Source organism: Drosophila sechellia, chromosome 3L (genome assembly GCF_004382195.2).
Source record: "Drosophila sechellia strain sech25 chromosome 3L, ASM438219v1, whole genome shotgun sequence".
NCBI classification, from domain to species: Eukaryota; Metazoa; Arthropoda; class Insecta; order Diptera; family Drosophilidae; genus Drosophila; species Drosophila sechellia.
Window position 1 is genome coordinate 2,552,403 of NC_045951.1, and position 455,579 is coordinate 3,007,981.

The 455,579-nt window shown below is 43.3% G+C and overlaps 40 protein-coding genes and 1 long non-coding RNA gene across 81 annotated transcripts in view; 24 read left to right on the top strand and 17 right to left on the bottom strand.

Annotated features, from left to right (window-relative positions):
- Positions 1-13,011: 13,011 nt before the first annotated feature.
- LOC6610494 (serine/threonine-protein kinase mig-15) lies at positions 13,012-44,184 on the bottom strand. Of its 10 annotated transcripts, none has more exons than XM_032720025.1 (19): positions 44,037-44,184; positions 43,237-43,370; positions 37,224-37,289; positions 25,383-25,827; positions 25,060-25,302; positions 24,463-24,947; positions 24,219-24,392; positions 23,639-23,659; positions 22,458-22,756; positions 21,879-22,020; positions 20,022-20,942; positions 18,264-18,431; positions 15,912-16,508; positions 15,691-15,846; positions 15,461-15,628; positions 15,247-15,396; positions 15,053-15,187; positions 14,907-14,981; positions 13,012-14,840 (listed from the first exon to the last, which is right to left on the bottom strand). In XM_032720025.1, the coding sequence occupies exons 2-19, from the start codon at positions 43,312-43,314 to the stop codon at positions 14,667-14,669; spliced, it is 4,497 nt and encodes a 1,498-aa protein (XP_032575916.1). In that variant the 5' UTR covers positions 43,315-43,370; positions 44,037-44,184; the 3' UTR covers positions 13,012-14,666. The 10 variants fall into 10 exon arrangements, with proteins under 10 accessions (XP_032575916.1, XP_032575915.1, XP_032575917.1 ...); XM_032720024.1 differs by having other exon boundaries at positions 15,912-16,511; XM_032720026.1 differs by having other exon boundaries at positions 15,912-16,154; positions 22,458-22,816.
- An 887-nt stretch (positions 44,185-45,071) lies between these two features.
- On the top strand, positions 45,072-46,531 carry LOC6610495 (60S ribosomal protein L8). The gene is made up of 3 exons (XM_002035039.2): positions 45,072-45,170; positions 45,392-45,531; positions 45,730-46,531. Exons 2-3 carry the CDS (start codon positions 45,394-45,396, stop codon positions 46,360-46,362), a joined length of 771 nt encoding a protein of 256 aa, XP_002035075.1. The 5' UTR covers positions 45,072-45,170; positions 45,392-45,393; the 3' UTR covers positions 46,363-46,531.
- Positions 46,532-47,080: 549 nt separating this feature from the next.
- LOC6610496 (protein daughter of sevenless) lies at positions 47,081-53,271 on the top strand. The gene is made up of 7 exons (XM_002035040.2): positions 47,081-47,226; positions 49,852-50,176; positions 50,243-51,006; positions 51,068-51,179; positions 51,241-51,481; positions 51,545-52,145; positions 52,201-53,271. Exons 1-7 carry the CDS (start codon positions 47,161-47,163, stop codon positions 52,720-52,722), a joined length of 2,631 nt encoding a protein of 876 aa, XP_002035076.1. The 5' UTR covers positions 47,081-47,160; the 3' UTR covers positions 52,723-53,271.
- Positions 53,272-53,365: 94 nt separating this feature from the next.
- Positions 53,366-54,676, top strand: LOC6610497 (enkurin). Its single transcript, XM_002035041.2, has 2 exons — positions 53,366-53,654; positions 53,711-54,676. The coding sequence occupies exons 1-2, from the start codon at positions 53,549-53,551 to the stop codon at positions 54,526-54,528; spliced, it is 924 nt and encodes a 307-aa protein (XP_002035077.1). The 5' UTR covers positions 53,366-53,548; the 3' UTR covers positions 54,529-54,676.
- Positions 54,644-57,044, bottom strand: LOC116800976. Its single transcript, XM_032717964.1, has 3 exons — positions 56,957-57,044; positions 54,869-56,745; positions 54,644-54,817 (listed from the first exon to the last, which is right to left on the bottom strand). Exons 1-3 carry the CDS (start codon positions 57,009-57,011, stop codon positions 54,665-54,667), a joined length of 2,085 nt encoding a protein of 694 aa, XP_032573855.1. The 5' UTR covers positions 57,012-57,044; the 3' UTR covers positions 54,644-54,664.
- On the top strand, positions 57,004-57,865 carry LOC6621218 (acyl-coenzyme A thioesterase 13). The gene is made up of 4 exons (XM_002045357.2): positions 57,004-57,072; positions 57,128-57,193; positions 57,381-57,525; positions 57,591-57,865. Exons 1-4 carry the CDS (start codon positions 57,049-57,051, stop codon positions 57,803-57,805), a joined length of 450 nt encoding a protein of 149 aa, XP_002045393.1. The 5' UTR covers positions 57,004-57,048; the 3' UTR covers positions 57,806-57,865.
- A 162-nt stretch (positions 57,866-58,027) lies between these two features.
- Positions 58,028-59,226, top strand: LOC6621217 (acyl-coenzyme A thioesterase 13). Of its 2 annotated transcripts, XR_004361713.1 has the most exons (4): positions 58,028-58,133; positions 58,508-58,645; positions 58,712-59,110; positions 59,181-59,226. XR_004361713.1 is itself a non-coding variant. In XM_002045358.2 (3 exons), the coding sequence occupies exons 2-3, from the start codon at positions 58,556-58,558 to the stop codon at positions 59,051-59,053; spliced, it is 432 nt and encodes a 143-aa protein (XP_002045394.1). In that variant the 5' UTR covers positions 58,028-58,133; positions 58,508-58,555; the 3' UTR covers positions 59,054-59,154. The 2 variants fall into 2 exon arrangements, 1 of the variants encoding a protein (XP_002045394.1); XM_002045358.2 differs by lacking the exon at positions 59,181-59,226 and having other exon boundaries at positions 58,712-59,154.
- Positions 59,141-88,708, bottom strand: LOC6610498 (peroxidasin). The gene is made up of 10 exons (XM_032718104.1): positions 88,576-88,708; positions 87,836-88,275; positions 70,840-71,055; positions 70,692-70,763; positions 70,370-70,611; positions 69,555-70,214; positions 67,456-67,662; positions 67,167-67,345; positions 66,705-66,886; positions 59,141-61,961 (listed from the first exon to the last, which is right to left on the bottom strand). Exons 2-10 carry the CDS (start codon positions 88,003-88,005, stop codon positions 59,312-59,314), a joined length of 4,578 nt encoding a protein of 1,525 aa, XP_032573995.1. The 5' UTR covers positions 88,006-88,275; positions 88,576-88,708; the 3' UTR covers positions 59,141-59,311.
- A 1,728-nt stretch (positions 88,709-90,436) lies between these two features.
- On the top strand, positions 90,437-95,721 carry LOC6610501 (uncharacterized protein KIAA1143). 2 transcript variants are annotated; one of them, XR_004361866.1, is made up of 4 exons: positions 90,437-90,635; positions 90,692-90,836; positions 92,123-92,394; positions 95,663-95,721. XR_004361866.1 is itself a non-coding variant. In XM_002035045.2 (3 exons), exons 1-3 carry the CDS (start codon positions 90,531-90,533, stop codon positions 92,326-92,328), a joined length of 456 nt encoding a protein of 151 aa, XP_002035081.1. In that variant the 5' UTR covers positions 90,437-90,530; the 3' UTR covers positions 92,329-92,892. The 2 variants fall into 2 exon arrangements, 1 of the variants encoding a protein (XP_002035081.1); XM_002035045.2 differs by lacking the exon at positions 95,663-95,721 and having other exon boundaries at positions 92,123-92,892.
- On the bottom strand, positions 93,213-94,230 carry LOC116801233. Its single transcript, XR_004361867.1, has 3 exons — positions 94,181-94,230; positions 93,608-93,707; positions 93,213-93,286 (listed from the first exon to the last, which is right to left on the bottom strand). It is a non-coding gene; the product is annotated as an uncharacterized LOC116801233 (long non-coding RNA).
- LOC6610502 lies at positions 95,705-103,461 on the top strand. Of its 2 annotated transcripts, XR_004361865.1 has the most exons (7): positions 95,705-98,154; positions 98,216-98,473; positions 101,174-101,419; positions 101,484-101,663; positions 101,733-102,081; positions 102,167-102,297; positions 103,383-103,461. XR_004361865.1 is itself a non-coding variant. In XM_002035046.2 (6 exons), exons 1-6 carry the CDS (start codon positions 95,728-95,730, stop codon positions 102,169-102,171), a joined length of 3,465 nt encoding a protein of 1,154 aa, XP_002035082.1. In that variant the 5' UTR covers positions 95,705-95,727; the 3' UTR covers positions 102,172-102,602. The 2 variants fall into 2 exon arrangements, 1 of the variants encoding a protein (XP_002035082.1); XM_002035046.2 differs by lacking the exon at positions 103,383-103,461 and having other exon boundaries at positions 102,167-102,602.
- On the top strand, positions 98,498-100,903 carry LOC116801232 (zinc finger BED domain-containing protein 1-like). Of its 2 annotated transcripts, XM_032719457.1 has the most exons (4): positions 98,499-98,739; positions 98,916-99,070; positions 99,138-100,726; positions 100,795-100,903. In XM_032719457.1, the coding sequence occupies exon 3, from the start codon at positions 99,240-99,242 to the stop codon at positions 100,713-100,715; it is 1,476 nt and encodes a 491-aa protein (XP_032575348.1). In that variant the 5' UTR covers positions 98,499-98,739; positions 98,916-99,070; positions 99,138-99,239; the 3' UTR covers positions 100,716-100,726; positions 100,795-100,903. The 2 variants fall into 2 exon arrangements, with proteins under 2 accessions (XP_032575346.1, XP_032575348.1); XM_032719455.1 differs by having other exon boundaries at positions 98,498-99,070.
- Positions 103,340-104,591, bottom strand: LOC6610503. The gene is made up of 2 exons (XM_002035047.2): positions 104,332-104,591; positions 103,340-104,044 (listed from the first exon to the last, which is right to left on the bottom strand). The coding sequence occupies exons 1-2, from the start codon at positions 104,481-104,483 to the stop codon at positions 103,570-103,572; spliced, it is 627 nt and encodes a 208-aa protein (XP_002035083.1). The 5' UTR covers positions 104,484-104,591; the 3' UTR covers positions 103,340-103,569.
- Positions 104,592-106,408: 1,817 nt separating this feature from the next.
- LOC6610504 lies at positions 106,409-108,067 on the top strand. Its single transcript, XM_002035048.2, has 2 exons — positions 106,409-106,592; positions 106,749-108,067. Exons 1-2 carry the CDS (start codon positions 106,569-106,571, stop codon positions 107,622-107,624), a joined length of 900 nt encoding a protein of 299 aa, XP_002035084.1. The 5' UTR covers positions 106,409-106,568; the 3' UTR covers positions 107,625-108,067.
- Positions 108,068-109,196: 1,129 nt separating this feature from the next.
- On the top strand, positions 109,197-111,368 carry LOC6610505. Its single transcript, XM_002035049.2, has 6 exons — positions 109,197-109,306; positions 109,577-109,758; positions 109,828-109,951; positions 110,017-110,178; positions 110,233-110,366; positions 110,418-111,368. The coding sequence occupies exons 2-6, from the start codon at positions 109,696-109,698 to the stop codon at positions 111,246-111,248; spliced, it is 1,314 nt and encodes a 437-aa protein (XP_002035085.2). The 5' UTR covers positions 109,197-109,306; positions 109,577-109,695; the 3' UTR covers positions 111,249-111,368.
- LOC6610506 (probable proline--tRNA ligase, mitochondrial) lies at positions 111,320-113,022 on the bottom strand. 3 transcript variants are annotated; one of them, XM_002035050.2, is made up of 4 exons: positions 112,822-113,021; positions 112,504-112,755; positions 112,181-112,442; positions 111,320-112,121 (listed from the first exon to the last, which is right to left on the bottom strand). In XM_002035050.2, the coding sequence occupies exons 1-4, from the start codon at positions 112,912-112,914 to the stop codon at positions 111,352-111,354; spliced, it is 1,377 nt and encodes a 458-aa protein (XP_002035086.1). In that variant the 5' UTR covers positions 112,915-113,021; the 3' UTR covers positions 111,320-111,351. The 3 variants fall into 3 exon arrangements, with proteins under 3 accessions (XP_002035086.1, XP_032575349.1, XP_032575350.1); XM_032719458.1 differs by lacking the exon at positions 112,822-113,021 and having other exon boundaries at positions 112,496-112,581; XM_032719459.1 differs by lacking the exon at positions 111,320-112,121 and having other exon boundaries at positions 112,343-112,442; positions 112,496-112,755; positions 112,822-113,022.
- Positions 113,023-113,238: 216 nt separating this feature from the next.
- On the top strand, positions 113,239-114,369 carry LOC116800957 (snurportin-1). Its single transcript, XM_032717847.1, has one exon. It carries the CDS (start codon positions 113,297-113,299, stop codon positions 114,350-114,352), a length of 1,056 nt encoding a protein of 351 aa, XP_032573738.1. The 5' UTR covers positions 113,239-113,296; the 3' UTR covers positions 114,353-114,369.
- Positions 114,370-114,492: 123 nt separating this feature from the next.
- Positions 114,493-116,412, top strand: LOC6610507. The gene is made up of 3 exons (XM_032717842.1): positions 114,493-114,813; positions 114,874-115,062; positions 115,123-116,412. Exons 1-3 carry the CDS (start codon positions 114,514-114,516, stop codon positions 116,329-116,331), a joined length of 1,698 nt encoding a protein of 565 aa, XP_032573733.1. The 5' UTR covers positions 114,493-114,513; the 3' UTR covers positions 116,332-116,412.
- A 100-nt stretch (positions 116,413-116,512) lies between these two features.
- Positions 116,513-172,463, bottom strand: LOC6610512 (regulating synaptic membrane exocytosis protein 1). Its single transcript, XM_002035056.2, has 17 exons — positions 172,088-172,463; positions 158,652-158,882; positions 150,382-150,816; positions 145,536-145,671; positions 143,237-143,574; positions 140,536-140,784; positions 140,138-140,394; positions 139,823-140,077; positions 139,458-139,699; positions 134,480-134,604; positions 133,996-134,215; positions 133,766-133,830; positions 127,875-128,056; positions 126,880-127,616; positions 119,565-120,310; positions 119,281-119,442; positions 116,513-118,761 (listed from the first exon to the last, which is right to left on the bottom strand). Exons 3-17 carry the CDS (start codon positions 150,415-150,417, stop codon positions 118,570-118,572), a joined length of 3,942 nt encoding a protein of 1,313 aa, XP_002035092.2. The 5' UTR covers positions 150,418-150,816; positions 158,652-158,882; positions 172,088-172,463; the 3' UTR covers positions 116,513-118,569.
- On the top strand, positions 120,705-122,561 carry LOC6610509 (synaptic vesicle 2-related protein). 3 transcript variants are annotated; one of them, XM_002035053.2, is made up of 5 exons: positions 120,705-120,814; positions 120,872-121,196; positions 121,259-121,765; positions 121,826-122,376; positions 122,440-122,561. In XM_002035053.2, the coding sequence occupies exons 1-5, from the start codon at positions 120,775-120,777 to the stop codon at positions 122,484-122,486; spliced, it is 1,470 nt and encodes a 489-aa protein (XP_002035089.1). In that variant the 5' UTR covers positions 120,705-120,774; the 3' UTR covers positions 122,487-122,561. The 3 variants fall into 3 exon arrangements, with proteins under 3 accessions (XP_002035089.1, XP_032573735.1, XP_032573736.1); XM_032717844.1 differs by having other exon boundaries at positions 121,826-122,561; XM_032717845.1 differs by lacking the exon at positions 120,705-120,814 and having other exon boundaries at positions 120,990-121,076; positions 121,172-121,196; positions 121,826-122,561.
- LOC6610510 (synaptic vesicle 2-related protein) lies at positions 122,650-124,651 on the top strand. Its single transcript, XM_032717846.1, has 9 exons — positions 122,650-122,750; positions 122,806-123,130; positions 123,195-123,316; positions 123,366-123,624; positions 123,685-123,786; positions 123,846-123,966; positions 124,022-124,296; positions 124,356-124,483; positions 124,544-124,651. The coding sequence occupies exons 1-9, from the start codon at positions 122,711-122,713 to the stop codon at positions 124,603-124,605; spliced, it is 1,434 nt and encodes a 477-aa protein (XP_032573737.1). The 5' UTR covers positions 122,650-122,710; the 3' UTR covers positions 124,606-124,651.
- A 6,180-nt stretch (positions 172,464-178,643) lies between the features above and the next one.
- LOC6610514 (myocardin-related transcription factor B) lies at positions 178,644-217,324 on the bottom strand. Its single transcript, XM_032719489.1, has 5 exons — positions 216,760-217,324; positions 189,139-189,954; positions 188,914-189,054; positions 185,257-185,322; positions 178,644-184,662 (listed from the first exon to the last, which is right to left on the bottom strand). The coding sequence occupies exons 1-5, from the start codon at positions 216,821-216,823 to the stop codon at positions 180,404-180,406; spliced, it is 5,346 nt and encodes a 1,781-aa protein (XP_032575380.1). The 5' UTR covers positions 216,824-217,324; the 3' UTR covers positions 178,644-180,403.
- Positions 199,785-200,234, top strand: LOC6610515 (accessory gland protein Acp62F). The gene has a single exon (XM_002035059.2). It carries the CDS (start codon positions 199,815-199,817, stop codon positions 200,166-200,168), a length of 354 nt encoding a protein of 117 aa, XP_002035095.1. The 5' UTR covers positions 199,785-199,814; the 3' UTR covers positions 200,169-200,234.
- A 4,743-nt stretch (positions 217,325-222,067) lies between the features above and the next one.
- Positions 222,068-223,445, top strand: LOC6610517 (upstream activation factor subunit spp27). Its single transcript, XM_032719492.1, has 2 exons — positions 222,068-222,200; positions 222,275-223,445. The coding sequence occupies exon 2, from the start codon at positions 222,326-222,328 to the stop codon at positions 223,058-223,060; it is 735 nt and encodes a 244-aa protein (XP_032575383.1). The 5' UTR covers positions 222,068-222,200; positions 222,275-222,325; the 3' UTR covers positions 223,061-223,445.
- A 68-nt stretch (positions 223,446-223,513) lies between these two features.
- LOC6610518 (adenosylhomocysteinase-like 1) lies at positions 223,514-227,414 on the bottom strand. Of its 3 annotated transcripts, none has more exons than XM_032719491.1 (4): positions 227,186-227,414; positions 226,376-227,118; positions 225,110-225,559; positions 223,514-225,046 (listed from the first exon to the last, which is right to left on the bottom strand). In XM_032719491.1, exons 2-4 carry the CDS (start codon positions 226,895-226,897, stop codon positions 224,453-224,455), a joined length of 1,566 nt encoding a protein of 521 aa, XP_032575382.1. In that variant the 5' UTR covers positions 226,898-227,118; positions 227,186-227,414; the 3' UTR covers positions 223,514-224,452. The 3 variants fall into 3 exon arrangements, with proteins under 3 accessions (XP_032575382.1, XP_032575381.1, XP_002035098.1); XM_032719490.1 differs by having other exon boundaries at positions 226,376-227,047; positions 227,109-227,414; XM_002035062.2 differs by having other exon boundaries at positions 226,376-227,414.
- A 248-nt stretch (positions 227,415-227,662) lies between these two features.
- LOC6610519 lies at positions 227,663-229,146 on the bottom strand. The gene is made up of 3 exons (XM_002035063.2): positions 228,553-229,146; positions 228,213-228,412; positions 227,663-228,151 (listed from the first exon to the last, which is right to left on the bottom strand). The coding sequence occupies exons 1-3, from the start codon at positions 229,054-229,056 to the stop codon at positions 227,713-227,715; spliced, it is 1,143 nt and encodes a 380-aa protein (XP_002035099.1). The 5' UTR covers positions 229,057-229,146; the 3' UTR covers positions 227,663-227,712.
- A 403-nt stretch (positions 229,147-229,549) lies between these two features.
- Positions 229,550-235,727, top strand: LOC6610520 (autophagy-related protein 2 homolog A). 2 transcript variants are annotated; one of them, XM_032718173.1, is made up of 2 exons: positions 229,550-229,698; positions 229,773-235,727. In XM_032718173.1, the coding sequence occupies exon 2, from the start codon at positions 229,898-229,900 to the stop codon at positions 235,613-235,615; it is 5,718 nt and encodes a 1,905-aa protein (XP_032574064.1). In that variant the 5' UTR covers positions 229,550-229,698; positions 229,773-229,897; the 3' UTR covers positions 235,616-235,727. The 2 variants fall into 2 exon arrangements, with proteins under 2 accessions (XP_032574064.1, XP_002035100.2); XM_002035064.2 differs by having other exon boundaries at positions 229,550-229,691.
- Positions 235,728-236,045: 318 nt separating this feature from the next.
- On the top strand, positions 236,046-237,268 carry LOC6610521 (28S ribosomal protein S35, mitochondrial). The gene is made up of 2 exons (XM_002035065.2): positions 236,046-236,267; positions 236,324-237,268. Exons 1-2 carry the CDS (start codon positions 236,147-236,149, stop codon positions 237,184-237,186), a joined length of 984 nt encoding a protein of 327 aa, XP_002035101.1. The 5' UTR covers positions 236,046-236,146; the 3' UTR covers positions 237,187-237,268.
- A 116-nt stretch (positions 237,269-237,384) lies between these two features.
- On the top strand, positions 237,385-241,798 carry LOC6610522 (N-acetylgalactosaminyltransferase 6). Of its 2 annotated transcripts, none has more exons than XM_032718174.1 (4): positions 237,385-237,601; positions 238,414-239,119; positions 239,384-240,149; positions 240,642-241,798. In XM_032718174.1, the coding sequence occupies exons 1-4, from the start codon at positions 237,580-237,582 to the stop codon at positions 241,302-241,304; spliced, it is 2,157 nt and encodes a 718-aa protein (XP_032574065.1). In that variant the 5' UTR covers positions 237,385-237,579; the 3' UTR covers positions 241,305-241,798. The 2 variants fall into 2 exon arrangements, with proteins under 2 accessions (XP_032574065.1, XP_032574066.1); XM_032718175.1 differs by having other exon boundaries at positions 237,385-237,544.
- Positions 241,799-243,156: 1,358 nt separating this feature from the next.
- LOC6610523 (DNA N6-methyl adenine demethylase) lies at positions 243,157-327,192 on the bottom strand. Of its 4 annotated transcripts, none has more exons than XM_032718169.1 (10): positions 324,986-327,192; positions 324,491-324,796; positions 319,152-319,169; positions 306,815-306,952; positions 251,915-252,298; positions 248,106-250,632; positions 247,837-248,041; positions 247,610-247,773; positions 247,036-247,549; positions 243,157-246,883 (listed from the first exon to the last, which is right to left on the bottom strand). In XM_032718169.1, exons 1-10 carry the CDS (start codon positions 326,729-326,731, stop codon positions 244,159-244,161), a joined length of 8,727 nt encoding a protein of 2,908 aa, XP_032574060.1. In that variant the 5' UTR covers positions 326,732-327,192; the 3' UTR covers positions 243,157-244,158. The 4 variants fall into 4 exon arrangements, with proteins under 4 accessions (XP_032574060.1, XP_032574062.1, XP_032574061.1 ...); XM_032718171.1 differs by having other exon boundaries at positions 251,915-252,301; positions 324,491-324,631; positions 324,986-327,191; XM_032718170.1 differs by lacking the exon at positions 319,152-319,169.
- Positions 327,193-338,742: 11,550 nt separating this feature from the next.
- On the bottom strand, positions 338,743-347,020 carry LOC6610529 (protein spaetzle 5). The gene is made up of 6 exons (XM_002035073.2): positions 346,731-347,020; positions 344,012-344,156; positions 343,801-343,955; positions 341,707-341,970; positions 340,882-341,394; positions 338,743-339,251 (listed from the first exon to the last, which is right to left on the bottom strand). Exons 2-6 carry the CDS (start codon positions 344,072-344,074, stop codon positions 339,083-339,085), a joined length of 1,164 nt encoding a protein of 387 aa, XP_002035109.1. The 5' UTR covers positions 344,075-344,156; positions 346,731-347,020; the 3' UTR covers positions 338,743-339,082.
- A 2,832-nt stretch (positions 347,021-349,852) lies between these two features.
- Positions 349,853-406,038, top strand: LOC6610531 (potassium voltage-gated channel protein Shab). Of its 16 annotated transcripts, none has more exons than XM_032719831.1 (13): positions 351,562-351,577; positions 352,020-352,204; positions 378,183-378,548; positions 378,689-380,078; positions 387,118-387,961; positions 394,088-394,299; positions 394,755-395,177; positions 398,267-398,380; positions 400,970-402,131; positions 402,196-402,389; positions 402,450-402,720; positions 403,095-403,153; positions 403,582-403,708. In XM_032719831.1, the coding sequence occupies exons 4-13, from the start codon at positions 378,696-378,698 to the stop codon at positions 403,609-403,611; spliced, it is 4,692 nt and encodes a 1,563-aa protein (XP_032575722.1). In that variant the 5' UTR covers positions 351,562-351,577; positions 352,020-352,204; positions 378,183-378,548; positions 378,689-378,695; the 3' UTR covers positions 403,612-403,708. The 16 variants fall into 16 exon arrangements, 13 of the variants coding, with proteins under 13 accessions (XP_032575720.1, XP_032575728.1, XP_032575722.1 ...); XR_004361912.1 differs by having other exon boundaries at positions 351,563-351,577; positions 403,003-403,153; positions 403,582-403,611; XM_032719838.1 differs by lacking the exon at positions 403,095-403,153 and adding an exon at positions 388,909-388,998 and having other exon boundaries at positions 351,563-351,577; positions 394,163-394,299; positions 403,582-406,038.
- On the bottom strand, positions 369,707-371,390 carry LOC6610530. Its single transcript, XM_002035074.2, has one exon. The coding sequence runs from the start codon at positions 371,196-371,198 to the stop codon at positions 369,801-369,803; it is 1,398 nt and encodes a 465-aa protein (XP_002035110.1). The 5' UTR covers positions 371,199-371,390; the 3' UTR covers positions 369,707-369,800.
- Positions 396,474-397,911, bottom strand: LOC6610532 (chromatin modification-related protein eaf-1). Of its 2 annotated transcripts, none has more exons than XM_002035076.2 (3): positions 397,699-397,911; positions 397,462-397,639; positions 396,474-397,396 (listed from the first exon to the last, which is right to left on the bottom strand). In XM_002035076.2, exons 2-3 carry the CDS (start codon positions 397,589-397,591, stop codon positions 396,534-396,536), a joined length of 993 nt encoding a protein of 330 aa, XP_002035112.2. In that variant the 5' UTR covers positions 397,592-397,639; positions 397,699-397,911; the 3' UTR covers positions 396,474-396,533. The 2 variants fall into 2 exon arrangements, with proteins under 2 accessions (XP_002035112.2, XP_032575731.1); XM_032719840.1 differs by having other exon boundaries at positions 397,462-397,644.
- A 76-nt stretch (positions 406,039-406,114) lies between the features above and the next one.
- On the bottom strand, positions 406,115-407,235 carry LOC6610534. Its single transcript, XM_002035078.2, has 2 exons — positions 406,821-407,235; positions 406,115-406,760 (listed from the first exon to the last, which is right to left on the bottom strand). The coding sequence occupies exons 1-2, from the start codon at positions 407,221-407,223 to the stop codon at positions 406,210-406,212; spliced, it is 954 nt and encodes a 317-aa protein (XP_002035114.1). The 5' UTR covers positions 407,224-407,235; the 3' UTR covers positions 406,115-406,209.
- A 577-nt stretch (positions 407,236-407,812) lies between these two features.
- On the top strand, positions 407,813-409,861 carry LOC6610535 (odorant receptor 63a). Its single transcript, XM_002035079.2, has 10 exons — positions 407,813-408,100; positions 408,160-408,256; positions 408,332-408,476; positions 408,527-408,721; positions 408,795-408,899; positions 408,961-409,126; positions 409,174-409,279; positions 409,358-409,462; positions 409,531-409,686; positions 409,784-409,861. Exons 1-10 carry the CDS (start codon positions 407,970-407,972, stop codon positions 409,838-409,840), a joined length of 1,263 nt encoding a protein of 420 aa, XP_002035115.1. The 5' UTR covers positions 407,813-407,969; the 3' UTR covers positions 409,841-409,861.
- Positions 409,862-419,937: 10,076 nt separating this feature from the next.
- On the top strand, positions 419,938-422,383 carry LOC6610536 (carnitine O-palmitoyltransferase 2, mitochondrial). Its single transcript, XM_002035080.2, has 3 exons — positions 419,938-421,102; positions 421,164-421,958; positions 422,069-422,383. The coding sequence occupies exons 1-3, from the start codon at positions 420,039-420,041 to the stop codon at positions 422,211-422,213; spliced, it is 2,004 nt and encodes a 667-aa protein (XP_002035116.1). The 5' UTR covers positions 419,938-420,038; the 3' UTR covers positions 422,214-422,383.
- Positions 422,384-433,984: 11,601 nt separating this feature from the next.
- On the top strand, positions 433,985-434,961 carry LOC6610537 (actin-binding Rho-activating protein). The gene is made up of 2 exons (XM_002035081.2): positions 433,985-434,079; positions 434,148-434,961. Exons 1-2 carry the CDS (start codon positions 434,065-434,067, stop codon positions 434,670-434,672), a joined length of 540 nt encoding a protein of 179 aa, XP_002035117.2. The 5' UTR covers positions 433,985-434,064; the 3' UTR covers positions 434,673-434,961.
- A 5,817-nt stretch (positions 434,962-440,778) lies between these two features.
- LOC6610538 (FMRFamide receptor) lies at positions 440,779-450,945 on the top strand. The gene is made up of 2 exons (XM_002035082.2): positions 440,779-441,486; positions 447,493-450,945. The coding sequence occupies exon 2, from the start codon at positions 447,710-447,712 to the stop codon at positions 449,357-449,359; it is 1,650 nt and encodes a 549-aa protein (XP_002035118.1). The 5' UTR covers positions 440,779-441,486; positions 447,493-447,709; the 3' UTR covers positions 449,360-450,945.
- A 2,869-nt stretch (positions 450,946-453,814) lies between these two features.
- On the bottom strand, positions 453,815-455,081 carry LOC6610539 (pyridoxal phosphate phosphatase). Its single transcript, XM_002035083.2, has 2 exons — positions 454,339-455,081; positions 453,815-454,274 (listed from the first exon to the last, which is right to left on the bottom strand). The coding sequence occupies exons 1-2, from the start codon at positions 455,079-455,081 to the stop codon at positions 454,094-454,096; spliced, it is 924 nt and encodes a 307-aa protein (XP_002035119.1). The 3' UTR covers positions 453,815-454,093.
- A 108-nt stretch (positions 455,082-455,189) lies between these two features.
- LOC6610540 (glycerol-3-phosphate phosphatase) overlaps positions 455,190-455,579 on the bottom strand; it is a 1,124-nt gene continuing 734 nt past the window's right edge. Inside the window, exons 1-2 of the mRNA XM_002035084.2 lie at positions 455,482-455,579; positions 455,190-455,410 (exon numbers count right to left, since the gene is read on the bottom strand). The exon at positions 455,482-455,579 is cut by the window's right edge and continues 734 nt beyond it. Of these exons, the coding sequence (XP_002035120.1) occupies positions 455,218-455,410; positions 455,482-455,579 (291 nt within the window). The 3' untranslated portion in view covers positions 455,190-455,217. The remainder of the gene's footprint in view (positions 455,411-455,481) is intronic.

Here is a 455,579-nt window from a genome sequence, read left to right on the forward strand (position 1 = left end):
AGAATTGCCACATTTTTAAGTTGGCCCTCCGGGGCACACGAAATTAGTTTGGGCTCTCCTTCGAGGGATTTGCCGTAGGGTTTCTCGCCGGGAAATTGAAGGTGAAATGTTGCCAACGGAAGCAATTAGTTTCATTTGGAGCTGCAGCAACTGGAAAGGGGAGAAAACACAAAAACACAACGCAACAGTTCAAGACGAGCGCCCAATCGACTGAAACCAAAAACCGGGGAGAAAGTCCGGCCAATTGATAAACTGACAGCGTGTTTCCAGTAGCTGGAGTCGTCAGCAGTCATCAGTCAACAATAACAATGTTATTAGCTTTGGGGGGAGTAAGGTAATCAAAGTGTCGTCTTAATTTGCCCCCTACAAACTCTATTTTCGGGGGTCTTTGGACCCAAGGTAAGCTCATAAATTTCCTCGGCCTTTTGCTGACGCCTACAACTTCAGCGCATTGTAATTGTCTAATTTATTGTTGTTAAACAATTTCACTCGTTTATGGTGCGTGAGAAAATCGTGGTGGGTGTAATCAAATGGCTAAACAAAACGAAGAAACATAACTGAAATGCGAGTTGTGTTAATGGAGTTACTTGAGGCAGGTCGCAAAGTTGTGGCAGATACAAGATAATAGCCTCAAGAGCTTAATTTGCTAACTATATATTAGTAGTAAGAGAGTGTGGAATGGAAAGGGAAAGTCATGGAAGGAAGGAAATTTATTTATATTGATTATAGCCAATTTATTCAGTGAGATGTGCAAATATTTATAGAATACCATATATGATACTTTAATTAGGTTTACAAGCACAGTGAACGAAGTCTTTCTGGCCAAGTTGCCTGCTTTTCAAAACCCATTTGCAACATCCTCCTCATAATCAACACGCAATTCAGTCAACTGCCGCTTGACATTTGCGATTCATAAACTAGATGCTGGCTAAAAGTGCCAATAAGTTGGCATTAGAATCTGCTGTCTTGCGGTGCCTCTAATTACAATCAATCAGATTTCTCTCGGCCAAAAGCCTATGTCATTAGCTAGCCGGGTTTATTGGCGCTGGGAGTGAACCAGGAAAAGAGGTCTGTGCGGTTGCGTCGGCTCATAACGGTTTAATGTCGGTTCGAGCCATATGTGATTATTACCAAGTTGGCTTTCGAGATGCGTATAAATCGTGTCGGCGAAACAGCGAAAACAGCTCGCTGGCTGGATTATAATTATTAGATGTCATAACTTTCAAACACAAAAATGCGTGAAGAGGTTGTTTCTTTTCGAGTGCTCATCGCATCAAGGCCGATCGACATGACTGGATCAAGATTTCCACTGTAACGCTTACAAGACTTGCTAAATACAAAAGCAAATTAACAAAAGCGCTGGCCTTTTTCGTTTGAAGTTTCTCGTGTAAAACACATTCATGTTAGCTACATGTCGTGTTTTAGTTTTATTACGAACCCGGCTAGGTGTTGGTCTTTTCCCCCATCGCACTCCCCATTCTTTTGGCTTTTTATGGCCTCATAAGCTCAGGCCGATGTCTGTCTGAGGAGGAAGAAGTAAACAACTTTTTCATGACCTTTTACGGTGCAGAGCCAGAAGCAGAAGCAGCTGCCCAATCCATAGCTAAAACTGAAAGCCAGGCTAAAACTAAAACACAGATGAGCTGCTTGACTCCGCCGCCGTGGAGGCCATGTAATGCCAGAAATTGGTTTCGAACCAGAAAAGTTCTCGCCGATGCTGTCTTGCCTTATTAAGAGCCAAGTTGCTGAGTTACCAAGTTTTAGGTGGGATGTCTGCTCCACCGAATAAAATAAATAAAAAGTGACAGCCGGTAGGAAAATGTTAGAAGCCTTCCTACTCTTGTTTCCAAACGGATTAAATGGGTAGCCAAGTGAGCCAGGTGGCTTTTTGATGTTTGTTGAAAGGTCGTTTAGAAACTACAGTCGATAGAAAAGAGAAAAACCCTTGCACAAAAACAAGAGTTCATTACAATACGGATCTGCGGTTCTTTTAAGTACTATTCACTCTTAAACTAACTAATTCCCAGCTGTAGAATTCGTTCTATATAACTTATCTGTTAACTGCTTCTCAATTACCGATTCTCCCAAGACATTCCACACATTTTCCGCCTCATAATCAGCTGAATTATCAGATTGCATGCCCCATCATCGCAGCTTGACGGCAATCGGAAAAAGTATTTCTAATTCACAGTTAGGCCCGCAATAAGCCGTTTTTAGCCACGTTAGTGCGCGTTGGACATTTTGCAGTGCGCAGTGCGAAAATCGGAATGATAATAAGTTAGGCATGCGAAATAAATTCAGCAAAAATGTTGGTAAATTACCCGCGCAGTGGAGCATGTAAGTGTTACATTAAATGGAGGCGGGACGGCCATTTTAATTACCAAATACCCCACCAGATTCCCCACCGTCATGGGTTAATAATAATTATGGCTGGCCAAGTAGGTAATCGCCATAAGTCAGGAGTTGCAATTACAATTGGAATTGCTACGAAAGCCATTAAAGTAATTGAAAATCCCGTAAGAAATGCAGCATTAAAATAGCTACAGAAAAGGTATAGGTAAACCATTTCAGGGCGTTACCCGTACATAAAGTAGATGAACATGCAAAGTGGCGGTGATAAAATAAGGCCTCTAAAAACTTTTACAAGTCCTGTGCTCCACCCCGCGTCTCCCGGTCTTTCTTCCACTTTCCTACACTAGACAAGCTCATAATTTATTGTCGCTGCGGAAAATTGCTTTTTAGCTTTTCCAGGCTCTGCAAAGTGAGTTGCAAGGAGCGCAGCTAAGTACAAGTTGCATGTCAATTTTAATTGCACATTCGACGCTGTCAAATTGAATTTGTCGCACACGTGGCTCCCAGATAAGATACACCAAATCATACATACAGAATAAATATTTTATTGGACGACAATTATTGATTGGGGCCAAAATCACGCGCTCTTATCGCCAGATAAGCCCAATATTCAGTTCAAAATCAAGTCTGGCCAATATCAAGTTCGGCCAACTTGGACAAATCCGCCAGCAAAGACGGAACTCTCTGCAAACAAGTTTCCATCGCAGCCGACCAAGTTAATGAAATGTTGCAGCTTGCACAATATTGCCCATAATAATAAATCCACCAGCAGCAAAGTGCTGCTGCCATCCATCCAATGCCTCCCCCCTTCCCCGCTCTCACTCTTCAAATAATGGATTGTGGCAATGAACTTGACATTAATAGGGTTTCCTCTAACTGCCGCCTTGCGTGACCGACCCCGCCCCTTTTCTCCATTTACCATATGGCTTCTATGCCACATGGACTGACCCACCTGATGGACGAGTGAATCCCCGAGAGGAGGAGCACACATTTTCTCATGCCTTCCATGTTGGGACAAGTCAATCTCAATCTCCGCCAGAGTGCGAATCGTGGCCAGTGCACAAAGAATTTTTAATTGTGCAGGAGAGAGCTGAACAAAGTTGCACTGGGAAAAATATATATCTCCAGATGATTGTAGATAAATCAAATTGTTGCGAATACTTAAGGTTTAGGTATAGGTTATAATATTGTTGGGTCTTCATAAATTTATGTTGAAATATAATTTCGATTTTCAATTTTTCAGTGTAATGACAGTTTCCAGCCAACAGAGACAAAGCCTAACCATAAAGACTTAAAAGGACACGTCCGTAGATGGCAGGGCTTTCCATAGAAAAAGAATCCAAGCCACAACCAAACGGAACTCGTGTTTAAAGCCTCCACTTGACAACGGTCAATATCCGACTCAGAAAACGAAACGAAATGAAATGAAATGTCAACTGAGAAATTGAATCAACTTGGGTATAGAATGACCCAAAAAAGTGGCAACCCAAAGGCGCAAAAAGGATTACAACCGCAGGCACCAAAACGAGGTGTCCAATAGCTGGATGTAAATTAAAGGCTTTGTTAAAAGCGGAAATAAGGACAAGCATCTGACAAGTGTTTTGAATTACTTTTAAGATTCATAAAATTGGACGAAATCTTCATGTTTCAGCCCAAGAAAGTCGAACGTAATCCCATGTAATTGCAATTCTCAAATTAAAAGCTTCATAAATAATACCGACTAAAAGTTGCAATCAACAAAACTCGATTAACACGATTTTAAAACTCAAATGTAAAGCAAATTAAAAACCCGTAATAAAGACTGTGACAAAAACTAGACTCCATGGCCATGTCCAAAGGTCTTGGGGACTGTGATCTCCCCCAGAAGTGCACCTGCTCCCCCTGCTTTTCCATCCTCCTGACGTTTTTGATAAATGACGACGAATGCGTGGCAGACAGCTGGTCGCCAAGCCGCTCGCTCTTAACCCCTTTCACCCGTCGCCAGATGAAAGCGAATGGCTGAAAACGAAAATAAATAAGTGAAATAAAATAAAGCGTGGAACGGAGCCGTCGGAACTAAGATCGTTCCGAGGGTCGAAGCTCCCAAACTCCCCCTTCTTGGCAGGTGAGAGCGTGACAATGTCAACAGAGTGAAAAAGTACAAAGTACACTATGAATAAACACACACAAAACCAGTTAAAGCGTGGCCAAATGGAGTTTAACGCCTGGCCCTAAAAAAAGCAAAAGTTGAACAATCCATAAAAAGTAAAAACAATAATTATACCAACCTCAATTTTTGTGTCTTTTTCGTGTTAAATGTGACAAAGATCACTTGCAGTTTCCTATAAGTGCCGTGTAATGCACGATTGCTGAGATAGCAAAAATAGCTGATGGTTTCTATCTTTAGTGGAGATATGGCAAGTATTCTTCACCAATGCGGAAAGTGTAATTTGGCTAATGGAGGTTTCGACTACGCGACAATCAAGGTGTATCACAAGGTGCAGATAAAAGCTGATATGGGAATGAAAAATGTATACGATTTTTTGTTTAGACTACTAAGCTCAATGGGAAAACACACATGGCTGTAAATATTGTGGGAGTATTAGGTTCCATCAATTAATTTTTTCAATCAATGAAATGTATACGTACATATGGTCCTATTTCACTTTTCATTTTCAGAACTATTCTAATCATCAGACTTATCATCAGATGTTAGGCAAAGAGCTGCTCCCAGCCACAAATGGCATCACTTTTCTATCCTTTAAGCCGAATTTCCGTTGGCCAACAAATATTTACACAAATCTCCTGCCGTAATCGCTTTCGTCTGCAAGTTCAAGCAGCTCCATTCCATTTCACACCCACCCGCCCACAGAACTGAAACCATTTTGGCACCCCATTCAAAGTTCAGCATTTGGCGTTTTTGAACTTTTAAGGTTTTGCACACACGGTGCAGAATATTTAATAATATTTAAAGGCAGGGGAGACTAGAGACGAAGTTTTCCATTCATTTGCAATGCAGTTTGCGTTTTTTGCCATACTTTTTTCCATTCTCCCCCACTAAACAAAACAAACACACGGCTGGGAATATATGGAAACCAAATCCAGCAAATCCGCTTAGAGTGCAAAAAGGCAAAGCTGTTGCAATTACCAAGTTGGCTGGATAGTAAACTACTCAGCCAGTCACCCACAATTTCCACATTTTCCCTCCCCCATGTCTTCTGTTTTCCCACTCGAGAGTCAAGTGCAGTCAAACATTTGAGACGCAAAATGGAAAAATTCTGCATTTCCAAGCCGCCCCAAAGTGGGTAATTTACGTGTGGCCCAGCTGCGATTCCATTCCCCCGACTTGTGCAATCCTCGTGACAGTCACGATGTCTAGAACTGAACTTGGATTGGGTTGGAATGGGTTGGATTGGGTGGGGGATGGGGTTGCGTTGGCTTATCAGCTGATTCACACCAATTAAATTCCAATTTTCGCACAACACTAGCATTATCTCCACGGCACAGCGGCGCACTTCCACTTATCAGGTTCTAATTCATCTGCCATTCATCGATTAGTTTCACATGAACTTTGTGCCGTCATCATCGCTTTTTTGTTTCAGACTGCGTAGGTTTTGCGCCTTTGTTTGCTCGCTTGAATGTTTAAAAGTTTAACTCCTCTTGCGATTTAATTAATGCTTATTTATCCGAGTGAGAGTGCCCTTTTAAATTGTCACTCGTCAATTGTTTGTTTGCTTTTAATTGGATCCTGCCGTAATGCAAACATTAGCATTGAGCTGATAGAATGTATCTGACCACTGAAAGATACATATTTGAATATATATATATTTGCATATGGTTCTACACAACTGCTCACAAAGGTTGCCTTCGAATGTGGAGCACTCTCATAACTGCTGAGTGGACACACATTTTTAATGGCCACTGCAGTGGGGCGCAAAAACAAGTTCAAGGAACTTTAAAACGAATTGTTCTTGATTTAAATACATTTCGGGCTAGCGGATGCACAACATTTAAATGAGCGTGACAAGCCAATATGATTTATGTTCTATTAAATATGGATAGCACTTCCTTTGCTGCTTATTAATACTTTGTGTCACCAGGCCCTTATAATATCCAATTATCTGCAGTATTTCGTATCCCTCAAATCAAATAAGTCCCTCGCTCTTATCCCCATTTACTTATCCCAATTGCATCTGCCTGACAATCCCAAATGTTCCAATTTGCATTCAGCCCGCAGCAGTGACTCAAAATAAGCTTCGATCCACAGAATCCCTTCTCGTCCATTTCAGCTTTTGATTCCTGTCACATCCCAGGTTTCGCAGGGTGTCTTCTGCTTGGGGCAAATTATTGATTTATGGCCACGCGTCGCCTGTCACTGTCAAGATAAAGTGCCACACCGATGTAGAACTTGAAGTTGCAACCGAAACGTGCAGATGCACGGCAAAAAATCCAGCACTCGGATATCTGGGATTGATATGAAACTTCAGATTCGTATGTATTATGGGTCATTTAAACTGGGAATTTAAAAAGATATATAGAAATTTCTCCCCCTGTACGGATAGATGGATTGCTGCTGGAGAATGCAGACTGAGACTGCAGTCTGTGGGCAGCAGGCGTGACAACTACAAATGCCACAGGACGGCGGAGACAAAGCCAAGAAAGAAAGGCAGAATCAAAGTTGACTCAACCTTAAGTAGACACTTCACACTTGGCAGGGTCGCCGTCCGTGGGTCCCTCTGTCCCCCTGTCCCGCCTCCAACCTCCCTCCTTACCAATATAATCCCGCCTCCTTTGGCAGTTCCCAGGGTTCTTGGTTGCCCCTGCCGGTACTACTGTACTTTTGCAGAGGCTGCTCTGCAATGGTATGGAAGCCAAAGGAACAACCCTTAGAAATGCAAGCTAGCGAAAAAGCTTAGACACCAAAGGACGCATGCAGTGAGAAAAAATGGCATTTATAAAATAAGGATTAAGATGCATCAGTGCTGCATTGTTATCTTTAAGAGCTATTTTGCTTGATTGGAAGTTCTGAAATATTTTCAAAATTAGGTTTCTGACTCACTTTAAAAACCAATTTTGTTTTACCGTGTACGAAAAGTATGGAAAGCAGGAGAAAAATGAGGTACACACACACCGGTAACTGCAAGGAAATTGAATGAAAAGCCAGACACAAAACCAAAACAAAGCGAGAAGAGCTTCCCCATGGGTTTTTTGTTTTCAGTTTACAGTGCGAAAATGGGAGAAAAAGTGAGCCGGCGGTTGGAAAAACTTTTGTCATTATGCAGGCAGTGCTTTCTCTAAATTTCCCGCCCGCCCCGACTTCCTGTTCCTCTCATCAAACAATTTCCCCTGTCTCGCTTATCTGGTGAATTGTCAAAAAACTTTTCGCCATCACTTTTTTTGTGTTCTTTCTATGTGTAAAAATACCTCGTCAAAGGAACAGAATTCAATAAAACGAAAACATCGTGGAACAAAAGCCACTCCCCCTAGGAAAACCCCACTCAAATGCAACCCCAACATAGGCAAATGAAGCCAATAAATGTGTGCCGTGAAGAGCCACCGAATATTGACAGGGGAAATGTTTATTTTTAACACGGTTCATTTACCAAATCGGGCCTAATTTCTGTGGTCAGGTCCTGGAAAATGGGGTCAGCTGGAAATGAGGATTGGCCGGTGGACGGATAACACTGAAACGAGCGGGGGAGGTGTCCTAAATTAGCTGGCAATTAATTAGGACCGAACGCAGATCCATAATGTTATGAACAGCATTATATCTCGCTCTAAGATTGCGTGTTTTTTGTTTTTGTAGTGGGTAGTGGGTAGTGCTGAGAATGAACCTTGAAGGTGGCGATGGATGGTGCAATTTACATTGTTAACCAAGCTGCGACGGAGAGACCAGTCATGCAACTTCGGAATCTCATGCTCGGCAGCTCTATCTCAGCTCTTTTCCTAACCCATTCGTTTCAATCTCGCTGCAGTTGCAATTGCAGCGACAGAAGGTTGCTAAATTGCATAATTCAGAAACCACCTCGTAGGGTTAAAGCCTTCGACAACGCGACAGCTTATAAAAGTTACAGTAATGTTTTTGTAATTGGCTTAAAAACTTGTTAATTAAGAAATTAACAACGTTGCATTACATTATGTTAACATACAGTGTGGGAAATGTGTGCCTTATAATTCCCAACTAGCCATTTCGTTCGACTTATTAAGGGAAGTAATCCTCTGTTGTTCAGAGGGTTAAACGCCTGGTCGACAGAAACTCAATGGGATGTCCACACCAAACGTATGTTAATAATGCCCAACGACATGGCCCGCAGGTTCATTAGGTACACATACATATACATATCGATCGGGGATAAGGAGGCGGCATCCGGAGGAGGAGTGCCTCAAGTGGGGCAGTATAACCCACCCATTTTCGGTGTTGTACGTTATGTGATTCGAAAGCTTCGCCTGCCGCATGTTTTCCCCTCTCTGGTTTTGTGTTTCGGTTTTGTTTCGCCGGGGGTTACACAAACATTTCAAGTTGTTCCACAGAGTTTTTTCAGTTTGCTGTCCGGACAAGTGGACAAAGTGGTGCGCAAGTGGTTGCATGGCCATTAGAGAGGTGTGGGTTGAACTCTGGGCGGGAATAGGAGGTCGCTCTGGCCCCGTGGACCACTGCAGCTGTGGCCTAACTATCAATTACCTAAATGCAACTGGCGTAATCATTGGAATCTCTTGCGGAGCGGCATACTTATTTACGATAATTACGAATGTATTCTGGATATAAAGAAGTTTAAAATAGTACTAAGTCCTATTAAATCATACTATAGTCTAATGTCAGTAGTTGTATCAAGTTCAAGTTGTTTTTACATGTAATACCACAATTTCTCTGCCAAATTCGAGCGACTAATTGAACTGCAATCTGGGTTCAGTGAACCCTGTAAAGATCAAATAAAAATGAAGCCACAAATGGCCACATTAGGCTTAGCTAATATCGCTTTTCCTCAGACAATAAAAGCCGAATGGCCCCAAGCCATGAACGAATCATGATCATTGATCAACCTAAAATCCAAGACCCAAAACGCGCACACAATTTAGATGCCTTATATGGCGGATCGCCAAACGGCAGCCTCATAAAAAAAGGTAGGAAAAAAATGGATGAATAAATAAAGGCGACATTTTGCGGCGACTGTTAATATCACTACAGATACATAGATATATACACCTATAGCTAGCTACTACTGCCATTGTGGCTGTTGCTGGCTATGGGTTTCCATTGAAAAGTCGAGCGAAAATGCCAGAGATCCAAGATCATATGGCCAAAAAAATGGATCCAAAAGAGTCGTGTGCTAAGCTTGCGCCAAAACCAAGTGACGCAAGAGATAAAGTCAGGGGTATCTATTGGGGGGCTACGGGGGAATTCCTAAACTTGATTTCGCCAGCTGCGCGTGGGCCACCGAAAAAAGATACAAAAACAAACGGAAAAACATAACACTCAAGAGTTCGGAGATATCTGTGATCTCGATTTCGTTCGAAATAGTTGCAAAAGTTTTTCATAAATGCGAAAAGTATAAAACAATATATCAGTGATTAACATAAAACTCAGATTTACACGAAAACAGAGGCTGTCTACTTGTTTAATTAAGAATAATCTCTTGAAAAACTATTCTCTTGTATGTTTGCTTTTGATTTATTTAATTCTCACAGATCTGCGATCTGGATTTCTGTGGAAATAGTTGCGACAAGATTCAGAAGTAAAATAAATAGCATAAATGTGTATTTGGACATTTGTTTGAAAAGTTAAGTTCTTTAATCTGATCAGCAGATTGATGTACTTATAAAAAGCCCACAGATGTCAAGATTTGCCATAAACAAAACAAAATAATTTGAAACAATAAATTCACGTTAAGACTTTAGCACATAATCAAGATTATAGCTATTTAATGTTTGATCTGTCATCTGGCTTCCTATATGGCTTTTCTTGAATGAAGAAGAACTTTTTTGAAATACTCGGTGCAGTTTTGAGAACATTTAAGCCGTTGCAAAAGTTTTCCATAAATGCTAAAATGGTGAAACTATAAATTCACGGCGTAGAGTTAACTTTTGGACACTTAAAGACATTAGCATAATGCCCAGATTTGCATGAAAATTAACGCATTTGAATGTTCAATCTGTCAAACGCTATGCGACTTTGGCTATTTCGTTAATTAAGAATAATTTGTTGAATAAATTTTTGTGCCTGCATTTGACTAATTAAGTTTATGCAAATTGCGCGAGCGTGGGCGAAAGTTTTATGACGCCGGAAAAAAGCTTAATACTTTATGAGTTTTTAAGTTGCCGACAAATTGACGATGGATATTGTGTGGAAATAAAAATTGAAACATTAAAGTGAAGCAACTATAAATAAATATACACAGAAGTCATAAAACAAAGGCGGGCCCTTCTTCTTGTTGAGTTTTTCCCCAAACTCCCCTTATTGCATCTTTTGGGGCTCCCTCTTCCACTGCACTTGAAAAAACGTTCTATATAATTTATCATTTAAGATATTGATGGAATATTTAATTCACTACCACACATCCGAAAATTTAAATACAAGACCTTTAAATTAAGATAAGCATCAAATAGCACATTTTTTCTCAGTGTATTGGGGAGTGACATGAAGCGCAACTGTTTCTGCGAGACAAAGAAGGAGCAGAGGGAGAAGAAGAAGACGAAGGAAGAGGAAGCGGGAGCGGAGAATAAGGAGCACAACAGAGGGAAGTCGTTGAAATTAAATACGGTTTGTAACCAGAAATTCCGCAACTAAAAATAAACAAATGAGAAAAAGAAGCGCAGAGCACGCGACGCACAAAAGAGGGTGAAATTGTACCCGTGAAGAGCTGAGTTTAACAACAATATAATGTTCTTGGCCTCGCCAGCGATTTTTTATTGAGGAAATAGTGCAAATAGAATTGTGATTTCTGCATATTTGCATAAATTGCGGCCACTCGCAGAATTGCAAAACAAAGAACGGCGATATATAAGGCCAAAACAACGATAGCGAAATTATCAGAAGAAACCCACACATGCAAACAGAACCTAAGACAACAAGAGAAAAACAAAAGTCACTTGCTTTCGTTTTGTTTTGTTTTGTTATGTTATGGTTTTTTATCACCCAGTCTCCATCTCGCTCCCGCTCCCCCCCCTCTCTTTCACATCCCTTTCTCATTCCCACCCGATCGCCGTTGCATTTTGCGATCAACGGTTCTTTGGTTGGGGCATACTTCCTGCTCGCTCGCACCTACGCGAAAAGGCTTGGCGAAACCAGTTATTAAAAGCCATAAAAAGGAGAACCGTTTAACTGTTTAAGTGTCCCATGTTGGTTTTTTCGCCAGGTGTCTGAAACTTCGCCAGCTGTTGGCAGAAACTATTTTCGTATTTTCGTGTTTCGCTCGCATTTCTGCAATTTGCAATTGTTTTTTTCGGGGGTTTTTCGCTGTCCTGCTTCTGCGCAGAGGGTGCAAGCAGGACGGCAGGACTCAAACTCACACACACCCCTAAAAATGCCGCTACTCCAAATGCAATTTCATTGTTTTACCGTTGTATTTGCACTAAAATCGGAACCTGAATTTAATGGCGATTTCGTTTCAAAATATTTGCGTACACCCGGAATTATATGGCACCCACACCCCCATTTACACTTCGTATTTCGTTCAACTCCGGCGCAGCTTCGTTTTGCTCTCTATATACAGCTTCTTTGCGTTTTTTTTTATTAAATTTCTTTGCGCAAAAGGAGTGGCGTTGTCCAGGATTTTTTCACACATACACATGGACCTTATACACATATAGTCGGCGTCTTTTTATTTTCATTCGCACTGTTTTGTACTTTTTTCCGGCACATTTGCTTCTCGCCAAACTCCATTTAGCACTCTTTTGCTGGGATTTACCTTTAAAAAGCTTTTTGTTTAGCCCTTTCGGTATACACAAATCCTATTTTTTGAATACTCGCGACCCGGAATACTCGAATATATTCTATTTCGAAAGACGCCAATCGTACGATGAAAAAAATCACTCGATCATCATATGAACTCAGTACCCGCGGCAATTTATACTTATTGTTGATATTTTTGCAGCGGTTTAACTCGCGACGAAAACGCGTCCGGTTCGCTTGAATTTCGGGCCGATTTTGGTTTTGCTTTGTTTTTTTAGAGCTGGTACGATAGGAGATGACTATTCAATACTATCGGTGAAGTGCTTTGGCGCTATGGGTTTTTACACCTTGGGCGCAAGCACGGTCACACTGATAACTTGCAAATGAATCGAATATTCAATTATATTCGGGCAATCAGCGCTCCATTTCAAAAAGTTTGTATTCTAAGCTGACATTGCTTTGGCCTTTTTACGAAATTAAAATTTATTTTGTCTTAAACAACTCACAAAGCTTAAAATTACAGACCAATTTTTAATATTTAAAGACTTTAATTATTCAAGTTAATTATAATAAATCAGTAATATCCATTATCTGGTCTTTTGTAAGGTAATGTAAAAAATAGCAATGACTCAAACCAGTAAAAAGCTTTCTAAATTGATTTAAAAAAAATTTAAGTGTCGCTTGGTGACCCCAAGAATTTAACTAAGAATTTTAAAAAGGTATCTCAGATACCGTTTGTATTAAAATAACTTCTTAATAATAAATACCCACCGGCAAATAAAATGCAGATCTTTTGTTGTATTTTTTTTTTAATTTTGAGATTATATATATATAATAATTAGATTTACATTCATTTCTGTACCATTTTACTTGTTTTATTTTAGAAATAAAGTAAGCATTTATTACTAATTCTTTTATTCTTTTTTTGTTGTTTTAGACGTGCATGTTGGTGCACTTATCTTTCCATTTTGCTTGGATGAACATTACTAAATACGGGGGCGTACAATCATTTTATAACACAAAAACAAACAATATTTTAAATATACTTCTTCATGAGACTGTTTCGTTTGGAAGAGAAGGAGTGGGGCGAAATCACGCAAACAACATAAAATAAGGCAGAATTAGTGTTTCATTGGGGACTTGAGTGTGCACTCGATATAGAGATATTGCAACGTGACCACTTTTGATATTGAAGCTAGTGAAAACACAAAGAAATGCACACAGTACAACAAGCGGAGATGGTTATCAATTTTAACATGCTACGATTTATAGAATTTTGGTTTAATTTCCCTCCTTGATTCGTTCATCCGTTATTTTTGCTTTTGTTTTCATCATTCTCTTGGCTCTGTATAAAAGTTCAGTAAAAAATGCAGCTTAACTAGGTTCTCGTTTTGTAATTCCCTCCAATTTCGTTATTAAGGTAGCTCTCCTCGCAAACGTCGTGGTGCGTTTCTCTACTTCCATTGGATTTCCTCAATTGTTGCAAGCTTGCTTGGGTTTGTGTTGCTTTCGGCTTTATTTTACATTAATCAATTATTTACTTGTTTATCACTTAGTTTTTACAATGGCGTTTTATGTGGGTTTTGTTTGCTTTGCTTCGCTTCGCTTCGATTTCCATTTGCATTTGCATAAAATGTATAAATTTCCTCTGCTCTCTCCACTAACACGTATTTATCAGAAACGCACAAATAAATTCTATTTGATAATATCAAGAACAAAAACTAACTGCATATATTTTCTTCTATATTTTCTGCTGTGCGCAGAAAATTCGATATACTTGTATGTTTTGTGGGCTTATGCTGCGCTGTTGGCTTTCAACTTAAGTTTAACTTGTAAGCGAAATCATACACAATCGTGAAACGACATTTGAAATGAATCTGAATCGTGTGTGCTGGGTGTTCGTTCAGTTATGTAACGTTAATATACATACATCGAAAGGATGGAGGATACGAATTGCTTTAATTGCGGTTTTTTTTTCTGACCAGATCTGACAAAAAACCTCGACGAGTGAGCTTGAAATGTTCGTTTCTAAATATTAAGTAGAATATTTTATATATATATCTATATATATATAGGCTCGCGTTGATCGAGTTTTCTTAGCACATTTACTAATTGAAACGTTGTCGTGGTGAATTTCATAAGCACAAGTTCATGACCTTGGGTTGTTGGTATGTTGTTGAGTGTTGTTGTTGTTGGTTTAGGATATCTCACTTAATCGTTATGCACTCTTCACTTAAATCAGCTAATTATCTTTTATGTGTTCACGTTAGATACTTTCATTCATTTTCGTTTGCCTTTTGTGGTAAAATAAGAAGAAAATGTTTATGGGTTGATTTTGTTGCCGGTTGAGCAAATCGATCGATGAGCGTCGATCGAAGGCTGCCTGCCAAGATAATCGATCGTCGATTGGATTGGATTGATTTGGATTGGTTTCGATTGGATTCGATTACCAATTGGCCATGCCCGGCTTGTTGAGCGTCATAAAGTAGATTTGACACGATGAAGCACCTTTGGCACTGCTGAAGAATACTTTGTCGTTTCGCTCGCAAAGGAATTTCAAGCGCTGCGCCTTTTTGTGCATGAACACACCATCCAAATGGCCGCTCTCGACGGAACGTATCTGTAATGAGGGCGCAAAAAAGCCATTTAAATGATTACTCGAGCTCCCAAAAGCATGCTCACTCACCTCTATTGCTTTGTTGCCCCAGCCCATGATTTGTCCAGTGCCAATGTAGGCCACCGAGGTGGGCATCTCGCCCCACTAAGAGGGATTAAAGAAAATGTATTACACACTGGCCAACAAATAGCTAGGAGCATTCCCAAATGACTTGCCTGCAGTACAATGTTCTTGGAAACGCGGCCCACAGTGTTCACATAGACGCCCTCATTGTCGTAGCACAGCAGCAGTTGCATGCCATTTGAGTTGGGAAGCGCCACAATACAATGCGGAATGATTGCACCCTGAGTCTGCAGAAATAGCAATTATTTAGCAATCAATTACGACACTTGTCATCAGACCAACTTACATGCTTGGGAAGATAGATATCGTATACTTCAGCTGAATCTAAATCAACCGCATGGAAACCCTCGGCGGAGCCATAGATCACCTTCAGTCTCGACTGATCCTCGATGGTGAGATCGACCAAAAGCGGGCGATGTTCCAGTTCACCAAAATTCTATGAAATGAAAACCATAACTCGTAAACTTTCTTAGACTATATAATGAAGTATGGAGACCCACCTTAAATGCCATAAATTTGTGATATGGTTTGGGAGCCCATGCATAAATTTCAATAGAGTCTTTTAATGCAATCACTAGGAACTTAATCCTCTCGTATTTGACAATCTTAAAATGTACAGCACCTTGCAGATCACCCACGTTGATCCAACCGTTCCGACGCTCCACTTGCTGCAATTGAAACCATATCGAATTATTAGTCGAATGGATAACTTGGCAATTCAATAACTCACATCGGAGAGTCCGTCGGTGCGCAAGATCTTCGACTTAAGCCAGGACAAGTAGTAGACGCGCACTCGGTTCTTCTTGCCGGATATGGTGACCAATATGTTCTGGCCCTCTAGCACCTCCATTTGCTGGAAACGGCGTCGCGAGATGAGCTGGTAGACCTGTGGAAGCAGACATAATGGTGCATTAGAGGGTTACATGATTTCATTTTATAAGATTCACTTACCTTGCCCTGACCGGATCGATCTAGCAGCATTAAGCCATTCTCCGTTCCAATCAGCAGGTTGACGCCCCACAGCGCTGCACACAGGATCTCCGAGTTGAAGCGCTTCTTATACTTACGGATCTCGGGCGTGTCGTTGGCCGCCTCGTGGGAGGTGGGCGTTACGTTGACATTGACGTGCGATTCCCGGCGCGAAGGACCAGAGCCGCCGGCCCCGAAGCCAAAGGTCAGGAAACTGCGCTGCTTCTGTTGCAGGGCATAGGCGTGCGGTGGCAGCGGATTGGAGATCGAGGCCGAGGATGTCGAGGAGCAGGGCGTCAGGTGGTGCAGGTTCGCGGAGGAGGAAGAAGCAGATTTGTGCAAGAGATTAGTAATACTGCTGGAGGAGCGCGTCTTGCTGATCGAATTCTTGGGCGAATTCTGGCGCGAATTCGAGGACGAGGAGGCGAGCGATATCGTCGATTGGGGCGAGTGATTGCTGCTGATAATCACGCCGCCCACAACGGTACCGCCCCCCAAACCGAGACCACCGCTTCCGCTGCTGGCGATAAACGATTTCGATGGCGTGGAATGCACGGATGAGCTGATGGCCGCTTGATACTGCTTAATCGATAGCACAGTTCGATTATTTCGATTATTTTATTGGCGTAAGTTCGATTGTTTGTTTTATTTTAATTTTATATTTCATTGTCGATTATTTCGATAGTTTATATTTGTACATAGGATTTCATTGGTTTTTGATTTGTTTACGGTTTTTTATGTAGAAAGAAAAGAAAAATAGAAAAGTGCAGACAAATTTTAATTAGTCTTAAGATGTCAACTAAAAATAAGAAAAATTAAATCATATTTACATGCGAGGATTGGGTGTGTGCTTCGGTTTTTGTGAGCATAGAGAGCATTACAATAGTGTCTTGTGTGTTTATAAGTGTTATGTGTGGATGCTTAGACTAACAACAAATGAAAATATAGCCGAAACTCAGACCATGTTAACAGTGGTAAAATGGCGGAAGTGTGTTAAATATAACCAAAAGAAATTATAAATTAATGTGATTAATCTTTCCCCAGAGGCCTTTGGTAAAAATTAGAAACCATTTAAAAATATGTTGTGTTTTCATAATATTTGGGAAGCATTTCTCCAAGTGTGTGTTGTATGTGGTATGTGTGTAATGTATAGTAGACGAAACGTTAGCCACAAAAGATTGGCTGCTTACAACGCAAAAGACAAAGGGAATACCCAAGTTGAAATTGAAATGAATATATACACATTTGTATTATTGACAGAATAACACTGAAAAGTATTCCTAGGGCTGGGAAAAAAGTAAAGATGTGCAAAAATTATATTTAAGATTTCCATGTCCTTTTAATAAAACAGATTGTATGGCACATTATGAAAATGTGATGAAAAATCATAAGGTGGAGAGAATTATAACTATACACAAACGTATTTTCTTGTTTTGGTTGTTGTTTATTGGGTTGGTTTTTTAAGAGAGCAAATTATACAAAATAAGGAGCACTTTGTCGGTGGGGGACTAATCGTTCATACTTACTATTGTAATGTTTTGATTGTTTGTTTTTGATTGGTAATTTGTAAATTGTTAGAATATATCGTAGTGGCCATCAGCTCAAACGTTGCGGAAAGACAAAGCACAATTAAGAAGAAGAAATTTGTTTAAACATTTTGGATCTTTACTTTTTGATGTGTTCGATAAATCATTTTTAGTCAGTCATGCACTTGGTGAGAGCTTCATACGAGCATGCAAGTTATTTTCATATTTTCAAAATTTCTCGACCAATTTTCATTGTTTACCCTCTTCAGAATGAACTTTGCTCCACGTCAAAGATATATGTTTATGCTAGAGATTTTCTATATCTTAGGGATTAGTCACATACATACTTGGGGTTAGGAATGGGATAAAATATGACCAAATAAAAAGTTCGAAACAAAAAACTGTATCTGCATTTAGTTTACTTCTAACAAAAATGTAATTTCCCTGACTTGCAAATTATTTCTTATGTTAGTATTAATCCCTTGATCGAAAGTGTTCTGATTCACTGGTTATTAAAAACGTCTCAAGGTGGAATTCTTAAATTAATGACTGATAATGAACTTGTTTATGACTCTGTTATCAAACCGGAAGAACTTCAAGTTATATTTTCTTAGCCATGATTCCTAGCATAGAAGAGATAATGGGAATGAATCGGCCCGAACAACAGAACGATACAACGAGATATATTATCACAATAAATAAACTCAACGTGGACACAAGGGTTACGAACGAAAAACATAATGAAAAATCGATTAAAACGAAAAACACAGAAGGACGAGTCGGAGTATTTATTGGGCACATTACTTACCTCCTCACTGGATGATTTATCATGGCGTGGTGGCGTTGCCGGCGACGCCTGGCTGAGTAGATCCGGCAGGACGCTGCTGGTCCTTGTCCCAGGAGTTCCCAGTCCAGTGCCATCGGCGCCCACGCCGCTGCTGCCACCGCCTCCTCCGCCGCCGCCGCCTCCTCGATTCTGTGTGGAAACACATGGCACATAAATGCAGGTTCTCAAACAATTGCAATGGAATTAGAGGGGAAAATGGGGTTACAGAATGTCTTTAAGGGAAAGTAGGAGAAACAGAAACGAGTCAACGAAATGAGTCAAGTAACGTACAAAAGAGATTCAAGAGCAGCAGCACAAAATAAATGAATGCCAATGAGACACTTGAGGTTGCCTAATGATGACCCCGCCACTTCTAAGCCTCGACTTTAGCCGCATATGGGTCTATAGTAGGTACAGATATAGACAGAGTTCTGGGTGCGGGGTGAGTGTGTGTATGTATCCGTTTGTTCAGAGCTTAAACACTATAACATTTAGGTATCGAGTCCGCTGAGTTCGTCAAAATTGTTTTAAAGCTAACACTTATTCTAAATTGGCAACATTTCAGTTTCAGCGCAGCAGGCAAAACGTGGGCTCAAGTTGCATAAACAATCTCTCGCAGATGGGGCGTTGTATTATTTACGTTCCTTAATTAACTTTTACTCTTGCGTACCAAACCAGCAAACTTTTGTAATTGATTCCGAGTTTGTTCAGAGAAAAGCTTTAAAACAATTTTGAGCGAAAGCAGTAGAGTTTACAGATGATACAGAGCAGCATTCTAATTAACAGAGTTACATGAGGCAGCAAAGTAAATAATTTATTTAATAAATAGCATTGGTAGAAGCTATTGCAAGTCTAACAACAAATGTATACAAACTATCCGAGCTATTTCGGTTTTTTTAAGAATAGTTTAATATTTTATCCAATCTAAAAGAACCAATTAAGCCCAAATGTATTAAAATTGTATTATTTAACTAATTCAAGTTGGTTTTCTGTTTTTAAATGATCCTAGCTGCCTCAAATACCAAAACTCAGTCATAAAACTTTATCGACACCGTATTATTAACATTAAAACAGGAAATTCAGGATAGCTTTAACACCTGTACTACGGATATTAACTGATCTCATTAGCATTCGATACTTTTGCCTTTTTTTTCGGGGTTTATAGGATTATATACAGATTAGTTTACCGATCTACCGGTTATTTGCATTTGTTAATGTGTTCTTAAGCGTATTAGATAGTCTTAATTAGGGTTGCGGTTAGCTTAAGTCCTAAAATGGCGTGGGCTCTGATTGATTATGAAAGTAAACAAAACAAATGAGAATGCAGTAAACAATCGAGCATAAAAACCAAATAAAACCAAACATGCTCAAGCAATGAAAAGTATAAAAACACATCGTTTAGCTATCCCCTAAATGTATATTGTACATTTCCAGCTGTTTTTCGATTAGCAACAATGGGCGTCTATTGGTTTAATATTTTATTTACGAGCTATTAGTTGAAAGTGCGTGTGTGTGGATGTGGTGAGTATGGAAATAGCGAGCCAAATGGTAAATTTCAGCCTTTTTTTTTTGTAGTTCGGGTGGTTTGGTTTACTTTTCTGGCGCCAAGACAAAACACATTTTAATGGAATAATTATTTTTGCAATATTCTTTTTTGGTGAGTTATGTTCGCAGCATTTTTTGAATAAATGTTTGCCTCTCTGTTGATTTGCTTGTTTGGTGCGAGCTGAGAGCGTTTACCTGCTGCTGCTGTTGCTGCTGCAGTTGCTGCTGCTGCTGCTGCTGTTGTTGCAGTTGCTGCTGCCTTTGGGCGCGAACGGCAGCATTCTGCAGCACAATGACGGATTCAGTCTTTTCGCGACGCGGTCGCAGGAAGTGAAAGTTGGCCAGGGACTTGGAGGTCTTTGGAGCAGCTCCCTTGGTGGCGGTGGCAGTGGTTGTGGGTGCAGCTGGTCCTGGCTTGGCACTGGCAGTGGCAGTTCCTGCTGCAGCTGCTCCTGGCGCTCCAGGCGCGGCATTCTCCTTGCTCTTACTGCTGATGCTGCTGCTGTAAATGCTGTTCCTTTGGTAGACTGCGCTTGACCTCTGAAGAGCCTGTGCTGAGGGCGATCCCGCTGTGGATCCGGCTGCAGTGGCTCCACTGAACACCGCCGAGTATCTCTTGGCCAGCGGGAAGAAGTCCGAGTTCTCGCGTCGAAAACCGCGCTCAAAATTCGTTGGCAGTCGGGAGTCCGAATCCTGGCGCTTATGCGCTGGGGAATTGGTGCTACCACTGCTTCCGCTACCACTTGCACTTCCCGATCCCGATCCGGATCCTGATGCTGATCCTTGTTCTTTGGCAATACTTTGGCTAGCACTTGGTTCGACCTTCAGCGGCTGATAGCCCCGTGGAACTGGTCTGGTGACGGCCTCCACCACACTGGCCCTTTGGAGCTTTGTATCCGCCTTCAGCGTGCTCAGCTGGGAGCTTCGGCTCAGGCTGGCAGTGGTAGTGGGACTACCACGTCCACTGCCCCTCGGACCGTTTCCGTTCTTGGGGAAGAACCGATCAAAGTCCCAGTCCCTCAGCAAATTGGATTCGTCGCCGCGACGCGACGGTGTCACATTGGCTTGCGATGTGGATGCGGACTTTTGCAGGCGGTTTATGTTCTGCTCTAGTTTCTATTGGGGATTTCGGGTTCAGGGAGGAGTAGTAGTTGTTGTTGTTGTAGTAAGTACGCAGCAAGAGAAGAATGGTGTTAGGTTGGTCTGTTTTTAATACTTAGAGGCATCTAAATATCGATTAAAAGAGAGCTTGGTTCGTCCCCACCCACCACAGCATGGAAAGTTTTTCATGAATTCTGCTCTTCATTCCGGTAGGTAACGAAATACACAGGGTTTTGATATATATATCTCTGATTTTGATGTGTGGTCTCGGAAATATATGTACCAACCCAGGTATGTAGGTATTCGAGAGATATATGGGGTGTGTGTGTGTGCGGATGTGCATATATAGTCATGTATGTAAAATATCTCGATCGTGTCAACATTCTATGCACCAGTGCATTAATGTTTATATAGATGCAACATCACACATGGCTCAATCAAAATATACAAAAAGTTGGTAACGGAAATTTTGAAAATAAATTTGTACAAAGAAAGAAAAATTCACGAAAAAGATTTCACGCTGCTTGCGCCATGAAATAACTATAAAATATATATATATGATTATATCAAATCAAGATTAATGCAAATTCAAATAAATTTAGTAGGAAAATCAAATCATATTTTAGGCTAGTCTAAGTAACTCTTTAATTTAGAGAACCACAACCAGGTTGAACTTAGTGTATATTACCGTTTTTGATTTAGTCGTAATCCTAGTTTCCTTTGTTCGGGCTGGCAGACCTTTAACCCGGCAAAAGCTAGTTTACAATTTGTACAATTGTCACCGATTCACAAGGCATATTCCTAAAGCTCATTCTGGCCTAACCCTCGCGGTTCGCATCTCATCGGTGGTAAAAAAATTAAAACTAATAACTAAACTAAACGAATAGTCGTACTCATAAGTATATAGTAAGGGTATAGAAGCTGAGCTCTGAAGATGTGGGTGCAACTTACGCGCTTCATGATCAAAGTCCGATCGCCGGCCTGATCGTCGTCGTCGGGCGTGGGCGGCAGTGGGCGGTTGGGCGGTCCACCGCTGCCGTGACTCAAGGGCGTTGTCGTGTTGGCGTCCTCGGAGACGGGTCCCAAGCCGGGCCTATATGAGAATTCGGGTCTGAACGTAACGAAAACCAAAAAGCCAACAAACAAATCGAAAACGAAAAAGGGGCGGCAAATCGTCGTTGACCATGGATATGGATATGGAAATGAAATGGGAGTGGCAGTGGATGAGGAAGTGGAAGAGGAAGGGTGTAGGTGGGCGGGTAATCAATGAGGTGTTTGAACAAGTGAGAGACAAGAATGTTGTGAACTGGGGTTAGTTGTTGCTTCTAATCAGGGACCGCAAATAGATTGCATTATGCTGTATTGATTTAAAACAAATTGTTTACTTTATTGATTCAATTCAATGCCTAATAGCCATCTTCACTTGCGATCCCTGTCAACTGATTCTTGATAGTGAACTACTCGGTTGCATCTTCGATTTGTGGAATTTTGCTGCAAACTGTCACGCCCCTTCTTTGTGCTCGTACTTACAGTGGCTTGGGCGGATCACTGGCCAGTAGAGTTCCATCGTTCCTGGCCCGATCGTTGGGCTCATCCGGCTCGCTGTCCGAATCGCTGCTGTCCAAGGGATCCAGCGGGTTCACCGGCTGGCCCAGATGATTGTTCGACTGCGGCGGCAGAGCGGCGGCCGGCTTGGACGAACCGCCGCCTCCGGATGCCGATCCCCCGGAGGAGGACAGACCGCTCGACTGGCGATTGTTGCGAGGCGGCGCCTCCGGCTGCGCCTGCTGCTGGGATCCCTGGCCACCGGCGGCCGTCTGCGGCTGTGGCTGTTGGGAGAAGACCACGCCCAATTCACTTAATTGTGCTGCTAACACATCCAAATGATCCTACAGTTTTACAATACATTTTTTGGTTTGTTGTTTTCGTTTCAGGGGCAGGAGGATTTGTGTGTTTGTGTGTGTGTTTGTTTGTTGTGTGTTTGTTGTTGGGTGTGTGTTGAATTGCACATGATACCACAGTTTTTCACGGGTTTTCGATTCATTTTGAAGGGGGTGGGAACGAAAAGTAAGAGAGCATTAGATTGAATTTTCCTCCGATACGGTACTTATAGATATAAACGATCAAACGCACGCCAGGCGAAAAGGTGTTTTTGGATCCAGCAGAGCATTACATAGAATCGGTTAGAAAGCTCGGTTGTTAGTCTTTATCTACGTTAGTTTAGAGCCGTTTCGGCACTTCACTTTGCTCGAAACCGCATTAGAAACGCATCAATCACAACGGAGACTCTATGCTCCAGGTGTATCAATCTACTGGGAGGGGGTTAGTCAAATCGGTTGAGTTATGGAATCTTTGCGCTGTGGAAGCTTAGTTCAAAAGTGGCACGTGCAATAGGTGTTGGTTTTGGGGTTCGAGAGTTACAAAGGGTTTTGTGTACCTCCGTTAGAGCAATTTTGACTAAGGTCCAAAAGGGGGAGTTTTTTTTGGGGTTACACAAATGGAAAACAATCAATGCAGAGTGCGTTGCCGAAGTTATGTGTTAGTTTTAAACCTGTTATCTTGACCTGATTATATCAAAATGCATTTCCTTAAGGCCAAGTACTTCGGAAACGCACTCAAATTTCAAATGTATGCAAACTTTATAGGTAACTCAAGCAGTAAACGAAACGGAAAAGATGCGACAGGCTTCAACTGAAAATCGTAGGACATACCTCAGGTCTCCTTGGTGGTAACTGTTGTTGTTGTAGTAGTAGTCGTGATTGTTGTTGTGTTTGATAATATCAAGTGTTTGTTTTGTTGTAATCGTAATCGTGTGCGGTTTGGAAATCATACGTTGGTTTAACGGCGCACGGGATGATGTACACATAAGTCAAATCATAAATCGACATATGGCATACGTATATATGGCGCATACGGTATATGGTATATACGGGTTTATCAATGCATATTTGTATACGTTATATAGATATATATATATATTTAGAGATTATGTAGGCGCACATAACATGAAAATAAAAGAGATATAAATTAGGATAAGATATGGCATGGTTTCGACTTTTACATGGTTTACATATGGGTTAAACTAAAAACTAACTACAACGCGGGGCGGGGTTTACAAATTACGGGGCAGAGATGGAGCATCCTTGGGCACATTTCACAACTATAAGCTGCTGTTATGCTTTCTCGACTGGAAGTCATTGCTCTGGAGGAGACCTCCCCTTGAGATCGGATTACCCGATTGCCGCCTTATCGGCCCTGCCCTTTCGCTGTTAATCTATGCCCGATACGCACCGATGGCTTGAAGTTATTCTGCGAGTTGCGCTGCTGTTGCTGCGGCGTCTGTCCCGCCGGCTCGCCGCACTTGGGCGTCGGTGGCAATGGCCGATTGGCGTGCGGCGGATCCGGCACCACGATCAGGCGCTGTGGCGGCCTTGCTGGCGGACCCGGCTCCTCAACCTGCTGGCGCTGTAATCAAATAAGAGCGTTGAGTAAATCAGAGCATATTGTAAGGCCACATTCATGGGCATCTCCTCACCGATGGCGGTTTTGGCTGCCGATTGGCCTGTGGCTGCTGGGCGGCCTGCTGAGCCTGTTGTGCTGCATGGGCCGCCGCTGCTGCCGCCGCCGCAGCCTGCTGTTGCTGCTGCTGGAGTTGCGCCTGGGCCTGGGCAGCGGCATGGGCGGCAGCCGCCTGGGCCTGCGCCTGGGCCATCATGTGATGCTGCTGCTGCTGCTCGGCGGCCAGGCGACCCTCCTGGATCTGCTGGAAGTTGCGGCGCAACGTGTCGCCGCCTGGTGCCTGGACAATGGAGCTGTGCTCACCGGCCAGCTGCGGTTCGTCGTCGTCGTTGTCGGAGCCCGAGTAGCGGTAGTCCTCGCGCTCCTTCTCCTGCTTGCGCTTCTTGCAGCGATCGATGTGGTCCTTCAGCTGGATGCGCACCTGGCGATCTGTGGGCTGGTCCTTGATGAAACCGTGCTTCAGCAGGTTCTCGGTGTAAGGCCGCTGGTGATAGTCCTTAACTGTTGGTGAAACATTACGCTTAGTTATTGATCTTATACGATTTTACGAAGTGCAATGGCATGACTCAAAAGACAGAACAGTTTTTTGCTACCATAAAAGAAGATGACTCACCTAGCACCGTGTCAATAAAGCCGTGGAACTTCTTGGACCACTTCTTCGATTTGAGCCTGGGTGGCGAGTTGCGCGGAATCAGGAAGAGGGCGCGCATCGGATGCAGATCGCAGAGCGGGGGCTGTGACTCAGCCATCTCCAGGGCGGTGATGCCCAGCGACCACAGATCGGAGCGATTGTCGTACGTGGCGTCGGGATTCTCGTCGCAGGCAATGACCTCGGGGGCCATCCAATAGGGAGTACCTATGGTGCGGGGGAGAGAAGCGGACGAAAGCCAGTTTAGCAGGTAGGATCGACAGTGGCAGGTGACTCATTTAGCTTACCGATGAATGTGTTGCGCCGTCCTATCGTGCGATCCAGCTGGGCGGAGACGCCAAAGTCCACCAGCTTCACTTCGGCGTTGTCGGTGAGGAGCACATTCTGCCCCTTGATATCGCGATGGATGACTTTGTTCGAGTGCAGGTAGCTCAGGCCCCGCAGGATCTCGCGGCAGATGTAGGCGATCCACTCCTCCTTCAGGCTCTGACCCTTGGTGGACTTGACCAGATCCGTCACCGATCCAGCACCACAGTACTCCATCACCAGCCATAGCTGATCGTCCTTCCCAGGCGGTGACTTCTTGATGAAGGCTCCGTAGTAGGTGGCGATGTTTCGGTGATTCGAGTATTTCTTTAGCACATTGATCTCCAGCTTGATCTCCTCCTCTTCGTCCTCGGTGACGTCCATCACCTTTATGGCAGCCAATTGACCAGTCTTCGTGTGACGACCCTGTAAATAGAAAAGCGGGAATTCTCGATGTTAAAAACAAAGGCTTGATAGAAATGCAATTATAAAATGGAATCATTAATTATTAAGGGGAATGCTTTCGGCATTGTTCATTTTTCGATGTGCGAAATATGATTAATCCCTGAATGAAGAAGGCCAAGTGACGAATTGAATTTTTTAGTCATCAGCAAACAATCTTGTTAGAAATTCAATTGAAACACAAACGTGATTTTTCATTCGCATATTTCTATTTGCTTAGTTATATCGCAATTTATATTCTTTAAATGCGGAAATTATACCTATGAATATTGAAAACTATTTAAAACCACTCGAGTCCCTGGAACTCCAACCGATTTGGTCTTGGGCACTGGCCATGATCGAGGTCAGGCCTGGGGGTTTTACTGCGTTTCCAGAACTCGGCTCGGTGCATTGCGCCATTGAGGCTGTTTAATGCACTTCAGCACCCTCCATTATGCCGTCGACGACAACAAGACGATGGCGATGACGCTGGCGACGACCATGGAGGCGTTGGCTAGTGCAGCGCTGTATATATTCTATATATTTTATATGGTCTGTGGGTCTGGCCCCTTCCCCGCATTCACGCCCGGCGTCCACAAAGTGCGACGCATAAAAAGTGATTAAGTAAACAAAAGCAGCCGCAACGCCAGCATCGACATCGACTCCAATGGAATCAAGCAATAGAACGCAACGAGGAGGAGCGCAAGTGGAGGGCAGGGAACTCTGTCTGGAGAGGAGCATCAACCTCGAGTGGGGTAATGTGTCTGCTCAATCAGGGTGTCAAGTAGTTAAGGTAAACATGCCACAAATATCTATTCAAGAGCGCCACGAAGGTGACTAAATCAGGACCTGGATGGGGGAAACTAAAAAAAGATTGAGGCACTGAGGAAAATATTTTGCAGATTGAAAGGTCATTGGAGTAGTTTAAAGGCAAAGTTAACTAAACATTTATAATTATCTGCCGAAAGGAGTCAATCTTAATTATTAAGTCTACTCTCTAAGTTGTGGCAATTCTTAACCAGAGATTCAAGAGTCCCAAAGTTTCCAAGTCACGTTGCATCTTCGGCGTTTAGTGCTGGTGCTCAGACAACCCCAACTAGTTTCAATTAGCCTGCCACTTTAATCAAACTCGCAAATTGTTTTTATTCTCTACCCCCTTTTTTTCTGGCCAAGATTGAGTTGTCCTGACCAACCGGTTGCTGGGTGCAAAAAGAGCTCCCAGCTTCATCAGCTGCCATCGGCTGCATCTCCGTTGCGGCTGCCTTGTCGCCTAACCTAAGCCGCTTTTAAAGTCATTTTACATTTAATACAGTTTTAATTGAGTGAGCAGGAGCATCAGGCTCCGGCCCCATCCATAAATCAAAATGCTTAACGAGAGATGATAACAATTTAAGTGACGATAGTCAGACGATGACGATGCGCCTTACGGTGCGGGATGGCATGCTATGAAATGTTGCCCGTCGGCTCTTCGATGTTCACTTTAAGAGGGTGATTACGATTCGGTTTCTGGTTTGCCCGACCCACGGGGAAAACACTTTGGAAACTCCATCTATGCGCTGATCTATATCTGTAATAGCTTCGAGTTGATCGGTGTATTTGGGCACCTTTAATAGACGTCGTTACAGCTCTATATAGCTGGTGATGGAGAATCGGTTCCATCATGAAGCTTGACAACCATATCCAACAAATATCAGAAGATTTTACAAAAACATTTACAACTGCAATGGATGGAATATCCGAATATGCAACGCCATTATTTATAGTGCACTCCATAACTCAGTGTGCAAAAACCTGTCATTTTCTTTCCGCTTATTGAATAGTTAGACGAGGCGTTACACCATGACTAGATCCTATCAAAATGTTATTGAGAAAATGGCCAAACGAAGCGAAAGGAGTTGGAGGAGAACGTCTTGGCCATCAGCGCATCATCGCCAGGTTCTAACTGTGCTGCAGATTTTATGCAAATTAATGATATGCACTAATGGAGCCTGACTTGCGGAATAGAACGAATTTGTGCATAGAGGAATCGATTAGATGGTGTATTGCACTTGTACCAGGAAATTGTCGTCTTCGATTTTTGAGTGGGTTCAAAATCCGCCCCGGGCCACGTAGCTATGTAATCGAAGAAGAAAGATGATTGCCGCAATTAATACAAAGAAAAATATTTGTGAATCACTCAGTGCGGTCGCACTCCCATTGGCATTTCTCCACCTCCCGTCGGTTTCTTCTTAAAAGCCCCAAAGCAAATAGAGCTAAACAATCCGCTGAAACAAATAAACAAAGCCACTGACTGCGACCGACGACAAGCCTTTTGCCATATAAAGCTCCGACCGGGTAAAAGAGAAAAATCGCTGAATTTGTAATATAATCAAAATGTGAAAATGTTTTAAAGGCAAAGTCAACAATGGAATGAAGCTCGGTGCTCGAGTGGTGCAGCTGTCCGATTCGAGTTTGGATTTGCCTACCTATGCACAAGAGATGGTTTATGATTACCACACCGAGCACGAGTATCTGTCAGATACCGGCCACAGTCACAATAACACTCACAGATACACATACAGACGGATACGGATACAGGCGCAAATAAAATCAAGCGTGAAAAGAAACCCAAACAATAAAACAATCAACCCGATGATATGCCACAAATATACAGATACTTGGGCGCTAGGGTGGACCTGTCTCGTGGAGAAAGATACTTGAAATGGATTTACTTCCCTAAATAGAACAAGGCTAGGAATTTACCCGAACAGCTTGATTACAGAGTATCTGAACCTTTTGATTTCATAAAATATATGTACTTCTTTATTGCACAGATCGAAGGTCCACCGTAAACTGCATTAGTGGCTAAAGAAAACTGCATAATAAGGTGGGAAATATATTCTCATAAGCATTGTATATATCAGATCGTGAAAAGTATACGTAAGAAGCATAGCATATGCAATATCTTGTTTTGGAAACTTCACTCTACCCCCGTTCGGAAACTATGCAAGTCGTGTAAATTGTCGACAAAAATCCCAGGGAAAAAATGCGAGAAAAATTCGCAACAGACGCTGACAGAAAAAATATGATTTTGGTCTGCAAGCTGGCTGATAACAGAAGAGGGGGAAAAAAAATATTTAAACGCATGTCGGAAACTGGCGTTGCATAAGAGGCAAAAATGCTGTCAAGTGCCTCCCCTAAAAAGTGGCCCAAAAATATCAACTTTTGGACATGTTTTTCAAGTTGCCCCAACTTGGCACGCAAATCGCTTGAAACAAAGAGGAGAAAGGGAAATACATTTCGTATACTATATACAACTGCGATTGTTTTAGCTGGAAGAAATTGAGTTCCGTTTGCGATAAGGAGAGAGAACCCATGTGTTCTATACGATCAGCAGATGAAAATAAACGAGGAAATGGAAATGTTTTGAATAGATTAGCCGAGAGCTGGAATCAAGGAACATAGAAAGTAAAGTTATGGGTCGCCAGAGAATTTATCTAGAATTTATTTAACCAGGCAGCTTCCCGCTCCACTTGCCTCATTTCCTCATTTCCATGCCATTTATATCGATGGACCCACCACCCACCTGTCGCTGGTGTTGGGTAACCCAAAGAGCTCCAGCCACATCAAGCCGAAAGGAAACCAAACCACATGGTACCACCACTTCTCTCCTCTACTTCAGTCGATGCTGCTGCTGCTGCTGACACCTTTCATTGAGCTTTGTGGGCATATTAATTGTGGCAACTGCATCCAACTGCATCTTGCAGCTCCCACACAGCCGCACACAGGCAATTCAATTACAACACTTGCGAGCCGCAGAGATCCGACTTGGAGTGCGAATGGAAACCACAGCATCACGCCCGTGCGATGCGACGAGTTGGGTATCACAAGTAACCCACCGACCCAAAACCCACCGAGTGGCAACAGCCTCCGGTTTGCCCCACTGGCCCACAGAGTTCTCCAGTTCGGAGCAGCAGTGCAACACAGCTGCGTTTGGCCAACTTACGCAACATTTGTGCATGGTTTTTATTGTACGAGATGCCTGCTTTTTGCGCTGCCAGTCGATCGGTGTGCAAATTTGTAGACTCCATTTGAAAGGTGATTAGGTGGACCACACTGGGGCTAGAGGGGGCAACGAGGGGAGCGGGAAGGTTAACGCTCATCAATTAGCAATTGTTGTTAGTTTCGTTGATTAACTTGGGTAATCAACGTTTTTGTTGTTTGAAAATTCGTAGGTGTGCTACAGTCAATACGTTTTGTAATGGAAATTTCAGTTATAGTTAGATTAAAACTTATAGATATGAAAATAAAGTTTAGCAGATATCGATTTTCTCTTTGGAAAGCCAGAGTGTGCCAAGCACCGCCTATCGAGGGCCTACTGTACTTTGGTACCCGCGTTGCTATATCTCGTTTGGTCTGCGAGTGTTTGCAGCTGGGTCATAAAACAGCAATGAAGGAGCAATAGTGCTTGAAATTTTTGTTTAAATTTATGCCCAGATATGTGGCTCACATTTGGTCAGCGCTCGAAGTTCCAGGGGGGGAGGTTGGGTCAAAGGTTAGCCAGGCCAATAGTTGCACTTACCCCGCTCGATCCCGCCCACCCGTTCATTGAACCACTTAACAGGCTTTTTAGCACTTGGCTGCATTTCATTAAATTGAATTTTCCCAGCCGTCAGCAGAGGAGTGTGTCTGAGTGAGCGGGTGAGTTCGAGTGGAGTGGAGTGGAGTGTTGTGGCATGGAGCAGCGCCAGGAAAAACCGAGTTCAAAGTGTTTGGAAAAGCTTTCCATTTTGTATTATTGCCAGGTTGCTGCCGTAGCCTCCACCTGGTTAACTTAGTTAGTCAAAGTTTGTTGTTTGATGTGCCAGTTATTTTCGTAGCCAAAGTGCCAGCGTAAATGTAAATTTGGCATTTACAATTTAAAAACTGATAGTACGCCACTAAAAGCTGTCTAGACAAATTGCCCGAGAATAAATCGAATGAACCTAGGAATTTTATACAATTGATCAATAAAACACCATTAATTGACTATAAAAGAATTCTATTTTAATGTTCCCTTTAATAAATCATTTAAAACCAATCCCATTTACGAATTGCCCTCTCACTCGTAATCGGAACAATTTCCCCCTACTTTCCAATCAATTACCAGCACAATTGTGGTTTATTCATTAGATTCACTGGCAATCCCCAATCACAAGAACAATTTTCATGGCCAGATTGTCTTATCAGCAGAGTATACCTTGAGAACTGACTCACGGACTCTATTTTCATTGTTGACGGCCAAAGTATTTATTTGCCAGAGATAAGCGAGCGATGAAATTGTGCCAAAAGATAATTTTGGCATATGTGGGGCTCGGAATGGCGGTTTATAATATATATTCAATAAAACCCAAATGTTGTGTGCGATAATGACGTTACTTTTGCGTGTCAACAATTTCCGGTTCCTTACCACTTAGGGGTGTGTGTGTGTGTGTATTATTACTTCCCGGGTTTATATTCTAATTAATTGAGAGCATGAGTGCGTCCCTCCAGAGCTGTCAAATTGCGATCCCCATTTCGGTAATTGGAAATTAAATGAATTAAGCGGAAAGACAGATAGGGTGGTCCACAAAAAAAAAAACAGAAGAAAAACTTGCAACCGCAACACGACTGCGGGTCAACGGGTTCGCTTTTCACTCGTATTCCCATCTCCCCGATTGTGTGCGCAATTACATGGACAATACTGTACTATCAAGCAATCCCATATATATGTGCATGTATACTATATTCCGATGTCACATTATAAGTCAATATGCAGATAAGGGTCTGCCCCAGCAGCTACAGAAAAAGAAAAGGCTGTATCTTCAGTTAGATAGGTTCAATTCCCTATGGAGAAAAGACAAAGACTTTTCTCTGTTGCCTGCAGCAAATTATGCATGCAAACTAACAAAACTTTCACTCATAAATTAATTGTTCAAAAGCAACAACGAACAAAAAAAAATTAGAGTGGCGAAACAAAACTAAATATGCCCCAAAAGTGCCTGTTCCAACGAAATCGTGGAATTCCACAAAACAATCTCTGAGTAATCAGCGAAATGTTTGCATATTTAATCAAACCATAAATATTAAAACATTTGCTTATTGGCAAAGTTAGCCTTGTAGGCAAAACAACAAGCCATACTTGTGCCAATTGATGAATAATGGCCAAACATAAAGATAAAGAGAGCTATCTCATTTGCTGATTTGTGGGCGGTAATTTGAACATATGGGTTTCAAAGTTTATTTGCAAAAGTAGGTCAATTGTCCATCAACACAGAGCAAAGAAAAGCGATTTGAAGCGGGTTGAGAGTTGGAATCGATATTTTGAAAGATATACAAAGTCTTTGTTTTACATAGATAGATATTTATATATAGTTAGGATACATGAGAGGAAACACATCACAAAAGCATTCGCTTTAAGTGAATCATAGTGTTTGTGATAAAGAAATTAAGAATTATTAATTTCCCTCTTAAGCAGAACTGAGATAAAAGCTGCTTTTCCTGGTATTCTAAATGAACCCATTAGCAAATCAAAGAGGTTATTTGTTTTTGCCTTTTCTAATGGCCAAAAGAGCGACCTTTGATCAACCTTTTTTTAAATAGTGTTTGTGGTTTCAGTTTGCCGGAGAAGGCAGACCACAAAAATTTCACACGCCGCCTTCGAAAGTGACAAATTTTCAACTTCCAACATGCATATATAATTTGAGCCAAAAACAAAAACTGTTAAAAAATAAATAAAAAGCGGAGGGACCACAAAAAAAACAGCAACCCACGCAGACTGTTTATAAAAAATGCATAACTTAGCAGCTTCGACACCAACTCACCGGCCATCAAGAAGAAGAGGCAACTTTCCAAGGTCGTTACTGGGTGCCCCCACACATATAGATATACATAAATGTATCTATACATATGTATCTATAGCTATGTATGAGCCACATTCCCCCACCTCGACTCAGATTCGATGACTTTCCCATCGCCGTTTGCTGCGGCCAGCAAAATGTGCCTTTCTTTTATTTTTCGCACTTGGCGAAAAAAAAAACACTCGAAAACGTAAACCCAAAATCCCATTTATTGTTTTGGCACAAAAGCTGCGGGGCAGGGAGCGCACAGGTTGCCTTGTCAATGAAAAAGTGTCAGGGCTAGAGATTTAATTAAGCGAACAAAGCGAAGCAGCCAGCCCGAAATCAGCAATCCAAAGCCAAAATACAAAATACAGAGCAAACGCAGAGTTAGTGAACCTCCACTAAAAATACAATGAGCGGGAAATAGCGCAGAAAATGCAGGGAATGGCTGAAGATAGCGACGGAATCATTTTAATTTTTCTGAAACAGGGAAAGAGAAAGGAGACTAAGTTACACTGCAATAAACTAAGAAGAGTTTAAAGCTTCTTATATTATAATTTTATAATCTTTAAGATATGGCTAATACATACAAAGTTATCCCACATTCCTGCTAATGAAAATACTTCAAGAACTTTCCGAAGTATCTTTCAGTTACTTTTTAGATTAAATAGCTATCTAAAGATTAATTCTTGATCCCAATCGTATAACTCTTTAGTGGAATGATCATAAAAGTCTAGTATTTCTAGAGATTTGTTAGATCTTATACCCAAAGTTTTTCTTTGCGTGTAGCCGCTCTGTGAACGTGTCAATGACTTGTGTTTGCTTAAATGCTTTTGGAGCCTACCCAACAGATACTATTTGCGTAATAATTAGTTGTTTTTTATATCTGTGACATTGAGAGCGCCTTTTATGCTTTTTCGGGTACTCGTGCACTAATTGCTGGCTATTTTATGTGTGTGAGTATAGTTTCTCCTCTGTATTTCGCTCTTTTTGCTGTTGTGGCTTCCTGCTTGATTTGTTTAATGGCTTTAATGTATTTTGCATGTTTCGCTTGTCGTGTTTTATTTTATTGACTGCCCTGCACTGCAGTTTCTGGCTCTTTAGCTTCAGTTTCAGCTTCAGTTTCTTTCTGCCTGGCTGCGCCTGCGCCGTTGGTTAATTTCTTTCCCCCCACTTATTTGCTTGCGTGCTTTATTATCATGTCTCGCTCATAAATATGTATTGTGGTCTTGCTGTCTGCACTTGTCTGTCTCCAACTGGAGCTCCACCTCCTCGCCAGCCTCCTCCACCTCCACCTCCTCGTGCTCCTCAATCCATCTGCTTCCTTCTCGAGTTCCACGTAATTGGGTCAAAGTTCGCCCAGATATGAAAAATGTTAATTATACGACAACTGTGGGCCGCTGTCGTTGTTTTTATTGTGTGGGCGGAAACTAACGGGAGCCAAGCCCCAAAAATAACATTTATGAACATTGCGGAAATTGGGCTTTGTGTGTGTGTTTCTTTTTTTTTTGGATACCGACACGTTCATATGCACTTAGATCATTTAAATCATGACGCATATTTTATGCAATTAAGTAAATTTCAACTTAAAACTATTTACTAATTTGATTTATAAGTTGTAATCTCCTTACTATTTTCATATTTCTTTAGCGATAACAAAATGCCACATTTAGTTAGGAAAAGTCTCACTTCTTGTGAAATGAACTAGAAATATATATTAGACAGCTATGCTGCCAGTAAACTTCTTTCGCATTCGTAAACTTTTGTAAAGTTTCTTTGTCTGAACTTTGCCGGCCACCTTTCTTAATTTCCAGTTGACCACGTTTTTGAAGTCAGACTTCTCATTATAACTTCCACACGCCCCCAACTGCCAACAGCAAGAAATCAGTGCACTTGCCATAAGACCGTTAACACGTTGCACTTGTACGTGTTCCCCGGAACCGCGTGTGGCTAACGATCCGATCCTCCCCTCACCCACGACTCCTCCGCCACGATTCCATTCCAATTCAGCTCCTCTGTCCTCTGACTCACTGGACGACAGTTTGGCCAGCTTATTAAGTGCGATACAAGCTGGCAAACAAACAGCGCAGTTGGTGGAAATATCGAGTTATCAATAAAACGGAAGTGCCCTAAACAAAACAAACACGAAAGCGAAAACAAAACGGGGGAGACAGATAGTCATAAATCAATGGAGCTTTGCGAAAAGATTCCCAGAAACGAAATTAAGTCATGCTAAAGATCGTCATTGACTGGAAATCCAAATACCCAAAAAAGAAAAAACACCCAGGCCAAATTGAAATTATGATTAAGGCAAGCGGCAGCAGGCCAAATGTCAAAAATTGGTCAAAACATTGGTCTGTGACGTTTGATAAGCTGCTGGGGCCAAAAAGGTGGCTCTCCAAAGCGAATGTAAACCGGTTGGACAGTCAGTCAGTCAGTTAGTAAGTAATCAACGAAAAGTCGGCTAAAACCACAGCCCAATAAATACCAACGAAATGAGACATACAGCGAGCAAGTGGATGGACTCCGCATCCGTTACTTTTTAAGTGCGTTCGAGTTCCTAGTCACATGCAGATAAAAACACACAATCAGAATCAGATACACAAAGTATCTGGCGGCATTACTCATGCTAATTTCACACAGATGCTCGGCCACTGCGGAATAATGAACAACTTAAAGCGCCAAAGACGTCGCCGAGTTGAGTTAACAAGTTCTCAAAGAACTGCGGATACACAGTAAACAAAACTTGTGCCTCATACAATTTTCGATTATTATTATTATTATATTTGATTGGTTCATGGCAACTTTTTCCCAAGTGTCTTACATTTTAATCTGCGTAACCCTAACAACTTCAGTTGTGTGGGAGATTTCAATTGACTGGCATTTCTTTGGCCATATTTTGAGCCATAAAGATATGAAATTTCAGAGACTTTTGAAAGCTGCCAATGCCAACTGATTGACAGCAGAATTTCGTGAAATGGTGTAACCGATAGAGCTTAATCCACCTGAAGAACCTTATAAGGGCACACGTGAAAGAGCTGGTCATTCCGAGAAATGAAATTAAATACGAATATGTGTGTATTGAAAGCAGATTATGAATACCCAAGCGCAACAACCTTGAAGGTAGTTGTGGAAATTCACTGGCTGAATTACTCATTCTCCAGATATTTAAACTCTGCGATGATTAACTCACTTAGTGCAAAAGCTCATATTAGATGGGGTATCAAGAAAAATAAACAAGCTTGTTAGATTGTTCTTAGCTTTCTGCCCTGCCATATATAGACTCTACTTTTTGAAACGATAAAAAAAAACTTGCTGATTGTAGTTCTCTTACTTTTTTGTTGGACTTTAAAAAGCTAGCCCTTCTTCTCCCCAATTTAGTTTTAAATTGCCAACCAAAAGTTGTACAACTTTATGGCGCCCAAATTACTCCTTTTCATGCAGTTTCGAACCCCTTCCCAAATCAAATTACCCACTTCGAGGGTATAAAAATACTTAAGCATCTGTAGAGGCGATAAACAACAACTTGAGGCAAATCCAGCAGCAACGGCAACTCAACTTGGTTGCATTCATCACAGAGATGCCGGCGGCGACCCCCACAAAGTGCAACAGCAACATGCAACTGCAACAACAACAACTGCAGCACTACGAACGCCCAAGCACCTGAACAACAACAACAACATCCAAAACTTGCCGTTGGCCTCCCAAGCGGCGCATGCCACACTTTTTCCGCTTTTTCTGATTTTCCAACAGCTAACGGTAATTTACAAAAGCAATGTCTATTTTTGTACCGCCGCCGCTGCTGCTGCTGCTACTGCTGTATCTTGCAGATACATTTTAAACTTATAATTTAAATGCAGGCACAAAGTCAATGCATTGTTTAGCTGCGTGATTATGATGATGATTGTTCCTGTTGCTTCTAATACTCTTCAAAAGGGTATACCAAATTCGTAAACTAACGCTGAGCTTAAAACAAATGTCTTTATGAAGTTATCAGCTTGGTTAGTAACGGTTTCTTATATTACGATTGATACAGATACCAGAAAAAGGTAATAAACTAGATTTTAAAGGGCATTTCAACTTCGAATTTGAAGAGTTTTGACCACCCTTTTTTATTCTTGCTATTATTATTACTACTATCACTATTAACCCGCCAGGCGCAGAGCCAGAAAAATGTGTTAATGTGTGAGAAGAATCCGTTCTCGGCATTTCTGTTTTGGCTTGTAGTCATTTTTTGTTTTGTTCGCCGCTTTAAGTTATTAGACATCATAGCGGACACAAACTAATTAAAGCGACCAGAACAAGACGGAAGATGAGGCGTCGCCCTGTAGATACATATCGCTTATAAAGAAAAAAGCATTGCAAAACTAAAGCAAAACGCAGTCAAGCATTAACTCTAACGATTGCTAATTATAAAGCGACTAAGTGACTCCCAGAAGCCAAAAGTCTGAGATCATTGCTCTCTCGGCGAAAATTTGCTTATGAAAAGAAAGCCGTAAAAAAAAACCTTAACAAGCTAATAAAATATAACGATTCGCTTACCTTGTAGACCTGACCGTAGGTGCCATTGCCCACAACTTCGATGAGTTCAAAGATGCCAGCTGGATCCTGAAAGAGAGAATGTGGAGAACATGAGTGATGGATGAACTAGCTGGGGAAAATCAATGTGAAAACGCCCAAATAAAATCCTTTTATTTTTCATTCCGCCCAGCTGCCACACACACACTGCAAACAAAGAACCCTCGAATGCCCCTCTTGAAACCCTCTTTTTTCGGAACCCGCACCACTTAAACAACCTTTAAACACGAACCAGTCCGGGATTTCCCTTTGTTTCTGGGTTGTTTGTAAACAAATTATTAAGGCATAACAATACAAGTAAGGAGAGACAAGTCCGCAGAGGCACTCGCACTGCGCTAAAAATAAAAAATCCTCGATTTCCAAATTCCGATTTGGATTCCCCCCCACCCCATCCCATCCCATCTGATATCCCTTATATTCCACTTTCATGCCCATTCTCGGTTCCCAAAAGCCATACAAATTGCATGCGAGTTCATTGACACGCAGCTCGTGACACGAGCGTGACACGACAGCGAGAAGTGGAGGCAGGCACAATGCTTTCTATTTTTATTGGAGCGCAGGTGATGGAGGAGCAGGCGCGAATGGGGCCACTGGGATTACAAAGACGTCCAGAACGACAGGTAAGGCAATGCCAATTAAAATAACAACAAAAACAAGAACGCCGCCATTTCAACAGGTAACTGACTTTTTCGACAGCCCCAGTTGACGCTCAAAGTTTCGAGAGGTTGTGGGTTCAGAGCCACGAGGCGCACATAAAGAAATTGTGCCCAATAAATATTGATTTAATAGGTTTACGGAGCGGAGCTATTCTCGGAAAATTAATATGGTTTTTTGATAGACTTATTGTCCTGGGACAACGAAGATAATATTATTGTATTATATTATACTAGCCATGAAGCACAAAAGTAAGCTGACTGAGCTATGACATGAATATTAGCTATATCTTTGTTCCATTGCAATAAGTATATAATCCTAATGCTCCAATTTCAGTGTAGATGGATAAGAAAAGTTAGTAAGCTGCAGTCAGTGCTCCAAATTCACTTTGTGCAAATGTTCTACAACAAGTTGAGCAGGCGAACTCGAAAGAAGGTTGATTGAAGTCTTACAACTTTTGGGAAAAGCGCCCAAGAGAAATCCACACATTATTGACAGAAAATATATCGCGGAATATAACTCTTGGCATCCTCAAACGATTGATTTATGGCGCATCATAATAAGTTGTCAGCTTTATGAAACTTTAATCCCCATCAAACAACCTGCAGTTTTCCAACCCCCCGGGTGAATTCACCCATAATTTTCCACGGGGTGGAAGCTCCCTTAAGCTGCAGGAATTAGAGACCAAAAGACAAAAAGTCAACAGCCAAAAAAAAGTGTAGTAAAAGTAAAGTAAAAACCACGAAATAAACAAATAGGAAAAATCTAAGAGGGGAAAAAGCTGAAGAACTATGGAAGCCGCTTTGAGTAGATTTATGGCTGCACCACCCCCCGCCCTTTTTTACCACTCGAGGCCCAGAAAAGTGTGTCAAACACATGCGATAAAGGGAAAGGCAGGGAAAAGCCAAAAACAAGAGGGAAAACAGCCCAGAGACAAAGGAAACGTGCTGGGAGTGCGACGGCAATTACTGCTATTTATGGCTGATTACTTCACGTTGTAAAAATCAATTAAAAATTCACAAAAAATGAACTCACTGAACGGCGAGGAAAACGACGAAGAAAACCGAGAGAAAAGTATCTGCTGGAACCGCTCCATGACTCATTAGCGTTGACATGTTAAGCAACACAGAAACAAATCCCACCAAATGAGCAGTCCAATGGCCGAGTGGTGGGGAGCGGGGAGCGGGGATGACCGGGTTCAGGTAGCCGTTAGAAAAAAGTTCTAGTCGGTGGTCAGCGATCGCACACTGCGAGAAAGTATCACTGTACTTTTTATGAATTTCCATCCATATTTTATCTATATCTCATTAATAAAGTCCCTCCCAGGAATAAAAGGTAGGAACACTAATCTGAACAATATATTCTAGATTTTCTCGCAGTGTAGATTTGGTTACAGTTATCAGTTACCAGCAGGCAAAACAGGCTGGTTCGGATGTTGTTGGTACTGTAGCTTATTCCTGCCGCTCTCTTTGGAAATTGTCCAGCTGCCGCCACATGTGAAAACCACCGCACCCCTCCCACCACCTACTTCCCTTCCCCGCCCCGCCCCTTTCCTACTTTTTTTCCTTTTGTTTGCCTTTCCTCGCCAGCCCCCCATATTGTTGTTGCCGCTGTTTGTTTTTGTATTTGTCCAAACGGGTACAACTAAAACTAAAACTAAACAACCCGTTGGAGGCCGAAAGATCGAGTCGCCGACCAACGCAGTCGCTGGCGGTACAGTGAAGATTGCTTTTGGGAAACCTTTGATATTGTTAGACTAGAGATTTCAATCCGATTTCCAAAAACTACTTTAAATAAATATGTTTTTTTTATGAATTAAACTTGTTCATCCATGTTATATAGAATGTAAAATAAAGAAGTGTGATTATTGGGTTTATGATGACTTTTTAAGTTTTGTTGTCAGTTTCTTTGGCTAGTTGCTTCATTACTACAGTTTGCTTGGCCTGGCAAACTGGAATTTTTTGAGTTGTTTTGTTTTGCTTTGTTTGTCTAAAAGCGCAGAACTCCCCCACCCCTCATAGTTGGCCCGCTTCCCCTGCAAAAGGCTTGGCCCAGTTAGCAGTAAAAAATGCAAAGAGCTGGAGAGTGGCTTAAAACAGGACTGACTGCATATTAGGACGCCCATGCAATTCAATCGAGCTGGCTTATGCAGATGCAGTGGCTGCACTAGGAAAAAATGTGGTAAGCATTGGAAAACATTCCAATTAGGACTAGGAAACTGTCTTGAAATACTCATAGTTTTTAAAATAGTATTTCCTGGAATATAATTTAGTTGATTTTTAATCTCAATTAGTACTATTTTTTCGCAGTGACCCACACTATTTCTCTTTGTTGGCTTAATTCGTGTGGGTCGCGTGGCCAATTCGATTAGGAATGCACTCAGCTGACGTCACGAAGCCCATTTACCTACTTTTCGGGTATCAGCAGCACATGAGCCAACTCTGATTAGAGCTGATTATTTAACGACCGATTTCCACAGATCCACATGGAAAACAAAATGATTTCCCAACACCCCGGGGAAATTTGCTTCTATAAACACACGTTCGATTGCGAAGAGATGCCTCTTCCCGAACTTTATAAAAAGTATTTTCCCGGGGACCGGGGCCAATGTTGTTTTAACCCACAAAAACTGAAACATGTGTGGATTTCTCGATTCTTTCCACTCCTCACAGCAAATTGCAGCGCAGACGGACACATGGAACAAACCGAACAAATGTGGGCGAACACGTTTTTATCGCAGCTAACGAAATGCAATAAATGTTGATTAAAATAAACACACACTGCGGAGAAAGGAACTTGAAATAATGAAGTTAAATTTAAAACGCAGTATAGTGCCACTTCAGAACCAAGTTGTTGGATCTGCCCTTTGTTTAGACTAGATACTAAATATTACTGATTGGAGATCGGTTTCTTCCGTGCACATGCGAGTGAAATACACATAAAGAAGTGGCAGCCACACCAAAATGAAGACAACCCGCGTTATCAGTGGAGAATAAAAGAAACTGCACCAAATACAAATAAAGGGGGGGTCGTAAAAACCAGAAATAATTAATGAAATTTGTGCTGATGAATGCAACTCGTGGTATCTTATCGGACGCAAGGAGTGGAGTGGAGTGGAGTTCTTATCGAGTGAACAGAAACCAGAACGGAAGCCTCACAAAGCGAGCCAGTTTCGAGAGAAAGAACCTTAGCTTTAAGGACTCTGACCTTTTGTCGTTTTCTATTTCGGGACATTCCACAGCTATCGCATCTCTCGCCTCTCGGCCATTGTGTTTAATGACCTTTAAAAGCCACGCACAGACAGGTCACCGGAATATGGCAGACATGCAGGCGGGGGCCGCCCACGTCCACGCCCACTTGCGCCCCTCGCCGAGAGGAGAAGGCCAAACAGAAATAAAACAACAAATAAAAACAACACTTCAAACAAGACACACATCACATTCATATTCTCATGCCTGCTGCCATTTTTGCTGATTTTGCTTTGGGTTCGTCGCCGCTTTTCTTGGCAGCCACTGTTGTGTGTGTGCCCCATCTTAATCATCGTTTTCATCATCATTATCATTTGAATCCACATTATCGCCATCTTCAAGCTGTCTGCTGCAGCGCAGATACAAACACACACACACACAGCGATCCAGATACATGCGACTCGCGTAGATACAAAAGCACGCATGGTGTTGCTCTGCTCGCTTCTGCCTGCCGCCTTTTAATAAAGTAAACTAAACAATTTTCATTCTTGTCTCGTTTTTGTCTCGTCTTCGTCGCTCTGCATCGACTATGAACAATTTTTCATAAACACACACGGGCTAACAGTTGCGGCTACAATAATATTGCCATCGGAGCTTCGTTCTACGCAAAAGAACTGCGAATATAAGTCAATGAGCCTTTAATCCAAAAACTATATACTCTTGTTTTAAAAATATGTTTTCTAAACATTATATATGAAAAAATAATATCCGTACGAAAGCCAACCGAAACTCTCCCCAAACAAATGGTATAATCTCTTAAATTTGACTCCAGATTTTCAGTGCTAACTTAATTTACAAAACTGCATGGAACATCCCTTTTTTAAGGCCGCCTTAAAGCCTATTATTTTGGCCCCATCTGTGGATGAAGTACACACACAACCACAGCGGCGCACATGCCGTAGCAGCGAGGCGACGACCCAAGCACCACCACCAGCCCACTCCCCATCGACCCCCCAACCACCCCCGCCACATCCAGGCAGAGTCAACAAACGGACACTCACACACACACTCGTGCCAAACTGAACTTTCGGTGGGTGCGCAAAGCAAAAGAGATGGCGCCCAACGTGGGGCCGGCGGGCGTGGTGAGTTCCGTTCCGCCACCGAGAGTGGTGAGAGTGGTGAGTGTTTGGTGAAAGAGAAAGGCAACAAACGCATGCGGCAGTGCGTGCGGCCACAGGGGGGTTAAAGGGGGGCGCTAAGGCGGCCGAAAGGGGGTTAAGACTCGACAAATTCATTGAGAAACGAAGCGAAACAAAAAATAGCTTGGCAAAGCGGAGAAAGAAGGTGACACCGGCCGGTCAAAAGTTGCGCACACCACTCTCACATTCAAAACTTACAGGGTGGGTGGTGCCAAGTTGGGTGGTTTTTTGTCAGGCAATGAAATCGAAATGCCAATGTGCATTTATCAACTCGATTATTACTGTGATTGCTTCGAGGGGGAGAACGGAAATCCAGAAAAAAACCTTTTTTCGTTGCCATGGCAAAGTGCCAAAAAGGCCGAACACAAAGAAAAAGAACTCGCTTTTGTTGTACTTTTAAACAATTTGCATAAATGTGCGGGGGAAACCTTCGAGGGTTTGACGACTGGAAAGGCCAATCGAGTTGGGTAAGATATTGTGGGGTATTTTTGGAACCAAGTTGTAAGTAGCGAGGCTTCTTTGCGAGTCGCAGGAATATAAAATGTAGTATCAGATAAAAAATCATCATGAAATGAAAAAGAAAAGAATTCATATTGGTTGCATTTTGGTTTAGTTCACAAAGAACTTTTTGATTGCAATATATGAAATCTAGTATGGAACTAATCGATTATGGATGGAACCTTTCAGATAGTGTAAATAGTTTGTGAAATCGAACTAACAAACTACGAACGGAAATTGGAGTGTAAACGACCACACCTGGGAAAATAATCACGGGGCGGTCACTTTCCCGTTAATCGGGCGAGGCGTGTTAATGAATAAAGCTGAGGGGGTGGGGGCAATGTGGGGGCTCTATTTTCGGGGGGCTCTGCTGCTGGTTCTATTTCTAGTCGTATTCCATTTCCATTCGAGATGGATAACCGCAGCTTATTGACTCACTTTTAGGGCCGTCAGATCGATATCGTCCAGTGAACAGTTGACCGATGGAGCCAGTTGTTGTTGCTGCTGGTGCGCCATTTTGATTTGCTATTTTATGTTGTTCTTCTGGATCTGGAGAATTGCTGCTGCTGATTCTTCGCACACAGAAAGAGGTGGAGAGAGGAGAAATGCAAATAAGACGGTGAACGAGGAGTGGGGAGCAAAACAACGGCGAGAGAAATAGAGTGGAGAAGGAGCGGCCGAAGGACTTTACTGCGATTTTAGATTTATACGCTCTTTACCGCGATTTAAGATTTATACGCTCTAAATGACAAATGCCACAATAAAAAACCCGTGCAATTAACAAACTATTTGTTGCTGTCATACAACTTTTCTCTTTTCGCTTCTCCGCTCTTCTTCTCGCTCTCTCTCTCTCTCCATCTCTCTTTCTCACTGCTCTGCCTCTGCGTGCGTGTGTGTGTTTTGTGACGGAGTGTTTGTATGTGTTAGTTAACGTTTGGCAAACGGGGCGCGGCTCTTTTTATTCCCCAGCACTTATTAAAATCTTTTCTCGCCCTTAAAGCATTTATTTATCACTGCCGATTCATCTGCTACTTCGCACACACTGCACAATTTCAATATTTTTTTTTGCGGCGCTCCGATGGACCAGCCTCACACACACACCCACACCAGCGCAGCAGCCTGCGTATGTGTTTGTGTAGGTAGACAGAAAAAATCTGCCACTCGCTTTTTCCTCCCGATTGCGTTTTGCGTTCTCGCGCAGGACTCGCGATTTTCACTGGCGTAACGCGAATACGTACTCTTCACGCACAGCGATGGGCGCCTATCGCCTTTGCATCGCACAACCAGCTGAACAGTTCAATTTCCCAAGTTCAGTGAAAATCAGAACGGTTTTCCGTTTTACGCGACGCCAAAACCCCGACGGATTCCAACAGTGTGACCGATTAGCCGATGGCAGCTTATTCCATCGCCAACTGAAAAATACTTCGCGATTACCGTTCTCATTTCTGCGCACATACCGAAAATATATCGAGCCGTAGAAGGCCAATTCGTGTGCCCGTATTTTTTCTCTTACAGAATAGCAAATTAACAAATTAACACCTGTAATCAATAAATTAGATTATACATTCACTAATTCCAATCAGAATAAATAAATAGGCAGGGAAAAATAAAAAATATTAACAGATGTGATATTTTATTTCATAGGGTAACGCAACGATTTAACCATTTCATATAAACATTATATATAATATTAACAATTGGAATATAAGAATGCAAATATAAGCAAGATGGTCGAAGATTAGATGTGATTAGAAGTCTAAAAATGTACGCTAGTGGAATCAATGCAGTGCGGTTAACGGCCCAAAATATCTTTCATAACAGTGTGCTATCGGTTTTGAAACATTTCCACTGATTTCTTTGCACTCGCTATTTTATTTCTGATTGGGTCGTTTTTGTCATTTCTCATCCAATTGGAATTGCACCAGCCAACTTTCCAATTTAACTCAAATTATTCAAATTGTATTATCAAACATATATTTAAATATCCTTTTTATAATCGGTTCGATTATGTGAAGTACATTTCAGCGAAATTGACCTGGCAAAGATTGAAAACAAACCTGCACAGTTAAGCTTATAGAGTTTAGAATTTTCTGGGCAAGCGAGCTATTCATTAGTAACACTCTAGAAAACTGAATTGGAAGATTTAATATGATAAAGACTTAAGCGAAATTTAACAAACAAATTAACAATTTCGCGAATACCCAAAAAAAAAACAGTGAGAAACACCTCTTTCCCCAGCAGCACGATAGTCACGACGCCAGACGCCAAACACAGCCACACTATTCCCTGCCCACCTTTAGGATGTCTTCCTCTTTTCTTTTCTTTTCGCCCCGTTTCCGGAGTGGTCGTATTGGGCAAATTTTAATTTTACGGTAAGCCACGTGCTAAATTTTGTCAATTTGGTGGTGTTTTCAATTGCGAAAGTTGTTTACAGTGCGCAATTTAACATTGTAACCGTGAAACATGGAATATTTCAATTTTCTGTCAAAATCGGATAAGACAGAAATTCCGTAGCGTGTTGCGTTGTTTAGTGAAACGCATTTGCATTTGCAATATGGAGTTCTAGTACTAATCCCGTGAATTTGTCTTGCAGCAATGGGTCGCGTTATTCGTGCACAGCGTAAGGGAGCTGGTTCCGTGTTCAAGGCGCACGTGAAGAAGCGCAAGGGAGCCGCCAAGCTGCGTTCCCTGGACTTCGCCGAGCGTTCCGGCTACATCCGCGGAGTTGTCAAGGTGAGTAGTGTGCTTCTTGGATGACCACCTACACTACACCTATCCAGTCAATTTGGATGAGATCACATGCATATGGCCATGCCACATTCAAGAAACCTGCTTCAGCACCTGTGCCAGCTTACTAGAAGTTACCTACCTAGCTCATTTGGCTTACCTTTGAACTGTAACTAAGCGAACTGTACACCTTCCATGTTCCAGGACATCATCCACGATCCCGGCCGTGGCGCCCCTCTGGCCGTCGTCCACTTCCGCGACCCCTACCGCTACAAGATCCGCAAGGAGCTGTTCATCGCCCCCGAGGGCATGCACACCGGCCAGTTCGTGTACTGCGGCCGCAAGGCCACCCTCCAGATCGGCAACGTGATGCCCCTCAGCCAGATGCCCGAGGGTACCATCATCTGCAACCTGGAGGAGAAGACCGGTGATCGCGGCCGTTTGGCCCGCACCTCTGGCAACTACGCCACCGTGATTGCCCACAACCAGGACACCAAGAAGACCCGTGTCAAGCTGCCCTCCGGCGCCAAGAAGGTCGTGCCCTCGGCTAACCGCGCCATGGTTGGCATCGTCGCCGGCGGCGGTCGTATCGACAAGCCCATCCTGAAGGCCGGTCGTGCTTACCACAAGTACAAGGTGAAGCGTAACAGCTGGCCTAAGGTGCGTGGTGTTGCCATGAACCCTGTGGAGCATCCCCACGGTGGTGGTAACCATCAGCACATTGGTAAGGCCTCCACCGTCAAGCGAGGCACATCCGCCGGTCGCAAGGTCGGTCTCATTGCTGCCCGTCGTACCGGTAGGATCCGTGGTGGCAAGGGCGACAGCAAGGACAAGTAAGCTCTGGCTGCAGCAGGATTCCGGCGTGGCGCAGGTTCCGCCTGAGATCTGGGTAGTGGTCGTACTCTGCTGTGCGGCGTCGTGGGAGAAATCGCTATTCTACATGGATAATCTGTATGTTCTAGGCATACGCTTGACACGGCAGAATAAAACTTATTTGTAAAAACTATCCTTCGTTTGCTTTTTAAATTTGTAAGGGCTAACAGTTCATGGAATTAAGCTGATGTTAAATCTTAATTATTAGCTTTTGTTTAGATTTGTTAGGTAAATACGTACGTTATCTGCAAATTCTTGTTTTCAAAAAAAGAAATGGTTGTGTGTTTTGGAATACATATAAATATTGAATATGGGCTAGTGTGGGCTTATATATAATACTAGATTTAAAAAGTTTAAAATTGTAATCAAAAAAGGTTTTGTTTTGTTACAAGATTGTAAATATTTTATTTTTACAACTCAAAATTATAAATAGTGCCAGTGTTGGGTAATCGAATAAATGCCAGCCACAGTCACACTAATTGAAATCAATTCGAAACAAACGGTCTATTACACTAAGTTCAAATTCAACGTAATCTTTTAATGGGTTTAACCCAAAATAAATATAAATAATAATAACTTTCCGCCAAATATGAGCGTTCGCACCTTTTATTTCGATATACCTAAAACATAGCTTAGGCCTATCGAACACTTATTCGATATTGCCTCGCAAGACCTATCGCAAGCGTGAGGCCCACCTCTAGTTGGTGTGCGCGGAGTGGAGTGAAATAAATCGAAGTAAATTGCGTCGAGCGCTGAAAAATAATGGATCGCACTTTCTACGAGGGCTGGCTAATTAAGTCGCCGCCCACCAAGCGCATTTGGCGAGCAGTAAGTTTCCGAAAATGGAAAACCTTTGGCTTTCGAAAACCTGAGTGTGTGTGTGTGTGCAAGTGCTAAGGAATTTTCCTGGAAATCCCAGCTCAAATCGAAATCAAAATGAAAATTCTGATCCAATCAAATGAGAAATGTCCAGTGATTAGTGAAATGTGCAATGAAAAGAGAGCCGAAATTGGCTAACGGTAAACTTGGGGCCGGAAGAGAAATACCGCAATCTTTGTCCATCGATTGACTCACGAATATGATAAAAAAAACGATGGATAATGGAAGTGGCATTTTTTTTTACAATTACGCTAAGCCTGTATTGGTGCCTGCCTCAGTGTGTGTGTGTGTCAGTGTGCGTTTATTTGGCGTTGTTGTTGTGGTATAATTTAATTCATTATTAAGCCGAGGGATTGCAGTTCCAGTATTCCAGTTGATTGGAATGCAAACAAGCTGAAAACCGCAACAGAAATTGCGAAAATGTGAATGAATTTACGATGGCTTCCTCTGCGTTTTTCCCTCTTTTCCTTTTTTCTCCCCGCCACCCTCTCCGTCACCCATCCGCTTTCTGTTTATGTTTGCTTTTGGCGTGGGAACGTGTTTTTTTCTTTTGCCCTGGTCTAAATTTACGCTTAATTAATTTTTCGTTTAATGTTTACTTTAGGGAGCCGTTCGTGTATTAAATTTCCGCCAACTGTTGCGTCTAATCAAATTTACTTGCCCCGTATTTCGTGTATGCATATTTTTTATGCACATATGTGCTTGTTTTTGCTTTTTTATGTGCACGGAGGATAAGATGGATCACGCACAAAAACAATGTACAAAAACAACAACATAAACTACCGACGTTGACCAAAAACAATGACGCACTTGTCTTTCCAGCTCCTTGTTGTTGTTCCTTTGCCTATGCTAGAGATGCACTACTGTGGTGCCAGTTTTATAAGTTTTATTTACAGTCCATCATAATGTATGCCTTATTAGATCTTATTGAATAATTAGTTCTTAAACATTTAGGTGATGAATAATTGAAAAAGTCCTTGTGCAAAGTATGTTTGTTTATATTATTAAATATAAATAGAATGCTTAGCTCAGACCAATACATTTAACTGGCATTAAAACTAGTTAAGCTAAAATTAAAAAGTTCTCCCTTATCCGTTCGTGACACGACACGTTGTAGTGCGCCCATCTCTAGAGCGTTCATTTGAAACCACTTATAATGGATATGACAGTTCCAAGAACACCCAAACCGTTGATCAAAAGGTCTGCAGCACAGAATTTTCAGTTACAGCAAACCCACTTTATGGTTTCACTGTACTCAATTTGTTTGCTTATGTTGAGGCGTGCAGTAGCGGCCAAAATAGTAGTATTCAAGCACACTATTTTGGATACTGCCTAGGATTATAAATAAATAACTAACCCCTTGATATTAACCCTCGTCCAAAAATGGAATATTTTGTTGTAAAGGCTTACAGCAGCTTTATATTTAAAAAAAAACCCCTCTATCAGGCGCGTTAAAAGTAAACAAATTAAGAAATATTGTAAAAATAGAACCTTTGCCCGCACTTTTGTATGCGTTTCTAATATCTTGAGCGCCATTGTATAAACAAACTTTAATGATGCCTCGAGAAAATAAGCTGCGTATTTCCAGCGCCTGGGGGTGCCAATTTCTGGCCTGTGTGCGGCATTATGTTTATTGTTTATAATTCAATTAAGCGTGATATTATACAGTCCGAAAAAATCCATCCATTATCAGCTGAAGTTTTTAGTTTTCAGCGGGTTCCCGAACCTCTCAGCTGTTAATTTCTTAACCGCTTAACGGTAACGTGGGCGTGGGGTGTTATTTCTGTGTGTGTGTGTCTGCTGATTACCCAAGAAAATGCCAATGCAAAACATGATTCGCGGAAAAGCAGCGCCGCTGCCGTCGCTGTTGACTCGGGCTTCATCACCCGCTTACTCACCATTGGTGATAGTGCACTCAGCCGTTGAGCTGATCAGCCGGACCCTACCCTCATATCACCAGCCGCAGTCCATCGCTCAGTAAGGGTATCTTAATCCAGAACGGAGACATCGGCACACTCGCGTAGAACGTTTATATACAGCTAAACTACTGCAAGATATCGTATAATTAGCGATAGATGCAGACTAAAAGAAGGTCTTGGCATCCCTTGAATTCTAGGAAATGTGCTAATGATTCACAGTCCTTTATCACTATATTCTGATCATTAATACCCCATTATCAGATCTAGAATTAAATTTTTGCCGCGTAAGTGATATTGTAAGCATCAAGATGGTTCAGATGTTCTTTGCCCTGATGAGTAACTACCTCATTAAGTTAGTCATCACTATCACTTAGTACAATTTGGTAACAGTGTAATCTTGTTTAATATTCCGAGACTGTTTGCAAAAGAAGCTATATCTTCAAATCCCATTTGGGGGATTTTTGTTATATTGTTTTGCTACTAAAAACAAAGACATAAGTTTATCGTGTGATATTTGCAATTCCACGACCCACTTAACATATATCGCTATAAAGGAATCTTGTGTGTGTAATGGCATAGGAGAAATCACTATTGGTTTTCCGACTGTACGCCTCGTTGCAACTCTTAACGCCTCGTTTCCAAATTATCTTTGTAGCGCTGGAGGCGTCGCTACTTCACGCTGAAGCAGGGCGAGATACCGGAGCAGTTCTGCCTCGAATACTACACCGACCACAACTGCCGCAAGCTGAAGGGCGTTATCGATTTGGATCAGTGCGAGCAGGTGGACTGTGGCCTGCGGCTGGAGAATCGCAAGCAGAAGTTTCAGTACATGTTCGATATCAAGACGCCCAAGCGCACCTACTACCTGGCTGCCGAAACGGAGGCGGATATGCGCGACTGGGTGAACTGCATCTGCCAGGTGTGTCACCTACACGACACCAAGCAATCGAATGAGTTGCCATTGGGAGCTGTGGGTGCAGGTGAGTGTCCGCAAGCCCAAGTCCAAAGAGCCCCTTCTTAAGTTTTTCTTTCTTTGCAACGCCCAGACGAAAACCGCACCCAGCACACGAGCTCCAGTGGCGGTCTGAGCAACTCCACTCAGAATACGACCACCACATCGTTGCACTCCTCGGCCGGAACCACAGCGCCCCAGGCCTCGGTCCCAAATGCTGGAGGATCTGCCCAGCTACGACGACCGGCGGTCATTGAAGAGCAACCGATGCCCTCGAATGCCGGCAACAATAACTCAGACTCTGTGTATGTCAACACGGAGTACAGCAATCGCGAGACGATGCTCTGCGATGCCAATTTTGACCAGCAGGAACTGCTCTCGGCTGCCCAGCAGCAACCGCCTCCATCGCCGGCCACTGCTCTTTATCTAAACCACAGTGCTTTGATCCAGGCTCAGGCGGCAGCTGCAGCCGCCGAGCAACTGCAGCAGCAGCAACAAGCTGCTCGCTTGGCGGTCAGTGCCAACGGAGTAGTGCGCAAGTTGCCGGAGCATCTGGTGCTCACGCAGCAGACCCTGGCTGAGGCAGCTGCCCAGCAACACAGCAGCGTGCAGGCTTCACCCGCTTTGAGCACCGCCTCCGGACCGTACATACCCATCAGCGAGTGCTTCTCGGGCAGCCCGAGATTCCTGCCCGGCATTGCAACTCCCGGCGCAGATTTGGCCATACCAAACAACCCCACCACGCCGTTGAACAACTTGGACCCCAAGTTCTACGATACGCCGCGTAGTCATAATAACATAGGTCTAAATCTGACCAACGATCAATCCTACTCACCGAAGATTACCAATTTGAGTCTGGTAAGTTGATAGATTACGATGCGTTTTTATGCATGTGTAATTAATTATCTTGGCATTTCAGCAACAATTGGCCAATAACAATGCTAGTAAACAACGCTCCGACTCCGATTCGGAAAGCGTTTTTACCGACGACGATGAGTGGGCTCATCCTTTGCCCCTGCGCGAGAATGTGGGTAAGTACTCAAAAGGCAAATATCAAAGCGAATTTTCGTAGTAAACAAAGATTTCTCACAGATCGCAGCACACGACCTTCGGATAGTTCCATTGAAAACGAATCCTTCGTGCTGACCTACTCGCAGCGATTCTCCAAAATGCCTGAGGAGGGTGGAGCGGTCGTGCCACCAGCTGAAAAGAGTTCCAAGCTGGCGGGAGCAGCATCTCTGGCAGAGGCTGGTGACCAAGGAACGCTGGATAAGCTGGCCAAGGTGCTGAAGAACAAAAATAATCTCATATTGGACTTTAAGGAGAATGAAAAGTGAGTTAACACACTGTCAATTCAATTTTAGACTTATTTTAAAATCATCCTGTGCATTGGCAGAATTCCTCGCGATCTGCCGCAGCTGTCGGATACGGAAAATACTTCACCGGCCATTGTGGCCCGCCGGAACGCCCACTCCGCTTTCATCGAGGAAAGCTACGACATTCCAAGGTCCCACCAGCAGCCTTACTACAACGTCAACCAGCTGCTGGGCGAGCGACCAGTCACCAGCCCGCACAATTCCAATCCCATTGCAGCATCCACACCGAATCTCATGGCGGCCGATCTGGGTGCAGTGGCCGCCAATACAGCGGCAGCGAATCCCGGCCTGATGGGTGGGGCACAGGCAGTTGCTTCATCGCCCACCAGTGCGCGCACATTGCCTCGACACTGCTACACCAATGCAGCTCCCACAAAGATGGAGGGCAATGTTTTTCGATACGACTTCATGGAGCAGGCAGACTGCCCGCCAGTTAACCGAAAACTTAAGCCAAAGGTGGCGGGAGGATTGCCAGTTGTAGAGGACAAACCGCCGGAGGAGTTCCCGGCAAAGCCCCCGGTGGGCGTAGATCAGTTAACCAATAAATTGGGTGCAGCCCAACTGCAGCAGCCCATTGGGCCGCCCAGTGTGGACAGAAAGTGCAAACCGAATGCCTATAAGGTGAGTGAGAAACGTTGTGCACACCCAAAATCATTTTACTAATGACTTTTTTTAGTTGGGAAATCCGGCCACCATGTCGCCGGCAACAAGACGTTCCTCTGGAGCCCCTCTCTCAATGGTGCTGCCGCATGAAACGGATGTCCACTCCCCGGCAGCCAACGCCTTCTTCCACGAGACCCGCACCCTGCCTCGCCAACAGCATCGGCAGCATCCGAACAGTCCCGGCAGCATGTCGGTACAACATCAGCGCACGGCCTCGGCAGCGGCTGCCATGATGAGCTTGACGGCAGCGGCTGCTCCCAAGCAGCAAGCGGCGGCGCAGACTGAGCACAAGCTGCAGTACTTTGATCTGGATGTGACGAACAAACCACCTTTGCTAAATCGATCCAGCATGAGTGTGGGTAATCTGTACTCACAAGGCGGAAATGGAGCTAGTGGGATGCGATTCGCTGGCGTCGAAGCTGGCGGAGCTCGGGGGCCAGTGCCTAGCAGCGTGGTCTATAGATCCGTGGACTTTGTCAAGACGGAGGCATTTAAGAGGATTCGAGAGGAGCGCGAGAGCAGCGGCAACAAGTGAAACTGCTGGTACAGCTGAGTGGTATCATATCTCCAGTACATCTACTTGTCAACGTGCAATAGCAAAGGACCATGTTGCTGATCCGAGATTTTCGTAGTGCCTATTGGTGGTCAGCTGAGGAGAGCTGACCCCATCCAAAAACAGTGCAAATTCCGAGTGGCTTTTACATTCGTTAACATCGTCAAATTCATTATCCATTAAACCACATATCTAGCTTGTAAGACGGCACCAGCATTTTTGTGTGCTGCTTTGAATCTGTAATCTGTAATCTGTAACCCGTATCTGAATCTATGTCGTATTTGTATTTAAATCGTGCTTCCAACACTTCCATGTTTATTGTTAAGCTTCGGAATCAAAATGTACCCATGACAAACGATCTTAGTGCTAATTTTACAATGCAAACAATTATTTTATATACGCAAGCGAAATATTTATACACACGAATTTTATATGGTAACAAATTATTTACAATTTATTAATGTAACTCGTGTGCGACACAAGCTGTAGCTTGATACTGTGCTTTAAAAAATATATATACAATAATACCAACTTTGTGTGTGCTCCTGAAAGATGCAAAACAAGTATCGAATTCCAATTTCTAAAAAAAATCTCAATTTTTCAATATCACTAGGAAACGATGTTGCCCTTTGTTTATTTTGGAAATCCTATAGCAACCTTTGTTTTGAGTTAAATCAATCCAAGTCAACGCAGAGGTACTTGGCAACGCAGAAGTTTCCACCAAACAGACTGTTATTATTAAACGAATAGTCAGTAAACTAGCACGCTTTCGAGTTCCCTACCTTCATCCTTACATATTTGTATTACAATGTCTCTGGTTTATATCACCCATCATGATGAGAATATTCTCGAGTGTGAGCAGGACTTTGAGAAGGCCCAAGGACCTAAGGAATCCATTTTTGTCTACAAAAATCGTAGGGATTCGTACTAAAAATCGTTGAGTCCCACCTAACTTTAAGCCATTTTGCAGCTGTTGTGGAGAGGGCAGCCAAGTATGCCAGGAAACTTCGCGAACGCTTTAACGAGGAGGACAAGAAGCTATCGGTTATCCTGCAGAACGATGGAACCCGGGTCCTGACAGAGGCCAAAAAATCAGCACACCGCACCATGGGCTGTGCTCACACTCCGATCGACCCACCGTGCGCTTACTTGCGCAAGAGCCAGGGCATCAAATGGCGACGGGAGAACACCCACAAGTGTCCCAAGATGCCGCCAATGCCCCCACTACCACCACCGGGCAGTGGCGGCAAAAAGCCGGCCATGGTACCCAACTTCATCAAACGCAACAAGTTGTGTGCCGGACAGACGGTTCCCTGTCCCCCGCCACCGCGTTATGTAGACACTCCCGTGGGAGCTCGTCACGATCTACTCAATTCCGGATTGGTACCGCAGTTTATCTGCCGCAAGGATTTCGGCAAGGTGCCTGTTTACCTCAAGAAAACCAAGAGGATGTTGGCCGACATGAACGCGGTGTGTGCCAAGGAACAGGCACGTTTGCTGGAGCTGTGCCGTGGTATCAAGGGTTTCACCAGGGCCTCTGTCCAATCAAGTGGTCCGCCGCCAATGCCGGGGATGCGGGTGATGGAGCAGGCCGAGCGAAATGAGATCCTCGAGGGACTGCGACTGAGCCTGACCGAGATGACCAAGCAGTATCAGTCGATGTCGCTTCTCATCGACAGCATCGCCAAGCGGCAGCGCAAAAGCAAGCTGGAGTCCGATCTTCGCCAGGTGGAGCAGGATATTCTGCTAATCGAGACCACTCCCATTATCTATGTTTCCGAGTACTAACAATGACAACTCTTTTCTGTACATGTGTGTCGGCATCTGGAAGCCGAGTGAGGTGTCTCCCTGGATTCACTTGCTTCGCTCTTAGAGGCGGACACACAAAACACTTGATAATTAAGATTGAGAATAAATTTAACGTTTATGCATCAAACATTTCCGTGGCAAAGCTTCCATGGCAAACGGGACATGCCAGATTTCTCCCAGACTCGTAGAGCTCTCGCAGATTGTCCAGCTCGAAAATGACCTGGCGGTCGCAGAGGCTGCAGTAGCGTCGGTCCAAGCTGAGGGAGATCTGTAGGGATGCTATAGACTTGTCTTAACATTAATTGTAGTAAATGCTTACCTCCACAAAGGACACACTGCATCGATGAAGTTGCTTCTGGGAATTAGATATCACAGGTATACCCAGCATCTCGTGCAAGTGCTGAATATGGTTGTCCATTTTCTCAACGAATTCCTTTGCTGTGGATCCTTGGACATGATTTTCCGTAAAGTCGGCCTTAAGTTTATTTATCAGTCGGTGGGCCTCCTCGAACATACACTGTATCGCCTGCTCCTGGAATGGTGATCTCTTACTCAATGACCCAATGAACTGGAGCCTCAGTCTTATGTGTGTGATATTCAGCATCGCAAGGAGCAGCTGCAGTTCATCCCGCGACTTTTGGATGTGAACAGTCAGCTGGAGGTGGCTCGATTGCAGGCGAATCGCGTTCTGAAGGACATGAAATTTGATTTGCAGCTGCTGCAGCTGACCCTCAGTGGCGGAATCCGCAAATTCAAAGGAATCTAATGGACCAAAATCCATATATTTTTGCCAATTCTCCTCGGCAAAAACGTGCAGACGTAGTGCAGCTAATAAATCGGTATAGTGATTCATGGGCTTATTGGATTTCAGATGCCTGATAAGCTGTTCAAGTGGATCCTGATTCCCCACCTTGAGCACCTGCATAACCAACTGGTTCTTTTGAGACACAGTCTCATTCAGATATTCCTTGTTGCGGTATAGAAACAGGGTCATTAAGTTTTTGTGCCTACTGGTGCACAGCCCCATTACCTGGAAATCCTGGAGAACACTCATGGCTATCGATTGCGTCTGCAGGCTAAGCTGATTATTCTCGTGGATAATTTGTACGCAATGCAGACAGCTTCCAGCGGTTCCTGCAGCATAGCTAGTGTTGTCCAGGCTGCAGAGAGCGGTGATCTTCATTCCGCCGACATAGATCCGTGCTTGCAGGCAGTCTGTGTTTCCCGTTCTTGGCATGCTCCAGGTCAGCAGGTGCGCCGCCTTGCAACAGGTTATATAATAGCAATCCGTTCTGGGACATTCAGTGATCACTGCCATTTGCAGACCCATGCGATCGGCTTTCTCCCACAAGGGCTTCACTAAGACGAGAGCTGTATTTCCCTTTGCTGGCAATTGGTACAGGTGGATGAGGCCGTTGCTATCGCCCACCAGTAGAAGGTCCTTGAAAGCTTGTATATGGCAGATACGACCCATTGAGGTTTTCGTTTCTTGATGACTCAAAAGAGTTTTGGCATCGGCGCTTAGTGTGAGCAACCACAAACTTCCGGAAGCGGTTCCCAGCACCAAAACATGCTGGCCAGTGGTATCTGCATTATCAGGTAACCAAGCAAACATAGTGATCCACGCGGGGTTAATATATTCTTGATAGCTTTTAAAGTCTTTAATCTTGCCGATGTCCACTTCAGGCAGCAGAGTGTCCCTCAGAGTTTCAGCGATATTTAGTCCTTCCAGGGGGTTCCAACGATTGTACTCTGCAGACTTGTTTATCAGGCTCAAGGATCCATAGGTGTTGAGGGAGCCCAGGAGGAGATTTCCATTAGCTACCTGCTTGGGTGCCCTCTTAACAGCTCTTAATCTGGATGGTGGCACGGCAACGGAGCACACAGCCGTGTATGCCGGGTCCAGGGCCAAGTGCTGTGCCTCCAGGACATCGCAGCTGTCGTATATGGACACCAGATCCACTTTGTTGGCCAAAACGTCCAGGGGTCGTGTTTCCGCAGCGTTGGAATCATAAATGGCCACAAAATAGGGAAAGGGATCCACGACCATGAACTTGCTGCTCAACTCCAGGGTGATCACTTCCGATTTGGATCCGCTCAGTGCTATAAAGTCTCCATCGGAATCGCTGTTTACAAAGTCGTGTACCGAGTCCTGGCGGACGAATCCTTTGGCTAGGATAGGAAAATTCAGATAATCTAGAATGAAATTAAGCATTTATTAATTAGGGTTCGATTTTACTGCAATTATATTACAAGATATTCCAGTTGTTACACTATTTCATTGAAGAATACGAATTATTTACAAGTACTTTGTTAGTGCGAACAGAGCGAGCACAACAAACCGCGCGAAATCGACAATCACTATCTCAGATGTGTGGGTATATCTATTTAGCACGCATACACTCACATTTCCCGACATCTTGAACGCCATGTGAAATTTCTCCCTCAGTAACTTTCGTCATTTCGTCGCGCTCAGTTCAGGAATACAAATCCACCGGAATGGCAACCAAGAAACTGGGAATGGTTAGAGCACCATGTAACTTGTCGAGCAGATAACTCAAGTTCTTTCTTTTCGAAGGACTTTGTGAAGCAGATGTCCGAGTACGCCAGCGGGTCCAATGGATTCGACCGCGTCCTGAGAATGGTAAGATTATAAACAATTTGTGCCAGCCGATTTTAAAGCGACGCCGTCGAAGTCTCACAAGAACAGCTGACTGTCATCAGTGATGGTATTACATAACTCAGCTCGCTGCAATCGATAACTGTGAAGTGCTCATCTCTCTCGTGGGATCTGCAGAGATTCAAAAATGTAAACAAATTTCAATTCGCAGATTAAAATCACAGGCGGTGGAGATGGTCGCGCAATAGGGGAGTTCACTGTGGCCAATGAGCACTTGAATCGTCAAGGAACTTTGCATGGTGGTCTTACGGCAACAATTGTTGATAATTGTACCACCTATGCCCTTATGTCGAAAGGTATTATGAAAGTTTGTTTAGTACAATCTATAGAGATCTAGAATTAAATTTACTTCAATTTCAAGGATCCCATCCCGGAGTTACGGCCAACTTGAATGTGAGCTACATTGCAGCAGCGAAACCTGGCGAAATTATAGAAATTGATTGTAATACCGTGCGGGCCGGAAAGAAAATGGCCTATTTGGACTGTATTCTAAGGCGTAAGTCCGACGGAAAGATCATCGCCAAGGGCGGACAGGTCAAGTACATTCAGTTCGACAAGGAAAAGCTGGACTTTTAAAAAAAATTTTGTAGATCGTCAGAATAATAAAATAATAAAATAATTCGAACCTCTGCTGAAGACTTACTAGTTTAATTGGGCTGGCTTTTTATTCTATATTATTTCTTGAGTTACAAAACTAAAATAGATGAAAACTATAGAATTCCCAGCGAATAATTTAAAAATAGATAAGACTTTGCATATCGATTTGCCCTCTGAATTATCGATTGTCGATACTGCTTATCGCGAAACAGCTGTTGTTTGTTTTGAAATTGTTTTGTTTTTCGGAGGTGTTACGTTAGATTTTCAGATATTTATGTAAATTTCGGGGCAGTACGGACGTAGTTAGGTAGGATCCGCATTCCTAACTATTTCATATTATCGTGCCATATTTTGTTTACCTTATTTTGATACTTGCTAATTGTTTACTTTTCATCGAAAAGCGGAAAACTGCACTCGAAGATAAAGAAATCAAATATTGAAAAAATCAAAGCAATCCGTTTGTTAATATACTCACTACTGTGATTTATTTTTTAATGGCTTTAGTGCCATCCAAACTTACACACGTCACACAGAGTGGGTCATACAATAAAGTTGAATTGTAAAACTATTACTATCTGAGACTTGAGATATAAGTGCCCGATACGACTACTTATCTATCTACAAAACTAAATCTAGTATATTTTTAATCGTTCCGATCGGACGAACTAATTTTTTTTGTAGTTATATAGAAGCTAGCGGATCGTCTGTAAAGCAACATCAATAAATAATATGGGAACTCGCAAAAAGGGACTCGAATTCGCTAAACACATCACCGAGATTATCACCAAGTCAACGGGCTTTGAAAGTCACCTACAGAAGGTTAGATCACCATAGAGTCTAATTACCAATATCATTATCTCATCCATATATCATCGTTCATTAAAGGTCAAGATCGTGGACGGTGGCGATGGAGCCTGCACTGCCGAGCTGAAGGTGGACCAGGATCATGTGAACTTGTACAAGTTTATGCACGGCGGCTATATCATGACCCTGGTGGACATGATAACCACCTACGCCCTAATGTCCAAGCCATGTCATCCCGGAGTTTCGGTAGATCTTAGTGTAAACTTTCTGAACGGCGCCAAACTGGGCGACGATGTGGTGATTGAGGCCAATCTGTCCAAGGTGGGCAAGTACCTCGCCTTCATCGATTGCACCCTGAAGCACAAGAAGGACGACTCGGTGATAGCCAAGGGCACACATCTGAAGTATATAAAATTTGACTAGACTAGACTCCCAAAGGGGAGCTTCTTTGTTTTGACAAATATTTTCGGAGCGCCCCAAGTAAGTTTTATAATCTGTACAAATAAATGATTATGAGTTATTAATGTGCTTTATTTTATTACACGTGTAGCAGTACATTGTTAGTTAATTGTCAATTAAACATGCTCATTGCGCAATTGCCGGTGTGTTTCCATTTTGGTTTTGATTAGAGTGAGTGTGGCTACTACGGATAAACGTCGATATGCGTAATTCATTTGATCTTCACTTGATCATCGGGCAGTGTGGGCAGCAGGCCTCCGGAGGCGTCAGTGGATCCACGCCCGGCGGACAGCTGACCTCGCCGCACCGCTCCCTCAGGCAGTTGACCTGGCCGTGGAAGCAGTTGCACTTGGTGCAGACGTCCGGAGACCAAACCTCGTTGTTCAGCCGGGTGGTGCCCTTGTCGTCGACGCAGTGGCTCCGCTTGGGCTTGGAAACCACCTGGGGCGGTGCCGCCGCCAACTGCACCACCTGAGCCACCGGCTCGGAGTCGGCGGAGTTGCAGGATTCCTCCACCTTGCGCAGCTTCTTGTGCAGCTTTTTTAGATCCTTCTGGAAGCTGCCAATCAGTTCCTCCAGACCACTGACCCTTTCTTCGTTCACATCGTAGAGGGATTCCAGCGGACTGTCATAGCTCTCGTCAGTGGCCACCTCATCGTTTTCCTGACCGAGATCTCGCTTCTGCCTGTTGCTCCGCTTGGTGTAGGTTTGCGGTATGTACGAATCAAAGATGGCGGGTGGACTGTTGCACCTGCCGCACTCCTGCCACAGATACAGATTAATGCCCACTATATCCTCGCACTTCTTGTAGCCACCCTGGTGCTTGGCCAAAATGAACACGTTCTCGGTGACCTGGTCGAAGTTGTCACCCACATCGCAGAGCACTCGACCAAAGTTAGCCTGCTTGATTTGGGTCAGTTGCTCGGGTGAGAAGACACCGGGGTTCTCGTAGTACAAGCGATCGCCATCACGAAGTCTACGGAACTGTTCAACCAGCAAGCACTGGAAGAGAGGACCCACCTTGCCACCCTCCACCTGATCCTCTAGGATGCCACCCAACCAAACATCCACGTTATCCGGATGTCCATAGAGTTCCTTCATCTTCTGGCGTATCTCGGCACTACTGATCTCGCCGGCCAGATCCTCAAAGTCCTGGGCCACCGTGAGATTGCATAGCTTCCTGTAGACATTATAGCCGGGCATTCCGTGATCCCTGCCCCTCTGGATGTTGATGGCAGCCAGATCCAATGCTACAGCATGGGCTGTCAGGAACAGTTTCTCTGTGAGCTCAGTGTTGAGGTTCTGATCGGGGGTCTTCAGCTTGGCGGGCACGGCCAGGAAGCCTCTCATAAGGGGATCCACTCCACCCTCGTAAGCCAGACGCCAGGGAGCAAAGAAGGCCTTGTGGAGCAGCAGATGTCCCTGGGGTATCGGCTGGAAGGTCTCGTTCAAGCGGTGGAGAATGGGGTTTATGATGGTGTGTCCAAATCGCAGGGCAGCCGTGGCAAACTCGTTGGCTATGCTGGGGTTCAGTTGGGGATTGTAGCCCTGGTACTTGCCCATCATCTCTATGCCACTTTCGCCAATAATCAGTGGCAGCCACTGCTTGAAGGTGATGTGCTGCATCTGGGCACCCACTATCTTGCGAGCCTCCTGGTACAAGGTGTCCCCATCCCAATGGGAATTGATCTGCTTCAGTTTGCTGGCTATCCTGTTGTGCTCCCTCATCCAAATGGTGTGCATGGCCAGAAGACCGACCTGCTCGTTCACACGGATGTCGCCCGAAACAAAGCAGCTCATGGTGTTCTCGTCGAGATTCCTGCGGCAATCCATCCCATCCTGGGGAGCAGCAAAGGGCAGCATGTCCTTCTGCCGCGGGAAGTGGACACCCACTCGGAGTAATCCATCCTGGGATGTCAGATTGCGCAGCTCCTGGGCGAATGCAGTACTGTAGCCATACACCTGCGATGCATCTATGTAGGAGGTCAGTTGGTTGATCTGCTCGCGATGCTGCACGCTGTCGAAGAAGAGGGAGGTCATGCCCGATCCACAAATGGCGCTGGATCGCACCACATCGATGCATCGGCGGTTGCGGACACGAGGATCATTCGGAGGCACTTCAATGGGATAGCACGGTGGAGCCATCTCGCAGCTCTTTTTGCAATCGATGCCATCCCAGCTCTCCGAACTCACCGAAGGAATGGCATGATCCAGATCATGGTCCAGGAACTGACCCCACTGCATCACCATGTGCGTTATCCTGGCATCCGGTGTGATCTCCTTGGTGGCCACTAGGGAGGTGGATACCAATCTTGCACTGGGCTTGGCATGACCCGAGTACAACATGCCCTTGGTCCAGCCCACGGGCATGCTGAATCCGTTCTCGTAAATCGGTGGCGCCAATCTCCGGAAGGCGGTGAGCGAAGCTCCCCAGGTGGGATGCTGCAGGTTGTTGCACGTGCCATCGATACTTCTGTACCTCGAGTGAAAGCACATGTCCGTGCAGTTGGGCATCTCACGGTGCTCCATGCAGCCCGATAGCTCCGCCACCAGATGCAAGTGCTCTCGCGACAGCAGATCCCGGAACTCGTACTCCTCGCTCTTCATGGTCAGGTTGTCGCCCTCCTGTACGTGCTTCCGGATATTGACCAGTGTCCTCTCGTAGATCTCGGCTGCACGGGCCAACTGCCTAGCTTCGCCAGTGGGAAAGCGGAAGACCCGCAGTAGTTCGCCATAGTTGGGCGGCGCCTTGTCGGATCGGTTGGAGAAGAGCATGTCCAGGGTGTTGTTGATGGCCAGGTCAATCTCCTTGGCTGCCTCGGCAAACGCGATGCGCACATACCGATCGCCTGGAGCCAAATCCATGTTGTTTCTAAGTGGGGTATAAAACAAAAGATTAGTTAACATAAGATGATAGTTTGGTTGATAAAAGAGAGTTGGTGACCCAAGGCGTAGCATTTGGTGACCCCAAGCCTGGGTTTGTGCACTATAAAGTACATTACCTCCCAAGTTTTCGGCTTAAATTGTTATTAATCTTTATTAAATGCCTAGAGGCCTAGAGTTGACACGCACATAAAGAACACAAAGCGCGGAAACAATCAAGATATCCCAGGGCATTTGCACATTTTAATTACCATAATGCCGGTGGCAGGAGTCGCCCAAATGGCCGCGCTGTCTAATAAAAATGCCAGCCAGTCCATTTCCCCTTTCTGCGCCTTTCTTCCCAACCAAATTATGCTGCATTCTCTGTGCAGCGGAAAAAATCGTCGGAGAAATCCGGGCCTTGCCTATCGCCTTGCCTTGACTCTAAACGGAGGAGCAGCATGGAGGGCAGCATTAACAACAATTCATGCCCGGCATTCTGCTGGCAAGGAATGCTCCTCTAGGAAACTTTCGACTGTGTAAACTTTGGCATTGTGCGGCGGAGGCGCTGCTGTAGGTAATAACTTAACGACCATAATACACCCTGTTGCACCAGAGTCTGCCACTATCGGTTGCCAGTTGCCAGTGCTGCGGGTCTTGCTGCTCCTGCTCCAGTGCCAGTGGATATTGCGGCGCCAAGGACTACATATTTCCACGCTGCCATTCTTCGGCTGCCCTCTTGCGATGTCCTTTTCCTCGGGCGACTCGATGGGTTGTCCGTTGTTCTATAGCCGACAATTGCCCTCGGTATTTTTGGACATTGATAGTTTTTGGCGAAAGTTTGTGCATTACTCGGTCTACTATTTCAGCATATAAGGCATATTTTCTTTTTTTTTTTTTGGAGTAACTAATTCTATTTATTAAGATTTCAAAAGGAATCGTTCAGTAATTCCTCTGAACTTAACCTAATGTGTGATAAAGATAAATGAGACCAAGTGGTATCTTAATTATAAAGTACAAAAGAAAATGTAATATGTTATGTTATCCTCCGGGTAAGGAGATCGCTGGGGTGTACCCTCTTCAGTCTTCGGAGAGAGATGGGATCAGCTAGGATAGTTGCTAGTCGGTTCGGGTGGGCCATAAGCCTGTCGGCATAACGGCTGCTGTGGAAATTAATCTGATCCCCAAGAAGGGTAACTTTCAGATCTCTTTCGATGACTATGTTCGTCACGTACCAGGGGAGCCCAGATGCGTGACGTGCAGCTCTTGACTGGACCACACGGAGCCTATTAAGCTGGGATTTGGCGGCAGTTCCCCACACCTGGATGGCATAACTCCACGTTGGAGCGAGAATGGCTTTGATTAAAAGAGCCTTAGAGCTCATTTGAAGTTTGCTGGAGTGGAAGAGCCAGTCGAGCTTTTTTAGCTTCGCCAGTGACTTTGATTTGACCGACGTGATGTGGGCCCCCCATGTCAGTCTCCGATCTAGATGAACTCCTAGGTAGCAGTGCGATCTAGCATTGGTGATAGGGCTTCCATTGAAGGTCAGATCTGTGCAGGTTCCGGGTCGCAGGGAAAAAGTTACACAGGCTGACTTTGAGGAGTTAATGGCCACATTCCATTTGGCAGTCCATTTTTCGATTGCGTGCAGCCATTCCTGGACCGCGTTGGAGGCAGTTTGCAGTGAAGGATGAGACGCCAGCATGGCAGTGTCATCGGCGTAAGTGGCCAGGAGCAGCTGAGCCGGGGGGACTTCGGCGTTGTTTGCGGGAGATGGCATGTCAGCAGTGTACAGGGTGTATAGGAAGGGCCCAAGTACACTTCCCTGTGGAACTCCTGCATGAATCTCCTCCAGGCTGGATCGAGCATCACGCACTGCAACGTCGAACGTCCGATTAGAGATGAACGATCTCAGGATGGCATAGTAGGGAGCAGGAAGGAGAGTTTTCATCTTGTATAGAAGGCCCTCATGCCACACCTTGTCAAACGCTTGCTTCACGTCTAGAAAGACGCCGACCGTGTAGAGTTTGTGCTCGAAGCCATGCGTCACCTGGTTTACCAGTCGATGTATTTGTTCAGGGCAGCCGTGGGACTTCCTGAAACCAAATTGGTGTGGAGGTATATGGTTCACTACTTGCGGCAGTTCCATCAGGCGGGCTAAGAGTATTCTCTCAAAAATCTTAGAGAATGTTGATAGCAGGCATATTTTCTGGTGACTCAAAGTGTGTTTAAAAGTGGGAAAGCCATAGTGAAAGAGTTCACAGTGTATAAGTACCTCAAGGAAATTATAAACATTATCTCTGGCAAATGCTATTCATTTAACATGCTTCTTATTCTTTGCGCTAATAGTTTACCCAATTAAATTTAATAAAAATAAATTGTTTTAACAAAGTTCAGCGAAGAAGAGAAAACTAACAAGGAGACTATCAAAATAGCTTATTACGCAGAAATCATGTTAATATCCTTTAAGATTATTCAATTGTTTTAGGTTTATAATTAAGTTGGTAACATTAAGACATTAATACTTTCAAGTTATTGCTTGCCTGTAAATTCATTATGTAAAAGTAACTATACCTATTCTCTTTAAAATTGATTTATTTTTAGACCTTTAGTAAGGGTATCCTGTAGTCACCACTGTCTGGTGCCCAATTCGGTGTAAAGTTTCTCCGCTTGGTCCTGGCAGCCGTCTCCCTCACTCCCCACTTGCCACATGCTGTGGCGCACGGCAATGTATTTCCGTGGTTAGCCTTTTTGCCAGCAGCAGGATCACAGGAGCGGTGGCAACAACAAAAGTGGCAGTAACAGGATAAGCTTTTGTTTTACGCCCAGCATTACCCACAACTTAGGCGGATTTCTGGGTGTTTTGGTATTTTTGTAATTTTTCCCATTTTTGTTGCACTGGTTTCGTCGGGGTCTTTCAGCGGTTTTCACTCACACCCATTATGGGCCAGGATATCTGCTCCTGGATGCCTGCGACTCCTGCGTTCTTCCAACATAGTTTTTCACTTTTGGCGGCGCCCGGCTTTCTCGCACCCTTTTTCTGGATTTTTCTTTATAATTTTCCGCCCCCGCTGCTTTGCTGCGGTCTGGCGACTGGTTTTTCCCGGCGTAATGAGTAAAGTTTCTAATGCTGCCGGCACAGAACTGTAAGCCGATTCAGCTTCCGTCCCGTCGTTGCCTCGACCCCGTCGTCCCTGGGCACTAAATGCTCCGTGGGAGCCACACATGGAAATCCTCCGACTGGCACCATTATCCACCCGCTTTTCTGCTGCATTATGCATCGGGAAAATGGCTGTGTAAGCAGAAAGTAAGCCGCTCCGGCGGTTCTTTTGTGGCCCATCATTGGTCTCCAGCTCGCCAGTCGGTGGTTAATGGCCAAGTCCGCATCCACGGCTCCCTTTTTTGCAGCCTCAAATTGATTTACGGCTTGTGGCGGATAAATGCAGAGACCATTTGCTCAATAAATTCACGTTGTGTCGCTTTTTTCGGAACAAACAATTCGAAAACTTCTAAGGCCGCAAAAGGAGTGTAAAAGTTGAGGTACAAGATGGGCACTAGTTCTAGTCTTTGTGCACCTCAAGAAAAATAAGTGAAATTCATGTGAAATTTCAATAATAAGAAGCTGAGCTTAAAATTCAGATAAACTGATCGATTTATAAGTATTTTAGTATTTTATAATCTATAGTAATCTTTATGTTTTTTTTTCGCCTTAAATTCGTTTCCAAAGAAAAGATACATTATATTTGGTGTGTAGCACTTATTTTTCTTGTCGCAGCCAGCAACTTGTCAACTCAATTTCAATTTGGGCAATTTGGATAACTTGTGCGGTTGCCTCAGCGAGGAATTTCCACTGTCTGTGTCTTTTGCCATTTTCCCCCTCCCCTCTCCCCCACGATTCAGGGGGCATGTAAGTGTGAGTGTGGCACGTAGCTTTTCCGGGCTTAGCACGTTTTTCAGTTTGGCAACTGGCAACAGAAAGCTGGTAACTGAAAACTGGTAACTGGCAACTGGCAACTGACGAGGGCGACGATAACTTTTGTGCTTTCCTTCGCCGCCTTTTGATGTTCATGTTGCAGTTGGAGCCTGGGTGCATATTTTATTTGCAGTTTAGCTGACAACACAGTGGATCCCAGTGCCTTGGCAACTGGAGAGGATTAGCAAGTTTGCCCAGTTGCTAACTGCTTTTGATAACAGCCAGTCGGACTTTGATGTTTATCCCCTAGATTTTCCCGCAGTTTTTACCCGTTTTCTGGCCACTGTGCTGCAGCTTAGCCAGCAGCTTTATTTTACTGTCTTATGTTCGTTTCATCGTTTGCGGCAGTGGTTTCCCAGCAATTTAGTTCAGTGAAAATCATTTTAAGTCTGCATTTTTATTTGATTTGAAATTCATAATGAAGTAAGGCACCCTCCAGGTTTTTAAAGTGTCTTCACCAAGCTCCCTTCGTAAAAATGTCAAAATATACGCCAACTTTTTTCCGACTTAATGTTCAGTTTTTCTGCGGCTCAACTGTTTTTCAATTAATTAAGCAACTTTACCGCGCACTTAAACGCATTTTAAGTGCGTCCTCTGTGGGCAGAGGCCTTTTCTTGCCGGTTTCCACCGTTCTTTCGCCTTTGAGCAAAAGTTTTCCCTTTGATTTTAATGGAGTTTTATGCAATCCGCCCTTCACGCCGCCGACAGCGCAATTAAAGTTGCGGTCGGCGCCCAAAGTTGAGCTATTTGATTTTGATTCGGAATCCTCCGTTCGCTCACCTGATGGTTACCAGTGCGGAGGCGGAAGCGCGGCCAAACTGGTTCTTCACCTGACACTCGTACCGTCCGCCATCCGGGATGGTCACATTCTTGACGAACAGACTGCCGGCGCCGCTTATTTGATATTTCTCCGTCAGCTGAACATTCGGATCAATGAGTCGGCCATCGTGGCGCCACGAAATCTGAGGAGTTGCAGTGAAAAATCATGTATATATCTTTTTTATATTCCTTTTAAATATTGGTCACTTTGTAAGCGGGTTTTCAAATAGAGGAATCTTTGAGCCACCTATGTTAAACCTTTAACTTTCATAAAAATATAACTTTCAAACCAAAATGAATGCAGTTTTTGGGCACACTTTTTCCGGTGGCCAAGCGGAAAATGAGGCCAAAAGGGAACGTCAACAAGTGGCGGGTAAATAAAAAGTTTCCGATTCCGTGGCCAATCCCGGTAAGTGAGTTTACCTGCAGTCCGTCCTCCGGCTGGTCGGCCTGGCAGGGCAGCTCGATGGTGGTGCCCGTAATGGCCACCAAATTGCTCGGCTCGATGGCGAGTTGCGGCGGCGACTGCGACCGTTCCACCTTGATGGTGGCCTCCACGCTCGTCTCCCCGTTTTCGTTGTGCGCCGTGCAGCGATAGACACCTGCGGATGAGGGGATGGGGGAGCAGATTGGACAGGATTCACGGGATTATGTCCAAGGTATCGAATGGAATGCAATGTAAACCGTTTTGGCAATCACTTCTCCTACTTACCGGCATGCTCCTGCCGGGCAGCGCCCACCACCAGCTCGGTGTTCTCGTTCTCCAGCTGCAAGTCGGGCGTATTTCCGGGCAGGGGGACTCCATTTAACTGCCAGTCGATGGTGGGCAGCGGGTTGCCATCGGCATCACACTCCAGCACAAAGGCCTTGCCCAGTTTGATTGTTTGGCTTTGCGGTGCAGTTAAAATTTCGGGCAGTTCTGCAAGAGTGGCAAGCGGTGCAACGGGGCGAATGAGTGATTTTCGAGCAATTTTACTGCTCCAAATGGCAGCAACAAGCGACTTAAGCTAGGCCTGGCTTTTTGGTTCCCTTTCTATGAGTCTTTTGTTGCCGCAGCACCACCAACACAGAAACGCTCGCCTTTTGACCCGCTTTAAGCGCTGTGCCGTGGAAAGTCATGTTTAAAATCTGACATACAAAGCCAATTATTTTTATTTTTAAAATAAAAGACAAGCTATATTTTTAATCAATATTACTTAAAACCCCATTTAAAACATATCGTAATATGTCCAATTTGCACAATTTGCACCACTGTGCGTTGCTCGATGTACAGGGGGCGTATGCGTAATATTAAATATGAATTCTCGCTGCATACTTTTCAGCGTGGCCGCCATATTTACTTGTGTGCGAATATTTGTGTTTGTTGGAGTGCACTCCAGTGTTTGTCCGTGTCTGTTTATGCGTTTGGCGGGTTAATTATTCTGACCAGGCGCCACGCATGACTGCTTAAAGAATTCATCCGCCCCGTGGTCCCCGTGATCCCCTAAGCCCCAGTTCCCTTTTTGCCGCTCCCCATTTCCCGTTCCCCCGTTTTTTAAAGCCACAGCGCAATTTGTGCGTGCCCTCGCCGCACATAATAGTTTATAATTTTTGCACTTAATTCAGCCAAATAACGCATAAATTTCGCACTTCATTTTGTGCCGACAACCACAAATTATAATGAGCCATTGTGCTGCATCAAGGCGGTGGTTGCACTTTTCGCCGTCTGTGATACCCATGCCCCAGAGGATATATTTATAAATTTCACTCCCCGTTGGCCGCTTCTATTGCGCAATAAAGTACAGTCACGTACAAACGCTCGAAATACGGCAATAACGAATGGAAAAACATAAAAAGCTCAAGTGCCAAGTTGTTTCGGGGTTAACCTCCTGCCGGGATGCACTTCATCGGTTATTTAATGGGTAAGAAGCTACGAGGCGGGAGTGCTTAATGTGCTCCAATCAAACCCAGAGCCATTTACTTACTACCGCATAAAGTCAGTGCACTGAAAAAAAACCTAAGCGGATTAAATCCACTGCAACCTATAATAAAAAAGGCGGAATATGCTGTAGGTCTAAATTATAGCATATATTTTTGATTTATTTTCCGCACAATTTTAAAAAATATATTTTTTGCTGCTGACTATAAAACGTTAATTATTGAAAATATTGCTGGGAACTTTTCTACATAAAAAACGCACACCTAACTTTTTTTTGCTTGAAAAAATTGCCAAATTTGCCGAGTGCAAAAACACAAACTTTTGTGATTTGATTTGTCTACATGAAGTTGCATCCAATCACCGGCACCACCTGCTGTCAAAGTTGTCGCAATATTTCTAACGGGCAGTCGGCTCCTTCTCCCGCCGGCCAAACTCATCCGCAAAGTCCCAATGCCCCGATATCAGTTGAGTTGCCCTGGCCAGCGTCCTGGTCAGCGTCCATGTCACTCCCCATTCGCCCTTTTCCCAGACGAAAACAAATTAAATCGACTGCAAATTGAGTAAAGCGCGACAGTTGTGACTCGTATTCCGGGTGCAACTGTGTGGCTGTCACAGGGCGATGGAGTGTGGCCAGAAAGGGGACTCTATGTGGGTACTGCACCAGGACTGCACCAGAGATGAGCAGTACTTGGGTGCAAAACTTGGTAGATGTAAAAGGAACTTATTACCACAGACATAATTCAAAAAGATATCTTAAAGTATAATGTTCTTTTGATGTGATTATAATAATATATCCAGCCATACCTTTAGATACTTTAATGGGCGGTTTTACATATGTACCTGGACTGGAATAAATTCCCACTCAACATTGAGCATCACTGGCATTTACTCACCCTTCAGCTCGATGCGGGCGGTGGCCTGGACGCTGCCCAAAGAATTGCGAGCCTCGCAGCGATACGTGCCGGCAGAGAGCTGGGTGGGCTGCAGCAGGATGAGGCTGCCATTGGCCTGCAGTTGGAGGCTGGGGGTCGACTGCAGGAGTTGGCGGCCATTGACGAACCATTGTATGTCCGGCTGTGGCCAGCCGGAGGCGGCGCAATCGAGCAGCACGTGTCCAGAGCCGTGAAGGGCCACAATTTGGTCGTGCGGCTGGTGGGTAAAGTGCGGTGGCGATGGAGATGGAACTGGCGTTGCTCCGTGTGTGGGTGTTCCGGCATCCGCCCACACCTGATTGCTGCGGGCGTCGATGGGCGAATCGAGTGGGTGGTTACCGCCATTAACTACCAGGCGAACGGGCTGGGAACGCAGCTCGCCCATCTCGTTGCGAGCGATGCACTGGTAGATGCCCATGTCGCTGGTGTCCGCGCTGCGGATGAGCAGGCTGCCGCTGGGCTGGATCTCCGCCTGCGCCTGCTTCTCCAGGCCCACCTCCTGCGTGTTGTGCATCCACGTGATCTGGGGGCGGGGCAGGCCGGTGACCTCGCAGCTCAGCTCCAGCTGCTCCCCGGCAGCGACTTGGGCGTCTTGGGGTGCCACCAGGAACTGCGGCTTGGCTGCAAGTAATTTTAACCAGAGTGGCCATCAATTCGGTATTAAAATGCATCTGCGCCGTACATCAGAAATCGTGCTTTCAATGTGATGGAAAGTGTACTTAAACATAAACTTGGTTCATGCTCTATGTGTTACTTAAATGGAAATTTCAATTTACCGCATTTGAAGTGATGCTCGCCCAGGCTGGAAAAGCTCTGGTTTTGAAGTGGCTGGGGAGCGGCACAGGTGAGCGAGATGGACACCAACTGGCGCTGGACATCCAGGTGCCAGCGACGCCACAGCGAGTAAACGCCACAATTGCAGTCGATGGCGTTGCCGTCCAGTCGCAGGCGCCTCAGGTTGTTCAGCCGATTAAATCCGTCCACTGGCAGTTGGGTCAGCTTGTTGTTGTACATGATCCTGGACGCAGGGGAAGACAATGCAGAAATGTAGTGGAAGGCCACCCAAAAAGAAGGGAAATCGAACCATCATCGACTTACAGGCGGTTCAGATGCGGCAAGTTGTCAAAGAGCCCGGCGGGCAGCTGCCAAATGTCATTGTTTTCCAGGAAACTGCAGAAGGCGCAGGAGGAGGATGTTAAGTAAGGCGATTGCTCGAGGGATCCTTAATTAAGGAGGGTTCACTTACATCGCCTCCAGGCGCGGCATCCGCTGGAAGATGGTCGCCGGTAAGCGGCTTAGCCGATTATTGTTCAGATAGACGAACCTCAGCGCCGTCAGTCCATTGAGAGCCCCATCCTGCAGGTAAGCCAGCTCGTTGTCGTTCAGGAAAAGCGTAGTCAGCTGGGCGAGACCACTGAACGCGTTGGCCGGCAGCTCCTCGATGTGATTGAAACGCAAATCTCTGCAAAAATGTTGCCGGAAAAACAAGAATAACGAACATAGCGTGAGTGGATGCGGATGGCGTGGACAAAGGGACAGAATGCGATTCCCAGATTGCAGATAGCAAAACGTTTATCTGATGGATGGATGCGAGTCGGGTGAATAACGAAAGGGGAGTTGGGCTTACCACACTGGGAAAAAACTACCTATGCAATTTAGTATTTCACTGCGTGATGTCAAATTTAAACGAGTGTCAAAGATGCCAATTGTTCAGACTCTAAAATTCCAATAACCACATTGTTGCCTGCCAACATTTGAACAAATCTAACGTATTATATTTATTTTTTTTTAATATTGCCTAGGTATTCTACATAGTTTTATCTGAACGAAAGATAGAAGCTCTGAAATGAAAACACTGCAAGACTGTCAATGATGCCAACTCTGCAAAGTACGCATGCTTGCCAGTGCTGCGAAATTCTGATAAATACTGAAGTTTGAGATGCAGATTGCCATCGTACATCTGCTTTTAGTAGCAACACGACATTTTTCCAAGTGCCTTGAAAGCTGTGTGAACGCGGGAAGACTTGCATTTGAGGGTAAATCAATTTTTGGTTCTGGCAAATTGCAGCAAGTTGCCAATTCTCGTCATGCGGTCTGCGTTGCTCCTTCGTTCCTCTCTCTCGCACACTAGGAGGTTGTTCAATGGGTGTTAGGTGGTTTTTTGGAGCGTCAGGTGGGGATGTATGGATGTTTTGCAGAATTGTCATATGCAATTAGTGCAAAGAAATTCCGTTTGAATAATCAGAAGCCTGGCAGTCTTGGCTTCCAGCAGCCGCCACTTTTAAGCGCAATCCAATTATTTACCCCGGCTAAGCACAAACTTAAATAGTATATAGTATATAGTGTGGAGTAGATCCCCTCGCCGAAGCCGCAGCTTATCCGCCTCTTAGAGCGCTTGATAAACCGTTCTAGCGACATCCGCTTGATATGGCGGTGCTCGGCAAACAAAAACATGCTCGTTTACTCAAACATTTTGTACACATTAAAAATTAATTACAAAAAGTTGATGCTCGCATAGTTTATGCCCCTGCCCGGCGACAAAGCAGCCAAGCGATAAGCCAGCAACCCCGGCAACCAACTCGTAGTACCCATGTGGCATACGGCATACGGCATGTGGCATGCAGTGCGGAGTTGGGAACCTAAGCCGCGGATTGAGGTCTTTTCGCATATGCCAAGCTCACGAGCTGCCATTAGCAACAGTTCACTCAAAGAAATTCTACAAGAAAATGGTTGGAATTAAGCAAATCATCATAGAGTAAAGAGCATTTGCTTCAGCTGGAACTCCACTATCATTTTGTAATGCCAGTTTGATAAGGCTCTCAAAAAATTTCTATAAAATATATATTCTGAATATTTAATAACGTATTTATGTGTAAGCTTAAGCAGATAACATATTATTTATTCTAGTGCAGGATATGCTGGGGGCATGGCTATAGGATTGCAGCGGGTTAAGGATGTAGCTGCAACAGCGGTTAAAAAACTTTCTAATCAACTCATGAACTTTGTTGCTGTTGCTTTTGGTCGGGTTTTAGCCGCTCGCTGGTTGCAAATTCAATGCGGCAGCGAAAAAGTTTCTTGGCCAAAGTGAAAATTATACCGAAAATTCAGCTGGTGATGGTGCCTCTGCCTCTGCCTGCTGGCAACATCGTTTACCGCTAGCCGATGTTGCAGCTGCTTTGCTGTCTTTGTTGGCGCAATAATTATGACCCTGTTTTGTTTAACCCTTTTTTGTTTTGTATTTTTCCACCACTCTTCGCAAAGCTTTTGGCCAGAAGCCACTGCAATTGGAGCTGGGGCTAAAGTTGTCTAAACAGAAATTATGTTTTGTGGCCACTGTAAACATGCAACGCACAAAGTGCAACCGAACTAACTAACTACCAACAGCAACTAACGGCAGCAGCAGCAACACCAACAACAACCTGCAGCCCTAATTGGTGTCAGCATTTCACTGCGAGTGTGAGTGTGTGCGTGCGTGTGTGTTGGCCAAGTGCAATCCTGGCTGTTTCTGTGTCTGTGCTCAAATTGCAACTAAAGACAAGGATGCAACACACAGGAAAAAGGCAAAACCTCGCACACAGAACAACAAAAAAGGCAACACAAACAAGCTACGACAACGAAAACAACTTAAAAATCCAGAACAAGATAGAGCGCTTAAGTCAAGGGGTGCGACTAAGCGATACCCTGTAGTCCCGACCAGGTGACACACCTTTTAGGTATGCAGGGAATGTTTGTTATTAATTTGATATATTTTTATTTTATTTGGACAGCACATATTAAATTTGTATTTAATCTATATTTAATCTATAATTTAATCTAAGTTTGAAGCCTTTTATTTTAGAAAGATTGTAGAGTACAGATCACTAATTAGTCCTCAATTTCTGCACTTCAATAAATCGAATATACCCTTCCGCTCTGCAAGCAAGAGGTACGCGAATCCAGAACAACACTAAAACCACTCACACGTGGAGCTTGAGGCCCCCGCCCTACAATAGCAGCAACCACAGGATGGTGGCGGGTGCCTCTGATGGGTGGTTGAGTGGGTCATGCATATGCCCAAATGGAGCCACATAAACAAAGCAGCTCCCCTCCTCCTTCACTTTCTACTCCGGGTTTCGGTTTCGGTCTTGGCTCCGGCTCTTATGCTCCGGCTATGGCTACGACTATGGTTCTGGCTGATGAAAGAGCCACAGCCCGAGGCCGGTCGACCCACTGGTGTCCATGTGGTAACCCCGCTTCTACAGCTGCACTCGAAAAAAAATTTACGACTTTACAGTCAGAACTTATGCCCTACTTTATTATAGATTGTTTAAAAGTCGTTCGTGCAATAAAGACTATTAGAACAAACTTTATTTTGAAGGAATATTCGAAAGTCTTCTTCAAAAAATATATTTATATTTGTTTTTCGTTGTTAATAAGCTTAAGTCTGGAACTAGTTTTTCATAGCCAAGCTGCACTTCAGTTAATTGAAATGTAATCCTCTGAATTTTTGTAGTGCCTTCAAAGTTGTGGTAAATATTTTTCATGGTGGACCAACTTGGCAACCTCATGCAGCTGCCGTGGGTCCAAGGAAGTGGGCCAGCGATATGCAGGCTGGGATTCGGGTGGCGCAACAATTTGCAAAGTTGCTCGCATTTCTCCCGCAAGGAAGGAGCGCCGGAGAATGCGGAACGGAGATTGGTGGGGGTCTTTGTGCATGTGCGGCTGCTTGATCCACATTTTTGCCCACTTCTTGCAAACTCCATTAGCCCCACCACCAACAGTCAACAAGGAATACCACCACATCCAGAGCCTGCACCACAACCACAGCCACTCACATTCGGATTGAGATTCAGACCACAGTGGGTCAAGCCGAGTGGTGCCGCCAGATGGATCGGTCTAATTTGAATCCACAAGGAACTGGCCTTCTTTGCCCTTTGACTCGCACACCGCTATCGTATTTGCTCAGCCGGAGAGTACTTTAAAATTCCCAGCCACTTGGCGAGTCTCTTTCTGCATAGCCAACACCTCTCCACTTTGCACCACTGTGCCCGTGTCCTCCTCCTCCTCCGCCTCCTCTTCTTCCACTTCCCCTGCCGCACCCACTTCCACTCCCACCTTGAGTGACAAACGATGGTCCACTTCAATGTGCACACACGCTGAGTGCGTGTCCGGGTTCCGGACTTCGGACTGGGACTCCGGACAGCCGGAATTCCCAGACCAATGCCTCATCGAGCCTACCCAAATGTGCTGCACTGGAAAAAAATGGGAGTAGGTATGCAACCTTCTCCCGACTTTAAGGCAAAGAATCATCCTACACGTGAATTCTCCTTGAAATAAGTTGTACTCAAATGTGAGCCACGATTTTTCCCAGTGATTGTGTGCCGGAACAGAACCCACTCCTGACCAAGTGCGTGCTGGAGTTGCTCTCTGGTTAAATGGGGATTCACGTCATAGACGTGGATGGCGTCGTGTCAGTTGCGCAACTATTTACGGAGCTGCTAAAAAAGGACCCGAACGGAGACATAAATAACTGGGATGCTGTGGGGCGTTGTGCCCGTACCGCCACTTTGCCACGCCCCCTTCAGCCACGCCCTAATGCCCACCTGCTGCGATGCACGTCATGTGTGCGGAAACGGAAATTGAATCTTGAAACTTCTTTTCAGCGCTTGTGACACTTCCGCCGGCCTGAATTTTGATAATGACATTTGCATTTTCGCATTATTCGATATTTTCAATTAAATTTGCAATGCGCAGTGTTGATGGTGAGTCCTGCGTGTCCGTATGGCTGTGTGTCCGCGTATACGTATGTCCGTACGTCCGTATGTCGTGTGGCGCGGGATTGGGTATCATTGATGCACCTCGGATATCCTTGGTTTGATTCCTCTAGCATACATGTCTGCACTTAATTAATGCATATTATTGACAAAGGCATGTTTGTCTATTCACGCATGCCTGCTCACCCACACTACAGCACACACACATTCTTGCTAACAGGACATGCCACACGCACACACACGCGCATTGGCGCACCCATATTCCGTATACGCTTTGATGTCCATGACGAAAATTTATGGTTAGCCAAAACTTAAGCCAAGAGCGATATTTTAAAGCGGCGTGCAGACAGTAAATTGAATGAAAACAATTAGCATTGTGTAGGGTTTATGGTTAACCCACTGGACAACCACTCAACACCCCCCCTCCCCACCGAGTTTCCCCATCGCCGAGGTGGAAAATCTGGTTCGTGCTCAGCGAGCATTAAGCTGTTTAGTGGCTTCACTAATTTGATTTCAATTAGTTGTCACAATTAGTGAAGGAAAAACCGCAGCAAGTAAATTAGTGGGGATTTCCTGGGGGTACGAGCGAAATGCCAAGGGTTTTGAGATTTCAGTTTGATTATTTTGCCTCGATTGCGGTTTTTGGGGTAATCCGAGCGCCCTATTACAGCGAAATTTTACTCCACTGGAATTTGGCAATTGCACTAAGTGAAAACCATGGCAGACATCATGAAGAAATACAATTAAATGCAGTTTAGTAAATATCATATTTTCATTAGCCTCTCTAACGTCTGTTTCGAAATCGTTTGATTGCTGATTCCAAAGCCTTTGGTCCTTTGTGGCTGTTCTAAATGAATTAAGGGTTTCATTTTCTCTCCCTGAAATTGGTTTCTGCCAGCTTTCAGCGTCAGTTAGTTTTTATCATGCAGTCAGTATATTTTCCAGTTCACTGCATTTTCATTAGAGTTAACGCTTATGCTTCGCTTTTTTCCGCGCTTGCACACACGCTTTCCTTTGCCTCGGCTTTGCGCCATAAAGTATGCAACGTAAACAAGGCCATAACCGTAGGTGAAAGAAAGGAAAGGAAAGGAAGGGCCACCTATGCGCTGCCTTATCAGTGGCATCAGCACCTACCACCGCCCCCAAGCCAACACCCCGGATGAGAGCAGCCCACCTGGTTGTTAAGGTGATTCCGGCTTTGTTGAGCTTGTTGCCTTGTGCTCTGATTATGATTTGTCTGGCTTACCCACCTGCCCACCTGCCCACCAGCCCGCCTCCCCATCCCACGTGCGCCTGCAGCTTAGGCGGCATCTTATGACGCCTCCTGCTCCTCCTCCTGCTCCTGTGCGAGTATAAGTCCTTTTACGGTCTGGCGGTCCCTCGGCTGCCTTTATGGCAAATGTGACAATAAAAACATGATTTAACTTTGGCCTGCCGCACACTCGCAGCCACAGCAAGCCACCGCAGAGACCGCACTCGCCAGCAGAGGGTACATATGTTAAAGGATTTGCTCATATTCTGGTGCAAATAGTTTCGTTTCTTATAGTTTAGATAGCCCAAATGCAAATGTATAAATCATTGCTGGTGCCTGAATAAGTGTACGATGGTAGGAATACACTTGCAGGCCATACATTTTCCTCATAGATATTTCTCTCAGTGCTCCATCTCAGACTCGGATTGCACATTATTGTAATAACATGGCTTACAAACACGCCAGCAGCAGCAGAAATAGCAGCAGCAACATGGCCAGCAATAACAACCAAAGGAATAAAAGTGCCTGCACCGGCGGGGCGGGGCGGTCGCATCCTTGCATGCCAGGACTCACATTCTCGCAGGCAAGTATCCTGTTTGCCATTGGGTTGCCCAGGTGATTTGCCAGTGACGATAGTCCAAAGGACTCATGACAATTGCTCTGACTGACTTCCTGACTGTGTGTGTGTGTGTGTGTGCTTGTGGGGAGCACTTGGCAATGTAATCCTTCAGCCGCTCGGCTCCTCAACCGTTTATTTTTGCCCAGTGACATTTTATTATTATTAAACAAAGGCCACCCGCTCAGCCCGTCCGCCCATCGCCGTTAACCCTTGACACTGTTTATCTGTGTGCGTAAAAGTTCAGCTGTCAGTCAGCCTGCCAGTGTGTGTGTGGGTTAATGGAGATGGGCGTTACGGGTTACAAGATCCCGGGGTTAAAGTTAGTTACCGTAGTGGCAGCACTCGTAGTAGTTTCATTGCCTCTGCTCCTTTTCGCCCGGACTTATTTTCGAGCCTTTGCAGCTGGGGCTGTGATTTAATTTTCGTCCTGTTTGCTTACCCCCAATTTCGCTCACTTCGGACGATGGCTATATCTAACCCGTTATCCCCCGCAAATCCCCGATATCTCCGTGCTACGTGTGTGCTAAACTGTTAATGTAATTGTGTCCAGTTAGGACTGTTTGAGATACTTAGAGCACTTTGCGTAATTGACTCGGAGTGTGCATGCATAAAACGCTTTGTTAGGCCAGATGGAACAACAAAAGATTTTGGCCGAAGAGTTTGCGGCTGTAGATCAGGGCTTAATGAATTTCACCTGCTACGGGAAAGTGCAATGACATCGGCTAAGGAAGCTGCAGAGTAATTGGAATCCTTAGTGTGGCAATTAAAAATCTTCCCAAATCTCAAGTAAAGCTAACAGCGGACTTTCGACGAATTAAGCCAAGCACTTGAGAGCCGCAGTTTACGGCTTAGCGGATTTCACCTGTACCGAAAAGTCCATCAGTTGAGTCAGTCAACCGGATTGCGCAAAGTAAACTGCAAAGCAATTAACATTGTTTCCCCGAACTGACAAAGAACAAAAGTTTGCTTCGACAAATCCTTGGGCCAAAGCTGCGCTACTTTAAGGATTTGGCAGGCGAACAAAAAACCAGTGCGACTAGTGAACTGTGTGCGGGTGACTAGCCTTTGGCCAAGTGTAAGCGATAAGGGATCCAAAGCACCATCCCCATCCCCAACCACTCCGACTGACCACCGGCAAGCAGGACATTCCGGAACTGGGACTGCACCAGGACCACCAGTTAGTCCGCTCACATGGAATTGATATGTGGCCTGGCTTGGCTACATCCGCCGCCGTGGCTTTTGTTGCACTTATCTGGCGCTGCCGTTACGCACAAGTGGCTATGGCGCAAGGATATGCACTAGGCGAAATCAAGGAAGGAGTATCAAGAAGGTGCTCTAGAAGTGTGCAAGCACACTTTTTGAATGCAAAAGTCTAATTTAATATTCACTGCATACTTTTAGACACCTTGCATTTTTAATAAATAATTTAGCAGCTATGAAAATATTTGAATTTTCAATAAAGAAAGAATTCTCGAATAAAATGCTAGATGTTTTGTGATGCAATAGGAAAGTTCTCAAAGTTCCTGGTGGGCATTTTTCCGAGTGCCACATGCGACTTCCTACCCATTTTGGTGGGCCACCACAGAAATGTTATATTCAGTAATTATGTCCAATAAGCGACGAAGCGTGAAGCCAACGCCATCCCAACGATTTTCCGCCCACGGAGCCCCCCCCCCCCGGAAGGAAAACGTTGTCGTTAATGTTGTCGTTATGTAAGCTAACCCAGTTTTAGCGTCGACATGGCATTTCCTTCCTTCCTGTTCCTGCGTTAAATGCAATCCTTGAGCGAAATCCGCAAGAAAAGAATGAAAGGCGCCCACTCCATCTGCTTTGGTTTGGTTTGGGTTGGGTTGGATAAAGATTGCTGACTGCATGACACGCCAGAGCAGGCAGCAAAAGTTAAGCCACGTGCAGAAAATTCACTTCCGTCCCACACACACACTCACACACACTGGCACTCACACTCTAGAGCGAAAAGGACGCTGCAAGAACAAGAGGCATCTAAACTTGCATTGCATACTTTTGGGCTGCCACCGAAAGAAAAACTCCTGACAGCGGAGGAAAATCAAATGGAGAGGCAAAGGATGGAAAAACCCTCGGAGCATAGGAAAACAAAATGGTAGAAGGCCAAAGAACTGCCCGGGCTACAAATTTTCTCTTACTTAAAACTGCTGTCTCACTTCGCCGTTTTTTGACTGACCCGTTCTCAAGTTTTTCCAGAGAAACCGAAAACCTATCACCAAGATTGGTGTATTTTATCAGAGCCACTAATCAAAAGAATCTGTGGTGTGGGTGATAAAAAATGGTTGCATAATTTCAGACACTTTTATAACTCAATTTATTTCTGTTAGCCTTTTACTCTGAGCTTCGTTTCATTGTCACTCATGAGAATAACCCTTTTAAAGTCCTGTTAGCCTCTCTTGCAATAAGGATAAATATAAAACAAATTTGCATTTTTAGTTCGTGAGAACTGCTCGTATGCTGGAGCGAATACTTTTCGAGCATTGCTCTCCACTTTTGTCGGACTGCTAATGTGTTGTGCCTGAAAAGCTCCTTCAGCCGTGGCTCATATCCCAGCTCAGAATGCTCCTCGTAGAGCCGCCCCTCCCATCGACGCTTCTACAGGTGTAAATGTCTCACAAGTGCACTCCACACACATGCGATTGCCGGCTGTCTAAGGGAGTCCTCGTGCTTCCATCGCAGGAGCCCGCCCTCATCATCCTGGCTGCTCGTTGTGGCATGCTTAAGCTGCTTCCAGTTTGGCCAGGCAAACACCTTCATGGTTAAAAGTGGCCACCTGGAGGAGCTGCACCAGCTCCCAACCCAGGCGCCCTTCAATATATAATTCTCACATTTCCAGGCAACTGCCATCTCTGCACACACATTTGCCCAACGAGTGTGTATTTTTGTTGAAATAAATTTTATTTAAACTTTCGCTGCCGCTGGTTATGCACTTTTTCTTATTTTCTGTGCACCATTTTGGTATTATTTTTTTTTCGCCTGCAACGTGTGAAATTCAATTATACAGCAGATTTATATGTCGAGCATGGAGCTGGGTGCATGAGCAGCTCTTCGTTTTTATTTGAGGAGGCACACTTGGCCCACACGCCGACCATGCAACATATATGCGTTATAAAAATGCAATGAAATCAGTTCGCCATTCAAGTGGAAACGGTTTAATATGCGTATAAAAGGCGAATATTACCCAAAGCCCTCTTGATGCAGTATTCTATTTCGGCTTTCCCGGGGATAAATATATTTGGCTGGGTTGGATGAAAATTGATAAATATTCCGGGCAAATGAAAAAACAAAACATTTCTAAATTTATGAAAATTTTTCAAGGGTTTTTGTCCAAGAGAAATAAACGAGAATCGCATAGAGGATAGCTATTAATTTCTTAACGAAATTTAAAGCTAATTTACCAATTTTGAGATGAGTAACTACATAATTTACAAATATTTCATGTTCACTTTACGGCTTGGCCTTCAACTCACACGCCCGAGAATGGCTTCATATTTGCTTGCATATTACGCATACGCCATGGTAACCCATACTCTACCCACAGCCCAAAGTCGCTGGCGCTTACATTAACATTATTATGCATCTGTCTGGGGCAAGTTCCGTACCCGGACCAGCAATCTTGTATCTGCTATCTGCTGGTTACGTGGTGTGCCACTTGGCTCGGACTCGGACTCCTTGGACCCCGAACCCCGTTCCCACTTGGTTTGCCGCCTGGTTGAGCAGTGAGCGAGCTCCTTTTTCTTTGACGCACGGAAATACCCTTTTGGGAAGGTACTGCTTTTCCAGCCAACTGATATAGGGTCAAAAATAAACTGATAAGCTCTTTGCTTAATTGATTTCTTATATTCGCTTGTTTCTTGTTCGATTTTTTAAATCGTTAGTTGATTCATCGAAAGAGCATCTCCCATTTCACTTAGCCACATTCGTCTTGCTGACTTGTTTTTTCTTGGCTTGGCCATCGCCTGCTGTTGACTGTAGTTCGTGCCACAAGGCGGTGGCATCTCACCTGGCAAGGAGCGCAGTTGAGGAGGAGGGCTCCTCCGCATCCAGCAGTCGCCGTCCACCGCTTTTATTTGCGCTCTTATTCCTTCGCTTTTGGGCTTCGCTCCGTTGCCATAGCATACTTATGGGCTGCAGCTCCTCTTTGGCTGCAATTCTTCTGCTGCTGATGCTGCTTGTTTCTTATGCTTGACCGCCAGTTGGCAGGACTGCACTGTAATCTATCCCTGGCGCTATTGTGCCTTTATCGAAAGAGAGGGATTATTATTATGCGAATTTCAGAGACGCCATTAAATAGCTCGCCTTCCTCAAAACGCAGACTTCTTTAAAGCAGGATACAATAAAGTATATTTACTTTCATGATTCTGTAGTTTTGCAACATTTGCATGAATCGATGGGAAACTTTCAGCCAGAACATCTTAATATTGCCTTGGAAAGCCGCAACTTGTTACCCATTTTTGCCGCAGTGCACGCCTGTTTTCCGTGTTCAGTGTCCTGTTCTGTGTCCGTTGCACATGCCGATTGCTCCACTTTGACATGTTGCTAGATGCCACAGCCCCGCCCCCTGGCCACCCGTTTCTCGGTGGCAGAATAACTTTGCTTATAAATTGTGGCATGTGTTTGTGCAGCGATGATGTTGCTGCTGCTGCTGCTACTGCTGTATTTTCCACACAGCTCTTGCTATCTTGCTACTTTGCATTCTTTGCTCCGCACTAACGAGCATGCGAAATGACAAAGCTGGTGGGCGTGGCAGTGGCAGGGGCAGTGGCAGTAGCATGGGCCAGTGGCATGATCCGAAGGAGCAGGAGAACTGCTGGCAAATGAACCAAGTGGCACTTTGTAGCATTAAAGCGGGGCGAGAGCGAGAGGTGGGCGAAATGGAAGCGTCCAACTTTAAATGCAAATTGAGGGGGAGTTTCGGGAAATCAATAGAAGATTTTTCTATGTCAAAGTGAAGCGAAGCCTGGCTGACTGGCGGCAGACAGATTCCTTGGCGGAATCCGTAATCTCACCCCTTGGAGACTTGAGCCTGGAATCTCGAATCTCGAATCTCGAATCGGGAATCCCCCACCCGAGAGACGCCACTCGATTTTGCAGCTCCATTTCCACTTCTGCCTGTGACAGTGAATTAAAAATGCATACGCTTTGATTGGCAAAAACTTTGCCTTCGGGGATTTCCCTTTGACGTTCGCCATGTAAAAAGTGAATATTTCGCAGCGTTCAGCTTTAATCAATGGAAACTGCATCGCCCATTCAAGTGGTGGCCCATTCGCTGGTCTACCGCTTCATTTGCATAATTACAAATCATATTATTGATTGGGTGGCGGCATGGTAAGCATTCCATCCTTATTGTTCACACACGCAATTTAATTTTATTTCCACATATTTCCTTTTTTTCGCTCTGCAAAAATATGGCAACAATTGAAAAGTCAAACCAGACTGAACGGCAAGGGCAAAAACCGTAACAACAATAATATTATATTTCACAAAGAGGGGCGACGCTTTTTTTGGGGGCGTGGCAGGCTGCATAAAAAGGATGCGGATGAGACAGCGACGATTGGATGCTCTTTGATTGATTGGTAATTGGATTCGGAATGCACTTAGAGGATTTATCACTAGACAAACGCAGTAAGCTTTGATTGATGGCACTGCGATGTTAGAAGAATGAGTTTTTCAAGTGCAAGTGCCACTTACGGAAATTAAATCCAACGGAAATGCGTAATTAAATGAACTTAGGTGGGGTGATTACTGAACGAACTAGTTTTTAAATTTAAATTTCATTTAATACCAAACAAAAGAAAACCCCGGATTAGTATTAATTAATCCTGTTTATTTCATTCTTTAGAAATTATGTAAATGATTATTATTTATGTTTGTTATAATCACTTTAACATTGTACTACTTTTTTGCATTGTGCACACATCTAATGTGTTGTTATTACTAAGAATATTGTTTGTTTACGACACATTTTAATTAAAAGCTGCTGAGAGCCATAAAGCCATAAATATCATGAATAATAATTTTAAATAGTCCGCATTAGGGTTTCACAAAAACATCTTTACCTAATATTAATTATTATTTGGTCAGAGGAAATGAGCAGCATTTAGTAAATTTGATTTATCGAAATATGGTCTTAATGAAACATATACTTTCAAATTATACAGTACTCAATAAGCTGGCCATAACTCATTAGGAACTGCATAACATGCACAGAAATAATTTGCAAAAACACAGAGTTTCTGAGAAATGGCCAAAGCACTCAGGTTATTAATAATAAATCTCATTAGCAAGTTATTTAAAAAACTATAAGCTTCATAACTCGACACAAACGAAGCGAAGAAGTACTCACAAATCGGTCAGAAACTTGAACCGACAACTTGCCGGCTGTTATAATTATCCGCATCCAGCCTGCGTATCCTGCATATCCTGTATATATAACCAGATAGATAGATCTATGTACAGAGTCCTCCTACTGCCACCTCCACCGCCCAACCGAATAGATATTCATCCACACCTGAGTTCGGAGATCCGACTCCGACTCCATGCGGCCCACCGGAAACAAGTTCTCTGTGCTGGCTGGAATCTGCTATCCATTGGTAACAATTTCAATATTCCCACCGACAAATAAACAGCAAATGTAAATGCAAAAGTCCTGTGCAAAAAGGAAATTTATGCATATTTAATAACAACATGGCAGCAGCAACTGGATATGGAACAGGAACAAGGATATGGAGACCAGCTACAAAATACAAGGCATTTCTCACGCATAAATGCGCCCGACGAGATGAGAAATTCAGGAAAGTATGACGGCAAAATCGGGGCTTTTCCGGGGGCAACAGGGGAGTTGGAACATTTTTGCTAGCAAAATAGTTTTCGCAAATAGTTGATTCGCAAAAAAAGCCAAATATTGTCCATATGTGTATGTATTTGTATTCATACTCTCATGTTCGTGCTCATATGTGTGTCTGTATTTGTGGCATGTTGTCCGAGAGTGGGCGTGGTGGGGGTGGGCGTGGCAGAGCCAGCGAACTGGACGCTAATCAAACTTTTTAATATGCCATGCATGCAACGTGCGGCGACTTTTGTTTTGACACACCGCCGCAAAGTGGGCGGCAGCAAGAAGTGGGCAATGGGGCGAGGCAAGTCGGTGCGGCATTATGAGATATATTTCATATGTGCATAATGGCCAAGTTATTAGATGATAGCATGCGTGGCAGAGACGCTGCCGGCGAGCAGATTCAGTTCATATGTCTTGGCTACATGTGCGATTTATGTGCTCGTCTTTGCAACTGTGGATACACTGAGCGAAAAGGGGAATCAAAGATAAAATTTGTATATTATTATATTATATTATATTATTTAAGACTCTCTAGATTTTTAATTAATAATAACTATTCTGCGCTTTAAATTGCATAATTGTTTTAAATCTTATCTAGTTTGACCTTTTGCCACATATATTGCTTCCTCACCACTTTTGCCCCATTGAAAAGCAATTTTTTCTCGGTCCTTAAAAGTAAGTACTGGCTTAGGAGTCAGGAATGGATGGGGGCCAACTGGCGTTCCACTGGGCGAGCTGCTCGATCCGGGAATAATGACAAAGCAACTGCCTCCATGGCGGAGCAAGTCGAGATGTGTGCTTTATGGAAGGTCAGCTAAAAATGCATCATCATGAAATGAAATCAAGTGCATTTATTTAGCTCTGTGGGAGGAGCAGCTGCCATGTGAGTGGGCGGTTGGAGGCGGGGGCGTGGCAAGATGAATGATGCCGTATGTTACACAGTTTCGACTTCCATTTAGTTGCCAGTTAAAATACACACGGGACGGGCCAAAAAATGTTTGGGCCTTTGTTCGAGGCAAGTCAAGGATATAAAAGGCATGTTTCGTGGATGTGGAGCTGCTGCAGCATTTTTTATGGCCCCATCTCGGCGAGAACTTTCAATGGCTGCGAAGGCAGCGACTTTATGCCTGATGGATGGACAGTTTGAAATAAGTGAAATGTGGCTTAGGCCTTGAGAGGACTGGAGATGCAGCAGCATCAAATTGAAGAGGAATGGCAGCTGAAGTGTGCAAAATAGAAGAGAATTCACTGAAAATGCTTTTGTAAGTTTGCTGGGAAATCTTTGAATGGAAAGCTTTTATAGCTGATCTTGAAGATCTTAAAATATATTAAACTAACTATAGATAGATATAGATGCTTGTATTCAAACAGCAAAACCTTTAATATATCATTTGAATATTTTTAAAAAATATATATCATATTTTTTGATTATAATTCTTTGTCTAATTTAACTCGAAATAGATTTCCATTTTACCTAAGGTCGATTTTTTTGTATTTCTTTCATGTTTGCCCGACATTTATCTTCAGTGACCTGCCGACAGAAATTGTAAACAAAATTTTCGCCATTAAGGAAATTAAATCAAGAATATTTTCATGATGACTGAACCGAAATGCCGGCATGTGTGGACTATAAAATGATAGTGTCTCTCTGGTTGGGAAAATGTGTGCTCATATTTTTCCTCGACTGCCGAGAAACATTTCGAGAATTATGGAAAGAAAGCTGGAATCCGAGTCGACAGCCTCAGACAAAAGCGAAATGCACAAACATGCACTTGTTTGGGGTGGAGAACAAGAGCAACTTTTAGACACATGCAGTAATAAATGAAACAAATTAATTAAAAGTGTGCAACGGGTCGGCTGCGTAATAAATGAAAAGCGAATCGCAATGGCAACGGAAAAGTTGCGCTCTTTTTCAGACTTTCAGTGTTTTCAGTGTTTTTCGTATTTTTGTCGTATTTTTTTCTATTGTTGTGTGCGGATGCTGTTGCTCTCGAGGCATGATAAATTATGCAGCCATCACCTTATTTAAAATGAAGATTAATTTAAGTACTGCCAAATGCTGTTGGCTCCCACTACCATTTTTCCACAGCTTTCGCCCATTTGAGAAATTGTTGTGCGGCGAGCCAAACAAATGGCAAAGAATGCGATCCTCCTGGTGAGATTGCAAATGAATGTGGATTCGATGGCATATTTAAATACAAAGGCATTGTTTTGTTGGTTAACTCAATTATAAATTCGACTGCGGTCAGAGAAGTTTCTAGTTGCATATTATATTTCAGTTTTGGAATTTTTTATTTTTATTTTAGCCAACCTTTCAGGCTTTTGTCACCTGTCGAGCGGGCTTAAATGCATAATCTAACACCACCTATTTATTTCGTTGTGTCAATCGCTACTTAATGCAATAAAATATTTATTATTAAATTTGTAGGCAGTCTTTAAATTTCCAAATGGCCAAAAATGGGTAAACCTCATTCCACCGTGATATAGTTAAATAATAAATCCATTTATTTGGGGACTCCAAATTCGATGACAGCTGCAGTAATTGGTTTCACCCATTTATTTATCCACCTGTCAGCAGTTTTAAAATCCACCTCTTTGCTGGAACATTTTCTTTCGGCTTATATAATTTAATCAAGCAATTTAATTCCCTTTTTTCCACCCCAAAAACGCTGAATTATCCATCATTCAGTGTGGAAAATCCTTCACTATGAATGCATTCTTTTTTAGATTTAAACTGTATCAGTTTAAACTCGAAAGTGCTTCAAAAACATCGAATCAGCGAATAATGTTCGCCGGTTGAGACCACTTTATAGTTTCGAAAGCGCCATATAATCGATTTGTTCAAGGCTTCCCGATTCGTTGACACGTGAAGTGAGTGGCTTCACCTATTCCCAGGACCAGGACCACCATTTGTACCTGTCGGGCGTGTGTGAAAATCCTTCGCAGCATTTTCCCGCTGCGAATCCCCGAATCCCGGCCATCGAACGCGGCTCAATCCCGCTGGAAATTGAATTCTCCGTAAATACCACGAAACCGTGCTCCGTCTGTCCGGATATATCTTGTTGTCCTCCAGTGGAGACTGTTTTTCTGTCTGATAACTTGCCACCGGCTGCAGCAGCTGGTGCATTCTGCCCGGGATGCGAGGTTGCTCCTCCGGCTTGGGACATGCCACGGCCTACATAAATATGCATATGCTCCGCAAACATTTGCCAAGTTATTTGCGTGGGATGCGGAAAAGGGTTGTGGTGCCCAAAATTCATGCGAAAACTGCTGACATTTTCGAAAATAAATGCAACGTCAGAAATATTGCACATGCATGCAAATACGCGACAGGCAGCGTGATAAATATACAAATCGCAGTCAGCTTTCGCCAGTTAGACATCCGTTTAATTGAGTCAACATAGCGCAGCTCGGCGGAAGATTCATGGATTCCGCAGGAGCAGGAGGGCCCCATGGGAGTGCGAGGGGGATTCCACGGAAGGAGGAGCACAAACGGGGGGCGTCAAATTAACGCCGTCAACTTTTCGCAGCGTGCACAGAAAACATTAAAAACTAATTTATGGATTTGCAAGCCAACTCCCGCGTTGATTTATGTACACTCGACGAAAAGAAGTCAAAATTGGACAACATATAAAAGTTTTGAACTTAAGCTTGGAATTCAATGAGCACTATAAATCTTTAGCCAATTTTTATTTTATTATTTATTTTTTTTTAAAAATATTATGTATGGTAAGGATCTTAAGTTCATGGAGTACTTACAGCGTTTGGGTATTCTGGGGCAGTTTGGGCACGGCGGACAGCTTGGCGCGGATGCAGCGCACTGTTCGCTCCAGGCAGGTGCATCCGGCCGGACAGTAGACGGACTGCACTCCGCCGGCGAGGAGGAGCAGCAGGCCGAGCAGCTGCAGCGGGAGCAGCGGAACTCGCATTTCGAGGGCAGTCTAGTTTCGCGCACTTCTCACCAACTGGATGTTAGTCCAAGAACTGTTCAAGCAACTCGACTCGAGACGACAATCGCCTGCGAGGGGCGGAAGTTCGAACCACTCGCTTATCACTGGGCCGCCGGTCGTCGGTTATCACCAAGTGTGGTCCCTAAACACTGTGGCACTGCTGCTCACATATCGCCCAGAAGCTCAGGCAGCTGCACAAAGAGAATTCCAAGAGATATCATTCGGTATCCTAAACGGTCTTATCTGCTTCTAAAAAAAAATAATAATTTAAAGGGCTAGTAAATGATAAACTGCCAAATTCCAGCAAATATTCGAAAAATAATTTAAAAATGTTTGTCTATAAAATCTTTTCTTAAAAAACGAGTATATTTTTTTTTTTAAACAATCTATTTTCTAATTTTGGGAATATTCAAAAAAATTGATTTTTTTTCAATACTATCCTGGATTTTTCAAATTGATTCACTTGATTTCCAACACTATTGTTTTGGACATTCGAATATTTTAACCAATATTTTCTTCTCGCTTTGCTATGCAAAATTACCGAATTACCAGCGATTCGAGCGATAGTTTTCTCTCAGTGCCTCCGCGAAATGTTTAATTTTAGAACGATATTCCGCTATTAAGCGAGTCCGGGCAATTTTCGACCGAGTGAACTGAACTGCACGCGCCAAATGCCGACTAGCATCTGAGCGCCGAAGAGCAGAGACTGAAAAGCGGAATTTGAACCGAGTCGCCGAGTTGCACTTCGGCAGAGGCGGAGGACTCCGTGCCGGATGCAGACTGTGATAACATTTTCCTGAGGCTCTGCGTTCTGAAGAGTGCTCGATATTAGTTGGCCGGCATGTGACTGAAGCCTATGGATTCTGAATGGGACGGTCGGATGGATGACTCTATGACCAGCATATAGCCTATACGAGTGTATATCGCAGCGCATCGTATCCGTATCCGTATCAAGGCCGAAACACTTGTGTTGCACCGGCATTTTCAATGTATTTTCAATGCGGACGCAAAGCGAGCAAAACAAAACACAACAAGCATACGCCACGTTGCACTTGCACAGCATCAAATGCCCTGCCATCCTCATTTTTAATGCATGAGGGGGTGCTCCCCCCCTCCCGGCCACACTCCATTTGTTTTTCCAACCATCGAGGGGGGGGGGGGGGGGGGGCGGTGTGGATTGCGTAGCGATTGGAAGCTGCAGCTCCGAAACTGCTCGCTTAAGCGGTCGGTGATAAGACGCGAAATCAAATTTAAAAGCTATCAATTTGATATTAGTTCGGGGACCAGCGAAAACCCTTTGGGGAAAAGCTGCTGCCGCGTGCCAGAATGCAGAAATCGGAGTTTTTCAGGGGGAATTCCTCCACGGAGAAACAAAAGTAAAATTTGAAATATATGAAATATAAATTTATGTTTTATAGTCTTATTTTTCACTGGATATGACACTAATTTGATTCTTGTCTATCTGTCAGTCTACAGATAATTGCTTGGGTTTATGAAAAAAATCGAAAAAGCTTTTGTTTAGGTTCTCTCAAGTATTTTATTGATCGTTTTACTTATATTTATAACTAAATAAAACGCTGTTTTCTCAGTGTATCATATTTGTGTTTTTCCCAACATATGCTGCAGCTCATAAAATTTCTCCGCTTTGCTGCAGTTTTCATTTGCCTTTATTTTTCGGCAGCTCTTTTTTGGTTAGCTGTCGAAGTTTTGAAATCAATTTGCAGATGATTTATTATGTTCCCAGGAACGAAGAGGAGGCTTCCAGCGAGGAGGAAGCTGTGCATACGACATCGCAAATGGAAGCCACTGACGTTGATGAATGCCGCTGTGTATTGTTTTGCTGTCAGAAGCGATCAAATTTCTGTTTTGGAGCACGGAATTCCAGGTGAAGCGGAAAATTTGCAAGTTATGCGACAGTTTTATGCGCCCATTTTTTGATTGGCAGCGAGGAGGTTGTATATCTATTCACAAATTGATTGCACGTCTCGGGGCAATCTGTTGTCTCAGCGGGAATGCCGGTTGGAAATAGAAACTTAAACTATTTAAATAAATGCATCAAAACAAATAAGAAAATATTCAATATTTAAAGAAATATTAAAAATATGTTTACTCTTAACTAGCAGGAACCATTTTCAAAAAGTAACCGCTTTTGCTTAACAGTGCTGCCCATCTGCAATTTTTATGGGCAGCACTTTGCACACGGCAGTACAGCTGTTACTTATCAATGTTATCGATTAATATAACAAGGACTCTAAAATTGGGACTAAAAGTATTAAAAGAGCAAGCTTAAACTTTAACATTATAACTATTTATATTGGATTTACAATTGTCTAACTTTATTTAAAAGTATAGCAGTTGTAATCGATTTAGTATTGTCAACGCGCGCTTCCCCACACTGCTTGATAAGCATATGTTTTTCTTATCGACATTTGTGGTAAATAAAAAGTGCAAAAACAGCTGCTAAATCGGCCGAGAAGTGCAATGATATAGCCGCCATATCTGATATGTCCAAGCGCAACATAACGTACGTAAAGCCGCAAGAACCTAGTTTTCTGGCCAAGTTGAAGGCTGAAATTGGCTACAAGGAGGGACCGACCGTAGAGACCAAGGTGAGTTTTTCGTGGAAGGTCTCTGCAGCATTCTAATGCGGATAATCATTGGTTAGCGTCAGCGATTGGATCCGCAGGACCAGGAGGACTACGATTCTGAGGAGGATTCGCGGGAGGACGAACAGCCGCAGGTGGTCGTCCTTAGGCCGGGTGATCTCTCCGCCGAAGAGGCCAAAACGGAGAAACTGTTGGCCTCCAAAGGTCGGTACATATGTACAAACATGCATACATACATATCGCTGTAGTACATACATACTTACACGCTCGCACACACACATGCATGCACATAGCCCACGGTGGCGGCGGCGGCAGTTGCACGTGTGTGCGTAGGTAGGATGTTGTAGTTTGTCTTTCAGTTTAACTTTTCAGTCAGAATCGAGCGGTTGTCTTCTTCTGCCCGGCGTTACATATATCTAAATCATATATATGTACATAACTGCGTATATACCGTTGCTTATGTATGAGTGCGCGCGTGTGCTTGTGCATTTTTGCCAATGAAAATCTAACGGTAGTGCGAAAACAGCCGTTTGTTGCAAGAAGTAGGTGTTTTTTTTCGAAGAGCACCTTCTGTTTTTCAATCTTTTTAAAGCCCCATGTTGCCATAGCAATCTTGGTCATTTCCGTCCTAAAGATTCCCTTTTTTGCCCAGCGGAGCAGCCCTCACACAGACACACACACCCGCAGCAGCTAGCCGACGAGGCATACACACTGACATTTTCATTGGGGGCTCCGCCAAAGCAGAGCATGTGATGAAAATCGTTGGCAAAGCGGGCGGGGCGATAAAGCAGCCGGCAAAGAAGTTAACAACAGCAGCTGCCGCCGCTCGCTTTGTCCGCCTCTTCCGCTCGCCCCCCTGCCCCCTTCAGCCCCACTTGGAAGAGCGCAGAAAATCGGGTGAAAACAACGTGTGCAAGAACGAACGGATGAAGGAGGCGGGCAAAGCGGAGAGACAATGATGAACGAAGCAGGCGAGCAAAGAGAAAAAGAGCGGGCCAAAGTGGCTTGACGACGTGGTGGCGGTGGCTAAAGCCGCTGCGGGGAGGGGGTAGGCGAGGAAGAAGGGGCTGAGGGGAAACGCGGGGGCGGGTTGCGAATCAGTGGGTGGAGCAGGAGGGGGCGTGAAGCGGGAGCGGCGGGCGAAGGGGCGGGCTTCCCAGGGCCGAGAAAAACATCTTGTGGGTGCTGTTTGGAAAAGGGGGGTCGGTGGGTGGCTTGTTCTGATTTCCCCCCCTTTGTCATGCTGCAGTTTTTAAAACCCAGATACATTTTCCAATCCAATAATGAATTGCAGGCACCGGAATTCTAGTCACCTTTCGATTTCCATTAGAGCTCTGGCAATTTTATAATCGGATCATAGATAGATAGATTTACATAACTTCATTGCTCCCTATAATTTGTTAATTATGTCTGACGTATAAGTTTAACTACGATCATAATAAGTACAGATGATTTCTGAGCATAACTAACTCCCATTTTCAATCTTCCAGAATTAGCCGAAAAGCGAGCGGATCTGACGCAGCCAATAGTCTTCAAACAGCGTGTCAAGCAGCCCAACATCGAGAAAAAAGAGTCCCAATCTGAAACCAACAGGAAGTCCGAAAAATCCAGCACATCCAAGAGCAAGAAGTCCAAGGCCGCCAGTAGCAAGCTGTCCTTCAACGAGGACGAGGAGGACGAGACGCCCAAGGATTGAAGATCAGACCTTAGTTATTTGGCTATAAGTTGCACCAACCAAGTTAACCTGCAGCGAATGATTAAGGTGAGAAATTCAGGTCAAAAACTGTAAGCGATTGTTAACTACGCTTTGAATTTCTTTGCTGCCATGTGAATATTATGAGTTTAATAATGGGGTTTCCATATGTATGTATCAGAACCCAACTCGAAATGACGCGGTCGTTATAGATTGTAGATTTTTCACTAAAGAACCAAACTGTATACAACATTTCCTAAGTTAAAGCTAAATTATATAGTATATATTTGAGTTTTTGCAAACATATGCATGTATTGCCTATTTATTGTTATTTAGAAATGAATCATTGAGATTAGATCATGATTTTGACACGTCGATCGTAAAAATAATTATAGAATTCTTGAAAGATCCCTTAGATACCTACAACATATGATTTTTTCCTTAAAGCACTTCAAAATTTATTGTCAATTTATGTTTTCAAATAAGTGTTACACGTTTTAAGTAAATAATTAACATACTAATTATATTTATTATTAACACGTAATGTACTTTACGTGAATCATACAACTTGGAAAAGTATTTGTGACTCAGATCCTAATATTTGTGGTGAAAACAACATAATTATTTTCTTTTATTTTATTTAGCAAATGTTGCATTTTTCCATTTCATTTAATTAATATTCAATCCCAATACAGATTGATCTTAAATGTTGATCGAAGTCCGAATTTTGCTAGAGCAAGTCCTCGGACAACTGGAATATCTAAACTGATACCTAATTTCTTATAATTTAATCACCTGACTAGAAGAAAAGTAGTGTAGTCCTTTTAAATACATTTGGGGACTGCGATCAATCTCTTAAATTAGTATCTTGTATCTTCACTTTAGATCTAATTGTCTTAACTTCTAAGATATTAAGACTCCAACTGCCACAGTAATTTCCGCTTAACTTTGTGAATTTGCACTGGAAAATATGAATTGGCTAATTTACTCGATATCGAAAAGGGTCACGTGTATGTATAACATAAAGTGCGGCGATAGTTGCGGTTTGGGTTTGAGTTCGGGGTCTTTAATGATGATGGCGATTGGTTAGGTGGCTTGCTCCTTGCTCCGGATGCCCTTCGACCTCTACCAAGTTGTCGATCACGGGGGAGGAGGTGGGCAGGGGTCAGGGGACGGGGATGGAAAATGCGCCAGAAGCGGGTTACTTTCAAATTTTGTACTTGCATATAGACCAAATCGCACAGACACACACACACACGCACACATGCATAGGGCGACTTACATACGGACATACATATTTAGTTGTATGTATACATATAGATAGGTATGTACGATTGTATATACCCCGGGGCCGTGGGTGCGAAAGAGAGGGACAGCGTAATCTGAAATAAGTTGAAGGAGAAAGAAGAAGCATCAGCAAAAGTATCGTGATGAGTATACAGTTTAAGACGCTAGTGTGTGTGCTAGTATGAGTGAGTGTGTTGGTGAGAGGGGTGCGGCGGCGGGGGAGTTGCAATTTGCCATATTTATCTGCGATAGCCATCTAGATTTTTTCGCGCGCTCTGTTTGAATTTCCGCACATGCCGATTCGCATAAATCCATCAAAGTAAAACCGGCGACAAGCAATGCCGTTTCAGTTTTGTTTTGTTCATTTCGTTCGTGGCGCGCGTACAATTGTCAAATTTGTTTTCCCTCCCATTCCACGCCATTCCATTCATGCACACACACACACACACATACATGCACAAAGGCCCATGTGTGCGGGCCATGCGCTTCACACGCTTATTCGCTATTTTTGAGAGGCGTTCAAATGAGAGAGAGCCCTCTCCATAGCCGGCAATGTAAAAGCTATTACCGTTACTAGAGAAGGAAAATGAGCGAATATATGAATTAATTTCAAAATTAATTGCGAAATTAGCAATTGGCACCTTTGGGTGGCTCGCTATCGATGGCCGGCAATCGATAACCGATAAGCCGTGCAACCCTGCGCGCGCCCTGCTGTTCGTTGCAACTCTGTTTTTGCTTTTTCCGCCTCACACATTTCCAGTTTGCCTTGCCTGCTTGTTCGTTCGCTCGTCTCTTGTGTCTCCGCCTTCGGCGTTCTTTCTGCTCAGTTTTTTTTCTCCAATTAAAAAAAACCCCACGCAAAATTTTCGGATTTTCCCTGGTTATTTCGCAAGAAGACGATCTTTCATTAATTGGCAGCACTGTTTTTTGTTTATTGTGATCAAGGGATCAAAAGGGAGGCGAAACAAAACAACAACCTGCCGATTGTGAGGGGAAAATGTGAATGTAAGTGCCGCCAAGAAACAAAAACAAAGCTAAATGCCGCTGAAAATCGTCTTTAGTATGAAAGAAACCTAGAATATTGAAAAGGTGAGATCCAACATAGCAGCAGAAAAAATACACACACATACGCAAGCAAGCGCCGCACACACACGCACACAGGGACAAACACTAGCGCAAAAACACGCTCCTGTACCAAAAAGTACAACAACAACAACAGCAGCAACAACAGCGGTAGTATACTCCACCACGCCGCCAGCCGAGCAACAAAAACAACTACAAAAAATAAAGCTAAAGCCAAACGTCGTCATCCGTGCCGCCCCCCGCCCTGCGTCCCTCCCCCTGTGCTTACAAGCATACAAATATATATGTGCCGTATATATAGATTGTATATTTGTGTGTGCAGGCGGTGTGTGTGTGTTTGTGTCTGTATGTATGTCAATCGTTTTGTTGGCTCTGCTCGGTAACTGTTCGTTTGTACATACAAACATTTCACATAAACATATATAAATATATGTTTAATATATAGGCAAGTGTGTTAATGCCACTGTATATAAATTACATATATCGGCAAACCATAACTCCCCCGGTCCTGCATTTCTCTTTTTTCTCGCAGTGTAAAGCCATTTACATACTTACATTACATATTAAATTGTATTTTAGTTTTAATCCAATATGGCAGCCATTTTGTATCAAACCATTCTTTCAACTTCCCCCGCTCCCCGTGCCCTGCCACTGCTGCCCTGTCTTTGGTCCGCCTTTTCTTGAGTTCACCTTCTTAATTCACCTAGATTTTCAAATATTTTTCGGTGATTGTTAATTTTTCGGCCCGTCTCGCCCCTTCGCCGTCCTCTTTCTGCAGTTGTAGCTCTTTTTATTTTTACTCTTCGACCGCTGCGCTTTGTGCTGCTCATTCGTTGCTTTTTGATACTTTAGTTTTCTTTTACGTGCCAATTTTTTGCCATTTTGCTGCCATTAAGTAAAATTAAGTAAAAATTTAAATTCCCAAGTCAGTTTTGATAATTCTTCAATTTTATTATGTCTCTTGCAGAAACACAAACAGCTGGAAGAAAAACCGACTTGGGCACATTCCACGGAGCAGAGAACGGACCTCAAATGACTGAAGTCGATGTCGTTTTGCCGGAGGGCGTGGCCGAGCCCACGACAAAGCTTGCCAGCGCATCAAGTTCCCCAAAACAGAGTAAACCATCAGCAGATGATGTTGAGCAGCAGGTCACAACTGTGGAGGACGAGGAAGAGCAGGTGGTCGAGGAGCAGCAGGAGGATGATGAGCACATGGCGGAGGCTCCTTCCAATGAAAAGCTCGAGCTGCTTGCCGCGAGCGGCAAGGACATCGTTATAGAGGATGTGGCCCAGGCATCTCCACAAGCTCCAGTGGCCGACGAGATAATGGAGGTGGACGGTTCCGAAGACGTGGAGGAAAACGAAGTGGAGAACGACGACGAAGACTCACAGATTACCAGCAGCAGCTCAAAGGAGCCCAAACTGGATGAAGAAGACGAGGAAGAGGAGGCTACCACAAACGGAGATGGCGATCATGAGCCAGAGAACGAAGACGATGCCCAAAAGATCGGTAGCACAGCGGAAAACAGCTGCGAGGCCGAAGATCCCCTGGGAGCAGTCACAGTTCCTGAGGATGAACTGGTCAGCGGGAAGAAACCGCATCTAGATGGCGAGGAGAGCGTGGCCAGCGAAGGAGTCGTAGAGGAAGAGCCCCCAGCGAAGCAGGAGAATGGGTTTGGAGCCAGTCCCAAGCAGAAGGAGAATGGCCAAGCCAGCTTAGCAGAGGCTAGGGCGGCAATAGCTCCCTCCGATGGTGGTGTGGTTAACCTGGACGAGGATAGTGACGAGGACATGGAGGATATTACGGAGCACAAGGAACCGGCGAAGCCCACCGAAAAGGCAGACAAACCGGCTTCCTCCAGTGGTGGTGAATCCTCCGACGATGCTGTTCTGATACCCTCCGATTCGGATACGGAGTCCCCAGCTCCACCGCCGCCAGTAAAGAAGCTCCCGCCAGTTGTCAAGGCCACCCCGCCACCGCCCGTTCTGGATAATGAGGATGATGATGATGACGACGACTGCGTCGTGATTGAAGATGACACACCGCTAAGTATTTCGCCCAGCGGCAAGCGCAAGAGCGACCTAGATGACCTGCAGCTTCAACAGCCCAGCCATAAGAGACAGCGAAGTTCAACGCCCTCGGGAATGGGCCAGCTGACCATCAAGGATGCCCGCTCGTTAATGCCTCTCGATGGCAGTCCGAGCTCTGTGTCGGGTCCCCGAGATTCTATCTACCCGGTGACCATAACGAATGCTGTGACGGGAGCGGCCACCAATCTGGGTGTTGTGCCGCCTAAGCTAGTTCCCATGGCGGGCGGCATGAGCGCCAGTCCAGTGCAGCTGAATCAGCCTACGTTATCGCTTACCGGGCTGCCGAGCATGACCAATAACGCCAACCTGCTGCCCGGTCTCACTGACGACATGTTTGTCCTGGAAGCGCCCTCCTTCATTGTACCCTACATCTATGAAAAGCCACCGCGCGAAAACATCTGCGAGGTCGTCAAGGCAATTGAGACCAAGTATGCACTGTCGGCTGAGGATTTGGCCGAGGCAGACAAGGGCGACGAGTTCGACATGATGACCGAGCAAAACAAAGAGGACAAGCCAGCGGATCAGGCCGATGAAAGCGGCAAAAAGAAAAAGAAAAAGCGAGGTGACGACGAGTCCTGGTCGGAGCAGTCAGACGATGATGACGACGAAGACGACGATGACGACTCGGAGTCGGGCGTGCGGACTAAGGTGCTGATCAAGGAGGCAAACGATGACTTGAGCGCCTTGAAAGTGGCCATCAAGCCTGCCGCTGCCTTGGCAACAGCGGGCGGAGTGTCGGTAAACAATCCGGGCGGCAACAAGCCGGGACAGGAGAACTATTTTGAGAGTCCGTTGGGCAAGTTCTTCATGGACATTGGCGTGGGTCTGGTGCAGGAGTACGTGCAGTCGGATCTGCTGCGTCTGCAGAAGCGCAAGATGCGCAAGGCGCAGGTGCAAAATTCCAAGGAGTTTGAGATGGCCATCAATGCGCTCTCTGGCAACCTGCAGGCGTCCAAGACGAAAAACGCGCCCTTCAAGTTCCGGATGAAGCGATGCGAGTTCTGCAACTTTAAGTCGGAGTCCGCCATGGCGATGGCTAATCACTACGAGACGCCGCACATGAACGGAGTGCTGTACAAGTGTAACTTCTGCACGTTTGAGATACGGAACGCCACGGAGATTGTCTACCACATGGAGGCGGTGCACAACATAAAGGCGCGCCTTATAAAGCCACTGCCCTACCACCAGTGTCCCAACTGCGGCTTCGAGGATAATGGCAAGGCAAAGCTGGCCCGACATCAGCCCGTATGCGCTAAGAAGTTCCGGCCGGAGCTTAACCTGGCGCCGCCGAACGACTGGGAGGCACCGGCCAAGATACCGCGCATTAAGCCACGTCATGGTCTTGTGGGCACTGCCACCGCCTATCAGGTAGGAATATCTACATCTGAGTCTTTTGCAATCTGTTTATAATCGGTTTAATCCCTTCCAGGCTATGGCTGCACAGGCGGCGGCACAAAAGGCCGCTCTGGCCAACATTCAGCAGCAGCAAGCGGCGGCACAGGCGAGGAATAACCTTCAGGCAGCCGCGTTAGCCGCCCAGAATGCGGCCAAGATGCGTCAGCGAGCCCCGCAGCCACCCAAACAGAACATGGTGCGAAATCCTGCGCCGGTGCGTGGAGGCAATGCTATGAGTGCGGGACTCTCGTTGCCCAATAGCTATCAGCTGGCAGCCGGACAGCTTGTTCAGGTAAACTACGTTTTTTTAATTATTTAAACATTGGAATTAGTGTTGTGTCGTTCGTGAACGAACGAACTAAATTGAACTATTCACCAAACTGAACGAACGAACTATGTCTGCCTTTATAGTTCAATATAGTTCGATAGTTCAATTTAGTTCACTTAGTTCAATATAGTTCACTTAGTTCACGTCGTTCATTTTGATCTCTTACCCTGATCGTTCGTTCGTTGTTCACTTAGTTCGATAGGTCGGTCTGAGTTCACTTAGTTCGATAGGTCGGTCTGAGTTCACTTAGTTCGATAGGTTGGTCTTAGTTCATTTAGTTCGAAAGTTCGCTTATCGAATAAGCTGATTAATTTTCGCATACATTTAAAACTACGGTTTACAAGTTTGTGCGTATCTATGGCTTCAAAACGAAAGCATAGCAAAGTTTGGAATTTCTTTGATTCAGTGGATGAGAAGAGTGCTAAATGCAAATACTGCAAAACTGTGCTTAGTGTGGCTGGTGGATCGCAAGGAAACTTATCGCGTCACCTTAAAAATAAGCACCCAGCAGCTTTGGAGGAAACAAAGCGCCAAACCAATGAAAGCCGACAGGAAGCAAATGTAAACATAATATTTTGATTTATTCATTTAAGTAGGCTTACTAAATTCTAGATTTCTTTTAACATAGACTCCTCAGATAATTGGACCCCAACAGCAAGTAATAACTTCGTTCATTCAACGACCACCGGCTGCCGGGAAAGCTGAGAAAATTGATAGGCAACTAGTTCGTATGATTTCAAAAGGTCATCATGCATTGCGAATGGTAGAAGAGCCTGATTTCAAGCAGCTCATAGATGATGTGTCTAATTGCCCCGGATACAAGATGCCCACTCGAAAAACGCTGTCCAACGTGCTTCTTCCAAAGCTTCGGGACGAAATTGTTGGTAGCGTCAAAGAAAAAATGGAGCTGGCATCTGCAGTTTGTTTGACAACGGATTGTTGGACCTCTCTTGCAAATGAAAGTTATATTGCTGTTACAGCTCATTTTATTGAGAGTGAGGCAACTGTTATGAGCTCACATATGATTGCATGCGAGGCATTCGTTGAGCAGCACAGTGGTCAAAATCTGTGCGCATTTTTACAAAAAATAGCAGAAAGATGGAGTATAGAGAACAAAATATCTGCTGTGGTTTCCGATAATGCTGCAAATATTGTCAATGCCATTAAAACAGGAAATTGGCCACATATACCATGTTTTGCACATAGCTTGAACCTAATTGTGCAAAAAGGACTCCGCAAAATCAGCGTTGTACAAAACAAAGTCAAACTCATTGTGGAGTTTTTCAATCGTAGCACTTTCGGCCTTAAGAAGCTGAAGTCACCTCAAACCCAATTGAACTTGCCCGATCTCAAATTGATTCAAGATGTGTCAACTCGTTGGAATTCAACTTTTAAAATGCTAGAAAGGCTTGTTGTGTTGAAAGATGCTCTTATATTAACACTTTCTACTCTGCGTTCTGAATTAAACTTATCTCAGAATGAGTGGGCGATAGTAGAAGAGTTACTGCCTATATTAAAACCATTCATGGAGGTAACAGAAGAAATATCAGCAGAAAAGAATGTAACCCTTTCAAAGGTTATAGTTCTTGCGATTTTGCTACAGAACTGTTTGAATAACAAAACGCCTAAGGATAAATGTGTTGCTGCACTTGTTGCAGTTCTAAAAGCTGAGATGAATCGACGATTTTGCAAGCTGGAAAGTAACGAACTCTACGCAGAGAGTAACATTTTAGATCCTCGATTTAAAGGTCGTTGGTTCAAGTCAAAAGAAGAATACGAAAAAGCTGTTTGTAATCTTAAAAGGAAAGTAACTCCAATTCGTCTCAACAGCGAAAATTATGAATTCGAATCACCTGCGTTTGAAACTAATTCAGCCAATCAGAGTTCGGTTTGGTGTGATTTTGACAGTGAGTTCAAGAACACGACAAAGGCTGCAAACACTACCGGTTCTGCCGAGAAAGAGATGGAAAAATACCTCGAAGAGGAATTTATACTGAGGACTGCTGACCCTTTGGTTTGGTGGGAACAAAGAAAGAAATTGTATCCGCATCTATATTCTTACAGCCTTAAGCGACTATGCCTTATGGCTACATCAGTTCCTTGCGAACGCCTATTTTCAAGTGCTGGGGAAATCATCCGAAAAAGACGGATGCTACTAAAACCTAATAAAGTGGAAAATCTAATGTTCCTTCATAGCAACATGTAGATGGATCACAGGTATAAACATAATTTTATCATATGTTATTGAAAATGTTCCCTAATAAACTTCTCTATTCTCTTTTCAGAAATCAAATAAATGCATTAAAATTACTATATTATTATTATGTATAAGTGTTTTTGACATAAATTGAATAAATAATATTAATTTTCAATGACAGCATTGTATGAAATAAATTCATAACATTTTTTTTTTTGAAGCACCTTTAAGCAAGTTTAAAAAATGAACGATTGAACTAAATGAACGACCTAGTTCATTGATTTTAAACGAACGAACGAACTTATTCCTCAAATTGAACTAGGATTACCCAACACTAATTGGAATTGAGGTTTTAAATGTTATAATGTGTGGCATGAATACAAGCCTGAATTTTTATGTTTAGCTGTACCAAAATAGACTCTCCCATTAAAAACCGGTTTTAATAGAATATCGATCTATTTATACAGGCGTCCAAGAAGCCAATGGCCGGACAGCCCAGCATCTCGATAACGCCATTACCTCGACAGAGCTCGGTGGGCGCCGGAGCGGGTGCCTCGTCCAGCAAGGCGCCCCAAGCGGCAGCAGGAATGAAGCCCGGCCAGAGTCCCAGCGGTAACAACAAGGCGCAATTTGTTATTTGCGAGATCTGCGATGGGTACATCAAGGATCTGGAGCAGCTGCGCAACCACATGCAGTGGATGCACAAAGTGAAGGTAGAGCTGAGTTTCCATTTTCCCCGATTTTCCCATTTGCTAACAAATGCTTTGTATGAAACAGATTCACCCCAAGATGATCTACAATAGGCCGCCTTTGAATTGCCAAAAGTGCCAGTTCCGGTTCTTCACGGATCAGGGCTTGGAGCGACACTTGCTGGGCTCACATGGCTTGGTCACAAGTTCCATGCAGGAGGCTGCCAACAAGGGCAAGGATGCTGGTCGCTGTCCAGTCTGTGGAAGGGTGAGTTTTTCGTATAGATGAACACTGAAAACAATGTCTAAAATCTCGCTGCTCTTGCTCTACCTTTAGATGTACCAATGGAAGCTGCTGAATCACGTGTCGCGCGATCATCATATGACCTTGAAGCCCGCTCACCTATCCTACAAGTGCACTGTTTGCACGGCGACATTCGGCATGTACAAACAGTTTGAGACACATGTTTACACCGCCCACAGTACCGTGGCCAGGAAGGCGATGGACAGCAAGAAGAACAGTGGGCAGTCCAGCGGGTCAGGATCTGGGGCAGGGATGTCGCGCAGTTCGCTGGGAGCGGCCAATGACTCTCTGCTGAAGCCGCTTAAGATCAACGATGAGATCACCATCATACCACAGCCCGCATCGAAGCCACGCATCACAAATATGGAGAGTCATGTCATAGGTACGTGATTTCCCAGATCAATAGCTTGAAAATGTTTAGAGTAACATTATAGTAATATTTTAATAATTTGTTTTTGTCTTCGCAGATTAAAGAGCATGTTGGATCAACCAAAAACCTAATCTCGCAACGTTTGCAGCATTGACAGCGCTTTAACATTAGTTTCGTTTTTAAGCCAAACGCGACCTTGGCGCCTCACGGTCCCGCCCTTTAACTTCTGTAAGTCGGATGGTATAAAGATCAAGATAATAATCAGAAATTGGGGCGGATGGGGAGGGAAAAGCAGAGTGGAAAGCCGTCGCCGTTGAAGTCGTTGACCACCTGACCTGATAAAACGAGGGACAAGCCAGCGGCACTTGCTGCGGCTTAATCACCAACATACCAGGTACAGGATACGCGATACACATAACGCTAACGGCATAGATTCACTACAGATACTAGTTACGGATTTTAGTTACATACGTTTTGGAGTGTGCACATAAGTTGAAGTTGTAGCTACTACTAAAATATACCACATACATACATATATATTTAACTATATTTAAAGCATATTATGAAGAAGCCGCCAGAGCGCATCGTCAGCATGATGACTATGTAAATTAGTTAAAAACTAAACTATTTATACGAGAACTACGAGTATCCAAATGTGTGTTGCAGTATGTATATACATTTTGAAAAGGTCCCCGCCCCGCAGATAGATGACGTGCCTCGCTCGCTTCGTTCTTCTCTCGAATCTTCTAGCTTATTTGTACGAACAGTCATGATGATGATGAGGCAGAGAGGATGAAGTTGCATGAAGCGAAGCGTGGGGGGAAGGACTCTTCTAAACTGATCTGAGAGACGAGACGGCGAGACGTTCGACATTTTAATTTTTGTGTACAAGTTTAAAATTATATTTATATTACACATTATCTATTAATATTAAAATATATATCATCTATTACCACCTAAGACCCCATGTACTACAGTTATAACAACCACAACCACACAACCAACCAACCAAGCAAACAACAACAAACAAACTGAAAATGAGAAAATTAAAAACTTAGTTAATATAAAATGCTTCGACCAGAGCAGATTTTCATTGCACCCCATGGCGCTCCGGCCGGGCCTCCGACTTTTTGCTCAACTCCACCATCCGCCGACGTCAGAGGTGAGAAGTGATGGGAATGCTTTTAGCATTCGCCACTCACATGACTATGACCACCTCGCACAATCCGAAGACCAGATAACACCAGTTGGATAGAAGAGAGACGCCTCATTTACCTAGCACTAATGCGAAATTTATTTTTACTTTGCCATAGAAAAGTGAAATTCCAACCTTGTGATGTGACCAAGGCAATGTTGCCGATCTCTCGTCCTCGTCCAGTCTTTTCTAGCACTGTAGGTACTTAAGTGAAGCCATAAAACTAAGTAGATCTAGAGTATACGTATTTATAGATTGCTTGGAGAGCAACGCACTGCATCACGATGAGATTCCGCGGAGTAATCCTAATCCTCGGGTTCCGTCTGGGGCACCTCGTTATCGGCAGCTGGGTTCACTGGCACCGACTGGCCAATTTGCGACGATGGCGGGAACAACTGGGCCGCGTGCGTGAGCTTGGCCAGCGCATCCTGATCCAGAATCTGCGGCTTGTCCGCGGCACTGGTGTTCGATCTGCTCAGTTGATAGAAGGCGGTGTCGCTGTGCGTGATGTTCACAATGCTTCCGGTGAGGGGCAGGGTTTCCAGGAGTTCCTGGGGGCTGCTGAAGGCTCCCAGATTCACAGGTGCGATGCCGGTCAGCACTTGACCGGTGACATTGGTCTGGATGGGCAGCGGGATGTTGCCCAGGTCAATGTGACTCTTGTTGCTGTGCGTGTCGTAGAAGGTCAGATCCACGCGTTCCTGGCTCTCGAAACTGGTGTCATTCTCGCCCACGTCCGTCAGGATGCCGATCTCATAGACCACCGCCTTGACCACATAGCTGGAAGGAAAAAAAGAACCGGTTAGAAGCCTTTCTACGTGACCAAAAATATATAAATTAGTTAATTCTGGTGATTTATACGTCATTTTCAACATATATTGTTTCAATTTGCACAATTTATTTTAAGTTAAAAATACAAATTAATATGCGTGCTAATATTGTGACTATAGTGAACTAATATTGATTTTTTCAAACAATCTAATGCATCGCTTATTTGTTACTACTTTTATATTATAGGTATAGGAGGAATCCCAATTATTGGATATAACTATCCTTTCTGAGCTTACAGATTCTTGGGCGTATCGTTGACGCTGTTCCTCAGCTCCTCGATGGTGGCGTTGTCGATGCCGGAGCTGGCATCCAAAACGGGCAGGGAGCAGCCGATGGCCAACAGCATGCCGAGCACGGCGGCTCCAAACACAGCCTGGTGGACCTGCATCTTTAGGTTTAGGCTTTTGGGGCTAAGGGAAGACGGCCTGCTGCTGTAGCTCTTCTGGGATAGTGACTCCAGTGCCTCGCCTGACTTTCGCGCGTTTAAAGTTAATTAGTGCAGATCGGAGCGCTTTTATAGCGACTGTGCCGCTGGAGCTTCGGCCGGGTCCGCTGGCGAGGCGCGATTCCGCGTAATTATCGGCATCTGTTAATTGCCCGACAGGTTTGCCACTCTCCGGGGTCTTCGTCGCCGGTTTCTAGGCGCGGATTCGGAGCTGGCTTCCGTTTCGGCTGGACTGGCGATTGTTTTCGAGCGGCCCAGACTCTAATTAATTGTGCTCGTTTTGGGAGCGTGTCCCAGGGACTGTCCCCCAGTCGGATCCCCACCGATATTGACCATTGGCAAGGGCTGTCTACGCAATTCTCGCGCGGTTGTTTACTCCTCGACTCTGGCCAAAAATAAGCCCATAAACATTGCACCTCCGGTGACGCATTTGTCGGGATCATTGCATGTGGTCTGGACACGCGCCCGTCTACCAAGATTATTTCACATTAAGCATACGCTCCATATGACGTACACTTGTGCCTCGGACCGCAGAATATCAAGATCGTTTGCATTTGATATGCAATGTGAGAGTTTTATTCGTCACATGCTAAGCTTCTTTCGATCTGAATCTCTCCAAATTACGCATACGCCTTGTGTGGCAGTAAAATATTATGCTTGTATTAAATGTAATGGACAGTCTCCTTTGATTCGTTATTTCATAAAATAATATAATTATGGAGGTACTAGATATGAGAACTTTAGAATTTGAAAGTACCAAGATTTCGCTGACTCAGGCGAAGAATTAGAGAGCAGATGTGGAGATATTGCGCACATCCCCCGCCGAATGCCTCATAAATTCATAATTAAAATAAAAAATTTGTGATTTTTATAACTCGCCGAGTTATCGAGTTAACCCACACTAGAGTTAACCTCCTAAAGCCGCCCATACTCCGGCATAACCAGCCAGATCTTGACTTTCATTCATGATCGCCCGGATTCTGCGTTTTTTTTGGTCGCCAGTCTTTTCCCGCGAATCGGAGGCACAGTGAACGCTTTGTGGTTTTGCGATATGGAGGCAAATCGGTTTCCAGGCGCGTTTCTTTAACAAGTTTTCACCTCAGTATGGACCTTTGTCTCAGCGGAAAATTTTTGAAATTAATTTGCACATCTCGCATATCAACTTTGTGCCCCGGTGATCTCATGGCGACCGCTCTAATTATGAAGTGTTAAAGAGGCGCAGTTGTAATTGGAACAAAGTGCACTCATCCCAGGGATGCAGAAGTATCTCGAAGATACACACATATTCCCAAAATAATTTGCGGTTTCTCTTTCTCTCCGATTGTTTTGGCCTTTCAACGTCTTCAGACTGATCTTGTTTTTATTTTGATCGGCTTCTTGGAAATTTAATTTTAGTAAATATATGTTAATTCGCGCAATTAAGACAATCAACTTGGACTTGACAGCGCCGCTCTAAGATGTGTTTCTAAAACTCCTGGGTCACATCGTGTAAGTCCTTGGAATATATTTAAACTAATTGATACAAATTTGAGTCATGAAGGCTTAAAATATTATCATTAATTTGAAATAAGAGTTATATTTTGATGATTTTGTGATAACTTGATGGAAGGCTTAGCCGCTGAGTACTTCTTAAAAGTCAATCTCACTTGAAAACTACTTTCATATACGTGCATTCTTATGTTTAAAATCTTAGTGATCTTTAAACTGAATTTTCCAGTGATTTTTTATGGAGTGCCGAATCAGTGGAGCTGGACAACAAACAGAACACGGACGAATGACAAGTAAAATTGGTTTGGGCCCAAACATCGAGGGAGTAGCACGCGCAGGCACCAAAACAAGTTCGGCAAACCAAGCGATTAATGTGCTAACTGAACGTTATAATAAAGCTTAGTCGCAACTTTCAGTCGGCCGTTCGGCGGGCGCCAGAAAACTTTAAAAACTCACCGGCCACTGGGCCGTAAACTTATTTCCGATCTGAGCTTGGAGCTGAACACAACCAACCGGACCAAATCAGCAGAAGCAGTGGCCATGAAGTGCACTTTGCTAACCACCGTGAGTGAAGATCGTCCAAGGAAATTTAGATATCAACTTAATCACACCAATTAACCACCGGAATATCCGTCCATATGTGATGTTAACAATCATAGAATTGAGGATCATGGTCTTGCTGAACTTTTCTAATTGTTAATTTTTTTACTTATGTTTTAGTTGCTGGCGACCCTGGCGGCTTCTTCGTTGGCCGCACCCTTCGATTTGGGTGAAATCTTCTCGGGCTTTCAGCCGCTGGAGAAACAGGATGTAGTCAAGCGGCAGGTGCAGGCCAATCCCGATGCCGAGCTGAAGCAGATCTCCTTCCATGGGCTGATCGGAGATCTGGAGGACAGTCTGTTCACGTCCGCCTTGAGTCTGCACCAGGCCAGTGCGCCGGGCAGCGAGGTGGAGGAGGTGAAACCTGAATCTCAGGCTGCGATCACTGAGGGCGAGGAGCACGCGCTGACCAAGCGATCTGATGAGTCCACGCCGGCCACATCAGTCGTCTCGGCCTCGGACGATGGCCTGGCGCGCAAGATTCTGCTGCAGACCACCAGGAAGGTGCCCGATGGAGAGGATGGTGTGCCCGCCCACTTGATTATCGATCATGTGTCCGTGCAGCCACACAATGGTGGTGCCATCCCACTGATTCCCACCTTCCAGGTGCACCACACCAAGCTAATCTCGGCCACCATCAAGGAGGACTCCAATAGCGACAGCAGCGATGGCAAGCAGACCAAGATTAGCATCACCAAAACATCGATTACGTCCACGGCGCCAATTGAGAGTGTGGAGGAGGCGGTGGCCCTGGCTGGATCTGCGACCAACACCGAGGAAGCCACCACCAAGGTAGAGACGACCACAAAGGCCGTTGAGAAGGAGGAGGCTGACAAGAGCTCCACTACCATCTTGACCATTGTGAGCAGCTCCACCTCCACCACCACCACCACCACGGAGGAGCCCATTCAAAAGCTGAAAAAGGACGAGGAGAAGCTGAAGGAGAAGGTGGCCGAGGTGGAGGCCGATCCCGTCATCCTCTCGGCTCGCGTTTAAGCCGGCCGACCTCTGAACCCTCTAGCTGTAAACCTCATCTCCAACTCATCCCGCAACTCGAATATTTATGACACGCCAAGTTCAATTAAAGTCATGTGATCCGATCCGATCTAAAGTCGCCTTATTTGCATTTCCAATTCACACGCTGCGGGAAGTGATGAGCTGGGTGGCCAGGTCTACCCGGGGATCTCTGCCAAATTTGAGGCTCTAATTGCTCGGATAAACACAAGCCCTTATGAAGCTAGCGGTTCAACCAGGCATGAACGATTCATCCGAAACCTTCCCAGACTCTCCGGTGGGAAAAACCCCACAACGCATCCAAATTTTTCGCTTCCAAGCAAATAATACTATATGTACATATGTTCTCTGAAAGCGTGTTGCAAATGTGAACTTCAATTGGGTTAATAAAACATTGCCAAATTGTTTGGGCCCGAACTATCCAATCGATGTGTTTATATTTGGCCCAAAGTGTTAATCAGCTTCAGCCCGATGACCAATATCATTAGTCAACGAATTGCGAATCAATTGTTTGCACTTTGATTAAAAAAATTGAGGAGAAAGCGGCATGAGTTTTTGTTTATTGCTGATAAGGTTAAAGTCTTAAAGACAGCACATGGCCAAATATTTTTCAAACCAACGACCCTATGTGATCAAATAAACATTGTTAATTATCTTACAATAAATAGATAATATTTCTCAAGCATTTATACGACGGACGTTGTAAATAAATAAGTAAGTATTGAACAATTGAAGGGTGTGAATTTTTATTATAGAAAAATATTATTTCCGTTCGTTATCTCATGTTTTTTGTTAACTTTTGTTAGAAATTTTTGAAAATGTATTAAGAGATTAAAATCTTAAACAGCCAAAGCATATTTCTATTGAAATAATCTATTTCTATCTATTTCCAGAATCCAATTATTTTTTTAAAAGAAACCATATAATTTTAGTATACAAATGGTATAACTCAATTGAATTGCAAGGTGTGAATATGTTTTATTGAGTAAACTTTAATTTCCCAGTGGCAGCATGTACAACGAGTAAACAAGGTTTATTAAAACAATTACCGCTGCATGTAGTTTTTAGGTGCTTCTTCGGGTGTATTATGAATCAGTCCCGATAAAGAAAACCCCCTGTGCCCACTCAATCACTTACAACTTATAATGATGACAGCCAAAGCACACGAGCCACACAACTGAGTGTCAAATATCAAGTATACGCAGCGTGCGCGTCCAACTTGATAAGTTAGTCACTTGTCGTTCCGATAAACTCGCCATCAGCTGTGAGTTTAAATTTAGTTCCTGCTAACTGGTGGGTCACCTTTATTTGTTTACCCGACTGGAGGCAGGTTCGCCTACATTTCCGAATGATAAACATAAAAGCTCGTTGATAACGCACTCAATTTGTATTACAAAATAAGAAAGATATTTGCACTCAGCGCAGCTATTGTGCAACTGCGGGTCACAATCTGGGGTAGCCACCGATCCGTTCTGGCGCTTTTGATAACAGGTGTAACCCTTAAATTCATTAGGTTTATCTTATCGCTTTGGAAGAGCGGAGCATTTGGAGACCCACAGTCGATGGCCATTCGATGAAAGAGCTCAGTCCAAAGGAGGCAGCCGGCGAACGCGTTTTGCCTTCCATATTCCACCTCCGAGAAAGCCGCGAATTCAATTCCAACGGTGAGATAACGATTTGTGATTTGGCGGGAGTGTGTTTCCGTTGTGTGTGGCTAACATTGCGTATACATTATTATTGAAGTGACGACAGCGTAATTTCCCTTTGTGATTCATCCAATCGAGTGATAAGTCTGTTGTCCTCAAGTGTGGCAAGGAAAGAGCTAGGAATGATTGAGCTATCCTGATTCCTTATGCAAAATCCACCAAAAAACTAATCAAGCTGATTAGATAGACCTCGCATTGACGAATTGTAATTTCAAATTGAATTTATAGCCCCACAGCGTGCGTTGTCTTATCGAGTAGGCAATTGGCTGGCCCAGCGATCACAGGTTGCACAACCCATTACCCGGAATAGCAAAAATCCCTCGCAGAAGGAATAGCACTCCATCAAGATGGCCGGCATGGGCACTGGATTTTCCAAGTGCTTCATACTCTTCATGGCGATTGTCATACTCGTGAGTCCCATAAAGATAGCTCAACATTCCAATTGCGCTAGTCAGTAACGTCATGGATATGTATTTCAGGTCCAGGGAGTTGCCTACTTGGGCTTGTCCATCTGGGGCATCACCTTCCGGGAGTGCCCAGATGGTGTTACTGAGTTCAGCTCAAATCCCTTCAAGTACGCCATGGAGCTCATTTACTTTGCGCGTGAGTATGGATTGGTTTCAAAGGTTCTACAGAACGCTTTTGCAACATATACAATTTCCCTACAGAGGAGGAATGTGGGGAGCCGGTGCTGAAGGTGGCAGATGAAGAATTTCCTTTGAACATAGATTGGCAGACGTCCTATGCCATCACCAACCGGGAGTTCATCTTCATGATAACCTACGCAGTTATTAGCGGACTCTGGGTAGCCACTTCGGTGTTGGTAATAAGTGAGTTATGCAAAAAGCCATTAAGTTTTTATAATAACTCAAGATCCACTGCAGCCACTTTGTGCAATCGCACCACCAAGCTGATCTCCGGAGTGGTCTATTGGCCCTGGTTCCTATCCGTGCTAGGTGGCAGTATCCTCGATGTGGTGGCTACGGTGTATCATGGAATCGACATAAGTCATACAACGGTATGGTAAACTGTGTTCCACACTTCATAAATAACAATTCTTACATTTTAGTCCATGAAAGATGCACTTGATTACATTGGAGTCTCATATAGCGAAACTGTTAGTAATGTTTGGACCCTAATGGAGCCCTTCGGCGTATACTTCTCTACGCCATCGATTCTTCTACTGTGCCTCACAAGTCGCGTGGCCATCATCTGGCTGCTGAACATCATTGGTGTCACCTTCTGTCTCTCGTTGTCTGGAATCATGGCGGAGCAAAATGCGAAATCAGCCGCCGTGAGCAGGAGTCAGGCTCCCACCAGACAGCCGACACCACAGCCTGCGGTGGCGTTAGTCCAGCCGGTAGTAGAGGCCACCCTAGTGGAATCTGTTCAGCCTTCTGCCCCGCAAGAGAGCCCTCAATATCCGGAGCAGATCCGACCCAAGCCGCTGCCCATTTTCATTCCCTCGGAGCAGGGTGCCCAGCGTCCAAACTCCCAGCAGTTTGCACCCGGAGATCGCACCACTTTGCAGTCACCCGTGATGGTGCTACCACCACAAGTTCCGCAGCAGAGAGATGTTTTGTCTCCGCAGCCTGACATCAACACCTATCGCACCACCGAAGCTCATCCCGACCACCTCAACTATCCACCTTCGGAGCCACAAACTCCACGTGCTCCTTCGCCGGCTGTCCAACAACTGGCGGTGACGTCGCCACTAAACAACCGCTACAGCGAGATATATCCTGCTCCCGTAAATCCCCGCGTTAGCGAAGAGCTGCGCAACCAGATGCCTTGGTCGTACACCAGCATGGTGACTAAGCCACCACCGCCGCCACGCAAGCCCCAACTCCAAGTGCAGATCTACCCGCAGATCCCGGAACCCGACTATGCGGATCACTAGTCATTATAGTAGTGCAATCTGCTCGGGCGTTGATTTGCGTTTAATCAGTCTGGATGCGCGGTTGTAAAATGTTGTGTGTTATTGTTACCTTTATTGCATAAAGCTAAAGCTGATGGCCAACCGATCGACTTTTACTTTCTTCAGTTTCATGCTGAAAACATCCCCGTTCTAGACTCCTCTTGTACTGACTATGTTCTGCCACCAGTTTCAGGGTTTCACTGAAATCGAGTTCATATGTTTCTCCTTTGCTGGTGTGCACTTCCAGTTTGGGGGAATCCTGACGGGCTGACTTGGCTCCCACTACAATTGTAAGCGGATGTCCAAGACGCTTGGCTTCCAGCAAACGTTTGCCGATAGTCAGCTCCTTGCGATCATCATGCAGCAACTCCTGGTGGCCGCAAATCTCTCCTACATTCAGAAGAAGTTCATTCTCTATCACCTCTGCTTGCGGCTGCTCCTTGCTCCCTTGTTTGGGTCCTATTAAACAAGCATCGTAAGGTGCTAGTAGCTTTGGCCAATGGAGTTCGTGGTCGGAGGAGAGCACTTCCAGAGCGGCAGCAATAACCCTAGTGATGCCGATGCCATAACAACCCATGACCAGAGATTGCGGCTTGCCGCTGGTGTTGAGAAAGGTGGCGCCCAAGGGTTTGGAGTACTTGTCCTCCAACAGAAAGGTGTGGGCCACCTCAACTCCTCGTACTTCTTTCAAATCCGAGCTGTTACAGCTCGGGCAGCTAGCTGGGGCCTTTACAACCTCAGAGTTGCCAGCAAAGCCGCAGGAGCTGCACTGCAGTAGGTTGTCCTCGCCCACGGACGATACATAATGGTACTCGTGGGATACACTGCCACCCATTATGCCAGTGGCGGCATTCACTGTGAATGAATTCTACATTAATAATATTGTTTGCTTTCGGAACGGTAAGTGTACCTACCCTTAACAAAAGGAACCTCAAGCTGTTTGAACAACCTATCGTAGGCAGAATTAACTACTGAGTACGTTTCCCTGGCTGTTTCCTCGCTGACATCAAAGGAGTACATATCCTTCATAAGGAATTCTTTGGCTCTCATCAAGCCAAATCGAGTCTTTAGCTCATCCCTGAACTTGGGACCGATTTGGAAGAGTCTCAAGGGCAGCTGCCGATAGGAAATAGGTGAGGTGGTGGCCAGCATGGCAGTCACTGCCTCCTCGTGGGTCTAATCAATGAAACAAGTGTTTATTGGAATCGGAAATGAAGAAATCTGCTCACTCTCTCACTGGACTCATGAGGAACTGCTTGCCGCTGCGATCCCGCACCATGTAGAACTCGGATATATCGCCCTCCAGTCGCCCCGTCTTCTTCCAAAGTCCTGTGGGCGTCAGGATGGGCAGGGTGATCTTCTGCCCACCAGCTTGTTGCATGTTGCTCTGGACCAGGTTAATGAACTTGTCCACCGATCGCTGGGCCATGGGCATTATCTGGTAGGTGCCATTGCTGCCCGATTTCACCAATCCCAGTTCTGTCAGCAGCTGGAATGTTTGTATGATTTCAATGACTACTTCTTTCGTAACACCATGGAATAACACCATTTCTACCTTTTGGCTGCGGGACAGTTGCTCCGTTTGCTTGACCACCGCATTTTTGGGTGTGATCAGGGATGGGCAGAAAATTCGGGACGCCTTATTCATGTTTTGTATTTAATTGATAGTGTTTTATTGCTATTATTCCATTAAAAGGCCGGCAAAGTAAAAGCAAAACAATAATGCGAATTCCCAGTGTGACCAGCAATAGGTAATCAAAATATACACACATATTTAACTGAGAAAATGCATATCCTATATACTTGAATACAATATATGTATGTAACTTTAATATTATCTGATTATTTGTGTATCTATAGGTGCAACACATTAAAGTTATTTATTTTACATAAATGGTTTATATATACATATTTTATTAAAACTATAATGGTGATTGAACACTTTTTCTTGTAGTGTATGTTTTTTTTATCGTTATTGTCCCGGTCACACTGATTTCTAGCCGGCACATTGATTTGATAAACTCTTCAATATGGAGTCGAGTTTTAAGGAGCTGTATAAAAAGGGCCTGGATACGGGTGAGCAGCAGAAGCAGCGCCAAAAGGAGCTGCTAAAGCAGCAGAAACTCCGCCGACAGCAGGAACAGGATGACTACCGTCCGCTGCAAAAGCAGGAGAATACGGTGCCAAGGAAGAAAAGCGGGAAACGTTCTGGTCACCAAAAAGGCATCCCGTACAGACCACAACTCTCGGAGTGGCTGCGCCATAAGCCCGATGATCTCAGCGAGTGGCAGCTGGTACCTTGTCCAGTGGGCAAAAGGTGCCTCGTGGTGGCAAACAAGGGGCTCACCAAAGTGTACTCCAAAGGGGGCTGGATGTTCGCGAGTTTCCGATCCTCGCTGCCCGGCGACTGGCAGCTCCAAAAGGGTGAAACAATACTAGACTGCGTGTACGTTGAGGACGCTGACACCTTCTATGTGCTGGATGGCATATCATTTGGCCTACAAGAAATGCAGGAGTGCGAGGCGTCCTTTCGTTTTTATTGGCTGCGCGCACGATTCGAGGAGCATGATTATGCCAAGATTAGCGATCACAACGAAAAGAAATTTAAGCTCCTGGATCACTTCGACTTCGAGGACACCTCTGCTGTGGAGCAGGCTCTGCATAAGTATCCCATTTTCCCGGAGAACAAGCCAGTCCTAGATGGCTTCCTATTTTACCATAAAGAGGCTAGTTATGTGTGTCGGGAAACTCCCTTAGTATGCTGGCTGTTTCCATTTATGATGGAGGATGTCCTGGGCTTGCCCGTTAGTAAGAGTTATACGGCCCCGGAGGACTACCAACCCAGCCATGTTTTGCAATACATGGATACGTTTGACCGAAAGCTGGCAGAGCACAGAAGGACTCTTAAGGAGCAGAAAAAGATTGTGAACGCGCAGAAGGAGACTCCACACACCATGGAGGCGGAAGAGGATGTCGAGAGCGATGAGTACGACAGCTTAAAGCGAGTACTGGATCAACAGCGGCGTCTGGAGCTAGGTGAACTCGACATGGACTGTGCGGAGCCGCCATCAGCTGATAGCTGCTAGGCCGAATGGGCAGCGGTGTGGGGGTGGCTTTTCTGCGCAGGCGCTTTGAAAACGCTGCCCTGGACAAATAGCCTCAGCTCGCGCCCAGGAAAATCCCAGATTGCGGCCAGCCCACCAGCAAACAGAACTTATTGAAATTGTTAAAAAATATCTAACCAAACATGGTCATTCAGCGAAGTTGGAAGATCCCCACTGACGTGGGGGGTTCCTTAAACAGCAGCACCACATCAGCTAACGAGGTGCAGCAGCGTTCATCTCCGGGCATGCAACTGCAGGCAGCCAACTCCTCCTCAGACGACTCCGACTGCTCTAATCAAACCACACATTCGATGGACACACGGGTGGCCAGTCCGGTTGAGGGTGTCCGAAAGCAGACGGAAAAGGATGTGGTACCCGAAAGCAACACAATCACCTTGTCTCTGCTGGGCGAATCCACATCCTCTGATGCAGAGTCTTCGCAGGTGGAGAATGAAGTCAATTTATCTGTGTAAGCGAGTTGCTAATATTTTTGTAACCCGCAGAAGTATGTAACGACACCAGACATGGCCGAGAACATGTTGCAACGCATTCGCCAACGACTTGGTGGCTCTCACAATACGGAAAGTGGCGGAAGTGCGGAGTCCGCCATGAGAGCTCTAGAACTTTTGAGGATCAGTGTACAGCAAGCCTTTGATGCTGAGGTCAATGAGCTAATTAAAAAATATATGCAAGTAGGTAATAGTCTTTTTTGTAATGCCTATTCCTAATCCGTCTTTTTTAACTTGACCCAGAACTACTTTAAACCCGCTTTTGGCAACATCAAGGAGAACCTGGGCCAGCATTCTGTTAATGAGGAAACACTTCAGAAAATGTCCTCGTGTGCATTGTTGGAGAATGCCAAGGCTCAGTACACGAACTTTGTGCGCCAGCATCGTTTGGTTGCTAATGCCACGGATCAGCAGCGCTTGGCGCTCAAACGCTCAGCTAAACAGGATCTCAACCCAATTAGTAAAGTTTTTGCTGGAAATGCGGGTTTTGTCCCAAACAAACCCATGCCCTGCACGGCGACAACGGCTAACCAGTTGCCAACACAGAACCAAAGTTCTGCGGCTCAGCCTCTCCTGCTTCCTCAACCGGAGTTGCAAGCAGTTCAGCCTCTGCAGCAGCAACAGGAACAAACACAAACGCAAAACCAACAGCAACCGCAGCATCGATCCACGGTTACTCCATTGGTGGGCGGCACTCTGCCCACTCCTGTGCGCCGGCAGATATTCTGGAACACCGCGCAGATTTCGACTACCACCAAGTTCGTGCTGGATGTTCAGGCCAACCTATCGTTTGGCTTTGGCACCGACGGCAAGGAACGATTGGCCAGCAAGCATCCAGAATTGATACGCTACCTGCCGGATGGTGAGGACAGGGAGTGGTTGGCAACTCGTGGGATTATTCCTGCCGAGAATCGAAGCTCTCGGTTCTTGTTTCTCATCTACGATGAAGTGTGCCGGCTGCAGCAAACACACGAGTTGTATAGGCACAAAACCAATATAGATCTTAGCATGATGCTCACCTTCAGCGTTACCGATGCAATGATACACAAGATGCGGCTGTTCTTCGTGGACCTGAACATTAAGAGCCGCGGACTTATAACGAATTCATATATTTTGCCCAGCCAGCAGCAGTCAGGGAATACCAACAACAGTCATTTAAGAAATGCCCTGCTCCAGGGCACATCATCGCAGCAGCAGCAACAACAGGTAGCCACACCACCATCTGATGAAGCTGCGCTCAAGGAGCTCCCGGCTGCATCACCCACTCCTTGCTTGCAGGGCCAGGTAGTGGGTAGCACGACAACGCCGTTGAAGACCAAGCTGGCTGCCAGTTCTACGCTCAGCTCCTCGCATGCCACACTTACGGCCTTGCTGAACAACGGAGGAGCTGTTGTGGGAGCAACTCCTCCAGGCAACTCCACTTCCAGCAACATTGCAAAATTTAGAAATTAAATTATGTTGATTCGTATGCTTGCTTTTTACCAATTAGGAACTACGTATTTTAGGTTGCTGATTAAATGAAATTCCATGTTTCGTTCTGTGTTTATGAGTTGAAAACAGCAGCAATTATACTTTAACCAATATATTTTTAGTCATATTAAACGTAGAATTGTATTGAAAGAAACTGCAAGAGTAATAGACAACTTCAAATAAATATTTGATGTTTATTGAAACTCAATTTGATATACATATAGTGTGGGTCACTTTTGGTTTTTCTACAGTTTTTTTTTAAATATAATAGTATATATATAATATGTACGTTCATATTCATATAGTTCACATGTTTGTATATTGTTTTACATAGTGTACGCAGGTAATGGCTAAGTTATTCTTTAACAAGTAGTGGATTTGTATTCTTATAAGCCTTGCTACAGCCCTCTCGGCACTTTTGAAGCGCAATCCTCCCCAGATTCCAGCCCAACGCTACACGCTGATATGGTGTTATTTTTACAGATATCAAAGTACTCGATGCCCACCTCCGGCCAAGTACAATAAGTACAATAATAGTAGTCGTAGATTAGAGCAAGTAGAAAAGACCAAACATACCTAAGAGTAGTTGATACAGCGCACTGTGCCGAATTTAGAACATTAATAAGTAGTTTTAATTTTGAGATAGCACAACCATTTTAGTTTTCGTTACCCAACTAGGTATATCAAACAACAGCCAGATTGTGAATAGTAATTAGCCAACCGAAGAAACAGGAATATATATACGAGTACGAGTATATATCTTTTACCCTGACTACCTTGACAGCTACCAAGTACTTACAAGATACAACAATGGATTATCTGCTACTAAGTATTTCTCTTTGGGTCTTTAAAGCAACATCTAACAATAAGGAAGGCCCGCGGCTGCCCTTGAACAGATACAGATATAGATACACATACTATATAGTTGCCTTCACGGTTAAAGAGAGCTTAAGGACATTTTAGCCAACGTAAGTGGCGGTAAAAGTGGTAGGACCGTAAAAGTTCCACAAACTGTTTGCAGTTTAATTACTCTAGGTAGTAAGACTGAAGTGTAGGCGTTGTATAAATAAATCTAATGTGTTTGTAACCTTAGGCTAGGCTGAACGCTGATTAGATATTAGATTTATACACAAGTTCCGAAAATGTAAATTTTTCACTTTTCACTACACGAGATTGTCCTGTTTGAGTGGCTGAAGCGTTTGGAGAGTTTGAAGAAGAGGAGAAGGGGGTGTCTTTAATCTTCAACCATGCTGTGTTGCAACCAATGTCCTACCATAAAATGACTACAGTAAATTCGTCTTAATCACGCTTTAATCGCACTCGATTCTCGCACCCACACAAGCACACACACCCATTAAGATTGTCGATTTAAACTAGATTCCGTTGGTTGGTTTCCCGATTTTGCGATATTACTAGACATGCAGATGTGCAGAGATTCAGATCCACAGATACTCATAGCTGGAGAGACCTTCAGTTGTCCAGATACTCGGACTTCCAGTTCGTGGAGCAGTTGAAACCTTGGCGGGGTTATCAGCTGTACAGATAGTTGGGGCTAGCCTACTTGGTTTTTGGTTTGGGTTTTTATTTTCTGCTCAACACTTAACTAACACTTACTCGGATAAATATGCATTTGTCAGCTACCAAGCTTTAAATCCCTCTCTGTGGGCGGAAGATCCACCCACTTCGTTGCCTCGAAGTTTCGACATTATTGTTTTGGTGCCCGTTTCGTTTCCGTTTTTCATACCCACATACGTATCCACTAATCCACTTCCGTTCAAATGCGAACAACATTAAACTTTCGCAAACACAACAAGCAAAAATATATAAACGCGAGTAAATATGCCTCTGGTACTGCGATTCCTCAATTATTGTGCTGTCTGATATGGGTATTCGTATTCCCATTCCCATTCCCCATCCTGGTGCTGCCCTATCTGTGTACCCTACTTACAAAGCTCTCTCACCACGAATAATAATAATAATTTGGTGTAGTGTAACATAACCCGACCCGATTCCACCTGCCAGCCTAAAGTGCTAAGCTCATTTAACTATGACTAATACATACAGGGGGGTGTAGGGATGGATATCTTGGGTAACAGTGTACGCGTACATGGTGTCCAAAACTTAGGCGCTAACAAATTGAGCTTGCAGTGGCGCTCCGATCACGTCCGACTCCAGGCGATTCCGGCACTGCATGTGGACTGCGACTACCGGGTTGTTCGGTCAGGGAGAGTTGTCCGAGTCGGAGCCTCCGTAGCTGTGCATCGGGAAGAGCGGGTACCATCCGTTGATGGGCTGGCCGATGCTCAGCTTGTCCAGATTCACCTCCGTGCCGCCCAGTCCCTGGTTGTGCTCGAAGCCCACGCACCGCTGCCACACCATGATGACGATGTTGCGGCCAAAGACGTCCGAGCTCTGCGTTTACATGGATATTCATTATCGTTACGGGTTACTCGTTTGGGTAATTACATGGCTACCAATAAAAATATGGCATACCCACAGCGACTTAACCCTCTGCTTGCCCACGGAACTCTAAATTTTTCGTAGGATATACTTTTAATTCTACAAATTTGACCGAAAAATGTGAAACCAACGAAAACTCTCACATGCTTTAAGATTATTATTTGTATAAAATGATCCTTCTGGAACCTACGAACTCTTTCGTTCCTCATAGTAAGTGTTTCAAGCGAAACGATGACGTGGGCATACAGAGGGTTAAGGCTGGGCCAGCTGTCAGCCACCCGCTGGGCGCGGAAATTGGCCTCGTCGATGCGGCTCGGCCGGCCAGTGACCATTAATCGCATTACAATGCAGGCGGCTGGTAATAACATCCGGACGTGGCCGCGGCCAGTATCAGGATGGCGGAGTGCTGGCTCCTCGTCAGCATCATCACCGTCACCTGCCGGGCGTTACAACAATGGGCCATTTGCTCACCTGGTACTTAATGGTCTGGCGGTAGAGCGGCTCCGCTGCGTGGCGCACCACGCGCGTCTTCTTCTTGTGGCGCAAACGGTCTCCGTCCTTGATGTAGCACTTCACGTACGTGTCCGGCGGAGTCTCGCAGTCCTCGTTGACAATGTTACGGGCGCAGATTAGCTGAAAGCGAGGTGCATTAAGGAGGAACAATAAAAATGGGTACGCGATGGCAGATCCCGGGTATCTTTCATTTTCATTAAAGCTGGATTTTTTTCAGCTCTTACGTCTGGAATTCTACCTACCTCTACCTCCACGTTGCCCTTGATCTTCAGGAAGCCCATCTTCAGCTCGCCGTACCTCGCGGTGGTCAGGCGATAGCCCTTGGGATGGATCTGCGAGGGTCCGAGTTTCAGGCCATAGCTGGACTCACCACCCGTGAGGGGGCATATGTTGACATAGCTGCCGCTGAGGGTCTTGACCACGCTCTGCTTGCGCTGCGGGCTATCCGCTCCGGGACTATCCACACCCAGTCCCACTCCGCTCCTCTGGTAGACGCTGCCCTTGCGCGTGGGCGTGCCGAGGGGCGGGGTCTCGGTGACCTTGGCCACGTACATGCTGCCCTTCCGCTGCAAGGTGGTGGTGGTGGTCGTTGGGGGCGATGCCTGGGACTCGTTCAGCTGGAACATGCTGCTCTTGCGCTGCTGCAGTGGGTTGGTGGCCAGCAGTTGGCCCTGTCGCTGCGTGTCCTGCGCCACATTCGACGCGGATGCGGCCTGCTTGAGCCGGGAGAGCGCCTGCTTGGGACTCTGTGGCGGCAACTGGCTGCCCGATCCCTTCCAGCGCGGTCGGTAGCGCTTATCCTCGTCTTCGGACGGCGGACTGGTGTCGGCATTGCCCATTCCCATGGGAAGCTGCTGCTGCAGGTACTGCTGCTGCTGCAACTGCAATTGCTGCAGCTGCTGCAACTGCTGCTGATGCTGCTGCGACAAATCCAGGACGGAACTCTTCCGGCTACTCGGTCCGCTCGGCAATCCAACGCGACTGGCACCTGTTCAGGTGGAAATCTTAAGTTAGAGCGTTCTCCTACGTTGTCTTCTTTAGCTTTTCAACTCAACTCAATGTATCAAGTAATACCGACAGTGATGGGAAAACTACCGACTAATATAAGTCTATTTACTAAGAGGCTAAGGCAAACTACCAGATGAGATCAAGAACATATGTTACTCAAACCCAGAGAATGGGCCTCATGCAGATTAGGGTTTCATCTCAAATTTAATTATAGATATGGATTAGTAATCTAATCAGAGTTTCCCATCACTGGCACTTGGCAGACTAGAATGGAAGGTGTTGCAGGACTAGGACTAAGTTAAGAAAAAGGAAATGCTACACTGAACAAAGCATGCAGCTAAACAACATTTAATTCATTTACGATTTGGAAATTCGTTCGTTCGTATTAGCATATTTTGGAATGTTCTTGTTAATTTCGCAAAGATAGTTAACTAAATTTCAAAGATGCCGGCGATGGATGTGGACACTGCCCTCTCAACCATAGGTAAAAGAATTTATAGAACTTCTGACCCCCGAAACGGATAACATTTGTCTTCACCAGGTTATGGGTTTGGTCAGGTGATCATTTTCATGGTGAGTTTCTTCATATACATGTATTCCGTAACTGAGTCCATGACTGCTGGCTATCTCGTGGTCCTGACCTCCTGCGAGTTCGATACCTCGCATAAAGAGAAGACCCTGTTGGCCAACTCCCTGTTGGGCGGGATGGTAGCTTCCGGATTGTTCATTGGCTTCCTGGCGGACAGGTATGGACGCAAGTTCGTTATCCGGTTGGCACTCGTAGGAGCGCTGTCCTTCTCGGTGATCTCTGCTTTCATGCCGGATCTCTATTCGCTTTCAGTGCTTCGGATGATTGTTGGAACCTTGTATGTGGCACGGCCAACAAAATGGGGCATAGAGTCTAAGCATCTCCCAATATCTCCTACAGTCTCTCGGCGGTTGCATCTTTGCAGGTCGGATTCCTCGGGGAGTTCCACGCAATCAAGTGGCGACCAATAACGGTAGCCATTTGTAGCCAATCTCAGGGTCTAGCTCTGATCTACTGTCCACTGGTGGCCATGGCTATTCTGCCCAACAACTTCAATGTGGACATCAGCAGCAGCTACAACCTACGTGTCTGGCGATTCCTAATGATGTTCTTCATGATTCCCGGCTGGTTGGCCCTCGTCGGAATCTGTCTGGTGCCGGAGACGCCGCATTTTCTCATGTCTGTCAATAAGCCGGACAAGGCCCTCCTGGCCCTGAAGTGGATATGCCGGATGAACAGGAAGAAGTGGGAGGACGTCGACATAACTTTGAGTGCAGAGACATCAAGTTCGACCGATCAGGGAGGCTTCTGGAAGACTGTGTGGTACGAGTATAAACTGCTCTTTTCCAAACCTCACGTCTTCAAGTTTTTCATTTGCCTCTTCCTTATTTTTGGGATATTTTTTACGTAAGTGAAATTCAGCGACCCTTAGTGGCTAGTTATTAACGAATTTGTCTAACTACGCAGATCCATTGGATTGGGCATCTGGTTTCCAGTTATCCGCAACATGGACAACTCTGGCTCGAACCGTTTATGCGACCTCGTCAATAATAACCCAACATTTACAAATCGTGAAGGTGATGATACCAATAGCACGGATTCGGAGTCATCAAATTGCAACGATGAGATGACCAACCTGATCGATCCGGTCTTCTACGGCTTAACCTACATTGCATGTTTTATCCTGGCCTCTGTATTGGTGCATTGCATAACCCGGAAGTATGTGATTGCCCTGCACATCTTGATCGCTATGGTCCTGGGCATATCGCTAAATATCATGAAGCAGTCGACAGTGGTGCTAATCTTCTTCGTGCTAATGATGGTGTTGCCTGGTGTCCTGATCCCACTTGCCACCTCGGTACTAGTAGACTGTCTCCCGGTCAATTTGCGAGGAAAGGCACTCTGCATGGTGAGATCCCTGGCGCGGTTTGGTGGCGTGTTGGGCAGCACCATGATTGGACTCTTTATAAGGGTCACCTGTGATGTAACCTTTAACATCTTCAATCTCTGCCTGGCAAGTAAGTATCGCTCTGGTCCTCCAAGCCGAATGTTCGCTTTCTTAAGACCTTTACTCTCCGCAGTTTGCGTCGTTTTGGCTGTCTTCCAACCCAAGGACATAGTGACATAATGCTGTCTGATCGTCTAAATTATTATGTGTTGCAATGTCGATAGTTTTTGAATAAAGTTTTAAACATTAACGAAATTTTATTTGTGCCATTATTTTGCTCAGCACCAAACAAATTACCGTTCACGAGGAAATAGTCTAGCAATCTATATTTATGTTTCATTCGTAGCAAATAGTTGTATACACATTAAAAATAAGCCAGTTGTAGGTCTTTTTTAAAAATTAAAATGATAATGAGTGACATAGATGAGGTGTTTACCAAATTGGGTAAGTGATGCGCAACGTACGATGATTCTGTGTCCTGATCATTGTGATCTGATAGGTTTCGGCAAGATGCAGTTCATCATTTTATTTAGTTGCTTTAATCTGCAAATTTGGATGACCAACGAGCAGCTGGGATTTGGAGTAGTAATTGCAGGGGCAAGTTGTGAAATGCGTATACACGACAGGCGGTTGGCCTGGTTAATGGCTGCAAGTTTCGCCGCCCAGATGGTATCTTGTTTTTTATGGGGCGAGCTGGCGGATGTGTACGGAAGGCGCAGAATCATTATGATTTCGTCAATCGTCGCGAACATAGTGTCCATTCTCTCGGCTTGCGTGCCGGAGTTTTGGGGCTTCCTGTTCCTGCGTTCTGTGTGTGGCTTCTTGTGAGTATAAGCGAGTAGTCCGAGTCTACATCAATTCAACTTGATCCTGCCCCTCCACGTTTAGTATTGCTGCGTCAGTTGTTTGTTTAATGACCTACTTGAGTGAATTCACAAAGATCTCCTTGCGACCCAGGGTGCTGACCATTATGAGCTTTTCGCTCGGTCTGAGCATGATCTACGTGCCGTGTAAGAATCGATTCGCTACTATCTTCAGATGACTATTTCCATCCTCCAGGTCTGGCCGGTTTTCTGCTGCCATTGCGAATGGAGCCCAGTAGCTGGCGCATCCTGCTGTTGTGCAACCAGGTGCCCGGAATCATCGGAATAATCATTCTGATATTCCTGCCCGAGAGTCCAAAGTACTACCTGTCGATTAACAAACAGGAGAAGGCCATGCAAGTCATGGAAAGAATCTGTCGAATGAACAAGGGCAAGGAGGTTACTCTTAACAGTCTGGGAGTGGAGTCGCTAACCCAGCCGCGCCTGCGCCAACCGTAAGGATCCAGTTGTGATTCAGTTTGGGGACCGAACTCATTGCTTATCTCTGTTGCCAGATCCCAGAAGCACGGATCGTGTTACGAAACCAAGGTGCTTCTGCTAAACCATGCCAAAATCATGTGGTTTTTCTTCATCATATTCTTCAGCCTGTCGGGACTGTAAGCCCAAATTTGATGCTTTGGCCTATATCTATCTATCTCTCGCTTTCCCTTTTAAGAGGTTTTGCCCTACCAATCTGGATGCTGCGAGTCAGGGTTCTTACGGCCACGTTCCCTGACTGGGATACGATATGTTCTCACATGGATGAAGTTAGTCCAGACTCGCGTGGCCATTTAGAGGTTCTATTGGGTTTCCAGGGCATTCCGAACCCTTTCTACTTCCTGTTTATTGCAGTGCCACCTGACCTATGAGGAAATGAGGGATCCGATGATTCACGGATGCGTTGTTCTGGCTCTCTTTATGGTCACCACTGTTATCTTGACTTGGCTAAGTCGTCGTGTGGTAATTATAGGCTTTATTTGCATTTCAATTGTTGGATGCGTGGCCCTTAACTTTATGGAGCATCCTAATCTGATACTGATTAGTTTCTTCGCCATAATCGATCCGCTCATATGCAGCGTCAGGTTGGCAGGTTCCATGCTCATAGATCTCGTACCCACTCACTTTAGGTAAGAGCCCATCTATGCCTAGAATATCGCAATATAAATTTCTATCCTGCTTTCCCCAGGGGTAAGGTCTTTGCTCTAATCAGTATGACGGGTCGGGCCGGGGTTTTGATAACCAGTGTGTATGTGGGATACACCTTGTCGCACATTTGCTATGTAACCTTTAATATATTTATTATAGTGCTCATAGGTAAGCGAGAACTTTTAGCTCGAACTTTTAATGATATGACTAAGAAGTCTATTTCAATAGTCACAGGCTGTCACGTGTACTGGTTGCCATCTAAATTTCAGCGAACCAGTTTTGCAAATTAATATTCTCGTAAATAAATTTATATAGCGAGCTGCTTTTTAAAGTCAGCATTCATTCGTTTTGCTACATGCATGATATGTGGGTTTTCAACAGGGGCTTTCCCTATCGGCCTTCCCAATCGGGCATTCAATCATTCAATCAATTGGGCGCACAGCACGCAGTACAAATTTGATGTGTCCCTGCGCTCAGAACGGAAAAAGGATTATGGCGAAAGTTCAAATATTTTTGTACACCAGCCGAAAATAAAATAAACGTCAAATAAACTTGGCGACAGCTGCGTTTATATAGTCTTGAGTGGATTTTTCTCTGTTGGTGTGCCCGAGCCCAGCGGATATGAGTGTGCGTAAAAGGCAAAGCGGAAACGGAAGGCGAGGCAATCGCTAAGCGGCTTAATAATAACTGTCGAGCAAGAAAATCGAATCGAAAGGAAAGGAAAACGGGAAGCGAGAAGCAAGGAGCAAGAAAACATATTGGCAAAGACAGGGAACTTTTTGCTGAACTGGCACTACAATAGGGACATCTTGGCAGCAAGGATCTCCAGCGAGAATGGAACCGTCAATTCGGAGTACAGCGTGTATATGGTACATATGTATGTGTAATACATACATGTGTGTGTGTATATAGAGCACTTTTCCCAGACAGCGACTCTGCTTATTTTCATATTTAACGGCTTGTCTGTGGCTCTGGGAAATGCGAGTTTCGGCCAAGTTCTGTTGTCTGCGTTCTGTCGCCGTGAGTTTTCATATTTCGCATTTGCCCCGCTTTTGCTTTTGAAATGTTAATTTCAAGGCTCAGCTATTTCGCCGGGGCGTTGAAGGGTTTATGTGAGCGGCGAACTGTTGCAAAGCCAACAGGTAATAAGGGGGTTTCCCGCTCCGAGCTTTGCATTTTAAGCGAGTTACTGGCTTTTGTCCTCTTGTGTTTTGGTTGGAAATTTTTTTGGGACTGTGAAAATAGCATCAATAAGCTTAAATAAGCCCCAGCCGCAGACGAGAAGTTTTCATGTGTCCCGGGTGTCCTCCGGTGGATTATCAAGCAGTACGTGAGCCTGGATGAGTGTGTAATGAGATTTCGGCTTTTTCGCTGCTCGGCAAACATGCATGCGAACACATATAGACGGATACTACTAAGTAATTGTGTGTGAAAGTGGGCGTTAATTAGGTGGCTTGCATGCAGCTAGCTGGAATCAAGAACTCCAGGTTTACGGCGCTAATTAAGGTTGAAAAAGAAGAAACCAAAATGCCAAACGCAACTCAATCTCAACTCAAGTTCATTTTGCATTCTTACCAGTGGTGGTGAGTGATGTTTTGGTGGTGTTTCTAGTGTGGTACATACTGTAGTTCTTGCTTTATTGCATTCTGTGTCTGTTAAATACTTGCTGCTAAGCTCAATTTGCAGGTATTTCTAGTTTCTATTGGTTTCTTGTATATTTTACAAAAGGATTTAAGGTTTTTGGCTTTCTGTGTTCTACCATTTGTGGTTGGTTGCTCTGGTGGTGCAGTGTGGTGGTTGTTGGCCCACTCGAGAGTGAGCCCTTTTCATTAGATTAGATTAAGCAAAAGAATTACGAGTAACTGACAGGTGCTGAGGGCTTTAAATAAGTGGCTTTAGTTAGTGCTTTATGCATAGTTTATTTGATTTTGGATTTAATTAAGATCTGTGTGGCTTTGCTGGGCTTTCGTTTAGTGTTTTGTCCAGTTTGTGTAGGGTGTGTCAAAGCTTTGATAATGCGACACCGATATTGTGGCTAATATAGGGAAAGACATGGAAGAAGTTATTAGATAGAGACAGTGGCAGATTCATATGTGTCAGATGCAATGTCAGATATAGTGGGTGTCCACATAGCAAGTAGCAGCAAGGCACAGTCGAGGTTTAGTGGGTGTTGAAGGAAATGCAAAGAGACACAGGAATATAGCAGATAGAAGAGGTGAAAGGCAGCAAGAGATCTCTTGCAGTGAGTGGCTCAGATCTCGGTTTTGTGGAAGGGAAAATCATAATAATTGAGAGGATTTCCTTTAGCAATTCAGACCCCCTTCCCAATTTCGGTGACATAATATATTTCCCAAGAGCTTTCAACTCGTAACATAATTAATCGTGATTACAAGTTTTATTTTAACATGGACCCGAGCAGGGACCTTTTTCTTTGAGAAACTGTAGGGATGAATTTCAATAAAAAAAAGACTTGAATCAATCGCTTAATTTTGCTATTCGCTTGCTGCTCTTGGGCATTACCTTATGTCGCCCTATTTGTTTTGAGTGTAGTTCCCCCTACTCACGTCTCGATCCCATGCGCTTGTGCTGCTCGGTACCCAGACTCATGGTGCGCCCCAGTTCACCGCGGACAGCCTTCAAGGATTTCAAGATCTCATCCGGATCGCGCCGAGCCACGGACGAACGGCGCCGGCCCACCAGATAAGAGGTGGGCGGCGTGGCCATGGCGTCCTCCTCCAGCCGATTCTTTTCGGCATCCTGGAAGCTCGATCGACGCGAACCCGGCAATGAGCGCGAGAAGTCCTTGCCCAGCTGGTAGACCTCCACCTCCATGGTTTCCGACTGAGAGGAACCGCGTCGCGAGCCAGCTATCCAGGCGTGATCCGGATGCAGCAGTGAAGTTCCATCTCCGATGGAGTCTACGTCATCGGAGTTGGAGCGCTGCATATTGTAGTCGCGACGCAGCAACCGGGTCACATCGCCACTGGGCGCCCCTGCGCCGGCTGCAATGGAGCCACGTGGCGATACACTCGGCGATTTGCTGATGCTTATGCCACGCAGCCCCTTGGTATCCTCCAAGCGGCACCAGATTGCCTGGTCGTCGAGGAAGGCCTGCTGCAGCTCGATGCTGCACTCGCCCAGGAAAATGGACTCGGTGTGGGGCACCAGGTCCCACAGCTGAATGTCTATGTAGCGATCCATCAAGGTGTCGGCCTTCACATGGCCGAAGGTCAGTGTAGCGTTCCAAATGGGATTCTGTGTGGGTCGGCTGACCTCCGTTTGTTGCACGCTGCCATCTCCACTGAAGGTGGGAATAAAATTTAATGTTTGAAACAGTTAATAAAAAGTTTAGAGAGCGTTGCAGAGAAACCTCTAGGGTTGTGTGAAATTTCTACAAGTGCTTCTAAGTATGGAGTAAGATAAATAGCGATTTGTTGTTCCATACTATTGAGGAGTTTTTAATTTAAATGATTTAAAACCCTAGAGTTATTAAGATGTTCTCTTTAATTTATCAATCTTGTAATGGCGCCCGAGCAGGGACCCTTTTGCTTTAACTCACCATTTGGGCAGAATGCGGACCTTGGCGTACGCCTCGGGCAGATTACCATGTCCGTAGGCCTCATCCCGCAGTGCCAGGTCGTCGCCGGCCATCAGGGAAACGACTAGTTCGCTGCGCTCGGCATGGTACCAAACCTGGATCTGGACTCTTCCGGTGACCAGCTTCTCGCGGGCAATTTGCTCCTGTGGCGACCAAAAAGCTCGTTAGTTCACGGATCACAAAGGCTCCTCCTGCAGCGAATGCCTGTCGCTATTCAACTCTTAACAATCGCTATGGAATATATTTATTAAGATATGGCATAGTCTAAATTTATTAGCCTAGAGCCTAAACAAAAGCATTTTGTTTGCCTTGCCTATTTACAGTTGTTCGGCTGGTTTCTTGTTCTCTGAAAATTTGCGTGTTTGTTTCGCTTTTATGTTGTGTTCTTGATGTGTGTGTGTGTGTACATAACTGAGCAACAAATTAAAGCAATCAAAACGTAAATAAAACTAATTAAACGAGTGAGAACGAAGGGGCGGTGGCGGGGCGTGGTTGGTGCAGCATGCCAGTTAAATTGCAACGCATCCCCCTTGGGGCAAACACAAATACGAAATACGAAACTGAAAGGCAGGCACATAAACATAATGCAAATTATGATGTTCGCACACTGGAACAACGATGTGCATGTGTTCTCTATTTACAAAAGGCAAAACACACATGCCCATGCACAGATAAACAAAGCGGACCGCAAATGCAATCTGCTCGGGGCCTTCTGTCTAGCGGTTTCTATGCCCCAAAACGGAAGTCATTGCGGTGCAGTTGCGCATGAAGGTTGCGATTGTTGCTGTAGTTGTTGCCCAAACTGGTGCTGCGTTCCTCCATGTGCACCAAGAAAAATGTCAACTCTTTTCCCCTCATCTGGGAATTCAGTTTATTCCATTGCTTAGTAACTAATCTTCCTGTCTTGATAAAGCTAACCCATAAATTTCGAAATTTAAAATTTGTTTAGATATTCAGTCAGTTGACTAAAAACTGAACTTGATTATCCAGACTGCAACGAAATTGTCCTAAAGTTTAGCCTACTTTGTATTTAAGGTGTTCATTGTTCCCAGCCAGTGAAAACCATTTCAATCGGCTGCTGTAAATTTTCCCTCGGTTTTTATTATTTTTTGCCGTGTCCTAGTAGTTGGTAAGTTGGTGGCTTCATAACATATTCATGGCGTGTACATGCGCAGCAGCAACAACCACACGTCCGAATTGACTTTCTCTATGGCGGATCTGCAGCGGAAGCCGCCATATTGCAATAACGTGTTGCGAGCGGAAATGGAGCCCACACACAAGCAAACGCGCGCGTGTGTGTGTGTGTATGCCGAAACTGCGAACTGTTGCTCGGTAACTTTTTACGAGCGAAAAGAAAAAATATTACATTATGCCGCGCACTTTTCATCTGTGGAAATCGAATTCGTGTTGGGACTGACTTATAAGTGGGAGTGGGGCATGTTTATTTTTATCTACAGGTAAGCAGGCACATGTACTGATTATTGGAGTTTATCAGGCATCAGGCAGGCGCCGGCGATAAAAGCCTAAGCACTTGAAAACTTTGAGGCCCGTCGTCGTCGTCGATAATAATAATGACGAAGGCCCCCGCAAAGGCGAAAAAAGGGAATTCGGGGCTGAATTGTTGTTAAAAGTTTTATAATTTTCGACATTTCCAGCATTTTATGCCTCCCAGCTGTCAATTAAAGGACGTCAGCACCTGTTGCTGACAAGTCCGCCAAGACAAAAGTCACCGGTTTCCTTCGGGAGATGATTTCCCCCGCAATTGGAAACCCACACGCCCACTTGACACTTGCCCGGTGGTTTTTGGTGGCACTTCAGTGGGCTCCAAAGTTTTTTGGCAACCGAAATACCCCCTTTTTTCTCTGGAAGATAACTCAAAGTGACACAAAAGTTTGCGGCAAAAGTTGCTTATGAATAATAAACAGAGGCATGCCAGTAAATGGAAACACATAGACATAGACAGCTTGGTGGGCCACAAAAACATATATACATATATATATATACAGAAGAATTAAACACTTATTACAGATGCCATATGCTACGTTCAACGCATATTTACAGGGGCGGGAAACAAAGACAAGGCTTACTGCTCCAAATTCAAATCCAATTGATTATGCTTTTAAAAGTCGTATGCATATTGTGCGTTAACTGATTACATTCAACAGATCAATCAATCAATCAGTCGCGTGGAAGCAGCACAGCTCTAGGGTCAATCAATCTGCCATCAATTTAAATGATGACAGTCGTATTACTCTTGGTTTTAATTTTGTACATATATTTAGATTGTTTCGGTTTTCGGTTGTTGTTCGCCTCGCTTTTCGAGGTCTTGATTCTTGGTTGGTTACTGTTTTCATTGGTATTTTTCTGTTTATAGCCATAACTCGTGCCAGCTGGGGTTACATTGGTTATACAGGAAATGAAAATTGAGTTTGTATACAATCAGCACATGTTGTTATCTATATAGTATATTCGTAAGTGATTTTAGTTGTTTAGTCGTTTAGGAGAAATGCTAATCGGTTTAAGATTCAAGAGCCACTAAATGCTAGTCAAACTTAGGCGTAGGTTTATGCAAATTATTCAAAATGCAAACAAATCAAAGTGATGTACTCAAGGAATCTAGGAGGAAACCAACTCAAATGGAATCGCAAATCAGGCCAACCAAAGTAATCGAACTGAAAATGTTGTATGGTGTTGTGTCTCTTTCTCGGTACTCTGTTCTCTGTACCCTCGTGACCCTGGACAAAGTGGTATTTCTGGTAGCAAAAACCTGTTGTTTTCGACGGATGGCAAATGCAAACTGAAAGGAATCGTTACGGAAAGTGTGTGAACTAATGTATTAATATGTATGGTACAGGGCTTCGCATCGGAAGACGAACGATTACGGCACTATATGGTTCACAGATATATATAGCATTTTGCGGGAGAGCGGCATAATTAAAGAGTAGTAGAGTCGGGTATTATGCAAAGCCAAACTGAACAGACAGATCCAAACCAAACGAAACGAAGCGGTAGAATCGAGACGAAAGTAAAGGTAAACATTTGCTAAGCGAAAGCCAAACAAAAGCTCATAAATTGACAGAGAGGTGGAAGTGGAAATTGTGTACAGGGGACACAGCGTGGCGGCAGCAGGAAACCAGGAGAGAGAAAACAGGGCGTATATGTAATAAATAAAATGGAACCAAGGCGAAAATAAAGCAGCATTACATAAAAACAAGAGAAAGCGCACTTTACAATACATATCATTGGCTGAGAGGAGGGCTTTACAAAGTATCTTATAGAACCTAGCTATGTTACACTGGTTGTTATTCGTCAGGGATATATTATTATAATAGTTTTGTTTGTTCGCTAAGGATATACGGACATACTGATATACTGATATACTGGGTGCTAAAACTGTACAGAGGTACGTATATTCATTGGACTTTGGGTATACTGAATGTACAGGGTACTTGGGATAGAGTTGCTTTGTTCATTTACCATTTAACTGATGGCTTCGGGGGTTGGCTGATTTAGGTGGATCGGCGGTGGATGGTGGATGCTGGATGTCTGAGCGGATCTGCGGATTTGCGTGATGCGGAGATGCGGGTCTGCTGCGAAAGGATAGAAGGCTAGTCCAGTCAAGAGATTCTCAATTGTTTGCACGATGTACGCTTTGTTTTGCAGTTAAATAGAGAGACTTTATTTTCACATTTCTTTGTTAGCCGTTTTTCAGTTAAATTTAGGTTGCTAGCACATTTCGGTTCGCTGGTATACGCATTAGTGACTATTAACTGGTTGTATATAGATATATATTCAAGTATCGTATAGCGTTGAGTTGTAAATGTATACATATGGATTTCAAATGAATATCTCAACCTCGAGCGGCGGTTAGTGCGGATAATCTTAAAAATTTCATCAGTTTTTCACAATTCCATCTCCCAGGGAGCTCTTTTCAGGGACCTTCGCACCTGCCCAAGTGACTTTTGTAAAGGTTTCTCATAAATTTAGTACATAATTCAGTTACAGGTATTAGTTATAGTTACAATATAAGGTTAGCGTTACAGTTACAGTTACGAGTTACGATTACAAGTAGGTAGTCTATACAAAGTGTCGTGATCGAAATCAATGTTAAGTTATCACCCATCTGACAGGAGTTACATAGCTACAAAGCTTCTGCTATAAGGTAAACGAGTAAATTCAGTTAGCTCTCGAAAATGATTCTGCACTCATCACTCTCCTCCGTTTAGCACTTCGAATACGATTTGTATGTAGGTGGGCTCCAAGCGTTCGCCTGCGCTTCCGTTTCCGGTTCCGCTCTCACTTCCCATTTCACTTTCTACTTCACTTTCAGTTTCGGTTTCACTTTCAGTTACTGTTTCAATTTTAATTTCCATTTGACATATACAAACACAGCTCTAACACTGACTGACACATATAGAGAGTACGGGGTCTACAAATGCGCACAACTCTCGGATTTATTCGTGTACCATACAGATAGAGGTGTCTCGGGTACTTTGGCTTAAAAACACATTTAAACATTTCAACAACAAACTACTAATTTTTGTCTATATGTTTTCTGTTGTCCAATTTGGTTGGTTTTCGATTTGCTTACAATTACATATATGTTAGTATATATATAAATATCATAAAGTCAATAACATTTAAAACACACACAAATATTGTTAAACTCTGTTCGCTACAAATTTGCACTAGTAACATTTATAAAGATTTCGGTTTATCTATAAACTATATTATAACTGGCCCAAGCCGAGCCATTACATTAGTTACTTTCATGTGATTCTCAGTAGGTATTGTTCCTTTGTTATTATTGTATCGATTCGTAGAGCCTAAAGATAGGTTCTACACAAGCGGTGTTTGTTTTTTGTTTTTGATCTGGGGAAGTAGCTCAAAACTTGTTTCGTTTCTCGAGTGAATCTACAGCGTAGGGCCGAGATATCATAGACACGAATGTTACGTTAAAACTTTAATATCTTAAAACCCTATTGTTGGTGCTTTGTTCTTACTGTGATCTCGGGGCAATTGGATTGCCCGCGAACAAGAAGGTTGAACCAAGGAAAAACAGACTTGGAAATGAAAACAACCCGATACGGACTGTATCGGCATCAAATTCTTTGAGCTAGCTCGACTATCCACTCCTATCAGTAAATCGCTTAGTGGCTACTTAACCGTCTACATACGTTAGTTGGGCATGTTAGTAATATATTTGTAGTTTCTCGAAATCACTAAGTTCTACCAACACCGAAAAATAAATATATGTAAGTACATCTGGTGGTTATATGACAAGAATAGCAATGAACACATTTAGCCATTTCGCATGGTTAGTAATCATAAACTGTAGTAGAATTCAAAAGTAAAACTCAAATCCAAATCGAAAACAAAACAGGGGAAACACAGAAATCAGGATGTATATTACTCGGTTAGCTACTGTAAATATCGGGTATGAATGTGTACCAAAACGAAAAGGTCAAAGGAAATCGTTGAATCAGTGACTAGAAAAGGTGAGTTTACGAGTATTTATATATATATATATATATTATATAGCATGGAAGCTGCAATCAAGTACGAAGAGTTCAATTCATTTCGTGAGCACTTTGTGAAAGCTGAAATCGTGTGAAAAAACTGCTGCCAATGCTTAAGCTGCGTTTAATAGCTACTTAATATCGTATGCATATGGTTTAAGTTTTAGTTTCAGTTTCAGTTTTAGTTGGGTTTGGCTTGCTGCTCATAGCTCGGTGTGTTCTCATTAGGCGGTAGTATCTCTAAATCAATAATATATAGTATGTTCACTTCCTCGACTGCTGCCGCAGCTTGGATTCTCTTACACAACTGAGTATAACGAAATAGTTTTATACCGGAGTTTTTGGTAATTTCCGTCTAGTTGGCGATGCTGGTGATTTGTCTGTGGTGGTTTCGGGTTCTGTTTTCGGTAAATCGTTTGTCGCGATAAGAAGTAACAAGAAACGAGAGCAACAAATGAAAATTATGTGAATGTTTACTTGCAGGGTACATATACATAAATATATTAAATTGCTGGGTAGATTATATACAGGATAATCAACTGGGTTCCATTGACGACACTTACCCGCTATGAGGCCCAGTCCGACGGGACCGTCTCCGGATCTCCGAGGTCCGCTTTGACCACCGGCATTGCCGGGTGGCAGGTTCTCATCGAAGAGATCGCACATCCGGAAGTCCGTGGCATGCTCCACCAGCAGCTCCACAACGTCCCCGGTTCGGTCCATGATGGAGCACACCTCCTCGAAACTCCTGTCGATCAGCGACATTCCATTCCACTCGAGTATCTATTGATGGAGGTAATACAATAAGGCCTTAGTTACTTCATCCTTTCCTACTTAGAGACTTGAATGTGAAAATGTAATAAAAGATTGTCTTTTTATTTACTGTGTACTTCCAGTATCTCGTGTCGAAAATCATCAATCATGTGCTATTAATTTGGGACTGCCATCTGGCCGAGTACTCAACGCGGTTAGACGCACTTTGCCACCCTTTCAGTCAATACCAATCATGGCAGGCTGGCCAAAACACCACCCGCAGCCCACACTCACCTTGTCGCCCTGCTGCAGGCCATTCTTCTCGGCCGCTCCTCCTGGAACGGTCCACACAACGTAGGCGAAGAGACGGCCATCGGCTCCTGTTTTTCCGCCGACGACGCGCATTCCAAAGCCACGTGCTGCGGGAGTAGACAATGTCAGATTTAATAAGAGCCTGGCTGAAGCGCTGAGCGATTAGGCGAAGAGGCCAGGAGGACGGAATAATCAATAGTTAGGCTCTTGAACTGGCCCCAAAATCGGGGTCTGCGACTAGGCACGTTCTCGCAGATACAGATACAAATTTCGGGCATGTGGCAACAATTTGCGTTGATTTCATTTGCACTTTGCAGTGCCACAGAAGTCGCAAACCGAACCGAAAAACCCAGCCATGCCCACGTTGCGTATACGCCATGTCGCCCGCCCTGTTTGTGTTTGTCTGCTAAGTTCTCTTTTTGCCAAGTCAGCGAGTTTTGCTGTGCAGATGAATGTGCGCTTCTGTGGATTTTCCAGTATTATTCTTTCTCCCAAATTTGACACAAATTTATTTCCCAACTTAAACTTGACCCCGCGGACATTTATAACAATTTAAGTGAGCAAACTGCTTTAAAGTTGGCTGCAGATAGCTTAAAGCGACTTAAACATTTCCGCCGAAAAGTTAGTTATCCCTTTAGTTCTATACTTCAACCTCAATATATGAGTTTCGCAAAATGGCTTCGGCAACTGAAAAGATTTCGTTTGCCGAATCCAAACAATTTAATTAATTTAATTGCAATTTCGGGGCCTGCAGTTCAGTTTCAAGTACTTATCATTTGGCGCAGAAAACTAATTTCAACAATTTGTGCACCGAAAACTTGCAAAAGCGGATTTCCGTCGCCGTAGGACGGGCTGCAGACAATGGCCAGGAAAGTTAACCAGCCACCGGAGCAGCGATGACAATGAAATTGTGTCTCCAAGGTGAGATCTCCAGGGATCTGGAAGGAGGGCGAAGGATGAAGGACGAAGGGAGCCGGAAGGACAGCATGGCAGGTCCAAGTTTTGCGCAGGAAATGGCGGCAAACTTGGCCAGTATGCAATAAAATGTTGCGCATCCGCCATCGCTGGTGATTCAGGCGCATTGATACCCAATTAGGATAAAGCGACATTTTCTTACAGCCCGCTGTTTGTTGAGTGTCTTTTAATCAAAACTTTTTCTCCGACCCTCGCCTTAAGACTGCAATAAAAACGATATAAATAAAACGCAAATCCTTTTGCTGACAGTGGGGAATAGGCCCAAATTATTTGATGACGCCACGGTTTTCGGATATATCGCGATTGATGCACTTAAAAAAGTAAATAGTAACACATGGTTTTTTGTTAATACTTCACTTTAATTTAGTAAAACAAGACTTACAATGCTGTGATCTAAAGAACCACTTCATCTCTATGATACAAAAGTCTAATATTTATCTTGCAAATAGAATCAAGTGCTGATTTAAGTATATTTGAGTAAGTTTCTCTCTGAGTGCTGCCATTTGTCTTTAAGCCCGCACTAAACATGGAGCTGAGTGAAATTTTCGATTCGTTTTGGCCATAAAAATCATGAGTGGAGGTAAGGTCCTTGTTTTGGCCGTATTCCATGTCCTTTGTCTCATTGTCCCGCTGCCCACCGTCCGCTGGCCTTTTTCGTGCTTATTTGCCATTCCTGGCCGGACCAGACTTTTATGATACAATTTGTTTGCCGGATGGCCAACGATTTTTTATGTGGCCATCATTGGGATTTAATAAGCCGCCCAGCACAGCCACACAAAGGTGTGTTGTTTATGGGCAGCGGGTCGGAGGGGTTGTAGGGTTTTATTCCTATTTTGGGTATCCGTTTCCTTTGTTAGCCAAGAGCCGTAAACATACTGGCAAATTGAATCAAAATTTGTATGTAGGTCATTATTTAGGCACACAAGATTCCCTTTGAAGGCCGGTAGCCTTTAACTGGCCTAAGCCACTTTAATTGGAAAACTATCCCTAAGCTGTGCCTTTAAAGTTTCTGCCCTGCGTTTCTTTGGCAACTTTTTAATTTGTGCCATGTCCTTGCATCCTCTATGCCTGGCAGACACATGCCCCACATCCCCGTAATGGCATTAAGTGAGCAAACTTTTAGCTGACACACATCGAACGACTTAATCGATGCACACCTTCCTGCATCCTTCGAGTCCCTCGAACCCCTCGCCGGAGCCCAGCATCCTTTTGCTGTCCGGGAAAACGAGTCATGGAGTCATGAGCGTAAGCGATTTAGTGGCTTCTATCAGCTGCTATAAAAATTGTCTCTTAATTAAACTAGCAGAGCGAGCGACGAGCAAGGATACTACTCGCATGTCCTGGCTACCAGGACTTCAGTGGGTTAAACTAATAAACCATTTTAAGGCGATGAGCGTACTTTGGCAGCAGTCAGGAAAAATGCCAACACCCTTCGATTGAATCATGTAGTTAGCTGATCTCATTCGCTTCTTAAGGTCGAGCTTCTAGCATTCTGCATTCAAAAGTATCTAAGGATCTGAGCAGGCAGAGGTCTTTCAAATGTCTATATGTTATTCACAAAGGATGCTTTTAGGTTATTCTTCGTGTAGCATAGAAGGAAATGGCTCATTCTGAGTGGCTTGTGAGGCGGATAACTATGAAGGGCAGCCAAGCGAACAGTTGTACGATGTGGGCCAAAAGGAGGCCACCTGTAGCTGGGGAAAGCGAGCACGCAATGCCAAAGCCGGAGGTTCGTGGTTCGCCCCAATAAATGGGTGTGTGTGTGGCTCTTGAGACTGCATTAAATTTCATTAGGCGTGTTAGGGCGCCATTTGCCGCTACACCTGTCCCCTGTTCTCACATGGCCAGAACACCCATCGCGATTAACAGTTGCTATCGGAACATTTGGAGCTCTGCATAATTGAAGAGCTCGCCGAAATGCTGCCTGGATACAATTGAATTACACATCGCCATCGGATGCCTAATTAGCCATGAGAGTGCAGCGGCTAATTACGCTCACCTGCGTGTGCACCTGCGAATGTTAACGCAAAAAGTGTAGCATGTTTCAGGGAGCAGAGCTGAAATTACAAGGCATTCAGCTCAGTCAATACATCAAGACGAAATTGCAGCACAGCTCCCACAACCACAAGCCATGTGTGTGTATATGTGTGCGCTGTGGCTAAGGAGACGCAGCTCCTGTCAGGCACAAGGATGTGGATAAGGACGAGGATACGGATAGCCGTGCAGGTGTGTTGTACAACAAAGACCAGCAGCAGCAACCAAGAAAATGGTTTAGCACATTAAAATTCCACTTGCTTCGCTGCATATCAAATATGCCGAGCTAAGCAGCCACTACTGGCATGGATATACTCGTATATGTGTATGTATGGATATATAGATATATAGACAAGGCCCTTGAGAGCGGGCTTAACTCACGATATCGCCTGTGGTATAGAATACATTCCATTCGCCTGCACTGCAGGTTCCTGTGCGTATTTGTTGGGTATTGACATTTTTTTTATGATATGCAAATTGAAATTTTATATTAGCAAGCGCACGTCGCACAGGTGGCTAACCGTTGGGAAAAATGGGGTAAAAACCTGCAGGGCGGCCAGTTATTTTTATTGGGATTATAGGCGCTCGTTAAGAGCTCTCCACAAGATCCTACCAAATGCCACGAACGCCAAGAGAATTATTAGTGGCTTTGAGAGCTATTTTAAGTAGTTTCTTCATAGTTGGGTTCATCAAAAAAAATCCAGCGAATATTATGAGAGTCGTTTATTGGAATTTCTGTGAATATTAATTATGAAAAGTAAGACCTTGTTTTCTAGTTACCAGCTTGAAATCTGAAAATTGGCTTTGCCCTTGGCGAGAGTGCATTTAAGTGTCGAGGAGAAAAGTGTGCCTTTCTCGTTCACCTCTGGCCTTCTGGCCAGGATGTTGGCCACTTTTTGCCGCATGTGTTCATGAACTGGCCAAAAGAGAGCCAGCCATGCATGCATGCATATGCCAAACATTCGGGGCATTATTATTTATGGCCAGCAGGCGTGAAGTTTTCCATTCCTATTCCTATTTCCCATTCGATTGGGTGGGGGAAAATGCCCCATTTAAATTGGCGTTGAATCCTAATGCCCATGCTCACGTACCTCTTCGTATTGATTTTTATGCTCCGAGTCCGCTGTCGATAATTAAAAATTCATTTGGCCTGCTATCCCGGCTGACTGGCCCCTTGAGGTATGCAACAAAAATGCATATAATTAAAATACATCGACAGGAAGTGGGAAACAAAGCGAGGAAATAAAAACCCCGGCCCTCACCTACACACACACACACATACCCAAATGACATTGGCCAACAATGCCGAACAGCTAAATGTCCTTTGTATGTGTACATGTGTGTGTGTGTGTGTTGGGTGTCCCTGCTGCTGCAACTGGGAACTGAAAGCTCGTAACTCGGAATCCGGAGCTCTCGGTGCCTTTATGTCGATGAAATCCGCTCAGTTGCTTAATCTGCTACCAGTCTGCTTCCGCTTTGGGTTTCATTAAGGCCCACGGGGACCAAACCACATTATCCTGGCCGTCCCAAACCCGACGCTCCGTAGCTTCTGCACTTTGCGGGGGGAATTAAGGTACACAGATACCCGGCGATATCCACAACCGACTTCACCGCTGCTCGAATTAGCATAACCAAACGTCGTAATGAGTCCTGTTTACTCGCCCATTTCCGGTGCGGTTCCAAGGGCAGGACATCAACCGTTGCCGGATGGAACGGACAAACAAGCCGTACTGCGTCCCCTTCACACATCGACAGAATTCTCAATCTTACCTTATAGTTTTAATGAAAAGAAATGGTACACAATTTGTATCTGTATCTGCGGAAATCACAGCTTCTATTCCCGATTTGTTTCCAGTGCACTGCCACACACCCTCACGCCATTTCAGGAACACATTAAGCTAAGCCCGGGTCTTCGCTGCCTTGTGTCTTAGTCCTAAAGCTCGGTACTCACTGCGGTGCGCCTTGTCCGTGGGATCCCGGCGCAGAATGATGCGCCGCTTAGATGCACAAATCGGCCCCGAATCCACGTCGTGAATTACGATCCGTATGGCCTCGCCGTCCATTGATGTTTGCCGTCGCGGCGCCTCCAAATCCTCCAGATTGGGGCCCGTAAATGAAGCCATGGGCGGCGGAATCGAGGAGGGCGGAACCGCAGGCAGGGCACCACGATTCTGCAGCAACGCTATATCAGGTCTGAAATATGGAGTAATATTGGATGTGCTCTTAAATTTCCACAAATTAAATGATATATTAAAAAAAACAATTTCAACGCAGTTTCTTAAGTCCAACTGAATATTAAGGTACAGGTACACTTACAACTGCGAACCACGTCGCCGCATCCGCCGGTCATCGTCGACGGTCAGGACGGGGCTACCCTTATCCGGCGAGCCGGGCGAGTCGTCGTTCTGGATGTCCTCCGAGGGATGTGGCACCCGGAACGAGGGTCGTCTGGATCCGGGCAGCTGGATGGGCGGCATGATGCCGCCCTCGCCGGGCGACCTCTGCAGCTGCGTGGCAGGAGTGGCACCACCTTGCGTCAGCCCGGGGGCAAACACATCATAGGCGGACTTCCTGTTGGGGGAAATTGCTGGTCAATCTGGCTGCGTTGAACCCTTAAAAGCAACCTCCTACCTGCGTGGCATGGCCGGAATGCCCAGACCCGCTCCATCCGCACCCAAACCCAGCGCCGGACCACCACCGCCCATGCTGCCGCCCACGGGTCCGGTCTTCATGTCGTCATCGTAGCTGTGCTGCCGGGCCACCCGCGACCCCCTTCGCGACTGCATGCGCGACAGGGGCGCACCGAAGGGGGGTTGTCCATCTGGGCCCTCGCCCCTCGGCGGACTGTTGGAGCGACTGGGCGCCATGCTGCGGCCGCCTTTCAGTTGCTAAAATACATTTTAAACGGGGTTTAATTAAAAGGTGGGCTTAGTAAAAGACTACATCTCTAGTAGAAAACTTTAGTACCCTTTTATGAGTATTAAACTTCCTTATGTTTTACGATCCCTAGGTACCAAATTTCAACTTACCCGCTCCAACTCCTTGAGCGAGGCTGGCGAAACATCGGAGTGCCGTCGCAGTTCGGGACTTCGCGGCGGGGCCAGGGCTGCTCCATTGCTGGGGGCCAGGGTCTGCGTGCTGCTGCCCAGCTTGGCGTCCGAGTGGCGCCGCTGCAGTGCCTCCAGCACCGGGACGTCCAGCATCGAGTCCGTCGAGTCCTGCGGAATGCACACACGCGAGGCCATTTTCCGGCGGCACACGCTGCAGCGCCACATGGTCTGCGGATTCGAGAGGGCGGAAAATCAATTTCCATTGCTGTGGCAACGCGGCAGAGAGTGCACGCTGTGCTAATTAAAAATTTCCAGCTTAGCGCTGGAATCTATTTGCGGACCCACACGGCGTCCTCTACTATTTATTAGTGGTCGGCGAGGGCTCAAGAAAACCCATTATGCTGGGCAGCGAGAATAAATATTAATTACTTTCAGAACAAAACTTTTCGCCCACCCGCCGGCGTGTAGCGCGTTGCACAAAAATCCTGCTTCCAGGCGCTACCGCTTTTGCCCCTGCCCCAGTGCATCCGCACGGAAAATGGGGGACACAGGTGCGCCTGCATCGGCATCCCCTCAAGTCCGCCTCGGTGCATTTTCCACTTACTTTTTCCGCGGCACGCCCGCACAATGCTCGTTACATTTCCACCTGGCTGCTGATTCATTTTGCCCGGCGGCTTCAATCGTCATGTGTGGCAGCCACGTCCTTTTCGTGCTTTCCTACCCATTTCCGACCTTTTTTTCCTCCCACATTCAATGGCTGCCCTGGCGGAAGCTGCCGCCATTGTAATTAAGTCAGTGCACGGAAAAAATCAAAATTGTTTGTATTTGTGGTGCGTAAAAAGGGAATCAGCTGAAAACATTCGCATGTGTCGGTATGAAACTGAAATATCTATAAGTTTGAAATCACCAAAAGTGCGGTAGAGTGTAAGAATGACATGATACAGTTCAGACAGTTTTTGTAAATAGTGTTTTATAATGCATACGGATTTTAAAACAATATTTTTCTTTCATAGACCGATCCTGAAAGTGAATATTTCCCGTGCACATATGCTCATGGGCTGCACTGTACGCCACAGCTGCAACTAGAGCCCGGTTCTGGTTTATTGCCTCTGTGCTCCCCAGTTGCGTGCTCTGTAATTACACGGCGATGGTGCAGTGTGGCTGCCAGTTCATGATCCCATCGAGAAATCGACTGAAAAGTTATTTCCTAGCTGCCACAGCAACTTCAGCAAAGAGCAGCCAAGCACGCTGCACGCTTATGAAAATTTAAGATTTCTTTTGCGTTCATCGCGTATGCAAAGGCATGCGGAAATCGATTTTGATGCGAGAGCTGAGCTCTGAGCAGGAAGTCGAGCATGAAGCGGCAAATAAGCCATACCACATTGCTTAATAATCAGCACTCTCGGAAATATATTCAAAATAATCAGCACTCAAGGATATATGTTCTGAATTTAGACTGCCATGGAAATCAATAGAGGCTATGACTACGGTTTCACCACAAATTTTAGAGATTTTCATTTCGGTTCAGTTTGAAGAGCGTACTCATAGTTATCTACTTTGCCTTTTCCTCCGAGTGACTGAAATCAAATTCCCATTTGGCATCGACCATATCTGGAGTTCATGAGCTATCGAATGCCTGGCGAGTGGCCAGTGTGGTATGCTCTAAATGATTATTTCAGCTGGGAAGCCTCCATGAGTCCAGGGATGGGACCACAATACACAGCAACCGACTCCACCTCCGTCCGCTCCATCGGAATACCCATAATTACACTGGGTGGGTATGACAGGCGGTTGTGGGCTGGTTGTGTGCTGTAGTCAACGCCCATGAACATCAATTTCAATTAGCCAAAGTGGCCAGGTTGACAGACAAACGTTAAATTTTATGTTCAGGGCGTTGGCGTGGCTTCTTGACAAATTACCACAAGTTCGGGTGAAGACAATGTTGCATGGTGGTGGTTATCAATGATCATTATGCGGCAAGTGTTGATAGGATGTCGGAGCGACAGGACAAGGAGCAGCACATCGGAGGAGTGCAGCAGAGGAGGGCAGCTACCCGCTGCCGGCGATGCCATTTAATCTCGTTAATTCGGCCTTTATCTTGTTAATGTCCCGCGATGAATAGGCCGCAGTTAAGCCCAGTTGGCCATTGTTACCGAACCCCTTTTGCAGCGCCAGTAATCTAATTTATGTGCACTGACTCCCACCTCCCATCGCTGGCCACCACCCCCCGCAGACATTAACACAGCAAAAAACAAGTTTAAAGCTTTGAATGTTTGAAAAAAAACCCTTATTAGTGACAGATTAAAAGTGGCAAATAAATAATCCTAGAATTCATGCATATGTTAAAGATGCCAGACATTTTTAGTAGCTAGTCCTGAACTTCACTAATTTTTATCGGCTATGCCGAACGGAATTGCATCGTCTAACTTTTAAAAGTACTTCTACTGCATATTTAATTTCTATGTTAAAAGGATATTTCCATGCCTGGAAATATTTCCCCTCTGCGACCCTCAACTAATTTTTTATTAATGAAGTGCCGCGGCAAGCAGTGTTTATTTCTGCCGCGAGAACCGCGCGACCATGGCGCATTGCCTAGTGGCCCGGAAGGTGCATCCTGGCCAGCCCATGGCCGGACCCTCATCCTGTTGCTGACTGGTAGACTGGCAACTTGGCAACTTACCGCATCCTCATGCTCGTCCAGCTTGCTGTAGCTAGCGCAGTCCTCGCACACTCGCTGCTGGCACTCGAAACACGTCTTGTGGTAGTCGTCCGGCTTGAAGGACTTCAGACACACCCGGCAGGCTCCGGCCCTTCGTCCTGGCTCCTGTTTGGCCGCCGCCCCGCCTCCTCCGCCGCCCGCTGTCGCCGTGCCGCCGCCGGTGCTGTTGTTATTGTTGTTATTCAGACTGCTGCCGTACTCCTGCTGCTGCTGCTGGCTTTGATAGCTGGGCGAGCCGTAACTGCCGCTGGTATCCGCATCCGTCGGCACCAGCGAGGGGCGTGGCGACATTTTATTAACTGGAAAAGAGACAGAGGAAAAGCGGGCGGGCTATGTAATCAATTACTGAGGCAACCGAGCAACCAACCAGTGAATGCAGCCCCTTGTCCAATGGAAACTTGTTGATTTTCCGCTGATTGCATGCACTATAGTCTGTGGACTGACCCAAATGCAGTGTGTGTTTTACCCGAAGCCGCACACTCTCTTCTATGCTTAATTTGTTGTCAGCGCACATAATTTGTTTGGTCTGCTAATTGGGCAAGCGACAGGCAGGCAAATGCAATAAATATAACAATAATCGGATAAAACGGAAATTTTTGGACAGCCTTCGTTACTCATTAAACGCGATGATCGGAAAGGATGTAGGGTAAATGGCAGCTAAATCGGATAATTTCCCACTGCTAAACATTGCTGTAGTTTATTTCTCGAACTGCACTAGAACTACTGACTAATATATGCACATCCTTTAATGAAATACCTATTTAATCAATATAAAACAATGATCCGATGTAGCATGTACGTTTGGTGTGGAGTAAAATTATGGACAGAAAGCTTACTAAAGCACTCTCTTAAATTACATAAAATCACTTATGCAACGTTTAATTTTTTATTCCGATTGCGTTTTTTTTTTTGTGCAGCGGAACTACCTGGAGAAGTGAAGCCTTTTCCCCAGAACTGGCACACATTTATATGATTATATGCTTATACACCGTTTGTGTTTTATATATATTGCACCCTTGAGAAAATGGCGAAAAGTTTATGCGGCCCGGAAAAAGTCGCGGTGCATTAGTCACAGTCAGAAGACAAGGACAAAGGCGGTCTTTTGTTGTGCGCCTGGCATTGCTCATACGCACAGTTGCACCTCGTGCTTTTTCACCTTTTGGCAAGTCACGCTTGACATTTTCAGCCGTAAAAGTGGCATGGTAAATATAAAACAATGCTAGAGAGAGAGAAACCGGCGAGGAAAAACCTTTTCCCTTTTTGTTTCAAAAAGCGATTTTACCTGCTCAAGGGAGCACTTAGGTGGCAGGAAAGATAAAAGAACTGCGCAACTATTAAAGTATTTGCAAGTTTTTCTGCTTTTAAATTATGTGTCAGCTCCTCACTGTGGTTGGCCACAAAAATCTGGAAGCTTGCCAACTGGTTGGGGGCACTTTCGCTGAGCTGCATCCTTTGGGGAGTCGAAGGGAACTCGAGTGCCAAAATATTTGTCCAAATTATGTGCACAAATCTGTCTTGTTCTTTTACGATCCTGCTAAATAAACATCGTGAAATAAGATTTCATTTCGTTCTAATAAATCGAATGGCTCGGCAATAAAATCAAAAATCCACAGCTTTCGCTTAGCTGGTGGCCAACTAAATTGTGATAAAAATAACACAAAAGTCAACACAACATTCTCATGTTTCCCGCTGCTAAATAAATACACCAGTGCTCAAGATAATAGTAGTTTCAACATTATTCCAACGCATTTCTTCAAGCTTTTAGTACTGGATATACTAAAGTGTTTGCTCTGCGCTTATTAATCAATATATAGAAGCCAATAAGAATTTATAGTCTTGGCATCGTCCGTAGTGAACTACTGCTATTACTTTGAACTCAGCTGTGGCTTGGGTGGTGCTAAAAACAGAAGTCACCGATTTTATTGACTTTGTCGCAGCGTTTATGGACTCCATAACACAGTGTGAATGGCGATGACTTGGCATGCAGCATCCGCTGACCCCTTACATTATTCAATATGCGATGCAAACGAGCGTGAGCAGCAAATATATTGCGTATACGCACCGTTAGCCGCCGAATGCTCATTGCTGCGACTTACGTGCTCTCGCAAAAACACACACAAAGTTTGCTCAAAGTTTAGCAAGCAGCTTTACGGGCACTTGTATGAAAATTCATGCCATAAATTCGCATGCACTTACGGCAAGGATAACCGCCCAGAAAACATCTACACATCTACACATCCACAACTACAATCATGCTTACCTTTATCTGTGACGGTGAGCAGCGAGGAGGAAATCGTAGCCTTCATCTTGTTCAGGGCCCCCGTTTGGGAGGCCCCTCCTCCCGAGTCCGCTGCATGCTGCTGCCGTTCGCTGGTCTGCTCGTCGGTGGCCACCATCTGCGGAAAACAGGAGAGGAAAAGCGGAAAGGTGAGAGGTCAGCGCGCGGGGCTCAGAAAAGGTGGATAAACATTGGCGTATCGCCCTGTGGGTTTGATTTTCTGCAGCCGTAAATCTTTATTTCGGTCTTGGCTCGCCATGAACGTAAAACGCGCAGCAAAATGACGGGATTATTGGCGTGTATTACAAAACCAGGTTTCCTTCCTATATCAGTTAAAACATTTGAAAAATTTTTAAAAATCATATTATTTTTATTAGTAGTATATATATAAACTACCACGTAAAATCAATATTTTTTGGCCAAATAGAAAATGAAATACCTTTTTGTGCTCGTAAATGAATTTCAAATCGGTTTGCATTCAAACTTAAAAAAAATATGTTGGTAAATTTTTTGAAAAAACAGATTTACCATCATCCCTTACAAAAAATGAAAAAATTGGTCAAAAAATATTTTTTTGAAAAATAGCTGTTAAGTAATAGGGTTCGTTATTTGTGGTTATGAGCTGCACAAAACAGTCATTGATTGTGCTCTGTGACAATTTTTTTCCAAGTTATGGAAAAAAATCGTACATAAAAATTCAAATTATGCTAAAAACTCCTATGTCCATTTTCGAGCGAAAAATAAGCAGTATTTTATCTATAGTAATAAAAGTACTGATCCAAAAATAGAATGTTCTACATCATTGAACTCGTAATCATCATGCCAATCAAATGTAATTCACACATTAAAATGTTAAATTTTGTTGAATTTTCGGAAAAATTGATGATGTAACCCCTTGCAAAAAATGGAAAAATTGCCCAAAAAATTATTTTTTAAAAATAAAAAAAAATCGTTAGTTTTGTTTTTAAGCTGCATAAAACACTGATTGCTTTCGCTCTGTGTCGATTTTTTGCCAAGTTATGCCAAATTAACTAATGAATATTTTAGGGTTGGCCTCATTTTTTATGGGACTTTAACAAAAAATTTCTTTTTTGGTATCTGGCGGATGAACACCCCATTTCTGTCTCTTAAGCTTAGAGTGAGTGATCATTTTTATACCCATAGCTTAACTATACTAGACGAATATAATCATCAAATTCCCAGCCAGGGAGCAGTTTTCCCTGTGAGCAGGGTTATTACCTTGATGTTTCTCAGATTTTCTCTGATTTTTTGCGCAGTCATCACGGGCACGCAGGTGAAAGTAACGCGGTACGTTTTATTCGATTTTTTTTGTGTTCCGCTGGAGGCATCTGAAGCGCAACAAATTGCCAAGAAATCGTAAAGTGTGGCAAGTAATTTTTGATTAAACAACGAGGCACCAAAGGCGGCATCCACCAGCCGGAGAGTCTTTCAAAAATTGCCGTCATTCTTTTTAATGCACACAGCCTGTAAGAAGGGGGCTTCACCGGGCTTAGCCGTCTTTGTGTGTGTGTTTCAGTGTTCCGGGCAGGAGGATAACAATTGGAGGCGACTGGCCGACCAGCCGAGCCCCGAAAACATAAGTGCTGCTCTGCTCTGTCAGCATTTTATGAAGTGGAAATTTTCTATTTGCCAAAGCGCCAACGAAACCGGAACAAACAGCCACACAGTTGAGTCCACAGAAAACAAATGGTGGCACTGTTCTTAGCCAGTATCTCTGAAAACCTCTTTCCCAATGTCTAAACCTTTAAATTAGAGTCGGTTACTCAGAACGTTATGCCTGCAACTAATTACTTTAACTGTGATATCATGTTACACTGCCTGTTTAATGTATAATCCAACGTCGGGATTAAGTACTACAATGGATTATAATATTTTTTCCTATGCATTACGGACGATCCATATAGTGCAGCCATCTCGTTCGCACAGCGCAAATTACACTAAGTGCTTTGGCTGCAGCGCTTTCGGTTGCCTACCTTTGTGGGCGGGTGGGGGCTTTAGAGGGTTAAGGGCGGGCTTTGCGGGGAGTGGGTTGCCCAGGGGGTCAGGATCCTACTCTGGCGGGAACTAAGCGGCATCTAGTGTCAGATTATGGCCGCATTGTGCTCAGCCCGGGCTACATTTTTGATGATGTCATTTGATGTCGGCCTGGTAATATTCATGCTGCGGATTTATGGGCTCCTTTCTCCCTACATTTTGCCTGCCAACTTTGCCGGGAAGCCCATGAAATCTTAGTGTAATGTATAGTTGTTTGCTCGGCGGTCTTCCTGCCCAGATCCCACCTGCAGCCCAGAAACCCCACTTAATTTATGTGCTCAGGTGTCTGACGCCATTTTTCTTGCGCACGGGTAAACTACTCGGCATTCCTCATGGTTTCAGCTCCTCCCACAGCTCCTCGCACAATTATTGCCGTGTTAATTCTGTCATTTATTATGATTTTTTGCTCCGTCTGGCCCGGTCTGGGTCTTATGGCCCGAAGCCGCAAATAGTTTCATGTTTAGTGCCGAAAATTATGTGTTGACGTTTAAAAGCTGCTGTTGCCTCCTTTCCTCGCCCTCCCTCGCATTTTCCGACACTTTTCCACTCGCTTTTCCCCGACACAACAATAATATGGCGCGCAATATGTGCGCCCTTTATGGCCGCAAAGTATGCTACATAAAACAGCAGTCAATGGGAAAAGAGATGAGGAGAAAGTTGGTCGCCAGCAGGGAGAAAGTTGCGCCTTGTCAGCCGTGAATGAATGCGTTTGCATTCCGCCAGGACAGCATCCTTGCAGTCGGAATGGAAATCAATAGCAAATGAAACGAAAGCTGCGAGCAAATACTTTGCCACTTAAAAGTTGCGCACAAGTTTATAACGAATGTCTTGCACAAATGGTGAGGACACGTTGCGAATTTTCTGAATTTAGTTTCAAATTGGATATAATATTAATTGGGAATACTAATTTTGTACACGGAATGTATACAATATTAATTATCCAATTCAATGAATTCAAAAGAGCATACAAAACTGCTGCTATCTGCTCACCACGACTGTTTTTAAAAGTTTGCAGTTATATAAAGTTTGAGAGCTCAATAAATATTTTATTCAGGTGCAAAAAGTTTTCTAATTGCAACCAAGTTAATAAGCAAGAAAATTACCAGAGACTTTATATTTAATTATTACTTGTTGCAGCCAACTAATGAACACCTCTAACTAGTTGCTCCTCCAATATATTTGATTAAATAGCTAAGTCTGATGCAAAATGTGTGTGTTTTCAATACAAACGATAAAACTAATTATCATCAGTTTATTTGGTACACCATTCCAAGCAGAACTTATCTTTTCCCTATGTGTAGCAAATAGTTTGTGGGGCAGGCACGTGCTTGTCATTGGGCTCAAGGCCCCGTGTTGCCTGTTGCAAGTTGCAGCTGCCTGCCGCCTGTTGCTGTTTATGGCCTGCACCCAGGCACAATAAAGTGCAGCACACTGACAGCAAGGGGCAACCGACTGGGACACGTGTGGTCAGGATGGAATGGAATGGCCGGTATGGGATGGCCTGGCCAGGATCTGTCCACAGGCGAGTCTAGGGGCCACCGCAAGCAAATGGGTAACGAGCCAAGTGCGGCAGTGGTCAGGGAACTTTACAGCGGCCGGACTATTAAGGAAATTGCTGCAAATAAACTGCAGGAGGTTGTGCAGCTGGCGGGCCTCGTGCTCTGCACTCACGGTCTAGTGCCCCGGAGTGTCCTTTGATGTCCTGCGGTCCCTGCGCATTTGTCTCCAAATTCCAGAACGGAATGGCCCGACTGGTTGTTAGGCATTTGAATGGCAAATAGAAAAACTTTGCCAAAGCCCTTTTGCCAACAGATTGCTAACGGACTGTCAACGGCTCATCATTGTCTTGAGATGGGTTCCTTTGGCTTGGAAGTTGGGCCGCTTTGATTTCGTGCTTCATTTGGTCTAATCAAACTTGGCGAAAACACAAAAATCTGCAGCATTTAGTTGGCTGGCATTTGCTTGTCGGCCGGCATTTCCCCAACTTCGTTTTTATTAACTTTGCAAAGTATTTTCTGCCAAACCGGAATTTCTACGGAATTTACACTCATCGAGGGCTTTTCTTTTCTTTGCTTTTCCCCTCCCTTCCCTTTTATTTTTGTGTTATTCTTGGCTTCACACGGCCATGTATAATTTTATTCCTTATTTTCCCCTTGCTGCCCGATCCCGAAAACAATTTCCGCATTAAAAAAGGGACACCAACTCGGGGCAGGTGCTTCGCAGGATAACTGAACCACTTCGATTGTTGCCAGTCCGTTTTCGTTTATTTTTTTGTGAATTTTTGATATTTTTTGGGCTCATAAACAAAAGGGAAAATCAGTCGGGCGGGCAAAGCATTTAAAGGGCTTTTTAATTAAAAAGTTTTGTTTGCCCTTCCGACAGGCGTTTGTTTTTGAAGCCTGTTTGAGAAGATCTTAGGCGATTTCTAATGCATGAACTTTAACCTGCAGCCGTGTTACGTTATGCAATTCTTCGGAATATTGGAAATTATAAAATGGATGAATTCCTTAAATATATTCCATTAATTGGCTATGGAGAAGTTCTTAACGATTTACATTTAAGTGCGCACTTCGTGGGCAGAAGGCAAATGAATTAAAATTCCGCTTTTATTGCATTTCATTTGCTACTCATTATCATCGGGGAATAATAATTAAAGAATCATAACTGGCGAATGAAAATGAAATTAAGCATAAATTACGAGCTTCTGCCAGTGACAACAATGCTGGCTGGCTATGTGATTTATATATTCATTAAATATCGAAGTGTCACTTACCTTTTTCATGAATGACATCACATTTGTTGGCAACATTTTGAAGGTTGTTTTTACTGGCCCTTTCCTTGCTTGAAAATGCGTTTCTCGTTCGTTTCGCTTGTGTATTTAAAGTGCAATTAATCATGCATCCGCCGTGTTGCACGGTGCGTATACGTTATATACGTTATGTTCGCTTTGTTCTGCTGGCCGCTGGTAAGCCGCTTTAAGTCATTTCGATTTGGATTGTTTTCGTTCCTCTTGGCCAGGTATTGTTTATTCTCTCCTCTGATGGCCATTTTTCACTGGCCATGTAAATAGGCATTGACAGGGGTATATTGGCATTCCAGTTCTGCATGTTGCGCCAGCTCTCGATCCAGCTCTAGTTGCGCACTTGGCTTTTAATTAACTTTGGCCATAACTCACAAACGGTATTATTGCCGCCGGCTGCAGCTGCTCCTTTTGGCGGAAAAGCATGGAAAATAAACCGAGAAAGAGGCGGAAAATTATAATTAGTCATTTGGCAGTGGGAGAAAGTTGCACGCGGCGCTTAAAGTGCTCAACTCACGGACGTGTAATGGTCCGCTCGGCTTACACCGTACTTAGCCGGGCTCCATAAATTTCCCTACGATAACCATCAACAGTGTTTTGGGTTTCCCCGCTCCCCTGCAGCCAGCCCACAAGCCATCTCGCACACACACGCACATGCGGAAAAGTGGTGAAAAGTCGAGCGGCAAAAGTTTATAAGGCGGAAATAATGTGTCGCCTGGCATGCAAACGTCCCTTTTCCATTGACCTGCATAATATGTTGGCCCTGCTAAGTGGGTTAGCCAACGAAGCCTTAAAGTTAACGCCCGAAAGTGTTTTTCAATAAGACTTTTTTAGCCAGTCTGCAGCAGGAGTTAAAAAGACTTAAGTTACTGAAGTTGATTGCTGGCATATCATCATTACTCTTACACCTAGTATAAAACATTATGTTATGTTTAAACAACAAACTAACATGAAAATTACTTCGTACTCATATAATTCTATTTTATAGATAATCATATATTTATTTTTTCAATGCTATTAAAGAGAGACTATACACTTTTTTTTACCAAACTATTTGGCTGCTGTGCTAAGCTCTTTGGCTGCCTGATAAGCTGCTCTAGATCCGCGCCATCTAGTAGTGCAATCAAAATGCTTTGGCCAGCTTATCGGGCGTTCACTGCAGCTGGGCTGCACTGCAAACAAAGGGGGAAACGAGAACTGTGGAAATAGAATTATTAAATGAAATGACCCACATAGCAATTCAATTGTCGAGCTATACGCTCGATTTCAGCTGCATCGGGGATATGTACTATTTATCTATATGTATGGATAAGCCAGTGCAATGGCATTTGCAATTCCCAATTCCCATTGATGTTCCCAGGACAACGGATTAAAAGCGAGGGATGCCGATCAAGTTTGAAGTTGCAAACTTTGGCCAAGTCATTCACACAGAATGCAGTTCGTTGACAAGGGCTACTATCCCTTTTTTTTGGCCATTGTGCGAGCACTTGAAAAGTTCATAAAAAGTCATTCGAGATAGATCACGACATGGGGAATGTGTTTACGCCCAATGAAATACTCGTCTTCGCAACTCGCCAAATGAGCGGGCGGATGGCGGACAAAGTTTTAAATTGTATTTTGGGGAAATAAAAATTAGTTGCCGCTTGAAGCTGTCAAAATGCCAGCGACAGGACATGCATTCCACGCAGCGAAATCAGGACGAGTTTCGGACGATTTTCGGAGGAAGATGTAAGGCAAAGTGTTACAAGTGTTTGCTCAGCAATTGGAGGTAGAGAGGCGGAGGCAAAGCGGAAAGGTGGGCGCGGAAAATTGGGTGGAAAAGTGGGCGGGGCGAGAGCGACGACAGGCTCTCGTGCTTACACAAGCTTAGCGCGCAAGGATGTGCTCATAAATTGTAGCTTTTCGTGGCCGTTGTTGGTGTTGGTAACAAGCATGAAATCACATGAGCACACACATTCCGAAATCAACAGGACGAGCGAGTGAGAGAGAGAGAGATGCTGCAGGACGACAGGACGCAAGGACGAGGCTGGATGCTGGCAAAGTTCCAGCCAACTTGGTCGGCTGTAGTTGGCACCCAGTTAATTAGCGCGAAATTGGGAGAATGAGTTTTCGAATCGGGGCGGGCTCCGGGCCAAAAGCGAGCTCCCCTCGGGCGCGTAGCCTTCGTCCTGTGCATGCTAATGAAACTGATCAGATTGCCATTAGCATTAAAGGTCGCTGAAAGTATGCGTGTGAGTGTGTGTGTCCTGGTGTGCGTTTGGTTGAAAATAATACATGCATTAAATAAAGTCCAACAAGATTTATAACCCACACGCTTAGATCCTGTGCAGCACCCCGGACCCAAGGACATCGCAATTGTCACGCACAGGCAAACAAAGCTGGCCAAAAAAAAAAAAACAACAGGCCGTAACCGAAGCAAATCGAAATTGAAACGCTCCAATATTAAAAGAGACTAATACACAGAAAAAAAAGGTTTAAATTAATTAATTATCACTTCATTTCAAGTTACTAACTTGGAAACCTACAGCTTATAGTATGAGGTCCTTTTTACATTAACCCAACAAGAATTATATCCTGTGAAGAACACACTTAGATTTAATCACTGCGACATTTTTCTTAGTGGATGCCCATTTAGATTTTGTTATTTTTCCGTGTGTGGGCTGCAGCAAACTTTCAATGTCCGGCGATTTATTGGGACTAACGTCGGACGGGGTGTCAAAGTGAATTGTTATGCCGGAACGTGCATGGGACACAAATGAAGTGCAGGCCAGTACGAAATAAATGCAGCAAAAATAAGGCAGAAGCAATTCCTCTGCCAAATGAAGCGCAACAGCCTTTCAGCCGGAATTCTGCCAAACAAAAAATTCACCCTGAGCAGCATCAGGTCCAATTGCAGTTGAGAAATCGCAGCGCAGTTCATAAATAAACCGGACAGCAGGGGGCATCGTTGGAACCACCAGAATCACCAGCAGTGGAGACCAGCTGGGAAACCGACCTCATGACTGGCATGAATGAAGCGTTGTCAACAAAGCCAAGTGATGAAGGATTTCCCCGGCGAGTCTGCAGATTACAAGCCCGGAGTTCAAGCCCCTCCGATTCCTTTCTTGTTGCCTTGTTGCTGGGCTTGTTAACACACTCCGTGTTCCGTTCTTATAGCTCGGAGTGGAGGGGATGCAGGGAATAGCAAGGACCCGGGCCAGGATAAGATGAGTGCCGAGTTACCCACTCCATCTTCCGACTACTTGAGGTGCCTGCACAAAAAGTGTGTGTGTCACTTGAAACTATGAAGAATCATAGTTTATCGATCTGGGAGGAAATTAATTTGGCCTGGAGAACGAGCGAAAATTTGGAGGGGAAAACTTTCGAGAGCAGTGGAACTTTCAATGAGCGACAGGACAATCCAAAGACACGTGCAAGCTGCTTTAAATATACATTTTATGAACTCCAACTTTTCAACTAAGTCACTCAATGGAAAGAGTTAAGCCAGTTTATTTTGAATGGACATCGAATGAATGTTTGTTTGAGTGCTGGTTGTCGATTAAAAATAGTTGATGTTTCACCTTATATATTTTATAAGGTTACCAGCCTTTAGTGTTGTATGTATCCCATCAATTAATTCACTGCTCTGTAGACATCAGATTTTGGTACAGTGCCGCCACAACGACAGGCGACATTGTTGGCCGAACTGGATTTTTAATGAACCAGCGACCGCTGCCTGTTTGCTTCTGGTCATCAGGACAAAAGGACATCGGGACTTGGAACTGCCAAGTGGCAAGTGGCAGACGGCGTACTGGATGTCAACACCATCGCTGGCTAATTGACAGAGACGGGCTTACGTTGCGGCTACACGATCTTGGGCCGTGTTTCCTGCCGCCTCGAAAGTCCTTGGAAAGGCTTAATTGCTGGAAATAAACCAAAGTAGGGGATGGAATGCGTGAGGACTGGTCGAACAGATTGCCGCCACTGATTCTGATTGTGAATCGAATGAATCGGGCAGCACATGGCACTCCCATTGACATGGCCATTTCCATTTACAATCGTACTCAGGATTTTCGTAATGCGGAACACGTACGCGGCGAAATGAAATAAAACTACGCCCACTGCAAACGTTGAGCTTTTCGCAGGAGCACAAACAAAGGCTGGCAATCGTTTAAACTGCTGGCAAACTCAATTATTCAAATGCCAGGGGGAGGCGGGAGTCATTGGAGCGGGGAGCGTGGCAAGGAGTAGAGAAGGGGGCGTGGCAAGGCTTATGTGCCTCAAGTGGCACTCGCTTTGCGGTCGCACACGACGATACTTGCAACCTGACGTTTAATCAAAGCCAAAGCAAAAGCCTAAGCAAGAGTCCTTCAGAAGTTTCATGGCTCGATTTCATCTGAAGCACCTTCGTTCTGCTGCGTGGCCACAAAACTGTTAACACGTCGTTCTCCATATCCTGTCGCCTATATCCTGACTTTCATCTTAATTGAAATCGAATCAAAGTTCACTCAACAAATGAAATTGTCTGCTGCACGCATTGTTCGAGTGATCTGTTTTGGCCAACTGTTGCTACCAACTAATGACCTGGCATTGTGTTTGGTCCCGGGTTTTACACTCAATTTGCTGGTATTGTGGCTTATTGTTTCATAAATTATTTATTAGAAAATTTTATTTGCTCTTGGTCTCGCTCTCTTTCACATTGTTTGTGCCCTTGGCCCAAAGGGAATTGGCCCGGCATTGTGTGGGGATATTTGATTATGATTCCAGTTCGGAAACCGAAACTGGGACATGCACTTCACAATGCCCCAGAAGTTGCGTGCCACCATTTGGTCGATTGGATTATGGAACCAATATTGTCCAATCCAAAATGCGTTCGATTCCTCCTTCAGATCTGATTACACAAAGCTTGCTCGGGCACTTATTGGACAACGGACTCCATCGCCCGAAAGTACCAAATGCTATAGTCAACATCAAACGACTGTGCGAGTGCTTAGCAAATATTACGCATACGCCCTGTTTGCTATTGGGGGAAATTACGCATACGCCGTGTGCACATCACACATTACGACAGTGAGAGAAAAATGGTAATTGTACGCAAGTAATCTCGCATCTAGATACGATTTCCTAAAATAAAATATCTATAGAAATAGTTCTATAAAATTTGCTTCGTTCTCTGGAGTTTTCAATTCAAAAAAAAAAAATTAATATAAAAAAAATATTTAAATATCAATGAGATTGTTCTTCCACTGCACAGCAATAAAGCTCCAGCCAAATCAACTTGATATGGATATGGGCACAAAACCCCTGAGCGCACCAGACGCTCATTACCGCTTTGTAAAATGTGCAGCTCGACGACTATTTTCTTGCATGACAACACGCAACGCTGCCACGCCCCCTGCCCACGGGAGGGTGGGGGCGGTTGGAAAGTGGAGACGTCGCATTTTCGCATTTATGGCGTCGCGCCAACGTGGCAACTCATTAGGAATGCGTGAAATTTGACACAGTCTCATCCGAATTTAAGGACGAAGACAGTACCTAATTGTCGCTGTTGTCGTAAAAGAGGGGAAATGCTGCTTAAATTCTTATTAGAACATCATCTCTGCGCATCTTTCGAGTTATGTGCTGCAAAAACTTAACATTAATTACACACGGCTGGCATAGAAAATAAAATCAAACGGAGCGTAGGACAAAAAGTGTGTGGTGTAAAAAGCGAACCTCATAAGAACAAAACCCCGACCAGCCAGAAAAAAGGCTTAATGGCCGTTAAGCGATGGCACGACCGTAAAGATTTCAGCGGACTGGGAAAAAGAGAGCAAAGTGACCGCAATTAATTAACCACAAGGCGGCGAATGCCGCTGGCAATAAAAAATAATTATAATTATTTTCAGCAAGTGCTCGCCAAACGAGATACACTCATAAAACAAGGCCCAAAAGCTCGAATTTAGGTAGATACTTGGTAATAATTCTTCTAGATTAAAGAGTAACTCAGTAGGTTTCTGATTACAACTCTATGAATATTTTATACATTGCTTGAATATTGTACCATTTGATAAGTGTAGCCTTAGAAAGGATATTCTTTAGGCTGAAAACTTTTACTAAATAATACAAAGTGCTAGGCACTCGTTGCGTAATTAAATGGCAGGGCAAAGGTTAAGCTGTTAGGGCTGTCAAGGCCCGGCCTTTGTGCTCGAACATATTGCCAGTTAATTATTTAGCATATGCATGAAGGATGTACCAATGTCAATGTCAATGTCGAACTGTCGGCCAGCTAAACAAGCCGTAAAAGCAGCTCAACGGCCTCATGAACTTTAGCAGCGCATCTAATGCGAATTCAATGTCGTTCTGGCCTTCTAACTTCTACCTTCAACTCCTCCCACCCAGCTGCCTTCAACTCGTCCTTGGAAGGACGACCTCGTGGCCCGTCAGCAAAGTCAATTAAAAATATGAGCGCAAACTAAATAAATTGTCATAAATATGCCAAAGAGCGCATGACACACTTTCTGCCAAGGACATCCAGGCAACCTGCAACCGGGCAACCTGGATTTAATCCATTTGCTGTGGCTCCTTCTCAACAATACGCATAATCATGTCTACCATCCATACCCATGACTTGGGCGTATGCTGTCATTACAGTTATTGCTCGCACTGTCGTACTCCAGTTGTTGTGCTTACTTATCGTGCCACACATAACATGTGTCTGCGCTGTCGCAGCTGTCTGTCTGCGGTGCTGCAGGAACCCATTTCCCTGGCGCCTTCAGCTGTCTCCTCCGGACCCCAGTACCGCCACCACAGCCATTCCGACATTCCCTGCATGGCACCACAGAGGAGGTGGAGTCCTGTGAATTGCAGTGCAAGTACTCGGGGATTCACGGAGGAAAATAGCATAAAAGCAGGTTACCGCAGGATAATTCCACATGCTCCTACTTAAAGCGGAATAAAAGTTATGCGGAAATATCCGAACTTACTATTTACTCAACTAAAAAGTCTTCTGTTGGCAGGTATTTTTAATTGAAAAAGTTCAGTTACTCATAAAGAAAATGTATATATTAATATGATAATAATTATGTGAAAATATATGAAAAGGCAGAGGATAAAGGAAATACTATTTGAAACGGGGAAATATCGTATATAACCTTTCATTGCGAATGCAAATTTCAATCCTTAATTCGCTCGGAAAATTAAACAAATCTGCGCTGAAGGAAGGTCAAATGTCAGACCAGCAGACAGACACATATTTAATACCCACAATTGCACACAATCCGCCCCACTAGTTTGCCCTTTGCTGCTTTATTATTTATGAAATATTCAGCACTTATATTCATTAATTTGATTGCGATCCGAATTGATGCATTTTTCATATGGTCTGTCAAATTGGTTTTAACTTTCTAGCGGGAGTGAGCGAATTGAAATGGCAAATTGGACTAATTCGGTCTGATGAAGCGCTAATTACACGCGATTCCAGCTCCGATTTCATGGTCGTCTGTCCGGGGCGAATTCAATTAAATCCGCGAAAGGCGAGAGCCTTGGGCTATATTGATTACAATGTCGCGCAAAAATCAACAAGAGCCCTGGTAATTTATGACAAATCGAGGAAAGTAAACACCACCCTGCGTTTGATGTTTTCGTTGTGTAACATATTGCGCATACGCCGCGTGGCCAGTCACAGCCTCAAGTCATTTTTCATGATAACGTATTTAACATACATATTAATCAAAGGTGGCGTGGGCGTGGCAAACCGCAGCGAAGGCATTCTGTTATTGAACCCCACAATTTAAATTGATCCGCCAGCAATGGCAAAGGAATAGAAGTAATTGCTGCGGTTTGCCATCCCAGGACGCGCAGATACTGAAAGACGCCAGCGGAGGCCATTATTCGACCGCACATCCTTGCCAGGACTCTCCACTCTTGGCCTGTGGAATGCCGCCGGCATCGCATATTGTTCGGGTCCTCGATTGTGCAACTCAAACCTAATCATCTGCGCAGTGTAATCCCATCATTTGTAATGCATACTCACTCGGGGCTTACGGAGGGATCACTGGGGAAAAAAATGCCCTAATTAGTATACATTCTATAAAAGGAAACTTTTTTATACAAGACAGTAACACATTTAATATAGGTACTTAATAATTATTTTTTTATAAAAGATTTCTATAATCAAATGATGGTAGCCCAAAGCTTGTCCTAGTTTTTTTCCGTGTAAGCCCAGAAATACCGCAGTAAGTTGTAGGCAGGCCTCTCACCTGGCCATTGTGGCAACAAATTACCTGTGCGATTTGATTTCATTTCCGTTCAGCCGCCACCGCCTTCAGTTTCATAAACAGACTCGGATTCGTGATTTCGACTATGGCTACACCTACGGTTCCAGATCCTTTGCCATCTGAACCATCATCAGCATTGAGTCGGCATCGTGCTGCTCGATTTGTTTTGCGCCGTCGATGTGCATTCGGTTTTTGGCTTTCGATTTGAAATCGGGCTGCGTGGCTGGGACTGGAGGTCTGCAAGGATACGAGCGGAGAGGAGTTGTGGTGAGCATGTCCTGGCATTAGACAGCTGTCGAATGTGAAATGTGGGGCATAAATCAAATGTTATATTCGGCCGGGCGAAAGGCCCTTCGCTTGAACGGCAGGCAGGCTGGCAATCCATATGTTTCAAATTTATCAATTTTCATTCGAGCTGAATCAATCTTAGTTAACTAACGTAAATTTAATTTCCACGCTCCTCGATCTATAGTTTCTCTAAAGGGGATAATTGTATTATTTTATAACATTTTTGCTTAGCCTAGGAAATATGTAAATTTAATTGAGCGCTCGTGACACTTTCCATTATCGATTCTGTTTGAATGGGCCCTTTGCGAAATACCCTCTCTATTAATACTTTATCACAACAGCTGACTTTTCTCCATTTACTCCGGGTACTAAGTACCTACTAAGCCCCCAAAGTGCAGGGAAAGTATATTTCTATCATAAATTCGGCTGACTTGAAAACTTTTCGACGGCTGTGGCATTTGCGGCCCTGTAGCTGTTGCTATAGCTGTAGCTATGTGTATACAGGATATATATACACAAAGATATATACTAGATGTGGCTGGATCTGAAGGCTTCTTGTGGCTGTTGTCGTTACTCTCGTAATTATGAAAGTTGGCCAACTGGGCTGCGGTCGCGCCTTCCCTGGGGCATTCAAGTTCCTCACAATGGTGCTCCTTATTTTGGCGCCCCTAAGTATGCAACAGCAAATTGTATGTGCGGAAATTGAAGGATACCATGGCCATGGTGTGGGCATATTTTTTGGCGCAGGACATCCTCATTACGTTCAAGTGGCACATTTAGAATGCAGAATTTCTGTGGCCAAAACTTTGGGCGACTCCGAGCTGTGTTGTTGAAAGTTTATTTAAATTAGTAAATGAGAAATGTAGTTGTTGGCCGGAAGCTGACGATGTCGTTCGTTGTCAGGCTAGGCCGTCGACAGCTCGAAAAACAAGGGCATAAATTACACAAAGGCATCTGAGGATGTCTAAGTCCAACTACGAGTCCATTTTCGACAGCATCAAAGTCACTCAAGCACACGGGCCACAGCCGAAAAACTTGGCCGAAAGTATGCAAAAGTCAGGTCGGAGTGAAATTATGAAGCACTGCCAAATTCTTTCAAATTGCCAGACTGCCGGTCTTCCAGTCAAGCAGTCAACCAGTCGGTTAGTCAGCCAGCCAGTCAGACATTCTGGACGAACGTGCCGGGAGCTCTGCGTCTGGACCTGGGCGAGAAGCTAACCCTGGCCACGTAGCCACTTCACTTCGATCCCCTGCTAACTTGTTTTGTTCAATCAACAACAGGGCTATATTGCTATTGCCAGGCATTGTTGGTGCCCCCCACCCACACCCTTCATTCGGCCTTCAGCGCCGCTGTCGCCCGTTTGTTTGTCTAAGTGAAGTGAAGTGTGCCAAAGATATTTGCGCCCGATATTCGTCCAGGCATTTCGGGTTAAGGCCTGCTCCCAGTGACTCCTACAGCTACAGCTTTTAGTTGTGCACTGCGAGAAAAGGACATACAAGTCGCCCAACAAGTAAAAAGCTTTCGAATAATATCTTCGATTGGCCAAACTAGTATTTAGAACATATTATTACGACAACGTTAGCAGTTTTGAGGTATGAATTGCTGTTTGTAAGTAAATTATACAGGATAAGTATCTACATATTGTTCTCTCTGCAATCGAATAGGTAAAGACATACTTATGGGCAAATGACTGTATCACTCAATAGACGGAATATGACAAAGAGCGTACTTTGGCTGATGGAGCAATAACCGGGCTGGCAAACAAGTATTTCACTTGAAGCGCCGCCCTGTCTAATGAGCCATCCTTTCAGCCGGATTTCGTTTCCTGGCGGCGGAAGAGCACCGGACACACGTGTGCCTTTGATTTGAATGCGACAAAAGAAATTAGTTCCATGTGCAGAGGGCTGGGGGAGCGTTCAGGCTCCAAGGATTATGTGTAACGAATACAATCAGGCGTGAAGTCTTCTTTCCTTTCTTACGATTCATGGATTCTTCTTGTCTTAATAGCTTGTTTTCAAGTAGCAGGGCTTGAGATGAATGACTTGTACGTAAAATCTCTAGGGGCTTCACGAAAGTTGTTTAGGTGTCATAAAACATTTTACAACACAAATCACAATGAAAGGCAAAATTAAATTTTATATTGCTTTGTTTTAAAGTCTCTGGAGATTATATGCAGACTTGTACTTTTGTTTGGCTCTTGACCCAAAAATAGCCGAGTTGGTATTGAATTGTATGGTACAATTTATGAATTTAGAAACAGATCTGCTTTGTGACATTGCTTGGCAGCACTGGTCGAGCAAACAAATCCTGCCAATTAGCAAGGACATTTTTCAAATGTTACTGTAGAAGAAAGAACTTTTCTGTACAGCAGAAAACCAAGGAACTGGAAAATATTTTTAGTTTTTCTATGGCAGCAAATTAATAAATTCCCAGAAATTGGTTTGGATAGCGGTAGCTTAGCCCAGTTTTCATCCAATCATCAGTTATTAGCAGCCACTCTTTCCGAGCAGAAAAAGCTCAGAGTGGAAACGAAAAAAGAAAACCATTCACTTGTGGAGCGGCATTCACTTTTTTAGGCGACGTTTTAGCCATGCGAGGACGAGAAAGGCAGACAAAAAAAACACTTGATTCATGGGCCGCACTTTTTTCTACGGTCCACCACTGACTTGTAGGCAACATTCAACGAGGCGTTGCGAAAGGATCCGCAATCGAGTCCCTTTTGATGGCCTTTGTGGGTGAAAGGCGAGCTGTATGTGCAAGTGGATGTGTGTGTGTGGATGTGGATGGCAAGTTTCACAAATGATTTCACATTTTTGCATAAATAAATGTCAAGTGTGCGCCGGAGCATGCGGAGAGTTGCTGACAGTTTTCTAATAAACCCGAAGGGAGAAAGAAAACAGGATAATCAGCGCGCACGACAGGGATAAAGAGGACGGAGCAACAAGTTGTGTACAGTATATGCTATATGCATATATATAGTATATATATCCCATATCCGCGTGTGTGTCCACTTTAGCCTAGCAATAATGATAACCTTGGCTGCCATGATGCCTGCCATTTTTCAAGGCCCTTTTCCCCCACATGAAAACGACAATTTCCATTCCTCTCGACACTCGACGTTCTGGCTGGGTGCTATGGTTATTTTAGGATTTCCCAGCAACGCTGCCAATTTTAATAATGTTTACTCAAGGCGTAGTCCCAGATCATATTGCCTCCGCCTCCTGCCTCACCTCGAAATAAATAATAATGGAGGGGCAAGAAAAGTAGCCAGAATGCAGCGAGGCATGCCAAATGACAGCTGCTCCAACCAGCACCCCTCAAGTTGTAATGGAAAATGCCAGTACCTTAATAAGCAGCCCATAGGATGCAGCACGCTATTGCAGCGGAGAACTGACAATGCTGCTACGTGTTTTTCCGTGCCTGCCTCGGAGTGGAGACACCCATTGGCATTCCTGCCATCGCACCCATTAGACCCCTAATTTATATTCCGCCCATCCGAAAGGGGTGCGTCCAGAGTCGCATTATCCCTCTGCCAGCAGCCGACAGAAGGCATTTATATAAATATCATTTTAAGCTGCCACTTGCTGCAGCTGCTGCCTAATGAGCGGATTTAAGTGCCCCAATAGAGGTTCTCGGCACTTCCGGTTCTGGGAAACGTTTTTCCGCACTCCAGTTGATTCCGGGAAAAACCAGGGCTGCAACTCATAGTGTCGCAGAAGCGTCAACTAGTGGAATTTATCTTAAAGGGGAGTCTTCTGGGAAAATGATACGTTCTCGGCAATCATGATATCGAAATTGAATAGTCCTTGAGCGAGGATTTTAGGGCACATCAATAGAGACGAGAGTTTTTGGCAATCAAATTTCAAAATCTAATATTCTTTGATGATTTTTGGCATTGCCATGCCGAAATGTAAATCAGAGCACAATGCGTGTCATTACGCCAGATATTTCAATTCAGATTCAAGAAAAGGGAGCTCAGATTGAAATAAAAGCAGATATACAGAATATTTTTTTATACCTTGCAAATATTTAAAATGCTTGTGCAGGTCAAATATATTTTTACAAAATAACTAACCAGAAATAGTGATTTCTATTCAGTAAGAAAATACCTTTATTTGTGTTTTTTAGGGTTTCTTATAAAAATTCCTCACAGTTCGCATAAGCAATTCGATTTTGTGCCCTTTCCTTTCCAATTTCTCTCCTTATTTACAATAAAAAGGAAAAGGCTTTGATTTGCATGCGGGAGTCTTTGAGCTGCCTTTGTGTGCCATAAGATTTTCGCCCAGAGGCACAAAAAAACATATTGCCTTCATGGGTTTATATTGGAAAATATTGATTTACCTGCTATCAAAGACATCTGCGACCTGCTACGACTCGAGCGAACTAGTATTTGTGTTTGCACTTGGTGCGAGTCACAATGCCAGGACCTTAGATCCCCGCTGCCAGGATACATGTGTACTGTGTTTGATTTCGCCTTTATGCTCCAGTTGCCAGCCATAAACGCAATAATCAATACGGATTGCCGGGGCGCAAAGTGCCCGGATGGCAGGATACCGCAAACGATTCGCATTCACATTCACATTCGCCCCGTCCATTTCCATTTACATTAACATTCGCTGTGGGAGTGGGAGTGAGCCTGCCAGTGTGGCCAACGCCGCCCGAGGGGATCAACAAGTGCAGCTAAGGCCACATCATTAACAGTTGGCGCGCCACTCAATGTCAAGGCAACTTGACTGCTGGGATGCTTATACAAAATACAAAGGCGTATGTTCGCACATAGCCACATTTGTATGCCTAAGGTCACGAGGGCTAGACGCACCTCAAGTATTTTATTTACAGCGCCCGGACTGAAATTGTGTGTTTTTAGGAAGACTTTTAGTAAAATGCCACTGAATGCCATTTCTCGGTTTGGTTTGACCTTAGCAACGATTTATTTTTTAATAAGGGTGCAATCCTTGCCCTTGGACCATTGTCTCTCAAAAGTTAGGAACAAGTTAGGCTTAAGTTTCAGTTACTTTTGCTGGAGTTTATAAATTGAAATTGTAACTGTGCATGGATTATTTTACGCTGTATTTAACACACACTTTTAATTTACACGTCGCATGTCACAGATTCACACACTGAAGTGAAGAGCACTTAATTAAAATCTAAAATCCTTGGCGCTTTTTTTAAGATGCTTTGTAATCATATTTGTATTCGACATTTCACAATGTGGAGAGCAGAATCGGCCTCTCGTTTCCAGAAACAGTTCAACCTTTGACCCAGAATGCCGGAAAAATTTCGCTGAGTATATCTGACAAGCTTCACTTTCCCACGCAGCTCGCAGCGGTATTTTTAGAAATGCTAATAATTCACTCGAAAAGTGTGAGCTGCGTGGGCTCCGATGCCATACATTTCTGACTTAATAAGTTGACAGGAGCAGTCAATCAGGGTGGTGGTGGCTTCCACCTACGCAGTCACTGTTGACGGAAACTCAAAGAATTTCCCCATTTGCCACGCCGCACATCCTGCAGCCGACAGCTCATTTTAAAATCATTGTTAGATCTGGCGAACTGTATTTTTAATTAGCCCAAGGACCCCGCTCAACGGGCTGAGGAAGTGATTTCACTGCTTGGCACATGTTAAATGCAAAATGGCTCATAAAATCCACCAACTAATGCGCTCCACAAGTTACACGCATTTTGGAACTGCTGCCTGTTGCTGGGATTTTTTGAAGGGAAGTGAAGGAAGGATATGCTATTCGGGTGGTTAAATGCGAATGTGGTTCCCTCTGTTTGTGCAAAACGTTACTTTGCGCAAAATTATGCAAATTTGATGTGCGTTTTGTTTGGCAAGAGCACCGCCTGCTGTGCTTCTGTCTGTGGATAGTGGATGGTGGGTGCTTTGTGGGTGGTTTGCGGGTGGTGGTGCCTTCACCACATACCGAAAAGACCTCGGCAAACATCCTGCTGTGCAAGTTCCTCGGACAGCAGACAAAGTGCATGGCAAACAGAGCCACTTGGAAAACACAGCATGTGTGTGTGGGCCAAAAACAAACGAAAGATGTTAGAAAGAAACCAAACATTTGTTTTCAACCGTTCTCGAGCTCAGCAGCCCCAGCACTTTAAGCAAAACTTCAGGTGCAGGTCCTTAAATCAATGGCCTCCAGCAAAATGATTCATTCCCCTTACCCCCGGAGTAAAAAAGGACTAATCTGATCAAAGCGGCGCAGCTAGCAAAACAACGAAACAATTTCTGCAGCAAATGGAAGAAAAACACGAGAACCTGGCCAAGTTTTTCGGGCCTTTGAAGTCGGCTTCGTTTGTTGTGGGTGGCCGGGAAAATCGGGAAACGAACAAGCCAGGACCTTGTAACCGGAAACCACTCACACAATCGCAGTCGCACACACACACACATGCACACGGGATGGCAAATAAACTGCTCATTATTATGCAAAGTTTTCAGTTTTTCGCTATCTGCGGAAGTGTAAGTTGAGCAACTTCACTGCGGGCAAAAAGACTGACTTAAAATCGTGGATAGCTTTCTTGAATGGAGAAATTTAAATATGGCTGCTTTAAATTAAGACTTTTGGAACTTTTCATGCATCCTTTAAAGATCTTTTAAATGAAACGAAACATTTTACGTTGAGTTCACGTTTAAAGCATATCCTTTAAATAAAAGTATCTGAAAGTTTTGAAGTACAGTGCTATACAAAACATCATTTTTATTCGTAAATTTAAAGTAGTTTTAAAACACATTTCTTTCTCTGTTCAAGGGCCGCCAGGAGCAACAGGCGGTCGAATTACACACCCCAATCCTCGATTTAATTGGCCCACTATATGTTTGTAAGGGGAGTGGCCCAAACAGACGTTGGCATATGGCCAGTCAGCCGACCCCGCGCCTAATATGGTTCTCATCCTCGCTTTCGTCCTCGTCGCCATTTTCATTCATTTTCTGGCGAAGCACACGCCTGGGATTTGGCCTGGCTGGTGGGTCGACCAACAGAAATGACTGCACATAAAGTGAACTAAAGTGTGCGGCAAAAACGAAATACGGAATTCAATTTCCCGGGAATGGGGCGGCCGGAATTTTGGCAAAACGACGCTTAATGCGCCACAAAAATGCTGCTGCGCCATGAAAAATGAGCCAAATAAAAAGGCAAAAAGAAGTAACGAGCTAAATTTAAACACATATTTGATTTATGGCCAAGCTTCGCAGCCAAAGTGAAAAGTTTCGAGTTGTGCCGTTTGGCTTTGCCAATTTTAAGCCCTGCGATAAGACGAAGGCTTGGCACCAATCAGCATATGCACGGCCACGCAAACAAACACAAGCAAAGGCGCACTCAGACAAACAAACAACGAGCACTGGGGAAATCCTTTTCAATTGGTAGGGTGTCACACGTACAGCACTTGAGCAACAATACATTTAAAGTCCGCATTGAGTTCACTACGTTGAGATACATCGCATATGTGGTGCTAATAAGTGCTCCCTAATATTTAGCATCGTTCTAGTGAAGATATAATATTACGCATACGACAGCGTGTCCCATCCATATCATCAACCATGTGTTTTATCATCTTAATTCATTGAAATTCTAAGCTCACCAAGTGAAATCTACAAATTCGATAGTCCTGAGAGTCCTTTGGCCCACCCTAATATAGAGGCACCCATATAGACATCGTCGCACCGAGAAGTATGCAAATGTAAGCGCCCGTTAAACATGCCAGAAAAACACGCCTCAAAAACAACTGGCAGCCAAACCAGAACGTAATTGCCTCGTTTCATTTTTAATAACCGTCAATCCTTTTGGCTGTTTCTGGGAGCGGCAATTGCCCAACCGGCACAACCGCCTTGTAATTTACGTCCTGCACATGAGCTGTGGCAACATCGCGGTACAAGGATACCCACAAAACCGCAGGAGCCGCAGCCACGAAACCAGGAACAACAAAGCGAAAAAATGTCAACTCTGTAGAGAACACCCAGCGAACAAAAAGCCAACTTGGGGATGCGATACTAATACCCTGCGATGGCTGAGCTGAGGCAATCAAACTAAATTGAATACATTTCGATAAGGATGTTAATGTCTTGGGTTGACAAACAAGATGAGAGATGAGCCCGAATTGAGGGGAATATTTATGCAATAATAAAACCCAGCTCCCCAAAATAACGTAGAAGGTCTGCTCAGTAAATGACTTAGCCATAAAGGGTATTTTATTGTCAATGAACCGCAAATAGTTTTTGCCCCTTTCCGTTTTTACAGCGCTTTTCGGGGGTCGAAAACTTTTGCTTAGCTCGTTTGATAAATGTTTGTGCCAACTTTTCGCCAAACTGTTGCTCGGTGCTCGGTTTCCACATTGCATTGTAGCGATATCGGTTTGTGTCAGCCATAAAAAGGGGGAAAAACGGCCAAAAAATAAGGCAAATTTACCTAAAACTTCTGGTAAACAGCTCGCTGGCCCAAGGTTCCGCTCGGAAACTTTTGCGTTTCTGTAAAATTACTTTCGATTTTCAGTTAGGCCATCTCAGGGCCTCACCTTTTCTGTTGGACTTTAAGCTCAGCCTGTTGCCCGCTGGATGGGCACATGCATTAATCATCTCGAGTACACAACAGGGCCAGTTCAGCCAGATCGGCCGGTTGAAAGTGTCAAACTCCCCTGTAACCGTGACCCTTGGGCGCCAATTACATTAATCAAAGCACAGAGCGTAAGCTGCGCTCATAACACGACTCTTAGCTGGCTCAAATATTTCATTAGGCCAGCCCAGCCCCAGTCGATGCGGCAATTTACCCGTAGGAAAATCCACTTCATGCTCCACCCACACAAAGGGCATAAAATGTCAATTTTGCGCAGAACTCAGAGCTAGAACGGCCAAACAATGCGGCAAATTTTGTTTGCCTACCGTGCACAATGAGAAAGAGGTCCTTTCATTCATTACAAGGACCAAAATGCAATATATTCGCATTGAAAGCTGGTCGAAGAGGAAATCAAACCATATAAAATCTATCTATAAAAGTACAAGGTAAATCTTTAAATTAAAAAGAATTGTTGAAATTTGGAAATGTTTTTTTCCAAGTGTGGTTGGGCTGGGAGGATTGGAAGGGCGTCAGCAGCCAGTGAAGCCATTACCAGCTGCTTTGAGCGATTACACGTTGGGAGAAGGAACTGGGAAAGGACTAGGAGGAGCAGGAGCAGGAGCAGAACACCTAGGGTTGAGTTGGAAGCGGGTCAGGGTCGCGTTTAACAAAATGTAAACACAGGGCGGCCAAGTAGCGCAGTGCCCCGGCTATCTTCCTTCTGTCACTGTCTGCCTGGCTGGCCTATATATCCTAGGTATCCTATTCCCTCCTCCTCCTTACTTCGTGTGGCGCCCGGATATTACAGATAGTCCGCGTTACGGTAATAGCAACGCCAACAGCCGGCGGACAACGCAGCTCCAAAAGAAGACCTTAAATGGCACTGGGAAATTGTAAAATTTGTAGCATTTTGTCACTGTCCCTTTTGCGGCGATTTGGCCAAGTTAAGACAAGTGGGCAGAATCCCTATGGATTTCGCAGGCTTCCTAGCAAAAACATCTAAATTAGACTGTCAAATAAAAATATGTGTTGGCATAAGGAACAGGTAAATAATTTTACGTAACACAATAATTAACTTTCACGGTTACTTAAGTAAAAGTGTTTCTTATTAAGTTTCTCCGTATCCCCAATTTATTTATAAATATTGAAATAGTATTTAGCTATTAACTGAAACTCCAAAGGATTTTTTTTTCGGTTCCGTCAAATAAATTAAAAAGCTGCAAGACATAAAAGTAATTTACGTCAAAGCTCTCTTTAATTCACTCAAAGTTCGCTGTATTTTACGGGAAAAATTCAGAATTTCCAGGATTAAAATCGAGCGAAAAAGTGTAATTTATTTCTGCCAGCCAACACTTTTTTTCCACCCTGGAGCCGGATAGCTGCTTTTCATGGGGCCGTAACGAGAAATTGTGTTTCGGGACATAGTCACGCATCCACGTATGCAAATTACCAGTGAACAAGAGCTGCTCCAAACTACCTACTTCCCAGAACTGTGGGCAAACATTTTAATTGGGAATTCGTCGAGCCGCAGAAAGTAAATAGAGGAGCGTGCAAACGACAAGTGCACGGAGCGATTTCCACTGCACGACAGAATCCTGCTGGAAAATGTGAGTGGGGTGCAATTCAACCACCCCCACTTAGAAGCCTTCGATTTTTTGCGTAAGTTTGCGCTTTGCACAGTTTTGCATGCGTAACTTGCAAAAGGACCAAAAAAAAAAGGGAATGGCCTCCGAGTTTCGTGTTAAGTGGACATGCCAATGAAATTCAATTAGTTAAATTCCCCACTGAAAGCAATAAATATCAAAAACAAAGTTGGACATCTTTGGATGCTTAAAAGACTGATAAGCGATATATAATATCATAATATAAGTATTAATATAAACCCAATTTAAAACCCAAAAGGTAGAAAGTCAGCTAGATATTTCTTATATGTTGTCTTTAAGCTTAGTTCATAAATCAACAGCATATTTTTATGAATATCAAAATGAATTGAATGTTATGAGTAAACGCATTAAAGCAGATAAGAACCACGTAAATAAGCGTATTTTTTTACTCTGCACCAGTTTTTTATGTGTATATATCAAATGGGATGTCGACATAAGGCCAAATACAACAAATGTGAGCGACTTATTTAAAAATGTAAAATAAATATTTGCGCCTGTGGCCAGCATCATTCACTTTATGTCGGTTATTTGTTTACGCGTTTTTTATCTTTGGCCCGCAGTTTTTTGGTTATCCTTTTTTTGGGTCCTGCGCTTGTTTACGTCCGGAAAACCCGGTCAAAAGTCGTCGACGGGAAAAAATTCGCTCACTTTGCTGCTGCTTTATTAAAAATTGTTGTGCAAATGAAGCGGCAATTTGGTATTTTGCATCTCGCAATCCGAAAGTCCGGGAATCGTTCATTATTCACAACACACGCCGTGGAGAGATAAGTCTGGAATCCTCGGCACAAAGTTAATTAATTTCTGCTTTTGATTAAAGCGCCACCAGAATAAGCCAAGTCTGCTAGGCAGGGCCAAAACAGAGGGCTTAATCCTTTTGCGGGCATCCTGGGGCTGCACACGTGCGTGCGTGTGTTGGTGTACTTGATGGGCCAAGGATATAAGGATACCAGGATGTGCCCCGGGCGTGTTGAACATTTTAAACACTTTGGCTTTGCAGACGACAATAATGAATACATTTCGACACACACATGGGTGGGAAGAGCGGGCTAACTGGCCATCGTTCAGTTGTTTAAAATGCCATTAGGCTCGCTGGGCTGGCCAGCCTGTTAGCATTTGCCTGCTGTCCATTTTCCGGCTTTCCCCCCGCTTTTCCGACCCAGTTTTCGCCACGCTTTTGCCCACATTTTCCCTACGCTGCGAGCTGTCAGCATGCATAACTGTTGCTGTCAGGATTATGGCTTGTCATATTATGTATTATAGAGTCTTTTATTTGCTTTCAATTAAAATGCGTGTGTCACTCGGCTGCGCATATAAATTGCCAACAAAATAAGACGCAAATTTATGCAAACGATCCGAATGAGTTTTCCTTTTTTTCATCAGTTTCGCCTAACATTTGTTGTTTTGGTTAACTTTTCCCTTGTCTTCTTGTTGTTGGCGATTTTGTGGGGAAACTGAAATGAGTTTTGCCGCTTGATTTGCATATCCGCTCAAAACAGGAAAACTAAACAACTTTGTTTACTCCTTTCGAATGCTATAAAAACTTTTGGCGAAAACAGTGGGAAATATCAATACAAATTGTGAGTCTTGTAAAAACAATCAAATGAATTTGTAAATTATGACATTGGCGTTTCACCCTTCAAATGGGAAAAATACTTTCCATGTTCTGAAATATGAGTAATATTTAATGGATAAAGAGAAAACCCAAAATTCTCTGGCCTCCTAAATCTGGAATTCACTTTAAACCCAATTTTCGCTTTGCTCGCTGAGTGTGGAAATCCAACAGAATTAAGTTTTTGTAATAAAAATCAAGCGGATATTAAGCTAATGCTCCTGACCCTAATAGCTAATATCTCTTCTTTTTTAACGCTTTTTTTGCTGTCTGTGCGGGCGGACCCAATGCTTATTACTGATTGATAGGTATCTAAATTAAAATGGCATAATAAAAGCACTTTGAAGCAGACCTCGACCAGACGCGATGCCAGGTGTAAGTGCAGGGGCTCAGCTGTGGGCTCAGGATCCGTTCGAGTGGAGCGGCGCAAACTCGGCCAGGGATTAGGGCCAAGAGTAATGACAGTTGGCTGGCCAGGAGCAGGCATTAGCCAAGCCTCACCCCAGCCATCCCAGCCGAACAATCTGATTGCCATCGATACGCCAGGCGGGTCACGTCCATAAAGTCTCAATCGCAGAAATTGCTGAAGCAGTTGCCGAAGACAGCTTAAAGTTGCTCCTCATCCTGGACTTAAAGCTCGAGCAGGGAGATCCAAAGAGAGGGCTCCGGGCAGATGCTTAACTTAATTATAAATTAATTAGACGGGGGCCGGCAACATTAAAGTATCAATAATTAATCGACTTGATAATGTTTTCAATTTCTTGCTTCATTAAGTTGTTTTATTTTGCAGCCTGTGAGGTGTTTGTACGCCGTCTTTTCTCAAAGCCCCCCAAGGGCTAAGACGTAAGCCTGGTTAATACGTTTGGAATTAGTTGGAGGGGCCAGGACCAGGAATCAATACCTTTTGTGTAATGGTGTTTTATCAAATTCAGACAGGGACTTCTGCAATCCATTTATTCTTTTTTCAAACACTTTTCCAGGCAATACAAAGTTGGCAGTAACGACTCAAGGTCTTGCAAAATTCTCAAGTACTTTGAAGTTTTATAAGAAATAATAAAAACTACTGCTTAAATGTTCAAGTTTAGGGTGGGGACTTCTGAAAAAATAGCCTTGCCGTTTCAAATTTAAAAATCCTATTCGTACTTATGAAATTAATTTAAGAATTGGCAGATATATTATGGAACATGTGAATAAGCAGTGAGCACAGACGGAAATAAAACTGAAACCGGATGTGCGCCTGATGGCCAGACCGGAAATTAAACTATTTGCTGGCCTGCCACGCGAATCCTTTCATAAAAACCATTTTTGGCACATACGGATTCAACTCACCTGCGCGTCTAAACAATTTTTTAGGTTTCAAGTGAGAGTAGTACTTTTTGCGAAATGTATATTTTCAGGTAGCGTGTGTTAAGCGCGCGATTATAAATTTATTCGTCACTCCTTCTGGCTTTTGTTTGGCCAACAACACGGCTACGCACACACTCACACACGCACAAAGCACACACCGTTACAGCAGCAGCAACAGCCAGGATACCCACACTCGCGCACACGCACACCTTGGCCGGGAGAAGTTAGAAAAGCTATAGCTCCTATAGGCTATAGGATCCTGGGTTCCTGGTTCCCAAATACCCAAGTTGCCAAGTTCCTGGCCACAGGATATGTCAGCCTCCGCGTTTGGTGTCCTGCTCGCGAGACGGCTCAACTCGAACTGTGACGAGGCTGGCACTTTTGGTCCTTCGAGCCGAAGCCGTGCGCTCTCGCTTCTCGCGCCCTCTCTGTCGCACGGCCGCTCCTCGGCATAACCGCCTCCCTGTCGCGCACTGGAAGTCCTGCCAGCCACCAGCTGGCCCAGCATTAAAAAGTAATATCAATTTCCACCTTGCGAGTCGCACACGAAGCAACAGCTAAGCGATTTCCCTGGATGCGGATGCAGGCAGCTGCGAACGTCGCCTTTCGCACATGCCCCGCCCCCCACGCCCACGCACTTGCCACAAGGTGCGCGCTCTCTATCCATTCACTCGGCCATCCTGCCGCCGATTTCGGTCTACACGAGCGGACAAGTGTACCCGAGTGGAGACTTTTCATAATTGTTGCATGCCCAGCCATGATGCTGATGGCCATCATGATGTGGATGTCCATGGAGATGGTGGTATCACGATATTTGGCCGCTTTTTTTAGTAGCAGAACTTATTGAACAATATAATATAATAATAATAATAATCGTAATGGTAATGAATTAAACTATATTAAAATAAATTATTGATAAAATGGAGTGAGAATTGCAATTAAAGGAATAGCCTGATTGATGAATCTGTGCACATTTAAAATCTGCAATGGAAGTATAAATTTAAAATCCAAGAGAAATTCTAAGAATTTTCATTTAAAAATCCTAAATTAAATAAAAGCAGTTATGAATATCACTGCTACTTTAGGTACTAATATAAACACTTTAAAAATCCATCTAAAATCAGAAACTAAGTGTATTTCTGAGTGCTCAATAACAGAATTAATTACGTTATTTTACCAACTTTAAGTTGACTTTGTCTGAATACAAACTAAGCCAGCCAGCCACCCATACTCGCACAAAAGCGATGGAAAAAGCGCAACAGGACCAAAATAATTGCGCGTTAAACATGTGCCAAGCAACAGCCGAATAACAGAGAGAGCAAAAGCAGAGGAATCCTTTCCCGTGAGCTCGAGAGAGAGCGACATTGAAAGCCGAGCGGAGCCGAGGCCCAGAGAGTCCTGCTGGAAATGTTCAACTGGTTGCGTTTCGCAAGCAACAGGATACGCTGGAAGGCAGAGAACATCGCCGAGGACGAAAACATCGCACGCACACCAGCACACTCGCTGGCAGGACCTGCAGCAGCAACAAAAAAAAAAGGAAAACAGAAAACAGAAGGAACAGTGGCAGCACAAGGAGCCAAGGAGCAGGATGGCCGACCACAGGCATAGAAGCAGTCCCGTGCTTTAAGCTTGAATACCAAAACAATTTGAGCGCACAATGAAATTCAATGGGCCCCAAGAAATTGGGAGAGGGGCCGAGGGGGAGCTGCGAAAAAAAGCTGAGGAGGCAGCAAAAGGAAAATGTGCCAATGCGAGGTGGAAAAGGGAAAATAAGGACGCGAGCTGGGGCGTTGCGTGCGAAAGGAGCAGCGCCTGTTGAAGGTCGAACGGCATCAGAATGCTGCAGGAGAAATCGCTCAGGGGTAGACTTGGAAAAATCACTAAAAAACTTGGAAAATCTACTTAAAGTCTGAAAGTTTTTTAAGTATTACTAATTACTATTAATTAAATCTTAAAGATAAACCTAAATTTCGAAATGTTACCTTCATAACATAAGATGATATAAGGCTCGCCTTAAGGACTTGTTCAAATACTTTGCCTTCGTCGCATTTTGTCATGCGTGTTTCGAACCAATTTTTTCGAGTGTAGCCAGTGTTTACCTGTTAGCCAGCCAGTCATCGGGGGATGTTTGGATTGGACCTGTTCGAGAGCCCCATCCCCTCGGCCGGGAAGTTGACTGGCGATTTCGCAGGCCCCCAAAAGGGTATGCAGCGTCTGTCGATTAAGATGCCAGGGTCTGGGGTCTCGAATCCTGGGCTCGGCCTTGTGGGTGGTGGGGGGGGGCTTAGGTCGGGACCTGGCTGCCAGCTTATCAATTTGTATGCCTGCAGATATTTATTTATGAATATCCTTTGGACCCTCGCCACTGCCGCTCGAATGCCGAAATGCTGAAATGGTGAAATGCCGCGTAATCCTGACGCACACCTTTTGCCTTTGGCCAAGGGTCCTGCGTGCGTCCATTTTTCTCGGCTCCTCTTTATGTGTCCTCCGTCGCCATTTACGCCTCCGGCGTGTCCTCTTCCTTTTTTATGGGGTCTTCCGTCGGGCCTTAATTTTATTTTTATTGCAGATTGATTTTTTCAGATTAAGTTTTCCATTTTACAGGCGGCATTGTTGCAAGGACTCCGCTTCAATTAGCAGTGCACATCGAGGGGAAAAAAGGAAGGCAGAAAAAAACACAGGGCAAACACTGGGCTGCTTTCCCCTCCGTTTGCTCGTCACACACAAAACTCCAAGTAAAAGTAAAACATTTTCATGCAAATGCCTTTGTTTACCATGGAATATACCCGACATTTGCACACATTCTCGCCGAGAATCCTGCGCGTGTGAGAGTCTTGCGGCAAAAGTTTTCGCTCCGCACGCTCGCAGCCAAGAGCAAACAAAATCAAACCGAGCACAGTAAAGCAAACCAATATTGACCCACGGTCAGGAGGTCCGACAGGTCAGAGGTCGGGTGTCGAGGACTAGGGGTCGGAACAGCGAGGTGGATCGATTAAAAAACCAGATAGACCGCCGCACTCGAGGCTCCTGACTCCGGAATACCAGTCTACGCACGATTTGTAGCCTACTTTTCAGGGCTAAGCTTTAAAGTCTCCAAAGCTGAAGGTGTTCAATGGAATTAAAGCTAACAACTTGTAGTTAGAAGCCAATTAAACAATGGATTTTAGTAGATAATAATAGAACTCATCAAACTTTAAGGATTGTCTTTATACATCATGCTATACATAGGTAGAGTGGATAAAAGCCCACATGCAAAATCCAAGCATTAGTTTGAGCATTAACACCCATTACATCTGTTCGAAATGAGAAAAACCCGGCTAATTGCCTGCCATTAGATTGGCTTAAAAATCTATTTTGCGATTCCCGATTGCAAGTGCAACTGTCATGGAGTTGGATGACCAGCTGGCAGTTTATCCCCGACAGTTATGCCAACTAAATGCGTAAGCCTATTTTGCATTCGCCATGACACTCAATTAATGGCGACAGTCAGGAGCGAAAAAAGTGCCAAAGGACCAAGGGCGGCGGTCGGAGAGCTAAAGTCCGAGGACCAGGCATAATCCTTTTCCCACTTTCAATGGGTACAACTTAATTATGTGGAAGCCCTAAGGAAGACAGCTGAGCACTTGACGCTAATGCCGGGGCCACTTGAATCTCAAATCCTCGCTCGCCAGCAACCAAGATGGCTGAATTAAGAGGCACCAAATACAAAATGTCGTCAACTTGTGAGTGTCTAATACCCTTTCAAAAGCAATGCATTACTTATGATATTCAACTACCACAATTAAAAGGATATAGAAAATTTCCTATGAAAGTGAAGATAGGAGGTTGAGTACCAATGTATTCTATATTTACGTTTCCAAAAGTCAGAAAACATTCCCGACCACCGATAAAATCTAAGCACCCATTGTGAGGGTATCAGAAAAGGTCTAAGAAAACACAACTTGAGTGCTTCATTACGATTTTAATTTGGCATTTTACCTGCCCGAACGCAAAGCCCCCCTGCGCTCATCGTCCTTTTGGCCAACTTCGTCGCCAACTTGGTCTTCTTAATTAGAACAATTTGCGAGGACGACAAGTGGTCTCAGCATAAACTTGAGTAAATGACGCAAAAATCGCGAGTGCCATTGTTTTGCCTGTTTTCGTCCTCGTTGTCCTGGCCGTTTTGTTGAATGTTCAATGCAAATAGTTTGCCAGACAGATTTTCGGCTCGGCTGTATTTGGCTATTTTGCCTACTTTCAACGCGAAGTTAATTGAATTTTCACACCAAAGCCAGATGGAACAATGGCAATGGCTTTCCTGTGGCTCAAAACGCTTTATTTGACAAAGTAATTAACTCTGATTAATGTGCCGGGAAATTGCTGTCGAGTGGGTCATAATTTGTGGGGCGCTGCAAATTCCTTTTGTTAATCAAATGGCATAAAGAACGTGTGCCTCTGCTCCGTGGCTCAATCAATTGATATCGATCAGTGGGAGCGCAAAGCTGGCAGGAAAGTGAAAAGTTCACACCAGAGAAATGAAAGCAACAGTTTGACTTATGGATGGGGCGGGCCAAGTCGGGGGTGTCCAGTGGCTGGGGTAAGTGGAAGTGGCCCTGGAGGATGATGGCCAAGTCAACTTGTTGCTGTTGGCCGAGTCAAAAGGCAAAAGCCAAGGAGAAGTACGCACATTGCTTCTCCCTGGGGGCTTTGACTAGAACAGTTTAGGAAACCTCTATAGGGCGGTGATCAGGGGAATCCACTATAAGTCCATAGGTTGGACAAAGGTTCTAAAGGCACCTAAACAAAGAGCATAGTTTGCAATACTTTCACTTTGAGCAATGGTAAATAATGTCAGTGTTTTCTCTAATTTAAATATTAGCAGAGAGAAATATAGCTAGAGACACCTCAATCATCATCACAGGACTAGCTATCCTGCTGGTTTCCTGCCATAAATCTATTTGTGTCTTAGCTAAACTCGAAATTCGCAGAAATAAATCTCAATTTACTCGACTGGCCATCGGAGGTCGCTTATTTGTAGCGCAGCTCAAACACAATTAGACGAGCGTGGAAACGGCAGCACAGGGTTCCTGTGACAAGGACTCAGCACCCAGGACGAGGCACCAAGGACCTGCTGACGATGGTGGGGGCGTGGCGAAACTTTTCGCTTTGGTAAGCAACTGACGCCATTTTAATAACGCAAATTACAGTCAGCGGCGTATAAATTTAGTTCGCAATGGGTGGTCGTGGATTCGCGAGGGTGGTGCGGTGGTGCTGTGGTGCTGGATGGCTTTTTTGTGGTGGTGCCGCTGCTGGGCAACTGTTGCTGGCACATATTGCAGCTGTTGTGGAATGTTGACGCCGTTGTTTTCGCTGTGGCTGCCAGCAATAATGGCCGAAAACAACGCAGAATAATTGGGCAAAATGCGGATCAGCAATCGATTCTAAATTAAATGCTTTAAGCCGTATTGAATTTTCGAACAATGCTTGATTACCTAAGCTTAATACTTCCACAGAACTCTGCGGGCAGGCACTTGAGCCCCTAATTAAACCAGTGAATGGGATGCTGCTCATAAAGAACTAGTTGAAGCCATGCTTAATTATACCTGGATTGCTGATTATTGATTTCAGTTTGAGTTTACAAATGTGCAATAGAGGAAATCGACGACGAACTTTGCAGCTAATTGAAAGCCTTTTAAAATTAAATATAGAAGCTTTGTTGAAATGCTGAAAACAGTCTAAAATTATGCAAACCTATTGTTGCTCCAATCAAAGCCAACTGAAATCGGACTTAAATTCCGACGAATAGGCAGGATTCACCTCCTTCCGCCGACGAAGACAGGTTCAGTTTCAAAGGATATTCAGGAACAGATTGTGTCTGTGTGGGACAGCAGTGCACACCAGGAGGTCCTGTGCTCCACACTGCCCAGAGTGCTCCTTTCTTGTCCTCGAGCTGTAAGCCATAACGCTTGGCAGACGTCCAACTATGGAATATCCGACAATTGTTGCCATGGCTACTCATGGCTGCCACTGCTGCTGCAATTTTGCGTCATATTGTTTGCTGATTTCGTTTCGGGTCTAAAAATAAACAACTCAACTCGACTAGATTTTGGCCAGGGCCCCGCCCCAACGCACACAGTGGGCGGTGGGCCGCTTTGGCTAATGATAAGCCTTGTTTTGTTGATGTTGTTGATGCCGCAGCGGCTGCCATAAAATCATTATGATTGCGTATTATTCTGTCATTGATTTTAATTTTAATGTGGAATTTAACTTGCGCCGGGGCGTAATGCGCTTAAATGCGTATTTATTATGCTCCGCAGAGTTCAAAACTTGATAAGGCACTGGGCCAAATCGTTTTGTTTGCGTTAACTAATCAGTTTGGTAAGTAAATGAAGTCCGAGTGTTTTGGCCACTCAATTTTGGAAAAATGAATAATGTTTTATTTACGCATTAAGTTCTTGCACATATCTATAGATGTATACATAAGTATATCGGTATATCACTTGTTATGTAGTATTATTATATGGACTCTAATCCTTCTGTTGCAAAAAAGTACACATAGTTCATGACGTGATTGAGTTTATTCTGTATTGTATTTAAATGAAATCTCTTTTAAACGCAACGCACAAAAATGGTTCAAGCCAACGTATTAAATTAGATGATTAGGTAATTAAATTTAGAATTAATCAAACAATAAGCTTAGTTATGGTAATTAAGTTTGATACTAACAATAAACGTACTCCTTAAATTAATATATATGAATTGTTATAATGGAAACGTTCTCATTTGTGTTTAAAGCGCGTCGATGATAAATATACTTTAAACTTACAATCCAACTCTAAATCAGATTATTGCAAATGTAAACAAGTGTTGAGTGATGATTAACTTTTGCTCTGCGGGTGAAATGTGTGAAATTTTAGACTAGATCTAAACGTAGAGTATATATATTTGCTTATACAAAAATATATATATATTTATTGGTGTATTGAGTTCCTCACATTTTGCAATTTTGAATTGGGGGTTTTCTTCTGCTGTTTTCCTATTGAAATGTGTCCATTGCTTATCAATTAATTTTCTCAGTTTACATTTATAATTTAGTTTATTGAGCCCTACACTCAAATATACGTCCGAATGCTTGGCATGCTCTCAATTTATAAAATACACTTAGCCGAATTTGTGTGCTTACGAAAGATGAACGATTACAATTCCGAATTGCGATAGTGTTAAGTACACGCCGCAGGATTTAATTACTTTACGAAGTAGCTAAATTAATTGTTTTTAATATATTTTCATTAGAATTAGTTTAAGTAACGGAATTCGCTGTGCCTAAGAATGCAAAACAAAAGAAATATGAATATATATATTTTGGCTAACATTTTAAATGAAATTGATCCGAGTTTAAAATTAATTTAACTGGTTTGTGGCTTCGACTACTTTAAAGGCTTTTTCTTTCCTTGCAGGAAATACTTCTCAAATTGTGTTTTAAATATTTCATTTAATTTTGCTTTAAAATTAGAATTAAGCACTGCCTAGGCTTTAAATAATTTAATTCATTTCATTTTAAATAAAACTTAAAACAAAATTACTGAATGTGTTTCACTTAAGTCGTTCTCACAACAAGAATATTTTTTTTTACGATTTTTATAGAATTTTTTGATTAGCTTAATTTCTCTTTTCCTTGCCGCTTTCTCTCCCTCCGTCTTCTTCTTCTTCTTCTGCAGATCCGCATCCGCATCCTGGGACTCAACTCATTCATTCTTCCATTCGGTTTTGTTAGTTAGATTTCACTCGCATTATTCTCAAATTGGAATGACCTTCATTAGAAACATGTACTTTTGTTTTTCTTTTCTCTCTTTATCGATCTTTACAACATTTTAGGCTTACGTTTTAATGATAGTTTATGATAAGTTTTACTTGTTACGCTTTTCTAAATGTTTTGGCTGTTTTTTGTTTTTTATGGTTTTTGTTTTTCTTGCTTATACAGGAAAGGGTGCAAAAGTATGGTTTTGGAGTGTAACTCCCGGCAATTTTGGCATTCTTTTTAGTTTTTCTTGGAAATAGTAAAGTTTCGAAATTTCAACTGACGTTCAAATGTTTTAAATGCATTTAGAAAATAAATAGGATTTGTTTTGTTTTGTTTGTGTGTCTGTGTTTGCTTTCTTCGAAACGAATTCTTCAGGAATATTTTCAGAAAAGTGAGCACCACGCTGGATTGTGAGTTTTGTTTTTTCTCGATACGGAACAAAGTTGGGGAAATATATTGATGAATTCTAGAAAATTATGCCCTGCCGCTTCGAGGGCCATATGAATACATAAAACCGCCTAGACTGTAAAATCTCCCGCCGCCCAGTTCATCTTGTAATCGTCCATGTTGAACAGATCGAATATATCGCCACTCGCATTGAAGGCGTCCACTGCCCCACCGGTGCTGTTGTCCACGCCCATTCCTCCTCCGGTTCCATTGGCCATGCTCGTCGATGTCGCGTATTCGCCGTGTTGTCCCGCCTGAGGTTGGGTCACCGCCTGCATAAAAGAGTTGAGTGTGCTCTCGAAATCATCGCAATCCATTGGTGTGCTGTGGCTCCCGAAGTGACTATTCACCGCCGACGACGAGGATTCAATGGATCCATTGCAATTGACCCCAGGACTGTTGCCATTTCCGGTGACGTGCTGACTCAGTTGGGCCACAAAGCTATCCGCGTCGAAGTCCACATCGGCATCCGGGTTATTGTTCAGCAGCACGTTGTCGGGACTGCTCGCATCCAGCAGCTCATTGATGGACGGCTGCAGGCTGGGATTGAGATCGCGTCGCAGGTTGCCGTTGTTGTTGCTGCTCTTCGCCGCCGAGGCGTGACAATAGCCACTGGAGTCATCTCCCATGTCCATCTCAAGTTGCTGCGACATAAGCTCCAGCAGCTCGTACTCATCAAAGTGATTGAGCTTGGCATCCGGGCTGTTTGGCTTCTCACTACCGCTGTGGCAACTTTTGGGCGGTGTGCTCGGTGGCGGTGTGGCATGGTGCTGTTCCAGGAAAATATCTAAGGTCTTGGCCACGCTCTCAGCATCAATGGCGCTTGAATCGGTCTGCAGCGGCGAGGCCATGTCTATGCTCTCGATGAACACATGATTCGGGGCCTGATTGCTGGCAAAGCCCACATGCTGCTCATTTGTGTCCATGGCCATGTCGAGGCGTTGGACTGGCGTGAATGACGTCTCCAGCTTGGGCACCAGCGGTACTATGCTGGCTCCACCAGCCGCAGTGGTGGGCGTGGCTCCATTGAACATGGACAACTCCGGCAGCGGCGTTAACGGTGTAATGGGCTCCAGAGCAGCACTTTCCGGCAGTTCACCCTGCTTGATTAGTATGTCCAGAACATCGCTCACTTGTTCGGACTTAATGCTCGCCGTCTTGCGTTTGCACAGAGGAGCTGTTTGCGGCAGAGGAGCTGCAGCAGGAGCGGGCGACTGAACGGGCTCCTCCTTAATCTTGACCAGCGGTAGAAGGCCATTCAAAGCTGCCGCCTTGCTGGCCGCCAACTGCTTGGTAGCCTCTTCGTACTGCGGCGGTGGTGCTGGTGCGGGCTTGATGTCCACTTGATTGAGTTGCTGCTGCTGTGTCTGCTGGACAGGCTGGAATTGCTGTTGCTGCTGTTGTTGCTGCTGGAGTTGTTGCAACTGCTGCTGTGTAATGATGGACTTGGTTTCGATGGGAAAGACAATGCTGGGCAGGGAGTTTGTGCGTTGGTGGCCATTCAGTATCTTCTTTGACGGAGCTGTCGTAGATGCTGCAACTGGAGTAGCCGCTGGCGGTGTTGCTGCTGTCGTAGTGGTGGCCGTTAAGCTGATATTGCCCAGCGTGTGCGCCGTCATGTGCTGATCATTCAGACCCACCAGCAGTATGGTCTGATTTCCTTCGTTCCACAGCAGGCCCAAGTTATTGTGGTGTTGAGTGGCTGGCGAGGCTGCTGCCGTCGCAACTGCGGCCGGCTTGGCTGCTTGCATCATGGTTGTGGTGGTTGTATTTGTATTGTTGGCGGGCACATTGGATTTCTTGGTTGTTGTCTTGGCAGAAGCGTTGTTTATGTGATTGTTGTTGTTGAATGGAATGAATACAGTTTGTGTCTTTTGCGTGAGCAGGCGCACCTGATGCTGTTGCTGCTGCTGTTGTTGCTGTTGCTGCAGTGCCTGCTGCTGCTGCTGTTGTTGTTGCTGCTGCTGCTGTTGCTGTGCGGCGGCCGCTGCCGCTGCCTTTTGCTTCTGGATTTTAGCCTCCAGCTGCTGCTTGACCACCATTTTCTGGTTGATTGGCGGCGAATTCGATGAGGAAATGTTACTATTGCTGTTCGAGTTGCTGCTGGCTGGCTTCTTGGGTGAGGATCCCTGTTGTTGCAGTCCATTTACCTTATGGTTGCTGTTGCCTCCAGTAGCTTTCACCGTCACTTTGGCGGAAACATTCTTCTCCACCTGCTGCGGCATTACAGTCAGTGTTTGCTGCGGCCCATTCGAGGTCGTGGTGATCAGTGTGATTTGCTTCGAAGGCAATGCATTCACCACTTGAGCGGTAACCGTTTGCTGCTGATGTTGCTGCTGCTGTTGCCGCTGGCGTATCTTCTGCAGCTCCTGTTGCGATCGCTGCAATTGCCTCTGCAGCTCGTCGATCTTGCGCTGCTGCTCTCTCAGCAACTCCTCGTTGGTCAGGATTATGGTTGCAGTTTGCGGTTGTGGAGGCAGAATAGTCTGCAGCGTCATTGGATGCGTGTTATCCATCTGTTGCTGCACCACATCCATCTGCTCGTGCTCCATGCTTGCATCTGAAACCAACATGGTCACTGGTGGAGGCTGCTCCAACAAACCGCAGTTGCTCGTGTCCATGGCATCGCTAATTGTGATTACATCGGGCGTGGTGTTGCTGTTGTTGAAGGTCGGAGCGGGTGTTACATTGCTATCCAGTGGCTCCAGGGGCAAATATGGTTTCAGCCTCTCAATCAGATGTGGTTTGGGACCGGAAACGGGCAAGTTCCTGCGCTTGAGATGCTGCTTTAGGTCAGAGACCTTCATCTTCTCCAGTCGGGTCAAGTCCGTGATGGAACTGGTGGTGGACTCGGCATAGCTGGTGGCCGGACTGGGCGGAATCGAGGAGCTGACCGAAAGCGCTGGCGAGGGCAGTGGTGGTGGGTGTTGCACTGGAGTTGGTTGGTGCAGCTGCTGGTGTTGCTGATGCAGCTGCAACTGTTGCTGTGGTGTAGCGATCAGCGACAGAGTGGGCGGTGTTGGTGTGGCTGCCGGCGTGGGCGTCAGCATAGAGGCATCTCCGAAATTAAGTGGAGCTCCTCCGGAACTGCTCGTTATGGATATGGTATTGGGCAGGTTGATGGGAGCTGGAGCTGGAGCGGATTGCGAAGCCAATGCAGGCACCGTCTTTGTAGTTACCGTGATGCTGTTATTGGTCGCACTAGGAGCTGCTGGAAGCATAACACCCGGCGCACTGGGCGCTGGGATGATGGACTGATTCTTGTTGAGGTTCTCCAGGAACTTTAGCAGACAGTTTTGCTGCTCCAACATCAGCTGGTAGGAGGTCTCTTCCGGCTGCGTCTGATCCTGTTTTTGCCCGGCGGCACTCGGTGGACCCTTGTACTCGTGGAACTTAATGGTGCGCGCCTTGGACACGGGCTTGGACTTGGATTTCTTTCTGTTTTTATCCTTCCCGGGAGCATCAGACTTCACGGATACGGGAGCAAGGTGCAGTCGTGTGGTGGTCATCGGTGGTGGTGGCGGAGAGGCGATGGAAGACAGCGGACTTAGTGTGGAAGTACTAGAGGCTAGTGAGCAGGGCGAGTACAGATGGTTGACCGGACTTGCCGTGGTACCCGTGACACTTTGGCAGAGTTCCTCGTACAGATTGGCGGTCTCCTGCTTTACCTTGATGATACTGGCCATGGGCAGTGGTGGTGGTGGCGGCGGAGGTGGTGGCACTGGTGCTGGCACCACTATAGTCTTCGGTTGCTGCTGCTGGGGAAGAATCTGTGGCGAGGTCACCACCAGTTGACCAGCTGTGGGCATGGTCAAGGTCATGTTCACTATTCCTGCTGAGGCAGCCGCCGCCTGCAGGACATCGGTGGGTGAACTGGAGGTGGTGACCATAGCCTCATCCAAACGCGGCGGTGTCTGCCTCGTATCGCTCTCAGAGCTCAGGGAATCATCATCGAAGGTCACATAACTGTGCGGATGCTGGGGTCTCGTGAGCAGACCCTCGCTGGTTGCCTTGAAGGATACGAGTCCCTCCTTGACAATCTTCTCTATAGGCTTCTCCGTGTGCAGGATGTTCTTTTTGATTAGCTCCAGTGGACCAGGACGGTGTTGAATCTGAGAGTTGAGCTGGTCCGCCAGGCGAGCCTTCTTCAGCATCCGCTGCTTCTCCGCCAAACTGGGATCGATGTGGCACTCGTCCTCCTCGAGAATGTGCAGCCTCTCGAGATCTTCGCGATTGGGTCGCTGCTGGATCTTCGCCTTCAGCAGATCGCTGGTTTTGGCGCGCTCCAGTTGCTTGCATTGTTCGTGGATAGCGGGCGAGGTTTTCAGAGCTGTTGAATGTATACAAACATTACAATTAAACAACATTTCTTTACTAAAATAAGAAATGAGTTGCCCCAAGGAGGAAGATGCTATTTAAAATGCTTACAAATCTAGGTAAAGGGAATATGAAAACATCATCGGCTCATCAACATCTAATATACTTAATGCATTTCCTAGCCACGTCGAGGAACCCCTATTCCTATTTGGATACACAAAATGTATTTCTGATCCAGTGCCCAAAAGTTTGCTCAGCTTTTTTTCCCCGGCTCTTGGCGCCTCAGCATTGCTACAAATTTATCATCTAAATTCAAATTCACTTTCGGCTGCGTTGAGGGCTTTGAATTAGTTTGTAAATTTGCGCATTTTCCAGGATTCTTTTCATCGGCTTCGCCTTTTCCTTGCGCATAAATTTGAAAGCCATTGAAATGAAATGTTCGACGGCAGTATTTGCATTTTCTTTTTGGCTGCCGATGAATTGGGCGCCAGCAGATGCTCTGAACCGGCTAAGTGAGGTTAATGTGTATTTTATCGATCTGACTAAGCGGCTAAATGCTGTGACCCGGGGCAGGAATAGAATTTGCTTTTCGGACCCCTCTACTTACATGGTATGATGCCCTGCTCGACGAGCTGCGAGTGTGGACGTCGCACCATAAGCTTCACTTTGAGCGCTGCAAAAGATGGAGAACCAAAGAAGCGAGTTAGTTAAACAGCAAATAGTGTTAGTAACTAATCAATGATATAAAAATATACGTTTTCTATGCCTAATAATAAATTATTGAACTTCAAGTTAAGAGCTGGCAGAAAAAGTTAGGTAAGCTGCATAGCACCATAGCTGGCCGACAACTTGTTAGCAACAAATCAAAAACCACAAAAATCGTAAATTATAGAACAATTCGCGGGGGAGTGGAGATCAAACATAGGAATCCCATAAAAAAGTGCTCGAAACAGCTGGGGGAAATAATTTTGGGCGAAAACTTTGCCTTTTCCTAGCTTTTTGACAATGCCAGGGCAATGGCAATAAATGTCGAGAGGCAGCTGCGAATGGGAGAAACAAGGCAGCGCGAAAAAAGGAAAAGTTTTTAATATCTTTATGTGCGGGCTATTATGGTGTGAACAATGTGTACATACATACATACATACACACCCAAGAGTAAAAAGTTCGGGATGGAAAATTAAATATTTAAGCCCAACCGAAGCCAAAGTCAGAAGCTACCGACTGGCGACGAAGGTGTGGCCCCATGGGGCGTATGCGTAATAATCTGATTAGATTGCCACTGCTCCGGCCGGCTAAATAACAGATTGATGTCAATTAACTTGGCATCCAGTCGATGGAAGCCGCTGTGAAGTGAGGACCGCGTGACAGACTGGTGGAAAATAAACAATGGGAAACAAGGAACAAGGAACCTCCATAAGCCTCCGAATTGACTTTGAGAGATGAGACAATGGTCTCTCGAAGTCGCTCTAATTATAATCGCAAAGCGTATATAATAATCAATTATTGGGACATTATCCTTTCAACATCAAATCCGAATGACCGATTAAATGCGTGCGAGCATTGTATAATGTAATTTCAGTCTCGAGGGAATGTTTTGCCATATTAAGCATACGACCTGCTGTCCTAATATCATTACCTTTAATTAGCATTCCGGGCACTGGCGAAATTGATTCACAAAATGGCCAGCCAGCCATGTAATTAAAACGAAATAAAGCCCATTAAGGCGCAGGTCACTGGCAAAAGAGTGGAGTGGAGGAGTGGGCACCATCCATCTACAGTAGGCTGGCAGTAGCCGACGGTAAATAAAGCCAAAGCCGCAAATGAAACGAAAACACAAAATCTTATGCCCCCACGGCGATTCCGACCAGCAAAAGCCACCCGTAGGCGAAGGGCAGTGCACCGTATGGTGTGGTTGCGGCTACTAACCAAGTCCAGGAATAAGCATTTAAGCCTGGAAATCTGCAGAGATGCAGGACGAGCAGAAATTCTTAACAATTTCTCATGCATTTTTGGGGAAGGTTTTCGATTCTCACCACAGGAATATCCTTGAATTTCCCAAATGACTGACTTACTCCTTTTTGCCTCTTTTTGTTATAAGCCAATTAAAGGTGGAGTTATTTGAGCAACATTTTCAACAGTGCACAGAAGTGCATAGTTCTCTTTTGGCATTCTGCACTCTCGACTTCTGCGGTTGGTGTGCATTAAGTGTGCAATCTAAGTAAGTTGGTTAGTCGCAGACTTTTAGTCGTTGTATTTAGTTTTCGGTGCTGGTGCTGCCCAGGCAGACACCGAAAAAAAAAACACTTGACGCCACAACAAAGTCGACATCAAAGTGACGATGACGTTATTAAAGTAATTTGTGCTCTTTGTCGGAAATCATCATAAAAAGCCAAGAGAGCTGCCACGGCGCGAATTGTCTCAGACGACGATGGCAGCTGTTGGCGATTTTACGATTGAAGTGTGCCACACAAAAATATGTGCAAAACACGAATAGCAACAGCAGCGAAAAACAAAAAATACCCGAAAACAAATTCTTGTTGTTGTTTATGGCAGACTGGGAAAACACTTGAGTTTTCAGCCTTGTAACACTGAAAAATCTCCTCGGTGACGAAACAATGTCGCCCCCGTAAATTAATTATGCGCGAAATGTGCGAAATGTGCTGCTCGTCGATACGCACCTCCAGATCCAACACCCTCGATTGATAAAAACAATAACATAAATTTCAAATTAAACACATAAAAGTTTTTATGCGATAGGCAATAAATGTGTGTATTTCGCTGCGGTCAGCTGCCCTTCCCCTTCGAGAAAACCCAGTGCCTGCGGCGAAGGTCAGGTAAACAATTGCCGGGAAAAATGCTGAAAATCTCCACGGAGAGCGGGAAAAGCTGGCCGAAAGAGAGAGAAAGAGTGAGTTCACACAAATGAGTTCGGCTAACTGCGTTTCTATATGTTGTATTATAAAATCGATTACGTGATCAACGTTGCTCTGAGCAGGCACAGTGGGTTAAGGAGGGCAGTAGAGGGCTCAGAAAAGTATTAAATTTTTTCAAATTTTCATTGGATTAAGAATTGTGACTTCCTAAAAACTCTTTTGGATGAAAAGGAAAGCCATATAATCTTTAAATAAAGTTTATATATATGATAATTCCGAACCACTGTGCAGTGGCATGTAAAAATGCCTTTACAACTGTCACCCTCCGCCGTCTATTTCCGCTTTTCCCCGCTTTTCCGAGTCGCGTGCAGCGTGTTTATTTGTCAAAACATTTCTGCAGCGCCGCCATCATTGACTGTAAGCCATGTGTTTATAATAAATGTTTTTCGCAAAATGTTTACACACACCCTGAATCGAACTGACCAACAGGCAGTGAGAACTGGTGGTTGTTGCTAAATATGCAGTTTATTGTTGGATAACTCGTTGAGCGCCTGCCGGAAATTTTCACCATACATTTTTGGCAGTTTTCGGCGAGAAATAAACCCTGCTCCCATAAACATTTGGATTCACATAGCCTTTTCGGTCAGGGTCAGGGCGTGTGAACTTTATCGCCCATTTCCGGTTACACCTCGAAAATCGTGCAAGTGCAGGCGACAAGAGCTGTCAAAACTATTAGCGACTATGCAGCACATATAGTACACGAATGTATATGCTATATCCACACACTGGGCCTGTCATCTTGGGCCATTCAAAATTAATAAGAATATTTCTGCTCACTCAAAATGCCAAGCAAATATGTAGGCCAGCCAACAAGAACGGAACGGAAAACTGTTGACAAAATACAAAAACAATTTTTGAATGAGTTTTCGACCGCTGGCCGCTGGCGAAGGGGCGTGGCACCTCAAGTGTACGCCTTAAGTGCCTGTTGTGCCGTGACAGCTTCATTAAAACAGTGTGCGCCTGGTAAGAGCCACCACCAGCCACCACTGCCCCCCAGGCGAACGTCAATAATGAGGCGGGCATCCGAGGATTATGATGATGACTCTGGCGACCGATGATCGTTGTGATGGGCATCGCAGCTCGGCAGCTCGGCTGCTCTGGCTGGCATTTATGACTAAGCAGTGGGCACCAGATGACAAATGCCAAACAGCCGCCGAAAGATGACCAATGTGGGCGACAAACATTGGATAAACAAGCGAAGAACTAACAACCGAAGGGTTCTGTGAGTACAGTGAAGCATTTTTAAGTAGATTGATGGCCAGCTGTCAGCTCACTGGATGGTTTGGTTTATATTTAAAACGCAGAATTACTATGATTTTAGGCCAACTTACATTCCTTATTCTTGTCCATCGCAGGCTGCAGCGGACTGGAGTCCACGATGGCCTTTGGTGGTGACTGTCTGGCATCGTAACAATCCGAGTTATTGCCATCATCGCTGCTGCCCAGGAACGTCGCATGCAAACGCTGCTCACCTGAAAATGGTAACAGATATTAGCAAAATCATATTTGGGAAGCGGAAGCCACACGAGATCCTTCGAGTGCGGTACACAACTCACCTTCCGACATGTCGTCGTAGGCCTCGTGGAGCAGTATAATGTCCTGAAAGGAGTGCTCCAAGTCCTTGCCGCTGAGCCTGGTGGCCAGGAGGCCACTGCAGGCGGCGCTCGAGATGAGCTCGACGGTGGTCAGCGGCGACGTGGAGAGGGTGGCCAGCAGCGAGGAGCTGCCGCTGGCGCTGTTTCCGCTGCTGCTCCCGCTGCTTCCGCTGCTCAGGCTGTGCAGGGAGGCGGACTTGACCAACTGACCAACCTTGTGGTTGCCGTTCGGCTTCTGGGTGGCCTTTAAAGTCCTCGAGAGGCTCTTGGTGGGCGACGTCGAGGTGGATTTGTTGAGGAACCTGCTCGCCGTCGCTGAACCGGCTCCTTTGGCTCCACTGGAAACGGACTTGGAGTTGCAATGGTTGCTGCCGCAACTGCTGCTGTTGCTACTGCTGCTGCTGCAGCTGCTCAGGCTGCTGCTAATGGACTTCTTCGAGGAGTTGGAACTGACGGAGGATGCGGGCGAGGCCGACGACGAACTGTGGCCCAGGATGGCCGCCTGCTGCTGATGTTGCTGGAGTGTATTTGTATTGCTGGAGGCGAGCTTCGTGTCAATGGTTATGGGTATGACACTGGTGGCCACCAGCTGGTGATGCTTCTGCTGGGCCAGCTGGTGATTGTGCTGCTGCGGATTCTGCTTGCTGGCTGCTCCTCCTCCTCCGCCGGCTGAGCCCTGGAACCAGCTGGGAAAGTTGCCCTTGAGCGTGTCAATTAGATCCTGATCGAGCGTTAAAAGCCACGATGCAGGTCCGCCGTCCACGCTTTGCGTCGACTCTGCAAATTAGAATTTTAAAGGATAGAAGAGTTTAATTGGGTTGATGAATGTGTTTACTCTGCTTAATATTAATAATATTTAAATTGAAAATACTATATTTTGTGGTTTATAATTATACCATTTTCATTTTACCCAATTGTGATAACGCAGCAAATGTACTTATTAAATAATTCACCATAATCAAACTAGTTTGCTAATGAAACAATAAGCTTTTTGGTATTTTAAAGACGAAATTAAATATTTGCCATTGTCATTCCCGTCCAAAGACCACCCACATTTAATAGTTAAAGCCAAGCCAACCCAATTCATTAATTTGCAATGGCTTAGCAGCCTGTGTTAATTTGATTTTCCACTTTCCCCATCGGCCGCTCTCTGTTTTTCCTGCCCACGCTCACATTTATTTATCTGAATGTGGCTTTTCCGATGATGTTCTGCTGCTGCTGCTGCTGCTGATGATGTGGCCGCTGGTGTGCTAGTTATTTATGCTAAACACTGCCAAGTAACCTAGTTTGTTGGCCCAATCCCCAGTCCCCACAGCCGCCCCCGCATAGAAAACATAGCAAAGCGCGTACTTGGTATTTATTTTTCAAATTCTTTGCTAGTTGATGTGTGCCTTGGGTTTTTGGTTCTGCCTGAGATTTTGCGGCACTTTTTGGCTTGGGAATTGCCCGAGAGATATACATAGATTATAAATGTATAATTGCAATTTGCCGAATCACTGGGCGCACTGCTGCACTTACTCGTAACTGGTGGCGACAGTAATGCGAACTGGCGAACTGCGAGTGGCGAATTTGCGCCGAAAATCTTGGCAAGCGGATGCATTGCATCATGCGAAAGCGACATTCCCAGACACGCCTCATATTATGCAATATTTGGCGATATCTGGCGACTATTTAGAGCCGATCGGCGGCGAAAATAGCTACCATCCCAGCATAATTGCCAAAATCTATCAGCTCTTAGCCGACTGACATGCACTTGTCAAATGTCCACCTATTTCTGGCACTTATTTTTGTTTCCTCTTCCTTTGATTGTTATTTCTGGTTAGCTTAAAAAGGTTCTCATACATTGTAGCCGCCCGAATTTGGGTATTTTTAGAGATCTAGTGAAGATCTCGACTGTCCCGATGACTGTCCATCCTACTGACCCTCGAATTGCCACATTTAGGTCGCCTCCAAATATCTTTTCTTAACACTGCGTGGGCCGAGAATCTGTCACACATTCTGCTTTCTGCCGCCTTGTTTGTTTATCTAAACTAAATTTGAAATTGCTCCGCAAATAAATGGATAACTGTGCCGACCGCTGCATTTGCATGCGCTGCGATATTTATTGGTCATTAAGGCGAGCGCCAGAGCAAAAGAAAACCAGCAGGAAAAGCAGCGGCAAGCAAACAAAACAAACATATCAGTCATCCAACAGAGCAGCAACAACACATTGCCCAGCAGCAGGATGCACAGAAAACGATTAGGAGAACTCCTTATCTTATGCCTATGTAAAGACAATCTTTTGTAGATTTATGAAACATCAACTAATATTTCTCCCCGTGTACCTTTGATGCATGCCCCAATGTGGCGTTCGGTTGTCTTTGTGTGCGGTGGCGCGACATGATGTCCACACGCAGCCACATGCTTTTGAGATAAACGGACGACGGACTAGGGAGCCACCAAAGCCATTGCCAAATTCTATTTTCGCTTCAGCAGCCAGCGAAATGCAAGTGGTTTCTCTCGGCCAAGACGTCGCCGCCCCGATCGCCAGGGAATCTCCTTCTACCTCTGTCCTTCACCCTTCACCCACCGGCCAACCGCCTTGCCCCGCCCACTCTGCAGAGCAAGAACGCCTTGGCCATTACAATTTGTCAACTGGGCGTATGCGCAATGCTGCTGCTGGGGCAATGACAAAACAATCAAATTGAAAAAGGAACCGAGAATGAAAAGGAAACCGCTGCTTCAAAGCAATTTAATGAATCGAAAAGAACAATTGAACAGGCGACAATTGCCCAGAATAAGTTGGCTTAAAATATTTCAACGAAAATAGAAAAACAATTGCGGAATTGGCCATTTGCTCAAAATAAACTAGATACTAGTTTTGTAATACCTTAGACGACAAGTCTAAAAACTAACATAAGTATTACGAATGCAAATTTGCGATATTACAACATTTAATCCCATATGAAATTATATTAAATTATAATCTACATGTGCGATTGTAGAACCCGCAAGTTTGGGGAAATCCAATGAGAAAGCATTTCCGAATTTTCCATTCCACTTGTTGCCATTATGTAAATTATAATACTATATACACACACACAGGAAGAGGGACAGGGACTGGGAGGGAGTGGAGCCCAGCCAGGCGGAGCAGTTGAAAAATAAAGGACTTTGGCCCAGCACTTAGTTTGATTTCATGGCCAGGAGGAGCACTGCCATGGCCAAAACTAATCATTCAAAGCGGAGCGGAAGCTGTGGCGGAAGTTATAGCCCAGTCTTCCGCAGCCGCAGAAGTGGGTGTGTGGTACTTTGGCATGGTTACTCAGAGTACACATCAATTATGTATGCCGGCAGCCATACACGAATCAACGCGCCGCATAGTATGCTACATTGAGGTTGCCCCCTGCGTGTATGTGTGTGTGTGGGTGTCTGTGTGGGCCAACTTCCTTTTGGCAAGACAGGAAACAGGATGCTGTTAACGTTACAATTCGACATAATCGATGCTTGTCGTACGAGGCATCGCATTTAACCTGGCAATTTGTCTGCGGCTGCATAAACATTAACTTTCATTTGCAGTTTATCTTCCGAGCCGCGCAGTAAATCAAAATGTGACCGAAATAAATAAATTGATCCTTTGTACCTCTTGGGGTACTAAAGATAGTATCCTTCTTCCACATGTAAATTAACTAAAAAAAAGGCAAACTTTTGACTTAAAGATTACATTCAAGGTTTCCCACTCAAGAACTCATAATTTGTCTGGCTTATCAAGTGACTCATCGCGCGCAACAAGCAGTTGCATTTAAATTATTAGAAACGTGCTACCTGCTGACTTTTGCACCTCGAATCGTGACCACTCGCATTGTTTATCGTTTCGATTCGCGAAAACAATCTACGAGATGCGACGTTTACATATTCATTTGAATGCCAATAACAGCTGCAGTGGCAACATTGCTGACAGCTTCGACAAGCGAGGATTATGCAAGCGCCATGAATCCAAAAAAAAAAGAAGAAAAAATAGAAAAAGTACGAAAAGAACCCCCAAAAAAAGGAAGGAAAAATCAAATGGATCCGTGGGGGAAACATCGCAGCAATAACAAACAGAAAATCGCTTGCCATGTGTCGCTGGGTGGGTGGATAATGTATAATGTACATGTATATGGGGCTGCAAATTGAAACGTATATTTGTAAACAATACGCAGACGTCATAGACAAAACTCATTTAAATGGGAAAAACATCCAGCAACAACTATTCAGCGGAAAATGCTAGTACCAGCGATCACCAGCAGCACAAATTAAAAGTTTAGCAGAGCCAAGAAGCGGCGTCGATCGTTTCAATGCACTGCACAAAATTTTGCATACTGTTCAGGTTTAAAAGAAACGAGTATTTATAGTTATTTGTAAGTATTTCATAGATATGTCTGCGCTAACAGATACATTCTTATGAAATAACCTTTTCCCTTGAAAATATATCTTTCGAAAAGAAAGTAGTAGTTTCTCTGCGTGCATAAACGGCTGAATGAGCTCTTTACCAATTTGGTCATAATACTGAAAACGTGTTATTCCACTCAACGATCCAAAGATTAATACGATATATAATAAAACAATCTATGGCGAGCGTTATTTTATAGTTTTTAATATGCATAGAGTGGTATTGCCTTTTTGGTGCAGCTTAGCCAGAAATTTCGCATGTTATCGCAACTTGACAAGTGTCAGGTAGCAACTACCAACAACAAAAAAACAACCTAACAATCAAGCAACAACGAAAAACATGTGTGAACTACAATAACAAATTTCAGGAGCATGAGGTGCGGGGAAATACATCATCGGACAAATCAGCAAAACATCGACTCTATGCTGGCATTGAAATCGGAAATATTATTTTGGCCGAAGCAGTTACGTTTGCTTTTGGGCCTCTGGCCTTATCAATGGAATGAGTCACTCCATAGTTCGTTTTTTTGTGTGGGGGATTGTCCAACAAGAAACAATTTTCATGTCTATTTGGTAGTGGCTAGCAACTAAAAGCCAGTATTAGTTTTATTCCTCTCCACTTATGATTATTCCTTTATTTCAAACTTTTAATTGCTGCTGACACGTTTGACCTTCACAAGTTATAGTTGAAAAGATAAACTAATAACTTTGTCTTCGAAGATAATTATTATTCGACTTCTTTATGGACATTTAGTTTGAGTATAACTTATTATCGCAACATTCGGGGTGTTTATGGGTTAAAGCTTTTTAGTTATCACTTTGTCAAGGCTTTAATTGATAGCGTTGGTTTGCTTTTTCCTAATGCAAGTAGAGTTTAGTTAAGAACTTTAAAATGCTCAACTTCTTTTACACTAGGCGGGCAAATTAATTTCATAATTTTAATTAAATTTCTCTTTAATTGGTTTTAGCTTGAATGCACTGTGTTAACTCTATTTCATGCTGCACAATTTTGTTTGAATTAATAATACATTTTCACACCTTTCAATAACTTGCAATGCCTTCGTGCGGCTTCTTATCCCTTTAACATATTTATTCTGTTTACTTTTGAGCTTAGAATTAGTTTTCGGACCACTGGCATATCAGTAGGGTAAACAATAACAAAAGGCCACGATAACACATATCGTTAACTGATTCAGATTCCTAAGGCCATTATCAGTCGCAGGTATAGAAAGGCTTCTGATTCGCGTCCGGCGTGTTGAGAGCAACCCGGCAAACTGAATAGGAAAACAAAAAACAGAAACTGAAACTGAAACTGAAACTGGACGAGCGGCTAATGTTTTGGGGGCGCTGCTCGATTGTGGAAATGGCCAAGTGACGTTCACCTGACCAACTGACTGAGTGACACAGGTGGACGTCAGCGACTTAACTGGCATTATGCGACGTGCTCTCTCTCGCACTCTTTAAACTCAAGTTCTGCGCTGCACTGCGAGAAATGGGGTAATCTATGTTGAATTAAAACAAAGGGGTTTATAGAATATTAGCTACATAGGGTTGCCTTGGGGTAATTATAATAAAATATTTCACACAAGCAACTCTTTTTAGTTTTCAGTGGTCGACTGGTCGAAGAAAAACGATTTTTAGCTGTTTGTGCTGACAAATATGCGCTTCATGGCGTTGATTGTTGCCACAGTTGCAGTCGGAGTGGCTCCTTCCCATGAACAATGGCAGCTAATAAGCGCCAGGCGGGCCACTGAGTGCAACTGAAGCTGAAATTGAATTAAAGCTGCTTTTGTTCAACAACTGTTGCATGCAAATGAGTGGCGGCTGCGTCGCCTTCAATGCCTGCGGTTTCCATGCACTTGCTGCTGCTGATTCTGATGTTGCTCCTAGCGTTGCTGCTGCTGATGATGATGTTGCTGCTGGGCGACGGGGTTCAGTGCTACCTGAACCAAACAATTGCTCGACAGCAAAAGTCAATTGGGCGACACACGCAACAGCACACACGCTCACAGCGCAGCAAGCCACACACAACCCAAAAACACTAACAAAGCGGACTCCTCTCGGCTGTCGGACATGCTTTGCATACAAAGATCCCACTGAAGTTGACTGGTCTTTTACGTAGCTGCATGCGTGAGGTGCGTGTGTGCACTCAAAGAAAACAGCAGTGGAATCTAAAACCCTATTTCGATCATAGCTGAAAAGAATCCAGTTGAATCTTAAAACACAATGGTTTATGCTAGAGCAATATAGTATACTTATCTAAGTATCTGGCTTGCAATCAAATTAAACATATTTCTAAATTATCCTCTAAGTAGGAATCCTTTCGATAGTGCACTTGTGCGATTGGAACAGGATGCACATGCAGGATTGTTACACTGCAGCACACAATGGGCGGTGGACAGGTCAGTTGTGCATTTTTGCACAGCACACAGGACTGATTGAATTGAAAGTTAATTAGAGAGAGAGACAGCTCTGCTGGCCGAATGTTCCGGGAAAATGTGGGAAAAGTTTGGGGGATTCGTTCGGGCTTAGCCATTTGCATAGGGTATCCGCCTTCCCAAAAACAACTCGTATAAATAGACCCAAAACGACCGTGTTTTTCGTAAGGGTGTGGCCGTCTGTGTGGGTAGTGTCCTCAATTAAAATTAATTATGCCCAAACGATACGCTCAATAAAATTTAATTTGCGAAAATATGAACCAAGAAAATGAGCCACATAGGAAAATGTGACATTTAAGTGCCGGGGGCCAGCATCCTCAAACTATTCGCCAAACAACAAACACACACACACAGACGGTTCTAATAATTGAAATTGAATTTTCAATGATAGCAAGGCGAGGGCCCAGCGATATTTTAGATTTATTTAGATATGTGTATCCACCCGCATGAGCCAAAATGTTTGGCACAATATTTAGAAGCAAGAAGACTTGGGTATTATTTTGCCGAGATTTTCCCCTTACACTGGATGACTCTGGGAACACCTCACCCACTTCCGAAATGGATGTGGTCCATGTGGACTAAACACTAGACACTTGACCGGATTCTCGTTCTGCATTCAATTTTGTGCGAGTAAGTTGCCGACTCTCTATTCTGTTTTATCAAAACCAAACGAAATCGCATTAAAAATAAATAAAATTAAAAGTGTAAACTGCACAAACACACACGACTTTTGGCCATGCTGCGTGCCAAGTGGAAAATATTTCGCAAGTTTTTCTACACATTATTGTGTGAAAAATACTATATACATATAGTGTACTCTATATATACATCTGTGTAAAAAGTCGGACGCAGGCAGGCAGGCTGCCTGTGTGTTATGTTTAGTTTGCTACGTTCAATTTGCATTGTTGTTGCCTGCTATTCTATTGTTGCCGGCAAAACAAAATAAGGCAACGCAAAATGCTAGAATGGGCGAAAAAAACAAGGCATAATAAGCAGGCAAGAATAAAAACTACAAAAAGAAATAAAAAAAACACAAAAAAACGAAGCATAAAGGAGATGAAAATGAACATTTTTTGGCAAGCAATTCAGGGCTAAATATTTTCATTGTTTTGTTGAGTTTTTATCACAACACCATAAGTTTGTATCCAAGTGGCAACAGGAAAAATCTAGATAAAATCATCAAGATTCTAGCAATTTAAAGTCCCGCATTATTTGTGCGCGAATCATACGATATTTTTGCTTTCTTCCTGTTTGTTGTTAATTTAAAGGAAATCCAAGGATTTGCATCTCTAAGTTATTGGGAAAACATTAGGAAATGTACAAATAATGTGCTGATATTTTAAACATATTTATTAAATACGAGCACAAGGTGACACTGTTAGTGTTTCTTAGTATGTTTCTAAGTGAAGTAAAGGAAGTAAAACTAACAAACCATCGGCATTAAAAATGTCAAGATAAATCCCAAAACTTATCACCATTTGACGTTTATCCTTGAGACTTTTCAAAGTTAATAAGTTAATAGATAAATATCGAGTGCCTGGGTAAAGTTTGGTTAGTTCAAAGGGTTTTGGGGTTTGGGTTTTGAAGCCCACACAGTCGCACGCACACATTTAATTGCAGAAATGCTTAATTATGCATGAAACATTGAAATAAGCAAGACGCACACAAACACACACTCACATCCAGCGAGGGATGAATAATTCATGGCAAAATGGAGAATTCGTGGATCGGTTTTTCCCTTCCCCTCCCCTCCGATTAAACAGCGCGCTTTGGTAAAACAAACAAATAAACAGCATAGCCAGCAATATTTTGTACCTCCTAATGACGTACGTCGCTCTTTCCAGACGGCAAAAAAAAAAATGAAAGGAACACGAAAATTGGGAAAACTTTTGCCGTGCAATTTGCACGTCAACATTTTCCCCCAAAACACCGAAAGGTAATACTAATGGCAGGCACAACAATATTTTTGGCAGCGTCTGCGGTCAAGTTTGTGTTGTGATGTTGCAAGGAAGCCTCCAGTGGCCATACCCTTGTCCCAAATCGGCGGAACAGAGCTCTTTCAATATGGGAACGAGGTGAGAAGCGATTGGACAAGGTCTCGTTAGCTGGAGATTACAGTGAACACAGTTAAAATTCCACAATGGGAAATTCCCTTCAAATCCTGTACTTAGATATTGGAGTTTCAAAAGATCACTCTAGTATGACCTTTTTAAATAGCACTCAGTTATAAAGTGCAAATCAAATGTTACTATGCATAACCTACTGCTGGTTTTAATTTGCGAAAGTGCACTGTAATCCTTACTAAACATAAATGACATCTCACTCTCGAATGGATTCCCATCGATTGGCCACAAAGGAAACTCACCTGCAAAGATACAAAAAGAAAGAATAATTAGCAATAAAGCCAGAGAGCACAGACGAATGTAATTTGTCTAAGCAGAATCAGAATTCAGAAGCTGAATGGGAGGAAGAGCGATTTTCTTTTGGGTGCCACAAGAACAAGACTGTGGTGAGCTTGTGTGGCTGTGGGTTGTCAACTGATTTCGCATACGCCCCGTTGGTCAACGCACTTTCCAAGGCTGCGAAAACGCGAAAGCAGCTGCAGCGCGCTAGTCCCTAATCATAATTTCTGATCTACAAACTAATTAGCGTTCGCACGAGTGTGATTGCAATTTATTGGACACCAATTGAGACGAAAACGCGCATTTTCATTCATAAACATGGCAAACTACGGGGACCAGAGCGCAAAAAAGGGAACTCAATTTATTAATTGCTAGCAAATGTTGGGCGTGTGTTGAAAGAGTTTTGCCTTTGCGATCGCAATTGTGATTGCATTAGCCATATTGCAATTATGTCGTCATGTCCGCGTCGCCGCCAAAGTTCAAAGTTGCAGAATCTTTAGAACATAAAAGTTTTTCGCACGTTCCGCACATGAGGGTGGTGGGGAAGGAGGAGTTGCGGAGGGGGGCCAATAAGTATTCATGGCGCATATTTCAGCGGTTTGGCAATAGCCCCCACCATCCTCACCTCCCGAGAGCCGAAATAAATAATTGCAAATATTATTGGCCACTCAGCGCATGCCAACAATAAGAACTGCAAAAATAGCCAGCGAAATTTGCAGTTCGCATAGTTTCGCAATAAGTCGGCGGCGATGATGAGTCAAGAGTGCAAAACCAAATATTATAGCCATATAAAAAATATGTGTGGGAAATTATGCATCTTGGCATGGCACTTGGTTATCCCATACGATGAACTGAGATCGGACAGTTTGAGGAGGTACTCCTGGGTCTGGTTATTCTGGTCATGGTGGGCTATTCAATTGGCAGGATTCGCGTCTCTATTCAATTGGCCGAACCGATTCAAAACTATTTCAAGGCTCTAGGCCAAAACGAATCAATTTGAAACACAATATTCGCTTTTGACAGTGATTAAGCCAAAATAATCGCGGGTGGGAAGTAAATCAAAGTGGCTACACTTATAGTACTTAATCGTTTAATTGGGCTGTAAAATGTTCTACAATCTACAATCTGCTGCCAAAAAGCAACTAAAACTAAATATATTTCCCTCACTGACGCGTCTTTGATTTAAGTAACAGAATATACTATTTTTTTTTAAGATTTATTAAGAAATTGTCTTTCCATTGATATATGAAAGTCACACAAATGGTATAATGGTCTGAAACTAAATCGCGTAGCAAATCTAATTTCGATTTCTATACTAAAATCTCCGACGGATGGAAATAAATAGGGCGCGCACATCAGGGAAAAATGGTAGACGTATTCACCATCTAGAATGACGGACATAAGGAGCTGGAAAATCTGTGCCTGGTTGGGCTTCCTATTACTTTTCAAACCCATCGACTCCACGGGCTTGGAAGGACGTAATGTTGACTGTACGGCCAACGGAACTCGGGCGGTGTGTCCTGTAGCATGTCCTGAAACCTGCGAGTACTCCGGCGATGGACCCTGCGTCAAGGTGTGCGGAGCCCCGTGTGTGTGTAAGCCGGGATATGTTATCAATGAGGGAATCCCTGCCTGTGTTCTGCGATCCGATTGCCCAAAAGATGTCGTTCGAAAGGAAGATATGGTACTCGGTGTAACGAACTTTAAGTGCTTTAGCAGAAATTACGTGTGTAGGAATTTATGAACTTTAAACTAAAAAACAATAAAATATAAACAAATTTGTAGTAAATTACAATCTAAAGATTTGAAATGATTTGCACTAATTATGTAAGTGGAACGAAGTTGTGTAGCAAATACAATTTGTATTGCTGTATTAGCAACCTATAACAATATTTTCCACATTTCCATTCCACCTGCTGACCAAGTTTTCCAGCCCAGTCCCGCCCACTTCTCATTTGCCCGAAATGCCACTGCAAATGTGGCGCTGCAACTGTTGCCAGGCGGCTGGCTGTGTTTGTGACCGCCATGTGCCCACTGGCAGCCACAGAAGCGCACGTCACCCGCACATACAGTCATGACCATTACAATAGCTATTAAGAGATGGAAAACGCATTTCTTGGCAAGCGGTCTCGTGTGCTACGGGTCATTTGGGCGAAACTATGTGACTGCAATTGGGGGACACAGAAAAATTTCAGCACCAATTCATGCGAAACGCGGAACACATTCGATATGGTAATCACATCGGAAATTCCACTGTGAATTATTTAGAACTGTGTTATTCCACATTCTATATCGCGCTGAACAATAAATGCACAGAGTGAATACTTTGTATTTGCTGGCCAGATTAGGCGCGGTGATGCATGGTGCTGCAATTGGGATTTAATTAAAAACTTAGTGGGCCAGCAACCAAACCGCGCACACTTTGATTTATGATTTAAGCCAAATAGTTTTAAAGCGCCGTCGCCGGGGTATAATTCTCCTTTATTTTGCATGTTAAATTTCGCGTAATAACGAAAATGATATATAGAAATAATCATAATTTTCACACTTGAAAGAGCGACACAAGACGTCCACGGCGACGACGCCCGTTCGCATCGCGGCTTGTGCATTATTTCTTAATTAAATTTATTAATTGCACACAACACGAGCCGACGGCCGTACAACGGGGCGTATGCGCAACGCTCGCCCCCGCCAAGAGATTTAATCGAAAATGAGCGAGTGAGAGGGAGCAAGAAAGGCAAGGAAAAGTCATTTGAATGATTCATTTACGTGCCGAAAACTTAATTGTGCTAGCAGGTAAGCAGCTTGTCGATGACGCCAAAGGCTAAGAGGACAAAAAACAACATCATCATCATCATCACCATCCGAATCGCAGCTGAACAGGGCTTAAGAAAAATGGTCAAACCAATTATGAGACTTATTTCGGCTATTTTATTTTATAATTTGGAACCTCTAGCACTGGAAGAACATCCCAATTTGGTCACAACAAGAGTAACCAAACAAAAATGGCCAAACATATCAGCCAAAATGCTTATACCAATTTTCACTTTCAACTTGCTCTTTGCGCACGTCACTAGGGGTTTTTCACGATTTTCTTGAATGACTGCCTGCAGCATCCAAACAGCAGCTGTCATCCCAGAGTATATCAGCGTCATTGGGATCTGTCACAATGGCGAACTCTGGGGCATTTGTCACCCAGTCACCTTTGCACCCGCGAATTCCCCGGCAGTCCACAAAATCAATTAGTCGCAACAGTTCCTAAAAATGTGTCATATTCGGCCAAAATAAATACTGAATTATTTTTGTGCCACGAATATTTCAGCTATTTTGGTCTAAGCAAACAAAACTCAGCGGGACTTTGTGCTGAGTATCTCTTCGAAAATTAATTAGCAGCGTAAAAGCAAGGAATGCAACTAAAAAAGAAGCCACAGGGGGCAACAGGGGGTTAAAACGAGCGTCGTCCTTGGCCAAATGTTTTCCATGACAGTTGTCGACTCAATTCAATTAATTAAATAGCATTTTTCAATGCAACCGTTTCAGAGAGCTCAGTAGATTTGTGTAAAAGAAGCAAATATTTTGAAAAAATATCAAATTATTGCTATAGCTTTCATAAATAACTTGAATATACTAATATATTATGTAGGCCTTTTCTTTCAGTGCACAAACCAAAGCCAGGAGAGTAATTGCCTTCGAAATGACTGCATTTAATTTGGCCACATTTAATTCGGCCTGTAAACTTTTTAATTTAAACTTTTTTTTTTTTTTTTGATTTTTGGGCAAATATGCCATTGCATAATTCGTGTTGTGTACACACTTTTTCCATTTGCATCGTCTCATTTTAACTTTTCCCTTTGATTCGCCCCGCCTTTTTGCCGAAATCTCGCTTCTCCGCCCGCTTAGAGCAAACATTTGCATAATTTAAGTTTGATGTGGAAAGTTACGTGTTTGTCAGCGAAACGACAACAAGCTGGCTGGCTGGCTGAGTGAACCGTGAACTCAACGGCTCAATGGCCAAACAGGTGCAGCGCAGGTGAATGAGCCACCCACACACCCACTGGCGGAAAACGCCACCCAACTGCAACATTGTCGGATGAAAAATTGAGAGCTTAGCGCATTTGCTTGCAATGTTGCCAGGGAAAACCAGCTAAATCAGGAGCAACCTTGTCGATTCGCGGCTACAGGTGTTTGTTGCTTTTGCACATGGAAATGCATTTAAATATATGTATATATATAGCAGAGAAAGCGTGGGTGTTTAAATCGTGTAACCGCATGGAAAACATTTCGTATTTTTGACAATATATAGCAGACTTCTATGAAATAGTAACTCAGTTTTAAAATACTTAAATAATAAGTGGGAAATTTAGTTTCTAAATTCGTGTCCACAATCGTAGATATATTTGGCACACCGAAAGCTGGCGCTTTTGAATCTGCAGTTTGTGCTGTTGTTCAGTTTTTGGTAATCTGTCTGATTATTTAACTTGCGCTAAATACAAATATTTAGAAAAAATATTTTTCTTGGCAGCTCGGCTACTCGGATATTTTTCCCCTCCACCGGCAAAAGAATGAGGGTCATTAAGATACATATACGCCCGACAAAGTCTTATTGTTCTATACTATATCTATATGGCGAGCATTATTCTTTCTAATTTATTCCAATTGGGCTTAGAGGCGCGTAAATAAAATTAACTTAACAAAGGTCGAGACAAAGAAGTGTTCGAAAATTTGAAAATTTCTAGGCCTTGAAGACGCACTTTTCCAGATAGCTCCCACCTTTCGGACTGCCTCAATTAATCTGAAAATTTGCAAAATAACCGGCCGGCAAAGCTAAAAATACCAAGCACACAAACAGGCGAAAAAAAGTGGAAAAAACACAAAACTAAACATCTAAGCATTCGAGCGACTTGAGTGTTGAACATTTGTGCAATCAGTGATTATTTTAGTCATTTTGCATGATAAAACTACAAAGAATGTCAGAGCAACAGCTGCTTAAACTTGAAAAAATGAATTTGTTTTTTCAATTTAGGTGCCATAAATCTAGAATTTCGTTACAATAATATTTATACGTTTTAGTAATATTATTATATATTATTTATATATATACATAAATTTCTTGTTCTTTTTGCGTACTTGATTCGCATAAAATGTAGCAGCTCCCCATTAAATCAGCTAATTTTCCATTAAGCGCAAAACAGCTTCCAATTTACCAGCCATCAAATTCATAAATTATAAACATCGCCTGCACGACGAATAAATATCTCAATTAAGAGGCGGGTGAATGTGAAACATGCCTAAAATCGCAATAAATAAACAAAACAGCCAGAAAAAAAAGAAAAAACGAAATTGTCGCTAAAGTGCAGCGCCATCTGTGACACATGAAGCAAATTAAGAGCGCCAAATGTCCAAAGACACAAAAATGAAAACCCAATGCAAATGACGCCCACGAAACAAAAAGCTGTAGATGTAGGCGACAGTCCGTCAGTTGATAAATTCGCATGGAATGATTTTAATTAAAAACCTGTAAATCTCATCTCGCCAGCGGAATGCAGAATACCGAACACAACATTCTGCGGACCGCGTAATAAAGTTGTCAAATATTCCCAGACAACTCGAATATGTGCATAATTATGATGGATGTGCGTGCGACATTCGCCAATTGATGACTGCCGTTCGCCTTTGTTCTAAAATGCTGTTCATGTGGACATTAATCATTTTTGTCCCGACAAGAAGGGCGGAAGAGCAGGCTGTTCCATTGGCAATTTATTAGCATTTAATTTATTTATTACGCCTGCTTTCGTGCACTTTCACTGCTGTGACAAATCAATTAATTTGCATTTCTTTAAGGTAGCAAAAAACTAGCAATAAATCGAATTTAACATTATTATTATTATTTCTGAAGTTAATCATCAGATTCGGAATGGCCTCTTCAACACGCCCACCAAACTGCCAGAATTCTCTACCGATCTCTATAAAACACAGATATATATTTATATATATAGAGTATATATAGTGTGGCGCATACTTGGTGCCACCTTAAGGCAGCGTCAAAGGTAAAAACTTGGAGCTTCTCAGGGAACGCCACAAATCTCCGTCCGAAAATAGACGGGCACAAAAGAATGGGACAGACAGGCGTACGGATTTGAGTTGACTTCTCTGCCGGCGGCAGGCGAAAAGTTGGTAACAAAAACTATAAGTAAAAGTAGGTTATGTACAGAGGAATTACTGAACGATTCCTTTTGAAACCTTAATAAATAGAATTAGTATTCAAAAAAAAAAAAAAAAAAAAAAAAAAAAAAAAAAAAAAAAGTGTAAAAGTTGATTGAGGCTTTCCGTCTAAGCTGATTTGTTGTCCAGCTGCCCGGGCTTTTCCACTCGCCTCTATCTGTATTCGATGGAACTTTTCAGTCATTGCACAAGGGCAACAGTTGTCAGCTGCTTCGCTGCTCCAAATATTTACATGGAATGTGTGTAGCCGGATTTTCCCCCTGGGAATTCGTGTGTGTGCGTAAAAATTTTCCACGCCGGACGGCGTAAATCAAAAGACGGCGCAGCCCTTCGGATGTCTCCGCTTTGCCGACTGCATTTCCCTTTGAAGGCAACTGTCAAAGGTATTCGGCCAGATTTTCGGCAAGATTTTCAAATATGCGGGAGAGTTTGCAGCGAGGATCCCATCTTGCATTCCCCAAAAAATTAGTTTAAAATTTGCAAGCTTGGCTCTTTAAAGGGATTGAAGTGCGAATCAAATGGACACAGTATAAATATTTCATAGTATTTCATAATATTTCATCAGTTACATCAACATCAACTTTTAGGCTTCTTACAAATGATTACTTTTTAAAGCAGTTTTCAAATGAAAAACTCAAAACCAAAAAGGCAATTTCGCATTAAATCCAAGCACTTTGGCCGCGAGGCCTCGTCGTTTGTTGACACTTTTCTTTATTTTCATTTCGCATTTATTTTGCGTTTGAAGTTATTTACATGTGTCGCCGCCTGACAATCGACGATGCTGTCCCTTTTTCGCCCAGTTTTCCTCTTTTTCCCTGCTATATTTTATGTTTTTAGCCCCCCTCAGTCAGCTAGTCGGCAGTTTTTCGCCTTCGTTTTTTATCAAATGTTCAAAATTTGTTGTCAACATGTTTCGACTGATTGTAAAAGTCGCACTCGCTCCCATTTAGCTGCTCCGTCTCTTTCTGATTGTGCTCGTCGTCTCGCTCTAACCGGCGAGTCAGTTTCAGCTGAACAAATCGATTGATTGATTTCTCAGGTGTGTTCGATTGCGCTGACAATGACAACGATAAAGATCCGGCGACACGAAAGAATGGCAATTCAGCTCAGACATAGCTAAAGTTTTAGAAACAAGCTAACCTATACTCAGTTGACATTTATAATCCTGGTTTCATATCTAAATCTAACAACCCAATAAAGATTATATTATATTTTTAGTTTCTGTTCATAAATAAAGAACATCATAGGTTTCTTAATGATCCCAACGCGTGTAACTGATATAACGTTATCTCTGCATTGCCATTTAATTAATTATTTGGCTTTTAAGCAATCTGAAATCAGTGTCACGTTCTGGCACTCATTTGATTTGCATCACTAACTGAGTGCTGTGTTGGTGGGCGAAACAAGGTTTAGTTTTGTGTAACGCCATTTTACTTTTATGAGCTTCGCAAGCGATACTCCATACGACCACCCATGGTATCCATGTCTGCGTGCACGAGTATCTGTGTGCGAGCGTGTATCTCGTAGTTTGGCGCTTGCATTGGGATTGGATTGGTGGGTGTGTTTGCATTTGGCGGCTAACAGCGGTTTGATTGAAACGCTGATTGTTGGAGCGTAGCAAATATTTACAAATGTAAACCAGTGCGGAAAAACAACTAAGCCGCACAAAATAAAATTGAATTGTTGCATTCATAAACAGCATACGTTTGGGTTTATAGAGTTTTACAGACAATCTCTCTCTACCTGCAGGCAAATCTGATAATAGAGAAATGTTTTCTTTACTTCATGCAGCAGAGCCGCAAGATCGATGAGCAATTCGCGACCTAAAACCTAAATACGGTGCTATTTTCGCCAATGCTCATTTAGGTACGCATAAAATGCGCTTGATCTATGCTGATTCGATGCCATCCGCATCCGCATCCACATCCACGTCCACATCCCCTCTCCGATTCTCAACGTGGTCAGCCGCAGATGTATAGAAGGCAATGCCAAATAAAGATTCAACTAGAGAAGGACTTTTGCGGCTGGCCTGTAGCCTGTAGATTAATTACATTCGGGCAAGGGGAAGCCGAAAAAACAACAATTTTCCAAGCAAAACCAAACTAAAGCCGAAAACAAAACGAAACAGAAGACAAAACACACACACGGACTCTGCGGAGTGGAAAGGGAACGGGAAGTCACAGGCAAAATAATAAAAACAGCAAATAAAACTCTCGTCTGACGTTTGGTTTTTGCATTTTTTATGCAGACCCAGCTAGAATAAAGTAGAAAATTATCCAACAGACAACCCGAGTCCTAAATAAACAAGACCAAAAACTGCACGGACATGGAGCCCGTAGTGCCTCTGCTATTTTCCGACATAAGCGGACAAGTTAAGTTTCGAAATTATTCGGCCAGACCAGGGAAAATGCATTAGAATCTGCTTTTCATGCATGCAGAAAAAGGCAAAAAAATGGGAAAAGCCATGGGGAAAAAATAAAGTCAAGCAGAGACGACGGCGTCGACAAGATGCGTGCCAAGTTATTTGCCTTGCAGCCGCATTATTTGGTCTTATTTGGTCTAAAAAACGCGCAGCAGGCCTATTGCCATTGCTCTGGGCTCAGAGAGTCTGACAATGCTTAGGATCCCCGATCCCCAATCCCCGATCCCCAATCCCCAATCTCCAATCCGACTGACAGTTGGCTCGTGTCGATAAAATGCTGCCGCGGCGGCTTAAGTGCCATCTATTTTCGTTTGGCCGCCGGACGTTGCAAACAACGCCTATGCCACATTGCTGCGTCAGTTCAACGTGTGCAGCATAAATTCAAAATGAGTAACGTAAAAAAGTGAGCAACCACAAGAAGCACAAAACTTTTGGTAGTTTGGAGGGTCAACTTGCATAAATGTCATTGAAGCTGCACTAATCGGTTGCATACTCAACTGCAAATTAATTATGGGATTTGTGGAAAAACATGCACATATACTTTCAAAGGGGATTATTTGACATTCACAAAAGTCACATTCTACAGTGAATGATTGAATCTTTGAATATACAAATTCATTCAGAACTCATCAATAAAAACTTTTCATATTTTAAGTGGCCAAAACAAACTTTATTTCCCAGCAAAATGAATTTCTCCACTTCTATTACCAATACCAAGTCCATTTGTGGCGTACATCATACATTTTATATGCTGCGAAATGTTTACAATAAATGTATATCCTGGCAATTACTTGGCAAACTTTTCCACTTTTCAACAATCTTTTTCGAATAGGGCCAAACCGGCACAAATAACAGACAGTTTAAAATCGAATTACTCACATAATTTATATGCACAGCCTCGAATCCGAAGAAACTGGCAGTGGAAAGAGGGGGTAGGCACAGGCATCCAGAAGATAAGGAAAATCCGAGCTAATGCAAAACTTTCACAGAACACCCTCGCACTTTCAACCCCCCAACCCACCCCGCTTTTCCGCTTCCCCCGTGTGTTTGTTTGTTTGTTTGTTGTTGCTGCCCGCCCGTTCGCCCATACAATATTTGTCCTTCATTTGAAAGTCAAATGCGTGTGAAGCGAAGAAATCTGTTGCTTTCTCGACCAACCGACTAACCGCCCTGGGGTCTCAAAAAAAAAAAGTATATAAAATAAAAAAACTCAGCCTCCCTCGCCGCGAAGACAACGAAATTATTTTATAGAAAGGAATGAAACAGCCGAGACAAACCAGCGGAATGTATGAAAAACACAACATAAATTCTAAACCGCTGACAAGCATATAAAAAAGCATACACACATATATAGTATACTATAGCATAGTATATAGTATAGTATTGGTATAGCATAGTATGGTAGGTATAGCAGCGTCATTGATATAAAATGAACCGACGGGAAATTCGGTTAAAAATAAATGCAGGCCCATCAAAATTTATGGTTATGATGTCGCTGGCTCTGTTCGAGCAATTAACAACCGCGGCAGGGAGCCCGAAAAAATAATTTAAACCTTCGAGGTGGAAAGGTTGGACCCCCTCGAAGGATACACAAATAGTACTGAAAGTAAAGTTTTTATTTATAATCGCAAGCTGCTTGAAAATATTCACAGCTACACTGAAAATAGAGTGGAATATACATTACATCAAGGTCTGTCTGCACTTCTCTTTGACTTTCATCAAATACGGAGTTTCTAATCTAACTTTTAGCTTGCCACTATTTTTATAGATATTTCAAAGTCAGTTGTGCTATTTCACTGAACAGACGGCCAGCAATTGCGGCTAATAAAACTAGCAGAACAAGAAAAAATGCTAAACGTTTAATCTGTGACTAATGAACCGCCTGCAATGAATGGCAGCCAAATATTTAAGTTAACAATATACGCAGCATAAACATAAACAATTCCGATGGGAAATGCGCAACTGAAACCAATAAAAAAGTCAGATCCCAAAATCAGACAGATCACGAACTAAACAATAGCGGGATTGGAGGAGGAACCGAAATGGAGGGAGAAAAACCAAATTTATGCAAATCATCAAATTTCCACTAATTGTGGGCAGAAACTAGATGGCGGAGGTTATTGGCCAGGCCCATCAATTAGGCCCAGAAGCACAAGATGGCCAGACCATATCTATCGGAATGGGGGCATTAACATGTTATTTGGCTGAAAAGTGTTAATTGCCATTTGATTGTTTCCCAACATCGCAATTTATGCAAAATCTTTGTAAAATATTGGGCCACGTCTGGGTTTACATTTTCATTATGGCAACCATATTTCTTCCCTTTTTTTCTGCCGCCATAAAATTGGGACACAGCTTCTTCGCGGGCTAATGGCAAAATATTAGCTAGATGTCAATGAACTGAAGTGTCTGCATGTGTTTCACAATAGGAGCAATATCTGCCCCTTATATCACACCAGATATACATGTTTATTGGGCGCAAAGTTCAACGTTCTGAAGATATTGTTGAAAACCCAATTTCCAGTGTGCGCCAATGCAGATTTTCAGATATATTTACCATACAAGAAATATGTGATAAAACACAAGTAAAATTCATACATTTCCTATGGGTCTTTATTATCTTAAAGTAGCCTTCAAGGTTTTCATCCCCAGAGATGGGTAATTTTTCATGACTCGCTTTTGGCAGACACTTTTCCAATAAACGCTAGAAGTTAGCTTGCTAAATAATCTATGAAATGGACCCGAAAATGGAAACCTCAAAGTGTATTACCGCCTTCATGCACAACAATTGACTCCCCGGAGCAAAAGCCATCGCACGAAACTTTCCTCGGGGATGGCAACACATCTGATTACGTATACGCCCGGTTGGCAGCTTTGGCAAAAGGCCAAAAACCTACTTTGATGCGTTTTTAAGTTGGTTTTTTGAGTGCCAATTTTTGTCTATTTTTTTGCTGGCCAAACTTTTCCATTACCACATCAACACTACTACAGTTTAAGCCAGGGAAGAGGACAGGCCAGAAGCGAACACGACAGGAGCTAGTTTTTGGGGTCAAGTCGACATTAAAATAGTTTAGGGATTTGTATTTATGTTGATTGCATTGTCGGGCCAACTAACTGGCATGTGCATGGGATTTGTGGGGAAAATTGAAAAGTTGTGTGCTGCCAGATTCCAGAGATTTGCGCCATGCCAGCGAGTGTAAAATGCAATTTCTTTCGCTGCCACAGAAGGACAATAATGGAAGGAAAAGGCGCAAGCTGCAGTTAAATTGACACTCCTTTCAATAAACATTGTTTTATCCTCCTCCTTATCCACCTCTATCATACATTTATTTTGCACATGCAAACATTTTCAAAGTGCACCAAAAAAACAAAGTCGAAGGTGCGAAAAACTGTCTGCCACAGTTGAAAAGTGCGAAAGAGTCAAACATTAAATTGACCCCCAACCGAGAGCAAACATTGCAGCAAACAAAAATGCAAAAAAAAAAAAAAAAAAGAGAACTCGAATCGTGCAACATGCACCTGTTTCAACTTCAATTCGCGGCGTTTCTATTTTTATTTATGGCCTGCAGCGTCTTTATTTCTTCTCTGCGTTTTAGCTCTTTCGAATCCCTTTTTGCCATTTTTCCATTTTTTCTATTTTTTTTTGCCTGACCCACATTGACAATATTCATGTTTATTAATATGCATCTGACAACTCCGCCCAGCTGTTGTTGTTTGTTCAGCGGAAATGAAGTTATCCGACTTGCCGGCATTAATTGCCCGCTGCGCGAGCGGCAACTACTCTAATTAAAGATACATAACTTCATAGCTGCATAGAGATACATAGCTGCATAGAAGCATAAAGATACATAGCTGCATAAGCAGGCAGTAATTGTTCGCAAAGTGAACTAATTGGCATTAAAAGGATATCAGCCAGGCTACTTTGAGACTCTTTGGTCACACTGTGTACTTGAACAGGATTTAATGGTTTACAAAAAATATATATTTTCAAGAGCATGTATCTTTTTAATAATTACTCAACTGATTGTTATGCGTTATGTGAAAAATCCCTGCCTAATTTCGAACACATTTCACGTCGATTTTCGAGATGCCTCTGTGAATCCCTGACTAATTAGCCACTCGGATCACGCTTCTGACCAATCCTTTTCGAATCAGTTTCTTTTTCTGGAAGACCCATCTACTAGTCATCTTTCGCTCAGCAGTCCCAGCTCCTCCGCTTCCTCCTCCTCCATCCTCTGGCCAATTTATCTATATCGGACCGGCATTATAAATACAATGACCACACTTCTTGACATGCCATGGTCAAATTTTTGTGCATTTGTCAAAGCGAAAATAAATCACAAAACGCCAAACAAACAAAACGCAACGCAAATGACAATTTCGTTTGGTGCTCGGTTTTTTTTTTTTTTTCATTTTATTGTTTTTATTTTATTTTTTGCCGCGCCAATTGCGTTGCGTGTTTGGACGCTTTTGTTTAAGAGAAGTGTTCGTTTATGCACTCGAAAGCAATTGGGGAATCTGACATAGTTTTCGCTCATGCAGAAAGTCAAGTCAGAAAGACAGCCTGGGATATAGATGCCATATAGATATAGACGCGATTCCGTTGACAGCATAAAAAGCGCTGCTAAAAAAGCGAATTATATGCAAAAAGCAAATTTCATGCCACATTTAAAATAGCCAACGCAATGTTTTGTAATTTATCAACGCCCGCCCGCGCCAGATATCGCATATATACCACATATAATACAGTATATAGTATAGTAGTATATGCGGTGGCAGGCGTGTGACTGCTGCTGCTACGATGTTGCAATGCAATGCAGTGGCCACGGCGAATGCAAAATGCAGACATTTCTTGACACTTCTCTAAATAGTTTTGCGTGCGACGCAGCAGGGAAAACCAAGGAAAATGCGAGGAAACTCGCAGGGAAATGCGGCACGGTTGGGGTGTAGGTAAAACGCACACGGTCACTCGAGTGCCAAAATGTCCCCGCACGCCATTAAAAACGTTGCGAAAATTACACAGCAAACTGAAAGGTGTTCTAATGAGGCGTGCGCCGGACTCTATTCCGAAATGTGTGTATTTTCGTGGGTGTTTTCGGGCTAAATGGGGCTGGTTGGGTCTGGTTGGGGATGCCATTTGCAAGAGTGTTGCACGAGTGAGCTCTCCATCCCTCCCACACCCAAGATAATCATGAAAGTTTAGCCAAAGTTTATGGGCTGCAAATCAGCCAAAATGGGTATGTCCTGAAAAATAACATTTACATTTCCTGGCACGGAAAACTGCAATGAACTGCATTCAGTTATCTGCAGAAGGAAAGTGCCTTAAGTTTTCCTCTACACTCCTTTCACCTGGAATCACTTGCAGCAACTTCTCGAGTTTTTCCCAACCATCTTTCGTTCTTTGCCCAGCCATTGGCCTCGGTTTTAATGCTGCAATTTTCATTGAAATGAGTTCAAAATCAAGGCCGCCGCCGCCATTGCGTCCCGATTTCGGCCATACCATAATGGTCATGCTACATCATCCCGGTCTCGATAAACTTGGTGCTTGAACTCGACCCTAGCGATATGCCATGAATACAAATTCTTGCATTTACAATAAAAAATTCATGGGATTCCATTTCAATAAGCGAAACGGGCGAATAAATGCAGTCGGAGGCAAGGCGAATCAGTTTATTAAATAAAAGCCAATGTGAAACATGAAGAACGACCTTTGCAAAGAAAGACGCACGCTTCTCGCATGAAAACTTCACTAAATTACCGAGCGAAATATTCGCCAATAAGCCAGAAGCGGAATTTAACAATACAAAGATAAAGGGGCGACGAGGAGTCAGGTAATTTGTTTATCCAGCGAAAGGAACACCTGCAGATTGCCAGCTCGAGATCCCAGAGACAAGTCCCCCTCCCTCCACTCACTCGTTCTCTGTATTTTCTACATTTTTCCCGATTCTATTGTGAGATTGGAATGCAGTAGTTTTCAGTGGCAATAGCAAATTATTGCTGTCTTTCAGGGAAAATGAGTAAAAGCACCAGAGGGAAAGCGCTACTTATGCAAATGGAACGAACGTTTGTTCAGACTGACTATGGATTGTTGCTGATAAGCTTAGCTAGAAATTAAATATCAAATAATAGAGAAAATGTTTAACGTTCTGTTATATTGATCATCGTAGCTCGTGAATATTTCAACCTGATTTCAATATCTAATACGCCCACTTGTAGGCCTAATACCCATTGTGAATTATTCAGACAGTGCTTAGATGTACAGATGTACATACATATGTAGCATTGCGCCCACCCCTTTAAAAACCACCCACCCCCACCTGTTTTCCACCCCTGCACACGCCCACACATTGTTTATTTGCACAAATGCGTGCGCTTTCGTTTTTCGAGTTTTCCAACGAATTTATTGGCCGGCCAAATTGCAAAACGAGGTAAAACTGGACAATGTGGGCTATATAGCGCTGCCATACGCTGCGGATTTACATATATATCCACGGAAAACTGCCTGTTGCTGCTGTTGTTTAGGTTTCCCATTCGAGAACATGTGTCTGCAACATGCAAAAGTAATGCACACTGAGTGAAGCGGGTTGAAATACTAATCCTTACTATGCAAGCAAAATTGTTAATACAGTACGAGTATACTTATTCATTGTCTTAAGGGAATAAGAACAAAGTAAGTTCTAAGATTTTTTGAAATATTTTTTCACTAGTGTAGCCAAACTTCTTCGCTGTTTTTCCCCTAAAAAAAACCAACGATCGATTCCTCTCTTTCTTTGTATCGCGTACATGAAATCTGACTTTGACTGGACGCTGCCATTTAATGTGTGTAAACATTGCGCAAGCTGGAAACAACAACAACAGCAAAAGCAGCAGTAATAAATTTCTATATATTCATACGCCCCGTTGTACACGCTCGCCCAAAACATAAAAGACGCCAGAAAGAGAGGCAAAGAGTGGTCGAAAGTGGGACGGAGGATCCCGAACTCAGGCTGATTCAGAAAACAAACGAAATTTGACTACAAAAATGGGCAAAATGCAAATACACACAGTCGGCCGCAATTTCCATGTGTGCGTTTGGCTTTTTCGGCAATTTTGCGGCATGTTTTTCACACATTGGCGCGCTGTGGGGAAAACTGAGGAAAAACAATCGAACACGACGCAATGGCTGCCATGGAATATCAATATTCATTCGTGTATTCATATTCCTATTCATTCCCTTCGATACGATATAACATAGCCAAGATGATGATGATGATGCAAGTGCAAATTTATTTGCCACTTTGTGTGCGGCTCGCCGAGTTGTAAGTGAAATTTTGAATTTTTGCCATTTGGGCGGCTGGCTGGAAAAGCCTCCAAGTTGATTGATTTTCCAATTGCAAACTGAGTGCTTTTGGGTTAGTAGTTTTGGGGCCACACGGCGAGAAATTTCATTGATTATTTCTATTAAAAAATATAAACAAATTTCATTGAATTTATTAAGTTTTTACACACCAAAAAAAAAGAAATATGTAGTTATAATTATGGATATTATTAACGTTTACTAACACTTTTTTGCCGTGCAACAAACAGTTCAATGAGCTTTGGCAGTTCGACCAACGATTGATCCCCAAATTCTTCGGCTGAACAACAGAAAATGAAAATTTCCCCCTTTTTGAATTCACAGTTCAGCACGATTTTCCGCCGCCGCCCCAAAACTGAGGAGCAATCGAATGAGATGTCAGGAATGCCCGGACAAAGGGAATTCAATGGGTGGCAAGGGGTAGCTGCAGCAGAAGGCGACTGTAAATAGCCCTAGCGACACTCATTTTAAAGTGTTTAGGAGCGCTCACACGCAGAAAACACAAAATGACAACACCTTGTGCCCCAGTCAGCACTAAAAATTACATTGAAAATTGTCGTAAAAACCAAGAAAAATAAAAAGAAAAGCAGGCTGGAAAGGGACAGCACTCGTCTGTGGCTGTCTCGTTTTTCTTTTTCATTAAATTACATGTTATTCTTTGGCTTTGGTCGCACGGCTCAGCTAATTTTGTCGAGCAGGCTGCCTGCGTTTATCATGTAAATAAAAAAGCCATAAACGAAAAAACCAAAATTAAATTTTATCCAACATTCTGTTGCAGTCGTCTAATCACAGCCATCAGATTCGCTATATATCACAAGGAATAAAATTATATATATATATATATGCGCGCGATATATTGAAAGAGTGTCAAGGCTTGGAAAATTTTATGTTCCGATTAGCCGCAAGAAATGGAATTTTTCTCCTCTTCTCGGCTACTTGTAAACAAGACTGCATTGTTGTAAACAAGTCGTTTATATGGCCAAGATGATTTGGCTTAGCCTGTTGTTCGCTTGTTTTTTAGTTTGATTAATTCTGGGTATTAGAGTAATTTATTTATTTTTAAACGCTTCACACGAAAGTTTATTTATCGTGGGTTTCAACAAGTGGCAGCATGGATTAAATGCATATTCGAAGATAAAAGGAGTTTTCTTTGAAGGGTTCATGGATCTGAGATCGAAACTATTAGGAATATTATCGGAAAGCATATTTATTTATTTATTTCATAAATATTGTTTATTTTAAAAGATTTTCCTTCTGTTTCAAAAGTCATTCCGCTACGAAAGACCGCTTCATATATGAGTTGCATATTCCCATTTGTCTATATCATCGGTGGGGTGTTTTGTGGCGTAGCTAAGGGGCGGGGACGGTGGGCTGGTCAGTTTGACATTGAGCGCGTGCCAAGCAGAAAACGCACGGCCAAAAGGCAGCAAAAACGAATTTAAAAAAAAAAACAGCCTCCTCTCATTAGGGACAACACTTTGCCTAATTCAACTAAACTAACTAAAATGCATCTTAGAGGTTTTTTAAAGTATTAAATATGCTCGTATTGCATTGTTCTTATACATTCAAATTTACCCAACTATTTTTTGAATTTAGTATTCACGCAATATAACGATTTTCAGGAATTTACAAGTGCATAATAATAGTTAAATTAAAACGAACAAATAATTTATTTCTTTTAGCGATTTACTAAATAGCGAATGACTAAATTATAATCTGGTTTAATTTGCCACAGTAGCCACAAAATATAGAAAACTATACAAGCAAGTTTAAAGAAAAGTTTAAAGTTTAAAGTTTAAAGAAAAACTAATTAAATTAGTTCACTGAGCAAAATATTTTGACATTTCCGGTCACATTTAAATGTTGTCAAAATCCCGGCGAAAGTCCATTTTTCCCCAGCTAATCACGAGGCCTATTTTTTGCAGCCGGTGGCGTTGGCTGTCATGGTTTTCCACTACTGCCGAAAAATTTTAAGTAGACCCGTCAGCGGCTTTGTTCCAATTTGGCTTTGGTAGCAGGAAAAACTAAGTGCCCGGCAATTGCTGGCGCAGGGCAAAAGAGCAACAAAAATTAAAACAAACAAATGGAGAGCAAAGTTAATGTCAGTCAAGTGGCGGGGGCAGCAGGGAGCGCGCGGGGGGATGCGAGGCAAATCAAGCATAAATCTTTCAATTGTGTTTGGATTTTGGGCCGGAGTTAATAGCCAAGAACAGCGGCGGCGGAATCGGTTAACGAACCCGCTGCACTGCACTTTTCCGGCCATTGTTTATGTTGAACGGTGGTGGATAGGTGGATATCTGGATATTCGGATAGGCTGGATAGGTTGGATATGTTGGATGTAAGATCTAAGCATACCCTCACAATGTTTGCAACATTTTGCTGGTGGCTCATCGCTGGCGACGTCGGCAATGACCGGCATGGTCCCCGCGAACCACTCGAACCACTGGAGTCCGGTGGTGCAGTCCTTTCGGAGATTCTTCTAGGATCCTGCTTGGCTCGATGGACGGCTCTGATCGGCGGGCTATTAGAGGAGACACATCCTGGGGTTTCGGCACTAGGAACACTCGCGCGACACAACCACCTGCTGTCAGGAATCTATGGTTTCTCTGTCGAACTCTCGATCTCGATCGATCGATATCTTTTACCAGCGGTTTCAGCAATGGAATGTTGGCATTTTCGTAACACTTCGTAACTTAGTCTAAACACTTTAAGATCAGTTAGATCGGTTAGATCGGGTGTAAGATCCTCTCTCGTTTCGCTATAGTCCGCTACTGACGGTGCTAATCGTTCTGCTGTCTGTCGTCTGTGTGGGACGTCACGCCAGGCTATTTCTAGTCTTTTTTGGCTTTCACATTGCGCTTTTCCGTGAAAATCGTCTGTTTTCGTTCGAGAGACGTTCAAACGTGAAACCTCCGCAGAGACCACTGAGTGAAGATATTCCGGGCGCACGCCGATCTGCTCCCATTTCGAATACCGAATTCGAAATCTTCAAAATTTTCGAACGACTCTCCCGCGGAGGCAGCAGCTCGCCAATGTTAGATAATTTGGCTTTTTCACAATTTTTCCTCAATGAAACAATGAACTTTCACATTTCCTACACGAACAACAAGCGATTCGTCGAGCTGCTCGCTCTTTCACTCTCCGAGTTTCGAAAACGCTTTTTCGAAAATAGAACTCAAGATCCTCTCCGCGGAGAGTCTGGCGATCGGCGCACGGCTCTTAATTTCGAAAAGTTTTCTTCTAAGTTTTCGGTCTACTTTCCCGAGCACCCTACACTAAGGAGAGTTGCTCACTGGGTCCGGCATTTGGGGTCCTACGATCGTTTGGGATCGGTTCCTAAGTGGGTTTGTGGGTCAAGACGCCTGCCTGCACTTAGTCCAATCATCTTCGGGTGGGTTCGGTTTCGGGGAAATGCGCCAAGGTCCCCCAAAGGTTGAAATTGATTGGTGGCGAATCCTTGGCTGTCACATTATAGCAATTAATGGTCTTTTAAGTGATACCTAGTATAATTTTTACCAAATAGGATTGATTATGTGACTCCGTCTCAGATTTTTTGTACTCATAGTCTCATTTTCCCCAAAACTAGTTAGGCAGTCAGCAAATGTAGCCATTTAAAGTTCAATGCATCTTAACCCAATCACTCTTCCTATCTGAATACAGCCTGTACACTTTAAGTGTATTCTATTTACGACTGACTTCATAAAATATATTTCCCCATTTCATATTCCAGTCCCCCACCAACACCTCCTATTTATCCCCCAAGCCCCCACCCCTTTCGCAAGGAGCAACAAAAAGATATGCCAAGTGAAAAATGCGAAAAAAATCATATTTATTATTTGGCCAGCATCCAAAGCAGAGATCTTAACTGCAAAAATCCTTTGCAAACATTTCGACGACCTTGAAAAGCAACGTCTCTGAAATAACTTTCGCCAGATCGCAGCATAATTTTCTGCCAATAAACAAATTCACAAATTGGGCAATTGGACGTTGGGGAATCGATTCCAGCCATAAAATATAATTTATGATTCGTGCAGAATCTAAACACATACCGAGCTGCGAATTGATTTCAATTCGATTGTGCGGGGAGTTGAAAGTTTCAGTGAAAGAACCACCTGCATGACTAATCCCCGATCAGTATCCCCCATCGAATTTGCTCTTTCGATTGATTTGCGGCCGAGGAATGCAGGCGAGTGAAAATCAAAGTAAATCGCAGATTTAAATTTAGAACGCCCCAACTAATTGGGTTAAATATAGCGCCAAAATATATATATTTCTTATTATTCGCAAATAGAAATATACGCTTAAAAGTAAACCATTAAAGCACATACCGAAAGCAGCAACTAAAAATAATAAAATTGACTCAGCTCTGATTTTCGCTGTCGTTCGTTTTGATTTAGCGACACAAATTCTTGCTTCGCCCGACTGACCAGTGCAGAATTTTGTTGGGAATCATTTCTTAAATTTATGGCCAAATTGGGCGCAAACGTCAAAAGGCTTTTCAGAGCCCCGGGGAAAATCGGGCAAATGGGCGGCGGATCACCAGGCATCATCTTCGATTGTGTCATGGTTGTGGGCGTGTTGTTTTATGACGCCTTTAGTCCCAGAACTATTCCCAGCCCCCCTTAATACAGTGGATACAAGCACATCATGGACCTAGTTGTTAAACCCTTACATGCAAATTTAGACACTTATACGCTTTATAAGTACTTGAATAGCAAAATTAATTTAGTTAGGATTTTGAGCTATTTGAGTTTTTAGCCACTGTATGTTTGGCTAAATCTTTTTCGGTTTAAAGCATTCGATTCCTCGCTCCTGCATTGGTAAATTGTCGTAAACAAAGTGTAGCGTATTTCATGCGAAAATATCGCCCATGTGAGTTTTCCATTTGCGGCGATTGCACAATTTTCACACTTTCCATGCTGCAAGTGCAATGCCAGGGCCAACCGAAGTGCACCGAAAAAAAAAGGGAATTTACTGGCGAATTTCGGCGTTTGCACACTTTTATGGTGCACATGCTAAAAGCATAAAAAGATACATGCACGTCCATCCATTCGAATCTAATTGTTGCCGCTGTCAAGCACCTCGCCCAGGGTCACAGACAAATAGTTGGCCCCCGAGTTATGAGTGGGACGACTTTTATGGCCCACTGTGCACCAAGAACTCCCCTCCACCGCCGCACACACTCACTTTCGGATCGCCTTAATGCAGCTTTGCTTATTTATTTCTCGATTTTTATGCATAAATTATTAGCGGGTAGCATAAAAAGTATGGGAACACGGCAGCAAGACAAACACAAATCGAGCGCGTCAGAATTTTCGGCGTGGGCGAGAAAAGTCTTTCTCCCTTTTTTTGCGGGGCAGGAGCGGTGGCGGGAAATTGGAAAACATTTTTCACCATGCGAAAGTTTTGCTGCTTTTACTTTGACGTCGTTTCATAATGACGAAACGGCACAGCGAGCATTTAGTTTTAAAGCAGCTATAAACAAAAATGATTCGAAACAGCGGGAAACTTCAAGAGATTTCCATTATTTCCTTTACCTTTTTTTCGTTTTTACCAAATATTTAAATTATGATAATTAATGAAAACCATTCTTAGCTGCAATTCATTTTATTTAGTAATGAAATATACAAATAATAACTTCATATTTCTCAAGTGATAATCAAATGTTATTTTTCCTAAGGGATCTAATTAAAATGAAAAAGACTTTTTAAAATGCCTATTTCGTCGCATGATTTCAAAATCTGCGATAATTTATGTGATTACTTAAATGAGAAATGTTAGATCGGTAAAAAGAAAAACAAAAACTATGCCAAGAACATATAAGTGGTCAGAAAAAACACTGAAATCCCAAATCTGTTTTCCACACTGCCTGCGAAAACTGTGCGATCACTTTTGTGGGCGGCACATAGCAACAGGTAGGGGCTACAAACTTTCGGCAGACACTGTGAGGCGACAACAAGATAAAATAAATAAAAAAGAAACAAACAAAAAATAAGAAATGGATGCCTGACAACACGAAGCACACCCGCTGCAATAAATAAATATTTAAATCGGCGAATAATGTTTACATGTGTAAAGATACTGATTTAAATATATATATGTTATTTTCTCTCTAGTGATAATATTCAGAGATTTCCCTCGGGTCATTGCATTTTGGATGCTGAATTATACAAAAAATGAAATAAGTTACTTGCACTCTTATCTTGAGTTGTGTATTTTTAATCAGTTTTATAGTTACATGCATATATGTATTGATGTACGTATGTATGTACATATCTCAGAAAACACTTTTATCGTTGCCGGGTAATTTCTTTACAGAATTACTGGATCTAATGCACTGAACTGACTCAGTGGAAATAGTAATAATAGAAACAATAAGTTTATAAGGCACAGTACAGTCGGGCCCCTATAAAATGCACTGCATAAATGAAAGACCACTGTATACACAATTACTACATTTCGTGTTATATGTTATACTGTACGCTACACATTTATTTATTTAGTTCCATATTTATTTCCAATCAAAGAACTTAAGTTAAGGAGAGCGTATATTCCAGTTGGAAAAAGGGCGTCGCAGTCTCGAGCAAAAGAAGACAACAAAAGCCGTCAAAACGCCGGCAAAACAAAGACGCGAAGCAGCGGAACAAAGCGGAGTAGCGAAAAGCGACGAAGAGGAGCCACTGGGAGATGGGAAAACTTGCGAATCTCTGGCTAAAAGCGAATTAAAAGCAGCCGGATAGATATACATAAATGCAATTAAATAAAGGGGGCCTACATGAGAATTGCAGCAAAAATCAAATTTGGACGGGAATCTCACGCACATCGCACGCACTGAACTCACACACACGCTCATTTATATAAATAAACAAAAAAGAAGAAGAAAAAATAGCAAAATTACCTCAGCGCACGTTCTTGTTGTTGTTGCCGTGGTTGTGTGTGTGTGTGTTGTAGTTGTTGCTGGTATCTTTTATATATGTTGTTATTGTTGCTGCAGCTGCTGAAATCGCAGCGAATATCGCGACACGTAGACGACCAACGTTAAGGCCAAGAACTTATTGCGCATCGGAGAAGCGTTTGGCGGCGCGGGGCGAACTTAAGTCGGTTGTTAAATATTATTTTAACAAAGTTTTTAACAAATACGCGACGTTTTTAGAGCTGGTACAAGAATCGATGTTTAGCTGAAACTATCGATATGCCAACAGCTTAGTGCTGATTTGGGGTGACCAGATTCCATGCATTTTGAATCAAAGGCGATTGGCAATCGATAGCGATATAACTTTAAGGAAATACAAGAATATTAAAATGAACATATATTTATGAACATATATGAAACTTTATTTGAAAAAGTAAAACCATACACATTTATATAATTTTGAGAAATAATTTCAAGACGTTGGCGGTGAGACAGATATCTGGACATTGCCGAAACCATTCGATCAGAACCACACTATTTATTGCCTTTATAAATCAGTATTCTTAAAAAAAAAACCTGATTATTAAGAAGTATAATGGACCTCACACACACTTTGCACTTTTTGAAAACAAACAATACATAAATATTCCTTTAAGTTATTGAAATCAGTTACAAAGTAAACTTCCACATACCTGTCATCTAGCCAGATTCAACAGCACCACCGCTTAACAGCATTAATCGAAACCGATAGGAGCTCTCATCAAGTTGCAACCCTATAGAGACGCCGGGACTTGGTGTAAAGAAAAAACGAAAAAGATTTGTCTCTTTAAGCGCCGCAAAGAATCCGGAAAAACGTGAATATACCACCGAAAACGGATCTCCGGTAAGTGGAAAATGCCTGGGATTAGGTTGTGCGTACAATGGAATAATTGAAAATGCCCACAATGTGACCCGCAGGCTGAAAGACCTACGTGTAGCGCAGGAAAACGAGGAACACCACGAACCAAGATGTCGGACATCTCCAGCGAGGACCTGCGTCGTGAAATTCAGGCGGTGCTGAAGGACGCCGATTTGGCGACCATTTCGGCGAAGAGGGTGCGCGAGCAGGTGGAGGGGAAGCTGAATTGCTCCTTGCTGAGCCGCAAGAAGGAGTTCGACAAGATCGTGATGGAGGTGATCAACGAGCAGCAGGACGAGGAGGACGAGGACGATGACGAGGGCAAGGATCCCGATGCGGATCCCGACGATGAGAGCGAGCCCAGCGAGGAGGAGGACCCCAGCAGCAGCGAGGAGGAGGCCGCCAAGAAGAAGAAGCAGAGCCCCAAGAAGAGGCCACAGCCCACGAAGCACAAGGCGCCCAAGAAGAAACGCAAGACCCTAAATGCCGACGACTCCGGCACCGAGAGCGATGCCGGCTCGGACTCGGACTACGAGGTGGTCAAGAAGCCGGTGGCCAAGAAGAAGGGCAAGGCGGCCGGGGGAACAGGATCGGGACGTAAGAGCACCGGCTTCACACGCGCATACAATCTATCACCGGAACTGAGTGCCCTCATGGGAGAGTCCTCCCTGCCGCGCCACGAAGTCGTGAAGAAGGTGTGGGCCATCATCAAGGAGCGCGATCTGTACGACCCCAAGAACAAGCAGTTCGCCATTTGCGACGACGAGCTGATGAAGGTGATGAAGATCCGCCGCTTCCGCACCTTCGGCATGCTAAAGCATCTCAAGCCGCACTTTCTCGACTAGATCAGATCCGCCCTCCGATCCTCTCCAGATGCAAATATATGTGTATGCCTCTCCGCCAGCCTGATTTACAAACCCCCTGTAACTTTCGGCCCGCCTGGATTTGTTTTTTCCACAACCTTTGATTAAGATTTAGTTGACGCATGTGTTTTTAGCATTACCCTAATTAGGACGGGTGTGCACATTATGCACTTTACGGCATTTTAGGAATAGTTCAGATGAACGGAAAATTTACAAAAGAAAACAATTATAATACATAATGTGTATGATTTTTATGACAAACTCGTGTAGTTTACATTTTATAAAATATCAAAGAAAAACATAACAAGTTTAAGGCAAGTACCGAGTAATAAAAAGAGAAATAGACGAGTGATGCATCTGAAAAATACGAAAGCAACTTTTCCTGGTTTTGAATTCGACGGGGCTGGTGGGGGGAAAATCAATCAGTGGAACAGATCTAATTGCTCAATAAAGAATCCCTTTTTTTTATTGTTTTGCGTTTCTCACAAATTTCTTACAAACATTTTTCACTTTTTCTAATATACATATTAGGTGTATATGCAGTGTATATATATATAATTCTCGATCTGATATATATGCCAGCGTGTATATAATTGAATAAATGGAATACCATGCACTGCATTTCCATCAACGCTCTCGGGACGAAACGAAAGTACAAAAGTATAATCATAATCATAAGCGGGGGTTATAAACATTAACAAATTAAGCACGTAAACAATACGAGAGGTTAAATCGATCACTTATTGCCCAGCTGTCGTAGCTCAAGAAAGGGATTAGTCGGGAAAGTCGTTAACATTAAAATGTACATTGATTTCACGCCAAAAAAGTTATAGAAATGTCATGCAAATATGCTAGAAACCATTATACAAGTCAATTCCCATTAAAGATATTATCAATTCCGAATTAGAAGTATACATTTAGAGAACTAATCGCGTCTTTTGAGCTACTGCAGTCTGATTGACGACAGGCGTACGAAGTATCTAAAATAAATTTAAGTAACCGGCTAAAAAAAATGTTGATGGGGATAAATTCTTGGGGCAAGATTAGTTTTGGGGATTAGAGAGTCATGGTGGATAGGTGAACGGAGAGAATACTCCTGCGGCTAAAGCGAGTGCTAAATACTATGTCGAAGACTTTAAATGCTAACGAAAAGCAACCAAGAATTCTGCTCGAGCTAAACTAAGCAATACAATGGTAATAGTAACTTTGTGTTCTCCTTTCCGTATTCTTTTGTGTTTTCCGCGCGTGTATGTGTGTGTGTGTGTCAACAATTGTTTTAAATAGTTTTACTTCTTCGCAAAGACAATACTTTCGTTGGCGTTGTTGTTTCTTCTAATTGCTGGTGTTATTGTCCGCATCCGCCCGCCGTGCATCCTAGTAGCGGTAGTAGTTGGGCTTGAAAGGACCGGCCTTGTTCAGTCCCATGTACTTGGCCTGCTCGTCGCTCAGCTCCGTCAAATGGGCATCGAAGGTGGGCAGGTGCAGGCTGGCAACATACTCGTCCATCTTCTTGGGCAGCAAGTAGACATCCGACTTGTAGCGTCCGGGCGGGGCATTGAAAAGCTCGATCAGGGCCAGGGCCTGGGTGGCCGAGGTGATGGACACGGCGAACGAGGGGATGCTGGAGCAGCTCAGATTGACCAGCCTGCCTTCGGCCAGCAGTATGATGTACTTCCCCTCCGGCCAGATAATGTGGTCCACCTGGGAGCGTACCTTCTCCCAGGTCAAGTCCGGTGTGCGCAGGCCATTCACGTCGATTTCCGTGTTCGAGTGGCCCATGTTGCACACGATGCAGCCACTCTTCATCTTGTCCATGTGCTCGCGCACCACCACGTTCTTGTTGCCGGTCGCCGTCACCACAATATCCACGTTGCGGATCACCTCGTTCAGCTTGACCACACGGAAGCCATCCATACTGGCCTGCAGGGCGCAAATGGGATCGATCTCCGTGATGTACACAATGCAGCCCTATGATTGAAGATTAAGAAGTTAACAAAAGTATATCATACTAATGGTATGGGTGCCATTTACCTGCCCCTTTAGAGCCTGAGCACATCCCTTGCCCACATCGCCGTAGCCACAGACCACGACCTGCTTGCCACCGAACATCACGTCCGTGGAGCGCTTGAGGCTGTCCAGAATGGATTCCTTGCAGCTGTACAGGTTGTCGAACTTGGTCTTCGTCACCGAATCGTTGACATTCATCGCCGGCACCGTCAGCTTGCCGGCCTTAGAGAGCTGATAGAGTCGATGCACTCCGGTGACGCTCTCCTCCACGATTCCCTTGACCAACTTGAACATGGTCGGGTACTTCTTCAGCATCAAGTGCGTGGCATCGCCGCCATCGTCCAGGATCATGTTTGGCTGCCAGTTCTCCGCGTTCACGCATCGATCGATGCACCACCAGAAGTCCTCCTCCGTCTCGCCGCGCCAGGCAAAGATCGGGATGCCAGATTCAGCCAAAGCAGCGGCCACTTCGTTCTAAAAAATAACAAACTATCAGCATACCACGAGCCATCCGGAAAATAAGCAACGATATTAAGTTTGTTTAAAAATAGGAGTTCTTGAAGGCTAATAAAACGATTGTCAAACAAGTAAAGCCCTCGAGAGTTGGCCTGATAAATGGAGTCACCCTAATGCGGCGTAAACATTTGCTAATATCTGACTTATATCGAGCTGATAGGGCATCGGGCTCCACCCTCGCTAAGCACGGCACTCGTAGTTCGGCTGATAAGTCGCAGGTGATACAGGTGAATCAGCGTGACAGGCTGTCGGGGGCCGTGGGCGATAAAAGCTGGCACGGATGGGTGCATAAATGATCGGGGAAGGGTGCTCGCCCTCGCACTCGCATCGCTTCATTAGAGGAGCCATAAATTGTTTAGCGTCAGCAGACTCGTGATAATTGCATCAGCCACGCTGCTGGAACTCAAACTGCGTCCGTAACTTCCACTCCCAATGATATGGCGACCCAATTCAGGGCACATCAATTACTCAGCGATTGCCAAACACTTGAGCCGCGGGCGCTTAATTGATTAACATGGCTTGATTGATCATTTGTTTGCGTCGCCTGGCGTGACAACAATTGTCTCCAAGCGAGCGAGCAGATAAAGTGACCGAGCAGGCATATGCATATGAATTTAAATAAATATAGGAAAATAAGTTAAGATATCTCTCAAGAGTTTCCATTAAGTGCATTAAGCAGCCTATGAATACGTAAGAACCCCATTACATTTTCACACGACATCCGGAGTTAATAGCTAAACCAACATGGCGGATGGGTCGTAAACCAGAACTCACCTGCGTGGAGTAGATGTTGCAGGCGGCCCAGCGCACGCTGGCTCCCAGTTCCACCAGCGTCTCGATGAGCACAGCAGTCTGGGCGTTGATGTGTGTGCAACCCACGATCTTGGCATCCTTCAGAGGCTTGTCCTCGGCCGCGCGCTTCTTCAGCGCTATGATGCCCGGCATCTCCTGCTCCGCAATCTCGATCTCCCTGCGCCCAAATGCATGCTGGGCGAATATGTTCCTTACACAGAAGTCGGAGCTGCCTTTGGAGTTCTTCTGGACCTTCTCCCTGGGCGGCACGTCGTCGCCATCCTCGCTGCTGCCCGTGTAGCTGGCGGAGCTGAAGGAATCCGTTGAGGAGGCACTAAGGGAGCGGCTCCTGTACCGACTTGTCTTCTTCAGAGCCGAGGACTGCTTGGTGGCCGGCGGAGGAACCACCACGCTGGCATCCTGCGGCGCCGGTCCAGCCTGCTGCTGCTTGTCGCCGCCTCCGAATCCAGGATCAACTACCACAGTGTCTGCCAGGTTGTTCATGTTGGACGTAGAGGGTAATCTGGGGATTTCCTTACTATCCTTTAGTTGTCTCCTTGCTCCAGCTCCAAGTGCTCCACCTTCTGCGACTCCTGAGTTTGCAATCCTTTTCCGGTGCTCCTTCGAATGGCCGTCTTGGATGTTATGTAAAGCCTGAAATCCAAGCAGGATTCGCTGCAAATAGCTGAGTGGCCTGGCCTGGGTCTATACGAACTGCACAATCACTTGATTTGTCGACGTTGTGGAAATTGCAAAATTAATTGTTTTTAGTGCGAGTCTCCTTTGTTTCACCTCTCCACTATTGTTGTTGTTCTTCTTCTTCTTTTGCGAATGGGGGCTACACTTTGGATCCGGGGCTTGCTGGGAGTTTCCGGAGAGGTGATGATGATGCAGCCGTCGGCTTTCGGGCGACGTTGTTTGTGTGGCGACCAAGTGGGGGATCGTTTGGCGATCGCTTATAGAATTTGATTTTATCCGGAGAAAAGAGAACTAAACCGAACTGAGGACAGTAAGCGAGACACGCGAAAATACCAAAGCAGAAGGCGTTAGTGCTATTCTTCAAGTGTGGTAAGTTCCCACTGAAGAAAGGCCAAAGTAACGACTTTTCAACTGAACTTATGTTTTTAAGTTAAGAACTTATGTTCTTAAGTTCTTGTTTATTTTTATTAGGCAAAAGAAAAAAATCGTGATTCACACCTTCTCAGCTGCAGTGCAACCAGACTGCAAAGCTTTTAAATCTGATGGGTAAATTAATGAGTCAAAGAGAAATTGGCAAAGTATTCGAGGTTTATTAAAATCAAATAGTCAACACATTCACCCTACATCTCCTCCTCCAGGTAGCCGCACAGCCCATAGTCGTCTGCCGTGGTGACCAAGTGCGCTTCGACGAGAAGGCCCTCCTTGTATGTCTGTCTGTTGGCAATCAAACGCGACAATTCCTCCGGGACAAGTGGTCCTTGCTTGGCGTGTTTCTGGATAAAATCCGCCGCCAGTTTTCGATCCACGACGGACATCTCCAGGCTGCGACTCCAGGCGAGCAGGACCAGCGGTCGCTCCGGACTCAGAGCCAGCGAGGGTGACACCAGATGGCGATACAAACAGCCACCCACGATGTCCTGCAGCTGCTTCACTTGGCCGGGAAATGCGCAGGGATGGTAGAGCATCACGATGGCACCTTCCGCCAGATTACGCACGTATCGTTGTGGCGGCAAATATGAATAGGTGCCATATTCAGCGGGCATCGGGCGATAGGGGCCACTGGTAATAATAAAGGTTTGAGGTTGAAATTAGCAAGAAACTATAATACAGTTCGCCTTACTTGGTGGCAGGCAGATGGGAGTAGCTGATGGACTCATTAAGGCACTTGGCAGGCGGCAGATATGCGCTGGGCAGAAAGTGCTCCGTAAGAATGGCTTCTCTGGACAAATCTGGCTGATACAAACTGCGATTACTGCTGATGCAAAGAAAATTCAGGCTGTCACGGATGTCATTTGGATCGAAGTCCACAGAAAGGTTGCTCTGAAAATTGGTAATAACAATGATAGAAAAAGAGGACTAATACTAAGCATTCATAGGTATTTAAGGGGGTTCTCCATATTGCGTACCTTCTTTTGTTTGGTGGAACACCCTTCAAATGTTATCTATAAGTCTAAACTCACCTTGCCATCATCACAGCTGCCTTGTTTAGTCTTGTGCGGTTCGTTGGGACCCTGCGGAAACCATTTTCCCTTCCAAGTATCCTGTGTGGTGGACTCCGCCGACTTGGTTTCCTTCTCGACCAGCGGTTTTTTCTTCACCACGTGCGGCTCTCCGGGAGCTTGTGGAAACCACTTGCCCTGCCAGCCATCCTTGGCTGTGGACTCCAGCAGAGGAACTTCCTCAGTGGTGCTCTTCATTTTGGATTTAATCGCTTTTTGCTGTTGTCCCGGGGCATGGGGAAACCACTTGCCCTGCCAGTCATCCTTGCCGGGCGACGCACCTAATGGAACCTGCACACGTTGCACTTCATTGGATATGTCGGGTGGGGACTTCCCAATCTTCCCTAGCTTCTCATCAGGATCAAGAGTTGGCTCCAGCAGATTGGCCTGAGACTTCTTGATGGATTTCGCATCGATGAGGGCGAACCCAAAGCAGAAGAGGGTCAAGTAATTCCAAATAAACATAATAATTGCAAGCGAAAGAAAAACAAAAGCGCAAAATAAGCAAACAAAAATATAATTAAGAACTTTGCAAAACAGCTGTGGAGCTGCGTTTTTCAACACTGACCAAAGCATGACTTTGTTGCGGGGTAGCAACAGGTGGTTTGGATTTTGAATTAATCTTCGATGATAATTATGTGTTGTTTAAATACTAAGTTATATTTATTAACGGAAATGTAAAGATTTACACGCCAAGCACACAACTTATAAAATGAACATAAAAGTAAATTTAAAATGACTACTTAAATCAGGCAGATAATGCAAGCAGCATTATAATTCAATAGTTAATCAATGTATATTTTAAATATCCAGACAGGGTTCTAAAGTTTACTGACAAATTACTTACCAAAAATCGGCTTATAATAATAAATCATATCAATTTAAAATACCCCGTTCGACCCATCCCCCGCATTGCCCTTAGCAGGGGGTATTTGGTGAACTTCTCACACCTGGCCACACTGGTCGCAGCAACAAAAAAAGAAGAACAAGGGCCAACTTGATGGTCACTTGCTACTGCGCTTTATTAATTCATAATTTTCAAAAATAATGCACATATATATCCGCCCACAGCCGCGCTGCGCCTCCGCCAATCGAAAAATGTGAGTGGTAAGCGTTTTTACCAGAGTCTTATCAACAAAATAAGCCTCAATTCTCTTCCGTTTCCGTGATTCGCCACCCAGAAAACAATAACAAAGGGGAGTTGTTGTTGCTGTCGCTGCTGCTGCGCTGGAAAAACAACTCGCATAAAATTTTAAAACGCACAAAGAAGGCGAACGTGGAAAGTTAGGCTAACAACTCAGGCGTGATGTCGTGGTTTAATCCCTGGGATGGCCTCAAAACAAAAATGTGTCGCTACCTGCTGCAGCGATACCTGGGCCAGTTTTTCGAGAATAACTTGAACCTGGAGCAGCTGAAGGTGGACCTTTACAATGGCAAGGCAGTGGTGGAGGACATATTCCTGAAGGTCAACGCGTTCAACGATCTCTTCGAGGACCAGGGCTGGGCCTTCGAGGTGGTCTCGGGCCACATTGGCCGCCTGACCGTCGTGGTGCCGTGGAATGCGCTGATGACCAACGACAGTAGCCTGGAGATCCACAATCTCACCATCACACTGAGGCCAGTCACACGCTACCAGAGCGGCACCACCATGCTGGAGTCCATGTGGTCGTCGGTGAGCAGCTCGATGCAAATGGCCGAGGAGTGCATGAAGCAGGTGGATGACGATGTGCCCTTTCTGAACCACAATAACGCCCTGATTGGGCTGGAGAAGTTCGCAGAGACCATCGACAACGTGCTCAATCGCATACGCGCCAAACTGACAAATACTACTTTAAACATTGAGTACCTGCTGCCCAGATCGGACCGGAAGCTGGTGCTCTCCTTCCAGGCCAGCCATGTGGAGTACAAGAACAAGACGGGCTACGAGATGCCCATGTCCACCTCCCAGGACACTGAAACCGAAGAAGATCCCAACAGCAGTTTCAATGCACTGCCCATGATAGCCAAGCACAATTTGGTGATCGAGGGACTTAGTTTGCACACCTCCGAAGTGCTTGATGTGATGGATCACCAGTTTGGACCCACTCCCTACGAGCAGCTCTGCAAGATTGTGGAACTCAAGGGCGCGCAAAACATCCAGATCAACATCAAGCAGACGGAAAACATAGTGGGGCCCAAGGTCAGCCTAGAACTAAGTCTGGACGACATATACTTCATGCTAACGCCGCGTCAAATTCACCTGCTGATCGAGTTCTCTAAGGGCTTCAACTGCGGCGGTCAGCAGGAGCGACCCAAAAAGGGCAGGAGCTTAAAATCGGCTCCGCCCAGTGAGTATCAGATGCAAAGTCTGCAGCAGCCCACTCGGATGACGGGGATTCTGGGCCAGAATGCAGACTGGTGTACAGGAATGTCAGAGGCGGATCCCTCCGAATATTCCGCTTACGGAAATCCCCCGAGAAGCGGTTACGCACGGAGTCGAAAGATGAGCGAATCCACAAACAGCATGGTCACCTCCTGTACCAATACACTGCAGCAGGAGCTGGGCTACACAGAGAAGTCCGGCGAGATCCTCAAGTTCAAGGTGCAGATCTCGAAAATCTACGGAATTGCTTTGCACCAGGACATTCTTATCCAGAACACGGCCAACATCGACAGTTGCAGCACGGTTTTCGATCACGCAAGTTACCTTCGCTACTCGGACACTGCCAGTGGTTTCTTCTTGGGCACGGTCCTGGAGAATCACATGCCGCTGCCAAATCAGCAGTACCTTCTGCTACGAGCAGCCCCAATAATCGTTAGTGGAAGCCAGCAGCGCTATTTCCAGGAGCTCACATCGAGGACTACTCTGTCCGCCACTGCGGTGGATCTCATCGAAGTCCTGGACAACTCCGTGGAGCACCTGCTCCAGTTCGACCGCCAGAGAAACTGCCCGGATGGCTACCACATCCGACCGGAGATCGTTCTCACCCAGAGCTCCTCGTTCATGTTCAAGCAAAATCACAATCGTTGCTCCAACAAAATTGAATGCAGTTTGGATGAATGTACGGCGGAATTGGATATATCTATATACGATCGACTGGGGGCGCTCTTCGGGAGCTCTCCGTTTTCCGGGGATTCCGATTCTTCAACGCCCTATCCAGATGATCCCAACCAAACGGAGTTTGTGGTGAAGTCCGAAAATCTGCGTCTTCACTTGCGTTTCCCTGTGGTGGATGGCAGAGCCGCCAACGATCCGCAAAAGATTCCCTGGTGGAAGAAAAATGTGCGACGTGATTTCTTGGCCGTGGAGTTCCGCTCCCTGGTTGTTAGTTCAAAGTCTCAGATAAGCATCGTTTCGGATGAACTAGATGTGTTCTATTGTGACGCGGATAAGCAGAGTGCCGTGCATCTCCTGAAGTGCCAGCAAAGAATGCAGCCGAACAAGAAGATCCAAATTGACGTACTGCAGTTAAAAGACACCACTGATGGCCAAAAGAAGCCAAGGAAGTCTCCGTTTAGCTCAAAATGTACCTTTGGCTACACCTCCCATGTTGAGGGACTCGATGGTAGCGTGGACAAAACCGATTCCCTTTTACCCGGCGAAACGGAGGAGATCAATGAATTCTGCGACAGTTGCACCCAGTCTTCCAAGCTGAAGATATTTACGTTTATACCGCACGTAAAAGTTGTGCTGGAATCCAAGAGCATGTATGAGCTGATATACAATCGCTTGAACGGAGATCTCTTCATGTGGGAACCGCGTTCTCCGCACTACGACAACAACACGGATAACGAAGTCCCAGAGTCAAAAGACCTGTATGCAGAGCCCCAGCTGGAAGAGTTCAGAAGAAACCTGCTGCTCAGTACGAGCGCCATGGAGAGCAGCATTTACTTTTCCATGGCGGAGCCAACGGTTTCTGCTCCACCGGCGCCACCTGTGCGGAATGAAGCCTTCTCCTTTGAGTTGTTTGTGGAGCAGGGATCTTTGATTCTTTTCTCGCATCTTCTAGATCCCGAGACCAACCAGCGATCCAAGGAGTGCGGTAAGTTTCAGGTGAACTTAAAGGAGCTGCGTTTGTTTACAGTGAATGGCTTGGACAACGATTCGAATCGGAGTTTCTTTTGCATCCAGCTGGGCGAGATCGACGCCTTGCATTGCGGGAATACGCTGCAGGACTTGGAGCTGGCTTGGAGTGATTTGGCGGATGAAAAGCTGTTGCCCACCATCTATAACTTTGCAAATGTTCATCAGCAGCAGGACAGGAAAAGAATGGAGGTGTTATCACTCGTGGCTGAGATCAAGAAGCAACCGGAGCAGCGCATCAAGAGGATGAAAATGTCCTTTGGAATAAGTGGCGCCATACTGGAGCATCACTCCTGTCACTCGGATCACTCTTGGCTGAATCAACTGATTGACTTTATGGACGTGGCCGATTTTCCCATTGAGGAATACGAACCGTTTGCTCTGGTCTCCGAGCTGCAGTTGCATGTTTGGAATGCTGGGATCGACTATCGGCCGAAATTCTTTCCACAACGTGCGTTCCTGGATCTTGGCTACTGCACCTTGAGCAGCAATATCATATCATCGATGAGTGGCTGCACCTTGCGACTGCTGGCCGAGGATTGCGTCCTGCACCTGGGATTGGTTAAGGAATCCAACGACTCCCTGATACCTGTACTGAACCTGGGACTCCTGAATATATCCTTCCGTTTGAATGCAGAAGGTAGTGGACAACCGCGAGTGGATCTGCGCTCTTCCATCCACGATATGCATCTGAAGACTTGCTACGATTCGGCAGCAGCTTTAGCCCAACTTATAGCCTATGTGGCCAACGACAGGGACTTGTGTCCGCCAGAGGAGCCCATCTTGAATGAGGACACCAAGCCCGCAGAGCCAAAACCAAACGAGGAGCATGAGGTGAGCGATCACACCCAGAACCATGTGAGCAAACTGATGGCCGATGCTGTGATAGACGTAGAGTGCTCGCCCAATCTCAGGGCAACGAAATCTCCAGGTGGTCGGGAGGAGGGCATTGAGATATTCTACTTTCCGGATGAGCCCAAGGAGAAGAGGAAATCTACGCCCGCCAAGCTACAGACCAAATCCCTGATGGTCGAGAGTCCCTCAATCATCGGAGACATCCTGGACTTTGAGTCGAATGTGATCTTACAGTCCTACTACCACCAGAGCCAAGTGCAACCGCAGACTTCACTGGGCTCTCAAGTGCAACAGGAGCTGGGTTCCCTGGGCAACGCGTCCCTGGAGGAGCGGGATTTCGACATCATCCACGACGAGGAGATTTCACGCATGGACAAGTTCGGTGTCAAGCAGATTTACATCTCCGATGACCCTCTGCAGATTGTGGACAACCACTTTGAGCTGCCGCACGAGAAAGTGGATCTGCTGAGGCCTCCAGCTAATTTCCCAGTGGCCGAGAGCACTTACACCCTCTGCGAGATGACCTTCACGTGGCACCTTTATGGAGGTCGGGATTTTCCCGATGAGCCGCTCAAGAAATCCCCTTCATCGGCAACCAGTGGCTTTGGCATGTCCGATACCTACAAGTATGGCGTGTCTCAAGCTCAAGAGCAGGATAAACAAGACAAAAAGGGTTCCAAGAAGAGTCTGCCCAAGCAACCCAAAGGATCGCAGCGCAATCTGGAGGTTCTAGTGGAGATGCAGCTCTCCAAGATTCGATTCTCCTACGAAACCTATCCGTTTACCTCTATGTACTCGTCCCGTCAGGTGCTCCTTGTGTCGGAAATCGAAATAAGAGATAGATTACGATCGTCGGACATCAACAAGTTCCTGTACCATCCGACGGGCAACAATTTATCCCACAAGCCGGACGAGAACATGGTCATAGTGAAGGCTCTGAATGTGCGTCCGAATCCGCAAAAGAGCTCCGCGGAAGAGTGCTCCCTGAGGGTCTCCATTCTGCCCATAAAACTCAACATTGACCAGGATACTCTGCTCTTTCTCGAGGACTTCTTTTCGGGCATGTTCCGAAATTCCGCTAGTGCTGCTGGTGGCACCAAGACGGAGGTCAGCAGCTCGTCGGCAACGGACATGCCGGTGATGTCGGTGAGCAAAATGCCGGACGAGTTTTCCGATGAATTGCCCGATTCAGAAGTTAAGGAGATGGTGGAGAGGAACCTCAATGTGCTGATTGAAGAGAACAGCTTGGATGTAGAGTTGGAGGAGGATACCGCCACGGCTCCACCTGTGTTCTTCCGCGAGGTGATCTTCAGTCCAGCACTTCCCATTTGCTTCGACTATCATGGAAGGCGGATTGAACTTTCCCGAGGACCGGTCACCGGCCTAATCATGGGTCTCGCCCAGCTGCAGGGATCCGGAATTAATTTGAGGGAAATTGTGAACCGCAGGGGCATTCTGGGATGGAACAAACTCTGCGAGTTCCTGGCCAAGGAGTGGCTGAAGGACATCAAGCGGAATCAACTGCCTAATATCCTAAGCGGGATTGGACCCACGAATGCGGTGCTGCAGCTTTTCCAGGGTATCTACGATCTTTTCCGGCTGCCCATCGAGCAGTACAACAAGGATGGACGAATTATCAGAGGATTCCAGTTGGGTGCCCAGAGTTTCACCGCTCGCACAGCACTGGCTGCCTTGGAGATCACCTCCAGGATCATACACCTGCTACAATTCACGGCGGAGACTACCTTCGATATGCTATCTGCAGGTCCTTCCATGAAGAAACGAAAGGGCGGCAGGCAGGGCAAGAGGAGGCGACAGGGACGACCCAAGGACCTGCGCGAGGGCGTGGCCAACGCCTACACCATAGTGAGAGAGGGCATCAACGAATCGGCCAACACACTCATCGAAGCCGCCATCACGGAGCACGACCAGAAGGGCTACAGCGGAGCGGTGGGCGCGGTGGTGCGCCAGATTCCGCAGTTGGTCGTCTGCCCGGCGGTGCTGGCCACCCAAGCCACCACCAACATCCTGGGCGGCGCCAAGAGCTCGCTGGTTCCGGAGGCCAAACTGGAGGCGCGCGACAAGTGGAAGCAGGAGATCCACTAGGCAACTGCTCCACAGGCCGACTAGGTTTACGGTAGCTATAGTTCACGGGGCTTACAGCATAACGCAATGTTTTTTATTGTTTTACTAATAATAAATAATGTACATAAAAGGAGCACTTGTACGAGGCGGCGAGGTGACGAGGGAATTGGGATCCCGAACGGTGATTCCGACATGGGTGTGATTGAACTTATCCTTTTTAGCCATACTACAGTACATGAGAGTTATATTTTTTATTATTTTACCTGAATAAATATGTATATAAAAGAAAAAGATTAAGTATTTCTTTATGGATCTGCTTAAAGGTTAAAAACTGCCAACCCTTTACTATCTCGCAGCTTACAAAATAATTCAAAAAGACGTTACTTTTATTTGTATGCTTCTCTGTAATTGGCAAGTTTCTATAAACAGCTGTTTGCTTGCTGTTCGTGGCGAATGGCAGTTCGTTGGCGCATGGTTTACGTAAAAGCCGCATAAGTCGCTGGAAATATTACTTAAACTTAGGTATCTAAGCTAAAAATTTTACATAAAACCATGTCCAGCGCGCTGACTCGCGTGTTGGAACGCCTGCCACTAAAGAAACAGACGGCGCAAAGCGGTATCCGTGTTTTTTCCAACCAGGAGCAGCAGCAGCAAGAAGTTGAGGATGATGAAGGTAAACAATTAAGTTTCTCTGGCTTAACCGTTTTATATATCTTCCTGTTCGGCCAGAATTCCGAGTGCTCAGCCTGCGGACGGTGAAGCAGCAGTTTGAGAAGCGCCAGCAGGTCCGCCGGGATCCCATCACACCGCCGCGCACTGGCCGCATGGCGGTGGATCAGGACTGGACGGCCGTTTGGCCAGGACCACGTTCGTTCCACCCTGCCAGTGTGCCTCTGCCACTGCGTCAGGGATTCACGGAACGCGGAGCTGCAGCCCCGTCGAAATTCGCCAATGCGGAGCTGATGAAGATACCCAACTTTCTGCACTTGACACCGCCGGCCATCCGGCAGCAATGTGAGGCCATCAAGAAGTTCTGCACGCCATGGCCAAAGCGTTTGGAGACGGAGGCCAAGTGGCAGCGCCACTTCCCCCTGGAGGTCACCACCACGGACTACTGCCAGAGTTTGCCCACGATCAGGAATCCGGAAGCCAGGCGCGTCACCATTAGCCTGAAGCTCTCAGACCTAAAGTTCGATGCGCACGCTAGGGATAAGTTCCTGCGCCTGGTGGGCGATCGCTACGACAAGGACACGGACCTCGTTACCTTCGTCACGGATCGCTGTCCGCAGAAGAAACAGAACTACGACTACGCCCTGTATCTACTCACCGCTTGCTATCACGAATCCTTTGTCACCGAGCCCTGGGAGGCCACCAAATCGGAGGCCGATATGGAGGTCTATCTGTTCGAGCGCAACCAGTCGAAGCTCTCCGCCGAGGAAATCCTCAACTGGAACGCCAAGGAGGGTGCCCCAAAAGTGGTTCCGAGCAAGTCCTTCGCTGATTGTGTGGAGCAATTGATAAACGAGGGCGAAAACGAGTACAACTTGGGCAAATACAAGGAGGAGGTGAAGAAGATGTTGAACATTGCCTAGAAAACTGGATAGTTGAGTGAACCAATAAAGCGAGAAGTTGTTAACAAATAAAAAAAAAGTATTTGAATGTTACAATATTAAACTTGATAATAATTTTGAATGGAATGTGGACAACCATGTAATCCCCCTTTATGACGCCCCTCCTTCGGGGCGAATGTCCGAACAGCTGTGTCGAATAATGGCGTGCCCGTGTGAATGGCATTAGAACAGCGCCAAGAACAGAGCCAAAAAAAAAAACGAATTTCCGCGGACGTGGAAGCAAACTTTTGTTTTGCTATGCTAATTAGTATTTTAGTAGTTGATGGGTTTATTCAACCGCGATCGGATAGAGCTTTGAGTGGAATGCAGTCGTAGAGAGGTGAGAACAAACTCCTGATAAGAACTCACCTGCCGATGACGTTTCACCTGATTAAAGGTATAAAATCGTGAATAATAAACAAAGTCAGTCGCTTAAGTATTTCTAAGTTTTTTTTTTTTGTAAATGGTCATTCTATTTATTAAGGTTTCAAAAGGAATCGTTCAGTAATTCCTCTGAATACTGTGTGATAAAGATAAATGAGACCAAGTGGTATCTTAATTATAAAGTACAAAAGAAAATGTAATATGTTATGTTATCCTCCGGGTAAGGAGATCGCTGGGGTGTACCCTCTTCAGTCTTCGGAGGGAGATGGGATCAGCTAGGATAGTTGCTAGTTGGTTCGGGTGGGCTATAAGCCTGTCGGCATAACGGCTGCTGTGGAAATTAATCTGATCCCCAAGAAGGGTAACTTTCAGATCTCTTTCGATGACTATGTTCGTCACGTACCAGGGGAGCCCAGATGCGTGACGTGCAGCTCTCGACTGGACCACACGGAGCCTATTAAGCTGGTATTTGGCGGCAGTTCCCCACACCTGGATGGCATAACTCCACGTTGGAGCGAGAATGGCTTTGATTAAAAGAGCCTTAGAGCTCATTTGAAGTTTGCTGGAGTGGAAGAGCCAGTCGAGCTTTTTTAGCTTCGCCAGTGACTAAGTTATAGTACATTCGTTGACATATGTCTGCGATAAGGTATCCATCCAGCGGATGTTCCTTCAGCGCAGTAAAATATCATTTCTATTATCTTAACTTTCGTATTGGTGAAAATGACTCGCTTATCTTGTATTTTTTGTATGTGCGACCCAAAAAGATACATATGTGCTTACGTTTCTGTATTTTTCTACTTTTATACTTTTCTCTTTCACGCACAGACCACGTTGCAGTGCCAGATAAAGAGACAAACCAGCAAACATCGGCAGCACCTGAGCTAACAAACCAATATCACCAGTACCTCGAGATACACTCCACCGACTTTAATGGTTCACGTAGATGCGTAGATGCAAAGATGCGGCGACCCAATCTCAAGTGGATAGTGAAGGCCTCGCTGCTCTTGTTGATCTCCCTGACTCTCTTCATACTGATAACCAGCTGGATCTCATCTACTCCGTACACCAACAAGCCAGTCCATCATGGTGTGGAGCCCGTGCCCGAAAAGGCTGGCCTTTCCGGCGATGTCCAGGTGAAGGTGCCAGCTATTAGGCAACCAGAAGCTCAGAAACCACAGGAACCCGACTTCGAAGAGAATCCTGAGCTGCAGAAGATCGATGAGCCCGAACCGGTGGATGAAGAAGTCGATAATCCGCATCCGGCGGACGACGAACCGCGACAGCAGCCCCCGCAGGAGCTTCAAATGGCTGCCCCGGCGGACGATTCGGTGAAGAAGGACTGGCATGACTATACGTTCATGGAAAAGGATGCTAAGCGCGTGGGCCTCGGGGAGGGCGGAAAGGCCTCCTCGCTCGACGATGAGTCCCAGAGAGACTTGGAGAAGCGAATGTCCCTGGAAAATGGATTTAATGCCCTGCTCTCGGATTCCATATCGGTTAACCGCTCGTTGCCCGACATCCGCCACCCTCTGTGAGTTCTTCATCAAAAATCACTTAGTTTTGCTAAATTTAGGAGTCCCCAGATAAGGCAGTGGCTCCTAAAATATGTACTTCTATAATGTGACGCTCCAAATCAGTTTTATTTTCAAAGTTAGATAAGACCATTTAGCTTGCTTCGAATGCTTATTATTTTATAGCAGGAAGATATCGAATTAATTATATCAGTGCAGGGATATCTGTAAATGAATAATTTATTGTCAATTCAACTTATTACAATCTCTTTATCCACTTGCAGATGTCGCAAGAAGGAGTACGTAACGAAGTTGCCCACAGTCAGTGTGATCATCATCTTTTACAACGAATACCTGAGCGTGCTGATGCGCTCAGTTCACAGTCTGATTAATCGCTCGCCGCCCGAGCTGATGAAGGAGATAATCCTGGTGGACGATCACAGTGACCGCGAATATCTGGGAAAGGAACTGGAGACCTATATAGCGGAACACTTCAAGTGGGTGCGCGTGGTGAGGCTGCCAAGGCGCACGGGACTGATTGGAGCCCGAGCGGCGGGCGCAAGGAATGCCACTGCCGAAGTGCTTATCTTCCTCGATTCCCACGTGGAGGCCAACTACAACTGGCTGCCACCTTTGCTGGAGCCGATTGCCCTGAACAAACGGACGGCGGTTTGCCCCTTTATCGATGTGATTGACCACTCCAACTTCCACTACCGGGCGCAGGATGAGGGAGCCCGAGGAGCCTTCGACTGGGAGTTCTTCTACAAGCGGCTGCCTTTGCTGCCAGAGGATCTAAAGCATCCGGCCGATCCGTTCAAGAGTCCCATCATGGCTGGCGGTCTGTTTGCCATTTCCAGGGAGTTCTTCTGGGAACTGGGCGGCTACGACGAGGGCCTGGACATCTGGGGTGGAGAACAGTATGAGCTCAGCTTTAAGATCTGGATGTGTGGTGGCGAAATGTACGATGCGCCCTGCTCCCGCATTGGGCATATCTATCGCGGACCTCGCAACCATCAGCCGAGTCCCAGGAAGGGCGATTACCTGCACAAGGTGAGTTCAGCAGTAGAGGAATAAGAGTACTAAGAGTTATATGGGTAATCTAAATGGGGAATGGAGCCATAAACGGGTTTCATTCAACCTCAACGACACTCCCATTTTTTTTTTAAGACCCCATAAAAGTTCTTTTGTCTCTGAACTTCGCTAGTTCATTTTACAAGTTTTTATTTTTTTTTTGCGGACAAACTCGGCGTGTTGGTTCTAATTAGAAATTTATATGTTGACTCTTCTTAGTATATCTTTATATCTTAGTTTTGTTTACTGTGACATGTAGCTAGCCGAACTTGGCACATTGTTGTGAAAAATATTTGCGATTTGCGCACATTTAAAATGGGGTTTTTGGCTTTCGAAGTTAACTTGATTGCAGCCATGGCAAGAAATTTTATTTAAGATTTCTTCGCCGACGATTTCACAGTAATTATTATTTTTATCAAGGCAATCAATCACTTAATTAGACCCATAGACTAACTCTTGATTAATTTGCAGAACTACAAGCGAGTGGCGGAGGTGTGGATGGACGAGTACAAGAACTACTTGTACAGCCACGGAGACGGTCTGTACGAGAGCGTGGATCCTGGCGATTTGACGGAGCAAAAGGCCATCCGCTCCAAGCTGAAGTGCAAGTCCTTCAAGTGGTTCATGGAGGAGGTGGCCTTCGATCTGATGAAGACCTATCCGCCAGTCGATCCGCCGGCCTACGCCATGGGCGCCCTGCAGAATGTGGGCAATCAGAACCTGTGCCTGGACACGTTGGGCAGAAAGAAGCACAACAAGATGGGCATGTACGCGTGTGCCGACAACATAAAGATTCCGCAGCGATCGCAGTTCTGGGAGCTCAGCTGGAAGCGAGACGTGCGCCTACGGCGAAAGAAGGAGTGCCTGGACGTCCAGATCTGGGATGCCAATGCGCCCGTTTGGCTGTGGGACTGCCACAGCCAGGGTGGCAACCAGTACTGGTACTACGACTACCACCACAATCTGCTCAAGCACGGCACGGAGGGCAGAAGGTGTCTGGAGCTGCTGCCATTCTCCCAGGAGGTGGTGGTCAACAAGTGCGACTCCGACAATCGGTTCCAGCAGTGGAACTTCGGCTCGTTCAACAAAACGGCGCTGGACAACTACTCGCAGGACCTCGTCCTCAATCTGTAACCGCTGCACTGCAATAGTATCACTTGCCATGTACTTAGAACACTTTGATGTAAATAACTAGGCTAGATAGGTTGTACGGCCGCGTGGCCACTTAACAATTTACCCCGACTCAAGCGCACATATTCATGGTTGCAATAGAGAGTATCTTTACCTTAAGTATAGTGCATCTCCAACCAATTCCAAATGCCACAAACATGATTTGTAGCCTTACGTATGCTTCGGAGTTTTGTTTGGTTTTAAACAGGATTCCGAATGTGCTAGCATTAGCCTCTAAATTGTCATAAGTTTGACTTTGTACACCACAAAAAGTGTTTTCCATTAAAGAATATTTTTGAAGTAATAATCACAAGTGCTGGGATGGTTATACCCCCCGTTGTTGCAAATGAAAAATGCAGTCTGGCGATCTTAACTTTGTTTTCGTTTTATTTAATATTAATATCTGTTTGCTTTCCATGCGCGTACTTTAAATAAATATAATTTACGTTTTTCATCCATCCGCTTCGTGCTTCACAATCTGTATATACGTTCTCGGGTTGTGTATCGTTTTACAATATGTAGTTATCTCGCTATATCGTATCTCTATCTGATTCTGCACCCGACTGTCGCTAAGTCAGGTGCGATATCTTCGAGCTCTTTTCTGATTTCTGAGTTCTAATTTCTGATTTCTTATTTCCGCTTATTACTTATGCTGCTCAGTGTTGAGTGTTAATTGGTTTTGTTTCATATCATATCATATGCCAATATACGTATAGTTTATGTAAAAGGTGTACGTCGAGCGCCCCGCGAAACTCAAAAGTCGTTTTGGGGTGTGTAACTTAATGATGGCAAAGGATTTGCTTTTATTTGAAAATGATAAAAAAGCATTTACAAACTATAATAGTTGTTGTTGGCTTGCGTAATCAGTTAATCAATTATCATAAGTTATATTAATATATTATATAAACATTTAAATATTTATCAAAACATGTTTTTTCTTGTTGCTCAAAAGTCTTCTTCACTGCCTTACATTTAAATTACATTACGTACAGTTTACATACGATCTATATGTCCGTTCGTCCAGGATCATCAAGGATCGTACTATCAATAACCGTTTTGCTTATCCTTTCCTTTCCGCTCTTCTGTTTTATTTTGTGCAAAATATATTTATATGTATATGTAGACTAATTTGATTTGAAATTCAGTTGCGCTGCCACATTTGCATTCTAATCTTTAATTGTAAGTTACCTTTTGGATGGATGCAAATTATTCATTGAGTTTTATACAACAATTACAAATGGTTAGGCAAATAAGTTTAGTATTAGTTGTTGGTTGTTTAGTGCTTAATACTTGATTGGTTTCGAGTCTTTTTGGGTTTTTCAAACAAAATCTTGCAGAAATAATAATAACTAGAATTAAACCCCTTATTTGCCGTCGATTTGCGCATAAATAAATATATTTAACTTTCGTGTTTTGCATGTGTGTGTGTTGTGTGTTGCTTAAACTTAGTTTAAATTATGATTAAAGTTTAAAAATGTCTTGCTGCCTTACGCGTTTATCGGTCTAACTCTTTCTCAGCAGGCGTGTGCCGCTCTGTTTGTCTCTTTCTCCCGAGCTCAAAAATATTCAATTCTTCTCTAGCTGTAGTTCTAGTTGTCCTGCTCGCACCATTTTAAACTTCTTGCTTGTGGTCTGGTATCGAATGATAATTCAGCTGAGCATATGGGGAATTTCTTTCAGTGTAAACATAATTTTTCATGACCGAAATTCGCCATCTGTTTCGTTCATACAATTTAAATTCGATTGGCACTGCCACTCAAGTTCGAGCCAATCCCAAAGGATAGTCAAATTGTTGGAAAACGGGTATTTAACTAAATTTAAAACTCTTGTAGTGTAGTGTAGTTCTTTTGTAAAAACTGTTTTTCTCTGTTACCAACTATTTTCTTTTGTTGTCTTGCGAAATTCTTTACGTTTTTCTAGTTGCTTGTTAAAAAATGGTTTATTTGTACTTTTGGCAATGATCTTTTTTCAACTCCCACTAACTCTTAGTCTGACTTTTTGTTTCTAAGCAAAAATTTCTTTATTTAGTTTTTGTTTTAGTAGTATTCGTTTTGTTCTTGTTCTGTAGTTCTGTAGTTTGCTTCCTGCTTGTCTTTAAAAATAACTCATTTAACAGAAATCGTTTTGTTGCTGGCTCTTAAGAAACTAAAGTTAATAGTTGATTTTAAACTAACTGCTCTTTCAGTTTAGAAACTTGTTATTTTTGTGTGATTTTTGCTGAGTGAAGTGTGATGTATCTGGGTATTTTCTTGTGGAATGGTGACAACTCTGGCCCGGCAGCGTCAACTGTACTCTTTCAACTGCAACTCTTTTTCCGGGGACTCTTCTAATTCTCCTCGTATGGCACACTAAATCAAACGCATTTACAAAAATAATTAAATCTTCTGTCTCCGTTTTTCTTTGCTTTGAGTGAATTTTCAGTCATACAATCCTGTTCTTCAGTTTCATTTCGATTTAGTTTGGCGGTTTTCGAAAAAAAATTTCAATTACTTTCCTCATTATTTCTGAAGTAAATCGAGTAAAAATTTAGTGCTTTATGTATTTGTCAAAGTTTTTGGTTACAATCTAGCTTTTTGGAATAACTTTGCGTTGAAAACTTGTTAATTGAAAGTACTTTAAATCGAAGTTCAAGATACTCTTCTTTTCGAATTCAATTCGAATATATCTGAAATGTGTTCAATTTATTACTCTCAGAGCCGCCAGATTCAATCGTAATTTAAACCCGGAACAGGATTGATTTGTGTGGATTCTTAAGATTAGGTCTATGCAGCGGACTCCGGCGCTGGTTACCAGTAGTAGCCTCTCAGCCTGAAGAGATTCAGGTCTGCTGCTGCTGCGGCAGCTGCTGATGCGGAGTGGGCAGCGGCGGCGGTGCTGCGGTGCCAGTGGGCGTGCCCGGCGGTGGGTGGATGAGCCCACTGCCAGGCGGAGGAGGCAGATGCTGCTGCTGCTGGGCGGGGCAGCCACCACCGTTGGGCGCGTTGTTCGTGGACGAGGTCGGACTGCTATTGCCCTCCGGGTATTTCCCCGAAACCACGCACGGATGCGTGGGGAACAGGGTCGTCCACGACGTGGTCGTCAGTGTTGGTGCGTGGAGGGCAACCTTCTCGTTTTTTGACTGCTCGTTGGCCTGGGACTTTTTGGAATCGCTGCTCTTCTTCTTTTTACTGCCGCTGGATCCGTTCTTTAGCTGTTGCCCATTGGCGGAGGATTCCTTTTTAATGGGCACCGGCTCGTCCTGCATCAGTGCATCCTCGTCGAGGTCGTCCATGTCCTCGCCAGCCGCCTTCTTTATCAGTCGCTCGCGCTCTTCTTTGGCTTTGTTGTCTAGGTCCGTGTTGATCTTCTTCACCCGCATCTTCTCCTCCCACTCGTCGATGCCATGGCGACATCGATTGAGGTTCCTGTGCTGGTAGAAGATCAGGGTCATCCGCGTGGGGTGATGGCGATCTGGCCGGCGCACCGCCGTCGTGGCGTGCATCTCGTGCTTGGCACACTCTATCAGGACACTGCCGTGATTCAGGGCTATGGCCACGCCGCCCATTTGCGGATCCTGGAAGGCCTCGATGTTTTCATTGATCTCAGCCACCTCGCCAATGGGCTCGATTTTGCTGGAATTGGTGCTTCCTGGCGAGGCCACGGGAGGTGCCGTTGTTGCTGAACCTGCTCCACTTGCGGGCGCTTGGTTTCCAGCTCCCGGGTTGCCAGCACCCGCGTCATTGCTGGAGGAATCTCCAGTCGGCGTGGGCGTTGCTACTGTATCGGAGTTGGTTTGGCCATTGCTCAGGTCGGGTAATATCGTTTGCGGAGCTTCCTGTTGCTGCTGTTGTTGCTGCTGCTGCTGTTGCTGTTGTTGCTGCTGCTGCTGCTGCTGTTGCTGCTGTTGCTGCTGCTGCTGTAGCACCTGTTGCTGTTGATGATGCAGTGGTCCTGGCACTGGAACCATCGCTTTCTGGAGGCCCACGGCCGCGGGAGCTACTGACCCATGGCTGGCTATCAAGGAACCCGCTCCTGCAGCCGGATTTGCACTGCCATAACCTGAGTTCACGGACCCCGTCTGATGGTGACCATACATGTTCCAGTTGGGCGATGGCGGAGGAGGCGTGGGTGGAGGCGTCTGCTGTGGATACATTCCGTACGGCGAGTACGCCTGATGATACCCGTAGTTGTAGTTCATGTTCTGATAGGCATCATATGCGGAGTACGCCGAATGCGGCGGTGGTGGTGGAGGCGGGTACATCTGGTAGTTGTTCGGATACTGAGCCGTGTACTGGGCCGTATAGTCGCTGGGCGGTGGCTTTGGCTTCACGAATCCCTCCTGCGGATGGTGCGAGGTGGTCAGCGGTGCGAGGTTCGTCATCGGTTGCATTGCCGTCAAAGCGGTTAGTTTACTCTCCGTGAGATTATGATGATGGTGATGGTGATTGACCAGGGTAGTGGAGTCGGGATTCTCCTCGCTGATCAGTCGGCTCTTGAGGTCACCAGGTGCCCCACCCACTACGGGCAGGCCACCGGGCCCCACTCCTCCTGTCAGCGCGGACTGTTGCTGTTGGGCCTGCTGATGTTGTTGCTGCACCTCCGTGGTTACTCCTCCGGGATTGGTTAGATTCGATGCGGGATTACTGACGAGGGTTTGGTAGTTGCCAGGTCCATAGCCATTGCTCGTTTCCAGCTGTGTTGGGGTAGCCGTAGGCGGAGCTGTGGCCGGAAGAGCTCCTGTTGGTGCTCCGGTGGTCGTACCTCCGGGAATGGAAGTCGCCGGCGGAACTCCCAATTGTGGTTGAGCCGTAGGAGTAGTGGGTGTCAGAGGTGGCACGCCTGCCACCGTTCCTCCTGGACCTCCTCCTCCTAATCCACCCACCTGCGCCTGCATGCCCATTGGAGCATGGGGCGTTGGCCACTGCCCGTAGTAGTTCCGGGAGTCTATGTAGGAAGCCGTCTGGTAGTCATAGGAGTACGGCGAGTCTAGGACAGTACTTGAGATCTGGTTGGACTGCAGCTGGGCATCCGTGAAGGTGTCGATCATGGTGGCCATGTTCATCAGGCTGGAGTTGGAGCTCATGAGCTGTCCGGGTTGATTGCCCGTGGCTTGGCCACCATTGTTTTGGGGATTGGCATTGGATCCGTGGACGGGTGGGGTACTAAAAGCACTTCCCGCCGGACTGGGATTGTTAGTTACTGGAGTCTGGCACCGCGGCGAGGGAGTCGACGGAGGCGCAGATCCCGGCGTGGAAGCACTCGAGTTATTGGACTGGTTGGACTTTCCCTTGCCCTTCGACTTGCCACTCGCTCCATTGGCGTTCACACCAGTGCCGTTTTCCTTTTTGATGTGCGCGGCTCCCAGGGCTGGCGGACTGCTCTGCTGGTTGTTGGCTTGTGCTTGGGACTGGGCACCGTTGCTGGAGCTGCTCTGGCTGTTGGCATCCCCCACCGCATCCTGATCACCGTCAGGTGGCGCCGCTTCGTCGCCGTCCTTTCGCTTCTTGCCATGCCTTCTGCACGGTATCAAAGGTGTTGATCGCACGCGTACCTCGCAGGGAAATCTATATGATATGAGGCAAAAATTGGAGGTATTAGCAAGGCACTAGAAAAAGTACACTCAGAACAAAAATCGAGCGAGAACGAGGTATGTTTTCAATCGACTTCCTTTCCGAGTGACCGGGAGCGGCTGCTCAAAACTCAACGGTACACTCACTTGTCCAGCATTTGCACCGCTCCGGTGCGGTGCTTGTCCCTCTGACCCTCGACGCTCTCGAATTCATCCGTGCCGTCCATCGTGTAGAGCGGCAGGACGTGGAACTGCTCGTCGTCTGGGAGGCGGGTGTCCCGATTGCCGGGCTTCAGCAGCGCCACGTGCACCGTGCAGCCATCCTGCATGTTGTGCAGATCCCTGTGGGAGTGGGCGCAGAAGTCCAGGCAGGCGGTGACCCCTGAGAAGGGCTTCCCGGGCTCCAGACCCAGCCGGCAGTCGCTGGCCTCGTGCTCGTACTTCGTCTGGTTGTCGTAGGATCGCGGACAGACCTGCTTGAACACCGGCGCCAACAGGGTGGCAATCAGGTTCATGTGGTCCTCGATGGCCGCCTCCTCGCTCTTCACGGACAGCCGGAACTTCCGCACCGTCTTGGAACGGGCGTACTTGCAGCCATTGTAGTACATCGACCAGGAGCAGCCGAAGGAGTACGAGGCGCCCGACGATTCCGGATCGAGTCCTGGAGAAACAAAAGATTATATTTATAAGAATTTCCATGGACTGGATGTTGGGTACAAACCTTGGCAGGCACAGGTGCGATTCTCATTGGTGGCACATCTTCGCGTGGTGGGCAGGCCGTACTTGTTCAGCTTCGGGATCAAATTCTTGTAGGCGTTGTCCGCCTCCAGACGAGGCATTCCGTCCCAGGCCACCATACACACTACAATATATGCAGCTATGCATCTGGATAATAAATATAGAAAATTATCAATCTTAAAGAAGTATTCAATGATGTAGGAAACCCACCTGTGACCCGGTCGTTTCTTGACCACCACCAGAATCTTCTCTTCGAGATCAGCCCGCCGGATGACCCATTTGGCCACCGGACATCCCTGTGAAGTCTTGCCCTCCTTGCCCGTGTAGACGATCTTCTCGATTCTCAACTGACGACCCGTCAGGTTGCAACGCTCCTCGAATTCTCTTCGCAAATCCATTAGGGACGAAGCCGTGCCTAAACCAAGATGCATTGCAATTAGTTTAAGGTTCTGATGTAAATAGATCAAGGCCAAACTCACCCAGATGTGTGTAGTAAGTACCCGGCTCCGGAGGATTCTTGTCGGACTGGAAGCACTCGCACTCGGGAATCTCTGTCTTGTTGCCCTTCTCCAGACGATCTGTGGTGTCAAACATGGGGTTGATCTTCTCGTGCTTCACCACAATCTCAGGGATTTCATCGGGCTTCTGTTTTCCCTTGGCTTTGCCCACACCACCAATGGGTTTGAGCCCATTGCCATGGGTGTCTATCAGTTCGTCCTCGTCGATGAGTTCCTCCTTGGGTTGTATACCCAATCCCAGGCAGGTTCCGTCCTTTAAGTGCTCCGCGGTGGGTGGACGAGTGCCACCCTGTCGGCAACAGGAGAACCCATTGTTCAATGGTTTTCCCTCACTCCCCAGATAGGCATACCCTCCACCGTGCCCCAGCATTCCCATGTCCTCGATCTTGGGTTCCAGCATGCCGTGGTGACTCAAGTGCGGAGGAGCTCCGTGTCCCAGGGCATAGCGATGCGGTGGAATGGGATAGGCGGGTATATCCTTCTCGTAGTTCGTGGGCAGTGGTATGATGCTGTTGGTATCCGGTTTGCGATCCAGTTCCATCAAACTCTGACCATGTCCGTGGATCTGGTGCGGTTGGTTGGCAGGCGGCTTCCCTCTGCCACCGTAGGTGGAGTGCTGGTATCCCGGGACAAAGTTCTGCTGGAAGTTCTGCTGAAAACTACTGGCTCCGGCGCCATAATAGGCGGAGTTGTGATGATAGCCGGCGTAGTCCTGCTGCCCATGACCATGGTGCTGCTGCACGGGCTGTCCTTGGCCATCGTTTTGGCAGAAGTCCGCATACTGGATGAAGTTCTGGTAGTTTCGCTCGTAGCCCTCCATTTTATTTGGCTGTGGAGGACCAAGTAAGCCGGGCTCGGTCTTGATGTACTGCGAATGATAGTCCTGGCCCGGTGGCGGTCCTCCGGCGGCATGTGGATGCGGGGGATAGTGAGCACTGAGCGGTTTCAGGCCACCACCTCCTGGATCCGTGGAGTTTCGATCCCGATCGATCTCCGCCGCTGCCTCCGCTGCTGCTGCTGCCACCGCCGCTGCTCGACTGGCTTTGCTGCGACTTCGCGACTTCTTGGGCTGGGCAGCAGCTACTGGAGGATGTTGTTGTGGTTGCACCACTGGCGGATCGACCGAGTGGTTGATGGTCGTGTGCTGTCCTGGCTGGTGTTGCTGCAACTGCAGCTGCAACTGTGCATCCTGTCCTGATGCCGGATAGCCGCTAACCACGCTGGGCTTCTTAAACGAGTTGGCGTGGTGCGGCTTCCAGATATGATCGCCACCACCTCCGATCGGCTCGGCAGCCACTGGCCCACCAACCGCCTGCTGTTGCTGCTGCTGTTGTTGCACCTGCTGCACTTGCTGCACTTGCTGCTGCTGCTGCTGCAGGTTGGGCAGTGGGTGGGTGGGCGTGGCATTGCTCGGTCCGTTGGCGCTCAGCGCCGCTTCGGGCCGGAGATGGTGGCTATACGATAAAAAATGACCGGTCTGCTGTTGCTGCTGCACCGCCGACTGCTGCTGCTGCACCTGCTGCGGCTGCTGCTGCAGGTCCTGCGGCGGATCCTTGGGATCGCTCTTGCGCATGATCATCGACTTGATGCGTGTGTTCAGATGAAGTCTCTCACCCTGGGCATATCCCTCGCCGCCCAAAGACTGCTGCTGCTGTTGCTGCTGCCAGTTCCAGTCCTGCATCGGTGGCGAGGAGAGGTGTTGCTGCTGCTGCGGTGCCACGTAGGGCTGCAGCCCGTTGCCCGTGGGCGACTGGTGTTGCTGCTGCTGCTGCAGCATGTTGCTGCGCGTGGGCGACTGGGGCACCGCCTGGTTGGGTGGCTGCATGGGCGAGGAGGCGGGCTGGGCCACCACTGTAGGAGGTGGGGCTGGCGTGGTGGTGCCTCCGCTGACCACTGTGGTGGCGTTGTTGTTGCTGGGGTTGCTGTTGTTCGTATTGCTGGTGTTGCTGCTGCTGTTGTTGTTGCTGTTGGTGGCTGGGGAACCGCTGTAATCGCCTGAATACCCGTTACAGTTGAGTGAGCGCGGCGGCACGCTGCTCACCCGCGGATATCCAGGCGTGTCGTTTCCCGACATCGTCTTGTTCAGGTCCGCTCCCAGATGCTGCTGCTGCTGTTGCTGCTGCTGCTGTTGTTGCTGCTGCGACGGAGGCACTGGTGCGGCGGACACCTGCCCTGCGTAGCTGGGCGCGAATCCCGCCACACTCTGCAGACCCACCTGGTTGATGGCCGACGGAGCCGTGGACAGCTGCTGGCTCTGGAAGTCGTAGCGCTGCACTGGCGCCGCATATGGCGACCTACCGTAGTTGGGATCGAATCCCAATCCCGACTGCACGTAGCCGTTCGAGGGATACGCATACGACTGCGTCTGGAAGTCCAGGGAGTTCAAGGACGTTATGGCCGGTGTGTTCTGTGGTATCTGCTGTATGAACTGGTTCTGCCAGCCCTGCGATGGATCCGCCTGCCATGTGGGGTAGAAGGCCATGGGTGCCTGGTAACAAAGATGAAACGAACATTAATAATCATTCAATCATATGCACTTTAAGTTAAAAAAAATTGAATGGGAATTTTCTCGGTTTCCTTTCCATTTTGGGTAAAGTTCTTAAAAAAGCGAAGTATTATGCGCTTCCTGGTCATTTTTTCTACCCATATCCCCATTAATTCCAGGTCTAGACTAAACCCAACGCAACTCAATGCCATTACCTCCACGACTCCTTTGCAACACCATTCATAAATAAGCATTTTGGCCATAAAAACAGTTGAAAACTGACATGAATTATGTAGCCAAAGCTAGCCTGGATTGGCCAGTCATAAATCATATTTTGTGTGCCCTAATTAGGCTCAGTCTAATTGGTGGCAAGCTCCAGGCCCCAAAACAGAAATTTCCTTTTTGCCTGAGTTACAACTTCCGCGGCGTACACAAAACACCACTGTTAATTAACACGCCTCAAATTATGCTACATTTTTGCTCCCTGAATAAACAGGAAGCGCCATGAAAGGAAATAAAACGAGAAATAAGCCAGAAAAACAAAGCCAGACTGCCGGCCAGACCCAAAAACTCAACCCGTTTTCATTTGCATTTTTACGAGCGCGCAGAAAAGTTATGAAAGTGAAAGTGGGGAGCAGTGGCAGGCGGCCACAATAAAATTCAAATAAAATGTAAAAATTAAAGCACACACAATTCGGATTACACATAAAAAAAAGGTAATTGGTATGCTTTGAAGATACTCATCACTTTATATAAGTCAAGTTCCCACATAAATTCCTACTTATTGTGCGCATCCTATTTTAGGAATATGTACACTTCACTTTAAGTAGTTGTGATGAACTCTACACATTTTTTGCCCCAGTGTATTCAAGTTGAGTTGCCAGGCAGCTGGCTTCCTGCGTCTGAAATTTATCTGCACCTGTTTGTTTTCTGTTTTGTTTTCAAAAGCATTTAGCAATCATTGATAAAAATCGACAAAATCTTTATGAATGAATGGGGAACTATATCTACTATATATACGTATACACGATGTCTGGCTGTGGCGTGTATGAGTTTGCACAGCTGCAATTGATTGGGCCCGGGGCCACGTGACGTATACGCAATGTGGCCATGCGGATTTATGGGCTTGTTGTGTTTTCTATTTTGTATTTTGCATTTCGTATTTGGCTGCCTTGAAATGGAAAACGAAATGGAAATCAATGCTGACTGACCAACGGGGAAGCGAGGGGGGGTTTCGAAACACGAAAAGGTCAATGGCATAGGAAATCGAAACCGATTGACTCACCATGGGCTGTTGCGGTTGATCCTTCATGGTTTGGATTTGTGCGGTTATCTGATGTTGCTGCTGTGGCAAATGTTGCTGCTGTGCGTGCTGCTGCTGCTGCAAGTGCTGCTGCTGCTGCTGGAAGTGCTGCTGTTGCTGCTGCGGCTGCTGGTACTGCTGTTGCTGCTGCGACAGTAGTTGCTGCTGCGACAAAAGTTGCTGATGCTGCTGGTACTGCTGCTGCTGCTGTTGCTGCTGCTGCAGGTTGCCTGTTGCTGATGTGGTATTTGGCGATTGCTGCGGCAACAGTGTTGCTGCAGGCACTGGACTTAGACGAGGCGATGTTGCTGATGCAGCGGCTGCATTCAGTTTGTTTGCTTTGGTGGAGTTTTTGCGGGCGCGTGACTGCTGAAAAAAAACGAAGGAGAAACGAAAGTTTGTTAGTTCTAAACTTTTGATAAGCTGGCTTAGTCAACTCTTAATCATAGGCAGTAACTTAAGTTCATTTCGACAGAGGTGAAGACTGAATATGGTCAGCTACACTTTGTTGCCTACATTTTCCCACTCGATATTGCATAGCTCAAGATATTTTTAATTAAGGAAATTTGTTAGTTGGCACAAATATTTTAATTGCCTCCCCATCCGATCGCATAAATTATGCCCGCCTCGCTCACATAATTTCAACTTGTTTTCAGTCCGCAAACGCCGGGCAGCATGTAAAATTTATGTTGCCCACGATTTATGCGCAATTTATTTGTGCAGCCGATTCCGAAAACAGAGGAAAATGTTGCAAAAATTCGTAGCAACAGCTGCGGTTGCCATTTGTTGTTGTCGTTGTGCTCGCTCGCCATTAAAGGCTTTCAAAATTTATGTTCATAAAAGCGTCGCTGTCGTTGCTTCTCGTCGTTTATTAGTTTTATTTTTCTACATTTTCCTCTCCTGGCGAAGGGATGCAAAAATAGTTTTCCGCTGCTCTGGGCAGGTCAATCGATAATGTCAGGTCAGATACTTTTGCATCAAGCCAGCGAGTTTATTTTGTGGCCTAACTCGGAACCCACTATTCAGGGGTGGCATTCACTTAAAGTACTTTCGACAGTGGGGGAACCCACTTAAATATTGGTATATGGTTGTTCGGCAAACACAAAATATATATGAAATGATCGATTCAGCAGCAAGCGTTTTCGCCCTTTTAATGAAGCATTGCTCTGCAAACATTTAAAATGCTGGCTGTGCAAATAAGCATTTACACAATCAGACAAACTTTTCGGAATCCTGATGAAAGGGAAGGGGGCTCGTATAAATAAACATTGTGGCTGTCGTACATTTCTTGCAATAAATCAACAAAAACAAAACTCCTTGGCTCCGTCCAGGGCAAACGAATATCTCTCGAAATATTCCAGCTAAATTCGAAAGGCACAAATCAAAAATGGCCCAAAAAGGCAGCTTCCAATTAAAGTGGCTGATTTGGCTGGGAGTTTTGTGCAGACAACAAACACAATTTGCATACATGGCCAACAGGGAATCGCAGTCAAAGCAAATCGTTTGTGCAAATTGGCTGCAATAAAGTGATTTATATTTTACACATGTGTGAAATAATATTTGCCACCTTGGCAGGGCACCTTCCTCCAGTGGTGTCCATATGGATTTATCTGGTATGCATAGTATGTGTCGCATAATGCCATGCAAATAAATCCAACAATGCGAGCTGGCAAATTCGAATTCCTCTCCTTATCTCTGGGCCCAGGTGGCAGCCGAGCAGCCAAATAACTTGAACAAACACCGGGCTGGAAAAAGGAAAATGCCGAGGGGGTGGGTGGTGATGGGTTTTCCCTCCTTTGGCTTTCTAAAAATATTTGCATTGCCAACATCGATGGGGCTGGCAAACGCAGGTGCAAAATTAAAATAAATTTGCACGCAATTTCCAATTGAAAATTGCCAATTAGTTTTGCTTACATTTCAATTTTTGCATTTTACGAGCAAACAGTCCCAAAATAAACACACACCTACAGATGTGTGCATAGAATTAGGACCAGTTCAATTTTATGCAGTAATACATTTAAAATATTTAACTTAAAAGAGGCATAACTGAATTTTTATTTTCATGGTTAAATCTCTGCCAATTTAACAACTATTTTCTTAACCCCCTCTGCTCATTGGGCCCCCTTAAATATTAGCATTGAAATATTAATTAAACTACTGCAAACATTGGCGAAAACATTTGCTTAGACATCGGCAAACAAATAAAGAAACACGGCGCAAATGAAAAATCGTAAAAAAGGTAAATAGATCTTTCAGAGCCGGGGGAATCTTGGGTAAATGTTTTTCTAGTTTTTCTGCGCTGCGTTTAATGCATTTCCTACACTATTTGCCCAGTTCATAAAAGTTAATTAAATTTTTATGATCGTCCGTTTGCATTGCGGCAACTATTTGTTTCTTGGTAAAATAAATAAAACGCCAAAGAAAGATGGCACCGCGCAGATACACGGCGTGCGCGTGTGTGAGTGAGTATCTGTGTGTGTGAGATAGTGCGAGATTAGTGAGTTGCAGTTGACACAGCCACAACAACAAGAAGCACTGCGGGCAATGGCCCTCGGCGTTCCGAGTTATGCCTCCACTTTTTCTCTGAGTGTCGGAAAGAAAATTGCGCCCTGAGTAAACAGCAATTAGTGCGGCTATGTGTGCGTTTATCTCTCCGTGCGTGAGTGTGTGTCTGTTTTTTAATGTGTGTTTTCATGCTTGTGTGCGTTACATCGCCTTGATAAGCAGCAAACGAAACGCAGCGAAATAAGGTTAAGTAAAGGTAAAATCACTGACAAGTCAGTCGCTAAATACCCTACATGCGACTTTTAAGTTCACTCATAAAATCAAAAATTGGAATTAGGCTTTTTCTTCTGCTGTTTTATTCGGTTATACTGTAATATAACTATAAGAACCCGAATTATTTCATTTTTAAATACCAATTTGCTCTCGCATTTAACATATATGTACATCCATGCTAATTTAGTTATAAACCCATGCTGATATTGTTGCTAAGCCACTAGCCAAGTTACTAGCACACCCGTCCCACTTTCACGCTGATAAGGGCCATATAACACCTCTCCGCTCTTCGTTTTTTATAGTGTGCCAGCGCGGCTGTCATAAATTACACACATAACAGAGTATACAATATAAACTATTTACATGTCCCCAAAGTCAAAGTCTGCTGATAAGGCGCAGGGAGGAGGAGGCGGCGGAATGGGAAAGCAAATCAACAAGCAGCGAAGGAAAAAAGGTAAAGGACAGCGAAAATAAAGAAAATGCACCGGGTAAATTGTAAATAAATCAACTATTAGTTATCGCTAGTGCTGGTGTGCGTTCCTATTTATTTCAAATTTTATCAGCAGTCTATTTATCTAGTGTCGTGTCGAGAAGTATCGGGAAATGGAAAAAATGTAACAACAAAAGTTGTTTAGCTACAAGAAAAAATAAATGGATATTTAGAATGTAAAGAAATTGTGTTTTCTTTGATGGGGCCACAGAAGAATGAAGGTAATGAAAAAGATTTAGCTACAGAAAACCTAATTTAAGCTGTTTAGAAGAGAATTTCCCAACATTTTTCCGTTACTTTCTAAAAGCTCGAAAACTGATTAAATGTTTACAGTTTGGAGTTCAGGACCCCGGGGACACACATAGCCCATTTTGGAAAAATGGCTAGCAATTAAAGCAAATCTTTATCAGGCCCATTCTGCTTATGCTGCAGAATACTTCATTTCGGACTCGCAAGCACCATTTGCTCTAACGGCAAATGCAATTTCTATTATTGCATCCAGGCATCTCGTGCTCGCCTGCATTTTCCATTTTCCATTTTCCATTTTCCTGGCCCTGGTTTTTCGGTTCTCCCCGCTCCCAATGTTCCATTCTTATGCTCGTTTCGTCTCTCTGGCGCTTGAAACACCTTTGGGCTGCTCAAATATTTAACTTGTATTTCGTATTCATGCTAATTTTGCATTTTCCACAATTTTCCCGCCCACTCCCACCCGCTCCTTGGCCCCCTTTTGTGTGCACAGAATGTTTCTTCTCCTGTCCGCCGTTCTCTTTTCCATTCCATTATCCTGCAGCTTTTGGCATGGCTATGCAGGTACAGGCAGAGAAAAACCCTATTTGTTTGCATTGAAAGAAAGATTGCTGTCAAATGCGCACAAGTTGTTAGAAATTGCCATTTTCCTCAGGTGCACTTAGATCACTAGGGGCCCTATCTCATTTATGAAGGTGTGCAAAAGTATGCATCAAAAGTTATTTCTCGCAGTGCTCCACAGTTGCAGACTCTTGAGATTCTTGCGAACTGTCTGGCTATCTCCTCTCACACTTACACACACAGTCGCACAAGTAATTGCGATTGCATATGTGTGTGTGCCGTACTGTAATTGTACGTGTCGAGTGTGCGCCGTTGAGCAGGCTACACTTTTTCCCTCTTTTCTCTCCTGCCTTGTTAGCATGTGTCTGTGTGTCGAGGGCTTGTTCTCGGCGATTGAGTGTGTGTGTGTTATATTCAATTTAGCTTTCAATTAGGCTGCAATTGTTCGTCCATAGCACGGACAGTTGCATTCTTAAGCAGCTCGCTTCTGCGGCAGCTTAACTAAAATCGAAATAATCCACTGACATGACATTTGCCCCAAGAAATGGCCGACTAATTCAATTTACGCCTGCTGAATTATTAAAGTTCCTGTTGGTCAACCCGAAGGGCTTTTCATCAAGCCATCATTGATTGCATGCCCTTCCACTCACATCATCATTTCGATTGCATATTTGCGATAAATTAAATTGAAAAACGGCGGTGGAAGTATACATTTACTGCAGCTTTCAGTGGTCGGGCTGTTTATAATCAGTGATTGAAAGGTACAAGGTAAATGTGTACCACCAAATTCGAATAGGTAAGCTACATGTTGCACGTAATAAATACTCATTTTAGGTACGGGCTTGTTAAATAAAATCGATAGAAATTCAGGGTACCTAATAAAACTAGGTACATTTACATAAGTATTTTCATCACTGATAATAAAACATTACGGGCTGGTAATCAATAGATCAAATATTTGCAAATCGCACCCGAAAAAAGGTGAGCAGACTTTACATTTTGAAAAGTCATTTGGAAATGGATGGAAATGCTTGTTATATAATGCATTTCGCTTTACTCCGCCCCCGCTTTTTTGTTTTGTCAGAAAACTTGTTTGGATGCTCTGTTCCCGTCTCTTTCTCCGCGCCGCCATCCATCTCTGTCTGCTCTTTTTTTTCTGCAGCGTCAGCTTCGTGCTGTCTTGTTTTTGTTTTAATTATTGCCAGGCATGCCATTAATTTTGGCATGTCGAGTCGTTAACAAATTCCTTGTCAATTCTTTTTTGCTCTCCTCTCTTTTCTTTCATTTCCCTTATATTATATTATTCTACTTTAATTTTGTTCCCCTTTTTTTGGCACGCCATGGAACTTCTATTGTTCTCCTTTTGGCCTTAATTTCTGTTTGCTGTCTTTAATCGGTTTTTAAGCTGGCGTTGCTAATTGTTGCATACTTAAGAAATATTTGCTGTCATCTCGCAAATAAATAATTACTTATGCATGTTCACCTCAAAGAATGCAGCTTTTTGTTTGTTTTTATTTCACATTCGGTCGAGAGTCCTCGAAAGACTTTGGCATCGTCGTGACAAAAGTTAATTACAAAGTTTGCAGCGCGGAAACTGCCAAATGAACACGAACAAAGCGCAGCCCCCAAAACGGGGATAGCATGCAACAGCAACACTGCAATAGAAATTGCAACTGCAACAGCAACACATTGGAAGCGATACTTATCCATTGGTGCACGTAAAAAATGTCTTGTCATATTTACATTCCTATATCTACACATAAGTAGGACATATGTAAGTACTAAGAATGCTAAAGAGCTTACGCGTTTAATACAACTGGCGCCCAACGTGGGATATTAGTATTACCATATTAGGCGGATACTTCTTTTTGGCGCTGCTTGTTGCTTAGCGTTTTTTATCGAAGTGCATATCCAGAGAATATTCAACACCAACAACGTCACAGGCAGTTAGGCATTGTTGATACACCACACACACATTGGCGGCAATTGGCACACATGGACACACACTATCGCAATGGGGCCAAAAACAAGTGACTGGATCGCATTGTACAATAGAAAGTTAGCACAGCTCGTTGAAACTCGACTTCGAGGCAGGAATGGGAAATGGAAAATGGGTTTTGGGAATGGGAATGGGAACTGTCGACCCCACTCTACTTGTTGGATTCGCCGAGAAGATTGTGTACATCCGACAGCCGAAAGCAGAAAGCCGAGTGCCGAAAGCGATCGTAGATGTCGGCAGTTGACACTAGTGTGAGAAATTTTGCATGATGCAGTGGAAAATGCACTTAAAATAGCGACAAAGCGGGTTGCTCAAATAATGGAAAATGGTGAGAAAATAAGCCTATGTTTTATTCCATTCAAAGAACTAGATGCTCTCGACACTAATCAACTTACAACGTACTTGAAAAGGCAATAAGGTTTAGGGACTTTCTTTCTGATTTACATATTGCAAGGAGCAGATCTTGTTCAATTATTTAAATGCATCTTTGGTTTATTTTGCCTGCCAAATTCATGCAAATGCTGCGCTTAATCAAAGTCCTGATCCCAAATGGGAGTGGTGTGCTTGGCTGGAAAACTCATTAAGTGTGCTTGACTCGAGTCTAATATTACAATTTATATGCCGAAATGCTGTTGGCTTAATTACTTGGCTTACTAAATACAAAGTAGCCCAACTGCGAAGAGGCGTTGCTTTCGTTTGGCAGCTGCTGCAAAGTATAAACAATTATGCTAAAATGCAATATTTACGGCCTCGTCGACTGTTATGCTAATCACGTTGTTTATGCTGCGATAGTGTGTGTGGTGCGTATGTGTGTATGGCGTGTATGTGTGGCTGCATTGCCGATTGCATTTGCATACAAATTGCAATGTAGACGAAGAAGCAGCAACAAATGCTGCAAAAACAGCAGCCACAATGCAGAACAAGTCTCGCATAATTACAAGCAGAAGGAGAAGATTTTTCGCAGGCCACAACATAAAGCGAAATTATTTCCCGTCTGCCGTTGAACTACATATTTGCATTATTATTGGTGTATTTCGTTACAGCTCGACAAAATTGAAGTTTCTATATATCCGTACCAAATTGTGGCTAAAATGTTGGTTATATTCTTCAAGTGTATTCTCCTGCATTTCCAGATAAACCATTTTAATCGGCTATTGTTTGCGATAAGTATCGCAACAAAAATTGATTCGATTCCTGCGATTGGAAAAAGTAAATTGAAGGCAGCAGTTGCTGTGCTTCCTCCTCGCTTATTTATCCTTTTTAGCTGCACGCGATGATTTAATGCCGTGTGCCACTTCATTTACAGGCTGTCCTGGCCATATTTAAATTATTATTATGCCGGGCCATAACAGGCACAACAACAACAACAACAACAACTACAACCACTACAAAGACAGCAACAGCAATAACGACGGCAGAAACATAATTAAAAACTTGTCTTAATTGCCATAAATTCACGTCAAAGAATCTCGTTGCTAGAGTTGCCAAATATATTTTTTTTGTGCGCTGCTCTACTCTGCTTTCGTTATTATTATTATTTTTACAACAATCTCTTTGCCTGGCCGGCCTGAAAATTGAAGTCATTATTATAATACTAGTTTGTGTTGGTTTTTCTGTGTGTTTTTTTTTACGTAAACGAGTTTTGTGGCTTGGCCGCGATTTGGCCAAGTGGAAATGTAAGTATTTGCAAAAGTTTTCCCCGCGCAGATTTCCCACTCGGCTTATTAGATCAACTTGGCTAATTGCCGGCATATAAATCTATCTGTATATTTTGTGATATCTGTGAGTCACATGAATGGGGAAGCTTTTAACTTATTGGTTTCTGTTCGGCCAACGGAAATGCCAAACTGGACGCATTGGAGGCAGCTAAAATTATACTCTATACCTCGACTGAGGAGCTGAGTAATTTGGCACCATGAATCACTTTTATCTGATTTGCCTGGGTATTTTGCGTAAATGTATCTATTTTTTAGCGCCTTAGGCGAATGGCGTTTATATTTTGATGAGCTGCGAGCTTTTAGTCATTTAATGAGTTAATTGTTTTGCACATCGATTGAAAGACATATTGAGTGCTTTTCTAATGAATCGAGTAATTTGCATATTTTAGTCAATTAGCAACATAATATATTTTATTTATGCTAGATAATTGCGTGTACAAGTCATAAAGTTGTTCTCTATACACATTTTCACATGCTTGTAAATGCCATCGTAAAAAATGTTTATGTTTTAGCCAAAAAGAATAGTAAAATGTATTTTTAAGTTTAATGGCTTAGTTAACACGTTATTTCCGAGTTTATCGCGTGTGTGTGTGAGAAGAGAGTGTGTTCGAAAACCTCTCAATTCCTGTTGAATATTTATTGCACTGCATTTAAAGGCTTGTTCCAGTTGTATTCATACTTTCCCAGCATTTCCTCATTCCTTTTTATAGCACTCTGCTAACAAATTTGCCCGTAATAAACTGTTCAAACAAATTTCACCCAATTTGTCTTCATTTACTTAGCATTTTTCCACTTCCCCCGTCTCGATTATTGATTCACATTCGCTTTTACCTGTGTGCCGCCCTCGATTTTCATCGGTTACCAAGCTGGGCGCAAAATAAACAACCAAATCAGAAATACCTTTTTGCCTCGCTTTTTTTTTATTAATTTGCGTGGCAACGCGGCACTCTAACCAAAAAACCACAAAAAACGACTACAATTAATTTGTATGGGCAAAAAAATGACAGAATCCCGAAAAAAAAGCCAAGCAAATAAATATAAATAAATAAAAAAAAGGGAGGAACTGCTAGGAAAAAGAACAAAACGGCACGCGAGTCGGCGTATCAATGACCAGAGGGCTTTCGAGCCCCCAAAACCCCCCTCAAAAGGCAGTGGCCTTAGGCCAAAAAACAGCAAAATCTCAAATGGGTGCAAAAAGCGCTTTGAAAGTGTTGATGAATGAGTTTTTGGCTGATGTTGTTGGTGTTGTTGCTGCTGCAGTTGTTGCTGCTGTTCAAATGATGTCGTTGTCAAGTGCATAACAAAAATGAGAATAATAAAAAAGGGGTGAAAAACAACGAAAACTGGCAACTACAACCAAATGACTCAATTTACAATTGTAAAAAAAAAGAAAAAAAATTGCAAAAAAGTTGTAAAAAATCCGCGTTGCCTCGTTGTTCTTGTTGTTCCTGCTGTTGGAAAATGCGCAAAATGTCAACGACAACAACGACGTCACAACACAGTTTTTTTCATTTTTGTTTGCCATTTTGTTGGTTTTTTTTGCGTTTTTTTTTGCCTTTTTTATGCGAATGTTAAATTCTGCTGTACGCGAGTGTGTAGTTTAAAGTTTTGCTTGTATTTGGCGCGCTGTGTGTGCTTTGCGATTATTGAACTCGCGACGCGGCATGAGGTTAATTGACCTCGTGCTTAATGCAAAAATAAATATAATTTTGTACAGCAACGGCAGCAGCAACAACAACAACGCCGACAACGAAACGAAGTCAAATGAAAAAGTGAAAAAGGGTCGCAGTTGCGTGTAGTTTGTGTAGTAAGAAGTTTAAAAACAGAAGGTAAAGAGCAAAGCAAACAAGTCAAAATGAAAACACGTTTAAAGTGTTTAACATACAAACTGATATGCGCCGGTATGTGAGCAGTGATATGTGCCAGGTGAGCCCAAGAACAAGGGGTATGCAGAGGGTTAATGGGGCAGTTGGTCAGCTTAAGTGTTGTAAAGTGATCTCTTATGACTCTTATGAGTATTAAATATCGAAGCAAAAACCATACAACATAATTTATATAAATTTTAAGGGGTAACAATGGGTCTAATCCCCTTCCCGAAACTACTAGCATGTAAAATCTTTGAGCAAAACTTCTCCATTCCATTCCTCCATTCCAATTGGACTTACACAGATATAATAATTCCGACTCTGCGGACTTTTTAATATGCATATCACACTGCCACCCACGCACAAATAAACTGAATGAATATTTGAAAAATTTCATTAACTTCAAGTCTATGCAAATGACAGCAGACATCCACTTGCCACACCCAAAATAATTGAACAATTTATTCTCAAAAAAAAAAGGAGGAGAAATAGCCAAATTGCTCTGCAATATTTGCTCGTTTTCGTATCTTTTGCTCGTGTATATAGTAGTTTGTTTTTGTCCAAAATAAAACTATTGCCTACTTTTGGTTCATTGAACTGTCGCTAAATTAGAAACTTTCCCTAAATAGTGATGAATAATTTATAATTGAAATTTATGACCTAATAAAGTGAGGTATATTTTGCAGGGAATTCGCGGTGATATCATCTCTTTGATTCAATTCAATTCGTTTCGAATCGATTCAATTAAGTTTTGCTTTATGAGACAATCGAGATGAGGAGATATAATAAATCCAAATGATATTTTTCAAAATTAAATGCCACGTGACATGCATAATTTATTTGCCGAGGTTAATGCCTTAAATTCGTCTTAAAAATGCAAAATGCCATCTAATTATGCATAATTATTTCGGTTAGCCGAGAGTCTAATTAAACACAATTAAAATGGTTCTTCGCTGCCACAAAATGCAAATGAGGAAGAAGTCGTAGAAGACGAAGTAGGAGGTTCACTGACCGCCGAATAAGTGAACCTTTGGCCAAGACTTATTTATGTACGAGACTCTTGAGTTTGAAGCTAAGAGGCTAAGAGGCGGATCAACTTCAGATCCGAACGATTGAAGTGGGGCTCCAAGTCCTAGACTTATCTAGTAACTTTTTGGGATTACACCCGGAATGCCGGTTCTGGCCGGCTCCAACCCCTAAGCCTGCTCATTCGTGGCTTATCCCACGTCATTAAGTTACTTAATCACTGTATTTAATTTCCTTACGGCCCCACTCATTATCTCGTCGTATTACTACAGACTAAAGTGGATCTGGAGACTGGAGATTGGGGATGGGGATGGGGAATGGGGAACCCGATGTGAGTTGGAGCGTACTAAGAGATACTCGCACTCGCATGAATCACTCATACCTCCAATTCGGATTCGGCCAGCTGGTTTTGGCCTTTTCTCTCATGCTCCACCTCACCCAACCTCTCTCTGCACTTTGCTTTACTTTATTTATTTTGCGGAAATGTTTTCCTTTCCTCAACGTTTACACCAGAAACTCGTTTCGCTAATTGGCCCCAAAAACAAAGAGCGGCGCAAAAAATGCGAATAAATTGGCGACAGACATTAAGTGACTTGTCTTGTTAGCCCGATTCCGATTCCAATCCCAATTCCGATTCAGATTCGAACTCGGACTCGGATTCTCGGCTCCTTACCAACCGTCGATTTGGGTTAATGTCCAGAACTTACCTGCAAGGGAAAGCGAGGAAAGTGTTAATTAGTAAAAGTCGTTTGCTGGCCAAGTGAAATCAAGAAAAAGTGCTTATGATATATGTGGATGCCTAAGTGCAATTCAATACAATATGGGTCGAACTTAAATTATTTAATATGGCATATGTACATATGGTATATGAGTTTTTTTACTCTAGGATTAAGCTGTGTGCCACTTGGGATTTTACTTTGATATGGTTTCCTTTCACTTTCTTTTTGTTGTATTTGAACTTTCATTACTTTAACTATATATTTTTTCGATAATTGTTTCTTCGCCTGTGAGGATTTCGCTTTGGGGTTGTGTATTCCCCGTAATTATATCAATCGATTGCAATTTATAGGAAAATACTCCGCAGATCCGAAGGCCACAATCGGATGGGACAAAGGAGAACCTCGGGCTAGTGGTTATCCTTGAAATAGTACAATGCCTGCTGCCCGCGGAGGCTGCGAAGTCGGAGGTTGCGGCTGCGCGCTGCCAAGGTAAACACTATTATAGGATTGGATTGGTGTGAGAGAGAGGGGTCGATGCGAAGGAAAGAGACGGCATGGGAGGGAGTGAAGAAGAGAGAGAGAGAGAGGGAGGCAGCATAAACAGGCTCCAGAAAGAGAGGGCGAGTGCACATTAAAAAATGGGAAGAAGACAAACTGCTTTCAGATTGAGAATCAGATTCTTTTCCTCTCCTCCTTTTGCGCTTTGTTCGCTGGCCAGAAGAGCAAAAAAAAAAAAAACAAAATAAGAAAAGACTGGAAAACAAAGAGAAAGAAACTGAGCAGCAACAACAAAACTCGATTAACTCGACATTAATTTTAATTCGACATTTGCCTGTTCCTTAGTTTACTTTTTTTATTGTCCCCTTTGAAACCCTATTTTGTGGAATTTCTTTTGATTTTCTGTTGGCTTCTTTCCTTTGTTTCCCCGCAATTAAACGTTTGGGTTTTTGTTTTAATTTTAAGTTTTTCCTTCGTCTGGCCCTCTTCATCTGCCCTCGAGTGTCTGCCAAAATGCAAAGTGTTTTTTATTAAACGAGTTCTATTTCCGTTTTCGGCTGACTTTAACGAGGGATCATAAATCATCGACGTTCTGTATTCTGTATTTCCACCTTTCAAGCGAATAGATGGATATCTTTCCAGTCTGTAGCAGATGCAATCAATGGAGTCGTAAAACATATTTAAAACCAATTCATATTTATATTAACGACTTCCCTTTTAAGAAGAAGGAAATATTGTAATAGAATCGAATGATTCTCCTTTGCCAGTGGACTTTCCCACTAATTAGGCAATTTAACCGAAGCCCGCAGATTGTGCAAGCTATTAATAATTCCGGAGTTTTGTCAGCTTCACAAACGGAACTTGGATATAAATAATTTTACGTTTTTTATGACAGTTTATTCTTTAACTTTCCCACAAATAGCATGTTATGTCACTTATTAATTACGCCATTGCAGAAAAAATCAATAAAACTAGCAAATGAATAGTGGAACCCTAATCCCAAGAATCCTTGGCTAAAAGTGCAGTTAAACGATGCGGGAATAATTGATTTGCTCATCGGCGCGGCGAATGTGGCCATAAAAGTGGCCAAGTGTTTGGGCCACGGTCGCGGACACCTCCTTCTTTCTGGCCATGTGCATTCCCAGGTTCCGAAGAGGTTAAGACGGTGTTTTACGATCGAACCGAGGGAGGACGGGGCACTTGAGGCTGTGTCGGGGTCACGTAGACCCCATTTATATCAAATTATCTTACTATAATAATGAATTGTTGGCAATTATAGGCATTATCGTTATTTATGGCCCTCGAAGTCGTATTCCAATCTCTTTGCATTTTCCACGTCCCGAGGGAGCGCTTTAGCCCTGCCAGACACACAGACATACATAAAAGTAAATCTAATTAAACCAGAATGCCTCACGATCCGAGGTCTTCGAACAGAACCTGTGTAAATGTTCTATATTTACGAGGGGAACTGGTACGATTCCCTCTGTGACTCATTTTAATTGGCAACTTCCGCTGCGCCGGGCGGAATTAATGAAATGTCTTCTCAAATCGACATTGAACAGCTAATTGAGTAAAACATGAATTGCCCCAGATTTTCCCCGAAACCGAGCAAAACAAAAACAAACCGAATGATGATAAGGAAAGGGGGCCCCATAAAACATTCTGTTGAAGGCAATTTCGGCACTGATAAGCGTTCTCTATTTAGTAATATGATGTACAACGGTATGATATGGTACCAAGTTCCGAGCAAAAATCTAGAAATATGGCGGAAGATTCCGGCAGACTATAAGGGAAATTTTCGCTGAGATATCTCAGGTGTTTTTATGGACTTTTTAGGGGGTTACCCCGTGATCACTATCACATTTTTATGGCAACCATTGAAACTAGTTACCCGATGCAATGTTGACATACGAAATTATATTTACTCAACACAGTGGAAATATTTCCTAATTGTTTTTAAAATATTTACCTTAATAATAACACACCAACCTCACAATAATGAATGCTCTTTGGCTAATGGCATTTCCTGCCTCGATTTAGTTGCCAATCAAGCGATGACTTGTGCTTTTCCCTTGCACTTTTATTCAATTTAATCTAGGAGGAGAGTCTGTACTTTTCCATTTTCGCCCAGCACACACCCTTCTTTAAGGCTTAATTAGAGCTGCGCTTTTATATCCCATTTCCTGTGTGCTGACTTACTTGGCAACAAAGAAAATCCAATCAGTCAACGAGAAAATATACAAAACGAGAGGAAAAAGTTAATCAAAACAGTCTATTTCGATGGCAAAGAGAAATGGAGGACGGGGGAAAATAAACACAAATAAATGTAAATAGTATAGTGACCAGCATCAAAGTATTTATTATGTCACACACAAAATTGTTATGTCCGGCAGTGAGATTCAAATGAAAACGACACAAATCAAATATGCAAAATAGGCAAAAAGTAGCTAATAATTATAACTTTTGGGGGGTTTTTGGGCACCTCTTAGTTAGTTATTCTATGGCTGGTTATAATCATATTTTGTTATGACTGGCATTTATTTCTAAAATAGTTAGCTATGAATTCTTCCTTAAGAGGTATTTTTGCAGCCTCGACTTCATTTGGAAACCATTTTCGTTGGCACTTGAATTTAATTAAAATGAATGCAAATACAGAAACCATAAAGTTGAAAGTTTATTTGCATTGTTATTGCAATTTTGTGATTGTCACTTGAATTGTTTAGTGTTGTTACTGCATTTTTGTTGGCCATTTTTATTGCAGCACTTTTTGTTGGATTTGTATGGCGAGCATTTGTTATTTTTTCAACTCGGCTGCAGACTTGCGGCCCCTTGGCATTAAATGAAAATTTATTTCGCAAGTTGTGTATGTGAAAATGGTTGCTCATGTGGAAAACTATTTCTGCAGACCGAATACAAGAAAGTAGGAAATGGCCAAAGAAATGTGTCAATTAAATTTGAAGTGCAACAGCAGTTGGCAATTGACTGCAAAGTATCTACTAGATGTATCTTCGTATCTCAACATCTCAGCCCGTCTCTCTTGCTCAAGCAATTTGTATTTCTTTTGGCCATATTTGTGGAAAATAAAATTAAACTGCAGTTTAAACAAAGCAAAAATTAAAAGCAAATATTGCCCGCCCAAGAAAATGGGAAGAGAGCGAGACACATTTACATATGCAAACATGACATAAAATGTTGCCTGCCCGCTGCCACGCCCCCTTCTATAACTCCTCTGCTTTGGAGACGCCTTCTTCTGAGTTTTCACCCCATGCCGACTGAGTCTTCGGCTCTCTGCAGGAATTTTAATAAACGAATGTCAATATTTGCCCAACATAAAGCAGAAAATACAACGATGGCCCCACAATTGTAGTTGTCGGGTGAAAGCGGAGGGAAATCGGGGGAAAATGGGGCTTGCGTACACGAAAAGTCAGAATTTCTCTTCGTCTGAGGTTTGCCCAAATGTTGTATATTTTTCTATTTCATCTCCTCGATTTGGCCAATTCAATTAATCTGCAATTGAAATGCAATTGCTGTCACAGGTGTTTGCAATCGATAAGCCAGGCTAAAAACTTATGCACCCAAATGGGAGCCAGAGGAATTTTGATGGCCTGCAGTGCACTTTTGGCTCGAAAGGATATTGCAGGTTTTAAATTTCCATTTCTTGGGCAGGTGTTAAATTGATGCAATAATTGTTATAAGCTTCTTCTAAAGAGATGGAGCTTCTTGTGCTTAAAACAATATTCATTTGAATCGAATGTAATTTTAAACACAAAATACTATAGGTTGTCCAACAAATTTGTTTAGACATGATGCCTGGAAATATGTGGAATATTATATTGAAATTCAAGGTTGATTTAACTTGAAATATCTGGGAGTTAATTCAGCGCGTCAGAAGCAATTGCTTGTAACCTATTTGCAAATGAGGGAGATATGTGAATCCAATTTCAGGTAAATTGCTTGGCAATCCGGCAGAAACTATTCCTGATAATCTACCTTGAGCAAACAAATGCAAGGCAGTTGTGTTTTCGTATCTACATATCTATTGGAAAGGAGGAGAAGAGGAGCAAACACGGTGCCGTATAGATTACTGGACAATCAGCTAACACCTGAGCTAAGACACTGATAAGGCCGAAGCCCATCTCCAACCACGTTCACGTTCCTGCCGCACTTATCGATATGTGTATCTATGGGAAAACGCTGCACGTTCGCTAGTTTTGTATCTTTTTCCCACTCCACCCAACTCGGCACTCGATAATCGTTAGCAGTTATCATGGGTTTTGGCACTACAAGACAGCTAAAAAGTGGAAAAAATAGAAAAACCAGAGAATTGCTTTGGCAACACTCACGGGCCAAGGAAAGGGCTCTTGAATCTGCATCTCCGCCTCCTTGCCATGCAAAACACTTAACTATTATTTTTTCTCCATTTTTTTCCGATTTTTTCGAGCTATCTTCTTGCTTTATCAATTTGACATATTGACGTTGAGCGCTGAAAGTGCATTAAAGTAGCTGGCAGATGCATAGATACAAATGTATCTGGAAAGCCAGTTTCCTCTGGATTTTCTTTGGCTTTTTCGGTGTTGACACCTGACCCGATTCATGGTCACAAGCGATGACAAATTGTACTCCATGCCAAAAGACAGAAAGAGAGAGAGGGAGAGCGAGAGCGATAGATGGCTGTGCGATAGAGATAGCCTGCAAGTGCTTGTTAGCGCTTTTGGCATTGTTTGTGCACTATTCTGGCCCAAACCATTTCGTTTCTTTCCCTCCTCCTGCATACACATAGTTTACTTGGCCTTTTTGCTTTGCACGCTTTTTCGGTTTTTAGCAAAGTCATGGAGCCGCATTTCTCACATCAAAAGTGAGGATCCTGAGGGGGAGGGGCGGCGTACTCAGACTATAGTCTACTCGTATATGGAGGGCTCCAGACAGGATATGAAAAAGTGTCGGTGTATAATGGCAAAAGTCTAAGATATACTGGCAACAACAAAACAAATACCAGAGTGCAAATAAAGATGCAAAAATGCACTTAAACTCAAGTGAACTCTGGCCACAAAAAGAAAGAGTTCATAGGGAAAAAGGGTTTCCAGCGAAGAAGTGGTTGATTTCATTGAAATTTTCGTACGATAATATGTCCAATTTCGAGTAGCTTTCCTTGAACTCATGATTAGTTGGAATATTTCGATAGCTTGCCATAAATTTCATCGATTTCGGACTTTCGACAATTGTGGGTAATTTTACTTCTCCATAATGACATCGGCTTTGGTATCTGGTTAAAGATAAGAACTATTCGTTATCTGATTTATGGGTTCTTCGCCTTAGTTATAAGCAGGTCTATGATGAAATTAAATATCGTTGAAAATATCACTTCTCTTATCTGCTTAATTCCGCTTAAAGATTACGAAATTCTGATTACTTTTAAAGGTAGTCAAGGTTGCCAATAATTTTGCAAAAACCTTGGACGTTTGTATGTATCGTATCTTTATTAATACTATTAGTGACTTGAAAACTAATTATGTCACTTTTTCCTTGACAGCATTTTTAATGAAAATATCCAGATAGCTTTGTGGCCTTTAGTGGAGCACTAAAGCTGTCTCTATAAGGTCTACTGGGCCAAATTGTTGGTCATAATAACCAAAAGCCAGCGTAATAAATTTTAAATAATTACCTATTAAGGCTTTACTTGGTCGCTGGCTGTTACTTATACATGAATCATCCGTTTGTGTTCGTATATTACTCGGTTTGTCTGTGTGAACGTATGAACGTGGCCATAATGGTCTAAAGCGAACAGGAAGAAACACGAAAATGGCTCTCGAAATTGCTGTAATTTATGATGATGTCCTAGATTACATGAAAATTGTTTTCTTTCGATTACAGTTCGCCACAAATAGTGGTACATATTTATAGTTATACATTTAACTTTGCTTTTACCCGTAGTGCGCACATTTGTCACAGTAACTTAAAGGCATGTGAAAGAGTTAAATTAAATGTAAATATAATAAACGTGCAGCATAAATCCAAGCCTGTCAGTCTGCCCCGAAAACCCTCTTCTCACCAACGAGATGGCAAACTGGTTGCGACAACTTTCTATAGATACTTAGATATATCTGACGGCTTCCTTGAGCGTGTTTGCTTTTCGTAAAAAACTAAAAACGGAAAAAATTAAATGCAAAACTAAACCTAAATATTTGATCTGAACTATGCCAACCTGGTTTCGTTTCTGAGACCAAATAAAAAGTTTCTATTATGTCTTGGAAAGTTAAGCAGTTGATTTACTGCCTCTGGTAAGTACTTCTTATGTGCGAGTGTGAGTGTGAGTGGGTTTATCTACCAGAACCTTGCTGTACATATATACATACGAATATATACGTATAGTACATGTTTTTTTTGAGGGGAAGCAGTGGGGGTTCAACTATCGCATTATTTATGAGTTTGTTTGTTGCTCTTGCTCGTCTCTCGTATCAGCTCATTACAATGATTTATATTGGGCATTAGATAAATGCTATTGTGAAAGTTGTAAATGCTGTGTATATATAGTGCATATAGATATTTTTATCAAATTTCCCCTTTCTAAAATTAGCGTAGGAAAACTGCCAAGAAATACATTTTACAGGCCAATTTATAATGCTGAATGCAACAATTTCTTTTGCTGCTACTGACAGAAATTTCAATTTTCATTTAGAGCAAGAGTAGTTTTGCCCACAACATTGTTGGAATAGCTTTCGAATGCTAATTGAATTCGCCATGGTCGAGCATAATGGCCTAATGGGTATTATTAGCCTCTAAATGCTCGTTGTCAGCTGTCCGCGCATTTCCTTTGAAATTTGTCGAACTTAAAATAGTTCGATTCAATTATAATTAACTTTAAAGTTACCCTTTTATCATATATGCACTTGCCGTAATGCAATATTTCGAAATTAGCTATTTACTAAATTTCATCAATTTTCTCCCAGTCATGCAACAACATTTTTGGTTGTTAGCTAACTGCAACATGCAGCTGCCTCAACTGACTTTCTCACATGGATATTTTGTTTTTATTTTTCTTGTAGTGCCTCTAATGATTTGCACGAAGTAAAACTTTAATTTATGTATAAATTTAATTTAATGCCGGAAAACTCATGAAAAATTTGTTTCTCTTTCTTCTTTTCTTTTCTGGCTATTTTGTAATGAAAATTTGGCAACAAAATAATGAAGGCGAAAGGCGGAGGCGCAAAAACTTTTGCGCAAATGTCAGGCATTTATTTCAATGGACGAAGTTTTCCTTGCATTTTTATTGATTGCTGGCCAAATTCAGCTAATTAGTTTGTATAATTTTCTTTGGTTTAATTTTGTATTTGTTTGATCAATTTGGGGCGCATTGTAACTTTTAACTTTGCACTATGAATTGATCAGCATTTATTACATTTTAATGTTTCAGGAACTATCTTTTAATGGGAGTTTTTAAGCCTATCTAATTAATCATCATTAATTTTGAGCATACAATGAAGTAATTAGGAAACGAGAACACCTAACCAATCAATTTAGATAACACATCCCAACTAGCACTCAACTGGATTTATGGACCTTAGCCCAAGGTGAAACCAGATAGATGTAGGGGAGATTTCCACAAGAAGGTAGCAGCTGCAATACCTGAGATTAATGAGGGTAGGGGTACAAAGAAGACAAAAGACCGTAAAAAAGGGTTGATAAGAAATTTTCGATTAGAACCTGAAACAACTCTGCCCAAGTGTTAGATAACTTTTTTAAAATTTCTTAAACAGAAGAAAAAAAAAACGGAATTTAATGAGTTTTTTGCGGGGAGGAAAGGGCGATTCTTATGAACACATGTGAATTTGATTGCCAAATTTGTTTTTGCTCTCATAATTGTTTGTTGCTATGTACTTTTCGTGTATGGGAAGAGCAAAAGTTGAGAAATTGCGCGTGTATGCAAAACTTTTACATGGATTTATAAGCTGGGAAAACTTTTTCCCAGGCGACTCAAAGTTTTGTGCAGCATTCGAAAAAAATTTATGACAGTTTGGGAAAAGTTTTTTGTTCATTTTTTTGTTGTTCGTACCCGGGCAGCAGAGAAGAACAGAAATTACTTAAAAAATGACAGAAGAAGGCGGAACCGTGCACAAATTGTGGGCGTGGCTGCAAGTACAAATGCGTAGTGAAAAACTGAGAAAGAGAAAGAAAGCAACCTTTATGAATTGAATTGCATAAATCATGTGGGGAAAAGTTTTGTTCTTCGGGAGGATGGAAAGCGAAGAGGAGAGATCTCAAGGTAGCGCCTATTGCCAGGCAGATAAATTCACAGAGACTTGCGGAAATGCAGGGGTTTCGGCACAGCCAGCACAGGGTGGAGCAGGGGGGTTACCGGGCGTATACTTGATATGGTAATTTATTATGTTTTTATTGCCTTTTGTTGTGTGCGATGAGCCAAAGCGGAGCGGCCTGCAGCCCTTGCCTGGTCATTAATCTTGGTTATGCCGCTCGCTCGCACACATGCACCGCATATATTCCCGGCTCACACACGCACACTCGCACACCCTTCGCCACACGGACACACTATGAGTTATCCTTTTGCTTTTGTTCGCAACTTGAGTCGCGGCCAAAATGCCGCCACGCATAAATACGAGTCTATTTAAATGCGCCATCGGAGGGGTATATTCCCGGGCTCGGTCGGGGTTGTAAGAATATTATTTTCTATTCAAATAAGTATTTAAAATTAGTAAAAATTTAGAAAATATATAAAGCATTTAAATACTTTACAGACTGCAATGTTGTTGATATTATAGAACGACTAGCACTTTTCATTTTAATTTTTGGCAATACATCAGTTTGTGCATGTAAACAAGTGACATAATATAAATTGTGTATTGTGAGGTAGAACGACATTGTTATTTTTGGCAGTAAAATATGGGAAATATTCCAATGATAGATTAGAAGACAGCTTAAGGCAAGGCCAAAGAAATTTGTCAGTTCATTTTTGGCAGCAAATTTTACTGGCTTAAAAATAGTTTTCCTATTACGATATTTAGTGTGTCTAAATATCTGCGTGGTTAACTTTTAGGAAGCAAATGCGAGCAACATTTCAAGGAAGCGGAATTAGAATAACAAGTAGGGTATTGTTAGTTCGACTTCGCACTCCCGGCACATTACTTTCGTGTGTGCCTGTATGAGTGTGGCGCAAAAAATTAAATTGCGCAGATAAATTTGCGCAACGCTAATAAATTAATATTTATGGTGGCCTGCCCTGCATAATTGTAATTCTGGCTTCCCGCCTCCCCTGTGCGTGTAATTCCCCTAACTCGAGTATTTATTTCAGTATTTTGTACTTCGCGTTTCGTATTTCTTTCTAATTTATTTTGTGTTACTTTTGCACATTTGGCTGCTGGCCATCGGAAAATTAGTGCATCGGTTGTTTTAGTAAATGTATCTTGAAGATGCACATCATATAAAATCTATATATACACACATGATCTCGTTATTGTGCGCCGTATTTTATACAGCTTGTTTTCCTTATTTATTTTTTGGCGAGTGAGTGTATGGTCTTTTTTACTGTTTTTTATGTCGTGCCATTTCAGCGAAGCTCGGCAACAAAGCATAATAAAACTAATTGTCTGCGCTTCGCTCTCACACACAGATACACCCATACATAGTCGCACATTCGCAGATAGTTTCGCGAAAAGAGAGGCAGCAAAAAATGAGGAGAAACGGACCACATGTTTGCCATTCTGAGTGTTCCTTCGCCTGGATAAACAACAAAAATTCTCCCATCTCTGGCAAAATATTCCTTTTCTTTTCCATTTATTTAACCCTTTCTTCTGCCTCCTTTTGGTATTTTCTTTGACTCAACCCAAAATGTATGCGAACCGCCATTTTGTATTACTCTTTTGTGGGCCTAAATAATTCAGATATTGAGGCAGTTGCAATTGCAGTTACAGTTCGGAAAATACGATCTTTCTAAAGATTCATTAAATATTAAGAACCAAAAATTCATAAGAGATCAGAATAATTTCAAAAAATGTCTATATAATAAACCGAAATAAAGTTATGTTACCTTTTTTGTAATGTGTGGTAAATAAACTTATATTGAAGCTACACCTAGTTTCAACCACATAAAAAAAAATATTTAAATATGAAGCTATAAACTTTTATTTTCCCTATAATTATTAAGGTTTCGAGAAAGCCTAGCAAAACTCAGCTACCACCTATCTACTCAATAATTCGTTGAGTAATTAAAAATAATCACATAAATTCCCTTATGATGTCTATATTTTGCAAGTTTTCACAACCATGCATTCCCAATTGCCCAACTCGAAGAAAATCCAATTTTTCGCTCCGCTGCGGCGAAGTGTTGCAGGCACACAACTTTTCGCGCGGTGCACGCCTCATCGACGTCATGCAATGTGCAGATACAAAGTAACACAAAGTGTATCTGGCGGATCGCTGGTCTATTTTTTGGCTTTTTGGCCACTCGCCTCTTCTCCACGTTTTCCAACCGTTTCCAAGCGGGAAACTTAATTAATTCATTAAAAATGTAGGAATTGCATGCTTTGCTCGCTTTAAGCAAATGAATTATTAATAGAAAAAGAGCTACAGGGCAGCATATCTATATCTATTTATTCATAAAAAGGTTCTCCCGGATGTCGGACAGCCCCTTTCGCGATTTTTGCAAGTGTAATCAATGCTGGAGAGCTTTTTTCTTGATTTCGTTTATTTGCTTCTTTCATCTATCTTGTCTTCAATTCAATTTCGATTCGTTACGCTTTGATTTTAATGCAAAAATGCTGTTGTTGTTTCTCGATTCCTCGGTTTGTGTGTTCCTCCAACTCTTCACTCGAGTACTTTTATTGATGATATCGTCGCTGAGTGATTGAAGTTCCATCGACCGAGTTTGCGATGACAGACAGAATGTGATTTCTCAGCTGGCTTAGTCAGCCGCTTGGAGAATCCGAATCGGGAGTCATAACCTTCGACATCCCGAAGTTTGGGGATTCGATCGGAGAAAGTACCATTGTCACGACCTGTCGTGACTTTTGGTATTTCCCGTTTCTCAGAAGGGTAATGAAATCTCATTTATTTTCTGATTTATGATAAACTTGCTTTTAATTCAATGGCTTCTTGTAAAAACTATATTTCGTTTAAGGAAATAAGATTCAAATTACCTTTTAAATATTAAATGACCTATGCATTTTCCCAGACAAAGTTTTTAATTAAAATGTAAAACAAATTCCCTCTTTCAAAACGATTCGAATGACTAGAATTTCTTTGCTGTTTTCAAGGGTTGGTTTGCCCCCTTCCATTGCGTACTCAATGTGCCGCCCTTTGGGGTGGGAAATTCGATCAATAATAATCTACATAAGTTCACTTAAGTCGCAGAGGTGAGCGCGGATAAAAGACCAAAGAAAATCCTGCCATGATTGATGTATGTTTTTTTCGATGGGAGTGTCCGGCTTAAATGGGTTTTTAATATCGTTCGATAGTCGCCGGGAGATCACTTACTTTTTATCACGATTTAAAGCTGCTGGGGATATGGGTTTCAGTCGCAATATGGCAAGTCTAGGTCGGATTTCGCGATTTCGTGTATTTCTGTTGGATGCACCTTATGAGTTTTGCGTTTTAACGCTGCTTATTATTCAATTTGATTCTGGCTCTTATCGGGTTTGGTTCTTGAGTTATTAATATACTTTATGGCTGTGATGGTTGTTGATGTGTTGTTATTTTAGAAATAGATTGCACGGAATTATCAGATTATACTTCTTTATTATTATCCTACTACGTATTCATTGAATATTTATTACATATAATTAAATTTACTTTGCTGCACAACACAATTAAACAATTAAATTGTTTATGCTGGATACTATTTACACAATTACTGGTTAGTTGTTGAACAATATTTGCTGGGCTTTGTTGTTTTTATTTATTTACTTAATGACGCTTTCGCTGTTGATGTTTTTTTTTCGCTGTGCACTTGGAATGACATTTTGAATTTGATTTCGAAGCGCGCGTAAATTAATTTTATTTACTCGCTGGCTTAATATATGTATTCTTTCGTTTGTGTGCTCCCTTGTTGATAAGGAAATCACATTTTCAATTGGCAACTGGCCCAAATTTCATTAGTTGCTTGCGTTTGTTATCTTTTTGCTCGTGCTGCTGCTACTGCTGCTGCAGCGGAAATAAACAATCAATTTTAGTTAAAGAATTTACGCAGGCACACCAGTAAATCCAATCAGCTTGCCACTCGCACACACGATTCGTATTTGTGGAATTTACTTTTAATTTTTCGGATAATTCCCCGCTTATTTATCTTTTGAATTACTTTTGTATCTTTGAGATGCACAAGCGCGGGCGAAGTGGGGGGCGTTGCTGATTCTTCGGTGTTAGTGGTGAGTGGGTGGTGGGCGCGTAACCGTTGAATAGCTGCTCAAAAACCGGGCTGATCGGCCGACGTTTCACGTTACGTCCTCGAGGAATCGCGTTTACAGAATGAATCTGAATCTGAACGTGGAGTGTAAGCAGCGTAAAAGATACAGATACAACGGCGACGACTTCGGCAGCGCCGTTTGTCTTTGGGTGTGTGAGTGCGGCCACGGGTGTGAGCGTGTGGTGGTGGAGCCGAGAGCGCATGCGAGAGAGCCGAGCGCAGCCGAAGAAACGTGTTTGCCGCCATTGGGGAGGCCGAGAGCGGCGCTCTCTCGCCGGCATTCGACGACTGCGCTGCCGTCGTCGGCGTCTTGCAACTTGGTGTGCGTGTATCTGTGTGCGGTTGCTACGGCAAAAAGGTAGTAAAAAATAACTGCGGTAAACCGAAAAAGGCACAAAAAAAATTAAAGGAAAGGCGGGGAACGACCGAATAGAAAACAAATACTGAAAACGAAAACGGGGGAACATTGCCACCCACTTACCCCCTGGTACACCCATAGCCCCCTTAATGCCCCCTAAATTCTTACTTCTTAAGTTCTTTTCAATTTCTTCAGCCATTTCTGACAGCGAAATGTGCAAAGTCTTGGGAATTGGCTTTCCGATAACCGATCTCCACCTTTGTTGCATATTTTTAGGCTACTTACAGCGCTCTAGGACTATATATTTTAGGCCAAATAGCTGGCATCTTGATAAGCAGTTACTTACCTGAAACGAGAAAGAAGCAAAGATCGATTAGATAAGCAGAATAAGCTGGGGAAACCGGGGGAGCAGTGGAAAATAGATGGGCTGAATTGAAATGCAGATAGGATCGCAAATTCCGTCGATGGTAATTGCATTGGGTATACAAATTGCGAAGAAACAAAGTTCATTGTGCTGTAAGTAGCTTAGATATCGTTTCCCCAAAGTATATATATTATATTAAGTACTTAGGATTAAACAAAACAGATATATAATTATTTAATGACCTTAAAATTACTTGAGGTATTTCTATGAATCATCTCACTACAACAACAAGTGCGACGAAACAAATTGATAGTTGGGAATACCAGGAAATCTTTTAATTATTTCTATTAGAACAAATGCCGAGTATTGTTTGCTCTAATTGGCACTTTAGTTCCCGGGAATCAATATCGAGTGAGTTTGAATTAGCGCCCCAACTTCGAGGGGCAACTTTATATTGTGCCATTTCTATTGATTTTGGGTGGGATGTTCGCATATCGTTATGGCAGCTGGGACGATGATCAAACTCAATTTAAATTGGTTTCCTTGAATTGCCATTCCCCCTACAGTTTGCAACCTCAACTTCCTCTGTTTTTGCCCATTTCTATCTGGCTTTTTGTTTTGCTTTTGCTCTTTTGCCACGCAACTCATTTTGGAAAAAACTTTAGCCGGCTATATTTCATGCCACCCATTAAGCTATGTACACATATAGCCACCCACAACTCCACTTCCCTCCCTTTCCCACTTCTGCTGGCAATTTCCGCCCCCTCGCACACATACAAATGCGTGTGCGCCTGTGTGTGTGAGAGTGCTTTTGTGGGGGGAGCAAAAAAGTGGCTTCATTACAAATTTCAATTTTGTTTTATTATTATTTTCCTTGGCCTTTTGGCATTTCCTTTTTTTATTATTATTATTATTATATTTTGCAAAGTTTGAGGCCCAGGAAAATGCCTTTATAATTTCCACAAGCACACACACAAAAACCCGCTCGCAAAAGGCAGCTGTTGACTTGCATTTCTTTATTTTGATTTGGCTTTTCTTTTTCCTTTGCTGTCTTTGCATTTTCCTTGTCTTTTTCGCTCGTTGTCGCATTTCTCTCTGTTTATTTTTTGTTCGATTTTCGCCTTTGTTGTCTTCGCTGGCTGCCTCATAAGTTCTTTTTTTTTCCTATTTTTTTTTGCATCTTTCCATTTCAGCTGAGCAGCGTTCTAACACCTCCACCCCCTCGTAAGCGCCAAATGCCTTCCTCTCCCTTCGCTTTGGACCATCTCCTCTTTTTTCCAGTGTCTACGCCTTTCAAGAACCGAAACTTCTACTCGTAGCCTCATCACTGAGATAAAAAGGTGCAAAAAAAAGGTGCAAGGTGCAAAAAAAAGTAGTTCAAGCATTTTTGATTGAAAATATGTTAAACGTGTGAAAACAAGTTATGTTAATAGATAAATGTGTAGCATACTTTAAGGTCGAATTGCGTATACGCTACGAAATATCCAATTATCGCAGAATCCCAAATTAGTGCCTTGATATTGATCTCTTTTTCCCGCAGTGCAGTTACCATCATCGACCTCTTTTCCGCAGCTGCAAGGGGGTGTCAGGGGCGTGGAAATCGCAGGGGGGAGCGGTAGGCTTTGCCAAATGGTGGAGTGTGGGTGTGTTTTAGGGGGCGGTGGGGAGTAGTGTTTTTGGGCTTGGGGCAGCCGCAGCATATGCCGGCTTCTTCTGCTTCTTCTTCTTCTGGCGGTGCTGCTGCTGCTTGCTCTTCTGCCAGCGAAAGCAACAACAAGAACTGCAACACTCTCGCACACACACGCGTGCAGTGTCGCTGAGCGGGAGAGCGAAAATAGCAGTCAATAAAAGCAGGAAAAGCAACAACAATCGACAAGCCTTTGGGGTCATTATTCTCTTCGATTCGCGTCGCTGCAGCATGTGTGTGTGTGTGCAGCCTTGGTGGTTGCACACGCACACTTGTGCATTTGGGGAGACTCTCTCCGTCTCTCTTTCACGCCCTTACTCGCCCCTCCCTGCCTTGCGCCCTTTCTCTTTCGCTCCTGCAGCTCGTGTTGTTGTGCCTCTCCAAACAATGTAATAAAATTCAATTATTCCCGTGTGCGTCTTGCACTTTGTTTCGTCTTTTGTCTGCTTCGCGTGTGTGTTTGTGTGTGAGTGCTGCGCGCATTTCGCGAATATCGCCGCAAAATGCCAAAAGCAAAAAGTACAGGCAGCAAGGCTCCCCGTTTTTTTTTTTGGGGGCAACACAGCAACAGCGCCAAAACCAACAACAAACTGCCTCCTGTGCCACCAACGCGCTATCACACACACATACAAACACGTAGCAGCGAACACCTATACCAATGCAAGTCGTGCTCTTGCACTTTCTTGACCTGCACAGTGGGTCAACTGATCATGAGTGGGAGTGGGAGATCAACAAGGTCAAAAGTAATGCCATTCCTTGAGAGCTCTTCGAAATTACTTGAACGACTTCTGAGATTTTGGGGCCGGGCTAATATAACAAGCTTATTACTATACTTAAATTCTTAAGTCATACTTGTTTATAATCTGGAGGTATTTAGAACAATTCCATAATGTGTATGCAAAAGTTGTCAATTGTTTTGAATGGTTACAAGTAAATCCTCAGACTTTTTACATTATTATTTATTTACTTTTCCCATATTGTTGGACGTTTGACCCCACTGTGCACTGTCGCCGAGCAGCTGCTTTAGCTTCTCCATCTCCATCTCCTGCTTCTCCTTCTGCTTTTGCTTTTGCTGCTGCTGCGCTGTCGCAGTCGCAGTCGCTGCATTTTGGCGTTCTTTTTGCGCTTTGCCTTTTGGCTTTTCCTTCATGTGCGCTGTGCTGTTGCCTCTTGCTCCTGCTACTTCTGCACCCCAATCTCTCCACCTCCCACCTCCTTCTTGGCTAGCCCTTTTGTTGCTGTCTCTGTTGGTCTTTTTTGTTGTCTCGTCTGCTTTAGTTGTTGTTGTTTGGGTTTTATCCTTTTGCTGCGCATTCTGCATAAGCATAAGCATAAGCACATCTCCTCGTGCTTCTCTAATTTCCCTTTTGTTTCCTTATCCACTTTGTTTTATTTTCCCTTACTTTCGTAGGTGTATTGCTTTTCTGGTGCTGCCTTGCTAATTTTCTTATTTTGTTAATTTTGCTTTGAGCTTATTTTAGATTTTTTGTTGCATTCCACTCCCCCCTTTCTTTGACTCCTCTCCCACTTTCTTCGTGGCGAAGAAGAGTTAATATGCAGCTGCCCTCTCTCTTCCACTCACACTCCTCCCACGACACTCTCTGTCATTCGGCCCTCTCTTTCGCGCTCTCTTCGGCGCATGCGTTGCATTTGATTATTTGTGTAATGTAAACGCGTTGTAAGCCGCCTTCTGCCTGCCCCGCTCACCACTTTTCCCAGCGATCCTTGCTTTTCCGCTTTTCAAGGCTCTCCTTCTCTCCTCCTTACTCCTTTTCTCCCCTTCTTTTTTCGGCCAACCTCAACTTTTATTTCCCCCAAAAATGACCAAATAAAATAACAACAAAAGCACCAAAAGCAGAAGCAGCAGACAATGAAAAAATGCAAAAACAGCTTGCAGTCGCTCTGCCGCCTTCGCTGCCTGCGTCGCCGTCGACCTCGCTGTTTTCCATTTGCCTGCAGCGTATTTTGTAAATTACATTTCCGGCAATAAATTTGCATACCTCTGGCATCTTCTAAATTGCTATCGTTTGTTAAAGCGCCACCCGAAATTTTCACCCCCTTTAGGTGGGGGGTGGCTTAAAAGCGGACGATGTGGTGGGTTGGGGGTGGTTGGGCGTATTTGCGGGTGGGTGTGTGTGCACCTTGCCACCCCCAGGCATTCTTTGAAAAATTCCCAACCTGGGCCGCACCTTCTTTTCGCTGAAAATGGGGATGAGTACACAGGGAAAATAAGCGATTTCGTGTGTGGATCAAAGGAAGTTGATTTTCTAATTTTGCGTATGGAAATCACACATAAGTACGGTGCATACTTTAAGTTTATTCGGTATATTTGAATCACTTTCAAATTTATTAGCCATGATGATTTCCTTTTTTCTTGTAGTGCACATCTATTTCATATGGTGTACACGTGATTCTACAAAAGAATAGAGAAACTGGGGTGGAGGGCGAAAAGTGGAGAAAGGGAGTGTGTGTGGTTTCATGGGTGGGGAGCAAATGGGGTGGGGCTTGGAAACTCTCAGGAGGGTGACTTCCCACCACTTCTTGCCGAATTCGATATTGATTGTCCTGCAATTAGAAAAGTTCTCGGGCCGTGTCTCAACGAAACGACTTTCACTGCTCGACAAATGCTCAAGGATATGCAGGAAGTCCAGGATGGCGAGAATTCGCAGCAGAACTTTTCCCCCGCCACGCTGTTTTGGCCAAAGTCTGGCAATGGATTTTTCCCACAACAGGTTGTTGCATTTCGAATACGTGACGCCCCAAATAGTTGGAGTTCCTGCTGCTGCTGTTGCTTTGAACTTGCATTACACGTATCTGCCGCAGATCCGTGATGCTGGAGGGGGGATTTGGGGGATTCGGAGTCCAGGAGGGACCACGGCATTCCAGAGAGGGTGTCGGCAGCCATCGGTTATATAGGTCGACAAACTTTTGCGGCACGCTCCTTGTTGCTGCTCTTGTTGCTGCCGCTGCATAAAAATTCAAATTTCGCGTCTGGCCAGCGCCAAAGCAACAATGAACCAAAGTGTCTTGGTAGTCGACTGGCTCATACCCAGGAATAATCCAAATACTCTTTTAGGAATGATTTTTCGAAATAGTATTCACTTGGGTAGAAAAGTGATGGTTGCCCCCTTACTTATTATGAATGAATTTTCCAATTTCAATAATATGCTAATCTTTAAAGAGCATTACTGCTTGTCCCGAGTCTGAACCTTATAATCCTCTAAAGATTTATGTATTTTTAACTGGGTAAAATGTTATAGAACCCACCCTGCAATTGACTCGAAACTGGTTGCGTTTTGTGTGGCAGTGCCAGTCGACCTTTGGCAACCCTTGAAACGCATTGCTGACTGGCCCTGACTGAAAATAAAAGTGCAAATGTCCTCGCCAGTCGGGGAATTGGACAAGGTTTTAGCGCAGTGGCATGGCCAGGACTACCAGGAGCAGCAGGTCAGGGAGTCACAGTCACAGAGCCAGTTGCATTCCCAGAGCATCGTGGCAAAAAAAAAAAACAAAAAAGGGGACCAGGAAGTCCTCGCGTTTGGCCCAAAAAACGTTTCTCTTTCGATGGCCGAAACTTCTTTTTTATGGCTCGCCCGCCGCTGCACCACGCGGCGTATGAGTGATGCTATGTGCTACATGCTGTATGGTGTTGTGTGTGTGTGTGTGTGAATGAATCTGTGGATCTGCAGGCCATTGCACATGTGTGCGTGTCGCGTGCGTGTCAGTGTGCTTGTGAGTGTGTGGTTCATTCATCGCTCAATCGGCAGGTGCTTTGTTTTGTGAATTTTCCACCGAGTTTCGCCCATTCCCCACTGGTTTTCCCTCGCGAATTTTTGTGTTTGCCGATAGTTTTGACCTCGTTTCAACCCGCGATTGCGATTGCATGCGTAATTGATGGCCGGCCAACAGCTGACATTTGTTTATATGCCCGGCGTCGCGGCCAAAAACAAACAATAAATACTTGGCGGTTGGCATGGCAATGCAGGTGCTTTTTTCCGTAATTCGTCCCCCGCCCACATGCATTCATTCATAACAATTTCCACGCTGCTGCTGTCGCTTTTTTATGTACAACTTTCAAGTTCATAATGTCAACCTTCACACACACACACTCACAGACGCACACACACTCGCACTGGGGAAAAGCGGCTAACGCAGACAGCGTGAAAGCGTTTAGCTGGCAGGTTTGAGGTCCCCGAAGTCCCAGACACGAGATTCCCGGATTCCTTTGTGCCGCCGGGGGTTCCCGGTTTTTACTTTCGCACGCGCTGCCATGACGTTGCATCTACATCCTGAACGGGGAAATCTACTCCTGCTGCTTTCTTCGGTCCTCCGCTTGATGAGCAATTTTTTTTTGCCACCCCTTTTTTCATCTTGCCATTGCAACAATTGCTCTGCCTCTGGTTCTGGCCTGAATTTCCCCAGTTTTCCGCGCTGTTCGCCGTTTGTTATGCAATTTCTTTGGGGCGACAAAATGGAAACTTCTTGTCTACAACGGAAGCTACCACTTAAAGGCAAAAGTGGCTAAGTTCTGCTAAGTTCTTAAGATTTTCCCCTTTTACTTTTAAACTTTTTTCACTCACTTTATTACATCTTTTGTACATTTACGTTAAGGCTTTTTTAAAGTTCTTTGTTGTTTATAAGTTTCATTCCAGCTCAATGATGTTCTAAGTTTTGTCTAGCTTTCTTATTACGAGTTTTATCTTCTTTTTCGCTAATTAACAAAACAAAATCCATTCATCTGTGAGCTTGATCGACGTATACTTTACATTTTCCTAATTACAAACATTCCCTTTTGCATTTTTCATTAAAGCTGGCCATTAATTAAGCTCAGCTGATTAACTAAATGCAAGTCTTCAGGTTCATTGACATCATGTTTCCCTTCGCTATAAATAGAAATCAAAACAAGTCAACTTTTCGCCACGAATAAAAAGCGTGTTTCCTGGGAGACGCGCCCAAGGAAAAATAAAAAAGCAGGAGGAAAATAGCGTCGGAAAAGCCCGTGGAAGGCGGAAAAAATCGATATGCCTCAGACATAGACAGCAGCCGCGTGGAAATTGTGGAAAGTTGGGGGTTGTCAGTCAGCAAGGGTAGCAAAATGTTGTGCAAACTCATAGACAACACGCACACACACATATACACTCTCGGCTGCCTCGTCATGTCATCGTCCCTTTTTGGCACTTGCTTTCGCCTTTCTCCTCGCCTTTCTTCTCGCCATTCTCCTCCGCATTTTGGCGTTACTTCCGCTTTGGCGTTCTCTTCCGCTTCTCCTTTGAGTTTGCGCTCAATTTTCGCTACTTTTCCGTCTTACGCTGTCTCTTTTGGCTCTGTTCTTTGCCAATTTTTTGCCCATTGATTTTCGTGGTAATTATTTTCGATGGTGAGTGGGTTTCTGGGGGGAGGCTTTACTCGTTTTCTGGTTTTGTTTTTATCTGGGGGTCCCTTTTTGTTGCGTTTCCTCTTCCGGTTGCCTCCCCTTTTTCTTCAACTTCCGGCATTTTCCAACACACACACACACACATTCCTGCGGCTTAAATTGCTCTTATTGTTCGCTCCTCGTCCTGCGTCCTTTCGCCGCTGCCACCCCGGCGTATACGTTATTTTATTACATCAAATGCTTTACTGCCACTTCTCTTCTCTTCTCGCTCTCTCTTCGCTTTTCTCAGCTCGCTTTTCTCTCTCGCCGTCGCAGGCGCTGCTTGGCTGCCCGCGTCGCTGCCTCTGCCGACGCCGATGTCCTGTCTGCTTCTTCTTCCTGTTCTTAATTGAAATTTGCGGCTTGCATCAATATTTGCTTTTTCCTTGTGTTTTCCACGTTATTAAAAACCTTGTGCAAGTTTTCCGTTCTTTTTCCCCTGTTTTGTGTTGCGTTGTCTTTGTTTTTGGTACAATATTATATTGCAGAATGGGTAGAATATGGCCAGGACCTTTCCGACCCCCACCGACTTCCCCGATTTCCCAGTCTTGTGGCTTTGGCGTGGTGCTCACTAATTTGTTTCGCTTGCAGAGAGCATTTTTATGTGCACTCTCATTAAAGTTTAACCGATTAAGAAATTGAGCTGTGCTGAAGAATTCGATAGTTCAAGGTGATTGTTGGTGTATTACTGAAACCTAAGGATCATGCTGCACTTTAGGATTAAATCACGAAGTAAATGGTGCATTCAAGTATTTTTAAAGAATTTAAATGCAATCAAATCAAATCTGAACCAATACAAAGCGAACCTCAATATTTCACCATTGATTATCAAATACCCAAGTCAATTACGGAAAATATTCCAATCATTCTTTGAACACAATATGGATTGGATTGGCCTTAACTAATTCCAAAATGAGCCGAATCAAATCCCTTGGCCTCAACGTACATCACGTCCAAATGGATATGTTTTCACACATCATTGGTTGGGGACTCAAAAGGGGCAAGTCGCAGGGGCAAATGTATGCGGAGCTGTCTGAAATTATGCCTAATTGAAAATGCATTTTAAAGCAGTTGCCGGGCGACTGCAGCTCCATTCGCTCCTTCCGCTCTCCTGAATCCCAGGCACTCCGACAATGCCACGGCCAAACGGAGCTCAGCTTCCTTCTGCAATAATTGCCATCGCCCCGGACCGCTCCCACCGCCCACCGGCCCGCCTACCGCCCCAAATCACCGCTCCCCGCCCGCCTGTCTGGCACTCGAGAGGAGCGGAGCAGAAGGCTGCAAGCTGCCAGCTGAAGGCTGCCACTGAAGGCCACAATCTGCACACTCCAGCTTTGGCTGTACACGGAAAAAAACATTTTTAAAATTCAAAATTTGGAAAAAAATAAATTTAAATTCTTTTCTCGAGATATTAAGAAGCTATGAAATACAACGAGTTAATGTAATTGTAAAAGTAGATAAAAGCTGGTACATATCTATTAAGGTTTAAAAGAATCGTACGAAAATATTTTAAAGTGCATTGCGCTTTTTAAGAGCTTCGGATTCATGTGGCTGATGATGCTGCTGCATTCTGCATGGGGGAATTTGCAACTGAAATGCATTAATCAATCATTCATTAAATCAATCAATCAATTTATGAATTCCTCGCGGTTTTTTATTTCACTCCCCCTCACTCCGCCTCACTCTTTTGTTGTCCTGTGCGCTTTGTTGTTTAGCTTGAGCGTTTTGCCAGTTTTTGATTGATTGCCATTAATAACTCATTTTTTTGCTCATGGCTTAGCTTAGCTTTGTTTTCCAGCGTTCTTACTGCCTTCGAAAATTTATTTGTTTTGCTGACTTTCAGTTGAGTCGGTTTTGATGAGTGCGCCGATGTCGGTGGTGGAAAGCCATTGAGTTTTGGCCACGTAATTGGATGGGGACTTGGGGAACACAATGTGCTCCAGTTGGAAAGAAGAAAAACCTGGCCCAGCTAGAGGCTTTAAAATAGGTTTCTTTATTTCAGATTACAATAATCGATTTCTTTTCATATTGTATCATTTGGGAATACGCTTTCTTTGCAACACTGTAATTTCATTAATCCCCTTACCAACCCTGTTCATCGGATCACTTGATTGCCTTTTATCCGCCAATAATAATATTTACTCACAATGTAAATAGCTCACTTTACCATTATTATTGCCAATTACGCTACATGCACAACGCTCTTATTGGCATTAAGTTATTTCTTTCCTTTCACAACTTTTCTTCGGAGTTCCATACACATATTGCCATTTGCAACACTGTTCGATGTTCAGAAATCGGTAAATGCATTCTGCTGCTTATTTGCATATTTGAGTGAGGAATCTCTCTCGTTATGCTGCTATCTCTCTCGCCTGATTGTGCTCTCCAATGTGAAGGATGCGCAGAATATCCTGCGGCAACTTTTCACAAAGGAGGAAGAAGCAACGAGAATTGCATGTGGTAAAATGCATTGTAAATTGCATGCAACATCCTTTCCTAAATGCAACAGTCTCGAAATGTTGTGAATTGGGATACTTTTATGGCCACCAGCACAGAAATTTGAAGGCAAATCAATTATATTTTTGATGGCTTAAAATATTTTGTAGCATACTTTTAAACACCTTCAGAAAATAATGATAAATTATGATTGAAGGCTTAAGTTTGTAAATTAATTCCTATGCATTATTAATTACCCAAAGTCAGATCGCGTTCGCTACTTACTGTTCTACAGTTTCAGCTGGCATCGAAAAGGAAAGACGACTTACCTGGAATGAGAAGAAGCAATTAAGATAATGATTAGTCAAATGTAAGATATTGGAGCAGATGAAACAAATTTCGAAGGGGAATCGGATCAGAGGGAGAGGGAAATCGGCTCTAGAGCGACAGGTAGTTTAATTTATGTGAATGCTCGATGCGATCCCACTCCTTTTCTTATTTTTTCCTGCTGCATTTTCGCTTTTTGTCTCGTCCGCTGTTCCCTGCCATTATGCTGCGTCGTTTTAATGGCCAGAAAAAGCAGGAAAAAAGGAAGGAATAAAAAAAAAATACGCCAGAGAAAAAAACAGGCAAGTCACGAGCTTCAACAATGGCGATGCCGTTGGCAGAAGAGGCAGCTTCAGAAAAAAAGGATAAAAGGCAAATAAATAAATAAATAAACATTTTGCCAGGGCGAGCGAAAAAACAATTTCGTCTGCGAAGTTGGCCCAAAAGGAGAACAACAAAAATTATGCGCTCTAAAAATAAAACGAAACGAAATCAAACCAAACGCCAACTAAAAAATAAAAAAAATGGGAAAAAAACGTGACCGCGCATTTTTCAATGTCAGACGGAAAGGTTTTTCATTGCTCTGCTGATTACTCGAGCATTTTTTTTTTTTTTCCTTGGGGTCAGTCAGTTATATAAGAGCGAAGAGAAAATCTATAGTGATATTTACATGCCGCATATGTATCCCAAAAACAAAATGGGGTAAGTGTAAAGAATCCTTTTCAAATAGCTCATGTGTAAGGAAATTGTTGGTTATTATTTTTTGTGTGCTGCCATAAAGAATTTACGCTACATAAAATTTAATAATTTCATTTTTTATAGTCACACACATGGCTCCCAATCGACTTGTCTTCGTGTGTTGGTGCTGCTGAGTGTGTGTGTGTGAGCGTGTGTATGTGTGGTCTGAATTATAGCATACTTTTAGGCGTGTGCCAGGGCAGGCATTATTTCAGCTTTTATGGCTTACATAACGAGCCAAGCGGAAATAGAGAAAGAAAGGCCAAAAAAAAATATGTGAGCGGAGAAACGGCGAACAAGAAATACGCCAATGGGGGTTGGGCAGTGAAAACTGTGCGGGAAATAGGGAAAATTGGTTGCCAGAAGCTGGGAAAAGCGTCTAAGGAAAGTTGGTAGATCCCATTAATGTAATGGCGCTATCCAAAATTACTTTTAAAGCTTCATATTTAAATTGGAATCTGCTTGGAATTTTGAATGGAAAGGTTTCCCAGATACTTCCAAGCCATATTTGGTATGATAATATTTTTACGTAATTTTCTTTTGTTGTGCCCTGAAAGGAATTCTTTTATGATTGTGATTTCGAGAAGTTGACCTTTCTTTGTTAACCAAAAGTTTTAATTCGACATTAAAGTTATTTGACCATTAATTCCCTGTATTTTTTAAAAAATAGTGCAATGACATTTCCGGCTTCCGTTGTAAGCTAACCATTTTTTTCACTCATTTATACTACCAAAAATCGTTTAAAAGCCACGCCATTTTTTGCAGATCCCCTTGCTTAAATCATAATTTATCCAGCTGGCTTTTGCTATCGTCTGGATATATTTGCTGGATATTTCTGATTCTCTGCGTTCTTTATTTTTCGTGTTGCTCTTTTTACTGCGTTAATATTTCACTAATGGCATTGGCTGGCGAAATTGCATTACGCTCAAGTTGACTCATTTTAATTGAATTTTAACTTCAGTTCGAAATTGAATTACGTGCCATGGGCCAAGATGGGCGGTGCAAAGGGGGCATGGCTGTGCGGTGCGGTGAGGGGATTTTCCGAGTGGTGGTGTTCATGTGAGCTTTTGTGTGTATGTGTGTGTGTGTGTGTTGCACGATGGCGAAAATGCACGCTGCTAGTAATGAAAATTCATGACGCGATCTGAGAGCGAAAAGCGAGAAATTGCATTAAGTCAGTCGCCATCATTTTGGGCAAAACGAAAGAGGTTAAATGCAGCCCAGCGCCATTTTCCATTTCCATTTTCGCCGCACATCTCGTTTTCCACACTTCCACATTTCCCTAGTTGAAACTTAGTGCGCCAGCTCGTGCCGGCAAGTGACCAAATTCACTTTCCCCTCGTTCGGGCAAAAAATTTCATTATTTTGCACTTAATTAAAAACACTCGCATATCCATGAAAAAAACCACCGCACAAATATCAGACTTTCAGCCAGCCTCCAGACCACACCAGACTCTTCATTCTCTACCCTTTTCGCGCTTTTGGCCTTTTTTATTGTTTCTGTGTTCTGTTATGCTTTTTTTATGTTCGCTTCTGCCGCGAGCCTGGTCAACTGGAAAAAAGGCAACAGCCATAACAGTGAGCCTGTCTGGTTGTTGGCCATATAGCCAGCTCAACGATCTCCACCCCGACCGAATTTGGCCCTCTTGTTTTCGCATTGCCGCGTCGCTAAAATGTTTTGCTGTTTGATTTTGGACTTTGGCAAAATCCTTTCGCTTTCATCCATTTAAATGCCGGGTGAGGGACGCGAAAATGTGGAGTGAAATGTGTGCGTGGAGTGTGGTAACTACGGCCAGACAGTTGGCCAAGAAAAAAAGCATACGCACGTGGCCAACAGGCGGTTGGTGGAAAGTTATTCATATTTTGTGGGGAAAACTTTGGCCATATTATCATTATTATCTACTCACAGATCGTAAGGAGTAATAGAGATAAAAATTCAGTTTTAAAGGCTATTATTTGTTTAATAATTAACAATATATATATATTGCAATCAACCTGCAAGTGATTTACGATTTCTTTTTCTGCACAAATATCATTAAGCCACAAGCTTTCGTTCAACTGCCTTGTCAACTCATTTTTTAATTGCCTGTCCGGGTTGAGTTTCTGCATTCGTTTTCATATCAAAGGCATAAAAAAGGAACTAATTTTCCATTTCGTTTCTGACACCGACTCAGATTCAGATGAGATGGGAATCTTCGGTTGCCAGACGAAGAGTAAGGACCCACAACTTTTGCCACTATTTTATTTATATGGCTCGCAATGCAAAAGGAAACGAAGAATAGCAACAAAAACGAGGCAAAATGCGGCCATAAACTACAAATCATGCCAAGAAAAGGCCGAAAGGGGGCTAGGGATTGGGGGGAATCGGTGGGGGAGCGGGTCAGCCAGCAGACGGTCGGCAACAACAAAAATTGTCTAAAAATTCAACATAACCTCGAATGATTTATGGATGCCTGCGAACATTTAAAAGGTACAAGGAGGCAACATCACAGCCGCAACAAAAAGGCAGCTCAACTGAGCTGGCCGGGAAAAAAACAAAGGGAATTCGAGAGCAGGGGCTGCAGCAGTGCGGGGATGGATGCAGCTCCTTCTTGCCCCCGGAGCTTAAGTGCATTTTGCAGCGAACAGCAGAACAGAAAGGACATAAAAGCTCAAAAAGGGCATGCAACAGCAGCAACAGAAACAACAACAGCAACAAGCGGGCAGGAGCTAAGAAATGTGCAAAAAATTGAAAAAAAAACTAGAGAATGCACAGTGGTAATGGGTACTATACATTATTTATATAAAATAATATAATAATATAGAGAATGATTTATTTGGGAGAGCAGTCTAATAAATAAAATATATAATTATTTAGTTTTTATTAAATTCCCGACTAATTACGTTTTATATTAGGCTGTAACAATAGTTTGCAGTTTCGGAAAAATGTTATTAAAATCTATTTCTTTTTTGTAGTTTTCCCCACTGTGCTTAGACGGAAAACACAGAAAGAACTTCTGTAAAAATTTACGACAAAAAGGCGTTAAGCCTGCTGTTGTTACTGTTCCTCTGGCTGCACGGAGACAATGGACACATAAATTGCATTTTCACTTTTAATATTTTCCGATGGTCGCTTTAATGAACACGGCTTGGTGAAAAGATCGGATTATTCTCAGCTTAATATTAAGTCGATATAAGGAGATATGCTCTAAACTTTCGAATTTTTTATTAATTCCAAAAATTCTTTTTAGTTCTTTCATGGCTACTGCAAATTAGTTTAAGCTCCTAACTGATTTCTACCTTTATTGTCACTCAAAGTTATGGCTCCCCAAAAATCGCAGCTAGCTCTTTGGCCATCGATCCTGAACCCCCCATTTGGGGGGCCTTTTCCCCCCTGCGACCCAGAAGACCAGTCAAACGAGTGCTGGGGGTCAGCATATCTCATGAGTCTGCGGCTGCAACCCCAAGGCGCATTCTTTTTCCTTTATTTAATATGCATGCAATTGTTGTCTGTCCGTGTGTAAGGCTAAAAATATGCTTAAATCGCGCCCAGAGCCAAAAAGGCAAAAGGCAAAATAAAATGGCAAGAGCAAAAAGGCGCAAAAGCAGAAAAGGCCAGGAACATTTGGGGGGAGGGGGTTCAAATCGAAAACTCGTTTTTAGTTTGTTGCTGTTGCTGCTGCTGTGGCATTGTTGCCAGTTTCAAGGCGAGTTGCGAGTTGTGAGTTGCAGCTGGCCAACTGGCTGCTGCTGCTTTTAGCTGGTTTTTAGAACTTGGCTCGCTTACATTTTGGCCGTGACCTTTCGCTGCGCGGGCTGCCGCCAGCTTCATTAAAACGCGCATAAATATTAATTAAACGATAATCCGGCGCAGAACTGCATACTTTGTGGCGCCTAATGATCAAAAAACACTCGCACACACTTGCTAGTAATGGCATTAAAATCGTGTTTATCTTTCACACACACAGCGGGGGAGAGGATCGAAAAAAGAAAATCGTTTGGAAAATCCACACAAAAGCGACCAGTTCCGCTCTTCCCGCCCCGAAAAGCTCTCGAAAAACACGAAAAGAACTTGAAAAAAATAAAAGAAACGCCGGCGAAGGCAAACAAATTGAATTTTCCCTGAGCAAAATTAAATTTTCCAAGGAAATTGAATTTTTTGATTAGTTTGCTTTTTGCATCTCTCTTCAACACACACATACATATACATATATATACGAGGGAGTAGGGCGGGGAAAACAAAAGTAAAAACTGAAAAGCGTAAGGAAAAGCCAGAAGCAGCAGCAGAAGAAGAAGACGAAGGCGGAGGAGCTGCCAGCAAGCTTTTGATTTAAAAGTAAAATGAAATTAAAAACATGCTTTGCTCAAACAGAAAACCGAGCTGAGCAAAATTTACAACATTCTGCGAAGGAAATAAATTGCGCTGAGTTTGGTAGAATTACAATGTTTGAACCGCCATTCCATTTAAATGATTGTAATTAAGGCTTTTCATGGAGGAAATCGAGTGACCTTTGAGTCAATTAAATTTTTAGAAAGTGCAGTTTAAGGGAACTAGAATTTTCCTTTAATTAGGTTGATAATGCTATGAATCTGATGTCAATGCTGTGATTAAATTTCCCAAGGAAAACTCAGATCTTTTGGGTAATTACATATCCTTCGATCGAAACCTTATCTGGCGAATTAAGAGCAACAATTGTTGCCCTTTTTGGGTGACAACAAAAGCAATTCGAATTGTTTGTTTGCTCTTCGATCGAGACCCAAAGTTGTTCTTTTGGCCGGTTTTTTTTTTTTTTGGCCTGCCTTTGTTTTCGATTTCGCCTCGTGTTTGCTTATTGAATAATTTGATTGCAGCAGTTGATTGCATTTGGAAATTGTGTTTTGGCAAATAAAACTTGGCGGCGGGCAAATAAATCAAGCCGGACTATAAAAAGGGCCCAGCACAGCGGGTAGCTAAAAAAAGGTGGACTTTGGTTTTATATGCATATATTTCTTATTTTTCGCTCTCATTCTGTTTTTTAATGATGTTACGCCCGCTTCCTTTTGGGGCCACGAAGAGATGGGGGATATTTGTATTTTCGTTTCCATTTTTATTTTTATTTTTATTATTTTTTTTTGTTTTATTCTTATTTTTATTTAAGCTGCTCGATCCATTTCAATTGAATTCGCTGTGCGAGGCGAGCGGGCTCTTCTTCACGTTTTTTCCATTTCGTGTGTGCCCCTTTTTATTTTTATTATTTTCGCTTCTTGCGCATCGAAGAAGTATTTTTAATTTTCTGCCTTTTGCACTTTTCTCAGCGTTTTTACCGGGCCATAAAAATCATAAAAATAAAACTTAAACTCGAACGCAAAGGAACGGAACGGAAAGGAAAGGAAAACGAAAATGGAAATGGAAACGTGTACGAAATTTTGCGATTTTAATTAAATGATATGAAAATTGCAAGCAGTCGAGGAAGAACAAAAAACCAAGCAAAAGGTTGCCGAGGGTGTATCTATATATGTGGGCGTAGGTGTGGCCGCGCCCAGTTCCTCCTCCTTTCCTTTGGGGGAGTGGCCCTTTTTGAGCGTGTTTCGTGTTTGGCAATTATCTGGAACTTTGTTTCTTCTTCTTCTGCTCATCTCCACTCCTTTTGGCCCTTTTGCGACACTTGAACTGCAAATGCAATGGCTTTAAGCGGAATTCCGAAGATGGTGCAAAAGAAGCTGCATATATACATATAATGGAACCCCGACATTGAATTATACGATGTACATATTGAAACCCATAAAAACAACCGACAATTCTCCGGCAAAAAACTCACAGAAGAAAAACATTCAGAGCGAAAAACAAACAGCACACAGACACACAAACTCTTGGCAATATTAAAAATGTTGCTGTCTCTGTGGGTGCAGTGAGAAAAAGGTTTTACCGGATTCTGCACTTCATGCCCATATAGTGTGGAATATACTGATTTTTAAAATAATATATCTCGATCAGAAGAGTAGAAACTCAAAAGGTGTTCAGTCAATTTCTTTTAAAGGTTAAAACTCTGTAATGGCAGTTTTTCAATGGATTTCAGACTCGTCTATGACTTTTTTCGCTGCCTTTCAAGCGAAAATACACAAAAATAATAATAATAATATAAAATGGCGGGCAATGTGCAGTTTGTTTGGAATCCACCTTTTTTTTTATATCATTTTGTTTGTGATTTTTCTCTTTGCTCTTCAGCTTCAGAACGCAATATATTCTGGCTTGGTGTTGTTGCTGTCGCTTTTATGGCTTTAGTTTCGCTTCCAGACGTTGATGTTGTTATGGTTGTTGTTCTTGTTGCTGTTGCTATCGTTGTTGCCGCTGGGTCAGAGGCAGCAACAACAACTGGCAACATGCAGCAGCAACAACACGAAGCGGCAACGCTGCCACGTTTTAATGGAACATTAAAAGCAGCTTGCGCTGGCTGCTTAACTGCCCACCCCCTCATATAACCACCATATAACCCCTTCCTAAGAACCCCCTCTATAGCCCACCCCCCTTGGAACCCACAAAATGTTGCACAGCTCGGCGAAACTTTGAAATTAAAAGCGAAAACTGTTTATATCTGCTTGCGCTTGTTTGCATCCCACGTTCTGTGCAACAAGATGTTGCATTTAGAGAGATACAAAAATGTTAATATTCCACTTGATGGTTAATTGTCTGTGCTTCGGGCAACAAAGCAACCTGAAATACTGCGGATGGTTATGGCCGTCTAAAGGAAAGTCTAAGCGAATCTTTTGTGTGTTTGGAGCTAACGCAATAATGGCTTTTTTTGGTTAACTCACTAGAAATTCTAGACAATGTCTTTTACTTCTTTAGCTCGAGCAGAATGTGTAAGACTGATTTATAACTTCATAATCAAATCATAGGAGTGCAGTTCGGAATCACAGATGTTCGCTTAATACGGACTTAGTGGCTTAGATTAAAGAATCCAAGTAAACATCTCTTTAAGGTAGCTGTACTCTGATGTATTTGCCTCATTGTAAAAGTCATCATTTCAATTGACAGAAATGCGAGTCTTCATTTGGCATGATTATTTGACAACTTCCGGCATCCGGTTTTAATCGGCCCTCTCGCTCGCTCCCACTGCCCCACTGATAATTGCACGGGAAAATTGTTGGGAAAAGTGTAAGCAGAGTAGGAAAAACCTAAATAAACATAAAGTATGCCAGTTTTTATCAACGCTGCTCCGGCAAACATTATTTACTCGTAATATCTTTCTCCTGGCCATCGTGCCCCTCACTTTCTGGCTCCATTTGGCCCCACTTTTGTTAGTTTTGTGGCTGTCGTTGTGGACATTGTTGTTGTAGCTGCTGTCTATGCTGTAGCTGCTGTTATTGTTGTAAACTTTATGCATTAATTTTACATTTTCCTGGACCAACATTGCCGAGCCCCGCGCGCTCTGAAAAACGGAAAACCCATCCAAAAGGTTGCATCTCTGTATCTGTGTGTATCTTGTGTGTGGGTCTGTGTTTGCATTAACTCGCCACATGCAAAATTTACGTTTATTTATTACGGAACCCCCACAACCCCTTTTGCCGCGCCCCTGCCGCCGTATGACATCACGCCCCCTTGGACTGCAGCCTGCGGCAAAAATGTGCAGCCAAACATTTTGCGAGATTTCATATACATAAAAGTTATGTAATTATCAAAGTTTTAATGCACCTACAGTCGGAGATCTGAAGGGTTGTGGGTTTTTTTCGGCGGGGTGGGGTGAAGAGGGGGTGAGTATAGGGTCTGTGCACTCTGGAGCACATATATCACTTAACTTATATCACATGTTTCATATTCCCCTCTTTTATTACCCTGCAGTTCTGACCTTTTCTTTATTTTCTTTGCCGCTTTTATGGATATTTTTCTTTGGTCGAGCAAAGTTTTCGGGAATTAGCTTTTGCGAATAGTTTAGGAACAGGAAATTGAAGTTGCCGGGTATGGCGAATAAATGGGGTATCTCGAAAATGTTGATTGGAGGAGAAACTTTATGTGCTTTGTGGGTTCTTCGAAGCCCAAAAATATAGGATACTTGGCTAGTTTTTACAAATAGTTGGATACGTAATTAGCTGCTCAATTTCCTCAGCTTCGATTGCATTTCGCATTCTCCGCTGCTTCATTCTTGATGTTTTTCCGTCTTATCTCGTCTATAAATATATCTAATTTGCATAAAATTCTAATTTAACTGATGCTGCTGCCGCTTCTTCTGCTTATTTTTCTTCTAACTTGGCTATTTATTTCTGCTGCCATCTTTGTCCGTCTTATGGCTCCTACTTTCGGCCCGTTTTTATGATGCAATTTATTTTATTTTCTCTTCGGTTCGTTTTCCAGCAGAAATTTCCTTTTTTCCTGCTCTTCGTTTTTCTTCTTGTTATTTTTCTTGATTTCAAGATGGCAAAGGGTGGTTGTGATGGGGTTTTCGGGGGGGCCGAGGGAAGTAGAAACAATTTTCGTTTATTTACTTTTGTTTTTCCCCACTTCTTATTGTTTTTCTTGTCTCTGCGAAGCTCTGCTTCGATTATTTTCCTTTTTGTTTATTTTGTTGCCAAGTTTCCTGAATTGTTTTTGTTGCTGTGGCTTATTATTGTTATTCGTTATTCTCGTTTTTGTTGTAACTGTGGCAACACACATTATTTATTATATATGCTTATTTTATAGTTTATTCATGCAAATTACAATAAAAATTGCCTTTATTTTACATTTTTATTGGGGCGAGGCCTTTAAAGGGGGTTGGCAATGTACGTATGTATATAGCTATGAATATATACATATATATACAGATATATACGGACACGTAGGAAAATCAATAAACTTCCTCAAAGTTTTCAGTTGTCTTTTCTGCGCTTTTTCTCTTTTAATTTCTTGTACGCGCGATTCGTATGAATTATTTATAAGCCTGAAGAAATCCCCCTCCATCGACATAAGCAACAATTTTTATGGCCGCCATACAACATTATTTTCTTTTTATATTTTTTATTATTAGCTGCTGGAATTTCTGGCACAAAAGTGGCCGGTTTTATCCGACAATTTTCCTTAATGCAAAACACAACGACACAAAAAAAAAAATAAGCATCGAAAAAAATGCTGCACACAGACATAAAATATGCAAAATATTCAAATTTTCGTTTTTCAAGTGAATTGGAATTTTAAGCAAATGAAATGAGTGCGCCATTTTGGGGTGGCGGTTAGCTGAAAGGGTTGTTCCAAGAGCCCTTTTACAAACGTTAATGGCAAAATGGGAGTTGTTGGCTTCTTCATGGCAGGGCAACCAAAAACAAAAAACATTTGTTTATTCGTGGAGGCAGGAAGGAATAACTGCGGTTGGGGGGTTTCACCCTCCATTAGGAAAGTGATTAGAATCTTTACCGGGAATTCGAATTCAGTCATGTATTAAAGCATTTTAAATGGGCCGAATTCGCTGGCAAATTTTCAAAACTTATGAAAAATGAAAGGAGCAGGAAAACATTTATAGAAAGGTGGTTCAGGTGAAATTTTTTGTATTTGTGCAAGTATGTCAGGAATTTGTTCAAAAATTTATTCCTTATTTTAAATTTCATGAAATTCTTTAAAACAGTTTTGCAATATTAAAAACTGGAGGAACTCGATTGAAGTTACAATGAAAGATATTTACATTGCAAACAGAAAAAATATGAACAAAACGGCGGAAATGATTACGATTATTATTATGTTTGAAACCAGTTATAGCTAGAAACGATTTATAAAAACTTCAGGTTCGGCTAATTTCTTTATCAGGCGAATATTAAAAGCGTTCGAACCCTTCGATTTAGTAATGGTTGTCCTATGGTAACACCCCAAGTCCGTTGTCTTAAGGAACTTGTCAATCTGGCGACCAGTTCTGTGCCACACCCCTGCCACGCCCCTTTCTGGCCATCGCCCCGTAATTTACTGAAATTAGCTGAACGTTTCCTTGGGCCCGCTGCCTCTTATTCAGCCGCTCCCGCCCCTGCCACATGCCACGCCCCCTGTTTGGACAGAACGGGGCAGCTGGCTTTGCTTTTGCCGCTGCTCAAATATGAAAAATAATTTTTTAATTTGTTTGTTTTCTGTTTTCGTGCCGCCGCCGTGGCCCTTGTATTTTATTTTATTTCTGTTTATTTTTAGTGAAGCTTCAGACAGCGTGCAGTAAAATGGGATTTTCATTTAATGAATTTACTCTTGCCATTTTATTTGTTGTGGCATTATTTTTGTTTTTATTTGTACTTTTATTTGCCTTCCTGCATCGACGTCTTGTCGGCATTCTCCCATGGTGTTGCACTGTGTTGTGCTGGTGTGCTTTAAATATATAAATTATTAATTTTAATTTTCTGCATGCATACTTCAGTGCACAGCCAGGACATTCACACACACACACACATAGCAACGCCCTCGGAAAACTTGTTCGCACTTTGCCGCCCCTTGCCGCCCTTTTGCCCACTTTTCCCGCCTTGTCATCGTCATTTTGCCAGTGTTCTTTTGTGTCTGGCAATTAATTTTAAATTGGGCGTGCATACGAAAAATATTCGTAGTTTTCTTTCCATTTCCACCCGCGCACACAAGCACCCATTTTCCCGCGTGTGTGCGTGCTGGGCAAGCAAATGGCGGTTAAAAGTAAAAATACGCATCTGAATTAAATGAATTTCTGTGGGGTTTTTTACCGATTAATGCGATTTTGCTGCAGGACCTTACTGCTGGCCCGCATTGCAAGTAAAGTTGACGATTTTCGTTGGCTGTAATTAAATTCTTAAGAATAACAGGAACTGAATAAACAACACCTGGGAAGGCAATGCCTTGGAAGTTCCTCGACAGTTATGCAGGCTTTAAAAACCTTTAAGTGCCATGAATGTGGGATGCGAAAGTTTCCCCTACTTTTTACTGCTATTTACATTTGGCGCAACCGCAAAAACAAAACCATCAGTGGCAACAATCAGGGCCAAACGATCGGCAAAGTCCAGTAAGTTTTGCTGTTGCATTTACTTGCAGCTCCTTTATTTATGCGAATTATTTCGTGTTCCTTTTTTGCTGACTGTTTGCCATCGCTGTTGATTTTGGCTTACAAGTTGGCCCAGCCCAGGCAATAATAATAATAATAATAACAAGTACAGCAAAGCGGCCAATGTACAATGTACAACGCGGTGGTACAACGTCGAACTTTAATTGCATAATTATGTGCAGTTTGCAATTTATCATTTTCAGTTTTCCATGTTGTTGGCTTTTTTCATCTTCTTCAACTTCAGCTTTTTGCTATTCTCGTCGCTGCTCGCCTGTAATTTATGTGTTTACTTCTCATCTTTTCCCCCAACCCCTCTTTCCTACCCCTTTTTGTTGGCCTGCATGTTTGGTTTTCTTTTTGCAGCTTTTGTGCGGGAAAAACGGCCACATAAAATGCGAGAAACGATGCAGCTGAACTAAAATGAAACTTAATGCAGCGCAAATATTGAGAGTACTTTTTGCACATCTTCAAGTTTCTGCGTTTTCTGCTATTTTTATAATTGTTTGTTAATTCTTGTCTAACTTGTTTCGAGTAGTTTTGCTTTAACTGCTCTACTTGGTATGCACTTCTTGGCTTAAAGATTTTGGCTTATGCTATATCTTTTTATTGTATCCTTTTATGGCCTCCTGTAAATGTGTTTAAATTGAAAGGCTGCATGGTTTTAATTGATTTTGCTGTTGGCCGGGCTTATCTCCATATTTGCAGATCGCACAGATATTGCCCTTGATGTTTAATTTATTTCTTGGCTTGGCTCGGCCTAACCCTTTCACATATTGCTTTTGCCGTTTTACATTTAATTTTTTCGCTGCCACGCCCTTTGGTCGTGATCCCGGGGTGTGTATCTTGCATCCTCATCTCCGATTCTTGCGTGTCGGCCGTATTAATTATAATTTATGTTGAACTCTGGGCGGGATAATCGCCGAATCGTTTGAAGTCTGCGGGGGAGGTGGCGGGCGTGGGAACCGCATTGCTAATCAAGCAATTAGCGAATGCCATCAAATGTGCATTAGACAGACGAGACAGCTCCAGGACCAGACAGGACCCGCACCCCTCTACCCCGCCCCCTGTGCATTTTTGATTATGTCTATGACCGTTTTGGCAGTTTCGTCCAGTTTAGGTGGATAAGATAAATACTTATACATACAGAGAGAGAGAGAGAGAGCGAGTGGACGCCAGACAACCAAGAGAATCGCAGGAATATTGAAAAACAAAGAAAATTAGTTGCAGCATGTACGTGGCAAAAAGTTGACTCCGCCAGAAGACGCAGACGGGCAAAACAAAGCAGAATGGCCGGCAAAAAGCGTTCAACGGGTCGTATGAGCAATGCAGGCATTTTAAGGGTTGCAACTAATCGCAGACAAAGCCAGTCCTTGTGTGGGTGTGTTGGTGTGTTGGTGAGTCTGTCTGGCAGATTTCACATGTGAGTAGAAGGATACATTCCCGTTTTGATATAGACAGCAAGACTGCGGCAAAGAAGAGGGGATGAAGAGCTAAGAAGGTTGCAATTGGCCAACATCAAATGTGTGGCCGGGCAATTAGCCAAAATGCCCGCGTAAGTAGGCAATGAAAAATTTAAAGCTCTGCCCTGCAACTTCAAGGCAACTGCGAATAAATAAATTACACACACAAAAAATATCTATGGAATAATAACGGGAAACAACCCCCAGGAGCGCACTTAATGCATGCCAAAATTAAAGCGAGCGGCCCCACCCCCTCGCAAAACCACCCAACCTCAACACCACCGAGCTGAGCACTCAGACTGACACACAGATACACACACATACACACACATGGGGGCTGGAGGTGGGGTGTAGGTGGGCGGAGAGAGTTGGTTTATATAAGGCATTATAGACGCGCATTTGTGTGGGGGTGGCAATTGAAAAGCTTTACTACTGCCATCGTCATCGCCATCGCCACCTCCATTTCCATATACAACTTGCGGAATACCCCTTGATTTTGATAGAGGTATGCCGAAATATTCTGCACGCTAGTTATTTCATATTGATGTCTAAAGATTAGAAGTTGTAAAATGAAAAGTCATTGTTAAATTACTTAACAAAGTATTTGAACTTCCATGGTTAGTAAGATTAAGAAACTTCTTCAATCATTTAAATACAACTTCCTTAAAGAAGTTATATTATTCTAATTATATATATTATTGTGTTATATGGAGATTCTATAATGATATATGCTGACTTAAAAAACCCACCACATTCTGCACTTAAAAAGCTGCTGGGTATCAATTGAGTTCAATTTTCTTGCCAGTGTTTTGCCTTCATTTTCTTCGCTTACTTTTTGTCCAATATAGCAATAGGTATACGCAAGTACATATAGAAATCTATATATATTTGAGTGTATATATCCTTGAATGTGTGCGCTGCTATGTGTGTATGTGTCGCTGCCATGCACATTTATCAAGTGTATATAGAGGAAGCTGAAGCTGAAGCTGTAGCTGGCTGCCATTATGTACGGCGGAAGGACGGGGCAGTGGCGGGGAATGTGGCAAAATGGGGAAGTGGGGGCGGCAGTGGGCGGCTGGGGAGCGTAAGACAAGGCAGTAAACAACAAAAAATAAAGCACGCACACAAATACACAAGAAATTAACGAGCAAACGATTTTTATTGCAGTATTTTGTGCCTTAAAGCGCTTAATGCGATTTATGTTTGTGTGCGTTGGCTGGGTGTTGCTGCTTGCTGCCTGTGTGTTAGTTGAAAAATGTATTTTAAAAATGACAAGCTTCGAAAGTTGAAGCAATTTATGTTCATTTTAAATTGAATTTCAAATTTATTGCAGCAATTTAGCCTCTGTGTAAGTCTGTGCTGCAGTGTGTGTGTGTGCTTCTGTGAGTGTGTGTGTGGCTGTAAGCAGGAAACGGAAGTGCTCGTCCTTTTTGTGTTAGAGTGTGCGTTAAAAGTTGTAAATTTCATTGTAGCAGCCAAGAAAATTAATTAAGCAAAAAGACAATTCAAACGAAAAAATGTATGGCAAAAGTGAGCCTGGAAATCGAGTTGAAGTGTTCATTTGCCAAATGTCTCAAGCACACAGGAATGTCCTTAAATAATTAAAAGGAATTCGAAAAGCGGATGAAGAGAAGGAAATGGGATGGCGTTGGCAAAGGAACAAGCGAAAATCCTTTGAAGAAGGTCACTCAACTTGTTGGCCAAAAAGGAAACCTTTAGGGGCAGACGCCCGGCAGACTTGTCTGGCGGAGAAAAAAGGATAGCCCGGCAGAAAAAGGACATGCAAATGATGCCCCAAGCAACAGTTGATAAAGCAGCTAAAAGAACGCAGAAAAAAGGACTCCACAGAAAGCAGAAAGTTACGAGTCAGCCGCTCACAAAAGGTTGACGACACCAGCAAGGATGCGGTGGCAAGGACCTTTTTATATTTTTTTTATTTTGGGTTGACTGACTCTCAAGGATGTTCGAGCAACAGTGTTGTGTCGCCGGCCAAAAAGGGTCAAGTGCCCCGGCGCGTGGCGGAAGGACGAGCCACAGGACGAGGACTTCGTGCGGACGGCAAGGACATGAACCCGGAAAAGGGTTAAATTAAGCCCAAGCCCTTTTTATTATTAGACGAAGGCGTGCTGCCCGCTTTTTGAGCGTACTTTCACGGTCTCTCGCCGACCTTGACCCACAACGAACGCCGCAACCTTGACATTGGATCGTTCTGCTTTCCCTGTGCTCCTTTGCCTCTTTTTTATTTATTTCATTTTGGCCTTTTCCCCAGCCCTCTTGGCTTGGATTTCAATGAAGGTGCCGCAGGCGTGTCCCGTTCGGAACAGCAACAGCCACAGTGGCAGTGGCAGCAACAGTTGCGTGGCCCCTTTCAGCGCTTTCATTGTTCGACTTAAGACCCACACGGGATCTACCGCCCGCCCGTCCGTCCGTCTCTTTGGTCTTTCATGAACGGAAAAACGAGACGGGACAGGGGCGGTGAGAGCGGGCAGGAGCAGGGGAAGTGCCATGCCAGAAGGACAGGAGCGACAGCAGGACAGAGCCACCGCAGACAGGTTGCCCCGGCTCACGTGCTGCGTGTGCCAAAAGTCGCTCTGTCGCCGTCTCCTCTTACAGTTTGGGACACCAGCCAATGCACTGGGAGAAAGGCTAGGAAATATATGCATTTTAGAAAGGGAAACTAATTAATCAATAAAAGTGCATTTTGACTTCTCTAATGCAATGCCATGTCATATGAAGAGCACTAGTCTGTTTTACATACATGCTTCATATTTGCACTTTCCATTAGTTCAAATCCACATTTTCTTCCTGTGCAGCAAGTGTTGCTGCTGGGTAGCTGTTGCTGTTCCTGGTGTTGCTGCTGTTGCCGGTGCCTCCAATGCGGACAGTTGGACGACAAATTGTCTGCCTGCCGCCTGCTGCTGGCTCTTGGAACTCTTGGTGGTGGTGCTGCTGCTGCCGCTGCTGATGCCACGGGCCGTGGGTCTGCTTCTTTGTTTTTTTACGAGCTGTTTGTAAGCTCTTGTATCGCCATCGCACGTAGGAGTCCCCCTGGTGTTTCATGTTGCTGCTGCTGCTCTTGCTGCTGTTGCTGCTGCCGTAAATGTTGCTGCTGTCACGGCTGGTGGTACTGTGCCACTGAGGTAGCCAGAGCCATGCCAGCCGACTTGGCGCCGACATGTTGGCATTTACGTTTATGTCTGGCCCACAGACTGCAACTTCTGTTTGTTTTGGTTTTTGCCCGCCTTGCTTTTTGGTTGAGTGATGGCCAAGGTGTGGCCAAAGTCTTAAAAAGCCTTCGCTTTGACATTGGTCAGCAGAGGAGCGAGGAACCCGTTGAGCGGCTTTTCAGCGGGCGCCGCCTAATTAGACGTTAAGTGCACGAGTCGGCTGCCAATTGGAGAGGCACCTCCTCAGCCCAAAGCAACCTGCCCCTATTCCTGTCCCCCCTTTGCGTGCCATGTCCATGTCCAAACATTGTGACAGCCCGATTGCATCGCCGGGCATGTGTTGACTAATTGCCAGGGGCGCTGGACTGTGGTCGCTGGTCGGCGGCATTCGGTAGCTGGCTGGGATGGCCCCATTCCCAGCTTGAACAGCGCCAACGCCATAAAAAAACAAGAATGGTGGGTGGTGGTTGGTTGTGCAGGGGTGTAGGTTTGGAAAAAATGCATCGCGGATGTGCAGAACACCAAGCTACAAAGTTGGATTGTATGATATGACAACTAAAATGATTTCCATAGCTAATTTTCTAAGATACTCTTTTCTCCTAACATAAAATATTCCCTTAAATAGATTTAAAGAACTTTCATAAATGATGATAAATGTCTACAGATGGCATTCTTTTAATGGGAAACCCACTTCCTGCAGTACAGTGTTGTCCCCATTGGCCGGGATGACAAACACCAGCCGCATTCCGCATATAAGCCCATGTATATGCAGATTGGCAGTCAGATGGGAGACGATAAAGACCTGGTTAAAAATCGGGCGAGTGTGGGAAGTGCAACAAGTCGCTGTCGCTGATGTTGCCGTTGGCCAAAAGGACAAAGCCGACATGGCGACCCTGAATCGCCTGTGGAGCTGTGGAGCCGGACTATTCGAGGCCATCAAAGCCAAAACCCGACTCGACGCGGCACGGCTCCATTTCAACCCAATGCGACCCAATCCGCGACCCGGCTGGACTGAACAATGGCCAACTGGCTGACTGTCGGGCCAAAAATGTTGGTAACTGCACGCAAACATGAACATGAAGGCCAAAAGGTGCACGGAAAAAGGGAATTGATCCAAATTCCAACTATTTTATTATAAAGTTTCAAGTCTAAACAAAGTAGATGCGTAACAATTGTAATAATATTAACATATACATATATTATAATTAAATATTTGTGGCTTGAATTGGATTATTAACCAAATTGAGATTTATTTAAAAATACGTTTTGTAAGTGCTCTAGTTGATTAAAAGATATTAAGATATTTAGATTATTAGTTTTTAATTTTGAATTATTATTCAAAAGGCCCCATCCCATTTTTTTCGAGTGTAATCTGCGATGCCCAGGTCCGCGTTGCTGGCGTCAAAGCGTGCCGCCAGCGGAGTTTTGTGGAGTGGGGTTTTCAGCCAGGAGTGCACTGGCCCTGACCATGGAAATGTTGCAGCTTTCCGGGCTCGTCCTTGGCCAAATCCCAAAGCGCCGTGTGCCGTCAATGGATTTGCCTTTGCCGGCTCCTCTATTACTCTTTTTTCCATTTGTCCTATCGCACGGTGAAAGGTCGCGAGTGGAATGGAAATAAAGGTGGGCGTGCCAGGAGGATTTCCTGGCAAATGCAACGCGACCTGAATTCGGTGGCAACAGCAACAGCAAGGGAAAATGAAGTAGTAGCCGTGTTTCTGTTTCTGTGTCCGTGTCACTGGGCCACCAAAAACTTCACTTCACTTTCCCCCTGTGGAAAATTTGCCAAAGGAAAACTTTGCAAGTGTTGCAATCGGCGGGGGGAAATCCAGAGGAAAAGACAGAGGGCTGACGCAAAACTTGAGGAAATTTCTAGTGGTTTCCCCCCGACACTGCAACTTGGGAAATCAGCAGGCAAAGGACCAGGACAACCTGTTGCCATCTAGCTGATTTTATGGCCAGCGGAGCCACACGTGATACACATCCAGCTGGATGGGGATGTCTGCTTGCCTTTTTATGTGTGCCACCGCGGGGAGTCTCCAAGTAGCAGTCGCAGTCGCTGTGACGACATAATCAACGCTCCATTGGAGGAGACTTGCCTCCAGTCGCAGATGTTGCCACAAGCCCCTTGCCAAACAAATCGTTGGCTTAGACGGATGGCATGGGGATGCCACTCCCCTCCACTCCACGCCACATAAAGTGACGTGAGTGATGAGCCACAAAGAGGAGGCTGCTTCCACAGGGGTAACTCGGTGGTTGGAAGTGGATTTAATCATGAATGAAACTCATTACAGAGTCACAAGCTTAAAAATCTGAAACAATCTACTCATTCTCTTGTGATTATAATTACCACGACTGTCTACAGTGGTATCCCTCATTTAAATGGCACCGCAACCAATCCACAAGACCGTTGTGACTGGCACTCACTGTATTATGTAACATTCATTCACTGTATTAGCTTGTGTCATGTTTTTACGACGCTCCCGACCTTGAAATCGCAACGACATAGAGGACTGACACCGAGGACTGTTGCGTGAGCTGATGAAAGGGAAATCCCCTGTCCCGTCAAAGGTCAAAGTCACTGGCAGAGGCAGGGGCAGTGGCAGCCAGTGGTGCTTTCCCCGGTCTTACCCCAAGAAAGGCAAAGGCAAAGTCAGTGAGTCGTCCCATGGAGAGTTTCCCGGCGCAACGGATGCGGAGTCGGAGACGGGAAAAAAGCAACAGAGACCGAGACCCAGACCCAGACTCAGACCCTCGTCGTGGCAACAATAAGTAGCTGGGTAGCTATCCTCTGGGCTGCGGGCCCTCAGCTCTTTGCTGTTGGCTCCTGGGTCTTTTGCCTCTGGTTTCTGGCTGCTACGTGCGGCTTGTGGCTGCCACATCCACATCCACAATAGCACAAGTGGCACAAGCCCGCCTTTGAGCAAGTCAACACGGCGGCACAACTTTGTCTGCCCCGTTCGCTCGCCTGTTATTTTTTCCATTCTTTCTACTGCCAGGTTTTTATGGTGGTGACCCCCAGCTACGTGCGGTTGGTGGCCTGCGGCGGAGATTATGTCTGGGATGTCGGGGAATCTCTGCTGCCGGTGCCGTGGCTGGGAACGCCACTTTGACTGGATCTGGAGTTGGGAGTGGGACTGGGATTGGCTTTCGGGGAAGCCGACCGACCTGGGTTGCTATGACCCTGCACTCAAAACAACTCGGTCATTTTGAATATTTTACTCCACAAAATCATTTGTATAAAACAAAGACTTATTCTTACTTAAGTCCACAAGCCAACATTTATTGAGTTGACGAAATTAAGTCCTGCATATGAAGTGGACCAATCATTTCTCTCAGTGTATTGGCCTGAACAAACAAAGCAAGTGGCGACGGGCATGATGACGTGGAAAATGTTGTTGCGGCATGCCGTTAAAAAAAAAAACTGGTGGTCCGAGAAGGGGTCTGGGTATCTGGGTAAGTGGAATCTGGGGCTTGGGGCTCGGGGTCTCGATGTGGATGAGGGTCTGGCTTGGAGTATGAGGAATGGGCCTGGGCAATCCCTCGACCGCAGACAGTCTGTCTGCCAGTGTCGTCGCGTGACTTAATTAGTTCCCATGAATAAAATGCGAAGAGGTGGGCTTTCGGCTTGGCAATAAAGTCAAAGTGACGTCACTTACCCCAGTTGTTGGTGTTCCATTGCCGGCGGCGATACCTGTGGCGTTAACCGATCCATTTCCGGAACCAGATGACTTTCCTTTGCCTCGGCCGCGTTTCGAATCGGGTCGAACGGGCTGACCATCAGCACCGAACACGATCTAAAACAAATAAGGATATTTGAATTTATTTTCGTGATAATATATGAGAAATGTGTAAAATATATTGCAAGCTATCAGCATGATTGAATTTGTGGAACTTTATTATTCCGGAGATGCCCTATGCATAAGTATTCCTAAAGTCAACACACATGTAGTTAGTTAATACATGTAAAAATAGTTTTTTACATGCGGAGTAAGCTATTTAGACACAAACCAAATTTTGGTACAACATTCACCCTATAGAGGGCGCTCCAACGGTCGAGGCATTTTACACTCATTGAAACGGCCATCTGGCGGCAAAGTTAAGAACTGCTTATGTAGCTTAGGTTGGCCGCTAGATGGCGCTCCACGTAAGAGGAATGTAGAATTTCAATAGGCTTCCCATAAAATTGCAATTTCAATACATACAATAATTTTGTTGTAATAAGAATAATAATCATTTTGATTATCAGTACAGATATCATATGTTTAGACATTTTTAACGTTAATTTAATGTAAACTTTATTTACAGTTTTAAGATTTGTTGAGCATATCGAGACTAGACGCAATTTGCAAAATTTTCCGTATAGGTAACAATCGAATCAGCAGCACATTTTTCTAATTGAGTTAACCGAATAATATTGCTTGCCTATGAAAAAATTCCCTTAAATTGATCTGCGCATCCTTATTCCCACCAATATAATTTCTTCTCTCACATTCTCAAAACTACACATTTGAATAATGACATTAAGCCACAGAGGAAACTGGCTGCCAAATTAAATTACTTTAAAGTAAAATAAAGCATATGGATATCAGAACCATAGATAATTCCAATAAGCATGAAACAGCCTGCAAGTAAACCGCCTGTTGGACCAACTCCGAATCTATTTCCGGCGCGGGGTCATAAATATCAGAGCCGCGGAAAAAGAGCCTGAGACGCGATCGGGTCTCAGAAGAACCATTAGGCAAAGTGCTGGGAAAGCGGAGAAGCGAACGGTAAAGTCGGAAAACTAAAATTGAAAATGTAAATTATGGATGCACATTTGAGTGTGTGCGCAGGCGTGCCCAGCTCCACATTCGTACCAAAATAGATCGACGAGGGCCAAGGGGAAACGGCGGGGCCGACATATGGATCCAAATCGGATCCAGACAGCTTCGCAGGAGTGCCTGCGGAATGCTCTTGTCTGATGCTTTTCGGTGGCTGATTGACAGCCGCTGCATCTTAACGGTAAATACGCGACGCCATCATAGACACTGTGAGAAAATTCGGGAATATACTCTACATTCCAGATTCTAACTTCTTCCTACGTTAAAACTAATAAAAGAAAAAACAAGATATTGCAAATGCAGCTTCCAACGTTGGTTCATCTTATCACGTGTGCTATTTGTTTTATACCAACTTTTTTCTCAGTGACCTCTTCTCTCCCCAAGCCAACCCCAAGCGGTATATGTACACCACTGCCATCTCAATCGCCAAGCTGCATTTACATTGTTGGCACGCGCAGGCGCGCACACATGTTGCAAGAACGTCAACCTTTTGGGGGGCGATCAGGGAGCTGGGAATCGGGGATCAGAGGATCGGATCCGGGGAACTGGGAACGAAATGCGTCTGCGTACAGGGATCTTTTCAATTTTAGCAGCAGTTGTCATTTCGGAAGCAATTATTTTAATGCACAGCCAAAGTAAGAGTCACACAGTCGCAGTTGAGAGCGTGCCAGAGTTGCAGCCCCCCAATGATGAAAAGACTGCCACAAGATTGGAAATGGAAGATGGAGACGATGTCACTGGGACTGAGGATTGCTGCTGGAGTCTGGTATCTGGTATCTGGGATTACTGCGAGTTGGGGTTGCATTCGGTGGCGTCTAAATTTAGTTGCTGCCTTCGGGAGCTCTTGAGGTGTTTTCGGGTGAAACCGATACGACAAAGTTACGTACAGTGTGGAATCGGTACAGTTGTGCCCGGCACGCATAAGTCTTGCGAGTTTAAAGTGGAAGGAAATATTTCAGAGGTGAATCTGAACGATTCCTAAAGTGGAAATCCATTTTGTTCGTTCTACTCAAAACTTTTGTTTTGTAAAGTTCATTTTATCCGTGATTGTTTAGGATATTGTTTAGAAAACTACTGAATCCGAGCTATAAATCTTTCTTATGTATTTTATACTGGCAGCCTTGAATTGGTTAATTAATCATTTAGAATACTTTAGCTTTATTTAATTGAGTAGAAAATTGGAGAAGGCGCTGAAAGCCAAGTGATTACAAAAAACTTTTTTATAAAGAGCACAAATCAGATTGGCTACACACAATATCATCAGCTTCCTTACTAATAAAATTATCATTCCCAGCCACGTCAATAAAATCGCCGCCATTCAAGAAATCCAAACTTCCCACCAAAGCTGAATAAAGCTGAATACAGACCATCTCGACTTTAAGAAGCGCCGAAAAGGCCGTAAAAACAAGGCCAACGACCTGCAAAAATAGGGCGAAAAGTAGGCAACCCAGAAAGCACACAAAGAAACGTAAAAAAGGGAAACAGCCCTGCAGACGGAGAAAGAAAAACACATGCATAAAATCCTGAGATGAAAGCTTCGTCAGTTCCTCGCCAAAAAAATCGATGACAGTTTATGAGCCTCGAAAACGAAACCTTCTTTAAATCAATTTTTTCGTTGCTTCCTGTTGAAAGGTTCCTGGAGCCAGGCTTTTTTCAATTAAGTGCAGTGTGTTTTTGTTTTTGTGCCGACTTTATTAGCGCCAACAATGGGAAAACACAAAACGCATGTCGACTTAATTGGGGCTATTAGTTTTTATTAAACGGAAGGCAGGTGGCAGCTGCTGCGATGCCATAATGAGCAGCTCAAAAAGCCCGTCGGTGGTTCACTTATAGAGTGGACAGAAGGGAGGTGGAGTGCTGCTCCTGGGGCTCTCGTAACAACGGGAGCCGAGCAACAGGTAGCCCCCATTTCGAATTTAAGTTAACCGCACAATGGGCCACACGCACACTGCACAAATGGGCCAAAAAGCGAGCACTGACCTAGGCCAATTGGGTTTGTGGTAGGATCCGGATCCCAACCACATCGGGAAAAGTCTGCGGGGAGGGTTCGCTTTTTATGACACAATTTTTGGGGGGCGAAGCCACTGGAGAATAATCACAACAACAGCAGCAACCCCTCGGCATTTCCCTCCCCTCCTAATGAGCCATAAAAAGTTTGCTTTATGTGTGCTCCAGAGTTTCGGCAACCCTTCTTTCGGGCTGATGTATTATAAAGCTACAACATCGAGCCACTCAACGGCTCCAATTTTGGCAGGCACTGCGTGAAAATAAGAGGTAATGAAATATAGCTTGACTTACAATACTTAAACTTCATTTCATAGTAGTTAGCTTGGAATAGAATACATAAATTCCTTATCTTCAGTGGAATGTTTGAGTTTGAATATTGAGAGCAAGCCAAAGTTAGAATGGCACACCCTAATCCCAATTCCCAATTCCCAACCTTGACCTGTGTCAAAATAAAGCCTTAATTACTTCCGCGCCAAGGACAACCCTTTTTTGGGAGCAGTCAGCCTCCGGGAAGCGACATCGATTTTCGTAGGCAAAACATTTCAAGGTTGTCGTACCCGGAAACCTCACAACATTCGCCACCTTGAGCCCTGTTTATTTTGATTATCACTTTCGTGGGGGAGGCGAGAGCTTCCTGATTAGCCCGGCGTCCTTGAAGTCCTGCCGCAAATTCTGTCTGGAGAAATTCTTGACGAGGATGAGGATGAGGGCGACGACGATGATGATGATTCACCAGGGCCAAGGCCTGTTGGATTTGCTTTTTATGGCTTATATCCCATTTTGATTGCGGCTGTCAGACTTTTCTCTTTCTCTTCTGGTTTTTCGGGGGTTGACTTCCTTCATATACACGTCCATGTACATTTGTACTTTTGGACGAGGGTGAGTTTCGTTTCATTTGGCATTGTAATTGCAGCCACCCCTATATGTATTATGTATTTGGATAGCCAGCCGGATACATACCTACGTATCTGCTTTCTCTGGGGGCGAGATGCGTCATCGGACGATTTGTTACACGTAATTTAGATGCGAAATTTTCAATGTCAACCTCCCCCTCTTCACGATTTCGGTTTGCGCCCCCTTGAGATGTAACCGTTTTGATATGTGCTAAAAAGCTCACTTCACAAATTTATCAAGGTCAAGTTCAGAACGGGGGAGCGCTCATTGTTTGTTGGGGTAGCGGAAAAAGCGGAAAAGCATCAGCCAAAGTCACAGGCCACAAAATGAGTGATAAAAGGGGTAAAGCACAACAAAGGGCATTCGGTTGCCTTGTGACACAATTCGAGGGTCTGCTTTTGGATGGTTTGGGTTCATTATGACCGCTAGAATGGGGGAGAACCAGCATCGGAATCTCCGTGTTAATTGAGCAACTTATGCTGCCAATGCAAAACAATTGAGGTGGGAAACAATTGTGCCAAGGTGAAGCCAGGACTCGAAGGTTTCCCAGGATTATTGTTCTGCGGGTATAAAGGAATAGCATTTCATATCTATTGAATTTTTAGACCTTTTCTGTCGATTCTTGGTTAGAGAACTGTTATAAGATTAACCTATTGCAGCGAAAATCATGTACGTAAGTCATGTTTAAATCAATTGTAAAACTTAATAAACACAGAGCAACTAATTGCCATGGCTTGTTATTAAAATTAAAAACTTTCTCAATTAAGCTGAGCACCTCTCGATGCCCAATAATCAAGGACAGCTGTGCCATTTGGCCGAAAATCCCCAGGAGAGCCGAAGGACAAAAGAACGGAACTTAATTAGTTATATTCGACTTGGTTGGGACTGCAGATGCGTGCTAATGAAAGTGCATTAGCCCTGGGACCTGGACTTGGTGGCAGGACTAACCAAGGATAATGGACTGTGGATGCTGCCGAAGGGCTAGTACTCCCACTGAAAGTGAGCAAAGTGAGGCGAGCGAGCAGAAAAGAATTAATTTGAAATTCCATTTCGTAGATTTAATTGAGTTGAAATCAAATTAAAAGCAATTTATTTTCAACCCTCATTGCGAATTTTTTCCTTCTCTCCCTTTTCGATGTTCCACGCACACGCACGCACTATCATACCACACTCCACCCACTCTGTTCTTCTCCATGCTATTCTCTATTCTCTAGTCACTCTGCTCCTTTTTTCTCAGTTTTCCAGCGTTTCTGGTATTTTCCAAAAGTGCGTGGTCCATCGACAAGGAGTGGGGTGAAAAAATTCAGACTCGTTTTTGGGGTTGCAAAAATTTCAGCGCCTGCATTGCCACAGGAAAATCGATAAAAATGTGCCGGTGCTGTGTGCAAAAAGCGAATTCATCCTCTATCCTGGAAAAAGGATATAGGAGAAGGCCTCATCTCTCTATCCTCCTGCTGATTGCACTTCTCGGCAGTCCCTGTGATATGGCATTAATTTTTAATTCGTCGCATGAAATCCAAAAATGATTTATGCTCAGCTCGAATCGCAAATTAAAAAACCATTCCCATTGCATATTCAAATAGCAGCGGGTAAAAAACCGGCCAAAGTGCGGGCTAGAAACTTTTTGCGACCACTGTGGACCGAACAAGAAATGCAAATAATGCATTTCGAGTTGACAGCGTCCAAGTGAGAAGGTGGGGGCGGCGGCTGATGAGGGGGCGTGGCACAGCGCTTCAAATTGCATTTGATGGAGCCGCAGAACGCGGTTCGCGTTTCTCTTAGCCACCACCCTTAAAAGACTGACCATTAAAATGCATTAAACGGAAGTAAAGCATTTTGCACACTCGAAGATCAAAATACTCTGAATTCCACAGTTTTTAAACCTAATTAATAAAAAAATAAAATCATATTTGATTATTAACAAATCGGTATTATCTATTAAATCCCTGCTGCATAATGCATAAATTGCTCCCTAATGACTGCCAATCGAGTGATAGAATTTATGGACTCCGTGGACTTCTTTCAGGGCATATGAATTGAAAATAAAATTCAACAGCGCGCTTTGGCAGGAGAAATGTTGTTTAATTTGGCAGCAGCAGCAAAGTTTCGCAGCAGCATCAGTGGCAGCAGTGGCAGCTGCAGTAAAAGTGGCTTTTGTACGTGCAATGACCTACCAACACATAAAAAATGCAACGCGAAGGCACGAATCGCGCGCTAAAATATGCAAAGGACGATGAGGATGAGGACGAGGATGAGGATGTCAGAATGCCAGGATGCTAGGATGCCAGTGCCAAAGATGTTGCCTTTGCTTTCGCAGGCCCCAAGGCAAAAGTTTCCCAGCAGCTCTATTTGCAAGGACAAACTTGGGGTCCGGGGTCCTGCTTCTGGTGCTTGGTCCTTCGGCTCCAACTTCAATAATAGTCAAGTGCAGTGAAGCGTTTTGCCAACTGCAAACGTCCTGGTTGCTCCGGGTCTTGCTACCCGTTCCAGCGAGATGAAATCAAAGCCCAGCTTCCACCATTTTATTTGGCATTTTCTTCACTTTTTCTTTTTCTCAGCGCTTTCTCTCCACCTTCTTTTTATTTTTTTTTTATCCTGCAACATCCTTTTGGCCAACACGCATTTCCCCCCATTCGCTCGTTCGCCACTGCCACTGCCACTTTCTCAATGTGTGAGAGTGTGTGCGAACTTTGCATTTACCCTTGGCAAGGACTTTTGCAGCGAGTGGAAAGCCAGCGAAAGCAAAAAGTTTTATTTGCACAGTTTTCTTTTTCTTAAACTTTTGTTGTGAAAATCACCTCCCCCCGCCCGGCGTCAGAAACTGCCAGCTTGCAATTTGCTCAAACAAGTCTAAAAATATAAATGTATGTACGTGCTTATGTACACGCTAGCTATGTACTACATGTATATGCTGCTCGACAAAAGCTGCCGCAAACGGGGGAAAATTGTAGCATGCTTTTGAGCGCTCGCTTAGAAAATTTCCTCCACTTGCCAGCTAAAACGAGGGAAAATGGAAAATTTTTATAATTAACAGCGACAAAGTAGCACAGCAGATGCAGATGCAGATGCATCGCAGCATCTCAAACATGGCGAACATGGCAAACATCGGCTGTTTATCAGATGGGGCAAGATGCCAACGAAGGCTATGGTAATTTTTCTATATTTTCCTTTTTCTTCCACCCCACCCCCACCCATCTCCATTTCCCCGGCAGATTTTCCTTTTGGGGTGCCAGTCGAAGCAAGACTTCTGGTTTTTCCCCTATTTCCCTCTGCGGCGGCCTGTGAAATGCAAATATTTATACCAACTACTTGAAAACGCTGGGGAAGAATGGCAAGTGCCTCACGCGCAAAAGTGCGTCATCCTGGGCCACAGTGAATATCAATTAAGTGCAATTCGGCATCTCGACACTTTGCCGACTCAAAAGAGCAAAGATGTGGGCCCAAATTAGCCGGCTTTTTGGAAGGGTTCACACCGCTTTGATGTGCGTTTGATGTAAGGATTTCGGAGTGGCTCACTTGGGAAAGGTCCTCGAATTGAAAGCGCTTCTGGCCAAGTCTTAATCGAAGGATTGGATTGGAAACTAGAAATAATCATTAAACCGCATATGGAAAGTTACTTAATTAAACTGTTGTCTGACTACATAAATATCCCTCATCGTGTGTGCCGTTCACCTTATCACCTCTTCACTGTAATGCCGACAGGGTTATGCTCTGAAGATTTGAAAAGAGGTGCGGAAAGGTGAGGAGTCCGGGGTTTCAGTCAAGAAGCCATTGCAGTGCGTTTCTTTCTTCCATTTTTTTGCAGTCCTCTTCTAGCTGGTGTTGCTGTTGCTGCTGTTGTTGTTGTGCACGCAATGTGCGTAGGGAGAAAGCTTGAAAGCAGCTCGAAAAGCTGGAGAAAGTGGCAAATGGTTATGTATGTGGGCCTGTATTTGTGTATTTGCACATGTACCGCTCGCTGTAGCTGCTGTGTGCGTGTCGAGTTTGTTATTCTCCCTCAGCGCGAGCTTCCTCTTATTTATCCTCATCCTCCATTTTTTTCATTTTTTTTTCTTTCAAAAAGCAGTAGGTGGGTGGGGTGGGTGTGTGCGTGCATATTTATGCGTATTTGTTTGCATAGCTGATGATGTGCCAGCAGCAACAGCAACAAGAACGCTTTGTGAGTGCGTGCCAGCCGCATTTCCCCGCAGAGGTCCGCCCCGGCACCCCTTAACCCACACTTAGCCCCGGTTAAGCCCTGCTGTTAACCCCCTCCTAATCTGCACTCCTAATATCCTTTGGGGGCGCCACTGCAATTAGAAAACTTGCATCGCAACTTTTTTTGCGCCAACAGCTTGTAATGCAATGCGCTAAATTGTTTGATATCACACCAACATGCGCACACTGCGAAATGCTAAGTGCAAAGTCCTGCTCAGAAGTTTAAGTCCTGCACAGACAAAAAGGACACTAAATCACTTATTACTTCTGATATAAAAACATATCCGAGGTTGTTCGAAATGAACTTGAAAACGCACGCCGTTCTTCAAGATAGATTATCTAGCTAATGATAGTTTGCCCTTAAATATAATCATGGCTAAGTTAAAACATTAAGATCAAGCAATCCTTATGTAAATATTATTATTCATAACATTCAATCTTCAATGAGTTTCCTTCAGAGTATGCCCCTATATTTTTCAGTGTCCTTTAAAACTGCCAGCTACGTGCTGTGAAATTTTTCCAGCGCATTCATGTTGCACGTACGGTTCATTGTTGTTGCCGCTGATTCTGTGGAGTTTTTACTTTATTTTATTTGTTGTTGTTTTGTTTGAAAAAAACATTTCTTTAATTCTTTCTTTTTGCGTTTCCTTCGCTCTCTGGTGTCTTGACTGCAAACCACCCCCACGTTAGGGGATGTTTATGCGCGGCAGGACTTTCGTACTTTGGCAAATGACTTGACTTTGGTCAGAGAAGTGAGACCAACTTTTAGTTGTTGCCAGAGTCGGTCGAAAAAACCTGAAATTAAATTGATTTTTTCGTTCCTCTTTGCAGGAGGAATGGCAGTCGAGCGAAAACGGACAAATACATATAATCCCCTGCAACTCTTTCAGCGCTCGACAACATAACAATTTATTGTTTCAATTATATTTTCAATTTGCGCCGACAAACAAAAGTCCGCCAAATGCAAAAAAGGCTCTCAGCTATAAATAAAATAAATAGCAAACGAACTGAAATTTGTTTTCCACAACGCGGTGATGTTTTCCACATTTTTTTGTGTTTGCCAGGTTTATGCGCGAAATGGGGGATATATCTGAAAGTTATTGAAAGTAAACATGATAAAATAAAACCCGCACAGAGCGACGAAAAAATGGTGTGCCACTTTTTCTCGTTCTCGATGTAATGCCGGCGAAATTGTCTCAAATAATATTTAAAGAAAATTAAATTGAATTTACGGCGGTTCCTTGTTGTTTTTCTCCCGTGGGGAGGGGGGGTGGTGGAAAACCCGAAAGGAGGAAGGAGCAAACAGAATGATAAGCAAAAATAATCAAAAATCGATTTGGAAAGTGCGTCCCTGTTCTGCTCACTTTTACTCTGCTCCTCGTTTTTGTTGTAACAATATGCCAGAGTTTTCCATTTCCCATTTGTTGTCAAAATGCAATCATTCCGTTTTCTTTTTGGTTGTTGTTGTTACAGCTTGATAGGCACTTTGTAAGCAAAGCACAACAAAAAAGCAGCAAAAACAAGCAACAACTTTCTCCGGGAAACATTTGGAAATTGAAATTGTAAGGCAACGGGCTTTGGCCCTACGCTTTATACTCTCTGTGATTTTGTTTGATTCACTTGACTTAAACGGATTTGGCCAAAAAAAAAGGGAATTCGGCGGAAGGCAGGAAACGAAAAATTGGCAGGCAATGCAGGAAATGTTACATATTGAAATTCAAAAGTGGCAGAAAGCGTGTCTCATATGCTTATATTCAGGGATAATTTGACCCTTTAAAATGTATTAAATTGTAGGCAAAAGATAAAATCCAGCTACGTTTGAACCTATTAATAAACGATTCATTTTATTGTTAATTGCACACAGGAACCCGTAAACATCGCACATCCCCTGCTGGAAGCTTCTGGCCGCATTTAGTGCCCCATTTAGTTGACTTTTCCACCATTATTCCACCATTCTGTGCCAAAGGCCGCCAGCAATTAGTAAGTTTTGTAACCTGCTGACCCTCTGAGCCATTACAGTTAAGTATTCTCGTTCAAATAGGCGTGTGTGTATCTGTCCGCCTATGGCTGCATTTAACCCCTCGGAAACTGGACTAAATGACAACCGTTTCCTTCGACTCCGACTACTACTCCTCCCCCGCCGCCGCCGCCCCGCACTTTTCCACATTTTCCTGCCGCATTTCACATTTCAGCTGGGGTGCGAATTTGCTTAGTTTGTCGCGCAGTTAGGAATAAGCTGTGAAAAGGGTCCGCCGTCGACGACGACGACGAGTCGGTCAAGCTGAAAAATGCACTGCAATTGCACCTTGCACACAGATACACATGAACGGCAATGATGCACTGAGAGAGAATAGGGCTAACTTAGAAATAAATGATGTAAGTCATCCTGAGGCAAAGCCTCGCTTATATGCAGGTATTTGTACCAATGATCAGATTGATTTGCCTTACATTTTTATGCTTATATATAGTGATATATTTATAAACCCATGTCCATTTCTCTTAGTGCAAGTTTAACCCCTTTTTGGATATGCATCGCTGATATTTAAATTGAGGCAGCGGGCAGTGAAAAAGTTCTGAGGGGGCCGACACCGGGTGGAATGCACTTCAAAAATAGAAAAAAAGGGTTCCGTGGGTTCCGTGGGTACCACGCTTCTAGGACTCGGCATGTGCATGGATATCCTTGATCCATTTGAGCCATTTGAACCGACTGCTTCTCTGCAGCGGTCCTGGCATTTTCCCAACCGGTTGCTGTGGCAATTAGCGCCACAGTTCGGTGTCTAGCTTTGTTGTTTGTTTATTAATAAACAATAGCAGCCAACCAAATTGCTTAATTGCTGGATTGCACCTGCCCACCCCAAGGATCTCAGCTGAATGCTTCACCAGCCAAGGACCTCATTACGGAATGGATAATTTGTGACTCTCATTAAAAGAATGGACAGCAAGAGAGGAACCAACTGATTTGCACTCATTATTGAGGGAATAGAGGTGCAAAGGGCAGGCAATGCGGCACTTTTGTCCTTTAACTATTACAAGGATAAGTGCTCACAAAGTCCCTCTTTTTCTCAGCCTTGTCCTTATGCAAATCGCCATCAAGTATACGCAGCGTGTTCCCTTCCATGCGTAATTATATAACATTAATTTGCATTTTTCGCCTCTTTCCGCTGGTCTGTGCTAGTGCAATCAATGCAAATGTTCTCGCCGCTGGGAACTTAACAAGGATGTGAACATTTATTTATTAAAATTTAACAACGCTTTACGATCAGCGCGCAGATTTATATAAATGTCCGACCCGACTGATTGTCATCGGGCAGCAGCAGAACCACCACCAGAATCAGATTCAGAATCAGAATCAGAGCCACCAGATCAACCCATCCATCCCATCATCCTCAGGCACATGAGCGGCAAATCTGTTCCATAAATACACCAACAAAAGCATTCAATTGCGCAGACTGCCGAACACTCACACACGGACAGAGTCAAGCATTTTATTATTTAATTTATGCGGAGACAACAGAACAAACAATTCTGCTGGTAAAAAAGAGCACCGAAACAACCACACAATAGCTATCGGTACATAGATGAAAAGATACATTTGTATCTGCAGGGTAAACAATAGGCATTCTGCAAAACAAAACAACCCAAAAAACTACTGGGAACCAAATTTGCAGAACATTGATCAAATAATTGCGATAAAAACTATGGCCGAAGAATTCCAGGAACTTCAATCTTAATTACAGATCTAAATGAGATTGTTCATTCGCTTCAATAGTTCAAATTATATAATCACTATAGTGCTTATATAGCTTTTATAGGAACTCCTTCTTGTTGTTATTTTTTTTTGATTGCAATTTTTTGAATTTTCCGCAAGGGGTAGAAAAATGTGAAAATTTTAACATTTTCAGGCTTGAATACCACTGGATAGAGAATTTTATTGCGAATTCATTCCACTATTGGATCACTACTTCGATTCCTACAGAAAAAATACCGATTGCTCGTTGTGCTTTAAAACTATTAAAAAATAATAACTTAATGCCCCTTTAAGTGCAAAATAAATAACATTAATATGTATACGTACGGTTTTGGCTTTGGGTTCCTGAAAGAAAAAGAAGATAGAAATAAAAATAAATCAACTGTAAATAAGCTGTGATCCATAAAATAATTAGCAATAATTACAAATTAAATAAATCCGTGCACTGGGGAGTTTGGCCAACCAAAAATTACTCAACGATGGATAATAAAACCGTGTATGTACTGTGTACATGGAATATAGCACATAGCACAAGTGTATATAGCCCGCCTGTCAGAAAAAAAGAGCACTAATTGGCTGTCATGGCAGCAATTTGGTGCCCGAGTAGCCTCACCAATGAGAGCCCATTAAAATGAGAACAATGCACGTTCTAAATGATGGTGCTCAAAGTTATGATTTAAATTTTGGCAATTAAAGAACGCACGCATAAATCCCCACAAAGCCTAAGCTGCTTAAAATAAAATAATATACACACAAATCATCATTCATCAATGCCATTTAAATGGACGTGCGTGCATGTGTGTTTCCACAGCATGAGGCTTAAGTTCTGCTCTCAGGACTCTGTTCTGGCTTAGGATTCATATTCCTATTCCTATCCTGATTCCTATTCCGATTCGGATTCCTATTCCTATGCCATGGAGCACAATGCGAACAGATGTGCAGGCGAGCGAGTTCTGCAGATGGCCTACGAGTGATAGTGTGTGTGTGCTCCTGCAACAGATGAATATGCAATCCTTCGAGGAGGAAAATAAAACAACGGAAGCTGCCTGGAATTTTCAATAGGATTTGTGGCCCGGCGGTCGCAGGACACGAGCTACAGATACAGTTGGAAGTTATGATTTTTCAGGATTTATTTTCAAAACACAATGAATCGAATTTAAAATAAATTGAAAATATATGTATATCTTAGCACTGTGATCCAGAAAATAATAGTTTTTGCTGGCATATAATATTTATTTTCGTACACTCTAAATGAAATTGGTTCTTCATTTTCTGCTGTGTACCTGAGCCGAAACCTAAAACAAAACTTTATCTGCCAGCTGAGTGCAGAGCATTGAACTCGAACTGAAACTGAAAAACCCAAACTCAAACCGAAAATTCGGGGGGTAAGTAGATGGAGATGGGAGGCATGCCTGGCAGCATCTTTTGGGACTTATCGAATGACAAACGCACATATTGCTGCCTATAGATTGAATGATTGAATCACTGGCGGACGACAGGGACTGGGATTTCTGGAGCGGAAGAGAGGGCGGCCGTCGTGTGCCTGGCCACAAGCGACAATTAACCGAAAGACAACACATTTTTGGCCAACATATTTTTCCGTTTTTTTTTTTTTGCCAAAAGCTGAGCCAGAAAGGGACAACTGATGGCCGGGGAAAGAGATAGCTGGCAGGATGAAAGAGGATGCCCAAGTGCAACTGGATATCCAAGGAGCACGACCACGACCGAGTATCAGATTGCACAACATGTTCATAATGAAGCACATCCAGCGCATTATTGCCAGCGTCATCATCATCATCATCGTCATCATTGCCACCACCATGCGTTGCAGTCGGGGCTCAAGTATCCAGTGGAGAGTGTGTGTATTGGTATTATCCTGTTTTCCAGGAGCTGGCAAGCCAACGTGCCAAAAACGAAGCACTGCCACAAATAGTATCCCAATTTCTGAATGTTGAGTTTTAAGTTTTAAGCCAAGCTCAATAAACATAAGGCATATACTAAATATCTACCTAATATAATATAATTAGAATTTTTATATATGAAACTGATAAGTTTTTCTCTTAGGGACCAAGTTTTTAGCACAGTGCATGGCCACCTTGGCAAGTGCCCACGCTCTCTATTTGTTAGTGTGTGTTTGCCGAGAGTATGTCACGAACGGGGAGTGCTGTTGTGTGGGTGTGTGTGTGTGGCCTCAAGTAGGAGCAATGCACTCGTCCTGGCCCAAAGAAGGACTAAGGAGAAGGATACGGCGAGGTTTCATGTGAGCAAATGCACGTTACAGAGCATTTTGTATGCATGAAGCGAAAACCTTTAAGTTGTTATGGCTGTATGCTGGTTTTTAGTGACTCCAGTGCATTTGCCTCAATGAAGTTGGAGCGCAGCGTGAATTGAATATGAGAACGAAAAGGGAGATCTTGGAGTGCCACGGAAGATGCCAGGAAAGCATCCTTGGACAGCCCAATGAAGTCAATCACTCAAACCCTGACTAGACTCCAAACGGACTTTCGGGGTTGATTTCTATGGCTTTCGGTAACTTTCCCCCTGCTCAAACACTTTCAATATTTGTCCGTCTTGCTGTTGGTTTTCCTCTTATTTGTGAAAGCGAAAAAAAACGTACAAAAAATGTTCAAATTTTAATGAGAAAATTCCTAAGAAAAACTGCATATTTGAAGAAGAAAAAATGCCCCAGACGAATGGAGCGACACAGGAAATATCCTCTTAGATAGGCCTGTCCAGGGATTTCACTTTTTTTTGGTGGGAAAGATGGGAAACGGAGGTGGGAGTGAGTTCGCTGAGCAATTCAAATAGCCAAGTTAATGACTAAGCCCGAAGGTCTTTTTAGCTGATTTGGGAAAGTAAAGAAGGAATTACAAAAAATATTAAACGAGAAAAAAATACAAGAGGGAAATCTGAACACCGGAAAGGGACAGACTTGGAGTTCATCTTAAAGCATGAGTTATTTATGGAAAAGAAATGAGTCGAAAAGTGCATTGATCCGCCATCGATGGGAAACTGAAGAATGAAATAATTCACGTTCAAAATTTATCACCATTAAGAACAAAACCGGACCAAAGACGTTGGACAGATGGGACCAGCTGTGAGTTTTAGCTGAGAACTTTCAGGCTGAAAAAAAACCGCGAAAACCTTGTCATTATAAAGTCCATGGCATAAATATATGAGCACATGAGTAATTTCAGCATACACTGGCCTACAAAAGAGATTGCATTTTTTTTTTGGTTTTAAAATGTATACCTCAAGTGATTGGAACACGTAACAGTAGAAGTATCTTCTTGCTGATATTTATATTGAATTACTATATCATGCCACCTATTGACTGGTTAAAAAGTTTAAACACTTAATTCGCTTAAGATAAACCCCAGCCTAGTGACATAGTGTTCCAGTAGCTCAGCCGACATGTGAGGCAGTTGGACAGTGAAAGCCCTGATAATGATGTTGCGGATGGCGATGATAAAGCAAAGGAAGATGCGTCGTAAAACTGAAGCGTCAATTGTCCAGGAGGAGCAGGAGGAAGAGGAAGAGTGGGGGAATATAGCTCCAAATTGGCGTTGGACTATCGCGACGCGTATCTTGTATCTTGTAGATACCCTGTCCATATTGACATGTCAACTGTTGCTTCTCTCGGTGAAACCGCGAAATTTACAACTTTATCTATGTGTGTCGTCGGCAGTGAAGGGGTGGGTAGCGGCAGCGGGGGGAGCGGCTTATAACCAGGGGCTCTGCAGAGGGGGAGGGCTATGGGTAGGGGTCTATAGTTGAGATCTCTGCGTGCCATTTTCTCGTTTGACGGCCTTTTGTATAGCGTCCGATCTCCTCGCTCCTGTCAACCTTAATTGTCCGTTCGTGCCGTCTCTTTCTCTGCAGCATATCCCCCTCTCTCTCGCACTCTCCCATACAGTTTTTTTTTGTTTCCTGTTTGCAGTCCGCTGATCGCGACTGAGAGACAAAACGCTGCGCACTACTCGCTTATTTATTTATCTGTCTGTCTGCGTGTATCTGTGTGTGCCGCTTTGTTCGCGTGTATTGGTATGTGTATTGTATCTGTGTGTGAGTGTGCGATCAAAAGCCGCGTTTGTAACATGTGAACATCTGCTCCTTTCCTTTCCTTTTATTATTGTTTTCGTTGCCTCGTTTCGTTATTATCGTTATTTTATTGTTGTTCTTATTATATATGTATGTATATGTGTATATGGCATATTGGGCATTTGTTGCTGCTGCTGTTGCCATCGGACGCCTGTATTTGTGTTCTGAGGCCCCGAGAAAATAGCGTCGCAATGTGGAAGCGTCTGTCAATATTGGACATACTCCAAATACCCTGATTATCTGCCGGGGCTTCGAGATTTGCCAACAGGGCGAGGGAAATTGGAACAAGACCTTGGCCAACCGGCATACGAATGAAATTCTAATTTTATGTGGCCCAGCCAATTATAAAGTATGTGGGAAAGGTTTAAGGGCAATGCTATAATTGGGCACCAGTTTACCAAGGAAAGAAATTCTAGTTAAATCGAGTGCTTTATGGCCGTAGGTAGGATTATAAAAAGTCATGTTAGTACCTTCATATTTAGTATCATAATATGACTTTTTACGAGCGTCGTTTGTAATAAAGTAAAGTCATTCTTAAAGAAGTCGTAATTCTTTTAATAAGATACGTACTACGCTCATTCAAACTTCTTCAACTTTAAAATTGATATGTGTAGAAAATTAAGATGCACACATATCCTTGGCAACAGATCACTTGAAACTCCTTAGTGGTCCATGGGCCATTGAACTTGTTCCCAAGCACTTCACCTCGAATCCACCCAATCCAAACTTCGAGTGACGACATGCAGCGCAATTTGATATCCCAGATTCGGGAACCTTTCACGCACACATGTGCAACCTGATTTCCAAACGCTTAAAGGACACGCTGTGCCAGCGGCATCTTAAGTGATTTCGAAAAGGAGCTGGGAAGCGGCAAAAGTATCTGGAGGATGCGCGGATCACTCGGCGCAGATACTCAGATACCCAGATACAAGAATTCTTGAGTGCACGTCGTACGCAGGCACTTGGGCACACACACACTCCACTCATTGTAGGTTACTAGTTAAATCTCAAATCGAGGCAGATGGAGAAAGAGACGGCTGCCGGAGGGGCCGACAAAAAGAGACGGGACGAGGCACTTGGCCAAGGAACATCTGTTGCGCTGACATAAATCCTGAGTGACTGACCGCTGGTGCGAAAGACCGCGAATCTCGAATGCGAATGTTCATGTGGATGCGACTTGGCCGCCGGCGCTCGTTTGAGGACCAAAACCAGTTTGCACCGATTCCCAGCTGCCCGTTTGGGTACAGTGGTTTAAAAGATGGACATTCTCATTCAAATCATGTACACCTTACACCAATTTGAAGTCCGAAGATAAAGCTCTTATTTCAATTAAAGGGATAGCAGTAGGAGAAACATTTCACTCTACAATTTGATTATCCACATTACATTTCTTACAGAAAAGAAGTTACAAGTGATTTAATACCCGTAAAACCACTGTGTCCGCCAATTTCATTGAGTAACTTTTGCGCTGCCCGTGAATGAATCTGTGGGATACTCCCCACCGCCTTCGTACTTCGATTCGATGGGACAGGATCTGAGAATGGAAAACCAGTGAGTGGACTTACCTTCTTTTCGGTGAGCTTCTCGCAGCGGCGCTGCTTGCAGATCTGGTGGCTCTTGTCGTTTCGGCAGGGGGCGCACTCCCCACAGTTGTCCTTGCGCTGGCATCCCACGCACTCGCCGCACCGCTTGCGCTTCTTCTTGGACTGGAAAAGAGAGCAGGAAGAGGAGTTGTCGTTGGAGTGGTTGTGGTTGTGGTTCTGGTGGTTATGGTTGTGAGTGGTGGGTGTTATTGTGATTGTGGGTGGTGGCAGTGTCATTGGCGGGTGGTTCAGTGTGGGTGGCGGAAGATGGTGGCGACGACCGTAGTCCTGTTAATCGCAGCGGTTGCCAGTTCGCCCCGTTTCGCAAGTTTATCGGTGGGGTTGTCGAAGATTTCCGGAATATATCGATCAAAAACTTCTTTTGATTCTCGTTTGTAATGCAAATGGATCGCACAAGATCACATGTGAATCGATGTATACTTTCAGCTTCAACAACCCCAGCCTCCGATCACCTACCTGCTTGTCGCATCCACTGGCATGGGCATCGTTGCTATCCCCCATGCCCAGGGCACTCAACGGACTCTTGAAATTGGCCGTGCTGGAGACGGCGTCCACTTGGCCAGGATTGCTGGGGTCTACGTCCATGCCGCTGGCCTCACTCTCGGCACTGGACTCCAGCGAATTGGGCCGCTGTTTCCGGCGCTCTTTCTTCCGCGCTTCTAGCCGAGCTATCGGCGACTGCAGCAACTTCTCGACCTTGACCGGAGTGGTGGTGGTGGGCGTGGGCTGGGTCGTGGTGGTGTGCGGTGTATGACTGCCACTTCCACCGCCAGCCGCCTGCGGATAGCTGTTGTTGCTGTTGTTGCCATCGTACGAGGTGGGCGTGTGCATGCCCATGGGTATGGGATGCGGCTGGCCGTGCTGCAGCGGATGGTGGATCAGTCCGCCGCCACCGCTGTTGCTGAGATCAAAGTCCTCCTTCTTGAGCAGCATCTCGAAGTCGCTGCTGCCCGAGCTCGGCTCCTTCTTGACACTCAACGGGGTGAATCCCGGATAGAGTGGCAGCTCCGCGTAGGGCGTGGGATACCCGCTGGCTCCTCGATGATGGTGGTGTGGATTGAGGGCGTGGTGGTGCGCAAAGGCGTTCGGCGGCGGTGGTGCCGGAAAGCTGCCCGCTGATGGCGGCGTGATGCTGGCCTGCAGACTCGAGAGTTGGGTCAACGGTGAGCCCACACTCATCATGCCCGGCGAGCTGACCGAAATGCTGGCCGGCGACATGGCCACAGTTTGCAGGGAGCTCATGGCGGTGGGTCCCACGGGTCCCACTACTGAATTGGGACCTACGGAGCCAGGAGGTATGGAACCTGCAGCAGCTGCTACTGCTGCTGCCGATCCTGGTGGCACTCCTGCTCCTATGGGCACAGGCATGGGTGTTCCATCCGGTAGTAATTGCTCATTGAAGCCATGGAACTGGCTTTGAAACGACGGCAGCTTGGAGAACGGCTCGAAGCCGCTCTTTAGCTGCAGATGGGGTTGCGCCTGGGGTTGTGGTCCATTGTCCTTGGACTCCATTTCCCAGGGACGCGTGTAGCTGCCGTTCGAGTTGGAATTGGAGTTCGAATTCGAGTTGGCGTTGCCGGCTGAGTTGTTGGGTTGCTGGTTACCCGGATTTCCTACTGCGGAGGAGGCGGCGGAAATGGCATTGGCATTGGCATCGCCGTGCCGCTGGCCACTGTTGCCTCCACTTGCAGCATTAGCATGGTTGCTGCTGCTGTTGCTGCTGCTGCCCAAAGGCGCTGGAACCGTGGTATTGCTGCCGTCGGCGTTGCTGTTGTTGCCGTTGTTGCTGCTGTTGCCGTTGGTGTTGCCGGTGGCGGCCGCTGGCTGTTGCTGTTGCTGCTGCTGCTGTTGATGTTGCTGCTGCTGCCTGGCATAGTAGTCCCAGTGCTGCTGCTGCTGCTGCTGTTGCTGCTGCTGCTGCTGATGTTGCTGCTGGGCGTGATGCTGCTGCTGTTGCTGCTGCTGCAGATGTTGTTGCTGCGGATAGTGCTGCTGGTAGTGATGATGCGGATGCGAATGCGAATGCGGATGGTGGTACGGCGTGGTGTAGTGCTGGCTGAGGCTGCTCAGCTGGTTGAGATGGGTGTTGTGCAGGCTGGACACGGTGGCCTCCACAGATGTGGCTGCTGCTGCAGTTGCTCCCAAGTTGCTGCTGTCGACGGTAGCACCTGTGCTGCTCTGGGCTAAAATTGAAGACGCCATTTAAGCTCAAACACTGGCATGGCTATGCAGTTGTATTGAAAAACTGCGGGGCTTTTTTTTTTTTTTTTCGAAGATTCGTTTTTAGTTTTTGTACACTTTTCGGTTCACTTTTCGTTTGTTCGTCTGCTTTTTGAGGTAGTTCTTCGTAAAAATTTTTCTGATTCGACTGGTTTGTTTGTTGGCTAGTGTAAAACACTCTGTTTATATCCGTATAATAGATTTGTATACTATAATATAAGTTGAAGCTACTCCAAGATTTGTATTTCGTTTATTTTGAACTCACTGGTTTTGCGTGTTTTAATGCAAAGTTGAATATTTACTTATTATGGTGTTCTTCTTTGTAAAGTGCTTTATTAAATTGTTGTTTAAAAATTGTTTAAGATTTGTGGTTGGTTGTTTTGTACTTTATTCTTTTGTTTGTTTGTAAAACGGCAGCTAGGCAAAAATTTGTATTTTGATATTTGATTTAATTTGTAGCAGACTTGGTTTGGTTTTGGTTTTTCTTTAAAAAATCTTTGTAAATTTGTAATTTGTAAAATTTGTATTTCGTATGCGTTGATTTGTTGTTTTATTTACGTTATTAATTACTTGCTGTTTGTGGTTGATAATATTTGACGCTTGCTTGTTGTAAATTGATTAAGTTTTTGTACTGTGGTTTATGCTTCGTTTCTCAATTGAATTTGCTTGTAATATGTCGTCGGATATAAAAATAATTTAAGTATTTATGTCTAGTAAATTGTACTTATGCGTAGGCTTAAAAATCTTTGTCTTCCGTTTTGTTTGTTTGTTTGGGTTCTGGACTTAACGATTAATTAAACATTAGCGCGTTACTTGTTATTGGCTTTAATAGTAATAATATTTATATTTCATATAAGTTGTGTGTTTAGCCTAATTCATTTTACGCCTTTTGTTCGTTTGGTTTTCAATTTTGATTTTGGGCCGAAAGGTTTCTTTTTTTTTGTAAGTTGCTTAAATAGCTTCCAAAGTACTTTGTGTTGTTGTGGCCGCCGTTGTTCTCAAATCCTTTGATTGAAAGCTGTAAAAATGAGAAGAAAAACAAATTTGGTTACTAAAGTTTCAGTTGGAGGTGTTTCTGAGTTTCTTATAAAAATATCCTTGCTGAAAACTTTTCTTGCCCATTATGCTTTTTTTTAATTTCTCTGTTTCTCTTTCCCTCACTGGCCTCAAACATCTACGAACTTCAACACATAATTATGGTCTTTGACTATATAATGAGCGGCCAAGTCAGCGAGGCAGGAAGCGGCAAAAAAAAAATAAAAAACGAACAGCGAAAAAAAATGAGCTAAAGGACACTCACTTCTGGCTTTTTATTGCCGCTGCTGTTGTTGTTCTTTCTCGATTTTTTTCATTTTGGCTTGTAAGTTATGCTGCCAAGTTGGTTTTGGCTTTGTAAAGCCTCTCACACACACAATCGCACACACACTTGCGAAACACACTCACTAACACAATCACATAAGCGTATTTCAGTTGCCTTCAACGCCGTTGTCATTTTCTTGCCTTTTTTCGCCATTTTTGCCCGCTCTTGTATTTTTTCCTTTATTTTTATTTTTATTATATTCTTTATTTTTTGTGGCACAGGTGTACTTTTGGTTTCTTTTTTTGTTGCCGAGCGCGTCCTTTGGCTTTTTGCATTTGGCCAGCGAGCATTTCGTTGCGCTTCACAAAGTTCATTGGGCTCGGAACCTGGGCTTTTTCATCACCACGTCGGCCAAGATGATGATGATGTTGATGAGGATGATTTTAATGTGCGAGGATGATGATTATGTGTGCTCTGGATGGTCCCCGAGCTGCACAAGTTTTTAAATGCAAGCTGAGCTGCATTAATGCATGACTTTTGAGGTGTTAAAGTGAGTGAAAATGGAATATTAATAAGGTCGGCTAACCGTAGTGCAAGAACATAAAATTTCTTGAACTAACCAATCCCTCAGTTTTTGGGAATTCATTTTATTTGAAGCATATAACAGTTAGTTAATTAAGCAGAAGCTATGCAAATTAAATTATAAAGACAAAGATTGTTTGGAAAGTATTAAATACCATCATATTGTAGCTATCCTATCTGGCATTGCGCGCTGGTACCTAAGATGTTTCCCCTAAGATTTCCCACACTCAAAATTAACCTTCTCGCATCCCTGTGCACATTTCACCCCCGAAGTTTCGCAATGGGGAAACTTTTCGCCTGATTTCGGTTGACAACTGAGTCATCTGCCCCATTGTTCTCGTTCGCCTTAATTTCTTTCGGGTTCCTTAAGGTTCGCGTTGCCTTGAGTCTTCTGCACATTGTTGCAGAACGACAATTAAAGTCTGATTATTTTGTCGACTGCAATTTGCGTGCTGCAATTGCCCCGTCCCTGCCCTTTCGCCCCGTCCCGCTTGCTCCCCTCGTGCCGTCTCGCTCACATTATCTTTGTGGCAGTGCCTTCAATAAAAACGGTAAAAGGCCAACGGCCAAGCGCAGCAAACCAACAAAAAAAGGAGGAAAAAGCGGAGAAGAGAACCTGCAGCGAGGAAAAAAAAAACACAAAATGTTGCAGCTGCCACAATTTGCTGCACTTTCCGTTTTATGCGATTCCGTTTCGCGTTTCCACTTCTGGCCTTTCATCCTGTCCTGTTCTGCAGCTGTAACTTTGGACTCGTCCTCCGCCTCCGGCCCCTCTGTTCCTCCCTTTCCTGGGAGAATTACGAGCTACGAGTTACGAGTCTTACGCTCGACATGGCGCGATAAAGATCCCGATCCCAATCCACCGATCGCACCATTGACCACTCGCGATTTGGTCCGAAATTGGGCCAAGGAGTTGGGAAAATGGCAACATGTGCAGCCTGCAATTAGCTCTTCCTTCTTCCTTGGCCCAAGCCAAATCGCAACATCGAAGGGAAAAGTTATGATCTATTCCATGCCATATCCTTAAGTACCGAAAACTTAGGTTCCTCAGCTATGGAGCCCTGTTTAGATAGCTGTTGGTAGTAAAATGTATCCATTTCTTGAACAGAAGTACACTTTCTTTGGCGTTTCCGTTGCCACCAAGTAGTGATATAACCGAAAATTATATAAATTGTTTGTCAAACCCTTATCCGATCGAGTTTCAAAGTTGCTATCTTATCTTATCGTGCTAAGCTCCATGGCGAAGTTTCAATGTTATGCATATACGGGATGGTCTATATTGACAGGGATTTCTATTTAGAACTGTGCCAGTATTGGTGTATGGAAAAATAAACTGAGAAAACCAACCGAAAGCAGAAACAATGACCGCAATTCACTTAAATTTCTTGTTTGCTGCTCACGCTTAATGCAGCACATTTTTGCAACATGTATGTACAATGTACGTACAACATTTTTTATTTTCTCGCATTTTGAATTTGCGAATTAAACACGCAGACCAGACGCACACAGAAGCACTATATAAGTACATATATGAGACCATATATGTGTATGTGACTGAACAATGCGTCATTGGGAAAACAAAGTCGCTGCGGAGTCTTGGAATGAAATGGCAGAAGGCGGTTTAGAATCTAGGTGACTGCGAGGGCTGTTTTTTGGCAGTATATACATACATATGTGTATTGTGTGGAGGGGCAGGGAGCCTCACAGGACGAGGAACTAGGCTACACACACACATGCACAGGAGCGTTGCATGTGCAGAGGAGGAGAGCACGTGAAGCCACAGGACGAAAACAGGAACGGAAACAGAAACAGGAGCAGAATCTGGGGTTTCAGCTGTATCCAGAGGGAAACCATCTACCGGTGCTACCTGTCGTTGTTTGACTTCGCATTTGTTTGAACTCAGCTGAGCCACCAGAAATGGCAGAGAAAAGTGGAAAATATGATGGAAATTCGAGATGGGCTTGTGGACTTTGCGATACCCTTAAATCATATTAGCCTGTTTCGGGCTAGGATAGTTAATCAAAGGAATGGCAAATATGTTCAAACATGCATAATAGCTCAAAATTTGTATTACCATGCGATGCAGCCGTATTAATTATGAATGCGAATATTTGGATTGATTACGAACCCTACAGATTCTATCCTACCACACAAGTGCAAATACTCTTAGCCACTGCAACCTCTTTTGATAACAAGTGCAACCAACGACAGTTGGGCAGCAGCATGTTCCGCACATCCCATTTCCCAGGATCCTGCAGGAACCCCCCGTCGCCTCCGCCGCCTCCTCGGCAGTCTGCCTGTCAAGCTGACGCTCCATTTGTGCAAATGAAGTGCTCCCCTTTCCCAACTGAACCCCACGTCCTCGTCCCCATAACCAGTTTCCCAGCTCATCCTCTTCAATGTAATATTTTAATATGTTATCCGAACATTGTGCGCTTGTTTACAACTTTTGCTCATATGAGGATTGTTCAAAAGCAGTTGGGCTAAATATTTATTAACATTTTTCCCCAGCACTGCGCTATTGCGAAACTATTTTTCGGGCCATAATAAGTTTGCATATTTATGCATGTTATACAATTGCCAAATGTGCAGCGCAGCAAGTTAATGAATAAAATTCCATTCCACTTTCGGTGGAGTGCATCCTATCGGCCGGGTAGCATTTCAAGAAGCCCCACAAACTGGCAAGTGGGTGGGGAAATTATTTCATTTTATGTTAATGATACGAACTAGACGGCTGAAATTGCATTTCTTGCGAAGGTGGTGTACTTAATCGAGTCTATATTGTGCGGAAGGAAGCTTGAAAGTGAAGTCAAATACTAAGGAACGGTAGTAGTAAAAGCTGTTTATAAAGCCATCAAATGCAATAAATTGCTTTTAGTGAAGCGACTTTTACAATACTATAAATGATGGAGAATATTTATACGAAAACTAAATTTCAAGTTCTCATATCACATTTTTCGTTCTAGCTTGAATGCTTAAAAATATATATAGTATCTGAAAGATATTTTCTTTAAATTCCTGCCGCGAGTTAATTCGCCTGGCAGTGCCTGCTCCACATCTCGTTCCTCGCAGTGTCACGTGCAAATTGAGTTGTGCCGAAGGTTGGCGGTGCGCTGTATGGGTATATGGGTGTATGGGTATGGGTGTTTGGGTGTGGGGATGGGTGGTGCGCGGAGTGCTGCAGGTGTGGATGAAATGAAACGTGCTGTGGGGCCCAATGAAGCCATGCAAGGAGTCCATGGACAGGCATACGCGGCTGAGTATTAAGCGTATATGAATGGGAGTAGGGGCACTTATGCCTCGCATTTTCACCCACGTCCCAAAAAAAGCACCACCCACTTCCCGTGAGTGTGTTGAGATTTACGAGTTTGTCATTTGCCTTGCCTGCTTTCAAAGTCACGCACGTTACCGTTAACGAGTGGGTGGAGGGGGGAGGGCAGGGGCAGGGGCAGGGGCAGGGGCAGGGGTTATATCCTGGGTGCTGTTTATTTTTCTCTAGGTCAAAGCCTTAATTTGCCTGCGTGTCCTTTTGCCAACTTTTATTTTGGGCTGGTGTGTTTTATGAATGAATCGTGGGCGGCGGAAAATTGTAAACAAAATATGGCAGCTATATATAGATTCATTGGGGGTAAGGCGGTAATAAACTTGCAGGCCGCCGACAAATTGCATCCAACAGATACAGATACAGATACAGATACTGGTACAGATATACATTCGTTGAACTTGAACTTCTTTCGCGGCCTGCGCCTCAATTTGTTTGGTTTTATTATTTATCTTTCTTTAAATTCTCTTTATTGCCATGTATCTGTAGCTGTATCTTGTAGGAGCACAAGTATCTCCTTCTGTGTTTTTAGATTTTCGCTTTCTGTTGTGCTTCTCGTTCCCTTGTACTCTTCTTGTTTTATTTTCTGTTTTCGGCGCTTCTGTTCTGAGCGCGCCAAAAAGTATCTTGAAGATGTACGCACGTTACTGTTAGTTACGAGTATCTGTATCTTTGTATCTCTGTGTGTCGCTTTCTGGCTCGTTTTCAGGGCCTCGGCTCAACTCTTCACAACCAGAAGAACTTCGGGGCCCGCTGCTTTTTAATTTAAGTTGGCGCTAAGACAAACGCCAAATGTATCTATCAGAAACAGTTCTTCTTCTAAAAGTCATTACTCATTTCCAAAACTGTTCGTCGTCCGAAAAGAGAAGACTCTGCCTTTACTGTAATATTATTTTATTTTGTTTATTTGTCTTGCACAAATAAAGCTCGCTGAAATTTCCTGCTTAGGTGATTGTGATTTTATTCTTTGGGGCTCCTTTGAGCTTGCACTTATTGTAATTTGATCCTCGGATGACCAATAACAATTGTTATCTCTTTGTTTACATGTTTATGCTTGGAAAGTATTTCCTGTGCCCAAATGCAAATTTCAATTGGAAATTTGTTTTTCTTCGGCTTTCAGTCGAGAGGTGAGTTTAATTGGGGGATTAGGAACAAAAACGTAGAGTTTTATACCTATTTGATTGTAGCTCAACATTTTTATACATTCGCTCAATTGGCTTTATTAATTGGAGTCGGTTTTTTGAAAGGGATATGGCCAGTGTGTTGTTTCTTGGAAACGCTCCTTAAGGTTCTTTTTCAAAGAGTTAATTATGTTCTGTATGCGGCTATTTGTCTTTTTGTTTGATGCCTGTGCTTAATTAATAGAACAAAACTCAATTATTTATTTTTCTTTATAGATGGTACCACAAAAATGAATCATTGATTTTAAAATGTTTATATACTTAGGATAGTTATGGATAAATAGAAGTTAAACATAATCCCGATTTAGATATATATGTATATTGTTAAATCCCTACTACAAACCTTAGTTGTTAATCCATGTCCTTTCTCGAGAGTTTTCCTCGGAAAATGCTGAGTACTTAGAAGCTATTGGAAATCCAAGCCAGTTTCACTATCCATTTGCCGTCCGTCGTTGGACCGTTAGAAAAGCCGCGAAAAACCGCACGAAAACGAAAGTTGACAATAACAAACCGCGACGCGAAAACGGAACGAAGGGAACAAAAGAAGGAAATCGCGGAAATTGCAGGGAAATCCAGAGAACCAAGCGCGAAACTGGAGCTGCAAATTAAACCGGGACTTGGATGAAACGCTGAAGAACTTGGAGCTGCAAATACGGCATCTGCGGGAGTTCTTGATTTTGTTTTGCTCTTGGATATTCTAATTCACTGGTCACATTGGTCACATTATTTGGGGCTGACTGTTTTAGAAACTGGAACAAGTTAGTCGCGAGTCCTTGAACTCGATCACACCCACACCGAAGGGAAAGTAAATCCCCGAAAATCAGAATCAGAATCAGTTAGTTAGCTAGTAAGTCTCACACGCACTCGCACTCGTTTCTAGCGCTCGAACGGCGGCGGCGGTGCAAAAGTCCGTGTTTTGTAGGAAACTTTTCACCCGAAGGATACACAACAACTGAACTAACTGAACTGAAAATGAAAATGAAAATGAAGGAGCAAACATAAAATGTATCGAACAAGTTCGTGTTCGAAGCGAGCTGGTTCATGTTCGCATCGAACCAGTGCGGCCTACAATCGAACTTGAGAATACAACAAGCATGACGAGCAAATTCTCTTAACCAGCGGTTTTATATTGTATAATTTATTCAATGCTTAACCATTTTTAAAAAATGATTTTTAATTTATTTTTGTCTCGATTACTCATACGTAAAATATATTATTTTTAAATTGAACCAACATTAAAAGAAGAGCAAGCTTCTTTCGTGTTCGAATATGTATTTATTTCTATGTTCCCTAAAAAGTTTGTAAATTCTTAAATATTTAACTTCGAACTGCTGCTTGTTGCTGTTGCGCTTGGAACTTTTGGCTCGAGAGTCCTGGCACACACACAAACACACAGTCGCACGCACACTGTTACATTTACAGCTGCATGTCCTCTCTCTTTCATTAACACACAAGCACACACACACAGCTGCAACAAGACACGGATACGAACATGCGGCGTTTGAAGTGCGCTTTTGTTGCTGCTGCTGCTGTTGTTGTTGCTGCTGCGCCGCTGTACAGTTGTTGTTCCAATTAAAAATTTTTTTCCCTAGTTTCGCGCTCACAATGCGAACTTGCAATCTATGTGCACTACGAGATATTTTCTGCTGCCTTTGTTTTGATACCCTAACCAAGCATAACTTAGCTTAAGTAGCAATAAAACACAATGAATTTAAGGATTTTACTTAATTTTACCGCTAGGTAATTGTAGTATAGTTTAATGATTTATTTACAATTTTATCAGAAAAGAAGAGCTCGCGAAATGTGTTTCGATTGATAAAGCCATTTTGAGTATGCAACTAAATTGCAAATCTGTACTTTTGCCAACTTCAGGGCATTCGCAGTTCCACCAGCCGAATAAGTCTTTCTTTCTGCTGCTGTTGCTGCGGTGCCGTGGACGTTGCGGCGGTGCTGTTGCTGCCACTGCTGCGCTGGACGCAGGACACGGAGGCAGGACCTTGTGGGCATGTGCCATATATCCTGGCATTGCACTGGCTGCCGTTGCGGGATTTAGGTACAATTTGCCTGCCATGTTTTGCCCCTTTTTTACTTTTGCGCAAAGAGCGGGGGCGGTTCTATATGTCAGTTGATTTCATTTCACTTTTTTCTCGTTGCGGCCCTGTTGCAACCTCGTTTCATGCCAACTATTAGTGGAGCTGCCATTTTTTCGCCATTTCATAGAGAGCAATCCACGGCAGAAAATGGAAACCTTGACAGTTGCATTGTTGCCTGGCGCTGACAGAGAAAATAACAAAACAAAGCGAGTACGCGGAACGCTGCTGTCTATTTGCATTGCGTAATGGAAAATCATTCAACCTAGGGGCACAACCCTTAACCGACTTCGAATCCTACGGAACCGAATCTCAATCTGAATCCGAATCCTCCGAACACTGACCTGTCCCATACGCAGCGCATACCCATAAAATCCCTCGAGGAACCTCGAAGAAACATCTGCACAAACAACAAGATGCAGCCGGCCTTTTCTCCTCTTAGATAGTTCTTAAGTTCACGATCCGCAGACAAGTTCTTCATAGTTCGGTTTTCTGCACTCGAAGCTGCTGCAAGTCTCTCTTCGTACTTCTGCATTCCGCTCTTTGCCTTTATTTATACTTTTTTCGCTCTTATTTGGCTTTTGCGTGTCCTTTGTGAGGACAGCAAAGGACATTCACACTGCAAGCAGCCACAATAAAAAGACGTGCGGCAAAGGAAACCAGAAATGTATCTGACATTTGGTGCTGCAGAAGTATTTGAAAAATGAATGAAATGTGCGCACAAAACATGAACAGAAAAATAAAATATTTAAAAAAAAAATGATAAATGTAATACACTGAAAATAGGGGTAAGATTTATTAGCCAATTTCAAGTATGTATATTTAATCGGATAAAATTCTGGCAAATGTGTAGGAACGCTAATAAACTTAAGAATGCACGTTGAGATATGTTAGGCCAATAAGGTTGTTTATAGGAATATTAAAATAAAAATTAGCTTATTTTTCGAACTTAAAGTTTAAGTTCAGCCAACTCCTAGATCGATTCAATGTACCCAGCGTGTATTCAGACTAACTTCTCCAAGGACAAACGCTGAAGAAGAGTGAAAATCACTGGCTGAAGTTGAATGCACCATAAGATGCATGGCACATCCAGCAGGACCAAAGCATCCTGTGGCTGCATATCCTCGCCACGTTTTAATTTATTTCATTCCGTTTAAAATCCGCCAGTTGGCCGCCGGTTTTTTATCAACTCACAGCTCCAAAGGAGCATTTCCAGAGGAGTATCTCGGTATCTCAGCATCCGAGTATCTGGGTATCTCAATGTTTTCTTCATTTTTTCTTCATTTTTAGCTCGGAGTGGCAAATGCACACGTAATACGAGTAAAGCAAGCCAAATGCATTAACAGCAACAACAAGCCGCTAGAAAGGGAGGGACATACCCGGAGCGAAAGAGAGGCATAAACACTCACACAGATGCATACATATATATTTTTATTTGTGTCATTACAGCCCTCGTTGTTGTACGAGTTTTGAGTTTTCCGAAACTGAAATCATGAAAGGAGCAGATGTTAAATTTTTATACACAACGCACAACAACAGCAACAACGCCGAAGCTGGCAGCGCTGCCGCTGCATTGTTGCTGTTGCTGCTCCTGACTTGTTGTTGCTTTTGATGCCTCATTCTGCACTGCTCGTCATCAGCAGGACATCTCTTTCGCTCCGCCTCTACTGGTGTTGTTCGACTGCCAGAAACTTCAGCTGCTCACTGCTGTTGCTGTTGTTCTAGTTGTTGTTGGGTTTTCAAGGGATTTCAAAAGGAGAGGGGTGGGTAGGGGGCGATATGGATATTGACCGTCCTTAGAGGAGCCTGCAACCCAAAAAGTTTCACTGGCAAAATCACATTTGGAGCTGGTTCATCATATAGGAAATAATAGACAGATGTGCTTAAAATTAAAGTAATATCATGAATATTAAAATTAAATTAATATTATAAATTCATCATTTACAATACATACTTTTACATTTATTATAATTATAGGAAGGCATATAGATTTATTTTAATGAAGGTGAAATGGATTAATTAAACAAAAAATTCTATATTGCTATAGTGCAAACTTATTTTTTTAATTTTCCCCTTAAACCCTAATTGCAACAGTTTCACCTTTAGATCGCATGTGAGTTGGATATGTTTTGTTTTGCGGACTTATCCTTACCTGATTTGTCAATACTTTTTTACCTGGTTTTCGACTGCGTATTGGAACAATAGTTTTCTATTTCGTGATGCTAATCATTGCTAAAACTCCGCACAATACAAGCAGGAAGGACTCGTTTTCTCTCGCTCACATACATATCCTTATAGAGGACAAATTAACCCTCGGCAGAGTCACGGGGTGTGGAATGGGCCTCAATACTCAATGCAGCTCTGTGGGTGGGACCGTCCCACTGTGCCAGTTTGAATCGCTGCCAGTTGAAAATACCCACTGTGTGTTGGTTGGAGAGCAGAGTTTTCCACAACAGGTACGAAAGATAAGTACAACGGGACGAGGCTGTTGCACCTTAGTTTAATTGAGATTTTCGACCATGCACGTACTCGAAGCCTGACTTATCAGTATATTTTGCACTGGTTATGAAACTAGAAATATTGCACAACTGGCTGCGAGTACTCATAATTGTTCATGGGTATTTATTAAGACACCTGGGACGTTCTACGATACAACTAAATGGGGTTCGGTGAAGGACACTCTAGTACTTAAGGCTTAGATATTAATAGAATTTATATTTAAATATTTTAAACATACTTCCGCTGTATCCCAATAAAAACCGATTGAGGATCCAGGATCCTCGTGTAGTCTCCATTATGTCACCAACTGGGGCCATCTGGAGCACTTTCCGTGCCACAGATGTATGGATACGTGGGCATACATCATCGGGTAATAATGCCGGCCATCAATATATCCATTCCATGTCCTCTGACAAGCCACGCCGCCGTATCCTCGAAGGCCTCCAGTCCTCATCCGTAGCCTCATCCCTCGATCCCCAACAATCCATGCATGACTGACCCCCTTTTTGAACAGCGTTTCGTGCGCGTGACACCTGATGTTATTTTACGATTATTGTTTCTGGATTTATGGAACGCAATTGCATTTGCAGCACGGCAGGTGTTGTTGCTGGATTGCTGCTGGTTTTGCTGCTCTTGCCGCTGCGGAAATTCCCATTTCGCCATTGCACAATTAAAAGTTGCGAATCCTTCGGGGCTGCGTTGGCAATGCGTCCAAAGGAATAACTATATTAATTAAAAACCACAAAATCCGATTTGCACTATGCCCAGGGCTTAATAAAATTGTTTGTTGAAAATCTACCTGTGTCATTATGTGTTTTGCCCGGAAATGAAATGTGTGCAGTGCAGGACTCGCAATCGAAAGAGTGGAGCTTACTCGGATTTATGGAGTTTTGCTGCACCGGCAAGAGTTTAATGACCCCTTTAAATTTAAACTTTAATGAATTATTTTTAATTATTGCAGATTTATGGCAGCCAGTTACCCATTCAACTTATTTAGCCCAAAATAAATAGGCTCTCAATTAACTTGAAAAAGCATCGGCTGGAATATTTGTTTATTTGATATCCATTAGATCGCTCACAGGGTAAGACTAATGCTACTATGCAAACTCAAAGGGATTGTGTGGGCATAAATCCAATTTGCACGCCTCACTCGATGTTTTTGATTTTAAATTACATTTTTAAGAACTACATTGTGTGTTTGTGTAACAACATGAGAGATATTGAGTGTTTCGTGTGTGGGTGTCGTGTTTGTTGTGTGTGTTTTCGTATCATTTAGTTATCAGATATGAATTTGCCAAAATCGCCGCTGAGAGTATGGTGTCCTGGTCTCGTCCTACGTCCTTCGCCCGCTGGACACATTTAATTGGCGGCTATCGTGCAGACACAGCAACTGGGAAACCAGAACGTGTCCGTGTACAGATTCTGCCCGTTGCCCTGGAGCGCAATTAAGCGTTTTTGCACAAACTTCTGCTCGCATCTCGAGTTGTAGCCGTTGGGCAATTCGCACAGGTTCGAGCAGGTGTTCGAGCTGGAAAATAAACGGAATCGGAATAAGTGCCGATGCGAATGCGAAACACCAAATGCTAAAAATCAACAATTGCCCAGAATTTAGTTGTGGGCCGCTGGCCGTAAATAAGGAGCGCCGGCTGCTACTACTTCGAAGGAGGAAGTCCGCAGATCTGCAGTCGCAGGCGGACCAGAGTTGAAAGTTTAACGAACTCGTTAAAACGGGAATCGTACGTAATTGATAAGGAGTCGCAGTCGCAGCCTGAGCGGAAGCAGAAACGGTACAATCCCTGCACTGGAAGTAAATATCATCGACCACAGGAACTTCTATTAAATATTTTATTTCTATCAGTTCAGATATGCTAAAATAAAAAGTATCTGGCGTTTCGAATTAATTTTAAAATAAATATGTATTATATTGAATTTTTCTGTGTGTAGCCCAGCTCCCAGCTGTTCTTCGGCAAAGATTTATGCGCGCCTGCGTAGGTACTCCATTTGGTTTAACAAATTGCGCCAAGTACCGGGCTCAGTGCTAACAACAAGTGGCATTGGAAACGGGGAAGGGATTCGGCATCCAGAAAGGGACTCGATTCGAGACTGAGGAGCGGGAAGAACGGGCAACAATTAGGGCAGCGTTGACCCAACCCAAAGAACCAGAAACCACCTCACCCCAATTTCTGGCCCTGGCATTTGTTTGCGCTTTTTCCGGATGAGTGTGGAAAGGTTTTCGAGTAGCGCACGCATCCAAAAAAAATATAAAAAGGGGAACGACCAAGCAGAGGGGTATAAAACAGGGGACAAGGACATGGCCTAATGGCAGACTGTGCCCTGCTTCGGTATTTCTCACTCATTTTTCGGGGTGTGATAATTCGTTCAACCGCAATTATGACTGCGTATAAACGGTCTTAGTTCGACCTGCACTAACCACGTGCCCGGTGGGAAAGGTGCGACGGGGACAGATGCAAGGAAAGAGATGGCCGGCAAGGGACTTCCCCTAGTCACAAAAAAAATCAAATAAAAGAGGGGGAAACCTCTGCTTCCCGCTGCGAATTATTAACTTAGGAATGGGGTTGGCATGACACCTAGCCACTGTGTTACAAGTGCTGAAAACCGTAAGGGGTGAACCTCCGGATCAGGAGGAATAAATCCGAGTAATCAGTGAGGAAGGCTACTTCAAGAACGGCTGGCTCGCCAAGTCACTCACATTGTTCCCTAATGCAAACAAATGGTTTGTTATTTAAAAGGATAACGAAATACTACTAAATTTGTTTTAATACAGAAATAAAACTGGTAAGTTCGCTGATTGAAGTAAAACGGTGTGGGACAAAATAGATACAATATTTTCAAGGTTACAAATTTCAGTGCATGAATTGAATTACACAAATTTGAATTGAATTGTATTATATTATACAAATAAATATTTTAAGTCAGCTGTATCATGTTTTCAAACCGTTAACGTGCAAGCAGTGCACTGCACAGGGCGCTTAGCCGAGACACAACCCCGGTGTAAAATTAATGTAAAACAGATTTGAAATACAATATTTTAAGGTTTAAATCATATAATTAAGGGCAATGCTAACATCAATATTCGTCAAAGAACATCCTATTAACATAGATTTCTTCGATTTCCCATAAATCGTACTGGTACTTACGCGCAAAGCTCCGCCTTGACCATCTGACGAGCGGTGTTCTGCTCATTGACCACGAACATCCAGTTTCCGCGACTATTCAGTGCCGCCTGCGGGGTAATGAACTGAGAGGTCGTCTGGCAGAGGGTGGAGCGCCCCGGACTTTGGCGCTTTGTCCTCGAACGCTTCTTCAGCGGATTTGGGGCTTCCACGCCCACGATATCCAAGAGATCCATGTTGAGCGAGACATCGCGCTTGCTTTTTGGGTGTTCCTCTGCCGGGTCGTCCTGTTCCTCGGCCTCCTCTGTTTGCTCGTTCTCCGGCTCCACCACCTCCTCTTGAACTTCGTCGGGTTGCCTTTGCTTCCGACTGAGATCCCTGACTAAGCGCTTCAGCCAGAGCGTGGCATTGTAGGGAGTCGACTTGCCACCCTGATTGAAGTACAAGTGACCGCCAGAAGATGAGGAGCCACCGCCCTGGGAGTTATACCGATGACCCGAGCGATGACCTCCACCGGATGAGGTGTACAGAAGATAACTTGAAATGGCGAGTGATTCAGAATTATACAAAAATACAAAAACTCTTTAAAACCACACATCAACATTTTTAATTTGAAATTCATAGGATTTGTGTTGAGAGTAATACAATTTTAATTAGGTTCTTAAAATCCATTCATGGATTCATTTTAAAATTACTACTTTCAAGGTCAAGATCTTTCTTTTTTCTGTTGTGGTACAAACTAATCGAATCTGAATGAAAACCTTGAAGAACATTAAAAGTAAGTGTCCGGAACAGGCGAGTTTAAGTTGCTGGTCATACATATAGGTTTATTCTTTATCGAGTACTCACGTGGGTGCTTCCGTAGAGGGATTGCTGACGAAGAGCGGGTTTCCACCGCCAGACGGCCTCTGTGGATTACCCCCAAATGGTGTCTGATAACTATATCCATTGAAGTCCTGGGCATTGGGATCGCGGGGCGGGAAGATGGACTTGGGATCGTAGAAGACGGGAGTATCGTGCCACGCCACAGCCGCAAAATCCTCCCAGGTTTCGTCCACCAACAGAGTGGCGGCCTCATATCCCCACTTTCGAACGAGGCTCTTGATGAGATACCTATAAAATTTATTGGATTAATATGGTATGAAAAGGTATTTTTGGAAAATATATAAAAATATTTATATATAGAGTAGTTACGGGTACTTGCAATATCATTCTACATTAATATTTTTCTTAAAAAAGTATCTCAACAATAAAATTTCATGTATTTGTGAATAACGTCTAATATAAATTGTTTTCTGTGTGTTCATAACAAAAGGAAAATGACCTTATTTTTGAGATTTTTTTTCCTGCGTGCAGTGGGAAACAATGAGTGATGCAAGCTGCGATGGTTAACAGGCTGGGAAAGCATCGCCACTTGTCGGAGCCACAAATTATGCAAGTCACAGAGCGGCTGACTGACAAGTGTTAGAAATTGCTATGGAAATGGTAATTGCGGTGTTGCCCAAGCCAAATCAAATATGAGTATCATAATTAATATGCGGCCGCCGGGCAGGCCAAAACAGCAACAAAAAAATTGGTAGGCGCAGACATCGTAAATAATAAATTGGCAATGGCTCGGTTTATTTATATTTAACTTTTCTTATCAACAAGCATCGCATGCGCGTCACGTGCCACAAAAACAGGCATAGAAAGGTATGGGTTAAGGGGCGAAAACGACCCCACCTCTATATTTATATAGTAAAAACCCGCTTGGGGCTTTCCCATATCTTTAATTTTTTGGAAATTATGCAACACACAGAAATTCCAATGCAAGCATTGTAATAAAAATGCCTATTTAATTGCCGCGTCGGCGCCGAGGGCTTATCAAGCCATTCGCATTACCATTACCAACTAACGCACATTTTATTTAAATCCGAACCGAAGAAATGCTCTAAAAATAGACAAACAAACATGGCCAACTAGTCGCGTGAAGGCGGATGATAAACAAACAGCTAACACTACAGCATTTGAGAGCCAACTTCGAGCACGTAAGACAAAAGATGCACTTAAAGGGTCATGTGGTGAATAACAGATGCTCTTTAATTGGAGTTCAATATTCAATATTCAAAAGCATGGTAGGAACTTAAGATTTTGTAAATTACATTCTAACGATCTTACAGCCATGATCAAACTGGAATTTATATCAAAAAATCAACTTAATAATGCATTTGGTTTTATTTTCTTTGAGTGTATGAAATGTATATATGTTGGGCTCCGAACAAGACAATTTCTTCAAGACCCAAGTCTTATCAGATATATAATACAAATATTTTAAAAACATCAATATAAGCTACATGTTTTATTCATTGGAAAAATACACGTTGTTCTGCGAAGAAATCTGAAGCACACCCAAAATACCCTGGCTCACGCGCCAAAACGCCGGTCTAAGCAACTTAAGATGCCCCGAAGACACGATTATTCATTGGAGGCATTCATAAATATTCGAGAAGCACGCGGCCAGTCGTCGGATAGTCGCCAAAGCAATACCAGATACTACATACATATGAGCTAGTAGGAGCCAAACAAAAAGTGTCTTGAACTGTCAATTCAAGTTTATTGGGTCAAGGCATTCGCCCAGCTGGCTGAGAGCAGAAGCACCCAAACAGCATCAGTACGAGTATCTGAGTTTCCGAGTATCTCAGCATCTGAGTATCTGAGAGCTTGTCGCGGAAGCAGCCACAAAAGATACTCACTCGATGCTCCTATGCTAATGCGATGCCAGCGAACAAGTTTCGATTTCTATAGCGAATTAAATTGGAGCCCAAATTGTCTCGTGGCCAAACATTTGTTTGAAATGCATTTAAATGAATCGAATATTGATTAGAGCCAAACGTTTTGTTTTATCCATATGCTTACGGTACATTATACATACAATATAGTAGTTCCTTATGGTACTTTACTCACGTGGGGTAGTTATCGGCGTGCTCGCAGTACGTCTTTCCTGGACGGGCACAGGTGGGCGTTTGTCCAGGTGGCGCCGGGAGGAACTGGCAAGGCGGTGCTCCATAGAGGCCACATGGCGGGGGCGAGCTGTGGGCGGCTACTGTATAAGCTAATATCTGGAGAAGGGAGATTTTAAAGTATCTTAAGGAGTAGTGGGATAGGAAATACTCACCACATAGGTAAGCAGAACTTGGTTACAACTAAAGGGGGGCGGACGTTTAATACTTTTTGTCATTGTCAATTCATTCGCCGTCGACTTGCATTTGCATTTGACTCGATTGCGATTCAGCCACTGTCTTCAACGCGAATTCGGAAATCTGAAGCGAAAGAGAAACTGCCATGAGTTATTTGGTCAAATATTAGTCGCAAAAAATGGCAATAACACGACCATTTCTCGCACCATTTCCATTGGGACACGAAACAGACATTAAGTGATGGTTTTTCCGCAGCGGAAATGCTTCAAAGTGCTTATTTGTTGCCAGGGTTCACTTGGGCTTATTGTTAAGTCAAACAATCAACAACTAAAACAATAACACAAACACGAACTACACCACCGACAGCCTCTTGAGCAAACAACAGGCAAACAACTCGAACAACTCCCGTAAATAGCGAAAATAAATTGCCAAAAGTGAAAGTGACGAACAAGCTCCAGACAACAAGATTAAGTATACGCCGCGGAGATAATGGACTGGTCACGCCCCATGCATTGTGGGGGCGTTCTCAATTGGCGACCCGAGCTGTCAGCTAATGACAATACTTATAAACTCTAATGATTTATTAGCGCTTCTAATCGGAATTTTAAAGTGGCGGTATTTAAATCGCATGTTTTATAGACAATTTAAGATAAGATCAATGCAAGAAATATTTTAGGCGATACATTACCAACTGTTTGAGAGTATGTATATTTAATAATAAAATCAGTTTTTATTGCGGAAACTATGAGATAACTTTGACCAGATTTCGGTAGTTAGCAATGCTTTTATATGAACAAGAAGCTTAGAGAAAAATCCCAAAATGTTTCCCGTATAAAATCTACTTTTAAAATCTGGAAAAATTAGAAATCCCATAATCAAACGTTAATTAACAGCTGACATAACTAACGAAAGTGAGGTAAAAATAAACAAAAAATGTTATACAAATATTTTGATTATTATAATGTAACAATGCTAACAAGTGATCAAATCTAATGCTGTCACAGTCAATGGTAAAAACCGGATTTCGTGTCAAGTTTTGCTTTAGTTTCAATATAATGTGTACCACAATTATTTATAGAAAAAAAGGCAATAACAATTGCCTTTAACACTCAGACATGGGTGCCTGTAAAAACAGCAAGCATTCAAGAATCAATTGGAATTTATACCGATACAAAAACACCTGCCACAAGCTGCGATAGGATTTCCGGGATCACAGGCTCTTTTGCACGAGCCAAGCAAAACAAATCAGTCAACAAACAAGCGCCAATGACAAAGTGTCCGTCAAGGTACACGGGAAATAATTATTTTATTAATATTAAAACAAGAAATAATAAAGGAAACGATTAAAATAAAAAAAGATTCGCTGCGAAGACTTTAATATCAGACAGAAATTTGAAACGCAAAATGTTGTTTACCGTTAAACAAGCTAGGCTTAAAATGCTTATACAATTTTTATAAAAACCCATATTTTTTTCCGAGATTAAAATAGCTTAGATATTTTGAAACTACGTTTCAAGCCATGTTTTCTGCTGTGCATCGAAGCCATATTTAGTGTCTGCGATCTGCTAATGGAGTCTTGCACATGGCTACACCCACTTATCGCTGGTATTTCCCCGATGCCAAAGTTGCGCCAGGCGATCACCTCATAAATCACAGAGCAGCCAAAAGAAGTTGGACATGGGTTTTGGCATTGTTTCCCTTGGCAACTTTAGTGGCCGCGTGTTTTATGGTGTGTTTTGGGCCATTTGCACATCATTAGGCCGACGGGCCAAAAGTTAATGAAATTGTTAAAGATCTTTGACCAAGCTTTAGCGGCTAATCCATTGGCTGCGGCTCCATTTTCGAAATTGAGTGCTCAAAATCGCTGGCCCTATTCAATTTATTTGAATGATTTGGCCGCAAAATCATCTATCTATATTTAATTGATTATACCCCGTCTGAGTAATGATCGATTGTCAGATCTTTATCTTTGTCTCGCCCAGACATTCTCACTTATTCACCCGATTGGCACTTTTTCAGGGGATAAGATATTTTGTTGGCATCTAATTGAAACATTAGCAGGCTACAAAAAGAGCTGAATGAAATGAAATGCAGCTAATTAATTATAAAGCTATTTAATAATAATGATTGCTTATTGATTTTTTATTAGGCGTGTTTTTGACATAGGAAACTTTTAAGCACACTAGTTTAATTAATTGGTACGCTTGCATACTTCCACAATATCTATCCTTACTTCTATTCATTTAAAAAACTAAAAAAGAGACGGACTTCTGTATTGGACAAAACTTCAAAAAACCTCTGAATTATTTTCCTCCACAAAGAGGTTGGGTTATTTGAAACTAATTTAGGGACTAAAACAATGGATTCGATTGGAGGCAGACAAATAGCTGGGCTTCATTATAATTTTTTAAACATATATTTTATGCCTGCATTTAGCTAAGAAATTAAGCACGACTTTTCAAGGTTTTTTTTCCCCACTTGATTATATTTTGTTTGTATTTACCCAAAGTGTTGTCTGCATTTTTTGTGGATTTTGTTTTGTGATCGCTTTGATTTAATTTGTGTTTGCTGGTTTCCTAACATTTTGGTTACAAGTGTATACAAAAATAATATAATAAATCAGAGCTGCGATGACGAACCAATGAAATTTATTAACTTATGGCGGGAATTAAATTATTCAATTTATTAATTACTCACCTAGTGTGCGGCTCGTAGATTTTATTGGGCTTTTGCTTCACGGTATTTGGCAAATGTTAATGATCACTATGTACACTTCTGTCGAGCTTAGCTATGCTCTTTGTATTTAAGTGAACTATTTTCTCTTTTTGCCACCGAACTCACTTGAAAATTCTACTAATTAAAAAACTTAACACGTACCGAAGAGCGCGGATATTTCGGTTTTTGGATTTTGGGTTTTCGATTTCGTTTTCGTTTTTTCCGTTTCACGCGTTTGCTAATGCTCACGGCGGCAGCTCGTAGCCAACTGAGCGGTCTTAGCCGAGCTAACAGCGTCCCAGAGCCGCCAACTCGGGAAAAAAGCAGAGCTTGGGTCAGAGCAGAGCTATATAGCAAAAGATATAGCCGGCTCTGATCTCCCAGGCTAATCTCTCAATTTAGCCCGCTCAACTTTGAACTTTTTAGCCCGTGATTCATGTCGTTGGCCACATAGTATAATATGATATGTGCGGTTTTCTTTTTCTTTTTTGGCCCGATTCAAGACCGGAAGTCCAGTGGTTCGCGCCATTCGGGCCTTATTTATTGACCACTTTTATTGTTTATTTTACATTGTCGCCAATATGCGAGCTGCAATAAAGTGAATTTATTTAAATTGTTAATTTTTCTGCTCGCCAATTGTTGTTCGTCGTTGCCGCCGGTTTTGGCCCATAGATACGGCTCATTGTTCGGGCGATGAATTTGGATTTTTATGGCCAATGAAGGTCATTTAACAGCTTTTATCTGTCGCAGATTTGTGACTGCTGCCGTTGATTTGAGTTGGCGCTGCCTCCGGCCCAGACATTGAATGTTGGCAAGAAAAGGCTTTTAATGGCCAAGACCACGCACAATTGTAGGAGTTACCTCCGATTTTGTCTCTCGGCGAAGGCATTTAAATCAATTTTGTGCGTTGCCAAAGCTGAAATTATGGCTAATTTTTCAGCAGAGGTATATTGGGATCCGATTTTTTACATTCCCAATAATTATTTCCTTTACCTAGCGAAAGTAAGAAAGCGGTGAGCAGTAATTTCTCTGTCAATTTATTTGAAAGTATTAAATATATATTTGCACTGTATGTGTATATAATTATAAAAAAAACTTTTTTGAAAAGGTTGAAAGAGATGTAAACCGTATGACGGCGTTAATCTAAGAAAGGCTTAAATTATTAATGTGGTTCAATGTGTAAGCCATATAGGCTTAAATGTATCTAGTAAGATTTTCAAGAATTATTTAAAAATAAAATTTAACTTAGATTAAGCCAGAAATTAATGATTTTAATGCTATATTTAGTGATAAAAATGAGTGTGCTTACATGATTTTCTCACTGGGTATCCCTTAGTCCACTCTCCGCAATCTCGAACATTATTTATGTTAACAGCTGATTGCCAATAGGCAATGTCCCATAAAGCAAGAGCTTTGCACTCTCAAATCTTCCGAGGCGTTTTTGGAATTTTATCCGTCGCCTTGTGTGCTTCATCGTTCAATTTTTGGTTTTTGGCTCCAATTTTGCACAACTTTCACAAAGACGAGACCTAGACCGAGGGGCAGAAAAGTACGGGAAAACCCTCGCCGAAATCACGATATGGGGAGCTCCAAGCTCTTATCGAAAATGGTTTTTAATGCGTTTTTAAGTCAAATTAGTGACTTCATCAGTCTGCCGGCCGAGCAGGCTCAGATTCGATTTGAGATTCACTTAAGCCGCTCATTAATCAAACTCCGAGTCCAAGGTATCGGGACCAAAGGTATCATTTTATACCTAAAACTATCGCGGCTACATAGGTATATAACACGTGGAGGGGCCACTCCCCCAACTTCCCACCGCCTCCGCCGTTTTAGGGCTTAGTTGCAATTGCGAAAGGGTTAATTAGGGGCTGGGTCCACCAACTTAATGCCGCCGGTTGGCCAACGAAACCATTAAAGCCGTCGATTGCCCTGGGCAATTCGTACCTCTGTCGCATTATTTTTGGCCCACTAGCTCGACGAACATCACCCGCTGCCGGTGACGTAATGGCTATAGGTGCTTAGGGTCGATCCGCTTAAAGATCGGCTTATTTTTTGAGGTTTCTTCTCTATAACAAGAAGCGTATCGAAGCCGCCTCGAAAACGCTAGAAAAACGCGGGCGCGTTGCTTTTTGGTTGTGATCTCCGATTGTTAGCTGTCAAAAGCTAAGTAATATAACACCAGTTTGTTTATTGTTTATATGTTGATGAAAAACACGGACAAATTTCATAATTTTCATTTTTAATACTCCAAATAATTAAAAAAAATTTAAATAATTATCTTAATTTTACTACCTTAAATTAATCAGGGACTACAAAATTGTATTACTTATAAATAATATCTGCAAAGCCATATTTAAAGTCTCTTTTTATTGACTACCTAAATATTTCAACCGTTTATAAAATAATGTGAAAATATGTTTTCGCATACATTATCAAACGCTATTATCTGTGTTGCGCATAGCAACACTATTAAAACCTAAAAGCGCCGGGTGTCTTTTATGATTGTTTTGCCATAACAGCCTCCTCCTGTCACTTAGGGGCATAATTTATATTCATGACTGGTCAAGGCGGCCAAAGAAAACCGAAGGAGGGGGAAACCAAAGGGAAGCATGAACTTTTCACCACATGTCCTTCAGATAAACAGGATAACACAAAGAAAACCATATGCCTGTGATTTCAGCACGATAAACTGTCTTGTGTTTCTCCTTCGTCGACGCCTGTCATTTAAACTAAACGCCCATAAATAATGTGAACTTAATAAGTTTGAATGGGCTTTACAGAGGATTTTTTTCTTTCAAAAATTTAACAAGAATTTGACGCAGGCATTTGCGAAGATGAGTCTTCCTGTATAAAGTAGCTTGAGCATCGGAAATAGGGTATGTTTAATTAGTCCTTTATGGTATGTAATGTGGTTAGATACCGCTGTGAACACACAAAACACCAGCTATTTCTCTTCCCAACCCCCGTTTGTTCTGGTGCTTTTCCAAGGCCCTCCGCCCCTGTCGGCTTTTCGAAACGCCGTGTGCTCGTCGGCCATCAGCTGGCCGCAAACTCACCACGACGTCGGCGAGGCGTCGGCAGCGCCGGATCCGGCAGCAGTTGCTCCGACGGAACGCTCTCAAAAGCGCTGGGCCACAGCTGAGAACGGACGTGTGGTGGGTGCCTTTCTAGTGCCTGAGGACTCGCTTCGGTCGTGTGTCGCACGGGGTATACTTAACATTGGACGCCTAGTTCGGTGGCGGTCGTGTTCTGCTGGATGTTTGTCGGTTGGTCAGTTGGGCAGTCAGTCGGCGGCTGGCCAGCAACTGTTACCAATCCAATGCAACTACTGGCCTGGCGAGAAGGCAAAAAAAAAGAAGGAAAAAGTGTGTGTGTGCGCGGAAAGTCGTGAAAAAATGCCAAGAAGTCAATGAGGAAAAATTAAAAATTTCGAAAATAAATCAAGTGTGACACGAGAGAGATTTCCGAAGAGAAAGCAAAAGAAAGCACAAATGCCGAAACGTCTAATCCGAAATCTAAATTTTTAGTGACGCGTTCAAAAGTGCAGAAAATGTGGCCATCGGAGTCAATCAATTGATTTTTCTTTCGAGCAGAAGCTGTGTGCGGGAAACTCCAAGAATTTGTAGCTCTTTTTGGGGTCACAGGACATTAATAATACCAGGCCAGCAATTTCGGGCAGTTGTGTCGCAAAAACTACAAGATTCGCCTGTCGGGGTAACAAAACAAATTGCCCAACGGAAGCCCAAATACCAGATCATCGAAGCAACGAAAAACAGGGTCATATTATTGACAACGGTTAAACGGGGGTTGCTAGTTGGTGTCAGGCGGGAAAGTCTGAATAGTCGGAAAAGCCAGACAACAGACGCGGCGTCGCAATAATCATAAAGGCAATAACAACACGGCCAGCGGAATCATAAATTCATGTTACAGCGATTCGGGCTTCCTGGGGGGTTTCGGTTTCGGTTTTCCAGGGGATTCTGCTCCGCTCTGCTCTGCTCAGCTCTTCTTGAATTGGGGGCCAAAGTCTCCCCTTGATTATTCATTCATGGGTCGTAATTAGCCGAGTAGTTGCAGTTGCCTGAATTATTTGGCAGCCACAACGCAACTTGGCCAATTAGTCGCTTAAAACGCACACAAACAAGCCAAGACAGGTGGGCACAGCACACTTTTCGCTTGACTAAGGTCAAAAGTTGTCTTTCTCTCTCCATAAAAACAGTCCTCCCACCACCCCCCCAAAAAATGAAAAAGAAAATAGAACACATCTGAACTTGATGCTGTCGCTGAGGCTGCCGACGCATCGCGAGGCTATGGCGGCTATTTTTAACAAAAAAGCACGCCCGCATGGCCAATAAATTTAGCCAGAAAATGAGAAGACAGCGAAAAGGAGGAAAAATAAAAAGGAAAACAGAGAGATCCGAAAACATATAAGTAGGTGGGCCTGCGAGACATTCATATTAATTAAACTTTGCAAGTGAAAATCTACTTTGAAAACTTCAAAACTCATTTCTTTCGGGGCGGAATGTAGTTGTCAAATCGCACGCACAACAGGGAAAACAAACCAGCGGGAGAGAGGAAAGTCCCAAATAAGAGAGAGCGAATTTTCCGAGCCAGCGGCAGCAGAGCGAGAGCGAGAGAGAGCCGTAGAGCAAGAGCGAGGCTTTTCCAGGAGGTTTGGGCCTTCCAAAATAACACATTCCTCGTACAAAGGATTCGCATTGACATTGGAAGCTTCTCGGTTTTCCGCTTTTCCTGCTGCTCGAGTTTGGAGTTTCCCCGACGCTTTCAGTTCGTGGCTAGACTTTGGAGCGTGCTGTGCTTGGAAAAACTGTGTGCGTGAGCAGCGGAAAATCGGAAAACGCCCCCACCCTGCCCCCTCTACCATCCGAACACACCGAACACACACACCATACACACACTTTTACACCGCACTTTCCACAGGCCAAATGTGTAATAAAATCGAAACAATGGAACAGCAAACAAAACAACAGAAAATATAATACCGAATTGAAGTTCATTTGAATTGTGAGTGTCGGGGCCGCAAGAAAAGTGTTTTCCCTCGGTGGAGTAAGGCGTGTACCACCCAAATACGTACGCATACAAATACAGACGGGAAAAGGAAAAAAGGCCCGAAAGGCAGACAGATAGGCTGGCGGAAAAGAAAAGTCCGCACTAGGACTGGCATTACCATAATGCTAATGCGCCGAATAAAATAAGTGTACCATTCAAAATTCAAAAAAGTGTAAAGTAATGTGAGTTTTCTTTGTTTTCCAGCGCGTGTGTCTGTGACAAATATTTTCCCTAAAACACAAATTCTCCTAATACAATTGGAAAATGTAAAGTAAATATATTCCTATGCTATAACAGATAAACACAAATCAAAAACTTAATCAACGCTTAAACTAAACCCCCAAACAAAACCAAAACAAGACGCGAGTGAAGTTAATACTCTTTAGTTGGTGAGTAATAGTTATGTACTATTGGTATTTTTAGTAAAGAGCACCAATAGGAAGTGCTAGAATATTGTGCAGCATTTATTTATACACTTCTCCGGTGAATTTAGTACATTTAGAAATATTTTCGTGAAATGAGTTGGTTTCCTGCATATTTTTCTTTATGAATTTATGCTAATATAATCAATACTTCGGCTCGTGGCGCACTTTTCGCAACTTTACGAGTCAATTAGCGTTTCTAATTCGACATGCTACTTGCTCAGGTTTTTCCACAGTTTCATTGGAGCTCTTTTGCTTTGGCGTTTTAATCGGCCACAATTACCCGAGCTGCGCAAACACATTTCCCAAGTTGTCAAACGGCCTTAATGGCACCTATGCGGGATCCCCCAACCTAGATAAGGAACAAAAATAACATAATACTCATGTTAGTTGACAGACAAGCCAATAATCAAGCGATGTGGATGTGCCGCAAATATTGTGATAAGGCGGAGCGTTTTCGCCCCTTTTAGGGCCTTTGCACCTGCAGCAGGGAAAAGCGAGAAACGTAGGAATGCTTCGGGAATTTATGGGGGAAATTGGGCGAGGCTGGGCCATAAAATATACTTAGTCCAAACATTGTTCGCAGGTGATAAAATTGCTTTAGATGTGTAAACAACAACAGTGCACGCTTCTTAATGGTTTGCCAATTTTGTTTCCGTGCTCGGAAGGCGTGGCCCACATCCAGACCAATTTTGGCCAAGTGAAAGGTTTCCGAAGGGATTGACAGGATTGTTGGGATTGTCGGGAGCTAGTGAAGCGGAAAAGCCTGTTAGAAGTATGGAAAAATCAGTAAGTGCACTCAAGCACGCTCTCATAATCTACAAATCATTGTTTTTTAAATTGGAAGTAGGTAAACATGTTTTCCAACGTAATATACTATGTTTTCAATAAAATGATTTCTATTGGATCTTAGGTGCACATAAAAAATATGGGATACTACTAATAGTGAGTTTGACAACCTAGACAAATCAAATCGCTTGGGAACTAGAATAGATACTGGGCCCGAAAGAGCTACTTTCGCATATTTGTATTTATTTGGCTTTGTTATGATCCAGCCAATATCTGTGACTGCCACTCAGCAGAAAGTTGGTCCTGAAGGTTGTCCATAAATTTGGACTTCGGTCTGCGCGCTTGTACTTATTTATCTTTGCACACAGTTGCCAGTTAAAAGCTATGAATTGTGCTGGCTGTCGAAATAAATACTAGACCGTTGCAATCTGACATTTTTATGGCAGTTCCAAATTATTCAGCACAGCAATAGGAGAAGGACGAGCTGAATGAAAATTCCACGGTGCATTTCTGGGGCATTTACCATAATTTTTTTCAAAGTAAATTGTGGCTTCAAATGTATAAATTGTTGTGGGTTTAAATGATTTGTCAACCCATTGGGCTCTTGCTATTTCAGCAAACAATGAATTGAGAGAAGTTCGCCTGTATTTGTTAATGTTCATGGCCCATTAGGCCGACAAGTTGGGCCTTTATTGGAGTTTGCCAAGTGTGGCATCGCTTTTTTGGCCCATTAAAGTTGTTAACTGAATTGGAGGCCACCCCCAGGATAGGAGTCCCCTATCCGACCGTTCGTTTATAGTTTTTTGCTTGCACATTAGTTATCCCGGATGTGCTTTTTTCGTCCTGATGACGTGCATACGCCAAAGTTCTTGCTTATCTCGCCCCTCTACCATACTCCAGACCTCCGGATTGCGCCCCATCACCCGGATTCTACCTCCACTTGAGCGGAGTCAGCGAAGCGCGCTTCCATTCATGTTTGGGGGCACATAATCAATATTTGGCAAGCAGCCGAATCGCATATGACAAACAGCGACAGGCCCTAGAACTACGCGATATATGTACGCTATATGCTAGATGGTATTGGGGTGTAAGTGTTACGGGGACTGGCGGCCCATGGAGGCCCATTGCCATCCCATCAGCAAAGTGCATTAGCCCATTGAATCCTGCCTGAGTGGGCTTCTGATGATTTACAAAAACGGATTTTGTTTTTGCCAGCGATACCCTTTTGCATAAATAAAGTAGGCAGTGGAGTTGATTTGCTGGTAAGTGCTGCATTGAGTAGGAAATTGTTCCGGAACTAGGTTAGGTTCTCAAAAGCAGCTTTACTCCAGGAATAGGAATAGGCTATATATTTCTGTGGCATGGTTTGCTATACATCGTAAAGTTCTGTATGTTTTTTATAAGGGTATCTCCGATGCAACATAATTTCTAATTTCATTCTCTAAATCCGCTTTCGGCATGGCAAATCAACTTCTTGTCGGAGTTGAGCTTTGTGCAGCTCCCCGAGGCGATAAAAATCAATGGCAGTGGCAGTCAGGGAGTCGCAGGCTACGGATATTATTGCCCCGTAGTTTTTGGCACACATGCAATGCCACGCTGCCTACTCGCCCGCTTTCTCCACCCACTTTCTTCAGCTTTCTCCGAGGAACGGAGCGTGGGAGTTCAAAAGTCGCCGCTCTGCTGACATGGGCCGCAAAGTGCATTCAGCATTCTGCAGGTGCAGGTGGCGTGGGCGTTACCCGGCGCTCAGACGACAACACAATTGGATTTAAGGCAAGATGTCAGAGAAAAGCGGCGAAAATCGTGGAAAAGCAGCCCGAGCAGTCAAAACTTTGGGGCTTGTTGTGCTCCTTTTTTTTCCACCGAGCCTTGTTTGTCAAGGCAGAGCTGCCAAGAAAACGGCAGCGCGCCACAAATTTTCCCTTTCAATTGGAGAACTAGAACGGCAAAGCGGGTCAAGACGGGTAAACACTTGTACAGTGCAAAAAAAATGTGTATTATAAGAATTTAGAAAATGTGCTTTCGATTGGTGGTCGCTCATATGATGTCAAAGGTGGCCTGAGATTTATCACTATTTTAGAGTCACAATTTTCCTCGGTGTATTCAGTCTCCTGCCAGGCTGTCACAGACTTCTGGAGCCTGTTCCGATTTCCAAGCCTGCTGGCTTATTTATTCATGTACCCCGAATGGATTGCATTTGCCTCCGAGATGGAGTGCCAATTGCTCACGCCTAAGGTATTCCGCTTCGATTTCCTGGGCAACGCGGCGTATACGCAACGCGATTAATCTTGGCCTCCCAAAACGGAGCTCATTAGCATGGAATCGTCGAGGGGGGCGGAAGATGAACTGTGCAAGATTAATTGTAGGTCGTGTTCATCTTGGCTCCACTTTTTTGGCCACTTTGGAGGCGGCCACTCGTTTTGGCCTAAGTGCCAGCGCATTTATGCTAAATGGCCAGCCAAGAAATGTTTGCTACAACAACTTGAAACTAATTGCCTCTTGACTCTTCCTTCATGTGGGAGGCTCGATTTTCCGCCCACTCAGCCATTTCATTTTGTCCTGTCTGGGTAATTGTTCACGGAGAACTGCACTTAAACACACAACATTACCGGGAATGTGTGGCAAAATGCTCAAATGCAATTGCTTTTGCGGCTGTGCCTCGATGTGCGATGTGGTACACCTCTAATGACACAGCAATGGACAGAGAAGACTGGAAATGCCACGGGGAAAATAAATATAATGCAGAAAATAGAATGGAAGCAGAGAGTAAACTTGGTCAAGGGGCGAACGGGGAAAAGGTAAAACAAAACTTTAATTAGACTGAGAGGTATATTTAAATTGATTGTTCACGAGCTTTCAACTTGCAAAAGTAGCAGATAAAAAAGTACGCAGCTAAATGAGTTTCAGGAAGGTAGCTAATATTACTAATTACTTTAAAACTTTACAACAAAATGTTTATATTTATTTATAAATGTGCTAAGTGCTAATTTTTGTTTGCCCTAGCCAATCAAATATCCTGATAATTAAATATAATTGCTTTGATGACCCGAATCCAATCTGAGAACAATCCTTAAGTAACTTTCCCTAAAATAAATAATTAAAGGCAAGTAATTATACCGATAATCAATCACCGCGCACTTCAAGCAAGTTTCATTACGAAATTAAACTCAGTTTCATGGAGTGTAATTCCTGGAAATCTTTTGGCTGCATCCTAGCTGCCAGCACGAATTTTCCAGTAAGACCACGCTTTTCCGCTTTTCTTGGCGGTTTCTGCTGGCGGAAGGGGGTGGGAAAAGGGGGCAAATGCCAAGGCTGCTGCAGCCAGCATTAGCGTCATCATTATCAATGAAATGATAATGAAACTTCATGACTGCCTCGGTTTTTTCCCCACCCAAGTGATAAGTACCTAAACATGAGTTTTCTGCACCCCACTCACATTCTGGCATAATTCTTTTTTAATGGCGTCGAGATTCAATTAAGTGAAACCCTTTCTCTTGTCATTTCTAGAAATTAAAAGAAAATTCTGCTGCGAAAGTGGGCGTGGCATGGCTGCCTTGGGTATGTTTGAGATATCTTAATAAAGTTAAAAGCGCTGGCGCTTTTTGTTCCAACTTGTTACTGTCATCTGCACACGATTGTGAGAAGACATGGGAAAAGGGCGAGGAAAATGCGGCGAAAAGTGCGGGAAACGTGGAGGAAACCGGGGCCGAGGCTTCGTGGACTTGACGCAAAGTTTTCACTTTTTGCTGGCGACATCCTGGCCTGTGCGCCAGATCAAAGCTGCTCAAGGAAATTGAAAAATAAAATTTCGCACTCCTTGGGAGCGAAGGCAAGCGAGAAACAAGTTGGGTGCACAAAAAAGAACAAATCTGTGAGGCTGAAACAAGGCTTAAATTTCGTGTTAAAAACCCGCCTTTCTCCGTCTCTCTCCATCCCTTTGGGATAATGGTCACGCTTTGTGTCGCTGCCACTTTTATCTGCACCGCCGTTGTTCATTGTTGTTTTACGTCTCACGTCTCCTGCGGCGCAAAAACGGATGAGTTTCGCTGGAAGAGCTGGGAATGGAAATGTCTACGGCAATGGCTTTTACTCCACGGGTTTTGGTCCCACTGTCTTCGTTTATTTATGGCACATCTGCTGCTGCTTTTCCCTCGACTTCTCCATCCGCAAAAGGATCTGCAACCAGCGGATGTGCAGCGTCATGTGCTCGAAGGGGGCACAGGTTGGCCCGACTAAGTTAAAATCTAAAATCTAAAGTTCGGATTTTAGGCGCTATTACTACTTAGGGTTTTTTAAAGTACCTTCTCAAGTGCTTTGGCTAACTTATTAAACATTAAAGAGAAGTAGAACTCCCACCATTGTAAAAACAATTATGTGAAACTATTAGCTATGCATAATAAATGCATTTCATGTTAAACTTTTCACCAACTTTATTAAATTACCAACTTTGTGGTGAAACCTCTGGAGTGTCTTTTATTTCATGATTATTTAATGGGTTTGGCGGCAACGAACTATTATTGTCATTAATTTTATTTTATTTTAAATAAAATATTTATTATTTTATATATATTTTATAAATTTATTTTTTTCATTTTAAAGATAACTTAAAGCAACAAAAAGTGTTTAAATTTTAGTGGAAATACTAAAAGATTCAAAGAAAACAGCCAATGTAATTTCGATAACTGTTTAATTTGTGAAAAGGAAATAAAATTTAAAGATCTAAGCTTTACTGTACCGGTAGTTACTTTGCATACATACGAGCATGTTGCAAGTCAGTTCTGCGACAATATATGGTTGCACTTTAACTGAAAGGACGCCGGCGAAAACTAAAAGGGAAATGCGCCACGGGCAGCTCTAAAAACACACACACACACTAGGACACGGCCGCAGGTGACTGCAAGTATCTGTGTGAGTTGCATGGAGAAGTGACATGAGTATCTTGTATCTGGCCATATTTGCACTCAAGGTGCGGCACCACGGATGCAGATACAGGAGGATACTGGATGCTTCCTGTTGCTGTATTGCCAGGAATAAAAAAAAAATGGAGTGGTGGGGTCAGGGTGGCCCACGAATAATTAATAGTGTCTGAGCCCGGTCAATGTGTGCTAACGATTCCAGTTGGCTGCCTGCAACGGTAACTCGAGCTTTTCCCGCACGCTTTCCACCGGTATGTGTGTCTGTGTGTCTCTGTATTTGTGTGGGCATGTCCTTTACTATTTAATGAACACTCAGCCGCAGGTTTCTATGTTCGTGTAGATACGAATATATTCCCATCCTGCGGAGGATTCTGCCAGTCACCGTTAAAATGGAAAATGCGGGGATTGTGGGAGAGCGGGGCAATCCTCGACTATTTTCAGGCGCCTTGAGTGGAAAACTTGGCTGCTCTGCGATGCCTCTTCTCTTGTAATTTTCTAAATTTACCTTTTGGGTGCATTTACGGCCGTGCGCTATAAATAACTCCCACAGACGTATCCTTTTTGTTTTCCAAGTTTACGAATTAATTTCGCTAAGAATTAATTTCTTTTTTTGGCTAAAGGCACCCGCTGATAATCCATTCGAATCATATGGATTTCCTGCCAATAAAATTCCAACAAAAATCAACATAAGCACTTGCGGCGATTGCAAACAAATCAATAAAACTTAAATGTTTATTTGAATTATAAATATACAAATCAGTTTTTACGAGCGCTTCCATTGCAGTCAGTACTTATCGTAAAAATTATGAAATTATGTTTATAGGAATGCCAGAATAGATCGCATTCCCCAGGAGAGTGATTCTTCATGATGAAAAACTTCCGCCCAGAAATTCCCGAGATGTTTGTTTGATCAGTGCGATGAGATACAAGAGCCGAAAGCTACAAATATAAATATTAATATTAAGATACATAAAACACTCATAAATTTCTCTGGTCTTTTTGTATTTTTTACGGCTTCATCATCATTAATCGATGTACTTATTTCCGATTCCCCAATATGCGAATATATATATGTGCTGCCGGGCAAATGGCAAATTACCGCCTCTAGACATAAGTTGGCTTAGCCGCAAAACGAGTGGCTTTAAGCCAAATCCCAAATGGCATTAGGTCTAATAGGCCCACTACTGAAAAATCCAATTGAAATGGCTCAGCGGAGCACTTAAGGCGGTTGTCGCAAAAATTCTGTTATGTGGGATGTTTATGCGTGGTGCTATATCAGGATCAGTTATTCTAGACCATTTAACAAGGTGAAAATAAATGATCAAATGTAGTCAATTAAAAGTTTGTGTTTTCAGCTTTATTTGTATGATATTTTTCAAATCATTTTAACCTGCTCCGCATAAACGTGCTTTCATTAGAGCATTAGAGCTCTATTTGCACATCTACAGAGATGTTTGTGTGTGCAAGTGCCTAAGTGCGAGAGTGTGTGTGCTTGCTGGCTGTATCTGTGTGCACCGCTCGAGAACTCTTGAGGCTTTAAGCTGGTGCCGCATAATCACACTCGACACAGTCATCAACAACATTGACGTACTTATCATTGCCGTCATTCGTGACGCTTGAAAATGTTCTTCAAATTTTAGCCTGATTTTCCCCATATTTTCGGATTTCTTTTTATTTTTCTCCGAGTGTTTGGCACTCGAGTGAGAGATTATCAAAAACTGTTTACTCGAGTCTCGAGTGCGGAGCTGCCAGTTGGCAGTGGCGAGGTTTTCCTCCGCTTTTCCCATCTTTTTCTATTTGCCTGTGGACTTCAGCCACATGTCCTGACACTTTTTTCTGCTCACTTGCCACTGACAGGCGCCCTTCAACGCCCTGCCTCCCCCTTGCACATAATTTCCATGAAATTGATTGACAATTGCCGCATTTTGTGGCACATTTGCAAAACAGGCGACCGCCCGTGGCGCGCTGTATCGATTAGGCCACGGCAGGATGCACGATGTACCACCGGACACGGCGCTGAGTTGAGTCCTGTCAACTGCCCACCCCACCAAAGGAGCCTCCGATTTCAAGCCCCCAGGGTCTGGAGTGCCGGCCCTTTCTCTAAAGTTTAATTAAATTGCCTCGAACGTTGGCGAGGACAGCAAATGCGGTGGGGTGTTTATGTTTACATAGAAAAGTTCTTTTGAACTGTTTTGTTCTACAAAATGAAGAAATGTGGCAATACATAGCAATACAATCGAAACACACAAAGATATAAAGCTGAATATGTACTTCGTAAACTTCTTACTAAAGAACTAAATTATAGTAAACGTTATTAAAAACCTTATGTGAACACTATTCTATGATTTGAGTCCGTCTAGGAACCCACTTTACTTGAAAAGTGCAAGTGTTGTTTTCCCAAAAGCTTCTCATTTCACGTTATGTGTTTTTCTCCCAACGGAATGTCACAAATTTGTGCAATTTGCGCCTGCAAGTAGGTAGCACTTTTTGCGATACTGCTGGCACTGAAACGCAGGGCAAGGGATGTGCGCCTAGGACCCTTCAGATCCTCCAGTCTCACTTCTCCCGTCTACAGATTGCTGCAGATTATCTCATTGTAACCGGGCTGTCAAAGGACTCAGCCAGGCAGAGGCAGAGAAAATGGAAAAACAATTACGTGCAGCGCGTGTGTGTTTCTGAGCCTCTTGCCTGGTTGCACTCGCAGCTTGACTTTGGCCATTGTTGTCCTCTGGGGCGCTGGGAATCCAGCGACAAGTTGCATCCTGAGGATCCGAGAGACATCTTGATGCTCGCATGCAAAGGCAACTCCATTGCATTCCGTTTCAACGCTCTCGACGGCAACAACGGGCATTTAATTGTGCAGTCGCCAGATGAGAGATGCACTCCAAACAAAAACTCATATTCAAGCACTCGCACACACGCCCAATGGAAAAAATCGGAAAATGACGAGGAGCTGTGGCAAGTGGGTTGCATAAAATTGAAAATTCCTTGGGCATTGTAAACAAACTGCAATTATTTGCTCTTTTCCCTCTTTACGGAAAAACTTGTTTCTGGTCCATTAAAGTTGGTTCATGTGCTGGATTCGGTGTTTCAAACGGAGAGTTTAGTTTTAAAATGAACTAGATACAGGAGTTTCCTACACATAATACTCGAAGTACCAAATCCCAGAGCTGGTACATTGACAACAAAAACTACACTTCCTCTAAGATATTTTTAATGAACAGTGCAAATAAGTAGGAAACTTGAACTAAATTCCAAATAAATCCCTAAAATATCATACGCTTTTCTTTTAATTTATACAAAGCTACAACCAGGGAAATGTAAATAATGGCAATGGGAGCTAAGCACTGGGAATCTAAAACAAACATTTCGGTATCAAGTCGTACTACACAATGCGTTTGTCTTACGGGGCGTCTGGCGGAGAATTTCCATTTATCAGGTGGTTTCCCAAAGGCCTATAAATAGCGATTGTTTTCAATGATATTCCGCTGGCGCTCTCCGGCTCTCGGTCGTGGCTATGTGGGCCACATCGGATATATATATAGATATAGCCGGCTATTCTGCGTTTTCCGAGATGCAGTCACCACGCTCTTTCCCCTTCGCCTTCTGCGCGTGGGTTTTTATTTTTGATTTAGCGAAATTGAACAAAACGCTGGCCACCAAAATAAACTGTTACTCATGTCGCCTTTGGTGCTCGGTGTGTTTTTAATTATTTACAAGACAGACGTATAAATAATTTCGCATATTTAATTCCATGGCTGTCAACGCTGCGTATGCGCAATGACCGAAGTGCACTTGCTTTTCCATTTCGATATTCTGGCTTTCCTCGCTCTCTTTGTTGTTGTTATTGTTATTGTTCTGGCCATTCACGCTCTACGACTTGAGTATAAACAATTCGACGAGTTTGTTTATGTACAAACACATCGAATAAGCCGGGACGTGAGTGTAGATAATTTTCCATAACGCAATGAAAGCTGTTTATAGTTAACATATGCTCCTTCGTTCAATCAGCTCTTCCGATATTTATCCGCACTTGTGTACCTATATTTTTTGTACAATTGTTCATGGCGAAATTTCGCGTCGTTCTTCTTGGCAAACGTTTCGGAAAAAAAAAGTTTATTTTCACAACTAGGAAAAGCTCATTTTCAAATTTATCACGTCGGCACACAGCAACTAGATGGCGAATGCAACGGTTTGTCCTGCTCCTATTTGGTTTTCCTCGTTTTTCCATCGGTGGCGTCATCAGTTTGAATATGTGCAGCTGATAAGAAGTCGGTGGTGCGGAAAATGTGTGCCTCGCCAGTGGGTGGGTTTTCCTCTGGCGCTTTTTCCATTAATTCCCTGGCAGGCGGGGAAGGTCATTGTGTCCGCTGGCTGCCACTTATTTTGGTCAACACACCTACTCGCCAGATTCCTCCCCCAGCGCACAAAATTTGCACTTTGCCGCATGCGTCTGCGAATTTATTTCCGTTTAGATTGTGTCATTTTGGTAATTTTGGCCACCGCTGCGTATACGCAATGTGTGCAATTGCGGAGGCGGAAACTCGCACCTAGCTAAAATGTGCACAGTGTGCAAGTGTGCACAGAAAGAAAAGGTTGGAATATAACTAATAATAGTCCATATCCTTGTGTAACATATATTTTGTATTTTTCTATCCATTTATAAACTGCTCATATATGTATGTGGCTTACACTCGATGTGTTATATTGTTATTATGTGGAAAACTCAACTAGACATCGTATACTTTTCATATTGTGCAACCTCCATTTTGCACCACTTATGGGTAGCAATTTCTCTTATTGCGAATGTCGAGAATGATGGAAATGTCGCTGGCTCAGGTAAGAAGCTCATGGAATTCCCCCGTTAATGGCACCTGCCAACAGTCATCTGGCCAAATGACACCTGTTCAATGTTGAATGTTCGATGCATTGTTGGGGCTTTATTGATTTATGTGGTTCAACCACAAATGACGTCATCAGGCAGGTGGCAATAAATGACAAATAAATTGAGTGGCAGAAAGATATTCTTTTATTCCTACAGGAATTTCTGATTGTAAGTGTATTAAATGCGACAACTGTTTATTGTGTATTATGCATAAAAAAGTATATAAGTGTTGTACAATTTAAAGGGAAAACTAGGTGAAGTAAATATTTGGTTTGTTAAGAAAATAAAGATAATATTTTAAACGAAAGCAAAGAATGCTGACTGCCAATTAAACGAAAAAGTCCGATTGCCGTTCTTTTGTTTCGCCAAACAGCTTTCCATTTCGGTACCAAGTACCCCGAAAAAATCTTTTGTTTTTCGAGAGACAAACCCCTTTCCCCCCGAAAATCCCTGAACCCTACTGACACCATTTACGCTGAATGGAAGCGGACACTGGCCAAAAACGCTTTTAAACATAAAAACTTAATTATGTGTCAAAAATTGTTGCCGGCTCGTTAACGCAGTGTTCAACATCGCGGCCACGGGCGTTTCATGTTTGTGCATACATTGACGCCCCCTTTTGCCATTTCCCGCCCAGAATTTCCCGCATGTGAGTGCGGTGGAAAGCCCTGGCTTGGGCAGGAAAATCGGCAAACGACCGCAAACACAAACAAAATAAAGCGAAAAGTACAAAGCTGGGCGAGGACAAAAATGGATGAGAAATCACATGGGTGGCGGGGAAAAAAGGAAAAAAGGGGGTGGGCTTAAGGGATGTGCTGGCCAATAAAAAGTAGCGGTAAAATGGCCTTTACGGCATCCAACTACACGAATTTATGGCCCTGCTTTCGTCGGGTAATGCGCAATTAAAACTGCCAAGTGCATTACATTAAATTAAAATTAAAAATGAAAATGCAATGACAACGGAATCCCGTGTCCATGATAAATTACCCGGCCATGGCAGTTTCAAGTGCCCAGAAATAAGGAATATAAAATCGCGTATGTGGAAAATCTCAAAGTATGTTTCAAAGAAATTTCTCAGTCGCCCATCACATGCCAATGAAAGGGGCATTAATCTTACCAATTTGCGCCATAATTTACAGTAGATTTCGAATTAGCAAGAGTGAGTCGCCACAACCGCGACTCATAATTAAAATAATGCATTTATAATATAAATTTGCCCGCACTTGTGCAATGCTCAGTAATATTTGACAAACTCATGAATAGAAAAGTTTATTAAAAGTGCTCTCATAATGACTTTTGCAATTTAAATGCATTTTTAATTGTAATTAACAGTCATAATGTGACTAGTTTTTAATTGTTGATTACATGCACATAGAGGAAGAATCCAAAATAAAACACTTTAATACTTTTTACTTTAATTTTAAGCAGAATCGTATTTTGTAATGCATTTGAAGTCATTTTCATGGCCACTCTCCATTTCATCCCGAAAACATTACTATGGGGCCAACGCTGCGTATGCGTTATTCATGCAATTCATTCATTGCTAGCATCAGCTGTTCCCCCATCGATTCGCCATAAACAATCGAATCGAGAGGAAAACCAATTAAAATCATGCGTCGAAATGTGCGACCACTTCGGCGATGGGAGTGGCAAGATGAGGGCGGTGGACGGTGGGTGGATGGGGTTTGGGTGGGCGGTGCAAAAGGGGGCGCAGTGCGACAACACCACAAATAGCTGGCATTGAGCATCGTCAGCTGGTCCATAAAGTATTTTGGCCTGCCTACGCGACCATTAATGCTGTAAAGGCATTGCGACGACGTCTAGATATGCAAAAAAAAACGAAAACCGAAACGAAAATAAAACTGAAATTGGTTCATTACTAAGCGGCTGGGGTGGTGGGTGGAGTGGGGGTGGTGAGGGGCTGGCTACCTTGACGTTGCTGCTTCAACTCGAGCCAGAGAACTATTGAAGGGTGTTGCGAAGGCCTGCGGAACCGGCGGTGATTTGCACTTATTACTAATGGCAAATTTTCCATTTCCATGGAAAACATTTCCTCATGCTGCGGTTTTCACTAATCCATTTACACGATAACAACTGCCCTCGAACATGTTTTCTAATTCTTTGAAATTATATTTACAATTTGATTACTTGGACTTACTACTAGTTTCGAAAGAAACCCTTCTTCTTTTCGAGTATTATTACATATTCTTAATGTTATGATTTAAACTAATTATTAGTAGAATGAAATCATATTTTAATTTCTCTTATGAATTTCATTTGCTCATAATTTTAGATGAAACATTTCTCATTTCCCCTGAACAATTAACAATTTTCCGTTTAAATTGTTCCATGAACAATCACTACAAAGTACAGCAAATTATAGATTTTCTCTGGAATTAATTTCACGCGGCTATCGCACGTTTGCGATATGTTATTCCTGTTGTGCTTGCCACTCGAGTGTGCCACAAAATGTGATTGATTAGGAACGAATTTGGCCAGAACGGCGCACACATGAATCATTTGCGAAAGTATTGCTGAGTATTTGCATCTGGCCGCCTGGCGAAAAGTTGCGGAAAAGTTTTTCCCGCCCGGGCATGTGACTGATACGTCATGGGTGCGGAAAACACATATATGCAGACCCCGGAAAGATGTCCCCACTTCTGACGGGACTTCAAAAGCCAAAAAGCCAGTTGGCAATGTCGAGGCGACTGGGGGACTTAAACGTTTGGCGCATTCATGTTGTCGGTGCGGACATGTCACATTCAAACAACAATGTGTACATTAAGAACAATTTTCAAATTCGGAATATCTGCGGGGCGGCTCTCCTTGGCAATTGGCCCAGTTTCTGTGGGAACCGCGACAAGCCAAGGGCCTGGATATGCGGCACGTGGAGGACGCAGTGGAACATCTTGTCCACAATTAGGTGTGTCAGCTTCAATTAGAAGTGATCGTCAAGTACAACATGATTAAACGAAGTGCGTGGAATTTGGAAGTGAATCATTGCACTTTCTTATAATATATAGTTCTGAAGAAGTCACCGTAAATTTGCTCCAAAAAGTCTAATAGTTCCTTGCTAAAGCAAATTTCTTGTTACTTATTTTTCCTAAATCTCAAACTCAATCTGTTCGCGAATTGCCAGCAAATTGGCGTTCAATGCTCTGATTCATTTGGCTGAAAGCCCAAGACAAAAACTTAAACCCGTCATCTGTCCATATATGTAAATGCTAAAAGGAAAGTGGAAAAACGTGCAACTATCGATAGGGTGAGATTTTCGATTAAAGTTCATTTAAACATCCCAAATTACCACTGAACATTTAGTTATTTAATTTAATGGATTACCAATTTCTACACAAATGTTTGTTAGGCTAATAAAATAGTGTAATATTCAACCACAAGCTTTTAGGTAATGGCTTCACCTATAAATTCGCACGTTGTATCAGTGATTATTTAGTGCCAAAAATGTGTTTACGGAAATGTTAAATAGGCGTACATTAAGCAAATTACTATTAGTTTTCCTACACTGCTTAGTTGTATATTGACACTAATGGCCAATGGTTGTATAAATGCTCGTACTCAAGAAAATAAAATTGTACAATAAATTATTTCATTACTCAAATAAGAGGAGCGTTGGTATTGCTTACTTTCATTATTTATTTCGTAGAACTACATTTAAATATTTCGCCGGCAGGCATTTAGGTAGATACTTTGGCCATCAAATTGATTGGTTTTCTTCATTATTAAAAAGCCAAAAGTGGTCTCTATTCCTGTCAACATCCAGTGACGAAGTTATGGTCCCTCACGAGCGACCTCTGACCCCTGATAATAAATAAGTGTGCCGTAGTTTTTGCTGATCCATCGCCGGCTCCAGTCAGTCCAGTCCTCTGTGCCAAAAATAGCAAAACGATATTAATTTTTGTTTGCTTTGTTTTGGTTTCTGTTTCTGTGGTTCTGTGTTACTTTGGCCACCGAAGCCGCAAGCAGGCAGGAAATGAGAATTGAATACAATAAAAATCATTCAATAGTATCACGCGGCCCCATTGTTGTGCCGAATTAATAATGGATAACAAATACAGTGGAAAGCGGAAGCCCAAAGAGGAAAAGCCGAAGCACACACACACACAATAGTCGCAATAAAAAGGCAGGAGTGCGGTGGAGACAAGTGGATTATAAGGACAGGATGGGGGCGGTCCTGCTACCCGAATCCGATCCATCCCTAGTTTAATTAACTCTCGACGTGATTTCCCCTGTTCTCGCAGCGCTGAGAAATGGCCAGAAGTAGTAGTGGTAGAATGGGCCATTCAATTCCGGTGGTCAGGGGCTCGTAATTTGAAGTTATGTGCGGTCTGATGTAACCAACAAGCAAACAAGCTTCCTCGAGGTCCTGCGAGGAATTTCCATTTAAGTCAGCGCAGGCAGAACGAACTGAGTTTTCCCTTCTCAGCCGTAAATCATAAACAAAAGGCAGCATTTCGGATAACAAAAGGCTGGAGAAAAAGTTTAGAAATTTAGCTTTAAAAATGTTTGCAGTTCGAAAAGAAAATCATGAAAGGGTGAGAGAAATCCGAAAATGTTCCTCCTCTGTTCAGATGCAAAACAAACTTCCTCCAGCAAATTCATAAACAAGGGGCATTAATTCCCGAGCAAAGAAAAGAAAAAGTTCGAAGTCAGCATTAAAAAAGTTATAGTTTAACAAGACATTTTTATGCAAGTACTGCGCTTTTAATGCTTCTTCTTTGCAAAGCTGAACTCTTAGTTAAACAAATTAACTTTTAAAAACATGTTAGGATTTTCATAAATATCAATAGTTTCAGAATATGATAAGTAAAAGATATCCTTGAATAATAGAAGATAGAGAATAAGGCTTTCCGACAAATGAAGCCCAATCCCATCAGCAGCGCAGAGTATAAATGACAGGTCTTAGGTGGCAGGATGCGGAACGAGATTTAAGCTGGCAGTGTGGTGGAATGGGCTTCCTTGCCAGTGTCCTCGAATCAGACACTCGAATTCGACCACAGGCAACGGGAACGACCATAACTTCCAGCAGGGAGGTGACCCCAAACGGGTGAAAGGTGGTGGAGATGGTGACCTCGTGGAGTGACTGCACCTTCACCTGTCACACGGGCGAGGAAGCGAAAACGAGCCAGGGTACACGCGTACCCAGCTGGGAAAATGGAAAAGGGGCTCTGAGATTGCCAACTAACCAACTTTCGTGGCATTGGTCACAGCAGCAGCAGGAAAGGCAGCCACAGAAGTACAAGTAACATGGCACTAGCGCTACAAAAGGTCACTGAGAGAAATTATGAAAACAAAATGTGAAAAACAATTGAGATGAAAATAAGTCTTCACTTAAAATCTTGTTTCCTATTGATATATTTGCAATAATAATAGCATAAAAAAGGAATGGCGTTAATTTAAATATTTATTGCCCCAAAACTCGATTGCAATTTCCCTCAAGTGTAGCGACTGTGAAAATAGCGAAAACAGCGCTCGTTTAGCAAAGTTGTATCCTGTTTCCAATTTTCATTCAGTATCCCACTTCCACGCGCACTTCGTGTGCCCCCTTCTCCCTCCTCTCACCACCCATCGCCTATAGCCCACCACCCACCAACTTACATCCCAAAGTAGGTCGTCGCGTCTGTCCTTGCCGTAGAGCGAAGGCAGGCACAAAGGCGAGCACGACGAACAAGGAGCTGCAAAAGGACGAAAAACTTCACCTAACCTCATTACGAGTTTCCCTACGCACACACACAGACACATACAAGCACGCACACATAGCAGTGATGACGTCATTGGTTGAGCTGTATGCCTTCGCCTCCTCATCCGTTTGTAAAGGCTGCGCACGAGGTGGGTGGCCTTTGGTGGGTGGTGGAAAAGTCAGAGGTTAGCCCGGCAATGGAACTACCTGTAAGCTAATTATGCATTTCAGAATAATAAATAAATAAGTAAATAGTTATTCTAAAATACCCGTACACTGCCAATATAATGCTCATGAAGTATTTCACGGGCGGATCAAAGGATCTAAGCAAATGAATGGAGCAATTTCTCTTTTGGGCTGGAAAGGACCTGCGCATTGAGCAGAGAGAGAGAGAGAGAGTTATTGGAGTCGTCGGCTTTAGATGTCCTGGAATAACAAAAAGGACAACAACAAATTGCAGTAAACAGTAGAAAAAGTAGCCAAATGCTAGGAGGTGGGCGGGATTACTGGGCGGTATAACATTCTGGCAAAAGGGGGCGGGGTAAAAGGGTATCATGCGTAGCGGCAACTGAGACATTGGAATTATTATTACATTTTACGTGCTTTTATTGCGCTTCAGCTACGCTTTCCATTTTTGTCGAGATATACATATGTGTATGCATATATATTTCTAAATTTTTTAAACTTTTTGTACGTTTCTGCCAGGTGAGATGGATATTGCGCTAGGCTACTGGCCAAAGTGGATGACAAAATCTTCACTAATCCCATTTGAATTTCATTCGTCTGCCAAATGGATTTCATTTTAATTTCGCATTAAGCAAAGACAAATCCCTGCAGCGGCTTTCCGCTTCCCAATTTAAATGCGTTCGCAGCTGATTTGCATGCAAATAAGCCAGATTTTCCAATCCCGCCTCATCCGAAGGACTCATGTCCTTCACATGCTAGGTGGAACTGCCAGATTTGGCAAGCAAATATGCGGGAATGTCACGGTTCATCGCTTCGTCGCTCAAATAAAATAGATAATTAACATATCCATGGGTTATGCGGGCATATTTGAGTTTGCCAATGGGGTTTCTGTCTGACTGATCCGGGCCAATAGAGTCTCCATTCGACTAGAACAAATTGTAGATGGTGTTTGCTATTGGCAAAGTTCTAAACCACACGGATTCTAAGTTGATTGGTTAAGCAACTTTATTTAGAACGGGTGTTCGAAAAAGGGGTCGAACACTTTGAAAACAATGGTAAGAAACAGTAGGAAAATATAAAATATACATTAGGTCACTCTTTGGCCTTTTCATCCTCGTGCCCGTCTAGCAGAGGATCCAGCTCCACGTCGATGACCAGGTCCTTTCCGTTGTCCGGCGGCCCCTTACCAGACCATTCCTTCTGGATGCTGTTAATGTAGGCGCTAAAATCCGTGGCTGTGAAGCGGTGCTGGTATGGGAAGTCAATGGTGCGTAGATGGTACGGGCAGTTGACGTGATAGACCCACAATCGCGGTAAGACCACCTCCATGTGGTGGCTCTCGCAGATGTCCAGAAAGTCGTTGATGCCACCGCATTGGCTGCGCACACCGATAAAGTATATGGCGTGCTCCAGCGTATCCATCATTTCCGAATCCATACTGAATGCCAACATAACGGGATCGTTCCTAAAAAGGTTAGACTTGTCCGGATGGTTGAAAGACTCACGCAGGCTAAACAAAAAAGTTATGGGCATGTGGTGGAAGCGGACGCACTTCATCAGACGCTGCAAGTGCTCTTGGCGCTTCGGGTTGCGAGAGTGGCCCAGCCAACGAGTCACGGCAAAGAACACCTCCATCTCCGAATTAACACCGATCGAGTCCTGGCGCAGTAAGTCTTCCAGAACGTCCACTGATAGATGCACGAAGTCTGGGCTACCCACCAGCGCCAGGAAGTATTTCCTGAACCGGGTCAGCATAGCCTCGCAGAGCGCACCGAGCCCCGGCACCCGTCTAGCGTCCAGGTAGACCAGGAAGGCCACCTTCTCGCGCACAGAGTCGTCGGACAGGATCTTCCAGATTTCCTTTTCCAGCAGGGTTACTTTCAGATGGCACGCGACTTGGAGTGCGGGCAGCAGATCCTCGAATTTAGGCAGCTGGTTGGAGCACATCCATTCGTAGACGACCTCGAAGCCGCGGGGAGGCACCTCACTCTCTTTGAACTTGAAGCGGGTTATCCGCCAGTCGCGTATACTAAACCACACGGAGAAGCACTTGAGCACGCAGGGAATGCACCTGAATTTTTTCTCTCCGATCAGAACGAGGGCGATGGCACCATAGTTGCTCTTAAGAATCTTGGTCATCAAGCGCGGCCCCGATGTCTTGGGCGGCACATTGGGCATTTCAATGATGACGGGTTTACACTTGACGTATGAGAACACAGAAAGCAGCGGGACCTTGTAGTTGCTGTCCTTGAACGTTTTCCAGTCGCTGTACTCCTCATCCGTGAACGTCTTCCACAAGAGTTCGGCCTGCTGTTGCTGTAGTATTTTGGCCATCTTAGCCGTCTCTAGCTCGCTGTCGGTAGTGGTACCGTTGTCGGTAGATGTGAACTCGGTCTTATCCAGATCCTCTTCGATCGATGAGCTTATTGGCTCATTGACTTGCGGCAATGAAAAACAGCTTGTGGTTGAAACACTAGATTTGGGCTCCATAGTAATACTGATCTGGAACTGATAATAAGGCACCAAAAATAGAAGCTAGATGTTATGAGAAGCAAAGTCTACTGATGCTGAAGCCAGTCTGTTTGGAAAGAAAATTTACTATTTCCAGACCTTTAATCAAATTGTGGATATTTTCATTTTCAGTGAGCAAATAAATTTGTATTTTTAAGTTCTCCTATTGGCTGCGGTTGGGTAAAAATCTGTGAACTGACTTCCGTTTGTGCGATTCAATTTGGCAGTTCCTAGTATTAAGTAGCCGCCACTTTGGCCGCTTGGTTAGGAAGCCGTTTCGGCTTCTGCCTTTCAGTCGTTTGGTATTATTTTTATTGTTATGAATTTCAATTTCGTTGTCTCAAGGACGTTGCACGAAATTAAAGACCCCAAATATGCGCAACACTTTCGCGCCACTTGCGCACGTATACCCGCCATGTTAAAGTGTGTGTGCACCGTCCTTGTTGTGTGTGCGTACTCGTGTGTGTGAGTAAGTGGTACGCGGCGTATACGTGATATGTGTTCCAAGCATTCCCTGCTCACTTCCCGGAGTCTTCCGATTTCAGGGTTTTTCAATTTCCTGTTGCTTTCGTGCATTAAGCCCCTTGAAAAGGCATGAGCCCGAAAACTAATCTGCAAAAGGTACATTTCATATTTGTGAATTAATACTCTTGATTTTCTCTGAATGGAATCTGCTTTAAAGATGAATCTGTGAAGTGAGCTTGCGCTGCTTTGAGCTCGTCAGTGTCCTTGGCATTATATACAATTTGTACTTGGCTTTATGTATTCGCTGTTGGTTTCCCCTCTTTTTTATTTTCTTTGGCTTGCAGTTTCCCCGGCGGCGGCGAGATTTTCCCTCTTTTCCTCGTTGCGTGTTCTGGTTTTTCCGGATCAGTGCCTCGCAGCTTGAGCCATATTTTCCCCTGGCATAATTGCAAGAAGAGAAATCCTCTAAGTGGCAGGATATGGCAGGAGGAGCGAAGGATGTCGCCGTCTGAAAGCAATTTCTTTGGCTTTCAACTGGCCAAATGCCAGGGGCCATATTTCAGACTGAAATTGTTTAGATTTGAATTTTCCTATGACCTGGTCACAGTTTGTCAATGAAAAGTGTGACCTATTAATTTAAGTTATTATCATAAATTGTACACTTAAATGTAGTGTTTATTTTTGTTGTTGTTATTGCCACACAAATATTAATATTCAAGGATATGACAGAAAGCTGGAAAAATGTCCCTGTACCTAAGAAATTAGCTCTACTTTCAGCTGGCCAACTGCCAGGGCTTAAATTTTCGACTGAGTGGCCAGTCAAAACTGCCAATAACTCGAAGAAAACTAGCCTGCCTTTCTATCAATTCTCGAAATATCTTGTAAACATTAATTGATCTGTGTTCCATGACGTCACTTGAATGAGAATCGAAGAAACCCGAACGGAGACGTACAGACTGTTTCGTATCTGTGCATCTGATGGATAAACAAATTGGCTGCGTGCGCTCATCGATTTTTATGAGTTCAAAGATTTACTTTCTGCCGCATTCCAGCACAGAAATCCCTGCACCGAAAATCCAATGTGCATTCGGATGCCAGAAGCCGGGGAAACAAAGGCATATATCCATGCGAAAAACAAAGAGCAAAACCAAAATATTAATGGCGTCATTTGTCGAACACAGAAAAAGGCCCCGAACGAAGTGCAGAAGAAAATTTGTTGCTCGCCGGGGAAATTTTCGGAAAAATAACAAAAATATTTTCTACAACGAATTGGAGGCGCTTTATCGAGTAGGAAATAAAAACAAACTAACATAACTATGGGCAAGGTAACATTTTATAGTTGAAAAACATTTTTTGCAAAAATCAAAATGCTAACATTTAATGTCTGCATACATATACATACATATATATAAATCAATAGTTGGATTAAAGACTATTCATTTAATATTTCAAAAATTGTGGCATTAATGGGCAATTATTCCGCTATTAAAAAGCTTTCAGCGAGGAAATCTGGTTTGGTTTCGGCGAATTTTAATTTTTCACTGAAATGGGTCTTTAAAAAAAGTGCTTTTGGGGTCAAAAGCGAAACACGTGCTTCGCCGAAACATTTGACTTTGGTTTTAATTGCAAAAAGGCACGCGAATTCGCCTACGATTCCGAAACGCCCCCAGGAACTCAATCTCAGTCTCAGCGGGTTCCGGCCAACTATTTTCGGATGGCCAATTAATCTTTGAGCAGAAAATTCACTGCGTGCGGTGGTGTGGAATTTTAAGCGATTTGCTAGTCATTATTTATTTTTCTTCGAGATCGCCGGGTGAAATAAATCGAGCCAAAAATAGCACCATAACAAGAACTTGGCCAGCAATGAACTTACATCGCCGGTGGAGGTGAGACGCATTGAAATCATTTATCATTATCAGGGGACATCGGACATTTGAAACATTCATGAGTCGGTTAATGCCACAGACTTGATAAATGCTCCGAACCTTGAAATAAATAACCAGACTGGGATAGAGTCATCCGAAGTATCAGATACTCTTACTTACTTACCATTAAGAATATACCATTAGGATATACATATATGTTTGTATCTTCTCTATTTACGCTATACATGACATTGGGAGTGAATTTATTTATTTCTATCGATTTTGATGGCTGAAAGTTTAGCGGAATTTCCAAAATCACTAATGTGCCTATCTGTGGGTGGTAATCTCTTGAAAAAATAATAAACTTCTTTGCAATGAGCCAATCGCAGACACTATCAATACTCAATTCGAATTGGTATAGCATGCATAATTTAGCTGTCCCTCTGCAAACATCTATGACTTATTAGGCCAAACACGCACGGCTAACAGGTTGGCAAATGCACAGAGCAAAATAACTGATGATAGACAAGAAAATTAAAGTAAATATAAAATTAAAATCATTTGCTAACAGAAAACTGCAGGCAATTTAAGGCAAGGTCTCATGATAAATAAATAGTGTTTATGAGTTTAAATAAACGGACTTTCTGTTTTGTGCACCCATTGAAAGGGTGTGCTATGGTCATAATCGAAAATCAATAAGGCGGCTGGCACATATGAGGAATACGGTTGCCGCTGGTAGACCGTTAACGTTAACGGGCAATGGCCCAAAGTTGATTATGAATATTTTATGTAGTCCGTCCAACTGCGCAGTTGACATGGCCAACAGATGAGGGCCGTAAAGGTAACGAACGCAGTGCAGCCATTAACCATGGTGTGCAGCAGACAGAAATTTGTGTCGGGTTAATGACACCTACTACTCGAACAATACGGTGCCTGGTACACCCGGTTGCCATCGATTTTGGTCGAGGGATTCGGGATCCAGATGACGCCATGTCGGAATGCAGGACCTCGGGGCCATAAAGCCGCGTAATACCCAATAAAAACAATTAAGTTAATACACGAATGCCCCGGAAAGTGTGCTCTCCCAGTTTTGGCCCCTTTAGCAAAGAGCCCAGTGCAGCAACGTAGTGAAAGTGAGAACAAGCACCCACCAACACATGGAGAGACCCCAAATGTTAGCCAAGGCCAAGTCAAGTTGGTCAAGAGGCAGAGCAGCAGCAGCAGTAGAATCAGCTTGCATGCCAATGGCCAATAAGTCGCCGTGGCACGCAAAAGAAAGCCCCGAAAAGTGCGGGGAAAAGTCAGAGGAAAGCGGCGAACACAATTAGAGTAACTTGCTTAAATTTACAGAAAATGGAAAGTACGCTACGGAGACGTGAGTTCTGGCTTTCACACTAACTTTGTTCGAGCGCCCGTCGCACATTTTTGTTAGCCAAATAAAATTAGAACACGACACTGGGAGAAACAGTACAAGAAACTAACAAGCACTATTCTAATTGCTAAGAGTTATAGATAAAAAACCCCTAGTGTGAACAACGTTCATAAAGCACAATGTGACCTTGGCTTACTCAGAGCAGTATTTATTAGGTTATTTTCTTTAACTTAGCTACAGCAGATCTGTGCTCATTTGTGCCGTTAAGCTGATTGGATTTTTCGCGCTATGCAGGCTGCGGTCAGCTACTGGCGGATGTGGATGTGGCCGGAAGTCGATGGCGTCGAATTGGGGAAGACCCGCCAGCAAAAGGAAGTCGGGCACACCGACACAGATAGAAAACGGCCAAAGTGTTGAGGTTGCCGCTGACGCACTCTGAAGAGACGCCCTTCGCGGCCCTTGTAGAGCATTTAAAAATAAATGCACTTGACTTGCAAAATGCTTGCACCAAACAAAACAAAATGGCACCCATAAATTTAGACAATGGCAATGGCGACGCTGGAGAGTCGGCAATAAATGTTTGCCACTCGCAAGCGGAACAAAAATTGGCATTAGAAGAGCTACGGTCTGGGCCACATTGACACGCTTTCTCTACATATTTGCATTGCCTTGTAGTTGCCGCGGGCCTTAAATTTAGCTTTGTTTCGGTCTTAGTTTTAGTTTCGTCCTGACGATTTTTCACCCCTTTTTCTTGCCGGCGAAAACAGGAAGCATTCCGCCATGCAATATGCAAATGGAACAGCTTGCTTTTAGCACTTAAGTGGATTTTTGGCATTTGATGCAATGTATCTTGTCAAAGCGGCGAGTTCGCTGGAAAGGGAAATCCTTAGTGCCTACAGTTTTACATATTCTTTCTTGAATTGATGCATTGATGTCTGCCAAACTTTTCTCACGTGTTAGAATCTTACTTCTTCATAATTCAGACATTTCACTCAGCTTCTTCGTAATTGATTGCCTCTCCTCCTTTGAATTTTAAATTGTCAATCAGTCAACGCGCACCCCCTAATTTCCCTTAGTAACCGAAGTTTCTAATTATTTTCGCTGATGTTTGCCCAACATTTTTCAATTAGCGTCAACAAAGCAAAGAAATCATTAATCACACATGAGGCTGCTCAGACTTTCAGCCCTGTCATGAAATTCAGCCAGCAACTTTATAATGTCCCCACGGCTATATGGCTGTTGATTTAGCCCAGTTTAGTAACCCGAGTAGCCCTCTTCCGATCCCCAAATGTCTGGGAAGAGTCAAGGCTGCTTGGCGATGGACAATGTCAAACCATTTGAGGGCAATTAAGGCCACTTTGTAATGTTCTGCATACGTGTTTAGCAAATTATGTTTGCAGATTTATGGGCTTCACTGAATGTGGGTGGGCGTTTGTGTGTGTGTGTGTGGGCTGGTGCTGCAATAAATTTCAGCAGCCATTATCTGGCCGAGTTTTTATGACAAGGCCAGAAGCAGCCAAAAGAAATGGCTTTCGCCCTCTCACACGCTTTTGACCAAGTTTCGCTGGGAACAACGAAAAGGTCTCACCTCATTAAAATGGGAAATTAATTGCATTCTGCCATGGCCTCAAGGCAAATCAACAGGTTCCAAGGTGAAGTTGCCCACTTCTCACTCACACACACTTAAACCCATATTCACAGATACCCACTCACACAATCACGGAATTAATTGTCGAGCTGCAGGGCTAACATGTTGCATGCATCCTTAGCAAAAAACAAAGAGAGAAAAAACAGCAGAAATATAAAAGCCAGCTTAAACAAGAGCTGAGAGTTTGCATGCAGTTTAGTTTCATTTTGCGCCAGAAATAATTGCTATAAAAATGGAGAAAAACTTTTGCTTTTCGTCTGCACGCGATTAAAATGAATGGAAAATGCAAGCAGTGCCAGCAAAAACTTTCAATTTAATCAAAAAATGTGGCTGCGAACGCAATTAGTACCCTATCTATGATAATATATTATTGAAATGGGCAAATTACAGCTCATAAAAACACATTTTTATTGAAATGGTATTTGTATATGAAAATTATAGAATTTTGTATCCATTTCTACCGCCAATTTCATCATATCCGGCTGGAAACATTACCCTTCAACTCAAACTTGCCAGAAATGTTGTCAAAAATGTGACTGCTCAAGCTTTGGCGTTGCCGTTCGCAATTACGTAACTCCAGGCACAAGTGGGCACTCGGAGAGGTAGCTAATAAACAACAATTTAGTCGGACTAAAATGCAACAAAACTATATAATTTGCGTCGCAGCCATAACTCGCGAACTCTGACCCCTGGCACGCGAGGTGAAAGGGCAGTGAGAGTGACAGGTGGCGCACAAATCAGCAATCTGCATGCGAATGGGTATTCACGTGGGCCAGAATGTGAATATGTGAATACGAATGCGGGAATGAATACGAAATGAAGACGTTCGAAACGACCGTCCGAGGTCAGTTAACATTTTAACGCATGGCAATCCATTTGAAAAATTCGCGGACCGTTAGGCATATTACTTGCCATTTCCGGCGGGGCGTAAAAATTCAAATTTGATTGCAATGCGGCAGAAACTGAATCATAGGGTTAAAATCTGGGCAAAGGCCAAATATGCAAAGGAAACCAAAAATAGGCATTTAAATGCAAAAGGCCGCGCCTTTGGCGATTGCAAATTAACGCTAATAAATAAGAGAAAGCGGCCTCGATTTTTGTGGCCCACGATTTACCAACAATTGCAATCATTTGCATACGCAATTATGCGATAATTGCCACAAGGTTCCCAGCCCCAAAATGTATGGTACAAATAAGGCGGAGTCGGTGTGAAAATGCAAGGACAAAGGAGCAAGGGGGAATGCCTCTACCACAATTGGTTTGCTATCTTATCAGTTGTCCGCAACTATTGATTCATTACTTGAAGGCACAGTGGGCGTGGCAGCCTCGACTATAGTGATTCATAGGTAAAGCGAATGGGGTGAACTCAAAATAGAAATGGTATGGCAATCCGTTTTGATTTTTAGTAAGGAATATTACGCATATATATTATATTTTATTTTAGACAATATTTGCCCACTGTGCCGCTTTGTATTTGATTAGGCGGCACGCATAATTGAGGTGCTCGGAATTTATGCGGCTTATCAGCCATCGATATGCGGTTAGATATAATTGCTTTGCAATAAGCGACCTTTACTGATTGCTTTCCTCTTATCTCTGGCCATAAATTGCAGCTATTGCCCCACAAAATGCTGCCAAACCACGCCTGAGCCTCAATCTCAATCTCAACCTGAACTAGGGCCAGAACCAGAACACAACTGTGATCATAGACATAACAACGATAGTGGTGCCGGAGGAAAGCCATTGGAAACCAGGAGAACCAGCGTCACAGCCAAAGATGAGGGAATCCGGGGACACAGCCAGCAGCCTGCCAGACCGCAACTGAGCGATTTATAGATCGCAGATAATACCGCGACCGGAAACCAAAATCAATTTCCCGGCAATAGCAATCGGCAGAGGAAAAGGGCAGGACATCGGCCAACATAGCAGCACATTCGCCAAAAGGAGGCTGTAATGACGACAATTGACGCGATGTAGCGGTGAGTCCCAAAACCCTTCTCTTTAAGAACGGAAATAGCAACTCAAGTAGAAAAAATAGCAAATACATCGAAATTCAATGGCTTCCCAGATAAATCACTGTTGTTTTCAAAGATAATAAATCTCCGTTATCTCATTACAGCAGACTTATGGTCGGCGAACGCGACAGGGACCGTGAGGCGGTACGCTGGGCAACGGGTGAATCAACACCGCTTCAAACCAATAATGGAGTATTACAAATGGTCGGGCAATTGCAAGGTGGACAGGCTGCTGGCCAGCAACAGCAACAGCAACAAGCGACTCAGCAACAGCAACACTCGAAGCAGCAGCAGCAGCAACAGCAGCAACTGCAAATCAAGCAGCATCAGCAGCAGCAACAGGACATCCTGTATCAGCAACATAACGAGGCAATTGCAATTGCACGCGGACTGCAGGCTGCAACACCTGCCGACATCGGCGATAATCAGCCGTACTACGATACAAGCGGTAATGTCGATTGGGAGCGGGCGATGGGAGCCGGTGGAGCTGGTGCATATGGTGGCATCGGCATCGGATCTCTACCAGCAGCTGGCGGTGCTGCTTATCACCTTGGGCCAGCTAATCCCGCAGGCCTCGTTTCTCGTCACCTGGATTACGCTGATGGCGGCCACCTTGCTGGCCCATCCGCCGGTCTTCCTGCTGGAGCTGTGGGATCAGGAGCAGGAGCGGGAGCCGGTGCGGGAGCATCAGTCACGGGATCAGGATCAGGAGTGGGGACAGGAACAGGAACTGGAGCCGGATCTGGATCGGGCAGTGGAGCAGCAGGCAAGGAAGTTCGCTACGCCCCTTTCCCAGTCGCATCACCAACGCACTCGATTCCCACAACCTCCCAGCAGATCGTTGGCAGCGTTGGTGGCGGGGGCGTCGGTGGTGCCAGCAGTCAGTCGATTTCGGGCGGTGCACCCACCCACAGCCAGAGCAACACCACCGGCGCCCTGCAGCGGACACATTCCAGATCCATGTCCTCCATACCGCCGCCCGAGCCGTTCATGATAGCCCAGTCGAAGGCGGTCAACAGCCGCGTGTCCATCAACGTGGGCGGGGTGAGGCACGAGGTCCTGTGGAGGACGCTGGAGCGGCTGCCCCACACGCGGCTCGGGCGACTGAGGGAGTGCACCACCCACGAGGCCATCGTGGAGCTGTGCGACGACTACTCGCTGGCGGACAACGAGTACTTCTTCGACCGACATCCGAAGAGCTTCAGCTCCATCCTGAACTTCTATCGCACCGGCAAGCTGCACATCGTCGACGAGATGTGCGTGCTCGCGTTTAGTGATGACCTGGAGTACTGGGGCGTCGACGAACTGTACCTGGAGTCCTGCTGCCAGCACAAGTACCACCAGCGCAAGGAGAACGTCCACGAGGAGATGCGCAAGGAGGCCGAGTCCCTGCGGCAGCGCGACGAGGAGGAGTTCGGCGAAGGTAAATGCGCCGAGTACCAAAAGTATCTGTGGGAGCTCCTCGAGAAGCCCAACACTAGTTTCGCCGCCCGGGTAAGTCCAGTCGGTTGCCCCGTCCTTAAGGTAGTCTATAGTGTCCTAACTTCAGTATTGAGAAAAAAGATATATATTTCGATAATTTCAGACGCTTTTATTCAAGATTTAAAAGATATTTTCTGCATACCATGTCTACAAATTTAGCATTTAAATGATATTGTTAACAACCACTCACAACTGGAGTATATATCGATAATCTTTTTTCTAAGTGCCCTCCAAAATTCCTCTTAACGATACCCAAAGATTCTCATAGATGTGTTCGTATTGTGTTTCTAACCGTTGAACTGTGAACCGTGTCAATGTCAAGCGTAAGAAACCCTATTAAGTTCGATAACCAAATCCCGGAAATCCCCTCCTCCAAATACTAACTTCTCTTCAAACTTTTAAGTTCTTGATTAACTCTTGAGTTACTCTTATGTAGTTGAACTTTGGTTCTGTGCAAAGTCACTATTATTTTTACACTATCGCCAGCTCTTGCACTTTGTAATATAACTCAGCCGTCGAGCAGATCTGAGTACTAAATAGTGTAAGGATAACAGCAACATATCTATCTCTACTCTCTCTATCAAATACCCACTCTCAATGCTGTACAAATCTGCCAATTCATCACTTGCTTTGCGATTCGAACCGATATGCTTGCACTCCGAAAGGATATATACTCGATACTTTAATCGTTACTCGTTACTGGTTACTCGCTACTCGATCGAATGTCCGCCAGTTATCTGTACCATAAGATATAATATCGCCTAACTACTATATATCCTGCTGCTTGGCGCGCAGATCCTCTGGGATCCACATCGGTGTTGTATATACGGCTGATCTCATGTGTAAATCCCATATCGAAGTGCTTCAAGCTTTTGTGTCATGTATCGTACAGATCGGACAGGACAGAAGTCTTCCTCCATCGAACGGATCTTGGAAGTCCTTAGAGATCTGAGAGGAGTAACCTCCAGAAAAGGAAATGATATATCGGAAGATGAAGAGTTTACGGCACCATTTAAATTAAGTTTTATTCAGTTAAACCCTTGATTTCTGCTTTCGCCTAACCAATCCCACAACCTCTCTTAGACTAAGATGCATACTATGTTTTAGTTTGAGTTTCATTTCTAGTTCGAGTCTTAGTAATCGAAACACGCGACGACACCTAGAGAGTTCAAATAAGCCAAAAGATCAAGCCAGTACTGATCGAGCAATCGAAATTGCCCAAAATTGTTTACTAATCGTTTCTCTAATCCAGTCTTTTTTACATCACACACAGTATAATTGCGAAATTGACAAGCCCTGTATACATACAACTATATATAAACTATTTATATCTACTCTGAATATTAATAATACGTATATCTCTTAATTGTTGATGATGATGGTGAAGTAATATTTCTCTGTTTATCTCTAATGTTTTCCCAAAATCCCCCAAACACCCCACTGTAACCATGTTTGGGAATGGGCAATAAGCGATATGACCAGGCGGCAGGTGTGCTGTAGAAATCCTCGAAAATATTGTAACGAGAAAGGACTCTGGGGAGAAGTGGCCAAAACGGTGTTGTAATACATTTCCATTTTCCATGTGCTAGGGGGAGAATTCGCTTAGGATTCCGATCAGACCAGAATTTTCGGGAGGACCCAGGGTCCCTCATTCTGGCTGGCCATGTATCATATATATAAATATATATACCCCTTGATCAGCTTTAAAGACCCGGGCACGCAACCACACACATCTATAAATATCACCATTGAAACACTCACTCAAACGATCTCAGTTTGGCTTCAGCTTGTATTATACAGCCGATTATTTGCCTCGATCTGTTACGTTAGCTTTGGCTTTAACCAATAATATTGGTGGGAGAATGGAAATAATTACAACATATTTGGGTGCATCTCCTATAATTTTTCATTCGATTATGATTTCATTTTTATTTGAATTATGTACTTTTTATTTTGAAACTCATTTAGGTTTACCATTTTTAATTTGTTTTTATTTGATTAAATATATGGAGTGTATTCTCAATGTCTGAAACCTTATTTGGATTTTTGCTAGAATGCAACCATTCCATATAAATTATTGTTTAACTTTTAAACTTTTTAGTTCCATTTAATAGTAATGAAAAATTTCCAGAGCCCTTTGCAGTTGTACTTTTATCGTATTTTTATTTATGTTTTTTCTTCAATAACTAACTCGATTTTCTGTCAGAGAGAAAGAAGAAACTAACAAAGTTTTTAGTTCTGTACTTTTTTGATTTATTTTTAATACCACGCCTAAACACATCCTTTTTTCAACGAAATGATAAATATGAGAACCAACAAATCTAGCTTTTATCTAATAACAAAGGCAGTTAGAAATCTCAGTTGATATCTTCGCCTCGTTGAAAGCGACAAACAACTCAGCAAGAAACCAAAGCGCGCTCACAAGACAAACAAGATACAGAAAATACCCAAAAATACTCCAAAAATATTCAAAAACGTTTATTTTATTTCTTATATAACACCAAAACAACTATAACGAAACTGGAAATATGATATCCAAATTGTTGTTAAGTTGTTTGCATTTTGCGTTGATCTTTTCCTTTCCATTGGCGATGATATATATACATATCTGTATGTCGTATATAAACCCTCGTATTCTTTTCCTATATATTTGATGTCATGTTGTAATCTCGTGTGTATTGCATAAGGAAGAAATTTATTTAACTCTCGTTGTTATTGTGTTTTAACCTAATTCCTTCGTAAACATTGGACCTTGATTACCTACAATTTCCGACACTCGACATATACACAAAACACTAAGACACACACACAAATCTATACACTTTGAGAAACGTCTAAGGTGCCTTCGAAGTCTTAGTCCCCTCTTTGAATTTAAAATCGAATTTATCTATTCCAATATCCCTAAAGGGTATCACACGTAAAATTCATCGTCTCTGTTCGGTTTTGAGTTTTAGTTTAGCCTCTTGATTTCGGTATACGAGACCCGTAACCAAACTATATATCGATCGAACGAAATATCCTACTTGAAATATTAACCCACCAAATTTGCTGCATTTGAATGCCACTAGTATAGAATTTCGTAGTCGATTCGTACTGAATTCTATAGCCGTTTGTATCGAATTTTGTTTGTTTTTTAGTGAGTCGAACAAAGTATGCGAACCAACTCATGCACCCACCGAAAACCACCCACGCCCACTTCCCCCACCCCTGATAAACTCCAACAAACCCCACAAAAAAAAAAACGAAAACCAAAACCACAAAACGTACAAAAACGTAAAAAAAAATCACTCCACGTGAACCAAATGCAAACCTGATCAAATATTTTAGCCGGAACTTAGTTCCCATCGACACACAGATACACACACTCACACTACTACACTCGAACACTGAGCAAAAACACTCCAAGTTTTGCACTCCCCTATTTTGAATTAAAATTGAATGTGATTTTTAGTTCTGGTATTCAACTGACGTGAAGTTCACCCTTTTTGATCTAGATTTAGTTTAGATTGCGATTGCGATGAGTGCCCTATGTAAACCTTTGTATATTTGTAAATTATTCTTATATTTAAATATTTAAGTCGAAACTCTTTTGTCCCGATTTTCTTGTCGCATGAATTGTTTTTTGACTATATTGTCCTTATTTTCCACAACACCTCAGCTCATCACCTATTTGTCACTGTTCACCTTTACCTATCTCCTCACTCTGCTTCGCCCCTGAGATCTAGCTCTGTAATCCATCGACCTTCCATTACTTGTAATTCAAGTGGATTTCAGCCTGGTTCAGGGAAGTTAATTCAAATTTGTTATCCTTTTTCATGCACTTGCAAAGGTTTAGTTTTCCTGTAAAGTAAGGAGCCAATAAAATAATACTATAGGAATAAAAAAAAACGAAATAACTTTTAATAAATAGAATTAGACGTCTGGATACTTAATAATGTCCGCCAAAATGTCGTATTTTCTATAATAGCTTACTATTTGTCATATACTTTGAAGCAATAAATTTGTACAGCAAATTATTATTTAAAGATTAAACTTTGCAAGGTATCCAAAATGCTCGGATCACCGACTTTAAGCTTAATGAATTGCTATATATACATATATATTTGGTTTTTTACATATTATGGCTCTGTTGTCGACGGCTTTAAAGACAGAGTTTTGATTTTTGTAGGCCTCAAGCAGCAGAAACCGCTTTAGACGACTTGCTACGCTTTGAACTTTGTAGTTGTTGTGAGTTTAGTGCATATTCAGTTACGTTTTCATCTCTTTCTTTCCGGAGACTGTGATCAAGTAAGCAAGCTAGGAGTATTGCGACATCATGTTTAGTTTTCAACCCAGCGAAACCTATCCATACCCCAAAAACCCCCAACCACCTTCATGACTGAGCAGCAATGGTAGCAGTTCCAAAATCCAAAACTACAGTATGCCAAAGTGATAATTCGCACACAAACTTTTTTGTTTACGAAACTCAACTCCAATGCATTCTGTTCAATCGAAAGCGAAATAAGAATCGAAAGTAAATTTGTTTGTATAGCCTCACCACCATCTCAAGTAGATTGTTGAAACCCTTGACCGCCCTACCTCGCCCCGCCCCACCCGCTCAATCCACAATCCCCAAAACTATGGAAATTTAATTAACTTTCCCGAAGTTTGACGGTCCAAGACCAAGACCACTTCAATGCAAGAACATCCCCCTTAAACTCTATGAACCCATCTATATGTCTAAGCCCTCTATTTCTCTATTTCTTAGCCCCCTCGCGTGCCCTCTCGCACTTGTATCTATCTATAACTATAGTATCTAGTATCTGTACTTTGACTTTATTCCACTCCTCCTTCTATTTCTCATCGTTGCTAACTAGCACCATCCAAGTATTTTCTCTTCTTTGGTTTGTTTTCGGTTTTGTTGGTTTGTGTATCCTTTGGTGCGTTTTGGTTATCCTTACGTAATGACTCCTTCTTAACTATGTATCTTTTGTCTAATAACTGCATAATCTGTATCTTTAACTTTTGTATCTATACGTAGCAAGCCATAAGCCATAAATAGAGAAGTCAGCTCATCCAACGAAGCAGAACTATGAAATTCAGCTTTCCCCCACCAAAAACCCCCAGTCCAAAGTCCAAAGTCCATGATCCATCCGTGATCCATGATCCACGATCCATGCTCCTATTCCGAACCCAATCCGTTTCCGAAACCAGAACTGCGTGGTTGCGTACAGTGGCCTACTATGGTAGATCTGGACACCCACAGAAGAGTTATCTATGCATACCACTTTGGGGGCGTGGCATGTTCAAGATGTTCAACCTATCTCTCTCTCTCTTTCTTTCTCTATCTCTATCTCTGACCCCCTCTCGACTGTCAGTCACACGCACACCCAACATTCCACCCAACATTCAGCCCTCCCCCATTCCACATGAGCCCCGGATTCAGTTTCTGAATAAGATACGAAGCCATGTGGCCTAATGCGGCAATGGCAATCCATCTGGCATTGAAATCGCAATTGAAATTCTGCATTTCTGACAGGCCTCCTGTGCCCCGAAAATCCATTTTCTCCCCCCTTTCCCAACACTTCAATCTCTGCAATTGGCAGTTTTTGGTAAATTAAATGTATTATTTAGAGACAAGCAATTAAAATTGTTTAAGTGTGTTTGTTTACAAAGAGAAATCTATCGGACTGGCCGGAAAATAAATGCATAATTTCACGGCGTATTTGTGTTTCCGTGACAGATGCAATTATTTGATGGCCAACTGGCGGTTTCTAGTTTCTAATTTAATTTTGTTTCGATTTGATTTGGAATCCCTATCTCGTAATTGTAATTCCTAGCTCGTTTGGTACGAAAGTTATGCATTTGAATTTGAATTAGATTTGGATTTCTTCCTTTGTCATTTGCTAGAACAATCATGAATTTGAACCACTTAAGTTTTCGAAACATTATTTTCCAAGAGAAAACAAGTCAAACCCAAAACAAACACACAAACAGCGAAAGAGCGTAACAATCGGTGATTTCTGAGGAGTATACCAAGTAGAATATAGTTTTTAAAGATAAGGTTATAATATAACAATAATGTCGACTGCAGTCCCCAAGGGTAGCGTCTCTTATTTAACGACGGAGTGCCCCCCCTGGTTCACCCTCATACCATAATAGAACCGATCAGACACACACACGTATAGCTGATAAGTGTGTAGGTGTGTTACGTCCTTGTGTTGCGTCATGTGATCTGTCCCCACAACAAGAACACACACTTACAGTTAACCACACCACAACAATTACCCGAACCACAACCACACGCACACCACACCAACCACTAGCCACCGAACAACTAACCACAGAACCACCTCAACCACTTACACCCACACCTTCCAGAGAAAGAGTTGATCTAGACTAGAGACCCCGAAACTTCGAGACCTAGGATCAAAATAATACCCAACCCATGTTTTACGTTTTTGTGTTATCGTTTGTTGCCAACCTTTGATTTTGACTTATGGTTTGTGTTACGAAGAAGGATTCACGACGAATGAATATATACTTCACATATAGTACAGCAGCCTTTGAAAAGTACAAAGAACTGTTTAGGAAAGCCAACTAAGACCCCAAATGAAGCGTAACCCCTGCCCAATGAAACGATATAGTTACAACCGAAATTAACAGACCCAGTTTCGACTAACAATCCACTGAAGAAGCTTGATTCGAGACCGGAACTCTAACAGAATGTCAACTTAACCCAATTAAAAAGCAGATAGATAGTCATACAGAATCAAAGTGAACTCTCGTGGAGAGAACTCGCTGAAATTTGCTGATTGTTGTGACCGTGTTTTACCATTAATTAAAACCCAAAAACCAAAACTAGATGTGTATTAAAGACAGACTTGATATGGAATGAACGTATCGTGTTATGTGCCTACCAAATATAGCAAATATAAAAACCAAAACCAAATATCAAATACCTTACAAATACTCGTACCTACTATTATCGTTGTGATTTGATTGCATTGAAATTGAATCGTTGCTGAATCATGGTCTCGACAAAGTCTCGATTGTTCTTTACCGTTCGCAGGTTATCGCAGTGATATCCATACTATTCATAGTCCTGTCTACCATAGCCCTGACGTTGAACACCCTACCACAACTACAACACATTGACAACGGTACACCACAGGATAATCCGCAATTGGCAATGGTTGAGGCCGTGTGTATCACGTGGTTCACTCTAGAGTACATACTTAGGTTTAGCGCCTCGCCGGACAAGTGGAAGTTCTTTAAGGGCGGCCTTAACATAATCGATCTATTGGCAATACTCCCATACTTTGTTTCGTTATTTCTATTGGAAACGAATAAGAATGCAACGGACCAGTTCCAGGATGTGCGTCGGGTGGTGCAGGTCTTTCGCATCATGCGCATCCTGCGAATCCTTAAGCTGGCCCGTCACTCAACGGGCCTGCAGTCGTTAGGCTTTACGCTGCGTAACTCATATAAGGAACTCGGTCTACTAATGCTGTTCCTGGCCATGGGCGTTCTCATATTTTCTTCGCTGGCATATTTTGCCGAAAAGGATGAAAAGGATACAAAATTCGTTTCAATACCGGAAACATTTTGGTGGGCGGGTATTACAATGACAACTGTTGGCTACGGGGACATCTATCCCACAACTGCACTGGGAAAGGTTATTGGTACTGTGTGTTGCATATGCGGTGTTCTGGTAATCGCTTTGCCTATTCCCATCATCGTTAACAATTTTGCTGAATTTTATAAGAATCAGATGCGCCGCGAAAAGGCCCTCAAGCGTCGCGAGGCACTCGATCGTGCCAAGCGCGAGGGCAGCATTGTCTCCTTCCATCATATCAATCTGAAAGATGCCTTCGCCAAGTCCATGGATCTCATCGATGTGATTGTCGACACAGGTAAGATCTACCCCCTACCACTAGATATAAGGAATGTGCCTTGCTTACGTATCTACTAACACCAAACTAGCCGACTGAAGGGATCTTCTAACTCGACCCTTACGCCTCATGCTATGCTTATTTTCCTACAACTAACTATTGTAACTACTCACAAATTAAATGATATGCCATAGTTGTTACGAATATTCATTATTGCCAAATTTATTTTGACATATAATGAACTTGTAACAAAGCTCAAGAGAAGGTGAAATCGTATCATATTTTTTAAGTGTACATCACCCAAGTCCCCAAAAATCCCTATCCTTTTTAACTTAGCTTACTCTTGTGTAGTTTTGTGCGTTAGCTGTCTAAGTAATCATTTTAATATTTGTATACTTTTGGCATGGTCTTATGTTTCTCGCTTTTTCTCACTATCAGTTCAGATTGGTTTAACTTTCGTTCCGTTACCAAGCTGTATCTAAAATCCAGCCTAGAGGCGTGTAAATAGCAATCACAGAAGTCGGACGCGAGTCCTGCGACTGCTGAGCCGTAAGATGATAGAAATTGTTGAACCGTTGATTATTCCGAGCTCAGACCTACGTTCGAGTGATCAATTGTAAACTAGTTAAGCGATTTGAGTTACATTTAAGTTCCCTTAAGTAGACCTTAGACCCACAAAACCCCTACAGTACAGAAACACCCCCAGCGTCACACAATAATGGTCAATTAGGCAAATGCTTTGTACTTATCGCATTAAACGCGAAATTAGTGGGGTTTTCACTTGTACAAAGCACACACACCCCGAACCCCCCAAAACCCCCTTAAATCGACACCTCTGCTGTATAAAAGCCGCGCGCCTAGAAGTAGGCAATGGAATCTCACGGCCCTTTAAAGCCGGCAAAAGCCCCGCTGAACAAAAACCCCGCAACCCTAACCCTCTCAACCCTCCGAACTGTGTTTTATTTTAGGAAAGCAAACAAATGTCGTGCATCCGAAGGGTAAAAGACAAAGCACCCCCAATATAGGCAGGCAGACCCTCGATGTGCAAAGCGCCCCAGGTGACTACATTGCGTATTCGTAGCCTAGCCCACCTTTGCCACCCTACAACTCGTATTATTCAACTCTATTAAATGCCGTAGCCTTTGACAATCGCTTCCAATAATAATAGCCCCTAGACACACGGATACGATACACAGACACACACACACGCGCCGACTACAGCTACACACTATTGTACCATACATATTCGCACACTCTCTCTCCCTCCTCCTGGAGTTCTCTCTTTTTCTCCTAGTGTATTTTTGATATTTTCAATTAGTTAGAGTAAAGTCCTACATATTTAGCTTAGTGCAGGGAGAGATTCCACCCGGCTTCAGCTTACTTTCTAGCCATTGCAGCTGTGCAGGGATTTGATAAATTGTCACGTAAACTTCAAATCAGAAAGTATTTTGTATGACTTCCTTTAAAATATACATTATTCCACTAGTATAAACTTATTACATGAAGTTTAAAAGTCGAAAAAAAAGCTGAAACATTATACTTATATTTATATAGAAACATTAATTTTATCTAAGTAGAATTGCAATTATATAGTAAAGTAAAGTAGAAATAAATATAAGATTTGATAACAATGGGCAATCAATCATTCTTAGTATATAAGTTCCCGAAATCTTTCCCTGCACAGCTGCAATCCGAAGTATATATAAAACCCCGAGTCGTCCTGTATATATAGCCCAGGATCTAGTGATTAGCTAGGCAATTGCTGTTGCAATTTGTTGCGTTGTTCGGTTTAAGTTTGCCTTCAGTTAAATTGAGTTTGCCTAATTGCTGACTTCAGTTTGACGTTTGCCCAGAATTGCGAATTATGATGATGACATTTTGCTACTCATTGCTTGATTCTTGTTTTGATTCCGCCACAACCATAGCAAATTTGAATGCTCAACATAGAGTTACCATTTCGAACTTAATTGATAATGTCAAATAGAAAAAAAAGAAATAAAAATTATTATAAATACAACAAACATTTTTAGAAAATTTTCAAGTGCTGATTACATACAATTATATATAAAGCGAACACAAACACACATGAAACCATATGATGTATATGCTCATTCTCTTAGCCAAACGTAGTTGTAATTTAGCGAATCGAAGTCGTTTTGAGACCTATGCCTAGAAATACTAGTCTCCAAATATCTACCTACAACGTGTTCTTTTCTCTGCTCTTCTTTTTCTACTTTCTGCTCACGACATTCTTTGAATTTTCCAACCATTTCGAACCCCAAACATTATACACACAAACACATACGAATATTAAAAAATTGCAAAAAATCACACCAAATGAATTAAAAACGTTAATTAAATTAAATGCGGCTGATTTTGACCTAGGCGAGAAAAACACGCTGATCGAGGCGCCCCCTCCGCCCTCCTTTGGCACGCCCCGTCGCCGCGCCCTCTCCGCCAGAATCCAGGAGCTGAATCGCAGTTTGCTGGAGGAGCGGGATGCCCAGCAGCAGAACAGCTCCAGTGACAATGAAGACAGCCGCTGAATCCTCCCTGAAATCACCACAAAATCGCTGGCAAACCGCGGCAACCACAGCAACAACAACCCGACCCCAAAAACAAAAAAAAAAACCTACAACCATCTACACTAAGCGAAATTAGCTAAGAGAATGACAGGCGATTGTTATTGTATATGTAAATTAGTCGAGAGCAAATGCAATTTGTTACAAACACACCCACAACACACACAAGTACACGAATCAATCACACATACACACACAAGAGTCCTAGACTTAAGCGAAAGTACTTCCAAAACAAACAAAAGCGAAATGAATAACATTTGGTTAGCAGTTAGCCCAAATGCGTAGGCTTTCTTTAAAGCTTCGAATCAATCAGAAATCAAATGAATTGTGTACTTCCATTTTTGATTTATTTTCCAATTAAATGTTGTGATTAAATGTAACTGCTTTTAGGCGCCCCATACCCATACCCATACACACACACACACGCACACGAGACACTCACACTCATACAGACATGCTGTCACACAGTCGCTGCTGCTAAATAACCGTAATTATGCATCGCGCATACGCCACGTTGCCATAGTTCGTTTTCCTCTTATTTTAAAACTCTTCATAAGAGTTAGATGCAATAAGGGCCAATTGAATTATTTATATTTTTTATACATTATTTCCTGATTTCCTTTAACTAACTCTTACCGCATTCATATGTTTGCATTGTGTGTAAGAGCTAGATGCAAAAACAAAAGGCGTATGCTTCATCGTACTATCGTATATTGAAAGTTTTGCTAATGTCCATCAGCACTTGAAAATAAATATAAAAGAAATTGAAACGAAATGAAGACCCTCTCAAATTTGCTGATGTTCTTGGTTTTGAGTTACTTATTTTGATAACCGATTGCCTGGCCAGTTTATGCTATATCCATTTGGTTCCAAAGCGAATTCGTCTGCAAGCAAAACTTTCAAGTACCCAAATGTGATATGCAGCAGTAGTGGGTGTGGCAGCATGTGTGTGCCAAATATCTTCCAGGAATTACCAGATTCCCCATGCAACCCAATCCAAAATGAGAAATGCTAACACAACACGCCATTCGAGAGCCGAACTCTGAAAATACAATCCGCGTAAGCACAATTTTGATTTAGTCTAAATCTTAGCGAATAACTAGGCCTAACCTCTTTGTAAACTCCAAGAAGGCATTTATCGAGCGCACTAGTCAAAAATAATTCCCTCCATGGACATAAAACACTTTAAGTGGTCACCATGGGGTAACCAAATCGATATCGATGTCGAAATCGAAATAACCCAAGAGATGTGAATATCCAAAACGAACAACAACAGAGCAAGCCTTATTTATGAACTTAGTTGTTGTAGCTGTGAGAGGGTAAGCTTAGTTTTTAATTTAGTGAGCGCATCAGCGATATATAGCGTGCATTAGGTATACCAAATGAAATATACTCGTTCCAAATGTAGAGACAGAAAACTTAGCAAACGATGGCGATACGTTCCTAAAAACGCATAAGCACAACGGAAAACAAAAGAACTTGCCTTATTTAAAGCAAATTGCTCCTAGTTTGCAGCCATATATAAATACATTAAGATACAACAGGCCACACAACCGAAGCTGAAGTTTTGTTAAATTGTGAGCCCAACCATATATATCGATATTAATAAGCGAGCTGAGCAGTTCGAACCAAGTTATATACATATTATATACAGATTTGGAAGCCCTTTTTTGTGTGTGATATTTGACCGATTACCTATGATTTGCCTTGTGTTCCACATAGTTCAAACATTTCTATCATTGCGCTCGAAGAAGATAGAGTCCTGAAAAAATTATTAAAACGCAAGCGGACTGACTTTCCAAAAAGCCTTTACGTGCCTTTTACCTAATATTTTTCCATTTCCACTTGTTTTCCTACTAATAACCTTATTATATATGTGTGTGTGTCCTCGACCTTTCGTTTTCACATTTTTAAAGCTTTTGTTCCAAAATTAAATCCAATCTAACGCGCTGCATGCTCTTATCCTATGAACTAATCTATAGAAACTGTGTACGCTCTATTTATGCTCAAGCCATGTATGATCGAACAAGAACATATAGTGAATATGAATACTCACTTGTACCCGTACTCGTACTAACCCAAATGAATAACTGTGTACTGTACTCGTACTTTTGTGTACTACTGTTAAAGCCGTAAAAAACTTTGTGTGTCTGTGAAATTAGCAATAAAACCAAAACCCAACTGCGCTGTATTATTTCATTGTACCAGCTAATCCAAACATATTGCCAACCCATGAGTGTCTATATACATATTTGGTGTTTGAAGCTTGGCCAGATTTTGAGTTCAAGCCTTGAATGCAGGAAAGGCAACAGTAAGGAGCCAATTTCATTCGCTGACTCATCAGGACAAGTTTTTCTTTCCATTTTACTCATTAACGTTCCCTTCGTATTTCGGTCTAATTATACAAGATCACACACCTGAACGTGAATGGCGTAAATGACCATGAATCGGGATTTTGTCTATTTGAGAATTAAAACCAAGAGAACAGTGTTTCGCACATTTGTTTTGCCGCGTACATTCAAAGCACTTCACATTTCAGACACTCACAAAATTCACAAATAGCTACAAGTTTGATTGTGAAAGATAAATATTTTTTCAAAATATTTTTCAGATTTTTAAGAATTTTCTTACGTCCTGTCATACTTTCTGTATAAAGCTCAATTTTTTTTAATAAATGAATTCTAAATGATTCCACTGAACATTCTCTCCCACTTTAACTCAAAACTGTACATAACCAATCAAGCAATTTAGTCACTTAAATTTCAATCAAAATGTATTGGTTATTTGGACAAAAACAAAGTCAAGTTAAATTCAATTAAATAATTTTTCCGCAGGATATTCCGTTTTGTTTCAGTTTTGTATCTACTATGTTCAATAGAAATGTTACCATTAGCCTAGTCTGACTACTAACTTTATGACAATCTAAACTATAATCTAGTGGTGTAGTAGTGTTACTCAGCCAGTAGCATCACCAGTTAACTAAATGTTGTTCTAACCCATTTGACCACACCCAAGAGTAAGCTCCAAACTAAACCTGAACTATAGACGTCGTTCTTCAATGTTGTCCTCACTGTATCCCACTAAACTAAACTAATTCTAACTTAGCCCCCAACGTTTTTTGGTCGCCGTCGTCATCGTCGTCGTAACAAATATTTACCAAAATATAGCGAAAAATAAGTACATTCATGGAACTCATTTTTCTTTCTTTTTCCCCTCTTTTGATTTGAAACGAAAAAACAAACAAACCAAATAAAACACCTTCATTTGCGCTCCGAACAAATCCAAAACCCGCTCTAACTCATTTTAAACTATATACGATATATATAACCTTGTGTATATACCACCACTGGCGTCTGTCGGCTGAACAAATGCGAAACGTAATGGCGACAAAATGCATTCATGGCTTCTTTGCGTGAACTCCGAAAAAACGAACCAAACGACCAAACAAACCGATCGTGAATCTGAAAATATAACCTGATATAACCCGTCTACACGTAAACACGTTAACACCCACATACACCGATACACCCACCCACCACCACACACACACACGAATGCCAAGCAGAAAAGCGCGAGAGTCACACACGATCACTCAAAAATTGGCACCGTTTAACCCACGCGCTCCGCCGATCGCCCACAGGCCACAATCTCTCGCAAACGGACGGCAACAGCACGGAAGGCGAGTCCACCAGCGGACGCAATCCGGCCACCACCGGAACCGGATGCTATAAGAATTTCGACCACGTAGCCAACTTGCGCAACTCCAACCTGCACAACGTAAGTCATTCTCAAGGGACTTCGGGGTTAGTGTCCTTTAAAAGGTCTTTTTAATATCGGAAACTTAAGTATTCCTTTGGTATAAAAGGGATACTCTCTTTTAATACATACATTCCTTTACGTAGTTTTCATCTCTTCAGGTGGAATATGAAATAGGCAGAAACAATTTAATTTGTTTTTGCCCAGATAAGCCCAACATTAGTAGCAGTAGATTTAGAAAACACTAAGCTTAAGCTTAGGGACTTAAGATAAGATTCTTATTATTAGTCCCAATTTATATTAAATTCGAATGGTCATTTTAAGCATAAGTTTCTCATGGTTCCCCATTTCAAAGAATTGGAATCATGCCTTGTAAGTACAAAGTGCCCTAAATTGTGTTTCAAAGAGTTCAATCTTTAGCGCCTATCACAACTTTTCGAGAACAAACAATACTAACCATCCCCCCTTTCGTTTAGCGACGCGGATCCAGCTCTGAGCAGGATGCAGTGCCGCCCTACAGCTTCGACAATCCCAATGCCCGCCAGACCTCGATGATGGCCATGGAGAGCTATCGGCGCGAGCAGCAGGCTCTGCTGCTGCAGCAGCAACAGCAACAGCAGCAGCAACAGATGTTGCAGATGCAACAGATTCAGCAAAAGGCCCCGAACGGAAATGGAGGAGCAATCGGAGGAGGAGGAGTGGCCAACAACCTGGCCATGGTGGCCGCATCCAGTGCGGCAACAGCCGTGGCCACCGCCACCAATGCCAGTAATGCCATCAATACCGCCCCCGGGTCAGAGGGCGCCGAGGGAGGCGGTGATGGAGAAGGGGGCGGAGTCGATGACGACAACTTGTCCCAGGCCAAGGGACTGCCCATCCAGATGATGATCACGCCCGGGGTAAGTCTGCGAATTAAGGGGAGATACCTGGTCATTGCCATACTCGCAATCGTATTTCTTGAATATCTTAATGTTTTCAAAGTTTCTAAATCGTAATCCTATGTATTAGTAAATGTGAAGCCGTTGAACTGGATCGAAATATATTCAAATAATAATTCTAATTATATCCCAATTATTAATCACGTTTGGTTCCTCCTCATTTGCCAACTGTTAGACGGGTAAATTCGTTTTGAGTTTCAGTTCTTGAATACCACAAAGTTTGGTGTCCTTTGGTTAAGTATTCCTGAGTTTCCCCCATTGGCGGCCTCTTTTTGTAGTTTTAGTATCCCTAGTCTATTTAGCTTCACGTTCTCTCTTGAGTTTATTCAAACAAATTCCAACCACCACAAAATGTAACCAGAAAAATAACAAAAGAATTAAAAAAACTTAAGACTCTTGAGGAGAAAATCAAGTTCTTTAACAACATTCACACATTTCAACTTTTAGATTTTACGGGGACGCAGTAAGGAGGTACATTCAAAGTATACACAAAGAACTCAACCTACTCTAATACCCTACTCTACTCAACTCGAATGCATTTGTGCCATAGCTATATATTCTAATATGTATTCGATTTTTTGCCAACCGATTATTTTGAATGGATTTGCGGATTGATTGTCTTCTTTTCAGTGGCTGAACCAATGCTACAAAAAGTTGTTCTTTTGGGCGAACGTGCAATTGCATTTATGGATTTTCCAAATCAACCTGAATGCCTATCTGATCGAAAAAATAATAATAGCTGCATAACTGCATTTATGATAATTTCAAAATTTTTCAATATTTGACTCAAACCTGAATTACAATGAATTTTGGTTCTATATTCCAAATTGGAAATATTTATCAGATATAAATATCTTTCAAACCATTTTAATATTGCTGGCACCTTGGAAGAAAAGTGTTTTATGTGTATATTGTAGATACTATTTTTTTAATAAGAGATTTTGCTTTTAAGAATATATAGTTTTAGAACTAATAATTGTGAATCTGCCTTTAACATTTTTCCAGTCTGTAAGCCAATATTTTTGCTCTGCTAACTTCATTACCTCTGAAATTAAAATTCATCTAAAGAAATGCAAACTGATTTTGTACAATTTATACATTTTTTCTAAAGAAGATTTGATCCTTATGCCATACACTTACATTCCGTCACATACACAATGCAATATCAATCGATATTACTGAAACAAACATATATATATTAATCAGAAAAAAACACACAACAAAAATCACTTACAAATTTAAATTAAATATACTATTTTAGGCAAAGGAAACATACAAAATATAGAAAGAGTAATTCTTATGAATATTTAACTGCAGCTAAGTGTAATCCATGTTGGCATAGTGATGAGCCCTAGGCAAGCTGATGAAATCGTTGGAAGTAGGTCCATTTGAGGGATTCACAGGCCCCTGTCCCTGATCCTGGTTTTGGCCCTGTCCTTGGATCGGTCCTTGATCTTGAACCTGCCCCATCTGTTGCTGCTGCAAGAGCATCTGTTGCTGATGGCTTAATGTTCCCGGCAGACTAGGTGCAATAAGGGGAACGGCTGTGGGGCGATCATACTGCTGGAGTGGCTGCTTCAGCTTGTCCAGGAGAGCATGGAGATCCACTGTAAGTTTCGGCTGGACGATGCCCTCCGCCGCCTGGAGACCCACCATTTGCGAGGAGAGCGCGTCCACATCCTGGCGAGCGGCGAACAGCAGCTGATCATGGGCCGCCAGCTGAAGCTGCGCGATCTGAGCCCGAATCGCCGAGGCAGCCACTTCCTGCTGGGCAGTGTGCAAGGAGGCGGTGATGCTGCGCACATGGTTGGCCGACTCCTCCAGTTGCGTCTGCGCAGCTGAGGCCACCGATTGTGCCTTCCTGATCTCGATGGCCTCCAGTTGGACTCTCGCCTGGGCCACGTACAGATGCTGGACGAGATTGCGCAGCTCCTGGCGCCTCTGTTCAGTCTCATCGTGCTCGTAGTAGGCATTGGGTGTTCCCTGGCTCATCCTGCCTAAGCAGTGCGGCTGTTGCTGCTGCTGATTCTGCAACTCCGTCTGTTGCGGCTGCTGCCAGTTTGATTGGTAGAAGTCCGAAAGTGAGGATACGGGGACAGCTGGGGATAGGCTCTGGGCACCGAGATTGGGGCTCATCTGGCAGGTGTTTTGATCCGATGGCTGTAAGCGCATGCCAGAAGCTAAAGAGATCAGTGGTGCCAAGACTAAAAAAATGATCTCCTTTAATTAAAACTTCTCTACTCACCATTGGGATCTTCATCCAGCAGGCCTTCAGGATTTGATCGCTTCATTCTGTGTTTCGCATAAGAATTTCCACAGGCGTTTGCCTCGGAATTTTCGTTCTGAAAGGAATGGATCTTTTCGCGACTCTTCATACCGCTTGGTTGAGCTTCTATGCCGATTGCGCAGATAATTATGGACAGCTGAACTGCTGGACATCGTATCAAATACCTAATAATGTCCTAGAAGGGTTTGAACTCACCGATCCAATGGAGATTGCTTAGGCGCATTTAGAGCACATTTAGACCAGTTTGAGTCTGCTTCAGCAACCATTGAGTTCTATATAATTATATCAGCAGTAATTTTTACATAGGTTAGCATTAAGTGCTCGCCAGGAATAAATCTAGGGGAATATGGCAATCAAAAGTTCACCTACTGTGTTTGAATACGGTTCGGGTGATGAAGCTGAAGAGACAGTCTTAAAACATAAACAAACCTATTATATTTGTAGTTTTTTCCAGTGTGCAATGATAGGATCAGCTCCGTAGCATACTTATAGCCGAAAACACCGGCACTAGCAGGCAACACCAACACCCTCACACAGCTTGAGCCGCATGCAAACAGGACTGTTATGCCCTTTTCTTGCTAACCTCTTTTCCAAATACCTAACTATTTCTAACCCGAGAGTTACTACGCATGCGGCATGCCCCTGCATCCGATGATCCTTCTGTATATAAGCCTAGATTTATACATATATTCCGATTGTTTACGAGCGAAGCGTAACGAAACACTCACGTGATGCCACCATCCCCACACCCAACTATTTATAGGAAGTGGCCGAGCTGCGGCGCCAGGTGGCCCTGGAGAACCTGCAGAACCAGCGGATGGACAACCTGGAGCAGGACGTGCCCGTGGAATTCGAGTGCTGTTTCTGCACGACCAAGGTAACGGGGGGTTTGGCTCTTACAGAATCCAACCCCACCCCAAAAACGTAGCTGTGACCACCCAATTTTCCCGTTTGCAATGTTCGAGCCGCTTTTCCGTGTACTGTGCTCTGTGTTTAGTCGCATGTCTGCACCCGATTATCCTTATCATTGCTCCTTGTTTACGTTTGCGTTTACGTTTCCGACTAATCTCAAATAAACCGAACTAACATCATGCTCAGCCTGTATATAGGCCGCATAACCGCCATTGGCAGACTGTGAAATTGTTAACCCCAGCGCATTGAACTCCGATCCAGACAAGACCTTAAGTTCAGGAGTGTCACAGAAATCCTATTTAAGTTGCATACGTATCTATTTTTGTTTCCGTTTAAAAAATTTTAAACAGTTGATACATTTCTGTGGCACCTCCCTTTTATAAATCAGTAGAGCCTTGAGCTTCTCGCATAGGTCCTGCTAAACAATAGGCGACCCCGTACTCGACCCGAAGTAGTTGGATTGGTAGAGCAGCGATTACGATACCAACCGAACGTTGTTGCAGGATCGCATTTGTGTGTTCCACGATAAGGAGTATAGCATCAAGCGGCTGGCCCGACCGCCGCCCTCGCCCAAGAACTATATGGCCCTCAAGCGGATGCTCGAGGAGGGCACCATCGATATATACTATCTATGAGGCATTACGGTAGCACCCGAGATGGTAACAGCCAGGACACGCCGTTAAAATACAAAGTGTTGTCCCATCCTTACGATCGTTAAGTTTCACTTTTGATTTCTTTTCGTTTCGTTTCTTTTCTTTTGGTTTTGTTTGGCTTCCTGTGAGATTGGAATTGGATTGGAAATGGAAATTTTATGTTGACCTTGTTTCTTTTTCGTTTCTTTTCTTAAAGGGATTGCCGGGATGCCATGGCGAGTGTATTCCATTGCGCGCGAATAGCGTTTAGCCAGATTCTCAAGATTCTCCCCGACGAGTTCGATATAGAAATCGAGAGTACTTAGTCAGCCGGGCGGATCGAATGCGTGACCGGCACTGCGAATTGCGATTAGACGTTAACTAGCTTTAAACCAACAAACCAACAAATTACAACTAAATGTTATTATTACTGCTACGATTATACTGTTAAACTGTTGTTATTATTAGTATCAACGGGCCTGACGTGACGTGACGTGAAAGCTAAAGAAAGACATAGCGAATTCTAAGAATTTAATTAACTTAACTAAAGCCTAATCTACCATCTAGAACGCAACCAGGAGTGGAGAGAAAAGCAAAACAAAGCAGCATGTGTTATTATTTAATTTAATTTATATACTTAATTTAACTCTGTACCAAGTGACCGAAGCTTGAGGGCTTGACGAAAGTTTAAATCGATTATTTTCATTTACACTAAGCACGTAATTACAACTAGCCTAATACCTAAATATTTATATCCTAGCAAAATGGCCTAAGCCTTAATTATAGTAGCTGCAACTTGCAATCGCCAAATACCAGAAAACCAGCAAAACAACGAATATACATACATGACTATGAAAACCAAATATACAATTGTTTAGTTACTCGAACTACCAATGTTATAGCTCTCTTCATTATTAGTCGTTTATTTCCTGTTATCACTCATCCAAAACAAAACAAAGAAAACCACACCGAATGAACAAATTACGCAAATAAAAATACAAAACAAACGAATCCATTTCTGTTGATCAAATTTATCTATTCGCACTCGACTTTCTGGCACTCCACTATCTCTTCTGATTGTTTCCGTATTGCTCGCCTAGAACTTTTACTTTTTGGTTTCGGTATCTAACTCGAGTAGAGTACTTAACTTTATTTAACGTTCGAGTATGGAACCCCACTTCGAGGGCAACACCAGCGGTTTGGTAAGTAAGACGTTCGTACGTCTGAGTACTGAAAGATTGAACTTCGTGCGTGTGCTCAACTTGGGGATCCAATCAGATCCGATCCGAACGCATTAAAAGAAATATCAAAGTCATTAATTGAATAACTTCTTAAAACTATTTATGTTAAATCAAATATATACATTTAGATTTTAATTTATTATACTTAATTCTACTTTATTATGCACCTCTAATGAATCTTATGATCAATACTACATATATTAGTAATCACTTTCTTTGCCTCCAATAACAAGTTGAGAACTCGCACTGCCTTCGTTTTCATTTATTAATATGACTAAATGTTAACAATAAATAGCGCTGCACGTTTGAGTTTTACTTGGCGCCTCCTAGTTGCATGTTAATTTTTGCTATTCAAGCGAAATAATAAGGAAACAAATCGCACACAATAAAAAGCTGACTCAAGACAACAGGTACACCGAACTAAATCAGACACTAATAAGCAGCCAGAAAAAATCCCAAGACACGTATATAATGTATGAAATTATGGTCCCAGTGATCTTCACCGAAAGATAAAACAGATATGGTCCAGTTTCAGTTAGGATTCACTTAAATATTGTATGGATTTATTAAGCTCCACTAATTTGACCGATTCTACCATATTTGTTATATCTTGGGCCTCTAGTTTGCTTTGGCGACTGGATCTGAAACTGTATCCCCATCCCGAACCCCCACTCGTTGCAGGACTTCAAGGAATTCACCGACGCGGAGGGCGTGATCTCGCTGCCCACCTCCGACTTCCACAAGCCGATCTGTCTGGAGATGCGACTGGCGGCAGCGGGTCGTCAAGCAGGAGCCTATGGGCTCCTCTCACCACTACCAGCCCCTCTTCCGCCGCTCCATGGTCCGCTCCTGGCCCTACCCCCGCCACCCCCATTGCCACCAACGTCCTGCGCCGCCGTCCTTTTGCCCGCCATCTCGCAGTCCTCGTCCACATCGTCGTCCTATGGCACCACCACGTCCACCACCATCGCGCTGCCCCTGGATGTGTCCCTCAGATACGGGTCCACCATCTGCAGTTCGTCCAACTTTAACCATAACTACAACAACAACTTCAACACCACCACAGTGGGCGGTGGTGGCAATGGGACGCTCCTTTACGGTGGCAATTACAACGGGAGCAATAACAACAATGCCGACCTGGCCAGCGTGGATAGCTCGGACACCTATGCCAGCTGCCAGACGCATCCCTTCCTGTCCCAAGGAGACCTCACGGCCGACTTCAATGACGAGGCCTGCGCCCTGGATATTGACATGGATAACCTGTACATAAATCCCCTGGAAAGGGAGCAGCACCAGGGCATTAGCAGCTCCACAGGCTTCATTGTGGGCCTGCCAAGCACCAATTCATCGGGTGGGCTGCGTGCCCAAGTGAAGAAGAGCGCCTCGGGCGATACGGCCCTCAGGAACTTGGCCGCCGGAGGCGTAGGAGCTGGCGGTCTGAGTCCCCTGGACGACGTCTACCAGAGCTTTGATGTCCAGGAGCGGGGAAGTCGGGTCAGCTTGAACGAGAACTCAGTGCCAAAGCATCGTAAGACGCGGTTCCAGCAGAGCTTCACCGCCATGCGACCAAGTGGAGCGACCGGAGGCCTTGGAAGTAGTGTCCTGGGGGGCATGCGACCTCGCGCCCGCTTCGAGGACACCAAGCTGGACGACGAGACGGGCGGTCGGAGGGATGGAGAACTGGCCGGAAATTCCGGTAGCCCAGCGGCCAGCGGATCCGGAGGATTCAGCGGTCAAGGACCCAAGAAGAAGCGCTCGGTATTCATGCCGGGCAAGAGCTTAGTCACTGCCACCAAACTGATCAACCAGCATTTGTTTGGCATACAGAATGTGGGCGCCAAAGGTGGGTGCTTTCGATTATTCCCAAATTTAATGATCTATTAAACTAATCAAAACTCGACCACCAGCCAAGTTCGAGAGCAAGCATTCCTCATCGATAGACTCGATTGACGCCTCGCCCAATCTGGAGCACCACCGGCGCTCGAAGTCGATCCTGAAAAACAAGTCTGATATCTCGCGCGTCCTGTCCGATCCGGAGAGCGAGCGTCTCCTGGCGGACAACATGTCCGGCTCCGGCGTCTCCGACAACGGCACCGTTATGGTTCGTTATCCTGTATAGTAATATGTATTCAGTTCGAGTATTAACTTTCTTGTTTTGCAGGGCGAATCCGGCAGCGATTACTCACCGAATAAATTACCTCATTCAGTTTTAGCTAAGTCTATATCCCCACCACCCCTCAGGCACCGCACCCTAATGCACCAGCGCTCAGGACCAGCGACCTTGCAATCGAAGCCCACGAAGTTCCAGACCCCACGCTATCCCGAGGAGCAGGCGCTGCGCCAGGTGAAGCCGCTGCTTTCGCGAGGAACTCCTTCCACATCCGCATCCGCAGGTTCGGCGGATGGCCAGCAGACCAGGGACAGCAGTCTGGGTAGGTGGTGGTTGAACTAGGTGGCCAGCTGCCAGTGATGAAGGATAGGCAATGTTATTAAGATCACGACGTACCAATAAACCTTAGGACGTCTCTATATATCATAGATTTCCATCACTGTCGGCTGGCTTCCTTCTTCTTTGTCTCTTTCCCCCTCTTTTTCTCTCTGTCTCATCCTGTAAGTGCGTCCTGGGGTTTCTTTCGGCCATGACGAAACCAGAAATCATCTACAACCGTTTTTTTATCTCTCCCCTTTCCCCCCGCTTGCTGGCTGGCTGTCAGTCACCGTCTTCGATGCCGCCTTCTGAACTCCCGAACTCCACCCATCGCCACCCACATCCGCATGACCACCGCATGATCCCATGAACCCACAGATACAGACACTGACACACTAAATCTCGCCGGAGAGCGGAGGCCTTCGGCCGGGCGACCTGTTAGTATTACCGATCCGATCTATAGTGCTTACCATTGGTGATCGATCCGCATCGATCGCTTCCGTGCCGCACCAAACTCACCCGTTCGATTGTCCAGACTCGTTAAGCACCCAGCTGGGATTATCCACATCCGAGCGCCAGATCGATGTGAACAGCTTTAGAACTTGAGCTCACGCACTTTACACTCACACACCTCACACAAAATCACCCATATGCCGCTTCCTGTTTAGCACTGCGATAAGAAATAACCCATTTTATGGTCGGAAAATCTTTAATGAACAAAACTTTCAAATTAGATCGCCAATCACAGATACAAACTGCTTCCTCATAAAATGGGTTAAGACTCATACTCACTCATCCTGTGAAATCCGTTGTGCTGATATATCTGTATAATCAAGTGACTAATCTAGCCCATCTTGCCACACAGACTCGGAGACGACCTTCACATCGCCCGTGAGCCATCGAGCTGGCGAGGATCCCCCGACAGCTCCTCCGAGCCAAGCTGCAGTGGCTCCTGGCCAGGAGGATCGTGAGGAGGAGGGAGAACCAGAAGCCAACGATGAGCAGAGGGCCCTTCTCCAAGGAGCCGACGCCGAGGAGGCGAAGAGGGCGGGGAACGAGGGCACGTAGCAATTAGGGACCCACACACAAAAAGTTACCAAGAAAATGTAAAAAAGATAACCTTTTCCAAGGGAAACCCTCACACTACACAACACACACACACACAAAGCATACAAAGGGAAAACTCAAAGTGATAGCAAAGTTAGCAAACATGGAATGTGAATTATATAAAAGCAATGAACAGTATCCTAGTCTAGAGATGGTGGGACGATCCCTAGCAGATCCCCGGAATTCGATCTGCGTATTTTTACAACTAGAGAAGAGAAGGAGAAACCCGAACTGCAATGTAGGTGATTCGGAGCTGCGCAAGTCGTACAAACAGCAAAACAGCAAAATATTATTAATACCATACGATAGGTCGAGTAACTCTAAACGTAAAGATACGGTGTATATAATGCAGAGCCCAATCCACTCGTGTACAGAGCAACCTTTATTTACCGCCTTCAGGACACAGCTAACCGAAAGTATATAGACGAAGTCACCAAAAAAGCCTAAATAGCAACAAATGAAACGGAAATATTCATATTTTGAATGCAACTTATAAGTATATACAATATAGGATATACACGCATCGCAATCGCAGCTCGCATATTTACACAATATATATACAAACTAAGCGATATATAAATATAGCCCCAACTATTTTTCAAACCGCGCTCTAATCCCCGCAGATCGGAGGCTTGAGGAGTTACAGACGAGGAGGTGATGCGACACCCCACCCCAGCCCATCCCATTAGATCCCAATTAGAATCGCATGGCCATGCATATATCTGTATGTAAATCGTTCGTTCGCGTATCGTTCAAATTCATAATGTCAAAAGTAGTTGAAAATCGTTGGTTCGTTTCTATATCTATAAGTACTTGTGCGTGTGTGTAGGGCTTAGGGCTTATCGATAGAGCTTGGCTTGGCTTAGTCCCCTGATATAATCTGAGTTGCCACCTATGAAGTAGAGATTGAGGTTGGTTGGGAAAATGCAATATAGCTTGGATGTAGATGTTGTTATTTGTTATGTGGGTATGATAATGCCATTCGAGGGCAGCCTGCTTGCGGTGCCATTTAGGTGGCCCATCTATCGGAACCCACGGGATCGCATTGTAGCAACCCACATACTGTTAGTTAGTTATGAAGCGTGTGAGTGTTATGTATGTTAGTTAGTTGAGTTAGTTAGATAGTTGAGTCGATGTTTAGTTCACTAGTCCGTTCTCCGAATACGTAAGCAATAAAATTGGAAATCCTCGCCAAGGGACTTTCCCCGTTCGAGGAGCGTGTTAGTCAATTATTGCAACCCAAGTTGTTTTACCACATTCCATTCAGTGTATGCGTGCGAGAGTGTTTCGGCTTAGGTGTTCTAGTATACCGATTTGGCAGGTTTCCATATCCTCCATGGGTCATCCCAACCGATCTGTCCAACTGGCTTGCGTTTGTCCTGTTTAGTTGCCTCTGCTCGGCCAGCGATGAGCCAGGATGCGAGTTAGCCTCTTAGAAACATATCAGTAAAGGGAATACGAACTCACTCACTCACACACCCACTCACCCACACCTAACACCTCTCACAGATACACACGCCCACACCCAAAGCCACGAACAAATACCACACTGTAAGAAAACGACACAAATTTTATTACGAGACGATAATAAAATGTCTCAACGTCCGCTTTTCGAATTGATAAGAACACAAGCAAAGAACAAAAGAACTAAGCAAAAAAGAGAAAACCAATGCAAACACCTTATTCGATAACTAATGTTAAAGCCAAGAACTCGAGGTAATATAGTTAAACATTTTTAGAAATATGTGTACGTATTAACAAATGCTTGAGGCATCCAAAAATTTTGTAAGCAATTCATTTAGGATTATCTACACGGTTTTTTGGTGAGCACCGGCCACATTCCGCCACTGCATAATATTAATTGTAACTTTTGTAAATATTTATTTCATATACAAGACCCTAAATCGAAGTTTCTGTTATATTATTTTGTAAAACATTTACGCCAGCAGCAAACGAATTGAACTTGAATTCAAACTAACGAGATATACTAAGTAAATGACGAGCAGAGCAAATACACTTGCAAAAACAACATGTTATTAATATTTAAATTATTTACCTAACGATACATACATTTTAATGTAGTCTGATGGCGACGACGATTGTAAATCAGCTAAATTGAATAACGGAAATCGTTGACAAGCATACAAATTTATTAAAGCGTATTTAAATCTATATGAGCGAAAAGTCATGAAAATATATAAATCATTGAGTAACATTTCGAAGTGGTCCTTATTTTCGAGACGGTACAAGAATGGTGAGTATTTGTTTTTGAAGTCCTTTCTAAATAAGGCAAGTCCTTTCAAGGCAGCCGGCGATATTCGAAGTAGGCTTCATCAATTAGTTGTCTCTGAATAAAAATCATAAAATAAATTTTGCTTTAATGTAATTAAAAGACTTTAAGGGCACTTACATTTTCTTCACACAAAGGTGGATCCAAATATGTGTGCAATTGAAGGGGGGTTTGATGGCTAGGATCTCGAGTCGATCTAATGCTCTTGAAGATATTTGCAATGGAATCGTGTGGATGTTCTCCATGATTTATGTAGTAGCAAAATAGGAATTGCAACTTCTTACACTTTTTTATGATTTCTATGATTTCAATTGGAGATATGTAGCTGAAGATACTCTCCACATAAAGAGATCGGAGTTCAGTTAAATTGGTCAAAGGCTCCAGACAATTAGGTCCACCAACATTTATCGACAGTTTCGTCAAAGATTTGATCTGCGATATCAGCTCATAATCAGAACGAAGCTTGAGGCAGGTTCCCCGAATCCAGAGTTCCTCCAACTTGGGAAAGCATTTCAAGATTGTTTTAACACAATCCGAACACTTGGCAAATCCGGAAAGTCGAAGCTCCCGCAAATCGGGAATAAGTTGAAAAAAGTCCGCAAGGTAACAAATACAAGATGGGACGTTTACACTCAAATAGTCACGAGCTAAAAACAAAAATTAATATAATTATAATTTTCGCGGACTTCTAAATCATTTGGTCTTACAGCAAGACGAAAATCTAAACAAATCCTCTAGTCTGGACATTTCTCCAAGGCAATGTCTTAGATCAAGTTTGTTCCTTCCTTGTGTTAGAATTCGGAAGTCCTTGACAAGGTTGCCTAGATCTTCCTTATCGTAACTATGTCCTTGGATAACTCCCAAAGTTTTTACGTTATTTTTTACGATCCTGAACAGCTTGATGGCAACTGTTGAGTAATACAATACTGGTTTCACACCATCGGGATCGCTTCCATGATGTACTGGGTAGGAGGTTGGCGGTCTATCCAACAGAATCTGTCCAAACCTGGGCAGGGTATCCGCTAAATTTACGAGATCTTTGATGCTTAAATACGTAATAATGTGGTGAAGACAGTCTTCATTCAAATCTAAAATATTTAAGTCAATCATTTCTGTTCGAAGATGTTTTCAACTACACGGTTTAAATTCAACTGACGTATGTTAACAATCGAAGAAGGAATATAAATAAGGGAATATCTAAGAGAAGACTGCGGATGGCTATCAGCCTCTATAACCTTTGGGATAAAACCATTCTAAAGAAAGTGTTCTTATCTTTAAGTATTCAAAAGAATATATTGAGATATTTGCTAATCTGGGGCGTTATTCTTATCACATTCGGAGACTAGGGATGCGATAGCTGAAAGTACCTGCCAGGTACCACCACTGAAGGGATTATAGAAAATCCAAACTTTTGTGTAAATATTTTACATAAGCATATTTAGTCTGTTCCACAACCCGGGAGTTTTCAAAGAACAAATATTTTTCCAGTTTTTCAGCCTAAAGCTTGCTCCCTTGGAGCTTTTAGTGGGAAACCTCTCTTATCAAGCGGAATGAAGAGCTTAATGCCCAAAAGTCCTTTAAGCTTTCGCAGGACACAATAACGAACGAACTTGGTGTGGATCTAATTACTGGTCGGACTAATTAACCACAGGACAAGTCGAGAATCACATCACTCACCCTTCTCCGCCTGCCAGCGCAAAGTATTTCAATTATTTAGTGAAACTTTGCCCACGTAATGGGGCGTGGTTTCCTGCCTCTGGCGCTGAACTATCTAATTAAAGCCAACCGATGAGCCACGCCCACCCGATTGACCCTATAAATGGGCGATTAACACAATTAGGCCGCGATTAGGCGACATGTACTCACCGGAAGAGGCGGCCGAGCTGAAGAGGCGCAACTATCGCAGCATCAGGGAGATGATCCGACTCTCCTATACGGTGGGCTTCAACCTGTTGGATCCTTCCCGATGCGGACAGGTGCTCAGAATGTGGGTACCTCAAAGGTTGGGTATAGCATTGTAATTGATACACTTTCTAACCCGTTTAGTTGGACAATTGTTCTTAGCCTAAGTAGCTTGGCCTCGCTTTATGGGCACTGGCAAATGTTAGCCAGGTACATTCATGATATTCCGCGCATTGGAGAGGTGGGTCAAAACTATACCTTAAATCTTATTATTATTATGCAAGTGTTATTTATTATTTATTTATTTATCTTTCAGACCGCTGGCACTGCCCTGCAGTTTATAACATCGATAGCAAAGATGTGGTACTTTCTGTTTGCCCATAGACAGATATACGAACTGCTACGAAAGGCGCGCTGCCACGAATTACTCCAAAAGTGTGAGCTCTTTGAAAGGATGTCAGGTGAGCTCCTGTTGGACGCAGTAACAAACTAAAGATACATTTTATTTCAGATCTACCTGTTATCAAAGGGATTCGCCAGCAGGTTGAGTCCACGATGAATCGGTACTGGGCCAGCACTCGTCGGCAAATTCTTATCTATTTGTATAGCTGTATTTGTGTTACTACAAACTACTTTATCAACTCCTTCGTAATCAACCTCTATCGCTATTTCACCAAACCGAAAGGATCCTACGACATCATGTTACGTAAATATATCAATAATTCCACTAACAACCACTTTTTATAAACGTAAAATAACAATTTATTTGCCATACTAAGCTCTGCCATCTCTGTATCCCGCCTGGGAGCACAAGGGATTAGAGTTTCCCTACTATCATATACAGATGTACCTGGAAACCTGTTCGCTGTATATCTGCGGCATGTGTGAGTCAATATGGATGAGGTTTTCCTTTCCAGATATAAGCCATAAATACTTTTTGCTCAGGTGCCGTTAGCTTTGATGGAGTCTTTATTGTCCTATGCCTTCATAGCGTGGGACTTATGAGGTCCCTCAACCAAATGGTAGAACAAGCCACATCTGAGTTGGTTCCTCCAGATCGCAGGGTTGAATACTTGCGATGCTGTATTTATCAGTACCAACGAGTGGCAAAGTATGTGACGATATTAAAAAGAGCATTCCATCTAACTCTTTTTACAGCTTTGCAAACGAGGTTAACGACTGCTTTCGGCACATCACTTTCACACAATTCCTGCTTAGCCTTTTTAACTGGGGCCTGGCCTTGTTCCAAATGAGCGTGGGATTGGTGAGGCCTTGATCCGAGGGAATCCCCAAAGGAACTTAACTGAATGAGAAATTCACCGTTTGCCGTCTTCGTTCGCAGGGCACCAACAGCAGCATCACCATGATCCGGATGACCATGTACCTGGTGGCAGCCGGCTATCAGATAGTTGTGTACTGCTACAATGGCCAGCGATTTGCGACTGCTGTGGGTGACGTAACGGGGAATCCGCGCTCTGATTGATGTCTAATTGCGTGACCCATCCCCCTTTGCAGAGCGAGGAGATTGCCAACGCCTTCTACCAGGTGGGATGGTACGAAGAGTCCAGGGAGTTTCGCCACCTCATCCGCATGATGCTGATGCGCACGAACCGGGGATTCCGGCTGGACGTGTCCTGGTTCATGCAAATGTCCTTGCCCACGCTGATGGCGGTGAGTAGCGGAGCAGGGGTCCTGCAGGTCCTGCAGGTCCACCCCCAAGGGTCCCCTCTTACAGCTCGTTCCACCGTTCCACTTGATTGATTCGCAGATGGTCCGGACAAGTGGACAGTACTTCCTGCTGCTGCAGAACGTCAACCAGAAATAGGGCACAAAGTTGAATAAAATCGCCGTGTGTGCAGTGACGAAAATGCGTATTGTTTTGAGATGGATTAATTTTCAGGGCAGCAGCGGAATAAAATGTATGTGCACACTAAAAGAAAATGAACTGGGTGAAAATGTTTACATAACCAATATTTTAAATATAAAGTATTTAGAACCGTCCGGTTTTAAGGCAAGAACAAAATTGAATTGCTTTATTTTTCGCACTGTTTTGATTGACTGAAACTGTTGACAGGATGCGGAGTCCGGTCAATCAATACTGGAATGTCCGATGTCCGTTGTCCTGCGTCCTGTGCTGTCAGTCAGATTGCTCCGCCCGTAAGTTTTGATGGTCGTGTGACGCATTAAAATAATGAAATTGCCGGCAGATAAGAAGCATACCATAGATGCCGCCTGCTGCCATTGCCGCTTCTAATCAATTTTATTTATTTGGCCGGGCATCCAGCGGATCGGAAAAGAGAACTGCGGCGATTGTCTTTATGTTGGCATTGTGTATCATAATATATATAAAAGCCGCTTTAAATGCCTTCCTACCAGCGAATCGCTTCTTTAATTGTTAGTTTCGCCGGGGACTCCCAGACAGTCAATACTTTTAATGCACGTTTGCTGTTTGCGCTTCCTTTGTTTGGTTTTCTTTATTTTCTTCTGGCTGTTTTATCATTTTTCCACGCTTTAGTGCCTGGCGCAAAAAGGACATCTTTTCTTTGCGGTTTATTGAGGCACATGAATATTCTTTAGCTGCTTATATCCCGTTTCCTGGCTTTTTCAGGCATTTATTTTTCGCATTATGTTTTATATTTGTCCAAGGACAACGATGCTTTATGCATTGCGGGAAGGCTGTTATCCAGTTTGTGTTTCCTTTTCTTTTCGCCAGGCATTATGGTGGAGTGAAATATTGAAACTCGGCACTTGCCAAATAAAATTGCTAGATTTATTATATTAAGCGCTAGGGCAAAATTGCTTTAAATAGCCACAAATATTTCATTCGCGGAATATCGAACTCTTTTTCGCAACAGTTTGGGCTTTATTTTGCAGTGTATGTCCTTTGAAGTGACACTTGCAGCCTTAAATTAAATTGCGGCACAGCTGTTTGCCTGTTATTATTTTTTTTCACACTTCTCACTTCGCTGCTAATTGTCAAATTAGACCGACAATGAAATAAAAAGGTGTTGACTCACCGACCACTGCTCATTAGGGACAATTGTACCTTTAATGTTTGCTCTTTTCGTTTTGCGCTTTCCCAGGAAAATGTATTCGTTCGCGTGGGAAATGGCTAAAAGTCAACACTGAAAGGAGGCGAGTCAAAGACTGGCATGATAAATGAGCTGCACTCGAATGCACACGTGGGAACGCCAGGGTCCCAGGACATTGAAGCCCCACTTCAACTTCCTCAGCCTTAAATACCCTTCCTGTAATGCTGTACATTGGTTTGTCTAGCACACAATGAAGCGAGTTTTGTATGCGTATGCCCCGCTTTTCAGTCTGCCGCAAGGAGCCACGGGGCGTATGCGCAATGCAACGTATATTAAGGACTCCGCAGGAACTGCAGCACTTGCTGTAAACGAGACTCTTGTTGAATGATAGCGAAATATTTTCATTAACACTTCGCTGCGTTTGCTTGTTGGCGAAATTAAGTGCGAAAATATGCAATGTGTAGCGTAATTACTTGATTCAAAGGAAATGAGGTTAACAAATAGACCAGAAAATATATAGAAATAGCAATAAGTAAATGGGAATGTAAGTTTGCACCGCTTCCATTACATTTCCCAGCTTGAATGTCAAAGAAAAATTCCATTGTTCAGGCGGCAGAAGTATCCAAAAATAAATCAGTTATATTTACTTCCGCCAACTGCTGTCGGCCCATACTGCATATGGATGTATTTTAGCTAAAAGTTCTTTCGTGTTTGCCCACGTAGCTCGAAGTATGGCAAAAATGGCAAACAATATTCATGTTTACTGTTGTCCCATAGGAATTCAGAGTGCCCAGCACGACTTTTTTCACCATTTGTCCACAATTTGCTTATGCCCAGTGTGCTCCTTTTCCCCATGGCACTTGATGCGTAATCAGTGGGACAAACAGAATTCATCTACGACCATCTGACCGGACATTTCTGACAAATCCGATTGGGTGTCGCATTAGAAAACGGGGGAAATGTGCGAGGAGGCATCCCAAGCCAAGGACCAAGAGGAAGGACCCTTATTCCCTGGTTCTGTTTCGGCTCTATTAGCTGGATTGTCTTGGCCATAATGGAGTTAATACATATGTATATGTATGCAGGAGCTGCCTTTGATCCCACCACTAGAAAAGGACCCAAACGGCCGAATGTGGGGGCGGTTGAGCACGTGTTGGGGAAATACATGTCGACTTTAGGTCTTCATTGGCCAGTTCCAGGAATATTAGTCAATTGTGAGCTACGCCAAAAGTGCACCATAAAAGTTAACAGAATTCTACGAAAAACAAACTGAATGAGATAAGCCTTTAAATGACTTACAGGATGCAATCTGCAATAGCCTTAGAGGCAATCAATATAGTTTCTCTGGAATGAACGAAGTTGTCATTTTTCTCATCTAAATCTGTTGAAATTCTGAGCAGAAAAAAATATTCCGTTTATTAAGAGAGAAGTATTGGCTGTGGAATTTTCGAATATAGCACTTCTAGTTGCTGTTTTGAATTTTTCCCGTTTTGAAGGTTTTTACGGAATTTATTGAGTTATTGTAGCATTTACGTATCTTTTTTAAACCAATTTCAGTTTCCAACAAAACGAAAAGTGCATATTGGAATTTCCCCAGGCACAGCAAAACCATTTTGGCTAAATGAAATTGAGTAAACGCCGGTGCACGGACAAAAGAAATGCCAAACCGTTCAAGATCTGAGCACACAAAAGCCAAGATAGGATGGTTGCACCAACTTTTGGCCCGCAGACGTGGCAGGATTTCCATGAAAATTGCATAGCCTTTTATTTGCAAAGTGGAAGGTGTGAAACCGACCACTTTCCAAGGCCTACAACCGGAAGTGTCCCTCAGTTGCGAAACAATGTCCTTTGCACCAAGGCTTTGTACACCCTGTTGACCTATGGAGGCGAAAAACACTTGTGAAAACTTTAGCAGAAACTTGAAAAAAAGTAATAAAATATTATGGTATATATAAAATTATATATTGGTTTACTTTTTGCTAAAATATTAACTTGGTTATATTATTTGCTTATAACTAGAAACTGCTGTTTTAATGTCAGGTGTATTTTCTTAAACTAAATAGATTTTTTGATTACTAGGATTTATACATAATAAAGTTAATTTCTCCATTTAGCATCCTTTCATTCTACGTGTTCACTTCAATTGAACAGCCAGTTTTTCGGTTTTTTGTGTGCGGCTAAAAACTTTTCCGGGGAGAAATTTAATTTGCTGCACTTTAAGCTGCAGGCGCCACTTAGGCGCTTTTCTTTTTCCTTTACAGTTTTCACGATTTTCCATCCTTTTTTTTTGACTCCTCCGCGGGCAGCATTTCATTTTATTCAGTCGCTGGTGTGGTGCGCGAGTTTTCTTGCAATTTCTTTTTTAATTTCGCTCAAGTTAGTCATGCGAAATGGCACTTGATGCTCCTTGGTTATGCGTGTATATGGGCATCCTTAAGTAAGTGTGTGTGTATATGTGTGTGCGTAACTCTGTCTGTGTGTGCGTGCCACTCCGCACATTCGTTTGAGTTCCATGGGAATTAACGCTAAGCTGCAGGATCCTCGTTTCCAGCTCCTTCGCCATTCCTTCTTCGGCTGCCGCCCTCTGTAGCTCCCGTTTTCCCGCCTCCGCCGACTTTTCCGCTTTTCCTCCTCGCGCATTTGCAGTGCAAATGAAGAGCAAAATGGCAACTACTATAAGGACAAGGACAGCGGCGGCAACAGTCAATTGTTGTTCTTAACTCGGTGGCAACAAGAAGGTAATGCAAATACTTTGGCCATCTCCATGGCAGACGCACACAAAAACACTTGCCACTTTATGCGATATGCCACGCCCCAGGAAGTGCGTTCTGAATTTTGAGAATATAATTTAAAGAAGTTTGAATACGAAAGCTTTTAGCGAATATGTTTGCTGTTTACAAATTTAATCGTCCCTTTTTTATAAGCAGTTTATAATTTACAATCTAGTGCTGGAATGTCCAATAATATATTAAAGAATTTTACAACCTAAAATATTACAATGTTTTAGTTGAATAGCACTCTAATGCTAGCAAAAAGTGACCTTCTCTGTCACTTTGATGCCAAAAAGCATTTTCATGTTGCCTCAAAATGAAGGCTGCAATGGCCAAAAAGTTGCTTTTAAGTTGCGGTTGCTATTTTTTGCAACGCATCAGTCACAATTTTTGCAGACCGTCAAATTAAATCCCCAAATTCACTTTTAAGCTCTCATTCTGAAATTGTTTTTGAAACGAAAAATAAGCTTAAAGAAAAGCAAATTTATTAAATAAAGCAAACAATAAAGCCTTGTCGGATGCTAATTTTTCACACCTATAGAACACAATACCGTCTGGAATTCAAAGCACTGCTCTCCACTCGCTTGACTGCACTAAACACTGTTGAACTTATTGCCCAGCATTCCGTTTAACCAGATTGATTGCTGTCTTACGGGTAAACCTGTGTCCCTATACATACTACATAGTCCGGAGTCAGTTGAGTTGACAACTGCCGGGGCGAAGCAATTTGCATTCTGTGCCCGGCCAAAAGATCCGGCATTCCGACGTGTGTAAGTGGATGCTGCTGGCCTGCAATCTCGGAGTCAATGCAAATGCAGTAAGTAAATGTAGAGTAAATGCAGAAGCGTCTGTGCCGGCGGTAAATATGCAAATAAATGCATGGGACCGGCCAAGTGCAATCACGTGCCCTCGCAAAAATGCAACTGCGACAGGGTCCAGAGTCCTGCCATCCTTGGCATACATAATTCAGACCCACAGCCACTCGGTTGTCTTCCCTTTTTGTACTGTTTTGTTTGATTGCATTTCAATTTGCAGGGTCTTTCTTTTCGATTTTCCATCCACGCGGAAATTAAGCTGCAATCGAATGGACACAGAATACACAAGTGTATTTTTTTTATATAAATACCAATTTGCCACAGTTCGTGCCTAGATCTGATTTGCATATATTTCCATTTTGGCACAGGAAGTAAGGTAATTTAATGGGCAACACTACTGAAATATTGAAATATTTGTAATCAAAATATGACAGCTTTTCATACACATTATTAACAATGACCAATGAAGAATATGTCGTATAAATATTTTAGCAATTTTGTTCTATTGCGAATTCAACCTAATTCCATTTGATTGCTAAATGCTCTTTTTGCAGCCATATAAATTCCATTAGAACTCGCATTTGAACAAATCGTTGGGCCATTCAAAAACCAGCCGCAATAACAATTTTCGAAAATGGCCCTCCAAAAAGAAGCAGTTTGAACTCCCGTAAATCCGTCCTTCTGCCTTTGGCTTCCACTCAATTGAACATTTTCGTCTCTGGCAAATGAAAATCGCTTCAAAAATGTTCGCAATTGCAGTGCCGGGCCATTGGGATTCGTTTACAAACGGATTCCCCATTCACATGTCCTCTGATATCACGAAATCCTCGCAGAGGGACAAGGCTGACGTCATGTCCGCATTTTTCACGAAATTAAGAGCGGATATGGGGGAAAATATTGCAAAAAATAATTCAAAATATTTTGAGTGATCAACGAAGAACCGCGAATAAATAACAACAGCATGACGCAGGCTTGTGGAAATATTATTCTTTTTGCTGGGTGACGCAAATAGTGGTCCATTTTCTGCTATTTTTAGCGGAGGGTCCGCCGCCTGTTTTCATAATTTATGTGAACTTGATTTATTTGTGCGCATTTCCGCTCATTTCGATTCCATTACGATTGCTGCTCCCTGGCTTTTCCCAATCCCCATAAACTTCCGCCTGATTAATGGCCGTCAGCACGACATGTGAAAAGTGTTGCCTACTTCTAGGGACCTGTTAATTGACGACCATAAAATTGGCCAAAACGCGCGCCGGCACGCGAGCTAACTGCTGTTCGTCCTGCGAGGGGAAATCAAACAATTCAATCTGCTCGCAATTGCTGAGAACAGGATGAAGGCCAAGTCCTCTGGACTCTGGACGTGGCCTAACGAGGAGCACAAGGAGCACATACAGCCGATTTCCCAGTCTTTCCACTTTTCGGCTCACTCAGCCAGGGAAAATTAAATTTATAACAAACAACATCAGTTACATGTCGTCATGGCGGGTCTGGAGCCCAAGGGCCAGGAGCAGGACTCAGCAGGAATTAGGGGTCAGGGAATCGGTGACTGAAACTTGCACTTTAAAAAACAAATAGCCCTAGAATTTAAAAGCATTCAAATACAATGTATTCCTGATGCATGTTATTCTTTATAGCTGTATGAAAATGCTTTGAGTTTTATGTGTTATGGCTATCCTTGGCGCCGAAGGTCCTTAGAATTTCTGAATATTTTTAAAGCGTATATTTTCCAAGTGCACAAAATGAGGACGATAGGCAGGAGTTCACATGTCGACGCCGCTTCCTTTGGGCGAGTCCTCAGACCTGGCGTTGCCTTTATAGCAATTTAATGTGTTCTTGTAGCCATAGTTTCACTCTTGTGAAAAATGATTTCGGTTTTTGCTCCACGCCAAAGCCAAAAGCATATAAAATATAGGAAAAAAACGAAGATAGCAATTTGTCTGGCCTTCTAGGAAAATCATCACAATGGCGGTTGTTTAGTGGGCGGAATCCCAGACTTGGCTTTTTGAAAAAGTTAAGGAATTTCGCGTGCATTTACATACATGCGTGCTATTACACACATTTAGTAATTGGTATACCCATTATTTTTTTTTTTTGTGTTTTGGGCCTTGATTTTTAAAGGAGGCGTTTCGCCACATGGTAGTAATCATTACTTTATTTTCGTAGCTCCTTAAACGGTTTGGGATTATCTTGGCATAGATTTTCTGAGGGTCTTTAAGGTCTGTTTAAAAGACAGTAAAACTCGACAATTTCACACAAGCTGACTAATAATATTCACTATCGCACTTTAATAAAGAAACGAAGATTTATAGATGCTCACATTTACCAACATTTTGCCAGCATTCCAGAATGCCCCCGTATATATGCATGCCACACCCAAGGATATCAATAAACTTTGTGGCCAGCAGCTATTGATTGCTGGTGACATTGAACCTTGACATTGCTGTCTGGGAAAAGGATTCCCCAGCGATTGTTCCTGTGGCATATTAATTATGCTCCTGGCCATCGTGGCTCGTGGCTGCTCATAAATTAATGGCTCGGGTTCAATGTCCCTAAAATTGCAGCAATTATCTGCATTATTTTCTTGGGGCATGCCAGGCAATTATGAAAATTAACATGTTTGTGCACAATGGCACACAAGAGCCACAAAATGTGGCAGCAAAAAGCTTTAACATATTCATCAGCCCACAAAAGCTTCAAGGTCTCAAAAAGTGGGTGGAATCCAGTGTATTTCCTTGGTTTTCGGCGTGTGGGTTTTGACTTAATCTGCTTGCTTTATTTGTCATGCACGTCCAGGTAGGTGAATTAAATTTGAATTTCCGCCCACCGCGCCCGCCTGCTTGGAAACAAGTCGGGAAAAACAAGAGCGAATTTCCCAGACTTTCCACAGCGTGTCGTCCTTGTTTCCCAGCTTCGTCGTTTTTGCTTACATGTTGGCTACATTTGATTTAGCTTTTTAATCTGCCTGCAATGTTCACTACTGTGATAAATAAAATAAATATGTAACAAATTCAAATTAAAAATGGCAGAATAATAAAAATAAATTCTAACTAGTAAGCTCAATTAACTTTTAGTATGTGCTTCTTGGAATGTATTGCAATAAAAATAAAATAACACATGTTAAATAAATTGCACTGAATAATAGTTAGGCTATTCTCATGCCTATTTAAATATTTTAAAGGGAACATAAACTCCAACACCTCGACCATCGCATTCCCATCCTACAGTGCAACCTCCTACAGTGAGGCCTGAGTTATTGCCTCCATTTCTTTCGGGCTGTCAACGCGGCCATTTGAGAGCCATCTCCGTTCTTCATGGCCATGTCAATGATTTGCTCGACTGGAATGCGGCATTTATGCTGAGCCATCTATGCAAATCTCCGTCTGCCCGAAGGTCGACCAAACCCAAACCCAAGCCCATTTGCCATTGTCATCATGGGGCAAATGGAATTTGCCAGTTAACTCTTCCATCTGGTCACCTCGTGCTGGTGCCTGATTTTTACGCAGTTGTCTACCCGTCGAAAACGACTTATTCGCCACACCTTTCAGGTGCAGAAAGACAGGAAGGAAGTAAGGATTCGAATCTGTATCCCCAGTCACGCTGTGCGTGCTGGAATGGTCAACAGTTTTATTGTCCGACAAAGGACTCTGGAAACAAATGTTGATTTCTGCGCACAGAAAAAAAAGAATGTTTTAGAGGTTTTTTATGTGCTTTCGCATCTGGTGGCGACAGTGGAAATTTTATACTACCGTTGGTTGTTAATGAGTGTCGAGATTGTATGCTTTTTAAACACATTCAAGGATCCTTGAATAGATTTTGATATAAACGGTGAAAAAAGGGGAAAAAATATGTCACAAAAGAGCGCTTGTATATGCAGTTGGCGTTAAATCATTTAAATCAAACTTAGTTTTTACATTTTATATACCTCTTGTACTCAAAAACATTAATTCAATCGGTACCAGTATGCAACATATTTCATTTAATCAAATTAATTTAAGTCCATGGTTTTATTTATTCCACCAGTCATTTAAAGTCGCATTGGCTCTTTAAAATGCGAGGGGCAATGGCAAAGCAATTACCCATCGATTTGTTCGATTTGGAGGCGCTCAAGTGCTTAAGCGTCCTTTCACCTTTTTGACCATGGCATCCTGGCGATTTTGGTCCGTGGATAAACAGCGTTTTGTTTGCATTTGCGTGGCGTTAATTTGTTTGCCCGCTGTTGATGTCTGCTGGTCGATGAGTTTGGACGTCAAGGGTTTCCCGGGGCAGAAACAGATCCTCGGAGGGTTCAGGACATATTGCAGACGTGGTGGGTCAAAGGCTCCTGCGGGTATTCCAACCGGTCACTGTTCCCAGGTGAGTCGGAAAAAATACAAACGGCTTACTTAAATTACGGGGCTAAGAAAGAAATGAAAATGCGCATAAAATTTTTATACTTTGTCGAATTTCACGAGCGTTTCCCCCATCGATTGCATCTCCATCTTTGCACTTTGCAGTCGACGTTTGCGGAATAAAATCCACTGCCCCTCAATTCCTCAAATTAAGTAAAGTGAGTAGGGGAATCCCCTTTTCCATTTAAATTTGCATAAGAGGCATCGGCGAATGCGGATGCGGATGAGGATGCGGATGGGTTGCAGTGTAATTGGGCGAAGTGAAATTGCGTTAATATTTAACAAGCCAGCGAAAGTGCAAAAGCGAAGCGCATTAAATGCGGAAAAGGGATACGGAAACGTCGTCCTTCGGGGCAAAGTGCGAAATTATGCGGAATTCAGGGAGATCCGCAAACCCCTTGCTTTGCGAGCACGGCCCTCAAATGCTAAATGTTAGCCATAAGGTCAGCCAATGTGAAACTCGAGCCGTGAAAGTAAAATGTTTGACCCCAAAGAGCAGCGCTGATTTTGAGTGGTAATTTAATTTCTCATTATCGTCGTTATTGTAATTCAATAAAATCATGACAATTCGAAATTTCGTGCCCACCATGTGAATGCAAAGTGATTAATTCAATTTATAGTGCTATTAATGTTGAGAAACCAAATTTATTATAGGCAATTGGAAAAAAAATAATAAAAAAATATTAAACATGTATTGTAAGCCATAAAATATAGTTTAGTTATACATAATAATAATAAAAATCCGAAAACATATATTTATCGTAAATTTCAAACAAATACGATATTTGAATATTTTGGCGCCATTACAGTTACTGAAAAATACCAAAAATACCGCAAAAAAATACGTACGCTATCTATCGATGACGACGATCAGCTGTGATCATCTATGGCGAACAGCTGATCTAGCTCGCGAATTTTCAATTTGTTGTTGCACTTTCTGTTTTGGACTTTGAAACGTCGCCTCTCGAGCTTAAACAACAATAGTTACCCAATTTGAAAGCCATCGAGTGGATAGCCATGTTCCGGACCCGGGTGCACCGTAATCTGTCGTGGATATCGACGAATTCGTCGAGGACAACGACCACTCATGGCCAGCACTACCAGTACCTGCAATGTTCCAAGCTGCCAACGCTGTACTTTCAGCGCTCCTTGCCGCGATTGCCCATTCCGCTGCTGGAGAACAGCTGTCGACGTTTCCTGGAGGCCACCAAGCCACTGCTCTCCCCGGCGGAGCAGGCGGAGACCCAGCAAACGGTGGAGCAGTTCCGCCAGGGGATCGGCATGGAACTCCACGCCAAACTCAAGAGCCATGATGCAGAGAACAAGCATACCAGCTACATCTCGCAGCCCTGGTTCGACATGTATCTGGCCGATCGAGCTCCCCTGCCCCTCAACTATAATCCGCTGCTGGTGATGAAGAGCGACACGCGACCGGAGTACCAGCAACAGGTGGTTAGGGCTACCAACCTGATCATCAGCTCGCTGCGTTTCTGGCGATCTCTGCAGTCGGATCTCCTAGAGCCGGAGGTATACCACATGAACGCCAAGAAGAGCGACACTGCCAGCTACCGCCGGTGGATGAAGGTGGCACCCAAAGCCTTTGCCACCTACGCGTCTTATGCCTTTAAGGCCTTCCCGCTGGACATGAGCCAGTACAACCGGCTTTTTGGCACCTCCAGGATTCCTAGGATCGGCAAAGACGAGCTGGTTCAGTCACCGGACGCCAAGCACATTCTGGTAATGCGACGCGGTCACATGTACGCCGTGAATGTACTGGACTCGAGTGGATACATCGAGAGTCCCAGTGTGATTCTGGGTAGACTGAGGGCTGTGCTTAAGCTGGACTCAGATCGTGAGGCAGCCAGCGTTCCACTTGGTGTTCTGACCGCCGGACAGCGTGATGAGTGGGCCAAAACAAGGCAGCAGTTTGTTAGCAACTCCAAAAATGCCGATCTTCTGGAGAGAGAGGTGGATGCGGCTCTGTTCTGCGTTTGTCTGGATGGCGAAGAAGATGGAGTCTTTGACGAAAACCAGCAGGAGCCGCTCCTCAAGCATTTGCTGGCGGGAAAAGCGCAGAATCGGTAAGCAGTCGAAATTATGTAAAGCCTGCCTGATTCACAAAGTCATCCTGTTCTTTTACAGTTGGTTCGACAAATCCATTTCCCTGCTTATAAGTGCGGATGGAACAACGGCTATAAACTTCGAGCACTCGTGGGGCGATGGAGTGGCTGTGCTTCGCTACTTTAACGAGCTCTACAAGGACACTTTGAAGCAGCCGTTTGTATCCACGGAGACAGTGCACACTCCCGCCGAAGGCGATTTTGCCAACGTGCGGCCCATCAACTTCGAGATCGACGATGCCACCAAGTCGGCCGTTTCGGAGGCTTATAATAAAAACGCCAGCATTGTGGATAATCTGGACATGAATCTGCTGAAGTACCCACACATCAACAAGCCCACATGCAAGCACTATGGCCTGAGTCCGGACTCCATCATTCAGCTGTCCTTCCAGCTGGCTTATCGCCAAGCCTACAGTGGCTATGTGGGCAGCTACGAGTCCTGCAGCACATCCGCCTTCCGACACGGTCGCACCGAAACGATGCGACCGTGCACCAACGCCACACGGGACTTTTGTGAAGCTATTCTCCAGCCGGAGAGGAGCAAGCCCAGCGCCGGAGAGCTCCGAGCGATGATCGACAATTGCAGCAAGGTGCATGGCCAGTTAACCAAGGAGGCGGCTATGGGCCAAGGCTTTGATCGGCATCTCTTTGCCCTCCGGCACACGGCCCAAAAGGAGGGAATACCAATTCCCGATCTCTATGAGACTGAGGCTTACAAGCGCATTAATAACAACATCATTAGTACCTCAACACTGGGATCAGATGCCCTGCTAGCGGGTTCCTTTGGTCCGGTGGTCAAGAATGGCTTCGGAATCGGGTAAGCCTTTCGAGATTGGGAATTTGAATATTCAAATGCAGCATCCATTTTTCAAGTTGCCTCGACAAATTGTTCAATAGCTGACAGTTGATAACCCATTATTCTTTCAGCTATTCGATTCAGAACGATTTTGCCGGCGCCATTGTCACCACGTACAAAAACCAGGCCGATGGGAAGGTGTTCATAGACAGTCTGGAAACGGCATTTGATAAAATTTGCGCTGTCATCCAGCAGAGCAGCAGTAGCAAGAAGTAGGAGGAAATCCTGAGGAGTCCGACCCCGAATCCAATGAATATGGCTTTAACGTAACAGGGAGATTTATTTTGATGCTTTTACATTGTATCCCATGTGTCTGAATTGCAATATCTTATTCCTAGCTCTACAATTTATAGATTATACACTGAAAACATTCTACCCCATCTAAAGCATCTGTGTCTTTGCTTTTATCCCCGCTGCTGTAATGGCTTTTGCGGCTGATGGGATAATAAATTGGCTAACATATTGTTGGGATGCTGCTGGCTTGACATTTGCAATTGAATACTAGAAAAAATTTACGATTTAAAACAATGCTAAAAAAACTTTAAAGTAAAGAGATGTGTCTGTGCAATTCCTGCTCAGAGAGCGAGTTTAAGTTTATATTAAAATTGGTTTCCTTGCGAACTCAAGAACATAGAGTTATGATAAACGAGCTGAAGTAAAATCGAACAAGTGTGGTTGAAAGCATTTAAGATTATTTTGCGTAAGAAAATGTTTTTTTAAAGAAAACGTCTTTCGATCCTTTGTTTCCCTAAGTAAAATCAAGACACACTTTTGAGTTGGTTTAACTATGGAGTCTCCTTTTAAGCATGCGTAAACTTTGACCTTTCATTGTCATTTAAGTTAAACAAGATGTGTGCCCACGCACACACTGTTCCCAACTTGTTTATCCCGGAGTAAATGGGGGAAAACCCTTGCATTAAGCAGTTTCTGATTAAAGGTTTCCCACACGCTGACGCAGAAAACTTGGCCACCAACCCTTTGGGCCAAGTTGTTGATTTTCGATTTGTGTCAGCCGCACACGTCAATCGCGAACTCCGCCTAAACATGGCCAAAAGTTTATCAAAACGTTGCCTTTTGGGCTGGGAACGGGGATGTCGCTAAATGTGCTGACATTATCAGTTGATTTATCGTCAAATTTTGTGTCAACTGGCGTGGCGTTGTAAAAATTAATTAACTTGCTCGCCGAGTCTTCCTGATACGTACACGATTCCGCCTTAATGGGCGGCATTAAAAATTAAAAAGGAGACATTCCCGCGGCGGAGAGGTCATTAAAGCCAAGTAGACTCTTCTGCCAGTGGCGGACAATTAAAAACATATTATACTGACATGCTGGAAAGGATGTGCATGGGGATGTGGCTGTGGATGCGCAGTCTGTGTGTGGGAGGATGTGGGTCGATGATAAATGGGCGGTCGCCAGGATTTAATATTGCGCATACGCCGCCGACGCCCGACAGCTCATTAAATTATTCAAAAATGGGACTCAACTGCCCGTCCGTCCAGCTGGCTACATAGTTGTGGCATTATATGTATCCTAGTACATCATCCTGTTGGTCCATTGTGCTGCGGCATGCGACATGTGGCTGCGATAAAATGTCCTGACGTGAATCGCCTGCTGATGAGTTTCTGGCTCAGAGCGCCGTTTAACTTTCCACTTTTTAATCAAAATTGCGTTGAAAGTCAGAGGTCCGAAAACGCCAGGATGGAAATCAATAATTGTTCTCCTAATTGAATATTAATATTTAATTTTCGCTTTCTCGCTGTGTTAAAGAACGCATCATTAGGCCGGGCATCTGTTGCCAAACTTTTCCTGGGCAAGGGCTGACCGCAAATTGATTTATGGGTTCCACCCGGGTGGTGGAGAAGCCCCGCTGGATTTCAGCACTTGTCTTTTGTTCGTGGCAGGCAGCTTCAATTTGCGGCAGCAATAATATTTGTTCGACCACAGCAACCGCACGACCGCAAGGCTGTTAGCAACTTCTCAGTGTCCCAGACCACCGGCCACAGTGCGTATGCGTAATCTTGGTCAACCTATTGCCGCATGTTAATGCACTTGGGCCAAAGACAAGCCGCACTTCCGCACCACGGGCTAATGAGCAATTAATATGGAAATCAGTTTTGGCCATTACAAGGTGCCTGGCCAATTATGTTGCGAACTGGTCCGAATTAATGGCCAGGACATGTGGGAACGTGTCGGGAAATTACAACTGCCCGTTGGTCATAGGGTCTTCCGGAGTTAGATTTTATGCTCCAATTTGTAATGAGTTGCTAGAGTCCTTTGATACAGGTACTCGAATGTGCTCTGTATTCAGTTGGCAATTGTCATGACTAAAATTAAGCTGACCGTAATTTGGTTATGGTAACTCGGCTAAATGTGTTGATAGCCAACAACAACGTTGAAATAATTACCAGTTTTCCTCCCCCTTATTTTCAATAAAGGATCATAGTCTTAAAGGCTCTCGAATATCAAAGTGTCAGCTACTGGAAACGACGTCTTAAGCCCAGCCGCAATTTTTCAAGGGGAGCGTCCTTGTGTAATTAACATCAGATTTATGAGCAATTCATGGAAAATGTCTGCACAGGTGTCTGAAAAAGTACTTGAAACTCAATTCAAGCAGCTCGTGCTTGTGTTTAGCATTCAAGTTAATTGGTATTGCCGCAGGACATTTGGTGAGACATGAACGCAAACAATGAGCTGGCCCTTGGCATTTATAGCTGCAAAGCAGAATAATCATTTCTAATTGCCGGTAATTATTTACAAAATTAACAAATAGTGAATGAGCCAGCAGTGGAAACGAAAGCCAAAGGAAAATTAGCACAACAAAATTGGTGAAAATATATTTCTTTAGGGGAAAACAAGAACCAAGAAATGCGCCAAAATGAGGTAAAAACTATTTGAGTTCGCTTTCTGGCTATTGATTCACTTTCCGTTGGTTGGATGTCAGCCAGTTTTTCCGAGAGAGGAGAACAAAAAATTCAACTTGAGGTAGTCGGATATTGGGTACATTTGTTTATAAACATTTTGGTAAACAAAGGTAATTAAAAAAAAGCCGAACGAAAGATAAAAGTAAATAAATGTGGGGAGAACAACAATTTTATAGTTACACATTATATCGACTTAGGCAAAGAAAAAAGAAATAAAAGCACAACTTATAAACATTCAAACTTTTGTCAGCTACTTTGAATGTATAAGTAGCGAAAATCAAAAGTGATTGTTAATGTTTATGACATTAGCAGGTAATTAATTGCATGGAAACGCAAAAACGATTTAAAATCGAAAATTTTCATAATAATTGAACGGAAACTGTTCTTGACTGTGCGGACATTGGGTGAACATTGTTATAATTTTGTAGGGACTTGCATACATAAACAATTTTAATTGGATGTGTAGTATTTATTTTAGAAAAATATAAAAACAAAAGAACGTCCATAAGTCGGCAACATTTGAGTATAAACATATCCCTTAGCATCATGTGGCCAAGACACTTGTTGTGTGCGCCGTTGCGGGATAAATGCAAATGTTTAGGGACACGGCCAACGGCGCGTATGAGTCATTTTTAATTAAGATGTCAGTCACACAATGGTCCTTAGGCTCGTGCCCTATCTGCCCGGCAACTGGAGCATGTATCTGCCGCATCCTGGACGATTAACCCCATGCAACCACGTGGCAGCCAAGGGGCCAAGTCTATTAACTTGAGCCACAAAGCTGGCTATTGTTGCGCAACTCGAGTCAGGACGAGTCTATTGTGCCTCGTCACACATGTGGCATACTTATTTACATTTCCACATGCCCGGTGCCACAGTTTTATTATCATCGTGGGCTCATCACTCAGTGAAACTTGAGTTCTATTCGCTGGAGCCAAGGAAGCGGAAGCCACGCACTCAAGGATGTGCCCCACCTCCTCCCTGGCGGAGGTTAATTCAATTTACCGCCTCGTATGCCTCAAATTTTTGTGATTGTCTCGGCACACACACGTCCAATTGGAGCAGCCATTCGGAAATGCAATTTACCACCAAACGCGAAAAAGTTTTGAACATTTTTGCCCGCCCCGAAACACTCGCGCATTGGCGCCAAAAAGTTTCACAATTCACTGGGGCGAAAGTGCTCAGAGCTCAACGCTCCAGCCGGAAGGATCTGGCTCATAGAGTATTCATGAAATTTTAGTTGCCATTTGCTTATGCCCACACCCTGTGATTTAAAGCTTTGCGTGGCATTTGAGATACTTTGCTTTCTCGATTTCATTGGATTTATAAGGCAATAAATACAAATTTTTGAAACTAGCTGAGCTCAATTCAGTTATTATTTATTACACTTCAACACGAAAAAATAATGAGTGAAATACATTGCATGATTTTTAAATACAAAGAGCTTAAAAATTGAACATCTTGTGTTCATCCCATTGACTACAAAATATGGTAGTTTACGCAATACTACTAACTTGACAATTCATCTCTGTTCATGCCTGAGTTTCCGCCCAAGCTATATATAGTTTCATGTATCTGAGACCACAGCAAACGAGCGCCAACTTCAAAGCAACATTTGATTTATGGACAATGGAAATGTCTGAGCCCAAGAACAGGCGACAGCCAAATGGGAGCTGGCTTCGAGCAGAAGTTATGATGGCCCGAAGCGACACCGCCATTTCCCCCCTCAAGTGCGTAACTTTCCATTTGGAGCATGGATATATAAAGAAAAATTTTACAATTACGTCTAGCAAATTATTTACATTGCAATCATAGCCCCGAATACTTCACTTTACCACTACAAAAATAGTACTATGCAGCTAAATAGTTAAATATAACGTTAGGAATTAAATTATGAAATTTCTTGGCTCATCATGGCAATATTTTTCCCCAGTGTATCCGGCTGAGTTGCACGTAGAACACTCACATTCTCGTTGGCTTGCCAACTTTACGGCCGGTAAATGGAAGGGGGCGTGGTCCGGGGCAGTGGGCCGGCGAATAAACAAAAAACACATTGACCTCGCCCAAGAATATTGCAAGCCATGCAATAATTCTGCTACTGGCCTTTATGAGGCAGTTGTGTTTCGTCTGGCCGGGATTTCATTACTCCAGCGTATCCTTTATAAAAGGGAAAGCTTGGCACCCTCGAAAACTAACCAAACGTGCGGAAGTCACATTTTTTCGAAGGTGAGGGGTGGTGGGTATCTGGGTCAAGTGTCTCGTATTTCATTGTAGTAATTACATATCGCTTTGCCTCTGGCTGCGTTTTACCCAGAGATCTGGAATTTCAACCGTTTTGACCTTGTCAAGCTGGAAAATGTGATTTTGCCATCGCTCAGTGCAATGGAAATGCAGCTGACAGGGAAAATATGGATAGTGGTGGTGGTGCTGGTGGTGGGGTTGGTGCCGATGGGAATTGATTTTACAACCGCGGCGACCGAAATCCGCAAACATTTTCGCATCGAAGTCACAATTGCCACACACTCGTGCCGCGAGTATATTGACCTTCGGTCCGAAGGACCCTCCTCTGGCCACGTCATCATCGACTGCCTCCGCTGGCCAAGAAAATAGGGACTAGCATGTTTTCGCCATAAAGCAGCAAAGCGGTTATTCCTGTTAGCCATCAACAAAGCAACCCCCACTTCCCCATCACGAGCTCTGCCATTGTTGTCGTCTCAACTCGCTGGCAAGTGATGTGTGCAAAGTGGAGATGACGCATACGCCCCGTCCGCCGCTCGCGAAACAAGGCCAGCTGCAGCTAAACGTTGCAGGCAATTAACCGTTTAATTTGAAGGCAGTGTCTAACCCGTTTTGGAAAACGGAAAATTCAATTTCAAGAAAGCTAATCAAGGGCTTCAACTCAAATTTGTGCACAGCAGGAAAACAGGTCCGTGGGCTAACTTCAAAATTATTTCGGCTTATGATTTGCAGCTTCAGGCTCATTATACTTAATTTTGTATTGTTTATCAAACTAATAAAGACTCCATAATTGTTTCTTTAAAATAATTATTAATGCTTTAATGGCTTTGCAGACTGATATTTATTAACCCCGCAAATTTCAGTGGCTTCTTCGTTCTGACATTATTATACTTTGCTAATTTTTTCCTTTGTGTAGACTATTTTTAGAAGGGAATCGGTGTGGAAGAGCCTTATCCTGGCAGCCGGAATACTAGGCAATTTGCATAAATTTAACATGAATCAATGCTGCACAAGGAAAAGCGGGCGGGAAAGCCAGACGGGGGAACCATAAAACGGCGAAAGTAGGGAAATGCGTGAGCGAACAATGAATGAATGATTCAAACACACAGAGTGCACACACATACATACATACAATCATACATAGGCAGTTATGAGAGGGCGTGAATGGCCTACGCCTAAATAAATCAATAGGGAAACCAGCCACAGCGCGTAAATTAAGCCGAGGAAAATTGAAGGAAAATTGAAGTACGCCACATAAAAGCAGCCAGCCATTTTCATAGCCGACGAAAATGTATGCAGATGCGATGAGGTATCCCTAATCCCCGTGTAATGCCAGCTAATTTCGAATATGTCTGACTGAATGTGAATTTCTTTACCAAGAAAGCATATTAAATCTAGCAATTGCAGAATTTAGGTTTAATAAATGACGCTAAAATGTTTTATGTTCAAGGAAGTGCAATGTTATTGGTAACATTAAAACATATTTAAATTAAATGAACGTAAATTCCAGTTTATTAAGCTAAACGGAAACTGTTAGTCATTTTTAATTAGAAGAACGAATAAAATATTTAATGGAAAGTATTTAATATCTAATAAATATTAATTACATATCAACATATCAATAATCAACATATATGATTACGTAGGAAAAAATGCATAAATTAATTTGCAAAACCAAATCAAAACAGCTTGTAGCATTAAATATTTAACAAGGGTTTTCGATTTTTTTTAATTGCCTAACAGTAATTAAATTCTATTTATGTTTTGATTGCATTCAATTCAATTACAGCTTTTGCATTTGAGAGTATAAAAACATGAACTTTGTGAGTACAATTTCGAATAACAAATTAGTGCCTCTCTAAAACGTTTTTATGGATGAATTGTTCACAGCGATATGTTTCTTATTATGTGATATGTTAGGTTTATTCATTTCTCAAAAAGCAGTTCCAAGTTTATTTCCCACTAAAAATCTTATGTCATCTTGTTCTAGAATGTAACAATGCTGCTTGAAATTCATTTGAGGTTCAGTTACATAACAATAAATTATGATTTTTTTATTATTTTGAATGAGACCAGTTGATAGCCACTTAAGAGTTACATTTGGCATGACCTTGAGCATGATTTTACCCTACCTAAAAGGGTAACCTCGAATTTTGTACAACTCGCTTACTAATTGTAAGACTTAATTCTTCATATATAGGATTTTTAAGTCTTTGCTATATATGACTAGACCACAATTCAGATTGAAGACCATATTAATAAAGTGCAATATTTTCGAAGTTTTTCAAGACTTCAACTCCAAAGGACTCCTTCCCTCTTCTTTGCTTTTGACGTCATGTTGTTTATGGTATCTCATAACTACGGCCTGCAAGTCGGGACCCAGAATATCCATAATATTTTCTGGGCTGTTATTTTTGCAGCTATTTCTTGGCCGTTGGGAGGCGGCGCAGTTGGAATTTAAATATGTAATTAAGTCCGCGGGACAAGGGGCTAGGAAAATGGCCAAGGAAAATCGCTCGTTGCTGGGCAACGCATATTAAAATGAGTTTTTATTCCCATTTCCCTTCGCCAAGATAAGGGGGGCCAAAAATAATTTGTGGCTCGTCGATGACCGCATGGCACTAGGCTAATGAAAATTAAATTGAATATGCGGCTGCCCGTTATAATGGAATCCAATGGCCACATGATTGGGTCGCAGTTGCGTGCAAATCATGGCCGCGATTAAGTGCAAATGAAGCCTGATTAATTGCCAGCCGATTGCAGCGCCCTCCTTCCAGCCCTGGAATTATAGCCACAAAGATCCGCTGGCCCAGTGCAAACAAAAGGCCAGCAATTGTCATATTTTACGGCCACTTTTGCTGGCCTTGGTCCGCCATTGTTCCGGTGGCACGCATAAAAAGCCAAAGTTGCGACCATGAAAATTCATGGCTAGACCGACATTTTACTTGCTGATGGTTGGAATATTAGTGCTGGATCGCAGGAATTCAATATAGCCGTAGGCGTAGGAGGTTTTTAATAAGCTGAAACAAAAATTTTTTTGTTACATTTTTGTGCTAGACAAGCCATTTAAACATTAGCTTAAGGAGCACATCACAAAATCAAGAAATACAAGTTATCTATACCCCAATTATAAATGTTTTGGATATTAAAAGAAGCATTGAAACATTGAACATAAGACATTTATATTTACTCCACATGACCGGCTTTTATTTAAATACAAAGTAGTTAAGGAACTTCAAACATTAATCCTTTAAGCTAGATGGCCTACTTTACATACTATCATAAATTGCAGCTACTAAAAATAATATAAAATATTAAACGCGTGAATTACCGCGCATTTGGTTTGGCCATAATATTTTTGTGCAGGTTTTTATTGGCTTTTCCTAATTCGAATTGATGTAAAGTATTAAAAAATCAAGTTGTAATGGCCCATAAAAATATGAAAACGCATATACAAATTTCTGTATGGACGGGTTTACAGCTGAAGTGTTTCAAAAGCTGCAAACTACCCGTATATAAGCTCATTGGATTCTGCCGATTGGCTTAAAGGCTTTCGCGTTCATTGGCAGGTCATAAAACCCTTGGCAACAACAAGGCCAACAGTGTGTCAATAAAAGTGTCAATCAAATCAATGAAACAGGCTAGCAATTTTTCATGCTCCCGAGCACATACACTATGCACAGAGAGAAAATTCGCGAAGCAACAATGTTGCTTTCCAACTATTTTCTGGGAAGCAAAGCCAAGAAATACATAAAATGTGAAAAGAGCTCACCAACTCCAGTCAAGAAAGTTTTTTTTTGTGCAGTGCATCACCCACACACTTACACATTTCAGGCACCGGCTGTTGCATATTTTTTGGGGGAAAAAACTAGAGATATCACAACAAAAGGACATAAAAACATTGTGGCAATGCTCGCCCCTTTTTTCCCACTTCATGTTGACTTGACTAATTTTTTGTGATCGAAGTTTGGTTTATTTCGATTGGGTTTTTGTTTTATTTACGAGGTCATCAGCTGTCTGTTGTGCTGGCGAAAGTTGATTTGATTTTCGGCGACCGTTCAGTGCACATCGGTGATATTAAACGCTCTGATTATGACAGACTAGGCCAAAAAGGCCATAAACCAGACCCTGGCAGCTGCCAAATGAAGCTGAAAAAATGCAACGACCAGATGTCCCCTTTGGGTTTTTCGTATGCAAAAGGAAAATCCAAAGCGGAATGCGTTTATTTATCAAACTTTGACTGGAGCCAGACCGAAGGAAAACACAAAATAAATCGCTTTGTCGTTTCGTCCAAAAGTTATAAATGACACAAATTTTGAGTCGAATAGCTTTGTCTTCGTTTTGGCGAACAGTGAAATGGGTTAGAGAAAGGATATACTATGTACGTACAACAAAAAACGGAGTTGAAACCTCGAGCGATGATCGCAGGATATTAAACAAGTTGAGGGTCCTTTGAAAGAAACCAAAAAACAGGTGTTAACCGCAGACCATATAAATTTGTCTCTCGCTCAATGAAAACGGCGAATTAGGCAGCAATTTGTAAATCCAATGCTCACCCCGAAAATTTATTGCCAAACGTGCCGCACATAAAATTCACCCAGCCAAGACAGTTTTCCCTCACTTCTTTCTTCTCTTGGTTTCTTTATATTTTTTGTTGCATTTGCGGAAAATTGTTTTACATTACAGCCAGCTTTAAATTGAATAATGCGTCGGGGATTTTCTTGGGGGCCAATACAAACAACACATAAATTCTTAGGGGCCATATGCAGACATGGTAGGTTCTTAAGTGCCTCTAGACAAAGGGGCGGGGATAGCCAAACTGCCACTGACACTCCTTCGGTCGGAAAATGCAACTGGAAATCGGTCGGGAATAGCAAAAACATATGGCGAAATGGCGGAAGTACGAGCATATTGTCGCTCTGACAGATGGCGGGACTTAGTTACAGCTAGTGGTGGCAAAGGATTCACATTTATGAGACAAGTATGCGGCATTTTCAGCTTAAAGAAACCAAGTATCTGAGGAAAAAATGTAGATCTTTCTATTCTAACTAAATTAGTAACGTATGTAAAGCAGCAAGAAATGTTCTTTTGGATAGTTTATCTTTATAAGCATATTTTAAAATACAAAAATACAACTGAATTATTCTTTAAATTTGTGTTTAGTAGTGGAAATGTGCCTCATGGGTACCCATCCCATCACTAATGAAAAGTCGTTGCCCCTTGAACCTTTCAGAAATACCATATCATTGGGTGGTAAGCTGCTCTACAAATATTTCCTTTCGTTGCTGCAGCATTTGAAAGGTGGTTGGGTGGGCAAACACAGACTTCAAAGCTGTGGAAAGTCGCCGTGTTGGACTGCCAGAAATAAGCTGCTTTGCATTAAGTTTGCCCTGTGCCCACTTGATTTCATTTGTCATGCCGAGCCATAAATAACTAACGGCTAAGAAGAGGCGCCAAACGTTAATCACAGCAAGTGGAGGAAATCAAGAACAGACAACGGACCTGTGTCGAATTCGGGGGGAAAATCAAGGCAAAGCGGGGGAAAGTCCGGGAAACACCCGGCCAACACCACTAACCAAAGTCAACGTCTGACACCAGCATTAATTGCGCATTAATGTTTATTGCTTAACGGATGTGGAAGTGGCGCCATTTTGCCATTTGTCTGTTTTGTTTCATGTCCTCCGCGCTTCCACCACGATTTTCCTCCAGTGGAAAGGAAACTGAAACAGAAAAACCGCCGGAATACAGTTTTGATACCCTTCGAGGAAAGTCCTCGCTTAAAGCGTGATTTAACTTAATGCTTATTCGACGGAACTATTGGTTCATGCCCTCGGAAAGAAAATAATTGGATTGGCAGATTGTGTGACAGAATTTAATTGGAGCCTCCCGAGGCGGAGGGTATTTTAGATTTTATTGGTTTTGCTTGGGGCCACAATCTTGCTGGCTTTAACTAATAGTAATCCGAAGCTCTACGCTTGAACAGCACTTCAAGTTAGCTTTTTCTATTATTTCCTTCATTGAAAATTATGTTGTTCGATATAGTGAATAAACAATCGTTTTAAGTGTACATGGCATTTTCCAATTTGAATTCTGATGGAATTAAACGTATATTAAACCCTCGACTTGTGCTATTCGAGATTAGCTCTTATTATCTGGTAGCTTTCAATTCCTCGTTTTGTTTCATTAATTTCTCGCCATTCCTTTTTTTGCTACCACTCGGTCTCCCTGTCTCTGTGAAATTTGTTTTGTATTTCCGGCTGCACTGAGCTCCAAATACTTCCGGCGACTTGCGCGCCATTCGAGGCTTAAATTTATGGAGCTAGTTTGCGAGCTGTTTCCGCCGCATTGCCACATGGCTGCCACAGCCTGTGGAGTTGACTTAAGGCTGCACTAAAATCCAGCGAGTGGGTGAACCTGAATGTGGACTCGGATGTGGGTGTGGATCTTCCGGGGGGTTGGGAATTTAAAGCGACACATTGATTGATTATCCCTGGGCAAACTCGCGCCTGAATCTGAATCCTTTGATGCGGCTTGGAATTCATGCGATCCCTAATGAGATGCGTGTGTTTGCATCCATGTGGCTCGAACATATCCACCTAATTGTATCTACCCTTGCCTTGTCAATTATCCCTTTATATTTCTAAATTATCAGGTGAAAAATATCATAACATTGAAACTACATTTAAAGTTAGTTAATTAAGTTACCCAATAATATAACTATTTTACTTAACGCAATATGCTCCAGGGTAATAATATTTTCATAGCTTAAATAAGCATGTTGACCACACTTTTGACACCTGGCTGAAATGTTTGGTTCCCAGCTGGACACACAGTAGGCTTGCCTGCGGTTCGACACTGACAAACATTTTCGGCAAACAACCGTTCAAATTTCCAGCATAATTATAAAATGGCTGAAAGTCAGGTGAGTGGTCAGCCGGTCAGCGGCTTGATTCGCCAATTACCTTTGACCCTTGAAAATGCAAAATGCAGGATTCGTCGGTCTCGTCACGCATCACGCTCTTTAACCAACAAGCTGAGCAGCATAAGAACTGGATGATGATAAACCCCTTCGCCCATTACAACGTGAACGAGATGCCAAAGAGGACCTTTCCAGAGGAGGAATACGGCAGAGCTCCGGCGGGCAGTCTTTCCGAGCAGAGATCCTTGCAGGCGAATGTCCGTGCTCTGGAGGAGATCCTCCAACTGTGCGATATGATACAGAAATCCGGTCGTGATGATCCTATTGATGGGAGAAAAGTACTAGCTTTCGGGCAGCTATTTGAAACTTACAACGATATATCTGACAAATTGCTTGCCACTCTGTTGGGTGCCCGAAAGTATGGATTCGTGGACTTCAGCGGGGAAACCCTTTTTCAAGGTCGTGATGACACAGAACCCGTCCGCCTGCTTCGCCCCTTCGAGGAGCTCCAAGCCGAAATCATTGCCAAGGTCGCCGATCTGCGCTGCGATTTCACTGAAAAACCGGAGGAACCGACTCTGCTTCGCGAGGATTAGGTGATGTTTTCTGCTTAAAAGTGGGCCAGAAACTGTCATCTACCTTTGACCCGTTTCAAAACCACGCGCACGTGCTCGCCTCTAAGCCCTTTTGCTTATTGAATTAAAGTCTGGGTACCTGGCCAAAAGGCTTTTAACCAACAGCGATAACTCGCCAATCCCATCACGTATACGACAAGAGGGCCCCCTCGCAAACACCTGTCGCTGTGGTTTTTTAATAACACACCACCCCTGCGATTGTTTTACCTCCAGGAAATAAACAAATTATAGCCGACTTAGTTGAATTCCTTCACTCAGCTGACAAATTATGTTGAATTATTCGAGTAAATGGGAAAGCGGTAAGTCATTTGCTTTCTTGGCAATTCACTTGATGGGCGATAAGCGCGTTGGCACATTGTGAAAAAGTATAAAGGTGTTTTTTGCAATATAAGACTGTTTCCCCTCAATCATTAAGATATATATACCCTAAAATTTTTGGGTCTTAAAGTTCCTCTTTAATGGTATTCCCTGCTGGAATTTATTTCAATTTAAACGCGTCATGATGTTTCCACCCACTGTTTAAAGGCCGAAAATTCCGCTGCAGCGTGGGCGGTCGTGTAATATGCCGCTGATTTGATTTAACGATGAATTGAACACGCCCCCAGCCTGCGCCATTGATTCCTCACCTCAATCCCGGCCAGAAACATCAATTTTCGTGCTCTAAAGCCTGGCATCATATGATTGAATAATGAAAAGGGAATGGATGAGTTCCCGCTATTTGTGACACATAATTATGATGGAGCGAATGAATGCGGGCGGAATGGAAGGAAATGATCTAAAATAAACATGTTTCCATGTTTTGAAGCCTGACGAAAAGAAGGAAAATCATGGCGGGGGTTAAATGGAATTTGTTATGCAAATGTCATGACTCGGCTCGTTGCGCACAAAATCCGTTTGCCATTTTTCCTACTGCCAACTCGTGGCGGAAGGCCAAAATGTGGAGCCACAAAAGGGCCAAAAACCAGAAGTCACCCAGTGGCTGACTCAGAGAATTGTTCGATGTAGGTGCTGATTGTTCGGCTCGAAAAATGGCTTCGGTCCTGCGGGTGAACTATGTATATATGGTTCCGGTTGAATCCCTCCCACACACACGGCAAGTTGTCCCAGCCAAAGGTAAATAAAAGTAGACCAAAGCAAAGCGAACGAAAAAATATTGTGGTCACAGGGGTTAACTTTTTTCCTGAACTCGATTTGCAGCGGCACTTGTGCTTTATTTATTTATTTATGTGAAAATGTGTGTGGATTTCTAAGCGCTTATGAATTATTGACTTTATACTCACCCGCGTTGGGTACACTTCAAATATGATTTTAGAAGCCTTAAATGCTCTCTTAACAATTATTAATATTGCATATGTACTTATTAAATTTAAATACGCTTGTGGTAAACTCTTAACAACAAAATTAGGCTATTTTATCCGCTAGCTACTCAAAGAACCTTCGCTTAAAACTTTAACCACAATCCTTCTTGCAGAGCTCCCTAAGCTAAGCATCCTTGTAATTGTTATGGGCCACTTCTGGTAATTGCAGTTCCATAAAAATAAATTGCGTATAATTTTTCCCGCCCATCTCAGGGATGCAGCTTAAGTTTCCCAGCTTATTTGAGGCTTTTCACCCAGCGGAAACCCTTTTGAGCAAGTGGCTTTCCCGCTGCGCGCGCCTCCTGACGTCTTGGATTTCCGTCAAAACTTGTAGCTGATTTATGGCCAACTTGGTGGCCGTCAAAGGACACGCCGCTAGCCGTAAGCTGAGCCACATCCGCTTCCGTCGGCGCCACAGGCGCAGTCCCACAGGATTCGCCCACAACAAGGTAGTAAGACATCCTTGATTAGCCGCCAAAGGTCGCAGCGCAGTAATGCAGCGGTTGATAAGAGGCCGCATCATAAAACTGTCATTTGCCGGTTGATAAGAGCGGCGCGTGCGGCACCAGCTGCCCATCAGCTGGGAGGTCAATCCGGGTTATTTCTGGGTCAACTGCCGTTTCGACATACGAATGGCCACGAGCCACTCTCGCCTGGTTTACCTGTAAAAACTGGGGAATTCGGCTGGAATACCAGTTATTATATATAACATTTGAAATGGAAAAAATCTAAAAATTTCTCAAGCCCTGTAACAATTGATTTAAGTGTAAGCGATTCAATTTAATCCAAAGGTTAATTAAAGCTAAGCACGTTTTCGACATCACCTACTTACTTAATTGGCTAACAGAAATTTTAAAGTACCGAAAGCCAACAGGGTAACTCAAAACCCAGAGCCCGAATCCCCGTCGTCGGTTGTCGGTTGTATATTCAAAAGGTCCTGGGGGATGTTATAAACATAAAAATTACACCTACATACCTTACACAGACACAGACATATATATGCATATTAGTGCTAATGTCTGGAGTTTGGGCGATGGCGTCGTCAAGATAAAACTAAAATGGGAGCCCTCTGTACTTTTGTACCCGCGGAGGTGGCGAAAACTTTTCAGACGCACTGCAAACAATGACGTAGCTGCTCCATCGTCCCTCATTTATGCAAATGGCCGCCATTTGCAGCAGCACAAAGGACATGGAATCGCATGGTGGATTTATAACAGAAAATGCGTTATTTATTTGCTGTTTTGTTGTTTATGATAGTCGACACTTTATGGCAGACCCTGTATTAGAATTATATAGTCAGACATTTAATTTTGGACCAGTAGTCAGCCAGATGGTTTTTCATATTTAACTCATTATTTTTTTGCGGAGACAAGTTCTGTTGATGTGTCAAGTTTTTATTGTATTTGATTTCGATTTGAATTTATTACCCCGAGCTTTCAAGTGGGTCTGCCAGACCAGAGGCAGCCATGCAGAAAGGTCACTGCGGATTGGATGAGTCATTCCTGGTGGCACTTGGAGTTCTGCCTGCTGAGCACCGACTATGATGGAGCACTTGGCAAGTCTCGGGTCCTGCGGAAGGATATTTTGGAAAAAACCCCACTGATAGCCACGTTGAACAGGGTGCTCAATCAAAAGAAGGTGGAGCGACTGCCTTTTCCCAGGAGGTCAAAGGTAAACCGCTTAGCAGAGAGTACTCTACAGTTTATGTAAATGTCAAGCAGCAGAAACTTAAGTGCATTGGAGTGGACTAAGTTACACTTTGTTAAAAACCTACTTGCTCACTTTAAATTAGAAATAAAATAGCAAGTCAACGGGATTTTTCATTTAATAAAAGCTATTCAATGTCCCGCTTTATTGAAGAATATTTTAGAAGTTTCAACATCTGACAAACATTTACCAACCTTCCACGAAAGTAAACTTTATTATACGTGTACAGTTTTACATTCAAATTAAATTAGCAGATGGCTAGCTTGTACAGAATAAATTAAGCACAAGTTTCAATTCCTTGGGTATACAAAGCAATGAAAAATGCATATTCATTCCGAACGTCCTCTTTTATAAATAAACTCGTTCTTTGTTTTTCAATTTCCATCGCAATATATATTAGATTGCGACTGATAGTCAATTTCAAATCAATTTCCACCTGTCACGGGCCGCAGATGCGGAAGCCGTTGTAAATCCTCCAGTAATCCATCTAGCATGCCACATGGCTGTGGCCGTTATGGAACTTCGTGCTTCGTGCTTCATGCTGCATGTTTCGGTTCTACGGTCCTACGGTCCTGAAAGGCGCACTGCAAGTGGAAAGTGCGTTAAGCCAATTTGAATCTGGCACGAGCTGTCGCAAGTGCAGACATCTCCAAGAACTTCAGTTTTCTTGGCCTACAAAAAATAAAGCAAATAAGCAGAATTCAGATACTCAACAGCTGGCTCTTGCAATGCAATTGCGCCAAGCAAAGACGAATGTGAATTTGTGAATTTTGCGGTAAAGTCAATTTTCCACTTTTCCTTGTCTGGTGTTAAAAACAACTTCGAGCGGAAGTGCAAGCTAAGCAGGAAATTCCATTTATACACAAAAAAATGCAAAGAACAATATGTATACACTAATCTATACTGTTTCACAGAACGAAAGAACACAGACCCAATTGCAAAGTGATCAAGACTTTGATCAATTGCAAAGTGATCTGATAAATAACCTTGTAGCCTTAACTTATTTTTTAGAAAAATAAATAAAAATAATTATAGTGCGTTCAGCAATTATAGCAACTACAATAATTCTCCCCGTTTTTATTGCATTTTGTGTGTTTGTGTAATTTGAATTGGGTTATATTACAGAGTCCCTTTTATGAGTGCGTGTTACGTCCTTAAATCTGCCACTGAATCTATATAAAGTTTCTTTTTTTCTGACCACTGGCCAGCTGCCAATAAATTGGTTGGCAGTCACAGTGGTTCCCACCATAGGCCAAAAATAAAAAATCAAAGTCCCAATTTTGACTTTAAATGTATCATTACTTTCTCATAATTGGTCTAGACCAACTCCAACGAAAATTAATATCTTAGATCTATGCTTACAAAGAAAAGTTTGAACCTTTTGAACAGACTTATATTGAGCTCTGGTCAATTTTTACAATTCCATTTTTTTTACAATTTTTACTCGGTCCCGTACTCGGTCCCTTACTGGTTCCGTACTGGTCCCGTACACGCTTACAATGGGAACCACTATGCAGTGGGCGGTCCTTTGGCGGTCGGATTTGTTGTGTAATTGTGCGAATCAAGTGAGACAGCAGTGGTTCGGGTCATGAAGGTTAAGCCGAGTGGAAATGTCGGTGTTACGTTCCGCTGGTCAGCGGCGGTTCCATTAGAAAACTTTTATATCGCCGGGCGGTTAAAGTGTCAAATGCGAGCCAAATAAATGAAAACTCTTTGGCGCGTCATGCGCGTCATGATTGGCATGGCTACCCACTAGAGCGCCACCTTCCCTTTGAAAATGTTGTCTTCGGGGACAAAAAGGAAGGAAAATTCATCTGTCAGGCAGCGAGGAAGCCGTCTTATTGGGAAATGAAAATATTAAAAATATATTTCGACTGTCGGGCCAGCAAAAAGCCTACGTACTGACAGGTGCGGGCAGAGAAAGTGAAGAAAAACCCTAAGGGAAAATAAATCAGCGAGCCGTAATCCGCCGCGTTGTCTCTGAACTGAGCTTTGCAAGTTTCGCCGCCTTTTTCCCGCAAACCCAGGCACATGCCACCAACTCATCAAGTTTGAGGGCTTCCTCGGAAAGCCAACGAATTATTGTATACCAAATATTCAAAAGAATAGCTGGAATTTAATTTAGTGCGATTCCGAAGTGCGTAGACTTTGACTGAAACCTTAGAAAATAAACACATTGAGTGTCGGATGATTATTTATTGCCAAGTCTGATAAAGGCATTTGTAACAGCAGATGTTGCCCATCATTCAAGGCAAAGTTCAAAATGTCATCGAAGAAAATGGTATAGTTATATATAGTATAGTATAGGTCTTTAAAGGGCACATAGTCGCGAGTACACAACGAATAAACTAGGTACTTGAAAAGAAATTTAATCGTAAAATACGAAGAGTGTATTGAAAAAGTATACATTAAACAAGCTAGATAAGTGCGATTTAAACTAATATATCTATTACCTACTAGTGTACTTAATAAATGACATGTCTTTCCACAATAAAAAGTTTAATTGTTATTATATTTCGTTTAATGTCGAAAATATCCCACTAGAATGCTTTAATGACTTGCGACCGCTGGCAGGAAAAACTTTGCCGACCACATTGGTATTTGGAGATGGCGCTTTCGAAAACCACCTTGGCTTATCCTTCGCTCACTTCCGCTGAAAACAATGCTGCGCTCTGCTCGTCGGCTGCCCAAACAATAAACATTAAATTAATTTCCTCGAGCGATTTCCACCCACGCAGCGAGTAAATTTTACTCACCCCCACCCATTCGAGCTTAGTGCTGCATTTCCGGTGGGCATGGGTAGTGTATATACGGGTGTATCGGCGTTCCTCAATTCCACAAACACAAACTGGTTCGTTGTGGTCATTATAGAGGGTATAAAACTTGATTGTTCGCCTTATAAATAGACAGGCGGACACTTTCACTGGGTGCAGTGGTCATGGCGGTGTTGCAGCAACATGCAACTCGCAGTAATGACGGCGCCAGTTTTCGTTATGAATGAAAATGCCCGGAAAAGCAGCAACATTTCCGCGGCGCATGCCCAGTAGCAACATATCGACTAGCCGGCAACATGCAACATTGTTGTCAGGCGGCAAGCCGGAAAACTTAAGCGGAAAATTCGGCGGCACAGTTGGCAGTCAGCATTCATCGCGTTCGCGCCAGGAAAAGCGTACGGAAAACGAATTTCGAGTTATTTTAAAAATATCACTCATACGCACGGGAGAGCGAGTGCCTGAAACGAGAGTGAGAGTGCACTGATATTCAGCAAATAAATAAAAACCAAGTTTTGTTTATTCAAAATCAAACGGAGAAAGTGTTTTAATAATGTCTTCCGAAGTATATAATCAAGTGAAATCGGCTGCCAGCAGCTCATTAATTTATAAATAAATATATTTAATATATTCTGGCGTGTGTGTGAGTGAGCAGCATCGATAAAAAGCTCCCCGAAGAAATTTCTTTTCGGAGGCGGAACGTGAAAACAAATTACTAAATTATCTTCGCCGAGAAAAGCGCAGAGAAAGCCAAGAACTCTCAGCCCAAAATACCAAAAAAAAAAATCGAATCGCAGATCATTCCATTCCAATTTGATTAACCCCATCGCTCCGACCGTCCCTTGGCATTGATTGTTGACATTCTCGCCGCCAAGATATGCAAATGGGAATATGCGAATATCTTGCACACACACTCGTGTTGTAAATTAAATTCCCAAGGTAAGCAAATAAGTCTTAATAAGCCCATTAAGAAAACAGCCAAAGGAAACAAAAACAAAACGGCAAACGTGTGTCATAAAACATGCGTTTTCCTTAAGAAAGCAAAATGTCAAGTGGCTTTTTTATTAGCATCCTTGGGTGTGGAAAATCCTCATGATTTCCATGTCGATAAGCCACAGCATGTTGAATATTAAAAAGATTAATTTATAGCGCTGGGAACCTCCCATGTGGCTTGTCAACTGAAAATATTCCATAAAGGCATTTTTATTGTCTGGCGAAAATAATGGAGAAGGACTCTCCTCCACCGAGCGACGAGTCATCCGTGAGATGCAATCGCTCCAACATACTCAATATCTCAGAAAGTTTCATTGAAAGTGGCTTCTTCAGTTTCTTGGTTTTATTATCACACACGAATTCTAAAGAAAACATCTTGAAAAGAGTTCTTTATTGTATACAAAATATTACACAGCCACTCATCGAATTCTATATAATTTTGCCACAATGCAGAACAAGTGCGTTACACCTCTTATGCACAGCACTAAATCGATTTTACCTGGTTGGAAATACAATTTAATTTAAGTGGAAATAAAGAAAAGAACTCTAACAAACAAGCTTACTCTGTGTAACTACATTTATTTTAACAATTCAAGAAGAATTTCAATATTACTTCATTTTTGTCGAGTTATTGCCTCGGAAAGCAATTGCCTTATTAAACTACTTTATTACCATTTTGTCTAACTGTTTTGTTGCCAAACATTGTTTGCTGAAACTTTTGGGCAGGTATGCAGGGCACTAAGTTCTCAAGATTTAAGTTTTAATTAAAAGCAGAAACCTAATAAGAATGATGGAAAGATTACAGTGAGAAGTACTAATAAAGTTTCTCCAGAATTTCTTGGCCTTAAATAAATGCAGGATGCTCGTAAAGTAAATTTGCATGCATCTTTTTGTTAGCCTTATATATATTTGTACAGGTGCCGCCATTCAAATTTATTCACATGCACTTTCTTTGCCCACACAGTGCATATTAATTTACTAAATGTTGCAAATTTGTTTCCACGCCAGCTGGAAAGTAAAAACAAGTAGGAAGCTGGAATAACTCTGACTTGAAGGGAAAACAAATAGCAGCCGCACTGGATTTCGTTGGCCTTGGGTTAAATGCTGTAGATCTTGAGCCCTTTTCCCCCTCGCTGCTACTTAGTGTCGCAATGATTAAGTATACGCCGCGTGGTACTCTGCAGGCAACAATGCAGCGATTATTTACCTTAAACGCAGCCATTCAGGAAAACAACCACGTCAGCTATTAAGGAGAAAAATGGTAGATTACACGGAAAGATATTCACATACCAGTTGCCTATCCTATTCCATAGCTTATTTAAATATTATCAAAGTTTTTTGACATCGATGTTTTATCAAAAAAGTATGCATTTGCTTTTCACAGATATTTTTCTGTTAATGTAACATAAAAATTGAAATTTTTCTTGTGGTGAAGAGTAACAAAGAAGAAGGAGTTGGTGCATATATCAGTAGTTTCATGGAGAGCATTCGGCACCTGGCCATTGAGCAATCAAATTGTGCGAATTCCGGCAATTAGTAGAGCTGGCTTAATGCCTTTCGGAATAGCCAAGAGCTCGGCAGGATGCTCATTAAGACCGAAATTGCAACAGAAATATGCCAGTGACAGCGGGGTGAACCAAACAAAACCAGGCTGGACATTCACGGCATCCCTGGTTTTGAGAAAAGTCGCATTTTTGTATTTCTTAGCGCTTTCCTTTGGTTCCGTCTGCCAGATTGTCGAGAGCAAAAGCCTTGAAACTGTCAACTAAAAATAAATCGCAAAGAGCTCGCTTCTCTCTCTTTCGCTGCGAAATATAATAATTATAATTTTGTGTTTTCATTTCATGCCGCCAACCAGATTCTTTGACTTTTATATGTTTTATTTTTTATTTGGCTTTATATGCTCAACATGCGGCTAAGCGGTTCGCGGTTCTATAAGTTTTGCGTTCAGAAAACACTAAATCCAATGCTGTATGTCTATAAGTATAGCGAATTCCGCTGGCACACGGAATCACAATGGAAAAGTGGAAGGCAACCATAAGTTAATATACTTAAGCTGCTTAATTAAATAAATTCGGCAAAAATGCCAGCGGTCGAATGAAATATGGCAAGAAGTATGGTGTCGATTTATAGGGGCTCTTCATGTGTTTTTCTCTCTAATTTTTTGTTTTATTGTTAGCATGGTTAGTGCTCGTTGAACAAATAAATCTTGTATCTTTAACATTTCTATTGCTATCCACGTGTTTCTAGATTTAATAAAAATTATAAACGGCCTTGGTATATTATGTACTATTATTCTTTTAAGCAGTAATAGGCATACAATTCATATTAAATGAAGCGTCAAATCAGCCAAATTAACAAATGTTTACAACTTGCTTCGATCCACTTTGCCTAATTAATTGCATACCCAAGGTATTTATGCCTGCAATTCGTTACGCCCTTAATTAATAGTTACCACCTGTTAAGCCACCAATACCATGTTAACATTCGTTTCAATCAACCCACTTAAATGGGAAATACAAATCTGCTGAGCACATGCCAAATGGAAATGACACAATCCAGACAATCTGGCGCCCAAACTAAACATGGATTTTCCACACCAAGCCAACTGCACTCATGGAAATCAAACAAAAGAAAACTAGAGAAATGGGAAAACAAAGAGGAAAACGCTTGGCGAAGAAGCATTCCACATGCAAATTGCTTTTTGAATAATTAAGCTTAATGCCGCTCACAGAATGAAACATTAATTAAAACTATTTGTCGCTCAACGTGAAAAGTGAAAGGATGCGACGTGTCTGTTTTATTTATCCTGGCATTGATTTGGCCATAAAACACACGGCTGTAAATAAAATCCAACTCAATTATCCACATTTGATTTAATTGCTTCGACACTTAAAAGTGCAATTAGCATTACGAGTTGCATGGCCAGCACTTAAAACTGAAAATGCAAAAAAAATGGAAAAACCGATTATACCTTAACTGGAAAAATCGTGCGGCTCAGTCAAAGTTCACACAACTGCCCTCAGTTCTTTTTTTTTTTTAAAGGAGCTCAAGGGTTTAAAGTTTTTTCGGATGGCTGGCATGTAGATTTCAGTCAGCTTTCAGTGGTTAAGCCGCGTAATCCGAGCTGTATTTATGGTTCTTTCAGCCATTCAGAAAGCTGTAAAAAGCGGTTTGCCCAAACTGCGGATTGTTCTAGTCACTGGAATTGAAATTTATGTTCGCTTCGATTTAGTTTCAGATTAAATGTCTGCTTTACTGGAATACATCCTCACCAAATAAAAAGCACTGCAACATAGTACAAATTAAGTTACAATCTTAGATACAAATACAATCTTAAATTATATTGGTACTTGCCCATTTCAACCTAATTAAGGTATTCCAAAAATATGGACAGGACATTCGAGAGTACTCATCCTCCCCGAAACGCTCTTTGATGTTGTTTGTTTTTCCTGGCGAACATGTGAAACAACAAAAGCCGATAAAAAACGCCTACCACAATAACAAAGAGCAAAAGGCAGTGAAACTGAAAAGCATCTATTTTTCTTTTTCCGCGTGACAAAAAGCAAGTGGCTGGGCATTCCGAATACCAAAACTGCTGCCATAGAGCCAGCTGTGAGGAAAAATTGCTGGCTAGGATCGACAATATTTTTTTGGCCAGACTGGGAAAAAAAGCCATTTCGGGACTGGTCGTGTGGGCGATTTACCAATGTCAGGGACGTAAAAAGTAAATGTGTGAGTCACACGGAGGCAGGGCAACTAAAGCAGGACACGTGCAGGCTGTCAGGAATGGCAAAAAGGGTCAGAGGCATTAAAGATAATTGCCCTTATAATTGCCCGGACAGTTGCTGCTGCTGCCGGAGGCGAAAGTTCCCCGAAAGCACTTCAATTCTCGCCTCTAATTGAGATAATCGGATTAGGAGCCCAGGGTCGAAACAATGAAACCCAATGGACGTGGATGGGTCAGTGCTCAACGACACCTGCATTCCAATGACCGCAAATCGCTGACCACTTAACATGCAAACAACTGCAGCGGACACTTCAGTTAATCAAAATGCTGCTGCTGCACAGAGATAACAAACGCAAATTCACCAAATATCACGCATACGCAACGTGTGCGCCCTTTGCCCTCTGTACACCCACCATTCATTCTGGTTTTCTGCACTCTGCGGTTAACTGAGCACAAACATCACAAAAACACCCAGGGCCACAATTAAATGTGTCATATAATCAGCAACAGCAATTGCCGTACTCTTTGTTTCACTAACCTGGCCCTAAATGACGTCAGCATTGATTCACAATTATTTTCGGCATGGGAATGTATATTGATTTCATTATGCAGTAGAGGGAATAAGTCGCACAGAAGTCCTGCTTATGGCCACTGGGGGAAAAGAGTTATAATATAATTAAAGCACATTAAACAAATGTTTTTTTATGGAAGCGTCTTGTTAAGTACACTTAAAATAATATATTTTATAATGAACTAAATATTTCAATGTTGTTTAATAGGATCTACTATATTTTTTTGTCAGTACCCTGTTAAAGATACAATATTATATGGGCGTGTTGTTTGACTGATTTGCTTGGCCACTGGATGGGATATCAGTCTCTGCTAGCATTTTGGCCCAATTCTTGGTATATCTGTGCCTTTGTTTGTTGGCCAAATGGTTCGTGGGTGCGTGTGGGTGAGTTCCGATTTCGATTTTGGCCACTTAAGCTTGATTGATGTGTCAAAACTGTGACATTCAATGGGCGCGGCGGTGTGGGAATTCGTGATATTTACACGTGGCAACGACGTATTTAGTGCGGCGCAAAAACCCTTAAATGATTTAGTGGCCACACTTGTTGCCAGACAATTCGATAAGGGTCGAGAACAAATAAAGTGAATTAAATCATTTGAGTGTGACAAACATAGGACCTTCATTAAAGGATAACGGCCAATAGAAGCCGACACGCTTTATGCGGCAAAAACCAATTTCAATGGCAATTAGGGCCATCCTTTTCCGAACACGAAAATGATTCCGACTAATGGGCTACTAGTTTTTGTTAGCCCTAATAATAGAGATTACGTTTTGTGTTGTTAAACATAGTGCATGTGGTATCAAAACTGACAAACTGATAGTAACAACATGATTTTATTTATAGCCAAATAATTTTTATATGATCGAAAAGTGATATGGATGCGTAAAAAAATATATGTTTTTGCAGTATCCAAGAGCTGATATTATTTAATTAAATCTAAAATACAATTCAACGTATCTGTGTATTTGGATTTCCTTTTAAATGTTCGCATTCCTCTCGCACTTATTGGAATCCCCCTTCGGAAAATTGTTATAGAAAATTCCTAAGGGAGATCTTAACGCGCCCATCCTCCGGCATCTTGGAATAGTTAATTTTCAGAAAATTAAACTCTAGACGATGCCAAGAGCTCTACAAATGGCCAAATCATTTTGAAACGTAATAACCTTGTTCTAATTATAGAACTAATTGTTACAAATTTACCTGTGATCAATTAGGTTTCCTTTTAAACAACAGGAGCAGGAGGCCAGCAATTGACACCAAAGGCATTTATAATGAGCACAGAAAATGTTTTAGGTCTCCGGAAAGAATACATATATCTTACTTAGTTCCCCACCAACAGCCACGCAAATAAGTTTGTTTGGGGAAACAGGGGAGAAGCTTCTTGTTGTTAATCGATATAACCTAAGTTACCTTTCTCAAGCACACTGGAAACAAACGTTACTGCAAATTATAATATTTTTGTTACTTTAAAAGTATAATTTCATCCATAAAAATAAGCTTGGATGATGCAACTTCTGTGATACAAATTATATACATTTATAATCACAGTAAATAAAGTCCAAAGGCTTCCCTTTATAAATGACCTCCTTTCAGTGCTAGCTAGCAACCTTGTTTAAAATGACCTTCCATTTTTCATTTCCTATTTTGCAGCTTAAAGTGTCGACGGCGCCGGGTGGAAGCCAGGACAAAGGACATCGTCATCAGGTGCTCGTGACCCCTGAACCGTGCAACAATAAGTATCCGACCTGTGGCCGCAGAATTGATGTTCGTGCGAAAGTTAACCGTCGGCTGCCTAAATGCTACGCCCACAATTCGAGTAGGGTTAGGCTTACGCATCGGGGAAGTGGGTCAGTAGACTCCGGGAGCCATGAGTGGTGCAGCGGTTGCGCGGCTCCTGCTCCGCCTGGAGCTACCCTCGCCGGGAGTAATGCCACCACCGCCCACGGACTACGATTACGGAGGACCCATCAGCGACGATGAGTTCCTGGCCAGTGCGATGGCCACCGAGGGCCCAACGGTTCGCTACGATCTGTTCCGGCAGAACCATAGCCAACCCACTCTGCACATCGTCCTCAACCACACGGAGGTGCAAACTGATCTGCAATATCCCCACTACGAGGACTTGGGCCTGGATCCCGATCCGAATTGGACGCGAATCTGCGAGGATGTGTACAACCCACTGCTGGAGAACAATCGCATTGAGTTCTGGGTGTGCGGAGTACTGATAAATATCGTTGGCGTCCTCGGCATCCTGGGCAACATAATATCCATGATAATCCTCTCCCGGCCGCAGATGAGATCCAGTATCAACTACTTGCTCACTGGCTTGGCCCGCTGCGATACGGTGCTGATTATCACCTCCATCCTGCTGTTCGGAATACCAAGCATATATCCGTATACAGGTCACTTCTTCGGCTACTACAACTACGTATATCCGTTTATATCGCCGGCGGTATTCCCTATAGGCATGATAGCCCAGACAGCTAGTATATATATGACATTTACGGTGACCTTAGAGAGATATGTTGCCGTTTGCCATCCTCTGAAGGCGAGGGCACTCTGCACCTACGGAAGAGCTAAGATATACTTCATAGCTTGTGTGTGCTTCTCGTTGGCCTACAATATGCCCAGATTCTGGGAGGTCCTGACTGTCACCTATCCCGAACCGGGCAAGGATGTTATACTCCACTGCGTGAGACCTTCGAGACTGAGGAGATCGGAGACCTACATCAACATATACATACACTGGTGCTACCTGATAGTGAACTATATCATACCCTTTCTCACCCTAGCCATACTAAATTGCCTTATATACAGGCAGGTGAAGAGTGCTAATAGGGAGCGCCAGAGGTTATCCAGATCAGAGAAAAGGGAGATCGGATTGGCCACAATGCTGCTGTGCGTGGTGATAGTGTTCTTTATGCTCAACTTTCTACCGCTGGTGCTCAATATATCCGAGGCCTTCTACAGCACCATCGATCATAAAATAACGAAGATCTCCAATCTACTGATCACCATCAATAGCAGCGTCAACTTCCTCATCTACATCATCTTCGGCGAAAAGTTCAAGCGCATTTTTTTACTCATTTTTTTCAAGCGCCGCCTGAGTCGTGACCAACCGGATCTTATCCACTACGAGAGCTCCATATCGAACAACGGCGATGGAACTCTGACCCACCGATCCTCCGGCCGCTTCTCGAGGCACGGCACCCAGCGGAGCACCACCACCACCTACCTGGTGGCCACCGGAGGACCAGGCGGTGGGGGATGCGGTGGTGGCGGTGGCAATAATTCCCTCAACAATGTCCGACTGACCCAGGTCTCTGGATCACCCGGCCTGGTCAAGATCAAGCGGAATCGAGCTCCCTCGCCTGGTCCAGTGGTCTACTTTCCCGCCCGCGAAATGCAGAGATCCGCATCCACAACCAATTCAACAACCAATAACAACACTTCTATTGGTTACGACTGGACCCTGCCGGACAGCAAAAAACTGGGACACGTCTCCTCCGGATTCTGAGATTGTGTCCGGGTGAAAACGCTTAGAAGGGTTCACAGGGAAGAGGTTGACTTAGAGCACCAGTCTTGTAAATAGGAATAGACACGGAAATAGGGTTTAACAAACAGCTGTGGTCAAAATAGTAGTAGAATTTCTTTAAATTTGGCAAATGTAACATTGGGATTTTAAAGGAGATATGATTTCCAATCTTAATAGTATATTATAAAAAAAAATTAATTACTTTAAATAATTTGGTGAATTTCACGAATTTTAAATAATCAAATCTAAAAAAACGATGAATGCAATTTTGGGTAAATAATCATTCTGTTATTAAAGGTGAACGTAGCTTTCTAAATTTAATATAAACATTTTCAAGCTGGCATGAGTTCCCGAGAATGCTAATATTTTGACCGGAGGTGTAGCTACTAAGTACTACTATAGTTTGTACAGAAGGCATAAACTATGCGCTCCAAGCGTTGCGTTACTTGTGATAAGCGTTAAATGTTTCCTTCCCCAATTTCTCTTCCACTCCTCCAGAACTTAACTCGTTGATATAGATTTTAAGAAAGTTAATTTCAGTGGCGGCCAGGCTGAAGAAAATAGTTTCTTAGACTGAGAGTTTTGATATTGTTTTGCCACCGTTTTCCTATCATTTCACCGGTTCAATGAATTGAATTTGTATCAATTTCGCACTAAATTAGTCATCGAAACTTTCTCGAACCCAATATCGTTTCACTTTCTACTGGCCTTTGTCCGAACTTTTATTTATTAGCGTAAACTTTAGCTGCCTCTAATTAAATATCCTTTACGACGCATTTCTCGGCCGAACTTGATGAATGATTTTCCTTTTCTTTGGCTGATTTGGGTTTCCCGAACTTTTCGATTTCCCTCACACTTTAGCGGAAACTGGGGTTCTTCGGGTCCAAATATACAAAGGCCGGGCAATCTGTCAACTTGTCAGAAAGTTTTTAAAATGCCGCTCAAAGTTCAGTCAGCTCAAAAGTTTGCCAGCATTATATAGTCGCCCGAAAAACTCAAGTAGCTCAATTTAACAGCAAATGCAACAATAATAAACAACAAAGGAAAAAGACATTTTCAGGTGTTCACAAACGAATTATTTTTACTGCTCCTTGTCCCATAAAATATATAATACCCAATACACTGTGTAAATACTTTTAAGAGTTATGTATATACTTATGATCTAGTATGCCAAGCATAAACGAAAACCAAAGAGATTTAGATTTCAATTGAAGTCCAGGAAAGGGGATACTAAGTTATTGTTTTGAGAAATTTGATGATGAGTAATTACCTAGAAAACAATAATAATGTATTATAATAAATTGCAGAGCTTCTCCTTTATTCTTCTAATTCAGCAGCGATTCATCAACACTTTAATCAAATCTATAAATATTGCCCAATTAAAATCAACACCCAATTATCTGACGAAAACCAATGATTTAGTTTCCCCTTCTCATAATAAAAATATACCTTAATTCAACTAGATCTAGATTAGCTTTAATATTGTATAGTCTTAGCGAATACGTAATCGAAACTAATTTAAACAAATTCAACGATTGTGCAAATAAATGATGATGAGAAATCCGAAATGCTTTTAGTGTGCGAATATATTAGCCCATTCGGTGGGCCTGATTTGCATTGATTTTCAGATTTTGCACCGCAATTACCACAGCCGCCATAATAGGCAAAGTTTACTAGCCAGACGCAGTTTGGAAAATGATAACGAGCACTTAAGACGGCCACTTGCAATTCAATTTGGCCGGGTCCTGTCGGATAATTGCCAGCGCAGTGTCAGGCCGATGGGAAAATCTCGGTTCTCGGGAAATCTAAACCCGGGGAGATTAGAAACGATTGGTCGGCGGAGGAGGAGGGCAGAGGAGGTGAAGGTCCTGGCGCATTTGCGTATCTTATGCTAAGCACGTTGGCTTTAGTCAAGACAGTCGGGAAGCCGGTAATAATGCTCGACAGGCTCACAAAGGAATTTAAATAATAATAACCATAACAATAAGATACAAACACACACGCACAGAGGAGGTGGGTGGCATGGCAGCAAGGTCGACTTGCCCAGGTGCCAACCCGCCGTGGTGAATTACGGTCCGCACGTGAGCCCCAACCTAATAATGGGGATATAAACCGATCCGAGATAACGGCAAATAATTGGAACAAGGGGCGCCAACAAATGCACAACCCATTTAAAGTGGATATTATTGCATGTTTCCTGAAACTGGCATACACACATTCGTGCTCTGTTGCTAATATATGGTTTTAATATACCCAAATTATATGGAAAGCTCTGCTTTCGGAAACAACTAATTGAGAAAAATTGCCAGTTGAGTCGTCCAATAACTTTAATTGGTAAAATCAGTCAGGCACTGTGATTTTATCTATCCAAAATACTGAGTATCTGAAGCAGGAAATTTGAATCATACTAGTTAATATATCAAATCGTTTTTATCTGCCACCTCAGTGAGAACTCCAAAGGTAAGCACATAATTAGAGGTATGAGTTGCACAGGATCTGGCAAACCTCATGAAATACTTTAATGCCTCGGGCTTAGCGATTCGGATCCTTTTGTGGGTGCCAAAAACAAAGGCGCCGAGGAAAACTCTATTGTTTCTGCCAGCAGTGAAGTGTCAGCACGCTGGGCGATAATAAATCAGCTCCGGATAATGTCAACACCATGGCAACGGCGACCCCGAGTAAATATTCCTGCTGATGACTTTGTCGCTGGTGTCGCCCTAACAGTTTGATGCGTTTTTGATGCTGCTGGGATTATCATTATTCGGGCTCCAAGTTGCGATGGGCCTTGGATTGAGTCTTTGACAAACGACAAACAGTTTTCTGGCTTTTTCTCAGCTGGACGCGAGGCATCGATGACAAAGTGTTGACCCTGTCGCGGTGTTTGCTAATTAATTAGCCGTCTTTTGTCCAAAACATCGAAGCTGTGCAGCGTCAAAATTTTAATTAATGTTGGCCATGTGATTCGCCGGAATTCCAAGTTCACAAACTTCGCACTGCTTGCTCTCCTGGCGCAAGGACGACAGGACGAAAGTCGAAGACAATGGCAAACAATGCCAAGCATCGGGCATCGTGATGCCGCGTAACAAGGGGCACTTGTTCGCCATCTAATACACAACTAAATTCCCCAGGCCCCACTTCATCCGCCGGAATGACAATGACGTGGGGAGCCGTAGGCGTCCTGACAGCTATCCACACCCGGGATCTGAACGTTAGTGCAAAGTGTACCCGACCACGGAAATTTCGCTTCATTTCTAACTTTTTTCCCCCACCCCAAACACACTACATACTGCGGAAAAACTCGGAATTATTCTGGACTTAACTTTGGAGGTAAATTAGCTCCGTACAAATAAATTACATTAAATGCGGATTGAAAACCACTAGACTAAGCTTCTAAAATGTTTGCAAATTTGGTTGAAATTTTATAAATAAGACAGTTTTTTGGCAGTGCATCTGTATGCCTCCATTTCCGGAAACACTCGCGTAATTAGCTTTGAACGGCCCTCAATTACAGGGCCACGCAGTCCCACTTCTTCATTGGATAGTTGACAATTGGATGGGCAGATGTCACAGGCAGAAAACAAACAGTTCTCTGTAAACAAGGCAGCAAGGACAAGAAAAAATCTAATATAAATTACTCCCTTTAATAAGAACGCAAGGTGTAGAAGGTTTAATGGGTTTCAAAGGGAAAAACTACTTCCTTTATATGACAAATATATACTTTAATGTATAGTATATGGATGAGGACCATATTCATCAATGACAAGTTCAAATCAATTGTATTGATAAGCGCAATAAGTACACATAGTTTGGAGCTTAAACAAAAAGCTGACTCAGCTTTAAGTCCCAAGAAAGCCAGTATAGTAATATTAAAAAAATCCATAGAAAATACAAAGCCCACTGACATGAGCTTCACATTATTTCCACATTGACTCACAAAGAACAGCTGAAAACACACAAATAGGCGAATATAAATAGACAATATTTACAAATTGTGACATTGAATAACTTGGAAACATGCTGAGCTTACACCTATCGCTGCCCCGCAAAAAGGACCAAGAAAAAAAGGACAATAGGATGTGAAAACACACTTTGCGACGCCGCTAAGTATGCCACACGTTTTGTGGCCCATATATTTTATATGTGGCTCCAGAAAATGTCTGGCGACGAAAAGCGTTTTAAACACGCCAGAGGGGGAGTGTCCATGGCAGCCATTTCGACTGCCAAAGGAGACGCACTCGAAAAAAATATCAATCAAATTATATTTCAAATATTTTTTTTTGCTTATTATACATATAGCTTAATACGTTTAAATCATTTGAATGGTAACGTTTTTAAAAATTGATCAAATGTATAAAACTTGTGAGGCAATTGTTCTTTTTCCATGCACTGAAGTGCAGATTCTGACAAGTGGATTTTTCGAGTGATGACGAGCAGCAGCCCAGACCGCATCTGTCGACCACGACGACGACGACGATGGCGATGGCGATGGCGATGAAGTGTCGAACCCGCCGTGGATATATTCAGTTCAGCATTCGTATTGTTGCTTTTGGGACTACAAGTGTGCGACATTTGACGAGGGACCGAAATACCCGGCAAAGGAGAGGAAAAGGACCAGATTTGTGGGTGACATTGAAGACAGGCCGTGTCAGGCGGCCTTTGTGGTATTGATTTTATGCAGAATTTGTTGGCAATGATAATTTACAATTTGTATGCGGTCTAGCAGAGAAACTCCAGCATGTGGCCCAGGCTGGGAAGGTAGGTATCCGGCACCATGACCTTCTTCTTGGGGTCACCCTCCTCGATGATCTGCTGCACTTCCTTCGGGGTGTTCACACCACTGCCGACCATCAGGGATTGGAAACCACAGTTGGAAGAGAAGTGCATATCCGTCTGCAGTCTAAGAAGGAATATTTTTAATAAGATATGAGGAATTACAAACAATATATGTTATAACCACTTACGTATCGCCCACCATTAGTGTGGTTTCCGGCTTTATGGCCCCGGACTTCATGAGTGTAGACGCCATCCAGGGATTGGGTTTTCCTAGCACCAGCGGCGACCTTCCGGTATAGGCTTTCATGGCAGCCAAGGTGGCACCGGCGCCCACCATCACCCGGTTGTTTCCGATGGGATAGGCGGCATCCAAACAGGTGCCGAGGAAAATGACATCGGGATTCAGCAGATAGCTGCCGGTTCGAACCAGCTTAGCCATGTTGAAGCCCTCATCCCGGCCCACAATCACTGCTCCCACATCGGGATCCAGTTCCAACTCAGTGACGAACTCGTACATGGGCTTCTCCAGCTTTTCGGACATTTTCAAGGAGCAAATTCCCAACTTTTCCAGCTCAAAATGAACTCCTTTCTCGCCCATGACGAAAACCTTCTTCTGGAAGTTTTTGACAGCCAAGAAATTGGCACACGAAAAGGACGAAGTCAGGACATTATCTTCTTTGATCTCTATACCAAAACCTTGAGCCTTATCGGCCATCTCCTGCCTCGAAATCTCCGAATTGTTAGAGATTATAAAAGTCTTTCGGCCGGTGGTGTTCAAGTAATTGAAAGTATCCACAGCTCCGTCAATTGCCTTCGAGAAGTGCCAAAGGACTCCATCAGCATCAAGGATCACGGATTCGAACGAGGATAGCCATTGGCGAACCTGTTGCTTCGGCAACTTGGTCAAATCTGTGAAAGTATGCTTGAACATAGCTTCCCAATCGGATCCAGTGTTTCTCTATTCTGTGTGTTGAGTAAAAACTAGCAGAAGCTTTGATCGAGTTCCAGTAATATTTTTAAAACAAAATTATGACCCAACTATTGATTTTATTGGAAATCCATACAAATTATCTATGTCGAGAAGATAAAAAGGGCAACAAATTGGATAGTTTGGGCACATATAGATCAGGAACTTGCTGATATAGTAATGGAGCCTTAGATCCCTGAGCCTCAATGGCATCCTGATAGCTGTTAACTCCGGTGCCCACCAAAAGAGTCTGGAAACCACACTTGTAGCCCAAAAGGATATCTGTGCACATGCTGTGAAGTGGCAGGCAAACCCAATTATTACTCACAAATCTTAAAATAAACCTATTTTAAATATCACTCACGTGTCTCCTATAATCAAAGTCCTGTCCGGCTGAATAACTCCCTTTTGCATCAAGTCGATGCACATGTACGGATTGGGTTTTCCACAGGTGAAGGGCAT

Excerpts from the sequence above, each read along its gene's own strand:
- LOC6610505 (XM_002035049.2), top strand. The coding sequence starts at position 109,696 with ATGGCCGGCATGGGCACTGGATTTTCCAAGTGCTTCATACTCTTCATG. Across the intron at positions 109,952-110,016 it reads GGAGCTCATTTACTTTGCGC|AGGAGGAATGTGGGGAGCCG; the intron begins GTGAGTATGGAT and ends ATTTCCCTACAG. Across the intron at positions 110,179-110,232 it reads CACTTCGGTGTTGGTAATAA|CCACTTTGTGCAATCGCACC; the intron begins GTGAGTTATGCA and ends GATCCACTGCAG.
- LOC6610503 (XM_002035047.2), bottom strand. The coding sequence starts at position 104,483 with ATGCAGGTCCACCAGGCTGTGTTTGGAGCCGCCGTGCTCGGCATGCTG. Across the intron at positions 104,045-104,331 it reads AACGATACGCCCAAGAATCT|CTATGTGGTCAAGGCGGTGG; the intron begins GTAAGCTCAGAA and ends TTTTCCTTCCAG.
- LOC6621218 (XM_002045357.2), top strand. The coding sequence starts at position 57,049 with ATGGCAACCAAGAAACTGGGAATG. Across the intron at positions 57,194-57,380 it reads TCGACCGCGTCCTGAGAATG|ATTAAAATCACAGGCGGTGG; the intron begins GTAAGATTATAA and ends TTCAATTCGCAG. Across the intron at positions 57,526-57,590 it reads CTATGCCCTTATGTCGAAAG|GATCCCATCCCGGAGTTACG; the intron begins GTATTATGAAAG and ends TTCAATTTCAAG.
- LOC6610535 (XM_002035079.2), top strand. The coding sequence starts at position 407,970 with ATGTACTCACCGGAAGAGGCGGCCGAGCTGAAGAGGCGCAACTATCGC. Across the intron at positions 408,722-408,794 it reads ATCCTACGACATCATGTTAC|CTCTGCCATCTCTGTATCCC; the intron begins GTAAATATATCA and ends TGCCATACTAAG. Across the intron at positions 409,280-409,357 it reads TCCAAATGAGCGTGGGATTG|GGCACCAACAGCAGCATCAC; the intron begins GTGAGGCCTTGA and ends CTTCGTTCGCAG.
- LOC6610496 (XM_002035040.2), top strand. The coding sequence starts at position 47,161 with ATGGATCGCACTTTCTACGAGGGCTGGCTAATTAAGTCGCCGCCCACC. Across the intron at positions 50,177-50,242 it reads ATTGGGAGCTGTGGGTGCAG|ACGAAAACCGCACCCAGCAC; the intron begins GTGAGTGTCCGC and ends TGCAACGCCCAG. Across the intron at positions 52,146-52,200 it reads GCAAACCGAATGCCTATAAG|TTGGGAAATCCGGCCACCAT; the intron begins GTGAGTGAGAAA and ends GACTTTTTTTAG.
- LOC6610501 (XM_002035045.2), top strand. The coding sequence starts at position 90,531 with ATGTCCAAGCGCAACATAACGTACGTAAAGCCGCAAGAACCTAGTTTT. Across the intron at positions 90,636-90,691 it reads GACCGACCGTAGAGACCAAG|CGTCAGCGATTGGATCCGCA; the intron begins GTGAGTTTTTCG and ends ATCATTGGTTAG. Across the intron at positions 90,837-92,122 it reads GAAACTGTTGGCCTCCAAAG|AATTAGCCGAAAAGCGAGCG; the intron begins GTCGGTACATAT and ends TCAATCTTCCAG.
- LOC6610504 (XM_002035048.2), top strand. The coding sequence starts at position 106,569 with ATGAAGTGCACTTTGCTAACCACC. Across the intron at positions 106,593-106,748 it reads AGTGCACTTTGCTAACCACC|TTGCTGGCGACCCTGGCGGC; the intron begins GTGAGTGAAGAT and ends CTTATGTTTTAG.
- LOC6610498 (XM_032718104.1), bottom strand. The coding sequence starts at position 88,005 with ATGCGAGTTCCGCTGCTCCCGCTGCAGCTGCTCGGCCTGCTGCTCCTC. Across the intron at positions 71,056-87,835 it reads CCCCAGAATACCCAAACGCT|AGATTTGCGTTTCAATCACA; the intron begins GTAAGTACTCCA and ends ACATTTTTGCAG. Across the intron at positions 70,215-70,369 it reads CGAGCATCACTTCAAATGCG|CCAAGCCGCAGTTCCTGGTG; the intron begins GTAAATTGAAAT and ends AATTACTTGCAG.
- LOC6610518 (XM_032719491.1), bottom strand. The coding sequence starts at position 226,897 with ATGAACAACCTGGCAGACACTGTGGTAGTTGATCCTGGATTCGGAGGC. Across the intron at positions 225,560-226,375 it reads GCAACATCTACTCCACGCAG|AACGAAGTGGCCGCTGCTTT; the intron begins GTGAGTTCTGGT and ends GTTATTTTTTAG. Across the intron at positions 225,047-225,109 it reads CTCAGGCTCTAAAGGGGCAG|GGCTGCATTGTGTACATCAC; the intron begins GTAAATGGCACC and ends CTTCAATCATAG.
- LOC6621217 (XM_002045358.2), top strand. The coding sequence starts at position 58,556 with ATGGGAACTCGCAAAAAGGGACTCGAATTCGCTAAACACATCACCGAG. Across the intron at positions 58,646-58,711 it reads TTGAAAGTCACCTACAGAAG|GTCAAGATCGTGGACGGTGG; the intron begins GTTAGATCACCA and ends CGTTCATTAAAG.
- LOC6610506 (XM_002035050.2), bottom strand. The coding sequence starts at position 112,914 with ATGAATAAGGCGTCCCGAATTTTCTGCCCATCCCTGATCACACCCAAA. Across the intron at positions 112,756-112,821 it reads AACTGTCCCGCAGCCAAAAG|CTGCTGACAGAACTGGGATT; the intron begins GTAGAAATGGTG and ends CAAACATTCCAG. Across the intron at positions 112,122-112,180 it reads TGAGGTTCCTTTTGTTAAGG|TGAATGCCGCCACTGGCATA; the intron begins GTAGGTACACTT and ends ATTCATTCACAG.
- LOC6610536 (XM_002035080.2), top strand. The coding sequence starts at position 420,039 with ATGTTCCGGACCCGGGTGCACCGTAATCTGTCGTGGATATCGACGAAT. Across the intron at positions 421,103-421,163 it reads GCGGGAAAAGCGCAGAATCG|TTGGTTCGACAAATCCATTT; the intron begins GTAAGCAGTCGA and ends GTTCTTTTACAG. Across the intron at positions 421,959-422,068 it reads AAGAATGGCTTCGGAATCGG|CTATTCGATTCAGAACGATT; the intron begins GTAAGCCTTTCG and ends TTATTCTTTCAG.
- LOC6610531 (XM_032719838.1), top strand. The coding sequence starts at position 378,696 with ATGGTCGGCGAACGCGACAGGGACCGTGAGGCGGTACGCTGGGCAACG. Across the intron at positions 380,079-387,117 it reads ACACTAGTTTCGCCGCCCGG|GTTATCGCAGTGATATCCAT; the intron begins GTAAGTCCAGTC and ends TACCGTTCGCAG. Across the intron at positions 395,178-398,266 it reads AGATGATGATCACGCCCGGG|GAAGTGGCCGAGCTGCGGCG; the intron begins GTAAGTCTGCGA and ends AACTATTTATAG.
- LOC6610520 (XM_032718173.1), top strand. The coding sequence starts at position 229,898 with ATGTCGTGGTTTAATCCCTGGGATGGCCTCAAAACAAAAATGTGTCGC.
- LOC6610510 (XM_032717846.1), top strand. The coding sequence starts at position 122,711 with ATGATAATGAGTGACATAGATGAGGTGTTTACCAAATTGG. Across the intron at positions 122,751-122,805 it reads TGAGGTGTTTACCAAATTGG|GTTTCGGCAAGATGCAGTTC; the intron begins GTAAGTGATGCG and ends GTGATCTGATAG. Across the intron at positions 124,484-124,543 it reads ATTTATTATAGTGCTCATAG|TCACAGGCTGTCACGTGTAC; the intron begins GTAAGCGAGAAC and ends CTATTTCAATAG.
- LOC6610515 (XM_002035059.2), top strand. The coding sequence starts at position 199,815 with ATGACGGACATAAGGAGCTGGAAAATCTGTGCCTGGTTGGGCTTCCTA.
- LOC6610512 (XM_002035056.2), bottom strand. The coding sequence starts at position 150,417 with ATGTTGCCAACAAATGTGATGTCATTCATGAAAAAG. Across the intron at positions 145,672-150,381 it reads TGATGTCATTCATGAAAAAG|ATGGTGGCCACCGACGAGCA; the intron begins GTAAGTGACACT and ends TGTTTTCCGCAG. Across the intron at positions 140,785-143,236 it reads TGGACGAGCATGAGGATGCG|ACCATGTGGCGCTGCAGCGT; the intron begins GTAAGTTGCCAA and ends TCGAATCCGCAG.
- LOC6610530 (XM_002035074.2), bottom strand. The coding sequence starts at position 371,198 with ATGGAGCCCAAATCTAGTGTTTCAACCACAAGCTGTTTTTCATTGCCG.
- LOC6610494 (XM_032720022.1), bottom strand. The coding sequence starts at position 43,314 with ATGGCGCACCAGCAGCAACAACAACTGGCTCCATCGGTCAACTGTTCA. Across the intron at positions 24,393-24,462 it reads GGCAGCCAAAACCGCCATCG|CGCCAGCAGGTTGAGGAGCC; the intron begins GTGAGGAGATGC and ends ATTTGATTACAG. Across the intron at positions 15,629-15,690 it reads GCACCGACGGACTCTCCGAT|CAAGTGGAGCGTCGGAACGG; the intron begins GTGAGTTATTGA and ends TTTCAATTGCAG.
- LOC6610521 (XM_002035065.2), top strand. The coding sequence starts at position 236,147 with ATGTCCAGCGCGCTGACTCGCGTGTTGGAACGCCTGCCACTAAAGAAA. Across the intron at positions 236,268-236,323 it reads AGAAGTTGAGGATGATGAAG|AATTCCGAGTGCTCAGCCTG; the intron begins GTAAACAATTAA and ends CTGTTCGGCCAG.
- LOC6610538 (XM_002035082.2), top strand. The coding sequence starts at position 447,710 with ATGAGTGGTGCAGCGGTTGCGCGGCTCCTGCTCCGCCTGGAGCTACCC.
- LOC6610519 (XM_002035063.2), bottom strand. The coding sequence starts at position 229,056 with ATGTTTATTTGGAATTACTTGACCCTCTTCTGCTTTGGGTTCGCCCTC. Across the intron at positions 228,413-228,552 it reads GCAGCTGTGATGATGGCAAG|AGCAACCTTTCTGTGGACTT; the intron begins GTGAGTTTAGAC and ends ACCAATTTTCAG. Across the intron at positions 228,152-228,212 it reads TCCCATCTGCCTGCCACCAA|TGGCCCCTATCGCCCGATGC; the intron begins GTAAGGCGAACT and ends TATTATTACCAG.
- LOC6610532 (XM_032719840.1), bottom strand. The coding sequence starts at position 397,726 with ATGCGCCTAAGCAATCTCCATTGGATCG. Across the intron at positions 397,645-397,698 it reads AAGCAATCTCCATTGGATCG|TTCAGCTGTCCATAATTATC; the intron begins GTGAGTTCAAAC and ends GATGTCCAGCAG. Across the intron at positions 397,397-397,461 it reads GCTGGATGAAGATCCCAATG|CTTCTGGCATGCGCTTACAG; the intron begins GTGAGTAGAGAA and ends TGATCTCTTTAG.
- LOC6610534 (XM_002035078.2), bottom strand. The coding sequence starts at position 407,223 with ATGATTGACTTAAATATTTTAGATTTGAATGAAGACTGTCTTCACCAC. Across the intron at positions 406,761-406,820 it reads GTTTAGATTTTCGTCTTGCT|CTCGTGACTATTTGAGTGTA; the intron begins GTAAGACCAAAT and ends TTTTGTTTTTAG.
- LOC116800957 (XM_032717847.1), top strand. The coding sequence starts at position 113,297 with ATGGAGTCGAGTTTTAAGGAGCTGTATAAAAAGGGCCTGGATACGGGT.
- LOC6610495 (XM_002035039.2), top strand. The coding sequence starts at position 45,394 with ATGGGTCGCGTTATTCGTGCACAGCGTAAGGGAGCTGGTTCCGTGTTC. Across the intron at positions 45,532-45,729 it reads ACATCCGCGGAGTTGTCAAG|GACATCATCCACGATCCCGG; the intron begins GTGAGTAGTGTG and ends TCCATGTTCCAG.
- LOC6610507 (XM_032717842.1), top strand. The coding sequence starts at position 114,514 with ATGGTCATTCAGCGAAGTTGGAAGATCCCCACTGACGTGGGGGGTTCC. Across the intron at positions 114,814-114,873 it reads CTGATGCAGAGTCTTCGCAG|AAGTATGTAACGACACCAGA; the intron begins GTGGAGAATGAA and ends TGTAACCCGCAG. Across the intron at positions 115,063-115,122 it reads TAATTAAAAAATATATGCAA|AACTACTTTAAACCCGCTTT; the intron begins GTAGGTAATAGT and ends AACTTGACCCAG.
- LOC6610497 (XM_002035041.2), top strand. The coding sequence starts at position 53,549 with ATGTCTCTGGTTTATATCACCCATCATGATGAGAATATTCTCGAGTGT. Across the intron at positions 53,655-53,710 it reads CATTTTTGTCTACAAAAATC|CTGTTGTGGAGAGGGCAGCC; the intron begins GTAGGGATTCGT and ends GCCATTTTGCAG.
- LOC6610522 (XM_032718174.1), top strand. The coding sequence starts at position 237,580 with ATGACGTTTCACCTGATTAAAG. Across the intron at positions 237,602-238,413 it reads GACGTTTCACCTGATTAAAG|ACCACGTTGCAGTGCCAGAT; the intron begins GTATAAAATCGT and ends TTTCACGCACAG. Across the intron at positions 240,150-240,641 it reads AGGGCGATTACCTGCACAAG|AACTACAAGCGAGTGGCGGA; the intron begins GTGAGTTCAGCA and ends ATTAATTTGCAG.
- LOC6610517 (XM_032719492.1), top strand. The coding sequence starts at position 222,326 with ATGTCGGACATCTCCAGCGAGGACCTGCGTCGTGAAATTCAGGCGGTG.
- LOC116800976 (XM_032717964.1), bottom strand. The coding sequence starts at position 57,011 with ATGACGAAAGTTACTGAGGGAGAAATTTCACATGGCGTTCAAGATGTC. Across the intron at positions 56,746-56,956 it reads CGTTCAAGATGTCGGGAAAT|ATTATCTGAATTTTCCTATC; the intron begins GTGAGTGTATGC and ends ATTTCATTCTAG. Across the intron at positions 54,818-54,868 it reads GCAGTGTGTCCTTTGTGGAG|ATCTCCCTCAGCTTGGACCG; the intron begins GTAAGCATTTAC and ends GCATCCCTACAG.
- LOC6610539 (XM_002035083.2), bottom strand. The coding sequence starts at position 455,081 with ATGTTCAAGCATACTTTCACAGATTTGACCAAGTTGCCGAAGCAACAG. Across the intron at positions 454,275-454,338 it reads ACACTAATGGTGGGCGATAC|ACTGCAGACGGATATGCACT; the intron begins GTAAGTGGTTAT and ends ATTCCTTCTTAG.
- LOC6610529 (XM_002035073.2), bottom strand. The coding sequence starts at position 344,074 with ATGACAAAAAGTATTAAACGTCCGCCCCCCTTTAGTTGTAACCAAGTT. Across the intron at positions 343,956-344,011 it reads AAGTTCTGCTTACCTATGTG|ATATTAGCTTATACAGTAGC; the intron begins GTGAGTATTTCC and ends TCCCTTCTCCAG. Across the intron at positions 339,252-340,881 it reads GTCAAGGCGGAGCTTTGCGC|CTCGAACACCTGCTCGAACC; the intron begins GTAAGTACCAGT and ends TTTATTTTCCAG.
- LOC6610514 (XM_032719489.1), bottom strand. The coding sequence starts at position 216,823 with ATGCCGGTCATTGCCGACGTCGCCAGCGATGAGCCACCAGCAAAATGT. Across the intron at positions 185,323-188,913 it reads GATGGACAAGAATAAGGAAT|CGCTCAAAGTGAAGCTTATG; the intron begins GTAAGTTGGCCT and ends CATCTTTTGCAG. Across the intron at positions 184,663-185,256 it reads CGAGCAGGGCATCATACCAT|CTCTGAAAACCTCGCCCGCT; the intron begins GTAAGTAGAGGG and ends TACATTCAACAG.
- LOC6610509 (XM_032717844.1), top strand. The coding sequence starts at position 120,775 with ATGCCGGCGATGGATGTGGACACTGCCCTCTCAACCATAG. Across the intron at positions 121,197-121,258 it reads CGGATGATTGTTGGAACCTT|TCTCTCGGCGGTTGCATCTT; the intron begins GTATGTGGCACG and ends TATCTCCTACAG. Across the intron at positions 121,766-121,825 it reads ATTTTTGGGATATTTTTTAC|ATCCATTGGATTGGGCATCT; the intron begins GTAAGTGAAATT and ends CTAACTACGCAG.
- LOC6610523 (XM_032718169.1), bottom strand. The coding sequence starts at position 326,731 with ATGGCGTCTTCAATTTTAGCCCAGAGCAGCACAGGTGCTACCGTCGAC. Across the intron at positions 252,299-306,814 it reads ATGGAACACCAACAACTGGG|TCACGCGCCCGCAAAAACTC; the intron begins GTAAGTGACGTC and ends TTTTTTCAGCAG. Across the intron at positions 246,884-247,035 it reads GCGGTGCAAATGCTGGACAA|ATTTCCCTGCGAGGTACGCG; the intron begins GTGAGTGTACCG and ends CATATCATATAG.
- LOC6610502 (XM_002035046.2), top strand. The coding sequence starts at position 95,728 with ATGACTGAAGTCGATGTCGTTTTGCCGGAGGGCGTGGCCGAGCCCACG. Across the intron at positions 98,155-98,215 it reads GCACTGCCACCGCCTATCAG|GCTATGGCTGCACAGGCGGC; the intron begins GTAGGAATATCT and ends AATCCCTTCCAG. Across the intron at positions 98,474-101,173 it reads CAGCCGGACAGCTTGTTCAG|GCGTCCAAGAAGCCAATGGC; the intron begins GTAAACTACGTT and ends CTATTTATACAG.
- LOC116801232 (XM_032719455.1), top strand. The coding sequence starts at position 98,867 with ATGGCTTCAAAACGAAAGCATAGCAAAGTTTGGAATTTCTTTGATTCA. Across the intron at positions 99,071-99,137 it reads AAAGCCGACAGGAAGCAAAT|ACTCCTCAGATAATTGGACC; the intron begins GTAAACATAATA and ends CTTTTAACATAG.